At 44.9% G+C, this 545,852-nt stretch overlaps 2 protein-coding genes and 1 pseudogene across 15 annotated transcripts; 2 read left to right on the top strand and 1 right to left on the bottom strand.

Moving 5' to 3' along the window:
* Positions 1–155,483: 155,483 nt before the first annotated feature.
* Positions 155,484–465,767, top strand: FHOD3 (formin homology 2 domain containing 3). Of its 13 annotated transcripts, XM_060282207.1 has the most exons (29): positions 155,484–156,173; positions 204,531–204,637; positions 209,339–209,403; positions 316,978–317,045; positions 326,937–327,042; positions 351,893–351,987; positions 356,721–356,832; positions 370,847–370,941; positions 373,825–373,968; positions 375,831–376,063; positions 379,551–379,649; positions 382,355–382,717; positions 384,175–384,252; positions 387,978–388,097; positions 395,019–395,153; positions 397,337–397,387; positions 401,247–401,461; positions 407,259–407,576; positions 415,399–416,291; positions 421,499–421,657; positions 422,566–422,748; positions 424,486–424,605; positions 427,992–428,153; positions 439,012–439,202; positions 440,094–440,286; positions 448,678–448,701; positions 453,289–453,466; positions 457,483–457,644; positions 463,656–465,767. In XM_060282207.1, exons 1-29 carry the CDS (start codon positions 156,003–156,005, stop codon positions 463,736–463,738), a joined length of 4,923 nt encoding a protein of 1,640 aa, XP_060138190.1. In that variant the 5' UTR covers positions 155,484–156,002; the 3' UTR covers positions 463,739–465,767. The 13 variants fall into 13 exon arrangements, with proteins under 13 accessions (XP_060138190.1, XP_060138189.1, XP_060138191.1 ...); XM_060282206.1 differs by lacking the exon at positions 448,678–448,701 and having other exon boundaries at positions 382,358–382,717; positions 440,094–440,319; XM_060282208.1 differs by lacking the exon at positions 448,678–448,701.
* Positions 196,987–198,524, bottom strand: LOC118094170 (electron transfer flavoprotein subunit beta-like; annotated as a pseudogene).
* A 34,139-nt stretch (positions 465,768–499,906) lies between the features above and the next one.
* RPRD1A (regulation of nuclear pre-mRNA domain containing 1A) lies at positions 499,907–542,750 on the top strand. Of its 2 annotated transcripts, none has more exons than XM_035135387.2 (7): positions 499,907–500,202; positions 514,526–514,655; positions 516,091–516,197; positions 516,291–516,385; positions 520,758–520,884; positions 520,992–521,167; positions 539,032–542,750. In XM_035135387.2, the coding sequence occupies exons 1-7, from the start codon at positions 500,052–500,054 to the stop codon at positions 539,179–539,181; spliced, it is 936 nt and encodes a 311-aa protein (XP_034991278.1). In that variant the 5' UTR covers positions 499,907–500,051; the 3' UTR covers positions 539,182–542,750. The 2 variants fall into 2 exon arrangements, with proteins under 2 accessions (XP_034991278.1, XP_034991279.1); XM_035135388.2 differs by lacking the exon at positions 539,032–542,750 and adding an exon at positions 522,724–523,565 and having other exon boundaries at positions 499,908–500,202.
* Positions 542,751–545,852: the final 3,102 nt, after the last annotated feature.

The raw sequence follows: 545,852 nt of genomic DNA, 5'->3' as shown, positions 1-545,852 counted from the left end.
TGAACAGGGAAATGTTTTTTCTTCTATTTATCACATCTCAGCTTTCAAATGCTTCAGCAGCTGAAACATCAGAATCTGGAATCTTCAGCTGAGATCCAAAGGCTCTGAAATTCATCTCTTCCTCCGCCAACCGGCATCACTGGGACTCCTCAGTCTGTTTTTTTATTTAAAAAGAAGAAGGGGGGAAGGAGAGTGGTCAAGGACAATGGGAGTTGTAGTCAAGCAAGCCCTGTAGGAAGGCCCCAAAGGTCCCAAACCCGCCTTTCTCAGAAATTCACTGAGAGCATGAACACGTACGCTCAACTCGTAGGGTGTTCTCCCCTCCCCAGGCAAAATTCCCCTTCCTCTTACCAGCTCTCCTTGGGGGAGGCTTGGGCAGCATCCACAGCGGTGCCGACGGGAAATCCTGCAAGAAAGAAGGGATCATTGAAGCAGGGGAGAACGGGGCGCTAGGCACTGCTTCTTGGGCTCAGATCCTGTTTGCTGCTTTCCCAGTGGCATCTGGGTGGCCCCTGGGAGAAGAGGAGGCTGGACCAGGTGAGCCCTTGGCCTGATCCTGCATGCCCTTCTGGTGTGTTCCCTAAGCCCCCCCCTCCTCCCCCCTGTCCCCGTACCTCACAGGCGAGAGGCCGTTGTCTGGGCTCCAGTCCCTCCCGGAATGCGGCGGCTCCCCGGCTGAATTTTCCCCTCGCTGCAAAAGAAACGGAGACATCAGCCGGCGCCTAGCTCCCAGCCACGCTAGTCCCAGTCTGGGGCAGGAGGGTGGGGGACAAGGGAAGGGCATGTCCTCCTACCTGATCTTATTAATGCTCCCAACTTGGCCTCCGTACGGGCATCTTCCAGCCGGCCTAGCACAGAAGCAGCAGTCAAAGTTTCCTCCCTCTCTGATGTTTTAATGGGAGGAAACTTTGGCTGCTGCTTCTGCGCCAAGCCGGGCCGGGAAGGAGCCATGCCCGTACGGAGAATGGGCAGTGGGGCAGCACTGCGAGGGATCGCAGCCGGGAGCCGCCGGCATGTTTTCTGCTTCTTCATCCCGGGAGCAAGATCTGGAGCCTCATCCCTGGAGGCGTGGCCCTGTGGAGGAAGAAGGACATCATATGAGGAATGGGGGCACATTCAGCTATCTTAGCCACACCAAAGATTGAAAGGCTTCTCTCTCCTGGCAATCCTGTAGTGGAAGCCAAGGACAACCAGATGCCCCACAAGAGCATCTTGGATGAGGGGGCTTTCAATGAGGGTAAGAAAATTGCATGGTGCAGAGGGAGGAATGCTTCTGAAAAGCACTTCCTGGAAGCCTCAGGTGGGGAGAGTGTTCCTAGGACTCCACAAGGACCCTTCGTTCCCTCTGCCCCAGTACCTGATGTTCGCCACGTCTCTCCAGGGATTCCGCCAGAACGAAGTATACTATGGGGAAAGGCTCCCTCACTGCAAATAAAACAGAAACATGGCACATGAGGGTGGGGGGGACACGGGAAGGAAGCATTCCTATAATGTAGGGCACTCGATTGGCCTTTCCACTTACCTGAAGTGGGAGCCTTTCCCCCCTTGTTCTGGCCGGCCTCTCGCCTAAGGAAGAAAGAAGCTCAGTTAGTCTGATAGGTTGGAGGAGTTCCAGATAAATATATAGATAAAAACATCTATCTCTTCTCTTCTAAGGGCCATTATGGTAACTGAGTAATTAGGGGGAAAGATGGGCTAAGAAGGCAAGGAGGGCCACTTCTCCCCCAGATCCAGTTCGAGACACAATGTCTGCCTTAGTCTGAAGGAAGGAAGGACCCTAGGGGGTGGAGGCAATAATTGATATTTTTATTTATAGACATTTTTATGGACATGATTTTAGCCGATTTTGTGTTCGTGCCCCTCACCGGCGCCCCTGGCGGGGGCCCACCTCACCACCCCCTAACTACAGCCCTTCCGTACGACCCTACAATTTGGCACCCCTCCCCCTTGTTTGTCTGCAATGCTTGGGCCCCCTCTGCCATGTGGTACCCAGTATACAGGTAGGATGATTGGGAAAACTTCGCCTGCCACACAAGGTCCCAGCATACCTGCGCACTGTGAGGTTCCCCCTGGCACCGCTGGGCTGCTGCTCGGCCGCCGGAGCAGAGCCTCCCAAACCACGGCCCTGCGAAGGAAGAAGGACATTCTACTCTCTAGGGGACAGGGGTCCTGTGGGCCGCCCCTAATAATTCTCTTCTGGAGAACATCAGCCTCAATATTTCTCCCCCCACCCACCTGTCTTCCTTCCCAGATCCCTCCCTTCCTCACTCTGCTGCCTCCCCCCAGCCCCACTTCTCCTGCGTGGCACAGAGCAGCCCGGCTGCAACCAGTGCACTCCTGCGGTGGACACATAGGGCCCCCCGGGGGAAGCCCCAAACTTCTGTGGGGACAGCCTGAGCCCTAGCAAGTGTGTCTGGCCAGCTGATCCAGGGAAGGAGGGAGGCAGATCAAGCACCCCTGCCATGGTGCCCAAGCCCACGCCACCACTGGCTGCCATCTCTCAATGCACCTGCCGGGGAACAGAATAGCCCGTCCCCTTTTTTGGAAGCAGGGGGGTGAGGGGCTGGGGGGAGACATGCCTGCTCCCAGCCCAGCCCAGCCCCGGTTCACACAGGTTGCTCCCACGACCTCCCGGCACATGTGGAGAATGAATTCCCCATGGAAGAAACATACCACAACTTCAAGATCTTTGGACATCTGCGCCCGACGGCACAACAGCCTTTCAGGAGCTGGGAGACAGAAAGGAAAATACAGAGGAAGAGGTTACAGATGGGAAATGCCAGGGAATCCCAAAGTCTAAACTCAGAGACCCTGGCTTATGTCTCTCCCAGACTCTCCGATGGGCCACCACCCCTTTGGGCATGTTTCTGTCTCTCTCCCAGGTGAGGCCCTGGCTTGGAAAGAAATCTGAGCCTGCACTTTCCCCCTGACTTCCAATCTGCCCTTCAATACTCCAAATCTACCATTCATTAATCTCTAGGGTTTAGGGGTGTCCCCCGCAAATGCATAATAATTTTTCCCTATATAGATTTTACAGCTACTGTTCCTATGAATTATTATTATTATTATTATTATTATTATTATTATTATTATTATTCCTTTATGTATATGCCGCTCATCTCCTCTGGGCCTCGGAGCTCCTCTTACCTTTGCAGACACTATCCATGATGAGTCTCTCACCGTCATCTGACAGGCATCCCTCTTGCAGGGCAATATAAGGCTTGCTTGCAAAGTGGCACTTTGTGACATCAGCTGGCAAACAGGGGCCAGGCTGCTGCGTTGTCAGGCAGATGAATTAAGAAAAATAAAATCAGGGGTTCAAAATGTGCTGGGATGAGGCCACCATGGGTCAGGCAAGAGGGTGCTGTTGGCATGTGTGGTTATTCCTCCCCTGCTTCTGCATATTGCTCCCCTGCACATTCCTTTAGCTGCCTGATAGAATCATAGCATGGTAGAGTTGGAAGGGATCCCAAGAGTCATCTAGTCCATCCCACGCAATGCCAGGGTCCTGCCCACTGCCAGCCCTGGCTGGGCTCCAAACTCTGACCATCTTCTTACCAGCCAGATGCACTGACCCCTTGCAATTCTGCATGGGGTGGAGAAAGGGGAGAGAGAAAGGTTTTGCTCTCTGTCCCTCAGGACATGGATATGAGAGCCACGCCATGTAGCCCGGCCAATATCTCAAGAGGAGGGAGGAAGATTGCTTTCTTCTGCTCCAGAGACCCGCAGGGCCTGAAGCCATGGATTTATGTTACAAGAAAAGAAATTCCAACACTCGGAGGTTTTTAAGCAGAGGTTGGATGACTATCTGCCATGAATGCTTTAGCTGTGATTCCTGCATTGCAGGGGTTGGACTAGATGACCCTTGGGAACCCTCCCAACTCTACAATTCTATAATCCTATTATTTAAAGTGCATCCAATAAGCATTTAAAGCACATGACGTCCCCCAAATGATTCTGTGCCTTGTAGCTTCCCTCTCACAGACCTACAATTCCCAGAACCCCTGACAAACTACAATTCCCAAAATCCTTTGGGGGGAAGACACCTGCTTTTTATAACATGGAGAAGGACCTGCAGTTCACTTCCAGTTAGTCTCTCCGGGCCCTTGAATTCTTTCTTAACTGCCCTTGCAACTTGTATTTCTCCCTTCAAAACCCAAATAATCCCAAATCCTACCATTTATCAATTTCCAGGGTTTAGTGGGTATTCCCCCCAAAATCTATATTTTAAAAAATGTGTAATTGGGTAATTGAAGTGATGATATTAGAATTCCCAATGGAATGTCAGGCAGGGAGGGAGGGGGAAAGAGAGAGAGTGGAATTCTGGTGGAGACAGAAGATTGTCAGAGGCTTGGAAGGGGAGTTTGAATGTTGGTGGGAGAGGCAGTTGAGAGTCGGTTGAGAGCGGTGGGTTCTAGAAGGGGGCACCTGAAGCTGGGCAGGTCTGCTATTCAGCTTAGGATCAATAGTCCAGTCACCATCGCCTGGGGCATGTGCCCATTCCATGACAAGAGAAGAGGGGCTCTGCCAGCTGCCCGGGAACAGAATTCCCTCGGTTTAGGAGGGCCACGGAGCTAAGGCTTGGCTCCTACTGCTAAGGCCCAGATGCCTCACACCACCCTCTCCAAACACCTGGAAAACAGCTTTACAGACCTGGGCTATACCTGATCATCGTCTTCCCAAACAACTTAATAATGTAATGGTGATGGTCAAGGAAATAGGTTTAAAGACTCTCTCAATGCAAATCTAAAAGAAATGTAGTATAAAAAATTGGGACAAGCTGGCTTTCGAGTGCTCCAATTGGAGAACAGCCTTTACTGATGGTGTCATGGACTTTGAAGACGGTCGAAATTAGGACAAAAGAGAGAAATGAGCTAAGAGGAAGGCACGTTTGGGAAATCCTCACCGTGAACGACTCCCACCAGGAAACTGTGGAAGGACGTGTGGACCCAGAATTGGCCTCCACCGTCCATTATGGACTCACTATTAAGATCGTGTTCACGAAAGATAATCTTACTTGGCTACGTGTGATCACCAAAGAAGAAGATGATAGAAAGTGGGGGAGGGGGTTTACGGCCTTTTAATGGACATGGACTTAATGGAAAATCCTCAGGGGAAGAGGCCTTGCATGTCCATGCTCCCCCAATGTCCAGTTGGTCCAACACTTCCACCGCCGGGCTCCCCAAACGGCGGCACCCACCTGGTAGGTTGAGGTGCATCCTTGGGGAGGGGGATAGTGTCATGGGGCAGGAATCCGCTTCACCTGCTGAACAGCAGCCTGAAGGGGGAGAAGGGGGAGTGACTTCACCTGCAGCTTCAAGGCCTCCAAGGAGAAAGGGCTGATGAGAACCAGCCTTCTTAAGCAGAGCTCCCAGAAGCAGATACAGAAGGCAGAGAAGGAAAGAAAACTGCTGGTTACTTTTACTTTTTAACAATCTTTTATCACGATATATTGTTTAATCATTGGCCTATAGAAAGCAACCAATTTCTTTATTGAGCTTTAACCTGTGCCAGAGATGCCCTTCTCCTCCAGTCAGGAACTGGCACATTCAGACAGCTTGTGTGGCATCCCAGAAGACATTCAAGGCACTGAGCAGAATGGATTCCTCCAGCGACTTGGAAGGACTTTACAATCCAGAAAGGCCAGACTGGAACGCAACGGAAGATGGAGTCTCACTCTCTGTCCATCAGCTTGGGTGCTGGTGATGGAGACCATTCTCTTGAAGCGTGGCCCTGTGGAGGAAGAAGGACTTGGTATCCTCCTGGCAGACGTTCCTGTTCTTTTTATGGGAGGCTTTGGCAGCAGCCACAGCGGTGCAGACAGGAGATCCTGGACGAAAGAAGGTATCTTTGAAGGAGGAGAGAACTCAACACTAAGGGCTGCTTTGAGGGACATGTGAATGGGCTGTCACAGGCCATGAGAGGGGCCAAAAGAGCATCTCCGACTGCATGGCTTTAAAAGAGGATGAGGTGACTTAATGGAGGAGAGGGTGGTCAAAGGCTACTAGTCCTGATGGAAATGCTTCAGAATAGCCGTTACAGGAAGTCCCAGGGGGGCAGAGGGCTCTTGGGCTCGAATCCTGCTTGCAGCATTCTCACAGGCATCTGGGAGGGCACTGGGAAAAGAGGAGGCTGGACCAGATGGGCCAATGGCCTGATCCTGCAGGCCCTTCTTGTGTGTTTCCTAACGACCCCCTCCTCCCCCCGTCCCATTACCTCTGAGGCGAGAGGCCCTTGTCTGGGCTCTAGTCCCTCCCAGCTGGCCTAGATCAGAAGCAGCATCCAAAGTTTCCTCCCTCACTGAAATAACTCGAGATGTTCTTCGAATTGGAGGAAACTTTGGTGGCTTCTTCTGTGCCAAACATGTTGACTTTGGCTCTGAAATTCATCTTTGCCTCTTCCTTCCGCCAACTGGCATCACTGGGGACTCCTCAAGCTGTTTTTTTTATTTAAAAAGAAGAAGGGGGGAAGGACAGTGGTCAAGAACAATGGGAGTTGTAGCCAAGCAAGCCCTGTAGGAAGGCCCCAAGGTCCCAAACCGGCCTTATCAGTGTCTGCCTTTTCTCAGAAATGTACTGAGAGCATGAACACGTACGCTCAACTCGTAGGGTGTTCTCCCCCCCCCAGGCAAATTTCCCCGTCCTCTTACCTGCTCTTTTGGGGGAGGCTTGGGCAGCAGCCAGAGTGGTGCAGACAGGAGATCCTGCAAGAAAGAAGGGATCATTGAAGCAGGGGAGAACGGGACACTGGGCACTGCTTCTTGGGCTCAGATCCTGTTTGCTGCTTTCCCAGTGGCATCTGGGTGGCCCCTGGGAGAAGAGGAGGCTGGAGCAGGTGAGCCCTTGGCCTGATCCTGCATGCCTTTCTGGTGTGCTCGCTAAGGCCCCCCTCCCCCCTGTCCCCGTACCTCTGAGGCGAGAGGCCCTTGTCTGGGCTCTAGTCCCTCCCAGGATGCGGCGGTTCCCAGGCTGAGTCGTTCCCTCGCTGCAAAGGAAACGGAGACATCAGCAGGCGCCTGGCTCCCAGCCACGCCAGCCCCAGTCTGGGGCAGGAGGGTGGGGGACCTGGGAAGGGAGCATTTCCTCCTACCTGATCTTATAAGTATCCCCAACCTGGCCGCCCCCTCCGTATGAGCAATTTGGCTCCTTCCCAGCTGGCATAGCTCAGAAGCAGCAGCCAAAGTTTCCCTCACTGTAATAACTTGAGATATTCTTTGAATTTGGGGAAACTTTGGCTGCTTCTTCTTTGCCAGACACGGCCAGAGAGGAGCCATGCCCGTATGGAGAAGGGGCAGTGGGGAAGAGTCACGAGGGAATACAGTCGGGAGCAGAAGGACATCATATGAGAATGGGGGCACATTCAGCTGTCTTAGTCACACCAAATATTGAAAGGCTTCTCTCTCCACTTTCACCAGCCTGGAGAATCCTGGCAATCCTGTAGTGGAAGCCAAGGACAATCAGATGCCCCAGAAGAGCATCTTGGATGAGGTGGCTTTAAAAGAGGGTGAGACAATTGCATGGTGCAGAGGGTTATGCAAGGCAACCCAGTTGGAGGGAGGAATGCTTCTGAAAAGCACTTCCTGGAAGCCACAGGTGGGGAGAGTGTTCCTGGGAATCCCAAAACATGTTTCACAAGGATCCCTTCATTCCCTCTGCCCTAGTACCTGATGTTCGCCACATCTCTCCAGGGATTTCGCCAGAACAAAATACACATTGGGGAAAGGCTCCCTCATGGCGCATGAGGGTAGCGCTCTCAGCCATGTTAGCCTCAGTCTGGGGCAGGAGGGTGGGGGACCTGGGAAGGGGCGTTTCCTCCTACCTGATCCTACATGCTTCTCCCACTTGGCCTCCTCCGTACGGACGTCTCGGCTCCATCCCAGCCGGCCTATCACAGAAGCAGCAGCCATAGTCTCCTCCCTCTCTCAAATCAGTTGAGATGATGTATTCATTGGAGGAAACTATGGCTGCTGCTTCTGCGCCAAAGATGGCCGAGATGTGGTGTTGGCATGGGAGAGAATCACGTCCCTTGTCCTGCCCAGGTGGACCACAGACACATGTCCCATAAAACCATAGGAATATCTAAATCCAGCTTCCTCATTCAGTTCACAAGATCACTGGGACAAACTTCCCCTGCCACAGAAGGTCACAGCATACCTCCACATTTTGGTTGGTTTTGTGGCACCGCTGGGCTGCTGCTCGGCCGGAGCCTTGATTGGGTGTCCCAAACTACGGCCCTGAGAAGGAAGAAGGACATTATACTCTCTAGGGGATGGGGGTCCTGTGGGCCATCCCCAATAATTTTCTACTGGGGCACATCGCCTTCAATATTTTCTCTTCCCCCCCCATCTGCCTTCCCAGCTCCCTCCCTTCCTCCCTCTGCTGCTTCCCCCCAGCCACATCCCTCCTTCTCCTGCGTGGCACAGAGCAACCCAGAAGGAGAGCAGGGGAAAGTGGGTCAACGGAGGCAGGGCCCTCCTGCAGTGGGGACATAGGGCCCCTGGGGGGCCAGCCCCCAAACTACAGCAGGGACAGCTTGAGTGCTGGCAAGGGTGCCTGGCCAGGTGACCCAGGGAAGGAGGGAGACAGAAGAAGCACACCTGCCATGCTGCCTATGCCCACGTCTCCACTGGCTGCCAATGATTGCTGCTCCTGCCTGGGCACATGACGGCCTGACCCCTGGCTTGGAAGGAGAGGGGCGAGGAGTTGGAGCAAGACAGGCCTGCTCCCCCACCCTCACCCCAGCCCCATTTCACTCAGGTTGGTGCCACAACCTCCCGGCACATGTGGTGAGTGGATTCCCTATGGAATTAACATACCACGACTTCCAGCGAAGGTTTTTCAATGGCCCTGCGCCACAGCATCCGCTGGGGCCTTCCTGTCAGAGGACCTGGGAGACAGAAAGGAAGACAAAAGCAGAGGAAGTAACCATCCAGTTATTCAAAACAGAAAATATCATCTGGGGACCACAGCTGAGGACCTGCCAAGCTATCAACAGCTCAAGGCAAACCAGGGAGCCAAGCCACATGCACCAATGACGGCCTTGGAGCTCCTCTTACCTTCACAGTTCCTGTTCATCATTTTTGATGGTCCAGTATCTTGCTAAGACTCTCACCATCATCTGGCAGGCATCCACGTGTCTCCAGGGATTTCGCCAGAACAAAGTAGACATTGGGGAAAGGCTCCCTCACTGCAAAGAAAACAGAAACATGAGCAGGTGCCTGGCTCACAGCCATGCTAGCCCCAGTCTAGCCCAATAATTTTCTTCTGGGCAAGGGGTTGGGGTGAGATGGGCCTGCTCCAAGCCCCCAGCCCTATTTGGCACATGTGGGGAATGGATTCCCCATGGAATTAACATTTCCAGCGCCGGTTCCTCTGTTCTTTGGCTCAACAGCAAAATATATTATTATTATTCCTTCATGTATATGCCGCTCATCTCCCCTTGGTCTCGGAGCTCCTCTTACCTTCGCAGTTACCATCCATGATTTGTGATGGGTTAACACAAGACTCTCACCGTCACCTGACAGGCATCCCTCTTGCAGGACACTATAAGGCTTGCTTGCAAAGCAGCACTTTGTGTCATCAGCTGGAAAACAGGGGCCAGGCTGCTGGGTTGTCAGGCAGATGAATTAAGAAAAATAAATATGGGGGGGGGGCAAAGTGTGCTGGGATGAGGCCACCGTGGGCCAGGCCAGAGGGGGCTGTTGGGGTGTGCGCTTGTGCCTCCCCTTGTTGGACATCTTGCTCCCCTGCCCTGAACCCCCAAATATGGGGTAGATCACTACCTGTTTTTCACTCTGTGAGTAGGTTGCAGTCTCTTGGGAGTTGCCCACCCCTGTCCTATGGGTTTCCAGGTTCTGACCTTTGGAAAACTCAATCATATCCATTACAGAAAGAAAACAGCTGAACAGCAGTCCTTTCAGGCTTTGAGAGCGAGTTCGAATGTTGGGCGGGGGGCAGATGAGAGTTTGTTGAGAGTGGTGGGTTCTAGAGGGGGGGCAAGGGGCGGCTTCTGATTGGCTGCAGGAGCTTCCATCACTCAATCAGACGCCGTGTCCGACGTTCGGCTTCCAAAGAACGTTCGCAAGCCAGAACACTCTTATTTTATTTGTTGAATTTATATTGCACTCTTTCTCCCAAAGGAGGCCAGATTGACATGGGATGTGGGTCTATTCTTGGCCATTTCCCGTAGATATGACACAGCTGAGGTGCAACTGGGAACATTGTGTGAATAAAAACCACCGACTTAAAAGTTCCAATACTTACCTGCTTCTTTAGATATGTGTCAGCAATGCGGACCATTGTGGCTAGCTTTCTTATTCTGTTGGATTGCTGCTAGATTCTAGCTTCATCGTATATAAATGTGGCAGAGACACTTGAAGAACAAATACTGTTGCTTCCATCATGCCTGCTTGGACCCATCAACCCTTACATCCGTGCCCTATTTTGCATGCTTAAATAATTCAATAAATAAACTCAATCAACAACAACAACTTTGGGGCTGTGAAAAATTCACTCCGTGTGTTTTGTTCCCTTTTTGTTGGTTATTCCCATTGCAGAAGAAGAAGAGGGTGGGGCTCTTTGTCTCCCTCCCAATTCCTCCCCCCACAAAAGCAGCCTTCCGCTTTCCTTTCACTTGGCTGAATCAGGCCCCACAGGTTTAATCAGATTTGCATCCAAGGGCCAATTCTGACTATCTGTACTATCTGCACCCCATTTACCGTACGGCCCTCTAAGGAGGCCTTTCCCATCCACTGTCCTGTTTTCCAAAGAGCGTTGTTGGTAGCGATGCATTTGGCTATCCATGCCAATGAGCCTTTGATAGTATGTCCACCGCGTAGGAGTCCCAACGAAAGCATAGCAGAAGGGATGCTGCTGCCGCTATGGAGTTCGTGGTAGGGCTAAGCCTCTTAACTCTTCCTTTAGCATCATAGGATTGTAGAGCTCGGAGGGACCACAAGGATTATCCACCCCCTGCAATGCAGGAATCTTTCAACCAAAGTGGGGCTCGAACCCATGACCCTGAGAATAAGAGTCAGGCTCTACAGACTGAGCCATGATTGGTGGTCAGCATTTAATCTCGGCCCCTCTGGCAGTGAGGAGCATAGGACCTCTTAGCCACATTTAGGGGTGTTTTGGGAAGAAGCCAGAGGCCACCACTATATACTCTTCCATATTACATATTTAGGGTTGCATGTTATATTATGATCTCCCATTATAAATCCGAGCTTCCCAATTTTAAACACAATATATGCAGAAGAAGATCTTGGGGCTTAGTGCCATAGGAAAAGATTTCAACCCTAAGATATTGGAAGTAATAGCTTGTGTATATATAGTAACTACCCTCTAATAATTTAATAATATGCCTTCCCTTTTTTCCCTTTACAATATTAGTAGTATTCTAGAAACTGGAGGGGTTCTGCCTCGGAACATACAGGTTGACTCTGTGACAGACCAGAACCAAGATGTCACTGTCTGTACATCATGTTGCCCTGATCAAATCTGTTCTCATGAGAACTTTGGAACACAGATTGGTTTCATATCAATTACAGACTGAGGGTTTATCTTCATACTTATGCAATAATCTGGTAGAAAGTGTTGGAGCAAATTGATTATATTAACTGATTCTGAGCTCTTCCTGTGGTCAGCTATAGTTTCAAGCTGTCTATATAATATAGTTACTTAGAAAAGGAGTCCTATTTATTTCTATAGGGCTTAATTCCATCTAAGTGTGCTTAATCCTACGCTACTAGTACAGAAAATTTATTGCTTGTTTGCTTGCAAAGCAGCATTTTGTGACATCAGTTGGCAAACAGGGGCCAGGCTGCTGGGTTGTCAGGCAGCTGAATTAAGAAAAATAAAATCGGGAGGTCAAAGTGTGCTGGGACGAGGCCCCCGTGGGTCAGGCCAGAGGGGGCTGTTGGGGTGTGTGGTTGTGCCTCCCCTGGTTCTGCATCTTGCTCCCCCGCCCGTTCCTTTGGCTGCTTGATGGTAGAATTGGAAGGGATGCCAAGGGTCATCTAGTCCACCCCAGACAATGCCAGGATCCTGCCCACAACCCGCCCCCCCTGGCTGGGCTCCAAACTCCAACCATCTTCTTACCAGCCAGATTTTGTTGTTCCCGCAAGGGGACAATGACAATAAAGATATCTAAATCTGAAATCAGATGCACAGACCCCTTGTGATTCTGCCTGGGGTGGAGAAAGGAGAGAGAGAGAGAGAGTCAGAGAGAGACAGAGAGGTTTTGCTCTCTGTCCTTCAGGACATGGATATGAGAGCCACACCATGCAGCCCTGTCAATATCTCAGAGGAATCCCTTGGAAGACCGTAGACTCTCTTTCCTTGGAGGAAGAACTTTCTGACTGCAAGAGCTGTTTGACAGTGGGGAGAAATCCCCCAGGAGGCAGTAGACGCTCCTTCCTTGGAGGTTTTTCAGCAGAGGTGGGATGGCCCTCAGCCATGGATGCTTCAGCTGAGATTCCTGCATTGCAGGGGGTAGGTCTAGATGACCCCTGGGTTCCCTCCCAATTCTACAGTTCTATGATGCTATGATTTAAGGTGCATCTAATGAGCATCTAAAGCACATGATGTCCCCCAAATGATCCTGGGCATTGTAGCTTTCCTCTCACAGACCTACAATTCCCAGAACCCCTGACAAACTACAATTCCCAGGATTGTTTGGGGGAAGACACCTGATTTTTAGATCTGGGAGGAGAACCTGCAGCTCACTTCCCCCAATTTGCTTGCAACCAGGAACGGGAAGAAGCTCATATGCTTCTAACAGGATGACTTCACAGAGCAGGGTGGATAAAATATTGTTCCGAAAGTTGGGTGCCTCCCTCCCCTCTCTCTGCCGAGTGGTGGCAAGAGCCCACGGGGTTCCAGGCTCTCACCTTTGGAGAACTGAGACATGGTGGAGACTGTTGTGGCTTTAAGAAAGAGTAGAGTCCTTTCCAGAGGGACTTGTCCCCCACAGCAGGGCAGCCAGCCTTCCCAAGCTGGATTCCAGAATTCTGATGGAAAGTGGCAATTGGAGGAGGCTTGGAAAGGGAGCTTGAATGTTGAGGGGGGGGGAGGCAATTGAGTGTTGGTTGAGAGCGGTGGGTTCTGGGGTGGGGCAAGGCATGGATTCCAATTGGCTGCAGGGGCTTCCTGCACTCAATCGGAAGCCGCGTCGGACAGTCGGCTTCCAAAGAACGTTTGCAAGCCGGAACACTCACTTCTGGGGTTGCGGTGTTTGGGAGCTAAAACACTCGAGTTGCAAGGCATTCGAGATCCAAGATACGACTGTATGTTCCTTTAATTTTTTATTTTTAACTGCTTTCCGTTTTAGGTTTGTCTTTGCTGAATGGAATTGTCTTAAATAAATGCTGTGAGCTATCTTGCGCAGTTGTGGAATCATGAGAAGTATTTTAAATAAACAAATGGCCATGAAGTTAAACCATCAGACGGATCGGTAGTCAAAAGTATTAATTCATCATGCCCTGCTTGTACTCAGACCAAAAGACACTGCAATACTCCCAAATTTTTGTCAGGATAACAGTTTGTTGCAGTGCTAAAAACATTGGCAATGAAATGTATTTTTAAAACATTCTATACAGTGGTACCTGGGTTCTCAAACTTAATCCGTTCCAGAAATCTGTTCCAAAACCAAAGCGTTCCAAAACGAAGGTGCACATTTCCATAGAAAGTAATGCAAAATGGATTAATCTGTTCCAGAGTTTTAAAAACAACGCCTAAAACAGAAACCTAACATGAATTTTACTATCTAACGAGACCATTGATCCATAAAATGAAAGCAGTAATCAATGTACTGTACCTTAAAATAAATAAAACAGTATTGTAGATGATAAAAATGAAATCTTAAAAAAAATGAAATCTAAAAAAAATTCTTACCTCCACTGGTGATAGTCATTGTTTGGATGGGGGTCTTTTATCCATTTTCGCAGTCACACAATCCATCTATCAGTAGCTGAACTCGGATCCACACAGTCACAAAAACAAATTAACTGCAAAACCCTCAAAACCAAAACCGCAAAAGAAATAACAAAAACAAAAGCACTAAATATAAGCTCCAAATATCACCTCGGAACACTGCAATCGGAAACAGAAGGCTTGAATTACAATGGGGGGAGGGGGGCGCACATGAGCAGCGCAACAGGAAACACAGGGGGACTCAAAACGGAGCATGTTCGTCTTCCGATAAAAGTTTGAAAAAACCGGAACACCTACTTCCAGTTTTGCAGCATTTGGGTTTCAAGTTATTTGGGAACTAAGGTGTTTGAAAACTGAGGTACCACTTTATAAAAAAAAAACTCCCAATATTGTGCCCACCTTCTCCTACCATCTGGAACTAAGGACCTGGGTTTTCAGATCAGAGGAAATGACTTCAGGTCTGGTTTTCACTTCTGCTCCTTTCCTTTTTTTCCTGTTGAAAACAGCATCTTCAGGTATTCCAGTTGCTGATTGTGGTCCTACCTTGTCTTTTCCCCCCACCTTTAGCACACATATTCTCAGCGGAGGAACCAGCTTTACGAGTCAGGGTTATGAGCCAATTTATTGGAAAACCGACTAAGAGTTTGTTTTTAAACAAAAATCTCTGCTTTGAATGTAGTAATAAGCAGAGATGTCTGAAAAACAAAACTCAACCGTTCTCCCAGCGCTGAGGCTCATCCACATGGAGACTAATCCTGTGCACAAGATTTATGTTGTCTGCTTGATGTTGCTTTTGTGATGTTCTATTACGTTATTGTTAATGTTATTTATTGCATGTAAGCCAATTTGCGATTAATGCAGATGAAAAGCAGCATAGAAATATAATTTCTTGTGCTACAAAACAAACAAATAAAGGGGGGAGGGGATCACATCTATCGCCTCCACTGCTTGAGTTACACTGCTTGAGTTATCGTGCTTGAGTTTCAGTGAGTTGCTGGGTCATGTGAATAGGCCTAGGATCCTGCCTAAATCCCACCCTGTTTCAGGGTTTATGCCAGTTAAGACCAGCCAAACTCAGCTCAGCTGTCTAGGTTCTGGCTAAGTCAGGCTGAGGGAGATACTGCAGATTCTCTCCTGCTGAGCTGAGGATAAGGGAGTTAAGCCTGTGTAGTCCGGCTGCTCCAAGAACCTCCTAGCTCAAGCTAGAGATACAGTGGGTCCAGTGCTCATTCCAGTGGATCTTGCTATAGAAGGAGCAGAAGAAACTCCTTTAAGGAGTCTCAAAGCAGCTCACAATCTCCTTTCCCTCCCTCCCCCACAACAAACACTCTGTGAGGTGAGTGAGGCCGAGAGGCTTCAGAGAAGTGTGACTGGCCCAAGGTCACCCAGCAGCTGCATGTGGAGGAGCAGGGAAGCGAACCCAGTTCTCCAGATTCCGAGTCCCCCTCTCTTAACCACTACAACACGCTGGCTATAGGATTGCTCCTTTGGTCATAGAAATGCTTTTAGTGTGTGAAGGTAGCAATTGTGAGTCACAATAATAGGAAAAAGTGCAAGCTGGCTTCAGTGGGGACTAGACCACCTAGAATGTATTTGGAAAATATATGTGAAGAAGATGCCCAACCGTTGCTGATTGCTAGTGTGCCCTGGTGCCCATGCAGAGCAGCAAGAAGTCAACAGATCCTGGAACAGATTTTTCCTTACTTTCTTCCTGCTCCTGGTTGTCAAAACTTTCAAGTTCTGAATGAGTGATGGGAAGCAGTCTCTCTTCAGGGTGAGGCCCTCTATCCCTGCAGGATGCAACTTAGTGGGTCATCACAGCCCCTCAGGTGTATGCCGTTCACACCATTTGTATTAGAATCGAAGAATTGTAGAGTTTGAAGGGACACTGGGGGTCATCTAGTCCAACCCCCTGTACTGCAGGAATCTTTTGCCCAACGTAGGGCTCGTGCATTGCAGAGGGTTGGACTAGATGATCCTTGTGGTCCCTTCCAGCTCTACAATTCTTTGATCCCTTCTATGCCCATATCCTCTGAGACTAAAGGTTTTGTTGTACCCGGTTCTTTCCAGTCCGATTTTCCCCACGTGGTTCTGACAAGGTCTAGAGGGGACTCCCTTATTTCACTCCCAGACTCCTTTCAAAAGTTATTCCAATGATTCTTTGAAATCTCTCTCCTTATTTGGATTTAATTTGGGAGGTTTTCTCACTCCGGGGACAGTCTTAGAGGCTGTGTGCTGAGGAGCTGGTCTCTCCCTCTAATGCCACAAGCTCATTTCCCAAATTGCGACAGCCTGAACTCTTCAGAGCTTGTGTTGCCCCAGTGGGGAGCTCAGGTTTTGGTTTGGTTTGGTTTGGTTACATTGATAGAAAATCTTACTCATTGTTTTTAAAAGATGGCATGTCAAGTCATCAAGAACAAGGAAAGAAAGATTAAACAGCAAGTACCTGGGTTATATATGGCAAAGAACAAGAACGTTCCATCTAAAATGTCCCTTTTCTATAGACTTTTTAATGTCTACAGTTCTACAGTGGCAGACATGAGGCAGAAATTGCCCTGAATAGAGATGTTTCCCTACTTCTGGATGAAACATCGGCTTTAGATCCATTCCAGTCCGGCTTTCGTCCCGGCCACGGGACCGAGACAGCACTGGTCGCCCTAACAGATGACCTACGTAAACAGCTGGATCAAGGCGGGTCGGGGCTGCTGATTCTTCTAGATCTGTCAGCCGCCTTCGACATGGTCGATTATGAGCTTTTAGACCACCGCCTTGCCGACGTGGGGATTCAGGGTACAGTCCAACAATGGCTGCGTTCCTTTATCTCAGGTCGGGGACAGAGGGTGGCGCTAGGGAGGGGGTTGTCACCGCGGCACTCCTTGGTGTGTGGAGTCCCGCAAGGTGCAATCCTTTCCCCAATGCTTTTTAATATCTTCATGCGCCCCCTTGCCCAGATTGTCTGGAGTTTTGGGCTGGGTTGTCATCAATATGCTGATGACACCCAGATTTATCTGTTGATGGATGACCGTCCTGCCTCGGCCCCGGACACATTGACCAAGTGCCTGGAAGCTGTTGCTAGATGGCTACGTGGGAGTCGGCTGAAGCTAAATCCTTCGAAGACAGAGGTCCTCTGGCTGGGTCGGGATGACATGGGGCGGGGGGGGGGGCAACTTCCATCTTTCGCTGGGGCCCAATTAGTGTCAGCCCCTTCTGTCAAGAGCTTGGGGGTAACCTTGGATGCCTCCCTTTCCATGGAGGCACAGGTTGCAACCACAGCCAAGGTGGCATTTTTCCATCTCCGCCGCATTAAGCAGTTGGTCCCCTATCTCTCTCAACCTGATCTAGCCACAGTGATCCATGCGATGGTCACCTCTAGGCTTGATTGTTGTAATTCGCTCTACGCGGGGCTGCCCTTGAAACTGACCCAGAAACTCCAGCGGGTGCAGAATGCCGCGGCGAGGCTCCTTACGGGGTCCCGGCTGCGGGATCATATTCATCCAGTGCTTTACCAACTGCACTGGCTCCCGGTGGAGTACAGGATCAGGTTCAAGGTGCTGGTTTTGACCTTTAAAGCCTTATGCGGCTTAGGACCCTCGTACCTACGGGACCGCCTCTCCCGGTATGACCCACAGAGGACATTACGGTCCACAAATAATAACATATTGGAGATCCCGAGTCACAAGGTGGCTAGGCTGGCCTCGACCAGGACCAGGGCCTTCTCAGTACTGGCCCCGACCTGGTGGAACGCTCTGTCCCAGGAGACTAGGGCCCTGCGGGATTTGTCATCTTTTCGTAGGGCCTGCAAGACAGAGCTGTTTCGTTTGGCCTTCGGACTGACGCAGTCTGACCCCACGGTTACCCTCCCCTAAGGTTTTATCTATAATGGTTTTATCTTATTCGTAGATTTTTAATTTTAAAATTGAATTTTAACATTGTATTATTCTGTTTTAACTGAATTGTTTCTTTTATATTTGTGTTGATATTATTTGTTGTTAGCCGCCCTGAGCCCGGTCTTGACTGGGAAGGGCGGGGTATAAATAAAAATTATTATTATTATTATTATTATTATTATTATTATTATTATTACTTTTTAAGAAAATACCCAATTACAAGACATTTTTACTGCCAGTAAACACAGAACAAAGCATTTAATGTACCTTTTTTCATCAAGGTAGGTGAGAGATTGAGTGTACAACTACTATTTAATATGGTTTACTTGAAGCCACAGGGACACAGGTAAGAAACATTTTCATGAGAAGGAAGGAGTATGTGCACATCATACACCAAGTTTGTGTTCAACCAAACGACGAGGATTTCCCATTACTTCACTCTGTGCCGGGTCGTTCAGAATATCCTCAAAACCGAAATATTTCTCTGAGGCAGAAAATTCATCTTATCTTGACTTAACAACAACAATATTAACCGATATGTCCAAAGGATGAACAGGGAAATGTTGGCTCTTCTATTTATCACATCTCAGCTTTCAAATGCTTCAGCAGCTGAAACATCAGAATCTGGAATCTTCAGCTGAGATCCAAAGGCTCTGAAATTCATCTTTGCCTCTTCCTCCGCCAACCGGCACCACTGGGACTCCTCAGTCTGTTTTTTTATTTAAAAAGAAGAAGGGGGGAAGGAGAGTGGTCAAGGACAATGGGAGTTGTAGTCAAGCAAGCCCTGTAGGAAGGCCCCAAAGGTCTCAAACCCGCCTTTCTCAGAAATTCACTGAGAGCATGAACACATACGCTCAACTCGTAGGGTGTTCTCCCCTCCCCAGGCAAATTTCCCCGTCCTCTTACCAGCTCTCCTTGGGGGAGGCTTGGGCAGCAGCCACAGCGGTGCCGACGGGAAATCCTGCAAGAAATAAGGGATCATTGAAGCAGGGGAGAACGGGACGCTAGGCACTGCTTCTTGGGCTCAGATCCTGTTTGCTGCTTTCCCAGTGGCATCTGGGTGGCCCCTGGGAGAAGAGGAGGCTGGACCAGGTGAGCCCTTGGCCTGATCCTGCATGCCCTTCTGGTGTGTTCCCTAAGGCCCCCCTCCTCCCCCCTGTCCCATTACTTCAGAGGCGAGAGGCCGTTGTCTGGGCTCCAGTCCCTCCCGGAATGCAGCGGCTCCCCGGCGGAATTTCCCCCTTGCTGCAAAGGAAACGGAGACATCAGCCAGTGCCTAGCTCCCAGCCACGCTAGTCCCAGTCTGGGGCAGGAGGGTGGGGGACCTGGGAAGGGGCATGTCCCCCTACCTGATCTTATTAGTGCTCCCAACTTGGCCTCCGTACGGGCATCTTCCAGCCGGCCTAGCACAGAAGCAGCAGTCAAAGTTTCCTCCCTCTCTGAAATAACTTCAGATGATGTTTTAATGGGAGGAAACTTTGGCTGCTGCTTCTGCGGCAAACCGGGCCGGGAAGGAGCCATGCCCGTACGGAGAATGGGCAGTGGGGCAGCACTGCAAGGGAGCCGCCGGGATGTTTTCTGCTTCTTCATCCCGGGAGCAAGATCTGGAGCCTCATCCCTGGAGGCGTGGCCCTGTGGAGGAAGAAGGACATCATATGAGGAATGGGGGCACATTCAGCTATCTTAGCCACACCAAAGATTGAAAGGCTTCTCTCTCCTGGCAATCCTGTAGTGGAAGCCAAGGACAACCAGATGCCCCAAAAGAGCAGCTTGGATGAGGGGGCTTTCAATGAGGGTAAGAAAATTGCATGGTGCAGAGGGTTATGCAAGATAACCCAGTTGGAGGGAGGAATGCTTCTGAAAAGCACTTCCTGGGAGCCTCAGGTGGGGAGAGTGTTCCTAGATATCCCGAAACATGTTTCACAAGGACCCTTCGTTCCCTCTGCCCTAGTACCTGATGTTCGCCACGTCTCTCCAGGGATTCCGCCAGAACGAAGTATACAATGGGGAAAGGCTCCCTCACTGCAAATAAAACAGAAACATGGCACATGAGGGTGGGGTGGGGGGGACACAGGAAGGAAGCATTCCTATAATATGGGGCACTCAATTGGCATTTCCTCTTACCTGAAGTGGGAGCCTTTCCCCCCTTGTTCTGGCCGGCCTCTCGCCTAAGGAAGAAAGAAGCTCAGTTAGTCTGATTGGTTGGAGGAGTCCCAGATAAATATATAGATAAGAATATCTATCTCTTTTCTTCTAAGGGCCATTATGGTAACTGAGAAATTAGGGGAAAAGATGGGCTAAGAAGGCAAGGAGGGCCACTGCTCCCCCAGATCCAGTTCCAGACACAATGTCTGCCTTAGTCTGAAGGAAGGAAGGACCTTGGGGGGTGGATGGAGAATTATAGGATTCATCTCCACAGAAGCATTCCCAACCAGATCCAGATTACCCAACGGACAGAGCAGGCACCAGCCTATGGGCCAGGAAACAACGGATCAGAATCAATACTGTTCGTTTTGCGTATTAAAATTGGATATTGCCGGTTGCTAAAATAAAAAATATATCAGATCGTTTGTGAGGAGCCCAGTGACATTTTGACTGTCTAGGGGCCTCCACAGTTTTTAATCTGGATCTGTGCCCAACCAAGGGCCAACTTTGGGCTCTCAAATGTCAACGGTGCCCTGTACACAGAGCCATAGCTGGGTGATCTTGCGCCCCTGGAAGAACTGTCCAGATTGCACCCCCTAGCCACTGACAAATTTGCTCTTCTTGCTGCCTCTCCTCCAACCCTCCACCCATTCAGTTCACCCTCCATTTAAACCCCTTTGTTATGAGGCAATAATTGATATTTTTATTTATAGACATTTTTATGGACATGATTTTAGCCGATTTTGTGTGTGTGCCCCTCACCTGCGCCCCTGGCGGGGGCCCACCTCACCACCCCCTAACTACAGCGCTGCCTTACGACCCTACAATTTGGCACCCCTCCCCCTTGTTTGTCTGCAATGCTTGGGCCCCCTCTGCCATGTGGTACCCAGTATACAGGCAGGATGATTGGGAAAACTTCCCCTGCCACACAAGGTCCCAGCATACCTGCGCACTGTGAGGTTCCCCCTGGCACCGCTGGGCTGCTGCTCGGCCGCCGGAGCAGAGCCTCCCAAACCACGGCCCTGCGAAGGAAGAAGGACATTCTACTCTCTAGGGGACAGGGCTCCTGTGGGCCGCCCCTAATAATTCTCTTCTGGGGAACATCAGCCTCAATATTTCTCCCCCCACCCACCTGTCTTCCTTCCCAGCTCCCTCCCTTCCTCACTCTGCTGCCTCCCCCCAGCCCCACTTCTCCTTCTCCTGTGTGGCACAGAGCAGCCCGGCTGCAACCAGTGCGCTCCTGCGGTGGACACATAGGGCCCCCCGGGGGAAGCCCCAAACTTCTGTGGGGACAGCCTGAGCCCTAGCAAGGGTGTCTGGCCAGCTGATCCAGGGAAGGAGGGAGGCAGATCAAGCACCCCTGCCATGGTGCCCAAGCCCACGCCACCACTGGCTGCCATCTCTCAATGCTCCTGCCGGGGCACACAACTGGCATGGAAGCAGGGGGGTGAGGGGCTGGGGTGAGGCAGGCCTGCTCCCAGCCCAGCCCAGCCCCGGTTCACACAGGTTGCTCCCACGACCTCCCGGCACATGTGGAGAATGAATTCCCCATGGAAGAAACATACCACAACTTCAAGATGACAATCTTTGGACATCTGCGCCCGACGGCACAACAGCCTTTCAGGAGCTGGGAGACAGAAAGGAAAATGCAAACAGAGGAAGAGGTTACAGATGGGAAATGCCAGGGAATCCCAAAGTCTAAACTCAGAGACCCTGGCTTAAGTCTCTACCAGGCTCTCTGATGGGCCACCAACCCCTTGGGGCATGTTTCTGTCTCTCCCCCAGGTGAGGCCCTGGCTTGGGAAGAAATCTGAGCCTGCACTTTCCCCCTGGCTTCCAATCTGCCCTTCAATACTCCAAATCTACCATTCATTAATCTCTAGGGTTTAGGGGTGTCCCCTGCAAATGCATAATACTTTTGCCTACATAGATTTTACAGCTGCTGTTCCTATGAATTATTATTATTATTATTATTATTATTATTATTATTATTATTCCTTTATGTATATGCCGCTCATCTCCTCTGGGCCTCGGAGCTCCTCTTACCTTTGCAGACACTATCCATGATGAGTCTCTCACCATCATCTGACAGGCATCCCTCTTGCAGGGCAATATAAGGCTTGCTTGCAAAGTGGCACTTTGTGACATCAGCTGGAAAACAGGGGCCAGGCTGCTGGGTTGTCAGGCAGATGAATTAAGAAAAATAAATCAGGGGTTCAAAATGTGCTGGGATGAGGCCACCGTGGGTCAGGCCAGAGGGTGCTGTTGGCATGTGTGGTTGTGCCTCCCCTGATTCTGCATATTGCTCCCCTGCCCATTCCTTTAGCTGCCTGATAGAATCATAGCATGGTAGAGTTGGAAGGGATCCCAAGGGTCATCTAGTCCATCCCACACAATGCCAGGATCCTGCCCACTGCCAGCCCTGGCTGGGCTCCAAACTCTGACCATCTTCTTACCAGCCAGATGCACTGACCCCTTGCAATTCTGCATGGGGTGGAGAAAGGGGAGAGAGAAAGGTTTTGCTCTCTGTCTCTCAGGACATGGATATGAGAGCCACTCCATGCAGCCTTGTCAATATCTCAAGGGCTGTCACAGACAGGAGGGAGGAAATTCCAACACTTGGAGGTGTTTAAGCAGAGGTTGGATGGCCATCTGCCATGAATGCTTTAGCTGTGATTCCTGCATTGCAGGGGGTTGGACTAGATAACCCTCGGAGACCCTCCCAACTCTACAATTCTATGATCCTATAATTTAAAGTGCATCCAATAAGTATTTAAAGCACATGACATCCCCCCAAAATCTATATTTTAAGAAAATGTGTAATTGGGTAATTGAAGTGATGATATTAGAATTCCCAGTGGAATGCCAGGCAGGGAGGGAGGGGGAAAGAGAGAGTGTGGAATTCTGGTGGAGACAGAAGATTGACGGAGGCTTGGAAGGGGAGTTTGAATGTTGGTGGGAGAGGCAGTTGAGAGTCGGTTGAGAGCGGTGGGTTCTAGAAGGGGGCACCTGAAGCTGGGCAGGTCTGCTCTTCAGCTTAGGATCAATAGTCCAGTCGCCATCGTCAGGGGCATGTGCCTGTTCCATGACAAGAGAAGAGGGGCTCTGCCAGCTGCCCGGGAACAGAATTCCCTCGGTTTAGGAGGGCCACGGAGCTAAGGCTTGGCTCCTACTGCTAAGGCCCAGATGCCTCACACCACCCTCTCCAACTACCTGGAAAACAGCTTTACAGACCTAGACTATACCTGATTATCGTCTTCCCAAACAACTTAATAATGTAATGCTGGTGGTCAACGAAACAGGTTTAAAGACTCTCTCAATGCAAATCTAAAAGAAATGTAGTATAAACAATGGGGACATGCTGGCTTTTGAGTGCTCCAATTGGAGAACAGCCTTTACCGATGGTGTCATGGACTTTGAAGATGCTCGAAATCAGGATGAAAGAGAGAAATGAGCTAAGAGGAAGGCGCGTTTGGCAAATCCTCAACTGGAAGGACATGTGGACCCAGAATTGGCCTCCACTGTCCATTATGGACTGACTGTTAAGATCATATTCACGAAAGATAATCTTACTTGGCTATGTGTGATCGCCAAAGAAGATGATAGAAAGTGGGGGGCTATGGCCTTTTTTATGGACATGGACTTAATGGAAAATCCTCAGGGGAAGAGGCCTTGCATGTCCATGCTCCCCCAATGTCCAGTTGGTCCAACACTTCCACCACCGTGCTCCCCGAAAGGCGGCACCCACCTGGCAGATGGAGGTGCACCTTGGGGAGGGGGATAGTGTCATGGGGCAGGAATCCGCTTCACCTGCTGAACAGCAGCCTGAAGGGGGAGAAGGGGAGTGACTTCACCTGCAGCTTCAAGGACTCCAAGGAGAAAGGGCTGATGAGAACCAGCCTTCTTACGCAGAGCTCCCGGAAGCAGGCACAGAAGGCAGAGAAGGAAAGAAAACTGCTGGTTACTTTTACTTTTTAACAATCTTTTATCACGATATATTGTTTAATCATTGGCATATAGAAAGCAACCAGTTTCTTTATTGAGCTTTAACCTGTGCCAGAGATGCCCTACTCCTCCTGTCAGAGACTGGCACATTCAGACAGCATGTGTGGCATCCCAGGAGACATGCAAGGCACTGAGAAGAATTGATTCCTCCAGCGACATTGGAAGGACTTTACAATTCAGAAAGGCCAGACTGGAACGCAATGGAAGATGGAGTCTCACTCACTGTGCATCAGCTTGGGTGCTGGTGATGGAGACCATTCTCTTGAAGCGAGGCCCTGTGAAGGAAGAAGGACTTGGTATCCTCCTGGCAGATGTTCCTGTTCTTTTTATGGGAGGCTTTGGCAGCAGCCACAGCGGTGCAGACAGGAGATCCTGGAAGAAAGAAGGTATCTTTGAAGCAGCAGAGAACTCAACACTAAGGGCTGCTTTGAGGGACATGTGAATGGGCTGCCACAGGCCATGAGAGGCACCAAAAGAGCATCTCCGATTGCATGGCTTTAAAAGAGAATGAGGCAACTTAATGGAGGAGAGGGTGGTCAAAGGCTACTAGTCCTGATGGAAATGCTTCAGAATAGCCGTTACAGGAAGTCCCAGGTGGGCAGAGGGCTCTTGGGCTCGAATCCTGCTTGCAGCATTCTCACAGGCATCTGGGAGGGCCCTGGGTAAAGAGGAGGCTGGACCAGATGGGCCAATGGCCTGATCCTGCAGGCCCTTCTTGTGTGTTTCCTAACGACCCCCTCCTCCCCCCGTCCCATTACCTCTGAGGCGAGAGGCCCTTGTCTGGGCTCTAGTCCCTCCCAGGATGCGGCAGCTCCCCGGCTGAATCTTTCCCTCGCTGCAAAGGAAACAGACACATCAGCAGGCGCCTGGCTCCCAGCCACACTAGCCCCAGTCTGGGGCAGGAGGGTGGGGGACCTGAGAATGGGCATGTCCTCCTACCTGATCTTACAAGTTTCCCCAACCTGGCCTCCCCCTCCATACGAGCATCTTGGCTCCGTCCCAGCTGGCCTAGCTCAGAAGAAGCAGCCAAAGTTTTGCCCTGATACTCTTGGCTGGAGTCTTGTTTTGTCCAAGAGAGCCCTCAGATTTTCCGTTAACACCCCTGCCCCATTACCTCAGAGAAACGTATCCTCCGCCTAGGCTCCAGTCCCTCCCGGGATGCGGCGGCTCCCAGGCTCACTCGTTCCCTCGCTGCAAAGAAAACAGAGACATCAGCAGGTGCCTAGCTCCCAGCCACGCTAGCCCCAGTCTGGGGCAGGAGGGTGGGGGACCTGGAAAGGGAGCATTTCCTCCTACCTGATCTTATAAGTTTCCCCAACCTGGCCTCCCCCTCCGTACGAGCATCTTGGCTCCGTCCCAGCTGGCCTAGCTCCGAAGCAGCAGCCAAAGTTTCCTCCCTCACTGAAATAACTCGAGATGTTCTTCGAATTGGGGAAAACTTTGGCTGCTGCTTCTGTGCCAAACAGGGCCAGAAAGGAGCCATGCCCGCATTATGGAGAAGGGGCAGTGGGGAAGCATTGCGAGGGATCACAGCCAGGAACCGCCGGGATGTTGTCTGGTTCTTCATCCCGGGAGCTAGATCTGGAGCCTCATCCCTTGAGGCGTGGCCCTGTGGAGGAAGAAGGACATCATATGAGGAATGGGGGCACATTCAGCTGTCTTAGCCACACCAAAGATTGAAAGGCTTCTCTCTCCACTTTCACCAGCATGGAGAATCCTGGCAATCCTGTAGTGGAAGCCAAGGACAATCAGATGCCCCACAAGAGCATCTTGGATGAGGTGGCTTTCAATGAGGGTAAGACAATTGCATGGTGCAGAGGGTTATGCAAGGCAACCCAGTTGGAGGGAGGAATGCTTTTTCTATATCACGTGGGTACCCTGCACATTGCACAGAATACAGGGCTCATGTAGTCCTCACAGCTTACAAAGAGTGAAATTAAGAAAGACAAAGCATCATCCTAAATGAAGGCTTCATTGCCAAAAGATGCAGGAAGCAGGTGTGAGTGGGTTTGCATGTGGGTTTTCCAAGATTCTTCCCAGGTAGGTGGCAGTCGGGTGCTGCTCTTCCACGGTGCAACTCCTGAGATTCCTTCGAGATGGGTGGTGAACGATGCTTGCCACCTAAAGCCCATCTTAATCTTGTTGCCACCCCCCTGGGTGTTTGGCTGAAAAGCAGGAGAAAAAGGAAAATGATCAAGGATAATGGGAGTTGTAATCGAGCATCACCTGTAGGAGGGCCCCAGTTCCCAAACCCCTCTTATTAGTGTCCACCTTTTTCCAGAAGAGAATCTAAAAGAGGAACAGATCCACTCAACTTGTAGGGTGTTCTCCCCCCCCCAGGCAAATTTCCCCTTCCTCTTACCTGCTCTCTTTGGGGGAGGCTTGAGCAGTAACCACAGTGGTGCCAACAGGAGATCCTGCAAGAAAGGGGATCATTGAAGCAGGGGAGAACTGGACACTATGCACTGCTTCTTAGGCTCAGGTGCTGTTTGCTGCTTTCCCAATGGCATCTGAGTGGCCCCTGGGAGAAGAGGAGGCTGGACCAAGTGAGCCCTTGGCCTGATCCTGCATGCCCTTCTGGTGTGTTCCCTAAGGCCCCCCTCCTCCCCCCTGTCCCATTACTTCAGAGGCGAGAGGCCGTTGTCTGGGCTCCAGTCCCTCCCAGAATGCGGCAGCTCCCCGGCTGAATTCCTTGCTGCAAAGGAAATGGAGACATCAGCCGGTGCCTGGCTCCCAGCCACACTAGTCCCAGTCTGAGGCAGGAGGGTGGGGGACAAGGGAAGGAGCATGTCCTTCCTCCCTCTCTGAAATAACTTCAGATGATGTTTTAATGGGAGGAAACTTTGGCTGCTGCTTCTGCGCCAAACCGGGCCGGGAAGGAGCCATGCCCATACGGAGAATGGGCAGTGGGGCAGCACTGCAAGGGATTACAGCCGGGAACCGCTGGGATGTTGTCTGGTTCTTCATCCCGGGAGCTAGACCTGGAGCCTCATCCCTGGAGGCGTGGCCCTGTGGAGGAAGAAGGACATCATATGAGAATGGGGGCACATTCAGCCACACCAAAGATTGAAAGGCTTCTCTCTCCACTTTCACCGGCATGGAGAATCCTGGCAATCCTGTAGTGGAAGCCAAGGACAATCAGATGTCCCACAAGAGCATCTTGGATGAGGTGGCTTTCAAAGAGGGTGAGACAATTGCATGGTGCAGAGGGTTATGCAAGGCAACCCAGTTGGAGGGAGGAATGCTTCTGAAAAGCACTTCCTGGAAGCCACAGGTGGGGAGAGTGTTCCTGGGAATCCCAAAACATGTTTCACAAGGATCCCTTCATTCCCTCTGTGCTCGTACGTGATGGTCACCACGTCTTTCCAGGGATTTCGCCAGAACAAAATACACATTGGGGAAAGGCTCCCTCACTGCAAAGAGAACAGGAACATGGCGCATGGGGGTGGCCCTCTCAGCCATGTTAGCCACAGTCTGGGGCAGGAGGGTGGGGGACCTGGGAAGGGGCATTTCCTCCTACCTGATCCTACATGCTTCTCCCACTTGGCCTCCTCCGTACGGGCATCTCGGCTCCATCCCAGCCGGCCTAGCACAGAAGCAGCAGCCAAAGTCTCCTCCCTCTCTGAAATCAGTTGAGATGATGTTTTCATTCGAAGAAACTTTGGCTGCTGCTTCTGTGCCAAAGATGGCCAAGATGTGGTGTTAGCATGGGAGAGAATCACGTCCCTTGTACTCGCTAGGGGACAGGGTCCCGTGGGCCGCCCCCAATAATTTTCTTCTGGGGCACATCGCCTTCAATATTTTCTCTTCCCCCCCATCTGCCTGATAGCATAAATCCTATAAATGGCACAGATGCTAACATGTGACTATTGTTTGCTTCATGTGATTGTATTCTTTCCCAGACAGGACCCGGATGTAACCCAACTCCTGTCATGTGATGTTCTTTGTTCTTTTGCTTTTGCTTTCACCGAGAGCAGATGGCTGCTTGCATCTGTCTCTTAATAAATTAGTTTTACAACTAATAAAATGTATGCTGTCTTCTGTCACGGAGGGCAGCTGCAACACAAGAATACTGGGCTTTCCACTCCAGTATTCTAACACTGCCTTCCCAGCTCCCTCCCTTCCTCCCTCTGCTGCTTCCCCCCAGCCACATCCCTCCTTCTCCTGCGTGGCACAGAGCAACCCAGAAGCAGAGCAGGGGGAGGTGAGCCAGTGGAGTCAGGGCCCTCCTGCGGTGGGGACATAGGGGCCCTGGGGGGCCAGCCCCCAAACTACAGCAGGGACAGCTTGAGTGCTGGCAAGGGAGTGCCTATGCCCACGTCTCCACTGGCTGCCAATGATTGCTGCTCCTGCCTGGGCACATGACGGCCTGACCCCTGGCTTGGAAGGAGAGGGGCGAGGAGTTGGAGCAAGCCAGGCCTGCTCCCCCACCCTCACCCCAGCCCCGTTTCACTCAGGTTGGTGCCACAACCTCCCGGCACATGTGGAGAGTGGATTCCCTATGGAATTAACATACCACAACTTCCAAGGAAGGTTTTTCAATGGCCCTGCGCCATAGCAGCCACTGTGGCCTTCCTCTCTGAGGAGCTGGGAGACAGAAAGGAAGTCAAAAACAGAGGAAGTAACCATCCAGTTATTCACAACAGAAAATATCACCTGGGGACCACAGCTGAGGACCTGCCAAGCTATCAATAGCTCAAGGCAAACCAGGGAGCCAAGCCACATGCACCAATGACGGGTGACGCTAATAATAATAATGATGGTGATGGTGATGTTATTTCCATGCCACTCCTCTCCTCTGGGCCTTGGAGCTCCTCTTACCTTCACAGTTCCTTCTCATTGCCGCTGATGGACAAGTATCTCACCATCATCTGACAGGCATCCATGTCTCTCCAGGGATTTCGCCAGAACAAAGTAGACATTGGGGAAAGGCTCCCTCACTGCAAAGAAAACAGAAACATGAGCAGGTGCCTGGCTCACAGCCATGCTAGTCCCAGTCTAGCCCAATAATTTTCTTCTGGGCAAGGGGTTGGGGTGAGATGGGCCTGCTCCCCGCCCCCAGCCCTATTTGGCACATGTGGGGAATGGATTCCCCATGGAATTAACATTTCCGGCGCCGTTTCCTCTGTTCTTTGGCTCAACAGCAAAATATATTATTATTATTCCTTCATGTATATGCCGCTCATCTCCCCTTGGTCTCGGAGCTCCTCTTACCGTCGCAGTTACCAACCATGATTTGTGATGGGTTAACACAAAACTCTCACCGTCACCTGACAGGCATCCCTCTTGCAGGGCAATATAAGGCTTGCTTGCAAAGCGGCACTTTGTGTCATTAGCTGGCAAACAGGGGCCAGGCTGCTGGGTTGTCAGGCAGATGAATTAAGAAAAATAAATATGGGGGGGGCCAAAGTGTGCTGGGATGAGGCCACCGTGGGCCAGGCCAGAGGGGGCTGTTGGGGTGTGTGGTTGTGCCTCCCCTTGTTCGACATCTTGCTCCCCTGCCCTGTCCTTTCGCTGCTTGATAGAATCATAGTACAGTATGGTAGAGTTGGAAGGGAACCCCTACAAAACGGGCTTTCTTCCCTAAAAAATCTCAACAACCTGAACCCCCAAATATGGGGTAGATCACTACCTGTTTTTCACTCTGTGAGTAGATTGCAGTCTCTTGGGAGTTGGCCACCCCTGTCCTATGGGTTTCCAGGTTCTCACCTTTGGAAAACTCAGTCATATCCGTTACAGAAAGAAAACAGCTGAACAGCAGTCCTTTCAGGCTTTGAGAGCGAGTTTGAATGTTGGGCGGGGGGCAGATGAGAGTTTGTTGAGAGCGGTGGGTTCTAGAGGGGGGGGCAAGGGGCGGCTTCTGATTGGCTGCAGGAGCTTCCATCACTCAATCAGACGCCGTGTCGGACATTCGGCTTCCAAAGAACGTTCGCAAGCCGGAACACTCACTCTTAATTATTTTATTTGTTGAATTTATATTGCACTCTTTGCAATATAAGGAGGCCAGATTGACATGGGATGTGGGTCTATTCTTGGCCATTTCCCGTAGATATGACACAGCTGAGGCGCAACTGGGAACATTGTGTGAATAAAAACCACCGACTTAAAAGTTCCAATACTTACCTGCTTCTTTAGATATGTGTCAGCAATGCGGAACATAGTAGCTAGCTTTCTTATTCTGTTGGATTGCTGCTAGATTCTAGCTTCCTCGTATATAAATGTGGCAGAGACACTTGAAGAACAAATACTGTTGCTTCCATCATGCCTCCTTGGACCCATCAACCCTTACATCCGTGCCCTATTTTGCATGCTTAAATAATTCAATAAATAAACTCAATCAACAACAACAACTTTGGGGCTGTGAAAAATTCACTCGGTGTGTTTTGTTCCCTTTTTGTTGGTTATTCCCATTGCAGAAGAAGAAGAGGGTAGGGCTCTTTGTCTCGCTCCCCATCCCTTTCCCCACAGAAGCAGCCTTTCGCTTTCCTTCCACTTGGCTGAATCAGACCCTACAGCTTTAATCAGATGTCCACCCAAGTGCCAATTCTGACTACTGTACTATCTGCACCCTGTTTACTGTATGGCCCTCTAAGGAGGCCTTTCCCATCCACTGTCCTGTTTTCCAAAGAGCGTTGTTGGTAGCGATGCATTTGGCTATCCATGCCAATGAGCCTTTGATAGTATGTCCACCGCGTAGGAGTCCCAACGAAAGCATAGCAGAAGGGATGCTGCTGCCGCTATGGAGTTCGTGGTAGGGCTAAGCCTCTTAACTCTTCCTTTAGCATCATAGGATTGTAGAGCTCGGAGGGACCACTAGGATTATCCACCCTCTGCAATGCAGGAATCTTTCAACCAAAGTGGGGCTCGAACCCACAACCCTGAGATTAAGAGTCAGGCTCTACAGACTGAGCCATGATTGGTGGTCAGCATTTAATCTCGGCCCCTCTGGCAGTGAGGAACATAGCACCCCTTTGCCACATTTAGGGGTGTTTTGGGAAGAAGCCAGAGGTCACCACTGTATAGTCTCCCATATTACATATTTAAGGTTGCATGTTATCTTATGAACACAGTTATAAATCCGAGCTTCCCAATTTTAAACACAATATATGCAGAACGAGGTCTTGGGGCTTAGTGCCATATGAAAAGATTTTAACCTTTAGATATTGGAAGTAATAGCTTGTGTAGATATAATAACTACCCTCTAATAACTTAATAATCCACCTTCCCTTTTTCTCCTTTACAATATTAGTAATATTCTAGAAACCGGAGGGGTTCTGCCTCGGAACATACAGGTTGACTCTGTGACAGACCAGAACCAAGATGTCACTGTCTGTACATCATGTTGCCCTGATCAAATCTGTTCTCATGAGAACTTTGGAACACAGATTGGTTTCATATCAATTACAGGCTGAGGGTTTATCTTCATACTTATGCAATGCAGTAATCTGGTAGAACGTGTTGGGGCAAATTGATTTTAATTTACTGATACTCAGCTCTTCCTATGGTCAGCTATAGTTCCAAGCTGTCTATATAATATAGTTACAGTGGTACCTCTACTTACGAATTTAATGTGTTCCGAACGCACATTCGTAAGTCGAAAAAAATTGTAAGTCGAATCCCATAGGAATGCATTGGGAGAAAAAATTCGTAAGTAGAAGCAACCCTATCTAAAAATTCGTAAGTAGAAAAAATCCTATCTAAACCGCATCCAAGATGGCGGACGGAGCTCCATTCATAAGTAGAAACATTCGTAAGTAGAAACATTCGTAAGTAGAGGTAACACTGTACTTAGAAAAGGAGTCCTATTTATTTCTATAGGGCTTAAGTCCATCTAAGTGTGCTTAATCTTAAGCTACTAGTACAGAAAATTTATTGCTTGTTTGCTTGCAAAGCAGCATTTTGTGACATCAGTTGGCAAACAGGGGCCAGGCTACTGGGTTGTCAGGCAGTGAATTAAGAAAAATAAAATTGGGAGGTCAAAGTGTGCTGGGACGAGGCCCCCGTGGGTCAGGCCAGAGGGGGCTGTTTGGGGTGTGTGGTTGTGCCTCCCCTGGTTCTGCATCTTGCTCCCCCGCCCGTTCCTTTGGCTGCTTGATGGTAGAATTGGAAGGGATGCCAAGGGTCATCTAGTCCACCCCAGACAATGCCAGGATCCTGCCCACAACCCGCCCCCCCTGGCTGGGCTCCAAACTCCAACCATCTTCTTACCAGCCAGATTTTGTTGTTCCCGCAAGGGGACAATGACAATAAAGATATCTAAATCTGAAATCAGATGCACAGACCCCTTGTGATTCTGCCTGGGGTGGAGAAAGGAGAGAGAGAGAGAGAGTCAGAGAGAGACAGAGAGGTTTTGCTCTCTGTCCTTCAGGACATGGATATGAGAGCCACACCATGCAGCCCTGTCAATATCTCAGAGGAATCCCTTGGAAGACCGTAGACTCTCTTTCCTTGGAGGAAGAACTTTCTGACTGCAAGAGCTGTTTGACAGTGGGGAGAAATCCCCCAGGAGGCAGTAGACGCTCCTTCCTTGGAGGTTTTTCAGCAGAGGTGGGATGGCCCTCAGCCATGGATGCTTCAGCTGAGATTCCTGCATTGCAGGGGGTAGGTCTAGATGACCCCTGGGTTCCCTCCCAATTCTACAGTTCTATGATGCTATGATTTAAGGTGCATCTAATGAGCATCTAAAGCACATGATGTCCCCCCAAATGATCCTGGGCATTGTAGCTTTCCTCTCACAGACCTACAATTCCCAGAACCCCTGACAAACTACAATTCCCAGGATTGTTTGGGGGAAGACACCTGATTTTTAGATCTGGGAGGAGAACCTGCAGCTCACTTCCTTGCAACCAGGAACGGGAAGAAGCTCATATGCTTCTAACAGGATGACTTCACAGAGCAGGGTGGATAAAATATTGTTCCGAAAGTTGGGTGCCTCCCTCCCCTCTCTCTGCCGAGTGGTGGCAAGAGCCCACGGGGTTCCAGGCTCTCACCTTTGGTGAACTGAGACATGGTGGAGACTGTTGTGGCTTTAAGAAAGAGTAGAGTCCTTTCCAGAGGGACTTGTCCCCCACAGCAGGGCAGCCAGCCTTCCCAAGCTGGATTCAAGAATTCTGATGGAAAGTGGCCATTGGAGGAGGCTTGGAAAGGGAGCTTGAATGTTGAGGGGGGGGGGAATTGAGTGTTGGTTGAGAGCGGTGGGTTCTGGGGTGGGGCAAAGCACGGATTCCAATTGGCTGCAGGGGCTTCCTGCACTCAATCGGAAGCCGCGTCGGACAGTCGGCTTCCAAAGAACGTTTGCAAGCCGGAACACTCACTTCCAGGGTTGCGGTGTTTGGGAGCTAAAACACTCGAGTTGCAAGGCATTCGAGATCCAAGGTACGACTGTATGTTCCTTTAATTTTTTATTTTTAAATGCTTTCCGTTTTAGGTTTGTCTTTGCTGAATGGAATTGTCTTAAATAAATGGTGTGAGCTATCTTGCGCAGTTGTGGAATCATGAGAAGTATTTTAAATAAACAAATGGCCATGAAGTTAAACCATCAGACGGATCGGTAGTCAAAAGTATTAATTCATCATGCCCTGCTTGTACTCAGACCAAAAGACACTGCAATACTCCCAAATTTTTTTCAGGATAACAGGATAACAGCGTTCCAAAACGAAGGTGCACTTTTCCATAGAAAGTAATGCAAAATGGATTAATCTGTTCCAGAGTTTTAAAAACAACCCCTAAAACAGAAACTTAACATGAATTTTACTATCTAACGAGAACATTGATCCATAAAATGAAAGCAGTAATCAATGTACTGTACCTTAAATTAAATAAAACAGTATTGTAGATGATAAAAATGAAATCTTAAAAATCTAAAAAAAATTCTTACCTCCACTGGTGATAGTCATTGTTTGGATGGGGGTCTTTTATCCATTTTCGCAGTCACACAATCCATCAAGCAGTAGCTGAACTAGGATCCACACAGTCACAAAAACAAATTAACTGCAAAACCCTCAAAACCAAAACCGCAAAAGAAATAACAAAAACAAAAGCACTAAATATAAGCTCCAAATATCACCTCAGAACACTGCAATCGGAAACAGAAGGCTTGAATTACTATGGGGGGAGGGGGGCGCACACGAGCAGCGCAACAGGAAACACAGGGGGACTCAAAACGGAGCATGTTCGTCTTCCTATAAAAGTTTGGAAAAAACGGAACACCTACTTCCAGTTTTGCAGCATTCGGGTTTCAAGTTGTTTATGAACTAAGCTGTTTGAAAAGCGAGGTACCACTGTATCGAAAAACTCCCAATAATGTGCCCACCTTCTCCTACCATCTGGAACTAAGGAGCTGGGCTTTCAGATCAGAGGAAATCACTTCAGGTCTGGTTTCCACTTCTGCTCCTTTCCTTTTTTTCTTGTTGAAAACAGCATCTTCAGGTATTCCAGTTGCTGATTGTGGTCCTACCTTGTATTTTATCCCCACCTTTAGCACACATATTCTCAGCGGAGGAACCAGCTTTATGAGTCAGGGTTAGGAACCGATTTATTGGAAAACCTACTAAGAGTTTGTTTTAAAACAAAGAACTCTGCTTGGAATATAGTGATAAGCAGAGATGCTCAGAAAGTGAAACAAAACTCCCCCGTTCTCCCAGCACTGAGGCTCATCCACATGGAGACTAATCCTGTGCACAAGATTTATGTTGTCTCCTTAATGTTGCTTTTGTGATGTTCTATTACGTTATTGTTAATATTATTTATTGCATGTAAGCCAATTTGCGATTCATGCAGATGAAAAGCAGCATAGAAATATATTCTCTTGTGCTACAAAACAAACAAAAAATAAAGGGGGGAGAGGATCACATCTATCACCCCCCCATTGCTTGAGTTACGCTGCTTGAGTTATCGTGCTTGAGTGTCACTGAGTTGTTGGGTCATGTGAATAGGCCTAGGATCCTGCCAAAATCCCACCCTGTTTCAGGGCTTATGCCAGTTAAGACCAGCCAAACTCAGCTCAGCTGTCTAGGTTCTGGCTAAGTCAGGCTGAGGGAAATACTCCAGATTCTCTCCTGCTGAGCTAAGGGAGTAAAGCCTGTATAGTCCGGCTGCTCCAGGAACCTCCTGGCTCAAGCTAGACATCCAGTGGATGCAAACCTGCCCATCCCAGTGGATCTTGCTATAGAAGGAGCAGAAGAAGCACCTTTAAGGAGTCTCAAAGCAGCTCAAAATCTCCTTTCCCTCTCTCCCCCACAACAAACACTCTGTGAGGTGAGTGAGGCCGAGAGGCTTCAGAGAAGTGTGACTGGCCCAAGGTCACCCAGCAGCTGCATGTGGAGGAGAGGGGAAGCGAACCCAGTTCTCCAGATTCCGAGTCCCCCTCTCTTAACCACTACACCACGCTGGCTATAGGATTGCTCCTTTGGTCATAGAAATGCTTTTAGTATGTGAAGGTAGCAATTGTGAGTCACAATAATAGGGAAAAGTGCAAGCTGGCTTCAGTGGGGCAGAACTAACCACCTAGAATGCATTTGGAAAATATATGTGAAGAAGATGCCCAACCGTTGCTGATTGCTAGTGTGCCCTGGTGCCCATGCAGAGCAGCAAGAAGTCAACAGATCCTGGAACAGATTTTTCCTTACTTTCTTCCTTCTCCTGGTTGTCAAACCTTGAAAGTTCTAAATGAGTGATGGGAAGCAGTCTCTCTTCAGGGTGAGGCCCTCTATCCCTGCAGGATGCAACCAAGTGGGTCATCACAGCCCCTCAGATACATGCCGTTCACACCATTTGTATTAGAATCGAAGAATTGTAGAGTTCGAAAGGACACTGGGGGTCATCTAGTCCAACCCCCTGCACTGCAGGAATCTTTTGCCCAACGTGGGGCTCGTGCCTTGCAGAGGGTTGGACTAGATGATTCTTGTGGTCCCTTCCAGCTCTACAATTCTTTGATCCCTTCTATGCCCATATCCTCTGAGACTAAAGGTTTTGTTGTACCCGGTTCTTTCCAGTCCGATTTTCCCCACGTGGTTCTGACCAGGTCTAGAGGGGACTCCCTTATTTCACTCCCAGACTCCTTTCAAAAGTTGTTCCAATGATTCTTTGAAATCTCTCTCCTTATTTGGATTTAATTTGGGAGGTTTTCTCACTCCGGGGCGGGGACAGTCTTAGAGGCTGTGTGCTGATGAGGTGGTCTCTCCCTCTATAATGCCACATGATCATTTCCCAAATTGCGACAGCCTGAACCCTTCAGAGCTTGTGTTGCCCCAGTGGGGAGCTCAGGTTTTGGTTTGGTTTGGTTGCATTGATAGAAAATCTTACTCATTGTTTTTAAAAGATGGCATGTCAAGTCATCAAGAACAAGGAAAGGAAGATTAAACAGCAAGTACCTGGGTTATATATGGCAAAGAACAAGAACGTTCCATCTAAAATGTCCCTTTTCTATAGACTTTTTAATGTCTACAGTTCTACAGTGGCAGACATGAGGCAGAAATTGCCCTGAATAGAGATGTTTCCCTACTTTTTAAGAAAATACCCAATTACAAGACATTTTTACTGACAGTAAACACAGAACAAAGGAAATATATTTAAGCATTTAATGTACCTTTTTTCATCAAGGTAGGTGAGAGATTGTGTGTACAACTACTGTTTAATATGGTTTACTTGAAGCCACAGGGACACAGGTAAGAAACATTTTCATGAGAAGGAAGGAGTATGTGCACATCATACACCAAGTTTGTGTTCAACCAAACGATGAGGACTTCCCATTACTTCACTCTGTGCCGGGTCGTTCAGAATATCCTCAAAACCGGAATATTTCTCTGAGGCAGAAAATTCATCTTATCTTGACTTAACAACAACAATATTAACCGATATGTCCAAAGGATGAACAGGGAAATGTTCGCTCTTCTATTTATAACATCTCAGCTTTCAAATGCTTCAGCAGCTGAAACATCAGAATCTGGAATCTTCAGCTGAGATCCAAAGGCCTCTTCCTCTTCCTCCTCAAGCTGTTTTTTTATTTAAAAAGAAGAAGGGGGGAAGGAGAGTGGTCAAGGACAATGGGAGTTGTAGTCAAGCAAGCCCTGTAGGAAGGCCCCAAAGGTCCCAAACCCGCCTTTCTCAGAAATTCACTGAGAGCATGAACACGTACGCTCAACTCGTAGGGTGTTCTCCCCTCCCCAGGCAAAATTCCCCTTCCTCTTACCAGCTCTCCTTGGGGGAGGCTTGGGCAGCATCCACAGCGGTGCCGACGGGAAATCCTGCAAGAAAGAAGGGATCATTGAAGCAGGGGCGCTAGGCACTGCTTCTTGGGCTCAGATCCTGTTTGCTGCTTTCCCAGTGGCATCTGGGTGGCCCCTGGGAGAAGAGGAGGCTGGACCAGGTGAGCCCTTGGCCTGATCCTGCATGCCCTTCTGGTGTGTTCCCTAAGCCCCCCCTCCTCCCCCCTGTCCCCGTACCTCACAGGCGAGAGGCCGTTGTCTGGGCTCCAGTCCCTCCCGGAATGCGGCGGCTCCCCGGCTGAATTTTCCCCTCGCTGCAAAGGAAACGGAGACATCAGCTGGCGCCTAGCTCCCAGCCACGCTAGTCCCAGTCTGGGGCAGGAGGGTGGGGGACAAGGGAAGGGCATGTCCTCCTACCTGATCTTATTAATGCTCCCAACTTGGCCTCCGTACGGGCATCTTCCAGCCGGCCTAGCACAGAAGCAGCAGTCAAAGATTCCTCTCTCTCTGATGTTTTAATGGGAGGAAACTTTGGCTGCTGCTTCTGCGCCAAGCCGGGCCGGGAAGGAGCCATGCCCGTACGGAGAATGGGCAGTGGGGCAGCACTGCGAGGGATCGCAGCCGGGAGCCGCCGGCATGTTTTCTGCTTCTTCATCCCGGGAGCGAGATCTGGAGCCTCATCCCTGGAGGCGTGGCCCTGTTGAGGAAGAAGGTCATCATATGAGGAATGGGGGCACATTCAGCTATCTTAGCCACACCAAAGATTGAAAGGCTTTTCTCTCCTGGCAATCCTGTAGTGGAAGCCAAGGACAACCAGATGCCCCACAAGAGCATCTTGGATGAGGGGGCTTTCAATGAGGGTAAGAAAATTGCATGGTGCAGAGGGTTATGCAAGATAACCCAGTTGGAGGGAGGAATGCTTCTGAAAAGCACTTCCTGGAAGCCTCAGGTGGGGAGAGTGTTCCTAGATATCCCGAAACATGTTTCACAAGGACCCTTCGTTCCCTCTGCCCTAGTACCTGATGTTCGCCACGTCTCTCCAGGGATTCCGCCAGAACGAAGTATACTATGGGGAAAGGCTCCCTCACTGCAAATAAAACAGAAACATGGCACATGAGGGTGGGGGGGACACGGGAAGGAAGCATTCCTATAATATAGGGCACTCAATTGGCATTTCCACTTACCTGAAGTGGGAGCCTTTCCCCCCTTGTTCTGGCCGGCCTCTCGCCTAAGGAAGAAAGAAGCTCAGTTAGTCTGATAGGTTGGAGGAGTTCCAGATAAATATATAGATAAGAACATCTATCTCTTTTCTTCTAAGGGCCATTATGGTAACTGAGAAATTAGGGGAAAAGATGGGCTAAGAAGGCAAGGAGGGCCACTTCTCCCCCAGATCCAGTTCCAAACACAATGTCTGCCTTAGTCTGAAGGAAGGAAGGACCTTGGGGGTGGATGGAGAATCATAGGATTCATCTCCACAGAAGCATTCCCAACCAGATCCAGATTACCCAACGGACAGAGCAGGCACCGGCCTATGGGCCAGGAAACAACAGATCAGAATCAATACTGTTCGTTTTGCGTATTAAAATTGGATATTGCCGGTTGCTAAAATAAAAAATATATCAGATCGTTTGTGAGGAGCCCAGTGATATTTGGACTGTCTAGGGGCCTCCACAGGTTTTAATCTGGATCTGTGCCCAACCAAGGGCCAACTTTGGGCTCTCAAATGTCAACGGTGCCCTGTACACAGAGCCATAGCTGGGTGATCTTGCGCCCCTGGCAGAACTGTCCAGATTGCACCCCCTAGCCACTGACAAATTTGCTCTTCTTGCTGCCTCTCCTCCAACCCTCCACCCATTCAGTTCACCCTCCATTTAAAACCTTTTCCTATGAGGCAATAATTGATATTTTTATTTATAGACATTTTTATGGACATGATTTTAGCCGATTTTGTGTGCGTGCCCCTCACCTGCGCCCCTGGCGGGGGCCCACCTCACCACCCCCTAACTACAGCGCTGCCGTACGACCCTACAATTTGGCACCCCTCCCCCTTGTTTGTCTGCAATGCTTGGGCCCCCTCTGCCATGTGGTACCCAGTATACAGGCAGGATGATTGGGAAAACTTCCCCTGCCACACAAGGTCCCAGCATACCTGCGCACTGTGAGGTTCCCCCTGGCACCGCTGGGCTGCTGCTCGGCCGCCGGAGCAGAGCCTCCCAAACCACGGCCCTGCGAAGGAAGAAGGACATTCTACTCTCTAGGGGGACAGGGCTCCTGTGGGCTGCCCCTAATAATTCTCTTCTGGAGAACATCAGCCTTAATATTTCTCCCCCCACCCACCTGTCTTCCTTCCCAGCTCCCTCCCTTCCTCACTCTGCTGCCTCCCCCCAGCCCCACTTCTCCTGCGTGGCACAGAGCAGCCCGGCTGCAACCAGTGCGCTCCTGCGGTGGACACATAGGGCCCCCCCGGGGAAGCCCCAAACTTCTGTGGGGACAGCCTGAGCCCTAGCAAGGGTGTCTGGCCAGCTGATCCAGGGAAGGAGGGAGGCAGATCAAGCACCCCTGCAAAGGTGCCCAAGCCCACGCCACCACTGGCTGCCATCTCTCAATGCACCTGCCGGGGAACAGAATACCCCGTCCCCTTTTTTGGAAGCAGGGGGGTGAGGGGCTGGGGGGAGACATGCCTGCTCCCAGCCCAGCCCCGGTTCACACAGGTTGCTCCCACGACCTCCCGGCACATGTGGAGAATGAATTCCCCATGGAAGAAACATACCACAACTTCAAGATCTTTGGACATCTGCGCCCGACGGCACAACAGCCTTTCAGGAGCTGGGAGACAGAAAGGAAAATACAGAGGAAGAGGTTACAGATGGGAAATGCCAGGGAATCCCAAAGTCTAAACTCAGAGACCCTGGCTTATGTCTCTCCCAGACTCTCCGATGGGCCACCACCCCTTTGGGCATGTTTCTGTCTCTCTCCCAGGTGAGGCCCTGGCTTGGAAAGAAATCTGAGCCTGCACTTTCCCCCTGACTTCCAATCTGCCCTTCAATACTCCAAATCTACCATTCATTAATCTCTAGGGTTTAGGGGTGTCCCCCGCAAATGCATAATAATTTTTCCCTATATAGATTTTACAGCTACTGTTCCTATGAATTATTATTATTATTATTATTATTATTATTATTATTATTATTCCTTTATGTATATGCCGCTCATCTCCTCTGGGCCTCGGAGCTCCTCTTACCTTTGCAGACACTATCCATGATGAGTCTCTCACCGTCATCTGACAGGCATCCCTCTTGCAGGGCAATATAAGGCTTGCTTGCAAAGTGGCACTTTGTGACATCAGCTGGCAAACAGGGGCCAGGCTGCTGCGTTGTCAGGCAGATGAATTAAGAAAAATAAAATCAGGGGTTCAAAATGTGCTGGGATGAGGCCACCATGGGTCAGGCAAGAGGGTGCTGTTGGCATGTGTGGTTATTCCTCCCCTGGTTCTGCATATTGCTCCCCTGCACATTCCTTTAGCTGCCTGATAGAATCATAGCATGGTAGAGTTGGAAGGGATCCCAAGAGTCATCTAGTCCATCCCACGCAATGCCAGGGTCCTGCCCACTGCCAGCCCTGGCTGGGCTCCAAACTCTGACCATCTTCTTACCAGCCAGATGCACTGACCCCTTGCAATTCTGCATGGGGTGGAGAAAGGGGAGAGAGAAAGGTTTTGCTCTCTGTCCCTCAGGACATGGATATGAGAGCCACGCCATGCAGCCCGGCCAATATCTCAAGAGGAGGGAGGAAGATTGCTTTCTTCTGCTCCAGAGACCCGCAGGGCCTGAAGCCATGGATTTATGTTACAAGAAAAGAAATTCCAACACTCGGAGGTTTTTAAGCAGAGGTTGGATGACTATCTGCCATGAATGCTTTAGCTGTGATTCCTGCATTGCAGGGGTTGGACTAGATGACCCTTGGGAACCCTCCCAACTCTACAATTCTATAATCCTATTATTTAAAGTGCATCCAATAAGCATTTAAAGCACATGACGTCCCCCAAATGATTCTGTGCATTGTAGCTTCCCTCTCACAGACCTACAATTCCCAGAACCCCTGACAAACTACAATTCCCAAAATCCTTTGGGGGGAAGACACCTGCTTTTTATAACATGGAGAAGGACCTGCAGTTCACTTCCCTTGCATTTCCAGTTAGTCTCTCCGGGCCCTTGAATTCTTTCTTAACTGCCCTTGCAACTTGTATTTCTCCCTTCAAAACCCAAATAATCCCAAATCCTACCATTTATCAATTTCCAGGGTTTAGTGGGTATTCCCCCCAAAATCTATATTTTAAAAAATGTGTAATTGGGTAATTGAAGTGATGATATTAGAATTCCCAATGGAATGTCAGGCAGGGAGGGAGGGGGAAAGAGAGAGAGTGGAATTCTGGTGGAGACAGAAGATTGTCAGAGGCTTGGAAGGGGAGTTTGAATGTTGGTGGGAGAGGCAGTTGAGAGTCGGTTGAGAGCGGTGGGTTCTAGAAGGGGGCACCTGAAGCTGGGCAGGTCTGCTATTCAGCTTAGGATCAATAGTCCAGTCACCATCGCCTGGGGCATGTGCCCATTCCATGACAAGAGAAGAGGGGCTCTGCCAGCTGCCCGGGAACAGAATTCCCTCGGTTTAGGAGGGCCACGGAGCTAAGGCTTGGCTCCTACTGCTAAGGCCCAGATGCCTCACACCACCCTCTCCAAACACCTGGAAAACAGCTTTACAGACCTGGGCTATACCTGATCATCGTCTTCCCAAACAACTTAATAATGTAATGGTGATGGTCAAGGAAATAGGTTTAAAGACTCTCTCAATGCAAATCTAAAAGAAATGTAGTATAAACAATGGGAACAAGCTGGCTTTCGAGTGCTCCAATTGGAGAACAGCCTTTACTGATGGTGTCATGGACTTTGAAGACGGTCGAAATTAGGACGAAAGAGAGAAATGAGCTAAGAGGAAGGCACGTTTGGGAAATCCTCACCGTGAACGACTCCCACCAGGAAACTGTGGAAGGACGTGTGGACCCAGAATTGGCCTCCACCGTCCATTATGGACTCACTATTAAGATCGTGTTCACGAAAGATAATCTTACTTGGCTACGTGTGATCACCAAAGAAGAAGATGATAGAAAGTGGGGGAGGGGGTTTACGGCCTTTTAATGGACATGGACTTAATGGAAAATCCTCAGGGGAAGAGGCCTTGCATGTCCATGCTCCCCCAATGTCCAGTTGGTCCAACACTTCCACCGCCGGGCTCCCCAAACGGCGGCACCCACCTGGTAGGTTGAGGTGCATCCTTGGGGAGGGGGATAGTGTCATGGGGCAGGAATCCGCTTCACCTGCTGAACAGCAGCCTGAAGGGGGAGAAGGGGGAGTGACTTCACCTGCAGCTTCAAGGCCTCCAAGGAGAAAGGGCTGATGAGAACCAGCCTTCTTAAGCAGAGCTCCCAGAAGCAGATACAGAAGGCAGAGAAGGAAAGAAAACTGCTGGTTACTTTTACTTTTTAACAATCTTTTATCACGATATATTGTTTAATCATTGGCCTATAGAAAGCAACCAATTTCTTTATTGAGCTTTAACCTGTGCCAGAGATGCCCTTCTCCTCCAGTCAGGAACTGGCACATTCAGACAGCTTGTGTGGCATCCCAGAAGACATTCAAGGCACTGAGCAGAATGGATTCCTCCAGCGACATGGAAGGACTTTACAATCCAGAAAGGCCAGACTGGAACGCAACGGAAGATGGAGTCTCATTCTCTGTCCATCAGCTTGGGTGCTGGTGATGGAGACCATTCTCTTGAAGCGTGGCCCTGTGGAGGAAGAAGGACTTGGTATCCTCCTGGCAGACGTTCCTGTTCTTTTTATGGGAGGCTTTGGCAGCAGCCACAGCGGTGCAGACAGGAGATCCTGGACGAAAGAAGGTATCTTTGAAGGAGGAGAGAACTCAACACTAAGGGCTGCTTTGAGGGACATGTGAATGGGCTGTCACAGGCCATGAGAGGGGCCAAAAGAGCATCTCCGACTGCATGGCTTTAAAAGAGGATGAGGTGACTTAATGGAGGAGAGGGTGGTCAAAGGCTACTAGTCCTGATGGAAATGCTTCAGAATAGCCGTTACAGGAAGTCCCAGGGGGGCAGAGGGCTCTTGGGCTCGAATCCTGCTTGCAGCATTCTCACAGGCATCTGGGAGGGCACTGGGAAAAGAGGAGGCTGGACCAGATGGGCCAATGGCCTGATCCTGCAGGCCCTTCTTGTGTGTTTCCTAACGACCCCCTCCTCCCCCCGTCCCATTACCTCTGAGGCGAGAGGCCCTTGTCTGGGCTCTAGTCCCTCCCAGCTGGCCTAGATCAGTAGCAGCATCCAAAGTTTCCTCCCTCACTGAAATAACTCGAGATGTTCTTCGAATTGGAGGAAACTTTGGTGGCTTCTTCTGTGCCAAACATGTTGACTTTGGCTCTGAAATTCATCTTTGCCTCTTCCTTCCGCCAACTGGCATCACTGGGGACTCCTCAAGCTGTTTTTTTTATTTAAAAAGAAGAAGGGGGGAAGGACAGTGGTCAAGAACAATGGGAGTTGTAGCCAAGCAAGCCCTGTAGGAAGGCCCCAAGGTCCCAAACCGGCCTTATCAGTGTCTGCCTTTTCTCAGAAATGTACTGAGAGCATGAACACGTACGCTCAACTCGTAGGGTGTTCTCCCCCCCCCCCAGGCAAATTTCCCCGTCCTCTTACCTGCTCTTTTGGGGGAGGCTTGGGCAGCAGCCAGAGTGGTGCAGACAGGAGATCCTGCAAGAAAGAAGGGATCATTGAAGCAGGGGAGAACGGGACACTGGGCACTGCTTCTTGGGCTCAGATCCTGTTTGCTGCTTTCCCAGTGGCATCTGGGTGGCCCCTGGGAGAAGAGGAGGCTGGAGCAGGTGAGCCCTTGGCCTGATCCTGCATGCCTTTCTGGTGTGCTCGCTAAGGCCCCCCTCCCCCCTGTCCCCGTACCTCTGAGGCGAGAGGCCCTTGTCTGGGCTCTAGTCCCTCCCAGGATGCGGCGGTTCCCAGGCTGAGTCGTTCCCTCGCTGCAAAGGAAACGGAGACATCAGCAGGCGCCTGGCTCCCAGCCACGCTAGCCCCAGTCTGGGGCAGGAGGGTGGGGGACCTGGGAAGGGAGCATTTCCTCCTACCTGATCTTATAAGTATCCCCAACCTGGCCGCCCCCTCCGTATGAGCAATTTGGCTCCTTCCCAGCTGGCATAGCTCAGAAGCAGCAGCCAAAGTTTCCCTCACTGTAATAACTTGAGATATTCTTTGAATTTGGGGAAACTTTGGCTGCTTCTTCTTTGCCAGACACGGCCAGAGAGGAGCCATGCCCGTATGGAGAAGGGGCAGTGGGGAAGAGTCGCGAGGGAATACAGTCGGGAGCAGAAGGACATCATATGAGAATGGGGGCACATTCAGCTGTCTTAGTCACACCAAATATTGAAAGGCTTCTCTCTCCACTTTCACCAGCCTGGAGAATCCTGGCAATCCTGTAGTGGAAGCCAAGGACAATCAGATGCCCCACAAGAGCATCTTGGATGAGGGGGCTTTAAAAGAGGGTGAGACAATTGCATGGTGCAGAGGGTTATGCAAGGCAACCCAGTTGGAGGGAGGAATGCTTCTGAAAAGCACTTCCTGGAAGCCACAGGTGGGGAGAGTGTTCCTGGGAATCCCAAAACATGTTTCACAAGGATCCCTTCATTCCCTCTGCCCTAGTACCTGATGTTCGCCGCATCTCTCCAGGGATTTCGCCAGAACAAAATACACATTGGGGAAAGGCTCCCTCATGGCGCATGAGGGTAGCGCTCTCAGCCATGTTAGCCTCAGTCTGGGGCAGGAGGGTGGGGGACCTGGGAAGGGGCGTTTCCTCCTACCTGATCCTACATGCTTCTCCCACTTGGCCTCCTCCGTACGGACGTCTCGGCTCCATCCCAGCCGGCCTATCACAGAAGCAGCAGCCATAGTCTCCTCCCTCTCTCAAATCAGTTGAGATGATGTATTCATTGGAGGAAACTATGGCTGCTGCTTCTGCGCCAAAGATGGCCGAGATGTGGTGTTGGCATGGGAGAGAATCACGTCCCTTGTCCTGCCCAGGTGGACCACAGACACATGTCCCATAAAACCATAGGAATATCTAAATCCAGCTTCCTCATTCAGTTCACAAGATCACTGGGACAAACTTCCCCTGCCACAGAAGGTCACAGCATACCTCCACATTTTGGTTGGTTTTGTGGCACCGCTGGGCTGCTGCTCGGCCGGAGCCTTGATTGGGTGTCCCAAACTACGGCCCTGAGAAGGAAGAAGGACATTATACTCTCTAGGGGATGGGGGTCCTGTGGGCCATCCCCAATAATTTTCTACTGGGGCACATCGCCTTCAATATTTTCTCTCCCCCCCCCATCTGCCTTCCCAGCTCCCTCCCTTCCTCCCTCTGCTGCTTCCCCCCAGCCACATCCCTCCTTCTCCTGCGTGGCACAGAGCAACCCAGAAGGAGAGCAGGGGAAAGTGGGTCAACGGAGGCAGGGCCCTCCTGCAGTGGGGACATAGGGCCCCTGGGGGGCCAGCCCCCAAACTACAGCAGGGACAGCTTGAGTGCTGGCAAGGGTGCCTGGCCAGGTGACCCAGGGAAGGAGGGAGACAGAAGAAGCACACCTGCCATGCTGCCTATGCCCACGTCTCCACTGGCTGCCAATGATTGCTGCTCCTGCCTGGGCACATGACGGCCTGACCCCTGGCTTGGAAGGAGAGGGGCGAGGAGTTGGAGCAAGCCAGGCCTGCTCCCCCACCCTCACCCCAGCCCCGTTTCACTCAGGTTGGTGCCACAATCTCCCGGCACATGTGGTGAGTGGATTCCCTATGGAATTAACATACCACGACTTCCAGCGAAGGTTTTTCAATGGCCCTGCGCCACAGCATCCGCTGGGGCCTTCCTGTCAGAGGACCTGGGAGACAGAAAGGAAGACAAAAGCAGAGGAAGTAACCATCCAGTTATTCAAAACAGAAAATATCATCTGGAGACCACAGCTGAGGACCTGCCAAGCTATCAACAGCTCAAGGCAAACCAGGGAGCCAAGCCACATGCACCAATGACGGCCTTGGAGCTCCTCTTACCTTCACAGTTCCTGTTCATCATTTTTGATGGTCCAGTATCTTGCTAAGACTCTCACCATCATCTGACAGGCATCCACGTCTCTCCAGGGATTTCGCCAGAACAAAGTAGACATTGGGGAAAGGCTCCCTCACTGCAAAGAAAACAGAAACATGAGCAGGTGCCTGGCTCACAGCCATGCTAGCCCCAGTCTAGCCCAATAATTTTCTTCTGGGCAAGGGGCTGGGGTGAGATGGGCCTGCTCCCCGCCCCCAGCCCTATTTGGCACATCTGGGGAATGGATTCCCCATGGAATTAACATTTCCAGCGCCGTTTCCTCTGTTCTTTGGCTCAACAGCAAAATATATTATTATTATTCCTTCATGTATATGCCGCTCATCTCCCCTTGGTCTCGGAGCTCCTCTTACCTTCGCAGTTACCACCCATGATTTGTGATGGGTTAACACAAAACTCTCACCATCACCTGACAGGCATCCCTCTTGCAGGGCAATATAAGGCTTGCTTGCAAAGCGGCACTTTGTGTCATTAGCTGGCAAACAGGGGCCAGGCTGCTGGGTTGTCAGGCAGATGAATTAAGAAAAATAAATATTGGGGGGGGGGGCAAAGTGTGCTGGGATGAGGCCACCGTGGGCCAGGCCAGAGGGGGCTGTTGGGGTGTGTGGTTGTTCCTCCCCTTGTTGGACATCTTGCTCCCCTGCCCTGTCCTTTCGCTGCTCGATAGAATCATAGTACAGTATGGTAGAGTTGGAAGGGACCCCCTACAAAACGGGCTTTCTTCCCTAAAAAATCTCAACAACCTGAACCCCCAAATATGGGGTAGATCACTACCTGTTTTTCACTCTGTGAGTAGATTTCAGTCTCTTGGGAGTTGCCCACCCCTGTCCTATGGGTTTCCAGGTTCTGACCTTTGGAAAACTCAATCATATCCGTTACAGAAAGAAAGCAGCTGAACAGCAGTCCTTTCAGGCTTTGAGAGCGAGTTCGAATGTTGGGCGGGGGGCAAATGAGAGTTTGTTGAGAGTGGTGGGTTCTAGAGGGGGGGCAAGGGGCGGCTTCTGATTGGCTGCAGGAGCTTCCATCACTCAATCAGACGCCGTGTCGGACGTTCGGCTTCCAAAGAAAGTTCGCAAGCCGGAACACTCTTAATTATTTTATTTGTTGAATTCATATTGCACTCTTTCTCCCAAAGGAGGCCAGATTGACATGGGATGTGGGTCTATTCTTGGCCATTTCCCATAGATATGACACAGCTGAGGCGCAACTGGGAACATTGTGTGAATAAAAACCACCGACTTAAAAGTTCCAATACTTACCTGCTTCTTTAGATATGTGTCAGCAATGCGGACCATAGTAGCTAGCTTTCTTATTCTGTTGGATTGCTGCTAGATTCTAGCTTCCTCGTATATAAATGTGGCAGAGACACTTGAAGAACAAATACTGTTGCTTCCATCATGCCTACTTGGACCCATCAACCCTTACATCCGTGCCCTATTTTGCAAGCTTAAATAATTCAATAAATAAACTCAATCAACAACAACAACTTTGGGGCTGTGAAAAATTCACTCGGTGTGTTTTGTTCCCTTTTTGTTGGTTATTCCCATTGCAGAAGAAGAAGAGGGTAGGGCTCTTTGTCTCCCTCCCAATTCCTCCCCCCACAGAAGCAGCCTTCCGCTTTCCTTTCACTTGGCTGAATCAGGCCCCACAGGTTAAATCAGATGTCCACCCAAGGGCCAATTCTGACTATCTGTACTATCTGCACCCCGTTTACCGTACGGCCCTCTAAGGAGGCCATTCCCATCCACTGTCCTGTTTTCCAAAGAGCGTTGTTGGTAGCGATGGATTTGGCTATCCATGCCAATGAGCCTTTGATAGTATGTCCACCGCGTAGGAGTCCCAACGAAAGCATAGCAGAAGGGATGCTGCTGCCGCTATGAAGTTCATGGTAGGGCTAAGCCTCTTAACTCTTCCCTTAGCATCATAGGATTGTAGAGCTCGGAGGGACCACTAGGATTATCCACCCTCTGCAATGCAGGAATCTTTCAACCAAAGTGGGGCTCAAACCCATGACCCTGAGAATAAGAGTCAGGCTCTACAGACTGAGCCATGATTGGTGGTCAGCATTTAATCTCGGCCCCTCTGGCAGTGAGGAGCATAGCACCCCTTTGCCACATTTAGGGGTGTTTTTGGAAGAAGCCAGAGGCCACCACTATATACTTTTCCATATTACATATTTAAGGTTGCATGTTATGAACACAGCTATAAATCCGAGCTTCCCAATTTTAAACACAATATATGCAGAAGAAGGTCTTGGGGCTTAGTGCCATAGGGAAAGATTTTAACCTTAAGATATTGGAAGTAATAGCTTGTGTATATATAATAACTACCCTCTAGTAACTTAATATTCCACCTTCCCTTTTTCTCCTTTACAATATTAGTAGTATTCTAGAAACCGGAGGGGTTCTGCCTCGGAACATACAGGTTGACTCTGTGACAGACCAGAACCAAGATGTAACTGTCTGTACATCATGTTGCCCTGATCAAATCTGTTCTCATGAGAACTTTGGAACACAGATTGGTTTCATATCAATTACAGACTGAGGGTTTATCTTCATACTTATGCAATACAGTAATCTGGTAGAACGTGTTGGGGCAAATTGATTTTTATTTACTGATACTCAGCTCTTCCTGTGGTCAGCTATAGTTCCAAGCTGTCTATATGATATAGTTACAGTGGTACCTCTACTTACGAATTTAATGTGTTCTGAACGCACATTCGTAAGTCGAAAAAATTTGTAAGTCGAATCCCATAGGAATGCATTGGGAGAAAAAATTCGTAAGTAGAAGCAACCCTATCTAAAAATTCGTAAGTAGAAAAATCCTATCTAAACCGCATCCAAGATGGCGGACGGAGCTCCATTCATAAGTAGAAACATTCGTAAGTAGAGTTATTTGTAAGTAGAGGTACCACTGTACTTAGAAAAGGAGTCCTATTTATTTCTATAGGGCTTAAGTCCATCTAAGTGTGCTTAATCTTAAGCTACTAGTACAGAAAATTTATTGCTTGTTTGCTTGCAAAGCAGCATTTTGTGACATCAGTTGGCAAACAGGGGCCAGGCTGCTGGGTTGTCAGGCAGCTGAATTAAGAAAAATAAAATCGGGAGGTCAAAGTGTGCTGGGACGAGGCCCCCGTGGGTCAGGCCAGAGGGGGCTGTTGGGGTGTGTGGTTGTGCCTCCCCTGGTTCTGCATCTTGCTCCCCCGCCCGTTCCTTTGGCTGCTTGATGGTAGAATTGGAAGGGATGCCAAGGGTCATCTAGTCCACCCCAGACAATGCCAGGATCCTGCCCACAACCCCCCCCCCTGGCTGGGCTCCAAACTCCAACCATCTTCTTACCAGCCAGATTTTGTTGTTCCCGCAAGGGGACAATGACAATAAAGATATCTAAATCTGAAATCAGATGCACAGACCCCTTGTGATTCTGCCTGGGGTGGAGAAAGGAGAGAGAGAGAGAGAGTCAGAGAGAGACAGAGAGGTTTTGCTCTCTGTCCTTCAGGACATGGATATGAGAGCCACACCATGCAGCCCTGTCAATATCTCAGAGGAATCTCTTGGAAGACCGTAGACTCTCTTTCCTTGGAGGAAGAACTTTCTGACTGCAAGAGCTGTTTGACAGTGGGGAGAAATCCCCCAGGAGGCAGTAGACGCTCCTTCCTTGGAGGTTTTTCAGCAGAGGTGGGATGGCCATCAGCCATGGATGCTTCAGCTGAGATTCCTGCATTGCAGGGGGTTGGACTAGATGACCCCTGGGTTCCCTCCCAATTCTACAGTTCTATGATGCTATGATTTAAGGTGCATTTAATGAGCATTTAAAGCGCATGATGTCCCCAAAATGATCCTGGGCATTGTAGCTTTCCTCTCACAGACCTACAATTCCCAGAACCCCTGACAAACTACAATTCCCAGGATTGTTTGGGGGAAGACACCTGATTTTTAGATCTGGGAGGAGAACCTGCAGCTCACTTCCCCCAATTTCCTTGCAACCAGGAACGGGAAGAAGCTCATATGCTTCTAACAGGATGACTTCACAGAGCAGGGTGGATAAAATATTGTTTCGAAAGTTGGGTGCCTCCCCTCTCTCTGCCGAGTGGTGGCAAGAGCCCAAGGGGTTCTAGGATCTCACCTTTGGAGAACTGAGACATGGTGGAGACTGTTGTGGCTTTAAGAAAGAGTAGAGTCCTTTCCAGAGGGACTTGTCCCCCACAGCAGGGCAGCCAGCCTTCCCAAGCTGGATTCAAGAATTCTGATGGAAAGTGGCCATTGGAGGAGGCTTGGAAAGGGAGCTTGAATGTTGAGGGGGGGGGAGGCAATTGAGTGTTGGTTGAGAGCGGTGGGTTCTGGGGTGGGGCAAGGCACGGATTCCAATTGGCTGCAGGGGCTTCCTGCACTCAATCGGAAGCCGCGTCGGACAGTCGGCTTCCAAAGAACGTTCGCAAGCCAAAACACTCACTTCTGGGGTTGCGGTGTTTGGGAGCTAAAACACTCGAGTTGCAAGGCATTCGAGATCCAAGGTACGACTGTATGTTCCTTTAATTTTTTATTTTTAAATGCTTTCCGTTTTAGGTTTGTCTTTGCTGAATGGAATTGTCTTAAATAAATGCTGTGAGCTATCTTGCACAGTTGTGGAATCATGAGAAGTATTTTAAATAAACAAATGGCCATGAAGTTAAACCATCAGACGGATCGGTAGTCAAAAGTATTAATTCATCATGCCCTGCTTGTACTCAGACCAAAAGACACTGCAATACTCCCAAATTTTTGTCAGGATAACAGTTTGTTGCAGTGCTAAAAACATTGGCAATGAAATGTATTTTATCCCCACCTTTAGCACACATATTCTCAGTGGAGGAACCAGCTTTATGAGTCAGGGTTAGGAGCCGATTTATTGGAAAACCGACTAAGAGTTTGTTTTTAAACAAAAATCTCTGCTTTGAATGTAGTAATAAGCAGAGATGTCTGAAAAACAAAACTCAACCGTTCTCCCAGCACTGAGGCTCATCCACATGGAGACTAATCCTGTGCACAAGATTTATGTTGTCTCCTTAATGTTGCTTTTGTGATGTTCTATTACGTTATTGTTAATATTATTTATTGCATGTAAGCCAATTTGCGATTCATGCAGATGAAAAGCAGCATAGAAATATATTCTCTTGTGCTACAAAACAAACAAATAAAGGGGGAAGAGGATCACATCTATCGCCTCCACTGCTTGAGTTACACTGTTTGAGTTATCGTGCTTGAGTGTCACTGAGTTGTTGGGTCATGTGAATAGGCCTAGGATCCTGCCAAAATCCCACCCTGTTTCAGGGCTTATGCCAGTTAAGACCAGCCAAACTCAGCTCAGCTGTCTAGGTTCTGGCTAAGTCAGGCTGAGGGAGATACTCCAGATTCTCTCCTGCTGAGCTAAGGGAGTAAAGCTTGTGTAGTCCTGCTGCTCCAGGAACCTCCTGGCTCAAGCTAGACATCCAGTGGATGCAAACCTGCCCATCCCAGTGGATCTTGCTATAGAAGGAGCAGAAGAATCTCCTTTAAGGAGTCTCAAAGCAGCTCACAATCTCCTTTCCCTTCCTCTCCCACAACAAACACTCTGTGAGGTGAGTGGGGCTGAGAGACTTCAGAGAAGTGTGACTGGCCCAAGGTCACCCAGCAGCTGCATGTGGAGGAGAGGGGAAGCGAACCCAGTTCTCCAGATTCCGAGTCCCCCTCTCTTAACCACTACACCACGTTGGCTATAGGATTGCTCCTTTGGTCATAGAAATGCCTTTAGTATGTGAAGGTAGCAATTGTGAGTCACAATAATAGGAAAAAGTACAAGCTGGCTTCAGTGGGGCAGAACTAACCACCTAGAATGTATTTGGAAAATATATGTGAGGAAGATGCCCAACCGTTGCTGATTGCTAGTGTGCCCTGGTGCCCATGCAGAGCAGCAATAAGTCAACAGATCCTGGAACAGATTTTTCCTTACTTTCTTCCTGCTCCTGGTTGTCAAACCTTGAAAGTTCTAAATGAGTGATGGGAAGCAGTCTCTCTTCAGGGTGAGGCCCTCTATCCCTGCAGGATGCAACCACGTGGGTCATCACAGCCCCTCAGATGTATGCCGTTCACACCATTTGTATTAGAATCGAAGAATTGTAGAGTTTGAAGGGACACTGGGGGTCATCTAGTCCAACCCCCTGCCCCCTTTTGCCCAACGTGGGGCTCGTGCATTGCAGAGGGTTGGACTAGATGATCCTTGTGGTCCCTTCCAGCTCTACAATTCTTTGATCCCTTCTATGCCCATATACTCTGAGACTAAAGGTTTTGTTGTACCCGGTTCTTTCCAGTCTGATTTTCCCCACGTGGTTCTGACCAGGTTTAGAGGGGACTCCCTTATTTCACTCCCAGACTCCTTTCAAAAGTTGTGCCAATGTTTCTCTGAAATCTCTCTCCTTATTTGGATTTAATTTGGGAGGTTTTCTCACTCCGGGGACAGTCTTAGAGGCTGTGTGCTGATGAGCTGGTCTCTCCCTCTATAATGCCACATGATCATTTCCCAAATTGCGACAGCCTGAACCCTTCAGAGCTTGTGTTGCCCCAGTGGGGAGCTCAGGTTTTGGTTTTGTTTGGTTTGGTTGCATTTATAGAAAATCTTACTCATTGTTTTTAAAAGATGGCATGTCAAGTCATCAAGAAGAAGGAAAGAAAGATTAAACAGCAAGTACCTGGATTATATATGGCAAAGAACAAGAATGTTCCATCTAAAATGTCCCTTTTCTATAGACTTTTTAATGTCTACAGTTCTACAGTGGCAGACATGAGGCAGAAATTGCCCTGAATAGAGATATTTCCCTACTTTTTTAAAAAAACACCAATTACAAGACATTTTTACTGACAGTAAACACAGAACAAAGGGAATATATTTAAGCATTTAATGTACCTTTTTTCATCAAGGTAGGTGAGAGATTGAGTGTACAACTACTATTTAATATGGTTTACTTGAAGCCACAGGGACACAGGTAAGAAACATTTTCATGAGAAGGAAGGAGTATGTGCACATCATACACAAAGTTTGTGTTCAACCAAACGATGAGGATTTCCCATTACTTCACTCTGTGCCGGGTCGTTCAGAATATCCTCAAAACCGGAATATTTCTCTGAGGCAGAAGATTCATCTTATCTTGACTTAACAACAGCAACAATATTAACCGATATGTCCGAATGATGAACAGGGAAATGTTCGCTCTGCTATTTATAACATCAGAATCTGGAATCTTCAGCTGAGATCCAAAGGCCTCTTCCGCTTCCTCCTCAATCTGTATTTTTTTTTGTTTAAAAAGAAGAAGGGGGGAAGGAGAGTGGTCAAGGACAATGGGAGTTGTAGTCAAGCAAGCCCTGTAGGAAGGCCCCAAAGGTCCCAAACCCACCTTTCTCAGAAATGCACTGAGAGCATGAACACGTACGCTCAACTCGTAGGGTGTTCTCCCCTCCCCAGGCAAAATTCCCCTTCCTCTTAGCAGCTCTCCTTGGGGGAGGCTTGGGCAGCAGCCACAGCGGTGCCGACGGGAAATCCTGCAAGCAAGAAGGGATCATTGAAGCAGGGGAGAACGGGGCGCTAGGTACTGCTTCTTGGGCTCAGATCCTGTTTGCTGCTTTCCCAGTGGCATCTGGGTGGCCCCTGGGAGAAGAGGAGGCTGGACCAGGTGAGCCCTTGGCCTGATCCTGCATGCCCTTCTGGTGTGTTCCCTAAGCCCCCCCCTCCTCCCCCCTGTCCCCGTACCTCACAGGCGAGAGGCCGTTGTCTGGGCTCCAGTCCCTCCCGGAATGCGGCGGCTCCCCGGCTGAATTTCCCCCTCGCTGCAAAGGAAACGGAGACATCAGCCGGCGCCTAGCTCCCAGCCACGCTAGTCCCAGTCTGGGGCAGGAGGGTGGGGGACAAGGGAAGGGCATGTCCTCCTACCTGATCTTATTAATTGAAATATACTCGGAGTCAAGAGTGAATTTCATGCTCTTTATTCAGCTCATAGTCATCAAGGAGGAGAAGAGAAGACGAATGGCTCTTTTCCCAAAACCATCTGCTTATATACATTATTTACACAATGGGCCTTGCGTGATTGGCTACTTCAGGGCTACACCTGTGGGCCAATTATATTGTGGATTGACTTCTGCCTGCAGCCTGATTGGCTGCTCCTACAGGCCAATCAGGTAGCAGATTCACTTCTGCCCGCCGCCTGATTGGCTGCTCCAGCAGGCCAATCAGGTTGCGGATTCACTTCCACCTGGAGTTGGATTGGGTAGCTCCCGCTGTTTCTGAATCCTATTGTTCTAGGATTCAGCTCAGTACATAACATTAATGCTCCCAACTTGGCCTCCGTACGGGCATCTTCCAGCCGGCCTAGCACAGAAGCAGCAGTCAAAGTTTCCTCCCTCTCTGATGTTTTAATGGGAGGAAACTTTGGCTGCTGCTTCTGCGCCAAGCCGGGCCGGGAAGGAGCGATGCCCGTACGGAGAATGGGCAGTGGGGCAGCACTGCGAGGGATCGCAGCCGGGAGCCGCCGGGATGTTTTTTGCTTCTTCATCCCGGGAGCTGGACCTGGAGCCTCATCCCTGGAGGCGTGGCCCTGTGGAGGAAGAAGGACATCATATGAGGAATGGGGGCACATTCAGCTATCTTAGCCACACCAAAGATTGAAAGGCTTTTCTCTCCTGGCAATCCTGTAGTGGAAGCCAAGGACAACCAGATGCCCCACAAGAGCATCTTGGATGAGGGGGCTTTCAATGAGGGTAAGAAAATTGCATGGTGCAGAGGGTTATGCAAGATAACCCAGTTGGAGGGAGGAATGCTTCTGAAAAGCACTTCCTGGAAGCCTCAGGTGGGGAGAGTGTTCCTAGATATCCCGAAACATGTTTCACAAGGACCCTTCGTTCCTTCTGCCCCAGTACCTGATGTTCGCCACGTCTCTCCAGGGATTCCGCCAGAACGAAGTATACAATGGGGAAAGGCTCCCTCACTGCAAATAAAACAGAAACATGGCACATGAGGGTGGGGGGGACACGGGAAGGATGCATTCCTATAATATGGGGCACTCAATTGGCATTTCCACTTACCTGAAGTGGGAGCCTTTCCCCCCTTGTTCTGGCCGGCCTCTCACCTAAGGAAGAAAGAAGCTCAGTTAGTCTGATAGGTTGGAGGAGTTCCAGATAAATATATAGATAAGAACATCTATCTCTTTTCTTCTAAGGGCCATTATGGTAACTGAGAAATTAGGGGGAAAGATGGGCTAAGAAGGCAAGGAGGGCCACTTCTCCCCCAGATCCAGTTCCAGACACAATGTCTGCCGTAGTCTGAAGGAAGGAAGGACCCTAGGGGGTGGATGGAGAATCATAGGATTCATCTCCACAGAAGCATTCCCAACCAGATCCAGATTACCCAACGGACAGAGCAGGCACCGGCCTATGGGCCAGGAAACAACGGATCAGAATCAATACTGTTCGTTTTGCCTATTAAAATTGGATATTGTCGGTTGCTAAAATAAAAAATATATCAGATCGTTTGTGAGGAGCCCAGTGATATTTGGACTGTCTAGGGGCCTCCACAGGTTTTAATCTGGATCTGTGCCCAACCAAGGGCCAACTTTGGGCTCTCAAATGTCAACGGTGCCCTGTACAGAGAGCCATAGCTGGGTGATCTTGCGCCCCTAGCAGAACTGTCCAGATTGCACCCCCTAGCCACTGACAAATTTGCTCTTCTTGCTGCCTCTCCTCCAACCCTCCACCCATTCAGTTCACCCTCCATTTAAAACCTTTTCCAATGAGGCAATAATTGATATTTTTATTTATAGACATTTTTATGGACATGATTTTAGCCGATTTTGTGTGCGTGCCCCTCACCTGCGCCCCTGGCGGGGGCCCACCTCACCACCCCCTAACTACAGCGCTGCCGTGCAACCCTACAATTTGGCACCCCTCCCCCTTGTTTGTCTGCAATGCTTGGGCCCCCTCTGCCATGTGGTACCCAGTATGCAGGCAGGATGATTGGGAAAACTTCCCCTGCCACACAAGGTCCCAGCATACCTGCGCACTGTGAGGTTCCCCCTGGCACCGCTGGGCTGCTGCTCGGCCGCCGGAGCAGAGCCTCCCAAACCACGGCCCTGCGAAGGAAGAAGGACATTCTACTCTCTAGGGGACAGGGCTCCTGTGGGCTGCCCCTAATAATTCTCTTCTGGGGAACATCAGCCTCAATATTTCTCCCCCCACCCACCTGTCTCCCTTCCCAGCTCCCTCCCTTACTCACTCTGCTGCCTCCCCCCAGCCCCACTTCTCCTTCTCCTGTGTGGCACAGAGCAGCCCGGCTGCAACCAGTGCGCTCCTGCAGTGGACACATAGGGCCCCTCGGGGGAAGCCCCAAACTTCTGTGGGGACAGCCTGAGCCCTAGCAAGGGTGTCTGGCCAGCTGATCCAGGGAAGGAGGGAGGCAGATCAAGCACCCCTGCCAAGGTGCCCAAGCCCACGCCACCACTGGCTGCCATCTCTCAATGCACCTGCCGGGGAACAGAATAGCCCGTCCCCTTTTTTGGAAGCAGGGGGGTGAGAGGCTGGGGGAGACACATGCCTGCTCCCAGCCCAGCCCAGCCCCAGTTCACACAGGTTGCTCCCACGACCTCCCGGCACATGTGGAGAATGAATTCCCCATGGAAGAAACATACCACAACTTCAAGATGACAATCTTTGGACATCTGCGCCCGGCGGCACAACAGCCTTTCAGGAGCTGGGAGACAGAAAGGAAAATGCAAGCAGAGGAAGAGGTTACAGATGGGAAATGCCAGGGAATCCCAAAGTCTAAACTCAGAGACCCTGTCTTAAGTCTCTCCCGGGCTCTCCGATGGGTCACCAACCCCTTTGGGCATGTTTCTGTCTCTCTCCCAGGTGAGGCCCTGGCTTGGAAAGAAATCTGAGCCTGCACTTTCCCCCTGGCTTCCAATCTGCCCTTCAATACTCCAAATCTACCATTCATTAATCTCTAGGGTTTAGGGGTGTCCCCTGCAAATGCATAATACTTTTGCCTACATAGATTTTACAGCTACTGTTCCTATGAATTATTATTATTATTATTATTATTATTATTATTCCTTTATGTATATGCCGCTCATCTCCTCTGGGCCTCGGAGCTCCTCTTACCTTTGCAGACACTATCCATGATGAGTCTCTCACCGTCATCTGACAGGCATCCCTCTTGCAGGGCAATATAAGGCTTGCTTGCAAAGTGGCACTTTGTGACATCAGCTGGCAAACAGGGGCCAGGCTGCTGGGTTGTCAGGCAGATGAATTAAGAAAAATAAAATCAGGGGTTCAAAATGTGCTGGGATGAGGCCACCATGGGTCAGGCAAGAGGGTGCTGTTGGCATGTGTGGTTATTCCTCCCCTGGTTCTGCATATTGCTCCCCTGCACATTCCTTTAGCTGCCTGATAGAATCATAGCATGGTAGAGTTGGAAGGGATCCCAAGGGTCATCTAGTCCATCCCACGCAATGCCAGGATCCTGCCCACTGCCAGCCCTAGCTGGGCTCCAAACTCTGACCATCTTCTTACCAGCCAGATGCACTGACCCCTTGCAATTCTGCATGTGGTGAAGAAAGGGGAGAGAGAAAGGTTTTGCTCTCTGTCCCTCAGGACATGGATATGAGAGCCACGCCATGCAGCCCGGCCAATATCTCAAGAGCCGTCACAGGGAGGAGGGAGGAATATTGCTTTCTTCTGCTCCAGAGACCCGCGGGACGTGAAGCCATGGATTTATGTTACAAGAAAGGAAATTCCAACACTTGGAGGTTTTTAAGCAGAGGTTGGATGACTATCTGCCATGAATGCTTTAGCTGTGATTCCTGCATTGCAGGGGTTGGACTAGATGAGCCTCGGGAACCCACCCAACTCTACAATTCTATGATCCTATAATTTAAAGTGCATCCAATAAGCATTTAAAGCACATGACGTCCCACAAATGATCCTGGGCATTGTAGCTTCCCTCTCAAAGACATACAATTCCCAGAAGCCCTGACAAACTACAACTCCCAGAAATCTTTGGGGAAATACACCTGCTTTTTAGAACATGGAGAAGGACCTGCAGCTCACTTCCCCCAATTTCCTAGGAATAAGGAACGGGAAGCTTATGTGCTTCTAATAGGATGATTTGACAGAGCAGGATGCATAAATATTGCTGCAAAGGTTGGGTGCCTCCCCTCTCTCTCCCGAGCGGTGGTAATAATAATAATAATAAGGTGGATTCCAGACTTTCCTCCTCCTTCTCGGCACCCCTGCTCAAAGCCTCTCTTTTCCTGCCACCTAAGCACCCACTTATCCCAGCCCCCTTCCAGATCCCCCCATCTCTGTTCTCACCACAGGGCAAGGGGGAAGGACTTCTCTTGCATTTCCAGTTAGTCTCTCCGGGCCCTTGAATTCTTTCTTAACTGCCCTTGCAACTTGTATTTCTCCCTTCAAAACCCCAAATCCTACCATTTATCAATTTCTAGGGTTTAGTGGGTATTCCCCCCAAAATCTATATTTTAAAAAATGTGTATTTGGGTAATTGAAGTGATGATATTAGAATCCGCAATGGAATGTCAGGCAGGGAGGGAGGGGGAAAGAGAGAGAGTGGAATTCTGGTGGAGACAGAAGATTGACAGAGGCTTGGAAGGGGAGTTTGAATGTTGGTGGGAGAGGCAGTTGAGAGTCGGTTGAGAGCGGTGGGTTCTAGAAGGGGGCATCTGAAGCTGGGCAGGTCTGCTATTCAGCTTAGGATCAATAGTCCAGTCACCATCGCCTGGGGCATGTGCCCTTTCCATGACAAGAGAAGAGGGGCTCTGCCAGCTGCCCGGGAACACAATTCCCTCGGTTTAGGAGGGCCACGGAGCTAAGGCTTGGCTCCTACTGCTAAGGCCCAGATGCCTCACACCACCCTCTCCAACTACCTGGAAAGCTGCTTTACAGACCTGGGCTATACCTGATTATTGTCTTCCCAAATAACTTAATAATGTAATGCTGATGGTCAAGGAAATGGGTTTAAAGACTCTCTCAATGCAAATCTAAAAGAAATGTAGTATAAAAAAATGGGGACAAGCTGGCTTTTGAGTGTTCCAATTGGAGAACAGCCTTTACCAATGGTGTCATGGACTTTGAAGACGGTCGAAATTAGGACGAAAGAGAGAAATGAGCTAAGAGGAAGGCACGTTTGGGAAATCCTCACCGTGAACGACTCCCGCCAGGAAACTGTGGAAGGACGTGTGGACCCAGAATTGGCCTCCACCGTCCATTATGGACTCACTATTAAGATCGTGTTCACGAAAGATAATCTTACTTGGCTACGTGTGATCACCAAAGAAGAAGATGATAGAAAGTGGGGGGGGCGTACGGCCTTTTTAGGGACATGGACTTAATGGAAAATCTTCAGGGGAAACGGCCTTGCATGTCCACACTCCCCCAACGTCCAGTTGGTTCAACACTTCCACCGTCGTGCTCCCCAAAAGGCGGCACCCACCTGGCAGGTGGAGGTGCACCTTGTGGAGGGGGATAGTGTCATGGGGCAGGAATCCGCTTCACCTGCTGAACAGCAGCCTGAAGGGGGAGAAGGGGGAGTGACTTCACCTGCAGCTTCAAGGCCTCCAAGGAGAAAGGGCTGATGAGAACCAGCCTTGTTAAGCAGAGCTCCAAGAAGCAGGGACAGAAGGCAGAGAAGGAAAGAAAACTGCTGGTTACTTTTATTTTTTAACGATCTTTTATCATGATATATTGTTTCATCGTTGGCAACCATTTCCTCCAATTTCTTTAGAAAGCAACCATTTCCTCCAATTTCTTTATTGAGCTTTAACCTGTGCCAGAGATGCCCTCCTCCTCCTGTCAGGGACTGGCACATTCAGACAGCATGCGTGGCATCCCAGGAGACATGCAAGGCACTGAGCAGAATGGTTTCCTCCAGCGACTTGGAAGGACTTTACAATCCAGAAAGGCCAGACTGGAACGCAACAGAAGATGGAGTCTCACTCTCTGTCCATCAGCTTGGGTGCTGGTGATGGAGACCATTCTCTTGAAGCGTGGCCCTGTGGAGGAAGAAGGACTTGGTATCCTCCTGGCAGACGTTCCTGTCCTTTTTATGGGAGGCTTTGGCAGCAGCCACAGCAGTGCAGACAGGAGATCCTGGAAGAAAGAAGATATCTTTGAAGGAGGAGAGAACTCAGCGCTGCTTTGAGGGACATGTGAATGGGCTGCCACAGGCCATGAGAGGGGCCAAAAGAGCATCTCCGACGGCATGGCTTTAAAAGAGAATGAGGCGACTTATTGGAGGAGAGGGTGGTCAAAGGCTACTAGTCCTGATGGAAATGCTTCAGAATAGCCGTTACAGGAAGTCCCAGGGGGGCAGAGGGCTCTTGGGCTCGAATCCTGCTTGCAGCATTCTCACAGGCATCTGGGAGGGCCCTGGGTAAAGAGGAGGCTGGACCAGATGGGCCAATGGCCTGATCCTGCAGGCCCTTCTTGTGTGTTTCCTAACGACCCCCTCCTCCCCCCGTCCCATTACCTCTGAGGCGAGAGGCCCTTGTCTGGGCTCTAGTCCCTCCCAGGATGCGGCAGCTCCCCGGCTGAATCTTTCCCTCGCTGCAAAGGAAACAGAGACATCAGCAGGCGCCTGGCTCCCAGCCACGCTAGCCCCAGTCTGGGGCAGGAGGGTGGGGGACCTGAGAATGGGCATGTCCTCCTACCTGATCTTATAAGTTTCCCCAACCTGGCCTCCCCCTCCGTACGAGCATCTTGGCTCCGTCCCAGCTGGCCTAGCTCAGAAGAAGCAGCCAAAGTTTTGCCCTGATACTCTTGGCTGGAGTCTTGTTTTGTCCAAGAGAGCCCTCAGATTTTCCGTTAACACCCCTGCCCCATTACCTCAGAGAAACATATCCTCCGCCTAGGCTCCAGTCCCTCCCGGGATGCGGCGGCTCCCAGGCTCAGTCGTTCCCTCGCTGCAAAGAAAACAGAGACATCAGCAGGTGCCTAGCTCCCAGCCACGCTAGCCCCAGTCTGGGGCAGGAGGGTGGGGGACCTGGAAAGGGAGCATTTCCTCCTACCTGATCTTATAAGTTTCCCCAACCTGGCCTCCCCCTCCGTACGAGCATCTTGGCTCCGTCCCAGCTGGCCTAGCTCCGAAGCAGCAGCCAAAGTTTCCTCCCTCACTGAAATAACTCGAGATATTCTTCGAATTGGGGAAAACTTTGGCTGCTGCTTCTGTGCCAAACAGGGCCAGAAAGGAGCAATGCCCGCATTATGGAGAAGGGGCAGTGGGGAAGCATTGCGAGGGATCACAGCCAGGAACCGCCGGGATGTTGTCTGGTTCTTCATCCCGGGAGCTAGATCTGGAGCCTCATCCCTTGAGGCGTGGCCCTGTGGAGGAAGAAGGACATCATATGAGGAATGGGGGCACATTCAGCTGTCTTAGCCACACCAAATATTGAAAGGCTTCTCTCTCCACTTTCACCAGCATGGAGAATCCTGGCAATCCTGTAGTGGAAGCCAAGGACAATCAGATGCCCCACAAGAGCATCTTGGATGAGGTGGCTTTCAATGAGGGTAAGACAATTGCATGGTGCAGAGGGTTATGCAAGGCAACCCAGTTGGAGGGAGGAATGCTTTTTCTATATCACGTGGGTACCCTGCACATTGCACAGAATACAGGGCTCATGTAGTCCTCACAGCTTACAAAGAGTGAGATTAAGAAAGACAAAGCATCATCCTAAATGAAGGCTTCATTGCCAAAAGATGCAGGAAGCAGGTGTGAGTGGGTTTGCATGTGGGTTTTCCAAGATTCTTCCCAGGTAGGTGGCAGTCGGGTGCTGCTCTTCCACGGTGCAACTCCTGAGATTCCTTCGAGATGGGTGGTGAACGATGCTTGCCACCTAAAGCCCATCTTAATCTTGTTGCCACCCCCCTGGGTGTTTGGCTGAAAAGCAGGAGAAAAAGGAAAATGATCAAGGATAATGGGAGTTGTAATCGAGCATCACCTGTAGGAGGGCCCCAGTTCCCAAACCCCTCTTATTAGTGTCCACCTTTTTCCAGAAGAGAATCTAAAAGAGGAACAGATCCACTCAACTTGTAGGGTGTTCTCCCCCCCCCAGGCAAATTTCCCCTTCCTCTTACCAGCTCTCTTTGGGGGAGGCTTGAGCAGTAACCACAGTGGTGCCAACAGGAGATCCTGCAAGAAAGGGGATCATTGAAGCAGGGGAGAACTGGACACTATGCACTGCTTCTTAGGCTCAGGTGCTGTTTGCTGCTTTCCCAGTGGCATCTGAGTGGCCCCTGGGAGAAGAAGAGGCTGGACCAAGTGAGCCCTTGGCCTGATCCTGCATGCCCTTCTGGTGTGTTCCCTAAGCCCCCCCTCCTCCCCCCTGTCCCCGTACCTCACAGGCGAGAGACCGTTGTCTGGGCTCCAGTCCCTCCCAGAATGCGGCGGCTCCCCGGCTGAATTTCCCCCTCGCTGCAAAGGAAACGGAGACATCAGCCGGCGCCTAGCTCCCAGCCACGCTAGTCCCAGTCTGGGGCAGGAGGGTGGGGGACAAGGGAAGGGCATGTCCTCCTACCTGATCTTATTAATGCTCCCAACTTGGCCTCCGTACGGGCATCTTCCAGCCGGCCTAGCACAGAAGCAGCAGTCAAAGTTTCCTCCCTCTCTGAAATAACTTCAGATGATGTTTTAATGGGAGGAAACTTTGGCTGCTGCTTCTGCGCCAAACCGGGCCGGGAAGGAGCCATGCCCATACGGAGAATGGGCAGTGGGGCAGCACTGCAAGGGATTACAGCCGGGAACCGCTGGGATGTTGTCTGGTTCTTCATCCCGGGAGCTAGACCTGGAGCCTCATCCCTGGAGGCGTGGCCCTGTGGAAGAAGAAGGACATCATATGAGAATGGGGGCACATTCAGCCACACCAAAGATTGAAAGGCTTCTCTCTCCACTTTCACCGGCATGGAGAATCCTGGCAATCCTGTAGTGGAAGCCAAGGACAATCAGATGTCCCACAAGAGCATCTTGGATGAGGTGGCTTTCAAAGAGGGTGAGACAATTGCATGGTGCAGAGGGTTATGCAAGGCAACCCAGTTGGAGGGAGGAATGCTTCTGAAAAGCACTTCCTGGAAGCCACAGGTGGGGAGAGTGTTCCTGGGAATCCCAAAACATGTTTCACAAGGATCCCTTCATTCCCTCTGTGCTCGTACGTGATGGTCACCACGTCTTTCCAGGGATTTCGCCAGAACAAAATACACATTGGGGAAAGGCTCCCTCACTGCAAAGAGAACAGGAACATGGCGCATGAGGGTGGCCCTCTCAGCCATGTTAGCCACAGTCTGGGGCAGGAGGGTGGGGGACCTGGGAAGGGGCATTTCCTCCTACCTGATCCTACATGCTTCTCCCACTTGGCCTCCTCCGTACGGGCATCTCGGCTCCATCCCAGCCGGCCTAGCACAGAAGCAGCAGCCAAAGTCTCCTCCCTCTCTGAAATCAGTTGAGATGATGTTTTCATTCGAAGAAACTTTGGCTGCTGCTTCTGTGCCAAAGATGGCCAAGATGTGGTGTTGGCATGGGAGAGAATCACGTCCCTTGTACTCTCTAGGGGACAGGGTCCCGTGGGCCGCCCCCAATAATTTTCTTCTGGGGCACATCGCCTTCAATATTTTCTCCCCCCCCATCTGCCTGATAGCATAAATCCTATAAATGGCACAGATGCTAACATGTGACTATTGTTTGCTTCATGTGATTGTATTCTTTCCCAGGCAGGACCCGGATGTAACCCAACTCCTGTCATGTGATGTTCTTTGTTCTTTTGCTTTTGCTTTCACCGAGAGCAGATGGCTGCTTGCATCTGTCTCTTAATAAATTAGTTTTACAACTAATAAAATGTATGCTGTCTTCTGTCACGGAGGGCAGCTGCAACACAAGAATACTGGGCTTTCCACTCCAGTATTCTAACACTGCCTTCCCAGCTCCCTCCCTTCCTCCCTCTGCTGCCTCCACCCAGCCACATCCCTCCTTCTCCTGCGTGGCACAGAGCAACCCAGAAGCAGAGCAGGGGAAAGTGGGTCAACGGAGGCAGGGCCCTCCTGCAGTGGGGACATAGGGCCCCTGGGGGGCCAGCCCCCAAACTACAGCAGGGACAGCTTGAGAGATGGCAAGGGAAGGGAGCCTGGCCAGGTGACCCAGGGAAGGAGGGAGACAGAACAAGCACCCCTGCCATGCTGCCTATGCCCACGTCTCCACTGGCTGCCAATGAGTGATGCTCCTGGCTGGGCACATGACGGCCCGACCCCTGGCTTGGAACGAGGGGAGCGAGGGGCTGGGGGGAGACAGGCCTGCTCCCCCAGCCCCAGCCCAGCCCCATTTCGCTTCGGTTGGCGCCACAATCTCCCAGCACATGTGGAGAATGAATTTCCCATGGAATAAACATACCACAACTTCAAGGTGGCATTCGGACACCTGTGCCCGACGGTGCAGTAGCCTCTTAGGACCTGGGAGACAGAAAGGAAAATACAGAGGAAGAGGTTACAGATGGGAAATGTCCAGGAATCCCAGAGTCTAAACTCAGAGACCCTGGCTTATGTCTCCCAGGAGGACTCGGGATCCACCCTGGACCCCAACTTTATCTGTTCCCTCCCTGTGTCATATTAAAGACTGTAAGCCCCTCGGGGCAGGAGCCTTCTTATCAAGGGTCACACATGTGCGGTATGGATTTCCCATGGAATTAACATACCACGACTTCCACTGCCGGTTCCTCTTTTTTACGGCGCCACAGCACCCACTGTTGCCTGCATGTCTTAGGACCTGGGAGACAGAAAGGAAAATGCAAACAGAGGGCCCCGTGTTGTCACAGAGGTTACATATGGGAAATGCCAGGGAACCCAGAAGTCTGAACTGACGGATTTTGGCTGACGTCTTTCAGCAGGACTCAGGGACCACCCTGGACCCTCAACCTTTCACTGTTGCTTCCTTGTGTCAGATTAAGGCGTCTAAGGAACCTCTTTGTAAAGGGTCACACGCAGTGATGGTGTAAACAAATAATACCAAATTAATCTCACTACGTTACTGCCTCGTGCGAGCTAAAGGCCGCTAGAGACCTTAAAACCCTAGGTTGTGTACCCACCATACATTGGGGGCTCATCCCCACTTCCCCTTGGGTCGTGTGCCCAGCAAGCTCAGGTGTGTTAACAGATTTGCTCTATGCTAGGACCCCCCAGCCTGGTTTGCAAAAGTCAGCCCAGGGATTCCTTTTATGGCACAGTTCTGCAAGCCTGTACTTTCATTGATATCCCAATAAATCAAAATCCTACCATTTATGAATTTCTGGGGCTTAGGGTCTCCTGCAAATGTACAACAGTATTTTTTCTGTACAGTTTTTAATGCCTCTATTGTTGTGAACCGATGCTTGATTATGAAGTAAGTAAAGCTTATTTTTAAAAGTTCCCAGGTTGATGCCTGATTCTTTCTTAAATGAGCCAAAGGGGGGGGGGGGAGGCACCTAGCTTCATGGCTGGACTTGCTCAAAACAAGGTTTTGCAGCCTGATTCCTATCCTTTTAAGTTTGCTGTCAAGGATGGGATTTTAAAACTCTGTTTTTTAAGAATCAGGTGGCAACCCTTCTTCAGGTATACAGGACCCACACTTTGAATACTGGGAGCCACCGTAGATCCTTTAGGACCAGTGTTCTATGGTCCCGGCGGCTGCTTCCAGTCTCCAGTCTAGCTGTCGCTACATCTGCTAGCTCCTCTCTGATATGCATGAGCCAATCTGATCTGAGGGGAATCCCTTCCTGTCCTCCAATATATGGGATAACCCATTCAGTCATTTGTTAGAGCTTGAGCAGGACCAAAACCCATCTCCTAGGCGTCCCCCTTGAAGGCAAGGCACAATCCTGGGAGTGGGAATGGGGGGAGTGGGCCACTCCCAGTTCCGTGTTCTGGGGGGCAGCGCGAGCGGCGACGACACCCCACTATGTATCGCCCATGCAAAGTAACAGTGGTGGATAAGTTTGGGAACACCAAGATATGTTACTCAGAGTAAACTGGAACATTCGCACTCCTGCTGTGTTAACCCAACACAGATTGAAGCTCGGCCATGCAGTGTTCAGTCGCCAGAGGTGAATATGCAGGAAAGTGCCTGGCCCTTTGCCTGGCAGAAGACCTCACCCACTGGGCTGCATAGACAGCTGCCTCAGGAGCCAGATCCCGGGTCCCAGGAGCTCCAGACTGTCTTCCTCCACTGGGACCTTAGGGTGCAGGAGAAGGTAATAAATTAAAATAATAAGATTCTACTTTAAGACAATGCAAAATATGAGATTGTATGAAAAAGTTGGGACCTGCAGGAAGCAAAATATAGTGAGAGTTTTATCCTAACTTTAGGGGACACGGCTGGCATTGTGGTCTAAACTACTGAGCCTCTTAGGCTTGCCAATCAGAATGTCGGCAGTTCAAATCCCCGCGACGGAGTGAGCTCCTGTTGCTCTGTCCCAGCTCCTGCTAACCTACCAGTTCGAAAGCATGCCAGTGCAAGTAGATAAATAAGTACAGCTGTGGTGAGAAGGTAAATGGTGTTTCCATGCACTTCCGTCATAGTGTTTAGTCATGCTGGCCACATGACCCGGAAAGCTGTCTGTAGACAAACGCCGGCTCCCTTGGCCTGAAAAGTGAGATAAGCGTTGCAACCTCATAGTCGCCTTTGACTGGACTTAAACGTCCAGGGGTCCTTTACCTTTTTAGACCTTACTCTAATTTCCTTCACTAGGAGTATGCAAAATTCACTTAATCGTTCATTTCAATTAATATATCCCTCCCCCCCTTTTTTACAGCTCACACCCACAAGGTATGTAATTTTGTTTGTTGTTGTTGTTTAGTCGTTTAGTCGTGTCCGACTCTTCGTGACCCCATGGACCATAGCACGCCAGGCACTCCTGTCTTGCACTGCCTCCCGCAGTTTGGTCAAACTCATGTTCGTAGCTTCGAGAACACTGTCCAACCATCTTGTCTTCTGTCGTCCGCTTCTCCTAGTGCCCTCCATCTTTCCCAACATCAGGGTCTTTTCCAGGGAGTCTTCTCTTCTCATGAGGTGGCCAAAGTATTGGAGCCTCATCTTCACGATCTGTCCTTCCAGGGAGCACTCAGGGCTGATTTCCTTAAGAATGGATAGGTTTGATCTTCTTGCAGTCCATGGGACTCTCAAGAGTCTCCTCCAGCACCATAATTCAAAAGCATCAATTCTTCGGCGATCAGCCTTCTTTATGGTCCAGCTCTCACTTCCATATCTCATTTAATTTTTGCAATTCTTTAGAATTACTGTCTAAATACTTTTTATGCTTTTTACAAATGAAGTACCGTTTATGGATATTCCCTGTGAATCTTCTTCTTTGACGATCACTCGTAGCAGAGTAAGATTGTCTTCCATAAAAATGGTTTTAATAATGAGTCCGTGAGTGACTGTGGAGGCCAATTCTGGATCCACACATCCTTCCACAGTGGGGACATTGGTTTCCGGATGGGAGTTGATCACGGTGTGGATTTACCAAGCATGCCTTCCTCTCCTCTTAGCACATTTCTCCCTTGCGTCCTGAGTTTGAGTGTCTTTAAAGCCCATGACACCTTTGGTGAAAGCTGTTCTCCAACTGGAGCACTTGCAGGCCAGTGTTTCCCAGTTGCCAGTGTTTATACTACATTTTTTAAGATTTGCCTTGAGGCAGTCTTTAAACCTTTTTTGTTGACCACCAGCATTACGCTTTCCATTTTTAAGTTCAGAATAGAGTAGCTGCTTTGGAAGACGATCATCAGGCATCCGCACAACATGACCAGTCCAATGAATTTGATGTTGAAGAATCATTGCTTCAACAGTGGTGATCTTTGCTTCTTCCAGTACACTGATATTAGTTCGCCTGTCTTCCCAAGTGATGTGTAAAAAATTTTGGACACACCGTTGATGGAATCTTTCAAGCAGTTGGAGATGGCGTTTATAAGTGGTCCATGTTTCACAAGCATATAGTATGGTTGGTAGTACAATAGCTTTGTAAACAAGCATTTTGGTTTCCCTGCAAATGTCCCGGTCCTCAAACACTCTGCATTTCAATCAGGAGAAAGCCGCACTCGCAGAGCTCAGGCAATGCTGGATTTCGGCATCAATGTTGGCCCTTATGGAAAGGTAACTGCCTAGGTAGGAGAAATGATCAACTTTTTCCAACGTTGCACCACTGAGTTGGATTTGTGGCGCTGCAGAGGGGTTATTTTGTACTTGTTGGTGCAGCACTTTGGTTTTCTGGATGTTGTGTGATAGGCCAAGCTTTTCATAAGCTTCTGCAAAGGTGATGATCCAGCGAGTGGGTCCCTGTGAGTGGAACCACCCTAAACAGAAACCCACATGAGATTGAAGTGCAGGCTTTGCGGAGTAGTTTGCAATGGCAGAACTATTTCACCAGTAATCCACTTCTCAGTGCATGTTTGTATGTGTATAGTATCAAAATACTGTCTGTAATTCTGATTACCTTTGAGCAATAATATTTAAGCATTTGTAGCATGATGGGAGTCAGGTAGAGCAGTGTGGAGCAGGGCTGGTTAAGAAATATAAAATGTAGAAATTCCCATGAAATAACTGTTGTTGTTGTTTTGTTTTGTTTAGTTCTAGTCCTGACAGCCGTGCATAGACCTTCAAAAGTAAAAAAAAAAGTTACTGAGCTTCCCAATTCCAATTTAACAGAAGAGCCATAGCTAAGATTTAGTATGATTATTACCCTGTAATATTATTACCCACCCACCCTGTATTATAAATCCCATGGGTGGGGGGGGGGGGGAGTTAATGAAAAACCTCCAGTGATAACTCAGATTAGTTAATCACCTTTGCAATCCACTGACTCCGATACATCTGCAATTTTGTTTAGGCTGCACCAATTCCAATTCATACTCTTATTAACTCTTGATTCAATAGAGGACAGGCCTGTCTTTCTCTTAGCAGGACTGCTGGTCTTTATGGAGATAATGTTGGAATTTTTCTTTAACAATCCATTCTGCACTACTTCCAGTGAAGTAGAAAGTATATTCCAGTATATTCTCTTCCCCATATCTCAGACTCACTCTTGGGCAACTGCTTCCCCTGCAAATGCTTTTAGGGCAGCTTCAATCAATTGCGTTGCCTTTTGAGGGGAAAGGAATTTCGAAATCTGTAGGATATGTCTTGATAGAAACAGTTTAACAGCTTCGGGTTGGGTTTTCCAATAAAGTATTTCATTAAAACAGATCCCTAGATATTTGAAAGAGCTGTGAAGCTCAGTGGAGTGGCCATCCTTTTACCATTTCTAGTTCCCAATTCATTTTAAAAAACAAAACAAAAAACCAAATACACCATAGTCTTGTTTACTGAATAATACTAAGATGTTGTTCATTACAAAATAAGCTAAACTTGGGTAAAATCCTCACGAATGTATTTGGTTACCACACAGACAAATTAAAACTCATTTGAAGATAGTCTGGAAACTTTCACTGGTACAAAGTTTGGCAATACAGTATGGATTTTAAGTGGACTAGACGTACGAATGTATTTCATCACATACTTTCTCTTCACTGGTTTCTGAGCGATTTCCAGACCCACTTCAAGGTGTTGGTTTTGACAGATATGGCCAATCATTACATGGGTCCTTAGTTTTTAGCAGAACACCTTCCCCCTTATCTTAATATCATCATCAAAGACCTTGCCCCCTCAGTCTCAAAGGTGGATATATGGCAGAAGGCAGCCACAGTGGGGCCTTCCCTACAGAAGCTTGCCTGGCACCTACATCACTATATTTTCAACACCAGGCTAAGACTTCATCCTGCCAGCCCTTATTAACATCCACTCCTCCTCCTCCTCACTTAACACCATACAAGACCGATACCTATTTTGTTGGAGCTGGCCTATCTTCGGCTTTTTAAAAAAGTGATTTTAGTGTTTGATCTGACTAAATAAATCTGATAGTATTTGCTATTAGATTTTGTTCTCTGTGTTGTTTGTGGATTTGACTTATGGTGTTTTCATGGTGTTGTAAGCAAAATCTGCCCTTTTTCCCTTATGGGGTTTCCAAGAGCCCGTATAGAGTCCTTAACTGAGTCCCCTATTGGAAGGAGACAATAACAGAGGCCAACCAGAGAATATTGAGAAGCAAAACAGCTAGTAAGCCTGATCTTTATTAAAACTGTTGCAACAGGCTGCTCCCCCTACATGCAGGAGAGAGGAGGAGAACCCAGAACAAAGGTGTACCAGCTCTTATGTAGACTTTAAAAATTGCCCACCCTCAAACTCCAGACCACCCCCAGAAACATCATACATCACAGAAGTGGTGTAGTCCAGGACACACACACACACCCAAATACATCATACATATACCACAGAAAGAGGTGGTTTTCAGCAAAATCCTGTCTGGCAGAAAACTTGTCACTGATTGGACCACCCAGCCAGGCTGGCCATTCTTTTGTAAGGATAAACACTTAATTCCTGAGCCAGGTCACAGGCTCACCCTCTTCACACCTTAAAGGGCACCTTAAGGCAAGATTTGGGAGCACAGATACTACGGGGAGGTTTTTTTTCATTTCCTCTCTCCTTGCAGAGAAACATTTGGTCAGTTTGGGAGAGTCAAAATGGTTTCAGGACTGTCTTCCTGTACTGTTTCAGACATGTGGTTTATGTATTTATGTACGTGTTTGCCTTGTACATGTAATTTACCTATTTGAGACCTTAAATTATTGTAACCGTGCTATTTCATGTTTCCTTCTTTTGCCATTTAAAACTTGTTTTTAAATTCTCCGTACTTCTCTCAGAGAACTGTGCTGACAAATAAATCACAGAGACGGTAAGTTTGCGTCCAGGAACTGTTTGCTTGACCCATGTTATCTCATTGAAATTTTTTTCTCATCAAATGTGCAGGACTAAAAGCACTCGTCTGCTAGAAATGTCAGAGGACTATCCTCAGATGAATGGTTTGATGCATGAATTCCTGCCTTGGGATTTCTAGAATTAGAAACTGGGACATCTCCAGATCAACTTTCCACTTACACTTCACCAGCTGAGGCCCCATATGCATAAATTTAAAGCACCATCATACCACTTTAAACCGTTCCTTCAAAGAATCCTGGGAACTGTCATTTGTTAAGGGTGCTGAGAGTTGTTAGAAGAGCCCTATTCCCCTCGCAGAGCTCCCTGGGGAGAAGGATTAACTTCTAGCCACTCTGAGAATTGTAGCTCTGTGAGGGAGATAGCAGTCTCCTAACAACACTCAGACGCCTTAATCTTTAAGTTCACCTGATCTTTTTTTTTTTTGGTATTTATCTTCCTTTGAACGATCAGTGAACTTAAAGAACACCTACTGCAAAGAGAATATCCTCCATGTGTAATTGAATTCAACATCCACCAAGCTGCCATCCTTTCTAGGGAAAACCTCCTCCTTCCAAGTGAGGTGGCAACCAGCAAAGAACAATTTACCCCATTTGTGGTAGATTTCCACCCAGCATCTTCTAACCTGACAATCATAGGAAGCTACCCATTGTAGCAAGCTGTTCAGAGTTTGCTATCAGCAAGCCCAGGCCCGGCTCGCCCATTAACTCTAGTGGCGCAATGCACTATGGCGCCTGGACGATCTGAGGGGCGTTGAGGGGCACCCCAGCAAGTGGGGGAGCTTCGCGGCGGCCTCCCTTTTCCCTCCACCAGCCGCGCCGCAAGAGCAGGGAGGGAAGCGAACGGAACAGGGGCACTAGGACCCTGTTCCGCTCTGCAGCGCCAGGGTCATCCCTCACCCCAGCGCTGCGTTTCATTGGTAGAGGTGACGCCACATGGCAGCACCTCTACCAATGAAACGCAGCACCCTGTTGGCGGGAAGGAACCCGGCGCGGCATGGCCTGCCCAAGCACCCCGGTATCTTTACCTTTTAATTGAGGGGAAAGAAAGAGTTGTGGTAGGGGAGGAAGAAAGAATCAAGAGAGGGATAAATGGCAGCCCCCCACGTCTCATTCCGAACATTTCCACCTCCACTGCTCCTTCTGACAGATGGATACTCAGCCCTCCACCTAAGCTCTGTTTCAACAACATGTCCGGTGCTACTCAGGAGGGTCTTGCAAGGGTCCTGATCCAGATTTAATAGCTGTTCATAAAAGTTGATCGCACTCAATCTGGTGGCATCAGGCGGGCAGGCGGCCTCCGACACAGTGCGGCCCCGCTGTGAGGTGCGGGGGCCGCCGTGAGGCTCCCACCGCCCAGCATGCCAAGTAAGAGTTTTTTTAGGGGGGGCGCCCGATGACCTTAAGACGGCCCTGAGAAAGCCTCCTGTTACAGCATTTTGCCAACCTCCAGATCTGTATTTAAAGCAGAGCTATCAACGATAATGGGTATCATCTTTGTAATTTCCAAGGCTGTATCACCTGGGTGTGTCAGGACAGAGTAGGTGATTGACTATAATCTATGTCACTGAATGCAGAAAAAAGAAAAAAAGTGGAGCAACCTCTTGCTAAACACTTTAATTCTGAGAACCGCAGCCTGTCAGATTTGTCAACAAATGCTATAGAAATGCCAACAAATTCAACAGTGTTTGCAAAAAACTGTTCACTTTGGGTGTACAAGCTGGACGGACACATTATCACCCTCAACCCATTGCCTTTAGCAAATGAAGCCCTACTGAGCAATCCATCGTCAAAGTTCCATAACGGTCACATTGAAAAGAGCATCGTTTCTATGGGAGCAACTGATGAAATTGGAAGCTCAATTGTTTTGTGAAAATAATTCGAAATTTCTGGCATTTTAGTCACTTAAATAAATATACTGTATGCATCTAGTGATTAACTGCACCCTATCAGTACCCAGAATAAACTTGTCTGAAGTGCCAGTTGATGCTTTCATTGCTATCCATCTAATTATGTAGCATAATCAAACCGGGGCGCGGGTGGCGCTGTGGTCTAAACCACAGAGCCTAGGGCTTGCCGATCAGGAGGTCGGCGGTTCGAATCCCCGCGACGGGGTGAGCTCCCGTTGCTCGGTCCCAGCTCCTGCCCACCTAGCAGTTCGAAAGCACGTCAAAGTGCAAGTAGATAAATAGGTACCACTACAGTGGGAAGGTAAATGGCATTTCTGTGTGCTGCTCTGGTTCGCCAGAAGCGGCTTAGTCATGCTGGCCACATGACCCAGAAATACTGTCTGCGGACAAAAGTCAGCTACCTCAGCCAGTAAAGTGAGATGAGTGCTGCAACCCCAGAGTCATAAAGGTTCTTTACCTTTACCTTTTAATCAAACAAGACAGTATTTAACCATATAAATTATTAGCAACTCTGTAAAATATTATGTAGACAGGAACATATAATGGTTATCTGGGAGTCATTAACGTATAAATGTTTTCTTTTTTTATTTCTTATACTAACATTACTATCGTTATATCTGTATTTGGCTGTTTGGTCGTGCAAATAAATTGGTTCTGCAATTTATTACATTAAATTAAAATCATAATAGCAACAAAATAGGAGAGGATTTGTTGCTCCTGTACAATCGCATTGCTCCAGAGAGCAATGATAAAAAAAAAACACTTTTACAAAACACTCCCGACTACTAAGCATCAAGCTGATTCTCTTGCACACCTTCAAAGGTAGCACAAATGACAAATTTAGCAACGTGCTGAGGCACAGCCTGAGCAGAACCACAAGCCTTTTTTAAGTGTTGATAAAGCTCCTCTGCTTCACTGCAGGTGCAGACTCTGGCCAGCAGTTTATAATGGTAGGGGACAGGTATCAAGCAGGGCTTGCACAAGCTTCTGCTGGGAGCTCTCTTCTTCACACTTAGTGATAGCTGACGAACAGCTTCAGCAGAAGTAACAGTCCATTTAGAGGCCATAATGAAAACTCCTCATCACTTCCTCAAAAAGCAAAATTAATTCCTCCGTTCGGAAAAAGAATCCTAAAAATATTCATTTTTTACTTTATTAATTAAATTTTTCAATATTTGGTGCAGATATACAGTATCGTAAACTCTCACAACTGAGACAGAATGCATAATTTGTAAAATACAGTGGTACCTTGGTTTGCAACCGTTTTGGATTACAACCACGTCAAACCCGGAAGTGTGTGTCCCTTTTTTTGGATTACAACCCCCTTTTGGGGGGGGGGGGGTTACAACGCTTTTTTTTTTTTTGAGGCCCCAGTGGCAAAAGCACACCTTGGGTTACAACCTGTTTTGGCTTATAACCGGACCTCCAGAACGGATTATGGTTGTAAACCAAGGTACCACTGTAAAGGGAAAAGGGAAAACACAATGTTGTTATCAAACCAGTGGCCAGAACTGCTTAGGAATAACACTTGACCGCAAGGGTCTTTATGAAATTGGAAGAAGCAATTTACCATCTTGTTTAATAGTGCTAGGGGGGAGTGCCCAGGGCTGCCCAGCAATGTGCAGAAACCAAACTAGAGCAGGATTTTTCAATGGATAGGGCAATTTGTTGAGTGAAGTTGCTCCAAAGTTGCTCAGGAACCCTCATGCCAAGTTTGGTGATAGGCAGCAGAACCTATGGCAAAAATGTCAGGCCAGATTTGTGTTCTAGTCCACAATTTTGATTCAAAACGGTACCCGGCATCCCAATGGTGACAAATCTGCTGCCCCTACCTTGAGTACTTTTGTGCCAGGTTTATCTCAAAAGGTGGATGAGTGCATGCTGAAAACAGGCCAAGTTATGCCAAAGTCATCCCACCATCTTAATTCAGAACAGTGTCTCCTCTAGCTTGTCTATTGTGCTCTATCAGTTTCTCTGCCACCACTAACCCCCAAATTCTACTTCAACAGTCCTGTAGATTGGCATGGAAACTCCAGTGCTGAGTAACTTCCGTATGTGCAGCTGCAAGTAAGAAAATGATTAGATCCTTATATAGCACGTTTTGCATTGGGTCAGGAAATTTTGACGATAAAGTGTTGGATTTTTTGAATAGTCAAGTTACTTTAGAGCCGGTCTAATGTAAATACTGTCTGTTTAAGAGAAACAGGTGCCGGTGTTTCTGTTAATTGCTCACAGGCGTGGGCTCTGCTTCTTGTATATAAGGCTCTGCCAGAAAGCCTTCTGTATCTCTTAGTTAGATCCTTTCAGTTTGATTCATCTCTAAGTAGATCACTCTCTCAGTTGTTCTCAGTTTAAGAGATTCCAAGTTGAATCTTAGTATGAGAGTTATAATGCTAGTTTGCTGTTAATTCTCGGGTAGTTTAATGGGAGTTATGTGGAAGTTTGTGAGAGGTTTGGAATGTGGGAGAAAGCCTTTATCTTTAGTTTAAAGTCTCTTAAGAGTCAGTTTGTTTTTCAGTTAAAGAAACCCAACCGTTTGTATTTTCATCTGCATACTTTTACAAGTGTGCAGCTAGTAAGGGGTTTCATATAAGGGAGATGAAGCTCTTGGTGGTGTTTTCTTAGCCAGGTCAACTTCTGACTGCGTATACTCTGCCTTTAAAGGGCCGCTGTAAACTGGGATATATGATTTAGGTTAAGCAAGTTTCAATACCCAGTTTTCTCCAATATTATTCTTATCATATATATATATATTATTATCCAATATAAAGCTAGTCTGGGGTTCATAGGAGTAAGTTGTTGCATTGCAGTGGAGACTTCCTGAAATATTATTTGCATGTCAAGACCCCAAGGTCTCCCCCTTATGTTGTATAACAACACGTGGACACGATATATTAGGTTAACGAGCAAAACTGTCCGGGGTTCATAGCAGTAAGTTGTTGCATTGCAGTGGAGACTTCCTGAAATATTCTTTCCCAGAGCATTTGAGCAACTGAGCATTCTCACTACATACCAAAATACCCACACCTGCACACAACCTTTGCAACCCCTCCAGCAATTGGCAGGTAAAGATTTATGAATATTGTGTAGCTTAGCAAGCATAAAATACCATTAAGTAGGTTAATTCCAGCATGGCGTCCCTGGGTTTGTACAATATATTTCTTGGAGGAGGTTAATTCCATATAACATTCCACACATTCTTTGGTGTCTGGGGATTGCTCTCCCTGTGGAGTCTCACCTGGCAGCTTCAGGAAAATTCCTGACATGTTCTGGTTTTTGGTGTAAAAATGGCGTCCGGAATTTTTTTGCCAAAAAGCACAACAATTATTTTGGGTTTCTTAAAAAAAAGTTCAACTTTTTGACATATGGCAGCCCTACATTAGATATCTTTAGGTGCCAGGCAAAAATGTTTCTCTTTAACCAGGCCTTTGGCTGATTAATATTCTGTATCCTTTTAAATGCGTTTGCAGGAGGGGAGTTGCTGGTTGGTTTTTGTTATTGTATTTATTATGTATTTTGTGGTCTTGTTTTGTATTTTTATGTTGTGAACTGCCCTGTGACCTTTGGATGAAAGGCGGTATACAAATTTAATAAATAAGAAGAAGAAGAATGGGATCTTTACTTCCTGCTTCCAAACCTCTCTGACCTGTCAGCAGGCCTACGAAATGGACAGTAAATACTTTATATAGCATGGAGATTATACTTTTTGTTGTTGTTTAGTCGTTTAGTCGTGTCCGACTCTTCGTGACCCCATGGACCATAGCACGCCAGGCACTCCTGTCTTCCACTGCCTCCCACAGTTTGGTCAAACTTGTGTACCTTTTAAGCTACCCAAATATTTAACACATAGAAGCTTGCATGAGGTTAAGAACGTCACATTTCCCATTTTACAAAAGTAAATTTTACAAAATGATTGAATTTGGAAAAAACTGAAACCATTTAAGTTCGACTGAACCCAGTTTGGCCAGTTCCAGGTGGCAGCCATTATAAAAATGGTTCCAGACTAGATAAATCCTGTTAGATTCCAAATGCTTACACTTTTGCAGTGATGGCGAACCTATGACACTCGTGTCAGCACCGACACGCATAGCCATTTTCGGTGACACGCGGCCGCATGTCGAGACCTCACTTCCAGCCGGCGGCAGAATGCTGCAGGCGACGCATCTCTGGGGGCCTTGTGGACTTCTGGCGAGGCAAGATGGCGGTCGGCACGGAGCCGCGGAGCTCCTGAAAGGAAAGACCTCTGTGTTTTGCCTTATTTTTTAAATATTTTTTTAAAAAAAACCTTTATTAATTTTCCCCTCCCCTTTTTCCTTTTCTTAAAGGGGAAACAATTATACATTTTTGATATTTAAACTATAAATATTGCAAAATTATGGGTTTTTTTTCTTGAAGTGACACACCATCCGAGTTATGCTCAGTTTTTTGGCGAATTTTGACACACCAAGCTCAAAAGGTTGCCCATCGCTGCACCAGGGAAACTTAGAATCCTCACAGAAAAATGGATGGTATAGAAAAGGAATGAGTGGAGATTCTTTCAGTGCCGGGACATCCATCTCTTCCGACTCTTTAACATGGTAGTAAGGAATGGGTCAGTGGCAAGGCTAAAATTTAACTTTTGTTAGTTTCAAAAAGGGGAGTATTCTGAAATAGTGTGCAATGGACCCAATCCAATGCTGAACCCAATCTACTTTCACATCTCCTCTTACCATTGAGATCAACTACTTTATCTAAGAAGCTCTATTGCCCTCTACAGGCATTCCTCCAGTCAGAAAATGGCATGTTACTCTAAAGGCCCCTGTGTCGTCACACTCTCCAAATTCCTTGCAAAATGGGCTCACGAAATGCAGAAAGTTTGAAGGCACTGATAGATGTGCATATACAAGTCTACAAGTCCAGCACCTTATAAATGTCATACTAATTATGGTTCTACGGTTTGATTGTATAACTAATGCAAATGAGGGAAAAGGCTCTACTACTTTCAAAACATGTACCGTAAAGGGTATATATCTCAGTACACACATACTTCCTTATTAGGCCTATTACCATTTCTTCAAAACTTGCAAAATAATCAGAACTACGGGAGCACACAGTTTGGTTGGCAGAAGGGATAAATCTTCATTAGATACTTGGGTTTAATAAATATCTATCATCTGCAAAAGCAGATAATAGAAGGACATTAAAGACTAATCAAGGTGTCCTTGCTTGACTTACACCCTGGTATTTCAACTAATGAGGACTTTGACAAACTTGGAGCTCCCAAACATGTTATGTAATTTTAACCTTGCCACTTGCCAAGGTTGGTGTTAATCATTCCAGTCTAAAGCCATTAACGTTGAAAAGTTTAAGCCCTAAAATGAGTGCCCCGTTGAACTCTGCAAGCACTGAGAAGTGTCGCGGAAAAACTGCATTCGGTTGAATTGATTGCTGTGGTTCTGGACAATGTTAGCTTCCCTGAATAGTGCTGGGCTCCATTAGAACACACACACACCCTTTGACAGCATGGTATTCCCTTCTACTGTAGTGTAAAGGTAAAGGTAAAGGGACCCCTGACCATTAGGTCTAGTTGTGACCGACTCTGGGGTTGCGCGCTCATCTCGCGTTATTGGCCGAGGGAGCCGGCGTACAGCTTCCAGGTCATGTGGCCAGCATGACAAAGACGCTTCTGGCGAAACCAGAGCAGCACATGGAAACGCTGTTTACCTTCCCGCTGTAGCAGTCCCTATTTATCTACTTGCACTTTGATGTGCTTTCGAACAGCAGGAGCTGGGACCGAGCAACAGGAGCTCACCCCGTCGCAGGGATTCGAACCGCCGACCTTCTGATCAGCAAGCCCTAGACTCTGTGGTTTATTCCCTTCTACTGTTGTGTGGCCAACTGCAAACAAAAGAATGCAGATAGGACTGACCTTGCTTCTCCGCTCCCATTTTGTTCTGTGCAACAAAGTCAATGAGCAGCAAATTGAGAGACGCCTGAGAGAGCGGTAAATAAGATGCAAGAGCCCTGCTGAAATGGCCTAGTGTAGTCCAAATTCCAAAATAGTCCAAAGTAGAAGCCAAAAAGCAAGAAACCAGCTTCTAATTCAATGTTGCCAAGCATCAAGTTACCTTCAAGAGAACTATATCTCCCAGGTTCCCCCAAACTTTGCACCTGAGCACACTGTTACCTTGCATCATTCATTCTATTTATAATCCGCCATTTTTTCCAGGGTAGTGAATAGGGAGGGAGGGAGGGAGAGAGGCATGAAAGAGACCAGCCCTCCAGCTTTATCACGCTTTGCATGTCCACCAGTGCTGCTTTCTCCTCTACTTGTCAAGGAAGGAGAAACATGTATTGACAATTTGTGAACAGAGAAGAAAGTTTTGGGAGATTGGCAAGGATGAAGGACATTTTTCTGATTGTTTTGGGAGAACGCTAAGTTTTTCCAATTTCCCTCCCAGGAAACTTGGATTGTTTCAAAGTTATTTTGAAGAGAACTTTGCAAATACAGAGAAGTGATCCTTTCTGAGATTGTCCGATACAGGCAATATATGCCACTTATAAAGCATTTTATAGCTATGTTCTGCTATATTCAAACAGGAGGAGTATCCACTCACCAGGGACTCCAGTTGGGCGATGTTTTACTCATGGGGCAGCTGTGTTTACCTGGTGCCACCCATCTTCAGCAGTAATGGGCCTCTAAGGTGTGGGTGGGCAGCGCCCATAGAGCCAATCAGTGGCAAGGGTTTGGGGGCTGTGCCCAGCCCAGCCCAGCCCAGCCCTGGCCTATTTAAGGGGGCAGCCTGATGTAGGCAGCCCTCTTGGCTGTTCATCACTGGATTTTCCACCCACCTAGTTTGTTAGGGGCCCACTCAGTGTGGGAGCAGGCGAGTGTCATATGGACTTTGATGTGTTTTCGAACTGCTAGATTGGCAGGAGCTGGGACCGAACAATGGGAGCTCACCCCATTGCGTGGATTCGAACCGCCAACCTTCTGATCGGCAAGCCCTAGGCTCTGTGGTTTAGACCACAACGCCACCTGCGTTCCACATTACACCTGTGTATAAAGAACTATCTCTTTTAGAGCAGCCAAAGACCAGAGGGTTCAAGAAACATTTAACAATAGATTTGTTCTGGGATTAAACAATATGAAGCTCACTGTAGGTGAGCCAGAAATTATATTGGCTCACATCCTCTGAAACAGGAAAATGGCACCGAAGCTTAGATTCTCAGCTGTAAAAGCAATCAGCCAGAAACATCTGACTTCTCACCCCATTCTGCCCATGCAGGTGTCTTCATCTCTTCATAATATTCTGTTGTTTGGTGATCCTGCAGTCTCCAGCCTCCAGATTCATGTACCAGTCAATCACCTGTGGAGAGTAATCAGACGGAGGAACAAGGAAACTGTTGTTTTTCGTTGCTACTGTTTTTGGAAAATACGATTAAGAGAGAGGGGGAAAACCCAACTACAGTACACGCATTGTTTCATGAGCAGCAGTCTTTAAAATAAATACACAGCCCAAGGGGAAATGGAGTTCAAAGCACCATACGCAGGCGGCAGAAGAGTCATCTTATGCTATTGAACAGTCATAGTTTGTCTTCCTTGTGTTGCCTTCGCTGTCGGCCTTTCCTTTTCAGAAATGTAATCCCAACAGTTTGGCCTTGGTAGTTAAGTCAATGTCTCCCACAGTGGGAGAAAAATCATTTTTTTAAAAAAAAACCAACCCAAGCACATCTTGTTAGGACAGATAAGTGGGGTATATATATGGCAGAGAGCCTGGAGAGGCTTGATGCATTGCAGCTCCACGGATGGCAAAAACAATAATGAAAGCAAAATCCTAAGGGTTCATTGCCTCCAGCCAAATAGGATTAAACTGGGAGCATGTTTTGGGGAAAGTCATGGCCTCATAGCTGCCAAGTTCTCCCTTTTTTTTAAGGGAAATTCCCTTATGCTGAATAGGCTTCCTCACGAGAAAAGGGAAAACTTGGCACCTATGCATGGCCTTGACACCAGAAGAAAGCTCCTGTACAGGGCCACCCACACCTTAGAGCTGTGCCCGCCCGCTGTCCTGTGGCAGCCGCGCTGCGCCCACCTGCCCACCGTGCTGGGAAACGGGGCGGTAGGGCGCCGGAGAGATTGCACTGTGCCTGCCCACCCGCCGTGCAGCAGCACCTGTGGCAGCCGCGCTGCGCCCACCCACCCACCGCGCTGGGAAACTGGGAGCATGCTTTGGGGGAAGTCATGGCCTTGACACCAGAAGAAAGCTCCCGTAGCTCACCATTATTGTAAAAAGGTCCTGGACCAGGCCCGTCTTAACTACATCCAGTGCCGTGGTGCAAAGCTCCCTCTGGCGCCCCCTCCCTTCCCAAAATTTAGCCTGGAGCAGAGGGCGCCGTTGGGGCCGCTGCTGGCGCTCTCGCTGCTGCCCAGCAGCCGCGAGGAGCTGGGTTGGCTAGCGAGTCGCTTAGGAGAGGCACACAACGATGGGCGAGGGAAGTGGCTCTGCAGGGCAAGCGCAGGCCCCTTTGGCCCCGGTCGAGTGAGAGAGACAGCGCCCCCCACGACAGGTCACCACTGCCCGCTGGCTTTGTGCAGCCGCCGCCGCCTGCAGCAGGAAGGGAGGCGGTGTGGCGCAGCGGCTGACGGGGACCCCACCCAGGGGTGGCGAGCCCACCGCTGCCTGCCTGGCGGGCTCCCCGGGTGGGTGTCAGCTGGCAGTGCGGCTGAGGGAGCTCTGTCCGCGCAGTAGCGTCGGCAAGGGGTCGGTAGGAGGCAGAGTCCCGCTCGCCTCCCCCACCATGCTGCGGTTCCTGCGCAGGACCTTCGGCCAGCGCTTGATGCAGCGCTACGGGCGAGCAGCTGGCAAAGGAGATGAGCGCGGCGGGGCGCCCCAGTGGCCTCGGTGGGAGTTTTGCTGCCCGTGCCCGGCGCCCTGGTGCCTCCACACATCCCCTACCGAGCCGTGGCCCCTGGACCTCTTCCCTGGCGCCCTCCAGCGCCCTCCAGTGCCCGCCGCCGTGGTTCCCCGTGCCACTAGCCTCTATGGCTAAGACGGGCCTGAGTGAATCCTGAGGCAGCAGGAGGTTTCATTTTGAGCCACACATGGGGATACTTTGAATGCCACCTTGTGCTAAAACAAAAACAAACTGCATAGAATCATAGAATCGGAAGGTGCACCAATGGTCATTTAGTCCAACCTCCGGCAATGCAGGGATCTCTGCTAAAGCATCCATGGCAGATGTCCATCCAACCTCTGCTAAAAAAAATTCTAAGGAAGGAGAGCCCACCACCTCCTGAGGGAGACCATTCCACCATCAAACAGCTCTTACCTTCAGAAAGTTCTTCCTGAGGTTTAGTCAGAATCTTCTTGTAACTTGAAGCCATATTTACCAGAAATAACTTTCAGGGGTTTTCTGCTGCATGTGTAGATCTTGCCTAACACAAGGTATCCCAAGCTCAAAATCATCGTAACGAATTTATTTATATGCCACTTCCCAAAATTATTCTCAAATATGTTCACAGTAAGAGTAAACAATATATAGTAATTCAACACAATGCTAATGTATCTTGCATAAATATATTTATATCTATTTGCAAGCTAACAAAAAAGCAATTAAAATATCCCTGAACATGTGAAAAACCTTCCTTTTTTTAACTTTTTAATTCTTTATTACAAAACATTTCAATATATACATGTATGTACTCAATAAAAATACAAATACAACCTTAATAGAAAACCATCTTTGCCAACAAATCAATAAATGAATAATAAAGAATCATGCCCCTCCCTTTTCCCTCCCAGAACCCTACCCGTCCACCTTCCTCACCCTCACCATTAAGGAGTGGGATAGGAGGGTGGACCTATTAGCTCCTTCTTGTATTTAATTTTGTTTCCTTCCTCAAACTTCCCGCCTTCCCCGATGCATTTTATTCGTCTTAATTTTGAACGTCCGTAACACAATGCGCTTATCTATATCAAATATCAAATGCGTTCATATATCTTATCGCACCAATATTTTACTATCCAAACGTCTACTATCCCGCCACATTTAAGTTTCAATCTGGCAATTGTTGTTGTTTAGTCGTTTAGTCGTGTCCGACTCTTCGTGACCCCATGGATCATAGCACGCCAGGCACTCCTGTCTTGCACTGCCTCCCGCAGTTTGGTCAAACTCATGTTCGTAGCTTCGAGAACACTGTCCAACCATCTTGTCCTCTGTCGTCCCCTTCTCCTAGTGCCCTCAATCTTTCCCAACATCAGGGTCTTTTCCAAGGATTCTTCTCTTCTCATGAGGTGGCCAAAGTATTGGAGCCTCAGCTTCACGATCTGTCCTTCCAGGGAGCACTCAGGGCTGATTTCCTTCAGAATGGATAGGTTTGATCTTCTTGCAGTCCATGGGACTCTCAAGAGTCTCCTCCAGCACCATAATTCAAAAGCATCAATTCTTCGGCGATCAGCCTTCTTTATGGTCCAGCTCTCACTTCCATACATCACTACTGGGAAAACCATAGCTTTAACTATACGGACCTTTGTCGGCAAAGTGATGTCTCTGCTTTTTAAGATGCTGTCTAGGTTTGTCATTGCTTTTCTCCCAAGAAGCAGGCGTCTTTTAATTTCGTGACTGCTGTCACCATCTGCAGTGATCAAGGAGCCCAAGAAAGTAAAATCTCTCACTGCCTCCATTTCTTCCCCTTCTATTTGCCAGGAGGTGATGGGACCAGTGGCCATGATCTTGGTTTTTTTGATGTTGAGCTTCAGACCATATTTTGCGCTCTCCTCTTTCACCCTCATTAAAAGGTTCTTTAATTCCTCCTCGCTTTCTGCCATCAAGGTTGTGTCATCTGCATATCTGAGGTTGTTGATATTTCTTCCGGCAATCTTAATTCCGGCTTGGGATTCATCTAGTCCAGCCTTTCGCATGATGAATTCTGCATATAAGTTAAATAAGCAGGGAGACAATATACAACCTTGTCGTACTCCTTTCCCAATTTTGAACCAATCAGTTGTTCCATATCCAGTTCTAACTGTAGCTTCTTGTCCCACATAGAGATTTCTCAGGAGACAGATGAGGTGATCAGGCACACCCATTTCTTTAAGAACTTGCCATAGTTTGCTGTGGTCGACACAGTCAAAGGCTTTTGCATAGTCAATGAAGCAGAAGTAGACGTTTTTCTGGAACTCTCTAGCTTTCTCCATAATCCAGCGCATGTTTGCTATTTGGTCTCTGGTTCCTCTGCCCTTTCGAAATCCAGCTTGCACTTCTGGGAGTTCTCGGTCCACATACTGCCTAAGCCTGCCTTGTAGAATTTTAAGCATAACCTTGCTAGCGTGTGAAATGAGCGCAATTGTGCGGTAGTTGGAGCATTCTTTGGCACTGCCCTTCTTTGGAATTGGGATGTAGACTGATCTTCTCCAATCCTCTGGCCATTGCTGAGTTTTCCAAACTTGCTGGCATATTGGGTGTAGCACCTTAACAGCATCATCTTTTAAAATTTTAAATAGTTCAGCTGGAATATCATCACTTCCACTGGCCTTGTTATTAGCAATGCTTTCTAAGGCCCATTTGACTTCACTCTCCAAGATGTCTGGCTCTCCAAGATGTCTGGCAATAAGACAGGTAATATTCCTTTACAGTATTTTTCCACATATAATTTATATTTTTCCCACTTTACAGCAAAATTTTGTTTTGATTTACCTCGTATATAATTGGTCAGAATGGCCATTTCCGCTAATTCTTGTAGCTTGCCCTGCCAGTCACATACTGTGGGGACCTCTATTTCTTTCCAACTCTTGGCGACCAGAATCCTGGCCGCCACTGTTGCGTATAAAAATAATTCCTTCATTGGGTTCGGTATGTCATTCCCTATTATACTTAATAATAGTGTTTCCGGTCTTTTTTGGAATGATATTCCTAGCATTTTTTTTATTTCTTCATATATTAGCCCCCAGAACTTTTTTATTTTCTCACAAGTCCACCACATGTGGTACAGAGTGCCCCTACTCCCCCCACACCTCCAGCACAGACTTGATAGGTTTTTATAAATTTTTGAGAGTCTGGAGGGAGTGAGGTACCAACGATGTTGCATCTTTAACATGTTTTCTCTAATAGCATAACTAGCGGTAAAATTTATTTCTACTTTCCAAAGGTGTTCCCATTCCTCCATCATTATGGGCCGGCCAATATCTTGGGCCCATTTTATCATATTCACTTTGGTTGCCTCATCCATTACTCCCCATTCTAACAGAAGCCTATACATTCTGGATATTGTTTTTGTCTTATTATTTATCAAATCGCTCTCCAATCTTGATGGGTTTTTTTGAAATCCTATTTCTTTGTCTTTTTTATACAACTCGTATGTTTGGTGATATTCAATCCAAGTTGTGAAGTGAGATTTCACTTCCTCGTATTTTTTAATTTTCTTTTGACCCTCAAATTCCGTCAATAAGGTGTTATATGTTGCCCAACCCCTTTTCATATTTCTTCTTTTTACCGCTAGCGCTTCTACTGGGGATACCCAATTTGGTGTCTTTGGTTCTAGGAACCTCTTATACTTTTCCCATACTTTAAATAACGAGTGTCTTATTATATGGTTTGTGAAAGCACCATGGACCCGTTTTTTCCCATATATTAGATAGGCGTGCCACCCAAAACGGGTGTTGTGCCCTTCCAGATCTAGCAATTTCGTATTGTCGAGGAGAATCCACTCCTTTAGCCAGGCCATGCAAGCGGCTTCATAATATGTTTTAAGGTCCGGTAGACCAAATCCGCCTCTTTCTTTAATATCTATTAAAACTTTATGCCTTATTCTAGGTCTCTTTCCAGCCCAAACAAATTTTGATATCTCTTTTTGCCACCTCTCTATGCAGTCTAGTTTTCTTATAATAGGTATCGTTTGAAATAGAAAGAGAAGCCTAGGTAAAACATTCAGCTTTATTGTCGCTATCCTCCCCAGAAAAGACAATTGTAGCTTGGTCCACATCTCCATATCCTTTTTAATCTCTCCCCAGATCTTTATATAATTGTTTTCAAAGAGATTTATATTTTTTGGGCTTCCGATTCGTCGCGCTGGTGAAGTTGGATGCAGGGACTTCGTGCTCCGAAGTCCCTGGCTTCGTGGAGGGGGGGGAAGTCCACAGAGCGAGCGGACTCCCCAAAAAAACACCGGGTAGAGAGTCCCGGTGACATAGTGCCCAGCTGTTTGCTCCGGACGCGAATCCTCTGCTGCCCGAGAGCTCAGTAGAGCAATCGAGAGCCAGCGGAGTGGAGTCGCGGGAGCCATTTTTGGGTTTCATCTTACCTCCTTGAAGTGAAGCTCCGAGTCCTCAGCCTGCAAGCGGCGGATTCTTCCAAGGAAATAAAAGACTTCTTCAAAGTAAGTCAAATCTCCATTCGGATCTTAAAAATTTTAAATTTGAAGATAGGAAGAGATTCTAAAGTAACGGAAGCCGATCTCTTCCAAATGGACAATCGGGAGGCGCATTAAATATTCCCAAGCCGAAAAGGGAAAACTTCTTTCAAGATTGCGGACCCGAGAGAAAGAAAGACTTTTCCAAACCTCCCCAGCCCCCGGTGTCGTTGCCCCTTGAGGTTCAGCAGCAACAAGGGGGAGGACGCTTTGACAGCTGTCAAAAGCTGTCAAATTGTTAAAGGACTAAGAAAGACGATTTTATTCCTGTGAATTGGAAAAATTGATTCAAAAGGTTTTAAAAGGATTTAAGTGGACTGTAAATTTGAAATCTGATGAGGTTAAAGACAAAGGATAAGAACAGCCAAGATGGAGCCGACAACGTGGTAGAGAGGAATTTTCCAGTACCCTTCTGCCCTTATCTCTGGTCTGCCTGTGGTCAAGTGAACTATGAAAACAAAATTCTCTCGAGCTTTCCAGGAGGCTGTGCTGGGCTATCTACAAACATGGGAAGATATCTACAAGGAAAGGCAATGCTTCAATCCAACAGAAAAGGAGAATGAGGTGCAAGAGCAAGATTTAGAGGACAATTTTGATTATGAGATTGTGTGTGAGGAGCAACAATTTGAGGACAATTTGGAGACTGATTCAGACTATAAAAAATATGTGTTGGATGATGAAAAACAAAGATCAGAACAAAGAGATGAGGCCGACAAGGAGAAGCAAAGTGAAGAGAAGATTGATGGAAGTGAAAATCCTGGAGAGACTGAAATGTTGAATGGTGTTAGTGAAGGGAGGGAAAGGCAGAAAGAGGGAGGAGCAGAGGTCTGGAAGTGGATGTGGGAAAGAATTGGTGTGGGGTAAAAATTTTAGTTTAAGGTACTTTTTTTGGTTTATGAACAACGGTGTCGGAATCTTGGCCTGTTAAAGGATATGCTGATCCAATTGGGAGGAGGGACATTGGGGGGGGAGAGATTTTTATAGTTTAAGGTTAAGAGCTTTCTGGAGGGAGTAAAAAGAATGGCTGAGGAAATATGCTTAGAGTTTGTTTTTGAATAATTTTGGTGATCAGGAGGTGTTTGGGTGGAAAACTGCCTGTCTCCCCCTTCTTACTCTTGGTACCCAGTGGCAGGGGGTGCCTTGAGGGGAGAGGGAAGGGTGGAGGGAAACCCAGACACAAAAATGGAACCTTTTGACTGCTGGACTCCTCGGGCTACCCCAGTGGCAGGGGGGGGCTCAGAGGGGGACAGCATGAAGAAGGAGGAGGATTGTGTTAATATTATAAGAATAAGATTCTGAATTGGATTAGAAAACCCGCCATAACTATGTAAAGAGGTTGGGAAATCCAGGAGGAGGAGAGTCGTGGAAGCCATTAATATTTTTCCTTTTTCCTTTTTTTTTCTTTCCTTTTTTCCCCCCTTTTTATATTTTTGCTTTTTCCCCCCTTTTTTCCTTGTTTTTCTTTTTTCCAGTACAGTGAAGAAATAGCTGGGGGACAAGCCAATCCCCAGAGATCCTCCGCCTTTGTCCTCTCAGTGGCAGGGGGGGGATGAGGGGGGAGGAAGGAGGGGGGAGGTCAAACCCAGCTTAAAATGGACCCCTTTGTTCCCCAATACCCATGGGTCTCACTGGTGGCAGAGGTGGGCTTGTGGGTGGAGGGAAAATGAAGGGACAGAGTTTATGTTGTATATTTTGTATGTGTTTTCTTTTTCTAAAAATTAATAAAAATTATTTTAAAAAAAACCAAAGAGATTTATATTTTTTGAAGTTACCCAGATCCCATAATATTTAATTTTGTTGTGTATTTTCAGTTGTGTCACTTCCTCCAATTCTTGTTGTTCTACTCTTGTTAGATTTTTAACTAATAAATTTGTTTTATCTATATTTAACTTAAAACCTGAAACTTTCCCAAATTCCTGAATGGTTTCTATCGTTTTCCGTATACTTTCCGCTGGCTGTTCGGTAGTAATGATGAGATCATCCGCGAATGATCTCAATTTATACGTATTTTCTCCCAGCTGTATGCCTGTGATGTTCTTTTCCTCTCTAATTTTGTTACATAGCACTTCCAATACCAAAATGAAGATCAAGGGTGAGAGGGGGCACCCTTGTCTCACCCCCTTTCGAATTTCACATTCTTGTGATAGAGAACCATTAACCAAGATTTTAGCTTTTTGGTCCATATAAATCGCTTGTACACAATTTCTATATTGTATCCCAAAATCCATTTGGTATAAAATGCTATTTATAAACTTCCACGATACCCGGTCAAATGTTTTTTCCGCATCGACTGCCATAATGGCAGCCGGTTTATCAATGCGTAAGTCCAGGTATTCCAAGATGTTAATTAGTATCCTTGTGTTGTTTTGGATATGCCTGCCCGGAAGAAAGCCGGCCTGGTCATCGTGGATAATGTCCTTAAAAACCTTTTTTGTTCTATCTGCCAAGATGGATGTGTATAATTTATAATCATTATTCAAGAGAGCGATAGGCCTGTAATTTGTTATTTGTTGTTTGTCTTTCCCTTGCTTTGGTATAATCGTGATGTAACTGTCTCTCCATGAATTAGGCATCACCCCCTGAATCTGTGCCTTATTCATAATTTCTTGTAGGGGTCCTGAGAGTATCTCCTCAAATTTTTTGTAATATAATGCCGAGAGGCCATCCGGCCCTGGGGACTTTCCTACTTTAGATTTTTTAATGGCATTTTGAACTTCACTTATTTTAATGGGAGCGCTCAGGGTTTCTCGTTGTTCTTCTTTTAATTTTGGGAGGCCATTTTTCTTTAGATATTCCTTTATTTCCTCAGAGGTTTCTGTTCCCTCTTTATACAATTCTTGATAGTATTCGACAAATTTACTTTCAATTTCTTTTGGATCAGTTACCATTTTATCATTTATTTTCAATTTGTTTATTATTGCCTCGTTTTCCCTTTTCTTTAACTGCCAAGCTAAGACTCTCCCTGGCTTGTTGGCAGATTCAAAATTTCTTTGCTTCAGTAGTTTTAATTTCCATTCTATTTCCTCAGAAATTATCGTTGAGTACTGAGATTGCAATACTTTAACGTTTCTTTTAAGTTCTGCCTTGTCTGGGTTATTATATAATTCTTTCTCAGCTTCCCTGATTTTTTGTATTAGCTCCTGTTTTGTTTTTTCTTTCTGTTTCCTTTGGATCGAATTCTGTTGTATAAAAAGCCCTCTGAGGACTGCTTTACTTGCATCCCAAATAGTTTTTATATCTATTCCTTCTGTATTGTTTAATTTGAAATACTCTCTTAAAGTCCCCCTGGCTTTTTCTAGTATGTTATCATCTTTTAGGAGAGACTCATTCAATCTCCATCTTGTTGTTTTTCTGTTCCACTGTAGTACTGCCATAACTGCATTGTGATCAGACAATGTTTTGGGTTGAATTTCTGTTTTAAGTATTTTTAAAGTCAGATCTTTCGATAACCAAATTGCATCGATTCTTCCCGCCGTCTTTTTTGGATATGAAAAATATGTGAACTCCTTTGTAAGTGGATTTTGGTGTCTCCACGCATCTTCTAAATTAAATGTTTCCAGCAACCTAAAAAAGGTTGCTGGAAGTCTCAATTGTTTATGTTTCTTAGAAATTTTTCCCGATCTGTCAAGTTCCGGTGCTACAACTCCATTTTGGTCTCCCAATAGAATCACTTTTTCTCCCACATTTTCAATCAGTTTATTCTCCAAATTTTTGTAAAATTCATGTTTTTTATCATTTGGTGCATATATGCCGATTACTATAATTTTCTCCCCTTGTATCGTTATTTCTATCACAATCACCCTGCCTTGTATATCTTTATATATCAATTTAGGTTCTAAATATGGTTTGGCATAGATGACCACCCCTCTTTTTTTGGCTTCATCTGAAGATATAAACTCGATTCCCAGACTTTTGTTGGACAAGATTCTCGTATGTTTTTTGGCAACATGAGTCTCCTGGAGACAAATTAAATCCAGTTTTTGCTTTTTTAGTACATGCGCAATCTTATTTCTTTTGTTTTTTTTCATTTAGGCCATTAACATTCCATGTAACTATTTTTAAACTCATAATTAACTTTATTGTCTTTATTTATTACAAGGTAATCAAATATTAGTTAAAATAAAATAAACTCTTTCTTCCAGTCGTCGGGTTATTTGGACAGGTGGTTAAGTCCCTTGTGATTTATATTCGGCACCTGTTCTTTACGTTTCCTCTTCTAAGTCTACTTGATTTCCATTTTCCTCTGCCCCTCCACCCACCTGCTTAATGCCTCCTCGCTGATCCTTGTATTTTCTCCAATATTTATCAGCATCTCCCCAGGTATTAAAGCTTCTTATTTTACCCTTGAAAAAGAAGGAGATCCCCTCTGGGAACCTCCATCTATGCACAATTGATTTTTCTTTCAAGGCATCTACCAGAGGTTTATATTTCTCTCTCTTTTTCAAGAGCCTCGGTGGAATGATTTTGTGTATTATTATCTCAGCCCCTTGGATGATCAACTTTTTCTTACTGCAGGTTCTTAATATTAAGTCTCTGACTTCTATAGTTCTAAACGAAACGATACAATCTCCGGGCCATTTGTTCGCTCTGGCAAGGCTCGATCTAGTTCTAAACGCTTTCTCAATATGCTGAGCCATTTCTTGTGGATCTAGCTCTAGCCAGTTCGCTAACTCCCCTGTTATTTTTTGTTGTATCTGTTCGTCCTGCTCTTCCGGTATAGATCTAAATCTTAATTCTTTCTCCCTCCTGTGCATTTCAATCATTGCAAGAGCGTCTAAGGCTGCCTCATGGTTACCCCTTATTTCTGTCACTTCTTTTTTCACTTTTTCAATTTCACTTTTCCTATCTCTGCTTTCTTTTTGTGCCTTCTTCACCCCTTCCTCCAAACTTATTGTTTTGCCCTTCAACTCTTGGACAGTTTTTGTCACCTCAAGATTTTTAGATACCAAATCGTTAAATTTGACTGTCAAGTCAGTCACAGCCCTTGCATTTTCATCAATTTTTGTTCCCATCATATCTATTTTCTGGTCTGTGATCCCTGATTTTTCAGTCAAATCCTCTATTTTCTTTCCCATAGTATCTAGTTTTTGATCTGTGCTTTTTGCATTCTCACCCATTTCCTTCCTCATCTCTGATAGGTCTCTTTTTAATCCCAGTATCAGTTCTTTCATATCGATATTCATATCTGGATCTTGTACAGAGTTCCGTCTTAGCTGATTTGAGTTCGTAGTCAAATTACTCAACGTTGTTTGTCTCTTAGTTGGGTTGGTCATATCAATCCTAATTTTCTCCGTCGGAGCGCGTCTGAGGTGGTTATCTTCTTCTATATATAGGATATGAGATGGCTTACTCCAGAGTTGTCTTTTCCTGTAAAATAATCTTCTTGCAAATACTTTTGTGAAGAGCTTTAATTCCTGTGTTTCTCACTTATAATGGAGAGTTAGGGGGTTTGAAGGCTTTGGGATCTTTAAATTCTGTGAGTTCTGTAAGTTCTGTAAATTCTTACTTTACCCTACAGGGGGCAGCACAGTTCGCTTTTGCTTTCCCTCTTAACTTCTGTCTTTAGTCACTATCTTTAGTGCTTTAGTTGATGCCTTTAATTATTTCCTTCTTTTATCTTTTGCACTTTATCTTATAGGTGTTAGCACAGTTCGGTTTTTCCTTCCTTCTCAGCCTCTATCTTGATTACTGTCTTTAGTGCTTCCTGCTTTTGCAGCTGTATAGCCTATATTTATAACTCTAGTACAGTCGTACAGCAACAAGATAGCAAAGTCTTAAAGCTACAGTCTGCAATAATCTTGCAATAACCGGGAACTGCAACAGTATCAGTTCTTTCAATGACTCAGCAAACCTCCTCGAGTTCAGAGCCTTTTGACTTTTTCTTTATTTTTATTTTTCCCTTCTGGGGCTTCAATAAGTCCACAGTCTTATTTTAACCTGGTTAAAAGCCTTCTAAGATCCAGAGAGTCTCTCCTAGTCGGATAAGAATCAACAAGTCCACAGTCTTTATCACCCACAGCGCATTTTTAAATCCCCTGTCTGAATCCAGGGTTTTGGAGCAGTGGTCGGGGTTTTAGTCCATCAGCATTACCATATTCTCCCCCTCTTTAAACCCCTTTCCGTCTGAAAGATGACGTAAGTGGCGCTTCCTATCTCTTAGGTGTTACTTCTTTACTCCAATTTGGTCTTCTCGTTAGTAAATCACCTGTCTTATCTGGTTTATGAAAAAAAACATTTTGCCCTTTGGTTCTTTCTTGGGCGTTTAAACTGGTGCCAGTCAGAATGCTTCGGGGATTGACCCCCTCTTTTACATGCGTTTAATAAAATGCCAGCTGTCTGCAGTTCGCTGTACACAGATTTGTTTTCACCGCCCAGCCTCCCGTTGACAGTTTCCCAGCTCCTTTTCTTTTTAGCAGGCAAAGTCCCTTGCCACTTCGTAGCTTTAAAACGTCTTTCAGAAAAGAAACAAGAAGGGGTTTCCACCCACCTTTAAATCTGGAGTGTGTGGCGATAAGCGGTCAAGCAGTCAACAGCTGGCTTCTTTCTTTATCGGAGGTTTAGCCACTGTTCCGCCCCAGAAATCAGGCTTTCTCACCGCTGGGAGGAGGTCGCTCTTGTTAGCGTCTATGGTCTTCTTCCGAGCCTTTCGGTTCGTTTGTGAAGACCCTTCCAACGCTGTGCGACTCCTACGGGTACAGGGATCCCCCCTGACCCTTTTCGAGGGGTTTTGAAGCCTCAAAAACCCCTTATTCCAAGCGGTGAGTGCGCGTCCTCCGGAGCCTCGTCGGAGCGCGTCTGAGGCAAGCCGTGGCCAACCGGAAGTCCTCGTAAGTATCCAAAAAATATCCAAGCCTTCACAAAGATCTCAGTAGGAAACCACAAACATCCTTATCAAAATGAATGTTACCATTTAGATCAATGAGATTTAGGCAGGAGGAAACAGGTACATGGATCTCAATAAAAGCAGTGGGGGTGGGGGGGATGTTCACAGTTTCAACCCCAACTACTCACAAGGTCTATGTCAAGGAAGTTCTCACAAACAATGGTTGGTGACAAGGGTTGTTGTTGTGACTACTCTAGAGTAATGACGCTCCACATTCTTGTCTTTAGACAGTTTTATTTAGTGCAGTCTATTTACAGTGGAACTGGTGTGTAGAACATGTCTGCTTAGTCTGAGGCAGAATCCGGCAATGGACCGCCCCTCGACTTCTTCCAGCATAAGAGTCTCGGGACGGCAAACCTCTTTCCCCTCCTTCTCCTGCGTAATTCTGGAACTGGGGGGGGGGAAGGGTCTATGCTCCATGTTTTCCTTCTCCCCCCTTTCCCCCCTCTCTCTTCCTCCCTCACGTGTAGCTCTTCTGTGTTGCCGGAGCCCTGCATCCCTCTTCCTCCTTCCTCACTGGACTCCTCCCCCTCCCCGCTGGCATTGCTGCTATTGGAGGAGCTGCTCTTGATGATGAGAGGAGGATCCCTGTATTCTCTTCCCCTTACAGTTGGGCTCCCCTTCTTTCCCATAGGTCACCACAACCCTTATGGTGGTTATAACCAACCCAGTGCCTGGGAAGGCCTTCCTTGGTGTCCATGGGATGCATTCCTCTCTCAGCTATTAGACTGTCAGCCAATGGCATGACTGATTTCTGAAGGCTCCCCATTACCAGAACTATGTGTGCAGTTGCTCCGCTCTGGATTCAAAGAACCATGCATGTAGTTCCATGCATTCAGGTGGGCATCAGACCACATGTTTGTGAAACAGAAGCTCCCCACCTCCACCCCAAATTAAGAGGTTCAGCAGTGGCCATGCATTGTTGTGGATCTTGTGCAAAATCCATTTGGTGGGACCTTCCCAACTGAGTTTCACTTTGGAGAGCTTAGGTGATCATTCAAGAAGCAGCAGCAAGCCAAAGGTGCACACTGGAAGTAGGAGGGCATACTTGTTAAAGGCCGGCAAGGCTGAACCTGGCTGTAAATGCCAACTATACCAGTTGAACTCAGCAGAGTAGTGCAGGCACAACGGAAACTTCTTGGTTGCAAGATGAAGGCAAGTTGCAGGAACACAGGAACTCACTTCCACTAGTACTGTGTAACTATATACAGCTTTATTTACAAGAACAAAACAACAAACAGTACATAGATCAGTACTTCTCTCTATCTCTCTACCACACAATAACCACATCAGAAACACACCACCAACTCTCCACAAAACCCCACAAATTCACCCTTAGTCTAATAGGGTTACTGCACCAATCACCAAACTGTTGCTAAGGCTCTATCACTAGGCAAATTATCCAGCCCTGAAGATTGCTGAATCACTCTTCTGGGCATGTTGCCAGCTCTTAATTTCTATGTGACCAGAGGCACATACTCACACAGTGAAAAACTTCAACACTACTTCTGTAACATTCTTAAATGTACACAACAATGAGAGAGAGGGAAAGAGAGGGGGTGGACAGACATCAATCACACACCAATTACAGTTTCAGGAATATCTGGTCGCTTGCGGTAGGCCAGCATCAGACTTGGCACAGTCCTGTCAGGGGGGGAAATAAAAACAGACCAAAATTGTGACACAGTCCCTGTGTAAAAAAATTTTTAAAAAAATTATGTGCGTGAGATTTTTATGTTCTGGATTTGGCAGGCCCCTTAAAATCTATGGGTCATCATATACTCCACAGCTGGCAAACTCTATGTGGCCACCACTGCAAAGGCTGAGAGCACATACTTGGAGCCCTGCAAATCAGACACTTTCTACCTTGTGGTCCACGTCATCTGGTTGAGGTACAGTCGACTGCAGGCTGTTGTAGCTGGCAGGTTCTCCAGATGGCCAATCATCCTTACAGCATCTTCGGAAGCATCCTCAATATCAGTGCTAAAAGCATGCATAAGGACCGTTGGGCCTGCACATTTCCTCCCCCTTCACAACTCGATGCTGGTCGTATGGTTCTGTCTCTAGACTAGGGGCAACCCGTCCTGTTTCATCATCTGAGGCGAAACCGTAAGGTGCTACTCCATCGCTGCTGACAACAGGTTCCGGCAAGAACTTGAGAGGTTTCAGCAGGATCTCACAATGCCAGGGACAGGGCAGATGAAGAGGAGTGGTGGAGACCACCTCCCCAGGAGCCTTCCAGAGAGAAGGAAGGGGCAGATAGTATAGATCTGCAGGACTGGTTCAACACAGGGCACACCCCAGAGGAAGGAGAAGAGGGAAGAAGTTGGGAGATAATCGGAGATGAGGAGCCACGTAGGTAGCATTGAGCAGTTAGAGCCCGAGCAGCAGATGACTGACACGCTGTCGCTGCTGAGTGTCCCAGAACCCGTTCCCTTCACTGAGAAGAGAGGAGAGGAGGAGAGGGCTTGAAGGCAGGTGGCCCTTAACAGCAACCGTAGGAGAGGACAGGAGTCTGAGGAACAGGGAAGTACAGAGCCATGTTAGATACTGAAAGGTGCTTGGTTGCCTTGCCTTGGCATTCAGAATAATAATAAAAAGGACTAAGAAGCCTGCATTTTCTCTGACTCTCTGCTTTCCTGGGCAATCAGCCAGGAGCAGTCAACAGCACTCTGACACACAAGAAGTATCAGAGCGCACAAGATCTGGCAATATTTCAGGGAGCTCTTGCTGGAAGCTGCTGCTGCTTCACCAATGGGAGAAGTGGCAGGGCACCCAGATGAATGCCACCTCTTGGGGTTCCACTGCCCAAGGTGTCTGCCTGTTTCTGAGCTCTCTAATACTAAGAAACTTGCCTGCCCAAGTTCACGGGCACCAGCTACATATCTCCATGCTTTGTAGTAGTTTTTGAAGCTGAGATCTTTTGAAAACAAGTTTGTGGTGTGGCATGAGAGAGTTCTTCTGTTCCAGGTCCACAATCCCACCAGGTGCACTTAAACCCTTGAATCTCTTGAACCCTAAAGTATCTCTTTGGATCCTGGTTGAAATAGGGTACATTCTTTTACTCAGCAGATTCCTTAATCACTTCTCAAAATTCAACTGTGTAGCCTTCCTTTGACCTTTAGAAGTGCTACCGGAACCCAAAACTGAACTTTGGTGCCTAGCATTTAAAAATCAGCAGAGATTTACCTCTGAAACTTTAATTTTATTAGATCATGATTAGTTGTAGTTTTCCTACCAACTACAGGTTGGCATAGAAACACAACTCAAGTGCAATATTAATGGTTCACCAGGTACCCAAATTCAGCAAGGAGCTCAAGAAGAACATCTGCTAGTTTATTTATCTTTAGTTTCATTAAGATAACTCCACCAAAGCAGTTCAACAACATATCTTTCAAAAGGTGTGTGTGTGTGTGTGTGTGTGTGTGTGTGTGTGTAAGTCTATATAATCTTAAATACATTTCAGAAGTATTTAAATGAAATTATAAAAATATAGTGACTGAATCTCAGAGAGAGAGAAACAAAGAGTGTGCTCAAAGCAATGTCTTTTTCATTAGCCAAAATACTTTATCTGTTAGTTGTGGGTAAAATTCCCTTTGTTGTTAAGCTGCTATGGTAAGAAGCAGATGGCTGTCTAAATCTCAGAATTCCCAGCAGGAACTGTGAACAGATGTCTCTAACTAGGAATAGAATAACCCTTTTCTATAGGCTTCACTCTGGGAACCAAGCGACTTATGAGATTTTCTGAAAACCTGTTTGAATCCAGAAACCACTGAGTAAGCCACAATTCTCTCATGTTTTCTTCTGTTCTTTAAAATGAGAAGGACACATCTGCAAGAGAGGCAAAGCTTTACTAAAAATAGAATTAGTTCTAAGGGCAATGACAGTATTGCTAGTCATTCACCTGATGGATTTGCATTAGCACCTCGTCCAAGAATCCTTGAAAATTGCCAGTGTGTCTTTCAGGTTTTATTAAAATTATGAATTGATGTTGAATATCTTGAAGAACCACATTGTGGTGGAATTAACAACAAAAACCATCTTCATGCATCCACATAAAAGGTTATGTAAACACATGGCTGGGGTGATGCAGTAGCTCCAGTCCGTCATCACTCTCCAAAGTTTGGAGGGTGACCACCTGAAGCAGGGAAGCCACTTGCTTCCCATCCATTCCACCAGCCTCTCCTCCCAGCCCCAAGGTCCCAGCTGCTTAGCTGATCAGAGGAAAAGAGAGAGTTCACGGGAAGAGGTGGTTAGCTCTTGTGCCCCAATGATCTCACTCCCCAGTGCTGCTCAACTGAACAGAGGGAAACAGAGCAACCGTGGGGAAAGACAGGGCATTGCTGAGTCTGCCCATGGAGTAAGCATACCTGCCAAGTTGCTGTCAGAGAAATAAGGGACCGGGCTGGAAATTGCAGACCGGAAGTAGCGCTGCCTCCATTTTGGAACTGGGCGGAGCATGCTCAGAAGTGACTTTTGATGCTGCTTTGCCCAGTTCCAAAATGGCCGTCGTGCCAGAAGTCGCACTGCAGCCATTTTGGAACTGGGCAGAGCAGTATCAAAAGTCGCTTCTGAGCATGCTCCACCCAGTTCCAAAATGGCCGCCACGCCAGAATAAACTAGGTAAAAACAAAAGAAATCCGTTTTTTCAGCTAGGAACAGCTGGAAAAACGGGGGTTTCCCAGGGAATACGGGAGACTTGGCAGCTATGGGAGTAAGAGATCATTTCTTCCTCCATCTGTCCAGATCAAGAAAAGTAATAATACCACTCTATTCTGCCTTGGTCCGTCCGCACCTGTAATACCTTGTCCAGTTCTGGGCAACACAATTTAAGAAGGATATTGACAACCTGGACTGTGTGCAGAGGAGGGTGACCAAGATCATCAAGGATCTGGAAACCAAGCCTTATGAGGAACAGTTGAAGGAGTTAGATATGTTTAGCTTGGAAAAGAGGAGACAGAGAGATGGTAGCTATCTTCAAATAACTAAAGGGCTGTCACGTGGAAGACTTGTTTTATCCTGCTCTGGAGGCTAGTACGTGAACCGGTAGATTAAAGTTACAAGAAAGGTGCTATTTTGGGTAAAAATATGGAAACATCCAAAACAATACTAGAATTAAAAAACAAGATACAAGCCTTAGAGGAAGCTGTGAGAAAATTAGCTAAAGAGCATACCCATGCTGAAACCATGTAGTATATTGCCATGAAGTTTTGTTATGACATTCTTAGCTTTTTGAGGGTGTTCTTCATTTCCAAAGCTTCCCTTCCTGAAAAGCACTTGCCAGTTGTTTGGGTTGTAAAGAACGTTATAGTCAGGTTGTCAGAGGATACCTCCAATGTCTGCCAAGGCCACCAAAGGGCCCATTACCACATTTTCACTTTGCAAAGACTCCTCTAGAAGACCAGAGGTTGCAACAGGCAATTTTCTTCCTCTTTTGGGTTCCCCGCAAAATTTGAACCAAAACACTGCAGTCTGCTTCTGCTGGTGAGCCCCACCTATACAGGTAAAACTTACAGCTACAAACTACCATGTACCATGATGGATGAAACAGAGGTCTCCCTACATCTGAATCTTAATAAAGTTGTGGCCCATTTTAATCCCATAGAACGTTGTCTGGTGTCATTCTTCCGCTCGGGGGCTGCCTGGGGTTTGGGGGGGGACTCTGCCTGACCGCGCAATTAAAAACGTAGGAGCTTTAAAACTTGAAATTTTATATTTTGTTTAAAGTCATCTTCAACAACAGGAAAAAGATGAGGCGTTTTCTGTCACTTTTACAGAAAAGGGCCACTGATATCAAGTATATAATTTATACTAGTATTGTACTTGCAATTCCCTAGCACCTGCCTTCCTGTGCTACTTATTATTTTGCCATCTGCTGCTGTAAGTGGAAGTTTGAATATTGCAGATCGTCTTACTCCAGTCCTGTCAGCCATCCTTAAGCTCTTGGGACAACACCAGGATACAAAACCCCTTCCTTCTTTTTTACTTATTTATTTTATTTATAACCCATTTAAATATCCCCAGAAGATAGAGTGAGGAACAGCAAGTCACTATTAAATTTTAATTATGGAAACATCCTGTGATAACAATAGGAATTATATATAAAATTATTAAGCTCTCCAATAACACATTTAATAATGTAAAATATAACTCTTTGGTTGTTGTATTCAGTTTCCCCTCAGTAGAAGTACGGACTTGGCAAAGAACTTTTAACTTCTGGCTCCGTCTAAACTCAAATCTCCCCAGTTTATTATCCCTAGTACTTCAAGGCTACCACAAAAGTGCCGGGCTTAAAACCGTCTACCAAAAACTCCACTCTTGCAGCATATCCCCACTATACCAACTCACTATGGGCCTAACCAAAGCAAGCAGTCTAATTTGTCAAAGTCTAAAAGGTATTGAGCATCAGAACCACCAGGCCACCATAAGGAAATTCCGCCCATAGTATGATCAATTTCCATCTTCCCATTTTGATTCTCTGGCTCCATACCTGCCCAAACTAGCTATCCCAAAATACAGACGTGCTTTCACACTCACAAGACTGAACATTTTGCCATCTGCGGTACTTGAGGGCCGATTCCGAAAGATCCCGCATGAGAAACACCTTTGCCCCTGTGGAGACGGTAGCACCAAAACAGTGGCTCAGGTCCTCCTCTCTTGCACTCTCTACAAAGACCTGAGGAACAAGATCGCCACCCCACTCATACTGACCCACCCCAGGGCGCACAAACACTGCCACAGTGTCCTTTCTCCTGTCAGACCAAACGAAGCAGATAACAGCAAAGGTTGCTAGGTTCTTAGCAAGGGCAATCAGAATAAGGACCACTAGGGGAGCAGGAGGTGGTGGCCAAGATGGTGTTGGAAGGTGATTTGGGCAGGAAGTGGGACCTGTGCTTGGCTGACTCCGCCGTCAAGCTGGGTGCTGGCTTTGGGTTGGGTGTCGTCTTCTTGGTCATCTTCTTCAAAAGGAAGATGTGGCCCATCACTCTCGGGTCCAGAATGGGCTTAGGAAAGCTCACTAACCCCATAGGGAATAATGGGGGTTGCGGACGGACCCGGCAGAAAATACTGTGTGTGTGTTAAGGGGTGGGTCTAAGCTCTAAGAGAGAAGATGATTGGAGGACTGAGTGTTGCTGGGGTAAATTGCATGTATCCATTCCTTGATTGACAGGGCGAGAGCTTAAGTACTCGGCGTTTTCGTATCCAGCTCACTCCTGGCTAGTGATTTGAATCTCCCTCCCGCCCACCTCCTTTTCTTTGCAGGTTTAGAGTGACCTTGCTATGGCGCAGCCTGTATTCAGGGGCCAGTAGGAATTTTTTCCATTTGGCTGATTGGCTGTTGCCATCTGGTTTTTCGCCTACTGCTTAGCAATAGTCACAACTTGTTAGGTTGGCAGGTTAGGCTTTGGTTGTTGAGTTTGGGAGGGGCATCGCATGGAGGTGCATGCCCCTCAGTGTTGCTCTTATAGAAGTATTCCGTTAAAGGAATCCTGGGGCTCCGGGGCTCTAGTCCTTACACCCCCGGAATGGTGCAGGGCTGGGGCCAATACAGAGCACGAGCCTTGGGGAACATTTCTGGTGGGGGAGATGGCCTGTTGCTCAGCTATCTCCTCCACCATGGGGTGTTTACTTGACTTTCCTACCATAGGAAGTCAGAGCTGGTCCTGTCCCACCGTGGGGCAGAAGATTAACCAAAGCCTAAGGCCAACACTCAAATTAATTTGTAATTTTGAATAAAGTTGTGGCCAAAATTATGCCAAAAACAAAACCTAAAATAATGTGTCTGTCTGAGTTATTGGGGGGAATTTTCTGGGGGTCTTGGCATGCAATGGCTTATTCAAACTGCCAGCATGACTTTGGGTCTCCTTACCTTCTCCATGGGTGGTTTGTCAAGGAGCAATGACGCAGGCCCGACCCACACCTCTCTTTTGCCAGAGGAACAGCGGCACTTTGGCAATTCCTTGGGAAGGTCAAAGCATCCTGGCCTTGAGGCAACGGCCTTTGGAAGCACTTGTCCGGTGCTCCTTTTTCCTGCCATACCTGGAACCGAATAGGTTTTTTTTTGTAATCCCTATTTTGGAAATGAAAACGGGGAAGGTGCTGTTCTGGAAAGTAAAATAAAAATGAAAGAAGAAGAAGAAGAAGAAGAATGAATAAGGGCCACTATCTGACTGTTGATTCAGGACCCTAAACTGTGCTTTTATACTAAATTTCCTTTCTTCTGCGTATATTGTAATGTTTTATTGTTGCTATGGCCATCAGCTAACGCAAATAAAGTTTCTATCTAGCTATATTCAGCACCAGGGAGGAAATTGCCTTCAGACCAACTGGGCCTGTCTGTGGGGTTTGCCTACCTCATAGCAATTGTCACAACTTGAGGATGTATAAGGCACTGGGCTGCATCCTTAGTCTAAGTGCATTGGCAGTGGGGGGGAGCGGGGGGGGCTTCCTTGCTCCAAAGGATCAAGGTATCTCCTTAAAGGGACTCAGGACTTGCATGTGCCTGGATGTCCCAGATGGAGTGAGGGGGTGGGCAGAGCCATGGCAACTCCAAAATGGTGATCTTGGAGGGTCACCCTGATTTGATGGAAATCATACGGTGCTCCGTTACCTTGGCTAACGTGGCCAAATATTCAACAGGCAGACAGGTCAGTTGATTTGGGATACATGCTCAGTGACTATATCAAAGCTGGCTGACATCTGAAATCAATAAGATTGTGGCCTGTTTAATAATAATAATAATAATAATAATAATAATAATAATTTATTATTTATACCCTGCCCATCTGGCTGGGTTTCCCCAGCCACTCTGGGCGGCTTACAACAGAAAGATAAAACACAATAATCTATTAAACATTAAAAGCCTCCCTGAACAGGGCTGCCTTCAGATACCTTCTAAAAGTCTGGTAGTTGTTTTCCTCTTTGACATCTCTTGGGACGGCGTTCCACAGGGCTGGCGCCACCACCGAGAAGCCCCTCTGCCTAGTTCCCTGCAACTTGGCTTCTCGCAACAAGGGAACCGCCAGAAGGCCCTCTGTGCTGGACCTCAGTGTCCGGGCAGAATGATGGAGGTGGAGACGCTCCTTCAGGTATACTGGACCGAGGCCATTTAGGGCTTTAAAGGTCAGCACCAACACTTTGAATTGTGCTCGGAAATGTACTGGGAGCCAATGTAGATCTTTCAAGACCGGTGTTATGTGGTCTTGGCGGCCACTCCCAGTCACCAGTCTAGCTGCCACATTCTGGATTAGTTGTAGTTTCCGAGTCACCTTCAAGGGTAGCCCCACGTAGAGCGCATTGCAGTAGTCCAAGCGGGAGATAACTAGAGCATGCACCACTCTTGCTAGACAGTCTGCAAGCAGGTAGGGTCTCAGCCTGCGTACCAGATGGAGCTGATAGACAGCTGCCCTGGACACAGAATTGACCTGCGCCTCCATGGACAGCTGTGAGTCCAAAATGACTCCCAGGCTGCGCACCTGGTCCTTCAGGGGCACAGTTACCCCAAATGCTATTTGGTTGTCCTGTGGTTATTGCAACTTTAACCTACCTTTGCACCACAGCACCCAGACCCACAACCTGACCCAGAACCCTCTGCAAAGCATTCCGGCTCTGCTGCAGACACACATGCAAAATATATGTTTAATGTGAATACGCTGCTGTGTTTGTGTGCATTGTGTATAAAATGTTATGTGGAGGTTTGCGCCTGCCCAATGTTTGCTTTGCAGAGAACTGTAAGCAAGCGCAAAGGGTGCTTTTGCAGCAAAAGCTGCAACAAGGAGGTGGAGTTTCTGTTTCAGTGTTTATGTTAATTGATGATTCATCCCTGGGAATCCTGGTCGCTCTCAGAAGCTGCCAGCGCATTGAACAAGCCAGTTGCTTATCTGAATCTCTCTCTGAGACCAGAAAGATTATCAACATCATTACATTATTAGTAACATTTATATACCACCCTATACCCACAGGTCTCAGGGAGGTTCACAGGACAAAATCACAATATAAAAACACAAAATACAAAATCAAAACAAGAACAACCCAATAACACCCCCCCTCAAATAATCAGAGAGGGGAAATAGAATTTAAAACACACATACACAATATTTGTAATAAAACATATAAAAATAAGCACCCATCAGGTATCGTCAAGGAGTAGATTAAAAGATCAATTTAACTCTTTCAAATTAAAACATTTTAGCCATTGGTATTTTTTTTCCAATTGCAACCATTCATATGGACTACAGTATATTATATTCATTTTGGACTATATTACCAAGTAAGACCTAAAGAAAATAGGACCGCATTGCTAGTTATTTAAGAGCAATGTGTTGAATTTTTATTTACAACTTATTTTGTAACAGGACAGTTTGCAGTAAAACTCTGGAACTCTTTTCTTGCTGTGGGAGTTTATTGATTTATACTCTACTGCACAAGGTTCAGATCAGGGAATTCTGCTCACATAACTAACAATGCAGGGGTTCCTTATGAAAGGAATGATGTGAAAGGGGTTCCGAGAAGGCTAAAAGTTTGAAAACCACTACCTTGGACTGGAGTTACTCCCAAACTCTTAAACTAAGACCAATCCATCACACGGGGCAAGGATCAATAGGTTCACATCGCAAACCAGTATGTGATAACCCTGAAACAAGAGAATGGTAACCCTTGCACCATTCGTACTGAATACCTGACTGTAAATAAAAGTTGCAGCCCTGCTTAAAATTCACATGGTGGTATTTTAATTTTTTTTTTGCCTTTGCTTAAATGATGCAGCTGACACACTTGGCCACAGAACGGACAAGTATAGATCGACAACAAGGCTGTGACCCGGAGATGTTTGTTCTGACCCAGATTTAGCTTCTGTGCCCCAACAGCAGATTTCAACAGAACTGACCTGCTACATATGACTGCAGAGACCCGGGCCAGGCTGGCTGGACCTTCACATTCAATTTCGTAGCAGCTGTCATCCTTAGGGAAGAAATCAAAGGACAGCCTCCCTGACCTCAGCTGTCATTTCTCAATATTTCTTTTAATCCCTGAATACATTTCAGTGGAGCTTCCTGCATCACAAGGGCAGTACCCTGAACAGTCACAACTTGTTTTCAAACTATGCGATTTATGTGCGCTGATAATTAAGACTGACATCATCTATATGGAGGCTATAACACCATATCCCCAACGAAGCCTTTCTTAATGGCTTTGCAGTGCTCCTGCATCTGGCTTAATGTTTCTGCAAAAATAGGTTGACCTTTAGAATAAAGGGAGGGAGGGAGAGATGTTCAGAGCTTTAAACGATTCCCATTTGTAGCTCCACAAATGGCATACAGTATTTGGTACAATTTCCAATCTCCATCATTTCTTAACTGTCATGCCACAAATAGCCAATAGGCTATAAATGTCTCTCCCTCGAGGGGGAAGGAGGCAATCACATCCACATCCCAGCCTGCAAGTCTACTGTACCCTTTTAAAACAAAGATCACTGTCGATAGAAGACAACACCCAATGCAATTGTAACAAATAGAAAACACATTGTTGTTGTTGTTGTTGTGTAGTGGGTATTCAGTGATTTCAGCCCAGTGCAGATAAGAAGCTGGAGGCGAGGATCTGGTAAAACATCTCTTTAGTTCAAAGAACAGGCAAGAGCCAGAACACAGGAATGGGGAAAACGGGGGCTTATATAATAACAGAGGACTAGCAGGGAAAAGATACATTTTGTACCAATGGCATGGATTCCCTCTCGCAGAAACCAATCCGGCAGAGGATCCAAATCCTGCACCCTGAACCAGCAAATGATAGACGTTCCCGCTGGAACTTGTACATTCAAATAAACTCTGTAATACAATACAATAAACTCTATATTACAATACATACTTGGCTGTGCTATTACTTTAATACACAACAATTGTTTTATTTATTAAATTTGTATACTGCCCTTCATCTGAAGATCACAGGGTGGTTTGCAACAGGGGAAAAAATCAAGTGTACAAATATTTTAGGGTTTTTCTGTAAAATAGCCACATGTAAGTAGGACAGGATGGACCAATGATTCTATTCTGCACATGTGAAATTGTCCCTGATAACCATCCGAAAAAAGACCAAATAGAATATTAGTAAGTTGGCTTTACTTTGGGCTTTAGAATCCTCTTTCAAAGCAGCAGGTAAGAATTCATATCAAAAATGTTCCGCTCTCCCTTTGGAATGGAAGGGCTACACAGGTTAAAAACCAACAGAGAGATGAAAGAATATGAGGTTTGGAGATCTTCTCCCACTCCATTTCTGCCTGGTCCCCCTTTTAGATGTGGCCCTTAAGAAAGCGGAAGGTGATGTTAGCCTGGTTCACCATTTATCTTACCTGAGAGGCAAGTCATTTAATGACTTAATTCCAGCACACCTAAATGTCTTCAGTATGTTACACTTCATTTGACAGTATTGTGCACATGGCACAATGCTGCAGATGTAGTGTAAGGTAAAAAGGTAAAGGACCCCTGGATTTTTAAGCCCAATCAAAGGCAAATGGGGTTGCAGCGCTCATCTCGCTTCAGGCCGAAGGAGCTGGCGTTGGCCCACAGACAGCTTTTCCGGGTCAGGTGGCCAGCATGACTAAACCGCTTCTGGCGCAATGGAACACCATGATGGAAACCAGAGCGCACGGAAACCCCGTTTACCTTCCCACCACAGCGGTATCCATTTATCTACTTGCACTGGCGTGCTTTCGAACTGCTAGGTTGGCAGGAGCTGGGACAGAGCAAAGGGAGCTCACCCCGTCATGGGGATTCGAACCGCCGACCTTCGGGTTTAGACCATCTTTTTTTATATAATATATTTATTGATTTTATAGCAAACAAAACAGAAACATACAAAATACAAAAATTCAAAAAACACAAAAATAAAATTCCAACTTTCTATAACTTGGTTCAAATCTAATACTGTTGACTTCCTCATTCCTCCTCCAACTGCGTTACATTGTAAATCATCTTTAGTAATTTCTACATCTTAACCTTAAACTTTTTTTCCATTTTAACTAAGCCTGTTTTATATTATATTATTGTAACTTAACATATATTTCAAATCCTTTTCCAAACTTATAACTACATCTAAATATAGTTACTCCTCTACATTTTATATTTCTACAACCTCTCTGTACCTCCTTCACTTCAATTAATCCTATCCAATAATATGCTTATTCTTTAAATAAACTTTAAATTTCTTCCACTCTTCTTCCACCACTTCTTCCCTCTGATCCCAGAGTCTCCCGGTTAGCTCCGCCAGTTCCATGTATTCTATCATCTTCTTCTGCCATTCATCCACCGTTGGTAATTCTTCATTCTTCCAATTCTTGGCTATTAAAATTATTGCTGCTGCTGTGGCATACAGGAAAAAAATAACATCTTTCCTCGGTAATTCATCTCTAACTATCCCAACTAAGAAGGCTTCTGGTTTCTTACCAAATGTGTTTTTCAACACTTTTTTCAATTCATTATAAATCTTTACCCAGAAGTCCCTTACTTTGGGGCAAGTCCACCATATGTGGTAAAAGGTTCCTTCTTGATTTTTACATTTCCATGTTTTGACCATCTTTTACCTTAGATGGTCCATGATGAAATACCATATCACAGTACTTCAAATGTGCTGCACCTTTGTTTGGAAAAGCATTATCGCAAGGACAAGGCCTGAGTATAGGCTGAGTAGCATTGTCCATTACTGAGATCCTGAGTACGGAACCAATAAGTACCTTCTATTGATTTCAGGGAAATTTGTCTCCTTATTATGGGTCTAGCATTGCAAGATCAGACACTGTGCTAAGCGATACAAACACAATTCAGCTCCCTCGCCTCTGTCTTTCCATAAAAATCCTTCCAGCTAAGAAGCGCAGCACCCACTGAAGGGTACTTGAGTTCACTGAAAAGGAATCAGAGCTGAAAGATTTAACTACTTGTCTGCTAGCTAGGAAGGTTCCGAACAACAGCTGTGTGAGATATATTTATGCTTAGGTATTGTAACAGAACCAAGCCCATCTCGCTCTCTGTAAAAAACCTCTTGTCTGCTGTGGATGTTTTCCTTCTATCCAGCATTAGAGGCTAGCCCTTTTGTCTCTGCCCCACACCCATCCTAGAACTGATTTTAAAATAACGAGTTTGGTGTGGGTTTTTGTCTCCATTTGTCTTCAGGATGTGGATACAAGTTCTTCCCTCATCTACCATATAGATCTGTAAGTCTGTAGACCTATGGTCTGTGATATTATCAGTCTTAGGGGGGAAAGCACTGGTGGTGGTTGTTTTTACATAACCGGTCTCTCTTTTATACAGTAGATTATGCGAATACACTGGAAAGTGGGAGATAAAACTGGTTCTGATGTAATACCTCCCCACAAACAAGCCAGATATGAACGCTCATTAGATAGCCAACATTGTCAGTAGCAAACCTCCTGTCAAATCACTTATGCCCTGCCCCTTGCCATTTGATTGGTGCTGTCACCAGAAGTCCAGTCCCAGAAGTGGGGGCCCCTGCCCTGTGCCCCAAAGTACCGCTTCTTGTGACATCACTGGAAGTTCTGCCCCCAGAAGTTCCACCCTGGAAGGTAGAATCCCAGATGCAGACGTTATCTATGAGAACATGATCAGCAACAGACCAATAATTTTAGTCTTCTAAGGTTGCTTCTAAGGGACCCAGGTGGCGCTGTGGGCTAAACCACTGAGCCTAGGGCTTGCTGATCAGAAGGTCGGCGGTTCGAATGCCTGTGACGGGGTGAGCTCCCGTAGCTTGGTCCCAGCTCCTGCCAACCTAGCAGTTCTAAAGCACATCAAAATGCAAGTAGATAAATAGGAACTGCTATAGCGGGAAGGTAAACAGTGTTTCCATGTGCTGCTCTGGTTTGCCAGAAGCGGCTTTGTCATGCTGGCCACATGACCTGGAAGCTATACGCCGGCTCCCTCGGCCAATAATGCGAGATGAGCGCGCAACCCCAGAGTCGGTCACGACTGGACCTAATGGTCAGGGGTCCCTTTACCTTTTTAAGGTTGCCAGAATGACCTGAGAGGGACATATGACCCCTCTATGGGCACAGGATCCCACAGTGGACCAATCAGAAGAGGTTTTGAAGCCCTAGCCAATCAGCAAAGTGAGCAAGAAGATTTGGAGCTGGAGCCCAGTTTGTATCCCCAGACATGTTCTGAGGAATAAACATGGGGGCATCAAGAGCACCAAGTGCCGGATTTACGTATAAGCTAAACAAGCTATAGCTTAGGGCCCCACTCTCTTGGGGCCCACAAAATAATTTAAAAGGGGGAAAAACTGGATGTACATTTCCAAAATATAAGATAAAAAACAATTACTTTGATAAAATACATATTTTGTTATGTGCAAATGGCTTTAGATACCTATTAGGTCCATAAATTACCATACAGCATATATTAAACACAAAACAGTGACAATTTGTTGTGGACAAAGGACAGCTGGACATATAAAGGGCCCCATTACCTTCAGTAGCTTAGGGCCTCATCAAACCTCAATCCAGCCCTGAGCATCCCTGAGTCCTGTCTGAATCCTGAGACCTGACTTTTTTCGTACCAGTAAACGTTTTTGCTTGTTTTAACACTTGGCGAAGAATGTGGTATAATGCAGCCTTGCAGAGCAGTTTACCAATAAGAAGATAAGAATCTGCCCAGATCATTTACATGTTAGTAAAATCTTAATTAAAGTTAAGTACATTTTATACACACATTTGCATTTCATGATCTTGCCTGAAATACCAGGAGAAAGACGGCTGTCTTGAGACACTTTAGAGTTGATATATGAGGAATCAATAGTAAAAAGCACTGTTGAGGACCGTTAAACTAGTGATCTGTCTACAGTGGCGTCCCTCAAGCGTGAAAAGGGAATAAGGGGGAAAATAGGGAAACCTAATCTTTTCCAGGACTGCCTTCCTTTAGGAGTAGATAATAACAATCTGGTCACCTTCTTGTTCTTCATTGCACGTCTGCCCATGTGTACATGTCGTGGTTCAGTGCAAGGTCAGTTGAAAATCTGCATAATCTCCAGTAATAGTGCCCACAGGTGTGGAGAATGTGCACCAGCTGACAGCATGAACCAGCAATTTTGTACTTTGCCCAGTCAGCATTCACAGTCATTAAATGATGCTAGAAAATGTGCACATGGGTAATATAAATCATGTACCGCTGCGTCACTGTGCTTGTTGATGCTTTGGGGTTGTGCAAAATACAGTAATGGTGTCAGAACGTATTTCATAATTCCCAGCATATTTTCAATGCCAGTTTCTCGCTAATCTAAAAAAAAAAAAAGAATGCACACAAAACCCCATCAGAACACAAATCTTTGCAACAAAAAGATCACAATGCTCAGGAGAAAGCTGGGGGTGGGGAAGGAGAGGTTGGTGTAGGGCAGGCATCCCCAAACTCGGCCCACTAGATGTTTTGGGACTACAACTGCCATCATCCCTAGCTAACAGGACCAGTGGTCAGGGAAGATGGGAATTGTAGTCCCAAAACATCTGGAGGGCCGAGTTTGGAGGTGCCTGGTGTAGAAAATACTCGCAGGGTGACAGAGGAAGATGAGGGGACAAAGGCTGGTGCACAGCAAGCCAAGCAGCAGGATCCCTCACCAGAACCAGAGTGTCAGGAGTATGGGCAGGAGTCAGGCTCTGGGGCCTGTAGTGCCTTGCAGGACTGGGGCCTGCCTCAGCTTGTGCTGGGGAAGCAAGGCGTGGCCACACAGGTGAAGACCTCAGCTTGTGCTGGAGAGGCAAGGAGTAGTCACCTAGGTGAGGTCACTTGAGATCTCACTGCACCTGGTGGCAGGAGCTGGGAGGGATAAAAGCCCAGCATTTCCCTTCAGCTCTTTGCCACAGCAACGCTTTCCCTGCCTGGTTGCATCTGGCCTCCTGCTCCTTGGAGCCTTGCCTTGCCGACGCCTTGATTCTTGCTCCATGGACCCTTGCCTTGCCGACGCCTTGATTCTTGCTCCATGGACCCTTGCCTTGCCAACGTCTTGATCCTTGCTCCATGGACCCTTGCCTTGCCAATGTCTTGATCCTTGCTCCGTGGACCCTTGCCTTGCCGACATCTTGATCCTTGCTCCGTGGACCTTCGCCTTGCTTCTTGTTCCTTGAACCTTCGCCGTGCTTCTTGTTCCTTGATCCTTCGCCTTGCTCCTTGCTCCTGGGACCCTTGCTTTGCCTTCGCCTTGCTCCTCGACCCTTGGACCTTCGCCTAGCTTCTTGTTCCTTGGACCTTCGCCTAACTTCTTGTTCCTTGGACCTTCGCCTTGCTTCTTGCCCCGTGGACCTTCGTCTCTGCCTTGCTCCTTGACCCTGCAACTGCCTGCTGCTGGACCCTCAGCCCTGCACCTGTTCCTGCTTCTTCACCACCATCTTGCCTCTGGTCCTGACGCCCGCCGACCGGACCGTGACACAGAGGCTCTGGTCCTAAGACATAAGGAACAGCGGGCAGGGCACTCTAGGAAACAAAGGCAGGCCTAGTTCACTAGCTGGCCAGGTGGGGGTAGAGCAGGCAGCCCCAAACTCCGGCCCTCCAGATGTTTTGGACTACAATTCCCATCTTCCCCAACCACTAGTCCTGTTAGCTAGGGATCATGGGAGTTGTAGGCCAAAACATCTGGAGGGCCGCAGTTTGGGGATGTCTGGGGTAGAGGCATGGGATTCCTCAGCTGGGGGAAGGTGAGGGCAGGTGAGGGTCACCTGCCTCATCAAGCCCAGATGCTGCAGTCAGCAGACACTGTATCAGAAGGCAGCAGAGCTGAGGTGCTGTGTCTGCTCAACTGCCTGTGTTGAGGGACCTCGCCTGGGATTCTCCTTGGACCTTCATGGGTTTCTACTTTAAGATTGACTTCTGAACTCCTATCTTGGGTTACTTGGACTGACCCCAGACTGCGTTTCCTGATCTTTGGTCTGGATTTATGTGGATTGGCTTCTGGACTTGGAACATTGCTTTGGCACACTGTCTGCCAGGTAGGCCAGGGGATCAGGACAATTGCCCAGAAAACCTATGAAACGTTGATTTCTAATTTTATAGGATGCTGAAATGCACGGGGAACCTCCACAAGTACAGAACGCTCCCCATTCAGAAGATGACCATCCAGGAGTTAGAGGATGACTAGAACACATCTCCTCCTCACACACCTACCTAACTTCTAAGGGTAACGTCTGAAGAGGGTGGTGGTGACAGTTGCTTGTCATTTCAGTTCAGAAAACAGAAATGGCTGTGTACATTAAGAAGGATAAGGATAAGGATAAGCTAGAAACAGGATGAGAAGCGCAGGGGGTGGGACGGGAGGGGTGGGGGGAAAGGGACGAAGTGGGCTCAACAATGAGATGAGACAAATGTTTTTATTGATTTTATTGGTTTGTATTGTTTTTTCTTTTTTGATACTAATAAAGTTTCTTTAAAAAAAGAAGAAGAAGAAGTGTGTTGAGCCTCTTTAAGCCTCTAAGTTCAGAGACTCCTTTCTCTAGCTGTAAATATTTTCCTCAGAGTGGATGTTACACACAAATCAGAACCAACTGTCCTTCTCTCCCTCCTGCTCTCTCTTAAACCATCTCTCCATGTCTCTCAGAAGCGGCTCCTTTTATTCTCCCACCCAAAGTGCTGGCTCCACCCCAGGGGCTCCAAGGAAACAGCGGGGCAGGGAGGACCGCAGGACAAGACAAGGGGGTGAGGCCGGTAAATATAGAGGTGACCCCCGGGGTCGAGCAATCACAGGACCTAGAGTTGCGACTGAGCGAGCCGGCAGCATAGCTGCCAAGTATCCCGTTTTCGCCGGGAAACCCCCTTTTTTCCTACTGTTTTCCGGCGGTCTCCCGTTTAGGTTTTTATCCCGATATTCTCCCTAAAATCTGCTTCTGCCGGCGACCATTTTTCTGTGGCGCTTTGCCCTTCTATGGGCACCAGAAAATGCCGGCGCCGGAAGTCACTTCTACGCGTGTCCGAAAACGCGTAGACGCAACTTCCGGTGGCACTTTGCCCTTCTATGGGCACCAGAAAATGGCGGTGGCGGTGCCGGAAGTCGCTTTTATGCATGTCGTGGGCTGCCGATCCCGGATTTTTCCGTCCAGGACTTGGCAGGTATGGCCAGCGGTGTCAGACCAAATGGGCCCGACGCAGCGAGCAGCCCCAGAAGTAGAACCAGAACCCCCAACCGAGGAACGACCCAGGCTGCAACGCATACCTAGGCAGCCAACGTATCTCAAGGACTATGAAGGAGATTCTAAAAGGTAGCATCTGATTGGCAGTGGAGCCATCCAATCCAGAAGGGAAGTTTGAACTAGCCTATCAGGTGTGACCTAGGGTGTGGTTATCGGATATATAGCCTGGGTCTGGGAGGCACTACAAGCCAGGACGCGCCTGATTACTGACTGGTGTTTTTTTTTATCAGACTACTCTGAAATAAACTGGATGAAACTGATGGCTTCTCTCTGAGTATATTTCAGGAACATTTAGGAAAATTCTATTTACCAAGGGGCACCAGGGCCGGTTAGCCTTTAGCAGTTAAGTGTTTAAAAAGAAAGGGGTGTTGGGGAAAACTGGTGGTGAACTCAGTTTGGCTTTAAATAAGCTAATTTTGGGGTGGGGTCAAGCATGATTTGTGAAACACTGTCAATCTCTGCTTTTTAAAGCTTGCTTCCATATAATCTACTGATTCACAATTTTAAGTTGGGAATTGTTGTTGTGCAACAGTAAAGGAGGTCAGCTACGAGGCAGAAAATTCCAGGATCAAATCTTGCCTCAGCCTCTTGCTAAGGACTCTCTCTCCCCGCTGCTGAAATCTGCAATAGCATTGCTGATTGTGCGTTGGTTCCTTCTGTGATAATTGTCGGCAACTTCAAAACAAAATCATTTCCACAAAAATAGGATGTTTGGCCTCTGTGGAAAAGGTACAAAGCTAATTTTGCTAAAGATGGTGTTTTTTTTTTATTTTTTACCAAAGGACCACATAGAGAGAGAGGCAATGAAAAGAGAATTTGCTAACACCTGGTTCCTTTGTACAGCTGCAGAGGTTACTTTATACAAACCACTCTGATGGAGCCACCAAATTTTGAAGGTTACTTGCAAATGTAATGAGAATCATTTCCAGCAAAATGAAGTATTGAAATTTACAAGTCAGCTGTGAATCAAAGCCAATATTTTAAAACACTTCAGAGTTGGATCTTTCCGCATGTAGCTGTTGCAGAGCTTTCAATATCGCAAATAGATTTCTCCTTGTTTACCGCTCAAGATTCTAATGTATTGCACATTAAATGGAGACAACTAAGGTCAACTTCAAATGCAAAACCATAAATGTTGCAGACAAGTTCACGGAATGATAAGAAGAAGAAAATTAACCTCAAGTAAAAAGCTTGTAACAGCCTTGACCTCTGGCTTCTGCTGCTTACAAACTCGAGGATTTTCTTCATTTCACTTCAGTTAATGGATTTCCCAGGGACAAACTACAAGTGAGATTTTTCTGAAGCAGCAGCACCACCTACAGTTTAACTGACGATCAAGAACTAGACTACAGATGAAAGAATATTTCATTCACTGGTGCAATGTGAAGCATCTGCTTCAAAGCATTCCTTCTGAATACGTACAAGAGACACAGCCTTTAGACTCTGGAACAGAATAGTGTTTCCACCCAAGTGTGCAGAATAGCATTAGAGTGGTAGAAATTACATGGAAAAGAAAGTTACAAATATATTCAGCCTAATATCCCCTGCCAAACTCGCAGGACACTTAAACCAGAACCTACCAAGTCTGCACTTTCCAAAACAATATGCAATCCAAAAGAAAACCATCCTTCAAAAATCACCTCTCCAAATGTGGCAGTGCAGTTCTTCATCCAAGAAACATGTAAAAAATGCATACACTGACTAGGGTAAAAGGTTCATCAAAAGGCATATAATTAGTGAAAACATACAAAACTGCATTATATTGGGGGAAAATTGCTTTGCATAAAAAAGGTTCTATTAGGCAGATGTTATACAAAATGTGCTCTCATCAGATGTCAAAGAGAAAAAACAGCTACCAGATTTTTAGAAGGCATCTGAAGGCAGCCCTGTTTAGGGAGGCTTTTAATGTTTAATAGACTATTTTATTTCATTTTTCTGTTGGAAGCCGCCCAGAGTGGCTGGGGAAACCCAGCTAGATTGGGTGGGGTATAAATATTATTATTATTATTATTATTATTATTATTATTATTATTATTAGGGAAAATTTGCACTAAGATGCTGACAAATTTACATGAGTATTTTTTTAATAAATAAAAACCAAATAAATTGCAGGTTGCTGCAGAAATACGAAGAACTGAATTTAAGACTGGAAAAATGAGAAACTAAGAAAATCAGAATTGGCATAGCCACCCATCCCTATTCGTGACCCACTATTCGCAAGCCACCAGCATGTCAACTGGCCAAACATCTTACCTACCATTTTCCATCTCATTAGAGGCGAGCTGAAAGTTCGCTTTCCACTTTCACGGATTGCATATTGTTAAAAGAGAAGTATATGAAAATGATGTATAGGTGGTATACCACAGCAGTAAAATTGGCAAAAATGTATAAAACAGAACAAAAGAACTGTTGGAGATGTAAAGAAGGGGAAGGTACATTCTACCATATGTGGTGGGATTGCAAGATTATTTTTAAAAATTGGGAAATGATATACAATGAATTGAAAAAATGTTTAAAATAACATGTTTTAAAAAACCAGAAGCATTTTTGTTGGGTATTTTGGGACAAGAGCTGCCGAAAGAAAAACGGACATTATTTATGTATGCAAAGAATGTTAATTGTAGAAAATTAGAATGTTAGTAGTACAAAATTGGAAGACCAGAGAAGTACCATCTAAAGAACAACGACAAGAAAAGTTGATGAACTATGCAGAGTTAGCAAAATTAACAGACATGCTAAATGAAAAGGACAATAGTGACAGTCTATAAAAGAATGGGAACCCTTTACAATATATTTGCAGGAAAAAAATAAAACACGGACTCACTGGCAGGATTTAAATAAACATTTATGATTTTATTTACAGAGAACAAGAAATATAACAATGGGAAAACATAGTATCATATATATATAAACAGTAGATTGTACCATTTGATGTAACAAACCAGAAATGGAGGTTGAGGGAAGTTAACAGGGAGGGGGGAAATTGGAAAATGAATGTTTAGTAATGATGATGGATATTTATTGCAAGAAAGAAAATCAATAAAAAATATTTATTAAAAAAAGAGGTGAGCTGAAAGTTGCTCAGATGAGAACCTTGGTGCAAATTTGGGGGAAGTGTGTTGAGAGGTAAAACAGGGGTGTAGGGTGGGAGGCCACAGGGGCCATAGCCCTGGGCGCATGATTTTTGAGGGTGCGAGTCAAGAGCTGTGTTGGGATGCTGGGCTCCTTCCCGAAGGGGTGGGCAGAGGTGCACCGCAGACCTGCTTGGTTCTGTTGGCCAGGGCTGAGCTGTCGCATGGGCTCCGTGAACCCTCCATGCCCTGTGTGCACCCGCCCGGTAGTTTTGGCAGCGAGGGCTGGGATGGTGCAGTGGGTTCTGGTGAGCCTTTGTGCCCTGCCCAACATGTGTGCATGTGTGTGAGTCCCCTGGACTCCAGAAAAGGACACAGTGCCACTGGTGGGGGGGGGCGCAACATTGGGATGTCCAAAGGTGCCATTCTGTAGCATCGTTGTGAGACATTTTGGGCAAAACAAAATGCCACCCACCAGCTGCCAGCCATGGGCCAGAGGAGCATCAAGGAGCACTGGTCTCCCACTTTCAAAGTTTGTCTACCGCTTAAAATGAGGATGAGATTTATTGAGCATCTGGTAGCCCATCTCACATGACTGGTTGGCTACATTCAGCTTTATCGGCCTCCAGTGTCTGGCCTAATCTGACACACATCCCCAGTGAGGCTCCTAAACTGGTTGTCGTTGTTGGAGTGCTAGCAGGGCCAAGCCAGGACATTTTGCTGTTGTAGGCAAAACGCCCCGGCCTCGCCCCGACATCACATCTCCCTGCAAATCTGGGCCCCCTCCCTCTCTTCCCCCGCTATTGCCCCCCCACCACCACGGCACCCTTGCCCCTAGCTGCACCTGAACTGCCGCCATGATTCGGCAGCAACAACGAGGATGCAGGATTGAGGGCAATGGCACTTTGGTGGCAGGGGCACAGTTAAAGCCTCAAGGGGGGGTGGCCATGGCTGCCAAGTCTGGGTCGTAAAGATCCGGGATCGGCAGCGCGCGCATGACCGGAAGTTGCATGACGCAACTTCCGGTGGCGCTTCGCCCTTCTATGGGCATCAGAAAATGGCGGCGCCAGCGCCAGAAGTCACTTCCGCACATGACCAGAAACACGTAAAAGCGACTTCCGGAGCCGCCATTTTCTGATGCCCATAGAAGGGCGAAGCGCCACCGGAAGTCGCGTCACGCAACTTCCGGTCATGCGCGGAAGCGACTTCCGGCGCCGGCATCGCCATTTTCTGGTGCCCATAGAAGGGCAAAGCGGCACCAGAAAAATGGACGCCGGGAAGAAGCGAATTTAAGGGAGAATGCCGGGATTTATCACCAAACGGGAGACCGCCGGGAAACAGTAAGAAAAAATGGGTTTTCCCGGCGGATACGGGATACTTGGCAGCTATGGGGGTGGCACAACAGTGGGGGCAGGGGAGGGTGTCAGATTGCTGCTGCCGTGAGTGCTGTAGGGAAGACCGCTCTCTGCTGCAAGACTTATTTCCACCTGGCCTAGGGGGCGAGACCAAGACTCACCTTGAACAGCTGAAAGATGCTCTTGGGAGGCCGGAGGGACATTGTTGGAACAACTCTTGGGTTGGGTAAAATGCTTTAAACTGTTTTAATTTTTGTTCCTCTGTTTTGTTTTTGTCGGGTTGCGGTTGGTTAAGTGTTTAGTTGGGGTTGGTGGTTATTTAAATTTGGGTATAACTGTAATTTTTTGTTATTGTTGTTATTGTTATTATTGGTTATTGTTGATTTATTGAGTTGTTTGTTGCCTGGCCTGTTTAGGATATTCTGTTTTGTAATGTTTTGTTGTGTTTTTATATATGCTGCAAGATGCCTAGAGTGGCTGGGGAAACCCAGCCAGATGGGTGAGATATAAACAATAAAATTATTGTTGTTATTATTTATCTGGCACCCAAGGAAAATGGCTTCACCTGACCTCATTGATTTCAGGTGGGAAAACCTTTGTTCCAAGCTCTTGCACGGACATGAAGATTGTAAGCACTTGCTTACAGTTCTCTGCAAAGCAAACATTCTGCAGGCAACAAACCTCCACGTAACATTTTATACACAGTGCACACAAACACAGCATTGTATGCACATTAACCGTATCTTTCTCAGGCTGCCCCCTTCTCCGTTCTCCATCCAGGCAAGCAAGAAGCATTATCAGAATTCAGGTTTACTAGTGGCACAGCAATAAAACTGCTAGCCCATTTGCAAAGCTAAGCAGGGTCTGGTATGGTTTCAAATTGGATGGGGAGACCCGTGTTGAGACCCGTGTTGAGACACGTGTTGTAGGGAGTTAGACGACATGGACTCTCAGGACCCCCCTCCAACTCTATGATTCTATGAGGATGCATTCTGGACAAGCAAAAGCAGAGCCAGTAAGGAGTGTGGGCCTGGCCTGAGAAGAATCCAGATTGCCAAATAGAAAGATTTTGAAGGCTGCATGTGGGTCCTGGGTCCAAGGTCCCCCATCCCTGATTTACGCAACCCACAAGGGTGTGGGGATTATTAGGGAGGCAGGAGAGGATATATTATTTAACGATATCCTTCCTAAATTGCTCTAGCAAGTTCCATATTCTAGCAGAGTTCCATATTCTAGCAGAGTTCCAAACACCCCCCTTTTTAAATTACCAGCAATCAGCTTGTTGCTGACTCATCTGAGTCTTACTATTAAAGATTCCTTCCTGGTAAAATCCCTTCTAATCCCTCTTAAAAAAGAATAAACACAAGGATCTGATTAATGTTAATATAAATGTAGTTTACTCACAGATTCATTCGGGTTCACAGATATCCCTGAAGGCAGGCTTAGGTTACATAACAACTGGAACTATTCCATAAAGAAGTTAGTCCCAAGTGACTGCGACTAAGCACTCACTTCTCCAAACACGCAGCAACATACAAGATGGAGAAGACACACTGATCAGTGCTCCTTCATCGAAGTACAACAGACCGCACCCTCTTCAAGTCACATGTGAGTGGTACAAGCATCCCCTAACATATCCACTGTAGGAATCAGGGCCGTTCCTAGGCCCGGGCTGGGTGGCGCAAGGCGCCAGGGTGCCTGGCCATCAGGGGCGCAGAAGGGGCGCCAAACGCTGGTGTCTGCCTCCGCACGCCTCTGCTGTTGAGCGACTTCAGGCTGCTCTCCGGGGGCACACAGAGAGCGCTGGCCTGGGGCTACCTAAACAGCTGAGAGGCGCAGCGCGGCGGCCCCAGGCTCGCGCTCCCCACGCGCCTCCGGAGCTTCACGCAGGGAGCGGGAACCTGGGGCCGCCTCCTCCGCGCCTCTCAGTTTTTGAGCGGCTTCTGGCCACGTTCCGGAGGCGCGCAGGGAGCGCGAGCCTGGGGCTGCCTCCTTCGTGCCTCTCAGCTCCCAGCACGCCCCTCCTGCCCGCCTCACTCACGGGGGGGCGCTGGAGGGATGTTGGCACCAGGGCGCAAGATATGGTTAAGACGGCCCTGGTAGGAATGTTGTACTTGACTGCAGTTTTACATCCCACAAAAGGTTGGACTCTCTGGTTTTGCTGGCTCCTTGGGACTGCATAAACAGGAGGAGGTACAACCATCTGACAAGCTGGAACGTGTCCAGAAGAGGGCAGCCAAAATGGTCAAAGGCCTGGAAACAATGCCTTATGAGGAATGGCTCAGGGAGCTGGGTATGTTTAGCCTGGAGAAGAGAAGGTTAAGGGGTGATATGATAGCCATGTTCAAATATATAAAAGGATGTCCAATTCTGGGCTGCATCAATAGGAGTATAGCATGTAGATGAAGGGAAGTAATAGTACCACTGTATTCTGCTCTGGTCAGACCTCACCTGGAGTACTGTGTCCAGTTCTGGGCACCACAGTTCAAGAAGGATACAGACAAGCTGGAACGTGTTCAGAGGAGGGCAACCAAAATGGTCAAAGGCCTGGAAACGATGCCTTATGAGGAATGGCTTAGAGAGCTGGGTGATATGATAGCCATGTTCAAATATATAAAAGGATGTGGTATACAGGAGGGAGAAAGGTTGTTTTCTGCTGCTCCAGAGAAGCGGACACGGAGCAATGGATTCAAGCTACAAGAAAGAAGATTCCACCTAAACATTAGGAAGAACTTTCTGACAGTAAGAGCTGTTCGGCAGTGGAATTTGCTACCAAGGAGTGTGGTGGAGTCTCCTTCTTTGGAGGGCTTTAAGCAGAGGCTTGACAGCCATATGTCACAAATGCTTTGATGGCGTTTCCTGCTTGGCAGGGGGTTGGACTGGATGGCCCTTGTGGTCTCTTCCAACTCTATGATTTTATGATTCTATCTGACGGACCACAGTCATGTTGCACATCACAAACTGTATAGGTCTGGAGAGGCTAAGGCATGCATTGCTGAGCTTCCTGGAAGGCAGAATATAAACAAACCGATATGTACCTCTAATTATCATGCATACATATAATTTAGTTAAAAGCTTGACAACATTCCTGAAATAATCTGTTTGTAACCCTGTGGGAGGGAATCCTCTTAGCATGGAAATGTTACCCTATGGCGTTTCGTAGCTCAGCGTCAGCAGGTAACCATTACAAGAAATGGAGGAATGACTGTGGTCACACCGGGGCCATTCTCATAAGCTCAATGGTTTCCTTATCTACGAATTGCAGCAGGTAACCTTCTACATGTTTTCTGTCCCTTCTTTTCAACCTTGTTCAAACAAAACCTCTGAAGAAAAAAGCACCAGCACAAGAACGGGGAACTGGAGGAGCATAATGAAGACTGCTTAGAGAAAGACAAGTGGAAGTAGTTGAGAGCTCATATACCTACTATGTTCAAAGCGGCTTTAGTTCCGGGTAGCAAGCCTTACATGTTGGTAGGTTTGCCTTTGGAGAATGTAAACAATCATTGACACCTGAGAAGTACAGTTTTAGGACCAGCCTGACTTTTTGCGGTTGTATTCTTTGTGATTTTTAAAAGTTTTTTTTTATGTTGTGTTTTGAAGTGTTGTAACCTCCACTGGGACCTTAGGGTGCAGGGGAAGGTAATAAATTAAAAGAATAATAAGATTGTACGTTAAGAAAATGCCAAATATGTGAGTGTATGGAAAAAGTTGGGACCTGCAGGAAGCAAAATGTAGTGAGAGTTTTATCCTAACTTTTTTAGGGGACACAGGTGGCACTGTTGTCTAAACCACTGAGCCTCTTGGGCTTGCCAATCAGAAGGTCAACGGTCCGAATCCTTGTGACGGGGTGAGCTCCCGTTGCTCTGTCCCGGCCTCTGCCAACCTAGCAGTTCGAAAGCACGCTGCAGCAGAAAGGTAAACGGTGTTTCCGTGAGCTCTGGTTTCTGTCACAGTGTCCCGTTGTGCCAGAAGTGTTTTAGTCCTGCTGGCCACATGACCTGGAAAGCTGTCTGTGGACAAACGCCGGCTCCCTTGGCCTGAAAGTGAGATGAGCACCGCAATCCCATAGTCGCCTTTGACTAGACTTAACCGTCCAGTGTGGTGGAGTCTCCTTCTTGGGAGGTCTTTAAGCAGAGGCTTGACAGCCATGGATGTCAAGAATGCTTTGATGGTGTTTCCTGCTTGGCAGGGGGTTGGACTGGATGGCCCTTGTGGTCTCTTCCAACTCTATGATTCTATGATTCTATGAATGCCAAGCCACAATCAAATAACATCAGGATGCATTAAAACATATCCATACAGATAAACGTAATAATTAAAACAGTCATAAAAGCAGGAGGAATAAAATTACAAGATAATGAAATAATAATCATAGGAAGCTTTTTTTAAAAAAAAAAAAAAGAGTGTCGTAAGATATATTTCATAACGGAACACACGGTACATGTTTGTACCAAACATATCAAGTAATCATGAATGTTATGTATTAGTGTATTAGTGTATATAGTTTTCCCTCAGGTCCTTGGCAGTTGTTTTAGGAGGGAACTTTAGGAGGGAACTTTGAATTATGTTTGATACCTTGTTTGAGCCAGCCTCTATAAAAGCAGGCCAGCTCAGCAATGCAGTTCTGTTCTGGCTTCCAAATAAAGAGTTTCTTGAAGAATTGCTGTGTCCTCTACCCACTATTTAATAATGAATGTTGCCAAATAAGCTCATATTAAGTAGGAATGTGCTACTAATTATTAATATTAAAAGTTAAAATTTTGCCCTCACTGCTGCTGACAATCTACCCTCCCTATGACAGGGCCTTTTCGATGGCTCCAATTAATATTTTACTTTTTCTCTTTGCTGACAATCTGCCTCTCAAAAGACTCCTCTACCTCTTTCATTCATTTCTTCATGTTGCTGTTTGCCTACTACCTGAAGCCAAGTTTGTTCATTGTTGTTTTAGCCTCAAATGTTTTCAAAAACTTGGAGGGAATAGGGCAAACACAGGAACGTGAGAATTGTCATTAATCAGAACCCAGGCTTTTTTTTTAAGAAAAAGTTTTTTTGTTGTTTTTTTAACAAGCAAATTTTAAGGATGCTTAGCATGAAGATTCCTGGAGGGCCCCATCTGAAAATTGGCAGAATTAACCCCCTCTGTAGGGTTTACCATAGCTACAGATTGCATATGAAAAGACAAGAAAGTTATGGCAATTTTGGTTTTCCAATGCTGGTCAATGTATTTTCCAGATCTGGCACAGGTCAGAACAGGTCTGGGCTGCATCAGGTCCAATCTGGATTTACAAATTGGGGCCACAAATTGGATCAGAAGGTCCATGCATAGCCCTGGACCATTTTCCCATTTATGCATACGGGGAAAATAAGCTTGTGGCTTTCTATAGCCCTGACATATTTCTTGGAGTACCCATAAAGGTTATATAGCCTCATTAATCTTCTCTAGGTTGATAACATAACTCCAAATGGCAGGCACTCATAGCCAGATCAGTAGTAAATAAATTGAAATTATTTCAAGGGTTTTTAAAGCTAATGACAGGGAGAGCAGAGAAATCTTCTAGAGCGGCTGCTTACTTTGAGCACAAAAGTACTTCGCACATTCTCATGTTAGATAAAGTACTAAGCTTTTTTTTTTTTACAAACAATGACAAATTAAAGTAATATGTTTATTACAGAGGGAAACATGGAAAGAATGGGAAGTCTTATGTTTGTGTAGAAAACACATAGTTGAAATTATATGTAATTTTCTTTGTGAACATAGATATCCTTATTGGACTGACTGAAATGAAGATAACTATGTGTTGTATTTAAAGCAGTGGTTCCCAACAGGTGGTCCGGGGACCCCCAGGGGTCCGCAAGCTATGCCAGAGGGGTCCGCAAGATGCTATTAGAATAAAAAATATATTAAATATATTTCGTATGATAACAGATTTTTTGTTTTGGCCACTTCCTGCATGAGCAGAGTCTAGCGCAAAACTAGAATTAGATAGAGGCAGTAGTTCTGCTGTATGCCGTTTACAAACACTACTGTTTTGCAAAGAGGCAGTGTGAGCATTCTACTAACGCTCACCTCCCCAAGATGCTTTGCGCGCGTTGGCTTCATTTGTGCGCTACTGCGCAGGTACCCTGTCTTCTCCATTCCCCTCCCTCCTCCCTGGCGCGCGCTGCCTCTTTGCAAAACAGTAGTGTTTGTAAACAAAGCGTTGTATTTTGCGGAAGCTACAGTTTGCGTAGTTAAAAATGGACCGTTGGTTAAAAAGTGGTTCGTTAAAACGACAAAGGCCTACAGAGGAAGAGAAAGATAATGCATTTGATGTTCAAGCAACTGTAAAAAACATATAAATATAAAATATAAAAAGACTCTTAATTTGGCTCTCACTTTTTAATTTTAGGATTGGGAATTAATGGGGGTCCTTGCCACAATAGCGGCTCAATGAGGGGTCCTCGAGAAAATTTTGTTGGGAACCCCTGATTTAAAGACCCAGGTGGCACTGTGGGTTAAACCACAGAGTCTAGGGCTTGCTGATCAGAAGGTCAGCGGTTCGAATCCCGGCAACAGGGTGAGCTCCCGTTGCTTGGTCCCAGCTCTTGCCAACCTAGCAGTTCAAAAGCACATCAAAGTGCAAGTAGATAAGATAAATAGGGACCGCTCTGGCGGGAAGATAAACGGCATTTTTGTGCACTGCTCTGGTTCGCCAGAAGTGGCTTTGTCATGTTGGCCACATGACTTGGAAGCTGTACGCCGGCTCCCTCGGCCAATAATGCGAGATGAGCGCGCAACCCCAGAGTCGGTCACGACTGGACCTAATGGTCAGGGGTCCCTTTACCCTTTATGTGTTGTATCTATATGGAAAATGATTAATAAAGCATTTAAAAAGGGGGGGGACAAAAAAACTTTAGCAACTGCTTGTGACGCCCCAACCCCTGTAACAATCTCTACGTAAAAAAGCTTATTGCCAGCTGGTGTCCTGCACATCCAGCAACGCCTGACACAAGGAAGCTGCTTACCACAGACACTTTGCAGCTGATAGGGGGGAGGTTACCTAGCCTCTGATGGTCCAGTTTTGAGGTAAAACTGTTCCATGCTGCTTTCTCGTTTGCCTTCTTTGGGGCTCTTCAAATTGGCGAGTGCCTAGGGCAGGGGTCCCCAAAATTACCCGGCTTCGGGCCGGTGCCTGCAGCGCCGGCCGCGCGGAGGGCAGGGGTGCACGCAGGAGCGCACGCCCGTGCACATGCACACAACGCCATTTCCAGCGCACTTCTGGGTTGGAAAAGTGACGGAAATCATTGAATCATAGAGTTGGAAGAGACCACAAGGGCCATCCAGTCCAACCCCCTGCCAAGCAGGAAACACCATCAAAGCATTCTTGACATATGCCTGTCAAGCCTCTGCTTAAAGACCTCCAAAGAAGGAGACTCCACCACAATCCTTGGCAGCAAATTCCACTGCCAAACAGCTCTTACTGGCAGGAAGTTCTTCCTAATGTTTAGGTGGAATATTCTTTCTTGTAGCTTGAATCCATTGCTCCGTGTCCGCTTCTCTGGAGCAGCAGAAAACAACCTTTCTCCCTCCTGTATACCACATCCTTTTATATATTTGAACATGGCTATCATATCACCCAGCTCTCTAAGCCATTCCTCATAAGGCATCGTTTCCAGGCCTTTGACCATTTTGGTTGCCCTCCTCTGAACACGTTCCAGCTTGTCTGTATCCTTCTTGAACTGTGGTGCCCAGAACTGGACACAGTACTCCAGGTGAGGTCTGACCAGAGCAGAATACAGTGGTACTATTACTTCCCTTCATCTACATGCTATACTCCTATTGATGCAGCCCAGAATTGCATTGGCTTTTTTAGGTGCTGCATCACACTGTTGACTCATGTCAAGTTTGTGGTCTACCAAGACTCCTAGATCCTTTTCACATGTACTGCTCTCAAGCCAGGTGTCACCCATCCTGTATTTGTGCCTTTCATTTTTTTTGCCCAAGTGTAGTACTTTACATTTCTCCCTGTTTCTCCCTGTTAAAATTCATCTTGTTTGCTTTGGGCCCAGTTGTCTAATCTGTTAAGGTCATTTTGAAGTGTGATCCTGTCCTCTGGGGTATTAGCCACCCCTCCCAATTCGGTGTCATCTGCAAACTTGCTCAGGAGCCCTCAAGCCCATGTAATAACTTGCATGCATGTGCACGGGCCTCCTCCGACCCAGAAGTGCACCGGAAATGATGCTTGCACATGCACACAAGCTATTTCCGGCGCTATTTCCGACCTGGAAGTGGGCAACCGCCATGGCGGTAAGAGCGGGCAGCAGCAGCGGGCGGCAAGGGTTGTCGCGGGCCGCATAAATGAACCTCGTGGGTCGTAGTTTGGGAAACCCTGGCCTATGGGACCCGTTGGCATCCCCTCACATGGGATTAGTCTTCTCGGATGTAAGCTTTCATGGGCGCAAACTGCAAATCAGAATTTGTTCCTCTAAGACTGATCAAATTACACAGGGTCACTCTCAGGGCAAACCGGCTTCTCATCAGCACACTCTTGGTCTTTTATGGCTTATTATTGAGTACAGTGGTACCTCTACTTACGAATAACTCTACTTACGAATGTTTCTACTGATGAATGGAGCTCCGTCCGCCATCTTGGATGTGGTTTAGATAGCATTTTTTCTACTTACGAATTTTTAGATAGGGTTGCTTCGACTTACGGATTTTTTCTCCCAATGCATTCCTATGGGATTCAGTTTACATTTTTTTTCGACTTACGAATGTGCTTGTATTTACAAGCAGTAATTACAAGCAGTCATTATCACTTCGTAATCCTCATCAGAACTCAGCTCAGATACCTTTTGAACTCTGCTCCTCCTTGGCCAGCACCATAGCTGCCAAGTCTCCCATTTCCCCGGGGAAATCCCCGTTTTTCCAGCTGTTCCTAGCTGAAAAAACGGATTTTTTTTTTGTTTTCCCCCGGTTTATTCTGGCGCGGCGGCCATTTTGGAACTGGGCGGAGCATGCTCAGAAGCGACTTTTGATGCTGCTCTGCCCAGTTCCAAAATGGCTGCAGTGCGACTTCTGGCGCGGCGGCCATTTTGGAACTGGGCAAAGCAGCATCAAAAGTCACTTCTGAGCATGCTCCGCCCAGTTCCAAAATGGTGGCAGCGCTACTTCTGGTCTGCTATTTCTGGCCCGGTCCTTTATTTCTCTGACAGCAACTTGGCAGGTATGGATAGCACCCCCCAAAATGGCGAACACACGACCCCTTCCTTTCCCCCTTGCATTTCTCCACCCTGTTTCTCCACCCTCCGGGGGATGGCTAGCTTGAATCTCCCCCCTCCCCCCAGTTCAGAACTGGAACTTAACCCCTTCGTTTCCTGTCGTTCATACTGCTCTCCTCTACTAGTTTCACTGCTACTTGCGGGATGTAAAGTGTTAAGAGCAGTCAATCGTAACATTCCTAGAGAGAACACACAAAGGGGATGTCAGCCAATGAGAACTTCTTTTAGCTCCTGAGCTGAGACAGACCCTCCCCTGCATGTAGAGAGTTGGGGGCGTGGCTTGACATGTGCTCTTGCTTGCAGAATGTGAGCACTAGGCCCGCCCACCATTTTATGTCCTCCTTCTTTTTCATCGAGTTCTTGAAGAAGCAACATCTTAGTTAGAAATCCTCTCTCAGCTTTCAGCCGAGAGAGGACAATGGAGCCCACTTCTTAAGAGTAGATTCAACGTGTATATATGTCTTTATAAGCTAATCTGCCTTTTCTGGGAACAGAAATGTGAGTAAACTGTTTATTCTTTAAGATCACTGCGCCATGTCTTATTTTTAAGAGGGAACAAGGGGAAAATATACCAGGAATATATATATATAAGAGGTTCTAGTGAGCCTGACGCAAACGCTATTGCTGCTGCGTGTGTTTTAAAAGGTTTTAAAAGTTTGTGAACTTGTTAACGCAAGTTGGGATAGGATATTATAAATAATATAACCTTTCCCGCATCCCTGAACATTCCCACACTACTCTCCTCGCCCTCCTATGATCTGCCTTTTCCTCCTCCTTCTCTCACATCTCCCCCTCCCTCTAGGAGACTGAATACTTTCAGCTCTTCCCTGACAGGCACCACCTTAACACTGCCACCCTCGTCACAAAATGGCTCTTGCCCTGTTCAGCACACAGGGAAGTTCCTGAAGATGCATGGCCCCTTCCTTATTCATGCATCTCGCTGTCCTTTGTCCCGGCACCATTTCTCGGCAGTGTTGCAAAAAGCCATTGCAGCCTGTGGGGCTAACCAAGCCCAATTCTCTGGGCACTCTCCTTTCGCATCGGCGCGGCAACAATAGCCGCAGCATGGCGTCTCGCCCCAGAGTGCATCAAGGCACTGGGCCGGTGGCGCTCTATAGCTTACAAGGGATACGTTCATCATAATCAACCATCTCTTACCGATTCTCTGTAATGTTTGCTTCCTAGGTATCGCTCCCCAAGCGTGTGTGGATTTTTGGCCATAGTATCGTGCACTGGGCAGCTGCCCAAGCGACCGCAAGTCACCTGGGCAACCACCTGGGCCTCCACCCAAGGGTCCACATCGTCTGGAACGGGCAGCATGGTGATGCATTAAATGCCCCGCTACCAAACTTGCATCAGGAACTTGCAGCTCTCGGCCCACCGGATGCCGTCTTGATCCACCTGGGCGAGAAGGAACTGGTCACCAATAAGGCCGTCATGCTTGCCAAGCCTGCTGTTGTGGACATGGAGCGATTCCATGCAACGTACCCTAACTAGTGGTCCCAACTAGTTCCGTGCTTGCTATGGCCGGGGGCCCTTAAACCTTCTAGATTGAACTACGCCAGGCGTCGGCAACCTTTTCTTCCCGTGGGCCGTAGGATTCCCACGGACTATTGTCCGTGGGCCAGACAAGGGCCGCACAGGCGCAGAAGCGGCTGTGCAGAAGCGATTTCCAGTGCTGGCTGCCCATTTCCAATGGGCATTTTTGACTGGAGCTCACAGGAACAATCAGATGACCATGAGATGCAGCAGAAGAGCATTTCTGACTGAATGGGATTGGTGTTGGCATGGGAGAGAATCACACCCCTTGCCCTGCCCAGGTGGACCGCAGATAAACCTTCTCCATAAAACTATAGGCATATCTAAATGAGGCCTTCATTCCAGCTAGCAAGATCACTGTGAAACACTTTCCCTGCCACAGAAGGTCCCAGCATACCTGCACACTTTGGGTTTCCCCGTGGCACCGCTGGGCTGCTGCTGGGCTGGTGGAGCCTTTCCCAAACCACGGCCCTGTGAAAGAAGAAAGACGTATGTAAGTTTGGAACAGAGTAGTTGCTTTGGAAGATGATAATCGGGCATAGCCCAGGTCTGTAAAGCTGTTTTCCAGGTGTTTGGAGAGGGTGGTGCGAGGCATCTGGGCATTAGCAGTACAAGCCAAGCCCTGGCTCCATGGCTCACCTAAATTCAGGGAATTCTGTTCCCGGGCAGCTGGCAGAGCCCCTCTTTGCCACATGCCCCTGGTGATGTCGACTGGACTACTGATGCTAAGCTCAGCCCAGCTTCAGGTCCCTCACCAAGTGCCCCTTCTAGAACCCACCACTCTCAACACTCTGACCTGCCCCCCCCCAATTCAAGCTCCATTTCCAAGCCTCGTCCAACCTTCCTTCTCCACCAGAATTCCTCTCTCTCTCTCTCTTCCCCGCTCCCTCCCTGCTTGACATTCCCTTTGGAATTCTAGTAGCATCACCTCAATTACCATATTGCCAAAAAAAAAGAGGAAGAGGGTACAGATGAAATCCAGAGGTTACAGACCCCTGGCTTATGTCTCACAGGAGGACTCAGGATCCACCTTGGACCTCAATCCTTCCCTGTTCCCTCCCTATGTCAAATTAAAGATTGTAAGCTCCTCAGGGCAGGAACCTTTTTCTCAAGGGTCACACACAGCCATGGTGCAAAGAAAGAATACAAAATAAATCTCACTAGGCTCCTGCCCCATGCAAGCTGAAGCCCGCTAGATGCCTTTCCCATAAAACCAAAGCTGTGTACACACAATCCATTTAGGGCTCATCGAGCATGAAAAGGGACCTTAGAAATACAATTGGCAGAGAAAGGAGCATATTGTTCCCCTCTCTCTTCCTTTGACCCGTGTTGGATGCAGACATGCCTCTTCCGCGTGTCCCTGGCGTTGGTTATCATGTAAATATCAGTCTTGTTCCAAAAGCTGGGGGCCACCCCCACACACTGCAAGATGCCAGGGGGGTCCAGGCACTCACAAAAGGGTCCGTGTTCCTCTGGAGACACAGCAGAGAGACTGTCGTAGCTCTAAGAAATACGCTTTGTTCCCCTATTGGCTCTTTCAGTCTGCGTGAAGGGAGTCAGCATTTGACAGTCTGGTCCTGTCAAGAGGCACTTGTCCCCCACAGAGTCCCAGGCATCTCTCCCAGACTCTCCGATGGGCCATCAACCCCTTTTGGCATGTTCCTGTCTCTCTCCCAGGTGAGGGAGTGCCTGGCTTGGAAAGAAATCTGAGCCTGTACTTTCCCACTGACTTCCAGTACTCCAAACCATCAAAATCCTACCATTTATTAATCTCTAGGGCTTAGTGGTGTCCCCTGCAAATGCATAACAGTATTTCGCTTGCATAGTTTTTACTGCTTGCTACTCTTGCAATGAACCAATGCATGGTAATAAAGTCAGGAAGGCTTATTTTTAAACTTTTCAGCTTGCGGCTTGATTCTTTCTGAAGCGGGCAGCTGACTTCATAGCCGGACTTGCTGCAAACCAGGTTCCGCAGCCTAATTCCTATCCTTTTAGGTTTTCTGTCAAAGATGGGATTTTAAAACTCTGTTTTTTAAGAACCAGGTGGAAACCCTACTCCAGGTATACAGAACCCACACTTTGAATGGTACTCGCAAACGTACTGGGAGCCATCGTAGTAGATCCTTTAGGACCGGTGTTATATGGTCCCAGCAAGCTGCTCCTAAGCTTTTAGTTTTGCTGTCAAGGAGGGGATTTTAAAACTCTGTTCATCTCACATTTGTGGGTATCTAGAGGGATAAATTTCAATTAACGTATACTCTCCTTCCTGTTAAAACCCATCCCACACAGTGACAAGATCCTGAAACTTTGGGAAATTCTCCTTAAAATGATCTACAACATGTTTAGGAACGATGAGTCTGTAGGTTGACATTTAATGGAATGACCCTGTGACTTCAAGCTGTGATGTTTACACAGCCTTGGAGTTAAGAGAATAGAGGCATGGAAAGGCCATATGGTTCAACCTTGGAAGTAACCAGAAAATATAATCTGGGGCTACAGCCTAGGACCTGCCAAGCTGTCGACATCTGTGGACAAGTCAAGCCAGGGAGCCAAGCCACATGTACCTGTAACAGCTAGTACAGTAGTAGTAGTAATAATAATAATAATAATAATAATAATAATAATAATAATAATTTGCCACTCATCTCCTCTGGGCCTCCTACCTTCAGAGTTCCTTCTCATTATCACTGACAGGCATCCCTCTTGCAGGGCACTATAAGGCATTATTGCAAAGCAGCACTTTGTGACATCAGCTGGCAACCAGGGGCCAATCTGCTGCGTTGTCAGGCAGACGAATTAAGAAAAATAAAATGGGAGGAGGGGTCAAAGTGTGCTAGGATGAGGCCAACGTGGGTCAGGCCAGATGGTGTGGTTGGGGTGTGTGGTTTTGCCTCCCCTTCTTCTGCATCTTGCTCCCCTGCCCGTTCCTTTAGCTGCTTGATGGAATCATAGCATGGTAGAGTTGGGTGGAATTCCAAGGGTCATCTAGTCCAACCCCCAACAATGCTAGGATCCTGCCCACAGCCAGCCCTGGCTGGGCTCCAAACTATGACCATCTTCTTACCAGCCAGATGCACTGACCCTTTGCAATTCTGCATGGGGTGGAGCAAGGGGAGAGGGAAATGTTTTGCTCTCTGTCCCTCAGGACATGGAGGGCCACACCATGCAGCCCTGTCAATATCTCAAGGGCCGTCACAGGGAGGAGGGAGGAAGATTGCTTTCTGCTGCTCCAGAAGCCCTTAGGATCTGAAGACATGGCTTCAAGTTACAAGAAAGGAGATTCCGACTTAACTTCAGGAGGAACTTTCTGACAGCAAGAGCTGCTTGACAATGGGAAGAAATCCCTCGGAAGGCGGTAGACTCTCCTTCCTTGGAGGTTTTTCAGCAGAGGTGGGATGGCCATCTGCCATGGGTGCTTTAGCTGAGATTCCTGTATTGCAAGGGGTTGGTCTAGATGATCCTAAGGGTCCCTCCCAACTCTACAATTCTATGATCCTATGATGTAAAGTGCATCCAATGAGCATTTAAAGCAAATGCCGTCCCCCAAATGATCCTGGGCATTGCGGCTTTCCTCTCACAGAACTACAATTCCCAGAACTCCTGACAAACTACAATTCCCAGAATCATTTAGGGGAAGACACCTGCTTTTTAGAACGGGGATGAGGAACCTGCAGCTCACTTTCCCCAATTTCCTAGGAACCAGGAATGTGAAGTTCAAGTGCTTCTAACAGGGTGACTTGTCAAAGCAGGCTTATAAAATTTTGATCCAAAAGGTGCCTCCCCTCTCTCTATGGAGCGATGGCAAAAGCCCATGGGGTTCCAGGATCTCACCTTTGGAGAATTGAGACATTGCGGAGACTGCCATACCTTTAAGAAATACAGTTTATTCACCTGTTTATAGCTTCAGTTTGAATGGAGGGAGTCCAGATCTTACAGCAGAGTCCTTTCAAGAGGGACTTGTCCCCCACAACAGGACAACCAGCCTTCCCAAGTTAGATTCCAGACTCTCTTCCTCCTCCTCCTCCTCCTCCTCCTCCTCCTCCTCCTCCTCCTTCCCTTGCTCAAAGCCTCAGTTTTCCTCACCACACACCATTATCCTGGCCCCCTTTCAAGTCCCCAGTCTCTGTTCAGGGCAAGGGAGAACTTCCTGACAGTAAGAGCTGCTCGGCAGTGGAATTTGCTACCAAGGAGTGTGGTTGAGTCTCCTCCTTTGGAGGTCTTTAAGCAGAGGCTTGACAGGCATATGTCAAGAATGCTTTGATGGTGTTTCCTGCTCGGCAGGGGGTTGGACTGGATTGCCCTTGTGGTCTCTTCCAACTCTATGATTCTATGAGAAGGATTTCTTTTGCATTTCTAGTTAGCCTCTCCTTGGCATTGAATTGTTTCTTAATGGCCCTCACTTGCCAAGTCCTTTTGCATAGGCTAGCCCAGGAATTCCTCTGCAGCATGTATTGCTCCCTTCACATCCCAAATAATCCCAAATCCTACCATTTATTAATTTCTAGGGTTTCGTGTGATTCCCCCCCTCAATCTATAACAAGATTGTGTGTAATATTGTAACTAAGGTAATTCTATTAGGATTCCAAAGGGAATGTCAAGCAGGGAGGGAGGGGGGAACAGAGAGTGTGGAATTCTGGTGGAGAGTGACGATTGGAGGAGACTTTGAAAGTGAGTTTGAATGTTGGTGGGGGAGGCAGTTGAGAGTCGGTTGAGAGTGGTGGGTTCTGGAGGGGGGAGGTCAGCTGAGCTGGGCAGCTATTCAGGTTAGAATAAATAGTCCAGTCGCCATCACCCGGGGCATGTGGCCGTTCCATGATGGCAAGAGAAGAGGGGCTCTGCCAGCTGCCCAGGAACAGAATTCTCTCAATTTAGGAGGGCCATGGAGCCAGGGCTTGGCTAGCAATGCTAATGCCCAGATGCCTCGCACCACCCCCTCCAAACACCTGGAAAACCGCTTTACAGACCTGGGCTACGCCTGATTATCGTCTTCCCAAGCAACTTAAAAATATAATTTTTAAAAAGAGGTTTAAAGATTCTCTCAAGGCAAATCTAAAAGAAATGTTGGGAAATACTAGCCTGCGAGCGTTCCCATCGGAGAACAGCCTTTACCAACGGTGTCATGGACTTTGAAGACACTCGAACTCAGGACAAAAGGGAGAAACAAGCTACCGTAAGAAGAAGCATGTTTGGCAAACCCTCACCGTGATCAACTCCCACCCGAAAACCTATGTCCCCACTGTGGAAGGACGTGTGGATCCAGAATTGGCCTCCACAGTCACTTATGGGCTCACTGTTAAGACAGTTTTCATGGAAGACAATCTTACTCGGCTATGAGTGATCGCCAAAGAAGAAGATGATAGATTTGGGGTCTACAGCCAATTTCATGGACATGGACTTCATGGAAAATCCTGGGAAGATGCCTCACATTTCCATGATCCCCCTCCCCCCACTTGGCCCAACACTTCCACGATTGTGCTCCACCTGGCAGGTGGAGGGGTACCTTGGGGAAGGGGGTAGTGTCATGGGGCAGGAATCTGCTTCACCTGCTGAACAGCAGCCTGAAGGGGGAGAAGGGGGAGTGCAGCTTCAAAGACTCTGAGGAGAAGGCTCTGATGAGAACCAGCTGGCTTCAGCCTTCTGAAGCAGAGCTCCCAGTAGCAGTCAGAGAAGGAAAGAAAACAGCTCATTCTTTTTTTTCTTTTTAACAATGTTTATTACGAAATGTTTGGTCGTTGGCAGATCGCAAGCAACCAGTTGCTCTAATTTGTTTTGTTTTAACATGTGCTAGTCAGGACTGGCACATTCAGACAGCAACCGGGACATCCCAGAAGACTTGCAAGGCACTGAGTAGCATGGAATCCTTCAGTGACTTGGAAGGACTTTACAATCCAGAAAGGCTGGACTGAAATGCCACAGATGACAAGAGTTTGGCTCTTGTGCATCAGCTTGGGAAGTGGCAACAGATAACATTCCTCTGGAAGCGTGGCCCTGTGGAAAAAAATTGCAGCAACTTGAATTTGCAGCATTAAGCCTTGGTCCAGAAGTCACCTTGAGACCTGCTTACTCACATCAAAGTTCAGATGTTGAGAGACATGCAGGAAGCTGGTGCTCTTTATTGCTCTTTCACTCTCATTGTTATTTTGGGAGTCAATGCAGAAAGGCAAGTTTGGAATGCCGCAGATGACAGAGTTAGGCTCTTGTCTATCAGCTTAGGAAGGGGCAACGGCCCCGTGGGAAAAAAATTCTGAATTTGCAGCATTAAGCCTTGGTCCAGAAGTCACCTTGAGACCTGCTTACTCACATCAAAGTACAAATGTCCAGAGATGTGCTTTAGCAGGCTGGATTGCAGCAGACTCCAGAGTTTCGCTCTCTGTCCATCAGCTTCGGTGCTTGCGACGGAGACCATTCTCTTGAAGCATGGCCCTGTGAAGGAAGAAGGACTTGGTATCCTCCTGGAAGATGTGGGGAATGGATGCCCAGTGCCCCTGCCCTGACGTTGCTCCCAAAGGAAGCTTGGCCCACCCATTTCAGGACGAGAGCATCTCCTTTCTGCTCCCATGCAGGAAGGTTCTTCTCCCACTCTCTGTTGACACTCAACTTGTAGGGTGTTCTCCCAGCCCCATGCAAATCTTTCCTTCCTCTTACCCGTTCTTTTTATAAGGGCGGCTTTGGCAACAGACGCAGGGGACAGTGTTCCTACGACTCCCCAATCATGTTTCAGAAGGACCCCTTCCTTCCTTCTGTCCCAGTACCTGAGAGTCGCCACGTCTCTCCAGGGATTTTGCCAGAACGATGTAAACCTTGGGGAAAGGCTCCCTCCCTGCAAAGAAAATGGATCAATCAGCAAGCGCCTGGCTCCCAGCCATGCTAGCACCAGTCTGGCGCATGAGGGTGGGGGACATGGGAAGGAAGCAGTCCTATAATATAGGGCACTCAATTGGCATTTGCGCCTACCTGAACTCTGAGCCTTTCCACACTTTGCCTCTGTACAAGGGTCGTCGTCCTTCCCCCTCCTCTCCCGGTACCTCTGGGCTGAGCGGCTATTGTCTGGGCTCCAGTCCTTCCTGGGATGCTGCGTCTCCCAGGCTGAATCTTTCCCTCGCTGCAAAGCAAACAGAGACATCAGCAGGTGCCTGCCTCCCAGCCACGCTAGCCCCAGTCGGGGCCAGGAGGGTGGGGGACCTGGGAAAGGGGCATGTCCTCCTACCTGATCTTATTAGTGCTCCCCACTTGGCCTCCGTACGGGCGTCCTGGCTCCGTCCTGGCTGGCTTAGCTCAGAAGCAGAAGCCAAAGTCTCCTCCCTCTCCGAAATAACTCTAGATGTTGTTTGAATGGGAGGAAACTATGGCTGTTGCTTCTGCGCCAAACAGGGCCGGGAAAGCGCCATGTCTGCACGGAGAAGAGGCAGTGCAGAAGAGGCGCGAGGGTTGGCAGCCAGGAAACTGCTGGGATGTTCTCTCGCCCTTCATCCTGGAAGCTGGAGCTGGAACCTCATCCCTGGAGACGTGACCCTGTGGAGGAAGCAGGACTTCATATGAGAATGGGCTGTGAGTGGGCAAAAACTACGGACAGAATGTCAACTCAGATGAACATTCACCTGTCACAGGGGCCACAGCAAACATTTAGAGGCCTATCCAAGGCAACTAGTCCCTCCACGGTTGGAGGGAGCAATGCTTCTGAAAGAAGTTGCAAGAGGCCACGGGTGGGGAAAGTGTTCCTATGAGTCCCAAAAGGTGTTTCTCAAGGACCCCTTCCTTTTCCTCTGCCCCACCATTTCCCCCTCCCTGATCTTACAAGCTTTCCCCACTTGGCCTCCGTATGGGCATCTTGGCTCTGTCCCGGCCGGCCTGGCTCAGAAGCAGCAGCCAAAGTCTCCTCCCTCTCTGAAATAAGTTGAGATGCTGTTTTAATTGGAGGAAACCTTGGCTCGTCCTTCTGCGCCAAACAGGGCTGGGAAGGAGCCATTCCTGCACGGAGAAGGGGCAGTGGGGAAGAGGCGCGAGGGTTGGCAGCCAGGAACCACAGGGATGTTCTCTCACCCTTCATCCCAGGAGCTGGAGCTGGAGTCTCATCCCTGAAGGCATTACCCTGTGGAGGAAGCAGGATACAGTATGGGCTCTCATGTGAATGGGCTACTGTCTGCGGATTCCCCAATTACCCTATTGTCACACCATGCTGCTGGTTAGACTCACAGCCAAACAGGGTCAGGAAGGAGCCATGCAAGCATGCTGAAGGGGCAGTGGGGAAGAGGCACGAGGGCAGCTGGCGCTGGAGCCTCATCCCTGGAGGCATGGCCCTGTGGAGGAAGCAGGATGCAGTATCAGCTCTCATGTGAATGGGCTCTCACTGTCTGCGGATTCCCCAATTATTGCACTGCCATGACACCATGCTGCTGGGCAAACTCGCAGGGCATAAAATTGCTGGTGGCGCCTGAGTTTTTAATGCTCGCAGTTTTACTCTGCGTCCATCTGGGAGCTGTAGCGCCACCCGTGAGCCGAGACCGGGAATAGCCAGTGGTGGTGGAGGCCCTGTGTTTTCACAGAGGATACATATGGGAAATGCCAGGGAACCTAAATGTCTAAACTGACAGATCCTGGCTTAGGTCTTTCAGCTGGACTTAGGGACCACCCCAGACCCTCAGCCTTTCGCTGTTGCCTCCTTGCCTCAAATTAAAGAGTTTAAGGAACCTTTTTTTAAAGGATCACAACACAGTGATGGTGCAAAGAAATAATACAAAATAAATCTCACTACGCTCCCTGCCCTGTGTGAACCAAAGCTTGCTAGAGACCTTTCCCTTGAAATCATAGTCTGTGTACCCACCATACCTTTTGGGCTCATCCCCACTTCCCCTTGGGTTGTGTGCCCAGCAAGCTCAGGTGTGTTAACAGATTTGCTCTTTGCTAGACCCCGCCCCCCCCCCAGCCTGGTTTGCAAAAGTCAGCCCAGGGATTCCTTGTCTGGCACAGTTCTGCAGCCTGTACTTGAATTGAAGTCCCAATCAAAATTCTACCGTTTATCTATTTGAAGGGGGGGTTGGGGGGGGTCTCCTGCAAATGTTTAACAGTATTTTTCCTGCACATATTTTAATGCTACTATTGTTGTGAACCGTTACATGATTATAAAGTAAGTAAAGCTTATTATTAAAGTTCCCAGGTTGATGCCTGATTCTTTCTTAAGTGGGGCAAAGCGGGGGGGGGGGGGGGAGGCAGCTAGCTTCATGGCTAGACTTGCTCCAAACAAGGTTTTGCAACCTGATTCCTATCCTTTTCAGTTTGCTGTCATGTATGGGGTTTTAAAACTCTGTTTTTAAAGAACCAGATGGCAACCCTTCTTCAGGTATACAGGACCCACACTTTGAATGTTGCTCACAAACATACTGGGAGCCACCGTAGAGCCTTTAGGACCAGTTTTCTATAGTCCCGGTGGCTGCTCCCAGTTCCCAGTCTAGCTGTCGCTACATCTGCTAGCTCCTCTCAGATATGCAGACGCCAATCTGATCTGAGGGGAATCCCTTCCTGTCCTCCAATATATGGGATAACCTGTTTGGTCATCTGTTAGAACTTGAGCAGGACCAAACCCCATCTCCCAGGCGTCCCCCCTGAAGGCAAGGCACCAATCCTGGGACACTCAACACCCAACGGTTTTCCATTTCCAACGACTCAAGAACTGGGACTGCGTTCCTAGGACTCGGCAGATCTCTGCTAATGGGAACTATTCCCAAAATGCCTAACAAACAACAGCTCCCATGATCATTGGGGGGAAGACACCTGCTTTTTAGAAGAGGGATGAGGAACCTGCAGTTTGCTCACCCCCATTTCCTGGGAACCAGGAACGGGAAGTTGAAGTGTTTCTTCTAACAGGATGATTGCAGGGAGAAGCAGTGCTTTTCTTCAGCCGGAATTCTCTGGACCTCCGTTCCAGCACCTTAAAAATGTATTTTTTTAAAAAAAAATTGCCCAACTTTCCCCTGCTTTTCCCCTGCTGGCTGGGAAAATAATCTCCCCACTTTGCAATGCAGCTAAGATGGCTCGCTGATGTGTGCCCAAGGAAGTGCCACCCTTGCCTGCTGCAGCGGACACCTCATGTGTAAAGAGAGGGGTGCTGATTGAGAGGCAGTGGAAAAGCTCAAAATTGATGCAGGACTGCAGGAGGTATCCTACAGAATTAAGAGGAGCATCGTTTTGTGGGATTAAATGTGCAATACAATACAGTACAATACAATAAAACACAATATATACGAAACAAAAGAAGCAATTTGGGCATCATTGGAGGAGGAAGGGTTGTTTCCAATCCTGATCTGGAGACTGTCTGCTGCTTGGAAATAAATCCCAACAGTTCGATGGAGTTTCCTCCCAAAGTAAAATGTGCAAGGATTGGGGACCTCAGTGGCTAAAGCCATTTGTGTTTGCGGAAATACTGCTGCCCTGAGACCTTCCAGAGCAATTGCTGGTCAGTGTAGGCTAATAATAATAATAATAATAATAATAATAATAATAATAATAATAATAGTTATTTGTCCCCCGCCCATCTGCCTGGGTTGCCCCAGACACTCTGAGGTAGATGGAGCAATTTAGGGTATAAATCCCCTTCCTGTGTTTCTGTTTCCGAGGGGCTGTGGCTCAGTGGCAGAGCATCTTCTGGGCACCCAGAAGGACCTTCATTCACTTCCCTGCTTGAGTTCAGGTGTGGGGATGAGAAGGCCCAGCTTGCAGGTTCGGTCCCCATCTGGGAGAGCTGCATCTTCCTGCATTGGAGGGGGTTGGACTAGATGATCCTCAAGGTGCCTTCCAACTCCACAATTCTTTGAGCCTAAGGCTACAAGAAGCATTGGCACTCCCGCTGTGCTAGCCCAACACAGGTACACAGAGAGGCAGACTGAAGCTCGACCACGGAGTATTCAGTGGCCAGAGGTGAATAGGCATAAAAACACCTGGCCCTTTGCCTGGCAGAAGACCTCACCTATGCTGCATAGCTTCCTCAGGAGCCAGATCCCTGGTCCCAGGAACACCAGACTGTCTTCCTCTGGCCTGGCTGGCAGCAGCTCACCTGGGGGTGCTGAGGACTGACCCTGTGGCCTTCCACAGGCCCTGAGCTATGGCCTAAAAAGGCCCCTGGGTGGGTCCATCCTTGGTATATCTAGGCAAGGCTGGGAGCAACTGCTACCTGTGACCCTTTGGAGAACCATGGCCAGGCAGTTGACAGCTGGAATGAGCAGCCTGAGGCCCACAACCTTATTCCACGCATCCTAGAGATGGCACAGAGAGAGCGAGACGGAGACTGTCTCTATGGCAGCAACTAGATGAAGGGATATGCTACTTCCATATTGCACCAGGATTGCATCATCTTCCTTCCTAATAAGAGTAAGAATAATTTATTATTGGCCAAGCACATTTTCCAACGTACTTGGAATTTGTTTCGGCTACATTGCAATGTAAACGTACACACACTGTTCCACTCACAATACAAATAAGCAAAGAAACCCACCCATAATTGACCACATCTACAAATACAAATAGCAGCTGGGTGTGTGAGAGAGAGCAGCTTAACCCTTTCAGTGAGAGGGAAGCTCCCTTGGGCCCCGATCATAGCTTTCCAATCCCAATGTCAACAGTAGTTTTAAAGGAGGAATTTTCCTTGTGACTGAAACAGGGGAGACATCCTTCCAATCTGCTGTGATCCTGATAACAACCAGCCCTCTCCTCCTTGCATTTTAAAAAGCTGCTTGTTGCATTCAACTTCATATCTAGTTGATTCCTGGGTGCGCTCTCTAAGGCCTCCCCACACCAAACAATCTCTCAGTTTCTTTCAAGTGCAGCCCTACCAGTGACACTGCAAAAACATTTATCACAATTTTAAAACTGCCAAGGAAAGATGGTGGTGATCGAACTGAGCCCATCTGCATAACTCCTTTTGCATAACATTCTGATTCTGTTCAGATGCATTGTAAATTTGTTCCATCTGGGCATTCCAAGGATGTGAAACCCCCACCCACAACCCCCCAAAATCTTATTCTGTAACCTGTCTGGTGTCTGAGGTTTGATCAGGTGCTGTCCACACAGTTTCAAGTTTTCAAAGACCATGAGGACTAGAAACTTGCCTTTTATTTTAAAAAAAAGGCAAGATCAGCAGGAAGCTGGGTTTTGTACCCTATTGTACCTTCCGTAGATTTTGTTGTTTTGTACATCAGTTGCAACATGAACACAATTCTACAGAGACACACACAACGGCAAGGCATGCTATTTGAAAATCCTAATGTGCCTGCCAGTTGGAGGTGCTTCAAAAACATCCCAATGAAGCTACATTTGCTTCAAACCCTGGTCTCTTATTTTTTAGATTAATTTTTTTTTTGGTTCCCTCTTTAAAGAACTCTTTATAATCTTGGGATTTCACTTTTGGTGGATTTTGACAACAATGAACTCTCAGCACTTGCAAGTACATGCAGAACTCCTGGCATTATTCAGAATCGGGCATTATCCACAAATGATCCTGTATGATCTAATACTGCAGTTGCTGAATAATAATAATAATAATAATAATAATAATAATAATAATAATTTATTATTTATACCCCACCCATCTGGCTGGGTTTCCCCAGCCATTCTGGGCAGCTTCCAACCGAATATTAAAAAACAATACAGCAATTGTTTGTATGGAGACACAGAGCCAAAACATATAGCCACCAAGCAGTGCCCAGTGAGGATTCGGTGAGGCTTCACACAACCACTTAGCCACAAAATAGCAATGGGTGCAAATCAGGGACAGGAATTGCAATTTCTCAATTGCATGCTGTAGCTCCAGCAGGTCAGGTGAACCTGTGTTCTCCCTGTGCTAACAGAGCAATGTAAAGAATAGCTTTCTGGGCTGTATGCAACAGACAGAACATAAAAATGCAGAAATACACTGGATCCTTATTTGCAGTGGGTTAGGTGCAGCCAGGGACCCAGGTGGCGCTGTGGGTTAAACCACAGAGTCTAGGGCTTGCTGATCAGAAGGTCGGCGGTTCGAATCCCTGCAATGGGGTGAGCTCCCGTTGCTCGGTCCCAGCTCCTGCCCACCTAGCAGTTCGAAAGCACATCAAAGTGCAAGTAGATAAATAGGGACTGCTCCCGTGGGAAGGTAAACGGCGTTTCCGTGCGCTGCTCTGGTTCGCCAGAAGCAGCTTTGTCATGCTGGCCACATGACCCGGAAGCTGTCTGTGGACAAACGCCGGCTCCCTTGGCCTATAGAGCGAGATGAGCACCGCAACCCCAGAGTCGGACACGACTGGACCTGATGGTCAGGGGCCCCTTTACCTTTAGGTGCAGCCATGGCAGAAACCTGTATCTCCACCAGCTGGCATTCTGTGCCTCCTTTTTAGTTGTATTCTCACTGCATCATTCATCCGTCTTGACATCCAGGTAACATCAACAGCTAGAAGCCAAGTCAGGAGAGTAGGTAGGGGAAGAGAGATCAATGATTTGGAAGGAAGAGGGACATCAAGTAATTGTGGAAGTTGTGCTAGGACCCATTGGGTTGCCTCCTGAGTCTGGATAATGCATTATTTTTGAAGGGGATACCTGGATTAATCAAATCAAATACCTTTCTTGGCATCACAGTATAAAACATTTCAAGTCACTGGGATAATTAAAAGGACAGGGGTGAAGCTGTTGAGGGTCATAAGGTCACGCTGTGATCATGTGCACTTAGATATTCTGCTTCACCCTGTCTGTTCGCCGAAAGGATGGATTGCTGGGAAACATTTCAGATAAGGTTGTGGCTAAAAAGGAGGCTCCTAAAGCAGTGAACTGCCAGGAGAAACCTCATGTGACTTCTTCTCGGAGTAATAAGCTGGAGGTCCAACATTATGCTCAGCATCAGTTGGCGAGGTCTGCTGTGTAAAGAGCAATCTAAGAGAATGTGGTCCATTGAATCAATACCTGGATTATAAGTCTGCCAATTGAACACTCATGACCTGACGTGTTATTATCAAGCTGCGTCACAAGCTGGACACAGAGCTGCTTTCAAAATATCACTGAGGTGAGTAGCATAGAATTTTGGATCAGGGTGAATTCAAGGGACGCAATAACTGAAACCAGCTCTGGCCACGTGGTGGCAGCAAAATACACTTTTTGAAAGCATCTGCATTAAATCTTATGGTGTATTGTCACTAAATAAATGAATGCTTCTCATTTGAAAGGCTACAGAAGGGCAAGAAGCAGGTTTGAATTTGTGCTGGGAATCTTATCAATACCAGCCTTGGATTGTATTAAATAAAATTTTACCTGGATATGTGCCAAGCTCCATTTTCAGCATTACGGAACAATCCTTCCTTGGAGGTTTCTCAGCAGAGGTTGGATGGCCATCTGCCATGGATGCTTCAGCTGAGATTCCTGCATTTGATGGGGTTGGTCTAGATGACCCTCAGGATCCCTTCCAACTCTACAATTCCAACTGCTTGATGGAATCATAGCATGGTAGAGTTGGGAGGGATCCCAAGGGTCATCTAGTCCAACCCCCAACAATGCCAGGTTCCTGCCCACAGCCAGCCCTGGCTGGGCTCCAAACTCTGACCATCTTCTTACCAGCCAGATGCACTGACCCCTTGCAATTCTGCATGGGGTGGAGAAAGGGGAGAGGGAAATGTTTTGCTCTCTGTCTCTCAGGACATGGATATGAGAGCCACACCATGCAGCCCTGTCAATATCTCAAGGGCCGTCACAGGGAGGAGGGAGGAAGATTGCTTTCTGCTGCTCCAGAAGCCCTTAGGACCTGAAGACATGGCTTCAAGCTACAAGAAAGGAGGTTCCGACGCAACTTCAGGAGGAACTTTTTGAGCTGCTTGACAGTGGGAAGAAATCCCTCGGAAGGCGGTAGACTCTCCTTCCTTGGAGGTTTTTCAGCAGAGGTGGGATGGCCATCTGCCATGGGTGCTTTAGCTGAGATTCCTGCATTGCAGGGGGTTGGTCTAGATGACCCTCGGGGTCCCTCCGAACTCTACAATTCTATGATCCTATGATGTAAAGTGCATCCAATGAGCATTTAAAGCAAATGCCGTCCCCCAAATGATCCTGGGCATTGCGGCTTTCCTCTCGCGGAACTACAATTCCCAGAACCCCTGACAAACTACAATTTCCAGGATCATTTCGGGGAAGACACCTGCTTTTTAGAACGGGGATGAGGAACCTGCAGCTCACTTTCCCCAATTTCCTAGGAACCAGGAATGGGAAGCTCAAGTGCTTCTAACAGGGTGACTTGTCAAAGCAGGCTTATAAAATTGTGTTCCAAAAGGTGACTCCCCTCTCTCTACTGAGCGATGGCAAGAGCCCATGGGGTTCCAGGATCTCACCTTTGGAGAACTGAGACATGGCAGAGACTGTCATAGCTTTAAGAAAAACGGTCTATTCACCTATTTACACCTTCAGTCTGCATGGAGGCAAGTTCAGGAGGATCAGAACAGTGGATTCCTAATACAAATCAACAGAGCAGCAAGACAAGCAGCGACTCAAGTGGACTGGAGAAATATATATATTGAAATTGCACATATATTCCAAAGTAGCTAAACACAACTAACATGAGGAATGCACAGATCTCTAATGCAAGAACGAGAAAGCTATGGACCTCCAGATGTTGTTGGATTACAACACCCAACAGTTTCCACATCCCTGCCTTAAAGTATTCGTTTATCTAATAAAAAAAGGGTTATACTATGTAGTGCCTCCCTGTTCTCCTTCCCACACTCTCAGTTCTTTCTGAGGTGGTAAAACTGCTCACTTCAGACAGGGCTTTAGCCTAGCCTTCTTCCTGACATGCTAGATGTCCTGTTCTGGGGTCATTCCACATCAAATCAATGCAAAAAAACAAGGGTTTTGTCACCCACCGTCTCGGATTTTGATGAAACTTGGTGTTCACACTTCCCTTATGGTTGAAAGAAACCCCTTTAATATTTTTTCACCCTGTCTCAAATGATTTTAATTTGATAGCACTTCAAAGTTTCGTTCAATCTGCATTGTCTGTCCCTCTTGAGACCCTCGGCACAAGATACCCTCATCATTTAATTGAGCTCTGTGTAAAATTTCAATTATTGGTTAAAAATTTGATTATTGGTTATGGAGGGGGGGAAATGTACACAAAGGAACCAGGAACGGGAAGCTGAAGTGCATCTTCTAACGGGATGATTACAGGGAGCAGCAGTGCTTTTCCTCAGCCAGAATTCTCTGGACCTCCATTCCAGCACCTTAAAAAAATTAAGTATTTCCCCCCAGCTTTTCTCCTGCTGGCTGGGAAAAGAATCTCCCCCCCCCCCCCCCCGGCAATGCAGCTAAGATAGCTCACTGCTGCTTGCCCGGCCAGGGAAGGGCTGCCCTTGCCCACTGCAGCAGACACCTCATGTGTAAAGAGAGGGATGCTGAATGGGAAGCAGTGCAAGAATCATAGAGTTGGAAGAGACCACAAGGGCCATCCAGTCCAACCCCCTGGCAAGCAGGAAACACCATCAAAGCATTCCTGACAGATGGCTGTCAAGCCTCCACTTAAAGTCCTCCAAAAAGGAGACTCCACCACACTCCTTGGCAACAAATTCCACTGCTGAACAGCTCTTACTGTCAGGAAGTTCTTCCTAATGTTTAGGTGGGATCTTCTTTCTTGTAGCTTGAATCCATTGCTCCGTGTCCGCTTCTCTGGAGCAGCAGAAAACAACCTTTCTCCCTCCTCTATATGACATCCTTTTATATATTTGAACATGGCTATCATATCACCCCTTGACCTTCTCTTCTCCAGGCTAAACATACCCAGCTCCCTAAGCCGTTCCTCATAAGGCATCATTTCCAGGCCTTTGACCATTTTGGTTGCCCTCCTCTGGACACGTTCCAGCTGGTCAGTATCCTTCTTGAACTGTGGTGCCCAGAACTGGACACAGTACTTCAGGTGAGGTCTGACCAGAGCAGAATACAGTGGTACTATTACTTCCCTAGATCTAGATGCTATACTCCTATTGATGTGGCCCAGAATTGCATTGGCTTTTTTAGCTGCTGCATCACACTGCTGACTCATGTCAAGTTTGTGGTCTGCCAAGACACCTAGATCCTTTTCACATGTACTGCTCTCAAGCCAGGTGTCACCCATCCTGTATTTGTGCCTTTCATTTTTTTTGCCCAAGTGTAGTACTTTACATTTCTCCCTGTTAAAATTCATCTTGCTTGCTTTGGCCCAGTTGTCTAATCTGTTTAGGTCATTCTGAAGTGTGATTCTGTCCTCTGGGGTATTAGCCACCCCTCCCAATTTGGTGTCATCTGCAAACTTGATCAGGATGCCCTCAAGCCCATCATCCAAGTCGTTTATAAAGATGTTGAATAAGACTGGGCCCAAGACAGAACCCTGTGGCACCCCACTAGCCACTTCTCTAGGCAGAGTCACTAGGCAGCTTCTGGGATGCTGATTCCTGGACATTCTTGTAGCTGTGTGGATGCAGGAACGGGTGGGCAGGAGCCCTGGTCCATTTGTGGGAAAGAAATAATGCTGCCATTCAGGGATATCTTGATCAGCACCACCTACAATGTCACAGCGTGATGAATAAGATTTGGGAATACCCAGAAATGTTACTCTGAGTCAACTGGAGGGAAAGCACAATAACAGGGTGGAGTGCAGTGGGGAGGGAAAGCGGGCATGATGGAAAAGCTCAGAATTGATGCAGGACTGTAGGATGTCTCATGCAGACTTAAGATGAGACTTAAGCAGGGCCAGAGACTCAGCCACTTGGCTTCCTGGTGCAGCTGAAGCTGCTGCAACTAAAAAGAAATGGGACAATGGGAGTTGTAGTCGAACATCACCTGTAGGAGGAACCCCAGTTCCCAAACCCATCTTACTGTTTTCAGTAATGCAGTGTTTCCCAACCTTGTGCCTCCAGATGTTTTGGGACTACAACTCCCATCATCCCTAGCTAGCAAGACCAGTGGTCGGGAATGATGGGAATTTTAGTCCGAAAACAGCTGGAGGCACAAGGTTGGGAAACACTGCAGTAATGCATCCCAAGCATGAACACGTACACTCAACTGGTAGGGTGTTCTCCCTGCCCCATGAAAATGTTCCTTACCTCTTACCTGCTCTTGGCGATGCAGAAAAGAGATCCTGGAAGAAAGAAGGGATCTTTGAAGCAGGGAGAACTCAATGCTAAGGGCTACTTCGAGGAAAGAGTCCCTGAACATGTGAATGGTCTGTCCCAGACCGAACGCCAGGGACAGAACGTCCCCTCAGCCGCCCATCCAGCTGTCACACCCACCCCAAGGACTGAAAGCAGATCCCACTGTGGAGCTCATAAGAGCCACCTTTTGGCAGAAACAATCAGGTGACCAGAAGATGCAGCAGAAGAGCATCTCTGACTGCATGGCTTTAAATGATGATTAGGCGATTTAACGGAGGAGATGGTGGTCAAACGCTACTAGCCCTGATAGATCCGCTCTGTCACCACAGTCAGAGGCCCACCTGGTCCAGCCTCCTCTTCTCCCAGGGGCCACCCATTTGCCTGTGGGAATGCTGCAATCAGGATTCGAACACAAGAGCCCTCTGCCCATCTCAGACTTCCTGCAACTGCTTTTCTGAAGCATTGTTGCCTCCAACCATGGAAACAGAGCAGCGCCATCAGGGAGACTTGAATGGGGTAGTATCCCCAGAATACGATAGATCGAATCAAACAATAAGGTCCAATGAAGGGAAATGACCAAACTACTTTTTTGATATAGTAGAGCATACGGAGTTAGTAGATCTATGGAGATTAAAACATCTAACAAAACACAACTATACTTTCCATTCAAGTTATCAAAATAGTTCCAGTAAACCAGATATGGTGTGGGCGTCCAGAGATTTGGGGGTGGGAAAGGGTGACAAAGGTGGAAATCCAACCGAGAACCATCTCAGACCACAATTTGGTGCTCCTGGAAACAGCTCTGGCACCAGAGTCCTAGGTCACCTCAGTAGCTTGGAGTGTGATTTTAAACCAGCTTGGGCTGTCAAAACTACAACTATGGAGCTAGTCTTACCTTTGTAGTCCATGTGCCGGTAACCCCCAGACTGGATCACTGCAATGTGTTTGATGGGCTGCTGCTGCTGCTGAGCTTTGTCCATAAACTAGCTAGCGCATAAGACTCGATTGCCCACTGGCAGAACATCACTGCCATGCTACTGCTGCTGAAAGACTTGCACCGGCTGCCAATTAGCTACTGGGAGAAGTTCAGGATGCTGGCGCTGGTGTACAAAGCGTATACATCTTGGGACTAAACTAAAACAATCGAGTGGTTTCCATTCATGACCTCTGACAAACATGCCATTGTGCTCCTGTTTCTGACAGAAGTCTCCCTGGTCCCAATCCTTTCCGCGTACCTGCCATGCAATTAAGACACAGCTGTATATTGCCTCTATAAAACACACACATAATCTCTCCTCAAGCATAAGCTGAAGGAAAGCGATGGCAAAGAATACCACACGAAAATGTTGTTTCTGGTTTCCCACAACTGCAACTGGTCACAAGTTGGGGAAATTGAAATCTAGCCAACAAATTAAGTTTGCAGGATTAGCTTTGCATCAATAAGAATGGGGTTCACAGACCTGCTATGTAAATTATTGAATTTCTACCAGGCAGCTCACACATGCTATATCCAGGGTCTATGGAAAAAACAAATATTCCAAAGAGATCATCCAATTACTTACATATCTAGCAGCGTTTAAAACAAATCTGGCTGGCTTGCATGCATATTTGTTGGGAACCTGGGTGGCCTTTTGCTCCACAAATATACTTTTAATAACCTCCCACCGTACATTTTATTTTTTAATAAAAATGGAGGAAATTAAGGACAGATACATTGTTATTTTAACAGTAAGGTTCCTTCAACAATGGAAACAACCATATTTCACATAATGCATTTTTTAAATCTCATTGAACTTCCCTTTTTAAATCTAATAAAATCATCTTATCAGTTATTTTTCATAATATTGCTGGTTTTCTGCCCCAACAGTAGCAATTCGGGGGGGGGGGGGCGAGGATGAGGCATGAGTATTACTCACAGTGCATGCATGCTCCCATCTACTCCGAGGTAAGTCATATAACATTTGATGGCGCTTACCCTCCGAGGGTGTATAAGGCTCCAGCCTGAAGCATACATTTTGTGATCATGCTCTTCATATGGTTTATGATTCATTTTTTCCCCCATTTAAAAATAGTTCATTTGCCACCGCAAATATTTCAGACATTCTCATAATCTTGAAAACACATCATGAGTTGACCACATTTCCAGGGGCGTACCCAGGATCAAAACTGGGGGGGGGGGCAAGGGGCAGGGCTAAGGCACGGGAGGGGAGGGGTCATAACGTGGGAATGTGGGAGGGGCAACGGAGCACCGCGGCAGAGCGCACAGTCGTGGGCAAGAGCGGCGCTGCCGGCGGGGCTGGAGGGCAGAGGCGGAGGCGGAGCACAGCCCAGCGGAGCGCGGGTTCGGCGTTCCCGCCCGCCGTGCCGTGCCCTACAGCTTCCCGCCACGCTCTCTGGTTCCCCGCCGCGCTTGGCCTTGTCAGAGGCCACGGCGGGGAGCTGGAGGGAGGGTGCAGCAGGGTGGGCGGGAACGACAAACTTGTGCTCCGCCGGGCTGTGCTCCACCTCCGCCTCTGCCCACCAGCCCCACCGGCAGTGCCGCTCTCGCCCACGACTGCGCCGGCCCTGCTTCTAGGGGGCAGCTGCCCCCCCTGCATCGCGCTGGGTACGCCCATGCACATTTCCCAGTCCCTTCACATTTAAAGTAATTACATTGATGTCAGTACGTTTCTGAGCACAATTCAAAGTGTTGGTGCTGACCTTTAAAGCCCTAAATGGCCTCAGTCCAGTATACCTGAAGGAGCGTCTCCACCCCCATCATTCAGCCCGGACACTGAGGCCCAGCTCTGAGGGCCTTCTGGCAGTTCCCTCATTGCGAGAAGCGAATTTACAGGGAACCAGGCAGAGAACCTTCTCGGTAGTGGCACCCGCCCTGTGGAACGCCCTTCCATCAGATGCCAAAGAGAAAAACAACTACCAGACTTTTAGAAGACATCTGAAGGCAGCCCTGTTTAGGGAAGCTTTTATGTTTGATGGACTACTGTATTTTAATATTTTGTTGGAAGCCACCCAGAATGGGTGGGGTAAAAATAATAAATAATAAATTGTTGTTGTTGCTGCTGCTGCTCTCATTCTGACAAGTGGTTATTAATTTTCCCACATTAAGTTGTTCTATAAAATTGTTATCATTTGTGCAGGCAATGTCAGCAAAGCAGGTTCTTGGACGCTAGTTTCTAAGATTTCCTGTGGTAAGGATCTACAGTTCCCAAGTCCCTGATCCATGCTGCTTTTAAGTGTCCCATATAATGCAGTTGCTGCCTCTTCTCTGCAGGCAGATGTGCTAAAAGTCCTTCCTCTCCTGCCATGACAGCAGGAGTTTCTGGGTGAATCACTGTAGTATATGCAGTAAAACGAAGATCTCCAGTGAGCAGTGATCCTACTGCCCTATGTGGGGAACCCAATTCCTAATCCTCAAGCTCCCTCCTTGAGAGCCAGGCTGATGTTGTGACTATACATGCTCCATTGTAATGTCGTACCCCCTCCCCAGGGCCGGCGCGTCCATTAAGGTGAACTAGACAGTTGCCTAGGGCGCCAAAATGGAGGGGCGCTGGTGTGTCTCCCCGCTCGCAAACACTCTCTCTGCCGCCGCCACTTTCGCTCCTGCTGCTGCTTGCAGCTGCAGAGTCGCTTCCCTGCAGTGCCCTGCAGGGCCGCACCACACGATGGAGCCAGAAATCGGGGGGTGGGGCGCTCAAACCAATCAATCGAAGCAGGCGGGGAGGCGGGGGAATGTGAGCGAGCGAGCGCGCCCAGTTGTTAGGCAGACAGGTTTAAAAAAAAAGGAAAGGAAAAAAGAGTGTGCGGCTTTGGGGGCGGGCGGAGGACACACTCCACACTCCAGGCTCCTCCCCTCATGCGCCTCCTTGGCCAATCGCCGAGCAGGAAGGCGGGGGGGGCGCCAGAAGGTGATATCGCCTAGGGCGCAAAAAAACCTAGCACCGTCCCTCCCCCCCCCCGCAAAAAACCAAAACAAATCAGAGATGTTCCTTGCAGAAGGGGACTGGAGTGTGCTTGTGTTGTTTCATTTTTCGATGGCTAGTTCCTTATGTAACAACAACAACAACAACAACAACAACAACAACAACAACAACAACAACAACAATTTATACCACGCCCATCTGGCTGGGTTTCCCCAGCCGCTCTGGGTGGCTTCCAACAGAAAAATGAAATAAAATAATCTATTAAACATTAAAAGCCTCCCTAAACAGGGCTGCCTTCAGATGTCTTCTAAATGTGGGGTGGTATTGAGGATAATGGATTCTCGTGATGTCTCATTGGATTCTAAAATTGATTGTAGTACTTTTGAACTCTGCAGAAATCTTTAAAAGACTAAATTTCCAAATTTCAAGCCTTTCTAGAATCCCTTGTTGCTCTTCCATTGGGAATCTTTAAAAGAGCCTTTCAGATTCTCCTCCAGGTCGCAGTTGTCTTTGGTTAAATCTTCTTATTCCAGCCAGCTGATCAAATCCTCTGCTGGGGGTTTGCTTAAGCTATTTTGAATTCTCTTTATTGGTGTCCTGTTGTGGTGGTGGTGACCGGCTCCTTTAGGGCTAGCTAATAATGGCAAGAAAGTCATTTTTTAAAAAAAACCTGTGCTGAAAAAACTCCCCTAGCAGTCAATCTAGGCCTGGCCCGTTGTAACATTGTTGGGATTCTAGGACTCCTGAACAATAGTGAAACGTTCTGTGTTCTGGTATAAGAGAAGGGCAATTGGAAGTTATATGTCTAAGTAGATACAGTAAGCCTTCAACCTACACAGGGGTTACGTTCCAGAGATCACGCTTAAAGCCAAAATCATGTACAGTACAGTGGAACCTCGGTTTATGAACACCTCGGTTTATGAATTTTCGGTTTACGAATGCTGCGGACCCATCTGGAACGGATTAATTCACTTTCCATTACTTTCAATGGGAAAGTTCGCTTCAGTTTATGAACACTTCAGTTTATGAACAGACTTTCAGAACCAATTACACCCATGCTTCGGGTTAAGTATGCTTCAGGTTGAGTACTCCGCGGACCCGTCTGGAACGGATTAATCCACTTTCCATTACTTTCAATGGGAAATTTCGCTTCAGTTTATGAACGCTTCAGTTTAAGTACTCCGCGGACCGTCTGGAACAGATTAATCCACTTTCCATTACTTTCAATGGGAAAGTTCGCTTCAGTTTATGAACAGACATCCGGAACCAATTGAGTTCATAAACCAAGGTACCACTGTAGTGTCAAAACACATTGGGTCCAATGGTGGTGGTGGGATTGGCATAGTCATTTTTCCTGGCTGCCCACCCTCCTTCCATTTACTTGTTATTATTTTGCCAAGCCCACAAAGCTGAATGTGCACAAGTTAAACACACGTAAATTCTGGTCTTAGCATATAATTCCCCCCTCCCCTACGCAGGGGAGGGGGGAATTATAGAAAGATATCATTGGATGTGGCAACATCTCAGGCCAAGGCCCACCTAGTCCTGCATCCCCTTCTGATATTGGCCCATCAGACACTTACGATTAAGCCCATGGTTAGTATGCATGGCATCCTGCCTATGTTTGTCCTGAGAAAAGGGTACAGAAGAATTAGTGCCACCTCTGCAGAGACATCACCTTGCCGACAAAGGTCCGTATAGTTAAAGCTGTGGTTTTCCCAGTAGTGATGTATGGAAGTGAGAGCTGGACCATAAAGAAGGCTGATCGCCGAAGAATTGATGCTTTTGAATTATGGTGCTGGAGGAGACTCTTGAGAGTCCCATGGACTGCAAGAAGATCAAACCTATCCATTCTGAAGGAAATCAGCCCTGAGTGCTCACTGGAAGGACAGATCCTGAAGCTGAGGCTCCAATACTTTGGCCACCTCGTGAGAAGAGAAGACTCCCTGGAAAAGACCCTGATGTTGGGAAAGATGGAGGGCACTAGGAGAAGGGGATGACAGAGGACGAGATGGTTGGGCAGTGTTCTCAAAGCTACGAACATGAGTTTGACCAAACTGCGGGAGGCAGTGGAAGATAGGAGTGCCTGGCGTGCTCTGGTCCATGGGGTCACGAAGAGTCGGACACGACTAAACGACTAAACAACAACAACTGCAGCTGGTCTCCTCCCACCCTTGTTCCCAATGTATATCTTCACTCACCTCATTCTTCCCTGGCTGGGGAGGGTCATCATTTTGTGGTTTACCTCATGTGCCAAAATGTCTTGAGCTGGCCCTGTGCATAGAGGTAAAGATAAAGGGACCCCTGACCATTAGGTCCAGTCGTGACCAACTCTGGGGTTGCGGGGCTCATCTCACGTTATTGGCTGAGGGAGCCGGCATACAGCTTCCAGGTCATGTGGCCAGCATGACAAAGCTGCTTCTGGCGAACCAGAGCAGCGCACAGAAACGCCGTTTACCTTCCCACCGGAGCGGTACCTATTTATTTACTTGCACTTTGACGTGCTTTCAAACTGCTAGGTTGGCAGGAGCTGCGACCGAACAACGAGAGCTCACCCCGTCGCAGGGATTCGAACCGCCGACCTTCTGATCAGCAAGCCCTAGGCTCTGTGGTTTAACCCACAGCGCCACCTGTGTCCCACGGCCCTGTGCATAGCTGTGCCCAAAGAGGAGGAAGTTGACAACGTTCCATCTTCTGGGCTGATTGTAAGGTGGCAGGGCTGGGGGCTGAGAGGTCCATCAGAACCAACAGGGACACACATCCCCTCTTCAGTTCCTGGTATAAGTCATCTACCAAAGTGAAAGAAGCCATCTCTGACGCATAACCAGGCCAGAAACCAGATAAGCCATGGCTGATTAAATATGTTTTTGTACCCCAGGCTTACAATCTGAAAGATCCAACACAAAATGAAAGGGCATCGGGAGGGAGGAGGAAAAACAAAAACTCACACCACAGGGCTTATTGTAGACAACAGAAGGTTTGCATGTGGCGGGGCAGGCAATGTGGACACTTATCATCTCCCTAGAGGTCTTGGTGGGAGATGGAAGGTGAACTTTCCCTCTCTGGAGCTGTTCCCTAGGAAGATTCCCCACCTGCCTTTTGGGGAGGGGGGGCATTTAAAAAAACACTTTCCCACCCTGTCTGTTGTTGGAGTTGTGTGTTTGCGTTTGACATGCACATGACATGTGTCTGTTGTGTGTGTAAGTGGCACAATACATTCACTCTCTGCTTTGAACCTGTGGCCAGCCAGGTGATAAGGAAAAAATCCTGGGGTGCGGATTTACTCCGCAGCACAGCTCGTCGGGGTGCCACTTCCTGCAGGTCTCTCCGGTCGGCAAAAGAAGGTGTCTCCAGCCAAGTTAAAGAAGCAAAACAGCGGTCGATAGACCTAATCTTTATTTGTTGCAACAAGGTTCAAACACAGAAAGAGTAGGAACTACCAACATGAAGTTGCGTGAACTTTTAAGAGCTCTCCCCATTTCCCACAATGCATTTTTCAACAGCATCATCGATATGTCACAAATATGTCACAAAGTAGGTGTGTTTGGCATGTAGATACATGAGTCAGTATCCTCAATTCCCAACACCTTTTTACCACCTTCTTCCCCAAAGAACAATAAACGTACTTACACATCCCCTCAGCTGCAAGGCTTTCCTGCCACTTCTCCTTTGAACATATCCCTTGATCGCCCCTGCCTCCTATTGTGTGGCTAAATTCACACACCTTGACCTTATGCTTAAGGGATTATGGAGGCAGGGGCCATTAGCCAGTTGGAACCAAGGGAATCAATCAAACTGTTGAATTTTGGAGATTGTTTGATTTTATATTGGATAGTCAGAGGAAACAGGATGATACATGGTATCTGCTTATTGCTATAGACTGCTTTTCTGAGCCTCTTTGCTGTTGTGTAAAAGGTTGTTGTCCTGGCCATAGTTTGAGGCTGTGGTGGGGGCTTTGGATTTTTGGGGAGTAGTTAACTTTAACTGGTTTTAGCACAACTATTTCCCCCCAATGAAACTCTGTTGTTGGTGGAACACTGAGCGGGGATTCCAAAACTGACTCAGTTGGTGGGCAGGTTTATAGGGGTTGCAGTTCCTCAGCTACTCTGGTCCCCAAGCCATTTATGGCTCTATAGGTAATAGTCAGTCCATTTAACTGGGCCTTGAAAGAAACTGGAAAGCAGTGTAACTTGAACAAGACTGGTGTGCAGTGCCGGATTTACGTATAAGCTAAACAAGCTATAGCTTAGGGCCACACTCTCTTGCCCCCCCCCCAAAAAAAGGGAAAAAACTGGATGTACAATTCCAAAATATAAGTTAAAAAATAAATGAAATAAAATTTATATACAGCAAGAGTGTTTTGTGTTGTGTAGGCTCCTATGATGTAAGTAATGTTCCCCACCTTCTAGCCTGCTCCCTAAAATATCACATATAAAAAGGTAAAGGGACCCCTGACCATTAGGTCCAGTCGTGACCGACTCTGGGGTTGCGCGCTCATCTCGCATTATTGGCCGAGGGAGCCAGCGTACAGCTTCTAGGTCATGTGGCCAGCATGACAAAGCCACTTCTGGCAAACCAGAGCAGCACATGGAAACGCCGTTTACCTTCCCGCTGTAGCGGTTCCTATTTATCTACTTGCATTTTGACGTGCTTTCGAACTGCTAGGTTGGCAGGAGCTGGGACCGAGCAACGGGAGCTCACCCCGTCACAGGGATTCGAACCGCCGACCTTGTGGTCAGCAAGCCCTAGGCTCAGTGGTTTAACCCACAGCACCACCACAGCGCCACCTGGGTCCCACATATAAAGGGCCCCATTACCTTCAGTATCTTAGGGCCTCATCAAATCTAAATCTGGCCCTGCTGGTGCGATATGGTCAGAATACTTACTGGTAACTGAAATTATTTTGGCTGCAGCATTTTTTACCAGTTACATTTTTTGAACACTGTCCAAGGACAGCCCCATGTAGACCCACATTAGATTCCCATATCCATACTAAGTTACAGCGTGGAGCATGTATAAAGAGTGGCCAGATCTGCTTTTCTATACAGTGGTACCTCGGTTTAAGTACTCAATTGGTTCTGGAAGTCTGTACTTAACCTGAAGCGTACTTAACATGAAGCGAACTTTCCCATTGAAAGTAATGGAAAGTGGATTAATCCGTTCCAGACGGGTCCACGGAGTACTTAAACTGAAAGTACTCAAACTGAAGCGTACTTAAACCGAGGTATGACTGTACTGTATTGGATTGTCAGAAACAAGACGATACATGGCACCTGCGCATTGCTTAAATTTTAAAGGCCGCTTTCTGGGCCCCCTTGGCTGTTGTGTATTTAGGGCGCTTGTGTAAACGGTCCTGGTCTTAGCTGGAGGCTGTGGTGGGGACTGCCTCCCGCATTCCTGGTTTGAACGCAGCGCACCCCCCCCCAATGCCTCGGAAGGATGGAGGCGCATGCAAGGCCAGGCGATGGTCCGTTCTGTGGGATCTTCCCAATCGCGCCCAGCGGAGGGCGCTGCCTGCAAGCAGCATTTCTCGTGCGGCGGCAGCGTCGGGGACGAGCGGAGGCTTCCCAGAAGCAGCCGCTTCTCCTCCTCCTCCTCCTCCTGCTACTGCTCTCCTTTTCTTTCGCGTCCCGCTTCGGTGCGGCGAGCGCGCAGCCGAGAATGGAGCCGCTGCCGCCGCCGCCACCACCACCATCCGGAGCCCCGCCGCTCTCCGCGGAGCCCCTGCGCGCCGCTTGGGCATCGCCCCGCCCGCGGTGACCTGGTCCTGCCGGGACGCGCAAGGCGCGCGGGTGGCCGCCCCCGGCGCCTGGTCGGCCGGCGCGCTCTGCCTTCTCGCTCTCGCTGCGCAAAGGCGCCCGGCTCGGCGGGGGCGCGCGCTTGAGCCTCTCGCTCCTTGGAGAGCTCCTGTGAGGCGGCGAGGGGGCAGACTTTCCTCCTCTGCCGACCCAGCGGCTGGAAACAACTTTGGGGGCGAAAGCGGGGTGTCGGGGATCTTTTCTCTCTCCGCTTGGAAGCTCCTTTCCCGTTTCTTTTTGGCGCTGCCCGGCGCGCTCTTCTTTCCCGGCTCGGCTCTCCGCCTTTCTTGGGTTTTTCGCCTTCCTTGCATGGATGCACCATGGCCACCGCAACGCTGGTTTGCAGGGTGCAGTTCCTCGACGACACCGACCCTTTCAACAGCACCAATTTCCCCGAGCCCACCAGGCCGCCGCTCTACACTTTCCGGGAGGATATCCCCCTGGGCACCCAGTTGGCCGGGGTGCACCGCCTGCTTAGAGCCCCGCAAAAGGTACGGGGGAGGGGGTCGCGGAGGGAGGGGCTCCTGGGAAGAATGCGGGTCGTTTTTGCGGGATGCTGGACCGGGCTGGAGACAGGAAGGGAAGACCCTACAATGTGCACCCCCTTGAAAGTGTGCGCGCAAACAGATCTTAAAGTCCCCTTGGTGTGCGTGGAGCTCTGCAGAGTAACGCAAGGAAAAGTTCCCGTTCTCTCTCTCTAACCCCAAGGAGCTTATGTTCTGAATGACTTGTGCTGGGGGAAATGGTTGTGCATGCATGGCTTGTGTACGGGCAAGACTTTTTTCCCGCCTTCTCCCCAAACACTAGAAATCGGTTACCAGGTGAGATTTGTTAGCAGCAAGTACTTCGCCTAACACATACTGTAATTAACGTGTGGAATTCATTGCCTCAAGATGTGGTGATGGCCATTGAAGAGGTTGGGGGAAGGAAACCACGGAGCCTTTGTTTATCTAACAATGGCTAATCGTCATCATGGCTATATGGATCCTCCAGATTCAGAGACAGTGTATCTTTGAAGGGCAGTTGAGGGACCACAGAGAGAGTAGGTGGCCAGGTAACAGCAGGGCAATGCTCTTCATGTCTTGCTTGTAAGCTTTTCAGAGGCACTTGGCTGAGGAAAGGTTGCTTGGGTTTTTATGAGGTTGTGTCAAATTTGTACCGAATATTGGGCCGAACCACCTGCTGACTTGTTACCTGTGTTGGTTTAGTGCGGCAAGGCTTTTGAGCCGACCCTGTATTTTGGCACTGTGTTTTTGAAATCTCTGAACATCCCGGAGGAGAAAAGTGATGAGTGATGGAAACAGTGGAAGTTGGGACACCCAGAAATGCAAAGTGTAAGGTGTATGAGAAATATTTCAGAAAATGCTTAGGTGGGACATGCAGTGAAGATCGCCATCCAGCTTATGGGCTCGTTGTCCACTGTGAGGCCAGATTCTTGGTGTAGATGGGCCTCTGGAATGGCCCAACAGGGCTGCTCTTGTGATATGTGGGGCCATGTTCTACTCTGTATACATCTGTTGTCAAATGTGGCGATCAATCCACAGGTTGCCTGCAATATTTCCAAAAGAGAACAAGACCTTCTCAGGCATACGGTTGCTACACAGGTGATACAAGCAGGCTGCTATATATAATGCAAAGTTTTATTCACAAACTTTGATAGAAAAATAATACTCCAATGCAGTGATATATGTCACTCGATAGGCTCCTTGTATTTCTGTGCCACTTGCCATTCAATGAATCTCAAAGGGACTTACAAGCAATGAACAGCAACAGCGACTTCACATATCTTCTTAGGGCAAAATAAAAAAATTCCTTCAGTAGCACCTTAAAGACCAACTAAGTTTTTATTTTGGTATGAGCTTTCGTGTGCATGCAAGTTATATAATATGATCGGCAAATCATCAACGTTCTTTTTTTGCATAAAAAAGTTAAGACACTACCATCAATGTAACATACACAAATTAGAGGTGTTGTGTGTTGGGCTATTTGATATTTTTGGACACTGCTGCAAACCTCTTTCTACATAGGTGTGAATCTCTTTTTATTTAAACCAGTTTGCGCCAATCACATTGACAGTGAAGTCTTACTCTTTATCCAGTGTGCTTCTTTCTTGCATATATCTCAATGTGATGCACACATTTTAAAATCCTGTGCCTTGGAGTATTCTGGGACCCTCGTACCTACGGGACCGCCTCTCCTGGTATGCCCCGCGGAGGACCTTAAGGTCCACAAATTTTGGAGATCCCGAGCCATAAGGTGGCTAGATTGGTCTCAACTAGGGCCAGGGCCTTTTCAGTATTGGCCCCAACTTGGTGGAACGCTCTCCCACAGGAGACCAGGGCCCTGCGGGATTTGACATCTTTCCGCAGGGCCTGCAAGACGGAGCTGTTCCGCCTGGCCTTTGGGCTGGACGTAGTCTGACCACTATGTTTTTTCCTCCCCTATGGTTTTGATTTGGGACATTTTAAAATGAGGCTGCATTTTTTAAAAAAATTAAATTAAATCTAAATTGTATTTTATTCCGCATTTTAATCAATTGTTTTTCTTTCTTTTACGTTTTATTGTAATTTTATTGATGTCAGCCGCCCTGAGCCCAGTTCTCACTGGGGAGGGCAGGGTAAAAATAAATTATTATTATTATTATTATCATTATTATTATATTGTGTGCTTGTAATTATCTACAGAACAGTTGTATGTCCAAGAGCACCCCTCTCTCTATTGCCATTTTTGTTTGATACTGTGTGTTTTGCTATGTAGTCATCTCTCCCCATTTGTTATTGGTTATATTACCTTGTTTACGTCATGTTTTCCTCTATCCAGTAATATGTCCATGCAAAATAGTAGTTTCGTATTTTTGTATCTCTAATAGCGTAGAAGCTGAAATGAGTGCCTAAGTGAGGACTTAGGAGTGGGGGGCAGTTTGTTCCTGTGCATGTTTATTGAGAAGCAAGTCCCAATGAATTCAGCGGAAATTATTCCAAGGAATGTATGCTTATAGGATTCAAACCTTACTAATTTGGGTGATGTAGAGTCTATTCTTCCTTTATCTTGTGGAAGGGAGGAATCCGCAAAATTAATTTCCACCCTTCCCTGGTGGAGAGGAGAGAGCCTATACTGTAATACAGTATGCTTGCAAAAAATAGTTCTGGCACTTAGATTTATGTTTGGAGGTAGAACTGGAACGCTTGTCTTCTGCCCAGTAGGGAAGGCCTGTACCTGAGGGATTCAGGGAGAGGCTTTTGGTAAAAAGGTTAGTGTAGAAGTAGAGCAATGGTGTATTGATGCGATAGCACCATGGAGGTGAGGACAGAAAGTCTAATGGTCAGTGGAGGCAACACTCAAGGGCAACTTGAGATCTCGTGGCTCCTGTAGTTGCTCTTCCTGGACGTTGGTAGCTTCTGTGGATGTTCGTAGCAAGCAATGGAGCATCCAGCATTGTTCATACTTCTCAAAAACTTGTGCTCAGTTTCTTTTTGCCTGGAACACAGAATATGCCAAATGCCTTTTCTTCCCCTTTAATTAAAGCGAACCTGTTTGAAAACCCAGAGGTTTTTTTTTTTAAAAAAATAAATTTTATTCCATTTTCCAATTTATCAAATTAAAATAAAAAAACAATCTTTTATACAAAACATCTTATATTTTCATCTTACATCTTGCTCTGCCGAGCTGTAACTCCCCCCCCCCTTCTTGCGGGTTTCTTGTTAACTCCATTTTTGCAGTTCCTTTTTGACTTTTTTAGTCAATTCGTAGGATTTATTTCAATCCTGCAAGTGTTTTTAAAGATCTACAGTTTTTCTCCATATAGTCCACATATTTACTCCAGTCTTTTTGAAACCTCGTCTCACCTTGGTCGCGGATCTTGCAAGTCAGTCTAGCAAGTTCAGCATAGTCCATCATTTTTGTCTGCCACTCCTCAATTGTTGGTAATTCCTGTAATTTCCATTTTTGAGCTAACAATGTCCTAGCCGCGGTTGTCGCATACATAAACAATACTTGATCTTCTTTTCTAATCTCTCCTCCTATTATTCCTAACAAAAATGCTTCCAGAGGTTTTGATAGCTGGACTATTTGTTCCATGCTAGAGTGCTTTGAGAAAGAAATGAGTGGAATGGGTGCCACTGGATCTCAAGAAGGATCTGTTTGGGACAATGCATTTGGCACCTGTGCTAATGAATGCATCTTGGTGTCTCCCTTAATAATTAATTTGCACTGTTTTTCTAGTTCCTGGAGAGATAGCTTTCCATTTCCACAATGGCTTTACAGGGCAGACATTCCTCCCACGAGTTCACTATAATTAATGGAGATTTTGAAGCTTTAAAAAGAGACCCACCATAGAGCCAATGTGAAACACTTGCTCCTACCAGCAACCTGCTTGGAGTGTCATGTAATCTTCGGCAGTTGTAGACGTATATTTCAAGACGTATGGTGAAGCTGGGGGACGGGCAGGGAGTATGTCCAAGCAAATAAAGGCGTGTTTAAGCTGTCACTGTGGTGTGGTTCTTATGAGCTGACAGTTGCGCCAAGGCTTTTGTTAAAAATAGCAGTTAAGTCTACTGTCCTTGGAACACTTGATACCCTTTCAAAAGCTACAACATGTAGCATAGCAGTGAGTCAAGCCATAATCTTTGTGAAAACTGGCCTTGTAATTGTGTGTGCATCAACTATGCTTTCGATAAACGTAGCTCTCTGTTCCTGAGGATCTGGACTATGGTGCAAACACATTTGGAATATTTGTGTAAATTTCTGGTCAATTCACCTCAAAAAGGATATTTGTTGTTGTTTAGTGGTTTAGTCGTGTCCGACTCTTCGTGACCCCATGCACCAGAGCACGCCAGGCACTCCTGTCTTCCACTGCCTCCCGCAGTTTGGTCAAACTCATGTTCGTAGCTTTGAGAACACTGTCCAACCATCTCATCCTCTGTCGTCCCCTTTTCCTTGTGCCCTCCATCTTTCCCAACATCAGGGGTTTTTCCAGGGAGCTGAGTCCTCTCATGAGGTGGCCAAAGTATTGGAGCCTCAGCTTCAGGATCTGTCCTTCCAGTGAGCGCTCAGGGCTGATTTCCTTCAGAATGGATAGGTTTGATCTTCTTGCAGTCCATGGGACTCTCAAGAGCAAAAAGGATATTATAGAGTTGGAAAAGGCTCAGGAAAGGGCCACTGAAATGATAAGTGTTGGTGCTGACCTTTAAAGCCCTCGGTCCAGTATACCTGAAGGAGCATCTCCACCTCCATCGCTCTGCCCGGACACTGAGGTCCAGTGCCGAGGGCCTTCTGGCGGTTCCCTTGCTGCGAAGAAGCCAAGTTACAGGGAACCAGGCAGAGGGCTTTCTCGGTAGTGGCACCTGCCCTGTGGAACGCCCTCCCACCAGATGTCAAAAAGAAAAACAACTACCAGACTTTTAGAGGACATCTGAAGGCAGCCCTGTTTAGGGAAGCTTTCAATGTTTAATAAATTATTGTATTTTAATATTTCTGTTGGAAGCTGCCCAGAGTGGCTGGGGAAACCCAGCCAGATGGGCGGGGTATAATAATAATAATAATAATAATAATAATAATAATAATAATAATAAACGGGGCTGGAGCAGCTAAGAAGAATAGTTGTCGTGTTTGGGACTTTTTAGTGTAGAGATAAAGGCAAGCAAGTGTCAATGTAATATATATTTATGAAATTATACTTAGCAGAATTATACCATTCTTCCATTTTATATTCTGCTTGCCCCTTCCACTTCCTTGCTATAATAATTTGTGCAACTGTCAATAAATTTGTGAGCAGGTCCTTCATATAGCCTGCGAACCTTCCACCCCACCATAAATTGATGATAATGGACTTTCGGTCAACTTTAACCAAGTGATTTCTGTTATTTCCTTAAACACACTTTGCCCCCCAAATTTGTACATATTTACACCCCTACCACATGTGAACATAATTCCCTGTTTCCTGGCATCCCCTTCAAATGTTTTTTCTCCATCTCTCATAGACATCCTTTGCAGACTATGGAACTCGCTCCTTGGATGACTTTAAAAGAGGTTTAGACAAATCTCATGGCGGAGAGGGCTACTTTCAGCAATGCTTTCGAATACCAGTGGCTGGAGGCCACAGAAGGGGAGGCTTTTGCTGTTGTGTTCATGTTCCGCTTGCTGGTTTCCCTTTGAGGCATTCGGTTGCCACCATGAGAACAGGATGGTGTGCAAGTTGGCCCACTGGCCTGATCCAGCAGACTCTTCTTATGTTTTTTAATCCTCTCTTCAAGGATGTCTTGAGGCACTTACAGTCTATACCATAGATGTGATCCGTTCCGGTGGTCTGGTCGGATCCGGAGGTTTCCGCAACCTGAGGACCACTTCTGCGCATGTGCACACGGTGAAACCCGGTCAAATACTTCCGGGTTTGCTGCTTTCGCATCCTGAAGTTTATGTAGTCAGGGGTCAGCAAACGTTTTCAGCAGGGGTCCGGTCCACTGTCCCTCAGACCTTGTGGGGGGCCGGACTATATTTTGCAAAAAAAATATGAACAAATTCCTATGCCCCACAAATAACCCAGAGATGCATTTTAAATAAAAAGACACATTCTACTCATGTAAAAACATGCTGATTCCCGGACAGTCCGCGGGCCGGATTTAGAAGGCGATTGGGCCGAATCCGGCCCCCGGGCCTTAGTTTGCCTACCCGTGGTATAGACTGTAAGTGCCTTAAGACATCCTTGAAGAGAGGATTGAAGAGAGGTTGTGGCATAAGTTACGTAACTGGAGGTACTATTGTATTTTTGTCGAGGGATGACATCTGGACAACTTCAGCTGCACAGACTCAGGCTGGTTTTAAGTCAAGAACAAGGACCAGGGTTCGAGCTAAATACTATATGGGAAATGAAGCTTTTGAGAATGGCATAGCTGCCAAGTTTTCCCTTTTCTCGCCAGGAAGCCTATTCAGCATAAGGGAAAATCCCTTTAAAAAAGGGATAACTTGGCAGCTATGGAGAATGGGTTGCAACAGGGAGAGAGATGCATGTGGCGCTGTGGTCTAAACCTCTGAGCTCTTGGGCTTGCTAATCAGAATTTCGGCGGTTCGAATCCCCACAACAGGGTGAGCTCCCGTTGCTATGTTCCAGCTCCTGCCAACTTAGCAGTTCGAAAGCACGCCAGTGCAAGTAGATAAATAGGTAGGCGGGAAGGTAAATGGTGTTTCCATGCGCTCTGGTTTCTGTATGGTGTTATGTTGTGCCAGAAGCGGTTTAGTCATGCTAGCCACATGACCCGGAAAGCTGTCTGTGGACAAATGCCGGCACCCTCGGCCTGAAAAGCGAGATGAGCGCCGCAACCCCATAGTTGCCTTTTATTGTACTTAACCGTCCCAGGGTCCTTTACCTTTTACCTTCAGGGAGGGAGATTCCAGTGTAGGAGGCAAGGAGGGTGGAGTCACCTCCGCTGGGAAGAGGCTTTATGTGGCTGAGGGTGATAGCATGGTTTAAAACCCTGGTTTTCAGACTTTCCCTCTCCAGTCAATGCTTTTCACATCATTTTGCCGGCCGAGGAGCCCCTTTTCATATGCCACAGCAGCACTTCAGAAGGTCATGCAAGGGTCATGATCTAGGCCAGGCATAGGAAAACTTGGCCCTCCAGCTGTTTTGGGACTACAGTTCCTATCATCCCTGACCACTGGTCCTGTTAGCTAGGGATGATGGGAGTTGTAGTCCCAAAACATTTGGAGGGGGCTGAGTTTGCCTATGCCTGGCCTAGGCATCTGGCCAGGCCTTCTTTGCAAGGGAGGCGATAGATACAATATAGCCTTTCCTGGAGAAAAGGAAGCAACTTTACATGCCTGCAGGCAAAATCCCCCGTAACAGTTTTAACCCTGTAACTTGTGAAGTGACTACTCACTCCCCAAAACACACAGACACAGACACAGTGGGAAAAGTGCATTGAGTGGCCAGAGCCCATCGCAGCTCTGCATGTTGTTACGGCAGTGAAGATAAGACAGATGCAGTATGCACTTAATTTTTAATGTGCAAAGTATCCAGCTCTACCGTGATGTATACAGTGGTCCATCCCCCACGTCAATCCAGAGCTTGCTTTGCAGCCTATAGGATGGGCAATATCCTTCACTCACGAGCAGAGCATGTTTTGCATGTAGATCACAGACCCTCCAAGTGTCCCTATTATCCAGGGATATCCCTCATTTAGAGAAGCCGTCCCGGTTTCTGATTTGATCCACTTTTCCTTAGGATGTCCCTATTTTCATTGGAGAAATGTTGGAGGGTATGGAGTTATCCAACCCCTGAGCTGTCTGAAGACAATCCTGTATAGGGAAGTTTTTGGTGTTTTTCTTTTAAATGTTTAATGTTTTATTATGTTTTTATATGTGTTGGAAGCTGCCCAGAGTGGCTGGGGCAACCCAGTAAAATGTGTGGGGGTATAAATAGTAAAATTATCATTATGGAATGGGATGCCCCTATTTTCATCAGAGGGATGTTGGAGGGTATGAGACGGTCCTGGGTTCAGTCTCTGGCACTTGTGCTTTCAGGATGGATCTCGGGCAAGGCTTTTGACTGAGACGTCTTACCACTGACAGAATAGGCAACACTGAACCAGTGGTCTGAATCACTAGAAGGCAGTTTACTGTTTATTTGGCATGATTAAAGGTAAAGGTAAAGGGACCCCTGACCATTAGGTCCAGTCGTGACCGACTCTGGGGTTGCGCGCTCATCTCGCATTATTGGCTGAGGGAGCCGGCATACAGCTTCCGGGTCATGGGGCCAGCATGACAAAGCCGCTTCTGGCAAACCAGAGCAGCGCACGGAAACGCCATTTACCTTCCCGCTGTAGCGGTTCCTATTTATCTACTTGCACTTTGACGTGCTTTTGAACTGCTAGGTTGGCAGGAGCTGGGACCGAGCAACAGGAGCTCACCCCGTCACAGGGATTCGAACCACCGATCAGCAAGCCCTAGGCTCAGTGGTTTAACCGCAGCGCCACCTGGGTCAAAAATAAACCATATACCGTATCATAAAAGCACCACAGTCTCTGGTGTTTCTCATGAAACATGAACCCCAGGTGAGCTTCTGGAACCCATGGAATCTCACACAGCTCAGAGATTGCAGTAGTGTGTAACAATGCATAAAGGTAAAGGGACTCCTGACCATTAGGTCCAGTCGTGACCGACTCTGGGGTTGTGCGCTCATCTCGCATTATTGGCCGAGGGAGCCGGCGTATAGCTTCCAGGTCATGGGGCCAGCATGACAAAGCCGCTTCTGGCAAACCAGAGCAGCACATGGAAACGCCGTTTACCTTCCCGCTGTAGCGGTCCCTATTTATCTACTTGCACTTTGATGTGCTTTCGAACTGCTAGGTTGGCAGGAGCTGGGACCGAGGAACAGGAGCTCACCCCGTCACAGGGATTCGAACCGCCAACCTTCTGATCAGCAAGCCCTAGGCTCTGTGGTTTAACCACAGCGCCACCTGGGTCCCATTTGACATGATTACAGAGCGGCAAATTTTGCATTTGAAGAGGGGTTTAGGTTGCCCCAAATTGATACCGGTAGTAAATGGCGTCTATTAAAATGCAAGAAGGGTACCGGTAGGAGTGGTTGATTCAGTATGTGAGGGGGGAAAGGGGTCACCATTGACGATTGATTGATAGTTCTTCAGGGTAGCTTGCAATGATAAAATTGATTTGTCCAAATGAACAATATATGAAAGAAGAGCAAGCCTCTTGAGGCCAAACAGTAGTGCAACAAACTGAAACAAGCATGGTAAAACATTGTCTCAGAAACGGAAAGCATCTCAGAAATAAATGGACAACAGCCATTCCTAAACGAATCTAAAAGAATCCATTGAAATAAGTCTATTCAGTGACCATTTAAGAGCAGTCAGTGAAAGAAACAGGTGTTCCTCTATTGAGAGGCTGTTCCAGACCTTGGACATTACAATAAAAGGCTTCTCCTGTGTCCCTGCCTGCCAAGCATCAGAGACCTTCCTCAAAATGCTCCCTACTACTGTCGGAGCTCTTGCTTAGGCTCATGGAGGGCGGGGGAATAAATTTCTGGCCGTTTTAGGAGTTTAAAGGTCAAAGCCAGAGCCTTGTGTTGAGCCTGAAAGCAGATTAGTAGCAGGTGAAGCTGGAAGGGGTTGAATGTAATATGATACAAAACCCCGGGAGCCACATTTTGAACCAGTTGAAGCTTACAGACTGTCTCCAAGGGCAGCTCCATATACTATGGTAATCTAGACAAAAGCACAATCAGCCAATGCTAGGTTTGGTTTCTCCAAGTAGTACTGTTGGCATATAAGATGAAGCTGTGTTGTTGTTGTTGTTTTTGTTGTTGTTGTTGTTGTTGTTGTTGTTTATGCCTGCATATGTTTGCACTGGATGCTGCTGTGTGTGATTAAACTGAGCTACTTGTGCCGCTTTGCATGGACAAAGTGTGATTTTGCATGCAGATGTATCCACTGCCAGGGTGATATCCAGGAAGCTGCATATTGGAGATGGAGATTTTTGTCTTTTTAAAAATGAGATTCTTCTCTGTGAGCTCACGCCCAGCGTCTGCATATATGGTACCGTGCCAGCCTGAACCAAGACTGCCATGTTTTACAATTGTACTGTATTTATTTTTGTTGGTGGAAGTTAGTGCCATTAGGTGATAAGCAGGAGGATAACTTCTTAAACCTTGACCTCACAGTTCATAAGCCTGCATTTGAAACCTGTATTTAAATCTCAAATTTGCTCCTCGCAGCCCTCTCCTGCAATCTGACGCTTCTTTCCTGAACTTAGTTGAATTTGATAGTTTACTTATTAATCCAATCTCTTAAGTGTGTGTGTATGCACAAACACATATTACATTCATTGCAAGGCACTGTGTAACATTTTTCATAGTGATACATGGCATTTTCAGAAAGTGGAGAGCATCACAGCCTTAATGCTTGGCTGGGTATACTGTGCATAGAGTCTAGGAAGCGGCAACTTCTCTTCTCGGTGTTCACACATAGGCAGAGAAAGGGCTGGCCCACCCATGAGACAAGGTGAGGCAACTGCCTCGAGCAGATCCGGCCTCCAAGGAATGCATTGCCTGCTACCTTGGCAGCCCCTGAAGTCCCTCAGCCCCACTCACTTCACAGAGTGTTTGTTGTGGGGGGGGAGGGGAAAGGAGAATGTTAGCCGCTTTGAGACTCCTCCGGGTAGTGATAAAGCGGGGTATCAAATCCAAACTCTTCTTCTTCTTCTTCTTCTGGGCGAAATAGGTTGTCCCTTCCTGCCGCTATTGCCATGCCTCCTTTGTTGACTTTTGATTACTGTAAAAACAAAAGGGCAGGTTTAATAAAAAAATATTTTATTAGAAGAGGAATGGCAGATGAAATTAATGGACAATGCAGAATTGCATAAGACGACAGGGAGAATTCGAAACCAGCGGGAGCAGAAATTCTTGAAAGATTGGAGTAAATATGCGAGTTATTTGAAAGACAATTGTAATCAACTGACTACGCTTGTACAAGAAGAACTATATGAAATATTACAGAAAAGATTTATGAGAATGGATTTTAAGTTATTGACTATTAAAAGTAATAGTTAGGATAACAAATGTAAGATTAAGAGAGGAGGTTTGAAAATCATTAGACGTGGTTGATGGAAGTATCAGGCTAAAATAGCCAAAATGATGTATAAGATGATGAGATGAGATGAGATGTTCAGTTTGGAAAATATATGTAAAAACCAATAAAAATGTGTATATATAAACATTTTTGTTTAAAGGGCAGGTGAACCTGAAATTGGTAGCTGATGGCGACTGTAATAATAGAAAAGTTTACTATCCTGAGTGCGTGAACCCACTTCCCGGTGAAACAGGAGAACTTCTAACTGTTGCCCTTGAGGAAGATTTTTTGTTGTGAGGTGGTGTACTTTCGCTAATAAATTCTACACCTGGCGCTAGCATTGACATCTTCCTCAAAGAATGGGAAGCCTTTCTAGAAGCAGGAATCCTGTGGCACGATCAAGACCTAAAAACTTACTTGTGTCATGAGTCTTCGCAGGTTTGAATGTCTTTCTTGGATCTCTGAACCTCTCTGCCCTCAAGGTTTGAAATAGCTGCACTCCACGGTCTCCGATTCAGGATCCACAATGAAAGTAGGCTTTTTGGCACGTAAAATCCTTAATTAAGGACTCCAACTGGCCAGACTTCTTCTTTTTTAATAATAAAAAAATAAATGTCTCTGTTTTTGTTTTGTTTTTAAGGTGGGAAAATGTGCTGTACTCCCATTTATAAACTTCCTAACTTTCCACTGTTCTATTAAGAGTGAACTTGGTGGGACTTTCGTTCTGCGTAAGTATGCATAGGATCAGGCGGTGAAACACACTGAGCATTGTTTGCTTAATAAAGCTCTCCTGCCTGCTATAATGCAACCTTTGCAGTTCTGATGACAGACTGAATGTTCTTGCGGAGAACTGTTACCATTTTGAAATGTTTGCTCTGTTTTTCTAAACTGCTAGTCTGTGCAGAACCTCTTCAAAGAAAGAAAGATGGTTAAACAATCCTGCCTTTGTATGAATCTTTTACTCTTATTTACAACTTGCTTATTGCATTCAGTCTGTCACAGTTTAAGCTAACAGTTTTAAACATGAGAACTGGAGGCATTTGCAAGGACTTGCATGTCAAAAACCGGAGGCAATTAAGCTTAACCTGCAGGCCCTCTCCTTTGCTTTTAATCTAGAATCCCCGCTAGCTCAAATTAGAAAAGATAATTGGAGCCCTCCCCCATAGTCTTTCATAGTAACTCGCCCCGCTTCCTAAATACTAATCTGTTGATCACCAAAACAGAGTTTGACTTGCTTCAACGCAGTGCATTAGTTTTAATTTAGAAAAGAGAAACTCAGAAGTCAGCTTGGTGTCCTTGGGGAGTGCTTTAATGGTAAAGGTAAAGGGACCCCTGACCATTAGGTCCAGTCATGACCGACTCTGGGGTTGCGCGCTCATCTCGCGTTATTCGCCGAAGGAGCCGGCGTACAGCTCCAGGTCATGTGGCCAGCATGGCTAAGCTGCTTCTGGCAAAACCAGAGCAGTGCACGGAAACGCCGTTTACCTTTCCGCCGGAGCGATACCTATTTATCTACTTGCACTTTGACGTGCTTTCGAACTGCTAGGTTGGCAGGAGCTGGGACCAAGCAACGGGAGCTCACCCCGTCGCAGGGATTCGAACCGCCGACCTTCAGATTGGCAAGCCCTAGGCTCAGTGGTTTAGACCACAGCGCCAGCGGCGGAGCTTCATGCTCCGCCACCGGGGGCGGAGAGCAGGCACACTGCCCCCAGTGACGTGGCGCACGTTTTGGGGGTGGGGCGCGGCATGTGTTTGGGGGGCGCGGCTCGCCGTGCGCAATGACATGGTGCACGTTTTGGGGCGGGGGCGCCGTACGCAGGGATGGGGCGGGCAGCGGCGATGGCGCCCCTGGGATCACGTCACTCAGGGCGATCTGCCCCCACCGCCCCTATCTTCCTCCGCCCCTGCACAGCGCCACCCGCGTCCCAATGGGGAGTGCTTTAGTCAATCACTTTTCTGGAGCAGATGCCCAATCTCTCGCTTAGGCAGAGTACTGTAAAGGTAGCTTTTGAATTGGTCCATTGGACTTTGATAGAAGCCTGTGTTCGTGGAAGCTGTGTAGGAACCAAGAGATGTTATTTATTAGATGCTGGTGCTCCAAATATCTGTGGCTTCCTTGCCCATAGTTGTGGGTTTCCTGACATGCTTACTCATAAACCTCTCTCTGCCGAATAGCTGCGGGCACCTCATGTTCTGCTCCACAAAGTGAAGCCTGATGATTAGTCAACACTTTCCAGTGCACCACTTTACTGGGGTTCTATCATTGCCTGAAGACACATTTTTGTGTATGCTGAATAAGATTCTTTGTTTCTGTCCTGGCTCTTCCTAGTGCAGGGGTGGGGGGAACCTGTGGCCCGGCAGTTCTTAGAATCCTAGAATTGTAGAGTTGGAAGGGACCCTGAGGGCCGTCAAACCCCAGCAATGCAGGAATCTCAACTATGACGGATGGCCACGCAATCTCTGCTGAAAAACCTCCAAGGAATGAGAGTCCACCATGTTCTGAGGGTGTCCATTCCACTGTCTAACACAGGGGTAGGCAACCTAAGGCCGGTGAGCCAGGTGCGGCCCAATCACCTTCTCAATCTGGCCCACGGACAGTCCCAGAATCAGCGTGTTTTTACATGAGTAGAATGTGTCCTTTTATTTACAATGCATCTCTGGGTTATTTGTGGAGCACAGGAATCTGTTCCTTCCCCCCTCCCCCCCAATACAAGGTCTGAGGGACGGTGGACTGGCCCACGGCTGGAAAAGGTTGCTGACCCCTAGTCTAACAGCTCTTGCCACCAGAAAGTTCTTCCTGGTGTTTAGTTAAAACCCCTTTCTTGTAACTTGAATCCATTGGTGTGGAGCAGATTCCATGTGACAGCCCTTTAGATTGCTGTCCTATCTCCTCTCAGTCTCCATTTTTCCCAGGCTAAGCATACTCATCTCCCTCAACCATTCCTCATTAGGCTTGGTTTCCAGACACTTGGTCATCTTATCATTTTGTTAGACTACAGTTCCAATAATCGTCTCTGACTACTAGCTGGGACTGATGGGAGGTTGAGTACAACAACATCTGGACTTGTGTGTGTGTGTGTTTAATTTTTAACATCAACATCCTCTGCAGTCAGCGCTGAAATTATGCACCTTGAATCATAGAATCCTAGAGTTGGAAGAGACCACAAGGGCCATCCAGTCCAACCCCCTGCCAAGCAGGAAACACCATCAAAGCATTCTTGACATATGCCTGTCAAGCCTCCGCTTAAAGACCTCCAAAGAAGGAGACTCCACCACACTCCTTGGCAGCAAATTCCACTGCCAAACAGCTCTTACTGTCAGGAAGTTCTTCCTAATGTTTAGGTGGAATCTTCTTTCTTGTAGTTTGAATCCATTGCTCTGTGTCCGCTTCTCTGGAGCAGCAGAAAACAACCTTTCTCCCTCCTCTATATGACATCCTTTTATATATTTGAACATGGCTATCATATCACCCCTTAACCTTCTCTTCTCCAAGCTAAACATGCCCAGCTCCCTAAGCCATTCCTCATAAGGCATCGTTTCCAGGCCTTTGACCTTGGTGAAAGCCTAACCCTAATGCTAACCCTAACTTTTAATCCTAACCCTTACCCTCCCGCACTAGACCACTTGCTCACTTGCATGGTACACCTGGTTGTATTTAACTAAGTTAAATACAGACCAGTTGCTGCATTTTGTATATTTTTCATTGGGAACCCCTGAATGAACAAAAGGTGTTGTCACGCACAGAGAAAGATGCAAAGGGGACGTATATTTCATTAAAGCGGGTTTGCACTTTATGTTTTCCAGCATTCTTAGGGCCTGCTACTGCTATTCAGCATTTCTTTGTAACATAATAAATCAGTTTGGCTTACCCGGTAGATATATAGAATATACAGAAAGACTGCTTTAGCATTTAGTGTATCTAAGGGTGAGACTTTCAGTCTATCGGAACATCATTTTATTTCCTTCCCCATGCTAACGCCTGTAATGGTGCTCTGGCGGAAATAGCCAGCACATACCTATTTGAGACGGTCAATAAATTATCTCACTCATCAACTGGGGGAAGGGGGGTTGCTATTTAGAAAAATTGTTACAAAAGATGTATTGGGTGTTTTTAAAGGGCAAAGTGTCAAGTGTGATAAAGAGGGGTGGGGGGTTAAAGTAAAAAAGGCTTTTTATAACCTTGAAAAGGGGAGAGAAAAGGGGTCTGGTGCTCTCTCGCTCTCTCTCTCTCTCTCTCTCTCTCTCTCTCTCTCTCTCTCTCTCTCTCTCTCATTTACTGAACTGTCTGGCCAAGTAAACATTGCAGCAGGTTACCCTACAATGTTTGAATTTCACGCTCCCCCTTTATAAAGGCACCGAAAAGCATGTGCCTCTGTAATGGAATGTGACATTTGTTTAAACGTGCACAGGAACACTACATACCGGGTAGCTCTCCAGAAACATAATGCTGTATTTACCATGCATTAAACTCCAGGAGGGAATTAGGTTGGCAGGATGTAATTATGCATCTTGGAAGTCAGCCAGCCAGGCAGGTTAGCATACCTCTGCACTTTGGAAAGCACTAGGAGGTTCTGGGCAAGGTCTGGGATCTACCCCCTTGTTTGGCAATTAAAAGGTAATAATCTGCAACACCATGCTTAGATTCCCTCTCCCCGCCCCCCGCCCCGCTTTTCAACATCAGCACTTCTTATAACACCTGGTTAGGGTTTAGTCATATTAACTCTGTATTGTTGCAGCATTTTAATAATGCAGTCGGGGATGGTGTTGAATGCCTTTAGGGAAGGAATGGCTTTTTATTTAAGTTGTAGGCTTGCATCTTCCAAGAGGGGGATGCGCGTGGCGCTGTGGTTTAAACTACTGTGCCGTTTGCACTTGCTGATCAGGAAGTCAGAGGTTTGAGGCCCCACGACGTGGTGAGCTCCCGTTGTTCGGTCCCAGCTCCTGCCAACCTAGCAGTTCAAAAGCACACACTGCAAGTAGATTTTCTGTACACTGCTCTGGTTTCGCCAGAAGCGGCTTAGTCATGCTGGCCACATGACCTGGAAAAACTGTCTGCGGACAAACGCCGGCTCCCTCGGCCTGTAAAGCGAGATGAGCGCCACAACCCCAGAGTCATAGAATCATAGAGTTGGAAGAGACCACAAGGGCCATCCAGTCCAACCCCCTGCGAAGCAGGAAACACCATCGCGACTGGACTTAACTGTCAGGGGGGTCCTTTACCTTTACCTTTACATCTTCCAAAGCAAAAAAACTTGCTATTCTTTTTTAAAAAGAAGAAGCGGCTAAAGAAGAGGTATCAATAGGAGCGGTCAATGTAGGTTGCGCATGACTTTGCTTCAGTTTTATTTGTTCTTATAACAACTAGATGTGGACACAGAACCATGATTTGGGTTTGGAACTCACGTTAGCATCGAGAGAAGCCTCACTTTGCCTTGGCCCTGAAGCAGGCTCCTTTCAGGAACCCCGAAGCTTCCAATCTCTTCCCATCAAGCATCATGCAGAACAATGGGCTCTGGGTGTCCTTCCTTTTGTCAGAATTGGATGGGATTTAAGAACGGTGGTCCAGTTTGCCCACAACCATGGCTTAATGAGCAAGCCTACTGGTCCACGTTTTGAAAGCCACGGGGTCCTCTGGTCCTGCTGTACTACTGGGAGTTAAGCCACGGTTTGACTTGCTGTTATGTGCAAATCCAGGCTTGTGACTTGTCTCCCCCGAACAAGCCCTGACCACCAAGCCAATAACAAACATTGGTTCCAGGTCATGGTTCATTTGGAGCAAGGCGAAACCGAAGCCCAGGTTTGCAAGCAATGCTAAGCTAAACCATGGCTTAGCGGCTGATAGCATAACAAAGGAGGACTGGGAAGTGGAGCAAAGTAGTTGTCACTTTTTAAATGTGAAGCGGGCCATGGTAGCTACTTCAGAGAAAATTAAGATTGCCAAATTTCAGATAGATTGGGAACGAGTGGGGTGCAAGGGCTGTTTGTGGTTGTTTCTTTTTTTTTAAAAAAGGATTTCTTCCCCCCTGTTTTGTGGAGAATGCATAAAACATGCTGCAAATTGTAGAGGAGGCACCTATGTATGTAACCTGCTTACTCTCAGGAAGCAGGTTAGGGAGGCCTGATGAGTGAAAATCAGCTTAGCAGAAAGTGAGCTTATTTTGTCCTTCAAAAAGCCTTGCTGCATTTATAGTAGCCACAGTGCCAAGCACCAAATTACAAAAGAGTAGCGGAAAATATTTATTTGGACATACGTCACTCATAATTTTATATATGGCAGTGTTAACAGGATAAGAATAGCAAAGAATGGATGAACAGATATTTTTGTTTTTCCTCTGATCATCCTGCTAAAATATTTTCAAGTCATAGGTATGCACATGTCTAATTTGGATCCTGAACGTGTTTGACTTTGGACTGCACTGGCATCTTGTCAACTAGACCACTGCTTTAAGACTAAAGATCACCTCTGCAAAATAAAGTACAACCCAGTCAAGGTTAAGGACCTTTGAGGCTGCAATTCCAAGTGCAAATCAGCCCCTGGTTGGTGGCCCACCTCCTGACTAGTTCCCCCACCCCCATTAGATGCTGACACATGTGCCACTGTGATCATCTTCTGCAGGGCCAACATGCAACACTTTCAGTCTGAAGGAGGCCGATGTTAATAGGCCCCTTTCAGATTGAATCCAACAGAGCGCTGGGTCCTTCAGACAGCACAAAAGAAGAGCTGCTAAGAATTAGCAACAGGAGCACAGTCAGAGGTGAAGTGATCACAGGGGTTGAGTGATCAGAAATATACAAACCTGAGAGCTGGTGCATAGAATGGCTCCAGGTTTAGGTAGACTGTGCCTGCAACCAAAGGCTTCTAAGATTGAGCTTTCAGAGATCAATGTAGAACACAGCTGCGGGCCACCAATGCTACCTGAGGAATTGGTCTACTCATAAGGAGTGATTTATTCACGAGCATCCCCTTACTCATGCGGAGCGTGATCAAGCCTACACTTCTAGGCACCTGGCTTGCATTCCTAAGGACTAGATAGTCCCTCAGTGTCTGCATCTGAGTTAGAGATGGGTTGTCCACATCTTGAGGGGAAAGTTCGCTTCAGTTTATGAACAGACTTCCGGAACCAGTTGTGTTCATAAACCGAGGTACCACTGTATAAGCTAGCACATACGAATCGACCTATTCTTACCATTGATAACGTAAGAATATTCTTCTCAAACGTGAGCAAGGCAGTGGGATGGGAGAAGTGAAGACAAGCGACAACAATTAACGTTGTTCACTGCTCCTGCTCAGGCGGCAAAGAAAAAGCATTTTGGTTCCTGAAATTCATTTTGACTGTGCAGATAAAATATAACTGGTAGAATTCGACAGCCCATGGTATTAGGGTGTGTAAACAGTCGAGAGCCAAGGATTCCCAGGCACACACCTCTAGACGGTGGAGATGTCAGGAGCCATCCTGGCGCCCCGGCATCTTCACATGGTCACTGACAAGTGGCCGATAGCCAGGTGCAAAATGTACCTGGCACCTGGCTCGTTTCGAACACTGCTTCCAGTGCTACCATTCTATCATCTCAACTACATTGCATGACTGTAGCTAATAACAATTCGCCTGTCCGGGTATGCAAGAAGGAGACACAGTAGAAATGGGAATGGTATTAACTATGGACTGAAGTGGAGGTTTTTAAACTGTGGTCTGAGAGTTCCATTTGGGTGGCCTGTGGAAAGGCTGCAGCGCAGTCAAATATATCTCACCTGAGTCCTGCACTTCCTTTGATGAGATGATGGAGGACTAAGATGCCCAGCAAGGGGCCCATGATGCACATGGCAGTGCAGACGCAGAAGATGTACGTCTTTTGCTGCACACAAGTCAGCTGGCTCGATGGAGATGTCAGTTGCCAACATGGCGGCCATAAATCTCCACGTGGTCGCAATTGGGCCCATGCCAGTAGCAAATCATGCCCAGCGCCTGGGGAATTTCTAACACTGGCCTCAAGTTTCCTCAACACAGGGTACCTCTCCATGATGTTTGGCTTGGGGGTTACAGATAACCCCCTGAAGCTGATTCCTCCACTGGGGGCATGACATGGGACCTAAGGTGTGGGACCAGCTCGACTGATTTTATGGAGCCCAGGGGCACTGAATGGCTGAACAGGACTTTACTTAGAAGGAATCTCTATTGAAATTAACGATGTAAAGACATGAGAAAACAGGTAGCTTAGATTCAAAATAGTTTCAACAGAAGTAGTTATGTGCTTGAATCTCTCCAACTTAAATCTGTAGAACTTATCACTCAGAAAATAATCAAACCGTGATCAGTGGGACTTACTCCCAAGTACTACGTCCGAATAGGATTGAAGCCTGAATAGTGCTCTGCTTTGTTGGGATCATGTCCAGCATTCCCAAATTAGATGACGTTGGCCACAACATATTCTCTCTAGAACTGCCCAGCTGACTTTGTTTTGACTATTTCAATGGAATCGTTTGGCATAGTTGATCTGAACCCAGCTTTGGTATTTTTGTTGTTTGTTTTGCCCAGTGAGCAAGTACTGGTAGCAGGTTGACAGAAATTTACCTCAGGAAACTGGTGCAGAGGAAAAGGTTAAACTCATCCACTATTATGACTCCAAACCAATTTTGGGGACCGATGGCCATTTTCACCCATCCAGTGAGTTGATGTTTTCTGAGAAGGGGAAGACAAAAATTAATGTGGGCAGATCCGATCAAAGGTCTTCCATATCTCATCTAATCTGCTAGGTATTCTGAATCCTGACCGAAGAGAATGGAACCCCTATCGATCAGACAGCTTGCAGTGAGTCCTCTGGAAGATTGTCCCCCTCCGTTCATGGAAGTAAAGAGTGTGGGCGACAATGGGAGTGGTCTTTGGCCTTCAATACTTCTCCAACTTATGGTCCTGGCTTTAGTTTGGAAACTACATAAACTATGAGAGAGTTCTCTGAAAACATTTTCAGGTTGTCCCAGTGTCTGGAGACTGCAGTAGTTGGGACACTCGGATTAGATTGTGATAACTGACACATTAATTGGGTTGTTGAAATAAAATTCTAATGTGCTACTATTTCCCCTGATGAACTTGGCTTGCTTTTCTTTTTCTCATAGTGCAAATCTCAACATTTCTTGAATGTGTTACAACACGTAATTGCATTGGCCTATATTCAGTAACTCGGCTGCCTGTAATCCCAGCCACAGTAAGAATGCTGACTGATTCATGGGGTAAAAATAGCCCTTTACTCAGACCTAGTATATGTTATCACTTGCTCTCTGTTTCAGCTAATTGTTGATCATTTTTGCTTTAATAGACGCTGACAAGTACATGGTTGTATTGATTCACATGGAGAAAAAGTAATGTGAAATATTGCTCTTTAGGGTTGCCAGACTCAATAGAGGACAGGACTTCTGTGCCTTTAATTGCCCTGCTCTCTTTTGAGTCTGGAAACCTTAAAGAGAAACCCTTTGTTTAATTTCCAAGCAAAGGGTCTGCTGGTTTCTCTTTAAGGTTTCCAGACTCAAAAGAGAGCAGGGCAATTAAAGGCACAGAAGTCCTGTCCTCTTTTGAGTCTGGCAACCCTATTGCCCTTAAACTTGATACCTCCCAGTGTTAGAAACTGGAATAGAAAAGCTAGGAGCCAAATGGCTTCTGGGACCTGGGTTGTGGGTGCCAAAACAGAATATCTGTTCACCATTTGGGGGGGGGAGGGGGCTCAGCAACACTTTTTATTCGTTATTTTGATAAGCACGAACTAATACACAATTCACATAAGCGACACATTGTTAATATCACATTTTTAACTGAGGGTCTGTGCTTGTGTGGTAACCCATGTCTAAACTGTTAAACTGCAGAGCATCCTTTGGTCAAGATGGGCATCTAAGCATTTCTTATCAGTTAAGCCAAAACAGCTGCTCTCCCAACACCTATACTCCAGTTAAAATATATGGCTTTTAAGCCCACATAAAAGTAAAACAGATCAAACGGATATACTCCTTGCAAGTAACATTAGCTACTGAGCCCAACTGACTTTAAAACTATTCAAATTAGAAACAAATTAAAACTACCGTAGAACAGAGCATGCTCCAGGACAAGCAGCCTTAGTCGTCACCAACTTCACGTGCAAAAACGAAAGCATGATACAACAAAAGCGACTATGGATGGCTTGCATTACTCACTGCTCACTTGAAGTATCAAATGCAAGGCTGGTGTTTCCTCAGATCCTTGACTCCTGGAAAATATTGTGGAAGGCAGCAGAAATTTAAAAAATGCATGCCGAACCCTGAAGATCAAGGAGCAAGCTTCAACACACTTGCCTGTGATGATGTCACCGCAAGACAATATTGGCTATTTGCCCACAATACGTGCTCCTGCAGCGGAAATGTTGACTGTATATGAGGTCCTAAACCAGTCTATCGACATGATGCAGTCTCTGCAGTTGTCCAAGATTGTGTGTGTTTTTGATCAGGCACTTCATGCCCAGAGATGTAGAAATCAACTTGACTCATCCAGAGAAATTCAAATATACCATCATAATTAGAATGGGTGTTATTTCACACCATATTTTGGCCACAGTTGGCAAGTGGTTTCAGGATACATGATTTATACCAGGCATCCCCAAACTTCGGCCCTCCAGATGTTTTGGACTACAATCCCCATCTTCCCCGACCACTGGTCCTGTTAGCTAGGGATCATGGGAGTGGTAGGCCAAAACATCTGGAGGGCCGCAGTTTGGGGATGCCTGATTTATACATTGCCAGGCACAATCGCAGAAGGTTCAGTAGCAGAGGAGGTCAGAAGTTTAACCATGCAGTCAAACTTCATGAGCTGGTTTATGAAGCACTCATGAGATAGCATGGCCTGGCTTTTTGGTCATTGTTGGAAAACATGCATGCATGCAGAAGGTATGGTATATCTGGATGAAATGCTGTACAGTTTAAGGAATCTTTGGCATGATGTATGCATAGTTTCACTGAAGGAAAATCCTTGGTAAGCAATCATGTTCAGGGATTATGGAGTTCCTTGAGGACTACCTGGGATGTGAATATGGAAGTATCTCTCAGCATTTTGGGTATCCTATCTGGACCCAGTGGACCCAGGTGGCGCTGTGGTTAAACCACTGAGCCTAGGGCTTGCTGATCAGAAGGTCGGCGGTTCGAATCCCTGTGACGGGGTGAGCTCCCGTTGCTTGGTCCCAGCTCCTGCCAACCTAGCAGTTCGAAAGCACATCAAAATGCAAGTAGATAAATAGGAACCGCTACAGCGGGAAGGTAAACGGCGTTTCCATGTGCTGCTCTGGTTTGCCAGAAGCGGCTTTGTCATGCTGGCCACATGACCTGGAAGCTATACACCGGCTCCCTCGGCCAATAATGCGAGATGAGCGTGCAACCCCAGAGTCGGTCACGACTGGACCTAATGGTCAGGGGTCCCTTTACCTTTACCCTTTTATCTGGACACAGTAGAAATTCTGCTGGAGTTAATTTACAAGAAGGTAAATAGCTGCTTCACTTGACATGCAACCCTGCAGTGATCCCATAGTGTTTTGCCCATGGCACACTGAATTATGCATGCTGCCTTCCATACTGTTAAATCCATAGGCTTCTGTAGTTCAGCATCCTGTTAGCCCACAGTGACCAACTGGATAAGGTGCCCATAAACAGCACATACACAGCATAGGACCATAGCTGCCAAGTTATCCCTTTTTTTAAGGGATTTTCCCTTATGCTGAATAGGCTTCCTCGCGAGAAAAGGGAAAACTTGGCAGCTATTGCTCCCCAGCAGCTGGTATTTATTATTTATTAAATCTGTATACTGCCCTTCACCTGCAGATCTCAGGACAGTTCACAACATAAAAACACAATGTTGTTTAGTCATGTCTGACTCTTCGTGACCCCATGGACCAGAGCACGCCAGGCACTCCTGTCTTGCACTGCCTCCCGCAGATTGGTCAAACTCATGTTCGTAGCTTCGAGAACACTGTCCAACCATCTCGTCCTCTGTCATCCCCTTCTCCTTGTGCCCTCCATCTTTCCCAACATCAGGGTCTTTTCCAGGGAATCTTCTCTTCTCATGAGGTGGCCAAAGTATTGGAGCCCCAGCTTCAGGATCTGTCCTTCCAGGGAGCACTCAGGGCTGATTTCCTTCAGAATGGATAGGTTTGATCTTCTTGCAGTCCATGCAAAACACAATATAAAACACAATATAAAAGCACAAAATACATGAGAAAAACAAACCAATAACCCCCCTCTCCCTCACCCAAATACATTTAAAGGGGATATAAGATGTTAATCAGCCCAAGGCCTGGTTGAAGAGGAATGTATTCAGAGATAAAAAGGTAAAGGGACCCCTGACCATTAGGTCCAGTCGTGACCGACTCTGGGGTTGCATGATCATCTCGCGTTATTGGCCAAGGGAGCCGGCGTACAGTTTCCAGGTCATGTGGCCAGCATGACAAAGCCGCTTCTGGTGAACAAGAGCAGCACACGGCGAGATACACTGCTCTTTATCCTGGAGTTTGCATAGAACCATCACAACTAATAGCTTTTGGTAGCCTTGCCCCCTCTCCTTTCAGTGCTTCCTAAGTGGGCATTACAGCAGTGAATCACCGTCTTGCTCCATTTAATTATGCTGGTGCAACCTGGTTGGCATGACGACAGAACAAGCCTGAGCTTCTTGCTTCCAGTCTAAGTGCACGGACATCGTGTTCTCACCTTAGGCCAGCAAGGAAGCATCAAAAGCGCCCAGCTGCAGTGCATCTCTTAATTAGGAAAGTTGTTGCCTTTCCTATAGGGTTGTGTTGGATTTGTTCCAGCAAACAGCAGCAGATCGTGTAGAAATTAAGCAGCTGAAGGTTATCTCAGCACTTTACTGTCCATGCCAGGAAAAGCTTCACCTGGGGCTAGGAGCAGCAGCAGTAAGCAAAATGGCAACCCTAATTTCACGAGATGGCGTTAAAGAAAAATATTTTATTTTATTTTATTTAGAATCATAGAATCGTAGAGTTGGAAGAGACCACAAGGGCCATCCAGTCCAACCCCCTGCCGAGCAGGAAACACCATCAAAGCATTCTTGACATATGCCTGTCAAGCCTCTGCTTAAAGACCTCCAAAGAAGGAGACTCCACCACACTCCTTGGTAGCAAATTCCACTGCCAAACAGCTCTTACTGTCAGTTTATATGCCATCCATCTGACTTATATGCCATCCATCTGACTTGATTGCCCCAGCTACTCTGGGAGGCTCCCAACAAAATATTAAAAACACAATGAAACACACACACTGGTCGGCGTGAAAAGAGATCTGTACATTTGTATGAGCTTGGAGAAAAGGAAGGGCTTGGGGATGTACTCTATTGCTAACCATGTTCAGTGGCAGAGAAGATAGAGTGTTGTAATGACAAGATGGCAGTTTCAGAAGAGGCAAGTCAGGGCACGACAATCCCCCTGTACATTTGTGGGTGTCGCCTCTAAACATTGCTATATTTTACTTTGCTACATTTATTGGTTGCTGTGGAGAACACATTGTATTTACTTTTATTACATTTATCTTCCTGCCTTTTCTCTAAAGAGTTCAGGAAGCTGAGAGGAAAATGCAAGGTTGGATATTGTTGAAGTCAAAGAATATGCCTATAAAAAAAGACAGGACATGGTGTGTATCAGTCCTGCACAACTTGTGATCCAACAAAATGAAATCAGGCCAGAAGTAATATATGGCTGCTCACCGGACCTACTGATGTGCAAAACTCCCTATTTTATTTCAGTTTTCTTGTATCCGTGGAAACTTCACAGAGTCAGTATGACATCCTTGGTTTTAGGAACTGAAATTTACATGTGCTTTAGAATAGGTGTAAATCTGATGTTCTTCAGAATGTGCATCCAGCTGCTGCAGATGCTGTTCTTTGCTTACAGTGGCTTGTGTGTGTTTTGGATTTGTATTCTCATTCTTCAACCCCTGCCGCTAGCTTATGCAAGGGTTTGGGCATCCAGCAGCTGTTGTACATTTCCCCTCCCGAACAGGAAGCAAATCAAGAGAGAATGGAAGGTGGCTTTGTGCTAGTTGTCCACACCCACAGAACTTTAGCATATGCATGGAAAAACCAAGCCTTTTGGATTAGCTTTGAAGGACCCTGTAAAACTTCTGTGGTGCCCGGGACTTCAAAAACGGGGCTTGTTGGGCACAATCCACATCGGATGGCCTTATGTTCAGTTTGGTGAGTCATACGTAGTGCTGGCCTAGCGCACATGGAACCTTCAAGGCTTTGCTGTGGAGTCAGAACATTTCTTCAAAGATGTGACCTTTGACTGGTTTTGCTGGGACTGTCCTTGGTAGTCTGTGAGCACTAAAGGAAGTGGGCTCCAAGTAGTTTCTTTGAAGTGGTTTAAGTAAATGTGCATATGGTTCTTCCCCCCCTACCCTCCCCAAACACCACTGAAACTAATTGCTTAGTTCTCCTTGTGTTGTTTTTGTTTTCTGTTCTTTTTTGGAGAAGCACTGGGGATGTTGAAATCCCCAGACACAGAATGCTTATTAACCCAACAAAGAATTCTAGCAAAAGTCTATAGAGTCTGATTTTCATAAACACCAGATGAGTTGGTAAGCCTCTGCTTGGGCTGCGTCATTTCAGACTGCAGGTAGAGACTTCCATGATGGAATGTGCCTCTCTACACATAGAAAATGTGCGTGTCAGGAAGGAGAGTTCTAGGCTTGTGTCCTCCTTGATGTGCTGTACTAGTTTTCCATGTGAGTCCCACCTCGGTACAGCCCAGGTGCAGGTTTTCTGTTAATGGAACTCACCCTTGATATCTGTGGCCAATAAGATAATGTCCATCTCTTACCCAAACATGTGCAGAGACAAAGGAGACAATAATACTTGCTGAAGCTCCCTCTACTGCCTGAGGGTACAGTGGCTTTGCCATCCTACGCATCTGGTTACCTTCTCTTACCCTGGACTTCTGTAGGGTTTCTACCTTTGTCTGGCCGGGCTCTTCTGCCTTTAATTCTATCTTCAGTAGGAAGCAAATGGTAAATCTTCCTTTGGCTCTTCTGTTCTCTTATTGTGGTGAAAATCCTGTGTATATCAGCTGATCTGCGACTATTACAGATCTAATCGTCCCTCATTTCTTGTCTCTTTATATATGCCAGGTGTCTGGAACTTCAGGCTCAGGGATGGATGAAGCTATTAGTTTGAGTCTTACCCTCCAGAGCAGGAGAAAACAAGCTTGCTCCATCTTCTGTGACAGCCTTTCAGATATTAGCTGTCATAGCTCCTCTCAGTCTCCTCTTTTCCGGGTTAAACATACCAAACTCCTTCAACCGTTCCTCATAAGGCTTCGTTTCCAGACCCTTGATCAACTTGGTTGCCCTCCTCTACACACGTTCCAACTTGTCAACATCCTTCTTAAACTGGGGTGCCCAGAATTGGACACAGGATTCCAAGTCATACCTGCCAAGTCTCCCGCAGAAAAATACGGGTCAGCAGCAGCAGCGGCACCGGAAGTTGCACCGGAAGTTGTCCAGCGGCCACCTCCAAGATGGCCGTCGCCATGTGGCCCCCCCCTAAGATGGCCGCCGGGCACGCGTAGAAGCTATTTCCGGCACCAGTGGCAGCCATTTTCTGGTGCCCATAGATAGGCAAACCGGCACCAGAAAAATGGCTGCCGGCAGGAGTGGATTTAAGGGAGATTTATGGGAGCGGAGCTCAAACGGGAGAGCACTGGGAAATTGTAAGGAAAAATGGGGGTTTCCCGGGGAATACGGGGTACTTGGCAGCTATGTTCCAAGTGTGGCCTGACCAAGTCAGAATAGAATGGGACTATTACTTCCCTTGAAGTAATTTTATCTCTTCAGTTTATCCCATTAAAGCTTCATTTCCCACTGAGAATGTTCTGAATACATTAGTGGATGATTACAGTTTGTTTTGTTTCGGGTTTTTTTTATTAAAAAAAAAAACCTTTCTAAGATGTATGGCGACTGCCTTATTTTCTGGCGCTTGTTCCTGATGAGTCACTGGCCCTATTTTGTCATTTGGAGAGATGTTGGAGATACCTTTTTATTACAAATCTTAATCTGTAGACACATACATAGGAGTGCTTGAGGCTTCTCCCTCAGACTTGTAGAATATGAACCACATTGTCAGAGTTGTTATGACTACTCCTGAGTAACGACCTTCCACATGCTTGTCTTTCAAAAGTCTTTATTAGTGCAAAGTTTGTTTGCTTAAAGCAAAAATAAATAAAAAGAGCAAAAATGAGCACTGACTTGGTCCTATGCAGCTTCCTGTACATTTGTTTCCATGGTCACTCATTAAAAGCATTTCTTGATGCGCACAGTCACCATAGCTGTAAATCCTCCTAGTAGAACAGGAAGAAAGCTGAGTAGAATTTCAATCTGTTTCTTTTCTTTTCTTTTGAGGGCACTCCGCTAGCCGGGCTGCTTGCTTTTCCAAAGAAGAAAATGAGAGAGTGTTGTTTTCCTTCAGAAAGAGTTGAACTCTGGCAACCAAATGTGGGAACAGGGCTTCCTAAAGGGAACAAAGAACATGATTATCAGTTTTACTTCACTGCATCTAAAGAAAAAACGTCCTTTCTTTTAGTGGGAAACTGATGTGTGTACACCATGTAAAATAAGAATATAAAATAAGTCATCTCCATATTCCATGGTCCTCTGTGTGTGGAATACTAATTTTGTAAAGCAAGGCTGCCAAACTTCCAATGATTATTTTAAAAAAGTGATGGTTTCTAAAGCATGTCATGCTTCAGAAACCAATGACTTTCACTGTGGGTTGCTTAATCTCAAAAGCCCCAGGATGATGTGTCTCATGGAAGCTAATTGTTTGACAATATTTCTCAATCTGAAGGGGGCAAACATCCCATAGAAAAGGATGTAGTAATCTGGGGGTCTGCAAAAGGGAACAGAGGATAGAGTACAGTTTTTAAGTGGGGGTGCATAAGAAGAAATAGAGCTGAGTTTTGAGATTCTGACAGTTTACATCTGTCTGGAGGTCTGACGGGGGGCAGTGGGTCTCAACGTTGAAGTGTTTAAGTTTCCCCTTTACCTACGTTACAATACTTGTAAATAAAAATGAACAGTAGCAAATGCCATAAGCTTGCCGTGACCTGCTTCCAAAGGAAACCGAATCTAGGTAAGCACTAAATCCCTTCTCAGTGCTGGGGGAAATTGGGAGAGTATCCTATAGATAATGATATAGATCAGTTTAATCTGTTCTTTAAACATAATTAAGTGAACCACAATGACTGATCCAGATGCACACTTTAAACCTGTTTTTGCTTACAGTAAATAAATAAAAATCACGACGCTTTCAAAAACTTAAACCAGTGAAAATGTCACAGTCTTTACAAATTGCTAACCCAATAAAAAGCAATTTTTTAAAAAATAAATAAATAAAGCCCTTTCTATGACCCACATGAACAACATTTTTGCTGCTCCTTACCCATTTTCAAAATAATTTTAGGCCATATTACCTGCTAAAGGGGTTGTTAAAATGTGGTAAGTTTATTCCAGCATGTTCTCCCAAGTACTGTACTGAGAGGTGGTTTTGGTGATAGTTACTGTGTAATAACAGTAATAACAGCTCTGAGGACCTAGGAGCTCTCATTCATGTTTTGGTTATCTCCAGACTACATGGGGCTGACCTTGACAATGGTTTGGGATTCTGGGAGCACATTCCACCAGTGCTCTAATGCAGGCATCCCCAAACTTCGGCCCTCCAGATGTTTTTGCCTACAACTCCCATGATCCTTAGCTAACAGGACAAGTGGTCAGGGAAGATGGGAATTGTAGTCCAAAACATCTGGAGGGCCGAAGTTTGGGGATGCCTGCTCTAATGTTTGCACTCAGCTTCCCCTGTGGTAATTCATTCAACATTCAGGAGGCAGACTTTCTAGATCCATCTCGTTTGGAATTCAAGACTGGCTTGGGTACAGAAACTGCCTTGGTTGTCTTGTGCAATGACCTCAGTCAGGAGAGAGACAGGAGGAGTGTGAACCTGTTGAATCTCCTTGATCTCTCAGCTGTTTTGGATACCATTGATCAGGCTTCCTCAACCTCGGCCCTCCAGATGTTTATGGCCTACAACTCCCATGATCCCTAGCTAGCAGGACCAGTGGTCAGGGATGATGGGAATTGTAGTCTCAAAACATCTGGAGGGCCAAGGTTGAGGAAGCCCCCCATTGACTTTGTATTCTGGCATAAGTGGGTGGTATTCAGAGTAGACCTGATGACATGGCTGGCTAAGATTGATTAACTTCAGTGGTTTTACTCTTGAGTAGACTCACAACCCAGAGTGTATAGCAGGCATCCCCAAACTTCGGCCCTCCAGATGTTTTGGACTACAATTCCCATCATCCCCGACCACTGGTCCTGTTAGCTAGGGATCATGGGAGTTGTAGGCCAAAACATCTGGAGGGCCGCAGTTTGGAGATGCCTGGTGTATAGGATTGCTAGCCATCCTAGTTCCAAAGGATTTCTGAGAGGTAGGGCTTTTGGATGATGAAACAGACGCTCCTTCCTTGGAGGTTTTTAAGCTGAGGTTGGATGGCCATATGTCAGAGATCCTTCAGTTGAGATGCCTGCATTTCAGGGGGTTGGACTAGAAGACATTTGCGTAACAAGTGACTAACAAGTCTAATAAATTGATGATAATAATAAAACCATGTTGAGTCGAACCTATAAAGCTCTAAGCCAGGCATGGCCAAACTTGGCCCTCCAGCTGTTTTGGGACTACAATTCCCATCATCCCTGACCACTGGTCCTGTTAGCTAGGGATGATGGGAGTTGTAGTCTCAAAACAGCTGGGATTATTATCATCATCATCAATTTATTAGACTTGTTAGTCAGCCAAAGCTAGTTCAGGTGATGCCACTTCCCTCTTTTAAATCAATTTTAATCCAATCCAGCGGTGATCCCTGGTGGAAAAAGAGGCTCTGTGCACCAGTTACTGCCAAAGAAAGGGGCCTCTTCTCTCTGACTTCACAACCCTAAGGGGCTGTCCTATGGGAGATGGAGCAAGCTTGTTTCTCCTGCTCCGGAGGGTAGGACTCAAACCAATGGATGGATCCAAGTTACAAGAAAGCAGATTCCAACTAAACATCAGGAATAACTTTCTGACAACAAGAACTGCTAGACAGTGGATTGTGCTAAGGTTTCCATTGTCCAATGAGCCTGGAAAGACCTGGTGAACTTTTTTTTTGTCACATTGACTAGGCTTCTCTGAGGTAGCTATCCATTTCACCAAGAACACATTAATAAGTTTGGTGTGTGCACTCCAGGTAACAAGGGCAACAGTTGTAATAGTAACAGAAACAGTGCAATGCTCTTGGGCATACCTGTTATTTAGCTAGCTGCAGTACCTAATAGCATAGCTGTCAAATTTTCCCTTTTCTCGCGAGGAAGCCTATTCAGCATAAGGGAATTTCCCTTTTAAAAAAAGGAGAACTTGACAGCTATGCATAGACTTGCTGCATATAATTTAACCATTAATGCAAGAAAAATAATGCTCCGAGTCACTGAATGTTAAAATATATCCATCACATTGAATTGCAAATATGCAAAGAAGTACATATGATAAATGACATATGTATTAAAGAATAAGATGCTGGTGTTAAAGCGATTGCTACAAATTGGCTCCAAACTGCCTGAAGATTATGGTGATAACTGAGAACCAAGTGCATGTAGAAAAAGTTCTGTAGTAGTGCCCAAAAACCTCAAATACATTGACTTTCTGCACAAAATGTAAACAAGATCCTTCAAGATGTGAGATATCATTGTTTATGTGTTGTCTAGAATGCATGATGCTCCCCCTTTTTTAAGGTTACAGGTAGGTAGCCGTGTTGGGTCTGGGTCGAAGTAAAATAAAAAAATTCCTTCAGTAGCACCTTAAAGACCAACTAAGTTTTATTTTGGTATGAGCTTTCGTGTGCATGCACACTTCTTCAGATACCCCCTTTTTAAAACACACACACACCCCACAAACCCTCTCCTTTTCATCCTTTGGTGCATTTTCCGTAGAGCACAGACCACAACCTCCGTTCTGACAACCTGAGAAGCACCTCCATCCACTAACTTTAATAAAAGTTAAGGAACCACTTTGGATGTCTGCATCTGAATTTTTGAAATGCTGGGATGGTGGTGCTCTAGTACTTCTCCCTGAATCTGAAAAGCTGTTGAGCAGACAGAGCAGTGATTGTCAAGTGAATAGCAGAAACAGCTCCAGAGTTTTGGTGAAGTGGAACAGATTTATTCTGCTCTGTGCCAAAACAGAACCAGGAGCCTCTGAGATTGACTGTGGGGCCTCTCTTCATGATTCAGCCTGAATGTGACCTATAAAGTAGGACCAAAGAGAGATATTCCCAGCAATCACCACTTCCTCCCCCACCCACCCCAAATTATGAAATCCCCTCCATTACAAATGAGCAAAATTCAAAGTCTGATCAGAGTTTCTTGTTTGTGCTTCTCTTTTGGAGGGCAAAGTTAAGTTGAAAAGCAAAGTTTCATTGACTATGATTGAATGTTATTCTGCTTTTATTTGGCTGTTGTTTTTGCTACCTGCTCTGAGGCTTTGGTGTGGGCAGGACTTTAGAATAAATGTTTCCTCGAAGTTAGTCTATGAAAATCATGTTGTGCCAGTTCCTTTCTGCGGCAGAAACAACATGCTCTTGACTAGACCAGTTGAATTCAATGGACTTGGTCATGCCCATTGATTCAGTCGGTCTACCCTGAGGATGGCTTAGCTGGAGAAAACCCATTTTCTCCTCCCCCCTGCCCCTTTGATATTCATTTATTTTTACTTTAGTCAAAGGCTTTTGCAAGAAATGATCTAGTTTAATTCTGCTGCAAATGAAAGAAAGAAATAGAAGTCAGAAAACACAGAAAGTGTTTCTGTTCTATAAAAACATCATCACATTTGCCCTTTAGCAGGTTGTTTACAGGAGTCATTCTGTTCTCCTCCCTTACCCTGATTAGCATCAGAGAAGAGGTGCTAAGTAACACTGAAATTTATTAAATTGGCTCCATAGCTCATCTTAACTAGAAATCCCTTTGGGCATATGCACTCCTAGCAGCACAGAGAGGAAACAACAATTGTCCCAAATACTTCATGCACCTATTCTTTCTCAAGCCAAGTTAGACATTTGCTCTTGAAGTGTTGGGATTCAGCCTCCCGATTTTTCGCAGAATTTGCTGATCCACAGACTTAAGTGCAGAAGGCTTTTTCTTTTATAGTGTCCCCTTCCCACCCACCCCGCAGAAGCACTTTTAATCCATCTCCTGCAATTTCTTCTCCCATTCTCCTTTCACACACAACTTGTACCTCTGCCAAACAGCCAGTTCCTTTCATTCCTCCTCTTTTCTGTTCATTTATTCCTCCTATAGCAGTGTTATTTACTTACCCCCTTCCTTTCTATTTATTTATATATTAATTAATTAATTGAAATATCAACCTTTTATTTCAATTTCTAATTTCCCAACAATGCCTACTTGCACACTTTCCCCTTAAAGGGACCCCTGACCGTTAGGTCCAGTCGCGAACAACTCATCTCGCTTTACTGGCCAAGGGAGCCGACGTTTGTTTGCAGACAGTTTTTCCGGGTCATGTGGCCAGCATGACTAAACCGCTTCTGGCAAAACCAGAGCAGTGCATGGAAATGCCCTTTACCTTCCCGTTGGAGCGGTACCTATTTATCTACTTGCACTTTGATGTGCTTTCGAACTGCTAGGTTGGCAGGAGCTGGGACCAAGCAACGGGAGCCGACCTTCTGATCGGCAAGCCCTAGGCTCAGTGGTTTCAACCACAGCGCCACCTGCGTCCCCTTAGAGACCTTCCTTCCCTGCTCCCTATCTGAATTCCTTTGTCTTCTGGCCACCTTTACTCAGCATGCTACAGTTGGTGCAACCAAATGGCTATTATGGCTGGAGGGTGGGGCAGGCAAGGGAGGAGGCACTGGACAGGCTGCAGCACTGACGTCCACCTGAAAGTGGCCCAGGGTCCACTGGTTGGGAAAACACAGCTTTCGTGGTAGCCAAATATTGTACCTTGATCCTGTTTGGGGGGGGGATCCTGTTTGGGGAAATATATTCCAAAGCTACAGAGCTACTTTTGCTTCACTCATGCATAGCAGAGAAAGTCAGCACCAAAGGCAGGAAGTTCGTAGTGTTGTACGGTATATTGCCTTCCTTACATCCTTTGAAAATGTGCTTGAAAACCTGATGTACAGAGAGGTACCTGTATTTATCTTCATAGGCAGGGAGTAGTTCTGTTTGTAAAGAGATTATTTGTTCAAAGATTTGGAGTCTAAATTACTATTGTGTTTTGATAGTATGCATGATTAAGTATTTATGTGAATGAGCCCTTAATCTGTAAAGCACTTTAAGGCTGGAAACCAGCCATAAAAGTCCTAACATGTAGGCATTAATTTGATAACTACTCAAGTTTTTTTAAAAAAACTAAAACTCGCACATATAAATTTTGAGAGTGTACGGTAGTTAAATTTTATGTAAGTTGGTGAGGGCATTTTGCCTTAGAGTTCGCTTTTTGTGGCATGTTGGTTATTTTTCTTTGACACATGTTTAATATGGGAGACTAATTAGGGGAAGTTTATGCCCCAGAACTGCGCTGCTGTAAAAACCTAAGATAAAGTGCTTCAAATCTGGAGCTTGGAGTTGATGAAGCCATGGATTTCTGTGCAGCTGCAGGAGGACCTTTAAGAGGAGCTGTTGACAACAGTGCAAATCACCAGAGGTTTAACAAAAGTTCCCGCTGCTCAGCTGGGTAGATGCAGTTTTAAAAAAAAACTGTGAGGAAGCCTTTTTATTCTCCCTAGTCAGCCAGCTCAGGGCCTCTAAGCCTTTTGTGGTGAATGGAATTCCTAAGTGGAGGAGTGGGAACTGTCCTTTTTGACATTTAGGGCGAGATCCTGCATGCATGACAAGGAGTAAAAATCAGGGATAAGAGCCAGGGATGTGCATTTAAGCCAGGCATCCCCAAACTTCGTCCCTCCAGGTGTTTTGGACTACAATTCCCATCATCCCTGACCACTGGTCCTGTTAGCTAGGGATGATGGGAGTTGTAGGCCAAAACATCTGGAGGGCTGCACTTTGGGGATGCCTGCATTAAGCTGTTTGGACATAGTCTTGAGAATGGTTTGTCACACACACCCTTACACTCAGTTTAGAAAAGTAACACAAGCACCCGCCCACAAAAGGAAGGATATACAGTCACTTATCCAGATTTGATCCTCCTTCAGTAGGTTTGGAGATTTGTAGAGGAAAGGCTGGATTTGAAAGCTTGTTGGGAATTGACAGGCCAAAAATGGTGTAGCATGATTGGCCAAAAAGATGAGAGACAGCTGCACATAAATGCATGAAGAAGCAGAATAAAGACATGAATTTCCAGATCTTGAGAGAAGTATGGAAATTGGTGTTTGAGAGGGTTCAGACTTCTCCATTATAGCATCGCGTGAAGAGAAGAGTACAAAGATGGCAATCTAATAGCATTGTACTCTATGGAATGGCAAAATGGCAACCAAGTCAGGAGGGAAGGGCCAAAGGAAATATTAGTGATAGAACCATTGTTTTGGCTGTCGAGTTACTTACACAGACAGGAAGGCGTAAAGAAATACCAAACACAGATTTTGTAGGTAATAACAACAGCCAGGATACTTTGTGCCACAACATGGAAACAGAAAAAGGGAAACTGGAGATGGTGAGGGAAAAAATGGGAGCAGTGCAGGCTCTCTTGCTGAGTGTGTGTATGTGTTGTGCTTATGGCATATGACCCTTGGAAGGGTGGCTAACCCTCAATGTGGCCTGCAGGCTGAAAAAATATTTATTTAAAAGGTTCTGGAATTTCATTTGCCCCACCTCCAGGCAGAGTTTAGGCTGTGCCCTTTATGGTGGAAACAAAAAACCCAATGCATGTGTAGCATTTTGGAGGTGATTCTAGAATGCTAGTGGGCTCCTTGAGACTATGAGTCATTGAGTCTATGAGTTAGTCAATGTCTTAATAATAATAATAATAATAATAATAATAATAATAATAATAATATATTATTTATACCCCGCCCATCTGGCCGGGTTCCCCCAGCCACTCTGGGCGGCTTCCAACAAAACAGAAATTCTAAAATACAGAAATCCATCAAACATTAAAATACAGAAATCCATCAAACATTAAAATACAGAAATCCATCAAACATTAAAAGCTTCCCTAAACAGGGTTGCCTTGAGATGCCTTCTAAAGGTCTGGTAATTGTTGTTCTCTTTGACCTATAGTGGGAGGGCATTCCACAGGGTGGGTGCCACTACCGAGAAGGCCCTCTGCCTGGTTCCCTGTAACTTGGCTTCTCGTAGTGAGGGAACTGCCAGAAGGCCCTCGGAGCTGGACCTCAGTGTCCGGGCAGAACGATGGGGGTGGAGACGCTCCTTCAGGTATACTGGACCGAGGCCATTTAGGGCTTTAAAGGTCAACACCAACACTTTGAATTGTGCTCGGAAACGTACTGGGAGCCAATGTAGGTCTTTCAGGACCGGTGTTATGTAATCTGGTCTTGGTCATTTTGGTTTGACTTCACCCCCAAAGGCACACTCTTCCACTGTCTCCCAAGGCAGACGGATGCCAAGTACCACCACTGCGGACCACAGCATCCATCCTTCAGCAGCCTGCTGCCCTGCAGCTAGGAACTGGACAAAGAGAGGAGGCAAGACTTGCTGAAGTCAATTTTATTTTACAGCGCCTTTGTTAAGCCACCCTGGACTTTTCTTTCAAAATGGATATAAAATATGAATCAATAAAATGTTCCCAGCCTCTTTTATTACATCTTGTCTCGTTCACATGACTCAAGGACTGGGGTTTTGCCAGAGCCAGAATCGTTGCCAGGATTGTAACTTTCATGCAAAGGAACAGCTCTTGGGTCCAGCAACTGAGGCATTTATGTTTAAGATTGTGTGAACTTTCAGGGGCTTTAGGCGGGGGGGGGGGGAGAGAGAGAGAGAGAGAGAGGAGGTCATGCTTTTAAGACGTAGGTTTGCGTGCTTGCTGACGGTTGCCAAGGAAATTATTGTGATATTATCTGTGCATCCAGCGGAGAATAAAATGGTTTGAGGAGGGGAGGGAGTGAAGCCTATTAGCATGCAAATGGCTGTTTTTAAGTGCCCACACAAGACAGAAAAGAAATGCATGGGCAAATGTTTTAGCTCAATCAAGCATTTCCCCAAGAAAAGGAGTCCCTTAAATTGATTTTAAAATAGCAAGGGAAGGAAGCAGCGAGAACAATATGAACTACTGCTAAAACCTTTGCCCCAATATAAGGCAGATGTTTTGTGTTTTTCGAAACTTTTGGAATGTTCTCCTGTCCTTTAACACTGCACGTTTCAAAATTAGCAAGGGGTTAAAGTAGGATTGATTCAGGAAGTCAGTAACTGAGCTGTAACCCGCTAAAGGTGTTTGGAAATGCAGGTTCAAAGCAAGTTCTGGCAGCCTTGTTGGGCTTCCAAAGGTTCCTCAGTTGGACGATCAGTAAGGAAGGAGGCTTCCCAGAAAGAGGGCTTGTCAGCTGCTATTGATGAGTTCACAGGGAGTGATGGCAATACCCAAGGGGCCTTGACCTCTGACCCCACATGGACCAGCACTCAGCCTCCCTGGATTCCCAGGAATCCTCTGCAGCGCATGCAGATGCTTAGGGCCTCCTCAGCAGTCAAATCAATGAGGGGGAAGTTCCCTGGAAGTGGGCAGCTGAAAGCATTTGGATGACAATTGCATAAAAACCGTGGTCTTCCATTTAGGGAAGGTGCCAGGCCTGATCATTTCATGGCTTGGAACATGAAGCATGAAACTGCATGTTGGGGACTTCGGTTCACCCGTATTTTATAAATGGGGTGGTAGCAACCCCTTGACACTTTCCACTGGCTGCTTTTCCTGTTTCTCGGATGGTGCAATGTTTATGCCTTTAAAAATGCATGGCGGACTGGCTGCCAGGGGGAGGTTTAATTCATGTGAAGTGCAGTAAAATGGGAAACTCAGAACAGAGGGGAGAAAAGCAGTGGGTATTAGGTGGGGGGAAGCTGGTCTGGGTTTTCCTTGTTTGTTGTTGTGCTTTGTTTTTGAAGGCTGGCAAATAAAACTCCCCACCCCCACCCCGTACCCATATGCACATGGGGTTTAAAGCAGGGCCCAAAGAGATGGCTTTAGAGGCTCTGAAAAGACTTCTTAGGACAAACAAAAAAGGTTCCCTGAAGTTTCTGTTGGCATGGCAACAAGTGTGTTCCTTTTCAGTTGATTTATCTGCCTGTTTTTGCTTTTCAAGGGGGTGGCCTGGGGGGGGGAGGGAGTAAGTGGGTGGAGGGGAGAGATGCTTGAAGGCCTCTGTGGTACTTAAATACATGTGGCTACCATGTGTCTGAGGCAAATGGCTTTGCCCCCCCCTCCCCAGCTCCTCCTCCCTTCCTTTCTCAAGTGGGTCAGCCTGAAGCTAAAAGGACTGCAAAAACGCGCAAACACGCACACACACACACACACACACACACACACACACACACACACAACAGCTGGGGCTAATGAGTTAGTTTTATTCAAAGCCAATGTGGAATTTCTATTGTCCTTGCTGAAAGCAGGGGAAAAAAGGGTTTAATTCTCTTCAGGTATCTGGTGAGGAGCAGGCTTCTGCTGCCTTTTGTCCTCACCCCCTCCAGCCCCCCCCCCAAACCCACCCTCTTTAAAGGAGCTGCAGAATGGAAGGAAACTAGAACATTTTCTGTTGCTTAGCAGTAAGAGCTGTGTTTTGTGAGGGGGAAATGGGTCACAGGTTTTTAGGGTTTTCCCTCCCCGTTTTCTTTTTATAACTGACCAACTGAGAAACCAGCATTATTTCTGTAGAGGTAAATCCAGGTTACAGGCCCTTGCTTAGAGCTGGCTAGTTTTGCAATTAAAAGAAAACAAGCCTAGGATAAGGAACACTCCAAAATAGACAGTTAAAGGCAACCTTTCATTGGATTTCGCTGTTTCCTAAGTCCTGTGTGACTTTTCCCTGAGCAACCGAACCTTCCATATCTCTGGAAGCATTTTATTTTATTATAATTTATTACCCCCACCCTGCAGTCCCGGGGCAGGTTAGACTTTACAACACAGCGTTACAACACAAGATGAAAAGCAGTTTAAAGCAACCTGCAATTATAGAAATAAGATATACTCTCAGATACCCCACTACCTTTTTCCTGGTAATTGATGGATGCATTAGAGACGACAACTGACTCATGCTTCTAAACCGGATGATAATATAGTGGAACCTCGGTTTATGAACACCTCGGTTTATGAATTTTCGGTTTATGAACGCCGCGGACCCACCTGGAACAGATTAATTCACATTCCATTACTTTCAATGGGAAAGTTCGCTTCAGTTTATGAACGCTTCAGTTTATGAACAGACTTCCGGAACCAATTACACCCATGCTTTGGGTTAAGTACGCTTCAGGTTGAGTACTCCGTGGACCTGTCTGGAATGGATTAATCCACTTTCCATTACTTTCAATGGGAACGTTTGCTTCAGTTTATGAACGCTTCAGTTTAAGTACTCCACGGACCGTCTGGAACAGATTAATCCACTTTCCATTACTTTCAATGGGAAAGTTCGCTTCAGTTTATGAACGCTTCAGTTTATGAACAGACTTCCGGAACCAATTACACCCATGCTTTGGGTTAAGTACGCTTCAGGTTGAGTACTCCGTGGACCTGTCTGGAATGGATTAATCCACTTTCCATTACTTTCAATGGGAACGTTTGCTTCAGTTTATGAACGCTTCAGTTTAAGTACTCCACGGACCGTCTGGAACAGATTAATCCACTTTCCATTACTTTCAATGGGAAAGTTCGCTTCAGTTTATGAACGCTTCAGTTTATGAACAGACTTCTGGAACCAATTGTGTTCATAAACCGAGGTACCACTGTACTGTAACTCTAGGGGCCTTAGTTAAAAGGCTGTACCAATGGAGCTGAATAGCTATGGTAGTGGTGATTTCAGATACAGTCATAACCTTGGTTTAAGTACACCTCGGTTTGAGTACTTTCAGTTTAAGTACTCCGCAGACCCATCTGGAACGGATTAATCCGCTTTCCATTACTTTCAATGGGAAAATAAAAAAATTCCTTCAGTAGCACCTTAAAGACCAACTAAGTTTTTATTTTGGTATGAGCTTTCGTGTGCATGCACACTTCTTCAGAACCAGACCAACACGGCTACCTACCTGTAACCATTTCAATGGGAAAGTTCGCTTCAGGTTAAGTACGCTTCAGGTTAAGTACAGACTTCCAGAACCAATTGTGTACTTAAACCGAGGTACCACTGTAGTTTTAGTTGATGAACAGCCTTAATGGAAAGGGCATTGCTATGCGGAAAATGCTCTGGCTCTCCATCCCCCTTCCCATTGAGCTAAGCAACTGCACTTTTGGCCATCTCTACTGTACTTTGACTCCAGCCTTACACTGGGGAGGGTCCTCCATGCTCTTCACCCGTGGGTGTCAGGGACAGGGCAGAGGAGGAATGGTGGAGACTGCCTCCCCATCCTGACCCTTCCAGAGAGGAGGAAGAGGGAGACGGGATAGATTTACAACAGGGAATTGAGGGAGGTTGCAGCTCAGAGGCAGATGAGGGGAAAAGCTAGGCAATCCTGGGACAGCCGGGACAGCACCCAGCTGAGATGTTGTCATTAGAAAGCATTCCAGACCCTCCCTCTCCCAGAACCTGGCAAGCCTTATAAGTAGGAGAGCAAAGAGCTCAAAGACAGAGGGCATGTAGCAACATCCATAGAAGTGATGGGTGAGGAAATGGGAGAGACGGGATGGAGATGCACTCGGGACAACGCCATTATCCAAGAGGCTGGGTTCTATAGCCTCTCTCTGTAAAGATTGAAATAAAAAAGGATGGTAAGAAACTTTTCCTTGTCTTTATACTTTCCTGGGCAACCAGCCAGGAGCCATTGACAACATCCTTACAGTGGGGTAAAATCGACCCTGTTATAAGAATTTTAAGGTCTTATAAATGGGACCCAGGTGGCGCTGTGGTTAAACCACTGAGCCTAGGGCTTGCTGATCAGAAGGTCGGCGGTTCGAATCCCTGTGATGGGGTGAGCTCCTGTTGCTTGGTCCCAGCTCCTGCCAACCTAGCAGTTCGAAAGCACGTCAATGTGCAAGTAGATAAATAGGAACCGCTACAGCGGGAAGGTAAACGGCGTTTCCATGTGCTGCTCTGGTTCGCCAGAAGCGGCTTTGTCATGGTGGCCACATGACCTGGAAGCTATACGCCGGCTCCCTTGGCCAATAATGCGAGATGAGCGCGCAACCCCAGAGTCGGTCACGACTGGACCTAATGGTCAGGGGTCCCTTTACCTTTACCTTAAAAAGATGTTCATGTCCTTTACCCTAAAAAGATGTTCATAAATGTACCAAATGTTCATAAATGTACCGGTACCAAGCAAGCACATACAGATGTGTGGACCACATGTCTGAAACCCACAGAAAAGTCCTAGAACCATTTTCTCTCTCCCAAAATGACCTCAAATATTTATCTGCAAGGTCGAAGGAGATGGGAAATCTCCCCACTGTCTCTTTCACAAATCCTGTCTCAGCGGCACATTTAAGATATGAATAGGGTGTGAGCCTGTGACCTGGGTTCAGGAATTGAGTAGTTACCATAACAAAAGAGTGGCCAGGATGCCCAGGTAATCTAATCAGTTAACCTGGCAGACAGGAAGAAAACAACACATCCAGATTTCCGCCCCTTCTCTGATGTATTAAGGGGGGGTGTCTTGGGCTACACCCCTTCTGTGATGTATCTATGATGTTTCTGGGGATGGGCAATTTAAAATGTCTATATAAGGGCTTGCATGCATGGCTCTGGGTCCTCCTCCTCTCTCCTGCGTGTGGGGGAACACCCTGTTGCAACAGCTTTAATAAAGATCAGGCTTACTAGCTGCTTTGCTTCTCAATATTCTCTTGTTGGTCTCTGTTATTTTCTCCTACTGATAGAGAACCTACAAAAGGACTCTATATGGGTACCCCATAAGGGAAAAGGAGCAGTTTTTTCTCATAACAACCTCAAGATTGGATGGCTTCACTATCTCAGTCTTCTTTTTGACCTTCATGATATTAGGCAGGGTGGCATAGCGTGTCTCGTTCAGATGCAGGTCAGCGGTCACCATGGCTGGCAGGTTCAGGTGTATCATTTCTAGACCCCGTTCAATTTCACGCTCAGCCTTCAGCCAGTCCCCATCCAGAGTCACTTCTGAAGCAAATGTCCCCTGAGGCCAGTCGTGAAATGCTGCGGTCAGCTGCCCTGCCCGGTTACAGTTACAGTGGAACCTTGGTTTATGAACACCTCGGTTTATGAATTTTCGGTTTACGAACGCCGCGGATCCATCTGGAATGGATTAATTCACTTTCCATTATTTTCAATGGGAAAGTTCGCTTCAGTTTATGAACGCTTCAGTTTATGAACAGACTTCCGGAACCAATTACACCCATGCTTTGGGTTAAGTACGCTTCAGGTTGAGTACTCCACGGACCCGTCTGGAACGGATTAATCCACTTTCCATTACTTTCAATAGGAAAGTTCGCTTCAGTTTATGAACGCTTCAGTTTATGAACAGACCTCCGGAACCAATTGTGTTCATAAACCGAGGTACCACTGTATTGTCATTGGCCTGTTTGCCCAGCAGCAGAAGGTTGATGCCTTCTGTCTTGACCTGCACAGCCACGATCTTGGAAACCTGGAAGGGGCCGGAGCTGTTGTAGTCTTTGGCAGGGATCTCCACAGGCAGCTCTCGATCAGCCTCACATGACGAGGGCCGTGCGGATTGTCTCCTGGCACTGCTCTGGACCACAGCCTACAGCATCTGCCTCTGAGGAGACAATCTTCTTTTCCTTGAGCTGCGCAACTTCCTCCCCAGCAATCTTGCAGAAGGGGATCATGGAGTGCTTGACTCCATCTGTCACCACGCCTGTTTTCTCTGGTTTCACCCACACCTTCACAGCATAAACAATGACCACTCCCACTATTGCCCTTGGCCCGGCTGCTGCCATCGTGCCCCACTCCCAGTCACCCTCTCAGCTTAAGCCCCTCTACCTGAAGGCCACAGAGAATAAGTCCTTGCTCTCTGTTATGCAACAATCCACCAGGCATTTGAAGAGCGGATGGGGAATTCCTAATGGAATTTCTTAGGAAACTCATGCCTGTGAGTCCTGAGTGTAACACTTCAACGTATCTCAGAAGAAGAGGCTTTGGGGGAAAAGAACTTTTAAAAAAACCAAAACACCTTCCAAGGGGAGAGTCCAGTGTGAAACTACCAGGTTACAACTTATCAAGAAGTGTAATTCATCTGTGGTTGAAAGTGAAAGTGCCTGTAGGCAGTGATATTTTGGAATGAGATACTCAAAGTGATCAGTACCATAACTGGCCAAACAATGGTTAACCCATGGGAATTAATGCCACTTTCACTGTTTAACTTGGAGGCGGGGAATGTAGTATTTAAGGGCTTGATTACATTCGTTGTTAGTCACTGCCAGGCTTGTGATAACACAATAGTGGAAGCACAATAGGACTCTTACTATAGAGCTCTAGTATGGTAAACTTTGGAAAATTGCCACAGTTGCGTGGCTTAGGCATCAATTCTTAGTTTATCAGGAGACAGGTGAAATGGCATGCCTCCCCCCCCGCCCCCCCAAACGGAGTACTTTTGTTTTTCATGCTTATAAGACAGTACAATGACACCCAAGACCAATATGCTACAATTCGGAAAAATTGCAATTCAAGTGTATCGAGACCATCAGTTTCCCTCTAAATTAGTTCTGTGACAAGAGAGGATATTGTGTTATTTCAGCTATTGTGCCATTGTGGTTGTTGGGTCTTTTAAGCAGAGTTTCATTTGTTTTCTGGTGTTTGCTTGATAAATGTAAACAAATGTGGTTCTCAATATGATTTTAAAAATAATAATAATAAAGTACAATCTCTGCATTGTGGCACGATAATGGTTTTCTGTCCCATGGTAGGGGTTAATTAACTTGGCAGTGTTTGCCAAGTGTTTGCATTAGGGTGTTTGCATTATCATTGATTGCTGGTCTTGTGAACGGTCCTCGGGCGCATTTTGCATACATTAAGCTTTAATTCTCACAGACTCTTGACCAGCCCAGACCAGCATGGCCAATGTTCAGAGATGAAACCTTATCCCATGATAAACTTGTTAGTTAGTCTTAAGCGCCTCAAGACTGACTCTTTGTTGTGCAACATGTTGTTGTTTAGTCGTTTAGTCGTGTCCGACTCTTCGTGACCCCATGGACCAGAGCACACCAGGCACTCCTGTCTTCCACTGCCTCCCGCAGTTTGGTCAAACTCATGGTCGTAGCTTCGAGAACACTGTCCAATCATCTCATCCTCTGTCATCCCCTTCTCCTTTCAATCTTGTGCAACATATCACACATTAAATTCTAGGGATATACCTGATAATGCTTGTAAGGTCGCTTACATTTGGGATAGACAAGACTGATAAGCTTTTCAAGTTTCAACTTAAGGTTCCATTAGAGATCAGAGAGACACTTTCAGAACTTCTGGCTCATTTACTTGAATAGATCCATATTAAGAAGAGTAATTAATTTAGCCCCTCCAAAAAAAAAAAGTTTCTCTTACACGCTCATCATGCCATCTGATCCAGTACTTTGAAACTGGAATACTTACTTGATGATGTAAGAAACAGAAAACATTGCTTTCAACTTGAAAGTAAAGCAATTCATTTAAAGTCTGGGAAAGCTGTGGTTTTGTTCACTCTGACACCCAGGGCCTTTCCCATTTTTTGTAGTTCTTTGGAAAGGTATAGTCCTTTCAGAAAGCAAGCTTCTTTTCCCAGAATTACACAACTGAATTTGTGGGCAGACGTTCTAATCACCCTAGTGATGGAAGAGTTGTTATCCAATTAGAGGTGCCTTTTTGTCATTACAATTTCAGTTGTTACCCAAGGCTACTGAGGAATCATACAGCTATTTGCCTGGTTAATAGATGTGGATTCTCTAAGAATCTGGTCTAGTATCCATTCATTTCTTCTAGGTTTGACAGCATTCCTGGTTGGAAGAACACCCTATGAGTGGCTGGGTAGCTTCAAAATAACTAGCATTTGGTCTTGGTTAAAAAAAAAAAACACCACAAGCCTGAATTATATGGTTCAAGACCAGCAAAAGAGACTTGTGTCACCTTAAAGCTCTTAATCTCAGGGTTGTGGGTTCAAGCCCCACTTGGGGCAAAAGATTCCTGCCTTGCCGGAGGTTGGACTAGATGATCCTTGTGGTCACTTCCAACTCTGCAATTCCATGAAAAATGTAGTATGGCATAGGCTTTTGCAGGCTGCAGTCCATTTCATCAGATGTGTGAGGTGTACATGGCAAAGCTGCCAAGTTTTCCCTTTTCTCACGAGGAAGCCTATTCAGCATAAGGGAATTTCCCTTAAAAAAGGGAGAACTTGGCAGCTATGGTACATGGTGGAAGGGGAATGAGTCAGGGGGGGGGAATCCAAAAAGGAATAGAGATGTCATTTCCCTCTGACCTCAAGCCCCTACATTCTTCCACCCTCAGATGAGCTTGTCAATTTAGGATTACATTTCATGCATCTGATGTATTGGACCACAGAAGTCTATACCATAATAAATATATTATTCTATAAGGGGCTACAAAACTAGTGCATTGCAGCAAAGGCAACAAAACCTGGGCCTTTTTATATGGTTCAAGCTGCATCTAGCAACACTACCTGCAAATGCTGGTCAGAAATAAAGGGAGAGAATAGAGAAAGGGTGGGGGACGCGGGTGGCGCTGTGGGTTAAACCACAGAGCCTAGGGCTTGCCAATCAGAAGGTTGGCAGTTCGAATCCCCACGACGGGGTGAGCTCCCATTGCTCAGTCCCAGCTCCTGCCAACCTAGCAGTTCGAAAGCACATCAAAGTGCAAGTAGATAAATAGGTACCGCTGCAAGCGGAAGGTAAACGGCGTTTCTGTGCGCTGCTCTGGTTTGCCAGAAGCGGCTTTGTCATACTGGCCCCATGACCTGGAAGCTGTACGCCGGCTCCCTTGGCCAATAACGCAAGATGAGCGCCGCAACCCCAGAGTTGGTCACGACTGGACCTAATGGTCAGGGGTCCCTTTACCTTTATGCATTGTTACACACCACTGCAATCTCTGAGCTGTGTGAGATTCCATGGGTTCCAGAAGCTCACCCGGGGTTCATGTTTCATGAGAAACACCAGAGACTGTGGTGCTTTTATGATACGGTATATGGTTTATTTTTGACCCAGGTGGCGCTGTGGTTAAACCACTGAGCCTAGGGCTTGCTGATTGGTGGTTCGAATCCCTGTGACAGGGTGAGCTCCTGTTGCTTGGTCCCAGCTCCTGCCAACCTAGCAGTTTGAAAGCACATCAAAGTGCAAGTAGATAAATAGGAACCGCTACAGCAGGAAGGTAAACGGTGTTTCCATGTGCTGCTCTGGTTTGCCAGAAGCGGCTTTGTCATGCTGGCCACATGACCTGGAAGCTATACGCCGGCTCCCTCGGCCAATAATGCGAGATGAGCGCGCAACCCCAGAGTCGGTCACGACTGGACCTAATGGTCAGGGGTCCCTTTACCTTTTATATGGTTTATTTACACATATAGACAACCTGGGCCTACGATGGAGGGGTTCAGAGCATTAACACCCTAGGAGGGCCTTGCTTCCCTCATTGCTGCAACCTTGGATTAAAACAGAAAGCAAACATTGCTGTGTCACTCTCCTGCTTTTCTTTCTACTCTGCTCTAAACTCTGGCTATGCCTTTCTAACTATCCAAGAGGGCCCCCCACCCCCACCCCCACCCCCCCATTTGCCATATCCCAGAGAGCCCCTTTCCTCTGTTCCCCTTAATAGCCCTTCACCCAGGCGATTGTCTCATTAGGAAGCCGATCAATTCTTACACTTGCTAGATCCACAAAACTGGTTTGGTCAGAAGCTATGGTGATGCTAAAGAAAAATGTGCATAAACCACAATATTTATATTCCTTCTAGATTTTAATTCCTAACATCATGGGGAGACGGGTTTACATTTTCTGATTCCATATACTGTATAATTTTCCTGGAATTTTCTATATGCAGATTTACAATGTCCAAAAGTGTGATCAGGATCAATGACTAACTTATCTGAAAATTTGTAATCGTGTGTGCAGCTGTCCTACATGCTGTGTTGTCATTCTTTTGCTGCGAACATGGGAATAGGAGTTTAATCTCTGATAGGGTATGGTTAAAATTATGTGTGCCCAGGCCTCTTCGGAGCTCAGTTTGTTTGCAAAGTCATCTGTAGCAGGCTAGAAACCTCTGAACTCTGATTTGCCTAGGCATTCATACATTCAATAGTTTCCTTTTTGTACAGGAAGGCCTGTCTCGACTACTTATTTGCAGGTGTCAGATGAGCCAAATATTTTACTACTGTGTAAAAATAATAGTATCTTTATTTTTTAACAAACAATTGAGATAGAGACCTGGTGCACACATAATCCCAATTAAGATCTTAAATTTACCGTATTTTCACTTCTTGGGATGCACCTAGTTTTTAGAGGAGGAAAGCAAGAAAACAAATATTTTGCTCTCTTGAATTGTCCTCTGGCTCTGGTTGGGCTCTGGTTTTGCGTGGTCTCTGGCTTTTTGCGCAGGCTCTGGCTCTGATCGGGCTCTGGCTTTTTTGCGCAGGCTCTGGCTCTGATCGGGCTCTTGTCGGGCTCTGGCTATGATCGGGCTCTGGCTTTTTGCGCAGGCTCTGGCTTTTGCGCGGCTCTGGCTCTTGTCGGGCTCTGGAATTTTGCGCAGGCTCTGGCTCTGGTCGGGCTCTGGTTTTTTGTGCAGGCTCTGGCTCTGGCTCTCGCATTCGCTCCATAGGATGCACGGACTTTCCCCCTTCCTTTTTGGGAGGGAAAAAGTGCATCTTATGGAGTGAAAAGTACTTCGAAAGTGTTGGTTTAATTGGTTGAACTAAGCTCTGTCTCAGGAAAGCATGTACAGGGAAATGCCAAAGGAATCTTGCTTCTCATCTTGGAAGCAGAGATCAGGTTGATCAGGTTTTGCATGGTCCAGACCAGCGTTTCTCAACCGCTGTTCCGCGGCACACTAGTGTGCCGCGAGATGCTGGCTGGTGTGCGGCGACGTGCGGCGACGAGAAGGGCGATTTGCATTGTCACGTGCCTGGCGGCCGCCAATACACATCACTGACCCGCCGGAAAGGAAGCCGGCTGGGTCACGACGCGGAGCGAGCGCAGCTCTCAACAGCCACCACCACGGGAGGGTGGTTTTAGACAAACTTAAAGAAGCTGGCTGGATGAGCTCAACCTGAAACTTGCTGAGCAAAGGATTGTGCTGGCAGAGAAATCAGTGGCTTGTGAAGCCTTATTACAGGAGATTGCAACCAACACAGCAATTGGCAAGTGTTTCTTACAGTCATAATTATATAGTCAATATAGGGCGGCACAGAGTTAAATTTTTTAACTTTTTTAATGGTGGTGTGCCTCGTGATTTTTTTCATGGAACAAGTGTGCCTTGGCCCAAAAAAGGTTGACAAACACTGGTCCAGACGTAACACTTAATCATAGTTAGCATGTACTATGGTTTGTGATCCCACGTCAAACTGTGGTTTCCCATCCAGGTTTGGAATACTTAACCATCACTTGATAATTACCGGTAACTGTTGGTAAGCAAAACAAATTGCAATTAAGTGTTGTGTCTGCAATGAAACAAGCAGGGAAGATTATGGACTTTCCTAGCTTTCATCCAACAATAAAGTGATCAGGTAAACAAGAGCAGAAGTGGTTCTCTCCATTGAATAAAATGTCAAGTTCCACAGAGAAATATGTAAGTGATCAAAAGTGAGCGAGAAGGTGCGGGTGACAGAAACACACTGAGATTTCTTGCTCTCGTGAAAAGGATTGGTTGTCTCAGGAAACCACCCTGAGATAACCTCTGAATTACACCTAGCATCCATTTACTTGGAACAAGAATGCCTGTTCCTACTGTTTAAAGTTTTCTTAGAGGAGGAGGAGGCATTTAGCCCAACATCTCGGGGGGAATTTGAGGTACTGTACTGGTGTTAAGTGGATGTGTGCTTTGACCGGGGCAGCAACAATCTGATGGTTTGTGCTAAATTGTATGTAAGCTGGTCTGGAGGTTGGAGGCCTTGAAACTGATACAGTGAACTACAGTATTTTCTTTTCTTTTCTTTTTCAGCTTGATGACTGCACATTGCAGCTGTCTCACAATGGTACCTACTTGGATTTGGAGTCTACCTTAGCAGAACAAAAGGATGAATTGGAAGGTTTTCAGGAGGATTCTGGGTAAGTTGTTCATTAGAAAGGTGTGGAAACATTGATTTGCATGTGTAGACCCTTTAACCACCCCCAAATAAATTCAGACAAGACTCAAATTTTTGCTCTGGTTTTTGGCAGAATCTAGGCCACAGCTTTATTGATTACAACCAAGTGAGTGGTTGCATAGGCTCTGGTTCGACTAGCTCCCTGCACCCTTGCGCAGGTAGCGCTGACCCTGGGCACCAACCATAGGTCAGCCTCGGGTGAACACCTGGGACAGTGGAAAGCAGGAGCCCTGCTAGTCCTCTAGCCAGATGCCCCCCTGGACTCTGGCTCCGGGCACAACCCCTCTCAGGGTCGACCAACCAAGAGTTCCGGGATTCCTTTAATGGAATACCCATTGCATAGGGATGGCGAGAGCGTTTCCCCGTCCCTATCACCTGAACCAGAGCCTAACCACAATGTTACAAGTTGTGGCGATTTGCTACGCGGCAGGCGAAACCCAAATGGCACCAGCCAATCTGCCAAGTGGGGAAAATTCCTGCCGTGCCCCTGTCCCAATGACAGACAACACACGACGGCATAGCAAAGTCATGCGTGCAAGGCCTAAATATAGGGAGAGGTGGGCGGGTGTTCCGATGCACTGGCCCCAAAGAGGAAGCTCAGGGACACGTGCATGGGCTTAAATAGAGGCCCCTCAATACAAATTTGCTGGCATACCATTGGTCTGATTGCACCCAGCATTGAGGGACCTCCAATAGGGTGTTGTGGTCATCCAAACGTTCCCATCCACAATTCACAGGGTCTGGTTCCCAGGTCACACTGCAACATGTGCCCTCTTGTTAGGGAGGACCTGATTTCCACCGAGGTTTCTGTAGGGGAGAATTGGGTTGCATGATGTGAGTTTTCTCCACCACTGGCAGGAGGTTTCTTGCCTGTTTTAGGCATGGCAATAGGAAAAGGTGGGAAGCCGTCTTGGAAGGGATTTGTATGCCTTTGTCTTTGTTCCTTCGTCTTTGTTTCTTGGATCCCTTCTGCTCTCCGTACCTGGGGCTATAGTTCAAGAAGAACTGTAGCACATGATTACTTTCTTGGAAGGAGGGAGCTCTCTCTACTTACTGTTGCTACCAGATACTGCTTTGTTAAGAAGCCGTATCCAAAACAATAAACGTCGTTAAGTGAAGCTCTGAGTGGTACCAGAAGACTGTGTTATATCTGTGGATATTTGGAAAGCATTCTCTTTTCTGACTACTAGTAGGTTTTAAAAATATTTTTGTATACCATGCAAGGAGAAAATGAAAGGAGGATGGTAGTACATTGTAATGCATTTTGGCAGGTGAAACCATGCTCTTTCCAGTTGAGCATCAGATCCCATTATTTCAGTTCTTCAAGTACAGTATATGGTTAACGTTTTACTGAGAAAGCATGGTCCCCTGAGGGAGTGTACAGTTTTTTTTAATAAAAAATGGCCTCCTCTCAGTTTAAGAAGCTCTCTGAGTTCTTTGTATGGCATATTACTAGGCAGAGTGCTTGTTCCAACTTCATAGCTGAGATATTGCAACATGAGAGACAGGCAGAGGCAGCGTTGAATGGGAAGACCAGGTGTGTGTATGCTCTAGACCTGGAAATTGGCATATCAATCAATCAATCAATCAATCAAACAATAAATAAAAGTGGGGTGGATACCCATACCAAAAGGAGATGACTTCTATGGGTGCCTGCATTGTCTGCCTCTTCTTCACATCCTGGTTACCGGGAGTGGCCGTTCCTAGTTGGCTCCCACTACTACAAGGACTTGGAGCAGGAACAAGTTGGTACTACAGCTGAAAATTATTACCCCCTGCAGTAGTAGTTGCAGTGCTCCTGATTATCCAATGGGTGCACATCAGTTGTGGTGCTCCTGACTTACCTAATCTGCACGCCAGCTCTTTCAGCGGCAATAATTCCCATGCTCTTACTTGGATTTTCAGTTGTGGTCATCAGTGTTTGATTTGCTTATTTAAGAGTATTGCAGCAATACATGTGTGAAAACACTGAAAGAGCTTCAAAGGAGAACTTTGGTAAAGTCATTCCTTGATGGGGAAACATAACCTTGTCAGCAGGGTGTCTATGCTAGTGGAGTTCTCCTGGTGTGTTCAATCCTGCTGGCACAGCTCCATCTTAACTCCAACTGAGCAGCCTTGGGATGGAGTGTAATTTATGGGTATAATTCCACCCTAAGGCTGTCCCCCTATTTGGTTTAACTTGGGAGTAAGTGCCATTACACTTTGTGGGGCTTCTGAGCAGATGGGCTGTGTGTGTGGGTCTCATCTTAATGTATTGTTCTGTATCTCTGCTCTCTTGCAGCAAAAGATGGGCTGGTAGTTCACTAGTCAAAATGTGGCAGAAAAGCTAACTGGCATTGTGATATCATATGACGACCGCTATAGAATGGTTGACTACAATAAACATAACCACAACTGCCTTATTTATAGGACAGTTGAAAGGACAATGAGTTACACAAGAGCATGCAATTCTCAGTGGATTGTATGCATAAAGTTGTATCAAAAACAAACCCCTGTGTTGCAATAAGAACTAATCACAACAATACAAGCACAACACATAGGCTAATAGTTAGTAGAAAATATATAATAGAATAACGATATCGTTCAAATTATAGGAGTAAGCCAATTGAAGTTCATATGTACAATATAACAGAGTGGTAGCGAGGACCGTCAAGCCGTGTGTTCAGAACAGATGTCTAAGGACAGTCTCACAATAGTCTTTCAAAAGTAAAGTCTCTCAATACTTTCAATAGTTGAAACGTCTTCTGTTGCAACTTTTGAAAAACTGCAGTTGAACCTTGGGTTGCAAACGTGATCCGTGCGGGAGGCACGTTTGCAACCCGCAGCGCACAGTCTGCGCACACGCGTGATGAGATTTGGCGCTTCTGCGCATGCACAAAGCGCAATTTAGTGCTTCTGCGCATGTCCGAGTGGCGAAACTCGGAATTAACCCGTTCCAGTACTTCCGGGTTCGGCGCGTCTGTAACCCGAAAACGCGCAACCCGCAGCGATCGCAACTCGAGGTATTACTGTATTGAGAGACTTTACTTTTGAAACTTTTGAGATGTCTTCTGTTGAAACTTTTGAAAGACTATTGTGAGACTGTCCTTAGACATCTGTTTTGAACACATGGCTTGACGGTCCTCGCTACTACTCTGTTATATTGTATATAAGAACTTTGATTGGCTTACTCCTATAATTTGAATGATATCATTATTCTGTTATATATTTTCTACTAACAGCCTACATGTTGTTGTGATAAAGTTGTATCAAGCCTGAGTAGGGCTTCTCTCCAGCCCCATTCAGACGTTTTCCCTAAATGTGTGGAAATAGCACATGGAGAGAGTGTTATAGGCCATGCATGATCTCCCCACTCCTAATTGTCTCTGCGTGCCCTGGGCTTGCCCACTCTACCTTGCCAACCTTACCACACGAAACAGAGAAGGTCGGGGGGGGGGGAGAGAGAGTTGTTCCTAAGTGCATTCACCACCTGAACATGCTTGGAAGCCTCCCTATGGAGACCCAAAAGTGCAGGATTAGTGACAGCTGCAACAGGAAAACAGGAAACAAGGGCAAGCCTTAAGGTGTGTTGTTTAAGAGATGTTGCCAGGCTTTGTGAGTCCTTGGCTTGGAATGTGAACTCTGGCGACTTGCACTGTTTGCCTTTAAAATGAGGCAGGCGAGTGTTTCAGCCTTCGGAGTTGAGCCAGAGGAGAGCTGCACCCTTTTTACGCCCCCCCCCCCAACTTGTTTGTCCACCGTTTAGATGGTGCAGGCTGCAATTTTAGCAACAACAGCAGGCAGAGCATGTCTGACTTTGCCTCTTCCCTGGCACCTTGAATACTGTTACAGCAGTGACCCTGGAGACCTGGGCAATGTAATTTTCCCAGGGTGCTTGAAAATGTTTGACAGACGCTGCTGCCTCCCTCTGTCAGAGCAGCCCCAGTAACCCGCTTGCTAGACAAGGGGACTTGAGAGGGAATTAGACCCAGATGTGCTACCCATAACACCATTAAGCGTTTGAAGGCCTTTAAGCAGTTTTCTGACTTGTAGGGAAATTGCTCCGTTGGGTGAACCCAAGTACAAACTGAGCCCAGGGAGCTCATCATTCCTAGCTGTGTTTGTTTTTTCATGTATTTGATGAATATGTAAGTGTTTCTATCTGTGCTTTCTGGCAAAGAATAAATAAGCCAATTGGACTGTTTTTCTGGTGCAAATCAGTTGAACAATTAAAATTGTGTGTGTCTATATTTTTTGTTTAGCGTGGTAATAGAGTCCTTGCAGTTTTATGAATGCTTTTATAAAAAAAAACGGAATACCTGCCATTGCTGAGAGTGTATAGATCAGGGGTCAGCAAACTTTTTCAGCAGGGGGCCGGTCCACTGTCCCTCAAACCTTGTGGGGGGCCGGACTATATTTTGAAAAAAAAATATGAACGAATTCCTATGCCCCACAAATAACCCAGAGATGCATTTTTAATAAAAAGGACACATTCTACTCATGTAAAAACATGCTGATTCCCAGACCATCCGCGGGCCGGATTGAGAAGGCGATTGGGCCGCATCTGGCCCCCGGGCCTTAGTTTGGGGACCCCTGGTATAGAGAATACAGTACATTAGATGATTCACTGAGATTTGCTTTAATTAGCTCATCATTTTTTTCTATTTTTATTCCCCCCCCCCAGCAGGGGCAAGAAGCACAGTGTCATTTTGAGGACCCAGCTTTCAGTCAGAGTCCATGCCTGCATTGGTAAGTGAGTTTCCAAGTATTTTGATGCGGTGAATGAGTGGGAAGCATTCCAAAAGCAAGAACCTGTAGCAAGCAGATGCACAACTTTACCTTCTGTCATTCTGTTGCTTACTGAAAAGATCTTGTCTGCCATCCAAAGGGTCCACGTAGCTACAAATAAAAATAAAAATGCATAGCAGTACCGTAAAATAATTCTTATCTGTTTAATGAATGCATGCAAAATGAATTTTAGTTCTTGTAATTCTAAGGAGCAGTTTTGAGTCCGGTGATAACATCAGAGCTTGGATTTGGGACTTGGTGATGCATTGCACAGAAAGTGAGCTTTGAATTCCACGTACCTTGCCGGATCAAATCAAGAGCTATCTAGCTCATCATCTATCTATATTTTGATTATTTTATTATATCCACTTGCTTTAATAACTCTGTGCTCTTTGATCATGTTTCAGGTCTGCTCAGTTACTAGCTCGTAAATTTGGAAGCAGGGTGAATATTGGGTGTTGTCGTTGTTTTTTCGCCAGAGGAGCACACTTTTTGCTATTTGTAGATGTTCAAGTCAATTGCAAGAATATCTGTAACCATTTTTGCATGGCTCATCTAACTGCAGTTATTTGTATCTGCCTCATTAGGCCTGCTGGTTCGAGATGGCAAACTGTGGAATTGTAGGCTGGCAGCAAGCTACTGTATTTTAAGAGGCAGATAATATTTATTGCTTTGAATCGTACAGCTCTTGGCCAGGCAAGCTGTCATTATTGCTGTGTCAGTGACTGGAAATAGAATAGAGTTGACTATTGCTGTCGAAAGGGAAGCCAAATGAAACCAGTGTGTAGAAGGCAGCTCATGCGTATCAAGTCCTGCCAACTCAGCACAAATGAACGCCTGTGTTTTCGAGCAACGTGCATTGCGGCTCTGAGTGTCTCTTTAAACAGGACATTGCTTGTAGCAGGTGGTAGCAACCAGGAGAGGTGGCGGTGTTTACTAGGAATGGATTTCCCTGGGAGGCCTGTGTTCAAATCCCCAATTGGACATCCACTGAAAAGTCACTTTGTCAGCTGCCCTTTGGATGAATTTCAGAATGTAGGAGCATATGAAGCTATCTTACATGCTGTCATGTAATAATAATGATGTTAACAACAACAACAACAACAACAACAACAACAACAACAACAACAACACCTTTATTGTCAATGTACAACCTGTGTACAATGAAATTAACCGAGCCTCCCCCCCCCCACCAACACTCAGTCTCATTGCACTCTGTGCATAGCTGCCAAGTTATCCCTTTTTTACAGGGATTTTCCCTTATGCTGAATAGGCTTCCTCGCGAGAAAAGTGAAAACTTGGCAGCTATGCACTCTGTGTGCTTGTCGCACAACACACCAATCCCGAAAGTCAGTTGCACTATATTATTTTCTGTTCAGCAGCCTAACAGCCCACGGATAGAAACTGGTTTTTTAGCCTGTTGGTATGGCTGATTATACTTCTATATCTCCTGCCCGAGGGTAGAAGATTAAAGAGGTGCTGGCCAGGGTATGAATCTTCCCTGAGAATTTTTCTTGCTCTCCTAAGGCATCAATCCCTTGTGATGTCATCTAGCGGACTCAAGGGACAGCCCGTGATATCATGTGCTGTGTTCACCACCCTCTGTAAAGACTTTCTGTGATACAATATAAGAGGACACTTTCTGTTGTGGACTGGTAGAAGGAGGTCATCAATTGTTGTTTAACATTGTCCTTTCGCAAGACCCTGAGGAAGTGGAGTCTCTGTTGGGCCTTCCTAACCACCTGAGTTACATTGTTTTATCCAAGTGAGGTCTTCACTAAGGTAAACTCCCAGGAATTTAAAGGAAGAGACTCTCTCCACACACACACACACACACACACACACACACACACACACACACACACCGATATACAACGGGGCTAGTTCCCCTCTTTTCCTCCGAAAGTCCAACACCATCTCATTTGTCTTGCTAATATTTAGGTGCAAGTTATTCTCTAGGCCAGTGTTTCCCAACCAGTGTGCCTCCAGATGTTTTGGGACTACAACTCCCATCATTCCTGACCACTGGTCTTGCTAGCTAGGGATGATGGGAGTTGTAGTCCCAAAACATCTGGAGGCACACTGGTTGGGAAACACTGCTCTAGGCACCATGTAGACACTTTTTGAACCTCCCCCTGTACGCTGATCATTTCATAATCTAGAAAAGTAGTGTTTGCTGCAACTTGCCTTTCCCAGTGCTCCTCCTGCCCGATGTCCTTGCAACTGCAAATGTTGGGGACTGAATCTGGATTACTGTATCTGCAAAAGCAGCTGATCTATATTTCTTCCCAGAAAGAGAATTCTTGTCTGTGTGTTGTAGCACAGAGTCTTTTTTGCAAATATCTTTGTCTTTGTGGCCATCAGTTTGGAGGATTTCATGTGGTAGAAATAATATAAGTGGGTATATCTGGGTTTCAAGAATGACAATGGTTTGCTGCTAAAAAAAAAACCCAATGTTGCAAGGACACAGGTGATTGAAACAGCTTGGAGCTTGTGGTTGTAGTGAAAATGCACAAATGCTCATTTGTTGGTAGCATTTTGAGAGCATGACAGATTTCAGAAAGGCCAACAGAATTTTTGGATCAGTGTTCAGAGTTGTTGTTTAGTTGTCTTAGTCGTGTTCGGCTCTCGGTGACCCCATGAACCAGAGCATGTCTTGGAAACTCTCACTTCTTTCTCAAAGCTTCTCTCTTTTTTATGTCCATGGAGTTTTCATGGCAAAATACTGGAGTGGATAGCCAGTTCCTTCTTCAAGTGTTCAGAGTAATGGAAGTTAAATAGAATACTGTCGGTATTCAAGTTTTTGTAGCCTGAACTGTAGGTGGATTCTCTCTGGACACATCCTCACCCTAGCAGGCGATAGTGGTGCTGTTGAAAAGAAGAAGAAGCTTTTGACATCATTATGAGCTATTTGTTTTGAATTTCACAGTAGATAGAGATAATTCACTTTGGTTCTATGGATCAGGGCACTTTCTCATTCTATTTACGTGTGTGTGTTTGTGTGTGTGTGTGTGTGTGTGTGTGTGTAAGTTTTCTGCCATAGTGTTAGGTTTGCTCATTCAGGAGCCATGGGGAACCAGAGACCTCACCAGTTTGCAGAGCTGACATGGATTTTGGCCTGTACATAGGTAGGATAAGACTAGGAATATGCTAAACTTGTCCCTTTATGTCTGGGATATTTCTGATTTCCTTGAACCGACATTACAAAACCTGGCAATGTTAATGATGTGGACTCAAATCATTGTTGAATGTCACATGTGTGTGCGTTTTAAGCATTTGGCTTAATTGCGTGCTATGCTCCTCACTCAAACCAAAATCCGAAAACCCAGACATCTCTCAAAGCAGTGCAGTGCACATTCAAATAATTGTTGTAAACTGCATCACTTTACAACACTATAGCCTGCAGCAGCTCTCTCCTCTCTCGCATATATAGTAAAAGACCCGTTGGCTGTTCCAACAGGATGCTTATTTGAATAGCAATTATACAACGTTCTTATCAGATATTTGTAACACCCATAGTTGCAAGGTTAGTGCGGGACACAACATCATACCGTACTTTTTGGCCGTGGGCTGCTTCCCACATTTCTGGTTGTCAACTGTAACACAAACACAGGAAATTTTGCACATATAAAATACGTCTCTTTGTAAGTAGAGCAATTCTAAGACTTACATAGCAGAATTCTTGACATAGCACCTGTAGGGAGCTCTTTCCAAAGGCTTTATGATGGTGAAACGGATTCTTCTACTCACCCACACATACTAGGTGACTGAAGAGCGAGTTATCATGGGTTATCATGGAATATGTGTGCTTTTGCTTTTAGGGAAAGACTAACACTGATACCACGGGCAACGTATATATTAAACTAAAGCTAGTCTGAAGGAAGATGTCAAGGTTGTTACGACTACTCCAGAGTAACGACTCTCCACATGCTTGTCTTTTAACAGTCTTTATTAGTGCACCTTATTTACAGTGTAACAAGCTGTTGGTTTCATGTCTCCTCATTCCGATTCAGAATCCGGCACTGCCCCTTTTCGCAACTTTGACCAACATAAAAGCCTCGGGACAGTGAATCTCCTCCCCTTTCTCCTCCTCCTCAATACCAGTGTCGGGGGGAAGGGTCTACGGTCAGCCTTCTGCCTGTTCCCCTCTTCCCGTCTCTCTCTCTTCCTGCTTGTGGAACAGTGGCCCTCCCATGCTGCCAGAGCCCTGGCACTCCTTCTCCATCTCCTGACTCACCCCTTCAGACCCCACGCTTTCATGACTGCTTGGAGACGGGCTGCTTCTGATGAGAGGGGGGTTCTCTGTAACCTCCCCCCCTTACAGAAGAAAAAGCAGTATATTCTGCCAGCCAGGAATACCTCTTTACCTCTGTTCAGAACCAGAATTACCAATTTCTCTCGTAATTCAGACTATGTGACCGCCCTACATTTGTTTCCTGTCCATTCACCTGCCGACAAGAAACGAAAGCCTTCAGTGGTATCTTGCTCCAGTTTCGTATCATTCTGCCCCTGTGTTGCCTTTGGGCCAGAAGGGGTGGTAGCGAACCACTTGGGGTGATTAAATGAGCTAGCCTTTTATTTTAAACTGTAGAGCCCAGGTAGAGCACATTTCTTTATGGAAGCCCTGAGCCATGGGAAACTTACAACTGCCAGGAGCAATGCCTTAACACAGGGGTTGGCAAGGTTTACCTTGCCTGGCCCGGTTCACTCCAGAGGAGATCCCTCCGTGGGCTGGATCGCCCGCGCGCCCATGATTTCCTTTTTTTAAAAAAGGACAATTTATTAAATTTTTCCAATTAAACACATTTAAACAAAAACAAAACATTCAACCACAAACACAACAACACATAATAGACACAAAATTTCCTCTTCTTAACATCTAGTCAATTATTACAATTTTCTTTGCTCTGCCCAGCTTTGACTTCCCTCCTTCCCCCCAATTCGGTTTTCTTATCGATTCCTATATCACAGTTTCTTTATTCCTTCTACTTAAAGTCAGTTCATAGGATTTATTTCAATCCTGCAAGTGTCTTTAAACTTCTACAGTTCTTCTCCATATAGTCCACAAATTTACTCCAATCCTTTTGGAACCTTGACTCTCCCTGGTTTCGGATCCTGCTAGTCAGTCTTGCTAGTTCCGCATAGTCCATCGTTTTCCTCTGCCACTCTTCAATCGTCGGTAACTCCTGAGTTTCCCATTTCTGGGCTAACAAAGTCCTAGCCGCGGTTGTCGCATACATAAATAATACTTGATCTCCTTTTGCTATCTCCTGTCCTATAAGTCCTAATAAGAAAGCCTCCGTTTTTTTGGGAAAGGTGTATTTAAAAATCTTTTTCAGCGCGCCCATGATTTCCAGCACCTGCGCCTGCACAGACAAGATTCCCAGCGCCGCAGAAACGAGTCCTCGCGCTGCGCCGGTTTAGCACAGCGCACAGGGACTCGTCAAGTAGGCGGCTCGATTTGGGGGCGGCTCGTGGGTCGGTTAAATGACCCCCGTGGCCCGCTTGTGGCCCATGGGCCTTAGGTTGCTGACCCCTGCCTTAACACCTTCCACATGCACTGCGCCTGTAAGACTTTGGGCATCACAAGGCAAGATAAAGTCTCAAACAAAGATGTGCTTTTTGTCTCATGCACTGCTGTGTGAGTTATAACTCATGCCCCATTGTCCAGTAAGTTGGGCACAGGCCAGCCACACCCTGCCTCAAATCTGAAGCCAGCTTTGCACATATCCTATAAATAATGGCAATTCACTGGGCAAGCAGTAATCATTTCAGATTACATGAAGTAATCTTTTGCTGTTGATTAGAAACTATATTACCATTTTTTAAAAAGGCAGCAGAACACTTTCTGTGAAATTCAGATATTACTGTTTCTGGACTATAAAATTAAGGGGACTCCACAAAACCTTTATTAGTGAGTGATTTACGTCCATAATGTGTTGTTTATGAATGCAATTTGAAAGCCTCCAAGAAGCTCAAGAAAGGCCATTATTTGGTTTTTTTAAAGGAATATTAGAGATATATATTTATTTGTTTTGTGTTAGATATACTTCAAACAATCCACTTCGAGCTCGAAAGGATGAACAGGTGGAGAGCATTAGATGCTTACCAAAACCTGCAACTAGTTTGTGATTTAATTTAAAGGGAAGAAAAAGGTGCCTGGAGAATTTGCTGGAAGTGCTGTGCTTTCATATTCAGATGCAAGGTGAGGGGAAGAGCAAATTGGAGTGAGCCTGAGACTATTTTATCTCCTTGTACTGAATCTGTTTAACAAGCAAACAAACAACATGCAGAACAAGGAGGTGAGAGGGAAAGCATTGGAGCGGCTGGACTAGGCGACCCTCGGAATCCCTTCCAAATCTACAGCTCTATGATTCCATGAAAAGCAGTGGTTTTAAATACTAGCATGGGAACGCAACTAGCTTTGGAGCCGTTCCAAGGCAGAATTGGTGATTCAGCTCCCTGTCAGATTGAGTACAACATGAAACATTGCAAAAGCATAATTTTAAATTGTTTTGGTGGTGATGTCAAATTATGAATGTTAAGATTACTTAGACTGTGTGATGGAAGAAGGTTTCTGTATCCGATGGATGCCAGAAAAATAGAGCAAGCTTCTTTGCCTCCATTAACCAGCAGTACAAAGCATTTCAGAACCAGAGGGCGTAGCCTCAGGGCTGTCTTAAGCATATCCGTAGTGCAAAGATCCTCCCCCCCCCACCGGAGAGGCCAGCTCCCTGCCACAACGAACCACTAACACCAATGGGAAAGACGGCTCTGCGTAGCCTATCCTTTAAATTTCATTGGGTGCTTTCCATTTTGACCCTCATCCTTTTGTTGGAACATGCCAGCTCTAGGCTAGAAATGTAAAGAGAGAATTCCACAAAGCAGTTTGAAACAGCAGGTAGACATGTGCTAAATGTAAAACTTCCCCGTGAAATGTGTCGTGCTCCATTAATTGACCCAGAAAAATGGCCAGATATGCAAGGTCTAAACATTTCAGTTGCAGTAAATGGGTTGAGGAAAGCTTCCAGCTCAATCATAGTGTCTTTATTAGCAGGGCGTCAGACCACCATACATAAAGGTAAAGGGGCCCCTGACCATCAGGTCCAGTTGTGTCCGACTCTGGGGTTGCGGCACTGATCTCGCTCTATAGGCCGAGGGAGCCAGCGTTTGTCCGCAGACAGCTTCCGGGTCATGTGGCCAGCATGCTTCTGGCGAACCAGAGCAACGCACGGAAACGCCGTTTACCTTCCCGCTGGAGCGGTCCCTATTTATCGACTTGCACTTTGACATGCTTTCGAACTGCTAAGTGGGCAGGAGCTTGGACCAAGCAACAGGAGCTCACCCCGTTGCAGGGATTCGAACCGCCGAGCTTCTGATCAGCAAGCCCTAGGCTCTGTGGTTTAACCCACAGCGCCACCTGGGTCCCTTCCTCCACCATACATACATCAGGCTAATTCAGGGAAAATTAGGCGTGTTTTGAGTTTCATTGAAGGCAATGGAGCTCAGATGCTTTGCTGTTATTTGAAGCAGCTTCTGTGGTTTCATGAGACTTTGGTACAATCAAAGGCAGCGTCATGGGGCAGCACCATCAGGAATCTACAGGTGACGGGCACCTCAGGAGGGCCTATTGCCAGCCCCCATCACCTGCCCATAACTGTTGGGAAGACATGGATTGCCCCAGGAGGGGCTCAAAAAAGTGTTTGCCTGTGGGTGGAGAATAGGAAAGAAGAGAAACAGCGAAAGAGGACACAGGAAAAGAAACAGATATACAGTAAAATGGAAACACTCTGAAAGAAGCATCTCATTGTTGGGACTGATCATTGCTTGATTTGCATGGAGAAGCTATTTTAAAATGTGGGTTTACTTGTGATAAAAGGCTCGTAGGACGCCTAAGACCTCAGAGTGTCTTGGAAAATTTGCCTGAATTAATTAATTAATTAACCTCCAGAATGCCGTATTTTTCCGTGTACAATATGATGTCCCCCTGCCCCATTTTAAAAGTCTTATACCAAGGGTCCTGGAGCTAGCTGGAGAGGCGAGGTGGTGCCAAGGCAAGGAGGGAGCACAACACCATCGGCTCTCACCGGCTGAGGCGAGACACAGACACAGGCTGGAGAGGCAAGGTGGATTGAGTGGCGGCTCAACAACGTTTGGGATGATTTCTCCCCAAAGCTGAACAACTTTAAAATAATGATTCTAAATTTTGGGCTCCCAAAAGTAGGGGTCGTCTTATACACTGAAAAAAATGGTAAATTTTTGAGTTAATATTGGGGGAGCTTTTGCATGCTCACCTATCTCTGTTCTAAAACAAAAATAAACAAATCCCTACTTCCAGGTAAGCATGCACCGAATTGCAACCTTGATCTCTTATGGCTTTTTAATACCCTACCCCTTTGACAATGTTTGCTGTGCTAAGTACTCGGTGAAGAAGTGAAAATTAGAGGCCCCTCTGGTGTATTTACTGGTCAGGAGCAAACAGACTGCACAGTTTCTGAAAAGCCTTCTCAAAAAGTCAGATATGGGAAAAGCAACGACAGCTGGTTGCCGTCTTACTCAGATCGTACTCAGCTTCATCTTCTTAGAGCAGCTTGGACTGTTCAGAATAAGATCTCCTGTCAAGGGAGGATTGAGGTAAACCGAGGACCAGGGCTGCGATGCAAGCAAGGCTGACCTCCCCCCCCCCATTTCCCTGTCAAAGGCAGGAGTTTTCTACTGCTCAGCCTGCTAGGATTCACTTGACATAAGGTCAGGCTGAAGCAAACACCTTTCTCTCTTCCCACCTATCCAGCTTCCCCACTCCCTAGTTCTTGAAATTTAGGGCTTTGCTTCTTGGACCATCAAAATCTTAGTAGCAGTCAGATTAACTAAAACATTTTCATTTTTTTTTTTGCTTTGTGTACTAATTTGAAAGTTTAGTTTTACCAATAATTAAATGTATGATTTTATCCTTTGCCATCTCTTCAGAGATTTTAATACAAAAATAGCCAAAGAAAAATCAATCATTTTCTTCAAAAACAGTCGTATAGTTTGCAAGCATACTTAATAGGTTTTTTTTTTAGCTCTGCTCACAAAAAAACCTGAGTAACAGAAAACAAGCTAATGATTAACATACCTACCTTTATAGAGTTTATACAGTGCCCCCCCCTGTTTTCTGGTTTAATTTTTAAGAGGACCATAAATATGAAAATGAGCACCAGGTGTTCTTTCCCAAGTCAGCCATTAATATTCATGGGGTTAATTTGGGCCCAAGCCCTATTGGTACATCATTTCTAATTAATATCTAAACCTACCCCATCATAGTTTACACAGTTGCTTTCAAATAAAAGACCACCTCTGGGTAATTAAGAAAAGGCACCAGATGCTGAGGACTCAAACTTCCACCAACTTTCCAGTCAGCATGGTGAATGGTTGGGAAGGGTGAGAGTTGACATGTGACGACTCTGGAACATCCACAGCAGGTTAGCCTCTGCTAGGTACATGTAGGAGCCTTAACGCAGCGGAGGAAAGTTTGCTCTGTGCACCTGCTCAGAACCTCCCCCTCTGATGTAGAGCCCTGAAGTTGGGCCCTTATGGAATGATGTGGATCGTGGATATCTGCAAGAAGCCCCCGAGCTTCCTTAGAAGGTGCATAGAAGGCTATGCCTTAGCCCAGTGCCTGCCTCTGCAATGTCACTTCTTCTAACAGATGCATATATTGTAGATGTATACATTGGTTCTACCCCAACAGAAATAAAGGTGGAGGAATTGGAAGGGGTCCCGAGGGTCATATAATCCAGGGGTCGGCAAACTAAGGGGTCGGCAAACTAAGGCCTGGGGGCCGGATGTGGCCCCCCAGGCTCGTAAATTCGGCCAGAACCCGCCGCGAAGCCGAGACTCCAGGCAACGGTGACAGGAGGAAGAGGACAAGCGGTGGCGGCTCTGCCACTCAAATGCCTGGTTTACCTTGTTTGATTGGCAGAGACGTCCCCGCGCCACACTGAGGTAAACCAGGCACAGCCTCTTCCTCCCGTCGCCGTCGTCATCGCTGTTGCTGCCCTGGTGTTCCTGTGGGCCAGAGAGCGGAGCGGACAAGCTTGCTCTGCCAGCAGCCCCTGGGAAGGTAAGCACAGCAGCTGGGGCTGGGGAATGGAGAGGAGGACTACTTGCCCCCCATGCCTCTTCTTCATACCTGCCAAGTTCCGGTCTGAGAAATAAGGGACTGGACCGGAAGTAGCAGACCGGAAGTAGCGCTGCCACCATTTTGGAACTGGGCAAAGCAGCATCAAAAGTCGCTTCTGAGCATGCTCCGCCCAGTTCCAAAATGGCCGCTGCAGCAGAATAAACCGGGGGGAAACAAAAAAATCTGTTTTTTCGGCTGGGGAACAGCTGGAAAAACGGGGGTTTCCCAGGGAATACGGGAGACTTGGCAGCTATGCTCTTCTTCCAGCTCCCCCCCCCAGTGCCACTTCTCCGGCCCACCACAAGCCAGTCTGAGGGACAGTGGACCGTCCTGGTGCTAAAAAAAATCACCAACCCCTGATCTAATCCAACCTTTCGAGACCCCTAAGAAAAAGTGGCTATAAATTTTCACCAGTCTTTCAATCTCTGGAGATAAAGACAAACCAAAGAGAGGTAAAATAGGATCATGGAAGGATGTATGGATGTACGTTTAGATGTATGTCTAAATATATATATCACTTTTTCTGTGTTACAACTGTGCAACAACTTAAGTAATGATATACAGTATATGATGTGATGGTTTATGTATGTATAGGGTGGTATCCAACTAGGTCATGCTCCTCAATTTTTGTAAGTAATATAAGTCTTCATTCTAGTTAACAATTTAAAAAAGGGGGCAACAAAAAGAAATGCAAAACAAATCAAGATTTTTGTAGGTCCAAATACAATTACTGCCCTTCTTGAAAATGCACTTGAAGGGAATGCCATTGTGCAGTCCAGGCAAAATGTTTTTCCTTCTTTCTGAGTCGGGAATGGAATCTCTTGATAGCAACTCTCATTTGAAGTCAGTTCCTACATTTTCTCTGAGAGGAGACTACCCTTCCTCCTTGATTTGTCTAGCGGTTCTGGCAAAAGGAAGCTGAAAACCAGAGCTCAGGATAGAATTTCAGCAAGCGAATCTAAGCCCAGTGCGTTCAGAGTGGTGTGCCTTTTCAGTTTTGAACACTCCTTTTCTAGATTTAATGCTAATTTCATTTGGTCAGCCATAACATCCATGTTTACTTTAAGACGTTTCACTTCGGATCATGAAATATAGGTCAGCACTGGAAACTCTGGAACACTGCAATACATTGAACGCAGAAATGGCTAGATTTCTACGTTAGCTGAGCAGTGCGGGTGGGTACTCTCTGTAGATCAGGCATAGGTAAACTCTGCCCTCCAGATGTTTTGGGACTACAACTCCCATCATCCCTGACCACTGGTCCTGTTAGCTAGGGATGATGGAAGTTGTAGATGCCTGTCACACCGCTCTGGTAATGTTTGAAATGAAGAAATCACAGGGGGAGGGTAAATCATATGGGCCTAGTCACTGGCACTCAAGACTTCAGATTCAGGCACATCTGCCCCAGAAGGGTTAATATATTTCCTGCCCCCACTGACTGCTGTTTCTTGGCTCCCTCCTCCTCATGCGCAGGAGCTGAGTGGCTGCACCGCTTCTGGCCTTTCATAGCATTGCTGCTGTTTCTCGGCTGCTGTAGCTTCGTTGAAGCTAAGGATGCATGGACTGTATTAGTGACCACTGAGAGCCACGTGTAAAGTGACGCTTCGCTATCTAAAGGAAGAGTTTACATAAGTAGAATAATAGAATTGTAGAGTTGTAAGGGACCCTTCAGAGATCACTGCCTTGTCGTGGCGAAGGGGCTTGAATAACTCCAAGAAGCTATGAGCTATGTCATGCAGGGCCACCCAAGACCGACAGGTCATAGCCAAGAGTTTGGACTAAATGTGATCCACCTGGAGAAGGAAGTGGTAAGCCACTCCAATATTTTGCCAAGAAGACTCAATGGACATAAAAAAGGTGAAGCTTTGAGAAGAAAGTGAGAGTTTCCAAGGCATGCTCTGGTTCATGGGGTCACGGAGAGTCGAGCACGACTAAGACAACTAAACAACAACAACAAGGGGCCCTGAGGCGGACGCGGGTGGCGCTGTGGTCTAAACCACAGAGCCTAGGGCTTGCCAATCAGAAGGTCGGTGGTTCGAATCCCCACCACGGGGTGAGCTCCCGTTGCTCGGTCCCAGCTCCTGCCAACCTAGCAGTTCGAAAGAACGCCAAAGTAGATAAATAGGTACCGCTCCGGCAGGAAGGTAAATGGCGTTTCCGTGTGCTGCTCTGGTTTCGCCAGAAGCGGCTTAGTTATGCTGGCCACATGACCCGGAAAAACTGTCTATGGACAAACGCCGGCTCCCTTGGCCTGTAAAGCGAGATGAGCGCCGCAACCCCAGAGTTGTCTGCGACTGGACTTAACTGTCAGGGGTCCTTAACCTTTACCTTTTTAAGGGACTGTAATAGTGCTGGTTGCTTCCTTACGAGTAAGCAGGTCCAAACTCCGTGCTTGGTTTTTACAGGGTTTTATTATATACATATGTACAAGACAGAGCATCAAAAGGCACGACTGTACTATTCCGATTCAGAATCCGGAAGCACCTCCCGTCATGACTTCCGCCAACACAGCCCCCTGGGCACCCTAAACCTCCTCTGTTGCTCCCTCCTCCTTTCCTCCCTTCTCTGTTGGGGTGAGGGTGCTGATGGAGCACCTTCTCCGCTAGAGCTGCTCAGCTGAGAGACCGGCACTGTATCTTCTGGAGCCTCCCCCTCGAGAGTGCTTGGGTCCGCCCCTTGCAGCCCTCTCTCTGGAACCCCAGCCCTCTCAGCATCCCTAAGGGTCTGCACCTCTTCCTGAGCCCCAGTCCCACCTTCTGGAGGAAGTTACCAGCCGTTCGGCTCTGGGGCTCTGGCTTCATCCGAGAGCCCCTGTCCCAATTTCCCGGGCTCTCCGCTAACCCCTGGTGGTCCCCTGACAGGGACCCTGAGGCTCACCTAGTCCAACACCCTACAATGCAGGAATATGTCGCTATCCTACACAGGAATCATACCTGCGACCTTGCCCTTGGCAGCACCAGACACTAACCAGCTGAGCTCCCTGAAGCCCCAGTTGGTTCAGGACAGTGGTTCTCAAAGGGTGTGGTGGCAGGAACATTCAAGGACAATTAAAGGAACATTTAAGCATTTCACTGTAGTATGATTCTTTTTTTACTTGCAGAATATGGACAGATATCTTTTCAAAGTGAGAGCAAGAGCATCAAGTGATACTGAGGACAGCCCTACTTGTGTTTTCCAGTGTATTTCTTATCAGTAAAAAACAATGGTGTGGCATGAGCACATTTTTATTCTGAAAGTGTGGCCCAGAGAAAAAAACTCTGAGAACAACTGGTGTCGGGGTTTTTGCATGGCCTGATCTAGTATCCAACACCTGGCTTGCCTGTGGTCACACATCTTGCCTCTGGTCCCCTTGACCAGGGCCAACCTGTGTGCATAGCTGGGCAAGGTTCTATCAAAGCTTTATTTATGACCCTCCTAGGCTCCAACCATAATCCACCTGAATTTGCACTGGCTGCACCTATGCCCTTCCAGATTTTAGTCTAACTCCCCCTCTTCTGGCCCTTCAAACTCCATTTTGGTTCATACTCTAGCTCAGGCATCCCCAAACTTCGGCCCTCCAGATGTTTTGGACTACAGTTCCCATCTCCCCCGACCACTGGCCCTGTTAGCTAGGGATCATGGGAGTTGTAGACCAAAACATCTGGAGGGCTGTAGTTTGGGGATGCCTGCTCTAGCTCATCACGTTCCTTCAGACACCACTCTTCATCTGCCATGGTCTGTCTTGACCCTTGCTTAAAAAGGGCAGTCTTACTAAATGATAAAGTGTGAAGGTTCGGAGGTGTTTCAGCTATCTAAAGGCTGAAAGGTAGGCCTGAAACTTCATAGCTGTCAATACAGGGTGGAGTGATGGTGAGGATAAATGAATCTGAAGGTCAGGGTAGAAACAAATAAGGTAAGCCAGCAGTGGTGAAGTTATACAATATAGGGAACAGGCAACCTTGGTGTATCCAACAAAAGGAAAACAATTGATCTATTAAGTGTTGCCACTTAATTCCTCCATTTCCTTGTTTAGAATACATGTTTGCCTATCTCATAATGCTCAGCTCTGTGGTGACTTTCTCCAAGAGTTCCTCTCCAGCTTGGAGTATAAAACGAGATTTTATGCAAGTGTACTCAGCAGATCAGGCACCCAAATTCAATTGCTTTCTCAGCACATACTCAAACATTCATTAATGTTTAAGCTCTCGCTGAAAGTCTGGTTGATCACTGTGAACTGCTTGACCAAACCACTGGACCTAGAAGCCACCCACCCGTTCCTTCTGCTGATTATATTCCTTGGGAAATTCTCTCAATTTTACCTTGCAAACATTTTATGCGCTTCTTCTCTGCCGTCTAGATAGAAAACCTCCCCTTGTTTCCAGGTGCGTGTGTTCTGGGGAAGAAGAGTTGAATTTCCAGCTCTCCATCATAGCTGGTGCTGGGAACTCCAATTCCCAGGGAACAAGACAAAGGGGTGCATGCGTGTGTCAATGTTACTAGCCGGGAGAGAACTGCCAGTAATACAATCTGGCTTCCCTGAGTCCTAACTGAGAGAGCTGGTAAATGCCAAACTGGTTCTGAATTGTGCAGAGGGAAGTTCACCCATCACTTTTGACAGCCGTGCAAATACTGTAGCTACTTTTTGAATCCATAGGATAGAATTGCTGGCAATGAAAAGAAAACTACTTGGCAAGAATAAATGAGAGCCTTGGACTATTGTGAGGATAGTTTCTGGCTTTTAGAGCCCAGCTAGGTATGGGCTTGCCGATCAGAAGGTCAGTGGTTCGAATCCCTGCGACGGTTGCCGATCAGAAGGTCAGTGGTTCGAATCCTGTTGCTCGGTCCCAGCTCCTGCCAACCTAGCAGTTCGAAAGCACGTCAAAGTGCAAGTAGATTTTCTCCCCCTCTGTTCTGAGTTTCCCATTTTACGGCCGCATCTGGCCCCCGGGCCTTAGTTTGGGGACCCCTGGTATAGAGAATACAGTACATTAGATGAAGGAGTATACCTGAAGGAGCGTCTCCACCCCCATTGTTCTGCTGGACACTGAGGTCCAGCGCCGAGGGCCTTCTGGCGGTTCCCTCGCTACGAGAAGCCAAGTTACAGGGAACCAGGCAGAGGGCCTTCTCGGTAGTGGCACCCACCCAGTGAATGCCCTCCCACCAGAGGTCAAAGAGAACAACAATTACCAGACCTTTAGAAGGCACTTCAAGGCAGCCCTGTTTAGGGAAGCTTTTAATGTTTGATTTCTGTATTTTATTGTTTTGTTGGAAGTCGCCCAGAGTGGCTGGGGGAACCCAGCCAGATGGGCGGGGTATAAATAATAAATTATTATTATTATTATTATTATTATTATTATTATTATTATTATTATTATTAGGCAGCATTGCTGGCAACATGAACATCTTGGCATTTTGTGCAGTGCGAGTAAAAAACAACCACAATCCTCTAATCTCTACTCAAGACAGAGGTGTCGGAATTGAATTTCCTCAGGGTAAGAGGGAATATTTTTGAACGCTGACTTCAGTGAGTTCTGGATAAGCAACTAAGAAAAGATGAGAGGAAAGTGAATATTACTTAGCATGTAATTATGTGATGCTCCCCCAGCCACCCACCCATTTTTCCTTGCACCAAATGTGTTAGAGACGGGGAACAGTTGTTCAGTGTGATAAGTTTCCACCTCACACTAGGGAGGCCCAGAAATAGCTGCAGAAGCTTAGTGAGCAGCCGTCTGCAATGACTACGCCCCTGGAACCACTAAAGGTATGCAGGGCATGGCAGTGGCAATTATGCCAAGGTGAAGATTTCACAGGGAGCACAGCCCCTCCAACCAGGCCAGGTGTTTTAAAGGCTGAGCTTATATAGTAAAACCTCTTACCATGCATATTTCAGAGACGATTTTATTCCATTTGCAAATTGAGTGCTCAGTGTTTGTATATAGGACAGCTAAATGCACATCTGTTTATAGGTTGGTAAATGCACAGCTTCAGATATTGATTCCAGGAGACCTCTATAATCTGAGGCAAATGCATTAGCAGACCAAAGGCATTCGTAGCCACAGCCACAGACAGGAAATCCAGGAGCAAGGTTGGATCCAGGAGCACTTTCTAATGGCCGTTGGGGGGTTGTCCCCAAAAGAAGCCCAGCACCCTCCAAAAGTATGTGTCTTCATTGGAATATCAGTAGTATTACTGACTAAATTGGAATAACAAAAATACTTGCATACCTCAGTAGGCCAGTGCGGCGCTCCCATACTTCATTTCCGCTAATCTAAGAGGTGGATGGTCTGTGTAGATGACTTGCGGAGACTCCCACTTGCTAGACCTTGATGCCTGAATTGGCACGTCAGCCTGAAATGCCAACATTGTGTGCTGTGGTGTATTTTGCTGGTGCCACACTTTCTTACCCTAATTACTTGGCCTGATCCTGCTGTGCAGTAAGCTGTTAGTCATTACCGGCTGGGCAAACGGTTACCCTTTCTTGTCTGGTCCAAACGGTTGACTCTGATAGACCTGTATGTTAAAAAGGGCCACTGTACTTAGAATTCTAGCATCTCTTGAATTGCCCACAAATCCCTTTCCTGTGAGACAGCCTATTCAGTGAAATTTAAGAGCACAGTGACGATGGCTTGCGTGTTCAGTCAATAGTTATGGTTTTCTTCCTTCACATATTAAATTATTGTTGCTGAAAAAGAAGCCAAGATTAGCAAATTTGCTCTTAAATCAATCCATATGCTTAAGTATCCTGTCTATCAGGTTATTTCAGGAGTTCCACGCTACTTCTTTGTCAAGCAGCATTACCCATAGTTGTGTAATCTCTGCTCTTGAAGGCCTCCAAAACTTATTGTATACTCTTTTCATATACAAAATCATACATATTTTGTAGCATTTATTTAGATTCCATTCGATTCTATAAGCTTGCCTGTATGCTCATGGGTTTGTTATCAGCTCTCAGTAAAGCACATCTATGTCACAGTCTACTACGGTAGTAAGTTCTCCTGTCCGAATCCCACTGAAATAATGGTGCACTACTTGGCCAGGTGGCGCTGTGGGTTAAACCACAGAGTCTAGAGCTTGCTGATCAGAAGGTTGGCGGTTCGAATCCCTGCAATGGGGTGAGCTCCCGTTGCTCGGTCCCAGCTCCTGCCAACCTAGCAGTTCGAAAGCACATCAAAGTGCAAGTAGATAAATAGGGACCACTCCGGCGGGAAGGTAAACGGCGTTTCCGTGCGCTGCTCTGGTTCACCAGAAGCAGCTTTGTCATGCTGGCCACATGACCTGGAAGCTGTCTGTGGACAAACGCTGGCTCCCTCGGCCTATAGAGCGAGATGAGCGCTGCAACCCCAGAGTCGGACACGACTGGACCTGATGGTCAGGGGCCCCTTTACCTTATTACTTGGCTATAGAGCTTTTCCATTCATATTGATGGAGTTCATGAAAGAGAACTTCTGGTACAAGTGCTCAAGAAAAATGACTATTTTAGATACAGCATTAAAATGGTAAAAAGGTAAAGGACCCTTGGGCAGTTAAGTCCTGTCAAAGCCGACTATGGGGTTGTGGCGCTCATCTCGCTTTCAGGCTGAGGGAGCTGGTGTTTGTCCACAGACAGCTTTCCAGGTGCTGTTGCCAGCATGACTAAACCGCTTCTAGCGCAATGGAACACCATGACAGAAGCGAGAGCACACAGAAACACTGTTTACCTTCCCGCCACAGCAGTACCTATTTATCTACTTGCACTGGCCTGCTTTCGAACTGCTAGGTTGGCAGGAGCTGGGAACTGCCGCTCTTCCAATTGGCAAGCCCAAGAGGCTCAGTGGTTTAGATCACAGCGCCACCCACGTCCCGATACAGCATTAACAGTGAGTGGCTGTGGAAAACAATGACAAGAGAACACTGAACCTACCCATGCACAAACAAAAATGGAAAATTCAATAATAAACTATAGTAACTTCCGAAAAGCTAATGTGGCTGTGCAAAGAGCTTGGTAATGACCTGAAAATAAAAAAGGCATGTGTAAGAATTGGAAGGAAGAATAGGTCACCAAGGAGGAGTGCAGATGACTAGCCCAGACATGTTGGGACAGTGACAGCAAAACTAAAGGTCAGAATGAAAAGAGTCTGGCAAGAGTTGCTAAATGCAGAGGTATTCCTCATGCTGCCCTCCACAGGTGATGTGGAATACAACTCCCACCAGCCCTTGAAGGAAATACAGTGGTACCTCGGTTTATGAACACAATTGGTTCCGGAAGCGAACTTTCCCATTGAAAGTAATGGAAAGTGAATTAATCCGTTCCAGATGGGTCCGCGGTGTTCATAAACCGAAAATTTGTAAACCGAGGTGTTCATAAACCGAGGTTCCACTGTATGGTGAATTGGCAAGGATCATGGGAGTGGTAGTCATGACATATCAGGAGGGAAACTGTGTTAAAATAAACAAGAGTGTCTTTCAGCATACCAAAGAAATGGGAAGTGCATTTCCCCCATCCGAGTAAATCTTCTCCTGTGTGTTTTTTTAGCATGGCTCTTACATCTCAACCCAGGTGACTTACATCACAGGACCCAGGTGGCGCTGTGGTTAAACCACTGAGCCTAGGGCTTGCTGTGTTTTATCGAAGACATGTTCGAAGGACCTCCGGTGTTGATCACGGGGTTACATTTAGCTGCCCATCACCAGTGGAACAACTACCTTTAAACGTGACAAAATGACTGATGACCCATTCTACTCAGTTTTTAGAACAACATACTGCAATATCAATTCAAGTGTATGCAAGGGGGTGGCTTATACGGCCCAGCCACCACAGCTGTGAAATGTGTGTTGAGATGTAAAGAGATGTAAAGGTAAAGGGTAAAGGGACCATTAGGTCCAGTCGTGACCGACTCTGGGGTTGCGCGCTCATCTCGCATTATTGGCCGAGGGAGCCGGCGTATAGCTTCCAGGTCATGTGGCCAGCATGACAAAGCCGCTTCTGGCAAACCAGAGCAGCACATGGAAACGCCGTTTACCTTCCCGCTGTAGCGGTTCCTATTTATCTACTTGCATTTTGACGTGCTTTCGAACTGCTAGGTTGGCAGGAGCTGGGACCAAGCAACGGGAGCTCACCCCGTCACAGGGATTCGAACCGCCGACCTTCTGATCAGCAAGCCCTAGGCTCAGTGGTTTAACCACAGCGCCACCTGTGTAGCATCCCTCAGTAGCACCAGGTAAAATATACAAGGTAGTCACATCACACTTGTTTCACAGAGATCGCTTCGAAGGTACCTGCACCTTTCCCCCCATAACTTTCTTTCTAGGATGGCTAGAAACCTTTTTTTCCCCAAGTGAAAGCTCAGCACCTGTGCTGGGACACTACTGGAAGCCTTCACAGGCTGCATGATACTGTGGGCACTAGGTTGGCAACCCCAGCCTTATCACCTTATCATTTGGAAATCTTTATGAAGCGATGGATGCCTGTATTTTTATACCACATTAACATACGTTTGCCAACATGGGTGTGCCTTACGGAGGCACTTTTGTGTCTTTAGAGTAAGAGGCAAAGGAACCCTCAGTAAGTACCGTCGGAATTCTTGATGTTGTTCTTTGTAATTTTGCAGGCCATAACATAATATTGCAGCTTTTGAAAGACAGAACTTACAGTGCATAGCCCTGCAAATCTTATCTTATATTACATCTTAACTGGCACCTTAAAGACCAACTAAGTTTTTATTTTGGTATGAGCTTTCGTGTGCATGCACACTTCTTCAGATACAGGTATCTGAAGAAGTGTGCATGCACACGAAAGCTCATACCAAAAAGCTCATACCAAAAAGTGTGCATGCACACGAAAGCTCATACCAAAATAAAAACTTAGTTGGTCTTTAAGGTGCTACTGAAGGAATTTTTTTTATTTTACTTTGACCCAGACCAACACGGCTACCTACCTGTAACTACATCTTAACTATTTTCTTGGTTGAAGCTAGACTTGCGCAGTGATAACCAGTTTATCTAGAATCGCTGCTAAAGAATAATTAGGCCCTTGTAATTGAGTCCTAATGTTCTTCGTATAGATAGCAGTTTTGAAAAATGAAGTTTTGAAATGGTTTCGAATTTCAAATCACACCTTTAAAAGAAAAAAGAAAGTGACAGCAATTGCTAAAAGCTCACCTGACATCAATATAATTTCAAGTTTCATGCTGCGAAGATTTAAACCCCTCGATGCCAGATTATAGTATTTTTACTTTCTTGACTGTACATATTCTTTTCATGGCAGCTTATCAGAACCATGTAACAGGTATACCGTATGTGGCCCGTGACTGGTAGCATTTGGGCTGCTTTTGTGCATTTTTGCTAGCTACAGTTGTGCAAAATAAGTCAAACCAGAGGAAGTTCTATTTCCTAAAGAGGTTGTGAAAGCATTACCACTCTGATGAGTACACGTGAACTCCCATACGGTTTTATTAAATTCACCTCACCAATCTCGGCAGCAAGTAATTGCCGAACTCACAAGATCCTGCTTTAAAAACTATTTCCCCCTATAAACGGTCTTCTCATTTTTTTCTCCATTTTAAAAAAACGAGATAGATAGTAATTTTCTGAAATAGTTTAAACCTCTTTCTTTCTCTTGTCAATCTTCCCCTGGGCATATTTTAAACATTTAACATTCCTAGGACGTGGCTTGTATAGCTAATTATATCTTACTGAAGTTCTCAGCTGTGGGAAGAGAGAGAGAGGAAAGTGGAGGAGAGAGAAGAGTAGCCTAGATGTACAAAAAAAATACTTTTATTTTCGATGCAAGATTATCAGGTTGTAAAAACATTACACTGCATAGTAACAGATTTCATATTGGGTGCTGACGACCCTACACAGCACTAGAGGGCTGCCAGATCCCAGGTGACTGATTAGTTGTTTATTGAGCCTCCATCCTTGGAGATTTGATGAACTTGGCTGCTTATCACACATTCATTCTGATTGGCTTGCAGGGAGATTAGATGATGTTGCATTTAGCAAAATTTCCCCATCACTTTCCTTGTTGCAAATAAAAAATCTGGGGGTGGGGGCAGGAGTGGCCCACTCCTTTAATTGTGCAACCTGAACTTTCTGGTATGTGAATGAATCCTACACAAATATAGTGACAGCCTTGTGTGTGAGGAAAAGCTTACTTATGTTCATACATCAGAATATATTTTATATAGTATACTTGCTTATAGATTCTTCCCTTCCCCAATACTTTAGTTCCCCCCTCATTAAATCCTCCTTTCATAAGCTTGGAGAAATGCAACTATATTCAAAATAATAATTAGAAAGAGTGCTATCCCACCCTCTGCAATAACTCAAGTAGAGGCTGACTGGGGCTGTGAAGTGACTCAGAATTGAGAGCTGCTGCCTCCACAGATTGCCAAGTTTTGGGAGTGGGGTCCTTGAATGTGTGTTGTAGACTGACATGTATTCTCTCTTTCTTGGGGGGTGCATATAGGTGCATTTTGCAGGGGCAGGGGTGGAGAATGCTGGCCAAATGTACCCCTGTTAGTTTGTGTCAGCCCTAACTATCACACAGGGAATGCTCAATGTACAGTATGTGTTGCTCTGCAGAATGAAGTCATAGATGTAGACCCATTTCATTTGTTTGTTTGTTTGTTTGTTTTTATAAGGTGCACTAATTAAAAGCAGGAAACAGCAGCTTCTCGTTCCTTTTTTTAGGAGTTTTGAAATTCGGTGACTGTAACCTTTAATACGGTAGCTTTGATATATGGTGCTGTGTTTGTTTTGATCCTTCTCCTCTTGGACCAGGCACGTAGAACATTGGATGTCTGCAGTAGATCACTGGTAGATCATTGGCTCCCCCCCAAAGAAGCTGAACAACTGTGGCTCCCCTGAGAAAAGCTCAACATTTTACCTCCTCCCTGAAAAAAACTCAACAACTTTGACCTGAACCACAAGGGGGGGGGGGGAGATCACTGCCAGTTTTTAACTCTGTGAGTAGATTGCAGTCTCTTGGGAGTTGGCCCCCCCTGTTTAAACAAACACAGCCATAGCACTGACTAAACCTCCATATTTGTTAATGAATTTGTTATATTTCATGATAGGGAAGGGAAGGGGTATCTGTGCACGTGCAGATACTGGAAATTGCATCTGCACATGTCCAAATGCTGAAAATCACTTCTACACAGGAACGATTTTCGGCATCTACCGTGTTTCTCACATTTTAAGACATGCCTATAAAATAAGCCATGGCACAATTTTCTGGAGGCAATAAAATATAAGGCATCCCCCCAAAATAAGACGTACTGGGGTATTGTTAGTGGTGGGAGCAGGTCTGCATGGCGCTTCTGCAGCGCGCGGCTCGCCTTGCCCTGACTGGGTTGGGACTCGGCGCGCCACGCACTGCTGTCTCTCCCGGGTCCCGCTGGGTTGGGACTCGGCGCGGCATGCGCTGCTGCAAAACTCTCTTCATTTAATTGCTGCTCTGCTGACAAAGCAGCTTATGTACCTTCTTGCCTAAAAAAAAAAAGTTTTGCTGAAGGTGTCTACTGAGTGTTTCTTAAGTATAATTGATTCCTAGCTTTTTAGTTCTTCCAAGATTTTAAAAAATGTAATTACTTCTATTGGTAAGTTCTAGTTTACTGCATTATATCAGTCCAAGTTTATTTTTGCTTCTGGTTTCTTTTTATTTCTACATCTGGCTGGAGATGGAGGGGGTGGGATCCTTTATTCTTTTTGCACCTGAAGTCATAGACAGGATTGTGTTAACATGAAAATAATTTATTACAGTGTTACTTTAGTGTTGTAGCAATAATTTGTTTAGTCCCCCCCCCCTTGTCGAGTTTTGAAATGGAGTTCCTTGAGAAGGTCCCCATGTAAACACTGATCTCTGCAAAACCAGGAACAGATTCAATTCCAATTTCGGCTTTTACCACTCTCTGAAAGCTTAATACCGGTAAAAAATAAAAAAGCTTAACAAAAAAAAAGCATCCCCTGAAAATAAGCCGTGGTGTGTTTTTTGGAGGAAAAATAAATATAAGACGGTGTCTTATTTTGTGAGGAAACATGGTAGGCATGCGCAAACGTAATTTCCGACGTTGTGCTGCGCCAGTCTGGCCCACAGACGATATGGCCGGTTACCCTTGCCAACCGCGGTCCTAGACAATAGGGGGAGCAGATAGTAAGCATGATGATGCCTACTTAGCCAATCATATTTGAGAAGGCAGTGGTTTTGACCTCACTCTTTATGGGCAAATACTTTCACCCCTTTCTGCAACCCTTCCTGAGTTGATGGCATCTATAGCAAGGGTTCCGTGCCCCCTATTTTGGCCGAACCTAATTCACAATCATAGGCAGTACTGTTTTTAAATGCTCCCACAAATACAAGTTCCTGAACGTAGAAAATTAGCAGGACAGTTAGAAGGCTATGCTGAAACCCTTTTCTCTGATTTTTACAAACAGGGAGATGGGGTTCTTACTATGTGGGGGTCATTCAGACAAGCACTTTCCCACTTGCAGATTGGAAGTTCAGATAGTCTGGAATGTTTTTTGCTGCGTGGCTGAATTTAACCAGACAGCAAGCTAATCCCTTAAATGGAGCATATTAATAGCACAGATAGTTAAAATCAACCAGTTAGACTTGCTGATCTCCACCACAGCTGGAATTAATGGCAGATACATCCAAATTGCTTAAAACAAATCCTGGCTAGACAACATTAGACCAAAGTTGTCATTTAGCATCTGATGCAATAGACAAAATTCACTTGATCTAAACCCCCTTTAATTCCTCTAACATCTACAAGCCTATGTTAGGGAAAGAGCTCTCGGTCAACTTTCGCCACTCCATGTATAATCTTAAAAGTCTGTATCTCATTTTCCTTACTTGCCCCCCCTTTTTTTTTAACTAAAATGCCTAATTGTTGTAATCATTCCTCATAGAGGAGTTGATCCAATCCCTTGACCATTTTCCCAATTCAGCTCGAGATTCAGGGTTTGCATGAACCAAATGCACACACTCCTCATGTTCCTCCTATTTTTGTTTCCTTAAACAAAGAAGGAGGAAACAATAACAGTATTGTTCAACAGCTGTGCATGAAGAGACAGGGCTTCACCCTGTCTGCAAAAGTTAGTGAATGGGTGGAGTAACAAAACAGCCACCTCTGTGAGTATTGCTCACTTTAGCACTTATTTAAGAAGCAGGCAAACTTCCTTGGAAAGTTGGTTGCCGGTGTTCACCCTGAGTTAAGTGCAAAATAACTCAGTTTGCACAGAAACGTATTGGACATAAGACTTGAAATGGGAGGATCACTCTTAATCAGCTTTTCATACCTGCCAAGTTTACTGTCCGAGAAATAAGGGACCGGGCCGGAAGTAGCAGACCGGAAGTAGCGCTGCCGCCATTTTGGAACTGGGCGGAGCATGCTCAGAAGTGACTTTTGATGCTGCTTTGCCCAGTTCCAAAATGGCTGCCGCGCCAGAATAAAACGGGAAAAAACAAAAAAAAATATCCGTTTTTTCAGCTAAGAACAGCTGGAAAAATGGGGATTTCCCGGAGAATACGGGAGACTTGGCAGCTATGCAGCTATTGCATCTTTTCCTTGAGGCTCTCCTTTCCATATGTAGACTTAAGCAAGGGATGGGAAGAATATTAGCACCAAAAGGTAATCCATAGGGCCATTGGTTTTTTTTTTTTTGCACAAAAGAAAAAGGAATCAGTTTTCATTTTTGATTTCACAGTAGCCTGTGCTGTGTCCTTGAGCAATTGACCTTTAAGCTACTTTGCTCACGCTCCTTGTCTGTGTCTGAGTGCAGGTTCTAATGAAGAACTTGACAGTTGAATGCTTCTGCAGAGAGGGCTGTAACTTACAGTTGTCCACTTGATTTCATGCTTTGCCACTACTCACTTCAGCATGTCACTGAGTTTTAACCAAAGGGCAATGGAGACATCACAACGTCTCCATTGGGCAATGACCTTCACTTCCTAGTGAGCTGAAGACTAATCATGACATAAAAAGCAAGCAAGCTGAAGCTTGTGTAGGTAGCGGAGATAAACGTATGGTGATATATGTTATTTCACTGTTCATTTTTGCCTGTGGGAATTCAGAGACGGGTCAAATTAACATATGAAATTGGGATGTGTTGCATAGTCAGCAATTTGGGCCGCAGGTGCAGAGGAGTTGGTAAAACAGGCCAGAGCTTCAGAAGGTATGAGGACCTCAAAGAGATTGCTTCGTACCCTTGGATAATGCCACCGCAGAGGCAGCTACATGGTAATAGAGGTGTGCATCTGCTTTGGTTGAAACCTGCATCCAAAATTAAGGTGGATTGGTTCGGAATGATTCAGGCTTTGTCCAAGCCTCAAGTCCACCTCAGAGATTCAGAAGATGCAGACAGGGTTAGATAGTCTCAAACCATCGGAAACCTCTCTCCCCATCCTCTCCTTTTCTATTGCAATATCTGAAAAAAATGACTCACCAGTTGTGTGCGGTATGGGGAACATAAACCCTACTTTTTTTGCAGTGTGTCCAGTGGCGTACGAAGGGCGGCGGTGGCGGGACGGAGGTTCACCCCAGGTGCCAGCCTGGGGGGGTGACAAGATGGTCCGCTGCCTTCCCCCCAGCTGTAGAGCGGCCAAGGGCGTATGCAGCATTCGTACGGGCAACCTTGTCGCCCGCTGCTCAGGCCAGCCCCGTCTGTCTGTGTGGCGCTCTCCAACCCGCCGCCGCTCGCCCGCAGCATGCGCACAACCCGGCATCCCTAAATGGAACAGTTCTGTCTGTCACATTGCCACTCCGCCGTCTCCTGAGAAACTTTTGTCCCGCTGGCCAAGGTGCGGGGAGGGGAGGCAGGGAGCCGGCGCGGGAGAGAGGGCTTTTCCGAGGAGCTTTTGCTCACAGTCGGCTTGGACTGCCAGCTGTCAGTCCTGTTTCCTGCGCCACAAGACCTTCTAGTAGAGCCCCTGGTCTGTATACCCGCAGAAGCATAGAAGACTAAGTTAATCCTATGATTTGAGTAACTGTTCTTATTTGTTATCATTACTGAAAAATCAATCATTAAAGAAAACAACAGCATAAAGTTCAAAACTAGCATAAAATTAATATTAAAAAAAGTCAAAACCAGCATAGGGGAAAATCAGTGCCAAGTATACCTACAAGCATATAATTAAATATAAGACCGTAAGGGCCTGAAGTGGCAATGTTGGGTCTAAGGCCGGCCAAACTGTTGTACCTGGTCCTTTAAAGAGAGAGCAACTCTATCTGAGCGGGTTCAGTATCACTCAGCCAGCCAGACAAAACATCCACCAGCAGTTACCTTTATTTGGTGTGGATTGCGTTTCAGGTTATTGGCCTTCATCCAGGTTTGAGTTTATTGGCCTTCGTCCAGTTCCCTACTGTGCCAGAGCTCATTGCCTCACCTAGATTTGATGGGAAGAAAATATAGAGCTGGGTGTCATTGATGACATTTTGGGATGGGGACGACTCTGGTTCATTCCCTGTTTTTAGGAAAACTTATTCCCCTTCCCCATACAGACACACCTTGACGCATGCACAGGTCTAAACATTAAGCTCCATAATCATTAAACCAATCTACACGTGAGTTTTTCCAGTACTTATGAGGTGATCAAAGAACTGCCTCTAATTTATTTTACAGCTGCTTACTGCAGCCACTGTTTCCTCTGCGACCATGCAGGAAAGCTACATAATGCTCCTGTAAAGTGACTGCATCCCATAATGTGCAGTTTCTTCTTAAGGAACTGCATAGAGAAAATGATGGCCTCCCCTATATATCTATGTGGGAAGCCACCCCCCCTCCCCCAATGTTCCTGGTAGCTTTAAATGTCCCACTACCTTCAATGATAATCATTTCCAGGTAAGCATACATCAGGCATCCCCAAACTGCGGCCCTCCAGATGTTTTGGCCTACAACTCCCATGATCCCTAGTTAAGAGGACCAGTGGCAAGGGATGATGGGAATTGTAGTCCAAAACATCTGGAGGGCCAAAGTTTGGGGATGCCTGGCATACATAGAACTGCTGCCATAGTGATGAGAATTAATGAAAACTCATGAGAAAATTGTCAGTTGATGAAGAAACATTCAACTTATAGGATCAATCTCCCAGTCACCAGTCTACAAGAAAAAAACCCACCTATCAAAATTCAGACATTACCTTACAAAAGGACAATATGAGTGTGCTCTCTTGTGTCCTCAACACAGCAAAAAGACTGATTCTGATGAATTGGAAAAATAAAAATGCGGCTCCCTTCTACGACTGGATTGTTGTTGTTTAGTTGTTTAGTCGTTTAGTTGTGTCCGACTCTTCGTGACCCCATGGACCATAGCACACCAGGCACTCCTGTCTTCCACTGCCTCCCGCAGTTTGGTCAAACTCATGTTCGTAGCTTCAAGAACACTGTCCAACCATCTCGTCCTCTGTCGTCCCCTTCTCCTAGTGCCCTCAATCTTTCCCAACATCAGGGTCTTTTCCAGGGAGTCTTCTCTTCTCATGAGGTGTCCAAAGTATTGGAGCCTCAGCTTCAGGATCTGTCCTTCCAGTGAGCACTCAGGGCTGATTTCCTTCAGAATGGATAGGTTTGATCTTCTTGCAGTCTATGGGACTCTCAAGAGTCTCATCCAGCACCATAATTCAAAAGTATCAATTCCTCTGCGATCAGCCTTCTTTATGGTCCAGCTCTCACTTCCATACATCACTACTGGGAAAACCATAGCTTTAACTATACAGACCTTAGTAGGCAAGGTGATGTCTGTGCTTTTAAAGATGCTGTCTAGGTTTGTCATTGCTTTTCTCCCAAGAAGCAGGCGTCTTTTAATTTCGTGGGCTTGCTGATCAGAAGGTCAACGGTTCGAATCCCCGTGACGGGGTGAGCTCCCGTTGCTTGGTCCCCAGCTCCTGCCCACCTAGCAGTTCGAAAGCACGTCAAAGTGCAAGTAGATAAATAGGTACTGCTGTGGCGGAAAGGTAAACTGCGTTTCCGTGTGCTGCTCTGGTTTTGGTGTTCCATTGCGCCAGAAGAGGCTTACTCATGCTGGCCACATTACCCGGAAAACCTCTGCAGACAAATGCCGGCTCCCTCTGCCTGTAAAGCGAGATGAGTGCCGCAACCCCAGAGTTGTCTGCAACTGGACTTAACTGTCAGGGGTCCTTTACCTTTTACCTTTTAAAAAAATATTTAGTGCACATATAATTATATACTTTCAAATTTCAATAAAGATATCTGGAGGACGACAACAATAATTCAGACATTATCTGTTTCTCTTGGTGTCATATGTGATGCACAACATTTCCTGAACATTTCCGCTTTTGTATTATTATTTCCACATGATCCCAACAGTGCATTCAAATATTGCTTGAGAAAATTTTTGGTGTCTTTGAAATGCTGTAGAGAAAACAGGAAGTTTTTATTCTTTTCAACTGGGGGGGGGGGGGGGGAAATATGCCAAATGATAATCTCTCCTCGTGTTCCCCTCCCACCGCCATTGCATTTTCCTGAAAAGTCTTTGTAATAACCCCCAGGACCACTTTATGTGGTTGTGATTTTCAACATCCTAAAGAGATTAGGGATCTCTCTCTATACCACCCCCCACCCCACCCCCGTGAGAATTCCATTACCAGCTCAGTGAGCCAAGCTTTTTATTCTCCCTCCTTGAGGTGCATTGAAAGATATTGGATGTAATTTACATGTAAAACAAGGGCTCAGTTCAGAAGCTCCAGTGCAAAAGGCCTTTGCCACCCCTGTCAAAGGGGGTTGTGGGAAAACAGCAAAAGCTCAGGGTGGCTTTGTGCGGCTGCCTTTGTTCAGAAGCTGAGTGGCATCAACGAAGCACAAACTGTACAAGAAGCGAAAAGTTATTAAAGCAGGCAGAATTACACCAAAATAGGTGTGCAGGGAAGATTAATTTCATCTACGGATAAAGGAAAACAACAGAAAAAGAGGGGACCACAACCTTGCTGGAGTAATTAAAAGTTGCATTATTGAATGTTTGTGTATGTCAGATGGTCAGCATTAAATCTCTTTCTCTCTTAGCAAATGCCAATACTGAGTGTGATAGCATTTCAGTAATCTTTGTTTGTTTCAGTATATTTATAGCTAACATTGCAAGACAATGAATGACTCACAATTTGAGAATAAGGTATTACCATATTCCCATAGCAGTCAGATTTACCTTGCACCTAATGGGCAAAATTATTATTATTATTAAAATTTATTAGTTGCTTATTAGCGTGCTTATTGCATCATTGGTGTCAGAATGAGAAATGCTGAGGAACACAGTTTTCTGAGGCTGCAAGTTCAGTTTGATGAAGTACTAGTATTGTAAACAAATACTTTGACCCAGCTAAAACACTGCAATGTTTAAACATCATTATATTAAAAATGGATATCCCCCTGCATATATTTCCATTAGTTTTCAATATAGCACTATACAGATTCAAGCAAAGCAACTTGTATAAACGGTGAGAAAGGAAAGTATGCACGTTTTATAGCAGTGTTTTCCAAAGTGGGTGATACCGCCTTCTGTGCCACTGAAACGATCCGGGCATGGGGGCGGGCGGTAGTAGCCTTGAGTGCAATTGGGGGGCACTGAATAAAAATAAGGAGGCAGTGGAGGCATAAACAAAGAAGAGAAGAGAAGAAAATTGTCCGTGGATGTTTCATCTGTTGTATAACGACACTTAGCACCAGGTTGGGCACCATTGTGGGACGGCAACAACACCTCCCCGGGTTTTCCCAGCCTTGGGGGGAACCCTTTCCGGCTTTACCCAGGCTGGGAAGTGGATCACACTTCCTTGGTAGCAAATTCCACTGCCAAACAGCTCTTACTGTCAGGAAGAACTTCCTGACAGTACGAGCTGTTCGGCAGTGAAATTTGCTACCAAGGAGTGTGGTGGAGTCTCCTTCTTTGGAGGTCTTTAAGCAGAGGCTTGACAGGCATATGTCAAGAATGCTTTGATGGTGTTTCCTGCTTGGCAGGGGGTTGGACTGGATGGCCCTTGTGGTCTCTTCCAACTCTATGATTCTATGATCACATCACAGCTTGCCTGCCTATTTGGCCAGTTCACCCCATGGGTTTTAATAAATAATTTTATAATTTCAAGCTTCAAGGTGTCTTATTTACAGCAACTCCTTTCTTAACTGTGTTGGAGGACATACGGCAGGTAAAAACATAGATACATAAAAGAACACAAATTTTCGCGGCCTCTTTCTGTTGGTTCGCTTAAAGGTGGGATAGCCCAAGTCTTTTCCCACCTGCCCCCTTTCCTCCCTCTTTTTATATTTTATTTCTTTGCCAAGCGCATAAAGCTGTATGCACACAAGTTAAATGTTTGTCAGTTGTGAGTTACCTGAATGTAATATAAATGAGCTGCTCCCATTGTTCAGTAGCTTATGGAGGAAACATGATATACTGTTTTAGACACCGACTGAAAAACTTTTATTTCAGCATGCCTCCACAGACATATAATTTACTTTTCTATGTTTGTTTTGAAGCTTTTGCTGATTTTATCTGTTCTCTTGATAATTATATTGTGTGTACTTGTTTTATATATATATATATATATATATATATATATATATATATATATATATATATATTAAAAACAGTTTTTAACAGCCCTGGCAAATTATAATTTTATTGCATATACTGCTTGGAGAGTTTTATGAATGAGCAAATAAATAAATAATGGTGGATAATCTGTTCACACCCGCCTCCTTTTAGTTTACTCCCTTGAGATATTCCAGCAGGTTGCATAAGAAAAGATTTATTTTCCAAAGTTTGTGTGGTTGCTGCATTTCAGCGCAGAGGGAGGAAAAAGCTGCATTGGCAAAGGGCCCATACGGTACAGCTTGTTCGTCCCTCTGCATCTTTAAAATCCTCGGCTGAGGAGCGTGCGGTTCCTCAGCTGAGCAGTTCAGGAGTAAGCAAACTTTTTCAGCAGGGGGCCAGTCCACTGTCCCTCAGACCTTGTGGGGGGCCGGACTATTATTTTTTTGGGGGGGAGAACAAATTCCTATGCCCCACCAATAACCCAGAGATGCATTTTCAATAAAAACACACATTCTACTCATGTAAAAACACGCTGATCCCGGGACCGCCCGAGGGCCGGATTTAGAAGGCGATTGGGCCGGATCTGGCCCCCGGGCCTTAGGTTGCCTACCCATGAGTTAAAGCAGGCATCCCCAAACTTCGACCCTCCAGATGGTTTGGACTACAATTCCCATCATCCCTGACCACTAGCCCTGTTAGCTAGGGATCATGGGAGTTGTAGGCCAAAACATCTGGAGGGCCCGCAGTTTGGGGATGCCTGAGTTAAAGGTTTCCCCAGCCCAGCGCTGGCATGGGGGGGGGAGCACCTGGGATGGCCCTGCTGGGGATGGGGAGCCCTCAAAGGATCACCAGTGATCTCTGTGCTTGTCCATGAGTGGTGTGGGAATCAGGGACGGCTTAGCTGGGGATTGAGAGCCCTCCCGCGCCCCAGCTGAACCGTACAAACAAGCTGCTGTTGTCCCAGCCCACTGGGTGCTGGGGTGAAACAGCCTTAGCTCCTATGGTGAGAGCTGCAGCAATTTCTCCCAGCACCTCACAGACTGGGGCCAATACAGCTTGTTTTTTTCAACTCCGCGGTATAAAACCAGACCGCAATGTTCCGCGATGTTGAAAAGCTGATATCGCCCCAGCCCTAGTGTTAATCCTCACTTTGATCTTCAGATGTCCATCAATCATAGATTGAGAAGCCAATAAAAGTCTGGTTTCTGCTATGGCAGTGATGGCCAAACTTGGCCCTCCAGCTGTTTTGGGACTACAACTCCCACCATCCCTAGCTAACAGGACCAGTGGTCAGGGATGATGGGAATTGTAGTCCCAAAACATCTGGAGGGCCAAGTTTGGCCATCACTGGGCTATGGGGAAATATTACATTAAGCTTTCTTTCATAGATATTTATTTCTGGACGTGAATGTATGGAATGTCCAGTATGAATATTTTGATGTTTCTGAGAGATAATATTTTATTGCAGACAAAATTAGAGGGATTTAACTTTATGAACAGAATGTTCTTTTGAACAGTATGAGAAGTAAATAGTAGAATCAAAAGGCAGCGCTGGGAGAATGTTGGTCCTTGCGATGGCCTGTGGGGTGTCACAGGGTTCCATCTTGTCTCCCATGCTACTTAGCATCTACAAGAAACCACTGAAAGAGGTTCTCCAATGATTTTAGGGGTACTTTCACCAGTACAGGCAACCCTCATTTTAGGCTTCGCTTATCTGGCCAGGTTTTCCTAGCCACTCTGGGCAGCTCCCAATTGAATATTAAAAACACAATACAGTACAGCATTAAACATTAAAAACTTCCCTAAGCATGGCTGCCTTCAGATGTCTTTAATTGACGATTAGGTCCAGTTGCAGACGACTCTGGGGTTGCGGCGCTCATCTCGCGTTATTGGCCGAGGGAGCCGGCGTACAGCTTCCAGGTCATGTGGCCAGCATGACTAAGCCGTTTCTGGTGAACCAGAGCAGCGCACGGAAACGCCGTTTACCTTCCCGCTGGAGCGGTACCTATTTATCTACTTGCACTTTGAGGTGCTTTCGAACTGCAAGGTTCGCAGGAGCCGGGACCGAGCAACAGGAGCTCACCCCGTCACAGGGATTCAAACTGCCGACCTTCTGATCAGCAAGCCCTAGGCTCTGTGGTTTAACGCACAGCACCACCCGCATCTAAAGTGGATAGTTGCTTATTTCCTTGACATCTGATGGGGGATGTTCCAAAGGGCAGGCACCACTACTTAGAAGGCCCTCTGCCTGGTTCCCTGTAACCTCGCTTTTCGCAGTGAGGGATCCTCCAGAAGGCCCTCGGCGCTGGACCTCAGTGTCCGGGCTGGACAATGGGGGTGGAAATGCTCTTTCAGGTATTCTGGGCCGAGGCCGGAAGTTGTCACTAAAAGGCCAGAACAGGGCACAGTGGGGTGTTTCAATTGCATGTGATTTCACACAAGCACACAGTGACCCAGAACTCAAAGCCCACGCAAATAAAATTAAAATAAAATAAAAGAGGGGGAAATCAGGCCTCAAGAAGCCTCTCATGAATGCACACTGAGCAGGGCTTCCTTGAGTCTTAGTTCACAATTAATAAGCTCCTTGGAATAATTGGGGAAAACTTGTAGTGTCTTCCCTTTATCCATATATTTTAAAGGACCAAGAACAGAAAGGAGTCAGGAATTTATTCTCCCTCATCCCCCTCCTCTGCATGCCAAACAAGCCCCTGCTTGGAAATGTTAAAGAATGCAGTTGATCATGACTTTGAAAGAAGAGCCATTGTTAGAAACCTAACACCAAATGGGATTTGAAACCACCTTCCTTGCCAGATACAAGATTCAGTTACCTCTGACTATTTGCTCTCATTTCAAGGGGAAAGGATCTCTCTCCATCCCAATGGGAATTTCCGCACTTCTGAGTTAAAGCAGTCACACTTTAAATGAGTCTCTGCTACCTGGTGTGACAGTGGCTCTCTTAAAGTAGCAAATCCTGCTTAGGAGGATTTGTGGGCATTGTCCATATGGTTGCTTTCTGGAGGAATTTGCAGCCTATGCTCCCAGGGGAGGCGACAGGCTAGAGACGAGGTGTGAATTGTGGTGGTGAGTTTTGTGGGAAAGAATGTGAACAGAGGGATCTGAGGAAGTCACAAATATAATGTCTAACAAATTAAGAATTTGAATTTTTTTCATTTGTTTGTTTGTCTGTCTGTTATGCTGAAAGATATGAATGGTTGGGGGGTTCCCTATCCCAATCTCTCCTTATGTCTCGGGGCCTCCCGGTGGCAGGGGGGGTTCGGGAGCTGGGGAGAGGGGGGTGAGGACAAACCCAGCTTTAAAATGGACTACCTTCGACTCTCAACACCTGCAGGATCCACTTGTGGCAGAAGGGGACTTGTGGGGGGAGGGGGGAAGGTGGGCAGAAATGTTCTTTTTTTAATGTTTTGTCTTTTTGTGTTATACAAAATTAATATTTTTTTTTTTAAAAAAGAATGTGAATAGAGGGAGTACCAAATTTAAGGGCACCGAATCTCACTGGCACACAGATTCCACTCCTTGATGGTAATGTCGGATAAGAACATGATTTGTGAACCAGGAAGTTGCCTGATAAAATCTTGCCTCCATGTGCTCCAGCTGCTCCTAATAATAATAATAATAATAATAATAATAATAATAATAATAATAATTTATTTATACCCTGCCCTCCCCAGTCAAAACCGGGCTCAGGGCGGCCAACACCAACAAAATTGCAGTAAGACAAAAGAAAAAAAGAAAACAATTAATTAAAATACAGATTAAAATACAATATTAAAATTTAAAATGCAGCGTCATTTTAAGTAGTCCATAAATCCAAACCATGAGGGAGGAAAACACAGGGGTCAGACTGAATCCAACCCAAAGGCCAGGCGGAACAGCTCCGTCTTGCAGGCCCTGCGGAAAGATGACAAATCCCGCAGGGCCCTGGTCGCCTGTGAAAGAATGTTCCACCAAGTTGGGGCCAATACTGAAAAGGCCCTGGCCCTAATTGAGGCCAATCTAGCTACCTTATGGCTCGGGATCTCCAGAATATTGTTGTTTGTGGACCTTAAGGTCCTCCGCGGGGCATACCAGGAGAGGCGGTCCCGTAGGTATGAGGGTCCCAAGCCGCATAGGGCTTTAAAGGTCAAAACCAGCACCTTAAACCTGATCCTGTACTCCACTGGGAGCCAGTGCAGCTGGTAAAGCACTGGATGAATGTGATCCCGTGGCCGGGACCCTGTAAGGAGCCTCGCCGCGGCATTCTGCACCTGCTGGAGTTTCTGGGTCAGCTTCAAGGGCAGCCCCATGTAGAGCAAGTTACAATAATCAAGCCTGGAGGTGACCATCACATGGATCACTGTGGCCAGATCAGGGCGAGAGAGGTAAGGGACCAACTGCTTGATATGGCGGAGATGGAAAAATGCCACCATAGCTGTGGCTGCAACCTGCGCCTTATCAAGGGCAGTTTCAGTTTTCTGATACCTTGTGGAGACTTTTGAGGAAATTTTGGAAATGCCAATAATAATAATAATATGGTATGCAGAAATTTGAATTTTGTAAGTCACTTTGGGTTCCTTTTGTGAGGAAAAGGAAAGAAGAAGAAGAAGAAGAAGAAGAAGAAGAAGAAGAAGAAGAAGAAGAAGAAGAAGAAGAAGAAGAAGAAGAAGAAGAAGAAGAAGTCGGGCCAAATCTTTATTGGCTGCAGTAGGCAGGATCTGCGTTGGCAGGGCAGTAGGACCAGGATCAATTCTTCATTCTATTCACCCCCTGCTAGTGGGATGGGATATGCTGGGGCTGGCCCATGCCAAACCCATTCCATGGGAGTCTCCTGTCATGGTGCAAGCCAAACTAGCCAGGTGCAACTGGGAGACCAGGGTGAGGATTCCAGACAGGCAGAGACTGAACCCGAGCTTGGGGAATGCTAAAGCCAGGCTTCCCCTCAGGCCCCTTATGGAGCCTTCCTTCCCTGCGTTGATCCTGCCCAATGCCAGTTCGGCCCCTATACATGCAACATTAATGCACCTAACAAAAGGAAGCCATCATTTCACTAAGGGGAAGGTGGAAAAACTTCCAACCAAGAGTCATTCAGGTTGGTGGAAAAACTTCCTTTCTGGCCCTGTCAACCAGCAACCCAAATAGTTCAAAGACTCTAACCCGAAGGTGGGCGAGTGGGAAGCTTTTGGTGCTAAATGGCCCCAAACTCTGGAGGGGTAAGGCTTCACTCCCCTCTGCTTCCTACAAGGGCCCACAGGAGCAAGCAGTTGCCCTTTTCTTGTGTCACCAGGGGCTCATGCCCCTGAGCAGATTGGGCCTGGAATGGAGCTCACACCAAAATTATTGACATCCATAGGCACGTTAGTATGCAACTTCATAAACATGGCCAAGAACTGTTGTTGTTTTTTAACCAAAAGCAATCTTATATCAACACCTCAGTTTATCATCCAGTTTTAGAGTGATGCATGCCTGTTCTGGTACCTGTGCATCATTTGCAGGTGTCCCATTTAGATCAACCAAATCCTTCACTGAGGGTTCACCAGCAGTGGCATGATAGTTGACTACAACAGCATATTGCTTGTGCACCCTACGTTAGTGCATTGGCTCACAATGATCTCTTCCGACAAATGATCCATTGCGGCAGCCTCCGCTGCTCACCCAAAGCCAGGACGTTAAGCTTATTTTCTGCATGTTGGAACAATCAATCATGTGAGTTCGCACCTGGAATTTGAAGTAGAACAGTACTTCGAAGTAGTGAACAAGTCTATCCAATGAGAATGAGGCCATGTTCTCTGATATGCATTATGGCACAAGTGGATTCCATGAGGCCAAAAATATTCTGCAAGTGCTACCAGAAAGGCTTTTGTAAAGAAAATGTATGACAAGCCCTTTCATGTGCAGGTTTTCTGACTGGGCTACCTGAATACAGTCATGTACTGGATGCATAAATCCATGGATGAACAAAAGTTCCCTGAGGAATTTTCCTGCATCTGCCCCTGCATGGTTGAATTTAACTCAACACATTGTATCTATTAAAACTTGCCTCTCATTAACTAAACAATATATATCTATTTTCTAAATAAATAAAATCACACTGTGTGTTTTTTGCAGTTCTGATTACATCATTCAGAATTGGAAGACTTATGAAAGGTGTAGACACAGTTAACCGTTTTATCCATTTTTCTTGTTCCATGTTGTTACTAAGCTTGCTAATTACTCCCCCCCCCAAAAAACTAATCAGTTCTTTTAAAAAAGAATCCACTTGCAATCTCTTCGGATGCTACAATATTGCAAACATTTGGTGGTTGTTTACCCAGCCATTTTTCACTTGTTGCTAATCATTAAGAATATTCTGCATTGATTTTCAGATACTGTCTCTTTGCTTCCTGTCACTTAAGCAAGGAATCAGCTGGAAAACCCACTGGGATATGAAGTCTGTTTGCTTTAGTTAGGATTGGGTCCCTGCGATTTGTGTTTTCATTTTTGGCTTCTCATATATAGAGGGCTGCTGCAGAGCAGACTTGACCTTTAGGTTCAAAATCACTGATGAGTAGTTTGCAGAATAATGACTGAAGCTTTTCCAACTAACATAGCTCATGATTTTATGGCTCTCTAGGGGGGAATTCGTGAGTAAATCACCTTTTTTTTGCCCTCTGTGTGTGGCTTTTAGAATTCTATAACAGATTTTTCTTTTCTTGTTAGAAATTCATCACCAAGCCTTCTGGAGAGAGAGAGAGAGAGAGAAAAGCATGCCTGCTTTTTCAAGACAAATATGGATCAGATCCAGGCAAATTGGCATTAGCCACCTTAATGGGTATACTGTGTCAGGTGCCTGCTAAATCATAACATGTTGTTCTGTGTTGGTAATTACTCTTGAAAATGCAATGCAGCAAATGTCCTTAAGGCATGCTTTATTTTCTTTTTGCAATTTAGAGCAATATGCTGGTCAAGAAGCTACCATTTTGAAATATACTCTGAGTCCTGCAGTGATTCCATGCTCTTTATTGCAGCTTGTAAAACAGTGATTGAATTCCCCCAAAACCTCAGGCTTTTATATACATTATTTACACAATGAGTCCCGTCTGATTGGCTGATTATGCTTCCCTCCTGGAGCCTGATTGGTCTTCTCCTGCAGGCCAATCAGTTGTTGCATTCTACGATCCTACCAGTCTAATAGGCTGATTAACTTCCTCCTGGAGCCTGATTGGTTTTCTCCTGCAAGCCAATCAGTTGTTGCATTCTAGGATCCTACCTGCCTATTGCTCTAGGATCCAAGCTTAGTACATAACACATTTTCAACCTGAGGAATGCATTCCCTTGTGAAGAACCTTCTGGTGCACCAATGCTGATGAGCATAGCTGCCAAGTTTTCCCTTTTCTCGCGAGGAAGCCTATTCAGCATAAGGGAAAATCCCATTAAAAAAGGGATAACTTGGCAGCTATGCTGATGAGATCAAAGGCAAAACTGGCTTTCGCCTCTTGCTTTTGTGCAGTAGGCCAATTTCCAGCCATACAAAAAGCCAGAGGTTTCTGCATACACACCAACACACATATTTCCAACCTCCATCTAGCTGTGCAAGAGGCTTTATCACAGTTCTTCTCATAAACACTTCAAGTAAAAGCAATTGTGGAGTGCCCTGAGCAGAACCAGCAAATGGTGTGGTTTGCATAGAGGGTGCAAGCTAGTGGGAATCCATAGTGCTATGGCACATTGTCAGTGGAGGGTGCTAGCATGTGGTGCAGGAAATGGTTAGCACACTAATTAATTATGCTGATGTGTTTTAAATGAGGCATGACAAGATGAATAGATATGATCCAGGAAGTCAGAGCCCACTGTCATGGTAAGGGAATATAGCCCCAAGGCAGAGAGAGGTTTCTGGTGGGCTTTTCTGATGCCTTATGTGCATTGGTAAAGGTAAAGGGACCCCTGACCATTAGGTCCAGTCGTGACCGACTCTGGGGTTGCAGCGCTCATCTCACTTTACTGGCCGAGGGAGCCGGCGTACAGCTTCCAGGTCATGTGGTCAGCATGACACAGCTGCTTCTGGTGAACCAGAGCAGCGCACGGAAATGCCGTTTACCTTCCCGCCGGAGCGGTCCCTATTTATCTACTTACACGTTGATGTGTTTTCGAACTGCTAGGTTGGCAGGAGCTGGGACCGAGCAACAGGAGCTCACCCTGTCGCAGGGATTCGAACCGCCAACCTTCTAGTCAGCAAGCTCTAGGCTCTGTGATTTAACCCACAGCGCCACCTGCGTCCCATGTGCATTGGAGTTTGTTGTAAATAACCACCCTTTGTTTAAAGAGTATATCTTACACCTATCACATGGCCAGGTCTTGTCAGCTTCAGTTGGATCTCGCACCTTACGGAAGCAATGTCTCCTGTAGATGTTTAAGAGGAAAATGCTTCAGCCAGCAGAGCCTCCTTGGTGCTTCCCAAGGTCTTGCTTGCTGTTGCTCTCTGCTTGGACACAGTCTGCTTCCCTTGTGATCTTCCATGAAACAGGATGCTGTCAACCATCTTTGTGGTTTGGGTTGGGTTGGGAGTGAGGAGCATGATACAGTGGTGGTTCCACTCTTCCCAGCAGGGTCATTTTTATGAGGGCGGCATTGGAAGGCTCTTACTCAACTTCATTGCTCTTACGGGGTCTGCGAGATTCCATCTTCTCCTCTATGCTTTGTAATATTTATCCAAAGCTGATGTAGGAGGTCACAAAGGGGTTTAGAGTGAGACAGATGAGGTGCTGGCAGCTGGCTGCTGAACTGGCCCCATTGGCTGGATGGGGGTCAGTATATTGAATCTGAATCTGATAAGCTGGGGGCATGGTGGGAGTTGGACCCTGTATTTGAAACAGCATTGCACTCCCCACTGAAGGAACAGCTTCACAGTTTAGGGGGCTACGTGATCAGGGCCGTCTCAAGGCCCGGATTAGGTGGTGCGGGGCGCCAGGCCACCAGGGGCGCCGCTGCACCTGCTGAGAGGTGTGGCGGAGGCCGCCCCAGGCGCACCTCTCAGCTGTTCAGCGGCTTCAGGCCACTCTCCGGAGGCGTGCAGGCCTGGGGCCGCCTCCGCCGCGCGCAGGCGCGTCGCAACAGGGGGCGGGCAGCGCCCCCTGGCCCAGGGCCGGCCCTACGGCCAGGCTGGGTTGCGCAGGGCTCCGGCCCGCCCACTGCGCTGGGAAACGGGGTGGAGGCGCTGGAGGGATCCGTCGCACCAGGGTGCCAGGTATGCTTAAGACGGCCCTGTATGTGATCCAGGTGCCCTTGGTGATGCAGTACCCCTTACAAGCTTCAGATAGTTCAGTTGTTATTCGCAGTGTGCTGCTCCTTTGGTGATCTGCATGGATCAGTTGAGGAAGAGGACTGAGTGGGAGAGAGTGGCTTGTGTGTGTTTTCAGGAGTGTGTGTGTGTGTCAAGTGTGTATCTGACCATGCCCTCTTCAGAGTCTATGCAGCCTGGACAGCTTTCTACCAAGGGTAGAGGAAAAGGGGTTCCCACCTCTGGGTTAGATGTCAGACAAATACATTTTCTCTTACGAAAGCATTGTGTGATTTTATCACTGCCTCTCTTGGTGATACTGTTATTTTTTGTTTTATTGTATAATATTTATAATTTATACCCCGCCCATCTGGCTTGGTTTCCCCAGCCACTCTGGTTGGCTCCCGACCAAATATTAAAAACACAATACAGCATTAAACATTAGAAACTTCCCTAAACAGGGCTGCCTTCAGATGCCTTCTAAAAGTCAGATAGTTGCTTATTTACTTGGCATCTGATGGGAGGGCATTCTACAGGGTGGGTGCCATTACCGAGAAGGCCCTCTGACTGGTTCCCTGTAACCTCGCTTCTCGCAGGGAGGGAACCACCAGAAGGCCCTCGGAGCTGGACCTCAGTGTCCAGGCTGAACGGTGGGGGTGGAGACGCTCCTTCAGGTATACAGGACAGAATATTCTGCAAATAACATATACCGCCTTGGATTCTGATCTTATGAAGGACAGCATAGGAATGTATACTACACTATGTTACACAGCCGTGAAATAAAATCTTTCAAGGGCTTTATCTGGTCAAATGCTCTATGCTCATTCTAGGCTGGAAACAAGGCTTAATGTGGGTGGTTTCTGCATGAGGACAGTAAGTGGATCTTTCCACCCACCCCACTCCTTTCTGGGCTGCAACAGCCTTAAATAGCAGCTGTTTTTCTTGGCTTCAGGCTTATTCTGAATGGAGGCTTATTTTGTTTAGGCCAGAGATGTTACTGTTATTTGCGTACACACACACACACACACACACACACACACACACACACACGTGTATGAACAAACACATACCCATGCACACAAAGGTCCCATTTCCCTTTTGGGGTTCAAATAAATATTTTTATTGCCCTGACCCACTTAATCCCTTCCTTTTGTTGAAATAGACACATGTTTACTAAAGAGGAGGTCATTGTTCATTTGTTTCTGCCATGCTGCTTTACCAAAAGTTCTTAATTTTTTAAGTATAAATACTTTCTGTTCCCTCTGAAATTACTGTTGCATCTATGCCTGCTTCCTGTCTGTAGGTCTTAAATTTGATGCAGGTATGTGGTTAACTGGATGAAGTTTTTCAGTTGCTATGTTCTGTTCAGTTGTACCATTTATTGAGAATTTGTACATTTACCATTGCATTGTCATCCGCTTCGCATCTGCCCTGTTGTTGTTTTTTTAAAAAAAGGAATAGTGCCTGGTGAACATAGGCTTGATCTAACATGCTCTTGTCCATGGGGTCACAAAGAGTCGGACACGGCTAAACGACTAAACAACAACAACAACAACATGCAACAGAATTGGCAGTGGGTGACGTGAGTCCTGAAGCGGTATGGTGGACAGGCTGTGGCTGGGGGAACCACACTTTTGAATGCTACAGTGTGTATGTGTGTGTACCAAGGCCATCTTGCCCGTAGGCGCTAGGGGTGCGGGCCACCCGGGCGCCGGACTCTCTGGGGCGCCAGGCCAAGAGTCCAGCGCCCGATAGTTGAGTCCGGAGAAGAGCCCACCCGTCGGTTAGAGTGCCGTGACGGGCTCCTCTGCTGTGGGCGGCTCGGCGCCGCAAGTTCGGGGGCAACTGAGCCAGCGAGACACTGAGGTGGGTGGGTGGCTCCTCCCTCCTGCACGCCTGGGACTGGGCAACCTGGGGGGGGGGCGCCGGGTCAATATTTGCACCCTGGCGCCACATATGCTTAAGACAGCCCTGGTGTGTACATGTACCCAGTGGGGACGGCAACACATCAGGGATGTTCTAACCTACCTTTCTTCATCCTGTGCTAGTTTTCTACTTGCAGGAACTTTTTGTTTTGCATTCAAAGAATCGTGATCTCTGATCTCATCTCTCCCCATTCCTCCCTTCTAAACTGGTACATTTTGTTCCACCCCTTGCAGGACTTTGTTGCTAAATTACCGCCTCATTTTCACTCAAAATGTTTGGGTTAGCAGGCAGGTTTTTCTCACGCTTGTAATATATGTTCAGTTCCTGTTTGTTATGACACAGGACCGGAATGATAGAAACAGGACAAATGTATACAAGATTGCAAATGCTGTAAACAAATATTGGAACAATTTGGAGGGGATTTTTTAAAATTAGGTGAAAGATTTATTTTCCCACCCTGCAAGTGAAGGGTCACATTTTTTGCATCCTTCGCTTCACCACATCCTTTTGGCGTAGTGGCTTAACAAAACTTTACCCTTTATAGTCCAAGAAATCTTTGCAAAGCCTCGGTTGTAACAGGCTATTAGGGTTGTAACAGGTGGTCCCAAGTATCCACAAGATAGAGGCCCAGGGTAGGGTAGGCAGGATGCCATATGTGCAAGTAAATAGCTGGGAGATCTATGTTAAGATATGAAATCTAAAGTCAACAATCCGGTTTAGTTGTGAATGTTTATTTTAATTTTTTTGCTGAAAATCTTTTATTGTGTATTTAAATTATGCAATAATAAATTATTGTGTATTTAAATTATGCAAATAATAATAATAATAATAATAATAATAATAATAATAATAATAATAATTTATTATTTGTACCCCGCCCATCTGGCTGGGTTTCCCCAGCCACTCTGGGCGGCTTCCAAGAAAGATTAAAAATACATTAAAATATAATTAGTTTTATACTTGTAAACTACTTAGAAGCCACCTTGGCCATTAAGTGGTATATAACAACAAAGACAACAACAACAACAGAAATGAATGAGGTATTCTCTATCTGTGAATTCTGATGTGATCTGATCGGCACTTGCTGAACTGGAACATACCATATTTTTCCGTCTGTAAGATGCCCCCATGTATAAGAGGCCCCCAATTTTTGTGGCAACAACCTAGCACCAGTCCACCCTCGGCACTATCCATGTATAAGATGCCCCCTAATTTTTGACGTTATTTTTTAGGGGGGAAACCTAGTCTTATACACAGAAAAATGTGGTAATTAACCTTCAGATTTTGCACTTTTCCGAATGTTCATGAAAACAGATAGAAAAAAGGGTGGGGGGGGGGGAAATTAATTTTGCCCTCAGCCCTTTGTAACCTCCTGTGTTTCAGTGGGTATCTATAAATAGCTGACGCCCAGCTGACAGGTTACTGAACAAAGGAAGAATTACCCATGAGAGTATTCAGTTGTTAGAGTTGCGAGTACACAAGAAACTGTCCTGTTGATGCAAGGGATTTATGCAGTGTGATGAATCATAAAAAATATCTCTCTATCCATGGGCTCTATAGAGGCTGAATTGATGTATCTTCATATTTCATGCACTGTTGAGGAGACAAAATACAGAACTGTTTTGCAAGATGACCGAAATTAATATGAATTGTATGTGTGTGTTTGTAAATGCCACTCTATGTGCATGCCACTCAAGGATTGATTGGAATATACAAAGCGAATACCATCTAAATCTGAAAAGGGAAAGTTATTAAACAGTTCCTCCAGTATACTGTAAAGATAACGGGGAAATAACTGCCAATATAAGTTTCCGTATTTTGTTTTTCAAACAGCATAGCTGCTTGCTTCAGTTGCTTTTATAATCGGAATGGTAAATATTTTGCAAAGGATACTTTTCTCGACCATGGAATTCTTCCTTCCAACCTCTCCTGATAGGTAGCTGTTGAAATTTGGCTGGCCATTTGCCAACTAAGTTCATATGCTTTGCAGATGAAAAGCCAGTTCTCACCCATCGTTTTATTTACATCAGGGATTCATTAAGTTCAAAGAGGTAGCAGGACTAGGCTACAAAAAAAATAATGGTGTTAATTTCTTTTAAAACAAGATCAGAGACAAGAAAAGGGTGCTAAAACACGCAGAACAGTGTGCCCATCATTCTTCTACTAGTTATGTTCCCCCTTACTTTCTGCATTCTGCAAAAGTCATGTAGCTCTCAGTATCAGGTTTCCAAATTTCCTCAGTTTTTCAGCATCTCTCTCCCCTGGTCCCTGGGAGAGATGGTCAATGGGGGGGCATGGGGGCTTCTTGTTTTCTTTCCAAACAGAGGCCTGTTGAGTACAATAGGGGTAGTGAAAATGTTTTAATTTATCATTATAAAAGGAAAGAGGATTGAATGCAGCAACAGCAATTGATTTTGCATACCCTTCAGCATTTGGCAGACTGGATAACAGGTTAGTAGGTTACACTTACATTTGTTTTATGTTACAAGGATGTGGGATTCATAATACGATACTAAGCAAGAGAAGTGAATGGACCCCTTTCATAGAATCGCAGAATTGTAGAGTGGGAAAAGGCACTGAGGATCATCTAGTCCAGGCTTCCCCAAACTGCGGTCCTCCAGATGTTTTGGCCTACAACTCCCATGATCCCTAGCTCACAGGACCAGTGGTTGGGGAAGATGGGAATTGTAGTCCAAAACATCTGGAGGGCCGAAGTTTGGGGGTGCCTGGTCTAGTCCAGGGGTAGGCAACCTAAGGCCCATGGGCCACAAGCGGGCCACGGGGGTCATTTAACCAGCCCCCGAGCCGCCCCTGAACCAAGCCGCCCGCTCGGCAAGTCCCCACACGCTTCACTAAACCGGCACAGCACGGCACAGGGACTCGCTTCCACGGTGCCGGAAATCACATCTGCACATGCTCAGGCGCCGGAAATCGCATCTGCGCAGACACAGAGGCCAGAAATCACAGTAGCACGCGCTCACACACGATCCAGCTCACAGAAGCTGGATCTGTGAGGCAGCCACTCAAGACTGCTATCATGAGGCTTCCATGCCGGATGTGTTTTGCCTTCTACAAACCATGATTTCTCTCTCCACAATTGCACTTTATCTTCTTTTCTCTGGTGATTCCTTTCCTCCCATTTTTGTTCTGCAATAATGATAACGTATGCTCTGTCAAAAAAACCCTATGTATCTTTGAAAGAAACATGTTTTGCCATGTAATTGCAGCTTGTATGGGAGCCTCTTGAAATTATTGGCTTTCTGGTCAGCGTGGTTGCCATGATTCTCAATTTAAACAACAAAAATGAAGAACAAGGACCCTGATTGCTCTATTTTTGCCCATGTTGTTTTAGGCTGATCTGTAATTTTCAGTTGAGTGGACAGTGGGCCAGCTGGATCAGCCTTGGAAGGTTGTGTTTCCATTCTCTTTTTGAAATGGCCCTTAATATCTTTTTCCAGAGAATATATGTAAGTGATGGATTATATCTATAAAATTGAAGCCAAAGTGAAAACAGAAGTCGGGTAAATAAAGGAGGGAAGCTTGTTGGGGGGTGATTGGTATTTGGTGAATTTTTGTTTGTTTGTTTGCTTTTATCGCTATTATTATTATTTACGGATATTACGGATTATTCTTTATGTACATTGGTTTATAGATTATTTGTTTATTGTTTATGTTGAATTGTATAAAGATTGATGTTCAATAAAATATCACAGACTTAAAAATAATAATAATAATATCTTTTTCCAGAGGGATAGCTGTGCTAGTCCGCTGCGGCACCTTAAAGACAAACAAATTCATGATGGCATAAGCATTTGCAGATTACAGTCCACTTACATCAGATGCATAAAGTAGGGTTACCAGATGTCCCCATTTCTTGGGGGCAGTTCCCAGATTTACAAATCAGTCCTCTGACAAAATCCATCTACAGTATTTAGCAGGAAGTTGAAAAAGTGTCCCTGGATTCATTGAAAAAAAATCTGGTAACCTTAGCATAATGTGCAATCCTGAATTATATTTATATAGGCCTATTAGCTACAAATGGGGGTGTTTTAGGGGGCAGGAGTTAGGAAACTCCTTTTCAATTGTGGCTGACACAGCGACTTCATGAATGAGCTTCTACTGTCAATTCAAGACATTTCCTTTCTCCCGGGCCTCTGATTGATAGCTGTGAGAGTTAGCTGCTCTGATCTTGGGATCGTTAATTGTTGCCTGGTTTTGTACATTATTATTATGTACATTTTTTGTACATTTTATTATGTGTGCGATATTTTAGGACCCTTTTATTTGTGCTTATGATTTTTACCTCAATTGCTTATATTGTACTGTTGCTTTGGCAATCACTCGTAGCCGAGTAAGAGTGTCTTCCATAAACACGGTTTTAACAATGAGTCCATAAGTGACCATGGAGGCCAATTCTGGACCCACACATCCTTCCACAGTGGGGACGTAGGTTTCCGGGCGAGAGTTGATCACGGTGTGGATTTGCCAAGCATGCCTTCCTCTTAGCACGTTTCTCCCTTGCGTCCTGTACAGGTGTCTTCAAAGCCCATGATACCTTTGGTAAAGGTTGTTCTCCAACTGGAGCACTCACAGGCCAGCGTTTCCCAGTTGCCAGTGTTTATACTACTTTTTAAAGATTTGCCTTGAGACAGTCTTTAAACCTCTTTTGTTGATCACCAGCAACCATGATGTACCGATAGTTCAGTGGCCGTGCACCCCCACAAATGGTTTGTGGTCTTTACTTGTTGAAGAGCAGCAGGCAGATACCTAAATGGAAAAAACGCACACGATAAAACAGCTCATGGTTTTATTTATGATATTCATATACCCCATAAGTGTTTTTGAAATGGTTTGCAAAGGAGTTAAAAGTATAGAAAAACTTACAAACTCCTCCAAAGGACGGCTTCTCCTGCTCCTGTAGTGCTCCTGTATTCTCAGATTGTAGCAGTGACCTTAATCAGCTTGGATTGAAGAACCAGCTTTGACTACTACTCTGAAATTTGCTTTAACCATGGTACAAATGGTACAAATGTTGGCATGTAGAAACACAGTGTCCGATTCTCTATTTTTGAAAATATAAAGTCCAGCAATTACCCAGCAAGAAGGGAGAGGGAGAGAGATACATAAGGTAACCCTCCCCGTTTTCCCCTCTCTTTTTTGGAAGGCGAGCCTTTTCGCCCTGATTCTATGCTTTCACCACCACTCCCATAGTTTATGAGTTTTTTAACCATACCGCCAATTTGCAGTGTCAATTTCAGGAAGCATATATTGCAATAAGCAATATGGTGACTATCAAAACATTGTTCCCGTTTGGTATTTGTCAAAGGATTCATTCTGTTTGCTTTTTCGAAGTCCCCGTGCCTTCAAATGAGCAACTGTGGTTCTTTTGGCGTACCACATGCTCCAGAGAGAACGCTGCAGACAAACAGCTGCCCTGTATACTTGTCTCTATCCTCCTTAATTATGTGTGTCATTTCTGAGAGTGCCTTAATTTTACCGTCACACTGAGAGGGGGTTGCTTTTGCAAAACAAATAAAAATAAAAAGGTCCTGATAGTTAACCAGCAGGGACACATCATATGCTCAGTGGAATTGGAGACACAGAGTGACAAGTCCCCATCATGTGTAAAGAAAGCAGGCAGATAACATCTTTCCTGTGGGAAGTATCCCACAAAATCTATTTAGGCAGAATAACAGTGTTATGTTAACCACTGTGCAGCCCTTAACTAAGGACACCCCCTACAAAAACATATAGTTAAAAATTATCACATGGTTTCATTACAATTAATCTGCAATTAATCCAGAATGCGGCAATTAATCCAAAATGTGGCAGCTAGACTAGTGACTGGGAGTGGCCGCTGGGACCACATAACACCGGTCCTGAGAGATCTACACTGGCTCCCAGTACGTTTCCGAGCACAGTTCAAAGTGTTGGTGCTGACCTTTAAAGCCCTAAATGGCCTCGGGCCTGTATACCTGAAGGAGCGTCTCCACCCCCATCATTCAGCCCGGACACTGAGGTCCAGTGTCGAGGGCCTTCTGGCAGTTCCCTCATTACGAGAGGTGAGGTTGCAGGGAACCAGACAGAGGGCCTTCTCGGTAGTGGCACCCACCCTGTGAAACGCCCTCCCAGCAGATGTCATGGCAATAAGCAATTATTTTACTTTTAGAAGACAACTGAAGGCGGCCCTGTTTAGGGAAGTTTTTAATGTTTGATGCTGTACTGTTTTTAATATTCGGTTGGAAGCCGCTCAGAGTGGCTGGGGAAACCCAGCCAGATGGGCAGGGTATAAATAATAAATTATTATTATTATTATTATTATTATTATTATTATTATTATTATTCATTGTGTTTTTCTCTCTTATTGGCTGTCTTTGACCAGGGCAGATAAGCACACAGCAAGATGACATCAGTTCACATGTGACATTAAACCATAGTTAAAAACAATCTATGGTTTAATGTGAACAAGCTGCTCCACTTCTGCTGGCTGCTGGGAGACATGCCAGAGTTTGGTTTGCCATGGCATCTGAACCCGCCCTCGTGGTTTCTTTCTCTTCAGACAAACCATAAGCTTGTAACCAAGGTTTGTTCTTGGTTTAGTGCTTGTGGTTTGTGTGGGGGAAACAAACCTCGAGCTTGGGTTCAAACATTGCAACAAGAAGACAGACTCCGGCATGTTTGCTAGCAGGACAACAGGAATGGAAGGAGAACTCTTTAGGAGTGTGTATGTACCAGCACACTGCCTGTCCACATTAAATCATAAATTGTATTTAACTGTAGTTATTTGCAACGTGTGAACTGGGCCCTATATATCAGGGAGGAGGAAAGCCCACAGAGGGATCCTTTTGTGGTTGTGGTTGTTGCTCACAGCTTGCTGTTTTATCAGAACATCAATCTCTGTTCTGGAGTTCAACAGCTTCTGTATTTTATCTAATTTTCTGATTGCAAATTGGAATAGATATGGCCTTCAATTCAAGGAACAGGTGAGGATAAAAATCTTGGAGAAGGATTGGGTAGAGATCTGAAGGGCCTGGAGATTGAAAGCTTGGTATCATGTGATAAAACAGACAAGGGAGGTCACTTGTGGAGATGATGACTTGAGGGAAGTGAACTTTGGTATCTGATAGCACCCTATGGGGAAATTCTGCTCATGCTGCTTGAAAATGAATGGGCATTGCAAAAGCAAGCCCTGTCCTTTTGTACAGTATAGCTCCTGTTCATTCAGTGGAGTGCACCAAGAGAATTGCTCAGTTTAAATGCTAAGGATCATTGTGATGGGAATCAGTATGGTCAGACAAAGGAAGTTGAGGTGAAAGAGCCTGGATAAGTTGTTGGGAGTTTTGAAAGGGTTGGGGAGGGACATCAATCTCTGTTCATTGAAAATGAGGCTGGAGTTCAACAGCTTCTGTATTTTATCATCTAATTTTCTGATTGCAAATTGGAATAGATATGGCCTTGACATTCCATATATTGTTACCAGCCACCCCAATCCCTGCTGAGTCGGGCATGGGATTCGAGGTGTCTTTGCCCTCAACCAGGCTCTGTGCTCCTTTGGAGAATTGAAGACACAGCGGAGGCTGTCATAGCTTTAAGAAATACGATTTATTCCAGGGTGGCTTTGATTTAAATCAAATTGATTTAAATCACTAGCCAGTAAGACTTGATTTAAATCTTTTTTTCTTTTCTTTCTTTTCCTTTTTTTTACAGAAAGACTCATTCTTGCTGGTATAATCTTAATATTTAAAACCAGATGAAGGTTTCATTTTTTGGAATAATAAGTTTTCAGAGTAGTTTTTACAGTTATATCAAAATTTACTGATTTGGTTATACGATTAGAAATACATAGACAGATAATTATGAAATATAATTATTGTGAGGTTTAATAAGTTAACTATTTATATTTGGACAACTTTTCTACTGTACATTATTGGAAGGAGAAAAATAATCATTTCCTTAATAACAATTTAAACAATTTATTTAACTAAAGCAATAACATTATAGCATATGTATCCATGTTTGTTAACTGATGTGGTTAAACTTTTTTTTTAAAAAAAACTTGGACTGGGTTTTAGCACACATGAAAAACTTAAAACAAATCCTTATTTCCTGATGAATAGCATTTGGACTATAATGTAACTTAAATAGAAAACAATCATTAGAAATGGGTTTTTTCTCCAAAAGCATTTTATTTTAAAAATCTGATTTTGATTTAAATAAAAAAAATCCAATATAAATAAAAAAATGTGATTTAGTTTTTTTAAAAAAAAAATCCCGATTTTTTTTTGCATAGCCTAGCCCAGGAATTCCTCTGCAGCTTGTATACTCCACACCCAAATGATCAAAAACTGATTATTATTTTCTAGGGTTTATTTTCTAGGGTTTAGAGGGTCTCCCCAAAAAATCTATAAAACCACCCCCTTTTTGAAAAAGGGTCATATTTCCATAGATGTGTGAAAGAAGTAACATATAAGTTACTAATGGGAAGAAGAAGAAGCCCAGGTGAAAGAAGAATGGATACAAAAAAAAAAGGAATATGCAGAAATGGCAAAACTTAACCGGAAAAATAAGAAATCAAGACAACAAACTTTTTATAAAAGAATGGAAATGGTTTGTTGAATATTTATAAATAAACTGTAAACAGATAAGAACCTTATTGTAATAACCTTGTTGTCATTGTTGACATAAAGAGGGTTGGAATTAATTAGCCATTGGAGGGGAGACAGTGGAGAGCTTGGTGTAAGAACAGAATATAAGTGGATTTAAAACATAATAATCCAGAGTTGTAGCCATGTTCATCCATTGCAGCAAAAGGTACCTAATGCAGCTTATTTTAAGACCAATGCATTTACTACCGGTATGGCGGAAGCTTCCATGAACAATACAGCTCACTACATCAGATGCGTAAAGTATTGCGTGTGGAGGTCCCCAAAACCACCCCTCAAATAACTCACCACATAGACATAATTTTTGTTTAATGGTTTTTTTGGCATGAATTTGGCCACAACTTTTATTTAATACAAAACATGTGAGTGATTGCGTAGGCATTGGTTCTCAACTGTCACCTAAGGACAGAAATAATAAGAACTTGCCTTGTCAACACGGGGAAATCCTACAGGGAGAGACGGGGACCCAGGTGCAATGAACTCTCCCCTCTCCCTTCAGGCTCCCAGGGGCCTCAATACGCTGTCCTGTCCCCCTACCTTGGGGTTACGGACACAGCATAGAGCCCCTGTATTCCTGACCGGGATTTCCCCAACCACGCAGGCATAAACTTGGGGCCAACATAATCAATAAGACCCTTTAATACAACCAAAACAACCAACGCCTAATCGCCAACCTTACAAGTTGTGACTGTTTGCTATGCAGTAGGCAAAAAACCAGATGGCACCAGCCAATCAGCCAAATGGAAAAAATTCCTACCAGGCCCCTGAATACAGGCGACCTCTGAAGAGGCACAGCAATGTCAACACAGAGGCCTAAAAAACAGCGGAGGGAGGGTGGGGATCAGAAACGCAGCCAAAGAGAAAGAGAAACCAAGCATTTAGCCATTTATACCCCAGGGGTTGGACTACCACTTGCAACATGCTATTTTGCCCAACAACAGCCCAGGTCCAATCAGGCGGCGGCCACTGATGCCCCCACCTTTGACTCAGGAGTGGTTTGCTAGCCCCCACCGCAAATCGTGCTCTCTATGAAAGGGAACCCGCATTATCCTGAGTTACAAGACTAAGTTGAACTTTCTTTTTCCTTTTTGCTATAAACTTCAGATTCAACAACTGGGTGGGAAAAGGCAAGGCAGGCAACCCCCCCCCCAAAAAAAAATATGATGTAGGCTCACAAAACTGGTTTTATTTGTTTTGTTTTGTTTGTTTGGTAATAAGTATTTCAATGGTGTCATTCATGGTCTACTTACCGTGACTTCAACCAACCGATTTGCAAACAAGAAATTAGGTTCTTTCACATTTTACTCTGCTGAAAGTAACAAAAACATCAGACTGTATTCTTTTAAAACCTTTGAAGTATTGCATATAATGTTCTCACTGAAGAAGTGTGCATGCATACGAAAGCTTATACCAAGAACAAACTTAGTTGGTCTCTTAAGGTCCTACTGGACAATTTTTAAATTTTATATATACAGTATTTCGACTGTGTCAGACCAACACGGCTACCTACCTGAATTTAGAGCCTTCCAGTCAGCTAAATTAGCCACTTCCCATTTGTGATTCTGCGTGGTGTCAATGAGAATGACAGATGGTGAAAATAGGGGCCAAGAGAGGCCTTTTCTCCACAGCTTTTAGTGCTCTGCTAAACAGGTAGGAACCTGGAAACAGGTGGAGAAACAGCTTTATTTAGTGTGCAGTCAAGATTTATGTGATCCAGCTTCTGTGCTGAGTGGGCACACCGCTTAATTCCTTCCTGTATGAGTGCCACAATAAATCAGACTTGTGTTACAGAGAAAAAGTCAATCAATTCTACAGACAATTTCTTGGCTTCAGAGCAGCAGCAAAAAAAATGTTGAGTAATCCTTAGCACAGTGCAAGAAAACCGCACTGCCAGACCCTGCAATTTGCCATACCTTTCCCCATATAATTGTACATCTCTTTTATCTTTCTTCAGAAGATGGCTAGTCAGATGGTGACCTCTGTCCTTTCAATATTCACCAGCCACACATTCAGCCCCCATGCCAAACTATGGCTGAGGGAACTTAAGCATGGTTCAACGTTGTGCCTGAATTGACAATCACATTTACAATCTGTACTCAGAAAAATATTTAAATGTACCAGTAGTCTGATGTGGAATTTAAAACCAAGTTCTGTGTTTACTGTGGTTTGATGCTGCAGGTGTTGTTGCAAGCCCCCTCTCACCCTGACCGCTTGGCTATGCTGGCTTGGGACGTTTGGGAGCTGGGATCCAATGACATTTACTACCCTGATGTAATGTCTGAATCAACAAGCTATATTTGCAGCTATGCCCTGCCTCTAGGAGCCATTACACCCACGGACAGGAGTGCCGCAAAGGCAGAAAATGGAAGGAAACAATCAATTCCAAACCATTGTTTTCTTGTACATTTAGATGCTCCACCCATCACTTCATTTCCAAACTATGCTGAGCGCAAACCATGTTTTTGTACAATGCCTGCAAAATAAGTTACCCTATTTCTGGAATGCTTCATTGGAATAATGCCCTGAGGGGTGTCGGCCAACTGGAAATAGTGTCCCAGTTTGAGAACTTTACCTCGATCTAAGAACGGAATCCGAACGGTGTAAGGGTACTGACGGCGGGAGGCCTCATAAGGGAAAGTGCGCCTCGGTTTAAGAACGGTTTTGGTTTAGGAACGGATTTCTGGAACGGATTAAGTTTGTAAACCAAGGTACCACTGTATAAGACTTTTGTATGGAAATTGGTGATATATTCTAATTATAGCATTTAAATAAATATGAAAAAGAGCAATGTCCCTTTTTAAATGGATGGGCCAGTGGTACTAGTGTGTAGTATTTTTGTATTTGTGCACACACACACACATGGAAATGAATACCAGATTGATTTATGGGAGGGACTAATACATGTGAATATTGCTTAGAATATTGCAGCTTTGCTGTAATGGGTTCAGAATGCTTCATGATTTCCATTCCAACGACAGCAGTTGGGTTTTGGACAAAGATGCAGTTTTCTTATAAACAAATACTTTCACTATTGTTTCCCAGTTTGGCAGAGTACCAATTTTAAGCCTGATGGGCATATTTTGCTCGGAGCACTCATAAAGTACTTATGTTCTTACAGTGTTTTCCCCACCTCTTATGTAATTTTGGTTACATTGATTTACAGTGGTACCTCGAGTTACAAACGCCTCAGGTTACAAACGCTTCAGGTTACAAACTCCGCTAACCTGGAAGTTGAGTTAACCTTGAGTTGAGCTAACCTTGAGTTGAGAACTTTGCCCCAGGATGAGAACGGAAATTTGGACATGCCTGGCATAGAGGGTGGTTTTTGGTTTTGTTTATGAAGTAGTATATAAATTTTAGGGACATAAATGAATAAAATAGATGGTTTCCTAAGTTGTGTTTAATTTTTAATTGTGTTGAAAGGACGGTAATTATAGATTAGTAGTTTCTGCCCATCTTGGGGAGGAGTAAGCAGCTGCCCTGATCACAGCAGTCTTACTCAGCCTCCACTGGAGGACACTGGGAGGCAGGAGTGGTGGGGCTCCTAATTTGGCCAAGATGTCCATTTCCCCCCAACCACATGGATCTGACCTGTAATTGATGCCGTATGTGGCATCAGATGTGGAGCAGATAAAGATGCAGCTGTAAAGGAACAAAGGAATCCATGCGTTAGATATTGCCATCGCATCACACGGCACTTTCAAGTTTGAATTCCAGCCATTGCCAACCTACTGGCCTTTCACTTGCTTGCAACTACAGTCAAGCTCGCCTCATCCTGTCTTGCTGCCCCGACTGTGCCCCGTGACCCAGAATGCCACCCACTTACTGAACCCAGCAAGAGAAGGGCTGCTCTGCAAGGTGTTTATATCAGTATTTTCAGTGCAACAACCAATGATTTACGGGACCCCACTGAAGAGGGTGCTGGAGGAGACTCTTGAGAGTCCCATGGACTGCAAGAAGATCAAACCTATCCATTCTTAAGGAAATCAGCCCTGAGTGCTCACGGAAGGACAGATTCTGAAGCTGAGGCTCCAATAATTTGACCACCTCATGAGAAGAGAAGACTCCCTGGAAAAGACCCTGATGTCAGGAAAGATGGAGGGCACAAGGAGAAGGGGACGACAGAGGACGAGATGGTTGGACAGTGTTCTCCAAGCTACGAACATGAGTCTGACCAAACTGCGGGAGGCAGTGGAAGACAGGAGTGCCTGGCGTGCTCTGGTCCATGGGGTCACGAAGAGTTGGACACGACTAAACGACTAAACAACAACTGAAGAGGGGGCTTCCGATAGTTCCCGATTGCTTTTCCACCAGGGTTCGGAAGATGAGCGGCAATGCAGCATGGTGGAACGCCTCTCCTCTTGCCAAAGTTTGGCAGGGGGCTGTTCCACGCAGGTGCTTCACCCTGCCTCATCTTTGGTCTGGCTCTGCCTACAGTTCCCATTCACCTCAGCCATGGAAATTGTAATCCAAAACATGTGGAGAATACAAGGTCGGAGACAGCTGTTTATCCTCCAGTTGGCAGGACCACTGTCATCCTCCTCTCGCTATATGCTTCACATGGTGAAGTTCAGAGACACCCTGAACAGATCAACTTAAGCAGAAAGGAGCCTTCCTTCAGTAACATTGTGCTACGAAAACCAGATGGAAAACCACAAACATGAGGTCTTGTCAGGAGTATGGGCAGGAGTCAGGCTCTGGGGCCTGTAGTGCTTTGCAGGACTGGGGCTTGCCTCAGCTTGTGCTGGAGAAGCAAGGCGTGGCCACTCAGGTGAGGCCACCTGATAACTCACTGCACCTGGTGGCAGGAGCTGGGAAGGATAAAAGCCCAGCATTTCCTTTCAGCTCTTGGCCACAGCAATGCTATCCCTGCTTGGTTGTATCGGGCCTCTTGATCCTTGCTCCATGGACCCTTGCCTTGCCGACGTCTTGATCCTTGCTCCGTGGACCTTTGCCTTGCCGACGCCTTGATCCTCGACCCTTGGACCATCGCCTTGCTCCTTGTTCCTTGAGCCTTCACCTTGCTCCTCGACCCTTGGACCTTCGCCTTGCTTCTTGTTCCTTGAGCCTTCGCCTTGCTTCTTGTTCCTTGAGCCTTCGCCTTGCTTCTTGTTCCTTGAGCCTTCGCCTTGCTTCTTGTTCCTTGAGCCTTCGCCTTGCTTCTTGTTCCTTGAGCCTTCGCCTTGCTTCTTGTTCCTTGAGCCTTCGCCTTGCTTGTTGCTCCTTGGACCTTCGCCTTGCTTGTTGCTCCTTGGACCTTCGTCTCTACCTTGCTCCTTGACCCTGCAACTGCCTGCTGCTGGACCCTCAGCCCTGCACCTGTTCCTGCTTCTACACCACCATCTTGCCTCTGGTCCTGACGCCCGCCGACCGGACCGTGACAGGTCTTTTCTCAGCTGCTAATAATGCAGTTACAGAGCTAAAAATCTTTTAGATACAGTTCCTTAAAATCTAATACCTTATAACGTGAGGCACGAAGTACGGAAGATGCTTCACTTTGAGGTCTTTGCAGTGCATTCTCTGAGTCAGCATATATGACTAAAAGCCTGACTGTTTAAGAAAGCCAAGGCAGACCTCTGATACAGGAAGCCACAGATTTGAATCCGACATAAGAGGGAAATTAGTCAGGCCCCATCTTCCTGGTTCTTTGGTCCAAACACGAACGCAGCAAAATTATTTTATAGCCCCCACAATGAATGGGAGAGGGAGTGACAGTCCCTTTGGCTCTTGAGTTTTATATCATATTTGAGGACCTCAAAATGTTTCTGCTTGTTGTTATATAGATTCCTACCTTAGTGTGTTGGCGTTCGTGAATTTTCAAGGCTATTGTAAGCTTTATCTGAATGTCTCTTCTTTAAAGTATTGTTCAAGGTGGCAAGTTTTACTATTTTCTTACGGCTTATCGTAAGCCACCCTGAGGATTCTGTAAAGCCATATGGCAGGGTGGAAATTATTCTAACAGATTTCTGTTTGAATTTTCCCTGATCATTTACTTCATTCTTCTCACCTTTCAAATATTGTTTCATATCACACAACCTTAAAAAAAAACAACCCATGATTTTAAACCCTTTTTATATGCCTCAATACAGCCATTTCTGTTTTCAAACAAGGCTTGTTGTTGCGTTGGGGCATAGTTTATTGGGATGTTTTCCTGCTCGTTGGAGAACTTCTGCCTTATTTATTTTTGGCATTAATCTCAGCAAATTTCCTGATTTTTTTTTTTAGTGAACACACATTTATGGTTTCTATTTTGAACCCACTGCTTCTGGATTTCAGTTTTGTAGCTACAAATTGAGTATGGAAACCAAAGGAGGAAAAGGCACAAATTTCAAGAAACAGAGTGGTGGGTGGGGGCGAAGAATTGGAATTGGAAGAATTGGAATACATTAGGCAAATAAAATATTGATTCTTTGTACCCTTGAGATTTCATCTTCCCCCCTTTTTTTTCTAGGGAGTGCTCTAAACCAGGGGTCAGCAAACCTTTTCCGCAGGGTGTCGGTCCACTGTCGCTCAGAACCTTTGGGGGGAGGCAGACTATATTTTTTGGGGGGGGGGAATGAATTCCTATGCCCCACAAATAAGCCAGAGATGCATTTTAAATAAAAGGACACATTCTACTCATGTAAAAATACGCTGATTTCCGCGGGCTGTTCGCGGGCCGGATTTAGAAGGCGATTGGGCCGGATCTGGCCCCTGGGCTTCAGTTTGCCTACCCATGCTCTAAGCACTCCTGAAGCTCTCCCTGTAGGGCCCAATATGCAGAAAGAGGGGAGGACAACAGGATGTGGGATGCCTTGCAAAAATCACATTCTGATCTTCAAAATCCTCTTGTTTAGTGATCAAATTTGTAAGCCAGCCTGAATTATAAGCATTGCACAAATACATTCAAGATGTTTGCTTGGATGTAGCAGGATATCAAATAATATCTTTAGAGGATTTAATGTCCAACAGGCTTTCAGTTTACTCAAAGGACTCTTTTTAAAGCAAAGGAAAAGAAATGCCTGAGTTACATTTCTAGTAAGTTTTATCATATTTCATTTGCTTTGTTCAGGAGCTGTATTGTTGGAGTCTAAAGTATTGTTGTATGCCATAGAAGTCTGTGTTTTAGGGTTCATATGGCTATGGACCATGGACCATACCTCCATTTCTCTCTTTTATGTTATTGGCATCCCTCTGTCTCTAGAGTCAATGGTGTGCGCCTGGAGAATCACAGCACCCGCTTGTAACTGCAGAGACCGGTAACTTGTAACTGCTAGCTCCTGCGTTGCTTTTCTGTAATTTCCTTAGAGACTTAAGAGTTAATTAAAAAGTAAAACAAATCCATCCCTATATATATCCACACACACACACACACACTGCATTTTTTATTATTTTATTTATTACTTTTATTTATTGATTTTTTTATACTGTCCTATACCCAGACGTCTCAGGTCACAGAACAAAAATTCTACTTTAAGAGTAGAATAATAACAACAAAAAGCCAACTAACATCAAGAAATGGGAAGTGCCCCCCGCCCCCCGTGTGCTAGAATTGATGGTTTGATTATTTGCTTTATTTCTGCATTCCAAAATCTTATTAATTTCCTTTACCTTCTGGTCATAATAATAATCCCTTACACAACAACTGCAATACTAATAACTTCCATTTGTGTTGACACCTTAAATCTTATATGTATATAAATGTAGAAATGGCGGAATTGTGGGCTCCACTTTTCTCCGAAACCGCTTGACCGATTGTCTAGAAATTTGGACACAACGGTCCACGCCAATACCCGAGTGTTTGCATAACCTCGGATTCTACACATCTCATACCTAACACAGGTAAAAACGTGGTTTTACCCAAACAAAAACAGCACCCTCCAGTGGCATAATCTCGACACCACCTCCTCCTTCACCTCCTCCCACCCCATGGAGACTAGGCCACACCCCACAGACCCCACCTCCAACATGAGCCATACTGCCCAGGGAGACTCCTCCTCCGATGGAGTACACGCTCAGAGACCCATCCCATCCCAGAGACCAGGACACCCCAGACCCAGGCCGTCCCAGATGCCTGAGAGATGCTACCGTGGATGAGCGTGACCGGCAGGCCCCTCCACAAACACACCCGCCTCCTCAGGAGCCAGACCGGTCTAGGAACCTCTACCTCGCCGACCAACAGCCCCCCCCAAAAAAACATGCAACTGCCTCATTGGGAGCCAGACCGCTTTGGGAGACCCTTCTACCTCCCCGAGACCCACCCCACCCCGGGAGACCCTACCATCGACAGACCCAGACCAACCCTCACCTATTCTAACCTCCATCAACCCTTCCATTCCAAAAAGGCCTTCCCAGATAAGAAAAAAAAACATTTTAGACCCACCATTCTTGCCATGGCAGGGTACAGCTAGTTATTTATAAAACTACAAGTGAGGAACTCAAACTACCGTACTTTTCCATGTATAAGACTAGGGTTTTTTCTTTAAAAATTATGCTAAAAAGCTGGGTTCGTCACATACCTCCTAGGGAGCCAGACTGGTCCGGGAACCGCTACCAATCAAAACACCCGCCCTATGCACTATCCATGTATAAGTGCATAGGGTGGGTGTTTTGATTGGTTGCTGTATCAAAGGCTGGTGTAGGTGAGCGATTTTCAGCAATCGCCCCTAAAATTGCTCAACAACCCTGTGCAATCCTCCTCCCATTTTCTTAAATTTGAGTCCCACAAAATACACAAAAAATTACACAAAAAAATACGGTATACAATGGCACCTCTGGTTCAGAACTTAATTTGTTCCGGAGGTCCGTTCTGAACCTGAAACTGTTCTCAACCTGAAGCACCACTTTAGCTAATGAGGCCTCCTGCTGCCGCTGTGCCACTGGAGAACGATTTCTGTTCTCATCCTGAAGCAAAGTTCTTAACCTGAGGTACTATTTCTGGGTTAGTGGAGTTTGTAACCTGAAGCATTTGTAACCCGAGGTACCACTATATCAGGCACCCCCAAACTGCGGCCCTCCAGATGTTTTGGCCTACAACTCCCATGATCCCTAGCTAACAGGACCAGTGATCGGGGAAGATGGGAATTAAGTTGTCATGCCTTTCTTTCTCCCGGTTGTTGATGTTATCTGTCATGCCTTGGGCGGAACTGATATCCCACTGTTGTTCCAGAAATTTCTCCATTTCTCCGTCCTGTGCTTCGTTGTTTTGCAACTTTAACAGCAGCTGCAAAAGTCACTCTGTCCCAATAAATAACCTGTTTTCGCCATTTTCCCTCTCAGCCTGGGAAGAAGAGCAATCTCTATCAAAACTTCTAATGCATACCTGTACACTGTATATTCTTTAAGGCCTATGTGCATAAAGTCCAATGTGCAGAGGCCCAAATGATGCGTTTTTATGTGTTGATAGTGAGGTTTGGCATCCTCTGGGAGGAAGGCAGCATAGGAATTTAAAATGCAGAACAGCTTAGTCTTGTGATAGGAGTGGGCAGGCACAATCTATTCCTCAATCTCCTTTACTCCTTCCTGAAGTACAGCCAGCTTTCTTTTTAAAAAATAATTTTTATTTGATTTTACAAATATGAAGTTATAACAATACAATCACAAACATCAACAGTTAAAAGATTCCCTCGAATCTCTGGATTTCCCACCTTCCCATCTGTGGGTCCTTTTGTTAAATCTTCTCTACTGCATCTTTTCCAATAATCCACATTTTATATAACTCCATTATCTCCATAGTGCTTGCTATATTACGAGTGTTATTGCAATCCCGCTAGTGTTTTCATCTGCTTACAGTGGTCTCCAGGATAAGACATACAGTCCACTTTCAATTTACGCTGGGATTATGTTCTGGGGACACCATGTGAAGCCAAAATCACATACGGTGGCGGAAGAGAGTTGGGGGGGGGGTCATTTGCTGGTCCACCCCAGGTGATGGAATGTCTTGGGCTGACCCAGTGTATCACTTTTTTAAAAAAATGCCTAAAATAATATAAAGAAAATTGCTCTAGCATTTTAGACTGGCCAGACCACATGCAGAATAATGAGCAGAGTAATCAGAATTGATCCGTCATCTCCACTGCGGTTTCAGTAGTCCATTATGTAGGAGAAGAACAATTTCCTCCCCTGTGGTATGTCTGTAGTCCGCAGTATAATTTAGATGCCTCTCAATTGCTTCCTTTCATTCTTATATGCATTTTTTATTAGGATAACATAAACAAATGCATGCAATTTACAGGATTGTTTCCTGCTACAAAACATTTTTAGTGGCTTCCTAACAAATGCTGGTTGTGTTACAAAGGATGGAAAAATAAATCCCTCTTTAAAAAAAAACAGAGTCTTATAGCATCAAACTTATAACCTTAATAATTTTATAAAAAAGAAATCATTTGCCTAATGAGATACTTGGGATAGTGGTACCTCGGGTTAAGTACTTAATTGGTTCCAGGGTGCCATTCACACCCCGAAAAGTACTTAACCCGAGCGGCAATAGCACGCGTGCGCGAAGCGCCGATAGAGCGCTTCTGCGCACGCTCGAAGCATGCTGAACGCTTCTGTGCATGTGCGTGCGGCCTGAACCCGGAAGTAAACACTTCCGGGTCCGCAGAGTACTTAAGCTGAAAGTATGCAACCTGAAGCGTACTTAACCCGAGGTATGACTGTATAGTTGCAAGGATATCTTATGTACTTAAGGTGACTGGGTTTTTTTGGGGGGGGGTTGACCCTTATTGTGCCTGAATATTCTACACATCATAGCATCAAGATGATCATTCCAATCCATTTGAAATTTAACACAGAGAATCTACCTAATAAGGGGCATCATCTGGCCAAATTTCAGAGAAACTTATAATAGCAATTTAAATATTTTAGTTCTATAATTCACGGAAAGTCCCGTTCCCCACCTTGCTTGTCCCCAAATACCTTCTTCAATGGCAAGTATTGTAAGGACACCAGAAATGTAATATGGATGATTGGCTTCCCAAATTGACCAGACGAAATCTCAGGCAGTTGTACATATTATAAAACAGATTTATTAAAACATTTATTGCAATAAATGGTGGCAGTGAGAATGAGTTTCTCATTCTGCCCGACCCATGGGCATACACAGAGTGCTTTTATACCTTTTTTGACAGAGTGAAGTGAAGATCAGCCTTTCTGCAGTACTTCATCAACCAATCAAGAGAGAGCACCCCAAGATGCAAAGTCACCCGCCCAACTCTACTAGGTGGCGTTATGTACCTGGTACCTTCATACACGTGTCTATGTGGAATTTTACAGGCACAATTGTGGTTGTGCTCTACTTAGAACTTGCGGTGGGCTGCATCCTCTTGCTCTTGTGGTTTATGCTAGAATTTCTTAGAAGTGCTGTGTGTGGTTAGATCTTTGCATTAGATGTGCAAACATGCTGTGCCTGTTTGCTTTCTATCAGAGGCAGAGAGATTTAGAATTGAATATACAAAATGGAGTTCCTCTTGCTCTTATGGCCTGACCAGGATTATTCTGGCCCTGGTCATTGCCACCCTATATTCCCTCCTCTTCAATATGGAGATGAAGAACAGGTGTGTTTCTGCATCTCCATTTGATTGACCCATCGCACTACAGTGTTTCCTGGTGTTTCCTGCTTGGCAGGGGGTTGAACTGAATGGCCCTTGTGGTCTCTTCCAACTCTATGATTCTACAGAGGAGCCAGCAGCTTCCCATGCTCCAATGTTAGGCCAAAGGATGGGCAACAGAGAGCAAAGTAAGTGAGGAAGCTTCTGCTGACTTTTCCCAGGCTTGTTATTCAGCTTGTCTCAGAAGGGTTACCAGAAGGTTTATACAGACCAAGGTTCTGCATAGGGCTAAGACAATAAGAAAGAAAATTAATATTATGAGCAGAATCTCTTTTAACTATGACCAACCTGGGAGCCAAGAACTAATCTAACTCCATACACTGGGCAGACCTTCACCGTCTAGGCTAACCTTGTGGTACAGATCAGCCTGCTTCTTAATGTTTTTAACATCACTCTCAACACGTTTACTCTGGTTGTATACCGATGTTAGTTCCCTGATCCGTCCAATATCGGTCACCACGCGTTGAGCCTGATTGATGTACACACAGCAGGAGGAGTTCAGAAGGGCTACCTGGCCAGCTGCGTCTAGTCCTGAGAGTCTGGCCAAAACCTCATGCTTTTTTATTGAGAGACTTCAGAGCCCTCAGAAGATTGCTGGGCTTCAAAGAAGTATGTAGGGCAGAAGAAGGCTAACTGGAAGCTTGCTCAAATGTTAGGTTTTTGACTTCCAGGGAAATAGTGCAAGGCAGATAGATAACTTCGTGGTGGGGGCTGCCTTTTCTACTGAACAGTTAAAATACCTGACCAAGGCTGTTAAATGTTTCTTAGTGTCACCAGAACTAAAAAGGTTCCAGGAACCTCCGGCTGTGATCAGGAACTAGCAGTCATTAAAGACATAGTACATTGCTTTTCTTAAATCAAATAGCAAAATATTTTACAAACAGACCTAAATTTTGTTACCTGGCACATTCAGACCTTCATTTTGAAACTTCTTAACTTAAGGTATACAAGTTAGTGTTTCTAAAACTTGTGAATAACGTGCATTACTAAGCAGTTTCTTAAAAATGCTACCACACATACACATGGGGTTGGAAACTTTCCTAAGGGGGAAAGGATAATTCATTGTTAGGATAGACACCATCAGCTAATTCATAGGGCTATACACAAACTCTGAGAGCCTGTAGATTAAGGCATTCAGTCTGCAGAACTGTCAGTGTAAAATAACCATGAAAGTTTTTTTTTTCCTGCTTCAGCTTGATGCTATAAAGCAGAGTAAAAATGCTTGCTGAATTTAAGCCTGGTTCAGCTTTTGATTAATCTATTTCCATAACTCCTAAGCATTTTCTGTTGAAGTTTTTAGCCTTCGTGTTAGACCTAACTGGGAACACATATTTGCATTATACAAACATCATTTTTGTCGAAGCACAAGTGCCACTTTCTACTACATTGCATTTCCATTTGAGGCACAACAAAAAATCGCAATACAGACTTTTGGCAACAAAGGGTTCTTTCTCTCAGGTGGGCCATGAATCTATAATGGCCACACTAGTCTTCAGAGATACTAGGATACTATAGTTGCTGGAAATCTAAAAGCCAAGGGGCTTTAGCCACTGTTTCCAAAACTTTATGTCAGCAGGAAAATACACAGTTCTCTCTCAGCTCAGTACTGGGCTTCAATGCAAATCAGTGGGTTTCAAAAGTTCCTACACAGTTCTAAAGGCCAGGAATATATATATATATATAACAATTGGAGGTTTGTCCTAGCTGAGCATTTGGCTACAGAAAGAATGGCTATTGTTCCAGTTTGCCAGAATCAGGAGAGGCTTACATTAGACCTCAGTGGGCTACCATAATTTCCAAAGCCAGAACTGAGGGGTGCACCTGGCCAGCTCTTCCAGTTACATCCCCAACCCAGCTATAGCCCTGTATCACCTAGGGAGTTGCTGGAACCCTCCCCATATCTGTATGACCTAGGGAGTTGCTGGAACCCACCCCATGGTTCAATTTCTGAAACTGTTTTGGGTCTGTTCGCTCAAGTGAGGCAGGTACACTGCCCTTCCTTCCAAATTAAGGATACTGCTTTGGGGGCAGGTAGACTTCTACTGTGGGTCCCACTCAATTGATGCCTCCCATACAAATATACATACATACATACATATATAAGGGTCTAAGATTTACTGCGTCTCCTTGTCTCCTTGATGTTTGGTGCTGCATAAGATGGACATTCCTCAACCCGTGCGTCGAGTGACAGCGTCCGGAGTGTCACAGCAGGGGCTACTTCGGTTTCCCATGCGCTGGGCGTCTTTTGCCGGTCAGACGCTGCAAGGGGAAACTGGTGCACCGTGCGCTGGGTACCCACTCCTGATTAGGTACAGCAGGGTGTGGATCCAGGGGGTCATCTCAGGCACTTTCACCGGATGGAATGGATACCTCACCACCCAGGAATGAAGAGGGTCTCGTCTCCCTTCCTTCAAGGATTCACTCAGGGACTCGCTAGCGTCAGGCTGGAACCATCGTGTCAGGCTCCGCAAGGCTACACGCTCTTCGCTCGAGTGATTTCCTGTAGATAAAAAACAAAGGAGGGGGGGGAGAGAGATTGTCCTTGTAGCTGCCGCTGCTGTTTTAGAACTTCTTGCTGGTTAGTCCACCACCAAACTCTCCGAGGTAGTGCGTCCCACGTATTGGACATTGAGGTGTGTCTGGCACACAGAAGTCATCTCTGGGATGTAGCAGCAGTTCCTTACAGCAGTCTTCGCAGAATTTCACAAGGCTTGCAACAGGATTCCACGTCTGGTCCATCTTTCAGGATCTCCCCGTGGTTTCTCTTTCCTTCCACAGAACTTCATGCATGTGCAGGGTTAAGGAGGGGTCCTTTAAATCCGTATTTGCCTCCCATCCAGCTGCCGACGGCTGAGTTCTGCTAGGATACTGAAGCCTGTTTTTCAAATTATGCAAAGTCTTGTGGTTTCTAGAAGAAGAAAAAACTTACAGCTGCTTTGTAGCAACGGGCTGTTTCCGTGAGACATAAATTTTTTAAAGTCAAAGCATTTAGAGCAGTAGTGTTTTTGTAAGCTGAAACGTGGACCTCCAAAGCATAACATCTTTTTCTCCCTACTTTCACAGCAACTGTCTTGGTCACACAATGTCACACAATAGAATGTCCGAAATGGCAACACCAGCCAGGCACAGCCACAGTCTCCAAGTGCAGGTTGCAGGAGAAAACAAGTTGTGCAAATACAAATCATGCAGAATCGCTTGTGTAACCAAATAAGGGGGGTTACGCCACACATCTCTGCCGGAGGTTTGAGAGTTATTGAGATGTTGCAGCCTGTCTTCCAACGTAGTGTTAGATTCAAACAATGTCTTTACACACAAATCTCAATTCAGTATAACTTCCTTCTACCTTATCCTGAATTCTTTAGTTGATAAACATTCATTTCATTAAAATATGCAGTTCTACAAATTTTCCAACGTTGCTGTCACAAAAACATATGAAATGGGGTTGCAGGTAGGAGGGTAAAACCCTTTAAACGTAGTTTGCTTTTAGAAGGACTCAAATGTCTCTTTTTTTTTCCCATTCTTGTAAGTTTCCCCAAAAACTAAAGTCTGCACAGCTACAACAGGACTTGGGGAAAAGATTATAATTGTTCAAATAAAATCTATTGTCTCTTGCGTTGTGAACTACTTAAGTACATGATTTTTTTCTTTTCTTTTCTTTTGAAGCCAGCTGAAGCATATGAAAACATTTTCTGAGCACCGTTACTGGCATTTTGTCAGTTTCCTGTGGGGGGGGGTAGCCTCATTTCTAGTATGGTGAATAGCATTCTAAAGGTTGCAGAGATGATTTTTCTGAACCAATCCTCCGCTGTCTGTTTGTACAGCCCTTTTAGGCATAAAATCAGTCTGATGCTTCTTTTGGTTTTTTTTTGGGGGGGGGGCTGTTTCAAGGATATTTAAAAGCAGAATACTGGGTGCCTATATTTATAACAAAGTCCAGATGCAGGTAACTCTTAAGTCACCTTGACCATGGCTCTTTGCCATGCCTGCCAAACCGACAAACTCTCTTCTGCTGGGACCCCCTTGTCCCATCTTTCTCCGAACACTCTTCCTTCCTCTTTTACATTGACCGAGACATCTCCGTCCTAGCAACTGACCTTCACCAGTGACCTTTGAACCCCTTCTGGTTCCTCACTGGTCCTTGAGCCATTATTTGTTGCTGTTTAACCACTGCCTTTCTCTTCATCTTCTTTCTCAAAATGCCTTTCTTCTCTCTGGGGTGAGGATACTGGTTTGCACACCCCCTTTTTTTCTGGACTTGTTGTTGGCAGGACTTGTAAATTAAATTTCTTTTATGGCATTGTGAATTTATCTATCATGAATTCTAGGGAAATCACATTTTTCCCTCCTCTTGACCATACTCCTCCCATTTATGGCCCTGTAAAGTATCCCCTCATTCACAGCACGCACTGCAAACTTTGCCACACATACCATGCATTGGACACTTTACCACACTCTACCTCCCAGTTTTTCCTTGTTTCCTAAGTATCTATTTGTCAGGGGACCTCCTCCCTTTGCCTCTTACCCAAAGCGCCTGGTTTTCCCAGTTGACCTCTGATTAACTGAGTACTACCAACACGCTGGAGATGTGATCAGGATCTCCCTTCCCCTCATTAAAGGGGGCCAATTCCCTTCAAGGTACCTTTTCCCTTTCTACTTACCCCAGCCGGCTTTTCCTGTTCTTCCCTTCCAACCTCGGTCCTTTTGCCTCTTCGTCCAGGGCATGGAAACTCAAGGGCCACCTCTGATCCTCCGGAAAAAGTCTGCCGGTGTGCACCAGACCAGAGGCGCCGTTAGGAATCTGCGCCCTGTCCAGTGGGGCAAAAAGGGGACTGCCTCTGGTTCAGGGAAAAGCCCTCATCCGAGTCACGGCACCAGAAATGTAAGGACACCAGAAATGTAATATGGATGATTGGCTTCCCAAATTGACCAGACGAAATCTCAGGCAGTTGTACATATTATAAAACAGATTTATTAAAACATTTATTGCAATAAATGGTGGCAGTGAGAATGAGTTTCTCATTCTGCCCGACCCATGGGCATACACAGAGTGCTTTTATACCTTTTTTGACAGAGTGAAGTGAAGATCAGCCTTTCTGCAGTACTTCATCAACCAATCAAGAGAGAGCACCCCAAGATGCAAAGTCACCCGCCCAACTCTACTAGGTGGCGTTATGTACCTGGTACCTTCATACACGTGTCTATGTGGAATTTTACAGGCACAATTGTGGTTGTGCTCTACTTAGAACTTGCGGTGGGCTGCATCCTCTTGCTCTTGTGGTTTATGCTAGAATTTCTTAGAAGTGCTGTGTGTGGTTAGATCTTTGCATTAGATGTGCAAACATGCTGTGCCTGTTTGCTTTCTATCAGAGGCAGAGAGATTTAGAATTGAATATACAAAATGGAGTTCCTCTTGCTCTTATGGCCTGACCAGGATTATTCTGGCCCTGGTCATTGCCACCCTATATTATTGCAGTGCCGCTGCTGCAGGGTTTTTAAGATGAAGAGGAGAGTGCAATGCATCTTACTGCAAGTTTGACTTGAGAGTTCCCAAAGAAAAGCACGAGACTCTGAATCTTTGCCACGTTGGGCAAATGATTCCTGCACTGTAGGGGGTTGGACTAGACGGCTTTCATGGTCCCTTCCAACTCTACTCTACTATACTATGATTCATTACCGGACTGAACCACAGCACCTGATGATAGTACATTTGCTTGTTTGGGTCCCCCACCATGTATGGGTCTTCCTTTTCCTTTGTTGTGGCTCTCCCTCTGGCTTTGAAAGGTGCTGTGTCTGTAAATTCCTCTCTGAGTTTGTGATTCTCTTGCTACATTTCTGACTCGGACTCTCTCAATCTGTGGGTCTAACTGCCTATGTGGGGTTCTCTCGTGTCTGCACCTACAGTACATGTGATCTTTTCTTTTCCCCAGATCACAGCCATGGGTTTACTTCATTTGCAGTTTATGACGTGGGGGGCGCTGTGGTCTAAACCACTGAGCCTCTTGGACTTGTCAATCAGAAGGTCGGCAGTTCAAATCCCCACAATGGGGTGGGCTCCTGTTGCTCGGCCCCAGCTCCTGCCAACCTAGCAGTTCAAAAGCACACCAAAAAATGCAAGTAGATAAATACTCCAGCGGTAAGGTAAACAGCATTTCCGTGCGCTGCTCTGGTTTCACCAGAAGCGGCTTAGTCATGCCGGCCACATGACCCGGAAAAACTGTCTGCGGACAAACATCGGCTCCCTCGGCCAGTAAAGCAAGATGAGCGCCGTAACCCCAGAGTTGTCTGCGACTGGACTTAATGGTCAGGGGTCCTTTACCTTTACCTTTTGTGCTACGTTCCAGGATTGTCATAATCGTTTCGTATTCCCCTTTCAGGGACCCATTCCTAACGGATGGTCAACTGAATTTTCACTGCAGGGTTTTGATCAGCCGTGGTCTGGTTTCTGGATATTTCTTACAAATTTGCCCCACTTTCTTTAAAATTTTCTTTCCCCACAAAAGAAGTGCATTCTTTTTTTCTTTTTCTTTTTACTATGTTTGCAGAGTGCATTGGAATATCCTTAGCATTTTGGTGGGTTTGAGCTTGAGATTACCTTATTGTGATGTGGCGGCTGAAGCGTGTGTTTTGTTTCAGTTCCAGTAATAATTTCTCTAGTGTTCTGCAGTCTTCTCAGCTGCCCACATGTCCTGATTGAGAAAAAAAGCTGCCACCACCCTATGGAAGGATTTACCTCATTATATTTTCTCCTGGGCTTTCATTGAAATGTTGGAAGCGACCTAAACTCTGCTATCATCATCCGAGGTCCTTCTTTGTGTGCCTCCTCCATGAGAAGTCCAGAGGGTGGCAACTCAAGAACGGGCCTTTTTTGCAGTGGCTCCCCACTTGTGGATTGCTTTCTCCAGGGAGACTCGCCTAGCGCCTTTGTTACATATATTTATACACCAGGAGAAACCATTTCTATACAGTACCTCTACTTACGAAGAACTCTACTTACGAATGTTTCTACTTACGAACGGAGCTCCGTCCGCCATCTTGGATGCGGTTTAGATAGGATTTTTTCTACTTATGAATTTTTAGATAGGGTTGCTTCAACTTACGAATTTTTTCTCCCAATGCATTCCTATGGGATCCGACTTACAAATTGTTTCGACTTACGAATGTACGTTCGGAATGCATTAAATTCGTAAGTAGAGGTACCACTGTATAACCAAGCCTTTGATTGAGTGAGTATTCTATGGCCTTTAAAATGTGTTTGTGGGAGGGGGGGAAGTTGTTTTGTTTTTATTCTTGTTTTATTATGTATTTTGTGTTCTCATTTTCTATTTTTATGCTGTGAACCCCCTGTGAATCTCTGCTGAAGGGCAGTATACTGCTGCTGCTGCTGCTGCTGCTGCTAATAATAATAATAATAATAATAATAATAATAATAATAATAGAAGGTGGGGGACTTGCTACCAAGCACTTGTGATTAGTGTATTTGTAAATATAGTCCTTCCTTTCCCCTTTATTCTTTAAATAAGGATTTATTTATTTATTTATTTTTATTGGAATTTTATTTACAATGTAACACAACCCCCCACCCCCAGTACACAAATCCACCCTCATTAAATGTGAACATAACATACAACAATACAAACAACCAAATAAAAGACATCCTTTATCCTGTATCTGGCTTCCTTATTTACTTCTTATAAACTGTTTCTTTTATGAATAATTGTTAAGATTTTTCTAATTATAACTTAAATATCCACAAAGTCTCCTGCAGACATTAATCGAAACAAGTCCAGGTATGTATTTTAGGGCACTGTTTTGTGAAGTATTCTCTGCATTTTCCCCCATGCTTTTTGAAACTCTCGTCTAGTGTGATCTCTACTCGCCTCTGTTAATCTAGCCAGTTCAATATACTCTAATAGTTTATGTTGCCGTTCCCTTTTTGTCGGCACAGTTTCTTTTTTCCAGTTTTTAGCAATGTGAGGGCGATCTGGCTGCGACACCTGTCACCCCATTGATGGCCAGGGTTGATTCGGCTGATCTGGCTGGCTAGGCAGGTGTCCCCTTCCTCCCTCACCGCTCCATGTGCGTCCCTCCCAAAGCTGCGCGCTCGGTGGATGAGGACGACTATCCCAGATAGAAGGAGTGTACCGTTCTTTGGCCAAGGGTACAGTCATACCTCATGTTGCGTCCGCTTCAGGTTGCGTCTTTTCAAGTTAAGAACGCGTCAAACCCGCGGTTTTACAGAAGTGTTTACTTCCGGGTTTCGCCGCGTGCGCACACACAGAAGCATTCTGCGTGCTTTGCGCATTCGCAGAAGCACTCTATTGCGCTTCGTGCACGCGCAGAAGCGCCGCTCTGGTTGCGCACTTTTCTGGGTGCGAATGGCACCCCGGAACGGATCGTGTCCGCAACCAAAGGTACCACTGTATACGAAAGCTGCGCTCCCCTTATAGAACCTCCAAACAAGCTAAATAAAAGTGAACTGCTATCATGTGCAAAGTAGGCAGCCTGACACCTCCAGCTTCTTACACGTATAGAGAAGCCCAGCCAGGGATGTTAGGGTTGATGTTTTTTAAGGAAGTGTGGACACCTGCCTAGGCTGCAGAATGCAGACTAGCAGAGAAATTATTTGTAGAATGTAAGGAAGATCACTCACAAAACCCCTCGGCCGCCTTAGAAAGACACCCTGTGCCATACCCAGACAATTTTTACCAACCGTTTCTCTCCCCTTTGATAGTTTTTGCATGCAATTTCTTTACTCGTTAATTGATGGAGGAATGGCTTGGAAAAAAGCAGAAGGAATTTTTGGCGCAGCTCTAGTCCTACTCTCCTGCTGAGTAAAGGAATTACTGCTGCCTGATATGGAAGACTGGTGGGGCGCATGCTTTCACTTCAGCGGTGATAACATTTCGGGCTACTGCTGGTGCAGTTATAAGGAACTTCTGGGCCTCAAAATAAACCCTTTATGGATTGATTATTTTTAGCAGAGCTTGACCTTTGATGATACATGACTGCCTTAATAGGACTTTGTTTCTGTAAAGTGAAAAGGTTTATTTCCAGGAGCCAAGTGTTTTCTGTGAAGTTGCGGTCATGGCTTGATCAGACCGTGGAACCCTACAGATAGTGGTGCATTTTAGTTTGGGCTACCTGTCTAGCTTTCCATTGATATAGCCTGATGCTGCAGGCAGCTGTTTTCAAATTTCCTCTCCTGGTGGCTTTTTACTGGGTGTAAGTGCTCCCAAGTAACTGGGTATAGCATTGCAGCCTAAGTAACACAGCACACCAGCTGAAGAAAACAGAGAACTGAAAAACTTCTGATTTCTCAAAGCTTTTTATAACAGCAGCAACGGGGAAATAACTTTTAGAAAAAGTGTCTTCTGACTTAGTGTCATCATAAAGAATTTAAGATCTTGGATGAATTTATTTATTTTTTGCAACAGATTCCATTATTTAAAATACAAAAACTTGTCTTCTTTGCATAGATAATGTCAGGGTTTGTTGTGACTACTCTTGAGTAACAGCCGTACACATGCTTGTCTTTCAGATGTTTTTATTGGTGCACATTATTTACAGTGTAACGGATTGCTCATTTCATGTCTACCCGCTCGAGTCAGATTCCTGCACTACCCCCTTCTGCGTTCGGGACCAGCATAAAAGCCTCGGAACTGAGAAGCGCCTCCCTTTCCGCCTCCTTCTCAATTCCGGCGTCGGGGGGACAGGTCTTCTGTCTGACCTATTCCTGTCCACTCTTTCTGCCTCCCTCTCTTCCTGCCTTTGGAGCAGGGGCTCTTTGATGTTGCCAGAGCCCTGGCACTCCCTCTCCGTTTCCGCCCCCCCCTTCAGACCCCTCACTCTCATGACTGCTTGGAGACAGGCTGCTTCTGATGAGGGGGGAGGGTTCTCTCTCTATAATCCCTCCCCCTTACACATAAGATCTTCAGCCAAAAGAGGCCGAAAGTAATGGTCTTTGGGTCTTATGCACATTTACTTGGAAATAATAATAATAATAATAATAATAATAATAATAATAATAATAATATATTTATTTATTTATTTATTTATACCCCACCCATTTGGCTGGGATTCCGCAGCCCCTCTGGGCAGCTTCCAGCAGAATATTAAAATACAGCCTGTTCTCAAGTAAATAGGTTTAGGGTTGCTTTCCTAATATTTCAAAAACAAAAATTATTATTAAGAACCATTTTAAGGTACTGCAACAGAGTTTTCTGTGGATTGTGTTATCAGCGCTGTTTGTTATTTCAGCCTGGTTATCTGATTGGCTGTTTTAAGCACTTGTGTTTTTTGCCCTTGTTATCAAACTTCATTTTCATGGGTGTCTTGAAATAGATGGGGCAATTATCTGGCAACTGTGTTAAGATAGCTATCCTTAACCATGAATGGCACATGCAACAGAAATGTGTGGCACTTCTAGGCAGGCGCAAGAAGCCCCCACAGTCCTGGCTTTTGCAGAAGATTAGGTCAACTCTCTTTTCCAGTCTTGCAGTCCTGCTGCCGGCTCTCTCACTCAGGTGTTGTTCTCACAGAGGAAATCTTGTGATTGGGGGTAGACTTCTCCAGACTGCCTGATGGAATGTTCCTCTGTAAAAAAATTAAATTAAATTAAAAAATCCTCCTAGGCAGAGAATTAGCATGTCGGTAAGATTGCTAGGCTAGACCACTTCTTCCTGACAAACCAGCTTTTTTTTGTTATGGAAAGGCATTTTGATCCTGTGAGCCCCCACCTACAATCTGAAGTGATACAGACCTGACATGGGTTCACACCTAATTAGACTAGTGCAGGCCTGCCCAGCTTGTGATCCGCCCAGAAGACAATCTCAGAGAGGCAGCAAAGATGGGATTTCTATCAAGCCTGTATGGGCAGTCACAAATGGCTGGGGTGCTGCCGTATATTTGGCTTGGTGGGTCAGAAGTTGGGCAAGCTTGGACTAGATGTAAACTAAGATTCAGTGGGGCTGTATAAGTATTGCAGTGTCAGTACCTCATAGCTTGGGCTTGCGACATACTTGCTAAAATAGTTGGCCACCACTGGTCTACGTTCTTGACTCAACTGTGTTGTGAGGATAAAAGCCCATTTGAGCGAGAGCAGGGTCATTTCTAGGCTGCAGTGCAGAGTTCCCTGGAAACAAAAATGGCCCATGAAAGACCTGAAAGAGTAGGTAAGGTTTTATGACAGAAAAGCCCATCCTTCTCCGTGCAGGCAATAGCGGTTACATCAGGATAGAAGGATAACCTGGGAAGGTAGCTCATCTCCATTGCCTTGTGGGATACCTTTGGGAGAAAAAAGACTATGGCGTAAACCCTAAGATGGTTGGATGGTGCCTTGAACCATCCCATTTTCACCTGTCCCCCCCTTGGAATATCCTGCTCCCCCCCGGGGGGCGGCATGGCCCCCGGTTGGGAAACACTGGTCGAGATAAGAAAATATTTTATGTTGATAACCTCTCGTGGTTTGTTTGTTTTTTACTGCCCACCTTTTTTCTTTTTTTCATCTTAGTTTCTTTGCTTTTACTCACGTTTCAGTGGAGTACAGTGGAATCCTATCAGACATAGTACATACATAGAGCCTTTTAATTATTCACCTAATTACTGGGATTTTGATAATCTTTGAAGGCCAAGGTTCCCCCGTTTTTGATGAGTCATATGCTTTATTTTGGAGTGGTAGCTTAGGTCCTCGGGTCCAGACAAATAGTTTCACGCCTCGAGTTTTCAGGGAGGTACAAAAAAGTGAAGTAATTCATTGGACCCAACCCATAGGTCTATGTGCTGCTGGCCATGTATGGCTGTACATTTATGATAATTCTAGCTATATCTCCTGCTACCCAGGCAGAATAAGCAATGTACGAATCTGTACTGACTAATGTGATAAAGCTGAATTACTTCCTTTCCCTTAGAAATGAATGAATTATGATGTAGACATAGCTGACAGGCTGTCTGTTGTCACTGCAAAAATGAAAAATGTCTGGTTAAAAACATCTAAGCAAGCAGGGTACATTTTGTTTATAAAAGGTTTGGCAGTGTGAAAGAGAAAGAGAGAGAGAGAGAGAGAGAGCGCGCGCGCGCGAGAGAGAGATTCTAGTTCAGGGGTAGGAAGGTTGGCAGAACTACCGTAGGAAGAAATGCACCAAGGCAACCTACAGTATACATAGTTTGTCTAGACTCGTTCCAGTGTAATATTAAACACATTTATGCTGTTTTGCACATCTGTAAACCTCTAGCAAGCTATGAATGAGAGTGCCCCGATTCCTGTAGGAATTACTGCTATGTAGGTGTTATGTACTGAGCTGAATCCTAGAACAATAGGATTCAGAATCAGCGGGAGCTACCCAATCCAACTCCAGGTGGAAGTGAATCCGCAACCTGATTGGCCTGCTGGAGCAGCCAATCAGGCGGCTGGCAGAAGTGAATCTGCTACCTGATTGGCCTGTAGGAGCAGCCAATCAGGCTGCAGGCAGAAGTCAATCCACAATATAATTGGCCCACAGGTGTAGCCCTGAAGTAGCCAATCACGCAAGGCCCATTGTGTAAATAATGTATATAAGCAGATGGTTTGGGGAAAAGAGCCATTCTTCTTCTCCTCTTCTCCTTGATGACTATGAGCTGAATAAAGAGCATGAAATTCACTCTCGACTCCGAGTACATTTCAGTAGGCTTGAAGCTGCAAAACAGCATCAAAAGCAGCCGTAATGTGTGTTTTATGTATCCCTGAACAAACTAGTTTGCTGTTTGTGACAAAATGGCATCTAGCCCTAAAACCATTGTGAATTCAACCCTATTGCAAATTATTTTGCAATTCCTATACAGATACGCTAACTTGTTGTTTAGTCGTTTAGTCGTGTCCGACTCTTCCTCAGTAGCATGTTGGACGCCTTCCGACCTGAGGGGCTCATCTTCCAGCGTCATAACTTTTATATGCCTGTTGTCTTTGTCCATGGAGTTTTCTTGGCAGGGATACTGGAGTGGCTTGCCAGTTCCTTCTCCAGGTGGATCACGTTTAGTCAAAACTCTCCACTATGACCTGTCCATCTTGGGTGGCCCTGCATGGCATAGCTCATAGCTTCTCTGAGTTATTCAAGCCCCTTCGCCACGACAAGGCATTGATCCATGAAGGGGGATACGCTAACTAGTGACCAAATAATATGTGCTGCGGCTGCCAAAGTTACGGAATTTCCCTCCACCCCTCCTTGGGTCTTCTCACATTGTTTTCCACTTCTCGAGTTAAAAGGAGAGCACACAGAACACCATTTAACAGCATAAGGTGTTAACTACATGCTTCCTAATATAATATGAAAAACTAATATGTGACTGAACAATTAAGAATGTTAGGCTCACTTGATCTTAATTGAAGTTAACTCGTTTTCTGGTTTCTTATCTGCTTAGTTGTCTTATAGTATTTATCAGCTTTTAATTTAAAAAACTGTGTAAAAATGAGTTTAAAGATTAATTAAAAAATTAAGTAATGAGCCAGTGTGTGCAGGAGTGGTAGTTTGTCGTTAAAGGTAAGAAAAAATTGTCCATGTTTTCATTTGTGCAATGTTGGAGGGCATTATCAGAATATCTTTATGGATGATTTTTTGCTTTGCTTTCCTGTGTGTGCATTTATGGGGGAGGGAATTGGAAAAGTTTAGTTAGGTGTTGGAAGTTTAACTGAGGCATCCAGAAGAGCATCAAAGACCTTATTCTCAGTGTAGGTATGAGTTCATATAATGGAATGCCGATCCAAAAACAAGTAAACACAACATATCTCCTGTACTGTACAGAGAAAACTAGAATGTTGGGCTAGAATCCTTCTTAGTTTCCCGTGTCCTGGTTTTTACTTTTTAATATGTGGCAACCCTACATCCTGCGTGTACAGATAAGCTAAACAATGACAAATTACCAAGCAAGTGGAATTACCAAGCAGTGGAATTTGCTGCCAAGGAGTGTGGTGGAGTCTCCTTCTTTGGAGGTCTTTAAGCAGAGGCTTGACAGCCATCTGTCAGGAATGCTTTGATGGTGTTTCCTGCTTGGCAGGGGGTTGGACTGGATGGCCCTTATGGTCTCTTCCAACTCTATGATTCCATGATTCTATTCTATGATTCTAAGTTCTAACAGGTTGCTTATTTGAATCATTGGGAAAATGTTAAAAGTAGATGTACACAAAAAGGTAAGTGCAGTACACTCTGTGTGAGAGAGGGGGGGGCACAGAAACCACCCATCTATTAGAATCAGTAAACTTTGATTCTAGATAAGGACTGACCAATTTCCAAGAGACTGCAATCCACTACCAATCAAAGTTGTTCAGCTTTTTGGGGGGAGCCAAAGTTGTTGAGCTCCCCCCTTTTTTTCTAGATAAAGCATTATAAACTTGCAGGGGGGGGAATCTAGGACAAAATGAAGAATCTTTTAGGTGGGGAGTGGATGTTGAGCATATCCAGAACATCACTTATTGATTGAAAAGATTTAGCAGGAGATCCAAGACATTCTGGACCCTTCATTGTTGATTTACTTATATTGGAGATTTTTGGACTTTCCATACCTGAAAGTTTCATGCTAGATCAGTGATGGCGAACCTATGACACGCGTGTCAGACGTGACACGCAGAGCCCTCACTGCTGGCACGCGCCCCATCGGCCCATTCATGCTGTTGTTGTTGTCCCCCCCCCATTTGTTCTCCCACTCCTCCTACAGCTTGTCTCCACTAGAGCTTGTCTCTGCTCTTAAAACCTAGATCCTTTTGTTGTTGTTGTTGCTGGTAGCCAGAGATTGATTTTTTAACCCGTTCTGTGCTGGGTTTTTTGGCACTTTGGCAGACTATGTCAATGCTGCGTGTTAGTTCCAGCGAAGGTATTATTCGTCATTAATTTCTGTTCTCTTCCCCCCCCAAAAAAGCGCAGCAGCTTTGGGGCATCCCCCCCAGAAGCAAAGCAACTTTTGCATCCCCCCCGCAAAAAAACCTCCAAAACTTTGGTCAGCAGCTCCCCCCAAAAAGCTCAAGAACTCTGGGCACTTTGTGATAAATAAGGGTTTTTTTGGTTTGGTTTGGTTTGGTTAAATAATTAGTTTTTGGTTTATTAAATACAGTTATATATTACAAGTATACATTTTTGTTATTTAAACTATAAATATCACAAAATTGTGTTTTTTTCCCCTCAAAGTGACACACCACCCGAGTTATGCTCTGTTTTTTTGGCGAATTTTGACACACCAAGCTCAAAAGGTTGCCCATCACTGCGCTAGATTAAGCTTTTGAGAAGCAGATTTGGTACAAGAGCCCCATAACAGATGTCACTGTCAGGTAATGGACAACATATTACAGTCATACCTTGGTTTAAGTACGGCTCGGTTTGTGTATTTTCAGTTTAAGTACTCCGCGGTTAAGTACGCTTCAGGTTAAGTACGGACTTCCGGAACCAATTACACTCATACCTCGGGTTAAGTACGCTTCAGGTTGAGTACTCCGCAGACCCACCTGGAACGGATTAATCCACTTTCCATTACTTTCAATGGGAAAGTTCGCTTCAGCTTCAGTACGCTTCAGTTTAAGTACTCCACAGACCGTCTGGAACGGATTAATCCGCTTTCCATTACTTTCAATGGGAAAGTTCGCTTCAGGTTAAGTACGCTTCAGTTTAAGCACTCCACAGACCATTTGGAACGGATTAATCCACTTTCCATTACTTTCAATGGGAAAGTTTGCTTCAGCTTCAGTACGCTTCAGGTTAAGTACAGACAAACTTCCGGAACCAATTGTGTTTGTTAACCGAGGTACCACTGTACAACCCTTGAAAACTGATATAACCTGCAATCTCTTTCTGTTTAGAGGAGGCATCCCCAAACTGCGGCCCTCCAGATGTTTTGGCCTTCAACTCCCATGATCCCTAGCTAACAGGACCAGTGGTCGGAGAAGATGGGAACTGTAGTCCAAACCATCTGGGGGGGGGGGCGAAGTTTGGGGGTGCCTGGTTTAGAGTACGCAGTTAAATTTTTGTTCCAGTTCATACCTCCCAAAATCTCACTGGCTGCAATGTAATCTGAAACCCAAACAGAAGCTGCTGATATGGCTAAAGGTAGAAGCTGTGAGCTACAATGTTCCCAGTTCGTATCTATCCTTCGCTTATAATTCATTAGACACCTTTTCCTCTCAAACTCAGCCATGTGGAGATAATAATAGGACCCAATCTTTCTTGAAGTGGCAAATGGAGTACTTAGATAAATATGTTAAGTGCTTTAAGCAACACACACATGCTAAGTATTATTATAATGATTCTCTAAGTGCATATTTCTATTAAAGTACTTGGATTTTTTGTAATTGGATAATTTTAGTAATTTTCTGTAATGATTTTGTTCACATGAACTCACGAAAGTTACTAACTGCTCCTATCCAAAGAAAAACACCCACCAAGCCTGTCAGAAGGATAGAGAGCAGCAGCCCATTGCATTTCTGTGCTTGGAATAATAATAATAATAATAATAATAATAATAATAATAATAATAATAATAATTAATTGGTTGTTGTTGTTGTTGTTGTTATTTCCCCAGCCACTCTGGGTGGCTTATAGCTTATATAAAAACATAGCAGGGGAGAGACATTCCTCTGCCAACTTGGTTCCCAGGTGGGGGGTATGTAGTGTTCCACCTCTCCTCTGACAGCCTGCTTTATCTGAAGAAGTGTGCATGCACACGAAAGCTCCTACCTATGACAAACTTAGTTGGTCTCTTAGGTGCTACTGGAAGGAATTATTATTATTATTATTATTATTATTATTATTATTATTATTATTATTATTATTTTGTTTTGACTACGTCAGGCCAACACGGCTAACTACCTGTTCCTTCAGAATAGATAGGTTTGATCTTCTTGCAGTCCATGGGACTCTCAAGAGTCTCCTCCAGCACCATAATTCAAAAGCATCAATTCTTCAGTGATCAGCCTTCTTTATGGTCCAGCTCTCACTTCCGTACATCACTACTGGGAAAACCATAGCTTTAACTGTACAGACCTTTGTCAGCAAGGTGATGTCTCTGCTTTTTACAATGCTGTAGCCTCGGGTAAAGGATTGATCGGGGTTATTTCGGCAAATGGAAAACCACCCAAGGGCCAAACATGTCAATACTGAACATTTTGTTCGTCCGTTCCATGATGCTGAATGACGTGCCAAGATCAGTGCGACCTCATCGTTGTCCCTCTAATTAGCATTTGGAACAACTGCTTCATGCCTGAAGGGCTTTTTACATCCTTCTGGTTGCAATCTCTGCAGGCCTGGATTAAGGAAGCCTCTTATGGACAAACTTTAGGGTTGTGTTCAGTAGAAAAGTGCTCAATATTCTGACACAGCTGCACAAAATCAAACATCTTTATGGTGGGTGTCCTAAATGCTTGTAACTGACTGTCCTTCAGCCCTCAATTTACTGCATTTACTCAAATCTACCGTGTTTCTCCAAAAATAAGACACCGTCTTATATTTGTTTTTCCTAAAAACAAAACAAAAAACACTATGGCTTATTTTCAGGGGGTGTCTCCCCCCCCCACTTCCTCCTGCCGCGGCCGGCATTGCTTCTGCGCCTATCACTATGTCTTATTTTGGGGGTATGGCTTATATTCCTGGAATGCTTTAAAATCCTGCTATGGCTTATTTTATGACTACGTCTTAAAATAGGGGAACATGGTAATGCTCACCTTTTTTGGCCAAATTAGTTTGCGAAAATTAAGGCGTGCATTCGATTCGATGGCACATTTACATTCGCCAGCAAATACTTTTTCGGGTTTCAAGGTTCTGGAAATTGAGGTGTGTACTAGATTCGATGGCGCGTTAAACTCGCATAAATATGGCAGATTCTCATAAAGATGGTAAATCTTTTTCTGGGTTGTGGAACTTGAGATTGCAGGTGACGTCTGACGTGGTGGAATACTCCTTAATGGAGAAGGCTAGCATGAGTGTTGGGGCTTAGGAATGTTCTTTCTGACAACTCATTTTCTGTGTTAAAGGATTTATTTCTTTTCTTTTTTAATATGGAAGGATATTGAGTCATGAAGACACCCATCTGCGATGGCACAGCCCACACAAACGTCACTACTAGCATAGCTGCCAAGTATCCCGTTTTCCCCGGGAAACCCCCGTTTTCACTTACCTTTTCCCAGTGGTCCCCCGTATCACATCGTCTCCCGTTTTTCTCCATTATTTTCTCCTGCCGTCGGCCATTTTTTTCTTTCCGATTTGCCCTTCTATGGGCACAAAAAATGGCCGCCGCCAGCTTCAAAAGTCGCATCTACGCATGTCCGGAAGTGCATAGACGTGTTGGCGGCGGCCATTTTGGTGCCCATAGATGGGCGGAGAGACACCGGAAGTTGCGTCGGTGCACTTCCTGACATGCGTACAAGCGACTTTCGAAGCCGGCAGCGGCCATTTTTGGTGCCCATAGAAGGGCAAAGCGACCCTGGAAGTTACCTCGACGCAACTTCCAGTGTCAAATGGCTGCCGGTCCCGGATTCTGCAGTCCGGAACTTGGAAGGAAAGCACTACTAGTGAGAACTAGGCTTTAAACACACATCGAAACAGTTTTTCCAAGCAGAGCAGGGCAAGCCAGAGGTATAATTTTTTGTTTGTTTGTTTCTCTGCAGCTGTAGTTAAAGAGTCATAGCACATACAGTATATTGAGGGTGGTCAAGTGGTGGCCTGTGGGCAGAAAAGAGCCTGCCAGCTGGTTTCTTTTTGGTGCCTGAGCACCTGTTTGAGGATTGAAATGCTGACAGCTCAGAACTGGCATATGAGAAAGTCAGATACATGCGCCACTTCTGAGCTGGCAGTTCCTCAACCCTTCAGTGCTAAATGGAGACATGTCCCAGGGGCCTCCGTTATGTGATGGGGGCATCTAGGATATGTCTCCATTTAGAGCAGGGAGGACAGAGGAGTTGCCAGTTCTTTGCCGCGAAATATCCCAAGTAAATTCCTCAGGGAAATGGTGTTCCTCATACAGGAGGATTCCAAACCAGTATCTCAGCCCTCGCAGTTCTAAATGAAGACTTCCATATCTCTCCATGTAACGTTGGAAAGTCTAAGGCAGGGGTCAGCAGACTTTTTCAGAAACTGAAAATTTTAGAAATGTAAATTTCCCTCATTTTCAGATATACAGTGGTACCTCTGGTTGCGTTCTGGAGCTCCAGCTGGATCCCAAGGCATGTGCGCATGGTGAAACACTTCCGGGTTGGCCGCTTTTGCAACCCAAAGTTTACGGTACCCTAGGGTAACGTAAGCTGAGGTGCTACTGTACATAAATACATTTTTTTTGTCCGAAGGAAAACAGGTAGTGCTTTTGCATTTCATCATCTGACCCTGTCTCCTTTTAGTTATTGCTTTACATTAGTTTTATTAAACGGTAATGTTATACAGTAAGCCTGCAACTTAAGCACATTGAGCATTCAGCTTAACATGCTAGGCTAAATAAACAAATGGGTGGAAATGGGGCAGGAGTCTGGGGGGAAAGACTTTGGCAATCCCACCTGCCCATTCACCCAATGTGTTTTGGACTGTACGTGATTTTTGCTTTAGGCACAATCCTGTGAACTTATCCCTGTGTAAGTTACAGGTTTCCTGTATATTTTAACTTGTCCTGAGTGATGTGTTCCTGCCTCCAAAATGTGTGGAATATAAAAGTTTAAATAAATTAATGTTGAATCCTAAAATACTTCTTAGAGAAATGTTAATTGGCATAACATTTATGAGGTGTTTTTTTAACTGAAATAATGCCTTATTTGTTTCCTTGTCTCTTATTTTTTTATCTAGGAGTAATGAAATTGTTCTCTTTTCTTTTCTTTCTCTTTTTTAAAAGGGGAAGGATTTTACAATTTGGCTGACATTCACTTAGAAATCAAAATTAGGGTTTAGTCACTATTAATACCAGAACTGGACAAAATAGAATTACAGACTGAAAAGAAGTCACATACATTCTCTGCCAAACTCAATTGACAAGCAAACAGGAAAAAACTTCATTTGCTCAGTGAATTGACAATTCATTAGGACGAGATGCAAGGGGATGTATTAGATAATAACTGAAGAGCTTTCCAAGTGGATGCTGAATGCCGGACCATTGTGTTCTTCAACAGAAATGTCATTTAAAATAAAAGATTAAAAACAAAAGACCGCCTTATAAAAACGTCCTTGTAGTTTTGATGTTCCCTTGAGTATTCATGACCTTCTCAGTGAATGCCATCTACCCACAACGATTTAATTTGCATTGACGATGATTGCCTGCATGAAAACATTAAATGTTTATTGCAAATTTATTCACAGATGCAAACTAAAGTAGGTTTAAAGCATACACATACACAATCCATCTGTTTCAAACCTAGCAAATCATAATAAATATATCTCTACAATTCCTATAAACCAGGGGTTAGCAAGGTTTATCTTGCCCGGGCCAGATGCCTCCGTGGGCCAGATCACATGTATGCATGAGTGTGCCCGCGATTTCCGGTGTCGGCGCATGCACAGACGTGATTTACGGCACTGCGGAAGTGAGTCCCCACACTGCGCAACACAGGCAACTTGGTTCGGGGCTGGCTCGTGGGCCGGTCAAACTACCTCTGTGGGCCACTTCCGGGCCTTAGGTTGATGACCCCTGCTATAAACCATGGTGCACTACCTAGAAACTTAAAAAGAGACCTCACATTAGCAAAAAATCATTATGTGGTCTATATTCCCTAAATTTAATATGCCAATCTTTCCATATTAACAACAAACTTATTTAACTACTCCTGAAATGCAATATCTAAATTCCAGTACGCACTTTTTTGAGAGTAGGTCCTACTGAGCATAATTCATGTTTTTTTCCTGAGAAAGTTCCTCATGGGGCAAGATGTTTAACAGTGAACAGATTGATGAAGTGGTATAGGGGGCATTTAAGAAGCAGGTGGATAGCCATCTCTTGGACAGTGTAGCACATGGGGAACCTGTCCCAGAGGCCAAACGTGGCCCCCAAAGCCTCTTCTGGCCCTCAGGACTCTACCCACACCTCTTACCAGCCCTGCTTCATACTTTCAATGAATGCTTTTGCCCAGCTGAAATGTTTCCTTGACCTCTGCTAATAACTTTTGTTTGCCTGGATGGAAGATAGGTAAATGAGTTTGTGCAGAAATTTCTGGAAGGACAGATTTCCTGAAGCTGAGGCTCCAATACTTTGGCCACCTCATGAGAAGAGAAGACTCCCTGGAAAAGACCCTGATGTTGCGAAAGATGGAGGGCACTAGGAGAAGGGGACGACAGAGGACGAGATGGTTGGACAGTGTTCTCGAAGTTACGAACATGAGTCTGACCAAACTGCGGGAGGCAGTGGAAGACAGGAGTGCCTGGTGTGCTCTGGTCCATGGGGTCACGAAGAGTCGGACACGACTAAACGACTAAACAACAACAACAAGCCCCCCCCACACTTTTGCCTGTGGAAGGCTGCCCAGAAGGAAATGTCGCCATCAGGTTGACAAAGGTTCCTGACTCCTCCTGCAATAGCAGATTTCCTGCAACAGTGGAGCCTGAGCCATGCATCTCATAATAATAATAATAATAATAATAATAATAATAATAATAATAATTAATAATAATTTATTATTTGTACCCTGCCCATCTGTCTTCCCTGAGATCAGTGCTTGCCTCTCAACAGCCGCAACACAAATCTATTTTGTGTCTTGGCTCAAGTAGTTTACTATTTAAAATTAATGATCTAATTTCCTTTAAAAATGTAAACACCACAGAAGACACACATAAACTCAATTACCACAGACGGAAATAATTAGAAACACAGACACGGCGTATGGAAGTCAGATACTTAGAACAGAGCTTCATGTAACGTATTTAGAAGCCAAGCAAGCCTCTTTCTTGATGACACTGTGTTTGCTATGTTGTTAATTTGCAATCCTGTTACGCCGTGTTGAAAATGAATGAGCACATTAATTGAACACACATTTAATTGGTGTACTTGAGATTTCAAAACAGTGGTAGTTGCCTCTGCACTTAAATAGGAGGGGAAACAGTATAGAAATGAAGTGCTTTATCACTGAAGAAGCAGCCCCTTGCTTTGCCAACTCCTATTCCTTGCCCCAGCTTCTTGCAGATCCCAATGAGTTCTCCTTGGGGTACAGTGGAACCTTGGTTTTCAAATGTAATCCATTCCAGAAGACCATTCAACTTCTGAAACGTTCAAAAACTGAAAGCGGAAGTCTCAATTCAATAGTTATACAATTTCTAGATTCCAAAAGGAGGTGATAGAAGAAGACGTGAAACTACTGAAGAAGGCATACAGCATTCTGCTAGAATGGGAAACGAAAGTCGATGTCAGGGTTGAGCCAGATGAGGAGGAGTGGTGGCAAGCCCCCCCCCCCCCCGGGCGAGGATGCCCCCATGGGAGAATCTGGGGAAATGGAGGATTTCATACCTGGTGAAGTCTGGTGGCGGCAATCCTCAGAAGAGGAAGAAACAGATAGGGAAGGAAGACCAGATCAGGAGGAGGAAGGAGTTGAGGCAGAATCAGGCCCTTGTGAGGAGAGGAGTCAGCAGGCCCCCTCCCCTCCTCCCTTCACAGCTGTAGATCGTAGAGCTGAGAAACTGAGGGAACAATTGGAGGCAGATGTAGCTCGTAAGAGGCGTGGTGAGGAGCCGGCTACTTAAGGAGCCAGCATTTGCAACTGATGTGCTGAAGTGCATGGTTGTCCTTGCTTGTCCTGTTCCTGATTCCAGTGTTCCTGACTTTGGCTCCTGACTTTGGCTTCTCCTGACCCCCAGTACTGATACCCGACTGCCGCCTTCAGCACGCCAACCTGTTGGTGTCCTAACAGTCGAGGACGTCAAATCGGTTATGATTAAATGGGCGCAAGATATGGGACATAATATACAATTTGAGGATTGGGAAAAATTGTGGAAGGTAGATTTGAAATTTACAGGTTGTTCTCTTTTGAAGGAAAATTACATGAAAATGATGTACAGATGGTATATTACACCAGTAAAAATGGCAAAAATATACAAAACTGGGTCAAACATGTTGAAAATGCAAAGAAAAAGAAGGTACTTTACATCATATGTGGTGGGAATGTAGAGAAGTCAAAAATTCTGGGAGATGATATATAATGAATTGAAAAAGATATTCAAAATGACATTTCATTTGTAAAAAAAAAAAGCATTTTTGTTAGGGATTCTAGGACAAGACCTGCCAAGGAAAATAAAGAACTTATTTATGTATGCTACAACAGCGGCAAGAGTCTTGTTAGCACAAAGATGGAAGAATGAGGAAATCCCAACAAAAGAACAATGGCAAGAAAAATTGATGAGTTATGCGGAGTTGGCAAAGTTGACATACAAATTACGTGAGAAGGACAACCGTGACTTTAAAGAAGAATGGGAACTTTTTACAAACTATTTAAAAAGACAACAAAAGGATTTGGATCCCTTGGCAGGTTTTGAATAAACATCCACAATTTATTAGTAGAACATATGATAAAGCAATGATATGTACAATTTTATAACATGCAGAGAACAATATGTATAAACAAACCAGAGAGGGGAGCTGAGGGAAGTCCTTAGAGGGTGGGAGGGGGAGGGAGGAGATGGGAGGGGAGGGGAGAATTGTAATTGGCTATGTTATTGGTAATTTGTATTGTTTAAAAATTCATATATAAAAAATATATAAAATATATAATAATAATAATAATAATAATAATAATAATAATAATAATAATAATAATAATAATATAAAACTACTACCCCCAGCCTCAAGAATTAGATCTCAACCTCCTGAAGATTTTTTACCTATTTTCTTGGTGGTGTGTATTTTCTACCTCCTCCACAAAAAACATCCATTGAAAATTGTGGACGGAATACTTCGGCAGAAGCACGTGCTTCTCTACCATTCTAAATGTGTGCCCTTTGTGATAACGTCAATAGGCAAAGGAAATAACAGCATTCTGTTAGTGTATTTTAAAATCCACATCGAATTGTAGAGTTGGAAGAGACCATGAGGGTCACCTAGTCCAACCCCCTGCTTTTGTCCTGACTCGAAGCCACAACCCTGACATTAAGAGTCTCATGCTCTACCGACTACCGATCTGTTTAGGGAAGTGCTATGGTTGAGCAGCTGAAGAACGGTGTCTGTTGCTGGCGACCTTTTCCTCTTAGTTCATGGGTAGATTTAAGGGAGCATTATTGCTACTATTATTGCACTTTAATGAAGGTTCTTCCTCCTCCAGCTGAAATGCAGCCTTCAGCTTTTAATTAGAAATGCAAGCAGTCTTACTAAAAAGTGGGTGCAAAAGATCCCATGTGTAATCTCTAGCATGTCCACATACGTTTGTGAAATGCAATCCAGTTTCTGTGGGTTAAACTGAAGTCAGGGCCATCTTATGCATACCCGGCGCCGTGGTGCAAAGATCCCTCCGGTCCGTCCGTCGTCCCCCCGTTTCCCAGAGTTGTTGACCTTTCCCCAAGCCCATCGCTCTCCTCCAATGGAGGCAAGCTGTACGCCCACCAGCCATATGGTTGATGGGGTGCAGCTGCTGGGCGTGCAGGGAAAGGGGAGGCCGCTAGCAGAAGCCGCGCAGCTCCCCCACTTGCTGGGGCGCCCCTGAGAAGCTGGTGCCCTGGCGCAACGTGACACTAAGCCCAATGGGAGAGACGGTTCCGACTGAAGTAGATGGACCCATAGACTTGACACGGTGAAAGGCAGCTTTCGATGTTCTTTCTTGGATAGATCGAGAAATACTGATAGCGTTCGTACTGTTAGTTTTGTGAACTCATATTCCTCTTGCCCATTTTTGTGGACTGACTTGTAACAGGCCAATCTATTAGAAGTGCTTGTCTAACACAGGCACCCCCTAACTTTGGCCCTCCAGATGTTTTGGACTACAATTCCCATCATCCCTGACCTGTTAGCTAGGGATCATGGGAGTTTTAGGCCAAAACATCTGGAGGGCTGCAGTTTGGGGGTGCCTGGTCTAACGCTATGGATTTTGAATTATTGGAATAGTTTGCTGTTTTACCAATAGATATCAATTTGTGCACACTTTACACCCTTGATGTGCAATTGTTTGCTTGTAAGTAAGACAGGTTTTTGTTAGCGGGGAGGCAGGACTTGGTTAAGAGGGACAGGACTTTTGTTGGGGGGGGCAGATCTGACGTGATTGGTCAGTTAAGTAATTCTATTGTTTTGCTTGATCGGAGGGGGGCAGCTGCCCCCCTGCCCTCCCTTGGCTATGCCCATGTACATCCCAGTGAGTTCAATGAGGTTTGCTTCCCAGCCTTGCACACTTAATCACTCGCTGCTAAAACAAGAAGCTGAGGAGCAGAGCGATCACAACACCAAGTGTTTCCCAGCCTTCCTTTTATGGAATGTGGCCGAGCGAGTGTGTGATGCTTTGTTCTGTGAACTGCGGAGAGGACAAAAATAGCATGTAATCGAGAACTAGAGAAACAGATCAGACCTTCAGACTGGGATTGGTTTCCCCTCCACTAATGTTTGTGGGCTGGGTGATTTCCAAAAGCACTTGCAGTTTGTTAGCTATCAATCATCCCTTTGCATTCCCTCTTCAAAAGTGCCCGAGAACAGATTGCAGAATTTTTTGAAACGTGGAGATGATTCGTCAAAAAGGAAAAGAAGAAGCTTCAGAAATTAGCACCCTGATAGCTCTATAAAATGTGACCACTTTTCAAAAAACAACCTCCTCTTACATGCATAAAAAAACCTGAAATTGCTGTTGTAACTCTAATTTGTATGTAATCGCTCTCTTAATATTTGCAGTTAACAAAGTCTCCATATCAAACACTGCTGAACAGTTTTACTTCTTGTTTCAATTCCCAAACTTGAGGCATGTTTCAAAACATGGGTTGTGAGCCACCCAGAATCAAGAAGATCAAGAAGTTTTAAGTCTTGTTCATAGAAATTAGCAATGCAAACCTATGCAAGTCTGCCCAGAACTCTTAATTACATTCACAAGGGCTTCCTTGGGTATAGGATTCTGCAAGCCAGTTGCTGCCTTATACAATTCCAAGCCCATTTACTTGGGTGCAAGCTCTTTTAAACTCAGTGGGACTTGGTTTTGAGTGGACATGTATAAGAATGTAATAACGCATTTAACTGTCCCATTTGAAATCAGCTGGATTTTAAATTGCTTAATATGGGGAGGCCATGGTTATGATTTTGTAAAAATTAGGTTTGAAACCCATTTATAAAAATTAGATTTGAAACCCATTTACTAAACCCATTTACAAAGATACCGAGATATCATATTAGGGCATGTATAAAACAACCTTTTTCTATGAATATTGTCACTGTTACAGAATATCAGCTTGTCAATATTACAAACCATAGAAATCTATTTGACGGTGCCAATTGCTGGAGATTTGGAGCTTTCTCCATATTTAGATGCCGTGTCTGGTGGTCAGCTCTTTGAAAGTAGCTCCAAGGACCTCAAAGAAACATTTTAGGACTTTGCTTTCCTAAACTAAAATGTAGATTCTATTATCATACAGCTGTGGCAGAGCCAACTGGCCAAAAAAATATATGCAATGATAGGCATTTTATTTACAGTAAAATGTGTCCAGTAGCACCTTATAGACCAACTAAGTTTGTTCTGGGTATAAGCCAGGGGTCCCCAAACTAAGGCCTGGGGGCCAGATGCGGCCCAATTGCCTTCTCAATCCGGCCCACGGACCGTCCGGGAATCAGCATGTTTTTACATGAGTAGAATGTGTTCTTTTATTTAAAATGCACCTCTGGGTTATTTGTGGGGCCTGCCTGGTGTTTTTACATGAGTATAATGTGTCCTTTTATTTAAAATGCATCTCTGGGTTATTTGTGGGGCAAAGGAATTCATTCATATATTTTTTTCAAAATATAGTCCGGCCCCCCACAAGGTCTGAGGGACAGTGGACTGGCCCCCTGCTGAAAAAGTTTGCTGATCCCTGGTATAAGCTTTCGTGTGCATGCAAACTTCTTCAGATACACTGAAGTCACCAGACCCTTATATATAGTGGGCGGGTGGGGTGGTGTATTTCTCAGAAGGGGAGTAGGAGATGGGTGATTGGCTCAGTGGGTGTGGTAAAGCTGTTAGCGACTGTTAACGACTGCAATTACTCCTTTAGGAAAAAGCAAGGGATAGTATGCAGATGACCAAAAATATAGCATGTGTAATGAGACAAGAATCCAATAAGTTGTAATTCAATTCTTGAACGATACATTGCTGAATTACAACTTATTACCAAAACCGAAAACTATGAAGAGACCTGGTCTGAATAGAGATATTGGATTCTTGTCTCATTATACATGCTAAAGTCATCTGCATACTATCCCTAGCTTTTTCCTGTAAGACTAATTGCAGTCATTAACTTAGTTGGTCTATAACAGGCATCCCCAAACTTCGGCCCTCCAGATGTTTTGGACTACAATTCCCATCTTCCCCGACCACTGGTCCTGTCAGCTAGAGATCATGGGAGTTGTAGGCCAAAACATCTGGAGGGCCGCAGTTTGGGGATGCCTGGTCTATAAGGTGCTACGGGACAATTTTTTAATTTTTTTTCCGACTGTGTCAGACCAACACAGCTACCTACCTGAAAGTAAAATGTGTGTGTGTGCTTTACAATTAGCCTTGCTTTCTTTATGCCTCTACAAGTATGGTTCAATCAATCAATCACTTTATTTCAGCTTTAAGCTCTTAGACAGACAAAGACAAGAACAAATACACAGACAAATTGGATTAAGAATTACTAACAATAAAAGACTTAATAGGTATACAAAATTAAATATAAATATAACAAGGAAATTTCAATTTCCATACAGCAATCCATTACATCTCTTGTATGCCGAAACAGAAGTTAAATTTTTTGCCATTTGTAAAGTTACAAACGGATCTATATCTTGCAATAAAAAGGCAAGAAGAAAATCTGCCGGGTGCCCAGGAAATTTTTTGGATTAATGGTAGCAATAAATTCTTCCGGACAGCACAATATAAAGGACATATCAACACTATGTGCTGAAGGGTTTCAATCGAACGATTATCACAGGAACATAAAACCGAAACTTGGCCCCTGGAGAATCTATGAGAAAGGGAATTTGAAGGGGAAACATTAAAACGTGCTTTAATAAAAGCAAAACGATGAATGGCAATAGGAAGAGATGATAAGTAAGATGGCACATAATTTGGAGGAGTATCGCCCAAATGCCGCGGGGAGCATGACCCCCCACCAAGCATAATATTGCGTTGCATCTCTGTATCGTCCAACAAGTATGGTTCCTATTTCTGCACTTCTGTCAGAGGTAATTCGTCCTCCACATTTGTATGGTAATAGAATCCTGTACCCTTATAATTTATAATCCCCCGTTTTTGATGAAAAGCTTGGATGTAGACCCCGGTGGCGTGGTGCGCCAGGGCGCTGGGCTGGTAGGCAGGGCGCTGTGCGCAAACCATGCTGCACCCTGCGAGGGTGGGGGCGCGGAGCGATCTCCGCCCCTCTGTGCCAGGGCGCCCGACCTGCTCGAGACTGCCCTGCATGCAAGCGGACATCTTCTTTTTTTGAGTGGGGGGGATGATAGTTAAAATGTGTTGGCGGGCTGTAGAAATGATAATAAAACAAGTTCATATTTTGTGTGTATCTTGAGAAAACCAGATTGGAGAGCAGTATAAACCTAAAATCCGCTCAGGTTGTGTGTGTGTCACCATATATGGCATGGGATTTTGTAACTATGGCCAAGCATCTGCAGCCGGCTGTCTGCACAATCATGACATCACAGAGGTTGACATCACAGATGATGTCACAGACGGACCAGATTTGAATTGGGTGTGCTGAAGGACAAGGGCAGAGTAGGGCATGGACTTTGAACCAGGAGCGTAGGAAAAAGGTAGGCAAAGGAGAAAAGAGGTCTTATGGTGGGAGGGAAATGTTATTTCTAGCACATTTATCCTGCCTTCCCGCCAGGGAGCTCAAGGTTGTCTGTCAGGTTGGTTCCCTTTTGTAAAAAAATATTTTCAATAATTTTACAATCATTTTAACATTTCAAAACATGACTTCCTTCCCCCTCTTTCTGCGGTTCCTTGAATTTATTTTTAATATTTTCTGCATATCCAAATTAACTGAATTTGCACATTTATATATCTACTTTAAATATATACTCATAAAACTGCAGGTTATTACAATAATCCTGCCAATGTTTTTATCCATTTACAGTTTGTACATCTTCAATAAACCATTTCCATTTTTTTAAAATAAAAAGTTTGATTTCTTATTTTTCCAGTAAGTTTTGCCATTTCTGCATATTACATAAGTTTTTGTATCTTGTATCCATTCTTCTTTTGCTGGGACTTCTTCTTTCCATTTTTAGGCAAGTAACATTCTTGCTGGTGTAGTTGCGTACGTGAATAAATTTCTATACAGTTTGGGTAGTTCTGTCCCTATGCTTCCCAAAAGGAAAGCTTCTGTGTTGTTGTTTTTACAAACATTATTTAAAACATCTTTTTTCAATGCATTATATATCATTTCCCAATAAGCTTTAACCTTACTACAAGACCACCACATATGATAAAAAGAATCTTTTTTATCTTTACATTTCCAACACTTGTTTGATTTGGATTTATACATTTTTGCCAATTTACTCGGTACCACCAATATATCATTTTCATCTAATTTTATCTTAGACTATAACATGCTGTAAATTTTCTATTCCACAATCATTCCCACAATCTATATTGTGACCAATATCTATTGCACAATGTATCATTGAGGATTTTACTTGCTCATCCTTTGTCTCCGATTCCAAAAATGTCTTACACATTTTAGACAGCACTTTTACATTACATTCCAACGGGTCTCTCTCCAGTTGCGATATTTGTCCCCCTTTTCTTTGCCCTCTTGACGAACCCGTGAAGTAGGTTAGGCTGGGAAATGGCCAGCCGCCAAAGTCAACCAATCAGAGGCAGAGTTAGCTTTTCCAGTATCCGGAGCAGCACACATGCTGTGCACCTGCGGGTGGAGCTAGTCCCCTGCAGGGGCATAGTGAGCATCCCGGGGGGGCGGGGTGATGTCACCCCCCAAGGATGACTCCGGGGGGGGGGCTCCCACTGCACCCCCTTCCTCCGCCAGTACAACCAGTGCTCCTCAAGGCTGAACGGGGATTGGAACTGAATCTCCCGCGTCAGGGTCTGCTCACTTTCCCACTGTTTATTACCTCTGTTTTGTTTAGGAAGGTGGCATTGAAAGAAGGATGCTTGTGGTGGTTTAAGGTCTGGAAATGTTTTAAGTGTGTGTTTATGGAGAAACTGTAGGTCTAGCAAAGTTTGATGTGTGGGGGTGGGTGCGTCGAAATCCGTGGACTTCAGAAAGGAAAAGTGGAATAACAGAAGGTGAAGGAGGTGCATCTGTTGTCTCAAACCTCAGGTTAGAGCTCCAAAGTCAAGTGCTTTTCATTTATCGGACCTTCTCGGTAGTGGCACCCACCCTGTGGAACACCCTCTTGTCAGATGTCAAAGAGATAAATAATGATACGACCTTCTGTAGACATCTGAAGGCAGCCCTGTATTGGGAAGTTTTTTTAAGTATGATGTTCTGCTGTGTACATTTTTGTATATTCTGTTGGAAGCCACTCACAGTTGCTGGGGCAGCCCAGTCAAATGGCCGGGGTATTATTAACAACAACAACAACAAACAGAACAACAGCAACAACAACAATTAATATTTTACTTTGTACCTTCTGGTGATATTTGATTTCCTTTTACTAATTGAAGGCAGCTTTTAAAGTCGGCATCCTACAGACATACAGTACTGCATTCTGAGCAATAATTAAGTAGCTGTGTGGCAGTTGATTAAAGGTGACAGGACAGCAATTTCTGTTAATGAGTATTTCTTTTTTAAAAAAATGGTGGCATCTATAAAACCATGTAACATGATAAGGCTGCTTCTGTTTCAGGCTCCATGTGAAGTGCAAGGCTATTTTTGTTCCGTTAGCAGCTGTTTGGTAGAACTAAATATGAGAGACTGATTTCCTGTAGGGAATAATCCAACACTTGCCTTTTTAGTGCTGCGGTGTAAGAAAGTTGTTCCAAAGTACCCCAGTATTGCTGAGTACCAGTCAAACACTGACTAAAGACAGGTTGGATGATGAGATTTTTTAAAAAATTACATAAAGGCTGAACCCAGTTTATGAGCTGTCAGGGTGGTTAACCCTTACAGTCAGTTCAAACAATCCTTGTAGATCTCTTAATGTTGGCTAAGGGACGAGGAACAGCAAGTCATTCTCTTCTCCAGCCAACTTTTCTGTTGTTGGGTGTAGGGACGTGCAGAACTTGTCTGAGGAATACTGTTGCTGGTTCCTTTTGCCTCTTCTGTAACTGGAAGCTCCACTGAAAGTTAAAAGTCAAAATTCCTATGGAGATGGTGTAGGAATTCCAAGGCTATGTTAGAAACTGAAATATGAAAGCTGGGAGCTAAATGGCACCTTAAACTTAGGTTATGGGCGCAACAACAGATGTCTCGGCGCACTTTTTTAATAACATGAATACAAAGCTGAAAATGAATGAACTGCAGCTAAAATATTATGTTCGTTTTTCACACGGTCTAGTCCAGGCATCTCCAAAATCGGTTTCAGGGGCCTAATCTGGCCCGCCGGTTGATTTAATCTGGCCCGGTTCGAGGTGCAGCTGCGCCCACAGCAACCGCGCTGTGCCTGCCCGCCCACCGCGCAGCAGCGCCTGTGGCAGCCGCGCTGCGCGCTGGACCCGCCCGCCCACCCACCGCGCTGGGAAACGGGGCGGGGGGCGCCGGAGGGATCCGCTGCTACACGGCACCAGGGGCGCCTAAGACGGCCCTGCAGTAAGGCTTGATTTAAATCATAGTTTTCTACATAAAGACTAATTCTTGCTGGTATAATTTTAATATGCTAGTAGATGAAGATTTTTAGAATAACAACTTTTCATATCAGTTTTTTTATCCCCAGTTTAATAGGTTAATCATTCATATTTGGACAACTTTTCTGTTGTACTTAGGAAGGAGAAAAATAATCATTACCTTAATAATAACAATTTAAATAGATTTATTCAACTGAAACAATAACATTGCAGCATATGTTATTTGCTTAAGCAAACATCCATGTTTGTTAACTAATTTGGCTAAACAAAAACTATATATATATATATATATATATATATATATATATATATATATATATATATATATATATATATAAACTTAGATTGTCAGCCCAGCCTACACATGAAAAACTTAAATACTGTCCACTCCAAACAATCAGAAAAATATTGTTTCTATTCTATTCACTGAACTTCTTGAAACTTAGCACTGAAGGGGTTGATTCTGTATTCATAGGTTTGTAGAACAATAGGATTAAGGACTTTTTCTCAACTCTGTTCATGTAATAACATTTTTGCTGTGAAGAAGAGGCATGTGAGTCAAATTCAGTTTTGAGAACTGCAAAAGTAAACCAAGCATCTGTGATAATATCTTGTAGGCAGAGAAACCTCTGGAAGAGCATGACATTGTGAATGGATTAATGGAATTTATTTACCCAAAAAATTAAACATATACAACCTTATTCTACAAAATTAGAAAACTAATCTTTATTTCATGATGGAATAACCTTTGGATGGTAATATATTTTTCTCAAAAAGCATTTTATTTAAAAAAAAATTCCGATGTAAATTAAAAAAATCGATTTAAATAAAAAAAATCTGATTCTTTTTTTTAAAAAAAAATCATTGATTTTTATCCACCCTGGTAGGTTGGCCTTCACACACGTTCACTTCATCAAATCTGGCCCTCTTTGAAAAAGTTTGGACACCCTCTCCTGCCTCCCTCCCCTGCCCACCCCCCTAATATTCTTAAGAGGGTCTCTTTCCCAGTCTTCAGAGAGTAGCTGAAAGTGGGGAGGCAGAAAAAGGTCCTCCTTTCCTTCCACTCTGCAGTTTTAATCTGAAACTTTAGGAACAGTACTGCGCCCAGAGCTGAGAAGCTGCCCGCCCTGTCACAAAATGTGCCTAGAACAAGGGGAGTTTTGAACACTGTTACAAGGAGATAATACACGTGAGGCAATTAGAACACTCTTCAAGGCCAAAACAATGTGGTGAGTTGCAAACATTTATATCCAGTTTAGGTTGTGCTAATCTTCCTGTGCTGGTTTTCTTGCCTGACTTAGCAGTTGCAATGTCCTTTCTCCTGCAGTGCCAGGGCAACTGGCATTTAAGTTGCAGGTACTACTTCTTTGGCCATCAAAGGGGCTGTGTTGGTCTATCCCAGGGGTCAGCAAACTTTTTCAGCAGGGGGCCGGTCCACTGTCCCTCAGACCTTGGGGGGACGACTATATTTTTTTGGGGGGGGGGATGAATGAATTCTTATACTCCACAAATAGCCCAGAGATGCATTTTAAATAAAGGGACACTTTCTACTCATGTAAAAGCACACTGATTTCCAGACCATCCATGGGCCGGATTTAGAAGGCGATTGGGCCGCATCCGGCCCCCGGCCTTAGTTTGCCTACCCATGGTCTACCTTTTGCCGCAATGTTGTTCTTCAGAGGTTAGGGGTGCAGCCTTGCAGTGACCCTTGGTCCCCTGGCCAGGGGCAGAAGCCAGAGTGTGCTGGATTTGTCCACCTGTGCAGGATTTTTTACGGTTAGCGGGACAGAGCAATGACCTGTTTTGCAAAGAAGTTGATGTAATGCATGTCAACTTTGCCTGGAGTATTCTGAAATCTTTCTTTGGAAGAGAAGAGCAGAGGAGAAAAACCTCGGTGGGATTTCTGTGGAGAAAAAAACGGGAAGAGGGGCTGAATCCCAGCCCCAGGCAATCTGGCATCTCCAACAAGCTAAGAGCTGCATAAGTATGCGTTTTGACATTTAAAACAAATGTGGGATGCAGCTGATCTTGAAGCAATGACTTCCAGACCGTGGAGGATATAGAAAGTTTGATAAAACACCCTTTTGAATATAGGAAGACACTCCGGACTCTGAAATAAAGGGATGCGTCGACCTAAAGCAGAGTTTAAAAAGCTGATTTCTACTCTGTGGCTTTGCTTTCCCCCTAGTGCCTTCCCCCAATGGCAATTAGGTGTTTTAAAGTAAAATAAAATAGGACGATGTGTGAGACATATCCAAGTTGGGTCATTGCTACATACTCGTTAGGTGCTCTGAGGGATGGGGACTTCATTTCCATTCCTTTGTAATTATGAGGGAGATCATAATTAAAAACGCAGCTCTTATGTATGTCCAGCCTTGAACTCTGCCAGCGATTGGAGGGATGTCAGGCAGGCAGGCATTTGGGTTGAGAACTAGCTCTAAGCTTACAAATCTGCTCACCAGATGCGTTGGCTGGTCATGTCCTTATACAGGGGTGAGTTGTGGCAAAACCTATCCTCTCAGCTTTACCACAGAGTTATTGTGCCTCAGGAAAAGAAACCTGGTAGAACAAAGGCCCCTTTAGTTGAACTTTCTATTCTCTGAGTGGCCAACAGAATGCCTATTTGGAAGCAGGACATGAGCACAGTAACTCTCTCTCACTTGTTTTCCCCAAAATAAAAAAAAATCCTTCAGTAGCACCTTAAAGACCAACTAAGTTTTTATTTTGGTATGAACTTTCGTGTGCATGCACACTTCGTCAGATACACTGAAACAGAATCCACCAAACCCTTATGTATATTCAGAGGGTGGGGGTGGGGTGATGGGAATGGGTGATGGGCTGATGGGAGTGGTAAACCTGTAGGTGGCTGTTAACGACTGCTGATGACTGCAATTGGTCCTGGGGGGGGGAAGCAAGGGCTGAGGTGCTAAAGAAAGCTTGATCATGCATAATGAGATAAGAATCCAATGTCTTTATTCATCCCAGGTGGCTCCATGGTTTTAAGCTTGGTAACGAGTTCCAATTCAGCAACTTCTCTTCCCAGTCTGTTCCTGAATTTTTTCTGTAATAAAACAGCTGCTTTGAGATCTTGTATAGAATGTCCTGGGAGATTGAAGTGTCCTCCTACTGGTTTCTCTGTCTTGTGGTTCCTGATGTCAGATTTATGTCCATTTATCCTTTGGCGTAGGGTTTGGCCTGTTTGTCCAATATAGAGAGCTGAAGGGCACTGTTGGCATTTGATGGCATACACAATGTTGGAAGATGAGCAATTAAATAGTCCTGAGATGGTATGTTGGATGTTGTTGGGGCCAGTAATGATGTTGTCCGGGTGTATGTGGCAGCAAAGTTGGCATCTGGGTTTATTGCAGGCTCTGGTCCATGTTAAGTCTGGTGGTTGTATTATTGTGGGTGAGGAGTTGTTTAAGATTGGGTGGCTGTCTGTAGGCAATTGTTTTCCCCAGAAACACATTAAGAGGCATTCTGCCCCTATTACTGGAGGTAATACTGTGTTTCTCCAAAAATAAGACACCGTCTTATATTTATTTTTCCTAAAAACAACAACACGGTGGCTTATTTTCAGGGGATGTCTTTTTTTTTTAATTAAGTATGGTACAGTTTAACCTACAAGGTTAAACTGCCTATCACTATGGCTTATTTTCGGGGTATGGCTTGTTTTCAGGGTATGGCGTACTTTCGGAGAAACACGGTATGCTTGGCATCTTTCTTTCTCAAGAGACAACGGGGTGCGCCTCTGGAGGTGAGGTCAAACAGCTGCATTTGCAGCAACTGGGCAGTGTGCATGGAGGTCCTGGGCTGTCCAGATGACAAGACCCGCCTCCCTCCCCACTTGCTGATGTGGTCCAATGGAAAGCAGAGCAATACGTTTGGCATCAGCTTGGCTGCAGGAGTTGCCGGAAGGAGACATACAAGGTGCCATCCAACTACCTTAGGGACTCCGCTCTGGATTTGTGTAGCCTTTTCTTCTCCCAAAGATATCACGCAAAGCAGAGGAGGTTTAGGATCAGTTTTCCTTCCCCTAGGTGGGCTACCTTCCCAGGTTGATGATCCCCACCTGCCCCTCACTTCCCTCTACAGCTCATACAGAAAATGCCTTCTTGACTATTGGGCCCACTCTTCATAGAGCTGTAGTTTGGGGGGGGGCAGAGGGACCATGGGCCCAGGCTCCCTGGTAGCTGAGGTGCAGCCACAGGCGGGTCGGTCTAGCGGGCAGGTGGATGGAGGGAGTGGGCAAGGAGCTCCATGCGGGCTCCATGCACACACCCTGGCGCACGCCCCACCCCAACTGCCCAGTGCACCGGAACTGACGATGCTTAGGTATCTTATGGAAATACATAGAACTTAATGTTTCTGAAGCCATATCCGTATAAAGGTTTGGCATAACTTGGATACCCAAATCTGAGATTCCTGCATTGCAGGGGGCTGGATTCAATGGTCCTTGAAGTCCCTTCCAACTCTACAATTCTATTATTCTATGATTCTGCATGTGGTACAAATTGTTTGCTAATACTGCAAATTCAGTCACATCAATTTGTGCATTTTATACCAGTTGCTTTGTGCCTGTTCCTGGATAAGCACCTGGATAAGTTGCAGAAGGAGCAGCAGAACGGCCCTGCCCTATTATTTACTTATTTCAAGAAATTGTCGTTCTTACTTGCTCAACAAGAATACCGCAAAGCAATTAGGCAACCTGAAAGCAGGAGTTGTGGCAGTCTGCTATTTCTGCTCCAGTGGTCAGGGGCGGAGCTTCATGCTCTGCCACCGGGGACAGAGAACAGGCACGTGGTGCGTGTTCTGGAGGTGGGGCGGGATGCACAATTTGGGGGTGGGGCGGGGCACACGGTTTGGGGCGGGGCACGCCGCGCACAGGGGCAAGCATGCATTTTTGGGGGGTGCATTTTGGAGTGGAGTGGGGTGGGCAGCCGCGATGGCACCCCTGGGATCGCGCTGCCCGGGGCGCCCCACCCCAACCACCCCATCTTCCTACGCCCCTGCCAGTGGTATATCTGCTTCTAAGTTATTCTGTAAGTAGATTATTCAAGTGTAAAGGCAGGGGACGGACAAGTGGGACCTGGAACAAAATGTTTCGGTGTGGAGTTCCCCTGTTTGAGGAAACAGCAAGTCATGGTCTCTTCAATGATACCCCATTGCATCCCTTGCCTCTGGTTTTCCTTTCCTTCCCATCAGTAATTCAGCATCCCATGGTCATTGGGCATGCTCAGTGTTCATTGCTCATCATTGCAACACCTGATGCAGGTGTTTAACTCCTGCTTAGGGTCTGTAGGGCAAGGATTGAAATCTCAGGGTGTGGGTCTAGAAGGAACGGAACAGGCTATTTTCAGCTTGGCTTCATGAGAGGTTTTTTTTTAATCAGTTCCTCTGCTGTCTACCATGTCCTTTAGGATCCAGCTAGGTTCTGTGCTCCATGGGATTCCAGTTCCTAGGTATCTGTGCCTCCAACCCCAGAGGAGAAATCCATACCTGCTGCCTTGTGGAACATCTTCAGGAGAAGAAAAGGCTAAGCAGTAAACCCTACACAAATCCGAAGTAGAGTCCCTGAGAAAGTTGGCTGGCATCTTGCATGCCTCCTTCCGGCAACTCCCTGCAGCCAAGCTGGTGCCAAATGTATTGCTCTGCATTCCTTTGGACCACATCAGCGAAGCCGAGGGGGGTGGGGTCTTGTCATCTGGGCAGCCCAGGACCTCCATGCACACTGCGCAGACTTGCACTCTAGAGAAGTCACTTTGGTGCTGATAACACAACAAAAACGACACAGGAGACAGCAGTTATGAGTTACAGTGGTACCTCAGTTTATGAACACAATTGGTTCCGAAGTCTGTTCATAAACTGAAGCGTTCATAAACTGAAGCGAACTTTCCCATTGAAAGTAATGGAAAGTGGATTAATCCGTTCCAGACGGGTCCACGGAGTACTCAACCTGAAGCGTACTTAACCTGAAGCATGGGTGTAATTGGTTCCGGAAGTCTGTTCATAAACTGAAGTGTTCATAAACTGAAGCGAACTTTCCCATTGAAAGTAATGGAAAGTGAATTAATCCGTTCCAGATGGGTCCGCGGCGTTTGTAAACCGAAAATTCATAAACCAAGGTGTTCATAAACCGAGGTTCCACTGTACTGGTCTCTGTAGTCGCAGCCGCAGCAAGCACTGTGATTCTCTGACGGTTTGGGTTCACCCCCAGAGGTTGCACTCCCATTGTCTTTCAAGACAGACAAATTCCAGCAATAATTTAAACCCACCCACCTGACCTATGGCTGAATCCTAAATATATATTAGAGCTATGGACAATGTATGTGGGGGAGGGGTCCTATTTATGACCCTGGGACTTGACCCTGAACCTTGTAGCCTGGGTTTGGGCCATGGCCTAGTTCAAGTCACTCATACAACCTATCAGCACCCCAGATTTTAACTGGAGTAGTGCCTTGTACCCAATTCCACGGCAAGCCCTACCAAAATAAGCAGACGGAGATAGTTTATTTTTCAGCAACAGGCTCTGAGGATGGCCTGAGCGTTAACTGACAGCTGCCTGGTTGTCGGGATTGTTTCTGCATTTCACGTTGCACAACATTAATGGTACATTGTCAGATATCCGAGGAGAGCTAGCGCTCGCCTGTTGGGTGACGACCGATCAGTTGAATAAGTGATCTACTGCAGCACTTTCCAATAAGGGTAATTATATGCTGTCAGCACTCTTTGTGAACAAATAATGAGGAAAAAGCATTGATTCATTGGTTTGGTGGGGGGAGGGAGTCCTTTTTCAGAAGTGCCTGTGTGCAAATCCTGAGAACTTGCTTCATGGCTCACTTCACAGCCAGTTCGTATTATCATGTTTCAGGTCTCTGGGAACCCAGACAGTCTGAACAAAAGAAATTACTTCCATTTCTTGCGATAAGTTATTGAAACCTAGGAGAGGAATGACAGAAAAAAATTATGTGCCGATGATATGTTTTGCATTCAAATGGTCTGTGTGAGGTTTTGTGGTGTAGGTACAATACTGGTTTTGCTGGAATGTGTTGGAATTCACATTCACAGGGTGAAGCAGAGAGGTCTCACTCCAGAGTTCTCCCTCCCTGGCACCTTGAATGCTTTTTGCAATAGTGTCCCAAGGGCCTAGGACAGTGATGGCGAACCTATGACACGTGTGTCAGACATGACACGCAGAGCCCTCACTGCTGGCACGCGCCCCATCGGCCCATTCACGCTGTTGTTGTTGTTCCCCCCCCATTTGTTCTCCCACTCCTCCTCACACTATAGCTTGTCTCCACTGTTAAAACCCGGATCCTGTTGTTGTTGTTGTTGTTGGTAGCCAGAGATTGGTTTTTTAACCCTTTCTGTGCTGTTTTTTCTGGCACTTTGGCAGACGATGATTGGGTGTAACAGCGTTCATTTTTTAACCCGTTCTGTGCTGGTTTTTTGTGCTTTGGCAGACTATGTCGATGCTGCGTGTTAGTTCCAGCAAAGGTATTATTCATCATTTATTTCTGTTCTCTTCCCCCCTCCCCAAAGCGCAGCAGCTTTGGGGCATCCCCCCCCCCAAAAAAAGCAAAGCAACTTTTGCACCCCACCCAAAAAACCTCCAAAAATCTCAGCAGCTCCCCGCCAAAAGCTCAACAACTCTGGGCACTTTGTGATAAATAAGGGGTTTTTGGTTTGGTTTGTTTAAATAATTAGTTTTTGGTTTATTAAATACAGTTATATATTACAATTATACATTTTTGTTATTTAAACTATAAATATCACAAAACTATGGGTTTTTTTCTCGAAGTGACACACCACCTGAGTTATGCTCGGTTTTTTGGCAAATTTTGACACACCAAGCTCAAAAGGTTGCCCATCACTGGCCTAGGAGGAAAGAGGCCCTAGTACAGGCATAGGCAAACTCGCCCCTCCAGATGATTTGGGACTACAACTCCCATGATGCCTAGCTAACAGGACCAGTGGTCAGGGGTGATGGGAGTTTGCCTATGCCTGCCCTAGTACGTACAAAGGCACTTTGTGGTGAAAATCTGTTGTGAAGTTGCGTGTTGACTGTATCCTTTCAAAATGATTGTCTTCATCATCTCTTTTATGTGCTAGTCATCTATGTGCATTTATCTACCTGTCAGAGAAAGGGAGAGAACACTTGACAACTTTATTCATCCGATTGCATATAGGCCATGGCATTTTGCTTTAATTAGACCACAATTTAAAGTCAGAAACTATTTTTTCTCTGCCGAGTATAAATTGTGTCTCCCCTGGAGTAGTCAGGGAGAAAACATGAAGGCTTCAAATCTACGGTATGTGTATATATATGTAAACTGGGCATGTGTGTTCCTCTTCAATGTTCAACAAAACCGCTTGACCGATTGCATTCAAATTTTAACACAAAGTCAATTGTGACTACAAGATCAAGCTCATACCATTTTCAAAGACAAATGTCACACCTGGGCCACGTAAACCCCCCAAAACCCCATGTTCAAAAACTCACAACTCACCCTAAAGTGCATGCTGGGAAATAGAAGCCATAATCAGGAGACCTTGCACAACAGCGGCCTCTAGTGGTAGCTACACTGGTACTGCAGGTAGGAAACCTACCCACTCCATAGCAACTTGGCTCGGCTTTGCAGACTAGGCCGAGAAGAGGTTTGCAGACTAGGCCAAATAGAGGTGGGGGCTCCCCTGGGTGGGGGATGGGGGGAGGAGGGGCGGGAAAGGTCATGGGTCTGGACAGGGTGGGCCCAATCACAGGGATGAGCCTGGGGGTGGGGGAGGAGTCTGAGGGCCCATTTAACAGACTAAGCCACAGTGGGGCCTACAGGGGAGCCTGAAGGGGGACTCTGAGGGTCCATTTAACAGACTAAGGGACAGCAACTAGGCTGAATAGAGGTGGGGGCTCCCCTGGGTGGGAGATGGGGGAGGGGGTGGGAAAGGTCATGGGTCGGGACAGGGTGGGGCCAATCACAGGGATGTGCCGGGGGCTGGGGGGAGGAGTCTGAAGGGCCCAGTTAACAGACCAAGCCACAGCAACGCGTGGCAGGGCCAACTAGTAGTGTGTATGTGTATGTGTATGTGTATGTGTGTGTATATATATATATATATATATATATATATATATATATATATATATATATACACACACACACACACAGTCAGATTAGATCAAACCCTGTGAATTTGTACCAGGTGAAGCCACATAACCTCAGCAGACATGCAGAAGAGCAGCATTAATGTACTAATGGGCACTGTGCCTGTGGCTGATCCCCCTCACAAAATGATATATTTTGCTGGGTCTGGGAGTAAAAAGGAAAGTGCATTGTCTTGCCAATAGATTTATTATTGGCTTTTGTAGACAAAAACAAAGCTCAGACGAAAGCCTTGTTTTGGCATCACTCCAAGGTATTTTTTTTCTTGCTCTTGCTGGACACCAGTTAAATTTGTCTGACATTCAATGAAAGAATGGCATGCTGCAATAATTAGTTTTATATGCCTCCTGAAAAACGTCCAGACATTTACTTTGCTCTGAATTTTCACCCTCTGCACCAAGCAGTTGACTTTAGTTAGTGATACATAGTACAGGATGCACTCAGTGATGAATCAGACTGGGAGCAAAGAGGCAGCATGAGCAACAGCAAGCACTTTCTGCGCTTGTGTCATTAATTGCTACTACTGAAGGGGGGGGAAGGTAAAGGAAGAGGACCCTGGATGGTTAAGTCCAGTCAAAGGCAACTATGGGATGCTGCACTCATCCCGCTTCAGGCCGAGGGAGCCGGCATTTGTCCACACACAGCTTTCCAGGTCATGTGGCTATCAGGACTAAACCGCTTCTGGCGCAACGGGACACTATGATGAGTGTCAGAGTGCATGGAAACACCATTTATCTTCCCACCGCAGCAGTACCTACTTATCTACTTGCACTGGTATGCTTTCTTGGGCTTGCCGATTGGAAGGTCGGTGGTTCGAATCCGTGCAACAGGGTGAGCTCCCATTGCTCTGTCCCAGCTTCTGCCAACTACAGAAGGAATGCAGAACTTGGAGTGGGAGGGTTGCCTGACCATCCTGGCTCTGTGGGTGCCCCAGTATTTTAGGTTCTCTCCCTTCCTCTCCCAGAACTAGGGCTCTGGTGGCCAGGAACTCTGGGTGGCTGAGGTTCACTAGGGCAGCACAAAGCCCCTTGCTAACCCCAGGGATTCTCTCTCCCTGCCACCTACAGCCAGGGCACCTGCATTGGAAGAGGCCCGCCTACCCCTGCTTCTCTTCCAGTGATGGAGATGCAGATATTTTCCCGCTGGTTCATTGTGCTAACTCTCCACCCCCCTCTGAGGAAGAAAGCCTTGCTCATCTGAATGTGACTTGCTCCTGAGAAAACATTCCTAAACTATTGCTGTGATTTTGCCTCTGCTGTAGAAATGGAAATTACAGGAAGCTAATGAGGCTAGCAAAAGGGACCCAGGTGGCGCTTTGGGCTAAACCACTGAGCCTAGGGTTTGCTGATCAGAAGGTCGGCGGTTCAAATCCCTGTGACGGGGTGAGCTCCCGTTGCTTGGTCCCAGCTCCTGCCAACCTAGCAGTTCAAAAGCACATCAAAAATGCAAGTAGATAAATAGGAACCGCTATAGCGGGAAGGTAAATGGCGTTTCCATGTGCTGCTCTGGTTTGCCAGAAGCGGCTTTGTCATGCTGGCCACATGACCTGGATGCTATACGCCGGCTCCCTCGGCCAATAATGCGAGATGAGCGCGCAACCCCAGAGTTGGTCACGACTGGACCTAATGGTCAGGGGTCCCTTTACCTTTACCTAATGAGGCTAGCACCTTTATGTGGATCCTCCCCATTCCCTGCTTAATTCTGTCTGAGTTCTTATTTGAGGACACTGGGTGAGTCCTGAGGTTTTGCAGCATGGTGTTTGGGTCTTAAATTCAATGGCACGCTTCATTCAAAAGTAAATGGGTTATCTGTTGGGTCCGAGAAATAAAATGCATTTGGCCATGATGCTTTAGGTCATCCTTATGTATTAAGAGTCGTGGTGGTGTAGCGACAGAGACATACTACCCTGAAACGTGAAATCTGATGTGAAGGCATATAAAGCAACAGTCTTGCTGAAGCACTGCTGATCGAGGTCTATTTGATGCCTGGATGGCATGTTGCCTGGGAATCCCCAGAAATTAAAATCTAGTTCTGCATCTCTTCAAAAACATACCGGCAGATAGACCCATCTTTGGACAAACTGTATGCAATTGTATGAGAATGAAGGGAATTTAATTCTAACGAAGGCCAGATGGTGGTATCTTTCCAAGGAATAATTTTGTTCCTATTTAGCACGTGAAGACAATACAATTTTAAAAAATAAAATCCAGCAACTCCCACCCCACCCCACAAAAAAACCCAAAACCCTATTATCCTTTCAGCTTTCCTGACAAGACTTTAGTTTATCTAGCCAAGAAACATAATGTACTTGTACACACGAGTGAATTGATTTTTTTGGGCTAGGATAATTAAAGTGTGTGTTTGGGTCCGTGATTACAAGAGACATTCCTTTTTGCAATGTTTTGTGCTGGGAATTTGTCAGCTCCGTAAGGAATAAGAAGTTGTGAGAACTGCAAGAGGGGTAAATGGGCCACACATTCTCTCTCCAGTGCCAAGGACAGAATATTGCTTTAGAGGTTTACAAACAACGGCTGAGGCGTCTCTTTCATATTGGCTGAAACTATTTGGATCCCAGAAAAGGTCCGTTATGTTTCGCTTCTTTCAAAGAAGAGAACCAAAAGCATTTGTTTCCAAAGCATGCCTTGTCTGCTTCTGCAGAACATATGGGGAACAAACCAGTGGGAAGACCTCCATGGCCCCTTGCAGAAGTGAATAAGCTCCACTAGGGGCCATTCAGCAGGCTTTGCTGCTGGGTTGCCTCCTTTGCTCTTGCATTCAGCTCTGTTGCCATTTTACTTGTTTGGATTTTGTGGACCCCAGTAGAACAATGATCCTACCATTTTCTTTCTTCCTGAGAAGTCTTTCCAATGCACCCATATGCTATCCTTGTGGAAGCTGTGTATGTAGAAGTCTAGGTTTTCCTATTCAAAAGTGAGGGAAGGAATTATGGACACTCATGGTGACTATGATCCTGCAACGTTTTAACCATCTGGCATGCCTGTCTTTTGCGAGCATATTGTTGGGTCCAGGTTCAAAATCAACCATCAAACTCACAAACCTTGGACTAAATAAAAAAATCCCTTCAGTAGCACCATAAAGACCAACTAAGTTTTTTTATTTTGGTATGAGCTTTCGTGTGCATGCACACTTCATCAGATACACTGAAACAGAAGTCACCAGACCCTTATGTATATTCAGAGGTCTGGTGACCCTTATGTATATATTCAGAGGTCTGGTGACTTCTGTTTCAGTGTATCTGATGAAGTGTGCATGCACACGAAAGCTCATACCCAAAAAAAAAAAAACCTTAGTTGGTCTTTAAGGTGCTACTGAAGGAATTTTTTTATTTTGTTTCGACTCAGACCAACACGGCTACCTACCTGTAACTAAAACCTTGGACTAGTCAGCCTCGGCTCCAGATAAACTAAAAGCTGTAACCAATATTTGTTTACCACTTGGGGTTTCTTGGGGAAGACAAACCACGAGGCTGGGCTCCTACATAATGTTAAGCCCAACTCTGGCTTGGCTGCAGGTAGTGTGGCAGCAGCAGGACACAGGGAAGAACAAAATAGGCAGTTTTCTCTCTGGCCATCAGCATGCTTGAATATTCACGTTCAACCATAGTTTGGCTTTCCATTGTGGCCATTTTATAAATTAATGTTTTATTGATTGATTGATTGATTGATTGATTGATGGCTAGTTACTCCCTCCCAGTTATCTGGGGGAACTGATAGCAAGCAAAGACACCAGGAATCAGGATTCTGAGGAATATACCTTTAGCGAGGTATATAGATGATCCAGCTCCTTCTTTCCATTCCAGCCATGTAAACAGGGGCAGCGAGATGAGATCACATAACAACTGTCCTAAAATATCTGCTTCCTGGTTCCCTGTGTGCTACTGGGCTTGGTTCAAGGTGATAGTGGTGGTTTACTAAGCCCTGTATTTGCAGGAACAGCTATTCCAATAGGCAATTTGATTCCTAAGATCAACTGAGCAGGGACCAGGGCTCTGTTCACAGTCCCCGCTGGCATACAGGGTGAGGAGACTTGTAGAAGTGTCTTCTCCATGGTAGGGCCCCAATGCTGGAATGATTTCCTATTTGAGGTGTATCAATTTCCTGAACTGTTTGGTTTCAGACTCCAACTGAAAACATCATTATTTGCACTAAGATTTCGCAGTTTGATAAATAAAGGTGGTGGTACTCATCAAAAATGCATATTTTAATTGATCTTGTACAATTCTTTGTAGTGTATGTACTGTATTTTTAGTGGTGCTCTATTGTGCCTTGTATGTTTGATGTATGTTGCATTACTGAGGAATATTGATTTAAAAAACCCCGCAAATAATTCATTGCAGCTCCCTACAGTCATGAGAACTGAATTTTATATCAAACTTTGACTAAATGTTTTTCTTTTCTTTTGTCTTTTCATTAGAAAAGCTCTACAATTCAAATGGACGGGAGCTGAGGCGGGCCCTCTTCTCCTTGAAACAAATATTTCAAGTAAGTGAGCCTTTTGTCCAGGTTCTTTTTGTCTGCCATTCAAGCTGGTTTCCATAAGATTACATAGGTACGGCCTTGTTTAACAGGAAGCTAGAAGATATTGGAAGGAGTTATTGGCAAGCAAGCACATTATTTACCCATTTTGAGTGTTTCTCCAGCTCCTTGACTTCATTTTGTCTGGAAGGGTAGATGAAGCAAAATACCTGTTGCACCCCGTCCACTTTTGCACTCACCACCCATGGTGGAAAAGGGAGAATCCCAATGGCACTATAAATACTCTTCCTCTTTTTCAAAGGAAGGTTTTTTTTCTTGCTTCCTGCAATACTAGTGGTGGCAGCAGTATCCTTTGTTCTGTGTGCTCCCTCTTTCAAGCTGCGATGTCAGGGGTTGAAAGGGGGAGGGTGCAAAACAGCAAGCTGAGTGGGGGTCACCAGCCATTTATTGTGACTTGACACCCTTCCTCCCTTCTTTCACTTTTGCAGTCCTGGGCAGGTAGCAAAATGATGACTAAATCCTATGCATTGTTAGTAAGCTGCATTCGGTCTGTTGGGCTGATATTTTCGAAGCCTGGTTTAGTTAATAAATAGGTGATGCAGAAGAGACCACTCTTCCGTACACTGATCTGTTTATACAGTGGTGGTACCTCTCAAGACGAATGCCCTGCAAGATGAATTTTTCGGAAGACGAATGCGTCTTGCGATCTGGTGGTAATTTAATTAATGCGTTCCTATGGGCAAAAAAAAAATAAATCAATGCATTCCTATGGGAAACCACGATTCACAAGATGAATTTTTCGCGAAACGAATTGACTCACGGAACGAATTAAATTCGTCTTGCGAGGCACCACTATATATATATATATATATATATATATATATATATATATATATATGTAAGAGTTTCCCCCAAAAAACCTTAATCAATTATGTATCATGCCGTGCAAATATTAGGCAACAGATTGTGAGCAAAATTGGGTATGAAATCTCTCTCTCTCTCTCTCTCTCTCTGCACACACACACACACACACACACACACACACACACACACACACACTTATATACACATAGCATTATGTCGTGAATCCATTAATCATTGCTAACAATTGCGCTTTTCAAAGCTTTTAGAGCATCTCTTTTTCAGTCTGTTGAAAAGATTAACTTGAAGGTGTTCAGAGTCATAGAATCTTATCAGCGAGAGTGTCACACACTTCACTCCTTAAGAGTCATCAATCATGCTTAGGAGAGGAGAAGGAGTGTTCCCCAATTGCTTCATTGATCAGAGGAGGGAGGTGTGGCACATAGAACACCCTGGTTCATGAAAAGAATGATGGATGACCCCTCAGGGACTGGAGTAGATGAATTTGATTTAAGGGCTTCATATTCAGCTCCAAGAAGAAGAGAATAGCCTCTGTTTGATGACTTCAATCTTTTCTAGTAAATTGCTTGGATTCTGTCACAAAGAGGAGAAAACATTTTATTCCCCCCCCAACTTCTATGTTACAAGCTAGTACTTTGAAATTTTGTTTTCATCCTTGTATTTTTCTGTTGACAAAATTCGTTTCACATATACAAGCCAAAATAGGTTTAGGATTGTGGTCATTGATTTAAATTCTTCATCGGGACATTGTATCACATGATAACACCAGTGAACAGCAGTGGGCTTCTCATGGTGTGGAAAGAAGAAGCCTTTGACGGCTTGCTTTTGAGGAGTAGGATAGACCTACCATCACCTACCTTCTCACATAATTAGACCCACCACCTCCTGAAGGGGAGAACGTCCCCCGAAGGTACCACCATGCAAAGGGGTACACATGCCTTGATTTCACTTTAACTGGGGAGAGGGGCCATGATTGATGAACGGGAGTAATCTTGCCTCTGGAATTGGTGACCGTTCTGGTGAACATTCTTAATGTCTCCTTTCAGGCATTCACACTCTGTGTGCACAGGTTGCGAGTGGAGCAGGTGGGGCTGGTGCATACAGGAACATGCTAAGCAGGACTGGCACCTGCAGCCTCTGCACAGTTTGTGCCCACGTGTGTGCAGCTGCGGTCTTGCACTTGCCTTGGGGTGAGCTCTGTCCCAGCACCTGCCCATCTAGCAGTTTGAAAGCACACCAGTGCAAGTAGATAAATAGGTACCGCTGCGGTGGGAAGGTAAACGACAGTTCTGTGCGCTCTGGTTTCCGTCACGGTGTTCCGTTACACCAGAAGTGTTTTAGTCATGCTGGCCACATGACCTGGAAAGCAGTCTGTGGACAAGCGCTGGCTCCCTTGGCCTGAAAAGTGAGACAATCACCACACCCCATAGTTGCCTTTGACTGGACTTAACCGTCCAGGGGTCCATTATCTTACCTTTACCTTCCTTACAATGGTGTTTGTAAAAGTCAGCTATTGTTAGGATTGTGGCCTCATTTTACAGTCTTACCAGATAATTTTGAATGTGAAACTAAAACAACCACCGACCATAATTTAAAACAGAAAATCAGCTGCAATTTCTATGATGCCCAAGTATTAAATGCCATTGTTGTTCTGTAGCAATACTAGTTTTGCCTGGTTGCAGTTCCCTTCCATTAAGTGCTGTTACGTAGATGTATTATTTGTTGCAGCTGAATAGAGCTTTTGATTTTAAGAACTCTTAGAGAACAGTCCAAGTTACATACTGTGGATCTTAGTTAGGTTTACTAAAAAAAGTTAAACGTGCTTAATTCTCCCTATTTAAATTAGTGGAACTTCAAAGTGCTTAACTGGCTGGATTGCATACAGTACTTAGTTTCCAGTTTAGTTTTATTATTCAAATATTCTTGAATGCGATCCACAGCTTGACTTTACAATTTTCATGTGAGGCTGTTTCCTCTCATTTGCTTAGTTATTGAAGTGGATTACATGCATACGTGGACCCAGGTGGCGCTGTGGGTTAAACCACTGAGCCTAGGGCTTGCTGATCAGAAGGTCGGCGGTTTGAATCCCTGTGATGGGGTGAGCTCCCGTTGCTTGGACCCAGCTCCTGCCAACCTAGCAGTTCAAAAGCATGTCAAAATGCAAGTAAATAAATAGGAACCGCTAGAGCGGGAAGGTAAACAGCGTTTCGATGTGCTGCTCTGGTTTGCCAGAAGCGGCTTTGTCATGCTGGCCACATGACCTGGAAGCTGTACGCCGGCTCCCTTGGCCAATAATGCGAGATGAGCGCCGCAACCCCAGAGTCGGTCACGACTGGACCTAATGGTCAGGGGTCCCTTTACCTTTACATGCATACGTACATAATTTTATTTGTATGCCGCCTTTCCATAGTTAAAACAATGCTCAGGGCAGCTTACAACATGAAAAAAATACATAATCCAAAACATTAGAAAAGTAGTCGAAACAAAATAAAAAAAAATTCTTCTTCCAGTAGCACCTTAGAGACCAACTAAGTTTGTCATTGGTATGAGCTTTCGTGTGCATGCAAATAGATATCTTCAGAAGTGTGCATGCAAACGAAAGCTCATACCAATGACAAACTTAGTTGGTCTCTAAGGTGCTACTGGAAGAAAAAAAAATTATTTTGTTTCGACTACACCAGGCCAACACGGCTACATACCTGTAATTAGAAACGTAGTGATAAACACTCCCCAAAAATGCCCATCAAAAAGTACACAGCCAACTCTTAAACCAGAGGGTATACAAATAAACTAATACAGCAACCCACTATTTGCATCCCGTCACAGTGGCCGGATGGGACTACTTCAGAGTAACGACTCTACACCGCTCTGCATTTTATCTTTTTATTGGTGCTGCGTATTTACAGTGCTAAAGGTGGAGCTATTTACAGAGACACATCTTCTCAGCTTGAAACAGTACCTCCGAATGGCGTTTGGCGCGTCTTGCACCAGCATAACAACTTGGGGAGCCCCATCCTCTTCCCCCGACGCTTTCTGCGAAGTTCCGGAGTTGGGGGGATGGGTCTGCCCCCCTTTCTTCCTCCTTCCTGTCCCACCTGGGACGCTGGCTCTTCTACCCTGCCAGAGCCTTGGACCCCACTTCCTGTTTCCCCACTTGAGCTGGAGCTTTCCCTGCTCTCAGTCGTGCTCTGGGCTGGGCTGGAACTCAGGAGGGGAGGGGCTTCACGATACCCCTTGCCCCTCACACATCCCCATCCCAAAATGCATAATCCTGCAAACCTTAACCCATCTCCTTAAAGGTATCATTTGTTGCTCATGGGAAAGAAGTATGGAAAGGAAATAGAGCTCAAGAAGCAGAAAAACTTCCTGCTGTCTCAACTCAGGCAGGCATTTGTCGTTCTCGGGCTATTCTTACTACTCCAAGTGCTGTAATGTGTTTCTGTTCTTTGAATGTGATGATTCTCCATAGTTTTGGGTGGTTCCTGTCTCTTTTGCCACTTCAAATCAGCTTCTTCCTCTGAGGAGACAGCCACACCCTCTGCATGATCAGTTTCATGGGAACTTGGGAGAGTGAGAAAACCCATGTTTACTCCGATTCAGCAGTAAAACACTGGAGTCTCCGGAGGAAGCTCCGGGACAAAACAAAATTCCTGCTTGGACATGGATCTGGAAAACGTGGCCCCCTGCCTAGAAAGTGCATAGGAAAGCTAAGTGGGGATGAGCCCTAAATTAATTTTCTGGAAAGCAGACTCTGGATAGCCGAGGAGGAACTTAGCAAAGACTGATTCTTTAAGCCAGGCATCCCCAAACTTCAGCTCTCCAGATGTTTTGGACTACAATTCCCATCATCCCTGACCACTGGTCCTCTTAGCTAGGGATCATGGGAGTTGTAGGCCAAAACATCTGGAGGGCCGCAGTTTGGGGTTGCCTGATCTAAGCATCAGTGCAACTGGAACAGACCACTAAGAATATATAACATCAGTTTTATAACAACTTCACTGGCACCCAGTTATTTGCCTACTTCAGGCATCCGCAAACTGCGGCCCTCCAGATGTTTTGTTGGCCTACAACTCCCATGATCCCTAGCTAACAGAACCAGTGGTTGGGAAAGTTGGGAATTGTAGTCTAAAACATCTGGAGGGCCGAAGTTTGGGGATGCCTGGCCTACTTAATGTTTGTTGCCCTCAAAACCTTAAACAGCCCAGACCCAAGTTACCTTAAGGACAACCTTCTCCCTGTGCCCCTGCTTGCTTCGCTCATCAGCCACCAACCCTCTGGCCTCTGCCACTGCACTCACATTAACGCCCTAAAGCAGGCACAGGCAAACTCGGCCCTCCAGATGTCTTGGGACTACAACTCCCAAAACATCTGGAGGGCTGAGTTTGCCTAAGCCTGGCCTAAAGCTTTCCTTCCCAGTGGTGCAGCAGGTGAACACATTAAACTGCCTTATACTGAGTCAAACCAGTGGCTTCCTCTTCTGGAAGTTCTAAAAGAACAATCTAAACCCAAGACAATTTAGCAGAGATGCTAGGGAAGTAAGCAAGGCCACACAACTCCCTCCCGGCGAGGTTTGTCTTGCTCTTTCTTCTCTTTTTAAGTTTCAGGCATCTGGCCATGCCTGCATTTTCCTGCAGATGTTTGGGGCCTCTTGATTGTACTGCTGATACTGGGTTTTCTTTGCTAGGCTTCTGCCGTTTTTATTAATGTGCTGTTGAATTTTTCTTTCCTGGTTTTAATCTGCATTTTCTCCTTTTAAAAACTGTTAGCTGCCTTGTAGATTTTGTTAAATCTAAAGGAAGAAGATAGATGCAGCTTTAGCAGAAGTGTGCTGGTTCAAAAAGTATATAGAGCATCCATTTTCTTTCCTTCTTTTAAAGGTGTTAACAAACCATTATTCAGCTGATTTTTCTCTAAAGGATGGATTTCTGTTCAAAGTCCTGAAGTTTCCCTGTGCCTTTTGGTCTGTATTTTCCTCTTTTGCCACCAATTCTGCTGTCATCTTAAACTAATTTATATCCCTGGAAGAAAGAATCATAATCCTCAAACTCTAATCCTCCTTAAACCAATTTGATTTTTCTGTCCTGCACTGGGTTTGATGTGCAAGATAGCTTTTGTCTGGTAGTCAGTGAAACAGTCAGCTTGTGTTTGCAAGTCTTTCAAATAAAGTCACATCACATCAGAAAGAAGGAAAAAGAGTAGTTGTGGTTCAGTCTGGGCTTGTTAAGTAGCTGTTGCACCTAACTAGAAAGTGTAGCTGTTAATAATAATAAAAAACACCTATCTGATTAATATTTTGAAGATGATTTTCATAAAAACCAGTATGAATAATTATTTTCCCAGTTGTTTCTCTGAAGCAGATGTAGGTAAGTGGTTGGAAATGAGTCTAAATAGTCCCCATTTGACACACCAGATAAAGTAGTAAGAATATTTTCTTTCCGTTTTACTTAAAAGGAAAAGAAACAATGGGTTTCTGTGTATATTACTTACCGGTATAAACAAAGTTGTAGTGTTATCTCACACTCATTCTGAAAAAGCACAATATTACTTGCAGTTGTCCTCTTGACGAAACCTTTCAGGAACCCCATTAAGGCTTCATTCTCCTCCTCCCCACACCCTGTTTCTGACCTCAAACCATCTGGGTACATCTACTATAATCAAATAGATGCAGTGAGCATAGAGGTCTGTTATATCACAGAGTTTAAGGAACAGTTTAGTACAATAGTGCAAATGGCATAGACTATTAGCCAGAATTAGCCTCCGCAAATCAAACAAAACAGAAGTAACTTTTGTGTCATCTCAAAAACGATGCTTTTTAATGGAGACAGTTGGCATATTCAGTTGTAAGTTATCCAAGAGAAGTTAAGAATGTATTTGCATGTGTGAACTGGCCCTGGGTCCTATACAGTCACTTTGATGCTCAGCTAAAATAGTGGTATATGTACAGTAAGTTGGAAAAATAATTTTCCAATTAGCAAGTTTCTGGCATGGAAAATTTATGAATGTTCTGGGGAAGCCTGTTTCAGAAATGGATTTTTGTTACAGTAAGCCCTCTTCCCTCGATGCTAAAATATAAATGGACAGTTATACAGTTCATCCAGTTCTTGTTCTCATAATATTATTTCCTCCTTCCCCCCTATAGACATTAAAATCTAAGACTGTCGTCATGCTCTGCAGTTTGTGTGACTGCCAATAGGAAGCCATGACAATCCCAACATGGCAGACAGTATGCAGCGGGGCAAGAAAGCAGCGTTGCTGGCAGGCATTTAATGGATCACTCGCAGAGTGATTTAGCAAACCGCTCTTTTCACCATTAAAATGTCTCTGTGGGGGCGAGAGGCGCTTCTCAGAGCAGATCGGCAGGCTGCTGTGTGAAGCTGTTAGTGTGGTGTAGTGGTTAAGAGCAGTAGACTCGTAATCTGGCGAACCGGGTTCGATTCCCTGCTCCTCCACATGCAGGTGCTGGTTGACCTTGGGCTAGTCACACTTCTCTGAAGTCTCTCAGCCCCACTCACCTCACAGAGTGTTTGTTGTGGGGGAGGAGGGGAAAGGAGAATGTTAGCCACTTTGAGACGCCTTCGGGTAGTGATAAAGCAGAATAATAATAATAATAATAATAATAATAATAATAATAATAATAATAATAATTTTATTATTTATACCCCGCCCATCTGGCTGGGTTTCCCTAGCCACTCTGGGCGGCTTCCAACGGAAATATTAGAATACACTAATTTCTTAAACATTAAAAGCTTCCCTAAACAGGGCTGCCTTCAGATGTCCTCTAAAAGTCTGGTAGTTATTTTTCTTTTTGACATCTGGTGGGAGGGTGTTCCACAGGGTGGGTGCCACTACCGAGAAGGCCCTCTGCCTGGTTCCCTGTAACCTCACTTCTTGCAAAGGATATCAAATCCAAACTCCTCCTCTTCTTCTCTCCTCCCCACCCTCCCTTTAAACACGGCCGCAGCAAGGTTTAATGGAGGGGTGAGTTGCTTTACACCAGGCACCCCCAAACTTCGGCCCTCCAGATGTTTTGGACTACAATTCCCATCTTCCCCGACTACTGGTCCTGTTAGCTAGGGACCATGGGAGTTGTAGGCCAAAACATCTGGAGGGCTGCAGTTTGGGGATGCCTGCTTTACACAGTGTTTTAGCAACATGCTCTGTGAAGCACCTCCTCCCTCCTTGGAAAGGGGTTGGGGGGGTGAGCTGGTTATATAATGTTTTTATTTCATTTTATAATATTTATATGCTACTTTACTGAGCAAAGCTTGACTGTGTTCTATGGTTAGATGGCAACCTCTTAGATCATTCAAGAACTAAGCCTGTCCTTGAGTGATTGCTCATTGTGCCCTTCTTATTACCATTTGTAGCTGAAGTTTTTATAGAAGGAGAACTCCAGGAGATTTCCATGTTTGGCTGCTTTTCTCATCATTGCTTTAATGCTGGCAGACAGACCATAAATCTTAGCAATATTACAGGACTGCTCCAGTTTTCTACCCAAGGACAACATCCTTCTCTCCTTCCTTCCTTTAGCTGTTACCACACATATTCTGAAACGTCTCAACATTTTGATCATAATTTGTACCTTGGCTCCTATTTTCAGTTTTCAAATTCCCCAACCCAGAAACTCATGCTGGTAGAATAAATAGCCTTTTAAATTTTTGGTCACTTATGTTAGAAAATCAGTAAGTTAATGGGGCTATAGAACGACTGACTACTTTATTTCAGAAGTGATGTAAACACAGTCCTTTTAATGTAGGGGAAACTAGTTTGGATTCTTTTCATCTGTCTTTGCACAGTCCAGATGTTTGGACCTTCTCACAACCCCATCACATTAGAGATGCATGATAAAACAGGTCATGTGCAGAGGTCTGGTCTATGGCATGATGTTTATGTTCTCTTTCTTCACACTTCCATTCCCTTTCCTTCCTTTAAAAAAGATACATTAAAGCCTTTTGAAGTTTGAAGCTTGGATTGTTTATACAGTTATTGTTAAAATCAGTCAAGTTAAAGTGTCTTTTATGAATTTAATATGTGCTTTAAATTCAGATCAGATCCTGAAGGATTGCTGTTGTTCCCCATTAACCCATTTGGATGTTTCATTAAATTCAAACCTGCCATGTATCTTATACATCACTGAACAGTCATTTAATAATAATAATAATAATAATAATAATAATAATAATAATTTATTTATTTATTTATACCCCGCCCACCTGGCTGGGTTTCCCCAGCCACTCTGGGCGGCTTCCAACAGAAAAATGAAATAAAATAATCTATTAAACATTAAAAGCCTCCCTAAACATAAATTTTGAGTATGGAAATGCTAATTTTGGTTATATTGTTTGCATCTTACAGTATTTGAATTCTCATGATGTGAGAAAGTGCTTGCAGAAAGATGGCATACAGGTTTTGAAAAATAAAAGAGTGAGCCTGAACAGAATTCTCTAGGGAGGGAATTTCACAATTGCGGGGTACGGCAGGTTCTTGAATTATGCAAGTTTGTCACAGCTCACCCCCACAACATGACTCAGGTTCCTGCTAGGGCTGGGCGATATCTGGTTTTAAACATTGTGATATATCAGCAGCTAAATACCTCAATACGCTGATATATCACGATGTCTTGAATGTATCTCGGCTGTTTCTTCCTCCCAACCTTAGGGGAGGAAGAAGCAGTTGTGATACATTCCGCAGCCCTACAATGTGCCTCTCCAACTTACGCCTGAGCTGGAGGGGCATCAGAGCCTTAACTGCTCATCTGTGGGGGGGGGAGCTTCCTACCCCCCAGCTGAGCAAGTGCCGATGCCTCTCCGTCAACCTATTTTGAAGCATTGGCATTTGAACTCTACTCTCAAATGAGATGTGGACCATTGTCATGTATATCTGCTACATAATAACCACCTCTCATATCACTAGAAAAATCAGCATGAATTTGCGAGCCATGCTTACTGTTTGTCTGTTTTTGAAAAATGTTAAGTAGCAACTCATTTCTCCTTTTTGCCTTTTCCCTTGATACAGGATGACAAGGATTTGGTTCATGAATTTGTTGTGGCAGAGGGCCTGACCTGTTTAATAAAAGTGGGCGCTGAGGCGGACCAGAACTACCAGAATTACATCTTGAGAGGTACGGAAGTTTATTTCACAAGCTGTTTTTGCTTGCAAACTACAGCTTTCACAGTTTTTCCGTTTCTTAGTAAAATACATTATTTGTTTGAAGAAACCCAACCCTTACTGCATGTCCTTTCACCTTGCAACTGACCGGATTTGACTTCCCCTGGCATCAACTGCCTTAGTTACTATTACTTTCAAACAGCCTTGTATTTAAGCACCATTCTGGTAGCCAATTGGCCACTAAGTATTGCTTGCAAGCAATTGGCATGGCTAGTGGAGAAGTGGTAGCTCTATTCTGGCTCCCCTCTGTAACCAGCATGGAAACCATGTTTGATTCCAGAGGAGGAAAGCCATGAGATCTACACCCAACATAGAAATGCAGTGTGCTACTGCAAGAGGAATGGGACTCTCCTTCCCTCCTCTTCCCAGTCACCAGTAGGCTAGCAGACAGTTTTCACGCTAGTAACTTTCCTAGGGAGGCAGTGGAAGACAGGAGTGCCTGGCGTGCTCTGGTCCATGGGGTCACAAAGAGTTGGACACAACTAAACGACTAAACAACACCAACAAACTTTCCTAGGCTTATTCACAAGGCTACTTTCAAACATTTCCTACCCCCTGCGCCCCCATTGACTTTTTTCCCATTTCATTTTTCTTTCTCTTCTTCTCCTAACGTCTCACTTCTTTACTTTTGGACTGTAAGTCTCTGGTCAGGCCTGTGTTAGTCTTAATTATCAGGAGCACCTATCAATTTTAGATTTGTCATAAATAAAGAATACCAACAACAAGCTACATCGCTCACTTACTTGCTCAGTTATTTATTTGAAGTGCCTGGAGTTTTCTAGGTGCTATAAAGCGATTTAAAAAAATGACACAGGCCCTGTCCTCAAGCTTACACTGTAAAAGACACAAAGGGAAAAAGGTATGGGGGAAGGAAGAGGGGGGAGGAAACCAAATTCAGGTAGCAAAACTTTTCAATTACATAATAAGTGGCACCAAAGAGACAGTATAGTGAGCCAAGGATGCGAGTGGAAGTTAATTCCAGCTGATTCAGGGCGCCTTGTTGCCCTGCCTCACCTTTCACTCTCTTTCTGCCTCTGTCCCCACCCCACACCCCCAAAGTTGCTGGGTGAAGTGGCTTCTAATAAGAGACAATTCTGGGAGCAGAGGGACAAAATGGTGGTTGATTTCAGCCAAGCCAATGGGGATGGTTGTGTTGTCTCATATCTCCCTCTGCTGAAAACAGGTGGAATGGCTGCCAATGCATTAATTCTTTTAAGAGCCTTTGCACATGTTCAAGAAGCTCTGGAAATTGAGTGCACTCCATGGTGAGGCAAACTAAGGCCCAGGGGCTGGATGCAGCCCAATCGCCTTCTATAATAATATTAATTTATTATTTATACCCCGCCCATCTGGCTGGGTTACACTAATTTCTTAAACATTAAACAGGGCTGCCTTCCCTAAACAGGGCTGCCTTCAGATGTCCTCTAAAAGTCTGGTAGTTGTTTTTCTCTTTGACATCTGATGGGAGGGCATTTCACAAGGCGGGTGCCACTACTGAGAAGGCCCTCTGCCTGGTTCCCTGTAACTTGGCTTCTCGCAGTGAGGGAACCGCCAGAAGGCCCTCGGCACTGGACCTCAGTGTCCGGGCAGAGCGATGGAGGTGGACCTTCAGGTATACTGGGCCGAGGCCGTTTAGGGCTTTAAAGGTCAGCACCAACACTTTGAATTGTGCTCAGAAACGTACTGGGAGCCAGTGTAGATCTCAGGACCTACAAAACGCCCCCAGTGGCCGCTCCCAGTCACCAGTCTAGCTGCCGCATTCTGGATTAGTTGTAGTTTCCGGGTCACCTTCAAAGGTAGCCCCATGTAGAGCGCATTGCAGTAGTCCAAGCGGGAGATAACTAGAGCATGCAGCACTCTGGCAAGACAGTCTGCAGGCAGGTAGGGTCTCAGCCTGCGTATCAGATGGAGTTGATAGACAGCTGCCCAGGACACAGAATTAACCTTCTAAATCCGGCCCGCGGACAGCACATTTTTACATGAGTAGAACGTGTCCTTTTATTTAAAATGCATCTCTGGATTATTTGTGGGGCTTGCCTGGTGTTTTTACATGAGTAGAATGTGTGCTTTTATTTAAAATGCATCTCTGGGTTATTTGTGGGGCATAGGAATTGGGTTCCCCCCCCTAAAAAAAATAGTCCGGCCACCCACAAGGTCTGAGGGACAGTGGAACGCCCCCCCCCTGAAAAAGTTTGCTGACCCCTGCTCAAGGCCATAGGGTCTACCTCCATGCATCCATTGTAGTGCTTATAAATTGTTTCAGTAAAATAAATAAAATATACCTTCATAAAGTAATGTGCAATCTTATGTCTACTAGGTTGTACAGACTAGATGCCAGGTATATGTGTGTAGAGATGTGTGCTGTATTTTACAGTAAAACAGAACATGTAGAAGGGTGATGAGTCAGAAGCACAAGTACTGAATGTGTCTTTTTATTATCTGTGGCCTTTGTGTCAGGCCTGAATACAGAATAACTGTATGAACATGGAAGAGTTAGCTTTTCACTGGGAAGTACAATACAACTCTGTTCTGCTGTTATCTTTATGCGATTGTCCACTCAACAAAAGGTTGTGTTCTCCATAGTTCAGATTGTGTTCTCCGTAGTTCAGATTGTATTCTCTGAAAGGTTGTGTTCTCCGTCGTTCAGATTCAAATCATGGAAACCCAGCCAGATGGGCAGGGTGTAAATATTATTATTATTATTATTATTATTATTATTATTATTATTATTATTATTATTCATCTACATTCAGGCAGAGGAAAATGTTTTTTTAAGTTTCCAAAGTGGAGTTGGTTAGAGATGTTGGGGGGAAAATTACTAACTACATATATGTGCTAATAAATTAGAAACATGGGTCAATATTTTGTATTCCATGAAGGTGGAAGAACAAGCTTCTCAAGCCCAAAGTCAGTTCAAGGATGCTACTTGGGTTTTCACAACTTTTTCTGTTTGGTCAGAATCTCCTTTCCTGTAACTTGAATCCATTGGCTCTAGTCCTACACAAACCTGTTTCATCTTCTGTGTGACAGCCCTTAAGATCAGGCATGTCTAAAGTCCGTTTTGGGGGCCTAATCTGGCCTGCCGGTCAGTTTAACCTGGCGCCCAAGATAGTTGAAGATGGCTATCCTATCTCCTCTAAGTCTACTCTTCTCCAGGATAACATACCCAACTTCCTCAACCATTCCTCATTAGGCTTGGTTTCCAGACCAGCTTTTCCAGCTCAAGGCTCTGCATGCAGATGCTTGCAGAGAGAGAAAAAAGCACAAGCTACACACAAAAAGAAGTTGCCACTCAACAAGGGAATCTGAGGTTTGAAGAAGTAAAAACAAACAAAAACAGAACAATTAATGAAGAGTGTGAGGCGAACGTGATAACCACTACACTACAGAAAAAATATATATAATTTGGCAGAATATTAGGATATGTATATGTATAATCTGGAGTATTTAATGTGATTTGATTGAATTGTTAATTCAGAAAATTTAATAAAAATGATTTAAAAAAAATAAATGAAGAGTGTGAAAAAGTTAACTGCTTCCCTTATACAGTGGTACCTTGGTTCTCAAACTCCTTGATACTCAAACAACTTGGAATCCAAACACTGCAAATCCAGGAGTAAGTGTTCCGGTTTGGGAACTTTTTTCGGAAGCTGAATGTGCTTTGTTTTGAGTGTTACACTTCCATTTTGAGTGCCACACTTCCGTTTTGAGTGTTACGCTGAGGTCTGTCTGATTTTTCTATTTATTTTGCGGCTCTTTTTGTTTTGTTTTTGTGATTGTGTGGAACCCAGTTCAGCTACTGATTGACTGATTGTGTGACTGCAGTACATTGCTTGCTGCTTTCATTTTATGGATCAGTGGTCCCGTTAGATAGTAAAATTCATGTTAAATTGGTGTTTTAGGGGTTGTTTTTAAAAGTCTGGTCCAGATTAATTCATTTTGCATTACTTTCCATGGGAAAGCGCGCCTTGGTTTTGGAACCCTTTGGTTTTGGAATGGACTTCTGGAACGGATTAAATTTGAGAACCAAGGTACCACTGTATAAAGGGAGAGGGGAGGAGAGAACGGAGAGTTCATGGCTTGGGATAAAGACAGGGAATAGCACACGGCCCCCAAAGGGGGGCTGGGCAGTATCTGACCTTCTTGGGTGATACAGGCCTAAAGTTCACAAGATTTAAGGCCAGCGCGCATAGCTTTCAGGGCGGAATGCACTGCAACATTTTGTTATGGGGTCCTGCTTGTACCTCATAGTACCAGATGCTGGGATCATACAATGAGAGGGAGAGCTGTTGCCTTCATGGCCTCCCTGTCAACTTCCTTGGCATATTTCTGGTCCAGGGGGGCAGTGTGCTGCCTTGGAAACAAGGCATCCAACTAGCTAAATAGTTGGCCTGATCGAGCTATCCTTATCATTTAATTTCTAGCATTGGTTCATTTTTAATTGGTGAGTCATTTTATATGGATGTATCTGATCGAAAGCTGAATTACACCTCGTGTTGTTTGATGTTGTTTTCAAAAGAGATTTCTAATAGAATTGAATAATGTCATCTACGTCTAAGATCAGTTCTCAAAATGATCCGTTTTCAGCAGTCACTAATACGGTCAAGCGCTTTAACGTTCGCTCTGTTATGAGAACTCAAAACAGTTTCATCTAGATACATTCTTTTAGTTGTTCAGTGTAACTTTATCATGTTTTGCTTGAAGGCTTCTGATGTGAACTCTTATTTTATAGGCAGAGCTTACTGCCAGGAGTGACTGTGCTTCGTTTTCTTTAATTAGCAAAAAGAAAAGGAGATAAAAGTCGGCTTTTACGTAAAAGACCCACAAACCAAGGCCATTGTTTGCAGAAATGTTACACTCACTGCTACAGTGTGAGAGCATTGTGCCTCTTTGTTAGAAATTTGCAAAGGAGCACTGCAGAATAATTTAAGCATGATTTTGCGGTAATAAATGCTTGCAGGGATGAGATGGCAGTGGAAGCAAGAAGATAGTTTTCATTTCATTCTTCTGAATAATGTTTTAATATCTTGAATGTCTCAAGATCAAAGACTTACGGTATTTGATATGTTCATCTCAAATCTTGTATTCTAAGCCTGTTGTTGTCACTTCTACCATTCCACTTCTTGACGTGGTGCATCCTGAATCATAACTGGTGTTGGGTGGAAGATAACCCCATAAGGGACTTGCTCTGCTTGAGTTATATGCTCTTCTTAAAACAATTTCACATAATTGGCAAAAAAAAACCCACAATCCTTTACAAATCATTGGAAGGCAAATTGTATCTATTTTTGCCTTTGTACTTCTCTTTTTCATGTTGTCTTTTTCTGGCTTTATCCTGCTATAACATGCTTTCTTACCTGTATTGGTGCTGGATATATTCCTCTCTCAGGTAAATGGATAGTGGAGCAGGCTGTCCTTAAGGTATCAAGCAGTGATGCGCATTAAAAGTTGAAGCCAGCATCTTGAATTGAGCTTGGAAGCGAAGTGGTAACCAGTGCAGTCTATCGAAACCTGTAGGCTACGCTCCCAGCAGAAATCCTGGCTGTTATATTTTTGAACAATCCGAAATGTCTTCAAGGACAATGCCAAGTGCAGTGCATTAGAGTAGTCTTAAATGGGACGTTAGGACCCAGGTGGCGCTGTGGGTTAAACCACTGAGCCTAGGGCTTGCTGATCAGAAGGTCGGCGGTTCGAATCCCTGTGATGGGGTGAGCTCCCGTTGCTTGGTCCCAGCTCCTGCCAACCTAGCAGTTTGAAAGCACGTCAAAATGCAAGTAGATAAATAGGGACCGCTCCGGGGGGAAGGTAAACAGCGTTTCCACGTGCTGCTCTGGTTTGCCAGAAGCAGCTTTGTCATGCTGGCCACATGACCTGGAAGCTATACGCCGGCTCCCTCGACCAATAATGCGAGATGAGTGCGCAACCCCAGAGTCGGTCACGACTGGACCTAATGGTCAGGGGTCCCTTTACCTTTACCTAAATGGAACTTTACCAGAGTGAGGATCACTATGGCTAGGCTGCCCCTGTCTGGGAGAGGCTACAGTTCCTGTAACATTTGGAACTGTGTGCAATGGAATTTAAGGAAAGTACTAGCCAAAGGTTCACTGCAGGCTTCCATGATGTATGGGGATGCTATAGATAGATTAGATCAGGCATCCCCAAACTTCGGCCTTCCAGATGTTTTGGACTACAATTCCCATCTTCCCTGACCACTGGTCCTCTTAGCTAGGGATGATGGGAGTTGTAGGCCAAAACATCTGGAGGGCCGCAGTTTGGGGATGCCTGGATTAGATAGATAGATAGATAGATAACATAATGCAGAGCGCTACTTGGGTAACACCTAGTGGAACTTCTTATTGTTCCTTTCTGCAGCAGACCACCAGCAATCACAGGCCATGTTATGTTACTTTTGAAACCCACCCCGAGAAACACAAGACTCTAGATTGTGACTGCTGAAATATGGCCCAAGTTACCTTTAACTGTCATTAAGTATATTTCAAAAATCGTAATGAGTTTAGCCTGACATCTCTTAAAAAACATACCCCCTGCTTTCAGAAAGGATCTACAAATCACTGGCAGAATTGCAAATGCACCCTCTGCCATTTGCTGATTTCAGTAGCAAAATAGCTCGATTGCAAGTTCCCCATGTGTGCATTGACTGCTACAGCTATTTATAAAACAAAAGGCGTGTGATGTCACCTGAGCACTAGTTTTAGAACAAACATTTGTGCTTGTTCATTCTGGGAAATCTGATTCCTGAAACAATTCAAGGTTATGGATGTTCAGTAGAATGCCATCTGGTTTATGTTTGTCATTGTGTGTGTGTGCAGAATTACAGAAAGGTTCTTTGGTAGTTAGAAGAGACCAAAAGCAAGGGCTGAGGTGACAACAACAACAAGTGCCAGAAGGAATTTGTAAGATTTGGATTGAATTGTGCACGGCACACAGTTTGCTTTGAATAAATCCTGCTTAAAATACTTGTTTTAGTCATGTCAGTGAAATTCCTCAGGAACAAATTTCAATGGCTCATTAAACTCAACCTTAAAACTGAGAGGAACTTTAATAATTTCTGACACACTCCTCTACCACAGGTTTTGATCCAAGCCGGAGGAGAATTTGCCCACCCTCCTATTTACCCTGTAGCCACTTTTCTCTCCCCCTTTTCTAGAAGGAATGGGGGGGGCATGCTGTAACAGGTTGTGGTTATTTATTTCTGAGCCCTTGAGTTGACTTTGAAAAATTACCTGATTTTTTCTGACACCTCCATTTACATAAATGGATACCTAGGGTAATCTCCAAATTCATCCAAGGTGAGTTTCCAAGAACTTTCCCATCTCAACTTCATTTATGTAAGGCACATGGTACATATTATGCTTTTCATTAACATAACTTTAATATATCTCATTCTCTGGGCAGAGTATGGGGCAGGGCAGGGAATAAAAGCACAGCATTCAAAAATTCAACATGAACATAAAACCAGAACTTTGACAATAACATCAGAATACAATCAGCATGTGCTCCGATCTGCCCTGAGATCTGAGATTCACCACTGGGTCATTGGCTGGGGTTCATGCAAAGAATGTTGTAGCATGTAAATGATGATCCAGCAAAATGCCTCCTATGGCCCTAACAGTGAATACACATGATCTCATAGCAGTTAACGCTTAGCTAATTGGGTTTTGTAAATTATATGTATTATATGTTAACCACAGGGGTCCTCACCCAAAAACCAGTAGATCATGCACACAATTGAAGTAAAGCCACCCCTGAACCACTGATCTTGAATCGGGATGCCTCCATGATGTACTGCAACTCCTTGCTACCTCTGCTACCACAACAATTTGCTATAGGAAGGAGCTGCTACCACAACAATTTGCTGTCAGAAGGAGCTGTTGGTTTCTTAAACCCATAGGAGTTTGATAAACATCAGTTCGCCTGTAGGAGAAATAAGTCAACAGATGATGCCATAGCTACAGCCTTTCACCTTGCAGCGAGTCACCTGGAGAGACTGGGGAATTACGTTAGAATGTTGTTTATTGATTACAGCTCGGCTTTTAATACCATCCTTCCGGACATTCTTATCAAAAAGCTGATGGAACTAGAGCTTTCTTCTACCATCTGTGACTGGATTAAAGACTTTCTGAGGGATTGGACACAAACAATGAGGATTGGGCCTGTTATAGCTACCTCCCTGAATGAAGCACAGCACTGGCACCCCACATGTACTCGTTGTATACATGTGACTGTATTTCATCTGATCCATCCACTGTAATTATTAAGTTTGCAGATGATACTACCATAATGGATCTAATTACAGGTGGAGATGATGCAGCAGCTAAAAAAGCCAATGCAATTCTGGGCTGCATCAATAGGAGTATAGCGTTTAGATAAAGGGAAGTAATAGTACCACTGTATTCTGCTCTGGTCAGACCTCAAGGTGCAAAGTAATCAATCCCCACCATCACAGATATTTGTGCGTGTGATTCCAGGTGTACCCTACTTGGATACATGTACAAAGATCCATCATGAGAGCATAACAGTTCCTCACAGCCTGCGACTGGCCATGAAACCACTGCTGTGTCCATAAGGATACAAAGCTAAGAATAAACAGAGCTCCCCCTGCTTCTTTGTACGATTCAAAAACTCATCCTTTCCCATTCATGTTATGCCTGTTACTGTTGCTGTAGACCTCTAAGGTTTCTCTGCAGATTTTAAGAATAATAATGCCATGCAATTATGGCTTTCCCTTGTTTTGAAATCTGGGGGGCTCAGGATGGCTTCATATTGCTTTCTGTCTACATGAAAATGAATCTCTCTGTTTATACTGATGAAATTCCCATGAAATGTGACACCCAGGGCTATGTAAACCATACCAAAAATGAGGAAGTGAACCATATTTTCAAAATGTACGTTCTTAACGGAAGGGCAAAAACTACTACATAATTTTGAACAACAGTCAGTTGGCGTCTTTAAAAACATTCTGGACCTTGTTGAGTTTTAACTGATGGAAATTCAATTATCAGTTTATAAAAATAACCCACTGATGCAGTGTTGGAAGAGTGAAGGGAGGGGGTATAAGAAAGTGTTTCTTTTTAATTAATATTTGAATTAAAGGTAAAGGTAAAGGGACTCCTGACTGTTAGGTCCAGTCGCGGATGACTCTGGGGTTGCGGCGCTCATCTCGCATTACTGGCCAAGGGAGCTGGCGTACAGCTTCCGGGTCATGTGGCCAGCATGACTAAGCCGCTTCTGGCGAACCAGAGCAGCACACGGAAACGCCGTTTACCTTCCCGCTGTAGCGGTTCCTATTTATCTACTTGCATTTATCTACTTGCACTTTGACGTGCTTTTGAACTGCTAGGTTGGCAGGAGCAGGGACCGAGCAACGGGAGCTCACCCAAACTCCTCTGTGCAGATTTGTTTCACGTGTGCTGCAGAGGACGCACATTTTAATGTGGATTTGAAATGGCTTTAAAGGCCCATAATTCTCATGCAGCTGGTTGCCATGCAAGTGAAGAACACAGACTTGTTCCCTCCAACGGTTCCTCTAGCAGAGGGAACAAGACAAGACAAAGCCAAATTGTAGCTTTGGGCCTCTTTCTGTGGGCTACAGTATCTTCTTTGGAGAGGGAGGTGGGACACATGTTGCCACGTGGCTCCCATCCATGTTATACATGGGTCTAGTGCAAATGTGTTATTTTGTAACTCTGCAAGCACATAATTGTGTGTACAGAGATTTCCATCTTGCGTATTTTTAAAAGCAAGAGAGAATCTTGGGCACCCCAGAGACAGCAGTCTGAGTATTCAGTAGCTAGTGATTAGGGACTGGGGCATAGAAGTTCCCAGGCTTCTATGCTTCCGCCTTGCATTCTGGACCTTCCCAGTCCTTGCTAAAAACGAAACAGCATTCAGAATAATGCAAAGTAAGTAAATATTGCTAGGCACAAATAGCCTTCTGCAAATGTTGAGCTGACCCTGAATGTGTCCAGCAAAGCAAATGGTGTTCACATGTGGAACTACCCTGTACAACTTTTAACCTATAGTTAATTGCACTGGAGTAGAAACCTGACTTTGGTACCGAGAATTGCTGATGAAGTTGCTGTCGTGTATCTGGGGTTTTTTTTTTTATTATAAAATAGACTTTATTTCAATTATACAAACACAAAATACAATATAAAATTTAACAGAAAAATCATATTCAGACATCAACAAAAGATAACAAAAAGGGGAAAGAAGAGACGGGGGGAAGAAAAGAAAAAAAAAGAGGGGATGGGGAAAACTATATATATGTAGCCCTATATATACACACATATATATAGTAAAAAGGTAAGCTTATAGACACTAATTTGACATACTATTCCATTTCTAAGAACTTTAAACTTGGCATACCAGATAGTATACCTGATAATACTAAATAATATATCATAATATAACTAATAACACAAATGATATAACATAATATAACATAATCGACACCCATAATAATGTACCTGATAAAATGTCATATAAGCTTAGGATTTGAATTACAAATCCTGAGATAAAAGATAAACAAAGAAAACGGAAAAGGAAAATTATAAATTGTACTCCAATTTAAGCTCTGGGGGTTAAGAGCTACTAAGAAGTTAAAGTTACCAGCGCCACTTGCAATTAACAAGAATGCATTACTTAGTGTTTCCAGTTTACTCCTGAGTCTGAAGGGTGCTCATCAATGGCTCCTCTTCATCCTGGAGAGTAGTGACTAGTGGGGTGCCACAGGGTTCTGTCTTGGGCCCAGTCTTATTCAACATCTTTATCAATGACTTGGATGATGGGCTTGAGGGCATCCTGATCAAATTTGCAGATTGGGAGGGGGGCTAATACCCCAGAGGACAGGGTCACACTTCAAAATGACGTTAACAGATTAGACAACTGGGCCAAAGCTAACAAGATGAATTTTAACAGGGAGAAATGTAAAGTACTACACTTGGGCAAAAAAAAAATGAAAGCCACAAATACAGGATGGGTGACACCTGGCTTGAGAGCAGTACATGTGAAAAGGATGTAGGAGTCTTGGTAGACCACAAACTTGACATGAGTCAACAGTGTGATGCAGCAGCTAAAAAAGCCAATGCAATTCTGGGCTGCATCAATAGGAGTATATGGTTTGGAAAGTCTGGGTGTCACACTTTAAGAAGTACGGAGACAAACTTTAATGGGTTCAGAATGTTAGTATTTCACGCCTCTGGTGCTGCAGATGATATTGGTGTAAATCACATGCCTGTCTGGGAAGAGTGTGGGAACCGAAGACGGTCTTATCTTTTCCGCTGTATGAACTATTTGTACTGTAAAGGTAAAGGTAAAGGGACCCCTGACCGTTAAGTCCAGTCGCGGGGTACTTTTGCTTTTACTTGTTCCTGTTCTTCTCTCGGACCTGGAGAGAGAAGACGCCATGAATCCTTTGTCTGTACATAGTGTGTAAATAAATACGTAGGTTAGCTCTACGATGTCTCACGCTTCTTGCTGTGTTATGCTAGAAGATTAGTGTGCATATATCATTTGATATATGTCACTGAAGCGCACTGGAGAAGAAGGGAAATGCCTTTTCCAGAGCTGCACATACTGGAGGACGCTCGGAGTTCGGGGGCTGCAGGGGCACCCGAGGACGTTTTCCAACACAGAGAAGGGCAGCAAAGCCGTTCAAGGAGAAACAGTTCTTATAAGGAAATGCTGAAGGAACTCTGTATTTTACCATAGAAAGGAGAACATAACATGCTTGATGGGCTTTTGTGTAGAACAGGCATCCCCAAACTTCGGCCCTCCAGATGTTTTGGAGTACAATTCCCATCTTCCCTGACCACTGGTCCTGTTAGCTAGGGATCATGGGAGTTGTAGGCCAAAACATCTGGAGGGCCGCAGTTTGGGGATGCCTGGTGTAGAAGGAGTGTAGGTTTCCAGGGAATATTAGGAGAGACCTATTAACAGTAAGACCAGTTTAACAGTAGAACCACTTATCTGGGTAGAAGGTGGTCTTTCTCTCTGTGTGTCAGGGTTAAATCAGAGGGATTCTCTACCCTGGGTTTCCTGAATCAAAAAGGGTTCCTTCCAACTCTATAATTCTATAGTTAAGCTCATTAAACATGCCACAAAATAAAACTCAGGAAATGTTAATAAATGATTGCTTATAACTTTTTAATATTTAATAATAATATATCAGCACATCCCCACTGTTACTAGACTTCAGAGTTATGTATAGCTAAAATACCATTGAGCTTGTTCATTTACTTGGGTGTCCAATATACTGGAAAACAAACTTCCTGGAATGGAAGGAAGGGCACGGCCCTTGGACACATTCCACCATTGTCAGCTTGCTAACATTCTGATCTTCAGGCTTTCACTTTTGCACCCTTTGAGGAAACGAGACCTTCCTGTATAAAACCTCTCCCAAAGGGCTGACTTTGACCCCATTTGCCTAAAACTGTCAGGCACAGAAACCCCAAATGTGGTCACATAATTTGTGTATATGCATTTTTATATTTCATTGTGCTAGTTGTTCAAAACGTTCTTTTCCTCTTAGGCATTTTCACATTTTTGAAATCACAGTATAGAACAGTAGCATTTTCCCCAACTCTTGAGTTTTTCTAAATGAAAGATGGGTTTTGTGGGTGAGCCCCCGGCCAAACCCCAAAGAGCAAATTTTCCCCTGCTATTTATAGTGGTTTGCTGTTCATGGTTTCTCCCCTCCTGCCCCCCCCCCCAAGTGCCATTTTCCGCACTAAGCTTTCTTCTTATCCTGGATCACATAGGAAATGCAATTATGTCACAAGACCCATGTCAGTTTTTTTTTTAAAAAAAAACTGAACATGGTAAAAAATTGAAATAAATAAATGTAAGTTATAGCAAAATGGAACATCCATGTACCATAGCAGTGTATTCTTCAGATACTGAGGTCAAACTGTCCTGCTGTTTTTATGAGCATAAAGAGGCTTCTGGCTGGCTTCTGGTATAAACCAACTTTGATCTGATCCTGTAAAGCTGTTCTAATGCAGCTTGGCATGCAAAGATGGAGTGAGATTTACCTCTGAAAATTTTCAGAGGAAGCATGTTGATTCTAGGCTTAGTTGTTGTTTTTTAAAAAATAATAAATCACAACTTTTCTCTGTCAATAATAATAGCACCAACTGCATTTTATATTAAACATACTCTTAGTTTCTGCTCCATTTTAATCAAGGATAAGAAGCATTAATAACCAGAGCATTCTTAAATTTTCTGTGACTACTGCAGTATATCACTGAGCAAAAGCATATTCTATACTTCTCTGGGAGATTGCATAAAGTTGTAATGCTGGCATTAGCAATTGCATTCCTGCAAATGATTTTTATTAGTTGCCTTAAAATATTCTATTTATAAGACTTATTATACAGAAAAACATAGGTTTGTGTTTCACTTGCCTTGGTGCTCACAAGTCATCTGATACCCCACCTCTGTTGACTTGCTGCCAGCAGTCTTTTGATAATTAGCTTTGTCATCTGAACAATGTTTCACTCAGACCTGAAGTCAGCCGGATTAAGGGATTGCGAGTGGATTGCAGGATTATCACATTCCCCATACCTTATCCTCTCCTTTCTTGAGAGCAATTCCCCCCAGACCTTTCCTTGCTGCCCTTAACCGGAGTTCTTCTGTGAGGTGTAAGCCAGTTGAGAGCACTTCAGATGCACATCTTCCCATTAACCTGAGCCTCCAACTACCTTACTAACGGTACTTGCAGGATGGAGGCAGCCCATACACATACTGGAAACTTAGGGGACGCGGGTGGCACTGTGGTCTAAACCACTGAGCCTCTTGGGCTTGCCAATCAGAAGGTTGGTGGTTTGAATCCCCGCGATGGGCTGAGCTCGCGTTGCTCTGTCCCAGCTTCTGCCAACCTAGCAGTTCGAAAGCACACCAGTGCAAGTAGATAAATAGGTACTGCTCCAGCAGGAAGGTAACGGGCACGGTGTCCCATTGTGCCAGAAGCGGTTTAGTCATGCTGGCCACATGACCACCCGGAAAGCTGTCTGCGGACAAAGGCCGGCTCTCTCGGCCTGAAAGCGAGATGTGCGCCACACCCCATAGTCGCCTATGACTGGACTGAACCACCCAGGGGTCTTTTACCTTTCTACCTGCACTGGAAACTTGCAGAAGAGGACAAGTTTTGAGCTCTGAGCAGAGACCATGAAGAAGAAGCCACGCCTGTCTTCTTCACCACAAGGCAAATGCTTATCTTTTATTTGCCGCAGTCTACAAGGGAGTGAAGAGAGGGCTTTGGCCCCACCCTTGGACTAGCCAAAGCTTGTGGTTTTCTGGCTCTTCTAAGCTCTAGAACCTTCCAAAATGCTGTTCTGCGCAGACTCAGATCTCATATAAGTGAGTTCACAGAGATCCCATACTGTACTTAAACTATGGAATCTGTTCTACTAGCTGTGATGGCTTTGTTCCACCTCTACTGTTGGAGACAATATGTCTCTGAATCATTGTTACTCTGGCTCATTGGTGGGGGGAGTGCTCCCCACAGCATCTTGTCGGCCACTGTGACCAGAGGACAAGCAAGCTGACCCAGCAGCCCCTTCTTATGTCTGGTTGAAGACTGTCAGCTCCAGCTAAGCAACCTGTATTTTTCTAGTTACAGGTAGGTAGCCGTGTTGGTCTGGGTAGAAGTAAAATTAAAAAATTCCTTCAGTAGCACCTTAAAGATCAACTAAGTTTTTATTTTGGTATGAGCTTTCGTGTGCATGCACACTTCTTCAGATACACTGAAATAGGAGTCCCCAGGCACTTATGTGGAGAAGGGGTGGGGTGGGGAGGGGGTATCACTCAGAAGGGTGGTGGAAGTGGGTGATTGACTGACTGATAGCTGTTGATGGCTGAAAACGACTGCAAATGGTTTTGCATGAAAAAGCGAGTGTTGAGATGGCTGAAGATCGCTTTATCATGTATAATGGCATAAGAATCCAATGTCTCTGTTCAAACCAGGTCCCTCCATGGTTTTGAGCTTGGTGATAAGTTGTAATTCAGCAACTTCTCTTTCCAGTCTATTTCTGACATTCTTTTGTAGTAAGACAGCTGCTTTGAGATCTTGTATAGAATGTCCTGGGAGATTGAAGTGTTCTCCTACTGGTTTCTCTGTCTTCTGATGTCAGATTTATGTCCATTTATCCTTTGGCGTAGGGTTTGGCCTGTATTTTTCTAGTGAGCAAGTTCAATATTGGGTGGTTCTGCTAGAGGCCATTGCAGCTGAGGATGCAAGTTCAAGAGCTGACATGAGGAACCCTTTGAAAGTGAAAATAGGAAATGATTCGCTTTATTTTGCTTACTTTATTTTCTTTATTAAATTTGTATACCACCCTTCATCCAAGATCTTGTGAAAGTTCACAGCAAAAATATACAAAATAGGAACACAAAATGCATAATAAAAGCAAGAAGAGAACCAACAAATACCGTATTTTGTATTTTCCGCTCCATAAGACGCACGCTTCCCCTCCTAAGAAGGAAGGGGAAATGTCTGTTCGTCTTATGCAGTGAAGGCACTGGACAGTAGCAGGATCCCTCGGCTGCCACTGCAGTCACCAGCGGAGGAATGCCTCTCTCACCGGAGCCATGGCTCCCGCCGCCGGTGGAGGAACGATCAGCCCGAAAGCGCCGCTTTCAGGCTGCCCCTTCCTCCCCCTTGGCCGCCGCCAACGACGAATGGGGTGGGGGAGGAAGGGGCAGCCCGAAAGCAGCCCTTTCATGCTGCCCCTTCCTCTGCCGCTCCCCTCCGTGAAGGTAGCATCTCCCTCCCTGGCAAAAATGTAGAGCTTTTTTTAGGGGAGCCAAAGTTACTGGGTTTCTTTGGGGGAGCCAGTGATCTACCAATGATCTACCATAGACATCCAGTGATCTACCAGTAGATCACGATCTACCTGTTGGACATGCCTAGTTTAGTACATTTGATTCAGAATTTTTCTTTCTTGTTTTCCTCCTCTGAAAACTAGGTGGTCAGGTGCCTCTTATGGGGCAAAAAATACGGTAACTCCCCCTCCCACAAACACACTTAAAAGGACATAGAATGTTAATCAGCCAACCTAAACCTGGCTTTGAAAGAGCATGCGTTCCTGGATGACACCGCTGTTTCTCCCGGAGCAGGGTGGAGCCATTGTCATTGCCAGAGAGGAGGAACAAGGCATGTTGTTGAACAACTAAAACAGAAAGTTTGAGTATCAGGCATGTCACTTTCAAACATACTTTCATTCCATCCGTTTCTGCGATAAAGGTAACTACTACAAACAAACAAAAATCACATAAATTGTCCTTTCTTTTTAATGAGAGCTCCCTGGATCCTCGATGACAGTTTCACTTTTCCTTAGCTTTTGTTCGATTAAATGGAATGCGTCACTCAGCCTAGAATCAACCATTTGGTTCTGCACTATTGCATTCTGTATTCTTTGATGCACATTCTTTAAAGGGCCTTTTATTAAATGGGGACTGGTGATGTGTAGTGGGTGTGAATCATTTTCAAATGAATGATAATAATGTGGAATTCAGTAATGACAACAAAGATGACCAGAGGTGAAGGAGGAATTTGTTCACTTAGTCTAGTTTATTAGATGTGTAGAAGAACACAAGTATGCTTGTCTTTAGTAAAGAGAAGAAGAAAGTACTGCAATTCTCTCTCCTGTACACAACTATTAAAGGCACAGAAACCAAGCAAAGTTGTTCCTGATTTTGCCTGCCCCCCATGTGTTACTTCACAGGCCTTTGAAGGCATTGCATTTTAAAACGTAAAATATTAGAGTAGCATTAGCCTTTTTAGCAGACTCGCATTTGGCTTGTCGTCTACCAAAGCCCCCAGAATGGACCGAAAACAATCGATTCAAGTTACAAGAAAGGAGATTCCCACTAAACATTAGGAACCACTTTCTGACAGTAAGAGCTGTTCCACGGTGGAATGGACTTCCTCGGAAGGTGGGGGACTCTCATTCTTTGGAGGCTTTTAAGCAGAGGTTGGTTGGCCCTCTGTCGTGGACGCTTCTGCTGAGATACCTGCTTTCCAACTCCACAATCTATTATTCTGTTGCCTTTTCCACATGTGATCCTGTCAAGCCATGTGCCACGAATCCTGTGTGCACCTGATTTTTCCTGCCTAAATGCAGAACTTTACATTCATCCCCAATGAAATCTGTTTGGTTGTCAATACCACATTCAGTCCTTTTTCCCTGTCTTCTACAATATTAGCTACCCCTTATCTAGTTATCTAATGCAGCATCCATTTTCCCACCGTGGCCAGCCAAAGATGCCTATGGGTAGCCCACTGGCAGGACACAAAAACAATAGCCATATCCTGCTGTTGTTCTCTGCCGTGCTCCCTCTGATCCCACAGGTACCATTTAATAATTTAATCATCATGACTTATAGCCATTGACAGCCTTAGTCTCTATAAATTTGTCTCGCCCCCCCTTTATAGTCATCTAAGCCTTAGCATAGCTGCCAAGTTATCCCTTTTTTTAAGGGAAATTCCATTATGCTGAATAGGCTTCCTCGCGAGAAAAGGGAAAACTTGGCAGCTATGATCTAAGCTAATGGCTTAGCTAATGGGACCCAGGTGGCACTGTGGGTTAAACCACAGAGTCTAGGGCTTGCTGATCAGAAGGTCGGCGGTTCGAATCCCTGCGACGGGGTGAGCTCCCGTTCCTCGATCCCAGCTCCTGCCCACCTAGCAGTTCGAAAGCACATCAAAGTGCAAGTAGATAAATAGGGACCGCTCCGGCAGGAAGGTAAGGTCTGCGGACAAACGCCGGCTCCCTCGGCCTATAGAGCGAGATGACCACCGCAACCCCAGAGTCGGACACGACTGGACCTGATGGTCAGGGGCCCCTTTACATTTACCTTTAAGCTAATGGCTATTTATCTTCATTAGATGAATCTGGGTTCTAGTTTAATGAAAGTGAGAGAAACTCTTTTTACTTGATCCACGCCAGAGGATTGTATGGTACTTAAAAAACCTATTCTGTCCCCATTTTCTTTTTCTAAACCAGGCATGTCCAACAGCTAGATCGTGATCTATGGGTAGATCACAGGACATCTGTGGTAGATCACTGGCTCCCCCAAAGAAGCTTAACAACTTTCAACTTTTACCTGAACCCCCAAAAATGGGGCTCTCCTCCTCCCTAAAAATAGCTCAAGAACTTTGACCTGACCCCAAAAAAGAAGGGTAGATCACTGCCAGTTTTTAACTCTGTGAGTAGATCACGGTCTCTTGGGAGTTGGCCACCCCTGTTCTAAACCAACTGTAAAAAAGGTCTCCATTATTTTCACCTTTCCTCGTAGGGGAGTTGCTGCTGGCCACTGGTAATTATGCTATCCCCTTTCTGCACCATTCCCAGCTCTACAACATCTATTTTGAAGTGTGGTGGCCGGAATGTACACAGCATTCCAAGTATGGTTGCATCATAATTGCTTGCGCTGCTAAACACATTTTGCATTTTCTCTGTGTTTTTTGAGTTGAGTACCACCTTAAAAGTTAGGGAAGGCGGAAGACTGAAGCATAGTTGCTTTGAACAGATACTGGCATCCCAAGCTGATGTTCTGTACATAATTAGTAGTGATTGATAAAAGAAAACTCACACCTGCAGCTCCTTTCTTTACAAAGTCCAAATGAGCTCAAAAGCAGCTTCAACGTGTGGAGCTCAGTGAAGAAAATAATTTTCTTCCTGTTTCAAGATTTGGCACATCATGTCCCCCCTCTCCATTCTCTCCAAATCAGGATTATGCTTTGCTTATCTTAAGAACCGGCTTAGCACTATAATGTTCATTTGGAGGTTAAATCCTTGAATTGCATCTCAGGAGATTTATGACACTAGGCTGTGTTCCCACCCTCACCCAAGCAGTCCTGCTTCCTGGAGCTGTATGCTAATCACTAAATTGCTCAAAGAAGCATGAGCAGAATTGTTGGAAGGGATCCTGAGGGTCATTTAGTCCAACCCCCTGCAATGCAGGAATCTCAGCTAAAGCATCCATGACATCCAACCTCTGCTGAAAAACCTCCAAGGAAGGAAAGTCCACCACCTTCTCATTATGGTTAAAAAATTAGCTCGTAATAGTAACAAAACTGAATTGACTGTACATGCCACGAAGGGCATAGTACCCAAGTCCACCATTGACTTTAGTCCTGTATGAAACAGCAAAACTTAAATAGAAGCTTCACCATGCCACACAAAATACTCTATTCTGCGATATCAAGTTGCTGTTGACATTTCTGTCAGAGACTAGTAATGTCGTAGTCACATGATCCAATGCTTAATTGAGCAGGGAGAGACATGGAGAAAAGATCTTTTTCAGGTTGGCTGGCCTGGTTCAGAGGAAATGAGAAAGGGCATGTTCATCACTACAAAATACAAGAGAGAAAACAACTGCTTTTATCAGAAAGTGTTAAATCTTATTGGCACTTGATGTATTTTAGAAACTTCTTTTTTAATGAAAGAACCCACGAGGGGAAATCAGTGATTATTTTATGACATGCCTCCAAACCCCATATCTGCTCGGTGTGTGTGTGTGTGTGTGTGTGTGTGTGTGTGTGTGTGTGGAAATGCTGAGAACAGATTTTTAGGTGTGTGGTGGGACCATGTGGGGAGAAGAAGGAGAGTTGCATTGCACAGGTAAAAGTCCTTCCACTAGCAGACTTCCTTCATTGAATACTGCCCATTGTATTGTATCTTTTTCTGGAGGAATTTCAGCAGTTAAAATGATAGTACCACCCAAATCTTTATTTTTTAATATGCTAATCAAAATATTGACCCACTAGTTACAACAATGTACACTGAAATGCATCTGGAGTAACAAATAAACAAGGCTAAAAGCCAGAATTTCATATGATGATGGGAGATCTCCAAGTCCTGTACTCTGTTTTGTATAGCAAACTGTTTAAACTGGGTTATAGATTGCATAGCATATAGCGAAGCTTGAACAAAATATATTGAGAACACCTTTCTATGAGATACTATGGGGGATTGCAACAGTCAGTTAAAGATACCTTATCTTCACAATTTGGATTCTAAAAAAAAATCATTTCACCCTAGTCCTTCACTTCTGGAATATATCTTGGATAAAATAAATCTTATAGAGACCTCTATAAGATTTCAAATATGGAAAGCAACTAACTTTTTAGAATACAAGATCTGCTATATCAAGGGGTTCATGATTTTTTACTCAGAAATTAAGAGGCGACTACAAGCCAGGAATCTCCCACAGTTTCAATATTTTCAACTCCAGTCTTGTTTGCAATGACATTTTAGATCATATGAACAAATACGAGTGAACCTAATTTGAAATGTAAACAATGAAAAAATAAAAAAATTGACATTAACGAAAGTTCAGCTTGGAGCCCGAGCAAGTAAGAGCCTGCATGGTTAAATAGGCTCAATAGAATAAGGGAAAGTAACCCACTGGATATGTGGGAACGTCTTCGGAAAACATTGCACAGGTTTTCCCCTAAATATGGCAATTAAGAGAAAACTGTTAGTAGCTCACAAGCACATTATATCAGCCAGGAGACATAGAGTTAAACTACGCTGCAATATGTTGGAAGTGTCAAAAAGAGACAAGCGATTCCCACCCACCCCAGTACGAAATTCCATAACATCAGGATTTCTGCAACTTCGTCTTAGACCATAATGCCAGTGCAGTAGAGCTGGTTAAATCTTTTAAAATTTAAATGTTTGAGGATAGTTGTCTACCACGATTATAATTTTGAAGAATCAGCTACATGTGAAATACAGCTCTCCAGAGATGCTTGCTCTAGAGCAGGGGTAGGTAATCAGTGGCTCTTTTTTTTTTTGCATCGCAGGGGGTTGGACTACATGACCCTCGGGGTCCCTTCCAACTCTACAATTCTATGATTCTACGTTCTTCTTCTTCAACTCCCATTGCCCCTGACACTTGGCCATGATACCTAGAGTTGATGGGAGTCAACATCTGGAGAGCCACAGGTTTCTTATCCTTGCTTTTAATATTCCTCACCTCCAGCTAGCCTGTGCCTTGTCATATTTAAGGCCTCAGAGCAGCCAGGAAATAAGTTGCGTCTTAACAAATAAATCTTGATGCTTGTATTCCAAGGACCGTCAGCAACTGATAATGTTAACATTTGATAAAGCTCCAGGACGCGACTGACAAACATGCCGTAGGTCAGTGTGCCTGAAAAAAACAGCTTGATGACATCCTGCAGATTTTTAAAAAATATTATTCTGTAAAGCATCGTTCTTTTTGCCAGTTGTTTAAACAGCAACAGACTTTTTTCTGCATGTGTTCACTCACAATTTCCCATCAAAATCCACAATGCTAACCTGAAGCTATAGCAGATACGATCGAATTCCATAGTCTTGGAAGAAGCTTCTGATAAGATTCTTCAGTAGCAGATGAAAATAGCCAGGAATTTCTTTTGAACATTGTTGTGGTTTCTTTGCATGGGGCTTATTAAAGGGCTTGGCTTTTTTTTATGACTGTACCGAGCGACAACCTGAAAGCTGGGGAGTAATGCAGTCCAGAATTTACCTAAATACTTAGCCAGTCTTTGTTGTTGTAATGTCCATGTGATGCTTTAAAGACCGACTTTTAGAAGTCCTTGATTTATGTTCCATATTAATCTGAAAAATATGTGTGGGGCATAAAATTTGTTTCACATTTTCTTCAGATGCAAATGAAATCCTTTATTCTGATCCAGGAAGCTTCACTACAAAGAAGCAGCTTGGTGACCTTATCTGATTCTGATCAAAGGGCAATTTTCTTTGTACTGAAGAGAAACAAAAATAATATTCATTAAGCCATTCTCTAATTGCAGCTGGATAGCAGTTGCTCTGAATTACCTAATAATAATAATAATAATAATAATAATAATAATAATAATAATACTCTGCATCCCTTTGATGTAATGTTAATAGTCAGTGGGTGGCGATGTGCATTAAAGTCTCTTTATTCTTCACTGACATTTAGGTCACAATCAAGAGACAGCCATGAGCAAACCACACTCTGGCTTCCATGAGCAAATGAGAATGGTCATCCAAATACCGTACTCACCAGACTGACAGATGGGAAGGTTGCGTATCGAGGGTACCAGACATCCCCCCTAATGATTCACACAGAACTCAGAATTTTAGTTTGGGTTTTGGCATTAATTTGGCCACAACTTTATTTAAATACAAATTAAATGTGAGTGTTGGCTTAGGCATTGGTTAATCTATCTGTCCCCCGCCTGGGACAGATCAGCTCCGACTTCCCTAGCCGTATAGGGAAGTCAAGTAAACACCCCATGGGAGAGGAGGTAACTATGTCCAGGCACTCTCCCCTCGACCAGAAATGCTCCCCAAGGCTTGTGCTCTGTAATGGCCCCAGCCCCGCCCATTGCAGGGGTGTATGGACTAGAGCCCTGGAGCCCCGGGATTCCTTTAACGGAATACTTCTATGTGGAGCAGCATTTTAATGAGGGGAAGGCACCTCCATGCCAAACCCCTCCACCAACCAGAATTATCAACCAATGCCTAACCGCCAACCTAACAAGTTGTGACGATTTGTTAAGCAGTAGGCAAAAACCAATGGCAAGAGCCAATCAACCAATTGACAAAATTCCTACTGGGCCCTTGCAAAGCAAACGACCCCATAAAAGGCAAAGCAATGTCAGGCTAAACCATTAGAAAAAAGGTGGTGGGCGGGAGGGGGATCTGAAGCTATTTGCAAAAGTGAAACCCAATGAAGGACGCTGAGGATTTAAGGGTCAGTACCTGCCAATCAAACTTGCTACATGCTTTTCTCCCCAGCAACCAAAACGGGTCCTATTACATTCACTCCTACTCCACCGACACCACCACCCCAACCCTGGGAATGTCTTTAACCCCTTCCGCAACCCTCACTCTCCTTAATTGGAGAACGCGCTTTATCTTACCCCCATCCACCCTGTCTAGTGCTGATAGGGTTTACCTGCATCAGATGCACATCAAATCTATATGTAGCATTCTTGGAGAATCCATGAGTGATCCCAGTTAGGATGCATATACACATCCCACTTTCTGGAAAGGCAGCCAGGCAATGGGTCCAGAAGCCCAGCATTCTGTAATGTGAGGGGCTCTTGATCCTTAAAACAGATCTGCAGGCCTGCCTTTGTGTGTAGATCTCACACTGAATTGGGATGTAACCTCTTAAGAGGGAGTTACAGCCATTGGCTGGAATGTGACAAAGAAGGCAATGACTGGTTGCATGTTGCTGTTGATTGTGTGAGGGTGGTCTACATGGGCTCTCAAAAGAGGCCTGAACACACACACACACACACACACGCAACAAGTAACATGACAATGGTGTTCTAGTTTGTGGTGAAGGGGCCATGCATGGGAACAGCTGTAAAGGCAACTGCCGTTTCTCAATGGCCATATTATTTTGTTGTCACCAATTTTACCTCCATCCATGTTTTAATAAAAAAGGCTTGCAATGAGCTCCAACTAGGTGAAAGGGAAATGAAATGGAATATGCAATTCAATGTCACCGAGCCTAAAGTTATGCACACTGGGACCAAAGAAAATCTAAAGTTCACATCTCATGGGGTCTGACCTGGTGGTGACTGTTCAGGGATGAGACCTTGGAGTCATGGCAGATAGTTTGAAGATGCTGAACCAGTGTGCATAACCTGTGAAAAAGACCACTTCCATGCTCAGGCTGATTAAGAAAGAGATACAACTGCCAATATCCCACTCTGTGGTGCAAGTGTGCTTGGAGTACAGTACAACTCTGGCCTCCTTCCCTCAAGAAGGACATTGTGGAAAATGCTCAGAAAAGGGCAGTCAAAATGATCAAGGGAATAGAGAACTCCCCTATGATGAGAAGTTGGAACATTTTTTTGAGAAGGGGGTAGTTAAGAGAAAAAAGTGAGCATGAGATGACATACCGTAATCAACGTTTATAAAATTATGCATGCTGGGGGGGGGGAGAAAGGGATAGGATTACCTCTCTCACAACAAACGGTTTCGACATCAACTTCCTAAGGAGGATTCGGTGAGACCCCAGGAAAAGTTTGGAGGCTGTTTGATAAGCGGCAAATATTTAGTCTTTCATCTAGTGGTGGTGCAGAGGGCTACATGGGAGAAGTACACTGTGCTATGGCCTGGTCTCCCTTCCCCAGGAAAGCATGGGCCCACAGAGAGCTATGATGTCTTTCTCCATCACTATCACTCTCTGTCTCTCTCACACACACTTACATATACAAAAAGGTAAAGGACCCCCTGGATGGTTAAGTCCAAACTTGACTATGGGTTGTGGCGCTCATCTCACCTTCAGGCCGAGGGAGCCGGTGTTTGTCTGCAGACAGCTTTCTGAGTCATGTGGCCAGCTTGATAAACCACTTCTGGTGCAACGGGACACTGTGATAAGTGCCAGGGCACATGGAAACACCATTTACCTTTCCGCCACAGTGGTACCTATTTATCTACTTGCGCTGGCATGCTTTCGAACTGCTAGGTTGGCAGGAGCTGGGACAGAGCAACGGGAGCTCACCCCGTTGCACGGATTTGAACCGCCGCCCTTCTGATCGGCAAGCCCAAGAGGCTCAATGGTTTAGACTACATATACAGCCCCCCCCCCTTCACATGCATCTATTTGGCACATCGGCTGAGGTTCATTTCAATTGCATTTGCATCCATGTGCCCTCTGGAAGCGTTAGTTGAGGTTATCCAGAATGGCGACCTACTGTAATTTGGAAGCAGAAAGAAGACTTTTGTGCCTTTTCTCACTCAACTGAATTTTGCTAACTTTCTTTATCTTCTTTATTTCCTTAGCACTGGGGCAAATTATGCTATATGTAGATGGGATGAATGGCGTAATCAATCATAATGAAACAATCCAGTGGCTGTACACTCTCATTGGGTCAAAGGTAAGAAGAGTCCCGTCTATTGAACAATTTTAAATATTTTACCGTGTGTGTAGACAGCTGTGATACACACACACACACACATGGAGAACATGCCAATGACTGAAAAATTTCACTAGTTTGATTCTTGCCACAAGCAGAGGAGTACACGTGCAAAGGCAATGCTACTTCCGTTTATAGTGGCACATTCCTCCTTTTTGTCAGCTAGTGAAAATAATCCACAGGGAGTTAGGTTCCTACTGCAGAATGGCAGCCCAATGGGACTATGTGTTGCTGGTCTCTAAAGTGCTGCCTTGGCTACCGGTGAAGTTCCCAGGGCAAATGTTAGTACTAGCATATGAAGCCGTGAATGGGACCCAAGTACCTCTAAGAGTGCCTTCCTCAGTATCAGCCATCTCTATGATTGGCAGGCAAGACCTTGGTGGTGGTGCCACCCTTGAGGGCTGCCCAGTTGGCATTGGCCCATGACGGGGCCTTCTTAGTGGCAGCTCCGTTTGTGAAATGTCCTCCTATTATTGGCTTTTGGGAGGGATTTAAAAACATTCCTGTTTGCCCAGCCCAGGCAGTTCATGGCCCCAAAGTACTGTTCTTGGCAACCTCAAAATCAGTGGTTGAGAGAATATTTTAAAGGGTTTTTAGAATGTATGGGCTTTAGGTGGGTGGGAGGGAAAGGGGTTCCCATTTTTGGCTTTGTTGGGAGGTATGGCGGAATAAATAAATAAAAACCACACACGCTGCCTCAGTGCCAAACATACAAATCCCTTTGGTGAACAAAAGGATGGCTCTTGCTGTAGTTAAGGAGGTATTAAAAAAAAAACAACAACCACAAACACTCTTGATATATGCTGCCAATTGGAACAAGTAGTCTTGAATATTAACTCAGACCAGGCCTTTCTCCTTACTAAGAATCTTTCATATGCACACAGACGCACACTTATGGCGTAAAGTGGATAAAAAGGAAGAGACATATCTCGGAGACGCCGGAAGCGATTACTGTTTATTATTATATGCTTGTTGTTTTATTCTAATGCTTTATGCCCCATCTGTCCAATATATTATTAGGGCGACTTGCCAAGGAAATAATTTCCACACAAGGAAGTAAGGCCTCAACTCTCTGAGGTGCCATTTTTATCACCTTTATAGCCTCTGTATGTGCCAATCCTGATGCTCCAAAATAACTGAGCCACAGCAAGGGCATATCAGGCCACAGTAACCCTGATTGTGTTTGCTCTTGCTAAGGAATGGTAATACTTCCCAGTGAGAACATTCAAAGCAGCAATCTTAGTACTGGGATATCCTGGAATGTTTAAATTTCCCTCTTTTGCTGTAGAAAACCATCGCACAGCGCCACCTAGCAGGACAACTAAAATATATTGGGATGAATAGAACACAGATGCTGCCGAGTTTTATACCTAAACACACTCACCCTGAAAAGGTCTGCTCAGCATTCATAATTGCTTTATTTAAGACTTCATAATGCAATATAATTTCCATGCATGTATGAAGTATTTGCAACCCTACTCATTTCCCCCCAGTCAATTATTTTTGGGGAGGAAATGTTCAGATCTTGTAAGTCCTCTCGATCAATAAGAAATGCCTTGAACATTATGAGCATGCAGAGTATTAAACCTTTTATATTAAGCAATTTTTGGTTTCCCTTATTAATCCTCTGCTGTTGTCATCATACTCCTAACTAACGTATTTGCAGAAGAAAGTCAGTAGAGATAAGTACAGTCGCAGGTGAGAAATCACAACCACGTTCTTAGTTATGCACTGTGTGCCACTGAAAAGCTGTGGTGCAGAGAAATAAACGATAATTGAATCATGGAATTGTAGAGTGGGAAGGACCAGGGCCGGCGTGTCCATTTAGGCAAACTAGGCAGCTGCCTAGGGTGCCAAAATGGAGGGGGCGCTAGCCAGCCTGCCCGCCGCTGCCTGGGGCTGCCTCCACTGCGCCTGTCACTGTTGAGTGGCTTCAGGCTGCTATCCCGAGGCACACGCGTCCCTCCGGAGAGCGGCCTGAAGCCGCTCAACAGCTGACAGGCGCAGTGGAGGGGGCCCCAGGCTCGCGCTCCCCACGCGAAGCTCCAGAGGTGCGCGGGGAGCGCGAGCCTGGGGCCGCCTCGCTGTGCCTCTCAGCTGTTTTTTATTTTATTTTCATTTTTTCCTACTTTTTTATTTTTTCTATTTTCTATTTCTATTTTTTTCTATTTATTTTTTTAATTAATTGGGGAGGGGTGCCAGAAGGTGATCTCGCCTAGGGCTCAAAAAACCCTAGCAACGGCCCTGGGAAGGACCCTGGGGGTCATCTAGTCCAGCCCTATGCAATCTCAGCTAAAGCATCCATGTCAGAAGGCCATCCAACCTCCGCTTGAAAACCTCCAACAAAGGAGAGTCCACCACCTTTTGCCTTTCGAGGGAGAAATCCTCTGCCGAACAGCTCTTACCATCAGAAACATTATTCCTAATATTTAGTTGGAATCTCCTTTCTTGAACCCATTGGTTTGAGTTCTACCCTCCAGAGCAGGAGAAAACAAGCCTGCTCCATCCTCCATGTGACAGTTAAATCTCCCAGGTTTCCTGTTGCAAGCTGGACAGGAAGCTTGTTTAAATATTTGGAGACTGTCCCTAAAATTTACATTATATCCTTCTTGTTATCATCATTGCAATCTGTATGTTTGGAATATTGAGAGCAAGATGAGAGCCTCTCTAACCCCACACCAACATGCAGAGCGGCAGAGTTATTTTTAAAGCCCTCTTAACAGGAGTTAGGTTTTTTTTGTTTTTTAAAAAAGGTTTATTCCTGTGTTTGTGTAGGTATATTTGTATTAATTTAATGCAGCATAACTCTGATGACTTCACCCATAATGAAACATATCAAGGCCTTTAGCAAGTTTCTGTCGTTATTATTGTGTGGTTGGAAAAATAGGATAAGCACTAGGGGGTTTCTCTACATCTGTAGCTGTAGCGTTTGGAAGCTGCCCAAACTGTTTCTGAGCCATTCTGTGTCTTTCGAATTTGACTCAATATTTTGGACCGGTTTAGATCTATTGAAAATGAAACTGGTTACACACCCACACACACACCCCTCATTTGGTGTATTAGGGAATCTTTTTTTTTTAACTGAAGTGGGTGAAATTTGTAGGCACAGCAGACTCTCTAGAGTGGATTAAAGCCTGTCAGATTATAGGCAAATATATCCAGGATTTTTTTTGTTCAGGGCACCTTTAGAATTTGATATTTTAAAGAGAGACAGACAGACAGAATCTTATTTTCTGCCAGACTTGGATGCAAGTTGCAGGCATGGTCACCCCTTCTGAGGAGATGAAGCCTACTAAATTGGTTCTCACTCAAGGGCAGATTTTATAATAATAACTGGTAGGCTATAAAAAGAGTGTGGATAGCCTGGATCTCACCATGAATTATCTTGTGTGCAAAGAAGCAGCACTTCCTTTTTATATCCGATTCACAGAATGTTGGTCTTGCAATCAACACTAAGCCAGATTTTCTTGGTTTGGATGTAACTGGCATCTCTCTGGGGTAATGCAGGCCAGGATCTTGGTGTGAAGATGGTGTTCTGTGGGAAGGAACTAGGGAAATGTGTATTTGGTCCTAGTAAATGCTCCTGGAGTGGTTGGACACAGAGGAGTGAAGAAGTTGGCTGAAATGGGCAGAGCAAAGACAAGCAGTACGCAGGCACAGTTTCCAGTTGCTTGCAGGAAGCCCTGGAGAGAAGGAGACATCAATGGCTTTGTGGAGGCAGGGACTTTTAGTCTCAGCAACTAATTTCATTGAGTGGGAGCTACAGGACATGGGCTGCAGTGCTCATTAGGCCTGAAGCATAGCCAAGGCTGCCAAGATCGTCTTTCTCTAATAAAGAGTTAACTCCAACTTTGAACTGTGTGATTTACTGATTGGCTTCCTCCTTTTCAATGGCATTACAAACCCTTTTTTTTCTTTTAAAGGACTGGAACAATTGTCTGAATTAGCCCATAACAAGAAAGATTCATTTCTTTATTTGGGACATACCTGTCAAGTTGCTGTCAGAGAAATAAGGGACCGGGCCGGAAATAGCAGACCGGAAGTAGCGCTGCCGCCATTTTGGAACTGGGCGGAGCATGCTCAGAAGCGACTTTTGATGCTGCTTTGCCCAGTTCCAAAATGGCCGCAGTGCCAGAAGTCGCACTGCAGCCATTTTGGAACTGGGCAGAGCAGCATCAAAAGTCGCTTCTGAGCATGCTCCGCCCAGTTCCAAAATGGCCACCGCGCCAGAATAAACTGGGGGGGGGGACAAAAAATCCGTTTTTCCAGCTAGGAACAGCTGGAAAAACGGGGATTTCCCGGGGAAAACGGGAGAGTTGGCAGCTATGTTTGGGGAGGGTTTTTAATTTCATGGCAGAGCACATGCTTCGAGTGTATTGTGCTTTGAATTCAATCCCTGTTACCTCTCATGTAGCAGGGTTGGAGAGGCCTGTGGACTGGGTTGGGCTAATCAATGATCTGACTCCAATAAGTCGACTTATAATGGTCACAGATTTCCTTCCTGCTATAGTGGTCCTTGTTTTAAAATCCTGGCCTCTCATTTTTAGCTTGTGTCAGGTTGACCAAAGATTGAAAGGACGGCAGTTCTGTTCACTGACTCTAACAGAGGGTCAGCTTGTATTGCGTTAAGAAAGCAGCATGTCGGCCAATGTCAGCCTGATGAGTGACAAGCTCTCCTCTCCTTCCTCTTGCAGTTTCGTCTGGTTGTAAAGACAGCACTGAAGTTGCTCCTTGTTTTTGTGGAATACACGGAATCCAATGCACCGCTTCTGATCCAAGCAGTGTCCATCGTAGATGACAAGAGAGGTGAGATAGAGTACCTGCCTGTAGTTGCGCTTCAAAGGAAATAATGGAATGGTTTGTTGTTTTGCTACCACAAAACAACCCTACCAAAGCAAATCATACTCTCTTTCATACATTATACTTTTTTCTCAGGAGCAGATTTCAAGTAGAAAGCAAAACGCTTGTAGGCCACACCATGGCATAGCTTGGGGGGGGGCAGAGGGGCTGCTAACTAGGGTGCAAAATTTGGGGGAGCTGCAAAATTTCAAAGGAAAAAGAAACCACTTTTAGGTTTTTTTAAAACAATCAAGCAATGTAAAAATTTCATTAAATTAAAAATAATAATAAAATAAACGGCTGCTGCCGCTGTCATCTCCCAAGCTTCCCTCTCCCTGCTGGGAAGACCCTTACCCACCAGCCTCTCTGCCACCCAGCCCTGACAGGAACCATGGGTTGGGGGGTGCAATACTTGCCCTGCCCCGGGTGTTGTCAACCCATGTTATGCCACTGATGCCACAGACATGTGTGCATGTATATGAATTGGAAATTTGCCTACAAAATGCATGGCTAATAGTGTCTGGGAAAGGATTATTATTGTTATTATTGTTGTTGTTGTTATTATTATTATTATTATTATTATTATTTATACCCCGCCCATCTGACTGGGTTTCCCCAGCCACTCTGGGCGGCTTCCAACAAAAGATTAAAAATTCATTAAAACATCAGTCATTAAAAACTTCCCTAAACAGGGCTGCCTTCAGATATCTTTTAAAAGTCAGATAAAGTTGTTTGTTTCCTTGACATCTGGTGGGAGGGTGTTCCACAGGGCAGGTGCCACTACCGAGAAGGCCCACTGCTTCGTTCCCTGTAACTTCGCTTCTCGCAGGGAGGGAACCGCCAGAAGGCCCTCGGAGCTGGACCTCAGTGTCCGAGTTGAACGATGATGGGTTCCGCACTCCTCCTGCGTTTAGTAGGTAAAAGCCCCATTGTTATAGATGCAGAGTGTGACAACAAAACTTAAATCTACGGAGGACATGTTCTCCTTTCCTTAAATTCTGATTAGTAGGGTATTCTCATTTTTCTCCATTTTGGCGTTTTCCTGATTTTGTAGGTGAGATTTCAGGCAATCCTCGAACAGAGGAGTAGTTACTGTAGTGTGATGTACATCGTTTCAGGGGTGTGGAGAGGATGGAGCATACCTGCCAAGTTGCTGTCGGAGAAATAAGGGACCGGGCAGAAGTAGCAGGCCGGAAGTAGCGCTGCCGCCATTTTGGAACTGGGCGGAGCATGCTCAGGAGTGACTTTTGATGCTGCTTTGCCCAGTTCCAAAATGGCCGCCGTGCCAGAAGTTGCACTGCAGCCATTTTGGAACTGGGCAGAGCAGCATCAAAAGTCGCTTCTGAGCATGCTCTGCCCAGTTCCAAAATGGCCGTCGCGCCAGAATAAACCGGGGAAAGACAAAAAAAATCCATTTTTTCAGCTAGGAACAGCTGGAAAAACGGGGATTTCCCGGGGAATACGGGAGACTTGGCAGCTATTGGATGGAGCCCCCCATGCAGTGATAGCTGCTGGCCAGAGGGCTATAAAACCTGTCACCAAGGCCTTTGCAGTTGATCTTGAGGCAGTCGTGGTGTGCTGCCTCAGCAGAGATGCACCTGACAGGGAACTAGGCCGTCTGGGCAGCAAGCTCCTTCATGAGGGTAGGCCAGGCATCCACCGGTCAGAGTCAGCCAGCCATGCCCACTGTGAATTTTATGCACATGCATTTTCATCTTAATGCTTTCATGCCCTCCTGAATTCTCTCTTCAAAGTTCTTTTCAATTTCCTCTTACGGTACTTGTTGACTACTGGTCTCATGCCAGTGTTTAGCCTTTGGAGGCGTTTGGAGGTGGAAATATGGCTGCTGACACAAGGCTTGCCTTCTTATTGATCTTCATGAAAGGATTTGATGTGCACTTACTCCACTTACAGGACCTAGTTTTACAAGGATTCTAAGCTCTCAAATATAGAATAAATGTTCATAAATTCACACGTATCTAAATATCTAAATGTGTCTGAAATAGTACAGAAGAGCAATCCTGAAGCCATTTTGATTCTCCCAATGACCTCAAATATTCCTCTGCAGTAAGGGATGCAAATGGGGAAAGCCTTCCCATTGTATTTTTGCTTACAAATCCTGTCTTAAGGGCGTATTTGTGTAGGAATAGGGTGAGCCTGTGACCTGGATTCAGGAACCAAAGTAGCCAGGCTGCCCAAGTAATGCAATCAGTGACCATTAACAGGTATTCCTGGCAGACAGGATTTCTGCTGTAGACCGCCTCCTATGATGTATGTATGATGATTTTAGGGTGGTCTTTGGCTAAGGGGGTTGGGCACCGTCAAAATTCTTTAAAGGTTCGTGCACACTATAGTTCTCATATAGTTCAGGAGGGGAAGGAACTCAGTTGCAACAGAAAAAAATCTGCCTTGCTTTCCACTGGATCCTGCCTCCATCCATTCTTCTCTGACCAATCATGAACGTAGGGGACTCAGAGTCCCATGGGGAGTTGGGCAGCAAGAGCCAAACCCCAGTTTTTACATCACTAGAAAGAGACCTGTATGATTGTTGTATTTCATCACTGCCTTCCTTGGATATGGCAGCCATTTCTCAGGCTTCCTCTCCAGAATTGAACCCAATTCCCCATTCCCCCATTGGTCACCATGGTTATGCACAGCCCAAGGAGGGGTTCAGAAAGTTCTAGATGTTCACTGACATCTATTAGCTCTAGAATTAGCACAGTGGAGTGACCAAAGGAAGTATAACTGATTTAATGAGGTGTTCACATTTTCTATTTAACACCCATGTATGTACAGTCATACCGCCACATCCGAAGGCTTTGACTTCTGAAGGTTTCGACTTCCAAAGTCGAAGCCTCCGGAAGTCCTCCCGGCACGTGTGCCTGGTGCACGTGTTCTGCACCTGCGCAGAGCGGCGCACGTGGTCGGCGCATGCGCCGTAGCATGAAATTGCGCTTTGCGCATGCGCCGTAGCGGCGCTTCGACAACCGAAAATCTCGACTTATGAAGACGACCACGGAACGGATCATCTTCTTAAGTCGAGGTACCACTGTATAGTTTAATCTTTCTAGCGTGAGCCCCATTGAAATGAATGGGAGTTGCAGAAAAGCTTCCATTCATTCAAAGGGGCTCTTAAAGCCTACTGGGAATATGGCTTTAGCTATCTTATTTGGGAATCCTTTTATCAGTCTCAGAACCGGTTAAGTGCTTTTGTAGACACCTGGTGCTTTAATGGACATTTTGGTCGGTGAGTTATAATCTTTTAACATGTGCAGTGCAGATGATTGGCAAAAGCGGGGCCGCTCCTAATAATTCAGCCCCAGTTTTCCTAGTACTGTACAGCTGTGTGTTGCTTCCACACTGCAGAACATCCAAATGGAATTGAAAACTCTGTAGGAACATCCGGCTTACAAATGTTCCCTGCAGTTTTGGAGGAATGTGTTAAGAGGCAAGCAAGAGTTCAGCCTATAACATGTACATTATTGCCTCTCTTCTGCATTTTTTCCACAATACAGAATGCTCTTCTTGCAGGACAAACACCTCAGTATTATAAACTTAAATCTTCTACTGTCTGCCTTTCCAAATAAGAACAATCGCTTCTCCCCCAATTACCTATTGTAATTACAGTATATTATAGCTTCTGAGCACTAAAATATTTTTCATGCTAATGAGCTATAGAATTGTAGAGTGGGAAGGTACCCCAAGGGTCATCCAGTCCAGTCCTCTGCAATGCAGGAATTACAACCGGATCAAATATGACAGATGGCAGTCAACCCTCTGCTTAAAACCACCCAAGGAAAGAGTCTCCACCACCTTCAGAGGGAGTCCCTTCCACTGTCAAACAGCTCTAACTTTCAGAAAGTTCTTCCTATGTTTAGTCGGATTCTCCGTTCTTGTAACTTGAATCCACTGGTATGGGTCCTACCTTCCAGAGTGGGAGAAAGCAACCTTGCTCCATCCTCCATGTGAACATACGCAACTCCCTTAACTGTTCCTTATAAGACTTGGTTTCCAGGCCCAGGCTCAACTTGGTTGCCCTCCTCTGCACATGTTCCAGCTTGACAATATCCTTCTTAAATTTTGGTACCCAGACCTGGACACAGTACTCTATGTGTGGTCTGACCACACAACTTCAAAACATGTCATTTAGTAGTTGTTGTATTGTACCATTTACATTATGCCAGCAGCACATGAAGAACATTCGCATACTGAGGATCTTACAGATAAGATAGATAGAGAAGAAGAAGAAGAAGAAGAAGAAGAAGAAGAAGAAGAAGAAGAAGAAGAAGAGGAGGAGGAGGAGTAGTTTGGATTTGATATCCCGCTTCATCACTACCCGAAGGAGTCTCAAAGCGGCTAACAATCTCCTTTCCCCTCCTCCCCCACAACAGACACCCTGTGAGGTGGGTGGGGCTGAGAGACTTCAGAGAAGTGTGACTAGCCCAAGGTCACCCAGCAGCTGCATGTGGAGGAGCGGAGACGCGAACCCGGTTCACCAGATTATGAGTCTACCGCTCTTAACCACTACACCATACTGGCTCTGGCTCTAAATCTTTATTCGGCTATAAGCCCACACCACAAAAATAAATCAGCCGTAAAAAACAGAGATACAAATTTCCAACATATAAATAGAATAAATCAGAGGATCTTACAATCTAGCTTTTGAATGTGGAGGGGAGAGACTAGTGGGAAGGGAGAAACGCAAGAAAAGCAAACACCAGGAGGTTCCGGTTTCCGCCTGCAGGAATGGCGGACCTGTTTTTCCATCTCTCTGACCTTCGTAAGGAATTTGGCGGTTGCTAGGGGAGTAAATGGCAACCCCCTACCCTCTCCGGGGGTTACGGAGAGGGGCCGCTGGCCCGCGATGCCCCCAGACCCACTCCGACTGTTTTTGGAGTGGGGGGAGCTTGGGCTGAGCACTTACGAGGGCCAGGACTCCCGGACGCTAATCTGCATGGCGGGGATTTCCATGGTTAAAGAAGATAATTAGGCTTAAATCTATGGACATACTTCAGAAGGAGGGGAAGAAGCGCTGTTTACTGCTGAGAAATTTATGCTGCTGAGGGAGAGGAGTCAAAGACTGTACTGCATCTGGAAGAAGGATTGATGGGGACGGAGTGATAAGGGAAGTGAGTTTTTATTTTTTTCCTTCATATTGTTGCCTCGTACCTTCCCGGACGCGATGTCCTGGCTTGTTTGGAGTGAAAGAGAAGCAAAAGACTGTGTGAGTTGAACTTTATAACTGTTGTTACTGAGCATATTTTTTAAAGATGTGGAGTTGCCGATGAGAAAAGCCCCCCCCCCCTAGTCGGACGGAAGGAGTTCTGGACGCGTTCGGAGGATTTATGAGCTGTGACGCACTTTAAATTGGAGCAGCGACCTGAAGCTAAGTTCAGCTATAGGGCAAGGAGATCCATTAATTTACCAAGAGTTTGTGGTTTGATGTTTGGGTCTCCTGCCTGGAAAAGCTGTGAATTTTATAATGATCGTAAATCTTCATGGCTATGAGAGAAAACGAAAGTGATTTGAGCTTTTTAAGATGGCGCTGCTTCGAGCTGCTTCGACGCAACAGGGAGCTCCATTAAGAAGATTTATGGGGAGGCTGGATTGATTAACTCACACAGGAGAAAGAACATCTGTGAAACTTTGTTTGATATTTATCTCAGCAGCTGGGAAACAATCGGATGAAAGTGGAAAACATCTATGTGACTGTAAGGGGAAGATCTGGATTATTATGAACTTGGAGGACGATTTGAACTTTAGAAAAAAGACGGCAGTGGACACTTGCGAGGAATTCCCAATTTCTTGAAGCATGGGAACCCAAATAAAAAATTCTTTAGATGATTTGGCATAACATTCGGTTTGATTGATATATATATGTGTATAATTTGAAATATTGAATGTGATATAATTGGTTTTAATTGGAAAATTAATAAAAATATTTTTTTAAAAAAAAAAAAGAAAAGCAAACACCACGAGGTATTTGTTTCAGGGGGTGCTAGCAACCGGCAGGGCGCAGGTGGCACTGTGGTGTAAACCACTGAACCTAGGGCTTGCCGATTGGAAGGTTGGCAGTTCAAATTCTTGCAACGTAGTGAGCTCCCGTTGTTCGGTCCCAGCTCCTGCCCACCTAGCAGTTCGAAAGCACGTCAAAGTGCAAGTAGATAAATAGGGACCGCTCCGGCAGGAAGGTAAACGGCGTTTCCGTGCGCTGCTCTGGTTCGCCAGAAGCAGCTTAGTCATGCTGGCCACATGGCCCAGAAAAACTGTCTGCGGACAAACGCCAGCTCCCTCGGCCAGTAAAGTGAGATGAGCGCCGCAACCCCAGAGTTGTTTGCGACTGGACTTAACTGCCAGGGGTCCCTTTACCTGGACATTTTCCAACGTAAAAAGCCTTCTCTGCCTTTCTTTCATTTTTTTTTCATTGTGGCTCCCCCTTCAGGTTGCCGATGGCCTAACCCACTGCTTCTTTGGTTGCTGGCTTGGAGTTGCACTTGCTTCAGTAGTTCCATAGCTTGGATCGTTGTACTTACCTCCAAATTTTTCCCATTACAGTGGTTTGACAGTGATACGGAAGGGGAAGCCCCATCTGTAGGGCAATCCTGCTTCCTGTGGCATGATTGGAATTGGCTTGAACTGCTTGCATCTTTCTGACATTGCAGCATATCTTGGTAGATCTATACCAGGCATCCCCAAACTTCGGCCCTCCAGATGTTTTGGACTACAATTCCCATCTTCCCCGACCACTGGTCCTGTTAGCTAGGGATCATGGGAGTTGTAGGCCAAAACATCTGGAGGGCCGCAGTTTGGGGATGCCTGATCTATACCATTTTATCCTTACACCACAGCTCTCCGAAATGGCGTAGGGCTTCTAGATGTTAGTCTCTAGGGCAGGCACTCAGAGCACTTTCTTTCATTTGCCTTTCTTTCATTGTACCCTTCAGTTTCAGTGTTTTCCTCCATTACATGCAAGGGCTCCCCCCCCCTTCCTCCTGCCATGTCAGTTTTTCTCTCAGCCTCTGATAACCTCATAACAACTGAACTCACTGGGCAGTTTGGGGATTTTTGCTGAATGCCACATTGTTGTTGTGTACAACTCCTTCAGGTTCAGGATGTTTCAGAAGCAAATTCTGCACTTTAGCTTTAGGAGAGCAGTGGTGTTAAGTCACAGTTGTTGTTTAGTTGTGTCCGACTCTTCGTGACCCCATGGACCAGAGCACATCAGGCACTCCTGTCTTCCACTGCCTCCCACAGTTTGGTCAAACTCATGTTCGTAGCTTCGAGAACACTGTCCAACCATCTCGTCCTCTGTCACCCCCTTCTCCTAGTGCCCTAAATCTTTCCCAGCATCAGGATCTTTTCCAGGGAGTCTTCTCTTCTCATGAGGTGGCCAAAGTATTGGAGCCTCAGCTTCAAGATCTGTCCTTCCAGTGAGCACTCGGGGCTGATTTCGTTCAGAATGGATAGGTTTGATCTTCTAGCAGTCCATGGGACTCTCAAGAGTCTCCTCCAGCACCATAATTCAAAAGCATAAATTCTTCAGCAAGCTCAAAGAAATTTTGGTGGGAGGTTGGGGTCTTACCTTTCAATAGAAAGTGGTGAGGGGCTTTATCCTTCCTTGTTTCTTTTTATTTCCATTTACACCAAAATAAAAATCCCTACTGCTGCATACGGCTCAGCTGTTCTTTTATCCTAGCCACATTTCGGGGACAGGAATGACGCAGCATCGAGCAGTGGCATTCATGGGGGGCAAAGATGGCTTTTGTTTGGTTTGCAGGAGGCGACCGTTCATACTCGTATTCAGAGGAAAGACCACCACCCTGAAAATTATTAAAAGTCACTGAAAAACTAACCCCACCCCACCCACCCCGGATGATTTTTTTTCATGAAACTGTGTGGCCATGGTGTGTGTCTTTTAAATAATAGGCTATGAAGAAATAACAAAAAAATAGAAATAGCAATACTGTATATGTTAGGGAGATTCATTTTCTAAACCATATGGTGGTATACCATATACTGGCCTGATGAGGCTAAGAATACAAATACAGTGGTGCCTCGCTAGACGAATTTTATTTGTTCCACGGGTCCTTTATAACGAAAAATTCGTCTAGCGAATCCCATAGGAATGCATTGAATTTTTTAAAAAAAACATTTTTGCCCATAGGAACGCATTAATTGAATTTCAATGCATTCCTATGGGAAACCGCGATTCGCTAGACGAATTTTTCATAAAACGAATTCGTCTAGCGAGGCAACCTCCGCTTGAAAAATCCTTTCGTTAAGCGGAAATTTCGTTAAGCAGGGCATTCGTTAAGCGAGGCACCACTGTATGCTGAAACAATTAAAGCTGATAAAAAGTGGAATGAGGTCTGTAACAGCGGAAAGCAATCCACCCAGTAGGGGGAAGCAGTACATTTCTTATTCCTTACTTCATCACTGCCCATTTCATTTCAGCGTTGTAAAGACTTCCATTCTGATTTACTGAAATGTTAGAAAAGACTCACAATCAAGAAGGTCGTGCAGTGACGAGGCCGTAGGGTACTTTAAAATGTAGGCTATTCCTCCAAAGATTTAGAAACTGAGAAGAAAAAGTAGGTTTTCCAGCTTTCCCTTTTATTTTATTTTATTTTATTTTATTTTATTTTATCTCTGGTTAGCTTGCAAGATTAATCATTGCAGAAAAGATACAAAGCACCAAGATCAAGATGAGAATGGATAAAGCCCAACAGCTTTTGAAGGGGGTTGATCTTGAAAGGTAACCCCGTTCCAGGTGGCCTTTTTATATAGCTGGTGTAGGAGTGTCAGTCCACATATTTATGCGCATGAGTTGATTCATTCTATGATAATCAGTGTTTGATGACTCATAGCTGAATTTATGAACTTAGTCCACTGCTGTGTTTGATCAAAGTCTTGTTGTGAGTGTTAAACCCAGCTTCACATTCACACATGACAGTGATTATTTTATGTATGAACCCCTAAGCCTGGCATATTTAAACCCCACCCCCACAGAAATCAAACCCGCACTGAAATGTCTCTAATTCACAATCAAGGCCACGCAATGTTGCTCACCAACCCATTTTATGCAGCTCATGCTACCACCCGATGGTACTGCTGGCCCTGCCCAGCCCTGCCTCCAATTCAAATGGAGTGGGATCTATGTTGGGGTGGGGAGAGTTATGTCTGTATGTATGGTCTGGGTGTTCACTTGACTTTGCTGGCTGTTGAGGGGTAAGCTTTTTGGAGTGGAGTCCTAAGACGTTTGGATGGCGCCTTGTATACCTCATTCGGCCAACTCCTGCGGCCCAGCTGGTAGCCAAATGTACTGCTTTTCTTTTCTTTGATACGGTAATTATAGCATTGTACTTCCTCCGTGCGGGACCCAGGTGGCGCTGTGGATTAAACCACAGAGTCTAGGGCTTGCTGATCAGAAGGTCGGTGGTTCGAATCCCTGCAACGGGGGGAGCTCCCGTTGCTCAGTCCCAGCTCCTGCCCACCTAGCAGTTCGAAAGCACATCAAAGTGCAAGTAGATAAATAGGGATCGCTCCGGCGGGAAGGTAAACGACGTTTCCGTACGCTGCTCTGGTTTGCCAGAAGCAGCTTTGTCATGCTGGCCACATGACCCAGAAGCTGTCTGCGGACAAATGCTGGCTCCCTCGGCCTATAGAGCGAGATGAGCACCGCAACCCCAGAGTCGGACACGACTGGACCTGATGGTCAGGGGCCCCTTTACCTTTACCTTACTTCCTCTGTGCAGAAAACCTCTGAATCTAAGAAATGTGATATTGATGGCAGCATTGTACTGCAGCAGCATACATGAAGTGGAAGGGTTTAGGTAGGTGTTTGTGTATCTCATAAGCTTTTGGAACTGGGTCAGAGATGGAACCGATTCTGGTATATTTCTAGCCCAATGCAGTTGTGTGTGTAAGTTTGCTCCCATTTTAAGGGGTAGCAGAATTTGGGGGCATCTCGCGCTCTTCATTTGCTGCTTCCTTTGGATGAGCCAGGACAGGTGATAAGGGACTCTGAGATGCAGGTAAACTCTCGGTATGTCACTATGCATTTCCACATGAGCCAAATATAAACTATAGGAAGTTAAAAACATAAAGATGTACAAAATAACATGTTATAAGCAGACCCCTGTCATACAGAAAAGCCAGTCCAACACAAGAATTCTTTGTTTTCTGACATTAAGTTATAATAATTGCTCCCACCAGCAGTGGTTCAGGATCAGTATCCTTTGCACCAGTGGTGCAAGATCTACAATTAAGAGCAAAAAGAATTTAATACTTTTATATGTATGGGTGGGTGGATTTACATACTTGAATCATATTTCTTCATAGAAATAAATAGATTTTATTCAAATGTCATTTTTATGCAGGCTCCTTTGCATTGTATTTTGGCTTGCTTCTGTATGTACCCCTGGCAAATACACAGAAAAATATGATATGGCACTCCTTTATGATTGCCGTGCAAAGACACATATGGAAGTGTGCTTTTGTAGGCCACAGGCAGAATATTCTAGAATGCTTCTAGATGGGAGGAAGCACATTCTGAGAAGACAAGTAGTCTGTCTGTTAACTAAAGCATATTTCTGTCATACGGCATGGATTAAAGTAATTAATTTGTCATGTTACTGGCTTACGGTTACCCCCAAATGGCATAAGTATAGGTTAGAATCATAAATCTATCCTTGTTTCCAGTTTCTCTCTCTTCATTAGAAACCACAGGCAGGCACTTCTGCAGTGAGGGTATCCTATCCACCTATCGTATATCTTCTGTGAACTTACTCAACATGTACACCCAGCACACAGAATATATAGAAAGTTGAGCTGAAAATAATAGAAGGGTGTTTGATTGCCCCGTATTTCTCGTATTAAATATTAAAGGACAGTAACATTTGCACAAAACCAAATGGGTATGCAAAAAAAAAGTGATGGCAAAGAAACCTCTTCACAATCTGATGAATGAGAGCAGGTTTACATATCAAAGCTGCCACATGGCACTGCTGGAACCAGCATCCCCCTGTGACTTCTCCCATTCAGTTTATGGTGCCTGGAAACGCAATGCTTTGCCATCCAGTTGTGTGTTTTCCCACCTACCATCATTGACTTGCTGCAGTGGATGCAGAGAAATGCTCTACGTGATGTCATAGGGAATGGTACTTGCTACTGCGATGTCATGCTGCTTTAGAATGATAGAAACATTCTAAGTCATCTAATCCAACCCCCTGGATCTTATATGATAGATGGCCCATGAAACCTGTGCTTACAAACCTCCAAGGAATAAGAGCAGGCACCCCCAAACTGCGGCCCTCCAGATGTTTTGGCCTACAACTCCCATGATGCCTAGCTAACAGGACCAGTGGTCGGGGAAGATGGGAATTGTAGTCCAAAACATCTGGAGGGCCGAAGTTTGGGGATGCCTGAATAAGAGTCTACCATCTCCTGGGGGAGACCGTTCCGCTGTCAAATGGCTCTTACTGTCAGAAGGTTCTTCCTGATGTTTAGTCGGAATCTCCTTTCTTGTAACTTGAAGACATTGGTTTGAGTCCTACCCTCCAGAGCAGAAGAAAACAAGCTTGTTGCATCCTCCATGTGACAGCCCTTTGGATATTTGAAGATGGCTGTAATACCTCCTCTCCGTCTCTTAATTGTTCCTCATAAGGCCTGGTTTCCAGACCCTTGATCATCTTGGTTGCCCTCCTCTGCATACGTTCCAGCTTGTCAATATCCTTTGTAAACTCTGGTGCCCAGAACTGGACACAGGACTCCAGGTGTGGTCTGATGAAGGCAGAACGGAGTGGTACTATTACTTCCCTTGATCTGGACACTAGACTTCTGTTGATGCAGCTTAGAATAGCATTGCATTTTTGGTTTAGATCCGTTTCATCTTCTGCCACTGTGGAAATATGTGCATTATGGAACTTTTTTATGTAGCACACAACAGCTTTTTATATCCCAGCAATTAACTTATTTACTAACCCTTATTTACTTTCCTTGCATGTTTCCTTTCAAAGTTAATGTGTTTTGAGAGGGATATCCCTGTTTGCAAAAACTACAAAGAACATTGTGACACCTTAAAGACAAAGGAAGTTCATCACAAAGCCATCTATGCCTGCAAACCTAACCATGCCTACTCAGAAGCTTTTTTTGCTATTGCATCACAGTGTTGACTCTTGTTAAGCTTGTGGTCTAAGTCCCTGTGGTGTTTCACCTCTAGGGGACCAGCAAGAGTTAAGTTGTATGGGAGGTGAATAGCCAATAGGAGCTCTCCAGGCAGAAGCAGGGGTATATAGGGAGAAGCAGGCAGTCAAAAGGGGGGGGGGTAGTTGATGAGTGAGGTGGAGAGGATTTGAGATAGAGAGAGGGTTAGAGAAGCTAGTGAGGTGAGCTGTGGTCCAGAATCTGAGAGAGTAATAAGAAGGGAACTTCAGTCAGGGAGGAAAAGGGGGGAACTAGTACTAAAGGTTAAGTTTAAGCAAAAGTACCTGAGAAACCGTGAAGAATTTATATGCTTGTAAGATCATCACCTAAATAAACTTAATTGTTTGGTTTACCTTTCACCTGACTGGAATCCAATATATGTGTACCAGTACGCAGACTTACTGGTTGGTGGCAGCAAAGGAAGAATATAGGAGAGGGAGGTACTGGGTCAATAGACCGTGAAACGTCTGGGGGCCTTTACCGGGTAAGCTCGCCACAAAATCCTCGCCACAGTCCCCTAGATTGTTTTTGTCTGTACATTGGTACCTGAGAACCTTAATCCGTTCCAGGACCCTATTTGACTCTCAAAACTGTTCAAAAGCCAAGGCGTGGCTTCCTATTGGCTGCAGGAGCTTCCTGCACTCAAGCGGAAGCTGTTTCGGATGTTCAGCTTCCGAAAAATGTTCGCAAACCAGAACACAGGCATAATATAGTCCCTGCTCCCCACCTAAGTTGGTAACAGGGCTGATTTTAGGTAATAGTGGACATGCTTGGTGGGCTCTATTCGCCCAGGGGGATCTTCTCCTCCAGACCACCCTCCCTGCTCCCCACTTAAGGAAAAAGCAAATGGCCACACAGCTACTTTGGCTTCTGCTCCCCCATTATTATTATTATATTATATTATATTATATTATATTATTTTATTTTATTTTATTTTATTTTATTTATTTATACACCGCCCATCTGGCTGGGTTTCCCCAGCCACTCTGGGCGGCTTACAACAGAAAAATTAAATAAAACCATTAAACATTAAAAGCCTCCCTAAACAGGGCTGCCTTCAGATGTCTTCTAAAAATCTGGTAGCTGTTTTTCTCTTTGACATCTGATGGGAGGGCGTTCCACAGGACAGGCGCCACTACCGAGAAGGCCCTCTGCCTGGTTTCCTGCAACTTGGCTTCTCGCAACGAGGGAACCGTCAGAAGGCCCTCGGTACTGGACCTCAGTGTCCGGGTAGAACGATGGGGGTGGAGATGCTCCTTCAGGTATACTGGACCGAGGCCATTTAGGGCTTTAAAGGTCAGCACCAACACTTTGAACTGTGCTCGGAAACATTACCTGCCTCTTCCTCTCTGTGGCAGTATGGATTGGGTCCAATCACCACTGCAGTTGACGGAGGGGGGAGATAGACTGCCTGCTTCCTCTCCTCACCCTTGTCAGTTCTCACTTGTCTCCTTTGCACCGCAAGGGGAAGGCAGGTGAGTGAGCATGCAAGGAGCAATGGGGAGAAGGAGAAGCAGAGGCCAGGGGGATTTCACTGGTGGATCCCTTTCCACCTGCTATGTTGACCCACTAACATCAGTCATGCTCTGTAGGATTTGTTTCCACATACCAAATGCAAAGCGTTGAACTGTGTCAAATGCTCAATCCTTATTTGTACTACAGTATTATTCACATCTGCACTGAACCATTCATTTGGCATCTACCTCTGCATCGTGGGACCCCAGTTGTGTGATATGCTTTGATCTTCTTGCCTAATAGGTTTTTGTTCCCCTTTTAGGTCTCAAGCTATGGTCCAATGTTATGGAGATCCTGGAAGAAAAGGATGGGGTTGACACAGAACTTCTAGTTTACGCAATGACTTTAGTGAACAAGGTTTGTTTTAAATTTGGATTTATGTATTTGGACGTATAGCGCAAAACTTCCTATGGCAGCTGACCCTGATGTTTGAAAACATGCTTTTAAAATGTCCCTAACATTCCAATTAAAAGACAATTTAAAAGGCTTAAAAACAATAATAAATAGTTGTTCCACTGCAAAAAAGCCACAAATGTAAATATGATGTATATGCTTGTGAGAAAAAAACTTAGCTAACAGCTGTTAATTGTTGAATGATATCAAATAAGAACACCTGACCTTCCACTATTTCCTGGGAAAGACAGTATACATTTAGGATGAAAAATGTACTGATACCCCAGGGCATTGCATAGCAGGTGAGCGTTGCTGAAACTTGTCTGTTCAAGGCTATGGGTTTATTTGGTGTAATGGTGCCAGGAGAGCCATGTACTTTGTGCCTTTAAGTTCTTGGTGGGGTCACCTCTCACAGCCGTATCAGTGACATCATAGAAGAATGCTGGTTACCTCATACCATGTACTGTGACTTCATTTGAGATAGTTTCATGTACTGTGCCTAACACAGCTTCAGATATACTTGAGCTGCCTTTTAGCATGGATGATCAGGAGAGAGTTGATTAGACACATGGTATTATGCGAAGAGTGGGACGCGGGTGGCTCTGTGGGTTAAACCACAGAGCCTAGGGCTTGCCGATCAGAAGGTCAGCGGTTTGAATCCCCGCGACGGGGTGAGCTCCCGTTGCTCAGTCCCAGCTCCTGCCAACTTAGCAGTTCGAAAGCACGTCAAAGTGCAAGTAGATAAATAGGTACCGCTCCGGCAGGAAGATAAACGGCGTTTCCGTGTGCTGCTCTGGTTCGCCAGAAGCAACTTTGTCATGCTAACCACATGACCTGGAAGCTCCCTCGGCCAATAATGCAAGATGAGCGCCGCAACCCCAGAGTCGGTCATGACTGGACCTAATGGTCAGGGGTCCCTTTACCTTTACCAACCAGGACAAGTTGGGCCAGCTCTAAGTGTTGTGCTGAATGTTTGCTTCTGTTCTGTTTCGAGCAATAGCCTCAGCAGCAAGGTTACAGCGGTAAGTACCCTGGACAGCTCCCTGCAGGCCTCAGGCTGGACGCACCATAAATCCAGATGTTCTTTCAGTGGCCGTCACCTTCAGATTGAGCTTTAAATGAGAGCTATAGCTCTATCCCAGTAGTTTGCTTTCTGTGAGAGAAGCCCTGCCTTCTTTAGCAGTCAACTTCAACTGAGTTAGGAAAACTGGTTCTGCTAGGGGGTAGGAGAAACAATCTTCCAAGTCAGAAGAGGGCGACCCAATATCAGAAGAGGGCGACCCAAGTCAGAAGAGGGCGACCCAGAAGAGGGCGATTTGATATCTCGCTTTATCACTACCCGAAGGAGTCTCAAAGCGGCTAACAATCTCCTTTCCCCTCCTCCCCCCCACAACAGACACCCTGTGAGGTGGGTGGGGCTGAGAGACTTCAGAGAAGTGTGACTAGCCCAAGGTCACCCAGCAGCTGCATGTGGAGGAGCGGAGACGTGAACCCGGTTCCCCAGATTACAAGTCTACCACTCTTAACCACTACACCACACTGGCTCTCGACCACAGTAGGTTCATTTTGTCCAAGCACTTCTGGTGTACTATGTACACTTGGGGCCGCTCTTGAAGACAATTTCCTCTCCTACTCTTAATCCGTGGCCTCGTCCCCAAGGGTCATGATACCTTCCTGATACTGAGTACCTCATGTAGGCTGGTGTCATGATCTCCTCAGTGCCTTTGGGCCCAGGATGGCAAACCATGGAGGATAGAACGAGGAGAGAGGCAAGGAGGAATGCGGGGAGACTGGAACAGGTGGAATACCTTTTCTCCTTCTGAACACATCTGGCTCCAGTGTTGACACACGAGTCCCAGCTCTCTCCCCATCCTAGTTCAACTGGACTCAAGCTGTGCCAGGTACAGTTTTGATGAAACGCACACACCACAATAAACTTCCTCTGTGGAATTGCTACCAGAAACCCAAGGCTAACTACTGAAGCCCAGGACTTTCCCTGCTTTTTGTAACTTGAGGCAACACTCTCTGGCCCTCCTCCCTACCACCATATATGGTGTCATCTGAGATCCACTAAGAGGTCATAGGGACTCTTTCTACCGAGCATCCTTGTGGGGAAAATAAAGGGACTTTGTTATTCTACTTTCTAAAAGTGTCATGTAACACACACAAAATCTGCCTATGAACTTGAATACAGGTGATGCCTGGCAGCCCCTCTCCCCTTTCGGTAAACCTCATTCAACGGTGAATCCAATAATATCTTCCCCAAAGCCATAGAAGCAGCATCGTAATCAGGAAGAAGGTTTTTATATTTATAAAATAACCTCTTTGCCTCCCCCTACCCTTCTCTGTACCTTATATCCTGTCATTCTCAGCTCTTTCAGAAGTCAGAGACTTCTGCAGGCCAGTCCTAAGGGTAAATACAAGAAAGGCAGTTTCATCAAGTTTAAGTGAAACTTACTCTTACAACGTGTGCTTAGAATAGCAGTCTTAGAGCCTAACCCATCCATGCCCTCGCATAAGAAAATCAGTACCGCTTACCTAGTCATGTGTAGGACTGAAGCCTAGTGATAAATTATTGTTATTTGAAGAATAATGCAGTCAAAGTTAAACAGTTTAAAGCCCTTTTGATTTTCAGTTGGAGAATTGCATATTCTAAAGTTCTCTGCCAGAAATCAGTGGTATTCAAGAACCTGTGCCTTTGTCTGGATCATGTCCTTGTTGTCTGTGACAATTTGTTAATGTTTCTGTCGCCAAGTATTGAATCTTTCTTTCTGATCAGCGCGGTTGACATATGTGTAATTTGTTTTGGAGAAAGAAGCCTGAAATGCTTTGCCTTTTGACTTTCAGACACTGTCTGGCTTGCCGGACCAGGATTCCTTCTACGATGTTGTTGACTGTCTGGAAGAACTGGGGATAGAAGGCATCTCCCAGAGACATTTGAATAAGAAAGGAGCAGACTTGGACTTAATAGAGCAGTTCAACATTTATGAGGTAACAGAACATGCCCTGCTCTCTGCATCTTGCAACTCGGGGGAGGGGGGATGTGACCAGGGTAATATTAGTCTCGTTACTTTTATTTGAAAAGTCAAACATCTGGTTATGCTACACAGTGACGGTGTAGGGTATTTAATAGTAAAACACACATCATATAATAATAATTCATGGTTAAAAAAAATGGAAGAAAATATGAATATGTTTATGGTCCCTTTGAATGTGCTCTTGTAGGCAATTAAACTATTTTAATGCTGATAATTTCACATCCAATGTAAAAGCGTCCAGTATTCAAAAAAGGCTCAGCTCAAGAGTGCTGCACCTGCGATTATTCTCCATCTTGATGGCCCTTCGAGCCCATTTTCATGAGTTTCATGAGTTTAGATTGGATTAATTATTGAGCTTGTGTAGCATCATTTATTATTTATCATCATTTATTATTTATACCCAGCCACTCTGGGCGGCTCACAACAGAATATTCAAAACACAATAAAGCATCAAAAATTTAAAAAATTCCTAAACTTCCCTAAGCTATTGATTACTTTACATCTTCATGTAAAGTGATCAATACTGTAGTAGAATACTTATGTGAAGGATAGAATATGAATGGGAAAGACAGAATACAGTGGTCCCTCGACTTACGAATTTAATCCGTTCTGAATGCACATTCGTAGGTCGAAAAGTTTGTAAGTCGAAAAAAGCGGTTTCCTATAGGAATGCATTGGGAACGGAAAAATTCGTAAGTCGAGAAAAAACCCTCTAAACCGCAACGGTTTTCCTTTCGGATGTCGAAAAAAACGTAACTGTGCGGCCATATTTTTTTTCATTCGTAACTCAAAATTTCGTAAATTTCGTAAGTCGAGTACTTTGTAAGTCGAGTGACCACTGTATGAGCTTCTCAGTACTGAAAAAAACCCTTTCATACTTTGTTAACTGAGTGCTATGCACTATGAAAGAACACCTCTCTGTTAATGCATCTGAAATTACTTTACTTTATTTAGTTAGAAAGTAGTAATTATTTAGTATTTACCTATTTAGTAATAAATCCTCCTCTGGAAAACATTAAGCTACATTCTCTGCCTTTGAAATGCTGGAGATCTTAGGTTTGTAAGCATTCATAACAGAAAAAAGTTCTGAAAGACCCAACAGAGATGCCTTCTCCACTCCCTTGGGGAAGTGGTACTTTTTGACCACCCTCCCATTCTGGCAGGCACAATCCAGCCCATCTGAGAGGGGAGTGACTAGGACTGAACTGCCATCTGAGGAAGAAAAGGTCCCTGGTATATTGAATTGGGGTAGATGGCTGGGAAATGGGAGTTGCAGGGTATCCCTCTCACATCTCAGTTGGTAAGGGAAAATAAAGCCCTCTTGTTCACAGACACTGACCTCTTCACCATAGCTGTCAAGTCTCCCGTTTTCCCCAGGAAATCCCCATTTTTCCAGCTGTTCCTAGCTGAAAAAAAACGCAGCATCAAAAGTCACTTCTGAGCATGCTCCGCCCAGTTCCAAAATGGCGGCAGCGCTACTTCCGGTCTGCTATTTCCGGCCCGGTCCCTTATTTCTCAGACAGCAACATGGCAGGTATGTTCTTCACCCTGGCTGGACATTCCAGTACCTGTGGGTATTCCAGCATCTGTCTCTTTTTTCATGTGGTCTCTGATATTTCCAGTAGGGATGGGAGCAGAAGGCACATCTTCTGAACCGCACATAAGCGGACAAACAGATTGCACAGAAGTGCTTTGCGAGGCCAGGTAGCTCCAAATGACCCAGCAAGTGAGGCGCACATGAATTAGTATAGGACTGGGGACGGCATTTGCCATTGTGCTGCCCACGGCGTTCCTTTCAATTCTTAATTCTTTCAGATGACCCTGAGGCATGAGGATGGCGATAACAATGGGGAGCCCCCTCCCAGTGGCTGCAGAGATCGGAGAAGATCCAGCTTTGGCTGCAATGAACGAAGGGGGCTGGAACGGAGGAGGAGCCGGAGGCATTCTGTCCAGAGCGAGAAGAAGACATTATCTGCCCCTCCGAGCCCCTCTCCTCAAGCAAGCCTTGGGGGTAGCCATGGGCAGGGCGTCGAAAGCCTCAGTGAGAAGTGAGTGCAGGAAATGCTCCTTGTTTCTCCCTGCTTTGTATAATAATAATAATTTATTATTTATACCCCGCCCATCTTGTACCTTTCTGTTTCATTCTTGCCCCGCAATGATGGGATGTGGGAGCCTGCAGTGTGCATTCAAAGGAGGCTCCCCTGCATGCTTTTCAGGTGTCTGATTGCACCTGGGAAGAAAAGGTCCCCCCTGCCCCCCTCACCCAGCTTTGCAGCTGTTTTCCAAGTCTGTCCCCTTCCTTGGCAGATGGAAAATAGTGTTACATAGAAACAGCTTTCATATTATTAACAAAGCTGTAAATTCATTTTAGGAGTTTTGTCTCTCGACACCTGCTTAGGTTTTAAGGGAAGCAGCTACTCTCCGGCACACACTGGATAGTTTTCTTCATTATCTCTTCATTTATGCATTGTGGCCGTATCAAGATTGTTGCTTCTATGGGTATCAAACTATCTCTGTCTTTCCCAATGTTGTTGCTGCTGCTGGCATCTGTCTCTATCAGGAGACATTGGAGAAATGTGCTTTTGTGGGTGAAGTCATCCTGTTTGAGACTTACAGTGCCTGCTGTGGCTGTGGAGACCGACATGGGAGAGACATGTTTTGTTGCAGCTGGGGCAGATGAAGGGATCCGCTTGTGCTGATGCAAATGTGCCATGGCGTTTGTTCTCTCAAACCTCTCAGCAGTGATTCTTCATGCTGTGGATACATGACCTTTGCCAATGAGGGTGTGAGGAACTGTGCAAAGTCTTGCGTATCTCCCGAGCTGCCAAGCATGAGTTTTTGAATCCACACAGTGTATTCATCTATTTTTTCTTTTCTTTGCAGAGGACCTGTAGTGACAACAGAGTCTTTTTTCCAGGTTTCCGAGTATGATCGGAGGAGTAAAGATGCTTCTGTTTAAAATGAATGTGATAATATCTGTCTGGTGTAATATCATTACAGGCCAAACTGGATGTGACACTAAACTTGCTGCTTTTGTTGTTCACAATTATTAGCAGATGCAGAGGGGGTGGTTTTTGTTGTGGACAGTGAGAGGGGGCTTTAACCTTTTCCTCCCCCACTACAGTCCCAGCGAAAATTATTTGTTGTTTTTATTAATTATTGAATTTATATACTGCCCTATTCCCGGAGGTATATGGGGTCCTGCAGCTGCTATTAGCTTTGATTGTTCATTTCAGTGAGATGGAAGCTATACAGAGACTTGGCCTTTCTGAAGGCTAATTCGGATATTGTCTCTTAATGACAGCCAATACAGGAACCACTTGTGAGCCTCTTTGCTCACTTAATAACGTACAAAAAGCAATAATGTAGCATTCAGATCAGCTCTCACTGTGGTTGGATCTAAGTCTAGTGTATGTGAATCTGACTGTGAACGAGAACTCCTTAAATCAGGCTTCCTCAACCCCAGCCCTCCAGATGTCTTTGACCTACAACTCCCATGATGTCAGGAGTATGGGCAGGAGTCAGGCTCTGGGGCCTGTAGTGCTTTGCAGGACTGGGGCCTGCCTCAGCTTGTGCTGGAGAAGCAAGGAGTGACCACTCAGGTGAAGACCTCAGCTTGTGCTGGAGAGGCAAGGAGTGACCACTCAGGTGAGGCCACTTGATTCCTCACTGCACCTGGTGGCAAGAGCTGGGAGGGATAAAAGCTCAGCATTTCCCTTCAGCTCTTTGACACAGCAACGCTATCCCTGCCTTGTTGCATCTGGCTTCCTGTTCCTTGATTCTTCACCTTGCTCCTCGACCCTTGGACCTTCGCCTTGCCGACGCCTTGCTCCTTGACCTTCGCCTTCGTGACTCCTTGCTCCTCAACCTTCAGACCTTCGCCTTTGTGACACCCTGCTTCCCGACCTTCGGTTCTTCGACCCTGCGGCTTTCTGCTGCTTGACCGCAGCCCTACGCCACCTGGACTCCTGTTCCTGCTTCCACTCTGCCATCTTGCCTCTGGTCCTGACGTCCTGAGTCAGGACTGCTACCTCCCGCCAACCAGACCGTGACACATGATCCCTAGCTAGCAGGACCAGTGGTCGGGGATGATGGGAATTGTAGTCTCAAAACATCCGGAGGTCCGAGGTTGAGGAAGCCTGCCTTAAATACTACATTATTAGGAAGTATGCAAAGATGATCTCCAGAGCAGTGTGATGACTAATTGCTATGATATTGGACTTGGGCCAGTCAGACTTCCATTCAAATCCCAGCTCAGCTACGAAGCAAATGACTCTGCCATTAACCAGCTATTCCTGCAAGTCTTCCAAGTTATTCCTCCTTAATCTCAGAGATTATTAGGATCTGAGGCTCCAGTGGCCTGGTACTCTTGGCTAAGCTTCTGTTGAGCCTTCTCCTCTCTTCTCTCCTGCTGCCGCTGAGTTCACTGAGTCCACTACCTTCGTAATGCTGCCCATTTATCTATTTCTTGCCTCTCAATCAAATATTTTCAAGGTGGCTGGACAAGAGGTCCTCTAGCACCTCACATGCTTCTATCCCCAAGCCTGCCGCTCCACTCCATGCTCCCAGTAAGTAGCTGAGAATTCACAGAGAGGCTGTGAGGGATTTCCTCCATGCGTGCAGACACACATGTACACAGGCTTCGTGCCCAAGGGAGGGGGAAAGATTGTGTTCAAAGCTTTTTGATCAGCATGGGGTCAAATTGCCTGCTTTTCCAAGCCTAGGCAATAAAACCATGGGCTGCAGCATTTAGACTGGGCAAGTGGGATTTCAGTAATAAATTGACGGCAGAAGCAGGCGAACTTGGAAGGAAATAAAAATGATACCTACTTACGACTTATAAAACCTTCCTTTTTGATGGAACATTTTCCACTTTATGTTTGTTCACCTGCAAGGAGTTGAAGGAGACGGTTTTTTCCAAGTGCAGCGCAAAGGAGAAACAGATCTGATCTTAAAATATTGAAAAATAGGGAACTAAGTAAAACAGAAAGTGCCTAATAATCAGCTCCCATAAATATTATATACAGTGGTACCTCTGCTTACGAATTTAATGCGTTCCGAACGCACATTCGTAAGTTGAAAAAAATTGTAAGTCAAACCCCATAGGAATGCATTGGGAGAAAAAATTCATAAGTCGAAGCAACCCTATCTGAAAATTCGTAAGTTGAAAATATCCTATCTAAACCGCATCCAAGATGGCGGACGGAGCTCCGTTCGTAAGTAGAAACATTCATAAGTAGAGTTATTCGTAAGTCGAGGTACCACTGTAGAGAGAGAGAGAGAGCGCAACACAGAGGCAGATGTAGCCCATGTTTACTTCAGTGGAATCAGGAGTGCATCCAGCAATATAGGAACAAATATTTCAGTACAGTAAGTCAATGTATTGGTGCTTTAATTCTTTCTATCCTTTTCCTTTCCTTCTCTCACTCCTGGTTTTATTTGGTTCTACTGAAGGTGTCTGCTCATCTCATTTTTCTCTTCTATATTATGTGTTTCTGTCCATCTGCATGCCTCTTTCCATTGCTTTGGTCCTAGAGAGGAGGAGGAGGAGGAGGAGGAAGAGGAGCAACCAGTCACAGAACCTAATTCAGAGGAGGAGGGGGAGGAAGAGTCCTCTAGGCAGGTCAAAACCAGGTACTAGGGTGGTGCCCTTCCTAACACCTTGAAGAGTGCCTGAACTAAACATCTCACTAACTTTAATAGCTGATAACAGCCCTTCAGAATTTTTGCTCTGTCCTTCTTAAATGTATGATTGAACCCAGAAGCATAATATTATCTCTTCTTAAATATTTAGTTTAGCATCCTTCCTGTGCCCCCCATGGGCGTAGCTGCCCCCCTCAATAAGTATGATTCAATACAAATCTGAGGTTCTGCCACCCCCAACAAAAGACTGTCCCCCTAACAAAAATCCTGGCTACGCCCATACCGCCCCCCCTCCTACCAGTAGGAAGGTAGCTATTTAAATGTTTCCTTTGTAAATAGAACATGTTTTATTTATCTTTTTATAATGTATACAAAATACAATTACATAAAATGAAAGGAACATGATGAAATATTGTTGAAGCAGAAAAAACATAGAATCCTGGAGCTGGAAGGGACCCCAAGGGCCATATTTCTAGTTCGTCCCCCCTGCAATGTAGGAAACTCAGCTAAAGCATCCATGGCAGATGGCCGTCCAACCTCTGCTTAGAAACCTCCCAAGGAAGGAGAGCCCAGAACCTCCCAAGGGAGATCCATCTTCCATGTATTATAGAATCATAGAATCATAGAGTTGGAAGAGACCACAAGGGCCATCCAGTCCAACCCCCTGCCAAGCAGGAAACACCATCAAAGCATTCTTGACATATGCCTGTCAAGCCTCTGCTTAAAGACCTCCAAAGAAGGAGACTCCAACACACTCCTTGGCAGCAAATTCCACTGCCGAACAGCTCTTACTGTCAGGAAGTTCTTCCTAATGTTTAGGTGGAATCTTCTTTCTTGAAGTTTGAATCCATTGCTCCGTGTCCGCTTCTAACAAGTAAACAACACTTATTCGACCCCTGTTATTTGACACAGAGGGGGAAACCTAAAGGTACAGTCCAAAAGGCACACAGGGAGTTCTGTATATATGGGAGAATTTTAAAAAGCAAGTGGTCCTCACTGACCTGGTGCAAAAAGATCTTGTCATCCAGAGGAGTCCTGGCCTCCTAGATAAAACACTATATCCCCACATACTGGGAGTAAGGCTCACTGACCTCAATGTGGCTTTCTTCTGCGTAGACATTTCATTATTTGCTAGATGCGAGCCAGTAGCTGCAAATGACCCTACTCAGCTAGGGCTAGCTAGTAAAGATCAAAGAGCAAGTCAGAACTGGAGGAGACTCAAGAAGACTCTTGCTCAAGCATAGCTCAGCTGAAAGTCGAAGCTCACCGTTAATATTGCTGGCCAGAGACGGCGCTGGTTTGGATACCCAGTCAAAGATCTCCCAGACCTGCAAAGGTCAATCCGTTTAATTTCCCCCATCGGTTATCCTTTTCGGTTATAGGCCAAAGCCTCGTGCTCCATTTACCTGCTTGCAGAGTAGCTAGACTTTTAAACGTGTGTGAATCAGAGTGGGCCCCTTTCCCTCCTCAAAAACATTTGATTCCCAGTTCAACCATCAAGTAAGGTTGATTTGGTTCCCTACCTTGTTCCCAATGTAGATCTTCACCCATACTCTCGTTCTTGATTGTTGACCTTTGCTCCCTCCCCACCCATCCAGTGTTCCTGGTGTTGAGCCTCACTCCCTTGTTCCTGTTGGTTGCTCCAGATATTGATCTTTATTCCCCCCCCTTCTCTCCCCTTCTTCCCTTCGGGGGGTGGGTGGCTGGGCCGAAAACCATTTTGTGGTTTACTTTCATACTAGAACACAAAGCAAATGATGATTAATTCAATATATGGATAATTTATATTAAATTGTTTAGGGATATAAAGTATTTTAATTGAAACTGGAGATAATACAGGGTCTGTTATCAATGATATGCACCCCTTTAAATCTTTTATTTGGTACATTCATCTTTCTTTCTTTATGTTTTCTTTGAGCATTACTTTGTTTCATCTAACACAACATTAATTCCATCTTTTAATATAGCATAAACTATTTATATTATAAAATTCACATGGAATGCTTTATTGTGTGGTTCCCCACCACCTAACATTTCCCTTTAATTGTCCAAGAGTTTGCTACTGGCATATGACACCTCCCACACTCATAAATATGTCAAATAAATTTGTCAAATATTTCACTCTGCTATTTGGTAACATTTAAAACAGACGCCTTAAAATCAACCAAACATTGTTTCCTGATTGGCTGAGCAAAAAGTTATCTTTTAATATTCCTTAGTCTTCGATCCTATTATAGTAAATTATCTTCTGAACAGGTAAAATTGTTACAGCATGATATTAGAGGCGTCATTTCAGCACGCCCCCATGAAACATCTGGAGCTTTTGGATACCTGTTCTGAGAGGCATATAGCAAATTCCCTCATTCTGAAATTCTCTCTCTTAATCTGGTCTTCATTCTGCAGAGAAGAGGCTGAGATGCCCTAGAAATTCCTTGTAGCGGTATTGCAGGGCGCCATTTGGCAATTGTGAGCTGTTCCTCTGCTGCTTTTCAGAGAAATCTGAAGACACCTTGGGAAGAGATCCCAAGAGGCCTCTCCACCTTCCTTACCCTCTCGGGGAAGTTTAGAAGCATACAAGGCATCTAAACTTCTCCTTTTTTTGGTTTCACCATTAACCTATCTATGGAAATGCTTCCATTAATGCCATTTTCTCTCCTCTCCTGTTCTGCCTTTCCTCCCTTCCTTTCCTTTCCCAGAAGGCTTCCAGAAGGACAGGAGGTTGGACATAGTTCACAGAGTTCTGAGACTTCAGCCGCCCCAGGTGTATTTTCTCAGGACGAGAGGCTCCCCGTGGGCTTTAGGGCAGAGAATTCACCCAGGAGCTCATCATTCCCTGTGCCTGATCCATTCGCTTCACGCCCTTGTTCTCTCCATTCATCACCCTCATCTGTATCCATCAACTCTTCCCAGAATTCATCATCTGTCACGACAAAGGCATCCCCAACTGTCGATAAATTACCTTACGTCCCACACAGTCCCTTCCATCTGTTCTCCTACGATCTTGAAGCACCTCCAGCAGCTGTTAAAGAGAAGGAAACAGAAGGGGTTAGGGAACACAGGTAGCACTTCTCAAGAGTTTCATAAAATAGTCTGTGAGATAATTGGAATGTTATGTGCAAGAAATATTCTATATCAGGCACGTCCAACTCCCAAGAGACTGCTATCTACTCCCAGTATTAAAAAAAACTGGCAGTGATCTACCCATTGTCATTGTCATTGGAGGGAGGAAGAGGATGTGTGGGAAGGGGAGAAAGGCAGAAGTTGTTGAGCTTTTCGGGGGGGTTGCTGAGCTATTTTTAGGGGCATGGCAGAGTTGTTGAGCTTGGGGGGGGGCAAAAGTTGTCCAGCTTTTTTGGCGGGGGGAGCCAAGAATTAACTACGACACTAACAGGTGCATAAAACAATAAAGCCAACTAACGTCGGAAGCAAACTATAAAAGAACGCCCTTTAGACGCAATGTTGGGACAGAGCAAGGGGGGTGGGGGGAGGAAACATTCATTATACATTGCTTTTAATCCTGCAATTGGTAAGGGTCGCGTGACCGACTGAGATCACTCACCCTGTCGATCGTGGTCGACCTGTTGGACATCAGTATTCTATATGAATGGTTATCATGACAGTACATCATTTTGGGTGGTTTCTTACTTGGACTTCTCCTGTCATTATTTTGCCCATTTTACCTCCAAACTTTGTCCCAAGTAGACATTTCAGATCCTGTGCACAGTGGGGGATTGGAAACAAACCAGCCAAGTGTGCCCCCTTAGCATACCTACCCCTGTTCAAAGTTCATATGTTTGCATTGGACCCTACACACATTCAGCTCAACACATGTAGGCCCCATCTTCATGCTTCGGTATTGTGATACACACACACACTTTTTTAAAAATAATAATACACATTTTAGTATACTCACTGGGTGAACATCTGTAATTATTCATTATTGCTAATAATAATAACGACTATGAACCTCAAAATTTTGGCACTATCCAAAAACTAAAATAAAAGTTCAGTTCTCTCCCATAGACACACAATATAATCTACAGTACATCTGGAGCGATGGGACAAAAGGAAGGATTTGAGATCAGTTGATATGAGGTCATGTTATATTTATATTTGTAGGTTCACCCAAGCTTTCCTTTCTCAGGCTTCCCATACCAAGAGCTCTTTGGCTCTGTCTAGATAAGCAGTTCCTCACATGCTGAGATTCTTTTTGTACCATTTCTCCCAAAATAGTGGAAAAATCTAGTCTAGAGAGCCTCTCGGTGCAATTGTTCATGGTTTATTCCTTATTTTGTCGTCATTCCTGTGTAACCTCCTGCGGACCATACGCTTGATATCTGAACCATGTATTAGAATTCTGTTCTCCTTTTTTCTGTATGCCATAGCAATGTTAACCAAGGTACGACTAAGTGAGCAAACTGCACTTCTTCCATACATATTTCATAGCTGTTTAGTGTGTGTTCTTTTTTTCCTTGTCAAACACATCTGTAGTAATTGTTTCTCCTTTCTCCTGCAGTCCTTCTGAAAACCTGCCTGTGAACAAATTTTCTGACTCCTTCGATCCTTTTAATTTCCACTCTTTGTCTTCTCTTAGGTGGGTGATTCTTCTTCATACGGGTATTCTTTCCTTGTTATGGGATGCTACTGAATTTAATGTCTTCCTTTCCTTTCCTTTCCTTTCCTTTCCTTTCCTTTCCTTTCCTTTCCTTTCCTTTCCTTTCCTTTCCTTTCCTTTCCTTTCCTTTCCTTTCCTTTCCTGAGCTTCAGCATTTTGATTCCTTATACCAGAACACTGTCATATACAGTGGTACCTCTGGTTATAAACGCTTCAGGTTACAAACTCCGCTAACCCGGAAGTAGCTGCTCCCGATTGCGAACTTTGCCCCAGGATGCAAACGGAAATCATGCGCCAGAGGCACGCGCGCAGTGGGAGGCCCCATTAGCGAAAGCGCACCTCGGGATAAGAAATGTTCCAGCTTAAGAACGGACCTCTGGAAAAAATTAAGTTCGTAACCAGAGGTACCACTGTAGTCCTGAAAGGACCTTGCTGGTCCAATAAAAAATAATATCAGGCAAGACCACATAGTTAATGCCATGCTTTATTCCCCCCAATATCTTAAGCATTGAATTCATGGACACCAATAGCAAGGTACTGATGTAGCTGGCCCATAGCCAGAAGGGGCGTTGTACAGTCTTTCTTTTCTTTTCTTTTTAAAAGAGGCAAGTTGCTAGGCCTCATGGAATAGAAGATGCAACACAAAATGTGCCAGCAAACCTCTAAGTGATTTCTATGAGATGACCCGGCCTGTTTTAGCCTAGAGGTGACAAGTGAGTTCTCTGGACACCAGGCAACAGGGAATCCCCGAGATCACAAGACCTGCGTTTTCTCCTGCCCTTAAGTGCACATTTTTCTTTCCTAAAATCAGTCTTATTTTCCAATCACTGGGATATCTGTAGTTCAAAGTTCTACTATTTCCCCCTCATCACCCTCTGCCCTTCCTATCAAGCAGGATGCATCTTCTGTGTGGTGAGTTCAACTGAAATCAGATAAACCCTTAAAGTTATTTCCCCCCCAAAAAAAAATACCATTATACCATTTGTGTGGGTGGATGTTAAAGGACCCACGGGGTGTGACGGGGTGAGCTCCCATTGCTTGGTCCCAGCTCCTGCCAACCTAGCAGTTCGAAAGCACGTCAAAAATGCAAGTAGATAAATAGGAACCGCTACAGCGGGAAGGTAAACGGCATTTCCATGTGCTGCTCTGGTTTGCCAGAAGCGGCTTTGTCATGCTGGCCACATGACCTGGAAGCTATACGCCGGCTCCCTCGGCCAATAATGCGAGATGAGCGCGCAACCGCAGAGTCGGTCACGACTGGACCTAATGGTCAGGGGTCCCTTTACCTTTACCTTTACCTTTTAAGCATGTATAAGATTGTTAGCATGTAAGTTGCTTAGAGATCATTTGGTTGTGATTTGAGGTATACCTTTAAAACATGTAATCTGATAGATAGTATTTTTATTCCACTTTGGCAGAATGCATGCATGATATTGTGGTGTTAGTATATTTCATGGGTAGGCAAACTAAGGCCCAGGGGCTGGATCCAGCCCAATTGCCTTCTAAATCCGGCCCGTGGACGGTCTGGGAATCAGTGTGTTTTTACATGAGTAGAATGTGTCCTTTTATTTAAATTGCATCTCTGGGTTATTTGTGGGGCATAGGAATTCGTTCATTTTTTATTTTATTTTTTTCAAAATATGGTCCGGCCCCCCACAAGGTCTGAGGGACAGTGGACCAGCCCCCTGCTGAAAAAGTTTGCTGACCCCTGGTATAGTTCCTCAATGCACACCAGCATGGGAGTAGGTTTCAGTGAATCTGACAATTCTGATTTCTCTCAGTTTTTTGTTTTTCTTTTTATGCCCTTAAGTTCAGTTCTCCACATTTACACATCAGTTTAGGATATTTGTTTTTAAGTCCTCGTGAAGATTCATCATCATTCAGATACACATTTTTGTTTGCAATTTTTCCCAATACACACATTATTATAAAGCAATTTCCCCCCAACACCAAATGTTTGTGTGTTGTTTTTTACTGTATATTCATTTTTATACACACCTTGCTGCAGTGTATGCATTTTTGTGTGTGTTATTTTATTATTATTATTATTATTTATTAAACTGCATTGCAAAATTTTAAATTACGGCTGTGTTTCAGTTTGAGTATTGCTTCGAAAGTGTGAATTAGGTACATTTGTCATTACATGTGAAATGAATCAAATTTCGCCCCCAAAGAATTTCACCCCCATCCCTGCCTGGGAGTAATTTGAAGTGAATGTGTGAGACTTATGGTTCTTATGGTTTACTTATGGTTCTAAGTAAACATGCAATAATCAGGCCGGATTAAGATTGGTTTAAACCTTGGAGTTACGGTCGTGGTGGTGGGGACATTGCCATTGTGCTCAGAGTATTTTTGTTGTTTTTTCTTTTATCAGTGTTGGCAAACTGGTTTTAGTGTGTTGTGCTGTGGTTTTTTAAATTACTGGGATAGGAATGTAGCAATCAAAGCATGGAAGGTGGTGGGAATATTAGTTTTCCTAATTTTGTATCTTTTTAATACTAGCGTCTCTCCATCACTTTTCCCCAGTGAATGCTACATTACATCTACAGTGGTACCTTGGTTTAAGTACACAATTGGTTCCGGAAGTCTGTACTTAACCTGAAGTGTACTTAACCTGAAGCGAACTTTCCCATTGAAAATAATGGAAAGTGGATTAATCCGTTCCAGACAGGTCCGCAGAGTACTCAACCTGAAGCGTACTTAACCCGAAGTATGAGTGTAATTGGTTCTGGAAGTCTGTACTTAACCTGAAGCGTACTTAACCTGAAGCGAACTTTCCCATTGAAAGTAATGGAAAGTGGATTAATCCGTTCCAGACAGGTCCGCGGAGTACTCAGCCTGAAGCGTACTTAACCCGAAGTATGAGTGTAATTGGTTCTGGAAGTCTGTAGTTAACCTGAAGCGTACTTAACCTGAAGCAAACTTTCCCATTGAAAGTAATGGAAAATGGATTAATCCGTTCCAGACGGGTCCACGGAGTACTTAAACTGAAAGTACTCAAGCCGAGGCGTACTTAAATCGAGCTATGACTGTATATAGTTCCAGATCTTCAATTTAAATAGTTTTTAATTTATAAATGTATCTAGTTGCCCAAATGTTTTGTGGGTGTTTGTTTTACTCTAACTTTGTGTGGTTTGGCTCACAGTTGACATTGTGTCAGCGCTGGGGTTTTGTGCCTTTAATTGTCCTTCCCTATATTATGTGGAAAGCTTCACCTGCTGACATTCTGTCTGTTAGACATCTTGTTACATGTGTGCGCCCCGATTTATTTTGGGGCCTTTCACCCTGACCTTCAAAAGATGGCATTAAATTGCATGTGACAAAGTATGTGCAGATTTTATGCATGTCTGTGGCTTTTGTGAGTTCTTGAGAGAGCCCAATCAATGTATCCATTTATTTAAAAGATTTCTTACCCATAAGGTCCGAATTGATATAATATACGTGGAACAGGAAAATGGGTGCTAGTGCTGTTCTGCAGATCCTTGTGCATGATCTTACCCACTTGTGTGTGTGGAGAGGGGGAATGGCTATACATAAGTAGGTTTTATAGTAATGGTGCTGCTTGTGTTTGAGTGTGTGTGTGATGTGTGTGCACGCGCTTTGGATTGAGTTTCAGTTTTCTCATGCAACACACCATTGCCTGGTTCGCACATGATGATAAGTCCCCAATGGCTTACTCTTCTCTGTACTTCTGTCAACTTCAGGTACAGTGGCTACAGCAACAACTCCTGTTCTTCCACATTACCTCATTCTGGATTAAGTACACCTACAACACCCAGTTCTCGTCATGCTGCATCGCCACCCGAAGAGGCCAAAATTGAGAGGTTGGTAAGAAAGCAGCATGAACATAAAATAGATTAATTGATTGAAATAAGTTAAAATGTCCATATGCTTGCCTTGACCAAATCTGGTTCCAAAGTGGTTTATAGAGTTACATTCCTAGAAGAGTTCAGCAATGGATCCAGGCTGGTCTAGGTTTGGCTTTCCTGCACTAGGCAGTGGCTTGGATTGGATTACAGTGGTGCCTAGCTAGACGAAATTAATTCGTTCCACGGGTCAATTCGAAGGGAGACCAGGCCACAGTGGTCCCTCCCTCGCCACCAGATGAGAGACTGTTTACCAAGCTGCCGCTTAACAAACAGCCTCCCAAAGCTCCCTGGGATCTCCCAGAAACCTCCTTAGGCAGCGTGATGTTAAAGCTCCAAGCATGGAAGTGTTTAGAATAACCTGAGACCACAAAAGGATTATGAAACAAGAACTGCAATTACTAGAATGAAAAAAAGAGTGTATTTCACTTTCATAAAATGTATGCACCACTTGACTAAAGAAGTAAAAACAACCCCAAAAGCCCTCGAAACAGTTGGAAATGTAAATGTTAGAAAGAAATGAGATGCCCAATATAACAAAAAAAAACCTCAGATATTTCCTTCGGGGGGAAAAGCAAAGTAAAATCGGTTAAACATATCCACTTGCCGATATCTATTCAGTCCCTAAATTTACCTAAGCTCACAAGTCAGCCTTTGTTTCTTGAAACCTTGAAACCCCAAATCTTCTTTATCATGTAAGATACCCTTGATCTTACCCTTGATCTTCTTTATCATGTAAGATACCCTGTCAGTTGTGCTTCTCCCCTTGGGAAGCTTAGAGCAGGCATCCCCAGACTTCAGCCCTCCAGATGTTTTGGACTACAATTCCCATCTTCCCCAACCACTGGTCCTGTTAGCTAGCGATCATGGGAGTTGTAGGCCAAAACATCTGGAGGGCCGCAGTTTGGGGATGCCTGGCTTAGAGCTTTCAAATTTCCCACCCTCAGAGAGACGTGCTGTTGGACACATCAGCAGTGGCAGACGCCTATGGCTTGATGTCATATTAGACTCAGGGCACATGCTAGAGTTTCAAACTAACTAGGCACTCCTCAACTAGCCATATAAGCAAGCCGTACATTCCCATTATATACACAAGCAGTCGAGGAGAGTAAAGGCTGATCCCTTCACAGTGCGAATTCAGAAACAGCTCGTACCAGCTGTTGCACTACAAGGCTGGTCTCCTTTCTCTGCAACCTACCCCACCCCTATTCCCCACCCCAAAAAAGAATCTTTGTGTTTATAAATGTGTTTATAAAATGTATGTTATATCAACATAACTCAGGTGGTCAGAAAGGCCCAACAGAGACTCCATTTCCTCAGGGTCTTGCGAAAGAATAAAGTTAAACAACGACTGATGAACTCCTTCTACCGGTCCACAATAGAAAGTGTCCTCTCAAATTGTATCACAGTTTGTTACGTTGGCTTGACAGCCATGGACAGAAAGTCTCTACAGAGGGTGGTGAATACAGCACATGATATCGTGGGCTGTCCCTTGAGTCCGCTAGATGACATCGCAAGGGATCGTTGCCTTAGGAGAGCGAGAAAAATTCTCAGGGGTGACTCACACCCCGGCCAGCACCTCTTTAATCTTCTACCCTCGGGCAGGAGATATAGAAGTAGAATCAGCCATACCAACAGGCTAAAAAATAACTTCTATCCATGGGCTGTTAGGCTGTTGAACGGAAAATAACATAGCGAAATTGACTTGTGAGGTGGTGTGTTGTTTGATAAGAGATTGAGTGTTTGGGGGGGAGGGCGGGAGGCTCGTTTAATTTCATTGTACACAGGTTGTACAATGACAATAAAGGTATTATTATTATTATTATTATTATTATTATTATTATTATTATTATTATTATTATTTTAGCCTTATTATGTTAGGGGGATCCTACCGGACAAGTTCTAAGTCAGGCATCCCCAAACTGCGGCCCTCCAGATGTTTTGGCCTACAATTCCCATGATCCCTAGCTAACAGGACCAGTGGTCAGGGATGATGGGAATTGTAGTCCAAAACATCTGGAGGGTCGAAGTTTGGGGATGCCTGTTCTAAGTGCAGTGCAATCTTATGTTGCCGGTTGTAGAGAGATATTGGCACATTTACAGCTCCACCTTTGTGACTGTGACTTATTAAGCAAAAGAAAAGGAAGCGACCCTGTCAGCCTGTAAATGGATTTCTACATCGCCAGGAGAGATGCATTTCTGGGGACAAAGGGGAAAGTCTGTGTGCAAACACTGTTTTCAGTGATATCACTATGCCATCCGTAACATGTAGCGCCATCTTGAAATTAACCAGGGTATTGTAGGGTTGCACATGGTCCCAAGTGTTGCAAAACACTGGAGGTTCTGTTGCGTTTGTGTGAGGGATGAAATGGTTCCTGAAACTTTCTTGGCCTTAGCCCTTTTTCTAAGTTGTTTGTAGCCATTGTCTGCCCCATCTGCTACTACTTCGGTACCATTATTAACCCTAATCTTTCCATTTCCCCTTATCATTCCCTTCCTGGGACCTAACTTTGGGATCTAAAATTTCAGCGTTGCCCTGTGCAAACCCTGTGCATTCTACATCATCTACATCATTGTTGTGGTGCCCCCGAGGCTCTAAGTAAATATATATATAGGTAAAGAACTCCTGGACATGCTAGGTTGGCAGAAGCTGGGACAGATCAACGGGAGCTCACCCCATCGTGTGGATTCGAACTGCCGACCTTCCAATTGATAAGCCCAAGAGGCTCAGTGGTTTAGCCCACAGAGCCACCCACTCCCTATGCCCAGTGTGACTGAACCAGTCGTTTTCCCCTAAATCCGCCTCTAACCCAAGTCAATCAGGAACCATGTAATTAGTGCAGTGGCATCATCGGCGAGAACAAATGTTGCTGAGCGAGAATGAGGGTTTTGCTTTCTGGACTGATCCCAAGGGTGATCCAACCAGTCAGAAGTGTGTTGCCTCGCTTAGTTGTCATTTGTCATTTATCAAAGCATGGGAGGGATTGTCTTTGGGGAAGAGTTGTAGGGCAACTCCTTTTATGCAGAAGGTCCTAGGTTTAATCCTCTGTCTGAAACCCAGGAGAGCTGCTGCCAGTTTGTGCCAACAATACTGTGCTAGATGGACATATAGTCTAGCTTAGTATAAGGCTATTGGGATTATAACCATTTCCCTTTTGCCTCTGCCAGTTGCCTTGTTTAAATGGTGTATTTGCAAGGTTGGGTTTTTTTGGGGGGGGGCAATTTAAAGGAAACAGTACAATCCTTGACCACCGCTCACCCCCTGCCATTTGCCTAGAGAGTAGAAGGATTCGCGCCTCTTTTAAGCTGGGGAGTCTCTTATAAAATGATGAGCAGGGAAGAGATTCTCTGCAGAAGCAGCTCCCTCATTCTTCTTTATGGCCTTTGGAGCTAGGAAATGGTTTTGGCCCCGTTCGACAGTCCCACCTTGAAAAGCCAGTGATAAAGGGATAAAGCCTTTGTCGTCTGGTAAACATTTCACAACCTTTTTTAGCTCAGACCTAGCTTGACAGCAGTCGCACAATGATATTGCATTTGTAATTTTGTGTCAGAAACAAGGTTTACGGGATATCGGGTTTTATTCCCCCTTACATAATGTCTATCCACGTGGGATGTAACGGATTCGAATTCAATGCGCAGAAATCCTTGAAATCATACTTGCATTGCTCGGCTGCCAGTGGGGCAAAAGCTGTCACGTCTTGCGTAACTGAGTATTTGTATGCACATCCACAAGCCAAAGTGTTTTAAAATAGTGGCAATGATCACCGGTCCTAGCTTATTCTGTTTTTAGAGAAAGGGGCTGCAGTTCCTCCTTTCTCCCCAGCTAACCCTTTCATTCCAAACTTGGGATATTGCGAATGCCTTGATGAAATACCGGTAGATCAGGAAAACCCCACATCTGCTTTCACTTACAAATATCTGTAAAAATGCACCCACTAATTACAGTGGCAGCAATCTTGAGACTCCAAAGCAAGAATTTGATAAGCCCTTCTGAAATGGCCCATCTTGATTTCTTTTCCTGGAATTGGAGCTTCTAGGTAACATCCTAGAAGGGAAAAGGGACCACCCTCGATTTCAGAGAGTACAGTTACATGTGGTCCTTTGATTACATTTTAACAGATGGCTGTATCAAAGTTCAAATCACATGGCCAGCAGTGAGCCTTTTATTCCACTGTTGATTCTAGAAAAAGAGCTACACTTTTTTTGATTTTATGTGTCATGCAGCAACCCCCCACCCCCCAGAGTTGCCCCTTGCAATTTCCTGTATTGGTCACATTGGGGGATCCCACCCAATTAGGAATCAAGTACTGAAAGGATGATACCATGGTACGGCTTAGCCAATCCGATTTAGCTATGTTATAATGTTACCAAAAGTGAGGCCAATTTAAATGAGCAAGCAAACACGTTTAGAGGGAGGGCCAAAAAATAATTGAAACAGGGATGTAATTCTCAGCACTTTCAGAAAGTGTTCATGGAAAACATTTAGCAGTTTCAGTTCAGCCATAACAATAACTTCCTTCTTTGTCTTGTTTTAACTTGCATGTTTTGTCTCTGTCGCTCCAGCAGGGTGCTGCTTTGCCTGGAAACTGCTAATAAGCAGTTTTCTTAATGGGTTTTTGTCATTTTATTTTTGTGTTAGGTGTTTTGACTTTTTGGATTGCACACTGGTATGTGAGTTATGGATGGGTATTAAAAAAAAATGAATAGCATCAAGTTATGGCAAAGGCATAGTTGCAAGGAAGACATCTGTGCGGCAGTCGCCAAACCCACCTTTGCAAAGCAATGGCTGAATTAAGAAGGGCCCATCTCAGATGCTGCCTTGCAATGCTCTCTGAGAATGGACATAGGTTCCAACTGCTCCCTAGGAGCTGTGAAGTCATAGTGGTGGCACCCCTAGCCAGTGACTGACAACCAGTGCCGGATTTATGTATAAGCTAAACAAGCTATAGCCTAGGGCCCCACTCTCTTGGGGGCCCCCAAAAAAATTAAAGGGGAAAAAACCACTGGATGTACATTTCCAAAATAAAAGATAAAAAACAAATAAAATAAAACCTACATACAGTGGGTGGCGCTGTGGGTTAAACCACAGAGCCTAGGGCTTGCCAGTCAGAAGTTTGGCAGTTCGAATCCCCGTGAAGGGTTGAGCTCCTGTTGCTCGGTCCCTGCTCCTGCCAACCTAGCAGTTCAAAAGCATGAAGTGCAAGTAGATAAATAGGTAGCACTCCGGTGGGAAGGTAAACACTGTTTCCATGCACTGCTCTGGTTCGCCAGAAGAGGCTTTGTCATGCTGGCCACATGTCCTGGAAGCTGTATGCCGGCTCCCACGGCCAGTAAAGCGAGATGAGCGCTGCAACCCCAGAGTCATTCGTGACTGGACCCTAACATTCAGGGGTCCCTTTACCTTTACCTTACATACAGCAACAGTGTTTTGTGTTGTGTAGGCTCCTCTGGTGTAAGTAATGGCCCCACCTGCTAGCCTGCTCCCTAAAATATCACTTCTTAATTCTATTTCAGTTCAACAATCACTATGATCAAATACATACTTTGTTATGTGCAAATGGCTTTAGATACCTCTTATGTCCATAAATTACCATATAGCATATATTCAACACAAAAAAACAGTGACAATTTGTTGTTGACAAAGGACAGCCGCACATATAAAGGGCCCCATTACCTCCAGTAGCTTAGGGCCTCATCAAATCTAAATCCGGCCCTGCTGACAACCTTTGTTTTGGAATGAAGTGTGCACCCAACAGTTACGAAAGAGCAGATTTAGGCCAGCGCGGGTGGTTCCCCCACACAAGGTGTCAAGCCGAGAGGGTGCAAAATTGAGAAGGTCCAGAATTGAGAAGATCCATTTGGGGGAGCCAAATTTGGCCTGGCTCAGAGTGCCATATTAGCAAAGATTACCAAAGTCCACCCCTGAAAATAGCTTGCCTCAATGAAAGAGAAAGGTTTTCAGCGGTCTTTACTTTGGGGCTGATCATAATTAGTGAAATTACTGGTAATCCTTTCCCTTTGGCCCTTAGTGTAATACTGTATTGGGTTGTTGTTGTTGTTGTTGTTGTTGTTGTTGTTGTTGTTGTTTTAATCAGAAGCCCTACCAGAGTATGTACAAAATGGTAATTCACCTTTTAGCATGAACCAGAGTGGCCGTAAGTCACATATGGAAAAGACTGACAGCTGAAATGTTGGGATACAGTATATACACCCTTGTGCAAATTAATTGAAACAAAGCATGTTTTCTATCTTACTCGTAATCCTGCACTCAAAACAAACACGAAAAGTCAGTTGATCATTATGGTGTCGGAAGCCTGCAGCCAATAAAAGGAATGATGCGCTCTCCACAATATATTGAGGTTCTACGAAAGAGAGTTATTCCAGATTGGGAAAAGAGGTATCCTGACAGTACTGGGATATTGCAGCAGGAACTAGCCCCCTGTCACACATCAAAAGTGGTGAAGAAATTCATGACAGAGCAGCAAATACAGGTACTTGATTGGCCAGGGAATTCCCCGGACGTAAATCCCATTGAGAATTTGTGGGCTATATTCAAAAGTCGCCTCTGTGCTGTAGAGTGTACGACTATGGAGAAGCTCATTCAGGCGCTGATTCAAGTGTGGTACAGGGATCTGAAAATCAACAGTAACTGTTCGAAACTAGTAGACTCCATGCCAAATGGTGATCAAATGCTGCTTAAAAATAGCGGAGGTCATATCCGTTACTAATGTATGTATACGTGAGCTTTGTACAATAAACTACATTGTTTGTTTCAATTAATTTGCACAAGGGTGTATATTTAGAATGAGAAAAAGTAGACAGGTAAAAAGCTATTTTATTGAAAAATATGAAGCAATTTGATTTCTCCTTGGTCTGCAGGCCGTCTTTGGGTGGTCTACTTACATCGTCGTATCGGCAGCACCAAGAGTCTTTGGCAGCGGAAAGAGAGAGGCGGCGTCAGGAGAGGGAGGAGAGGCTGCAAAGGATAGAGCGGGAAGAAAGAAACAAGTTCAAGTAAGACAGAAAATTATTTCATGATTCGTTATCTTAATATAACTAGAGTTGAAAAGTCATTTGCCGTGTTCAATATATGCACCCTTCCATCCGTCTTCCTAAATGGTAGCATCTCCACACTGACCTGCATTTGCACATGAAGAGAAATTTGGAATTGTGGCATCTGGTAAACCAGGCATAGGCAAACTCGGCCCTCCAGATGTTTTGGGACTACAACTCCCACCATCCCTAGCTAACAGGACCAGTGGTCAGGGATGATGGGAATTGTCATCCCAAAACATCTGGAGGGCCGTGTTTGCCTATGCCTGTGATAAACCACCTGTTTGTCTGGTTATTTCTCAGTTTCCATTCCCACAAGTCACAGAGTACACAGTATGAAGTGCATTTCATAAAATACTGCTCTTCATAGCTTTGATACATTTAAATCCCTGTAGCCTTGTCAATGAGCTGGAGTATCTGGAGTCAGTTGAAATATTATTATTATTATTATTATTACTTAAATTTGTATACAGCCCTATACCCGCAGGTCTCAGGGTGATTCACAGGGTAATACCTGAATGAATAAATGAAACTTTATTTGTGTCGGCCATGTCACCATCCAGAGGGGGTTGAGAGGCCAGCTGGCTAGCCCCCAGCTGGATCATGCCCTTCCAGCCGACATGCTGGACGATCCCCCGATCTCTGGTGCGAGATATACCAGCGACCCAGACTTCAAAAGTCTGAGTACACTATATTAGCAGAGCACGCAGCGTGAGGAGGCTTGTGAAAGCATCATAACAAGCAGATTTATTAAGCATAAATCAGGACAAAGAAAACATGTCGCCTCTCCTTCGTCTCCTCAGAGAGAGACTCAAACTCGAAAGCTATACACAAACGGAAGTTCCCAGCAATCTGTGCTGGTATGTAAACAGACATATGACACGCAACAGTTCCATGTCTACACTAAAGGTGGAATGGAATTTCCCAACAGGCCATAGCAACAACAAAAATTGCAATATACACAGAACAAAATAAAAAGTCGATTATATATAATACGGTACATTGTCTTCACAGTTTTTAAGCCACTGTCAATTCTCTTAGATCTATTGAAACACATTAATTACTTCAGAAGCTGTTTGTGACCACATGCAGATAAATGCTTATTTAAAAACATGAAAAATCGGTTTTTACTGTATGCTGCTGGGTGGTTTTTTTTCCAATAATGGAATTTGCTTGGCAGAAAAATCACTATTACATTGATGGGATTAAATGTGTTCAACTGGTGAGACCTGCTTCACCATCTTTTCATTATGTGTAAATTTGCTTAACATAGTGCAAGATTATGCCCTAATAAATTCCAAAAGAGAAAAATAATTTGCTGGTTCTGTAATGAAACAGAAAAGCTCAATAACATACCAAGTCAAGTAAAGTCAGTAGGAGGCAAAAGAGTCCCCAGCCTCTGGCCTGTTAATGAAATGGTCATCTTCTATGTAAAGGGAATATTTTTGTATGGAGGTATCTGAAGGGGTGTCAGCCGGACAATAAGTTAGTGAGAACTAGGCCTTTAACTGTCACCTATCTAAGAATGGATTCTCAAGACTGCCCCCCAGAGTGTAATTCACATAATCTTTGGAAAGAATCTCAGATTGGTTTTAGCATCACCTCATGAAATAAACACCTGAGCGTTAATTGTTGCCATTTCTATGGTGGCTGTACACCTGAACAAATATTTTTTGTGTGTGATTTTTATAAGATATTTATTTTCTTATTTTTTCACCTGAATGAATCTTGATACCTTTCACAAGACATAGAGCTCAGGTCAAATCTTGATGCAGGTTGGAGACTTAATGACATTTGCTTAGAGCATGGTGCTTATAACACCAAGGTCACAGGTTCAATCCTTTGCAGGGGGCTGAGCTAGAGGACCCTCAGGGTCCCTTCCAACACCATGATTCTATGACATATTCTCCTATGAAAAACATCAGTTATCAGCATAGTGCCAATGAAGTGTGTGTGGCAATGTGTCCCTTGACATTTAAAAATCACACCCATCACCACAGATTTCTTTTATCAAAGAATGTATTTTAATCTGATCTCTTTTGCTTTAGCTGCTTTCATTTCTTTTCACTGCTTGCTATGTTTTTCTTTTTCTGCTTTTTATTTAAGTTATTTCCCCTGTAACTTTATGCACCTCTGTTTCATAGTCGTAATTATCTAGACAAAAGAGAGGAGCTAAGACAAGCAAGAGAAGAGAGGTCGGTACTTAACACTGTTTTTGGCTTCCTCTTTTTACATTTCTTATGTCATTTATTGAGAGATGCATGGTTTTGTAAACATGCTTCCAATTAGACTTGTAAAGAATGGCTTAAATCAGAAATGCACGTGCTATTTCCTTCTGGCAAGCACAGCCATGAAAAAGGAAGGTGTTTATTACTGGATAATGGGCATGTAACAAATAATTATATGGATTGCACACACACACAGAGAGAGAGAGACTTCTGAAACTGTCAGCCAGGACTTTCAGCTACTTCACAAGAAGCCTATAGCAGAGAAATCTGCAAAATAAGTGGCCAGGGAGGGCTGCTGACTTTGGAGGCTAGAGTTGATTCAGAACTTCCACCAGACCTTCGGATGGCTGGAAAGGCAAAGGAAGGACAGCACTCTATTTTGAGTTTTGAGAAACTGAGAAGCCCATGTAGAGAGCTTCTACGGCAATAGGTAAAAGTCACACACTGTAGCCTCAATAATACGAGAGCAAAGTGCTACCTGCAATTTTTATAGTATCATTTGCATAAAGACAGGCTAACATGACTGCCTCTTTAAATAGATAGAACATATTGATCATGTTGCACACATTGCATATGTTCCCCATTCTTCACCCTATGCCGGTGTCCAAACATCACTCCTTCTAATAGTGAAGTCAGGTGACAAGATTTGAGAAATAAGAGGTTTGGTATCAACATGCTTGGGAGATAAGAACTCATAATCCACCTATTGTCAGCAACCAGAAACATCATAGCCAGACACTGGAGAGACCTGTCAGGAGTAAACATGGACCAATGGTACCAAGTTGTATGGGAAACAGCCCTACTCGAAAAAACTAACCAGTAAGCTGAAACTGACACGGGGACAAACAGAAGAAGACACCTTCACCCCTATATGGTTCCCCTTCATCACTTATACAGCCCAACAAGACAATGACAAAAACTTACCGCCAGCCTACAAATCAATATGGCTAACCTAATCAAAACACCCTCCCTCCCCACTCACACAAGAAACCAAGGATCATCACAGCCAACCACAAACGAACAATCACATCCTACGACAAATCCCGACCTCTCTCGCCAACAAGGAAGCACGAACAAACAACAGAGAACCTGCACAAACGTCGCTGACGCCGAACCCCTTACACATATCAAGAAAAACAGAAACATCGGCAATCCACCCCACCCAACTCTCCATCCCACCCACCTCTTTCCCCCCTTCCTCATAATGTCTCAACAAGTAAAATTGATGTGTAAAAATGATACATTGGGGGGGGGTGAGACATTGCACTACCTTTGTAACTCAAGAAAATCCTTAATAAAAATAATTATTAAAAAATAAAATAAAATAAACATGCTTGGGAGATTCCCAAGGTTTCCAGAAGTACAAAATACCATTTGAAAAAAAAAAAACCTAAAAATGCAACCTCCCAAAAGACAAACAGAGGCTGGATACAATCAGTCAGGTCATGCATCCATAGCAGTGACCAGAGGAGGAATGACTGCTGGCAAGAGTGCAGAAAGAAGAACTGACATGGCGCACCTGCAGCATCACAAGCGGGCACTTCCATCTGCCCCAGCTGCAACAAAACATGTCTTTCACTACAGGTCTCTACAGCCACAGCAGGCACTGCAGCTCTACAACAGTTTGACTCCACCCTCAAAGGCGAAGTCATCCATTGTCTCCTGAGACAGATGGATGCCAGCCAACCCATTTCCTTGCAGCTCCACCAAGTTTTAGATAAGCGATCCTTCGGAGAAATGGTGGTCGACCTTCTTGCCAAATGTGCCAAAGCATATGCAGCCCTCTCCTCCCCATCCCTTGGAATGGTTTTCTTCTAACCTACTAAGGGAGGGAACAGGTGGCAGTACAATACAGAAGAGTCGGGTAGCAGTGCAGCCACGATTCCAAACCAGAGTTTCAGCCCAAATAGGCTACAAATCCCCGCTACCTGTTGTCACTTATGAATCCATCTATTCATCTGGGAGATAATGCCTTATTTAGGTAACAGCTTGGCTCGCATAGAGAATCACAATCTATTGAACTGGCTGTGTATAAATGCAAGAAGTATTTCCTATTTTATAGCCATCCTTTACAATCCCTTTCCAAAATCTGTGGGCACTTCTACATCACATGGAACCCTAATTTCTTAACATTGAGAAAAAAGCTCGACTATGTTACTGGAAATGGTTCTGTACACCCTTGAAACTAGATCCTGCAACCCTGCATGCGGCATAATATTTATGAAAGATATCTTTGTATCTGTAACGGTTGTGCACTTGAAACTGCATGTATTGACTATATACATAATTTAGTATTTACTGAATAACAGACACTGTTATTTCCCGGGGGTGGTGGCAAGGCAGCCTCATCCTTACTGGGTGGAATGTTCACTAGCGCAACCTTTCCTTGTTTATATTGGCTCCTAAAAGCATCCACCCCAAGAAGGAGACTGCATGCTGTGCATCCGCTTGATTCCCTCATCTTGCTTTCCAGTCAGCTTCCACTGAGCTCTGGCAATCTACTCCATCTCTGCATTAGGCGCGATTGGATCATTCAATCCCTCCTAATGCAAGATGCAGCAGAATCGCCGACACTCAGGGGAGGTTTCCCATTGCATTTGCATTTCTGCATTAGTCTCTTGTCAGTGTGTACCTCTTTTCAAACAGTGACACACGGGAGGTGAGGTCCTCTGAGCCAGGTAACTTTTACTCTTTCACACTATAAACCATTTCAGGTGTGAAGTTGAAGCATGCTTCCAGTTTTGATTCAGGGAAAAGATGCTGTGAATCTGAGAAACAATGCAGCATTTTGCAGAAGTAAGGTCTCTATCCTGCCCCATTTCATATTGTTATGAAATGCTTAGTGCAGTCAGATATTTGAAGCCAAACACAGAGTCAGGGATGCAGGAAGTTAGTCTTGATTCACCTTTGTGAGCAGTTCACTTCTGAGTCGGACAAACCGAGTCAGGAGCCTGCTTTTACATCTGCGTTCATTAATGTACTCCGTGGGCAAATAATGGTGGATAAAATTAGCAGACATCTGGAAGACACACATACTCCGAAGCTATTTTGGTCTGAACATATAAAGAATTGTATGGCGAATATGATTGGTAGCTGGTCTTAATAAACAGTTAGCAAGTCTTGCCTGCCTAAAATGCAAAACAGATGTATCTTTGTTCTTTTCAACTGACTTTGATGAATAAACTATATGTGACGTCATATCCAAGCTATTGAATGTCTTGAGTCCGGCCGAGAAATCTTTTAGAATTAAAAAAAAAAGTTTCCATTGTAGACTCTCGAGAGAACAAAGTGAATTCCAGTGCACTGCTCTTGGAGCAAATAGAAGCAGGTTCAGAGACTCAGACAGTTTTTAGTCCAAACATTTGTAAGTGGTATTATTTTCTGCAAGATCTATTTTCCTGCGAGGCACTAAAATTTCCTCCCCTTTCCCTTCAGCAAGACTGGGACTGGGTCTTTTATCATTTGGGGATCCGAGAGACATTTTTGTGAAGGAAAAGGGAAGAGCTTGTAAATATTTCCATGGGGAAGAAGACAATTTTCTTCAAAGTGCAGCATCTGAGGACTGCTTAATATTATCCTTTTGTTCGACATCAGCACTATAAACGTCGCTGGGTTTGGCTTGTTTTTTGTCTCCCCCCCCCCTCTTGCTCTGGTGGCTTCTGTCCCGCCCCACCCCTCCCACCAAAGTTTAGCCCAGCAGTCAGTTTCGCCGTGTACCTCATGTGTCAGGAAGTCAGAACTTTCCTCGCAGGTGCTTCAGCTATAAACAAGCATCAGCAACCGTTTTCTCCTTCTTTACGAAACCCCTTTGGAATTTGACTTCCAGATACAAATACTTGGAGAAATTGGCAGCTGAAGAGTATGAGAAGGAGCTGAGAAGTCGGAGTTTATGTAGGGGCAAGAGTGACTTGTCCTTGAACTTGAGCTCTTCTTCAGTCCCAACCTCTCCCATCCCGACATCTGCTAGCCCCACTTCAACAGATTCTCAGGAGGAGCCAAAGTCCCCTGTGACAACTCGCAGGGCATCTCAGATCTCAGAAGGTAAGTGCCAATGAACTTTGAAGGGCAAATTGGCATCTCTTAATTGCTTCTCAATTGTTTAAGCAGATACATCAATAGAGATTTCAAGGTATCGCACTTTCATAAAATGTTGGTATCTTTTTGCTGTCAATCCTTTCGCTTAGATAAAGGTTTGATACCTTACAAACAAATGGCAAAATTTGGTATGCTATTCTGATTTCACTGATTGCATTTGGTGGTGTGATCCTGGTATATCAATGCCGACAAAGTCCAAACACTAAAAGTATGTGAAAAGTATGTGCTCCAGCTAAAATTAAACAAGTTAGATGAATTGGCTTCAATGGGAGATTTAAGCATGGGGGACTTAAAATGTTTCATTTTAGCTAGACTGCACCTTGGAATAGCCATGCCTATGTTAGGCCATGTGTGTACCTTGGATGGTTTTTAACGTCTTGTCCCCTTGACCCCAAGAGCCAAGCTGCTTTTGAAACTCTTGAGAATTTCAAAATTGGTGACAGGAAAGTGGCAAACTCCTGTGTACACATCCCAATTTGAATGTTCCTGAATTTGTATTTTATATGTATTAGGTTTAAATTATTGTTAATCATCTTTTTAATTTTTTAATAGGAAAGATGGGATGAAAATGTTGTTGTTGTTGTTGTTGTTGTTGTTCTTAATCTTATTCTTATGCTTAAGGGATCTCTGAAAGAGTTGTGATGATTTGGTACCAAAATAAGTGGCAAGGCAAGAGTGAATGGGAAAGCGGAGATGAAAAGTTGTTTTTATTGGTGGGCGTGGCATGCATACAATCTTAGATGTATCACAGAACTCTTAATAGGTTTATAATACACCAAATGCAATTTTGTGGCTAAAAAGTTAAGAAATCAGAAGCATTATCTAGCCCAAGTTAATCACTGTTAAATCACATTTATTTCAATGATGAGTTAAAGCACATGCCCAAGTCTTTCCCATTGAGGTCCGTGGGACAAAAATACTCATTTTTGGCTGGTCTATGCACATGATCAGCATCTTGCATAGTTTCTTTGGAAATCTGATGATGGATGCGTTGTCTATATATGTGACTTCTGTACTTGAAGGTAAGATTGTTAACTTCTTCCTCGACGGGAATAAAATCCTGAAAATACTTCATCTGTTATGATGCATGGATATTTCTGGGGCCGGTGCATGCTGAATGCCAGTTCTCACTATATCATAGAGTTGGTACATTAAAGGTCTTCCCCCGCTGATTCAGGAAATCCACTGCAACAGGTAGCCATCCAATCTCTACTTTGAAATCTCTTGACAAAGGAGAGTCTACTGCCTCTTGAGGCAGACTCTTCCACTGTTGAGCAGCTTGTACCACCTGCAAGATCTTCCAAGCTTCCAGTCTAAATTCTTTTCCTTGTAATTTGAGCTCGTTGGTTCAAGTCCTACCCCCTGGTACAACCCAGAACAAAACTGCTCCAAGATCTATCTAACAGCCCTTCATGTACTTTGACTTGATGATGCCTCTATGACTTGAGCGCCTTGGCTTTATCGGCTGCTGTTGCTTGAAGCATGCTGTTAAAGAACTACCATTTGAAGGGAGAATGGCTATTGTGTGCTGACTTAGGGTGTGCTGCTGTCAAACTTGATTTTAGTTTGCATGGTTTCTATTTTTTTCTCAGTATTGGAGAGTTCCTACAAAGATTGTGTATCTGTGAAATCACTTTTATTCAGAATGGCAGTTATTCAAACCCAGTGTCAGGCTAAAAAACAAAAAACCTCACCTCATTTCCCCCTTCCATTAGGATCATAGCTGCCAAGTTATCCCTTTTTTTAAGGGAAATTCCCTTATGCTGAATAGGCTTCCTCGTGAGAAAAGGGAAAACTTGGCAGCTATGATTAGGATTTTTCAAATCTCTGCATGGAGAGCAACTATCTCTTTTATGATGATTATTTTCGCATATGTCTCTGGAATTCCTTCCAAACATTACATTATAAAATGGAGCTCTTTTGGTATGTGTGGGGAATAGATTTATAACAGGTGCATAGGCTAACTCTCTGTGGTTGAGGTGTGGAGTTGCTTTCAGCAGATGGCAGGTGTTTAGGGTTTTTCCAGAGGAGCACCTGAGCAAGGTTGTGGAAATTTGCACAGATGAATGAGATAAAGACAGCAAATGCTTTAAACGTTAAGGGTAACATCCATCTCTGTAAAGATCTCCGAAAGCAGATGGTCCATGCCTTGAAATTGCTGTCATGGGCTTAATTACAAGGAACGAAGCCCTGTTAATTTTAGTTTCCCAGCAAAAATTATTCACTCGAATGAATGTGAATATTTCGGATTCAGAAAGGGTTACAACTCCCATGTGAATGTTGGAGAGGTGCACTTACATATCCATTGTTATTTTGAAAGGCTGCAGCAGACTGAGAAGTTAGGAGCAACCTTTATCAAATCTTTTGTTTACCCATGAAGACAGTCTATGTTCCAAGTACCGAAAGTTCACTCAGGTTCACAAACTGCACATTACGTATCTCCACCACACTTTTCAATAGCATTTGGATTATTTGCATTTCCAAAACTTTGCTTCGTTTCTGTAATGGGATTTTGAGAAACTTGAAATCTACTCAATTCACAAATCTGGCCTGATTGTTTATGCTAATTAAAAAAAACCGTAATTTTAAAAATCCCTGAAAGTAATGTGGAATCTTGATTTTCCCCAGGGAAGATGGGATGACTTGGTACATGAGAAGGAAAGTCATGGTAGAAAACAAACACACACACCCCAAATAAGGGGGAAATTACATTTTCTGTTGTTATAGACACGTGTATATTTGACATGCACAAAGCAATTCCATTTGTTTTCCCTTTTTCATACTAAAAGAGGCCACCTACATTATTTATGGGAAATGGTTGAATACAAAATCAAAACTGCAGATGCTTCATTAGTAGTGGAATACTATATATGTCTCCTGAAATTGTACACCCTTGTAAGTGGGTGTACAATTCTGGACTAAGTGTTTTACTAAGGAAATCCAGCAGATTAGTGAATAGTCTAAACTGTAGAGTGAACCCTTGGTAAATAAAGGAAATAAACTATGTGAGACAGAAATTCCTAGAATATCTGGCTGACTAATCTAGATGAAGAATATCTAACAAGAGACATGTGAAAACTGTAGACTGCTTAGAATTATTGCTGCAGTTAAGCCGTATAGCTGGATGGATGGATGGATGAATGGATAGACAGACGTATTGGATACAGCTGCTGTGTGACATGTTAGCAGTTTTTTTTCATGGGGGAACTCCTAAATGGGTCTGAACAGCCTTCCCATACCTGGTCAGGTTAAGCACCAATTGTGATTTCTGGGGCTGATGGGAATTGTAGGTGAAGGGTGGGTCAGACAAAAGATTATGTAGTAACCCAACTTTCAGGTGCCTTTGGAAGTTCACGAGCAGGTCATGAAGGGGGTAGCTTTCCATTATTGTTTGTCCCCAGCGTCTGGTGATCCGTTGGTAGAATTTGGCTCCATTCATAGACTGTGAAATTCATAGTTTGAAATTCATAGTGGGGAGGACTTGGCAAGTTTTGGGAGTGCTGCATGTGATGGAGGCGATGAAACACACCGCAGGACAGAAGTCTAGATTTTTCTGCCTCCTGATTCAATTCTAGGGGTCAGAGAGAACTTGAATTCCATTGTCCCTTCTCAAGAAATGCCCCAAGTTTATATAACCTCACACTATTTCGAGTCAGACCCAACTCTGGTCTGATTCGGTTAGAGTCAGCCTGAAATGCTAGTAATGTTGGCAAATTCTCATTTGGGGAATTCATATTCTAAGCTCTGTTCAGTAAAGGGCTTTTAATTTGAATTCCTCCAAATAAGAATTTGCCACCAATACTAGCAATCACAAGTGTGCAGTTGGAATGGGGAACATGGGACTGTTCAGATGTGATTGGCCTCTTGCTCCCATCAGCCCAGCTAGCATGGTCAGTGGCCAGGGATGAATGGAGTTAGAATCCAACAATATCTGAAGAGCAACATGTCCCCCATCACTGGATGTAGCTCTGGTAATCTGACCTTCTGTGTATCTTGCTAGAATCAGAAAAGCTTCAAGTTCTGTGTTCATGGGTCGTCCCATGAACAGCTTCCGCTGTATTTCAAATTGGCATTGTTATTTACATTGCCGTTACATGGTGAACTTGAACTTTGCTGATATACTAGCTCATATCTATACCTATCTATGAATCAGTTCATTTGAGAGGTAGAAAATTAAGAAGATATGTTTTTTCCTAATAGTCATCTACCTCTCATGAGTTGTTGCTGAAAAATCTGAAGATAGACTTTGTTGCATGGCAAGCACACATTCTACTCATGTAAAAACACCAGGCAGGCCCCACAAATAACCCAAAGATGCATTTTAAATAAAAGCACACATTCTACTCATGTAAAAACACACTGATTCCTGGACCGTCCGCGGGCCGAATTTAGAAGGCGATTGGGCCAGATCCGGCCCCCAGGCCTTAGGTTGCCTACCCATGCTTTAGAGATTCAGGACATAATTAATCAGAATGTACTCCTGAGTAAGTAACCTCAAAACAGTGCTCTTGCTCACTTCTAGTTCATCTCAATGGGATTTGTGCAGGAGAACTTCCTAATACCTTGTGTGTCCCAAATGCCTACTAATGGCTTAAATAATTTTGTAGGACCTCCTTTATTTAGTGTTGTATTTTTCAGATGGTCCCCATTTTTCCACCATGAAGTTACACTGTTTAGGTTGGACCCCCTTTCCTTTTCTCTTCCTTTCTGAGTCACCTGGATTCTCATCAGAACAGGAAAGATCACTGCAGTCTCCGTTCTGACACTGCATACACTGTAAAGGTAGAACTGCCAGGCTGGTCAGAAGGAAAAATCTAGAGCTGTATCATAGTTTAGCCAAGAGGTGATTTCACAACTACACAAAATTAACATACCTATTCACCTTTCTGTCCCTTCTGCATGGTCATTCTGTATTTGAGAACTGTGAGCTGCTTGTTGTGAATACCTGTGGGTGCCTTCTGGTTTCTTTACGTTATAATATAGAAATCTTGCATGTGAAAATCTGCTGGTTTTGCTGGAAATGATGACTAAATTTCACTTTGTCAGCGATCAAATGAAGTGGAGGAAATCAACTGCATAATCGACAATGTGTGTCAGATGCCAGCTAAGAGACAAAGTTATGCCACTTGCCAAACATCTAGAAGCTAGATTTGTGCCAGATGCCAGCGCCAGTGTTTTATGTAGCTATTCCAAAATAAATTGCCACGAGGAAACATATGCTTGCTGTCAACTCAGTGCATGGCACTGCCCTTTCCAAGCTGTGCTGCTCTAATAAAACTTAACACATGTGTACCTTTCTATGTGTAAACAGATGAAAAATCAGTCACTCTAAACATGTTGCATACAGCAACCAAAAATGAATCATTTGTTTGGAGTCATTTGTAACCTTTTAGCACCCAGTGTAGACGGGATTATTAAATATTTGTACCTATATTGTTGAAATTTCACACACACACACACACACACACACTTATAAATGCCTTAAATTTGACCAAACTTTATTCAAGCAGGAAATGGCAGATTTCCGGTGTGTCTCATGATCAGGGCCCTTCTTCAAGTGCTATTCATGAGCTCCGCCCTGCGAATGCCATGCTCAGCCATTTCTTAAAAGCACCCACCGATACCGAGACACCCTCCTCTTTTCACTCACTTGGAGAAATGAAGGCTGATGGAACTCACTTGTCTGTGCGAAGCACGAAACGCTGTTTTTAAGTGAATCTTTCTCCATTATTCTTTTCACCAGTGAGTGCCAGTGAACCTGAATGTGAAGCAGAACCTGAGGCAGAGGCAGAAACAAAAACAGAGCAGGAAGACGAGGCAGACTTGGAGCAGGGGGCAGAAACGCCCCGAGAAGTAGAGGTTGCAGAGGTGGAGCCAGGAAGCGGAGTGGAGCAAGGTCCAGAGCCAGAGGCAGAAGAAGGTGCAATACTAAGTGAAAAGGAGAGGCAGAATGAAGAAGTGAATGAAAAAGACAATTGTTCTGCATCCAGCATATCCTCAGCAAGCAGCACTTTAGAGAGGGAGGAAAGGGAGGAAAAGTTGGCCAGTGACAATGAAACTGGTAAAGTGAAGTATTTTCTGCATAACAGTTTACCCTTTTTTGTAATTTTTAAACATCAGCTTCATTTTAACATTTGTTGTAAGAGAAGTATTGATCTGTTTTTGTTTACTAGTATGCCCTCCATTTAAAGCCTCAGTTCCTCGATATTTTGGGCATAGGGTTCAGTAGAGGTTTTCTGCGCAGACTCACGGAAGAATCAGAACTTCAATTAAAAGACATTATTCCATGGGGATAGTGTTCTTGACGTTTCCTTACTAGTTAGAATGTTGTTACAAAAACAGCCATTATTCACATTTCAAAGACTCCTTTTAAGTTCACCTTTAGGAGAGGGTCTAGACTTGTGGAAAACCTTCCCTGCTATTTCCCCCTTGTTGAAATGTGATGCTGCATGTTTGGGACACTTGTCTGCCAAAGAAGTTTTGCCATTTTCAGAAGCATAGGTTTCCCTGAATTATCCGTTTGCGTATTACTTCAGATCCTAGCATGACAGTTCACTGCTCCCCACTTTAAATCACAGACACCTGGCTTATAATTGCATGTGGCTTCTGATTGAAAGGCTCAGAGATTCGTGCGCTTTTGCATATGGCGCTGCGGGAGGGCTCATCATTGTTCCCTACTCAGTTGGTGCCTTCCTTGCTATCATATATCTCTCCTGATTCCATGCTATTAACTTAATACAGAACATATTGTGCATCAGACTCCCCCCCCCTTTTTAAAAAAATGACAACTCTGCAATAACTGTTTGACAACTTATTGCTGTGTTTGGAGGGCTGTTGTCCACACGATGCTTCTTCCGTCCCTAGTGGTCACTCTTAGCAGGTTCAAAGTGAAATCACAATCGCAGATGGCTTTGCTTCTAAGGAGATAGGAAAGAGTATCAATAGTGCCTCTCCTTGTTTTCTCTGCTATCCTTTTTATCAGATCATCGGATATTCACATTCACTTTCATGGGGCTGCAGTAATTAGGTGCAGATTTCCACTTTTCTCAATGTAGAATGTGTGTAACCTTGGCAGGCACTTCTTTTTTAAATGTTTCCAGCATGCAGCATATGCAGCCCAAGAGGTATATGGGAAAGAAAATATTTCACCCTCTAGAAGCTATGCAAGAAAATGAAAATCACATTTTGGACTCTAGTGTCCAAACCCACCCTACAAAAGTCCTAGACTATGATTAAGTTACTGTCCTTTTTAAAGGACTGTTTCTTTCTTGACACATACCCAAAGGATGTTATATTCTTATTAAGGTTTCGTTTTTCTGTACTTTTGTAAGGATCTGAATGTATGAGAAGGAGTGAAATAGTTAGTAGAGAGTTGCTCGACATCTGCATCGCATGCAGGTTTCCACATTTGTACTACAGTATGTTTTTCATGGGTCTGACCTTTCTAAAACCAAGGCCAGGCAATGGGAAGAAGTTCATGGTCAGCCAGAACTGGCCCAAGAACCCAAGTTTCCCCATAAGAAAAATGAGATGGTGCCTTGGTTTTGCAAGAGAATTTTCTGACTCTTATTTCCAGGGCCGTCTTAAGGTCATCGGGCGCCCTGGTGCAGGGATCCCTTGGGCGCGCCCCCCCACTCTTTAAAAAAGGGGGAACTCTTACCTGGCGTGCCGGGTGGCAGGAGCCTCACGGTGGCCCCCGCACCTCACAGCAGGGCTGCGCTGTGCCAGAGGCCGCCTGCCTGTCCGATGCCGCCGGATTGAGTGGGGGAGGGGGCGCTGCTGCTACGCGTGGCCTTCCTCCCTTCTCCCAGTGGAGCGGGGTGCCTGGGCAGGCCGGGCCACGCCGGGTTCCTTCCCGCCAACAGGGCGCTGCGTTTCATTGGTAGAGGTGCTGCCATGTGGCGTCACCTCTACCAATGAAACGCAGCACCGGGGTGAGGGAGGACCCTGGCGCTGCAGAGTGGAATAGGGTCCTAGTGCCCCTGTTCCGCTCGCTTCCCTCCCTGCTCTCGCGGCGCGGCTGGTGGAGGGAAAAGGGAGGCCGCCGCGAAGCTCCCCCACTTGCTGGGGCGCCCCTCAGCACCCCTTGATCGCCCAGGCGCCGTGGTGCATTGCGCCAATAGAGTCAATGGGCGAGCCGGGCCTGCTTATTTCCCGTATTGTGTTTTGCTCTCCTCAGTTATGGGAAAGGATTAAAATAGATTGGCATGATTTTGTCACTCTTAGCAGACGCTACTGAGAATACTAAAGGAGACATTTACAAGAGCGCAAGAGGGCAGGTTCTAGAAAGGCATTTTACTCATTTTAATGAGGAGATGAAAGGGGAGATGGGTCCAAAATTAATCTTGAGTTGTAAATGAATTGAAATGCCCTCACCCTGCACCAGCTTCTTAGCAGGCTGAAAACTAGGGGCTCCCTCTCAGTGTGTTGGGGAGAGCCGCAAAGGGGAGCAAGATGTTCGTATCACTATTGTTGTAAGAACAAATACAGTGGTGCCTCGCTAGATGAAATTAATTCGTTCCACGGGTCTTTTCTTATAGCGAAAAATTCATCTAGCGAATTCCATAGGAATGCACTGAATTTTTTTCAACTTCTTTTTTTGCCCATAGGAACGCATTAATTGAATTTCAATGCATTCCTATGGGAAACCGCGATTCGCTAGACGAATTTTTCGTAAAACACATTCGTCTAGCGAGGCAAGCTCCGCTCGAAAAATTCTTTCGTTAAGCGGAAATTTCGTTAAGCAGGGCATTCGTTAAGCGAGGCACCACTGTACAGTGGTACCTTGGTTTAAGAACAGCCTTGTTTACAAACTATTCAGTTTACGAACTCTGAAAAACCGGAAGTAGTGTCCCGGTTTGTGAACTTTTACCTCAGTCTAAGAATAGAAGCCAAAGGGTACCAGTGCCGGGAGGCCTCATTAGGGAAAATGTGCCTTGGTTTAAGAACGGTTTTGGTTTAAGAACGGACTTCTGGAACAGATTAAGTTTGTAAACCGAGGTACCATTGTACTTGATAAGAGACTTCCCTTCTGAGTTGTTTTGAGGCTTTCATTCCCTTTGGGGAAGTCCTGAGACTTTTTTTTATTTTTCCCAGATGCTGACTGGGAACAGACTCAGTTTCCTCTGTCCTTCCTCAGTTTGTTAAGTGTTCAGACATTTCAATAAACCGAATCTAAAGAAAAAGGAGCTAATTGCCCAAAATGGGGATCTTTTGGGGTTTCATGAACACAAATGGGTGTTTTGAGTACAGCTGAGCTAGAAATTCTCAAGCAAGCTGTTTTAGCTGAAGATGTGTGCCATTGGGGAAGACGAAATGTTTCACGAAAGCTCTCCCCCGAACCTTCCCCTGTTTTTTATACTGCCTGTTAGTACCTGCTCATGACTTTGATAGCAGTTAGCCTGCTTCTCTTGTTGCTGCTGAGAGCCATCCCCCCAGTCTATTTTTACCCAGAAATTTACAGATTGAGGGCACAAAGTGTTGCCCTTACTTTCATGTTGCTTAATCTAATTGGCTATATTGCATTGGCATCATGCAGCAAAACCTCATTACACCGGCATCTAGTGAAATCCCATTAGCTAAAATGCATTGACCTGGAGTCTAGGACTTAGGCAAATAGATTATAGAGTGAGTCTGCATAAAATCTGGCTTATTGTTAGTCAGGAAGCTTCCCAGAGTTTGGCCAGGCAAGCTCAGAAATTCAATAGCTCCCTTGCTTTCGAACTCCAGAATTTCCCTGTGCTGGTAGCTCTAGAACTGTTCAGTAATACAGTGTTTTTGTTTGTGTATATGAACTTATTGAAAGCCCAAAAACAGTAACTGGGCACAACAATATGAGGGAGTAGGGCTTTTCCATTTTTAAATACATTTTTCATCAATTTTCTTAATTTTCTAAAACAGGATATAATAATAATAATAATAATAATAATAATAATAATAATAATAATAATAATAATAATTTATTTCTACCCTGCCCATCTGGCTGGGTTTCCCCAGCCACTCTGGGAGGCTTTCAACAGAACATTAAAAACAGAATAAAACTTCAAACATTAAAAACTTCCCTAAACAGGGCTGCCTTCAGATGTCTTCTAAAAGTCGGATAGTTTATTTTCTTGACATCTGATGGGAGGGCATTCCACAGGGAGGGCGCCACCACTGAGAAGGCCCTCTGCCTGGTTCCCTGAAACCTCACTTCTCGCAGTGAGGGAACCGCCAGAAAGCCCTCAGAGCTGGACCTCAGTGTCCGGGCTGAACAATGGGGATGGAGACGCTCCTTCAGGTATACTGGGCCGAGGCTGTTTAGGGTTTTAAAGGTCAGCACCAACACTTTGAATTGTGCTCGGAAAAGTATGGGAGCCAATGTAGGTCTTTCAGGACCGGTGTTATATGGTCTTGGCGGCCGCTCCCAGTCACCAGTCTAGCTGCCGCATTCTGGATTAGTTGTAGTTCCTGGGTCACCTTCAAAGGTAGCCCCAGGTTCAAAGGGAGAGCATTGCAGTAGTCCAAGCGGGAGATAACCAGAGCATGCACCATTCTGGCGAGACAGTCCGCGGGCAGGTAGGGTCTCAGCCTGCGTACCAGATGGAGCTGATAGACAGCTGCCCTGGACACAGAATTAACCTGCACCTCCATGGACAGCTGTGAGTCCAAAATGACTCCCAGGCTGCGCACTTGCTCCTTCAGGGGCACAGTTGTCCCATTCAGGACCAGGAAGTCCCCTACACCCACCCTCTTCCTGTCCCCCCAAAACTTCTGTCTTGTCAGGATTCAACCTCAATCTGTTAGCTGCCACCCATCCTCCAACTGCCTCCAGGCACTCACACAGGACCTTCACTGCCATCATTGGTTCTGATTTGAAAGAGAGGTAGAGCTGGATATCATCCGCATACTGATGAACACCCAGCGCAAACCCCAGCTGCTTCATGTAGATGTTAAAAAGCATGGGGGAGAGGACAGAACCCTGAGGCACCCCCCAAGTGAGAGCCCAGGGGTCTGAACACTCATCCCGCAATACCACTTTCTGGACACGGCCCAGGAGGAAGGAGTGGAATCACTGTATAATAGTGCTCCCGGCTCCTCTAGACGGTCCAGAAGGAAGTCATGATTGATGGTATCAAAAGCCGCTGGGAGATCCAGCAGAACTAGGAAACAGCTCTCACCGTTGTCCCTAGCCCGCTGGAGATCATCGACCAGTGCGACCAAGGCAGTTTCAGTCCCATGATGAGGCCTGAATCCCGACTGGAAGGGATCCAAATGGTCCACATCCTCCAGGCATGCCTGGAGTTGTTCAACACCACCCGCTTGCCCAAGATTTGAGACTGTGTGATAGTTGGACATATCGGCCGGGTCCAAAGATGTTTTTTTAAGAAGCGGTTTAATGACCGTCTCTTTCAGTGTGGCTGGGAAGACTCCCTCACAGAGGGAAGCATTCACCACTCTGCAGAGCCCATCACTCAGCCCTTCCTGGCTCACTTTTATTAACCAGGATGGGCAAGGATCAAGGAGACAGGTGGTGGGTTTCACCCTGCAAGCAGCCTGTCCACATCCTCGGAGGTAACAGATTGGAATTGATCCCATGCAACTAGACTAGATAGGACTCTAGCACTCTCCCACCCCGCCCCTGCTCCCACTGTGGAGTCTGCCTCTTTCCGGATAGAAGCATAAGTAGATTTTTGATGCTGCTGATGGTTTCTCTCAGTTGTGCATTTGGACTAGGTGCGGTACTCCAATTTCTAGAATAATAAATTGCAAGAAACTATCTGAATCTGTGGGTTGGGCCAACAGTTCTCTGTGAATGTACATAACCATTCCGGAAGAACAAGTGGTTACAAGATGAGAGCAACCTTATTATTATTATTATTATTATTATTATTATTATTATTATTATTATTATTCCTTCGTTGCCACCTATGTCTAGATGTGTGCAGGAGAAATCCTGAGTTCCCCAGATTATTGCAGAGTTAAAAGTGGAACAGGCCAAGTGTTTGTTCAACTATATTCAGATAGCCTTTAGTGAAGTTTATGAAATCAGTTACGTTTGCAACACACAGTTCAGTAGTTTGTTGCGCTACAGAACAAAAAGGAACAAACCAGTTTGTGTGGGGCTGTCACCAGTAATGCAAGCCATAGGGGCAGAGCAATTGTATTGAAGGGCTGGACAGCGCATGCAGCAGCACATGCACCACTGCATCCGAAGCAGGGCAGAAGCGAGAGCAGCAGAGGGCCCCAAGGATCAGGCCCTTTGGCAGGGATCTGTAGGGCTTTGGAGCCTGCAGATCCAAAGTCTCTGGCACACCCATCTCCTTTCAAGGCCTTCTGATGGCTACTGCCAGCGGCAGCACGCTAATCTACTTCCCTTTGCCTCAACCAACAGTGCTTCACTTTGCACCATCATACCTGCCCTCCCTAGGACTTTGGCCTGAAATTGTCAATCCAGCTGGGAAAACCAGACTTCAAATGTGTTTCTTTGCTTTTTCAATAACTTCACCAATGTCCAAAATTGTTGAGTGTAAGATACCAATAAAGGGACCCAGGTGGCGCTGTGGTTAAACCACTGAGCCTAGGGCTTGCTGATCAGAAGGTCGGCGGTTCGAATCCCTGTGACGGGGTGAGCTCCCGTAGCTTGGTCCCAGCTCCTGCCAACCTAGCAGTTCGAAAGCACGTCAAAATGCAAGTAGATAAATAGGAACCGCTACAGCGGGAAGGTAAACGGCGTTTCCATGTGCTGCTCTGGTTCGCCAGAAGCAGCTTTGTCATGCTGGCCACATGACCTGGAAGCTGTCTTCGGACAAACGCCGGCTCCCTCGGCCAATAATGCGAGATGAGCGCGCAACCCCAGAGTCGGTCACGACTGGACCTAATGGTCAGGGGTCCCTTTACCTTTACCTTTAAGATACCAATCAGTTTTCAGTTATCATCCAGGCGATTATGCTTACTATGCGCAGAACAGTTACCATGGCAGTATGTTTAGAACAACACGGGTGGCGCTGTGGTCTAAACCACTGAGCCTCTTGGGCTTGCTGATCAGAAGGTCAGCAGTTCGAATCCCTGCAACAGGGTGAGCTCCCGTTGCTCTGTCCCAACTCCTGCCAACCTAGCAGTTTGAAAGCATGCCAGTGCAAGTAGATAAATAGGTACCGCTGCAGTGGGAAGGTAAACAGTGTTTCGGTGCGCTCTGGCTTCCATCACGGTGTTCCGTTGTGCCAGAAGCAGTTTAGTCATGCTGGCCATATGAGCTGGAAAGCTGTCTGTGGACAAACACTGGCTACCTCGGCCTGAAAGCGAGATGAGCGCCGCAACCCCACAGTCCCCTTTGACTGGACTTAACTCTCGAGGAGTTCTTTACCTTTTACTTATGCGCAGAACAGTTACCATGGCAGTATGTTTAGAACAACACGTTGGCCATTAAAAATCTGGGGGGACATCAAAAGATTCAAAGCTACTGAAGTCATATATGCTTAGTTTAGTTTTGTTAATGAAATCAAAAAAGCAATGTCAAATACATAGTTTTCTCTTTTTCATTCCTTTCACCTGAAAGATTTGCCGAAACCCAGATTATGTAAGACGTAGGAATATGCAGTTTTATTTCTAGCTCTCCCAGACAGCCCCTTTCATTCCAAGTTTCATATGTTGTTGTGCATGCGTTTATGAACAGGCAGAGGGCCTTCTCGGTAGTGGCGCCCTCCCTTCAGATGTCAAGGATCTAAACAACTGTCTTGACTTTTAAAAGACATCTGAAGGCAACTCTGTATCGGGAAAATTTTAATGCCGTCCAGAGTGGTTGGGGGAAACCCAGCCAGATGGGTGGGGTATAAATAATAAAATTACTGTTATTGTTATTTGAACAACCACCTGACCCAGTTCCGTTCAATGTGTGGTTTCAGGTCCATGGTTACAGACCATTCAAGATGTTGGTGTGAATGACCAGTGCGGCAACATTCTCAATAACAAGCGGTTCATGTTGGACATGTTGTATGCCCATAACAAGAAGCCCAAGGATGAAGAAGATAAAGAGCTGGAGGAGAAGGAGGAGGAAAAGGTGGTGGTGGAGGCAAGTGAAGACTCCATCACTAGCCTGGCCAGCAGGATCTCAGTTCTGAAGGCTACCAAACAGGCCAAAGATGAAAGTATCAAAAGAATGGAGATTGGGAATTTGGACAACCAGGGCAGCGTCAAGGCCTTTGCAGAAAGATTCAACAATGGTGAACTGGCCAAGACCTCAAACTTTCCTGAGAGTGATTTTAGTGAAAAGGTCTCTGAAATAACACCAGTGCAGCCTAAGAACGAATCGGACTATATTTGGGACCAGCTCATGGCCAATCCCAGAGAACTGAAAATCAAAGATATGGATTTTACAGATTTAAGGGATGAGGATGATGTGGACATCTTGGACGTGGAAATGGGTCCTGGTGACTCTTTAGCTCCCCCTCCTCCACCCCCGCCTTCCTTTTTAGGTTTGCCTCCTCCACCCCCTCCCTTGTTTTATGGATGTCCTCCTCCACCCCCACCCTCTGGTAATTTATTGGCACCCCCGTCCCCCTTTGGCATTCCTCAGGGTTTAGGATCGCCCCCGCTCCCCAGAGGTCAGCCAGCCTTTCTAAAAAAGAAAAAAACAATCCGTCTATTTTGGAATGAGGTGAGGCCAATTGAGTGGCAGTGCAAGAACAACAAACGTTGCAAAGGATTCCTGTGGTCAAAACTGGAGCCTATTAAGGTGGACACTTCCAAACTAGAGCACCTCTTCGAATCTAAATCCAAGGAGCTTCCTGTCACCAAGGTATTTCTCTTGATTTGCATTGATTTTGATCGTATTTTATGTGTCTAAACCAAATCCGCCAGCTCTTCATGATAAAATAATTCCAAGACTTATTGCAAAATTTCCAAATAGAGTTAAGACAGTTTTGCTTTACAACTTGCGGACCATGTTAGCTATTGAGAAATGTTCCAAAATAGGTTTGATTCCTTAAATGAAGTCAAGTATTCTGTGCAACACCTGTACAAGTAGTCAACCATAATTTTCTAGTTGATTTAAACTGGAAGAAAGGAAGCCTCAGTTTTCTTTACTAATTTCTTTGCCTTTTATCATTTAAGGCCTTTTGGACAGACAGGTGAAAGGTGCTTCTGGATTTGGGCAGAGGAGAACCTGAATCTGGATTCTAGTTTTTGAGGCCTCATTGTGCAGATGACTAATTTTATTTGAGAACTGTTGTTTATTGTTCATCGTTTATTGTTTATGCTGCAAGATGTTTGCAAATCCACCACATATTTTTACTTTGGCTTAAATAAGTAGTAGAAGTAGATGAGCGGGGTATAAATAATAAAATCATTATTATTTATTAACTTCTACATAATTTTGTATAGTGTAGGAATAACTCTAGTGCAGGAAATAAGTCAGATGTGTTGTCGTTTGTAAAACCTTCTGTGTCCATTCCCCATTTGTATACGCAATCTATTTATTTTACGGCCTGGTCCGCATGTCACATTAAACCAGGGGGGCCCAATTTTTTTCAAAGAGGGCCAGATTTGATGAAGTGAACACATGTGAGGGCCGACCAAAGGGCCAATTAAAGTTGTTGACTTTGTTTAAGGATTTTACTCCAGGGAATAAACTGCTGGAGGGGCCGGATTAAACCGACTGGTGGGCCGGATTAGGCTCCCGAAATGGACTTTGGACATGCCTGCATTAAACCATACTTCAGTGTTTCTCAACCAGTGTGCCTCCAGATGTTTTGGGACTACAACTCCCATCATTCCTGACCACTGGTCTTGCTAGCTAGGGATGATGGGAGTTGTAGTCCCAAAACATCTGGAGGCACACTGGTTGAGAAACACTGCCATAGTTAAAGCAAACTATGGTTTAATGTGAACATTCACTGTGTGGCAGGTGAACTGGGCCTACCGTTGAAGCATTTCATTCCACTTGACAGATTTCCATCTGATGCGCTCCAGTCACACACACACACCCTATTAGTAAACTGTGTCATAGAGCTACCTCCAGTCTTTGTCTTTCTAGACCAGTGACCATGGAAATTTGGGAGTTGTAGTTCAGCAACATCCGGAGGCAGGCATGTCAGCTCTAGGGAACTGAGGCATCTTCTTTGGCCCCCACAGTATTTGTTGGAAGGGAGCCAGGCTCCCTCAGTGTTGAGGGGCTGCAGGAGACTGAGCGTGGAGCTGAGCACAGGGCAGCTTCAGTATCAGGCTCCTCTAGAGCGCTCAGCCTCTTCCAGACAGTGCAACATCGGACACACACGACACGCAATGCATGTGGTGTCATGCAACGGGCAACGGGTCCCCTCAAACTTGGGGGCAACTTGGAGCCCCTATCTGGAGAACCAAAGGTTCCCTGTGCCAGCTGTAGGCCTCGCGTGCTGACAACTTTTAAACATCTGAGAAGTTGTATTTTGTAGACCCTGATGCTGGGAAAGATGGAGGGCACAAGGAGAAGGGGACAACAGAGTATAAGGTGGTTGGACAGTGTTTTCGAAGCTACTAACATGAGTTTGACCAAACTGCGGGAGGCAGTGGAAGACAGGAATGCCTGGCGTGCTCTGGTCCATGGGGTCACGAAGAGTCGGACACAACTAAACAACTAAACAACAACGACAGACATCCCAAAATATCTTAGCATAGGGCTAAAGAGGTCTCAACTCAAGATGGTAGACTCTTATTCAGGCATCCCCAAACTTCGGCCCTCCAGATGTTTTGGACTACAATTCCCATCTTCCCCAACCACTAGTCCTGTTAGCTAGGGATCATGGGAGTTGTAGGCCAAAGCATCTGAAGGGCCGCAGTTTGGGGATGCCTGCTCTATGACCATAGTAAGTGCCTTGGTTGTCCAAAACTGGCTTTGATTCTGCAAGTGTGATTGGAATTTGTCCTTAAATTTGATAACCACATCAAAAAAAGCCCCGTGCTTTTGTAGCTAGTGCATAAATATATCAAATTCTGGTATTTCTTCAGTTTTAGCGCCTTGAATGTCCATGGGCCAAAGTTTTAAAAGTTTTTAACTGCTTAGGTTGTCATTATCGTTGATTAAAGCACCATTCTGGATCAAGGGTGGTCATGATCCAGGCACAGAAGCACAATTAATCCCACTTATTTTAACGAGGGTGGGTTAAGCCCAGGCTTAACTTTACCCCGTTGACGACACACACAAAATTTACTATTTCATGGCAGGAAAAAATAAGCAGAGCTTGATATTGGAGCCTGACTAGATAACGAACGAGAATGTTGCTTTAGTTGAGATTGCTTCATTGCATGGAGTTGGCCCTTCGAATTCTACAGTTCTACGATGCTATGAAATGCAGAGCCAGGGGGGGCATGTCCACATCTGACTAAAAAGAAATGTAATAAGTAATGGATGGAAAGTGTTACTAGATCCCTTTGCAATGAGGATATAAATGTCTGTCATAGTTGCTTCCTTTGGGTGAATAGATTATAGTTAAGGAGATAACATAGGTGTTATTGTTATATTCTGTATGGAGTGTGTTTAAATGCTTTCATCTGTGGCCAGTATAGTAAACTAACTGCCTAAGCAGCTTAATCAGGAACTTCAACCATATCTGATGGATCAGAATTCATTGTAAATTTGGGTTACTATAGGGCATACAGTAGTCAACCATCAGTATTGTAAGCATCATGCCCCGCTTGATTTTTCAGCGTTACATCCATATCTGTCTGTATCCTTAAGCTGTCTCAATTCAATCAGGCTTCTTCTATGTCCCCTTGGTTTTTGAACGGTTCTGGGAGTCGAATGGACTCCCAGAACGCATTCTGTTTGAGAACCAAGGTACGACTGTACTACCACAAGGGCTCCACAAGTAGTATTTGTAAGGCCTCATTGGACAGCCATTTTGCTTTCTTGCATTTCCTTTTCAGTGGGATGGTTTTCATTGCCGCCTCCTGTATAATGTTACGGGCCTCCATCCATAGTTCTTCAGGCACTCTGTCTACCAAATCTAAATCCTTAAACCTGTTCCTCACTTCCACTGTGTATTCATAAGGGATTTGATTTAGATTGTATCTTACTGGCCCAGTGGTTTTTCCTACTTTCTTCAGTTTAAGCTGGAATTTTGCTATAAGAAGCTAGTGATCTGAGCCACAGTCAGCTCCAGGTCTTGTTTTTGCTGACTGTATAGAGCTTCTCCATCTTTGGCTGCAGAGAATATAATCAATCTGATTTCGATGCTGCCCATCTGGTGATGTCCATGTGCAGAGTCGCCTCTTGTGTTGTTGGAAAAGAGTGTTTGTGATGACCAGCTTGTTCTCTTGACAGAACTCTATTAGCCTTTGCCCTGCTTCATTTTGAACTCCAAGGCCAAACTTGCCAGTTGTTCCTTTTATCTCTTGATTCCCTACTTTAGCATTCCAATCCCCTGTAATGAGAAGAACATCCTTCTTTGGTGTCATTTCTAGAAGGTGTTGTAGGTCTTCATAGAACTGGTCAATTTCACTTTCTTCAGCACTGGTAGTTGGTGCATAAACTTGGATTACCGTGATGTTAAAAGGTCTGCCTTGGATTCATATCGAGATCATTCTGTCATTTTTGCTGGCTGTCAATACATTTCTCATTAGCATTGCAACAAAGTAAAGCAAAGGTTCCTTTTGAAGGGAACTTGCAGCAGAAGTGATACTTTTGAAGGTTTGGAAACCAGTAATGGCCGAGTACGTGGTGACAATGATTACTGTGCTTGCTGGGCTGATGGGAATTGTTGGCCAAAACTTGTGGTGGGTAGCAGATTGGAGGAGGCTAGCCTACAGCCTGACACAGCAATTCACATTTCACCTATTGAATTACACCTATTGCTGGGCATCAAAAGAGACAATCAGAGATGTCTGACATTGGGCAGCAGCAAGCACTTTTTCAGCATGACACATTCTGAGCAAGCCCAACCTGGGTACTGAGAATCTAGAACGTCTATAGCAGTGCTCTTAAGGGTTCACAAGTGTAAGGGGGAGGGATTATAGAGAACCCCCCCTCTCATCAGAAGCAGCCCGTCTCCAAGCAGTCATGAAAGCGCGGGGTCTGAAGGGGTGAGTCAGGAGACGGAGAAGGAGTGCCAGGGCTCTGGCAGCATTGGAGAGCCCCTGCGCCACAGGCAGGAAGAGAGAGAGGCGGGAAGGGTGGACAGGGAGAAGGCAGACCGTAGACCCTTCCCCCTGACACCGGTATTGAGGAGGAGGAGAAAGGGGAGGAGATTCACTGTCCCGAGGCTTTTATGTTGGTCAAAGTCGCGAAAAGGGGCAGTGCCGGATTCTGATACGGAATGAGAAGGCATGAAACCGACAGCTCACTGCACTGTAAATAATGTGCACCAATAAAGACTTTTGAAAGACAAGTATGTGGAAGGTCGTTACTCAGGAGTAGTCTTAACAACCCTGACAACAACCATTAACTCACCCAAGTTCCTTTTTTGAGGAGAGGCTTAGAAATGGGACTATGGCCCAAGTATAAAAATAACTGGTTAGGTAGCAAGATTTCTCTCCCTTCACTATAGCTGCTCCTAATACCTAGTGCTGCCAGTATGGACATATGCCAAAGTCTTTTGAACCATCGACAGCCCTGGAGATAAGATCTAACTATAGAGTGCATTTCAGGGGTCACCATTGTACATTGATGTCAGTGTGGATAATGCAGTATAAAGTCATGCTGATCAGTGGTGGAGCTTCATGCTTCAGCACTGGGGGCGGAGAGCCGGCGGGGCGGGGCGTGGTGCGTGTCCTGGGGGCATGGCATGGTGTGCGTTCTGGGGGTGGGGGCCACTGCCTGTGGGAGCAGGGCGCCCAGCACAGGCGGGGGGCAGCCGCGATGGCACCCTACCAGGATCGCGCTGCTGGGGGCGACGTGCTCCCATCGCCCCCCCTCTTCCTACGCCCCTGATGCTGATGGAAATCCTTAAAGTGTTAGAGGTTGCCTGCCAAGTGTAAAGGCTTTGTTAAACAAATAAACAAAATAGCTCCCTCCCCATTTTCCTCCCGCAGAAAACTGCTGCCGACGGCAAGAGGCAGGAAATCATTGTGTTGGATTCCAAGAGGAGCAACGCTATCAATATTGGCCTGACGGTGCTGCCCCCTCCAAGGACGATCAAGACTGCCATTTTGAACTTTGATGAATATGCCTTAAACAAGGAAGGAATAGAGGTATTGAAAGGGGGGGCAGGAGCAGGGAGCAGGGCTGGCCCAAGTCATTTGGGCACCTGAGGCAAACCACAAAATGGCACAGGCTCCCCTGGCCAGGGAAGAAGGGGTGAGGTGTTAACATTGGGAAGAACAAGGGTGGAATAAAGATCTACATTGGGAACAAGGGTGAGAGGAAACCAGCAGCGCCTCCTGTTCGACAAGAGGCCACTAGAGAGGCTGCCGGCCTGGGGAGGCTGCCAAAAAGGTGGCACATCCAGCCTCCCAGGAGCGCGCTTTGCCCATTGCTGCCACCATGGCAGCAGGAGGTGCATTCATTGGAGGCCAGATCTGCTGCCAGAGACGATTGCCTCACCTTGCCTCATGGGTGGCCCTGAGGTTTAAACTAAGAGCTTATCATTATAGGTTTTTGGGGTTGGACGTATATCCACATTCTGCAGCAGTGCCGATCATATGTTTGGGGCAGGCAGGGAAGAGGACCCATGTTGTATTCATTCCCCCTTGTTTCCTGACCTCATGGACACATGATTGTGATCTTTTCTAGCCAGTTGAACAGGCTTGTACATGCTGCCCCGGGGCCTGCACACAGAGCACCTGTTCATGCAGATCGATCTTTAGTCAACAACGGACATGCAGGCACAACCCTCCCCCTTCCTCTGGATTGTGTTGGTGATAGCCAGCAGTCGTAGAAAATTGTTTATAAATTTATTTTGTCAGCTGCTTGGAAAAGCATAGGTGGAAAATTATGAAGATGGTAATGTAATGTTTAATATTTCTCAACACTTGGGGCTTTGTGTCTTCAGAATGTATAAAAAAGTATTTAAACTCTAGTGAGCATAGATTAGATTGTATTAGCTGCCTCTGATTTTTAGCCTTGTGTATGTAGTTGGTCATTTTTCTTGTCTTTCTAGAAAATTCTCACAATGATCCCCACAGAAGAGGAGAAGCAGAAAATTCAGGAGGCTCAGCTAGCCAACCCTGATATTCCTCTGGGCAGTGCTGAGCAATTCCTTCTGACTCTTTCTTCCATCACTGAACTTTCTCCTAGACTTCAGCTCTGGGCATTCAAAATGGATTATGAGCTTGTGGAAAAGGTAATTCCTAGTTATCAGAAGCAGACTGGTTATATGAAAGTTACTACAATTTTGCTTATGAGACAGTTATCACTCAGAAAGGTCTATTGACATAGAGTAAAACTCAAGCTACACGTAAAGAGATCTGCAATTCTTTCCTCTCCCTTTTGAAGCCTGAGGAGGTTGGGAGTTGGGAGTGAAGAAAGGGGTTTGCAGAGACGTGATTCCTGTAGTTTCCCGATATTTTCCCCTCCAGGTGAGAAAATGTAGCTTAGTGAGGGAAGGGTTAATCTGAGAAAGAACAGGAGGGGAAAGGGTAAGCACACATTCTCCACTGCAATGCACAACTTAACGGGACTCAATTTGATTCCACTCCAAAGAAAGAATAATAACATTGTTTATACAGTGGTACCCCCAGTTACGAACGGGATCCATTCCGGAGGCCCGGCCGTATCCCGAAAACTTTGTAACTGAAGGTGCCCTTCTGTGTACATGCGCAGTGCAGTTGAGCGCTTCTGCGCATGCGATACACTTCCGGGTTTTTCCGCGACCGTAACCCCGAAGATTCCATAACCTGGAGGTTATGCAACACGAGGTACCACTGTAATTGGAGCCTAAATGTGTACACTTGGCTTCTGTGACTTGAGTCTCCCACTGAGATCCAGCAAATGAGTGCTGTATTCTGGAAAAACCAGTCTCTAGAACCTCAGCTGCCTGCAGAAGGATCCGATCTTTGTTGGGAGGAGAGGCCTCCCCGTATCTCTGGCCCTGACACAGAGATTTGTATGTGTGGCACCAGGGCTATCCTAAGCCTGCTTCTGCTTTTCTTCTTTATGGTTGTGGCTGAACTCAGTGCAGATCCCCCCTTTTTCCTTCATACTGATATCTAGCTAATGGTATGAAGTGTGTTGATAATATAGCCCTCGTGCTTTTGATGTTGGGGGGGGGGCAGAGCATTGTCCCATAGATTCAGTTAATGCTTGATGAATTGAAAGCAATTATTATTATACAGTGGTACCTCGACATACGAATGCTTCAACTTCCGAAGGTTTCGACTTCCGAAGTTGACAACCCTGGAAGTCTTTTTGCCCCACACGAACGCGGTCCGTGCATGTGCAGAAGCTCAAAAGTGCGCTTCGCGCATGCGCAGAACGGGCGCTTCGACAACCAAAGACTTCGACTTACGAAGACCGCCGTGGAACGGATCGTCTTTGTAAGTCGAGGTACCACTGTAATTCATTGTTGGAGGTCTTTAGTCTTCTTTCTCAAATGCCAAGAAGGAAAAAATAAATAAAAGAAGAATCATTCTTATGAGACCGAGTTAAGGAATTTGATGTGCCTGATTTCAGCTGGGATAAATTTGTGGAAGTCTAGTAAATCGAGAGTGAAGATCAGCACTGCACTGTTTGAAAATCCCAAATTCTTACGAAGTGTAGAACAAAAGGGGAAATCAGGCCTAAGGCTAACTAAACCATTCAGGGGTACATCCTATAGCATCCTATTCGTGTTTCTCAGAATCATGCATCTTGCTCAAATTAAAAAGCAATTTAACAGGCATGTCCGAGTTTAAATGACTCCAGTTTACTGTTAGGATTGAAAGTGGCACTAACTTTGGGAACATTGAGGAGCCGAGGAGGGGGAGAGAGCCTTGCAATTTTACATTCTGCGGAGCATAGCTTGGGAATTTTTGTGATAATTTAAAACACTGAATTGAGACACGGTATGCTGCATTTTCTTTTTATTTTCTGTTAATGTTAGGAGGTTGCAGAACCACTTTTGGATTTGAAGGAAGGAATGGACCAGCTTGAAAACAACAAAACTTTGGGGTTTATCCTTTCTACTCTACTAGCCATTGGAAATTTTCTCAATGGAACCAATGTAAGCTTTCCTTTCACTGTTGCCTAATTACTGTATTATTGCCGTGGTTCTGACTGGATATATGAGGACATATGAAGAAATCACAGGGAGGGAGAACTCTGAGAAGGAGGCGGCCTTCAGCTTGCTCTCTTTCTCCCTTCCATGTATAGAACTGTTCTAAAGAGAAAAGAAAAACATGGGTTGAGAGCATCTGCATTGGAACTATGGTGTCACTGGAGGTGGCAGAAATGCTGGCCGTAGTAGTACCATTATTCCTGTCTCTTTGCCTACACTCGCTTTGCTTTTTAGTCACATGGAAATACGCTGTAACCTTGAAAAATACGTATACAGGTGTAGAGAAGTGAGGCCCTGCAACAGAAAATAATAGTCAGGTGTTTATCACAGTCAACCCACTACTGTAGTTTGTTTACTTAGAATCATAGAATCATAGATTTGGAAGAGACCACAAGCGCCTGCCAAGCAGGAAACACTATCAAAGCATTCCTGACATATAGCTGTCAAGCCTCAGCTTAAAGACCTCCAAAGAAGGAGACTCCACCACACTCCTTGGCAGCAAATTCCACTGTCGAACAGCTCTTACTGTCAGGAAGTTCTTCCTAATGTTTAGGCGGAATCTTTTTTCTTGTAGTTTGAATCCATGAAAAAAGATTCCACCTACTTATTATTAATTATTACATTTGTGAGCTGTTTTATCATGCCAAAGCGACCTACAGCCATACAAAAGACAATAGACCTCTTATAGATTAAAACCAAGAGGAAAGAAAAATACATTAAAAACATCCCACCCACTTCTAAAATTGTCCACAGATAGTTAAAGGCCAAAGGCCTGGTTATACTGAAATGGTTTTTGCATGGCGCCAAAAGATATGTAACAAAGGCCTGCCAGGCGAGCCTCCCTGGAGAGAGCATTCTACCTCAGAAAGGGCCCCTTCTTGTGTTGCCACCCTCTCGTGGAGGACAAACCCTCCAACATTTCTTTGATGATGATAATAATAATAATAATAATAATAATAATAATAATAATAATAATTTATTATTTATACCCCGCCCATCTGGCTGGGTTTCCCCAGCCACTCTGGGCGGCTTCCAACCGAATATTAAAAACAGTACAGCGTCAAACATTAAAAACTTCCCTAAACAGGGCCGCCTTCAGTTGTCTTCTAAAAGTAAAATAATTGCTTATTGCCTTGACATCTGCTGGGAGGGCGTTCCACAGGGCGGGTGCCACTACCGAATAAAACAGAATAAAACTTCAAACATTAAAAACTTCCCTAAACAGGGCTGCCTTCAGATGTCTTCTAAAAGTCGGATAGTTTATTTTCTTGACATCTGATGGGAGGGCATTCCACAGGGAGGGCGCCACCACTGAGAAGGCCCTCTGTCTGGTTCCCTGCAACCTCGCTTCTCTCAATGAGGGAACCGCCAGAAGGCCCTTGGTGCTGGATCTCAGTGTGCGGGCTGAATGATGGGGGTGGAGACGCTCCTTCGGGTATACAGGACCAAGGCCGTTTGAATAGGGACATCCTATTCAACAACAACATTACTATTTAGATCCCACCCATCAGACTGGGTTGGCCCAGTCACTCTGGGTGGCTTCCAACATGTATAAAAACATAATAAAACATTTAAAAACTTTCCTATATAGGGCTGCCTTCAGATGGCTTAGGAGTCAGATAACTCCATACCCTCCAACATTTTTCAAAAAATAGGGACGTCCTAAAGACAAGCATAATTAGAATCAATTGAGAAACTGGACTGGCTTCTGTAAATCCAGGAGTGTTCCTGGAAAATAAGGACACTTGGAGGTCTGGGAGGAGGCACACAAAAGGGCCTCAGATGATGACCGCAGGGTCCAGGTCAGTTCATATGGGGAGAGGTGGTCCTTGAGGTATTGCGGTCTTGGGTCATTTAAGTCTTTGACAAAATACAAAGCATAACATATAAAATCACAATCACAATAGAACCTATTATTATTATTATTATTATTATTATTATTATTATTATTATTATTCTCAAACGCTGATAGAAACTGCAGCAAAATAATACCGGTTTTACCTCTGCATGGCCGCATGGATGCATCTTTTAAGGGAACCATAGCAAATTTGCCATCTAAAATATTTGGAGGGAAAACAGTAAAATGGCACAGTAAAATGCAACACAGTAAGAAGGTGTGTTTCTGTTTGGATTCCATAGCTATTCCTTCCCATTGCGTGTTCAGACCCAGAGACCTGCCCCCCCCCCTAAATAAAGACACATTTGACTCAAATGTTAGTTTTGGTTTTTTGGCAGAATTTAGGCCACAACTTTATTGATTACAGAAAAGTGAGTGGTTGCATAGGCTCTCGTTCGACTAGCTCCCTACACCCTTGCAGGTAGTGCTGACCCAGAGCTCTATCATAGGTCAGCCAAGGGTGAACACCTGAGGCAGGTGAAAAGCCTGGGAGCAGACTCTGTTCACTCCCCAGATGCTCCCCTGGACTCAGGCAAGGGCACAACCCCCCCCCTCAGGGGTTGACCAAACCAAGCTGAGTCCCTGGATTCCTTTAACGGAATACCCTTCACATAGGGATGGCGAGAGCGTTCTCCCATCCCTATCACATCAACCAGTGCCTATCTGCAACCTTACAAGTTGTGACAAATTGCTACACGGCAGACGAAACCCAAATGGCCACAGCCAATCAGCCAAGTGGGGGAAATTCCTGCCGTGCCCCTGTCCCAATGACAGATGACACACATAGGAAGGTCAATCGCAAAATGCCCTAAAATTAGGGAGAGGTAGGCGGGTGTTCCAATGCGTGAGCCAAAAGAGGAAGCTCCGGGACACATGTATGGGTTTATATAGGTCCCTTGATTCGTTTAGACTGCACCCCATTGGCTAGATTAAACCCAGCAACGAGGGACCTACCAATCGGGTGTTGTGGCTATCCAATAGACCCGCCCACAACCAGGAGGTCAGTCTCCAGGTCTCACCACAACACGTGCCCTCTTTTAGGGAGGACACGATTTCCTAAACCCATCTGTTCTTTGTCTCCCAGCCCCTGCAGGACTCGGTCCAAGTGTGTTCAGTCCTCAGTGGTCTGTTTGGGCTATTTTAGGGTGAGTGCAGCATTTTGTGACTACTGAAGTCCTCACTGAGGTTGTTGTTTTTTTAAAAAAAGAATTAGCTCCATTAACACTGATGCTTTCAGATGAATGCTAACATGTTAACTAGGTACAAATCTGATTTTGCAGCTGTTTAGTAACATGTTCCATTTTAACCAAGGGCCTCCTGAAAGCAGTATCTTTCCCGTCAGACATGGTATATTAAAAAGAGGAAAAAAATTAGAAGTAGATTGGCGTGTAGAAGTGAATGCAACATGTTGTTTTTATTTCTTTCCTTCACATAGGCCAAAGCCTTTGAACTGAGCTACCTCGAAAAAGTTCCAGAAGTCAAGGACACAGTGCACAAGCAGTCTCTCCTGCATCACGTCTGTACGATAGTGGTGGAAAAATTCCCAGACAGCACAGACCTTTATTCTGAGATTGGGGCCATCACGAGGTCAGCCAAGGTACATTTTGTGTGCAAGGAAATCTCCTTTTTCTATGACAGAAAGGATCTTTATCAGTTTCTGTAAGGAACAAAAAACGGTTTAAGTGTAATATCCAAGTTTTGCTTTCCTGCTGATTTTCTCCGTTCTTCCTTATAAACAGCAAGCTTAGAAATATGACTTTGTTTTATGTCACTCACTTGGAATGTTGAGGATATAGGAACTTTCTCTGGCATTTTTTCTCATTTTTCTGTCAAATGGTTTTCTCATCAAGGTTTTTTAAAAAAACAAAAAAACAAGGGTTCTATTCTGAAGTGAATGCATTGCTTTTATGGAGCTTTAATAAAGCTATAATGCAATTAATAGAATTGATATCTGTCAGAACTATGCCACCCCAGCAAACAGTTGGGATACTCTTTTACGTTTTGGCTACTCTTTTGTGTGCGGAAAGCAAAGTGTGATGCCTTCTCAATTCACAGGGAAGCAAGACAAGATGGGGGGGGCAGTTCTTGGAAACGGAGCAGTACTTTTGCATGACAACCCTATACTGTGAAATAAGCAGTTTAACAAAATCCGCCCTCCTGCATCAGCTTCTCAACAATATTACAACACTGTATATCCATAGATTCTTTTAGAAGAGGAGAGGGGAAGTTAGGCTTTGAGATAGTACAAGCATCTATCAGTCACTAGCAGCATATAATGAAGAGCTGGGACTGTATAGATAAGAGAAGAGCAGAAAGGAGACTATATGACCCTATAAACATACAATAGATTTTGAAAGAAGCAATACACACATATAAGCCTTTCATGGGGATGCTTCTTCAAGATTCACAACGCTGGACCTTTTAAAATGTCTGCATATTGTCAAAAACATATCAAACCATTGGCAGGCAGACATTCAGTTGGTGGTGGATCATTATCTTGTTCCTGTTCCTTTTCTGATGTTTCTGCATCAACTATCTCTGATCCTGTCTGTATCGCCAGAGAGGAGAGGAGTTCCAAGACGGGTGTGTTCCTACAAACCTCTGTGGTCTGGAATACCCTGGAAATATCCTTCAGCTTCTCAAGAGGGCCCACACCTACTTGAATTGTGTCACATTGTCACAAGCGATTCTATTACAACGGCTTTTTGTTTTCCATAGACTTCCACTTGCCTTCACTCACGGAACCTCTAGATATGATTTCCTCTTTTTATTAAAAAGTTGTTCAGCAATAATAATAATAATAATAATAATAATAATAATAATAATAATAATAATAATTTTTATTTATACCCTGCCCATCTGGCTGGGTCTCCCCAGCCACTCTGGGCGGCTTCCAACAGAAAAATAGAACACAGTAATCTATTAAACATTAAAAGCCTCCCTGAACAGGGCTGCCTTCAGATGTCTTCTAAAAGTCTGGTAGTTGTTTTCCTTTTTGACATCTGTTGGAAGGGCGTTCCACAGGGCAGGCGCCACCACCGAGAAAGCCCTCTGCCTAGTTCCCTGCAACTTGGCTTCTCGCAACGAGGGAACCGCCAGAAGGCCCTCGGTGCTGGACCTCAGTGTCCAGGCAGAATGATGGAGGTGGAGACGCTCCTTCAGGTATACTGGACCGAGGCCATTTAGGGCTTTAAAGGTCAGCACCAACACTTTGAATTGTGCTCAGAAACGTACTGGGAGCCAATGTAGATCTTTCAAGACTGGTGTTATGTGGTCTCGGCGGCCGCTCCCAGTCACCAGTCACCTTCAAAGGTAGCCCCATGTAGAGCCCCAGTAGCACCCCAGATCAACTAAGTTTGTTCTGGGTATAAGCAGAAGTCACCAGACCCTTATGTATAGTGGGAGGGTGGGGTGGGGTTTTTCTCAGAAGGGTAGTAGGAGATGGGTGATTGGCTCAATGGGTATGGTAAACCTGTTGGGAGGGCGTTCCACAGGGCAGGCGCCACCACCGAGAATGCTCTCTGCCTAGTTCCCTGCAAATAACGATTTTTTTCCCCCTGACTGCGTCAGACCAACATGACTACCTACCTACCTGAAATCTCTTTTTATTATTACTATTTTATTATTTATTGAATTTATATACATCCTATACACGGAGGTCTCAGGGCAGTATATAAATTATGAGTGTTTGCCTGGGCTGGTGTTAAGAGAGAAAGGATCCACCCCACCCACCTGTTGAGGCTTCAAGCCATGAGATAATGGCCTCCTGGTTGTGTAGCAACGGTTAGCCTATCTTGCCATAGTTGTGACTGCATCACAATGCACAGTGTGTCACAATGCACATTGCTAAGCAGCGTACTCAATCCCAAACAGAGGAAAGGAGCCTTGCTGCTTTTCCCTGCCATTCAACAGGCGAGTTTTGGCGGCAGCCTATATCAGCTATGGACACTGCGGTTAAGCGCTCAGTTATCCAGATGTCAAGGTGGGATGAATGAGAAAATGTAGGTGTGGCGTGTTCTCGGGTGATTTAGTTGTTTGGGCAAACTAGAATGTGAAGCAGGCTATGGCTACACAAGCACTGGCTAAGTTGCAAACCATGGCTATGTTATCCATCCCTTTTGGAGTGCAGCTGTGCAGGGAGTGAGGAGGCAAAACTGGTGCTGTGTTGAAAAGTGAGGTATGATGATGATGATGATAATGATGATGATTAACACGCTGCCCATCTGGCTGGGTTTCCCCAGCCACTCTGGGCAGCTCCCAACCGAATACAGTGGTACCTCTACTTACGAATGTTTCTACTTACGAATGGAGCTCCGTTCGCCATCTTGGATGCGGTTTAGATAGGATTTTTTCTACTTACAAATTTTTAGATAGGATTTTTTCTACTTACAAATTTTCCCCCCAATGCATTCCTATGGGATTCGACTTACAATTTTTTTCTACTTACAAATGTGCGTTTGGAACGCATTAAATTTGTAAGTAGAGACCACTGTATTAAAAACACAATACAGTGGTACCTTGGTTTACAACCATAATGTGTTCCGGAGGTCCGTTTGTAAACCAAAACAGGTTGTAACCCAAGGCACGCTTTTGCCAATGGGGGCCTCCAAATCCCCTATTTTAAGACATCGTCATAAAATAAGCTGTAGCAGTATTTTTAAGCATTCAAGGAATATAAGCCATACCCCGAAAATAAGACATAGTGATAGGCGCAGCAGCAATGAGACCATGGGTTTGAGCCCTACATTGGGTGAAATGCCGGCCGCGGCAGGAGGAGGAGGAAAAAAATAAGACATCCCCTGAAAATAAGCTATAGTGTGTTTTTTGGAGGAAATAAGACGGTGTCTTATTTTCAGAGAAACACGGTCCCAAAAATAGGTTGTAATCAAAAAAAAAAAAAAAAGGTTGCAAACCAGGACACACACTTCCGGGTTTGACGTGTTTGTAATCCAAAACGTATGCAAACCAAGGTACCACTGTACAGCATTAAACATTAAAAACTTCCCTAAATAGAAAAATTCCTTCAGTAGCACCTTAAAGACCAACTCTTCTGTTTCAAGTGTATCTGAAGAAGTGTGCATGCACACGAAAGCTCATACCAAAATAAAAACTTAGTTGGTCTTTAAGGTGTTACTGAAGGAATTTTTTTATTTTGCTTCGACTCAGACCAACACGGCTACCTACCTGTAACTTCCCTAAATAGGTCTGCCTTCAGATGTCTTTTAAAAGTAAGATAGTTGCTTATTGCCTTGACATCTGATGGGAGGGCATTCCACGGGGCAGGTGCCACTACCGAGAAGGCCCTCTGCCTGGTTTGGATGCCTGAGTTTGGGTCCTATAAGCTTTAGAATTCCTCTCAGAAACATTTCGTCTTACAGTTCTTTCCAAGTCTTTCCAGTTGTTTCCTTCCATGCTGTCCAACCTTATTTCATGTAGCTTTGTTCATTCCTATGATGCCTGAGGTCTTTTTCTTTGGAATTTTTCTGGACATTTAGAAACAGAAGAGGCTTACTATAGGAAACCTCATTCCCACTTCTCATAGCTGCCACAAATCAGTGTTCCTGAAGTTGGAAGCCATCCAGGCTGCTAAATGGCACAGACTTCAAAAATATGAGACATTGTATTTAAGAGAATTTGGCATAAATAAGCTTTGGGTATTTTCACTGAGTGTTACATTACAGTTCGGATTCCATGTCATCCCCAAAACTCTGAAGAAGTTAAACAACAGAGACTTGGATGTTTCACCTGTATACCTTTTCCTATGTGAACTTTGGTGAGAATAAAAAATAAATTATATCCGCGGGAAGAGGCAGCGAGGGAATTCCCAAGCCACAACGTGGTACATAAGCAGAACATTCAGAAACAAAATTATGACTCAAGACATAGAAATGTTGAAGGCCCACATGCGGACAGTCCCAACGAGAACTAAAAGTGGGAGGCTGCATAAGGAGCTTACAGATGAGCCGAGAGTTAAGAATGGCAAGTATAAGAAATGGAAGAAAGGGGAGATATGTATGAGTTGCAGGGTGAATGTCAGGCAGACCAAAGCTCAGAAAGAGCTCATGCTTGCAAGAGAGGTTAAAAATAATAACAAAAGGTTTCATTGCCTGTGTTTGAAGCAAGAGGAAGAACAAGCAAACAGTACGTTATCTGTGTGGAGCAGAGGGAGAAATGCTATTGGGTGCCATAGAAAAGGCGGAACTGCTCAATGCCTAATTTGCCCAAAGTGGAAAGGAAAGTGATGCCCAACCTGGTGATAACAGAATAAATGATAATAAATAAATGGGAGCTGCAGCCCCAAATAGGAAAAGAGATGGCAAGAGAACATCTAAAGGTAAAGGTAAAGGACCCCTGACAGTTAAGTCCAGTCACAAATGACTCTGGGGTTGCGGCGCTCATCTCGCTTTACTGGCCGAGGGAGCCGGCATTTGTCCGCAGACAGTTTTCCCTGGTCATGTGGCCAGCATGACTAAGCCGCTTCTGGTGAAACCAGAGCAGCACACGGAAACGGCGTTTACCGTCCCGCCGTACCTGTTTATCTACTTGCGCTGGCGTGCTTTCGAACTGCTAGGTTGGCAGGAGCTGGGACTAAGCAACAGGAGCTCACCCCATTGCGGGGATTCGAACCGCCGACCTTCTGATCTGCAAGCCCTAGGCTCTGTGATTTAGACCACAGTGCCGCCCGTATCCCAAGAGAACATCTAGCTCAGGGGTCCCCAGACTTACCGGCGTTTGGGCCGGTTCCCACCGCGCCGATCGCGTGGCGGGCCGGAGGACAGGGAGCGTGCGCCTGTGCGGGCCAGCAGGCGGGGGAGTGCGCGCCCGTGCGCATGCGCACGGGCGCTTACTGGCGCGGCGGCGCGCTTCCAGGGTGGAAAAAGCGCCGGAAATCCGTTGCGCGCATGTGTATGGGCCTCCCCCGACCCGGAAGTGCACCAGAAATGACCTCTTCCGGGTCGGGAGAGGCCCATACGCATGCGCACAAAGGATTTTCGGAGCTTTTTTCCCGACTCGGAAAAGTGCTGCCGCGCTGCGCGCCGTAAGAGCGGGCGGCGGGCGGCGGGGGTCGTCGCGGGCCGGATTGGCAGGCCAATTGGGCCGCATCCGGCCCCCAGGCCGTAGTCTGGGGACCCCTGATCTTGCTACTTTAAATAAATTCAAATTTCCAGGGCCCGATGAGCTGCACCCAAGGGTACTTTAGGAGCTTGCAGATCATAGAATCATAGGGTTGGAAGAGACCACAAGGGCCATCCAGTCCAACCCCCTGCCAAGTAGGAAACACCATCAAAGCATTCTTGACATATGCCTGTCAAGCCTCTGCTTAAAGACCTCCAAAGAAGGAGACTCCACCACACTTCTTGGCAGCAAATTCCACTGTCGAACAGCTCTTACTGTCAGGAAGTTCTTCCTAATGTTTAGGTGGAATCTTCTTTCTTGTAGTTTGAATCCATTGCTCCGTGTCCGCTTCTCTGGAGCAGCAGAAAACAACCTTTCTCCCTCCTCTATATGACATCCTTTTATATATTTGAACATGGCTATCATATCACCCCTTAACCGTCTCTTCTCCAGGCTAAACATACCCAGCTCCCTAAGCCGTTCCTCATAAGGCATCGTTTCCAGGCCTTTGACCATTTTGGTTGCCCTCTTCTGGACACATTCCAGCTTGTCTGTATCCTTCATGAACTGTGGTGCCCAGAACTGGACACAGTACTCCAGGTGAAGTCTGACCAGAGTGGAATACAGTGGTACTATTGCTTCCCTTGATCTAGATGCTATACTCCTATTGATGCAGCCCAGAATTGCATTGGCTTTTTTAGCTGTTGCATCACACTGTTGACTCATGTCAAGTTTGTGGTCTACCAAGACTCCTAGATCCTTTTCACATGTACTGCTCTCAAGCCAGAGAGAGGATGTAGTCTCAGAGCCTCTGTCTATAATCTTTGAGAATTCTTGGAGAACTGGTGAGGTCCCTGCGCACTGGAGGTGGGCAAATGTTGTCCCCGTCTTCAAAAAAGGGCAGGGTAGTGGGGAAAAAACCCTGTATGTTCATTTATTTCAAAGTATTTACAGACTGCAGAAGCACAAAACTCCTAAGTAGCGTGCGTAATAAAATTATTGCTAAAACAGTTAGAATCTACAAAACTTTTTTTTTAAAAAAAGCATCCATCAGTTGAATAAACTCTGCTTATACTCTGTTCACTTTATATTCTAAGTACAGAAGTATCTTGCGGGCACAACAGTGTTGCATCCAAACCAAAGGAGCTTCCAATTGCGTAGTCCTTCCTCAGACTGTTTACTTCCTGACCAACACCCCTGCCCCTAAAGAAAAAGACACACTGAAGCATTTTGGCCATATTACATTGTTAAATCAATTTTCTGATAATCATTTCAAGGCTTCTTCCTTCTTTTGACTTTTAGTGTTGCTTGATTCTTTCTTTCTTTCTTTCTTTCTTTCTTTCTTTCTTTCTTTTTCTCCATATACATTCTGATCCACATCACCTTTTTGTATATTCTCTGAGTTCTTGGCAAAATATGCTCGGTTTTGTTCACAAAAGATCCCTGAAACTGCTTTTCTCCCAAGCAGAAAAATGGCTTGGGGTGGGATATGTGATTCTGAGCAGAGAGAAAAAATGGTGTGAAAGCAGTTGGTTTACCCACCAGCTCCTCCTGCCAGTATTTCCACTACTTGCTGCAGTATACAAGTCTGCTTGTCAGGGTTTTTTCAATAAAAAAAAATATTTTTAAAAAACCCAAGAGATTACTGATATGGTTCCCAAATATCCAGCCTGGCTCTGAGTCACAGCACAAAGCACAGGTTTCACAATTAGATGCTCCTTAAAAAACCATCTATGCCAATGGTTTGACCCAGATTTTTGTCCTGAAGCACATATACAATTGAGTGAATATGTCCTCATTTTCTAAATGAGTCAGGATCTTGAAAGGACTTCATATTTTCACATTATTTACTATTCCTACTGAGGCCAAGGAATGAATTGTACTTTAAAGTGAGGTAGGAAAAATCCCATCACCAGACTGGCAAGTACAAGAGACTTTTCAAAAAAGAAAGAAGCCAAATACCTTATATTACTCATTGTGCTTTTGGGAGGCCGTAATTTGGGCCATGAATGATATACACTTAACCAGAGCAAGAGACACTTCCTTTATCATGTGGTTTGGTATTAACTTTATGAGAAAAAAATTGAACTTGCAGGAATTGGGGAAAAGGTGGAGCAAGTATTTTGTTTGTTTGCTTGTTTGTTTGTCTGTAGATAGATTAGATAGATAGATAGATAGATAGATAGATAGATAGATAGATAGATAGATAGACAGACAGACAGACAGACAGACAGACAGACAGACAGACAGACACTGGTAGATATATACTGGTAGATAGATAGATAGATAGATAGATAGATAGATAGATAGATAGATAGATAGATAGATACTTTATTGTCATTTGTACATAATACAACGGAATTGAATGCCATCCCATAAAAAACAAAACAAAAACACAATTACAGCCACACACACACACACACACACACACACACACACACCCATCACAACTCCCCAAGATCATATTACTTAGTTACAGCATTTAAGATGGTTATAGCTCTTGGATAGAAACCTTTTTTTAATCTATTCGTTCTTGATTTAATTGTTCTGTATCTCTTGCCCGAAGACAACAGTGCAAAAAGACTATATCCAGGATGAGATGAATCTTGTAAAATACTATTTGCTTTTTTAAGGCAACAGGAATTGTATAGTTCTTCCAGAGATGGGAGAGGATGACCCGATAATATTTTGGGCTGTGGTTATGACCTTCTGGAGCACTTTCCTGTCTCATTACTGTGCAGCTGGAAGATCTCATGGCAGTTCACAGCATAAAAACACAAGATAGAAAACACAAAATACATAATAAAAGCAATTTATAGCTAGCCCTTGTCACATTTCTGCAGCCTGCAATATATTTATCCGGTGTTCAATCTGGCCAGCCTAAATGCAAGGAATAGGTGAGGCTCTACCTTCTTGGCAGAAGTTTCCCTGCCACTTACACGGGTGGGGCCATGGGAAGGTTGGGGCTGTGAGGTGCCCATTGCTTTGAACTGTACACCTCGCAGCCCCAAACTCATGGCTGCCCTGCCCTGGAAAGCAGCAGAGACCATTGTGTTGCCAGGGCTAGCCTGTTTCAGCTTGGTTCCTTTTCTACAGAAAGAGAAATAGCTGGGATTTGCATGTTCTTAACTGAACCTGGCTTCTATTCCGTTGTAACGCGAACGGTAGCAGTTCGCTCAATGTGAGCTTTGTGTGGTTAAATCGCACAGAGCTCCCTGTTTGTAGCAACATAAACCAGGCTGCAGGGCTCTGCCACTTAAACACCTTTTATGGTTAATGAACAGGAGAACCCTCATCTCGTTTACTTTATTAAGGAATTTATTGGCTTCCCCTACGTTAAGCTTTACTAGCACAATTACATTGTGTTGACACAAGACTTTCAACGTTCAAAAGATATCTTCCTGCACAGGCGTGCAATTGCACTTGTTCAAAAGGAGCTGTAAGGATTGACTTCCATAAACAAAATTGAGATCTGTTAGGGCTCCATTGCTCCCATTGTCATCAGGCCAGGAAAGCATGAAGCGAAAAGGAGTAATGGGCCAGGCAGCCATATACCAGAGGGATTGATGGAGACCATTGTGGTCTGCTGGGATACACTTGGGTCCAGAGCTATTGGCACAAGTTAGTCTTAGAAACCAGGGCCACTCAGCCACGAGGCAAGTTGAGGCAACAGCCCCAGGTGGCAGAATCCACAGGGACAGCAAATCGGCCGCTAAGGAATGCATCTACTGCTGCTCCTCCTGCCGCAGTGGCAGCAACAGCTTCAGCATGCTCCTTGGGGGCTGGATCTGCCATCTCCTCAGCAGCCCCCTGCCCACGCCGCCTCGGCAACAGATTCTTTTTGGCAAATAGGAGGTACAGCTGGTCTCCTCCCACCCTTGTTCTCAATGTAGATATTTATCCCTCCTCTTGTTCTGATGTGGATCTTCACCATAGGAGCCAACTCCCAATTTCAACCCCAACCCCCAGTTGATGAGCACTGCCATTCAAATGAGGTGCGCATGCCCACGTCTTGTGATCAGTTATGCAGGGTGGGGCTTACCTGCCTCCTCACACACAATATTTTATTCCATACCTGCCAAGTTGCTGTCGAAGAAATAAGGGACCAGGGCGGAAGTAGCAGACTGGAAGTCGCACTGCAGCCATTTTGGAACTGGGCAGAGCAGCATCAAAAGTTGCTTCTGAGCATGCTCCGCCCAGTTCCAAAATGGCCGCCGCGCCAGAATAAACCGGGGGGAAACAAAAAAATCCATTGTTTCAGCTAGGAACAGCTGGAAAAACGGGGATTTCCCGGGGAATACGGGAGACTTGGCAGCTATGTTTTATTCAGGTTGGCAACCCTGATCTTCACTCACCCCTTCTCTCCTGCCTGGGGGTAGGGGGCACCATTTTGTGGTTTGCCTCAGGTGGCAAAATGTCTTGGACCGGCCTTGTTAGGAGCACAGCCCAACTGACCCGAAGGTGTTTTCAAATTGGCACCCCAGGTATTCTTGGCCAAAAAGCAAGCAAGGCTCGAAGCCTTCAGGAAATGTTCTGATGGAAAATTATTAGAAATTTATCCAGTTCTCCAGGTGAGGGAAGAAACAGGGAAGCCAGTCAGGTGGTCAAAACAGGAAGAGCCAGACCAAAGGGGGGGGGCACAGGAAACAGCGGCCCAACTGCACTCACATCCATGCAAAACCTGCCTGGATTTTTCAGGTGACTTGCTCAGCAACCAGCCAGACTTCCAACTGGCCACAAACAACTAGGACTGAGGCACTGGAACAAACAGGGCTAGAAAAGTTCAGCCCAGGGGTCCGATTCTGACAGTTTGGTAGCAGCTTCTTGTCTACTGACGTTGGTAGGCAGGTTGCAACCACAAGCAGTTAGCAAAACAGGGTGCCATTGAGCCCTAGTGAGCTGTCATATATGACTAGTAGACTGTTTTGTGTCTTGGGTCATATAGTGTGGACTAGATTTTGTAGGATTTGTATGTGACGGAAAACAAGATGCTTCCTCGGTTAAATTATTAACTAAGAATTTGTTAGTGTGTACATATACAGTAAAACCTCGACTTATCCCTACTCGCAAACAATTCGACTCACGACCGCGGCAAACCCGGAAGTAAATACCGGGTTTGCCGCGATTCATGCATACGCAGAAGTGGCTTCTGCCATCTGCACATGCGCAGAGCGGCGCTTCTACAAGCGACCCGGATCGACTCACGAACGGACCTCTGGAACGGATTCCGTACATGAGTAGAGGTTCCACTGTACACTAATAATTATATATAGTGATGATGATGTGTTTGTGTGCATAGAAATATATATAAAACTAATCATTTCCCCCCTTCTTGTTAGGTTGACTTTGAACAACTTCGGGACAACTTATGTCAAATGGAGAAACGGTGCAAAGCATCATGGGATCACCTGAAGGCCATAGCAAAGCATGAAATGAAACCAACTCTAAAGCAAAAGATGTCTGAGTTCCTTAAAGACTGTGCAGAAAGAATTATAATTTTAAAAATCGTCCATAGAAGAATAATTAACAGGTAGAGTATCAGGGAATATTATGGATGGTGTCTCATAAAAAACATGATGATATTCTAAGTTGTCTGGGCAAATCTGCTGAGTAGTAGCGAGTTTTAAGCAAAGCTGGGGTGAAGTCATCACAGAGATAGGCTCATAATCTCTGCCTGAGAGAGACAGCTTGATTTAGCCCTGCTATGTGCCTAAGAAGTTCCTGTTGCATTCCCAATGACAATTTCAGAAGTGCAGCAGAATCTACTTCCTCTTCACCTCCTATGAGCCTCCAAACCCTTCCAATGCGCTCGACCCACTAGTATAAACAATAAATAAAACATCAAAAGTACAAAATCAAATTGAACAATTTCTGCATAAATCATAAGAATATTTAAAAAAGAGATGCAAAAACTAGTATCAACAGCAGCTACCAAAAATCCCCAATGAAACCCCCTAACACAGTACTCCAGTCCAAGAGTCTGTTCAATAGTCACAGCTTTTGTAGCTGGAGTCAGTCCTGGCCCACCCTCCCAAGCCAGGTGGGGAAAGGCCTGCACGGCAGCAAGCAGGTCTTCCAGGACTCACAGCCAAGATAGTCTCTGGCCTCTTCAGCAGCTTCAGCTTTTGTAGTTGGAGTCAGTCACAGCCCACCCTCCCAGACCTGGTGGGGAAAGGGTCTGCAAGGAAGGCTGGGAGCAGGTCTTGCAAGAGTCACAGGCAGGATAAATTCATAATTCAAAAGCAGATTATCCACTGCATGCTCCTCTGACCTACTCTGTCCTATAAACAAAGGCATCTCACCTATATCATGTCATATTCCCTAGAACACCACCGCTGCAACAATCCCGGGGGGGGGGGTTGAGGGGCATTCTGTTACTTGTTGGATGAAAGCTACAGATAACTCAATTCTGTTTTTCTAGGTTCCACTCCTTCTTGTTATTTATGGGATACCCTCCTTACGCAATCCGCGAAGTCAACATCAATAAGTTCTGCAAAATAATTAGTGAGTTTGCCCTGGAATATCGCACCACGAGGGAGCGCGTTTTGCAGCAGAAGCAGAAACGAGCCAACCACAGAGAAAGGAACAAAACCAGAGGGAAAATGATCACGGATGTAAGTGGCGAAGTAAAATCTCAATCAGCAAAAGTACGTAGAGTTTTCTTGCCAGCAAATGACATACTATAAGATCCATAATCCGAATTGCTCTCTTGCTCTCGCTCTCGCTCTCGTTTCTTCTTTTTTAAGGAACTTTTCTATGAAAGTAGAAGGTTGTGCTGCATAACTCATCCTCTCCAAGCAGCCTATCCCTCTTCCAGAATTAGGGTACCATGATCATGCATGGACCCACTTAATCAGTACCCAGGCATATGTCATCTCATGGCAGCATCCTGAAGTAAGATCAGGCGTGAGCCACAGGATCACACGCTCTCTTACCGGCAGCCCCTGACTTCAGCTCTTTCTCATACAGGGGCATACGAAGGGATGGGGCGATCTGCCCTAGGTGTGTGTGACAAGATGGCCCACTGCCTCCCCCCAGCTGTAGAGCGGTGGAGGGCACACACACAGTCAGTGTGGGCGCCTCTCACGCTGTGTCCGCATGGGCTGCCATGCCTGCGCAGTCCGTACGGGCTGCCGCTCGCGCACAGTGTCCATACGGGCATCTGTACGGGCTGCCACTCACACGCGGTTTCCGTATGGGTGTCTGTATGGGCTGCCGCTCGCGTGGCGACCGTACAAGCTGCTGCACATGTGCAGTCTGTATGGATGCTGCGCATGCGTCACCAGGCGGTTCACCCCGCCCCTCGGCGTCGGAGAGGGTTCCTCTAGCACTGCCCACACATGCTGCTTCCCTTACTGGTCTTAGCCATGTTTAGACTGATACCAGTGACATTAACTGCTGTTATTGTTGGTGCTGGTGTAACTGGCACAAGCCAGCAAGGAGAAGTGGAGCAGGAAAGGGGAGGGGAGGTGCTGGCAAGGCAGGAAGTACATTGACTCGCAGACACTCCCAAGCTTCTTAACAATAATTATCAGGAATAGAAAGGTATTCACATGCCTGGTGGCACATCTGTGGTGGAGAACAGGAAGTGTTCACCTGCACATGGACTGGATTATGGTGTCAGGCAATGGCCATTCAATCTTATATGTTCTCTTTCAGTACATTTCTATTTCCCAAGCACCTAAGTCAGCCAGAGCTGCGCTTCCTCAAATTTGACAACACTAACCTCTCTGCTTGAATGTCATGAAATACTAGCTAACTACTCATTAAAGGGTGGTTTCTGATGACTACTTATTATGCACTGGTAACCATAAATGCTATTTAAATGAAATGGGGGGAGGACTGTGTTGGCACCAACCGAACATTAAGTAGCAGAAGTACAATATTTTGGGGAGGTTGCTTGCACTCAGTGGTACATGAGCTTCACTCTGAATCAGAATCTAATGTATGATGGGGAGGCTGGAGAGAGATATTTTAAATAACTGGCCTCTTATTTCATTTTTATAAACAATTCTGATTTTCAGTTTTAATGATTAAAAATCATTTTGTGCGTTTAGCTTTAGAGTTTTGAGGTTGAAATAAAAATTCTTTCTATGTGATGCAAGTTCCAATCGGAATTATTAATTTGAGATTGGAATAGATGTTACCTAATAAGGATTGCTAATTGGGCTGCAGGGAAAGGGATGCACAGCCTACTTTTATTTTTTAAAAAATAAGATTACTTTTTCTCTGTCAAGTGACCTTTAAAAATCCCCTAGGACTTTTAAATCTTCTTTTAAGTTGATGCGGTTTTATTCAGTCCAAAAAAAGTTTAAAGAAGTGCCAGTACTTAATAAAAGTTTCCAGCTGTCCTCAAAATCCAACTCTGGAGTCTCCATTAGATGTGAATGTTTTGTTGCATATGGAGCTACCTCTATCTGGGCTTTGGCATTGGGCAGCACTGCTCTGATTAGCAGCGTGGCCAAAATCTCAGGCAAGCTAAGTAAAAGAATACAATAAAAAAACACCACTCCAATATTATGGATCCAAATGGGCATGGATTTAAATCACTGCCTCCCTATCATTTGTAGATCTTTCCTGGCAGTGATCTCTCAGACACTGGAAATTTGACTCATATTGAATAACTTTCAAACTGTATTGTTATTACACAAGGATTGTTTTCTTTTAAATCTGGCACCCCATTAAGAAAGTGGACATTCCTCCCCCCCCCAATATTATATACTTTTGGCAAAGCATAGCACTGCACATATTTTAAGTGCAGTGGACAGTCTATTATCTTCAGAACCTTCTGCAGTCATGAGACATGTTTATTTATAATCTCTTTCTTTATACATTTTATATATGTATATTTGTGTGTGTGTGTGTGTGTGTGTGTGTACACATAGATATACACGTATGTGTGTATCATATAGTGCTGTAATGGCTCCAGCAGTAGAGGATCCTCGTTCATGCTCTGTGTTATGTATTAAGTTAACTGCAGTACTCCTTCTGGCCACCGTGGCTGCAGTTCTTACCCTGCCCACTGTGGCTGCAGTTCTCACTCAGTTCTCACTCAGACTTACAAATTTTTTCGACTTACAAATGTGTGTTCGGAACGCATTAAATTCGTAAGTAGAGATACCACTGTATTTACATGTGTTTGCATCACTTCAGCAGATGTATATTGAGACTGCCAGCCCTAGTCCAATTTGGCAGTTTCCTGACCTCCCGAGGAAAATAATGTGCAGCCTAAGTAGAAATGTTGCCTTTAAAATTGATGGTTGGATTAAAAAATCAAACATTTGTCTATACTGCAGCATTTCTGTATCTGTGACACAGTATATATCCAGTATGTCATTAGAAAATTTTATTATTTCCATTACGATCTGAAAAGATAGGAAACCTTTCCTGAAATTCTGTCAAAATCTGCCTCCCTTTTGTCTTGAGAACTATGGCAAAAGAGTACTGCTTTTCTCTTCTTTGTGTCTAGCATTTTTGCACTAGACCAGATTGAGGTTAGCATAGAGAAAGTAAAAACAGAAACAAAATACCTTCCTTAAGTGGAAGAAAACTGATCACGTTCTGAAACTACAGCTCACTGACAATACTGAAACTGGTCTTAAGAATGTTTCCTATATTATATCAGGAGATCACAGGAATCCCCAGTCAAGATATATCTGGATAAAAGTCATAACACAGGAAGGATGTATGCCCGTGTCTGTTGTTGTTGTTGTTTAGTCGTTTAGTCGTGTCCGACTCTTCGTGACCCCATGGACCATAACACGCCAGGCACTCCTGTCTTGCACTGCCTCCTGCAGTTTGGTCAAACCCATGTTGGTAGCTTCGAGAACACTGTCCAACCATCTCGTCCTCTGTCGTCCCCTTCTCCTAGTGCCCTCCATCTTTCCCAACATCAGGGTCTTTTCCAAGGATTCTTCTCTTCTCATGAGGCGGCCATGAGCCTCAGCTTCACGATTTGTCCTTCCAGTGAGCACTCAGGGCTGATTTCCTTCAGAATGGATAGGTTTGATCTTCTTGCAGTCCATGGGACTCTCAAGAGTCTCCTCCAGCACCATAATTCAAAAGCATCAATTCTCCGGCGATCAGCCTTCTTTATTGTCCAGCTCTCACTTCCATGCATCACTACTGGGAAAACCATAGCTTTAACTATACGGACCTTTGTCGGCAAGGTGATGTCTCTGCTTTTTAAGATGCTGTCTAGGTTTGTCATTGCTTTTCTCCCAATAAGCAGGCGTCTTTTAATTTCGTGACTGCTGTCACCATCTGCAGTGATCAAGGAGCCCAAGAAAGTAAAATCTCTCACTGCCTCCATCTCTTCCCCTTCTATTTGCCAGGAGGTGATGGGACCAGTGGCCATGATCTTGGTTTTTTTGATGTTGAGCTTCAGACCATATTTTGTGCTCTCCTCTTTCACCCTCATTAAAAGGTTCTTTAATTCCTCCTCACTTTCTGCCATCAAGGTTGTGTCATCTGCATATCTGAGGTTGTTGCCCGTGTCTATTTCATGATAAATTTAATCCGTGTGGCAGTTACATTAAAGATCAGAATTACAAATGAAAATTGTAATATGGAAAGCATATTACTAAGAAAGAGTTATGGAGTTTGCCTTTTTCCTCATCCCTCCAAAGTCCAATTCCTTGTGCCATGCCTTTCACATTATAAATTGCAAGAGGGGGACTGTCTTGTTACTATTCTGGGAGTGTTTGTCAGCTGAAGAGTGGGTTAAGAATGTTTTAAATAAACGTATCTAACCAAACAATAATGTAATATTAGAAACAAATACGGCACACTAAAATCCACAATCCATTTTTTAAATCAAGCATCCCCATTCATTTTGAAGGATTTACTTGTGGCCCACTCCATCCCAAAGGCAGCAAGTGACTCGCATTAATATTTACATTCACTTTACTACCATTTAATCAATAAATAGCAAATGGCTGTTGAAGCACACAAAGTTCCAACAACGGTACAAACCTTGTACGGTTTAAATCTCTTGCTAGGATGTACAGATGATTAGAAGTACAAATATTTCACCTGTCCCCGAATGACCTTTTAGATTTCTGTCATTAATGCTAGGGGGTTACATATATAGTGTTGTTTTCTGGAGGGATATATTTTTACTGGCAATGAATTGGCTTGCCATAATGAGAATAAGCAATGGGAGCATACCTACAGAGGTTCCATTGGATAAAGGCTGGCTATCTTTCAGTGTCGCTAGGCCCAAAGCAAAACAAACAGCTCCCTCGTGGAACAAAACATACCCTTAAAAAGCAATGCGAGCCTGCTGTCGTCCGTCTCTCCCAAAGCTAATCTTTCTTGCGTCGAGTGTGCCGAAAACACCATGAAAGACCAAACAAATGAGTCCTTCATTTTTCAATTGCAAATGTTTCTGGAACACAGAAATGAAAAGAAATGGATGGATTCAGATAAAGTAATATCTGAGAAAGACGTTTTGTTAATGATTGGGCGCAATTCAACTAAAGTTAGACATAACTGATGGCCAAACTAGATGTGATATAGGAGACACATGAAGTGTTTCCCATCTCTCTCCCCCCCCCCTTATTTATTCATTTTACTTTGCTGTAGCCATAGGGTGGAAAATTTGCATCTTATTTCAACAGTGCCACAGTGCAAGGGATCTTTTTACCACCCCCTTTGGGCTAATTTCACAATCAAAACCGATCACAGCTGCCTCCATCAAACTTGGAGCCCTCTGTTGTGACAGTAAAGCGTGAAGCTCTGTAAAGTGCAGGACCAGTTTCCTCTGCCAACTACCGGTTACAGTGACCCAGAAGGGCCTCCCCACCCCCACTGCCCTGCTGCGTTAAAGGGGGGATGCAGTTGCAAACAAAGACAACAACGATACTATTTCTGGCTCTGTCATAATTATGGAAATGGAGAACAACAACAAGATGGAGGAGAAGGCTCTGGATTCGGAGGAAGAAAATGTACTGTGGGATTTGATTCTGGAAAAAAAATTGGAATTGAAAGAGGAGGTGCTCAACCCTAATGGAAAAGCATTAATCTTGGAGGAGGAGACCGCTGAACCAACAGAAGTGAACTTTGAATCAGGAGATTTAAATTGTGAAAAATTTAAGGAAGAAGAAGAAAAGGAAGAAGAAGAAGAAGAAGAAGAAGAAGAAGAAGAAGAAGAAGAAGAAGAAGAAGAAGAAGAAGAAGAAGAAGAAGAGAGGAGGAGGAGGAGGAGGAGGAGGAGGAGGAGGAGGAGGAGGAGGAGGAGGAGGAGGAGGAGGAGGAGAAGAAAATCACTGTTCCACCGGTGGGAGGGGAGGAACAGCGAATGGACTTGATTCGAAAGCCCCCCAAAAAAGGGAAAAATCAGAAAGGTTGCCGTCCCAGTGAGAGGGGGAGGGAAGGATGTAGGCTGGGGACAGAAAGAAAAGGGGATTGAAGATAAAATGTTGGGAATGCAGCAGGGGGAGAAGTGGGCTGAGCAAGGGTTGGATTGGGACAGAGTAGGAGTGGGGTGAAGGTGAAATATTGATTTAATTTTTACTGAATGGGTAAAAATGGTCTGAACCTGGAAAGTTTTAAGGAGCTAGCTGAAATTTCTGGAGATTCCGATTCCAAGGGAAGGGGGGATGAATTAGTTCTAAGACGGGATTAAAGAAGAAGATATAGAAAAGGATGGATGGGTATTTTTGGGTAGTGAATAATGGTTTTGAAATTGTATAAAAGTTAAGAGAATTATGACAATACAGGAGAGGAATTAAGAGGATTTTTTGTAAGGATAAAAGGGTAAGAATTAAGAATCAAGGTTTAAAATATGAGAAATGATGTTAAATTAAGATTTGGAAATTGCAAAATCTAGATAGCAAAATAGGAGCTCAAAGGGGTGATGTGAGGAAGTCCGTAGAGTTAAGATATAAGAATGGAGAATGTATTTTTCTATCTTTCTTTTTCTTTTCTTTTCTTTTTGTAAAATCAATAAAAATAATATTAAAGGGGGGGGTGCAGTTGCAGCCATTGCTGCCTTCTCTCCCGGGGCGGCAATGACGATAGGCCCAACTCCCGGTCCTTTGTACAGAGGGTGCTGGCAGGCCCTGGCAGCTGAACCTGGCTATTATGTCTTGGCTGTTCATCAGAGGAAAGAACAGAAGCTTTTACCATCCGATTCCCGCGTCGCACTTCTCTCCCAGTGGCATGAATATTCTCCACACAATCTGCATGTTGAAAAATATCTGCCATCACTGACACACAGCATTTCCTAAATATTTTCATTTGATAGCTTTAACAAGAGTCGGTTCCCATTAGTTGAGTTTTGCTTAGATGCCAGCATTTTCTCCTGCTTTCTGCAGCCCCTTATGGTGGAAGAGAAGAGAAGGCTAGAGAGCTGCTTTCTTAAACGGTAACTTGCTATGTGGAAGAGATTTTTATTTGAGATCGCTTTCACACAGGCAGTTCTTCATGTAAAAAACAGAAGGTATATACAGGGTTGTGCTAACTCAGTGACTAAATGTTTGAGTCTGCAAGGAAGACTCAAAGCTAGTAGCAGCAGTTGGTTTTTGCTTTCTGTTGCAGAGTAGCTTGTTTTATTCAGTCCTTTGGAGTTCTTTTTCTCTTTGCAATTACAGTGGTACCTTGGGTTAAGAACTTAATTCGTTCTGGAGCATAGCTGCCAAGTACCCCGTTTCCCCCGGGAAACCCCCGTTTTTACTTACCTTTTCCCGGTGGTCCCCCGTATCACTTCATCTCCCATTTTTCTCCGTTATTTTCTCCTGCCAGCGGCCATTTTTTCTGATTTGCCCTTCTATGGGCACAAAAAATGGCCGCTGGCAGCTTCAAAAGTCGCATCTACGCATGACCGGAAGTGCGTAGATGAGACTTCCGGTGCCGGTGGCGGCCATTTTTTGTGCCCATAGATGGGCGGGGTGACACCGGAAGTTGTGTCGACGCACTTCTGGTCATGTGTAGAAGCTACTTTTGAAGCCGGCGGCGGCCATTTTTGGTGCCCATAGAAGGGCAAAGCGACACCAGAAGCTACGTTGACGCAACTTCCGGTGTCACACGACTGCCAGTCCCGGATTCTGCAGTCCGGGACTTGGAAGGTAAGTTCTGGAGGTCCCTTCTTAACCTGAAACTGTTCTTAACCTGAGGTACCACTTTAGCTAATGGGGCCTCCTGCTGCCGCTGCGCCGCCACCGCACAATTTCTGTTCTCATCCTGAAGCAAAGTTCTTAACCCGAGGTACTATTTCTGGGTTAGCGGAGTCTTCAGGTAACCTGAAGCGTTTGTAACCTGAAGTGTCTGTAACCCAAGGTACCACTGTATGTGTGATGTGATTATGGCTGGATCTAGACACATCAAAAAGGCATTTCAGTTTGAAGCATGGTAAATTTAAACAGGGAAAACAGGTAGAGAAAAATGGGACTCCCCATCGCCATCTGGTGGCACAATTGTTATAACACATTGCACATACAGTGCATATAAATCACATTTTCTTTACCAGTCTAGCTGAGTCCTTGGTTACTTCCAGTCTCTGCTGGTGAAATATTGAACTATTTGGACTAATACTGCCCCAGGGGCTGGGTGTAAAAGGCTGATGAATAGATAAAAGCTTGATGACCTTCTGGTCTGCTGACCTTATGTTTCCAAGAGTTGGCACTTAGCTGATATCATAGTGGGAAAGTTTTTTACATAATCCCATTAAAAATAATTATTGGAGAAACTTAGATAGCCGTAGCCATGAGTCCTTGCAGAAAAGCAATCCTGCCAAGAGTTATGTTGTGCTCAGAACTCTATCCATCAAACCTCCAGGTCAACTTCTAACCACCCAAATCTGACGTGACTATTCCTGGCAAAGGAATTGCCTGCTTTTTCCATGTAGAGGATTTATGGCGCCACAATAAGATATATATTCTCATTTTGCCTCTGTCATGTCAATGCTCAAACAGCCCCACGATTGTTCATGTTTTGTCAGTACTGTACTTCCTAAATGCTGCTTTCTGTCCTTTTCTACCCTGTCCTTTGCCTCCCTCTGGTAGACTGATGAAGAAGATGACACCGAGGTAGGGTTCTGTGAAAAGAGCATGCCTTCTTCAGGTGCTCTGTGTGCTGTGAGATCTGCTAACAACACAAACAGTCTTTCGTTATCATGCATCAAATATTCCATAACCCTCTAAATATCTGTACTATCTTTAACATGAGATATTTAGACTGCAGTGTGTTTGGTTTATAGTCCACCGTATGCAGTTTTTCATAATGTCATTGATAAAGAGCATGGCAGTGGTGCAGGTCAAGTCCAGGGGTGCGCAGCTTGGAGGCCCTGCTAACATCCATCCAGATTTGTGGCAGGTGATGGGGACAATGACAAACAGATGCCATTTCAGCATGGGCATGCCAAAGGCCAATGGGGCTTGTTAATTCAGGGTTCTAGTTGTGGCTAGTGCATACCGTTGTTGTTGTTGTTGATGATGATGATGATGATAACCTTCTTTTTCCCTAAGAAGGGATTCAAGGTGGCTTACAGATAAAATAAGAACAGCTAAGAACATAGGGGAGGGAAACAAAAATTTAAAATCCATTACACAGTTAAAGAATTAAAACTATACAGGTGAAAGTCGGAAAATTAGAATATCGTCGAAAAGTGCATTAATTTCAGTACTGCAACTTAAAAGGTGAAACCAATATATGAGAGAGATGCATGACATGCAAAGCAAGGTATGTCAAGCCTTTATTTGTTGTAATTGTAATTATTTGTCGTTAGGCGGGTCAATTATAAATGGAATTTAATAGTGATGTTTATTTTTGTATATTTTTGTATTATTGTAACTATTTCTTTTATTACTGTGGAATTTCCAAAAGAAAGCATTTGTAAAAATTAAAAGAAAAATAATAAATAATAAATTGCATTACTGAAATAAATGCACTTTTCGACGATATTCTAATTTTCCGAGTTTCACCTGTATATCTCTCTGTGTAAAAGGTAAAGGTAAAGGGCCCCTGGGCGGTTAAGTCCAGTCAAATGTGACTATGGGGTTGCAGCGCTCATCTCGCTTTCAGGCCGAGGGAGCCAGAGTTTGTCCACAGACATTTTTTGGGGTCATGTGGCCAGCAAGACTAAACCACTACTGGCGCACAGAGGACTGTGACGAGTGCTAGAGCTCACAGAAACGCTGTTTACCTTCCTGCCACAGCAGTACCTATTCATCTGCTTGCACTAGTGTGCTTTCGAACTGCTAGGTTGGCAGGAGCTGGGACCCAGCAATGGGAGCTCACCCCATCACGGGGATTCGAACTGCCAACCTTCCGATCAGCAAGCCCAAGAGGCTCAGTGGTTTAGACCACAGCGTCACCAGCATCCCTCTGTATGATCTACTAAAAATATACCATCACAACACCATCCCTTTCATTAAAAGCAGTCTGCCCCCCCCCAAGCCTGTTGGGACAAGCAGAGGCGTAGGAAGGTCAGGTGGTACCCGGTGCGGAAAATTTATTGTCAAACCCCCCCATTGATTCCCCCCCCCCCGCAAAAATGGTTTTACGTTATTTCATATTTTCTTACAAAGGAATGTGGATTCTGAGCCTCTGATAACAAGTAGGCGACTATGGACACATACTTAAATCTACAGGATGGATTGTGTATTGGTTGTGTTATTTTATTTATATTTATTGTTTATTTATTTAATAAAATTTATTTTTAAAAAAACCCTGCAAAGTGGTTTACCAAAACAAAAAACCCACAGCAGTAAAATCAAGAAAAATTAACAAACCTAATTTAAAACATACAAAAGCTAAAATATTAAGATTAAAATTACCTCGACTTCCTAAGCATCTAGGTATGCTTGTCTAAAGAAGAATGCTTTTAGCAGGTGCCCGAAAAGAGTCTAGCAAACGCACGTGCTTTGTTGAAATTTCAGCCTTCACGACATAGGAAAACGGCCAAGTAAACAGCTATTTTCATGGAGGAGGGTCAAGATAGTAATTGATATGCATGAAATTTCATATGTAGCTAGATAATCCCTAGTGTAGTAAGATAAGACCTTTGGAGCAGGCATTTTTTTTAAAAAAAGTTTTTCTAACCGCCCTAGTAGGGCAGTACTTGTTCCTTGATAATTTGTCCCCCCCCCTCCATGATGGCACCTGGGGCGGCCCACCCGCCCCTTTCCTATGCCCCTGGGGACAAGAAGGTCTTACTTAACCTGCTGGTGGAAAGACAACAAGGAAGGAGCTAGTCTAAGTCTGGGAGCAGCCACCAAGGAGGGCCATGCAGCTTCAGCAGAAGGGAGGGGTGCCTTTTTGATAGACTTATCGAGAGCAGGGAAATCTTCAACTAAACATCCACAACTAAACTCCCTCACACCTAGTTAGCCTATCAGAGCACATGTTGCCACTGCAATGTTGCTGTGCAGCACCTTCACCACCATCCTGCTTGGCTAATTGACTTACTAGCAACAGAGTTAATCCTTACTGTATGTTACACACTGAATGATTGCTGCTGCTGCACTTCAAACTATAATTGCATTGACAAGAGCAATCAATCAGAATAAGTAGCATTGTTAAAAAGAGTCTCCTTCTAATTTCCTCCAGTTTACCTACAAACAGCCACCCAGTCTTAAACAACCCACAATAATACAACCACCAGACTTAACACGGACACTGGTACCAGAGCCTGCAATAAACCCAGATGCCAACTTTGCTGCCACATACACCCGGACAACACCATCACTGGCCCCAACAACATCAAACATACCATCTCAGGACTATTTAATTGCTCATCTTCTAACATTGTGTATGCCATCAAATGCCAACTGTGCCCTTCAGCTCTCTATATTGGACAAACAGGCCAAACCCTACGCCAAAGGATAAATGGACATAACATCAGAAACCACAAGACAGAGAAACCAGTAGGAGAACACTTCAATCTCCCAGGACATTCTATACAAGATCTCAAAGTAGCTGTCATATTACAAAAGAATTTCAGAAATAGACTGGAAAGAGAAGTGGTTGAATTGCAATATTACTAAACTTAAAACCATGGGGAGACCTGGTCTGAATAGAGACATTGATTCTTATCTCATTATACATGATAAAGCTATTTTTTGCCATCTCACCCCTTGCTTTTTCCTGTAAGACCAATTGCAGTTGTTAACAGTCAACAGCTTTACCACACCTATCAGCCAATCACCCATTCCCACTACCCTTCTGAGTAATACCCCTCCCCACCCTCTCACTATATATAAGGGTTTGGTGACTTCTGTTTCAGTGTATCTGAAGAAGTGTACATGCACACGAAAGCTCACACCAATAACAAACTTAGTTGGTCTCTAAGGTGCTACTGGAAGGAATTATTATTATTATTATTATTATTATTATTATTATTATTATTATTATTTTCCAACTACGGCAGACCAACACAGCTACCTACCTGTAACTTTGATTATTTTGTAACCTAAGATGGTAGGGAACTTGGAAGACAAAAATCACCCAAGTTGCCTAGATTCTGGGGTTACAATAAAATGCATTGTTGCCAGTCCAAGGCACTGTGGCCTTCAGCTGGGTGAAAGCACACAAAGCAGGGCAGGTGGAAGCCAGCAGAAAGAAGAAAAAGCAACTCCACCCACCATCAAGACTCCAAAAGAATTTTTAAAAATTGATACAGAGCTGTGACAGGAAGAAAGAGAAACCACCATTCACTCTTGTTTAGCTGATGTATTAGCACAGGCATCCCCAAGCTGCGGCCCTCCAGATGTTTTGGCCTACAACTCTCATGATCCCTAGCTAACAGGACCAGTGGTCAGGGATGATGGGAATTGTAGTCCAAAACATCTGGTGGGCCAAAGTTTGGGGATGCCTGTATTAGCAGATGTAATATGATTATTGGGACCAGGAGAAGATAAATGAATTAATTAATTAATTATAATTGCATGGACTGTTTGTTACCTTTTTACCTTTGAATCCATACCAGAGAGGAGAGGGAGTGGGAGAAACTGGATTGAGGGAAAGTGTGGAAATTCCGTGATTTGTACTGCATAAGGACAATAGAGACTCAATGGAGGCATTGGAAGCTTACTAACCACAGTCAACATCTGTAGGGTTGAGCCTGCAAAAGCAGCCACCCTAAACCATGCCCAAAAACCTTCTGAAAAGGATAAGTCTTCCTTGATATTTCAGAGCAAACACTCAATGCCAGGTGGGTCTCCACAAAGTTGCCTCAACCGCTGTCAAAAGAGACTCCCATCAAACTTCAGTTGGTAAAGGCACTTAGAGCAGAAACTCACGTGTTGAACAAAACTCACACGGGAAGATGGCATGGGTGCCTGCAGAAATTTTTCAGGGTAGGGTGAGGAATGTAGATACAGTACTCCAAATTAACAAACACAGCTCACATCAGGATGAGAGGCCTGCCATTTCTGGTACATCGCATGACTTAACTAATGGGTGTTGATTTTTTTAAAATAATAATAATAATTGCTAACTCTGCATTTTGATGCCTGTAAAATTATGTACTCCCTGTTGTGGAAATGGAAGGATTATTGTCCGTTTTCTAGAACTGCAGCCTGAGTAAGAGAATGCCTTTGAAGGACTGATTTCTTATATTTGCTAATGTTGTGTGATTTTATAAATTAAAACTGGTGGGGAAATTCTTTCCACAGACTGGGAAATTCTGCAGCAGCAGCAGCTCTCCTCCACCTCAGAACCAACCGCAGGGGCTACAATATGCGGAAGATGCAGTGGAACATGAGAATATGAAGGCTGTCCTGAAGACTTCCTCCCCAAGTGGGGAGAACACCACCGTGTTAGGAGTGCGCACTCGAAGTCGGGCAAGTCGAGGTGAATACTTCAGTTTTGTTTGGGATACTGGGGCCATATGTTACTGTTTCCTGCTATTTTTCCTGCTGAAGGCTCATATTTGAGATGCATAAGATATTTATTGAGAAAATCTATAGAAAGCTATTGCTATCGCCCTTTGAGGAAAGTAGAAAAGAGTCAATGAAGCTTCAAGGCTAGGAGATCCATTGTCAGATTTCCTGCTGTTTCTTAAAAAAACCAAAAACCTCAAATAGCAGCTTTCTTGGGTAAGTACTATCACACAGACACAAACATACACACACCGTATCATTCCTGGGTGAAGACTCCCTTCCCTGCTGTAAATAAAATAGGTAAAGGTAAAGGGACCCCTGGCTATTAGGTCCAGTCGTGACCGACTCTGGGATTGCGGCGCTCATCTCGCATTATTGGCCGAGGGAGCCGGCGTACAGCTTCCAGGGCATGTGGCCAGCATGACAAAGCCGCTTCTGGCAAACCAGAGCAGCACACGGAAATGCCGTTTACCTTCCCGCTGTAGCGGTACCTATTTATCTACTTGCACCTTGACATGCTTTCGAACTGCTAGGTGGGCAGGAGCTGGGACCGAGTAATGGGAGCTCACCCCGTCGCAGGGATTCAAACCGCCAACCTTCTGATCAGCAAGCCCTAGGCTCTGTGGTTTAACCCACAGCGCCACCTGGGTCCCTTATAAATAAAATATACCTTGGTATTTTACTTGTGTGGTGCAAAACATAGTATGTTTCAGCCAATGACGCTGCTTGGAGGAAGTTAGTCCATGGGATTTTCTAGTCCATGGGATTTATAGGAAGAGTGTAGGGCCAGCCCATCCATGAGGCAGGCTGAGGAAGCTGCCTCAGATGGTGGAATTCAAGGGGTGGTTCCCCTGCAGGCACCCTGCCCACCCACTGGAGAAGCGAGGAGAAGCGGCAGTGGCTTCCTGGTTCCGTCAAGATCTCACAGGGCTCCCACGATATATTGCTTGAAGTCGTCCCAGCCACCAACACCACTTTCTCCCATGAGGAGAAGCAAAATGGGATGAGACACCCCTGGAAAAGCAAGTGTGCGCACATCCAGTCAAAGGTCTTTGTGGGGAGCATGAGGTCCCCATTGTGGAGATTGTCATTCCTTCAGAGGGTGCCGTCTGAGGACTCCATATTGGGGTCCAGGTCTAACCGCTCTGAAGCTTGAGTCACTGGCTCTCTCAGTCCAATTGTCTCTTCCCGCTCTTTGTTATGGTCCTGTCCTCTGTTCAAAGTTGGGTTCATGACCCAAGTATTTTATATTGTGTGGCTGCCCTGGGATCTGTTGGAATGAAGGCTGGGATATTAAGTAGCCTGGCATAAATAAACCAACTGCTTGCAACTTCAAGGAGCAATTTCCACCAGAGGAAGGATTAACTCCCCACCCCCAGTGAGCTACAGTCCTGATAAACATCTCCTCCTCTGGCTGCTATTAAACATTTGAAAAACAGTGGTAGATCCAATCTGGAAACTTGTCTCATTAGGTTTAGTTCTGTTGTGCCTGAGATCCCAAAGGAAATCCAAAGCAGACCTAAGAAAAGAAGCCACAAGTCCCCATTCAGCTGCACATGTAGACGGACTCACTTTCCAATTTGGTTTGGTGTGGCATGACTAAATCCACTCAAGAATGATTTATGATATTCATACAAAAATGAAAAGGATCTCCCAAATAGTTGTTTTAATTATAACGAAATATCCACATGTGTTTCCACTGAAGCATTTCCCCGCTGGGGTAGCTGTTTCAAGCATCTAGGCCTTTTATACTGAAGTGGGGATGCCAACCAACAAAGATGAGATCATGATCCTGCTTGTAATTTGAGTGAAGTATTACAGGAATCTTGAAGCCATGAGGAAATTCTTAACATCAGATGCTATTTTCAAAACCCAGAGCCAATTTAGAAGAGGACTGTCAACAGTCTTTGTTGCTGATGCATCCATCCATTTCTGTTTCACATTTTCACTGCCAAATAATGGTTTTGAAATTCAGATGAAGGAGCACATCACACTAAGCCAAACCATGTCTCGGCACACATCCACTTGCTCTCGAGGAGACCAAGATTTGGATTAGCGTGTGATCTGAACCTGAGATTTTGGTTGAAGTCTGTTTTCCTTAACCATGATCTATATAACCTTTGCCTCATTGTTAAAGATCATGGTTAAACAGGAGAGGACATAATCTTGGTCCCAGATTTGGGCGACACATTTAGGCGAGCCTTGCCTAGGTGCTGTCCTGTGCTGACCTGAGAAGTGGGCCTGAGCTCCTTGTTGGGAGCTGGTATCTTCATGGGGCCATTCTGAGCCAAGGTATGGCTTGTGTGGTGTGTGAGCCATATTCTTGCTGTGTGGTGCAGACTAGCCACAGAGAGAAAGAGAAATAATTGTGGGGAAAGTTGTTGCTTTGTGTGACCATTGGTTGTCACAAAACAATCCCAGGAATTCAGTGGCTTATGCTCAGTGGGCTGTCTTTCTGAAAGCTCATCATTATATTCCTGCTTAAATCTTTATCCAGTTATATCCTATTCAACTGTAGCAGGATTAATGGAGAACACAAATATTGTGTGTGTAGCAAAAATTCATAATACATGCATGGGTATACCTGAAAAAAAACATACCTATGGTTTGTGAGTTCACATTTGCACTCCCATCATTTCCTAGCTATTGTTCCCTCTTCAACTTCTAATACTGTACACTGGTGTGGCGTTCATACAGAGCCCCCGGTCATTTCATGGACTATACACCACTGCTTTATTCTTCCGCTGCCACCAACCAGGTTTCTTCTGGTGAAATACTGAGTCTCAGTCAGGTTGTAAAGTCAACAACAAAGATTAAAGTTTATTGAAGAACAAACAAGTTTTAAATATGTTCAGAACGGTTTCTCAAATGCGCGCTCTTAGATAGATGTGGCACTATCTCACATTGTGACACTCTTCTCTCTCAGTTTATATATATATATATATATATATATATATATATATATATATATATATATGATTTTACATATATTTTCTAAACATTACTTCACATTTATTCATATATTATACAATATTTTGGACTTCCACCAACCACGAGAGATTTTTCCAGTCCTCTGAACTTACTCTTGTATTCCTACAACTTCACTATTACTTTAAATAATCTATAACAAATTCTCCTTTTCCTAGATTTTCTTTGTATTATTTCATATAGTCCTCCTTACAAAACTTCTTGCAAACCTACTAGCATAATATGTTGTTTACAGTTATTCTTCAAATAGTTCTCAAATTTATTCCATTCTTCCAAGAATCTCTGGTCCCGGCAGCTTCAAATTTTCTCTGTCATCTTGTCCAATTCTGCATAGTCCATTAATTTCATCTGCCATTCTTCCTTCGTCGGTAACTCTTCTTGTTTCTATTTCTGCACCAATAGAACTCTTGCTGCCATCATCGCATATAAAAACAGTTTTTTATATTGTCTACTAATATCCTTGCCTACAATACCAAGTTTTCTCAGTTCGGTCCCTGTCTCTCACTCTGTCACAACCACTATGTTCAACTTTTTCTGCCTCTGTCTGACCCTCACTCCTCTACCTCTCCATGGTAAACCCCTGGGCTGAGCCTCAAAACCAGGTAGGCTCCACCTCTGAGCTTTCTCATTGGCCAATCTATATTAACCATTTCCATCCCCCTATACAAACATAATCACAAGGAATGGGCAAACGCCACAACTGGTTTAATTACATAAATTGCAGTTTAAAAATATTTTTGGTGATGATGCTCCTGGGTAAGCCCCGAACCAAATTATTCTGTGGCATAGAACCAACCTGATGAGCTATTACTCCCATCTGACCTAGTTCTAGGCAGTTTTCTGGTGCTCTGCAAACTTTGACAGATCAGAGGTTAGTGAAACAGAACCTGAATCTTGGTGGCCGGTATTATAAAATATTAGGACATGCTCTTACTTGTCGAAACCATCAGAACAATGTGGAATATAAAATCATGGCATGTTGCCAATTCCATTTTCCAGGTCGCGTTGGCTCGTGGAACGCTGGGAATGATGATTCACCTAATGCTACAGATGATGCAGCAGACGAGATCATGGATCGCATTGTCAAGTCTGCCACACAAGTGCCAAGTCAGCGAGCAGTGCCTAGAGAAAGGAAGCGGTCAAGAGCAAACAGGAAGTCATGTAAGTGCACCTGATGAACCAGTAAGGAGAACTGATTGTCCTTTTTGTTTTGTTTATGTATGTGTGTTGCATATGCTATAGAAAAGATCTCTTGGAAGCCATGAATGCAGTACTCAAAAGTACAGGAGGACAGAAGTGAGCTGCTCCCTTGAGCTGCTGGGGTGGAGGGGTTAGCTAAAATTGCAAAGAGTCAAGGAGTGAGACATGTGGATTTTCATGAAGGGTCCTCCAACTTTGTCACCCATGGTTTGACTACTGCATTTATATGATAGTTGAATGAATGTTGCTTTTTAAACTGTCACAGGCATGTCTGTATGCAAGGTCAAGATAAGACCTTGTATTCAGACAGAACTCAATGACTGCTCAATTGCTCACCCTCCCAGATTTTTGCCCCCCACCCCACCCCAGTGGGGAAAGGAGAGGTTGAGGAGTTGTGGGGAGGGTGTCCCCTCCTCCCCTAGCTGGGCTGCTCACGCCCCACTCCTCACCTGCCCTCCAATGATGGATGTGGCTGCCCTCAGTCCCTGCTGACCCACGGAGGCCCCCTCTGCAAAGGAGGGGGTGCCATCCTTAGCTTCCCCCCTTCCCCCCCCCCCACCAAGAGCTGTTTTGTCCTTTTGTCTAATGAAGTCTTCATATTAGCATTCGAACTAAGAATCAAAAAATTCATTGCTCAGACCCTGCTGCCCCCTGTCCAAGTGCAAAATTTCATGCACGCAGAAACCCTGGCATCTCCACAGAACAGAATTCTTATTTTTGATCCAGGGCTAAGTAGCATAAGACAGTTGTGTGTCCCCAAACTTCAGTGTCCTCACAAGTCAATAGGGCATCTGCTCAGAAGTACGCTCAAATTTGCACCAGCTTAGGCTCCGCGTTAGAAGGTGGAAATATAACCGTAAGAAAATAAAAAATAAAATAAAAAACACATGTGAAGTGTTTATCATCCTGTATTGTTTGGCCCTCGGAGAGGTTTCAGACATTACTGAAAAAGTGCTGCCTGCCAAAGATGCAGTCATTCCTGATTTTGGCGGCACTTCAGAAGTTCAAATGGGAACTTGCTGTGGCTATATTTGTACCCAAAGCCAGTACATTTTCCTTGCCCAGTTCTTCTTTGGGAGTTCTCAAGAAGCACCACCAGCTGAATGCAGAAGCCAGTGGACCATTTGGCTAGCACCTCTTAAAATCCAGGGCCACTCTGTAAAAGTGTGTGCACATTAATTGCTGTGTAAATGAGTAAGAGGCATACAGTTAGTCCTTCAGCTTTTTGATTTGATGTATGTAAAGAGACATTTTTAGAGGGTTTTAAAGGCATTGTAGCCTTCCCTGAGCCGCTGAGATAGGGTGGAATAGAACTCCAAACAAATCAATAAAAACCAACTTTCTAACGCCGTCATCACTCTTTTAGCATTTTTGTGAAGTTAGACCAAAGGAGAGACAGCAACAGGGACTGAACAGTCACAAAGTGCAATGAATTGGCAGTAGAGCTGGTTAATGCTGTTGCAGATTAAGAGTTTTTTTGCACCAAGCTGCCCTTGGTTCTCATTAGCTGGCATGTCATGGGTGTGCCCAGCATGGGGCAGGGGGGCAGCTGCCCCCCCCCAAAGCAATTTTTTTTTAAATAGTCCTGATTCGCGGTGGCTACAGCTGAGAGCTGGAGGCATGTCTGGGTCCCGTAAGAAGAGCCTGAAGCGGCTCAGCAAGGCGCAGCGACGTCGCTAGCCTTCTGGCTGCCCGGGGCAGCAAATCAGAAGGCACCCCGCCAGGGGGGCGGGGCGTCCGTCACGCGCATAAAGGCTAGCGGCGCCACTGGGAGGAAGGGACCCGCGCGAAGGGAAAGGAGGAGCAATGGAGACAGGGAAGCGGCTTCCTCCTCCTCTCCGTTTCTCCCTCCTCGAGCTCCAGTGTGAGGGCAGCGCGGGAGCCACGTCCCTAACCAGCCCAGCCCAACCCCGGCGGCGCTGCCACCACCACTTACTGCTCCTGCCGGCTGGGGCCCGACGGCATGCCCAACCCCGCTGGCCCCGACTCCGAGGGCTGCACATGGGCCGCTCCTGGCGGCTGCAACAATAGTCCACAGCGGTGCAGCGCCTCAGCAGCTCCTGGGTCGGCGCGCCCTCCGAGTGCGCAGCAGGCGCCACCACCGCTTCTGCTTGGGCTGCAGCAGCAGGAGCCACGGAAAGGCGAGGGGGCTTCACAGCAGGAGGTGGAGAAGGTGGAGGGGCTCTAAGCCGCAGAGCCGGGGAGGGATGGAGGGAAAGGAGGGCAGACCTCAGCTCGCGCCCCTGCCAGGTCTGTGGGAAGCAGAGGCAAATCGAGCGCACAGCTTCTTGGCTGCTCGGCCAGCCCTCCCTCTCTCCCTCCCTCCTCCTCCTACTCAGGCAGGGCAGCCGTCGGTGCAGGTGGTGAGGGGGCGCCACGCTGCCCCCCACAAAGTGGAGCCCAGGCCCTCCCACCCCCCTATTGCGATGCCCCTGGCCGCACATGTGTGCTCTCCCCCGGGGCAGCGCCCAGGATGAAACTTCTTCCTGGAGTCAGTTTCACATGGGCTCTGTAACCCATTCCCACTTTGTGGCCCCTCCCCTCCCGTGCCTTGGCCCTGCCCCTAAATGACCATGGCTTGCCCCCCCCCCTAGTTTTGATCCTGGGTACGCCCCTGTGGCATGTGCTTAAGACCACATTTACTTTCCCCAAAGAGGGATCCTGCATGTGGCCATTTCCTTGGAAAGGTAATGCAGACATTTGGATAGAGCGGTCAAGCATCTTAGCAATGCAGATGAGCTGCCACTGGCCTTTCTTTCCTTTCCACTGCAATTCTCGGCAGCCCTTCCCCCATCCACGTGGATTTGAGGTTCTCCATACGGTGGCATCACTCACTTATAATTTGCCCATGTGCTTATTCCTTGCAGCTTGCCTTGTACAGTATTGGACATTTCTTCTGTAGCTCCTGTCCATTCTTATCCCCTCCCTTATATTAAGGCCCCATGTGTTTCTCATCTTTGCCAGGCCTCCTTTGCTTCTGGGGAACTGGGGAGCAAAAAAAAAATGATGGTAATGAATATGCTATATATTATTGCATGGTGCTGGTTCTCGTTTGTGTTCAGTGGAAAACATCAACAGGGAATAAAGACTCTGTTGATGTTTAGGCAGAAACCCCTTTCCGCTAACCTAATAAATCCCAGCTCTCTCACCAGCTTGATGTTCAAAATCTCAACATGACATTGAATTGAACCAAAGTCAGCTTCAAAATGGATCCATTCCTCAAGTGTTTTAGGGTAGCTGCTCCAGAATGAAAGTTATATGCAACTGAACCACATACACCTGAAATGCTAAGTTAGCATCAATTAAGCATACTGCTCCTAGGTTTTTTGCAAGAGCGCTATTCACAAAGCCTATATTCTTATCCATCTCACAGTCCGAACAAATAGAGATATTTTACACTCATCACCCAATCTTGATAGTGTGCTCTTAATGCTGGCGCAAACCTGCGTTAAGAAATCCAAATGTATCCTATCCATTGGAATCCATAGAATGAATTCTCTCTTGAATATTTAAGCTCACATGAGAACTTGGCAGATTCATTATTCCATGGGCACATTTTGTAGTTCATGTGTATTTCATTTGTAAATATCTTTCATGAATTCCCACATTCTTAAACACACAAAGCAATCTGAGATTGAAGTACTTAAGAAGGTGGAAACAGAGAATCATAGAATCTTTGAGTTGGAAGGGGCACCAGGGGTCATCTAGTCCAACCCCCTGCAATGCAGGAATCTTAGCTAAAGCACGCATTTAATAGTTATGCTTGAAAAATTGCACTGCATGGTGGGATTTTTTTATAGCATTCACAACATATATTTTAAAAAATCTATGATTTGGTATGACAAAATTAAAATGTGTCCAGAATACCTTTAAAATACCAAATATTGATGTAAAGCACAATAATAATTAGTAGTCCTGTATGGATAAACACATGCTGGATTGCTGAAAGCTAGACCAGCTTGACTGGATTTTGAGGACAATAGTCAGAATTTTTTTATCCACAGTGTTAGACCTGAATTTTACTTTAGTCAGATGTTGGTTCTGTCAGCTTCATTTTGTCCTTGTTCCTTCATCCCTAAATAACCATATTACACCAGTCCTAAGAGACCTACATTGGCTCCCAGTACGTTTCCGAGCACAATTCAAAGGGTTGGTGCTGACCTTTAAAGTCCTAAATGGCCTTGGCCTAGTATACTTGAAGGAGCGTCTCCACCCCCAACGTTCAGCCTGGACACTGAGGTCCAGTGCCGAGGGCCTTCTGGCAGTTCCCTCACTGCAAGAAGTGAAGTTACAGGGAACCAGGCAAGAGGGCCTTCTTGGTAGCGGCACCTGCCCTGTGGAATGCCCTCACCTCAGATGTCAAAGAAATAAACAACCACCTGACATTTTGAAGACATCTGAAGGCAGCCCTATTGAGGGAAGATTTTAATGTTTAATGCTGTATTGTGTCTTTAATATTCAGTTGGGAGCTGCCCAGAGTGGCTGGGGAAACCCAGCCAAACGGGTGGGGTATAAATTTATTTATTTATTTATTTATTTATTTATGTTGTTGTTGTTGTTGTTTGCTTGATAAAAGCATTGCGCTACTTTGGTAGTATTAAAAATATTTTCAGTAGCTTATCTGCAACCGACATCCACAGGGTAGGTTATCACTCCAGGCTGTGTTGATATTGCCTAAATGTGTCTGCTAAAAACTATCATTCCCCAGCATTTGGGAGCTTGAGTGAACATGGGAAGGCCTTAACACCTGTTAAATGGAAAGGCTTTTCGTTAATAGAATTTGATTAAGTTTTGAGAAGGCTATGCTTGCAACTTTCTGATCCGTTTGGGCTGCCATCCTTTGCTAGTCCATTGCCAAGCCCAGGCACCAGCTCAGCACACCCCCTGCCTACACCTGCCTTCAGTGTAAAGGAGAAGTCAGGTGCATGTCATCACCATGACAACACACTCCAAAACTATGGATGACCCCACTCAGAGGTTTCATGTAGATCAGGCACCCCCAAACTGTGGCCCTCCAGATGTTTTGGGACTACAATTCCCATCATCCCTGACCACTGGTCCTGTTAGCTAGGGATCATGGGAGTTGTAGTCCCAAAACATCTGGCGGGCCGAGTTTGCCTGTGCCTGATATAGATGTTACCGTGGTGCGGTGTGAGATCAAAACCTGAAGAACCCCGCACTGGAGGCTCCATGGGGTCAAACAATACCTTCATTTTTTGGAGCCGGCCATCCAAATAGGAAGACAAACCCTTCAAAGCAGTGCTCGCTGCTCCAAACTCTGACAGTAACTCCTAAAGAATACCATGCTGAATAGTAGTGGAACCTGCAGAGGTCGGGGAGTATCAACAGGGACATATTTTCCTCTCTCTGTCCCGACGCAGTCGTCATACAGGGTGACCAAGGTGGTCTCAGCGCCAAAAGCAGGATGCATTCCAGACTGAAATGGAACAAGAAAGCCAGTGTCATCCACAGCAATGGATGGTAATGACCCACTGGAGGATCTTGCCAGTGAAAGGGATATTAGTGGCCAGATCCTCCAGGTCCAGGGAGACCTTCCTAGTCTAGTCTCCTTGCCATCTTTTTCAGGCAATCTGGGACAAAGCTGTCTTGCAATGAGGCCGTCACTTCCCAGGCCACCAGCTCTCTGCCAGATTTTACAAGCCACATTGGGCAAGGGACAAGAGCACAGGTGGTCACCCTCACCTGTCCAAGCGCATTGTCCATATCCTTGAGCTGTGCTAATTGAAACTAGTCCCAGACAGTGGACCAGAACTGGACCCGACACTGTTGTGGGCAGCTCTTGGTCTTGATTTTGTACATTGGGATATTTCTCTGTTAGAATGCACAAATCACTCTTCAGGAAGGGAAAGCTTTGATTCTGTACTTGTAGCTGCTGTTTGGCTGGTTATATTTCTGCGTTTAGTCTAGTAGCACCTTCATCCTTTCTTTCTTTCTGTTTTGTGACTGCACAGTAAGGAGGACACTTAAGAGCGGACTGACACCAGAAGAAGCCAAAGCACTGGGTCTGATGGGCACTTCAGAGATGCAGGTGTGATAACGGCATCCATATCAACTCCAAGAAGAGTCATCGTCATATACAAGCACAGCCACACAGGCTGCCAACAGTCTTTCAGTTTAGCATTCTCCCGTCAGGTCCATTTGCTGCTTTCCCCATCATCTTTTAGATTCATTTTCATAATACTGAAGCTGGCAGAAAAAAGTAGGCAACACAAAGGGCTAAAATAAAAAAGTGTGTAACAGAACCAGTAAAATTAAGTCAGGGCTGTGGGGGAAGAGGTGACGTGGAAATTGCCTAATGCTGTTCTGTCTTGTTCATGCTGCATTGATGTGGTCTTTAAGAAGGCTTTATGTATTTTGTATTTTGTGAAAGGTGTTTATGTTCATTTTCCTCGTGACCTTTTGTAATAATTGTAAAGTACTCTATTTTGTCAGTTCGAGGGCAGTTCTTTAAATAGGCAAACTAACTTCTGTCACAGTTGCTATGGCCTCTCTGAAGACAATGTTGTTAAATAGAAACATGCCATGGATTTTTAACTTTCCACCAAAGAATGTAAAAATGTATGTCTACTTGTGTATATACAGAGTATGTGTGTGCATGTGTGCGTGCACACGCAATGTGCGCATGCACGTGCGCACGCACACACACGCCTACCGAGTCCAGGTGCCTTCAACTTTCAAGCATCCTTTCCTGCATGAAGGGAAATCCTTTTTACAGGAACTCATTCCACTAGGACATTTTTATACCGGGACCTCTCACAAACATGTACATGCACATTCAACATAATAGCACAGGTGCACAGGGATAGCACAGAGTACCTCTTGTCACTCAGCTGTAGAGATGTATATATAAATTATAGCAGTATGCCAGCAACTAGCCGGAGACAAAAGAGGATTGGCTGTCAATGTCAAGTAGGAGTTTCGTGCACACGCGTGGGCTGGTTAGGCTATTTTCTTAATCTAATGTAGCAAAGTATAACTGTGTCAAGCCCACTGGGATGAATTATACAAAGGTCCTGCTATACTCCTTTCCAGTTACATTTTCAACAACACCACAAACCATGAAAACACACAAGAGAACGCAAAACAACAGGGAATAGAGACAGTTTCCTCCTTGCACATGGAAACTGCCCCCCATCCCCCAAATTATGAGGATATTTTAACATCCAGAGACTTCCTTTCCGAAGTGCACAGAATGTAGTTTAAAGAATGTATTTGAGAGAGGTTTCTTCTGCTTATTTCCATGGCTTTCATGGAGCAGCTCTTTAGAAATCTTGGAAATATTCAAGAATCAAACACATTCAGTGTTTCCCCTTTTCTTGAAGACTGGTATGAAAGGGAACTTTTTACACTTAAACATACCTCTTAAGCTAGTGGTACTAAAGAAGGCATAACGATTGCATCACTGTTACCATGCCAGCCAATTGCTCAACACTTGAAAAACAAACTTGATAGAAAGTTGTACATCATTCTGGCGGATTCCAGTCACAGCCTTTACGTGGAAAGCCAAATACTGGCCATACAACTATAAGAAGAGAGTGTGAGAAATTCCATCTGTACGTTGCTTCTCTCACTCAACTGCTGGATTTTGTCCCATGAGTTACTGTTGCTATTAATTTTGACCTAGCCCCTCTAAGGGGATGTTTGTCTCTTGTAACAGCTACCGTAGGGCTCCTGGATAATGTGTACTCCCTTAATTTTGACATACTGTTTATTTAGTGATTCTGCAATGATATGGAAGGGCTTTTTTTAAATAAACCCAGTCAGTGTGCATTTTTGACTAAAGAGGGAAGGGCTTGGCCAGTAAACTGAAGGAAATTGAATGTATTTAATCAATATTTCATTTATTTCAGGAGAATGAGGTTAGTCTCTGGCAGAGGGGTTCCTAAAATCCTTGCTTTCAAAAGCATACCCCCCCACCTCCTATATCAAAGGATCTTCTTCCATAATAAAGTAGTAAGTTATTGCAAATTTCCAAAATGATATGTTTTGAGAAATGACCTGAAACGCAGCTGGTGAGCTGGTTGAAATGCTCAGGCACAAAAACAATAATCTATGTTTACAATTGCTACGTCTCCCTGCTTATTTAACTTATATGCAGAATTCATCATGCGAAAGGCTGGACTAGATGAATCCCAAGCAGGAATTAAGATTGCCGGAAGAAATATCAACAACCTCAGATATGCAGATGACACAACCTTGATGGCAGAAAGTGAGGAGGAATTAAAGAACCTTTTAATGAGGGTGAAAGAGGAGAGCGCAAAATATGGTCTGAAGCTCAACATCAAAAAAACCAAGATCATGGCCACTGGTCCCATCACCTCCTGGCAAATAGAAGGGGAAGAAATGGAGGCAGTGAGAGATTTTACTTTCTTGGGCTCCTTGATCACTGCAGATGGTGACAGCAGTCACGAAATTAAAAGACGCCTGCTTCTTGGGAGAAAAGCAATGACAAACCTAGACAGCATCTTAAAAAGCAGAGACATCACCTTGCCTACAAAGGTCCGTATAGTTAAAGCTATGGTTTTCCCAGTAGTGATGTATGGAAGTGAGAGCTGGACCATAAAGAAGGCTGATCGCCGAAGAATTGATGCTTTTGAATTATGGTGCTGGAGGAGACTCTTGAGAGTCCCATGGACTGCTAGAAGATCAAACCTATCAATTCTTAAGGAAATCAGCCCTGAGTGCTCCCTGGAAGGACAGATCGTGAAGCTGAGGCTCCAATACTTTGGCCACCTCATGAGAAGAGAAGAATCCTTGGAAAAGACTCTGATGTTGGGAAAGATTGAGGGCACTAGGAGAAGGGGACGACAGAGGACGAGATGGTTGGACAGTGTTCTCGAAGCTACGAACATGAGTTTGACCAAACTACGGGAGGCAGTGCAAGACAGGAGTGCCTGGCGTGCTATGGTCCATGGGGTCACGAAGAGTCGGACACGACTAAACGACTAAACAACAACAACAACAATTGCTACAGATCTGGTGCTCTAGAGGAGCACCCACTGTCATTTTACATTAACCAGGATTTTGGGTGGTGGTGGGGAACCATCCTAAATAGTTGCATTTACCTGTCTGCTTGACAACATCCATTTGGCCATTTTTATGATTTCTGAGATTTATACCTACTTTTCAGTCAAATTCCCAGTGTAGCTTATGAAATTTCATTTCTTAACAGGCACTCTTGTCATAAGCACTTCTGGTACTTATTGAGGCATAACATATTAGGATTATACATATATAACATTTTTCTAGAGAGCAGGAGTGAGAGGTCCTGCTTCCCTGTTCCTGTAAAATATGGTGTCCTTAACTGCCTACTAAGTTAGACAGTAAGGACACAGGTGGTGCTGTAGGTTAAACCATAGAGGCTAGGGCTTGCCGATCAGAAGGTCGGCGGTTCGAATCCCTGCGACGGGGTGAGCTCCCATTGCTCGGTCCCAGCTCCTGCCAACCTAGCAGTTCGAAAGCACGTCAAAAATGCAAGTAGATAAATAGGAACCACTACAGCGGGAAGGTAAACGGCGTTTCTGTGCGCTGCTCTGGTTCACCAGAAGCGGCTTTGTCATGCTGGCCACATGACCTGGAAGCTGTATGCCGGGTCCCTCGGCCAATAATGCGAGATGAGCGCGCAACCCCAGAGTCGGTCACAACTGGACCTAATGGTCAGGGGTCCCTTTACCTTTACCTTAAGTTAGACAGTATCCCAGCACTCCAAAAAAGCACATTTTATCATGACAGCAAACAAATGTACAACTGGTCCTTCAAGGATTGCCATGCTGCTCTTTTTATTTACCATTGGCAAATAAAATCCTCTCAGATATTTCACCATAATTTTTTTATAATGCCAGTGGAGTTGTCCCACAGGAAATGTTTTCTAGGTTGCTGGTATGAGTTGGGATCCAATCAGCCACTTGAGCTCATGCACAAGGATTTCACTGGCCCAACCAAAGTCATGTCATTCTCTTTGACAATCCAATATCCCAAACAACCATCTGTTTTGAAACTACTGTTTCCAAAACAGTTTGCAATGCAAAATAGTGGGAGGGGACTTCTTTTTGTATAGAAAACTAACATATACCAATCGAGGAGCTCATGAAATGAGTTTCATTGAATCGTCACTATGATCACCCGTTTATTAAAAGTTTGGCCATAGCTACTCATCTGGGATTGACAGAGCTCCTCATGTGTTCCGAATGAAATGTGCTCATGATTCTAGTTTGCATGCAAGAAAGAGACACCACCAAGGGAATCTATATCTTCGTTTTGTTTGCCTTGAAGGTTTTCAGTAATGTACTCCAGCTCTCCCGTGCTGCCAAGGGACTGTTCACACATCTGCCTGATGTTATGCTGTTCCTTTGATAAGGACATAGACAGATACTAGCATTTATCAGGTGCTGCCAAAAAATCTAATTGTTTCAAGGCTTTGAAAGTGAACAATATCCAAGTCAAACTGAAGGATAATTGTCAGTGGCAACAGTACATTTCAAGAACAGTAGCTACTGAGCCATGCAGCAGAAATGCCCAAAGGAATTCCATGCAACATGCTTCAAAACGTACTATCACAGCAGAACCTATGTTTTTTCATTCACCGCTGCTTTGTTGCTTCAAACATCTACATAACAGATTTCAGATGTTATGTAACAAGGGAGTCCATGGAGCCCTACCTGTCATTTTCTCACAAGCCTTAATAATTGTTTTCTTGAGTTCAAAAAGAACTCTCGGCTAAAAATGGCAATGCAAAGAATTCCTCAGCACAAATAGTGTAACATTCGGAAAAAATGCACCAAAGGTAACCAAGCAGTTTTCTTTAGAAGCGATATCAATTTTGAAGTCACATGGTTCAGTCTCCCCTCCTATTCTGAATGTCGGTTGTAGTTGGTTAAAAGCAAAAAATGTTTTAGGGATGTTTCAGGTCACAGTGCAAAGCCTGGCAACATGATCAAGGCTATCCACTGCATTTTAAAATGAGAGCCAGTGTGGTGTAGTGGTTAAGAGCGGTAGACTCGTAATCTGGGGAACCGGGTTCGCGTCTCCACTCCTCCACATGCAGCTGCTGGGTGACCTTGGGCTAGTCACACTTCTCTGAAGTCTCTCAGCCTCACTCACCTCACAGAGTGTTTGTTGTGGGGGAGGAAGGGAAAGGAGATTGTTAGCCGCTTTGAGACTCCTTCGGGTAGTGATAAAGCGGGATATCGAATCCAAACTACTCCTCTTCTTCTTCTTCTTCTTCTTCTTCTTCTTCTTCTTCTTCTTCTTCTTCTTCTTCTTCTTCTTCTTCTTCTTCTTCTTCTTCTTCTTCTTAACTCATACAGCATTCTGTAGAGTTCATTCTTCAAAAATGTTGCCAGCTCTTACTAACTTCAGCTGAACTTCTAAATCTGACCCCCATTTATTAAAAAATGTTTTCAGTCGACCTTGAAATGAATTGCTTTAGGTTGTATATTTGCTGCCTGCTTAATAGCAAAGGGTGCTTACCAGTGCTGCATCTCTCCCCCCCCCCCCCGACCATGTTCACTTTTCATTCTTCTGTAAACACTCAAAGGTTTTCTAGAAAGCCATCCTCAGGCAATTATTAGCCAGGAGTGCAAATACCATTTTAGATTTGTAAATTGATGCAGTCCTGCTGCTGGACGCAAGTAACATGCACAGTGCAAGCCTAAATATGTCTTCTCAGATGTAAAGCTCCGTTGAATTCAATGGACTTACTCCCCAATAAGTGTGTTTAGGCTGGCAGCCTAGGTGAGTCAATTCCAGGTTTCTTAGTTTTATATATATATTGTTGCTAGTAATATTCAGGGAAAGTCGTGTAACGTTAATGAGACTTGGATTTTGGACACGATCCACTCAGAAGTTCTCCTGTGCAAGTTCCACTTGAGTGCTCTGTCCCATGCATATCAGTGGCACATTCATTTGTGCAGGAGAGCCTTGCAGTGAATTCCCTATCCAGTCTTCTACAGCTTTCAAATAGTTTTGGATTCCTCCTCCATCCAGAGTATAAAGGAAAAGATTGCACTATCACAAATAGCCTCCATATTCTGTAAAGCACAGAGAGCTTTGTGTTTTCCTGGTCAAAATGAAGCATTTCTTTATTAGAAGATGTAGTAAAAATAATTTCCACATTAATCAATTAATGTGAAGTGGGGGTGGGGTTCACATGTAGTTACTTAACAATTCACTTAGATACATGACTAATTCAAAGGAGCATTCTAAAGTCTGTATAATTTACACACATGCAAGGGGGGAATCCTTTAATTTTGAAATACTTTGCTACCTAAAGCATAGGTATGGATGGCTTACAACTATCCATCACTAAGTTTTAACAGCTGTGAAATACAAGGGTTTTTTTGTGAATGAAGAAGCCCATTTGTGATGTTGGGTTACATTTCCCTTTTCAAAGGACTGTCTTTGGACTTCTTGTATCTTTTCTGTGAACTGGGAATTTTAAAAAGATATAGTTCTAAAGTAGAAAAGGACACGTTTCTAGGCAAAGAATTATTGTAAAAATGTGTAAATGTGACTAGACTTTGTTTTGTGTGTAGCATAGTGTAAAATAAGCTTTTTTTCCAGCAGTGTTATTCAATGAATTGTAATTTAAGAACAAGCCATGCATGGTCAAATATATATCCTGCAGGGAACACACACGCACACCATTGTTCATTTTGTTGTTTTCCTGGCTGTAGGCAAAGACCTGTAAAATGTTGAATTTAATATTTCATCCTCAGTTTTACTTAATGAAGAACTTGAATTAACTACCCCCACCCCAATTTCCTGCACTGCAGCACACTGATAATTTGTAGCAATCTTCATCCAGTTTTGGCACTACATTGAGTATAACAGGAGTTTCCTTTTAAAAATACTCAACACCTATCTCTGCTCCCAAATTACTCTTCTGTTTTAGGTTTAAAAAAAATGTGCCATGCAGGCTTAGAATATTGACCATTGACCTGTGTCCAGAAATCTCTGATATAATTTTAAAGTTCACTTCTACCGCATTATGTAAACACATCATGCAATAAAGCTTTCTAATGCACTGCTTTTTCTTTTTGTGGGAAGGGGGGGGGTGTATTTGTATTAATTTCAGTCTTCATCCAGACCATCACTGAACAGGCATTGTTTCACTTCTCCGCTCCTTTTCAAGATGCAAAATGTTTTTAAAAAGGAACTATTGGTCTCACTGGCTGTCCCTGGTAAGAAGGAGGTCATCACAGAATGGTCACAGAAAGGTTGGGAAACATCTAACATCTTTTGGCTACAGAAAAGGGAATAGAATGGAAGAAGCTGCTGCTGGCATGAAGAAGATGGGGACATTGTGCTTGATGTAAACAGACCACTGAAAAGAAAGGAAGCCCCACAGGTAGTGATGGAGAATAAATTTATCAGTGGGATGAGGTGAGCAAAATACGTCCTGGCCACATGTTGCTTCCTCCTAAATAAGTGGCTGCTATAATTGCTTTGCCCCAGTATACATGGAATAACATGAATCCTGTCATCTCAACTAGGGTACAATTTTCCCTTTCCGCTGCTATGTTTTGTTCAGGTGTAAATGGCACAGTTGCTTGGTGCTTAGCACCCTCTTCCTTTAAATGTGCTTCCACTTCCTTTCCTGTGCATTTATTACCTCAGTTTTCTGTGCAGAATATTGACAACTTCCATTGGAACTAGTTTCTGGTCACTGCCATAAACTCTAGTTGTTGTTGCTCTTCTGCTTCTTGATATATGTAACAGTGTACCTGGAATAGTAGTTGTCCCTGCTTCCATCCAATGTATTGCCCTGAGGGGCTTTGAAGCAACCATCCCATACTTCATTTGCAAATTCACCTGTTGCAACTTTGACTTCTTATTTTAGTGTGTCCTCTGTTTCTGCTTTCCAAATCAAACTGTGTTGTTTTTTTAATTCCAGATTTTTACTTTCTTTTAGTGGAAACACGCCCTGGTTTCTTTTGCTTTATCCCCTTTTTGACCTTGAGAGTTGCCTCTGATTTTTTCCATTTTCTTTACCCCCTTAAATTTATTTTCCAAAATTGCATGTTTCCATTGGCTTCCCTTTAATGTATTCCACCATTAGATCTGACAGGCCTGGTCTCAATGGCTTTAATTAATGTATGAAGCTGGGAAACAGCCACAGCAAATCATGCCACTATATTACTGTCCTTCATTTTTCCCCCAATCCCTCACAGCTGTTTCAATATCTCGAACACGACATTTAAATGTTTGTGCATCTCCTGTCTTCTGCTGAGGCTCATCTTGTACAATGTATGTAACAGGAATCATTTAGGGTTTTGCTGTGGAGTACAATCTACATACCTTTTGTCATGTCCTCCTGATTCTTTCATGGATGAATCATAGAATCATAGCGTTGACCACAAGGGCCATCCAGTCCAACCCCCTGCCAAGCAGGAAACACCATCAAAGCATTCTTGACATATGTCTGTCAAGCCTCTGCTTAAAGACCTCCAAAGAAGGAGACTCCACCACACTCCTTGGCAGCAAATTCCACTGCCGAACAGCTCTTACTGTCAAGGAAGTTCTTCCTAATGTTTAGGTGGAATCTTCTTTCTTGTAGTTTGAATCCATTGCTCCGTGTCCGCTTCTCTGGAGCAGCAGAAAACAACCTTTCTCCCTCCTCTATATGACATCCTTTTATATATTTGAACATGGCTACCATATCACCCCTTAACCTTCTCTTCTCCAGGCTAAACATACCCAGCTCCCTAAGCCGTTCCTCATAAGGCATTGTTTCCAGGCCTTTGACCATTTTGGTTGTCCTCCTCTGGACACGTTCCAGCTAGTCAGTATCCTTATTGAACTGTGGTGCCCAGAACTGGACACAGAGATGGCCATCTTCCAGCAACAGGCTTATTGACTACTCCAGAACAATGCTTATTCAAGAATTTTGTGTCTCAGTTAGTACCTTGTTCTGTTAGAGGGATATTTTGAGGAGGGGGGAATGAGTTCAAACCAGGCACCCAATACTATTTCCCAAACTAGACTGGTGGCAGATACTAGAACCACAACCACCCTCCCTTCATACCCCATTGCTTCTGGGTTACCAGCTGAGTGGTTAGGCTACCAGATTTAGCCTAGACCTAATGTGTTATCATGTGTTTGATATGATAAGAAAAGATACGATAAGTTGGCAGATGATTTGTGCCCCCCCCAAAAAAACCCAGTAGCTTTGTGGGTGGGGGTGGGAAATCTGCATTCCAGTCGGCCTCAAGGCATATACACTGAGCTCCTGCTTTCGCATTCCAATTTACTGGTGCAAACTTAAGAGAGCAAGGGGCTGCCTGCCAGCAATGTAGTAATGCTTTTTAACATATGAGTTGGTTGGCTAGACACTTCTCCCTTCTCTTCTTTCACAGCAGATCCATTAGCAGTTCCAAATTCCAGATGTGCACTGACAACACACACATAGATTTTACTAACTCGAAAAACCCAGTCAGAGCTCATTTTTTGGTCTTAGGGAAGCCTGTGGACTCCAGCCAGAGAATAACTATGTCTACAGATTAATGCATTAAACAGCTGTGCACTAGAGTGGTGGCCTCCTCCTCTGGTAACTATGTACCTTGCAAATGCAGTTGAAATCGCAGTTTCTCTTTCCCATTTTAGCATTTCCCCTGATGCACTTCAACTTTTGAAATTCACTGTCCTTCTGAAGGAAGGATTATTACGGCCTAGTGATGGATATACATCTAAAACATGGGTGGGGAACCTCTGGGCTTCCAGGTAGCTTCGCCCCAGCTAGCAAGACCAATGGTGAGGGGTGATGGGAGTTGTAATCCAACAACATCTGAAAGGCCAGAGTTTTCCCATGCCTGCTGTAAGGGGAAACCATTTTGGGGTGTTTTGTTGTTGTTTATGAAATGTGTATACCACCCTTCATCCGAAGATCACAGGGTGGTGTTATGTGATACTCTCTTACGGAATTTAGGCGAGAACAGAAACCAAGAAACACAGCCCACCTCATCAACAGTATTTGCACATGATTCCACCTCCATGTTCCCAAGCTGATCCCTTTGCTTCTCAGAATCTTTTTCACCCTTGGCAGGAGTGCTTTGATTTCTTTCCGAATCCCCTTCACAATTCTCCATGTCCTCGCAGAACTTGTATAACAGACTGAAACATGTCCCTTCCAAACCTAAGCCATAGACAAATGTTAACAGTAGTAGTGGGAAATTACATTAACAGACCCTTTTCAGTTACAGGTAGGTAGCCGTGTTGGTCTGAGTGGAAACAAAATAAAAAATTTCCTTCAGTAGCACCTTAAAGGCCAACTAAGTTTTTATTTTGGTATGAGCTTTCGTGTGCATGCACACTTCTTCAGATACCTGTATCTGAAGAAGTATCTGAAGAAGTGTGCATGCACACGAAAGCTCATACCAAAATAAAAACTTAGTTGGTCTTTAAGACCCTTTTCACTTAGTCATGCTTACTGCTTGGTTGCTTTCATGTGTAAATGAGCAACCAGGGACCACATACACAAGGCGGAATTGTTGTAATTCTCCAGACTATTTCAAGCAATACTTTCAATACAGTCAGTTCACACAATTCAGCTTCAAATTGTCAAATGTTTAGCAGGGATATGATATGCATGAATGTATGAAGGAGGTTATCTCTGCAGTTTCTGCACTACAAAAAAAAACCTGCCCCAGGGAACATACAGTCTAAATTTAGATGGGGAAGACAACAGAAGGAGATGTGGGGCTAAATAGGGGATTAACGGAAGCACATACACTCAGATTTTGCTTTGGTTGAAGACTTGGGTGTTGAGTCACAGGGAAGGCTGGCACCAGGCCCGTCCTAGCCATAGAGGCTAGTGGCGCTGAGAACCACGGCGCTGGAGGGCGCTGGAAGGGCGCCAAGTGAGCGCAGGGTTCCGGCGATCTGGCCAGGACTGTGCTCCTTCTCCGAGAGCTCCGCACTGCGCCTCCTCGTTTCCCCAGCACTGGGTTCCGCTCAGTCGAACTTCACCACCAGCGCACGCACAGCACCCAAGCAGCTCTTGCTGGTCCCACGGTGCGCGCGCTGGTGGCGAAGCTTGACTGAGCGGAACCCAGCACTGGGGAAACGAGAAGGAGGTGCAGCGCGGAGTCCTCGGAGGTGGCCTCCCGCTGCTGCCGCGGTCCGCTTGGCACTCCCGGGCCCTTGGCGAGGCTCTGGAGGGGGCGCTGGAGGGACTTTAGCGCCAGGGCGCTGGATGGGCTTAAGACGGCCCTGGCTGGCACTTAGTGTGCAGAAGAGCAGTTCCAGGCATAAGGGGCGGCAAGTGAAAGTGAGCAGAGCAGGAGACCCTCAGATGCCTTAGGATGCTACAGTTGGAGGTCACAGGCAGTAGAGACTGGGTTTTAAAAGACAAAAGTGGAAAGTGAGTCTATGCAGAACCTTAAATATAAAAAGGAGAGAAGTTTATGCTGTCATTTCAGAGCTCGCTACTAAAGTCCAGACTCCATCAAATGCTAGGCTAGGCTAACTGTGTCTCTATCCAACATTGCTTTCACTACATTTATTTTATTTCTTGCCAAGACTTTGCAAACTGCTCACAGGTTTGGAATGCTGGAACTTGCCATAGCAGAGATAGGGATGAAAGCAGGTGATCACGAGGCGAAAGACAGACGTGAAGTCAATGCCGTGTCCCTTTTGGTCCCACGCATGAGGAAGACATTCCATTGATGCTATGAACTCTCCTCCAATCATAAATTGGCCACCTTAAAATGAAGCAATGCTTTGATAACTTAATAAGCTAAATACGCAAAGCATCCAAAAGGTACTGCAGTGAAAATACTGAGGCTGAACAAAATTATGAACATTAACTTTTAGAGAACTCAGAGACTCCTCCGTGACCCTTTAGGCCCTGTTGCTCCTGCCTTCAAATGTGTAAAGACGGAGTTCTGTAATCTTGGCAATGGGGTAGCAAAGGAAAATGATTGTTAGAAAGAAACCCTGTATAGCTTTTCAGTGAGTGATCCCCCCCACACACACATAAAATTGCGGAAAATTACTGACCTCATAGAGAAAGTCATTTTTTGCAAGACAGCTGTACTGTGATTTCTAGGTAATATGTCTGTCTTCATCTACAATATAAATTTCGTGTGTCTAGAACAATTCAGAAGAAACAATTTACCCAAATCTGAAACCAGTGATTGACCATCTTTATTTATATAAAACATTCATTGTGTGGATTCTGCTGAGGGTAGAATGGAAGATATCGTAACCCAAAATATATGCTTTCCAAAACAAAAACTGATCTGTGTGTTTAGTATGGAAGGTATTGAGAAACTCTTGGGTGATTTAGCTCAAGGGTATTTTGAAGCTCTAGGAAAATACCCAACCACGCACAGCCAGTTCACTTTTACTTGCAGCATTACAAAATAATGTTTCATGCTTAGTAGGCTATGTTTTGTGCAGAGAAACTAAAAAAAATTATAGCATTACCTGACATTTTCAGAAGGTAAACTGTTTCAGAAGGTAAAATTAAAATTTGTTGGCTTTCCGAGAGCAGCTGACATGCTTTTTAATAGAGCATAGATTTGCCCATCTAAATGTTGTCCAATCACAAAAATAATAGCAGATTTGAATTCCTCACACCCAAAACATATTTTTAAGACCCCTCGCTGAAGCAATTTGCAAACATTAAGTTTCACCACCTAAAATGACACACCCTATTACAGTAAGTCACAGCAACCCATTAAGAGATCTGTGGTGGGCAGATAGAATTGTGCAAGGCAACATTCCTGCAGCACATCCATGATTCAAGATCTAAGGAAGCACACATCCACTGAAGATGCATGAAGATGTTAACCCTTTCTTCTGCCCTGTTCGGAAGCCAATAGAGCTCCTGGAGCAGGAACAGATCATGCTATCCCTACACTGGCTTGTTTATTCAACTTCCAGGTGGGAAGGACCAGGCTGACCCATCTCCTATCTCTTGGGGGGGGGGAGGAAGCTGAGGCAAAATCCCTCCTCCTCATAAATCTGAAATGGTTCTGGAACAAGCAGATGGAGACAGCTCCAGCCCACTCTTGCCTCTGCCTCTCCTTCAAAAAAGAAAAATAGAAAGAATGCTGTATTTGTGTGCGAGAGGTGTGTGTGAGCCCAGTGGGGGGAAACAGGAGGGAGAGGGGGGCAAAGAAGGAGCTGGAGACAGACGTGGAGGAACCTGCAGGGAAATGTTTGATTTAAACATCAGTTTGTGTGGTGTCATTTTCTTTCTGCTTTCAGTAGCTGTGTTGAATAAGGTCTTGACTTCTTTCCAGGATGAGATAGCCAATACAAAATAGCTGGCTAGTTCACTGTTGGCTGATAAATAACAGGAAAACCCCATAAATGGATACCCTTTCCCCTGACATCAGATGTGTAAGGATGGCCAATCACTGAAACCCACTTGGTCACATGCTCTTGCCCAAATCCATTCCGATTCCAAAATCAATACAAAACAAGGCTAACCCAAAGTTCTTCCCCTTAATTAATCCTGATTCCCTTCAACTTCCCTCTCCTTTTCTCCCCTTCCAGTCTTTCTTTACCTCTGCTTCTTGACAGATGGTAACAAATGTGTTTACTTTTAGCTGGACAAGAAATGGCTGCTTCATCCAACAGTGATGTCAGAACAAGAGGTGGTCCTATTTGGACAAAGAAAGAATTGATCCAAGCTTCTGTCTGTGCCATGATCTTTTGTCTTTGCTTGTCTTTCTTTTCAAAATTGATATTCCATTCTGTAATTGGAGAAATCAAGGGTGATTGCGTTCCTCACCTCCATATTAGTGTTTCCTACTCCTTTCATGCCTGGGATATAGTACTGGTATTGAGAAACACTGGAGGCAGACATTTCACACTCTCTTTTTTCCCACTCAGTCAAAAACCTTTCACAATCAAATTCCAGAACAAAGCAGGCACCATCCTCACAATTTTTGGGCAGCACCACAGTGTCCTTCGCTTCCCTTTGACTACCTTAGGAAACGTATGGCCTGCAGACTGGGTGGAATCTGCTGCTTCCATTCATCCAATTGCAGCAGGCTGGAGTCTGTGGCAATATTTGGGAGAATCCATTTACAGCCTTTGCGTGGCAAGGTCCCAAACCCTCCCGGGAAGTGGAATAAAGACACATAAAACAGTATTTTTGGTTAATGGGCAAAAAAGCCACAACTTTATTGGTTACAGAATGTGAGTGGTATTGGCTTAGGCATTGGAAACCACACGACTATATCTGACTTTTGCCCGTCTGCAGGAGTCTTGAAAGGGTTAACCACCAGTAAGGGGAGCCCTGCTGATGCAACCAACTAGGGACTCCCTAGGGTCACCGCTAGGGGTCGTGCCATGGCCCTAGCCCCCCATCTGGGGCTTCGGGTGGAGACCATGCCCCCCGGATTCCTTTAACGGAATACCCTTGAATTAGGAGGGGTAGGTGATGGCCACTACCTCCTCTCACCTTCAACCTAATACTCCAATGTCTAATCACAACTTGCTATGAGGTAGGTGAAAAAAACCAAATGGCCGGTGCCAATTTGCCAAGTGGAGAAATTCCTAACCTAAGGGAGGGAGGGCAGAATAACTGGCCCAGCAGGGAGAAAAACAGGGGCGAGTCCTCGGCTGTGGGCAGTTTAAATAGTCCGTGCCACGCCCCCAGACTGTCCAAATTGGACGTCCTAAGGGTGACATGGCTGAGGACCATTCAATGGCACAGGGGCAATCCTGCCTTGGTGCATGGGGAGGGCTTGCTCCCAGCCTGCAATGACATCTCCCTGGGAACGGGAAATGGCTTTCTCTTGTGCTGACAGTGGGGTGGAGGAGCGAGACCCTGGGGTCACAGTAGATAACTCAAGGAAGGTGTCGACGTAGTGGATCAATAAGAAAGGAATTGGAAATAAAACTGCCAGTATCATAATCCCATTATACAAATCTATGGTGCGACCACTTCAGAGGGATGTGTACAGATCTGGCTGCCACACCTCAAAAAGGATATTGTCGAGTTGGAAAAGGTTCGGAAAACGGCCCCCAAAATATTCAAGGAGCTGGAAGGATTCCCCTATGAAGACACTGCAGAGAAAAGGTGAGGAAGAGGCGCTATGACAGAAGTTTATAGAATTATGCATGGCATGGAGAAAGTGAATAGAGAAAGGGTTTTCTCCCTCTTTCATAACACTAAAACTCATGGATATCCTATGAAGCTGAACACTCAAACAGATAACAGAAAGTTTGGACTAAACACCAGGAAGAACTTTTTGACAGTAAGAGTGGTTGAGATTCTCACAAGAGGTTGTGAGCTTTCTTTCATTGGAGGTTTTTAAGCAGAGTTTGGAGGGCCATCTGTCTTGTATGATTTAGCTGAGACTCCTGCATAGCAGGGGGTTGGACTAGATGACCCTTGGCATCCCTTCCTGTTGGGATTTCATTCTCTCTACTGCTGATGTGTGATTGTTTTCATCACATGTCTGTGTTGACATTCCATACTATTGGAGTCATGAGAATGGAAGTTCAGTTACGCTTTTCCATTATTGTTGTACTTTTGCTTTTTCTGTTCTCAGGAAAGAAGGAGAGAGGTTCTATAACAGGGGTGGCCAACTTCCAATAGACTGCGATCTACTCACAGAGTTAAAAAGTGGCAGTGATCTACCCCCTTTGGGGGAGTTCAGGTCAAAGTTGAGCTTTTTTTTTTAGGAAGGAAAGCCCTGTTTTGGGGGTTCACGTAAAAGTTGTTGAACTTCTTTAGGAAGGAGGAAAGCGACATTGAGCTTTTTTTAGGAAGGAAAGCCCTATTTTTGGTGGTTCGGGTCATTTTAGGGGTGCAGGGTAAAGGTGTTGAGTTTTTTTTAGGGGAGCCAAAGTTCTTTAGCTTTTTGGGGGGTGAGCCAGTGATCTACCACAGACGTCCAGTGATCTACCGGTAGATCACAATCTACCTGTTGGACATGCCTGTTCTATAACACTTGATCTTGAGTGCCACCAACACTTCCAACCTTACAGTTATAAGATTCTGTGATATTTCTTCAAGCAACACATAGTCAAACTATGGTACTCGCTGCCCCAAGAGGTAGTGATGGCGACCACCTTGGGAGGCTTTAAAAATCAGACAAATTACTGGAGGACAGGGCTAGTGAAGGCTACTACCGTAGCAATGATGGCTATGTTCCACCTCCACAGTCAGAGGCAGCAATGCTTTCAGATACTCATTGTGAGAACGACGGGAAGGGAGAGGGTTCTTGTGTTAGGTTCTGATCTCTAGTTTCCCACAGGCATCTGGCTAGCCGCTGTGAGAACAGGATGCTGGACTAGATGGGCCAATGGCCTGATCCAGCAGGCTCTTCTTATGTTCTCATGGTCAGAGTATCCTAGTTTGGTCACACCAATGTGTTTTTCACCACACTTGGAAGGTGTGAGGAGGGGGAAACCGAACATCAGCAGCACACAGCATCTGGGTCTAGGGATGATAGGCAGTTTGCAGTACAGTACCAGCCTGCTGCCAAGACCCAGGTGGCGCTGTGGGCTAAACCACTGAGCCTAGGGCTTGCTGATCAGAAGGTCGGCGGTTCGAATCTCTGTGACGGGGTGAGCTCCCATTGCTTGGTCCCAGCTCCTGCCAACCTAGCAGTTCGAAAGCACGTCAAAGTGCAAGTAGATAAATAGGAAACCGCTACAGCGGGAAGGTAAACGGCGTTTCCGTGTGCTGCTCTGGTTCGCCAGAAGCGGCTTTGTCATGCTGGCCACATGACCTGGAAGCTATACGCCGGCTCCCTCGGCCAATAATGCGAGATGAGTGTGCAACCCCAGAGTCGGTCACGACTGGACCTAATGGTCAGGGGTCCCTTTACCTTAACCTTTACCAGCCTGCTGCTAGTGCAGCAATCCGTTTCCAGTGGGGCTTAATGCCATCACCTGAAAGTCATGGGGCGAGCTCCAGTGAATCTTGGACAGTCACAGTCTGGGAGGGGGAGAGAGAGAGAGGATGCCTGAGTGGCAGTGAGCAGAGAAGAAGAGAAGGGGTAGCAGAGATGAAGATTTGAAAAAGTCATTCAGCTGCCACCCCTAAATGCTCTTCATCCTTTGCTCTCAGGGTTCCCACCTCCTTCCAACCTTGCACTGCCAGACTGCTTGGATAGCACTCCCGCTTACTTCAGTTTGTTTAGCTATTTCTGCTTGTTAACTGTGCTGAGTCACTCTTTCCCCTTGGAGTGGCACTGATGCGGAGATCTGTTTCTATGCTTCAGGAATGATTCCTCCCAAAGGGGGAAAAAGGTATCTGGTCTGTTTTCTAAAGGTGGGCTATGAGCTAGTCTGCCTTGAGTTGTCACATTTCATTGCCTCGTGATAGAGGGTCTGGAATCCTTCCCCCCACCTCACCTTCGTTTGTAAAGTACCAGCATCCTCAAGGAATTTGCTGCATGAGGTTTTAGTACTGATCCCAGCTTGGGACAGGAAAAGCCATAAGGCATTTTTGTAAAGCATGTGATGACTCAGTTATCCATTGCACTGATCGGTTTCAGCACTGAAGTAAACAGGCTTGCTCTTGGAACATACAGGCTATAAGTAGCACTAGATTTAGGGGTGTGTGGGTGAATGGTTCCCCCACGCAGGGTACTGAGCCGAGGGGGCACAAAATACGGTAATGCATTTGAGAGCATGCACAGAACAGAAAGCAAGACTTTGCTTGAACTCTGTTCCAAAAGGAATTATTGTGAAAACTAGTGGATTTTAGCCCGTTTAAAAACGGGCGCTAGAGGAAGCGGCCTGCCGGGACTGGCTTGGCGGTGGCGGGTCTTCCCGCCACCGCCAAGCCAGTCCGCAGCGGGGGCTTTTCGCCGTTTGCCTTCCCCCGAGGGGGAGGCAAACGGCGAAAAACCCCGCCGCGCCGCAATTCGGCTCCGGGACTGGCTTGGCGGTGGCGGGATGTTCCCGCCACCGCCAAGCCAGTCCGCAGCGGGGGCTTTTCGCCGTTTGCCTTCCCCCGAGGGGGAGGCAAACGGCGAAAAACCCCGCCGCGCCGCAATTCGGCTCCGGGACTGGCTTGGCGGTGGCGGGTCTTCCCGCCACCGCCAAGCCAGTCCGCAGCGGGGGCTTTTCGCCGTTTGCCTTCCCCCGAGGGGGAGGCAAACGGCGAAAAACCCCGCCGCGCCGCAATTCGGCTCCGGGACTGGCTTGGCGGTGGCGGGTCTTCCCGCCACCGCCAAGCCAGTCCGCAGCGGGGGCTTTTCGCCGTTTGCCTTCCCCCGAGGGGGAGGCAAACGGCGAAAAACCCCGCCGCGCCGCAATTCGGCTCCGGGACTGGCTTGGCGGCGGCGGGAAAAAGGGGAGGAATTCCTCCCCTTCTTCCCGCCGCCGCCAAGCCAAAGCGGGCTTCCCTCCGCGCCCGCTGCCGCTTCGGCTTCCTCGGGTTCCCCGAGGAAGCGCCGTCCCATGCCGGAGGTGTGCGGCAAGGCTGCCGGGGGGGAGCGCTTCTCTCCCCCGCCGCCTCACCGCGCACCTCCAGCATGAGACTGGGCTTCGGAGCGGCGGTTGGCGGAGCGGCAGTTGGCTGTTCCCTGTGTCCCGAGAGCGCGGGTCCAATCCCTGTGTCCCTGGTTGTCCCTCCGTCCAATCCCTGTGTCTCTGGGGGACATGCGCAGTACCCCAGGGACACACGGGACAACTGGACGCAGGGACAACATGGACATTATTATATAGGATAAGAAAGATTTGGGGGTCACAAAGTTTTGTCCTCACTCAGGGTGCTATGGCTTATAGCAGGGTGCCAAAGTCCATCCCTGTTATAAGCAATAGCAAACTACAGTATATTCCTGCGTATAAGACTACTTTTTAACCCAGGAAAAACTTTTCAAAAGTCGGGAGTCGTCTTATACGCCAGGTCGTTTTATTAATACGGCGAGTATATCCCAAACTCTATATTTTAACTGGAAAAGTTGGGGGTCGTCTTATACGCCCAGTCTTCTTATACGCCGGAATATACGGGTAAATGCCAATTGGCCCACATTTGGCTCTGTTATCCACTCGGCATGCCCTGTGGGCCAACAGCTCTTCACAGTGGAAAGGTATTCTGCCCCTGGACCAGTAAGTTAGTACTCTATGGAGTAGGACTATGCTCTCTGGGCAACGATGATGATTCTAGGATGCCCTCCATGCCTTTCAGCCGTGTTCCTTAGCTTCCTCTCTTGTGATGATTTCACTGCTCATCGACTGGCTCTACAATAAGGAGGGGATCGATCCTGCACTGGGCCACCCTGATCCAGTGGCATAGAATAGTTGCCTCCACCACGGCACCTTAATTTTTAAATTCACTCTAATTGTATACGTATTGAGGCTCACTGACCAAGACCAACAGAACAGCTTGCTCTAATGTTTACTCAGAATAAAGTCCTACTTAGGACTGCAGCCTTCATTGATCACTGGCTGCAGAATGGGTATTCCAGCAAAGGGACAGCGGCGGCTGTCCCCTTGAGCTGGCTCCATACTACTGAGAAGCATGGGGTGGGGTGAAGAGGGAAGGTGAAAAGGAGGGGAAATCTGTGGAATTTTTCCCCCATGGATCCACACACAGAAACTGAAAGTGGTGCTTAAAAACAAATAATGCTGTATTTACTGTAAAAAGAGAAGGGGGAAAAGAAAATTTGGGAAAGGAACTTGAGTTGTAACAAAAAAAAGAGTAGGATACAGAAACTGCAATGTACACATATATATAAACCCCCCCCCAATGTACACATTATTTTTCCCATTTATCACACAAGCTGATGTTCAATAGAACTTGCTCTCAAGTAAGAGTGCATGGGACGCGGGTGGCACTGTGGGTTAAACCACTGAGCCTAGGGCTTGCCGATCAGAAGGTCGGCGGTTTGAATCCCCGCGACGGGTGAGCTCCTGTTGCTCGGTCCCAGCTATTGCCAACCTAGCAGTTTGAAAGCACGTCAAAGTGCAAGTAGATAAATAGGTACCGCTACAGCGGGAAGGTAAATGGCATTTCGATGTGCTGTTCTGGTTGGCCAGAAGCGGCTTTGTCATGCTGGCCACATGACCTGGAAGCTGTACGCTGGCTCCTTCGGCCAATAATGCGAGATGAGAGCCACAACCCCAGAGCCGGTCAAGACTGGACCTAATGATCAGGGGTCCCTTTACCTTTTAAGAGTGCATAGTTCAGAAATAGTTATGCTATTTAGTCAGCAATAGGCTCTCTTTTTTAGTTTGGAGCTAAATGTACCGTATTATATACTGTGGATTGATGAATTTATTCACTCTTTCCAGCTGGGTCAATAACAGAAAGTTGTTGCTTTTTTGTGCCAAAACTCAAACTATACCTTTATAGGGAAAATATCTTTCCTTCTGAGTTTTATTAGACTCTTTCCCAATTAGAACAGCAGGCAGACATAAGGCCAAGAAGTGCAGCTGTTCTGTGTCATCTGAAGGCACTAGCTACCCTTAGCAAACCTCTATAAGCTTGCCATTTCTCTTGTGAATATCACAAGGTTAAGAAGTAAAGAATGCTTTTTTTCAGTCAGAACGATTCTTTCATCCTCTTGTTTCATGGCACCCCCATCTCCAAGCGGTGTGACATTCCAGGGGTTTGTGTTTCCTTCCGGAAATGAGGCACAGGCTGTTTTATTTACACATATATACAGCCTGAGCCTACGACGGAGGGGTTCACAGCATTACCACTCCAGAGTCACAGCCTTGGATTCCCCTGCATGGTTCCTCAGAAGTTAGTCCCACTGTACGTACTTAGTCAAGGGAAATTTCCTCCAGTGATTCTTGGGACCACTTCACCCTTAGTTCACCTAAGCCAACCCCCCCCCCCCAAGAAGCACTGTGAAGCTAGTTTTCCCTTTCTGGTTGTGTGGTTTTGTATCTACAACCAAGATGACTTGATGGTAAAGATATGATATGTATGCTTAATGTCTCTGAATCAGTACAGGTACACTCAGACTGAATCATGTTCATCTTTAGATAGTGAAGCTGAACTGAAAAAGCATGCCAAATGCAGAATACAGTGGTACCTCGGTTTAAGTACACAATTGGTTCCGGACCGAACTTTCCCATTGAAAGTAATGGAAAGTGGATTAATCCATTCCAGACGGTCCACGGAGTACTTAAACTGAAGCGTACTTAACCTGAAGTGAACTTTCCCATTGAAAGTAATGGAAAGTGGATTAATCCGTTCCCAGACGGGTCCGCGGAGTACTCAACCTGAAGCATACTTAACCTGGAATTGGTTCTGGAAGTCCGTACTTAACCTGAAGCGTACTTAACCTGAAGCGATTAAAGTGGATTAATCCATTCCGCGGAGTGCTTAAACTGAAAGTACTCAAACCAAGGCATACTTAAACCGAGGTATGCCTGTACTGACACAGAAATAATATGCACTGGGAAAGTACATGTCATTATTCTTCATTGCCACAAAAGGAAAAAAAAGTATATAAAAAGAGCTCACTTGTCAATCTAAGAACCTACACTATACCACAACAATTTTATATTTCTACAGTGTCAGCTATATCACTATGGACAATCTGTACCAGGCCAAACCTCCTTTATGTCAATTTAGGATTGCTACCGGTATTTGTTTTTCCGTTCTAAGCCCAACATGGAATGATAGCCAATGTGTCAACTTAATTACAGTGAAGAAGTAAATTCTAGGCACAACCATGTCACCTAATCACAAAAAGTTAAAAAATTAAAACACATTTCAATATACATTTTTAAAAAAAGCACTCCCTTCTGCTGTTGCTAAGGCATGCAGGGAACTATTTTGCTGGAATGGCACTTTTTCAATTTGTTTTCAACAAGCAGAAAACAATCAAAACATTCCGAAGATCCATAGGAGGGATACATACATGAACTGTGCATCCTTAGTACACACTTTGGAATGAATATATCTATAAAAGTTAAACATATAGGATTGATTACAACATCCTACTCGCAAAGATAACAACCTTCTTTAAAACATGGAGAGCCAGTTAAAAGATCTCTAAAGAAAGAAAATCTGGAATCTTAAGAAGGTTCAGGAAGAAAAGGAAACAGAAAGTGGTCTATTGTTATTAACTAATTAGTCAATCAATCAATCAATCAATCAATCAATTTTGTATGCTGTCTTTCATCCCAACAAATCCAAAACAAACCAATAACTCATCCCCCATTTAACACATTTTAAAGGCAATAGAATGTTAAATAGCTAGTTATAGAGAAACGTTTTCACCTGGCACCTTAAGATATCTAATGAAGGCGCCAGGCAAGTGGAAGAGGCTACACAAAGAAGTGTCTCAGTTGATGATCGCAGGGGCCAGGTTGGTTTACGTGAGGAGCGGAGTTCTAAGTTCCTCTGGTTAATGAAAGAAATGAAGGGAGACCAGAACATGACCATTTTCATGAACTGGAGTCAGAAAATGGCTGCAAATTTCCTGGTAACATACTAACAGCAAAGTTGTTGATCATAATTGGCTGGAATAATAATAAAAATCTAAGGCATTGTTTTGCTTGTGTTGTGTAGTGTTTGTGACAAATGTTCCTGGAGCCTATTCAAATATCTGCAGTAAATCAAAGGGTTTCAATAACTGGAAGCATTTGAACCCGATTGTTGATCATGAAAACACATTGGATCCCTTTTTTTTTTAATGGAAGAACTTAGAAAATAAAATTGAAAGTGGTAAACTTATTGATGATTCCCTATAAAAGGCAATTCAGAAAGAAAAAGAGAAATGGTCACACATTAGTGGCAAGACTAAGTTAGGTTCGTTCATTTCAGTGGATCTACTCTGAGCGTTTCCATGCGCTGCTCTGGTTCGCCAGAAGCGACTTTGTCATGCTGGCCACATGACCTGGAAGCTCCCCCGGCCAATAACGTGAGATGAGCGCCGCAACCCCAGAGTCGGTCACGACTGGACCTAATGGTCAGGGGTCCCTTTACCTTTACCTTTACTCTGAGCAGAACTTAGTTCGATACCACACAAATTTGGCAATATTTATCATTTTGGTTCAACAGTTTATTTTTTTGATTGCATTTTTCTCCTTAGTTTCAAGGAGTTATATTGTTTCATATAATTTCTAGGCCATTAACTGTAATAAGGTTGATGACAATGATGAAGTCATAATAAAATAAATCACAAATAAATAAGCATTGTGACAGAGGAACACTTCGGCACACAGCAGATTTGATCACACAGAATTCTGGGAATTCTGTTGCTTCACACATGAGAATCAGCCTTAGGAACATGTATCAATTCTTGCAAACACTGCTGTGCTGAAGGAAGAGCGTGTATCTCCCCTTCTGTTTTCATAAGGGAGCACTACCCAAGGTGCATATGGAAACCTTCTTGCTTGTCTAATATTTGAACTAAAATAGTAAATACATGAGCAATAGTAAACATTACAGTGAAGTAGAGAATGCTTTTAACCATCACAATGACCTCTAATTTTATGAGTTGAATAAAACTTGAACAGAGCATAAGTAAGGGAATTTCAAGAGGCCTAATAATGCAGTAGGTATCTTGCTCATTGGAATTTTTATTATTATGCCACCGATTAAATACATGGTGAACAAAAGAGATTTACTGAAAGTAAATAGCTGGAGGCAGCAATAAAGAAGCAGAATAGCATCAGATCAGTTCTCTGATACATAGCATAGTATTTTGACAGCTGAGAAAGTGAAGCAGCCCCCCCCCCCCCGGTGATCTTTAAACCAGAACCCAACAGAAATCAATGGAATTTGGTTGGCCTGCAGTTAAATGGATGAAGGCCTCCAAGATTCAACAAAGGAAAAATAAATGCTCCACTTTCATATTAAAGCTACTATCCTAAACATAATGATTTGTCAGTAAATTTAATTAAAACCAATGGAGCTTACGTCTGAGTACATGGGAGGGCAGTTGATGGGTAAACATTTGAAAGTACTGTAAGCATTTCCTTACATCCCCAAACTGGGATATTTATGAAGCTTATTTTATCTACTTTCATATTATGGCATGCAATCGTCATTTTTTAAATTCAGTAAACCAGGAAAATTTCAACATCTATTCACTGTCATTATTGTATTGTATTGACTGCATTTATATGCTGCAGGGGCTTCATTTAGACAGTTCCAACAATTAGTGCACTGTCATTGCAATTTATATCTTCCAGTATCAACTTTAACCAACTGGTCTATCCCCCCCCCCCTCCCCAGTGAAGGGGTCTTGGGAATAATATTTATTGGCCAGTGTTTCTGACTCAACATTTTATTAGAAAGCCCTGCTGTCAATTTTTTTTCTGCTTTCCTCAACCCCCCCAAAGAAAGGTAGGTCAGACACACAACAATATTTTACTACTGGGTTTCCCTTTGTTACTACAACTTCTCAGATGGGTACATTATATATATCTAATGTGAGATTTTGTAGCAAAAGGACATACATTAATTCTCAAACCTGAGCCTTTGTAATTTCATTCCCCGTCCTTCAGCTCAGATTGGGGGGGGGGGAGAGGAACAACTACCTACAATTAGTTGTTGTTGTTTAGTCATTTAGTTGTGTCCGACTCTTCGTGACCCCATGGACCAGAGCACGCCAGGCACTCCTGTCTTCCACAGTTTGGTCAAACTCACGTTGGTTGCTTCGAGAACACTGTCCAACCATCTCATCCTCTGTCATCCCCTTCTCCTAGTGCCCTCAATCTTTCCCAACATCAGGTTCTTTTCCAGGGAATCTTCTCTTCTCATGATGTGGCCAAAGTATTGGAGCCTCAGCTTCAGGATCTGTCCTTCCAGTGAGCACTCAGGGCTGATTTCCTTCAGAATGGATAGGTTTGATCTTCTTGCAGTCCATGGGACTCTCAAGAGTCTCCTCCAGCACAATAATTCAAAAGCATCAATTCTTCGGCGATCAGCCTTCTTTATGGTCCAGCTCTCACTTCCATACATCACTACTGGGAAAACCTGAGCTTTAACTATACAGACCTTTGTCCTACAATTAATACAAGAGTAAAAAGCTGCAACATCTGGAATACAGATGCTTTTTTATAGACATTATTTTTTGAATACTCTTTACCAAAGACCTTGTGGTCATGATCTTCTTACCATTTCCTCTACAATGATAGTAAGACTACTGTAAATCTAGAATAAGCATTTTGAGAATGGCATTATTGCCACTATCTAAAAGCAAGTTGCTGAGTCAACATCATGACTTATCCTAATTTCATGGCAAATTGCCTTGGCCCTTTGGTAACCTAATAACTTAAAACAAATAAACTACAGTAGTGACTTCTGTTCACACAGTACTAGTTACAGGTAGGTAGCCGTGTTGGTCTGACGCAGTCAAAATAAAAATAAAAAATCCTTCCATCCTTGGTTGGTCTCTAAGGTGCTACTGGAAGGATTTTTTTATTTTTATTCTGTTCACACAGCCAGTCAGAAAGCTTCTGGGCATCCATTTGCAAAAATGTGTTGATGACTTTGTTCTTCATAGTTATTTTACAGATAGAATCAGCATGTTGCACATTATTAGGGGTGAATCCAGACTTAGTATGCCTGTAGAAATCAAGGGGACTGAAGTTAGTTACTGTGTGTTTTCCTCTCAATAAAACTAGCTGCTTGTTTAAACATTACTGTGTTATACCAATATGCTGGTTTGCTTATTCTGCATTGGCTGTCTCAAGTAAGGATGGTTGAAATACTTTGGAATGAAAATTCATGTGCTGCTGTTGTCATCCTGAGGCTGCATCCAACAAACCTATATGTGACCATGGAGAGAAACTTGCACAGTGACGAACGACCCTTTGAATTTTCTGCTGCAGTCAAGCTATTCTTCGATTTCTATTACAAAATGAAAACCATTTCTAAATACACACTAAGTCTGGGGCAGTATTTATAAAACTGAAAGTGGTAGTCTGTGGAGTGCTTTTTGGTGGATCTGGAGAGACCATGGTGAAAACGGAGAATAAATACCACAGTTAAAAATAATATACAACTTTTATTAAAGCCATTGATTTAAATACTGCTGCAAGACTCCAGGGGTTCCAGGTGCTTACCCAGGGTTCATGTTTACTTTTGGGAATAAGGCACAGCAGAGACTGTGGCGTCTTTACGATATATGGTTTATTTGCACATATAAACAACCTGATCTTACAATAGAGGGGTTCATAGCATTAACATCCCAAAAGGGTCTTGTTTCTCCCATATCAACAGTTTGGTATTCCAGCAGAGGTCTGCGCTCTCTCTCTCTCTCTGCTTGCTGCTTTGCTTCTAGACCCCACCGCTGCTTCCCCCTCCACACTAAACTCTTTTTTTATCCTCACTATCTGCAAGTTGAGGGTGGGCCCTGCAACTGCTATTTACTTAAAAAGGGAATTGTGAATTTGCTAATTGTATGCATAATTTCATTTCTAATGAGACTTTGCTATGAGAACGGGTCTAGTTGAGACCTCCGGGTATAGGGCAGTGTATAAATTGAAATAATAATAATAATAATACTTCAAAAGTAAGTTTGCCTAGGATTGTAGTCTAAAGCATGTACTTTTTTCTCCAGCTGGAATCAAAAGGATTTAGACATACCTAAATTTAGCTGGATTGCACTCAATAGCTCTATTACCAAGAAAATCTGCACACTGAAGGCAAGCAATAATAGTGCTATTTCACCATTCCAGCTTCTGTTAAGAGTTTCTCTTCATTCATGTCCATTTAATAAATTATCACTGCGATCCCATCCTCCTCTAGGGGGTCCCAGGATTAAGCCACAAAACTCTCAGCAATGTGTCAGTCATGTGACTCATGCACTGCACAGATTAATTTGTGACTTTCCCTGGAGCTGGGAAATGGTTGTTAACTGCTGTCTGGGTTATCCAGTTCTGGAGAATTGTTTCCTTCATGCAGTCCGATTTCCCAATAAAAGGTCTCTTTCTCTTTTATGGGTCTTTTAAAATGTCTTTCCTGCAAAAATGCAGCAGATGTCATTTACATGTGCACAAGAGATGTTTCTTGTTTAAATAATGTTTCAGAGAGTTTTAAAGGGCTCTTTGGATATGATGCAGGCCCACCAGGGGCACAAGGTTTGGTCTCGCGTACTGGCATTTCCAGCGCTTTTTTTAAAAAAAAGGAAAAAAAAGAGGTGCGAGAACCCACCATGAACACCTCCCTTGTTCAGTAATATGCTGCCTATATATGATTTATACATGTAATCTGCAGCTAGGTACACCTTCTTGGATTATTCACTTCTGGAGTCTTGACAGAATAAACATGATCTATGTTGGTCAGGTATCATGTATGAGTTTATTGCTATTTTAAGATAAGATAAGATTGGGTGGTTTCTATAGGCTGCACTGCTTTACTTATGGGCTTTGCCTCCTGGTGCATGAACTGCATCCCTTTACCTCTGCTCTTTCTGGGATTCTGTCCTTTGGCATAGGATTGTACCCATATGCAACTTTATTTATCACATTTATAGCCTGCCCTTCACCAAATCATCCCAGGATAGGTTTCAAAAACATCATAATCAAAAACAAATACAGGTTGCATTAAAAAATAATAATCTCATTTTATATTAAGGTAAAACAAGAACATAGCAAAGGCTTGCCAAATTTATTATTTATTTTAGCTCCAATACAGCTAAAATTTGTTTTAGTCACATTTGTTGTGACTAATCCTTTTTGAAATTCTTGAAAGTGACCAGGTTTGATTTAGTTGCAACAACTTACCTTGGTTGTAAGTCTATTGAACACAGTGGGCCATACTACTAAATAAACTTGCTTAAAGGTAAAGGTAAAGGGACCCCTGACCATTAGGTCCAGTCACGGATGACTCTGGGGTTGCGGTGCTCATCTCGCTTTACTGGCCGAGGGAGCTGGCGTACAGCTTCCGGGTCATGTGGCCAGCATGACTAAGCAGCTTGTGGTGAACCAGAGCAGCGCACGGAAACACTGTTTACCTTCTTGTACGTGTACTCCTTTGGGTAGTGATAAAGTGGGATATCAAATCCAAACTCTTCTTCTTCTACTTGTACTTTGAAGTGCTTTTGAACTGCTAAGTTGTCAGGAGCAGGGACCAAGCAACGGGAGCTCACCACGTCGCAGGGATTTGAACCCTCGACCTTCTGATCGGCAAGCATCTCCATGTGACAACAATAAGGCAGGAAAAACTGACAAAATAGTAACCCAGTGAGGAAAGCAAAACAGAACACACTGTTCTTTGATAGTACTCTATGTGCATTCTATGGATCTGGAGATCTTGGCACCTGGTGACTTCAAGAAATTTACAGTCTAGTGACATGTTGTACAGACAGGTAATCTGGGGAGCATGCACATTTTTCCCCCATTTGATACAATGCAAATGCTCCCAACTTTCTGACAAATTTCCCTTCAGTGGATAAGACCTTCATGAACTTTTTTTAATGGTAGGGTGGAAAACTGCCATCTCACTCTGCAGAATTCTCTGCTTACAATATTAAGGTCTTTTTAGATCCTCTATTTTCCATCCGTCTGTTACAACTGCCTGGGAAACAATGGTGCTGTGACATCAAGGAGAAAGAGGTACCGTAAATCTCCTGCGCAACGAAATGAGGCATCTCACACACATGTAGGGGGACAGAGTAACTAAATCTCCTGCTACAGAGTCTTTTCCCTTATACTACAATCTGTAGTGGCTTCTCTCAACCTTAGGTTCCCAGATGTTACTGGACTACCACTCCCATCATTCCTGAGTGGTGCCCCTGCTGGCTATGGATGATAGGAGTTGTAGGCCACCAACATCTGGGAACCCAAGGTTGAGAAAAGCTGGTCTTACAATATCACAGCTGGGAGTGTTGTTGGGGTTTAATTTGATTATTCAGCTTGAGTTTTGCCTGCTGAAATGGAAAGGTCTTTGCCGAGTGCCTGAAGTTCAACAGGGATGATTCAAATGCTGCCATATCATTTGCAGGGCTGCTGTTACAGAGATGATGTGTATATGGTCCTTTTGGATGCTCTAAGGCACTATATAAACATTAAGTATTATTAAAATTACATAATATAACAATAATAAACTATCTATAAAAGCATAATTATCTCATCCTTAAACTCTCTTCTAAGCTAGAAGACTATAGCAGAACTAACTTGCTGATAGACGACTATTCCCTCCCCCCTTTATTGTCTTTTATTAACTCTTCTGTCAATGGTATTTGCATCCGCCAGGTTATCAGGAATCCTTCTGGAGAGATTCCTTAACATGAAGCCGGACTCTAATCTTCTGTTAGACTCCATTAACTTGCTCCTACCCACCATACTTCCTTTACATATTCATACAGTACTTGTACAAATAGTGACCCGAGTCTTTGTTCTTTTTACTGATGTGTGCTTTATTTTCACAATCTCTTGCTCATTCACCTTTAAAACTGATTTTTTTTATCATAATAAAAACAAAATAATGCAGGGAGCATCCATGAATACACAAAAGACCTCCTGCAGAAAAAGTTCATTGTAATCACACAAGGATTCCGGAAGAATTGCCCAGTGTGGACACAAATCCCTGAAGCCTCACTCTATTCTGATTCTGACAAAGTCTGAAGAGGGCTCTCAGATTTGGTATTCCAATCCCCAAGTCTCTAGACCAGGGAAAGTAGACTGTAATCTACTTTCAGAATTAAAATCTGGCAATGATCTACCCACGTTTTGGGGGGGTTCAGATCAAAGTTTTAGAACTTTTTTTAGGGAGAAGAAAAAAGCCCGTGGGGGGGGGACAGGGGTCAGTTTCAATGGCGCTGAGGAAAGGGAGCCAGAGAATGACCAGCAATCTACCAAAACCTCGTGGGGATCCACCAGTAGATCGCGATCGACCTGTTGGACATCCCTACTCTAGACTCTCATGAAGAGCTGCTGACCATTCTAATACCTTTTGTGGGAACTTCTGATTGAGAAAATGTTGCTCTTCCTGGAGTCAGAAGTGCCTGAAGGTATTGGCACCGTTAAAAAAAAACCTACACAAAAAACCTGTTGTACCCTCTCAGGTTTCTCTGAATCTGACTGCATCAGGGTGCTGAGAAAAGTAAATTAAAACCTGTTATTAATTCTAATGCTAATAGTGACCTCTGCTGTCTGTAACTATAACGACACCATTGTCCCAGAGTTCTGTCCTTATTCAAAATGTGAAAAACAAAAAAACAACCACAGTTCCAGACTCCCTTGGTACTTTCCGACACAATAGTCTCCCCATCCAGGCCCCTATGCTGTGAAATCCCCCTACCTGTGTAAACCCTCTTCAATCATTGTCACTAGAGGAGGAACCACAGGTAGAGCAGGGCTCCTGCTAGCCTTTTGTGTGATTAGTGAACTGCAGTGAGTGAACTGCAGTGAGGAGCTTTGTATATTCATGGAGATTCCCCATATAATTGAGAACAATGACCTCTCAGGTTTTTCAATCATGCAACGAGCATGACTTACGGTAGCTTAGGGCCAGTTCAAGACGTTTTGATGCCTGAGGCAAGATGTGCCACTGACGATTTACCACACCACAGATCACTGCTATTCCACACCCTTAAGATAATTCAGATTCCATCCTGGGACAATCTGTTATGCTATTTTTGCTGCAGTAACTATTGCCCATATAATTTGCATAAGCAGCACCACCAGTTACAAAAATTAGCAATGCATAGTATCTGTGGAGTAATCATACTGTTACTTACAGTGGTACCTTGGTTCTCAAACTTAATCCGTTCCGGAAGTCCGTTCCAAAACCAAAGAGTTCCAAAACCAATGTGCACTTTCCCATAGAAAGTAATGCAAAACAGATTGATCCGTTCCAAATTTTTAAAAACAACCCCTAAAACAGCAATTTAACATGAATTTTACTATCTTATGAGACCACTGATACATAAAATGAAAGCAATAATCAATGTACTGCACTATAAAATAAATAAGACAGTATTGTACCGTAAATGATAAAAATTAAAATTATTATTTTTTCTTACCTGCACTGATGATAGTGATTGTTTGGATTGTTTGCTTTTATCCATTTCCGCAGTCACACAATCAATCAATCAGTAGCTGAACTGGGTTCCACAGTCAAAAAACAAAAACTGGAAAAGCCTCAAAAACAAAAATGCAAAATAAATATCTAAAACAAAAGCACCAAACTTAATCTGTTCCGGAAGTCCATTTGACTTCCAAAATGATCAAAAACCAAGGCACAGCTTCCGATTGGTGCAGGGGCCCCGGAAACAATAGCTGACAGTCACATCAGACATTTGGCTTCCAAAAAATGTTCGAAAACCAAAACACTTCTGGATTTTTGGCATTTGAAAACCAAGGCGTTTTAGTACCAAAACATTTGAGAACCAAGGTACCACTGTATTTTCTAAAGAGGAAAGTGCAGGGAGCTGGGGAAAGTGCTTTTAAAAACATTTCATCCAGCATCCACAAGAGGGTTTCAGCTTGCTCCAAAAAGAAAAAAGACAAAAAAAAACCCCTTTTGATCCTTTCCCAATTTTTAGAGGATTCATATCTCTAGTGCCACCCTTTCACTGCTTGGTCATGCAACCCCACATACCAAATATACTGTTTCTAAGAGTTGGCAACTCCATGGCATATCCAGGTTCTAGCTCATGACATCACTAAACCCCACTCTGTGACATCACCAAGCCTAATCTATTGCATTTTAAGGCTTTGGGATGCTGGGAATCTGGCAACACAAGCAAGACAAGGCTTTTTACAAGAACAAAGGTGACTGCCATGAAGGTAACAACTACAGTGGAATCTCCCTGCTAAGTTGTTGTTGTTGTTTAGTCGTTTAGTCGTGTCCGACTCTTCGTGACCCCATGGACCAGAGCACGCCAGGCACTCTTGTCTTGCACTGCCTCCCGCAGTTTGGTCAAACTCATGTTCGTAGCTTCGAGAACACTGTCCAACCATCTCGTCCTCTGTCGTCCCCTTCTCCTAGTGCCCTCAATCTTTCCCAACATCAGAGTCTTTTCCAAGGATTCTTCTCCTCTCATGAGGTGGCCAAAGTATTGGAGCCTCAGCTTCAGGATCTGTCCTTCCAGTGAGCACTCAGGGCTGATTTCCTTCAGAATGGATAGGTTTAATCTTCTTGCAGTCCATGGGACTCTCAAGAGTCTCCTCCAGCACCATAATTCAAAAGCACAGTACCCTGCTAAGTACTGTGGGGAAAGTCTTTGTCTGTGTGTACTGCTCAAGTGATTAGTCACTTGATGACAGGGTCTATCCCAAGTCAAAATCTGGCATTAGAACTCAGAGGTCAACCTTGTCAGCCAAAAAAACCCCTTTTTAATTTTTTATTGTTTTTCATAATTTTATACATTTTAACATAACCATTTCAAACATTAAAGTACTGTACAAGGTTCTTTGAACCTTCTGACCTCCTTCCCTCCCTCCATGGGTTCCATGTTTAAAATTAAATTTGCTGCATCTTTTACCCTTATCTATCTGTTAAATAACCATAATTATCATAAATAATTCCACATTACAAGTGTCAATGTACAAGGGACGCAGGTGGCGCTGTGGGTTAAACCACAGAGCCTAGAGCTTGCCGATCAGAAGGTCGGCGGTTCGAATCCCTGCGACGGGGTGAGCTCCCGTTGCTCAGTCCCAGCTCCTGCCCACCTAGCAGTTCAGCCCACCTACCTACAGCGGGAAGGTAAACGGCGTTTCCGTGTGCTGCTCTGGTTCACCAGAAGAGGCTTTGTCATGCTGGCCGCATGACCTGGAAGCTGTACGCCGGCTCCCTCGGCCAATAATGCGAGATGAGCGCCGCAACCCCAGAGTCGGTCACGACTGGACCTAATGGTCAGGGGTCCCTTTACCTTTACCTTTACCTGTGTCATTACATCCCTGCCAAAGATTTTCACTGTTTACAGTGGTCTTTTAAGTAATTTACAAATTTATTGTACTCGTCTTTAGAAAATACCAGGAAGTAATTTTTTTAAAAAAACCTCTTCACATTGCTCAATAAGACAGGGAAATTGGAAGTGGGGATGAGAGACCTCCCCCACCAAGAGCCTTGCCTCTCCACTCTATGAGACAAAGACAAGGAGCCTCTGCTGCACATTACCAAATGTAGCAATTCACTGATAAATGTATCTATGTACAGTGGTACCTCAGTTTACAGACGCTTCAGGTTACAGACTCTGCTAACCCAGAAATAGTACCTCGGGTTAAGAACAGAAATCGTGCGGCGGCGTGGCACAGGAGGCCCCATTAGCTAGTGTACTGACTCAATGGGAAAACTTTTGAAATTCATAGTTGTATCCATCTTCTCAGTTCCAATGGCGTTTAGGACCCAGGAATGTGAGGTATAAGAGGAGGAGTGAGTGAGCCCACCATAATCCCTGGCATGTACAGATCTCAGGTTCTACCTGAAACCACACCTTTTTCTGTGACATCTCCATGACGTCTTGATGATGCATCCTGTATTATGGAGAACTTTGGGAAAATTTAAAATACAGATGGAACCATTGTCCGGGGCTTCCGGCTGCTTCATCGCTGTGGGAGCGGGAAGTCTCTTGTTGCAGCAATAAAGATCAGGCCTCCAGCCCGCTGTCTTGCTTCTATCTCCTGGCAGAAGTCTCTTGCTTTTGACTCCCGCCCTGAAGCTATGGGAACCAAGGTTAGGTGATTGCAGGGTGTTCCAAGGACTCCCTTGTACAACAGGATGCCTAACGAAGTCCCGCACGATGACCACATTCTTCCACAGGAACATGACGTGGCAGAGTCCTGTATGATGGTTCATCCGTGGACTTCTTCCCTTCTTTCGGGCACCTACCCAAACCATAATACCTTACTCAGAGGCCCTGGGCAGTATTTTTTTGGGTGTACTGTACTTCCCAATTTCAGATATCGAAAGGGAGGGAGCTATGTATGCCCCCCAGGGCCAGATTTAGATGAAGAGAGACCCTAGACTACTCTATTGTGAAGCCCCTCCTTCATGACGAGATAATGGAAGAGTGTTATAAACAAAATTGAGTTAATCCAAATATTTAAAATTCTGCAATTCACAATTTCTCCTCTAAAGGTCATCAGAAAACTTCATCAAAATTTGTTTGTCTAAGTTTGTCACTTTCAAATGCTCAGTACAGAATACTCTTGAGACATTGTGGCCCTTAATTCATTTTTAATTCTTTTGAGTCTTGAAAAACTCCTCTCTCCCGAGCAGTTAGTGACCATAAAGTTAAGAAATAGCCGCAAGATTGCTTCCACATGAGGAAAGGCCATCTGAAATTTTTCCTTGTACAGTATATAATTTGATGAAGGTCTGTATGAGACAGAGTGTCCACGTACAGGTGAAAGTGCAAAAGTTCATCAATAAGTTTCAGGTCAATATCTTCTGGGTATGCTTCCATCAACTGTTCAACACCTTGCTGAATGTCTTGCTTAGATGCTATCAGGATAGCAAGAATGGAAAACAATTGTGCAACATCTTTATTCAACATCATTATCAATGACTTGGATGATGGGCTTCAGGGCATCCTGATCAAGTTTGCAGATGACACCAAATTTGGAGGTGAAGGATCACACTTCAAAATGACCTTAACAGATTAGACAACTGGGCCAAAGCAAACAAGATGAATTTTAACAGGGAGAAATGTAAAGTACAGTCGTACCTCGGGTTACGACCACCTCGGTTTGCGAACAGTTCGGGTTACGAACTGCGCAAACCCGGAAGTGTTTTCGCCGTGCGCGTTTCGCAGAAGCGGCGCGCACGCGATCTGCGCATGTGCAAAGCGTGAAAATCGCGCTCTGCGCATGCGCAAAATGGCGGCGCCCATCGCGTTCGGGTTATGAACTATTCGGGTTACGAACTGCGATCCGGAACGGATCGCGTTCGTAACCCGAGGTATTACTGTATTACACTTGGGCAAAAAAAAATGAAAGGCACAAATACAGGATGGGTGACACCTGGCTTGAGAGCAGTACATGTGAAAAGGATCTAGGAGTCTTGGTAGACCACAAACTTGACATGAGTCAACAGTGTAATGCAGCAGCTAAAAAAGCCAATGGAATTCTGGGCTGCATCAATAGGAGTATAGCATCTAGATCAAGGGAAGTAATAGTACCACTGTATTCTGCTCTGGTCAGATCTCACCTGGAGTACTGTGTCCAGTTCTGGGCACCACAGTTCAATAAAGATACTGACAAGCTGGAATGTGTCCAGAGGAGGGCAACTAAAATGGTCAAGGGCCTGGAAACGATGCCTTATGAGGAACGGCTTAGGGAGCTGGGTATGTTTAGCCTGGAGAAGAGAAGGTTAAGGGGTGATAAGATAGCCATGTTCAAATATATAAAAGGATGTCATATAGAGGAGGGTGAAAGGTTGTTTTCTGCTGCTCCAGAGAAGCGGACACGGAGCAACGGATTCAAACTACAAGAAAGAAGATTCCACGTAAACATTAGGAAGAACTTCCTGACAGTAAGAGCTGTTCGGCAGTGGAATTTGCTGTCGAGGAGTGTGGTGGAGTCTCAATAATGCTTTGATGGTGTTTCCTGCTTGGCAGGGGGTTGGACTGGATGGCCCTTGTGGTCTCTTCCGATTCTATGATTCTAACATCACTGTACATGGTACTTCTTCAAGTGCATCTAATATTGGAATATAGGTGCACTTCCCTCGTTTATTTGCTGTTCTCTCACTCTTTGCCTCCTTGTTTTGTAGTTAACATTTGGCAAGATGGCTTTTGCTCGTTTCTCAAGCTCATCAAAATCTTCTCTAACTTTCCTCAAAAAAATCCCAAAATGAATTGTACAAACTTGCACAAGAACTCAATAACAGGCCTGATTTCTGAAGGGCTTTGCGGACCTTGTGAAAATGAACTAGCACATGGATTTATAGCTCTAAGATTTTGCAGACTTTGGCTGTGAACTAGGGCCCCACAAAAAAAATTCCAAATTGGGCCCCAGAGTTTCAAATTGGGCCCCGAGTCTTATAGTTGCTGGGCCCGTGTTGCCCTGCCCTTGCATAAAGTCTTGGGTTTGCAATTTGGGAAATATAAATGCAGCCTGAAAGGATACATGTGTACAGTACACGCATCCAGGTATCTATCCCCCCATATATACACACCCACCCACGTACACGTGCCCCAAACAGGCAACTCAGATATACGGTATATCCTCCCCATATATACATCCACCTTCACCCGTCTCCCCCTCAGGTGAGGAGCCTCTGAGGAGACACACCTGCCGCCCCCCCCCCACTCCCGCAGCAACCGTCCTTCCCGCGCTTTGTGGCGTCAGGCGGAGGGGGCGTGGCCCTGCGGCTGTCGCGGGGCGTGCGTAGCGGCTGCCCCGCCGCCATTTTGTCTCGGTGAGGCGTTTCGCGCGTGCGGGGAGGAGGGGGGAAGGCGGGAGGGGCGGCGGCAGAGGCCTGTTTCTCGCTCCGGCTCCCGGCGGCGTGTTCGGTTTCAGCTTCCCCACCCCCACCCTGCAGATCTTCGGGCGGAGGCGAGGCGATGTCGGCGTTCTCGGAGTCGGCGCTGGAGCGGAAGCTGCTGGAGCTGAGCAACTCTCAGCAGAGCGTCCAAACCCTGAGCCTGTGGCTCATCCACCATAGAAAGCACTCGCCCCTCATCGTCGCCGTGTGGGAGCGGGAGCTGCGCAAAGGTGAGGCCGCGGGGCGGAGAGGAGGGCGAGGGGGGAAAGGTCGCGCAGGTAGGCCGCGAGCGGGATGTGAGGGGAAAGGTCGCGCAGGTACCTCGGCGGCGGTTGGCGGTTCCCTCTCTTCCGTTTTCCTTGCAGCGGGCCTCGGGCGCCGCTATCGCCTCAGCAGCCGGCCGGAAGGAGGGAACGGGCACCAGCCGCCTTGAAGGCTGCCCGCCGCCTGCCTCCGTTGCGGCCCGAGAGGAAGACGCTTGTTGGACGGCGGAGGAACCGGGGCCCGCGCCCCCAAACCTTTATTTCGGCGAGTTGGGGGATAGGAAAGGGGGCACTGCGAGGAAGAGCCGCAGGAGCCTCGGCGATGCCCGTTTCCCGTGTTAGGAAGTACTTTGGAACTCCCTGCCACTTGAAATCGAGCAGGCGCTCTTTCCGGCGCCTGCCCAGAACGCATTCCCGTTTCGACGAGCTAACCCACCCAAGAGGGTTAGAAATACGAGGTCATTTTTACTCAGTTTTGGCATTGTGACTTTTGCGTGTTTTAACAGTTAGGAGGGATGTAGATTACTGTGCACCACAATCCTAAACTAAGGCTCACACCAGCCTTTCTCAACTTTGGGTTGCTATATGCTGTTCAACTACAACTCATCATCCCTGACCTGGTAGCCTGGGATGATGGGTGCTGTAGTCCAGCAACACCTGGCAAGCCAAGGTTGAGAATGGCAGGTTATACGTGGGTCTGCAGCTGTTTTTGGACTACGTACTATATTCCCCAGCCACTGGGCCTGGTAGCTAGGGATGATGGGAATTTTAGTTCAAACAGTTTTGGAAACCCTGCACCAATGCCCTCCTTGTACAGGTGAAATTCTGAAAATTAGAATATCATCAAAAAGTCCATTTATTTCAGTAACGCAACTTAAAAGGTAAAACCGATATGAGAGATAGATGCAGAAATAGTAAAACGCAAAAAAGATAAAGGAAGGAAAATAAAACCAAGAGAGAAGAAAGTGGAAGTCAAGTTCGAAAGAACAAGTAAAGATGGAAAATGTATACTGTATAGGAGAAATATAAGAAACATATATAAGAAAAAGACACACTGTTTTGTTTGTTAAAATAACTTTATTTTTGAAGATATTTTTTGGAAAATAATTCTGTATATGATGTAAATTTTTAGCTTTGTAGTAACTTACCTGTATGACAAATGGAATAAAAAAAAATGAAATTCCAAAAAAAAGATATGAGAGATAGATGCATGATATGCAAAGCAAGATATGTCAAGCCTTTATTTGTTGTAATTGTAATTTGTCATTAGGTGGGTCAATTATAAATGGAATGTAATTAATGAAATGTAATAGCGATGTTTATTTTTGTATTGTTGTAACTATTTGTTTTATTACTGTGGAATTTCCAAAAGAAAGCATTTGTAAAAATTAAAAGAAAAAAAAATAAGTTGCATTACTGAAATAAATGCACTTTTCGACAATATTCTAATTTTCCAAGTTTCACCTGGATGTCTGTTAAGTCTCAACCACTGCTGATTTCAGTACTGTATGTTACTCCCAAATAAGCACGTTTACCCTCCAGGGACAGACTGGGAGGTTGCACCCAAAGTTTAAGAGGGTGTGGAAACCCTTGTAAGGAGGGTTTCCATAACACCTGTTGATGGGGGTATGAAAATGACATTGTGGGTCAAGGTGATTGTCTTTTAGCAGGAGGGGGGATAAAAACAATCAGTTGTTGCTGGTCTTGCAACATTACCATTTTCTGATATCTAATTATAATGTTTTTGTTGTGGGGAGAAGGGGATTGGGAAGAATGAAGCAATATTTAGTTCAATCTCTATGCAGCAGGTAGCAATACAAAAATGCTATTACTTTCTAAACATAATTTCAATCGCTTGATCTAAATGGTGGTGCATAAATACTAAATATTACTTCTGTGGGAATTCAGACAATGTTCATGTTCTCATCTGCAGCTCCAAATTTAGGGAAGACAACTGGTCTTATTTTGGGCACAGTGCAACTGAGATGCTTTGAACACCTTGGCCACACCTGCTTGCAACATTATCCCTTGAAAGTAGCGAGAGAAGGTTGGACTTAAATACAGTACAGTAGTAGACAACTGAAGTGTTTGGAATTCCCAACCTTGCTCTCTCTTGAATTTCTCTTGTCATTGCACTTAGCACTCTGAGCAACTATGGGGCTATCCCAACTTCAAGCTACAGTGGTACCTTGGTTTGCATATGTCTTGGTTTGCATACGTTTTGGATTACAAACACATCAAACCAGGAAGTGTGTGTCCCGGTTTGCAACCTTTTTTTTTTGGATTACAACCCATTTTTAGGGATTACGAACAAAAAAATTTTGGAGGCCCCATTGGCGAAAGCACGCCTTGGTTTACAACCTGTTTTGGTTTACAAACAGACTTCCGGTACGGATTATATAGAGGAAAGTTTGTTTTCTCTTGTCAATTTTGCCAGTGAAACCAGTGGTGAGTGGAAATATGGATGCCTGATCAGGGTGAAGTGAGATTAGATTTGAACTGGAAATTCCTTGCTTACCCTTAGTTGCATGCCAAAATATGTATTTCAACCATAGTTTTGCAAAGTGCTAGGAATTGCTGGAGAGACTGTTGCCTCAAGTTCATTGAGATGGTCAGAATCAGAAGTATAAGTGAATCTGCAGGCAGTAAATGAATTGGATTTTATGCTAGCCAACCAGTGGTGAAACTTCCAGCATTGCTCAAGTGTCAACCAACAATGAAGTGTACTTGAGCTAATGTTTTTATTAAGAAGGTTGAGACTGGAAACACCTAACAAATGTACTACGGTAGTGTGGTGGGGATATTAAAACCTAAAAAAGGGGCCAAATCCCAATATTTAAAAAATACATTGTCACTGTCAAACTAGTCTGCTGAATCTTGGTTCACCTCAACAACTGCTTTATACATTTTCGCAAAAAGAAATAGATGTAATTCTGGCTTCAGACCTTGTTTTAAAGGATGCAAAAAGCTCATGAAATAACTTATGCCTCTGGGATTTTTAGTCCTTCCATTTTCTTCCATTTGGGGTTTAGTTCAACTGTTGTACGTTTTTGTGCACCACTCCCATCTTCCTGTAGCAATTATATGCCCTACCATATTGTGGCAAAACAAACTATGTGGCTAGCATTTTAAAATGTTGACACAAGTTTTCTTAAAGTGCAATTTTGGAGTTACCCCCCCCCTTTGCACCCTGGAGTGTGTGTGTTATATTAAAGGTAAAGGGACCCCTGACCATTAGGTCCAGTCGTGGCCGACTCTGGGGTTGCGGCGCTCATCTCGCGTTATTGGCCAAGAGAGCCGGCGTACAGCTTCCAGGTCATGTGGCCAGCATGAGAAAGCCGCTTCTGGCGAACCAGAGCAGCACACAGAAACACCGTTTACCTTCTCGCTGTAGCGGTACCTATTTATCTACTTGCTCTTTGACGTGCTTTCGAACTGCTAGGTTGGCAGGAGCTGGGATCAAGCAACGGGAGCTCACCCTGTCGCGTGGATTTGAACCGCCGACCTGATCGGCAAGCCCTGGGCTCTGTGGTTTAACCCACAGCGCCACCTGCGTCCCTTATGTGTTACATTAGGACCATATTTTATACATTTGCTCCATTTTTCTTAATCACTTGGAGGAATTGTATTCATTACTGTTGTATGTTGCCAAGAGCCTTTTTGAAAACGCAACCCAATTTTAATCATTTTTAATATTTCATTTCAAAAGCTGTATTGCAGGGTTTTATTTCAATATTTGAAACTAAGAATTCCTAAATAAAAAAGTACTGTAGCTTGGTTTTAGCATTATAATGACTGGGTTGCATCCAACCTAACTTAGTTTATTTCTTTCAGAGGTATGTGCAAGTAACTTAGGTTGAATAAAACCCAATATTGTTAGAATTTAAAATATCTATATTATTCAATGTAGCGCTGAATCTGAATTGCCTATGTGTTTCTGATGTGGATGTCTCAATTTGGGTTGTTGTAATTCATGATTATCACCAGGACTGAACTGATCCAAATGTGTGCTTATTTTCTTAATGCTTTTATTTCTGAAGGCAGAATATCACCATAATGACCATCTGGCAAGTTTTCTCTTGCCAGATTATTTATAAATATTTGCTTTTTAGATTCACCTTACCTTGGCTTTGTGCACTCCCCAGTTCTATTTCCAATCCTCCACCTGTGCAGCCATAAGAAGTTTGGGGATTTATAACATATTTCAGTTATCTACAACTTAATGTGCTTAATTTTAACAATGTTTTGTTTGCGTGTGGCAGCTTCATAAATGATGGCCTGAAGCTCCTTGCTTTCAAACAAGTCATCATTGATATTAAAAACAGTTTTCTGGGTTCAGATGGTATAAAAGCTTTCAATCTCATTTTGGTCATCCTGCAGGAGGGGAGGTATGCAGAAGCCTGGGGGAAAGTTAGGTTCGGTAATGAACCACAAAAAATCCCTTTGTTAATTGTCTGGAGCAAGACAAACAAGCAGCCTGGGTTTGGACGCAACACCTAAGTAAAAGTGTGGCTTGGTGCAGTGGAACTGTGGCGGAGAACAATAGTCATAGCCTTTGTTCCGGGAACCTACATGTTTGGTCCAGTGTTAGAAACAAATATGAAAGCTAGGAGCTGAATGGCACCTTAAACCTAGGTTATGGGCACAACAACAGAATGACTTGGCACACTTTTTTATAACAAGAATAGAAAGTTGAAAAGGTATGAACTGCAGCTAAAATATTACCGTAAGTTCATTTTTCACATGGTCTAGTCCAGTGGTTCCCAACAGGTGGTCCGGGGACCCCCAGGGGTCCGCGAGCTATGCCAGAGGGGTCCGCAAGATGCTATTAGAATAAAAAATATATTAAATATATTTCATATGATAACAGATTTTTTGTTTTGGCCGCTTCCTGCGTGAGCAGAGTCTAGCGCAAAACTAGAATTAGATAGAGGCAGTAGTTCTGCTGTATGCCGTTAGGTGGTGCTTTACAAACACTATTGTTTTGCAAAGAGGCAGTGCGCGCATTCTACTAACGCTTACCTCCCCAAGATGCTTTGCGCGTGTCGGCTTCATTTGTGCGCTACTGCGCAGGTACCCTGTCTTCTCCATTCCCCTCCCTCCTCCCTGGAGCGCGCTGCCTCTTTGCAAAACAGTAGTGTTTGTAAACAAAGCAAGCATTTTCTTCCATGTGTTTCATGAGAAACAAATATAGGAATCGGCTCAACATGCGGTCAGATTTCAGAGTGAAAGTTTCAGGTTTGGAACCTAATATTTCAGAAATAATGGACTCAAAGGACAGATTTAACTCATCTCATTAAGAACTGAAAATTAAAACTAACTGTATACTGATGGAGTACTCTGTTGTAACTGTAAAAAACGTATAAATATAAAATATAAAAAGACTCTTAATTTGGCTCTCACTTTTTAATTTTAGGATTAGGAATTAATGGGGGTCCTTGTCACAATAGCGGCTCGATGAGGGGTCCTCGAGAAAATTTTGTTGGGAACCCCTGGTCTAGTCCTTCCCCTGCCCACCCCCCTAATATTCTTAAGAGGGTCTCTTCTCCAGTCTTCATAGAGTAGCTGGAAGTGGGGAGGCAGAAAAAGTTCCCCCTTTCCTTCCACTTTGTAGTTTTAATCTGAATTTTTTGGTTCAGTACTGCGCTCAAAGCTCAGAAACTGCTCATGCTAATGAAATTCCCTGTCACAAAATGTGCCTAGAACAATGGGAGTTTTGAACACTGGTTTGGTCATCTGTGCCAAGCCATGATTTTGTTTAGTGTTACGTGTGAACCAGGTCTGCTTAAATTTCTCTACCAGTTGTAATGTCCAGCTTCATCTCATAAAAAATCCCAAACTTCCTTGTGCAAAGCTAGTTGATATCTGAGTGTTACCCTTTAGTGAGTGCATGCAGATTTGTACTTAGTGGATTTCAAAAACAAATATTTGAAAAGCCCTCAGATGGACCAGAAGCCCAGACAAAAAGTTTTTGCCTGGAACCTAAAGCCAGACCATTCTGCAAGCAGGTAGCCAACACTGAAAAGGCCCATTCCCATGTTGCCACTCTCAGGACCTCCTGTGGAATGGGCATACAGAAAAGGGCCTGAGATGGTGTTTGCAGGGTCTTGGGTCTATTCATATAAGGAGAGGTGGTCCTTGAAAAATAAAAGTTATCAACATTTCAGTAGCTTTTCCAGGTATATCGCCTAATAAAGGAAGAATTGGTGCTTCTCTGTGCCGTTCATACAAATTGCAGTACTTTGGCTCTGAATTAATATTTCATTCTTAAAAATGAATTCACCTGATGTATTTCTTTTTTTTTAATAAGATGGAGTATATGTAGTGTAACACTTAGCTGAGGATATCATCATTTGATCAACAGCCAGGTTATTTTATTTTAATTTTTAAAATGTATGGCTGGGGAAAGGAGATACTTTGTTTGAGGAATTAGGATTCTGTTTCTGCATCTAATGTTAAAGTTGAACAGGACACAGCAAAATAATAGATAAAGGATAAAGACAGTGATTCCTCCTCCCCAAATGCTAGACAGCACAGATCAGAAGAGTTTTTGCACTTATCTGTTAAAGAGTATGACTTGGATGGATCTGGACACAGTCATACTTTAGGTAGTTTCAGTGAAAGGAATAGAACATGTTCATCATGAATTTAGTTTCATTGAATTTATAACATTCCTACCACTCTAGCAGTTATGCTAATCTTGGGCAACTATCTTACACAGGTGTAAATTCCTGCATGTGAAAGAAATAATTTGACAGTTCTGATCACTGTTTCCTTTCCACCCCTTCTGACTGTCACTGTGGGAAATGCGAGTGATTTAAGATAGTGCCTTATTATGATAAATGAACCATTGTATATATGCGCTGCTGTTAGCTCAGCAGCCAGTTAATATTCTTCTGTAATGACTAACACAATGGCTTAAACAGTCACAACAAACCTGTTGTATGATGTAGGAGTAGAGCAACACATGATATGTTGCTAGGGCTGTGAAACTGTTAACGCCTCCTTGTGTGATTGTTAGCTAATTAATTTTGCACTGAAGGAAGTATCAGTTCCTCAGTCATCAATTTTGCAGAATTTTTCAATATTCAGCTCATTATATGTTGATACAATGTGGCCTTTGAATAGTTTTCTTGTATTTTCTCAGAGTCTAAGTGCATAGTTAACACAGAGTTAAGTGATCAAGTGTATGTCCCCATCATAGCTGCCAAGTTATCCCTTTTTTTCAGGGATTTTCCATTATGCTGAATAGGCTTCCTCGCAAGAAAAGGGAAAACTTGGCAGCTATGGTCCCCATCCCAGAGGAATTATGGCTAACATTCAGTTGGTGCAGACAGAATGGTAGCCATAGTTAGTGCTGATGAGGGAAATAAAGTTTAAGTAGGAGAGAGGAGGCTCACAGAAGCCTGAAGGGTTTTCCATATCTGAACATGCATCTGCACTAAGTGTTGGAGGGGCAGGGAAGTAAATAAAGGGGCTTGGCTTCTCCGAAAAAATATATGGTCTAGGTAATTAGAATCATAATTAGGCTGGAATGCAAGTTCACTAATTAGTGGATTCTATCTTTTCAGCAGAATTTGATACACAATTCAGATTTTTTAACAACCATCATGCAGGGTAGAAATTTGTATCTAATGTTATTTTACAGTTACTAACTTCTGCATTTGGATTGTTAAGAGTTGTCAAACGCTAGTAGAGTTAGGAATCAATCAACGCTTGCTGATCTTAATACAGAATTTATATTCTATCAGAATCTGCCAAATCAAACTCAGTGCCAAAAGTCACCTCAATTCCGACATCCCTAATACAAAATGGGTATATTCTTGTCCCTTTTCTTTTTAATTTTTTTTCAGATCTTCCAGAGCACATTCAAAAACTAAAAACACCCCCCCCCAATCAATCAAAACCCAGTTGCACTTTTACTGTACAGTCATACCTTGGTTCTCAAACAGAATGCCTTCAAGGACACCGTTCCTATCCTGGAAGCGTTCGAAAACCAAGGTGTGGCTTCTGATTGGGTGCAATAGTGTCCTGCAGCCAATCGGAAGCTGCGGAAGCCATGCTGGACGTTTGGCTTCTGAAAATCGTTCGACAACTGGAACACTTGCATCTGGGTTTCAACTGTTCAGGAGCCAAGGTGTTTGAGATCCAAGGTACGACTGTATGCGGATGATGCAGCCTTATCACTGATGAGGATAGGTCTAAAATGTCTTTTACTCTCCCTGGTTTTCTATTGTGAAGCCAATAAACTCTATAAATTATGAGAAGACAAAAATTCTGGTCTTCTCTAATTCCCGGAAATTAGAGAAATAGAAAATGAGAGGATAAGAAATCCAGCAAGTTAAGATGCACAGATATCTTGAGATTTTTTTCCAGAGCAACTCAGGTTGGTCAAACCATCGCACAAGTGCTATAAAACAGGCAAAGTGTACCTCCTCAGCAGTAGCTCTCTTTCATTTTCAGAAAGGTAACCAATTTATACTAGCTACTATTCAGATTTTTCAAGCTAAAGTGTCGTCCCAGCTATGTTTTGAGATCCCAATATACATACAAGCATATACAGTGGTACCTCTACTTACAAATTTAATGCGTTCCAAACGCACATTTGTAAGTCGAAAAAAATTGTAAGTCGAATCCCATAGGAATGCATTGGGAGAAAAAATTCGTAAGTAGAAGCAACCCTATTAAAAAATTCGTAAGTAGAAAAAATCCTATCTAAACCACATCCAAGATAGCGGACGGAGCTCCATTCGTAAGTAGAAACATTCGTAAGTAGAGTTATTTGTAAGTAGAGGTACCACTGTAATAGTGATTTAGATAAGATACACTCAAGTTTCTTGAGACATATCCTGGGGCTCCCAAGTTCAATCAAATATGAGACAATGCGTGCAGAACTAGGTATACACACAATGGAATATTGGGGATGAGCTAGCACTATAAAATACTGGTTGCGTTGCCATTTTCATTGCCAGCCTTTGAGTCTGCTTTCTGACTTACTAAAGGACTCTTATTAATCCAGATGGCTCCAACTCTTACATAGCAAAATTAGATCTATTGGTATTGACCTGGAATTTTTGTATAATTCAAGTGAGCAATATATTTATCACAATATTCAAACCAGATTAAGGGACATTGAAAAACAAACCATCGAGTCAGCTGTAAATAAAATTTGCTTCCCCTAGTTATATGGATTAAATACAACAGGATCATATTTCAAAATATATAATTCCAGTCCAGCCTTTACATTAGCCCAACTGAATGTTTTCTCCTCGGCTTTTTCAACGGCAGACATTTAAACATTCCCAGAAGTAATAGACATTGCAGATGTTCTTTGAATGTGCCAAACACTGTCCATTGGACAACTAGCTACACAAGTGTGTGCTATCCCCTTTTTGGGGAAGTGTAACATCACTGCACGATGAAAATATCAGATTCTGTCTGTCTGACATTAACCCAGAAATAACTGCAAGGGTGGCTAAGTTTTTGTCAATAGTATATCTTGGAATGGTGAATGGCACTATTTAGCGGAAAGAAATCCCAATGAATTTCTTGTTATTATATATTTTACATGACTGTTTATTTGTACATATTTTAAATTTTTATATATGGATGTTTTTTTATGATGGACTACAATTATAAAGTCTAATAAAGGTTTGGCGAAGTAAGTAAAATAGAGTTGTCAAAACATGCAAAGAAAAGCAGAATTTTGCTATATAAAATAAATTAATTTGCATATAGTTGTTGATCTTATTCTGCTTCTGCTAGTCAAGGGCAGGGTGCTGGAAATATGTTTATTACTGTGATTGCACTCATCTCTTCCCCCCCCCCCAATGTATTCCGTGTGAAGTTTGCATTTGTATTCTTCAGGGCAGCATTGTAAATAAGCTTCACAAAGTTTATTTGCTGCAAACATGTTACTATCCTGTGTGGTCAGCTACTCTATGCTGGATATGAAAGAGGATGCTTTTCCTTGGCACCTACTTGGTTTCTGTGTGGAGCAAAAAGAGTGCAGAACATCCCATCTCCTCCTACAAGGGTTGGAAAGTAGAAACTTTTATGTAAACAAGCTTGGACACCAAACATACAATCCACACCTCTCTTAAGGTATTGGATATACACTCTTAAAGAGTGTTTCTCTGGAGGGTGTGAAGTACAGCCGGTGCAGGTGGTAGCCTGCGGACATGGTCTGGCCTTCTGAGAGTCCCAAGGGCTTGTTTGAGGAGTCTGGAGGGCACCACCCTCTTGTTTAAGAGAATGAAAAGTCTGCATACACTGAATTACAACTATCAGATATTCCTTTCCCTGAGAGACTTTTGTAATCTCTTTTCAACATCTGGTGAAAACTTCTATATTTTCCGCAGATTCTTGTATGTCTCTTATGCTGCAAATTTTAATTGCTAGCTGTGATTTATTTTTATTGTTTAGGTGAGGGGCTGTATTGATAGTGATCTAGGGAATAAAGTGAAGGAACCATTGAAAGCCTGCTTCACAGTTTGCTTTATATTTTGCAGGTAAAGGGTAAAGGGACCCCTGACCATTAGGTCCAGTCGTGACCGACTCTGGGGTTGCGGTGCTCATCTCGCGTTATTGGCCAAGGGAGCCGGCGTACAGCTTCCAGGTCATGTAGCCAGCATGACAAAGCCGCTTCTGGCGAACCAGAGCAGCATACGGAAACACTGTTTACCTTCCCACTGTAGTGGTACCTATTTATCTACTTGTACTTTGACGTTCTTTCGATCTGCTAGGTTGGCAGGAGCTGGGACCGAGCAACGGGAGCTCACCCCGTCGCGGGGATTCAAACCGCCGACCTTCTGATTGGCAAGCCCTAGGCTCTGTGGTTTAACCCACAGCGCTACCCGCGTCCCATTTTGCAGATAAATATCCTCATATTTGCACTAATTGGCATACTGTAGTTTAACAGAGTTGGATGTAGCAAAGACACCAACTAATCATGTTTTAATGGAAAGGCAAAGCACAGGAGACTTCCGAAGGAGTTTGTGAGTGTCCCCTCACTTCCCCCTTTCACCTCTGATATTGGGGATGGAAAGAAGAAGTGCAGGGAAACTCACAAAGGGCAAGGGATTTTGACAAGTGAGTTGTCCCTCCCACCTGTCAAAGCTGACCAATGGGAGTCAAAAATATCCCCCACCATCGTCTAAAGACCTGAGCTTAGACCTAGTGATCAGGGTTAATTATAGTCCAGTCTCTAACCTTTCCCCTTTTGAGCAAATTATTGAATGAGGTAGCCTTTTCAGGTTTTTTCTAAAGAGGATACTGATAACCGGGATTCCAACCTGGTTTCATGATGGATACATATGCTAGGGAATGAATTGGATGAGTCCAAGCCAATTGTATTTTCTGGAACTTTTGGTAGCTTTCGGTACCATCAGCCATGGCATAAATCTGGGCCATCTAGCTCGGTTGAGTTTAGGAGGCACAATCATCTATATCTGGCAGGCATGAGGAGCCTTTGCCACGGGCCAAACATGGGCCACCAAGCCTTCTCATGACTAGAGATGGGAAGACCTGGAAAAAACCAGAAAAAATGGGGAAACCAGGTTTCCTCCCCAAAGACGTTTTCCCCCTGAAAAAATGGGGGGAAAGTGTGTGGAATATTCAAACTATATCAAACTGTGTTTTTTTTTCATTTTGGGTGGGTGGGGTGGGGGAAAACCTGCCCCCCCATTTTTCCGCTTCCCCCCAGGCCTTCCCATCTCTACTCATGATGTCAGATGTGGGGCAGGTAACAATGGGGAGAGGCACACTCCCAATTGCTGAGCACTGCGAGCGTCCTCACACTTCCCCTTTGAACTTCTGACACCAGGAGTTTAAAGAAGTGCAGGATGCCTTGCAAAGTATAAGGCTGACAGCTCCCCTTGTGTGACAGCCAGCTGCTTTGGGACTCCACACAAGCGATGTTGCCAGGGCAGGAAAACCCAGCTGCCAATCATGTGAAGTCATAATGGCATGTGATTGTGGCTGTGAGTTCTGTAAGACATGCTCCCTGCATTGCAGGCATTTTCCACCTGCCCTGAGAGGGCAGTGGCTGGACTGACTCCAGCTACAAAAGCTGAGGTTTCTGAACAGACTCTTGGGCTGAGGTATTGTTGTTTTTTTAATTAATTTTTTACAATCTTTCTTTTATTTAGATCTTAGTATTTGCAAGGAAATTGTTCTATTTGGGTGTGTACTTGTTGATGTTTTATTTGTTTATGACCACTTTTGTTATGTTTGTAATTATGTATTTTTTTCACATTGTAAACAACTGTGAACATGGAAAGGCGACATACAAATAAAATTATGTAGGTATGTATGGAGCCAAAGGGTTCCTCACCCCTGATCTATAATAAACTGCTGGGGGAGGTCATCTGATGGTTTGGGATGTGCTGTCAACTTCAGGCCATTTACATGTACCTAAACTTCTCTTTCCCATGTACAAATCTCTATGAGCTTGTGGAACCTTTGAACAGGCCTTTGAAATATGTTTGTACTAAGTGAGGGTGAACAAGATGGAACATTATTCAGATTAAATGGGGTTAGTGGGGGGAGGAAAGCCAGCCAGACTGAGTGGAGGTGCACAACTGCTCTTGATTGGGGTTGCACTAGACTACTGTAATATGCTGCTTTTAATGATGTTTCCGAAACTTTATAATTGCTGCAAAATGTGGTTGCCTGGATTATGTTGGTGTTTGGAATACTGGTTGTTTGTGCATTTTGAAGCTCAGCACAAAGTGCAGATAAAAATATGGCCTCACACTATTTCTTACACAGAAACTGAGGTTTCTGATACACCTTAAGAGAGCTAATCTGCACATCAGATCCTAAGGACACCCCAGAGCCTTTGACAATTCGAATCACATACACACTTTGTTCACTTTCCCCCTCTACCGTGAACATGGTATATGTTGGCGGGGACATGGGGCATGAGGAATCGTTCTTGTAGTAGCATTTAGGCTGCGGAACGACCCCCGATGAGAGAGCTGTTTGTCCTCATTGGGTGCTGTAAAAATAGAACACAAAGATGATAGATGGATAAATACCTCAAATACAATTGCATTGGTCAGTAATAAGCTTTTAAAGATTCCGCATAAGTACATGGGGAATAAATTAAGCTTAATGCCACATGGGACACGGGTGGCGCTGTGGGTTAAACCACAGAGCCTAGGGCTTGCTGATCAGAAGGTCGGCGGTTCGAATCTCCGCAACGGGGTGAGCTCCCGTTGCTTGGTCCCAGCTCCTGCCAACCTAGCAGTTCAAAAGCACATCAAAGTGCAAGTAGATAAATAGGTACCGCTACAGCGAGAAGGTAAACGGCGTTTCCGTACGCTGCTCTGGTTCGCCAGAAGCAGCTTTCTCATGCTGGCCACATTACCTGGAAGCTGTATAATGCAAGATGAGCGCCGCAACCCCAGTCGGTCACGACTGGACCTAATGGTCAGGGGTCCCTTTACCTTTACCTAATGCCACATGTAACACTCTTGTTAAAGGCACTAAAGGTAAAGGTACCCCTGACCATTCGGTCCAGTCGCGGATGACTCTGGGGTTGCAGTGCTCATCTCGCGTTACTGGTCGAGGGAGCCGGCATACAGCTTCCGGGTCATGTGGCCAGCATGACTAAGCTGCTTCGGGCGAACCAGGGCAGCACATGGAAACGCCGTTTATCTTCCTGCCGGAGTGGTACCTATTTATCTATTTGCACTTCATGCTTTCGAACTGCTAGCTTGGCAGGATGTTAAAGGCACTAGGGGTAGGGTAATTTATTTTATCGAAGTCAAGGAAGTCAACACTGTGTGTGCCCAAGGCATTATGTTGGATTGGGATCCTTATTTGGGTACCTGTTTTTAAATCTTGGCTTACTTAAAAAGTTCAGAGGGTAGCTGTGCAGAAGTTAATGTTTCATATGGAAGCAGGGTTATAATTACCATTCAATGATGTGAAGTTTATGGAAATTAATGAATTGAAATATTTGCCTATGCAAATTAGGGTTAAACATATTACAAAATTTTCAGTTTGCTTCTGATAACTTTTTTTGGGTGATCTCATTTACTATGCTTATTTCCCTTGTATTTAATAAATTAAGCTAAAGCAGTTGAAACTGCCAAGCTTGTCTAATGCTATATTTGCAATTGGCATCCATTCATTGTTAATGAACTTACAAACTTATAAGAAAAATGAAGCACTAGGGGCAAAATCCAGCCCACATCACTGATACTAACATTGGGAAAATCTTTATTGTCATTTCCTTCAGTATTATTATAACATCCCCCCTTTTTTTCTTTTCTTTTTTCAGCAAAACCAAACAGGAAGCTTACATTCTTGTATCTGGCCAATGATGTAATTCAGAACAGCAAAAGAAAAGGACCTGAATTTACAAAAGACTTCGCACCAGTCATAGTTGAGGCCTTCAAACATGTTTCCAGGTACAATTGTTCTCCCCCCAACCCCAGTATATTAAGGAAATTCTATTAAGTAATGCAGATTTTGCAGAAATTTTTGGATTTGAAATTTTGTCCTAATGATGGAGGTGTGATAATAGCTTGTTCATTTCAACTCTATTTCACAAAAGACTAAAACTATAATTTTAATGTTACATCTTGTTTAAGTGCCTGAACAACTGTCCAATAATCAAATATTTGATTGGGGGGGAAATGTTTAGTGTATTTAGTATTGTTTTAATATTATATTAACATGGAACTTATTTGGGAATATTTTATGACACAGCAACTCAATACCATACACAACCGTTTTATTAGATTGGGGGGGGGTGAAACTACTGAAAACTGTTCGCTGATTTTTAGCATGAATGTCCTTTGCTGCGATAAAAACCTGAAAAAGTTAATTGACTTTAGATTTGAGTATTGCTGTTTTAGCTCCAGTTGTCCACTTGGATATGTGTTTTATTCATTCATTATGTTTCTAATCAAGGCAATGAAAGAGCATTTCCAAAAGTGGATTTTTTTCCATACAAAAAAGCAGTAGTAGAAAAATGGTTTGCAAAGCCTTCTAACAATATCATATATAGTATGTTAACATACATAACTTATATAGTAAGTTAAATAGAATATTTAAATGAAATTTGATGACAAGGCTCACAAATTAGTCTCAGTTAGTGTCACCATTGGCTTATAGGAATGAGATGTTATGGTGAGTCTTTGTGTTGAGCAGTAGTTCTAAAAAACTGAATGTAACTGCATAAGTGGAGCATGTATGAATTGAATGTCAAATAATCTTTGTTGTATTGACAGGTTATAGGTTTATAATTCACCATGTAGGAAAGACGAATGTTTTGGCTGTTACTTCTTCTTTGGCGATCACTCGTAGCTGAGTAAGATTGTCTTACAACTGTTTCCAAACAAATCAAAACAATACATTAATATGGGGATTTCAGTTTAAACTTCGGTTACACAGATCTAGTATCATGGCCACAAATATTTAGATTGGTAACAAGTAATCAAGGAACTGTTCAGTTCTGTGTATCAGGAAGGTATGATGATTTCAATTTCTTGTGAAGTGCTGCTAAGTAGAAAAGTTTTTTGGAGATACTTTTTTTCTCTACACCTTTATGAGGATAACCCCCCCAAAAAAAAGCCACAGATCATGCTTATCATGCTTTACAGGTTTTAGTAATGTAATAGGGTTTTGAGCTATTTGAAGCAGGATTGTTGTATCTTAGTAAACTGGGAGATGAATTCTGTTTACGTAGCTGAACGTTCAGCTGTTTAACTACCCCAACATTCTATTGGGGTGCGGTGACTTGAAATTTCATACATGGTTTGGTTTGAATTCTGGTATCTGTTAACTCTGCCTTACCTTGCCATGTATTAGTGTTGTATTTGCTTTCCCCCCCTACAACAGCGAGACTGATGAGAGTTGTAAGAAGCACCTGGGTCGAGTGCTGTCTATTTGGGAAGAAAGATCGGTTTATGAAAACGATGTATTGGAACAGCTTAGGCAGGCTTTGTGTAAGTAAATTTCAGCTCATACAGCTTTTTATGGTTCACATATCTTTCCAGCAGATTTTTTGTGTGTCTAATTTTAATCTCTCTAATTTCTAGATGGTGATAAAAACCCAAGAAAACGCCCATATGAACAGATAAATGTGGAAGAAAATAATTGCTCGACACAAAGTTCTCCATGTGATCCTCCACAGGTAGAAATAATCTGTGAAAGTGAAAACTTAGCTGGAGTGTTGCTTCCAAGTGTTGGATTTACTATCTCCAAACATTTGATTTGGTTTTTTAAAGCAGGTGTGTGGAATCTCCAGCCCCTGAGCCTAATTACAGTGGTACCTCTACTTACGAATGGAGCTCCGTCCGCCATCTTGGATGCGGTTTAGATAGGATTTTTTCTACTTACAAATTTTTTCTCCCAATGCATTCCTATGGGATTCGACTTACAATTTTTTTCTACTTACAAATGTGTGTTTGGAACGCATTAAATTCGTAAGTAGAGGTACCACTGTATGTCTGGCACAGTTCCCATTTTGACACATGTAGCAATTTCAAAGAAATCAGTGCTACAAGAAGGACTTTGAATCCAAGTTGATTCCCCTGCATAGGGGGAAATGCTTAACTTCAAAGGGGCTCCCTGTGGCCTCTGATTGGCAGTTACAGTATCCCAGGCATCCCCAAACTGCGGCCCTCCAGATGTTTTGGCCTACAACTCCCATGATCCCTAGCTAACAGGACCAGTGGTCGGGGAAGATGGGAATTGTAGTCCAAAACATCTGGAGGGCCGAAGTTTGGGGATGCCTGCAGTATCCTTTCCATGTTGACAGGTGTCAGACAACTGACATTATGATAGCAGGTGATTGACAGGCTGATCCTACCCAGTTGGGTGGTAGATGGGGAGATTTCGAAACGTATCCTGAAATGGACCACATGTGAGTACACTGTCCTGCTATGGTGACAGTCTGGGTAGAAGTGGCTAGTAATAATCTTTGCTCCTTTAGTATGAAGCTTTCCTCCAATATTCTTGCTGGTATTGAATAACTGCCTTGTATATAGCTTTGCTGCATAGATGGATATTGTTGCAATATTGCCCATCTAATATGTGTATTGTACAGAAATGAGTCTGGATATGGGGGGGCAAGAAGAATGTTTCGTCACACTGCCTTGTTATAAATTTATAGGGCAAAATGTTTTTAAACTATCAGCAAAAAGCATTATAAATAATGTATGAAGCCTTTGCAGTAGTTTAGATAGTATCCATCTTGTGAATAACACAGTTGCTTAAAACATTTGAGAAGATGAATAGTAGGAATAGGAATAGGAATAATTTATTGGCCAAGTACCAAGCATACTTGGAATTTTGCTTCGACTACATTGCAATGTAAAAAACGTACCTCATACAAACACTATTCCGCTCACAATACAATACAACAGCATAGCAAGGCACCCCACCCCACAACTGGCCTCCCCTTCCACTACCCAACTACAAGTTTAACAGTTTGATGGCACAAGGGAAAAAACTGTTCCTGTGCCTAGCCATTTTTGTGTATAGAGTCCGGTAACGACATCCAGATGGAAGTAAATCAAACAGATGATGACCAAGATGCAAAGGGTCCGCAACAATTTCCTCTGCTCTCTTTCTAGCTCGGACAGCATAAAGTGTCTCTATTGAGACATTACCCTTTCTGCAGTTCTTACTGCTTTTTGGAGCCTTTTCTTATCCAGCTTAGAGGCTGTGCCATACCAGGCAGTAATAGATTTACAGAGAACAGTTTCAATAATACCTCTGTAAAATTGGAACCTGGCGTGCTATGGTCCATGGGGTCACGAAGAGTCGGACACGACTAAACAACAACAACAACAACAAAATTGGATCAACACTTCTTGGGGCAATTTACATTTTCTTACTTGTCGCAAGAAATACAATCTCTGGTGGGCCTTTTTAATAATACTATTGATGTTGCCTGACCAGTTTAAGTTATGAGAAATTATAGAACCCAGAAACTGAAAGGACTCTACTTTGTAACTACTACAACCATGTTACCAAGGATGGAAAGTGGCGGCAAGATGGAAGCGTGCAATCTAAAATCAAAATTCTAAAATCATTTCCACTGTCTTTTGGGGATTGAGCACCAAGTTATTCCTGCTGCACCACGAAACAAGATGGTCCACTTCCAGCCTATATGCAGATTCATTGTCCTCTCGGATAAGCCCAATAACTGTTGTATCATCTGCAAATTTCAAGATCTTAACCGATGGGTCAGTTTAGGTGCAGTCATTTGTGTATAAGCAGAAAAGCAGTGGAGAAAGCACACACCCCTGGGGAGCACCTGTACTGCTGGTAATATTGCTTGATATAGTTTTCCCAAGCCTCACCTCCCGTTAAAAAGCTGTATATCCATTGGCAAACACGAGCAGGCACTTTAAGATGAAGTAATTTAGAAAACAATTTAGATGGAACAATACCGTGTTTCCCCCTTTTTAATACGTAGTCATAAAGTAAGACATGGCAGGGTTTTTAAGCATTTGAGAACTATAAGACATACCCCGAAAATAAGCCATACTTCCGCGCCGCGCGGAGCAAGACCACCGAGCACCCCAGCCAGCTAGCGGGACCCAGCACACTGGCCGCGACAGGAGGAAGCCTGCCGGGTCGGGTCGGTGCCCGGAAGCGGCGGCGGCTGCTGCAGCACTGATAAAGCGTGCAGCAGTGCCGCACGGAGCACCAAGGGCACAAGCAGCAGGAGGAAAGAGAGAGAAGCTCGTTGCTTGCGGCCGGAATGGAGGAGCAGCCCGTTAATGGGAACAGCTGCTGCTGCTCCGGCAGTTCACTGGGCGAAGACGGGGGAATTCCAGCACCGAGGCTGAGACCGGGAAAACGTGCGGAGGGATGGTAGCACGCGCGCCGAAGCGGGAGGAGGAGGAGACGGCGACAGCAGCAGCAGCAGCAGCAGCGCAGAGAAACAGGGAAGCTCCGTTTCCCTCTGGCGTTTGCGTCTGGGAAGGCTCCTCACTGCCAGTTCCCCACTCCCTGGTGAAGTTTTCCGAGACGGAAAGCCAAGCCGAAAGCTCCTCGTTCTCCATCTGAGACAAGGATCACTGACTGTTCTTCTTTTGATGATTCAAAACCAACTCCCCTGTGTGCGCATCTGGGCCCCTATGCGTGGAGCATGCCGAGCGCTCCGCAGCGCCGGTCGGGTCAGGTGGAGTGCCTGAGCCAGCAGCCTCCGCCTGGCCCGGCCAAGGAGGTCTGCCTCCCCACCGCCCGGAACTGGCGGCTGCAGTGCCAAGTGCTTGGAGCGCCCTGTCGGGCTGGGCGGAGCGCCTGAGCCAGCGGCCTCCGCCTGGCCCGGCCAAGGAGGCCTGCCTCCCCGCCGCCCGGAACTGGCGGCTGCAGCGCCGAGCGCTTGGAGCGCCCTGTCGGGCCGGGCGGAACGCCTGAGCCAGCGGCCTCCGTCTGGCCCGGCGAAGGAGGTCTGCCTCCCCGCCGCCCGGAACTGGCGGCTGCAGCTTGGAGCGTTGGAAAAGACTCCTGGATGAAGGCAGAAGAGAAGCTGGGGGTTTGTGAGTTGACCCCAGGGCAGAAGAATCGTGGGCAGTGTGGAGGGATGCAGAATGAAGTCGGGCAAAATTAAGACACCCCACCGAAAATAAGACACCCTGTGTTTTTTTTGAGGGAAAAAAGTTATAAGACGGTGTCTTAAAAAAGGGGAAACACGGTAGTATTAAAAGCTGAACTAAAGTCCACAAACAAAACTTGCACGTAGGCCCGCAAGGAATCCAAATGTTGCAGGATATAATGCAATGCCATGTTGACCGTATAATCTACTGACCTATTAGCACGATAAGCAAATTGCAAGGGATCCAGCAAAGGGTCAGTAGTGTCTTTCAGATAGGCCAATACTAGTCTCTCATTACCACCAATGTTAGAGCAACCGGTCTATAATCGTTCATCAATCATTAGTTGTAAGTTACTTGGGGCTGAAATTCTTAGAAGGAGATTAACTTTCAAATCAATATCTGTTAATCCTGGGTATTGTCAAAATAGGTTCTTAATTGTGATTGCCATGGACAAATAAATCTAGGGGAAATTGAGAAGCAGGAGTCCACACAGTTGTAGGGAAATGTTTAGTCTGTTTTGTATTAAAATGTTAGGTTCTCACATAGTTCATCATCGTTCCCTTTGTTTCTGATGTTCAGGCTGTAAGTGTTGTTGCAACTCGGGGGAACTCTGAGATTTGCAGTAGTGCACAAAAATGTTTCAAGGAAAAGTCCTAAGGGGGGTGCACCAAAACCACCCTAATAAGGACTAAACATATTCAGTAACCACAGAATGCTGTCTATCTGGGGAAGGAAACCTGCTTTTTGGTATAAGAATGACATGAAGCATCCAGGAAAAAGAAGTGGCTGGTTGAATGGGAACCCTCAATAGGAGCACTCCACACTGCAACATTTTGATGCAGATCCCACTGTCTAAAAAAGAAAATGAGTGCATTATGTTCTTGTCTCCAGTACTGTTGCATTATATATTGATACTTGGTTGTTTTTTAAAGTATACATTCTCCCTCATAGACTGCAGATCTCATAAGAGCATTGCAAGAATTAGAAAATGCAGCCTCTGGGGATGCAGCAGTTCATCAGAAAATAGCCTCATTACCTGTGGAGGTTCAAGACGTGTCCTTGCTTGACAGAATAACAGGTAAGGGAAGTAGTACCATTGGCAGACATGTAGCTCATGACAGAATGTTAGGGCTTGCCAAGATTATTTATAATGTGTTGAATTATGAATATTGTTTTTCTTTCTAGACAAAGAATCAGGAGAGCAGCTTTCCAAGATGGTAGATGACGCCTGTATGTTGCTGGCGGATTACAATGGCAGGTTGGCAGCTGAAATAGATGATAGGAAGCAGCTAACTCGGATGTTGTCAGACTTTCTGCGATGCCAAAAAGAAGTCCTCTCAGAGAAAGAGCAAACATTGGAAGTGCGTGACTTTGTTGTGGTAGTTCTATTCTCTAGCTTTTCTTAATTAAAATGCTTGACCATGTTTAAACTTGCCCGTAAAGTTTAGATCTAGCTATTAGATCTGTTTTCTCTATCTTTTTCTTTCCAGCAGGTGACTAGGAGGGCTTCTGTCACTTGAAATTTTATTCACCATTTAATGATTAAGTATTTGCCCATATTCTTATTGTATATACCAGTCTGGGGGGTGGGGGGAATAGGCATTAAGATTTGACATTTAACATTTTATAAATATCAAATGACTCCTTGGACAAGTTTGATATTAGTAGATATATTTTAGGCATATACAGTGGTACCTCGCAAGACGAATGCCCTGCAAGACGAATTTTTCGCAATACGAATGAATGCGTCCTGCAATCTGATGGTGACTTCCAAGTCGAATTCGTTTTGAGAAAAATTCATCTTGCGAATCACGGTTTCCCATAGAAATGCATTGAAATTTAATTAATGTGTTCCTATGGGCAAAAAAAAAGAAATTTCAATGCATTCCTATGGGAAACCGTGATTCGCAAGACGAATTTTTCGCAAAATGAATTGACTCGTGGAACGAATTAAATTCGTCTTGCGAGGCACCACTGTATAGTGCATAATTTCCCAGTGATTGATTTTCCAGAATACATTACAGTGCAGTCCTAACCATGTTTTTTCAAATGCAAGTCCTATTTAATTCCATGGAGGTACTGTCCCAGGTTAGGATTGCAGCCTTAGTTGCACTTGGTTCCCACCGAAAACAATGTGACTTTGTCAGGACTAATTTTTCCCATTGATTTCAGTAGGACCGAAGTTGAAATCACTTAGCCTAGATCCAACCCATAGTCTCCACAAGCAAGTCTGCACAAGAAAGCTTTTGGTGAATTAAGCTAGATGCACATTTGTGAATCTTAATAGGATACACATACGGCTTAACGAGTTTCATATGCTGGTGAAACAGGTTAATGAGGATTATTTATTTTAATTTTCTTTCCTCGGAAGTATATAATTATTATTCAGAAGTTTATTATTATTATTATTATTATTATTATTATTATTATTATTATTATTATTATTATTATTTTACTTACTTAAATATATTCTAACAAATGTTCCAACAAACCTAGATGACAGCTCTGTGTTCCTACTATGGTGGTGATTGTTTTCTGAAAGGTGGTAGTGGAATAGCATTAGGATATTACCTAAATTAAGGTAGGTTGTAATGTTGGGTTATGTGCATATTTGCTCCCCCCCCTTCAGTTAGAGAAGTAACAATGTTAGTTTCAGCAGAGAGCTATTTATAAGAGTTGCATCTATACTGACAATTTCCATTTGGGTTTACTAGCTTAAATTTAGATCCGCAGTACATAATGACCCCTTCCTAAAATTAATTGTGCCTTAAACATAAGAGCAATAACTTATTACAAAGTAGAACAAACCCCAACTTTGTTCATTAAGGTTCCTCTAACCTTCATGTGGGTAAGTATTGTCTTATAAATATTTTTTTAAAATACGTCTTCTTTAACATCTATCTAGCTTTTGTTTCAGGTGAGGAGCATGGACCATATCTTCTAATGGTGGCCTCTTCCATTAGTAATGCATCCTGCTAAAAATAAAATTCAGAATCAAAATCCTGCTTTGTCTCATGTTTTTGAAGATTGACAAGACATACCTGCAGATACCTTTTAATCATACTTGGCATAGGTTGCAGACACCATCTAAACAAAATGGAATACCTAAAACAAGCCACATAGCTGCCAATTTAATATTAATTTGCTGTTCATTTTTGCTAGAAATGTTAAGGCTCAATTTTATTAAATTTAAATTAGTAATTCCTCAAGCATTCCTGATAGATTTCATCTGTTTAGAATTAAAATATGCATATTGAGCCCAAGAGCCTTTAGCAAGAATGTTTGAGTTCACTTACTGCTAGCAACAGAGGAAATTTTATGTGATCTGTTTAGGTGATGTTTACCCTGTGCTGAATTTACCTTTGTTGACAACCACTATATCACATTAGTAGTAGCTGATCCCTTAGTCATAAGAACTATATTTTTTATCTAATTCAGCATTCTTTTCATAACAGCAGCTGCTTGCTTTTTGAGTAGCTCACAAATGGCATGAAGGTGATGATCCCTCCTTGGTGTTTTCTCCCCAGATATTTAGCGGTGCATTGCATTAGAACAGGATAGTTCCATTAGCTACCATTTTTAAGATTCATTGGCCTATCTTCATAAATTTAATCCTTTCTAAAGCTGTCACCACATATTTTGATAGTGAATTTAACACATGATTTCCCACTATGCTGAAGTTAAGAGGTCTGAGCCTAATCAGTGTTCGGATGTGCACTACCTTGAGTTATATAATGGAATAAAGGTGGGGAGTGGAGGGGGGGAAAGGCAGACGGATCTTTTCCTGGCTAGAAATTCACCACATGTCATGCAGTCAATAATTGCCATTATCTTAATATATGGCCATCTGAATTTGCCCTTGTAGCATGTTCCGTGTTGGCCCGAATATAAGCTGCACCTTTAAAATTCAGGGGGGGGGAGGACACAATACCTGAATATAAGCTGCTCCCTTAAAATTCCGCAGGCACTCGGGCCCCTTCCGTTTTACTGTACGTCTGTTTCAGCAACGATACCATAAAAGCCCATTTTTGTAAGCCACACTTAACTTTTCACGGTCGGAATTTGGGGGCAAAGGTGAGGCTTATATTCAGGCCAATACGGTAACAAACTGCCACTTGGTTTTTTCCAACTTTGGCTCTGTCGTGGCACGTATACCAGGAGTGGTAAGAGTGATCTAACTGATTCGCATAGCTGCAATTTGTCATCAAAATCTAACAATGTTAAATGTGCATGCATCCATTGAAATAAGTCAGCCTAATCATTTGTGCTTCCATGTGACTAGCAAGCTGAAACCATTCTTTCATAACTTGAAAGAATGTGAAAAAAAGAAAGCTGTGAAAAAGGATTGTAGTGCCTGTCAGTCAAGCGTGAAGAGAGGGTTTGCATAATACAGGGTAAAGAAGAAATTCCATCTCTGTAGGGCCCTTTGTGGGGTCCCTTTAGTGGAGGTTGGGCCACCCATGTCAGAGTGGTGGCCAAATTTTGCAGCTAACACAGTGGTTTTGATTGAATTTAACTTCCATGTGATTCTAGTACTGTGATTAAAAAATAGAAGCAAAACTTTCAAATCTAGTAGCTCTCTCAGTGCGAGCAGAATAACTTCGGAAGTTTTGACTATAAGCTATTGTCTGCAAGTGTGGCATGACATAGGAAAATATAAATTAATGTGAATGGCTATGGATTCTTGTGGCTCATGTCTTGTCATAGATTATAGCAGGCATGTCCAACTCCCAAGAGACTGTGATCTACTCCCAGTATAAAATAACTGGCAGTGATCTACCGATTGTCATTGGAGGAAGGCAGGAGTGTGGGTGGATCCCGTGATCTACCAGGATCAGCTGGGGATCTACCAGTAGATTGTGGTCTACTGGTTGGACATCCCTGGATTATAGGAAGCGGAGTGGAGAAATGGGAAAATTGCAGCGAGTAACATGCTAGGGGCAGAGGATGTAGAATTCCTTAGAACCCTTCCCAGAATTTCTATATCGTGCATGGTCATGATGCATGGTACAAATCTATCTTCTGGCAACACATATTATTTTTGCCACCTCCAACAACGGCAACCTATTTTTATTCATCTTGTCATGGATTATCATCTAGACTTCAACTGCCCTTCCCCGAGCCCACATATTTCTGTATTATCTTCAGACTAGTGTATTTCAGCCCGTTCAATAACGGGCTCTAGAAAATTCTGGGGTTCGGAGAAGCGCTTGCGCAGCGCTTCTCCGAACCCTGGGACCTGTCATTGCTGTTGGCGGCAGGGGGACAGGAACGGAGGAGGAGAAAGCGCTGCTTTCTCCTCCTCCGTTCCTCTCCCGCAGCCGCCGACAGCAAGGAGACCTCCCAGGGTTCGGAGAAGCGCTTGCGCAGCGCTTCTCCGAACCCTGGGACCTGTCATTGCTGTCGGCGGCAGGGGGACAGGAACGGAGGAGGAGAAAGCGCTGCTTTCTCCTCCTCCGTTCCTCTCCCGCAGCCGCCGACAGCAAGGAGACCTCCCAGGGTTCGGAGAAGCGCTTGCGCAGCGCTTCTCCGAACCCTGGGACCTGTCATTGCTGTCGGCGGCAGGGGGACAGGAACGGAGGAGGAGAAAGCGCTGCTTTCTCCTCCTCCGTTCCTCTCCCGCAGCCGCCGACAGCAAGGAGACCTCCCAGGGTTCGGAGAAGCGCTTGCGCAGCGCTTCTCCGAACCCTGGGACCTGTCCTTGCTGTCGGCGGCAGGGGGACAGGAACGGAGGAGCGCTTTCTCCTCCTTCCTTCCTCTCCCCCAGCCGCCGACAGGAAGGACGCGTGCACTCTCTCCCCCCCCCACCTCCAACCGCCGCTCCTCTCACGGGCCAGGGAGGGTTGTGAGGAGGCCTTCGCCGGCCTCCACCCTCGCTTCCCTGACGTGCCCTGCAGTGAGGCAGTGTCCGGCGGGAGCGGCGGTTGGAGGAGGCAGAGGGGGGGGGAGAGTGCGCGCGCGCAGTCTCTGCTGTCCAATCCCTGTATCCCTGGGGCACATGCGCAGTACCCCAGGGACACACGGGACAGCTTGGACGCAGGGACATCTTGGACATTATTATATAGGATTCCTTGTTTCACTGGCTGGTATTCCATGCTTCTGCATGTAGTGATGACTTCTCCCAAATTAAGATACAGTGGTGCCTCGCTTTACAAATGCCTCGCACAACGAAAAACTCGCTAAACGAAAGAGTTTTGCGTTGTGCAAGGCATTTGTAAGACGACAAATTTTTCTATGACCGCCGCTTCGTCTTACGAAGTGCAGCCATAGAAAGCGGCAAAGGAAGATCAGCTGTCTGCGCGGGAAGCTGACAGCTAATCTTCCTTTGCCGGGGGGACGGAGCCAAAACGCGGCGGTGCGGCGGCTGCCCCTGCCTGTCTTCCCCTTGGCTCGGGAAAGACAGGCGGGGGCAAGCCACTGCACCGCCCCGCACCACCGGCACTGAGGTCTCCAAAGTTGCGCTCCGTGTCGGGGGAGGCAGGCGAGAGGCGGCGGCGGGAGAAGGTCTTCCCTCGCCTCTCTCCCCGTACCCCCGGCACGGAGCGCAACTTTGGAGGCCTCCGAAGTTGCGTTCCGTGTCGGGGGAGGCAGGCAAGGCAGTGGCTGGGAGAAGAGAGCTTCTCCCCCCGCCGCCTTGCACACAGCCGGCATCGGACGGGGCTTCAGAGACCTCCGAAGCCCCGTTGCATGCCGCTGCCAGTCCCCCAGAGCCTATAGGAACGCATTGATTAAATTTCAATGCATTCCTATGGGAAACTGGGACTCGCTAGACGAAAAATTCGTTACACGAATTGACCCGTGGAACGAATTAATTTCATCTAGCGAGGCACCACTGTACTGCACTATGTAGGGTAGTTTCAGGTAGGTAGCCGTGTTGCTCTGACGCAGTGGAAATTAAAAAATTGTCCAGTAGCACCTCAGAGACCAACTTAGTTCTGGGTTTAGGATTTCGTCAGAACAAACTTAGTTGCTCTAAGGTGCTACTGGACAAATTTTTAATTTTCTTATGTAGTGTTTGGATTCCAGAAGTTGTATGTTGTCATATCAAAGCTGCAGCCTAAAAAGTTTGAATTCAAGCTGGTAAAGGCTGACAACTGGTTCAGTATGACTCTGGATTCAGGTCAGTTCCAGTCCATATAGGGAAGTGTACGATTCATACTTACTGTAAGTTAGGGTGAACCACTACAAGGTTGGAACAAGTTCCCTTTTCCCCAGACCCACCCTATTCTTCTGATCATAAATTTTTAAAACTGATTTTTATCATTGATTTTACACAGTTGTAATCTGCCCTTGGTATTCCTGGTGAAGGGTAAATAAGAAATTAGTAACAACTTACATAATTTCGAAACTCCTAAGGTCCACGAAGCATGTATGAAATAAAAGTAGCATTCAGTATTAACATTTGTACTGTATTCCAGTAAATTATACCCTTAACCCTTGAAATGGCAGGCCTTTCTTCTGCCTTTTACTTCTCAGACTCTTAAAAGGAACTGATGTAGAAACCAAATCAATCCCAAAGGACAGTTGTACCTTGGAAGTTGAACGGAATCCATTCCGGAAATCCGTTCAACTTCCAAAATGTTCTGAAACCAAAGCGCAGCTTCTGATTGGCTGCAGGTAGGCCACGGAAACCCCATCGGACGTTCTGGTTCCAACACAGACTTGCCAATTTGTGGTGTTCAGGAGCCAAAATGTCTTGAGTGCCAAGGTGTTCGGGATCCAAGGCATGACTGTATAGAATTGTAGAGTAGGAAAGGACCCACAGGGTCATCTGGCCCAAATGTAAAACAAAACAAAAAATGTACATATGAGTAGGAGTCAAGGCACTTCAGGTTGAAACTAGTGAGTATACTACCGCACAAATTAATCTTTGTGGTTCATAGAATTGTAGAGTTGCAAGGGAAAACAAATTTCATCTGTTCCAACCCCCTGCAGGAATCTTGCCCAACGTGAGGGCTGGAACCTATGCCCTTTTAAAATGTGGGGTTTGGGGGGTCACTGAGTTGCACTGATTACAGTGGTACCTCGGTTTTCAAACATTTCCTTTGACAAACATTTCGGTTTTCGAATGCCATAAATCTGGAATTAAATGCTTCTGTTTTTGGACACACCTCAGAAGTTAAACATGCCATGCAGCTTCCACTGAGTCCAGGATCCTGAGACCTAGCTGTCGGCTATTGAGGTTTCGGTTTTCAAATGTTTCAGAACTTGGAACGGTCTTCCAGAATGGAGTACTTTTGAAAACCGAGGTGCCACGGTATATATTTTGTGATTTTATATTTTGATTTTGTTCTGTGAACCGCCCTGAGACCTCTGGGTATACGGCGGCATATAAATTCAAATAATAATAACCCACGACCCTGAGATTAAGAGTCTCCTGCTCTGTTGTCTGAGCTACCGGGCAGATCTATCCAAATAATAATTCTGGCTTGCTTCTGGCACAGGTTTTTGGTTCATTTTAGCTCCCCACATATACTTTGCCACACGAGCTTATCCCTTCACAGGGAAAGTATATCTTTTTATAGTATAGGGCAAGTAAGATTGCATTTGTATGTATTCTGTGTTTGAGGGAGATTATGCCTTGCCACTGATTATTGAGCAGTTGTAGCCTTAGCCTCTACTCTCTTTCCCTTCCGCCTGTCATTTTTGTGAAGTCATTTAGATAGGGAAGGCTTTCAGTTGTATCCAGTACAGTGCTAAGTAACTATCCCATCAGCACAAGGATTTCTTTTTTTGGAACCAGACATCTTGCTACTTCCCCACCCCTGCCCTAAATCTGTTTTAGGGGTTCGCCCAGTCCTCCAGACCAGATTTGTGAAGAGCATGGCAGGAAGGAAGGAGTTCTGCTCAAGCCAGAAGCCCTTGTGCTGATAGGACACTGGATTGCAAGCCTCGGAGGTCATGGGAAGTGGAGGCCGAGAAGAATACCTGCGCTCTCTGTCTACAACAGTGGCTGCTTACTCAGTCACGGGGTGGGATGTAGTTGTAGCCTGTCGTGGCTATCCCTCTTGCCCCCTTGTGGGCAAAAGGCCTTGTACCATCCCTGGCCGCTATGGATTGCCCTATAGCCTACCATCCACAAATCTGAACTGCCGTCTTGGGCAAGTTGGGGGGGGGGACAAGAGTGGGGAAGTCTTCAGTCTGCTGCTACAACTGCCTCCTTTGGAGGAGGGTGCTCAAAGTGCAGTCAGTCTGTCATGCTCCACCAGGGGCACTCTGGAATGGGGCTGATGACCCTTAAGCCAAAAAGCCAAGTGCTGTCTGTGGAGCATGATAGTGCAGCAGTTTCATAGCATCATGGAATTCTAGAGTTGGAAGGGACCCCAAGAGTGCAGCCCCCTGCAATGCAGAAATCTCAATACATAGCCCCCCATCCAATTTGAAACTATTCTGGACCCTTCTTAGTTTTGCAAACATGATAGTTTTATTGTGCTACTAGGAGGTTTATCCTGCTTGTTTTTCTCTAGAGCTCCAGATGATAAGACAGGCACCCCCAAACTGCGGCCCTCCAGATGTTTTGGACTACAATTCCCAACTTCCCTGACCACTGGTCCTGTTAGGTAGGGCTCATGGGAGTTGTAGGCCAAAACATCTGGAGGGCTGCAGTTTGGGGATGCCTGTGATAAGACATGACATAAACTTGAGCGCACAATAAGCCCCCTGCTGGATCAGTCCAACAGTCCATGTAGTGTAACAGTCTGTGCTCACAGTGGATTACTATATTCCTGTTGGAATCCCATAAGCAAGATATGAGTGCCCTAGCCCTCCTCTGCATGTGATCTCCAGCCATATTGCCTCTGATACTGGACATTTTACATAACCATCATGAGTAGTAGCTACTGATGTGCAAAGTTATGGAGAATAAGGCTAATCCTCTTCTAAAGCTGACCCAAGTTAGTGATTAACTCAGTGTTTCTCAACCGCTGTTCCGCGGCACACTAGTGTGCCGCGAGACGCTGGCTGGTGTGCCGCGACGTGCGGCGACGAGAAGGGCGATTTGCATTGTCACGTGCCTGGCGGCCGCCAATAATCAACACTAACCCACTGGAAAGGAAGCCGGCCGGGTCACGACGCGGAGCGTGCGCAGCTCTCAACAGCCACCACCACGGGAGGGTGGTTTTAGACAAACTTAAAGAAGCTGGCTGGATGAGCTCAACCTGAAACTTGCTGAGCAAAGGATTGTGCTGGCAGAAATCAGCGGCTTGTGAAGCCTTATTACAGGAGATTGCAACCAACACAGCAATTGGCAAGTGTTTCTTACAGTCATAATTATATAGTCAATATAGGGCGGCACAGAGTTAAATTTTTTAACTTTTTTAATGGTGGTGTGCCTCGTGATTTTTTTCATGGAACAAGTGTGCCTTGGCCCAAAAAAGGTTGAGAAACACTGGATTAACTTGTAGTGAATCCTAACATATGGAGGCAGTTGCATACATGCCATGGCCTCACGTGCAGCACTGAAAGGCTACTGATCCTAAAGTAGAGGGGGGAGCATGTGTGCCCTGGATGTGGAACTGCTATAGCATAGCATTTGTTACCCATGTGCTCATCCAGGAGCTGTCTTTACTTCTTGGTTTTTGTAATAGAGGAGTGACAAGTTGCATGCTTGGTTTGCTCTTCTCCATAAGCACCTCAGGGCATAGTACTAGATACAGCTAGCTAGTAAATTCCTATCTGGCACCTCTGTACAAGGGATTAAGGCATGGATATCCAAATTTCTGGCTCTGAGTTAGACACATCTGTACGTTCTTTCTAAATATAGCAAATAATTATTATTTTAAATGGCCAGAGGATCAAAGCTGGTAGGATGTTGTTAGAATAAATTCCTTCTCAAAAGACCAAATAGCCCATTGCATATTATTTATCTTTTCAGTGTTTTTAGTACTATATACAATCTTGAGCATTTTATATAATGTTTACCAATAAATAAGCATAAAAGAGCACCCCCTGAATAATAGTACTGCCATTTATCTCCATGATGACAAACACATTTGGTATTTAGGTGTTGACCGCAATCCTATTTTTGACTAATGCCCTTTCCCCCGACATTTTCGACTCGCCCTTATAATGAATAAGAAAGCCGTGGTCCTTCAGATGCTGTTGAACTCTGTCATCATTCCCTGACCAAGCTGACGGGAGTGAAACAACATCTGGAGTGACACACGTTGACTACTACTGCTTTAAAAATACTCTGAATTGTGTCACAAAGCAAATACATTACAGTCTCAGTAAATTGTACATGCTGAGTTCCAGATTTATGATTGGCAGGTGGTTTGCGGCCTCCTTTCAGGTGGCGTGAGAGACCCCCCCACAAGGATAGACTGTTGAAGGCTCTTTCTAGAATAAATAAAATTAAAAATCCACTTCTGGATTCTGGTGTAACTATTAAAATGTGCCAGGGTGAAGAGAAAAAGGAAGCATTGTCAGGTAAGGGATAGGAGTTCCTGGATTTCCATCTCTATAGGCATCAGTCAATTCAATACTATAACAAAATTGCAAATTGTAGCTGTTCTTGGTAGGCAGAATATGGTTTTGATCAGGACTGTTCTGCTTTCTTCTCTGAAGGCTGTTGGATCCTGAGCCTTTTCTCCATGTTTCTTAGCAACAACAGTTTTGTATACTAGCACAAGCTCCCCCTCATGCCATGCTATATTTGGCTATTGGCCTTCCTTTTACAAGGCCACCCCACCTGTACTTATGGAGTCATGACCTCTTCCCAACAGCAGGATGAAAAAATGTACCCTGCACATGGCAACCACTCAGATCCACTCCCGGCTGCCACCAGGCCTTGAAGTCACATGTGGGTTGGTAGAGCCTAGCAAGAGCTGCATTGTTGGACACCTTGCTGATCTCAGTGGTTGCCAGAATTGCATGTATGCCCGCCACTTCTAGATTTGTTGGAATGAATCAATTGTTCTACCCTGTCTATTCAAGCCTAGCTGAGTCAAAGAGCCAGCAGTCTTTCAAGCTGCCTCATGTAGTCAGTGGAGGTCTTCCGAGAACAAACCAGAATAGTAAACTTCATTGCAGCAAAATGTAAGAACTTCTGGTTTGAACACAAAATTATGGCTTCAGAAGCTGGATTCTTTTAATGCAGTGTCTTTCAATACTTTTACCCTGTTCCAGTTTGTCGTTGTCTCAGGGCTGCTTGAAGATTTTAGAAGTGTGTGAGAGGGGGTGATCTTCATTAGTTGTCATTAAAATACTAGGTGAGAGCCAATATAATTCAGCTCTTTAAGTTGATTTCTAAAGCTTTCAAAATATTTTAGATTGGTCTGTAAAAGAATGCTTTCCTGATGTTGGACTCCCAACTCTCATTAGTCCCAGCTAGCATAACCAATGCCGAAGATGGTGGCAACTGGACCACAGCAACATCTGCACTGCCACAGCCCCACTCTGAAAGTATTTAAAATATGTACTGTACGGCCTGCTTTTTGCTACCAAAAAGGCATCCCACAGTGGGTTTCAACCATAAAGCATTAAAAACAAGCATAGTAAAAGCAAATTAATAATGTCAGTGAAATTTCATCACATCCAACTGAGTGGACAGCAAATCGCCCAGAGGCCTGAGTAAATAAATAGGTCTTTAGCTGGCACAGAAAACTAAAAACTTAGTACCAGCCTTCTAGGAAGGAAATTGCACAATTGGGGTGCTTGCACTGGGGGTGCCCTCTTCCATGTCACTGCATACTGAATTTCAGGCACCACCAGAGGGATATCTTCTACAGATCTTTAAAGCACAAGCAGGACTATATGGGGAGCAGGTGCTCTGCCAGATTTCTACGTCCTAAGATGTTTAGGGCTTTTAATTTCAATACAGGCACCTTGAAGCTGATTCCGTAGCAGAGGTAGCCGGTGCAGTTCTTTTAACTGGTGCAGTTTCTAGAAGGATGCCATGTTCTGCACCATGCAGGGTGTGTTGCAATAGTCCGAAACTAGGGTTGTTAGTGCATGGGACAATCTATTCCCATCCAGGAGCAGTAACAGTTGCTGTGCTAACTTTTCACCAAGGAAGCTACTTGTGCCTCCCATAAAATGCTGAACCCAGGAGGAACCCCAAGCTATGTCCCTGTTCTATGAGAGGGAGGGTGGCCCAGTTCTGAACAGGCAATCTTCCCAATTTCCAAACCTGGGAATGCTCACTTACAGTACTTCCTTATGAAGATTCAGCCAGAGCTTATTAGCTCTCATCCAACTCACCATTGTGTCAAACCACTGACCAGAACCCAGTGTATCCTGACTAATGAAACTGAAGGAGCTGTGTTGACATGCTCCCCCTCCCCAACCCCTTAATTTTTGTGCCCTCTCCTAGGCCTACACCCTTAGCAGGGAGTCAGCCTGTCCAGCCCCTAGGTATGCCCCTGGATCAGCATCTTGGTGACATCTCACTCCAGTTCTAATGAGCACTCCTAGTAGCTTTGAGTAGATATTAAACAGCACTGTGGACAGAATGGGACCAGGCACCCCGCAGCATAACTGCCATGGAGCTGAGCTACAGTCTCCCAATGCTATTTTCTGGGAAATGGCCCTGCAGGTAGAAATGGAACCACCACAAAACCAGCAAGTTCACTGTCTTCAATTCTCCCAATAAAGGACTTCCATCAGGATAACCAGAGCTGATCTGGTCCCCAACCTGGAATGAATCCAGATAATTGGTTCCATCCAAAAGCATTAAGCGCTACCACCCTCTAGAGCAGGCATCCCCAAACTTCGGCCCTCCAGATGTTTTGGACTACAATTCGCATCATCCCTGACCACTGGTCCTCTTAGCTAGGGATCATGGGAGTTGTAGGCCAAAACATCTGGAGGGCCGCAGTTTGGGGATGACTGCTCTAGAGCAGGCACGTCCAACTCCCAAGAGACTGATCTACTCACATAATAAAAATGCTGTCTGTGTTCTACCCATTGTTATTGACAGGCAAAGTTGTTGGGGGGAAATCTACCATGATCTACCACAGACGTCCAGTGATCTACCAGTAGATCATCTACTTGTTGGACATGCCTGCTCTAGAGCAGTGGTCCTCAACCTTGGGCCTCCATATGTTTTTGGCCTACAACTCCCATGATCCCTAGCTAGCAGGACCAGTGGTCAGGGATGATGGGAATTGTAGTCTCAAAACATCTGGAGGCCCAAGGTTGAGGACCACTGCTCTAGAGCACTTACCCAAAAAAGGAATTCTTGCAACCAAGCGATGATTATCAAACACTTCTGGGTTCTACTTGGGTTTTTTGGGGAGCAGGCAAACTATAGCCTCCATGAGGACTGCAGGCACCCTCTCACAGAGATGTATTCACTACACATTGGAATCACCTGGTTAATTCCCTCCGGCTGGATCTAAACGGGACGAGAGGATGTGGTTGGCTGAACAGCCTCTAGCAACTTATGCACAGCCATTGTTCATTTGTTATGTTTATGTCCCACCCTTTCTCCAAGGAGCTCAAGAAGACGTACATGGTTCATCCTCTCCCTGTTTTATCCTCATAGTGACCCTGTGAGGTAGGTTAGGCTGAGAGATAGTGATTGTCCCAAAGCCACTCAGTGAGTTTCATGGCTAAATGGAGATTCGAATTTGGGTCTCCTGGGTACAATATTCTAAGTACTACACCACATTGGCTCTCACTGTTGTTCTTTGTGACTTATTAGTGATAATACAAGTTAACCAAACCATCAGTTAATCATTGTACACAAAGGTCCTGATACAGCTCTAGCCATGCCATGTATTGATATGCAATTAGTTTTCCCAGAATGTACATGATTCAAATGCTCAACACATGGAATGATGCATTGTGGATGGACACTGGGTGAGCATTTGGATCAACACCCAGTTTTCACCTGTAATTTTTGACCAAATAAGTGTAAAGTTAGTGAAAGCAAAAACTGGAGGGTACCACGTTATGTCATAGAATAGTTTCTCTCCCTGCTGTTATCTCTGCAGTTTGAATTTGTTTACTCTTCACTCACAGCTCTAGCTTTGGGGCAATGACAGCTCACAGAGTTCACATGCAGCACTAACCTACGGTTAAAGTTCTCTAGTGTTTAAAAAAACAAGTATGAATGTGGTTGACGAGCAACCTTTAACCATAGTTAAATTGCTGGGCTGGGTTTGCACATAGCACTAAGCTATGGTTTAATAAACCATAGATTAGCATTATGTGTGAACCATGCCACTTGTGGGGCTGCCTTTGAACTGTTCAGAAGCTTCACCTGGGAATAAAATGTAGCTGTAAGAGTTTCAAACAGAACCTGTTGTAGCAACAGATAAAACAAATGTCTACTGGCTTCATGTTCGCTTCTGGAAGCAATTCAAAGTGCTTATATTATCCTTTAATGCTTTATATAATATGGACTATGATATTTAAAGGGCCCCTTCCACTTGTACACAGTTGCTCTTTCTTTGGTCTGCACAAACGCACATGCTACTGATCATGCCTTCAGAGACTAACTGGGTCTCTCTTTTGTCACAGCCAGATTATTGAACTCTCCTTCAGGCTGTCCACCTGACACACACACACACCCATGTCCACCTCCTTTTTCCTCTGGTTTAGTTTGTAACTTCTCTGCCGATATAAATTCTGCTAGGATTACAATTGCTTTGTACTGTATTTCTTTGCTTTGTATGCATTTTTTCACTGCTTTTGTTAGCCACTGAAGAGTATTCAGGGAAAAGTGGGCTTATGAATACCAGTTGTTGGGCATTGTGAGTAGAAGAGTAATATTATGCTCCTGTCTTGCTTGTGGGCTTTCCATACTCATTGTTAGCTCCTGGAAGAACAGGGTGTTGAACTAGATAGGCCTTCTGATCCAGCAGGGTGGTTCTTAATTTTTTTAAATAGAAATTTAGGCTCATTAGAAATTGCTGGGTTGGACCAGTACAATGAAAAAATGACATTTGTTCCTATACAGTGGTACCTCGGTTCACAAACACAATTGGTTCCGGAAGTCTGTACTTAACCTGAGGCGTACTTAACCTGAAGCGAACTTTCCCATTGAAAGTAATGGAAAGTGGATTAATCCGTTCAAGACGGGTCCGCGGAGTACTTAAACTGAAAATACTCAAACCGAGGCGTACTTAAACCGAGGTATGACTGTACAGTGATAGATTTATTCTAAGCATTATGTACTGTGAAATATCTGCCGGCCACAGATGTCAGGACATAAATGGAGTGAGAGAATATATTAATGAATTTTTTCAATCGCAAGTAGCATGGCTTTCTTTGGAAGCCTAGTTAAATAGTTGCCTAGTTGTAAGCCAAGTATTGTCTAAAGGGGTTCTTGACTGAGACACCCTCCAACAAAGCAGAAAGACAGTTGGGTTATTGCAGAGTTGGCATAAATAAAAAGATGCAGCACATAGTGTGCAGTCTACAACCCAGTTACTGCAGACATGATTCCTTGTTATATGAAATTGTCCTGGAGGAAATAGCTTCTAGACTGAAATGTAATATGAGACTAATTCATAAGGCATTAAGTTTGAGTCTGATTACTTTTGCATCCCTCTTGTTAGTAGATATTTGCCAGAACAACCATAAACATAACACTGTCCATTGTAAAGTCCTTCCAGATCATTCCAACCTGTGGACACCGTTGAAATAGTTCTAAGCATAATGCAGTATTATTATTATTATTATTATTATTATTATTATTATTATTATTTTATTTTTAAAAAGATTGTATAAAATGTCATATTTAGGGGAGAGTCCATAGCTCTGTGGAAAAGTACATGCTTTGTATGGCGAAGGACGGTGGGGTTCTCACCATTTCCAGTTAAAAGGTTCTTGTGTAACAAGACTGGGAAAGACCTCTGCTTGAAGCCATGGAGAGCTGCTGTAGATATCATCGCATCAATGATTTCAGTCAATATAAGGCAGTGTCCTATACCCATGTCAGTTTTGAAAATAGGCAAAATCAGTACTGACCACTTATATCCTCTTTCTTTAAAAAGAAAAGAACATTGGAGGAGCTTAGGTGGAGATCCAAGTAACGTACAGTCCAGGCACTGATTAGGCCCATGCCTGCTTCACTTCAGTAATGTTTCAGCATGGAACATAGTCCTAAATTACAAAATAAATTCCCGATTGCTAATTTGGAATTACACATACGGTAGTAAATCTGCTTTTGAATTTACTTGGAGCTGTCATTCCTGCTTACTTTGCTCACCAACCCCACCTGCCGGTCCACCCCTTTGCCATCTTCCTTCTCCCAAAACCTGACCATACTCTCCTTTACACCTGACTATTCCCTGCTCTCTTACACCTCACCCACCCCCTTGCCTATCCCTTCACAGTTCACCCAACCCTTCCACACTCACATGGGCCACCTGCCACCCACTCGGCTCACTTGCTCACCTGCCTGCTGTTCAGTCATGACTGCAGTTGCCGTGGCTTCCTATTGGCTATGAACTACAGCATGACAGCCTTGCAATTTTATTATATAGTTAGAAAATTGTGACACTTGCTATGCTACTTAATCTACTTAAACCTTCCATTTAATTCACTAATTTTCAAAATATAAGCATAAAAAAATAAGTTGGAAGGTGAAGGGCCCAAGAGGATTCCTGCCCCTTTGAAAGTTGCACAGAAGTGAGGATGTGAGGCAAGGACAAATGACACATAAATTCAGGCCTGCATCAGGCTCCACATACATATAAATCTGCTATGAAGGATGCAAAGAAAATCCATGCCCAATAGCTATACCTTGCTATTTCAAGGTCTGTGCCAGAGATAGCTAATGTGGTGCTGTTCATACATTTGTGGATAGCAGCTCCCATCAGCCTCAGCCAGAATTGTCAATGCTGGGGAATCTATCAGATCTTGAATTGTACCATTGAGGAATAGACAGATTCACTTCCAGTAGAGGAAATTGCAGGTTATCTTTCTGTCAGCTCTCCACTAACAGAAGATGATGATTTATAATATGGTGATTTATAATAGCCAGATATTGGCTATTAAATCACTGTGGAAATAGTGGTCAAGGGAACAACCTCAAATGCTCTGATCAAAGCCGTTTTCTGCTGTCTACGCCTGGTGGCTGAGTTGTTAATAACATCAAAAACATCAAAAGTATCCAGTATGGCAAAGGTACTTTTGGATCTCCCATTGGCTGTTGGTATTGTTTGACAGTTGATGGCTGAACAATTTAAAATGATCAGATCAACGTTTGATGAAAGGGGGACAAAAAATGAATTGTAGAGATAAGAAATGAAAAATGGAACTGGAGCTTACCTAGAGATTTCAGACAAAATTTATAAAAAGCTGACAGGACTGGATGATGAATCAGCAAAATTGGAGAAAGCAGATGGTGAAATGAAAATTCCTCTTATACGAGGGTTTGGAGGAGAAGGAAAAGATAAAATCATAAATGGAGAGATGGAGAATCATCCGGATTTGGTATTGATAGACTTGAGAGGGAAAAGGCTTTGAGAAAGTTTCAGTCCTGGCTTTTCTTCAGTTCTGGAAGGAAGAAAGTATTCTGCATACTATTTGGAGCAAATTCAGAGAAAGATGCTATAAATTTATGGTCTTTTAACCCAATTTCTAAGCTTTTACAAAGCATTTTTATATGCAGATTTAAAAAAAAATATTAAAAGCCACATTGAGGTAACATTCCACCTTTTTTACAGGTCCTGCTGTTTGTCATTAGCTTTCTTGATGAGCAAAATGTCAGAAAGTGGCTTTCTCTCACTTGTGCTATGCAGTTTCACTTGCTTAATTTCTGCATGCCAGGTTGATGCTAAAGACGCAAGTACAGGGTCAGCAAAGAAACCCATTGCCTCCGTAATTGCTGACTTTTCATATAATGCAGTGGTGGCCAAACTCGGCCCTCCAGCTGTTTTGGGACTACAATTCACGTCATCCCTGACCACTGGTCCTGTTAGCTAGGAATGATGGGAGTTGTAGTCCCAAAACATCTAGAGGGCCAAGTTTGGCCACCACTGATATAATGCAAGACCAGTCTAGAAAATCACCGTGAGGGCATAAAAATCCACCCTACCCTGAAAAAAAAGTTGCTTTTTTGCGTGAGGAAAAAACAGTCTGTACCTGAAGACAGAAGGTGAACAACTAAGAGAAGCCCTTTAAGGTTTGACAGGCGGCCTATATGAGTCTGCACACTGGCCATGAAGTAGACCTTAAAAGGGGGAAATGGCATTTTGAGAACTGTTTGAGAACAAGTAGTGAATGGGCTAAGTGTGGAAGAGAGTCTCCTAAAGTTCTCCATGTTTTTCAGGAATACAAGCGCAAGTTAGCCAGAGTCTCTCAGGTACGGAAAGAACTCAAGTCACGGATCCAGACCCTTCCTGACCTTTCACGACTCCCCAATGTCACAGGAAGTCAGGTGCATCTTCCATTTGCAGGAGACGTCTATAATGATGATTGACATTCAGATGTTCCACTGGAATGAGGAATTGGGCAGATGGATTGATATTATTTTTGTATATTTGTTGAGAGTAGTACTTCAGTGTTCTAATTTATAAGAAATGTCAAATGTTGCTTTGTTTACTATGTTACTGAAACAGTGGTGAAGCAGGTACTATGTAAGAGGCAGAATCTCTCTGTTATTATGTTTAAAAGAAAGAGTGATTATTACAATTTAACTTTTGTACTCTGATTGGATCCAGGAGAACATTGTTTCTATTTTGCTCTTTCTTATGTGATCTTTACTGGATATAGGTCTTATAATTTAAACTAATCATATAAGACTCTGCACATAGTAAGTGAAGAAATGCAAAAATAGGTCTTTTGACTCCTGCAATTTGGTTTGAAATGTGTCAGTAATTTTTTTCTTCTCCAAAAAAGTCATTGTCTTAATATTATGTCCTTTTAAAACTTTTGAATACAAATTATATTAAAAACAGATGTTGAATGACCAAAAATGACCGTAGTTAAGTGGATTAGAATGCTAAATGATTTAGAATTTTAATAGTAATCACTCCTCCTCTCTGAAGGTTGTTTGTTTTTATAGTCAGCAACCATATGTTTGCATTGTAATCATTTTCTACATAAATCCAAATAGAAAAACCTCATCTTAGAGGAGAAACAGGCCAGTGAGGGTAATTGGAATGGTTATATAGGACTGAATCTATACTTTTTTACAATTAACTGTGCTTAGCAGTAAAAAAAAAATGTTTAGAGGTTCAATCCTATAGCTGTCCACTCAGAAGTAAGTCTCACTGTATTCAGTGGCTTAATCCAGACTTAAGTGTGCAAATAATTGCAGCACAAGAACATAATTCTGTAGTGTGCTATATTCATTAGATGGAGCACTGAGTGTCTTTTCTCTAATGGGGAACTCATCTGATGAAGTCAGCTTGGAAGGTTACTGCCATGTTAATTGCAGAAAAGCTCCAACAAATCACTCCCAAGCCTGGAATGTTAACTTGGGAAAAGTTTATTCCTGACTACTCATGGTGAGGAAGTTCACACTGATATATGGCCACTGCCTTTCAGCATATTTACCTATTTGCTTGCACAGACAGCTTCCAGTTTAGTCTATGGGCAGCGGAGTCTAAAAATGGGGTGGTTCTTGCCATCTGGGGCCAGTGTGCACATTTGCTGTAGATGCTAGTCACAAAATTGCAGGGCATCGCTTAGGAAAATGGTTGCAGGCATGCCCCCCACCAGCAGGAAAAAGGCATCTACTATTTGTTCCATTCTTGTTCAATGATGCTCTCAACGATTACTTTAATACATTAAGGATGTTTTCCAGTTAATTTGACCAGTCTTGCACCACCAAATTAGGTCAAATCTGCAAAACTTAAAGCCCCAAACTGGACATTATGTATATTTGGCAATTTATTTTACACATTTAATGTACTTTTCCACTGTCACCTATTAGTTACCAGCGGTCAGCATGGCTGATCATATTCTAGGGCAGGGGTGGGCAACCTAAGGCCCGGGGGCTGGATGCAGCCCAATCGCCTTCTCAATCCGGTCCGCGGACGGTCCGGGAATCAGCGTGTTTTTACATGAGTAGAATGTGTCCTTTTATTTTAAAATGCATCTCTGGGTTATTTGTGGGGCATAGGAATTTGTTCATTCCCCCCCCCCATATAGTCTGGCCCACCATATGGTCTGAGGGACAGTGGACTGGCCCATGGCTGAGAAAGGTTGCTGACCCCTGTTCTAGGGTCATTAGCAATCTGAAAAGGCTACCTCATTTATTCACCCTGGGTGGTGAATTCATCCCACCCCTCAAAGACATAGATTTTATGTTGCAATGTCAGATACAGATGTGATTAGAAGGTATGAGCACTCCTTTCTATGACTACATGTATATTGAAATTTAAATATAGGAAGTGGCCTTAAGTGACACCGCCCTGCTATCTGGCAAACATTTAACTCTTAACCGTCTCATCTAAAATTAGACCAGTGAAGTTAATCACATTTCCACCACTGGAAAAATGTTGAATGCTAGTGGCAGATAAAACAAATTATTTCACAGGAAACATGCTATTTTGAATACAGCTACTTAAATATGTGAAAATGTTATTCCTCTTTCTGGGGCAAAACCCTAATGGTCCCTGCACTCAAAACAGTTTGATACAGTTTGTTGCTGCTGTGGCTCCCTTATTGGAGCAGTTTTGGATTATACACAAAAAGCATTTCTATGTCGGTTTTGAATGCTTAGCTGAGGTGTATCCACTTCTGTTACCTATCGTGCTGTTTGCAAAGTTTGATCCAGCAGAGGTAAGCACATCTAAGACCAATTAATTTTGAATGGAAAAGGAAGTATATGCTTAAATTTGAGCCAGAGAAATCATTGAGGAATAAAATTGCTTAACTTTTGCATCTTGCTGGATTATTTATGGAAGATACCTGCAAACTGTAAGGGGAAAAAACACTCTGCTTGTATTTTGAACAGCTTGTGCCTGATAGTTTTTTTGTTTTATTGTATTATCATAGTCCTAAAATACTGACAGACACATGTCAGAATGCAGCAAGATGAAAGGTTGTTGGTAATCTCAGTTTATGCTTCACATTTAAAAAATGAGGGGAAGGAGAGGGATTTCAAGGTGTTGAAAATTCTCTATGCTGTTAGGACTTTTCATGGTTCAGACACACAGATCCAGACTAATATTTCTCCTTTTTCTAATCAATTCCATTCCAGACATCAGGAGGTTATAATATCCATATTTAACAGAGTATATAATTACAATTTCTTTTTCTCCAAAGGACACAGGAAAATTCCATTCACACCACACAGAATTGCCTAAGTTTAAAATATAAACCTCAATTTGTTATGCATCTGCTTTTTTGCATGCAGTGTTTAGCCACAGATTAGTGTTTCGTATACGAGCCTTTGGCTAATGCACTCCCACCCCTTAATTGGAACATGCCAATTTGTGACTAGTAATGATGCCTGCTGGTTTCACTAAACCATAGCAAACGGCAGTGCTGTTTTTCTAGAAAAAGAGGCACCAGAGCTCACCATGAACTTCTGCCTTGTTCTTTTATAATGGCAACAGTGCCCACCTGAGAGGTGCCGGAGCTGAGCTCCTATGATCTCTGGCTGAAGAAAAGTCCTGGTAAGCAGTAGACCACAGTTCCATCTTTGAACATAACAAGAAGCTACATTTGAAAATGGAAGTGAAAGCTACCAATCTTCCGTTTCCTCCATGAGCATCACATTGATGAGGAGGGGAGAGCAATGAGTCTGAGGCTTGTGCACTTAATGCTAACTTAGTTTAGTGTTATGCCACTGCGCCTTGCTGAAACACTTGTAGAATTCATTTTTCTGGATGTAAATATTTTTGTTGCGAATACATGCACCCTAAATAGAGAAATTAATAAGTTGTTTGGAAAGGTAGATAAATTTACTTGTAGAATTGTACTCTACTCTTGGCAGGTAGCTTTCAGGCAAATGTTTACATTTCATCTTAGTTTTGCCAACTTGAACCTTGTTTTATTAGGAGCCGTTGATCCTAGTCACATGCCGTGGAAGTACATTGTCCATAAGCTTTAATTAGCTTGTGTTTAAGTAAACAAAGTTACCGGTCCAGTCGCGCTTCCAGACGTAAATCTTCCCTTTCAGCAGAGCTTTTTAGCACAACGGCAAAGAGTAAGGTGAGTCAACAAGAGTTAATTCAGGAACTCTGGAGCAGGTTGCAAACTCAAAAGGCTTTATTTACAAAAACGTAGCCAGGAGATAAGGCAGACATTCTTCATCTCTGGCCAAGTAAAACTTAAACAAAACTGTGCCTCAGTGCACAAACTTGAGGCATCACTCCTACACACAGCAACCAAAACTAAGAGATAACACTACTGAGAGAAAAAACGCTCCTAAGAGAAAAAACGCTTGCAAGGAACTGACTATTTATACAGGCTGTCAAACATTCCCGGATGTTTAATTAGGTTCAGCTGCTCAGTGTTTAGAGCGACTAGTATAACTTAACCCTTTAATACCAACACCCCCTCTCGCTCGTGACACTGAGCTGTAACAAACTTAATTCAAATTCAGACCTGAACAGAAATCTTGATGTGATTGCAAACTTAATGCTTTTGTAAAACCATCTGCGAGATTATCTTTACTCGGGCAGTACTGTAGCTTTACCAAACCTTGTTTTACACTTTGATAAACGTTTTGATAACGGATGTCAAGATGTTTCGTATGTGCCTTGAATTGTCCTGATTCAGCTAATCTAATGCAAGGTTGATTATCTTCCCATATTCTGATGGGTAGAGGACATTCCCCAAACAATTCCTGAACCAGTTGTTTATAGAACTCAAGTTCTCTGCAAACATCAGATACTGCATTGAATTCCGATTCAGTGGAACTTAAAGCTAAGAGTGATTGTTTTCGCGATCTCCAACCAATTAATGCATCTCCAAATTTTATAGCCATTCCTGAAACTGATTTTCTATCTTGTCCAGCATCTGCCCAACTACTATCAGCCCAGCATTCAAGTTCTGTGCTGCCCTCTGCTGACAGTTTTAGGCAAAGACTTTTGGTAGTTTGGAGATATCGCAACACTCTTTTTACTCCTTGCCAAGCATGAGTGGATGGTTTTTCAGCTTGTCTACATAACATATTCACAGCGTACGTAATGTCAGGCCGAGTCCACTGTGCAATGTGGAGTAGACTGCCTATTGCTGACTGGTAAACCTCAGGATTATTGAACTCTGCTTGTTGCTCGGCTTGAGCATCTTTTACATAACTTAATTCCATTGGGGTTTTTACACCAGCACATTTATCCATTTTAAATCTTTCTAATAATTGTTGGATTTTAGCCTCTTGGCTGAGCCAATAACTTCCTGTTTCATCTTGCTGTATTTTAACTCCTAGATACACAGATACAGTGCCTAGAGATTTTAGCTTAAACCTTTTCCCAAGTGTTGTGGCAAACTTTTGTGCACATTTATCATCCTTTCCACAGTACAATAGATCATCAACAAATATCAGAACCGCTTCTTGCTCACAAGCAGCACTTTTTAAGTACAGACATGCGTCTGCCATGCTCTTCTTGAACCCCATGCTCTCTAGAGCATCAGATAAACAGACATTCCAGTTGCGAGCAGATTGTTTCAGCCCATAGATGGATTTGTGTAGACGCCAGACCTTGTCTACACAAGGTTTGGCTTGTCTCCCTCAAAACCTGGCGGTGGCATCATATACACTTCCTCCTGTAAATCTGCATTCAAATAAGCCACATTGACATCAAAATGAAATAGCTTGTTTCCCTTCTTAGCTGAAGAAGTTAAAAGCATTCTTAATGTCTCTGACCTCGCAGTAGGGGCATAGATTTGGGAATAGTGTATGCCTTTGCGCTGCGAAAACCCTTTGGCAACTAGTCGGGCTTTGTATTGCAGCTCACCAGTGGTTGTAGGCTTTATACGATATACCCATCGACATCCCACTGCTTGTTGGCCTTTAGGAAGTTCAGTGGATGTAAACACACCGAGAGACTTCATAGAAGCCATCTCTTTCTCCATCGCTTCCTGCCACTTTGCAGCTTCTGAGCTTGAAAGCTGTTGTACCTCTGTGTAGCTTTCTGGCTCACATTGGGCTAAATTCACATATACACTTGTCACTTTAAACCTCTCTGGTGGTTTGCCCTTTGTGGTGCGTTTGGACCTACGCAATTCCACCTCTTGTTCCCCCTCTGACTGTTGGCTGTCAGAACCTTTCTCAGACTTTAAATCTGGATGCGCCTCTAGGGATAAAGACCTTCGTTTAGATAATTCCCTTGGGCTTGGCGTTGTTGGCGACCTGCTGCGCTTTTTCTGCCTGCTAGGTCTACCTGTGGGCGATGTCGGAGCACTCCTAGACTCAGGCTTCTCTGCCTTAGGAGATGTTCCTTGTGCATGGTCAGAGTCTACATCTGAACCCTGTGCACCATCATCCTGTTCTGGTTCACCACCCTCTGGATTTTCCTCTCCAGTGTGAATTCCTAAATCATCCCTCAAAATATCGGGGTTACCATGCAAGCGAGTCCAACCGGACTGCTCACAAAATTCAGCGCTCCTGCTGATGACCACTTTGGTAGTATCCCCATCTGGATTCACGAACCTCCAAGCTTTAGAGCACGGTTCGTACCCACAGAAAATGAGTTTCTTTGCTCTTGGACCTCCCTTTCTCCTTAACGCTTTTGGAATGAGAACATAGGCTGGAGATCCAAACACCCTAAAGTAATTCACTTTGGGTTTCTTGCCATATAAAGCAAAATATGGCGTGGTGTCTATAACAGAATTATAAACGCGGTTCAAAACATGAGTGGCCGTCGTCCAAGCTTCCGCCCAATAACTCTGAGGTAGCTGCGCATCGTACAGCATAGAGTTTGCCAACTCTTGCAAAACTCTATTTTTGCGTTCGGCTACGCCCCCTTCTTGGGGTGAGTAAGGGGTGGACAGACGATGCTTAATTCCCTTTTTCTTAAAGAAATTTTGCAGCACAGACCCGGTGAATTCCGTACCGCGGTCCGACTGAAAAGCAAGGACTCTAGTACCAAATTCAAGTTCTACTGCTTGAACCCAATTTTTAACTGTTTCAGCAGCATCCCCTTTTGTCTTAATTGGAAAACACCATGTGACCTTTGTCTTGTCATCTGAGAG

The sequence above is a fragment of the Zootoca vivipara genome, chromosome 13, assembly GCF_963506605.1.
Source record: "Zootoca vivipara chromosome 13, rZooViv1.1, whole genome shotgun sequence".
NCBI lineage: Eukaryota > Metazoa > Chordata > Lepidosauria > Squamata > Lacertidae > Zootoca > Zootoca vivipara.
Note: the sequence above shows the minus strand (reverse complement) of the source record. Positions and strands in the feature narration are given on the sequence as shown.

Bases quoted from the DNA above. Each gene is read 5' to 3' on its own strand.
- FHOD3 (XM_060282205.1), top strand. From the start codon at position 156,003: ATGGCCACCGCAACGCTGGTTTGCAGGGTGCAGTTCCTCGACGACACC. The intron at 373,969-375,830 runs GTAACAGAACAT...TAATTCTTTCAG, and splicing joins AGCAGTTCAACATTTATGAG to ATGACCCTGAGGCATGAGGA. The intron at 401,462-407,258 runs GTAAGTGCCAAT...TCTTTTCACCAG, and splicing joins GGCATCTCAGATCTCAGAAG to TGAGTGCCAGTGAACCTGAA.
- RPRD1A (XM_035135387.2), top strand. From the start codon at position 500,052: ATGTCGGCGTTCTCGGAGTCGGCGCTGGAGCGGAAGCTGCTGGAGCTG. The intron at 516,198-516,290 runs GTAAGTAAATTT...TCTAATTTCTAG, and splicing joins ACAGCTTAGGCAGGCTTTGT to ATGGTGATAAAAACCCAAGA. The intron at 520,885-520,991 runs GTAAGGGAAGTA...TTTTCTTTCTAG, and splicing joins CTTGCTTGACAGAATAACAG to ACAAAGAATCAGGAGAGCAG.